We start from the raw sequence: 490,000 nt of genomic DNA on the forward strand, positions 1-490,000 counted from the left end.
CAGAGCACATATAGATATGGGCCACATGGCCCTCGCATCTCATATTGGCGGAAACCTTGTAGTGCAGTTCCTATTTTCCCAATAGGCCCTGCGCATTGGAATAACATATACAGCAGTGTAGACGTAGAAGTGCGGATCTTCCAGGTCTCTACTGACTATGTTAGACTTAATTGGGTTTGTACCAGCTAGCTCAGAGGTCTCTAGAAACTTTCTTGACTGAATAGGAAGTGATCAGCTTCTTTGGCTCAGACAAGAAGCGATTCAGTTTTCCAACAACCGCATTAACATGACCACTTTGCTCCTCAGATCAAGAGTCAATCTCTAGAGTCGTTGTTATGGCTGTCTTTTTGATAGCTCTTTGGAGAAGGAGAACGATGGAGAGTGACTCTAGCCTATCACCCCCATAGCATAGGGATTAGGCCGATAGACAGGGACCCTGCCTTACATATATAAGGGCATTTTCGTACTATTTTCCTTAGAGTAAGGCTTATGAATTTAAGTTAGGGGATAGATACATAAGTATTAGTCGTGATTTGCTCATTTGCTAACATGCTGGGCTATTTTCCATGGAGCTATGCATATTATGGGCTCCGTAGGCCTTAAACGAGACAGACTCCATTTTGCTTTCTGCCCGGTAGCTCGAGAAGGCTTTCTAGGTGAAGTGTAATGTTTTAGTTTCAAGCTGTTGTTCGTTTGGAGAGAACCGGTTCAGGCTGACCCTTATCGAAGGAATGTATTTTTCTCCACTCCGAAGACACAACTTCAGGCCGGCCGGCTGGGAAAGTGTCCTTGGTACGGGGAGGTACAAGAATTTGGTGGGCGGCAGGTTACTGGCCGTGAATTTCCATGAAGGAACGGGCTTTGATATTAGCGAAGGTGTTAGTCAGTTTGTCAGTTAGTCCGTAGGCGGCATCTAGCCGTTAGCATCTCTGCCATTATTCATTCTCATGGTGGATAAGTCGCCATCTTTGAAGTCGGAGAAAGATTTAAGACCGAAACTCTCTGAGAAAGACTGAACGAGAAGTAGCGCGGAGCGCACTGATACAGAGAGAGAGAGAGACGGTAGCTAATAATCAGCAAGGTTCCGGTGTCCTGAGGGGAAGCAGACGAGGTTGAGCCTAGCGGTGCAGACGTGTACTTGTGACGGCTGAGGGTGACTGCAAGGCGAGCCAGGATACAGAGACGAGAAGGGAACCTAGATGACTGCCGAGTCCAGACTTCCCACTAACAAGGTGATATCTGTCTACCTTAACTAGGATGTGCACTCTAATCTTTACCTTTTTCTTGCAAAAGTTATGCTGCATAGTAATGTGATTTGTGTCTATTGTTAATAAATACCCTAATTCATATAGAATTATTGTGTACCTGGTGCTTATGTTCAATCTTGGTAAACTGTATTCCTAGTCGAACGCTGTTTAGGTGAACGGATGAGAAATCCCGATCAGGTAAATGGTGATTGAATAAAGAGGGAGTGAGTGGACCTTTGATGCCAAGAGCAGGGAGTACACTATACAATCTGGAACTATATTCAAAGTTATTATTGTAGTTTTATCCCGAGTAGATCGCTGAGATATCATCCCAACAATTGTTCATAGGAATGTGGTCGTCGTTGATATGCGGCGTTAGTGAGAGCGTTGGGGGGGAGACCAACGTGGATACCCACTGGATTGTGGCTTGAATAAGTGAGAACGCCAGGGAGGATACTGGCGCTTAGTTTCGCCGGATTGCGAACAGTTTGGAAAAGGGAGCATTGGGTTCTGCAGGCCCATGTGTAGACACACCGGATTGTGTGTCAGATCTGCCCTAGGGTAGAACGGTCTGGGTCGGGGTGGCCGCGAGACCAACTGATGTGAATAAGATATTGTAGAAAATCAGTACATACATATATTGTCATTCCCCATCCTTAGGTGCGACCTGTATATTTATTTGTATATCTACTCATTGTAAATACGATCTGAGGAGGGAAGGTGAGTACGTTTTGGCTGGGTCACAGGGGCCCCTGGGGGCTGATCCCATCTAAACAGAAAATCCAGCCATTACATCTGGCGTCACGAACTGTTTACGAAGCCTGTGTGCATTGTGTTGTTTTAATCTCGTTGGTTTGCGCTCGGCTTGTACGTATAAAATTTTGTTTATAATTGTGTATATAATTTTTTGCGTGTCATTATGTTTGCGAAAAAATCATCGTCGGTTTTCAAATTACTGATTCAGATTCCCGGCTGGGAGTCTACGCCTTACGAGGCCTTGGCCCGTGAGTGGGCTGATTCTACTGGTTTGAGTGAAAATTGGTCTTCATGCTTGGAGCAGGCGGAGCCTGCCGATGTGGTGTCGTGCCTACAGAAAGCGCCAGTAGTGAAGGGTGATGAGCTTCCTATTTTAGGACGCAGAGGGTGGATTGTTCTTAATGCATACAGAATGTTGCATGAGAGGTTTGTTCAACTACAGAAACAGTTTAAAGATTCGGAAGGACAGTGTGTTGAGTTGCAAAATGCGCATACTTTGTTGCGTTGTCAAAATAAATTGCTTGCCGACAAACTTGAAACATATCAGACCATTGCCGAAAGAGCTGCGGTCCGTATTGCACGATACAAATATAAACATCGTCGTGGACGTGTGTCTTCCCGCAAAGTGCGTATGGTTGTAGCAAAAGCTGGAATGGATTGGAACCCCGATGAGTGGGACGGTAATATCTGGGATTCTCATACTTCTGACTCCTCGGCAGAGGAGGGTGACAAGCGCGAGTCTTCTCGCTCCGGACGTGATTGTAAATCTGCTTCATGCATTGATTCAACTCCCGATTGTGACCGTGCTCGTTCTTCCCGTGTAGATGACGTAGCTTGCCCTGATTGTGCTGTTAAATCTAAGATGCGGGCTTCCTCGGAAGCTCTTCCCGCAGTTTCTGCTCACCCGATTTTTCGACGAAAATTACAACAGGCCCCTGGTAATCCGGGTGGTATAGCTCTTGATTGTATTGAAGATTTTACTCAGCAGGAGGTTAGTGACATTCTGCAACGATTTAGACAACGGCCTGGTGAGGCCTTGCTTACCTGGATGGTGCGTCTTTATGAGCTTGGCGCTGCCGGTATTATGCTCGATGCTGTTGATTGCTTACGTTTTTGCTCTTTGAGTTCTGATTCTACGATTCAGGATCATTTTCGGAATTATAATGGTGCTGGTCAAATTTCTTTGCTCCAGCTTGCGTCTGATGGCTGTAATCATAAATATCCAACTGAATCTGATTGGCCTACTGATGAAAAACCGTGGTACACTCTGCGCGATGCGTCGCAACGTTTAAAAGAGGAAGTCATGAAAACGTGTATCTTCCTTAGTACTGCTGACAAGTTATTGGATGGTCTTTTAACATCTTCTGTGCGTAATCGCATTATCCGTTCTTCTCCTGTTGCTTACAAGCAGGTCATGATGACATTATTGATTAACCAAACTGGCAATCCTTTGTCTGTTGTGCTAGAGTCTGTTCGTCAGCTTGGTGAGCTGGGTGAATGGTTTAAACCTGAAAGACAATCTCGACCTGAGGGTCGTACTGGTGGGGACTATAAGTTCTCTAGACGTGACATGTTTCTTGCTCTCATTGCTGATGGTGTCAAAAGGGAAGATATTGATGGCGAGCCTAATAATCGCTTATGGGACATGTTTCGTAAGCGTGGTTTGGATCGAAAGGAGGGTGCCCGTCGTGTGCGAAAGAATGAGTATGATCGTGGTTCGGATGACAGTGGTGATGAGAGACGACGTGTGAATTCTGATCGCCGTGATGATCGGCGCTATGAACGTGATGGATCCCCTCTTCGTAATGATGGGAGGGGGAGAGAGGATGATCGTGAGAGGGGAAGAGATGATCGTGTTTCTAGCAGACGACGAGATGCAAGGAGTTATTCCCCTGACGTAAGAAAAAGGGAGGATCGTAACAGACTCCCTGACCGTAACTCACAACTTTTTGAACCTGACACTAATCCGTTTTGTACTGGAGACGGATATGAACAAGACATTCTAATACCAAAGAAAACTGAGAACATTTACCCTGATTTGTCTTGGTTGACAGAACGCAGGAAAAATGACTAGGAAATAGGTCAAGCTCCGGTACGCAAGTGGGCCCACAGAGATTACAGACCCTATGTAGATATTGAGATTTTTTGGAAACATCGTAATATCCAAAGGGCCCGAGCGTTGGTTGATACTGGGGCGGAGGCCACTTTAATTCATGGTAAGTCGAGAAAATTTAATGGACAGTCTTTTACAATTACCGGTCTGGGTGGTAAAGAGACACCCGCGGTTCAAACTGCACTCGAAATTAAAATTGGTAGAATTCCTCGTAGAGAATACTCTGTGTTGGTTGTGCCACTTTTGGAATACATTATTGGAATTGACATCTTGAAAGGTATGACTTTGCATTTGGATGATGTATACTATCAATTTGGTACACGACAGTACATTTCGACCAGACCCGTACGGGTTGGCCGTTTACGCATGCCACCTATTAAGATCCCTTTAGCAACGAAAGTGATTTCTCAAAAGCAATATCGCATTCCAGGTGGTCATGAAGAAATTACCGCTACGATTCAGGATTTGGTTGACGCGGGAGTCATTACTCCGGTCACATCTGCTTGGAATAATCCCGTTTGGCCCGTGCGCAAAAGTGACAACTCTTGGCGCATGACTGTTGATTATCGAGAATTGAACAAAAATACACCTAAATTGACTGTTGCAGTGCCTGACATTGTCACACTGATTCAGAGAATTCAAAAGCATCCAGGTACGTGGTATGCTTCCATTGATATTGCTAATGCGTTCTTTTCAATCCCGATTGCCCCGAATGTCAGGAACAATTCAGTTTCACATGGAATGGACGTCAAATGACGTTCCGGAGTCTTCCTCAAGGCTATGTACATAGTCCTACGATCTGTCACCGGCTGGTGGCGGAACATTTGTCCGAAGTGCCCACGAATCCACAAGTTCAGATTTGTCATTATATTGACGACATTTTGATTCAAGGTGAAACGCAAGACCAGGTACAGTCCCATTTAGATCAAATCATTGACTGTTTGCGAGCGAAAGGCTGGGAAATTAATCCTGACAAATTACAAACTCCATCCCAAGCTGTAAAATTTTTAGGAATTAATTGGCATGAGGGTCACAGAGAAGTGATTCCACAGGTTAAACGAAAAATACTTGATTTTGCTGTTCCCAGAAACAGGAAAGAAGCTCAATGCTTTATTGGATTGTTCGGATTTTGGCGTCAGCATATTCCCCATTTGAGTCAAATTTTGGCTCCACTGTATCGAGTCACTCGTAAAAAGAATGCGTTTGAATGGGGTGAACCTCAACAGACTGCTTTTAATTTGGCTAAAGAAGCTATTCAGTATGCTTTGGATTTGTGGCCCGTGAGTGAAGGTGATGTGGATTTGAATGTGTCCGTGGAAGGCCTGTATGCCAATTGGAGTTTGTGGCAAAAGCAGGGCAGACAAAAAGTGCCATTAGGTTTTTGGACCAAAAAGTTACCCGAGGCTGGTGAGCGTTACTCACCTTTTGAAAAACAGTTGCTTGCCTGTTATTGGGCTCTGGTGGATACCGAGCAATTGACCCTAGGCCATGCTGTGATTTTGAGGCCTGAAATTCCCATTATGCAGTGGGTTTTGAGTTCACCAAAGTCCCATCGAATTGGACATGCCCAGGAGGCTAGTGTGATTAAGTGGAAATGGTACATTCAGGACAGGGCACGTGTGGGTCCGAAAGGTGTGGCGGTTTTACATGAGCGAGTGGCGCAGGCGCCCTCCAATGAGGCTGAAAGTGAGTGTTCGGTTCCCGTAGTGCAGGAGTCTCCCGTGAGGTGGGGTAAATCATTTGATGATCTGTCCGCGGAGGATAGAAAACATGTGTGGTTTACGGATGGTTCTGCGAAGTTCATTGGTGACAAAAGACATTGGAAAGCTGTCTCTTTTAATCCGATTACAAAGAAATTGTTAAGCACAACTGGAGACGGTAAGAGTAGTCAATATGCTGAACTCTATGCAGTTTACCAAGTTTTGAAACAGGAATTACCTGGTACATGTCATATTTTCACTGATTCCTGGTCCACTGCAAATGGACTAGCGGTGTGGTTACCAACATGGCATTCTCATAATTGGGAATTGCATTCCAAGGAGCTGTGGGGCAAAGAGCTGTGGCAAGAAATTTGGGAATTGCTCCCGCAGAGTACTGTAACAATCTTTCACGTGGATGCTCACACTCCAATTGACTCCCTTGACAAATTTTTTCATAATATTGCAGATGAACAGTCTAAAATTTCTGAGGCAGTGGTTGACATGCAGGATTCTGATTTGGCGGGATTGGCGAAGTGGGCCCATCAGAAAGCAGGACATTTTGGAGAGAAAGCCACTAGCAGGTGGGCTGCCGATAGAGGAATTCATATTCACTTTTCTTTAATAAAAGATGTCATTCTACATTGTCCCATTTGCCAGCATTCTAGGAAAAAAGAGGTGCCTCAGATTGTTCGAGGCCACTTACATCGAGGTAAATTGCCCGCCCAAATTTGGCAGATTGATTATATTGGCCCGCTCCCTATGAGCAGAAATTGTCAATACATTTGCACAGTGGTTGATACCTATAGTGGCCTTTTGGTCGCTTTCCCTTGCAAGAACGCTACCCAAGTGAATACTATTAAAACCCTGGAGCTCATTATTCTGTACTATGGTGTCCCATTCCAGATTCAATCAGACAATGCATCCCACTTTCGTGGAAGATTGGTGCAAGAATTCTGTACGGAAAATAATATTGATTGGGTGTTTCATATTCCATATTATCCACAAGCTTCAGGACTGATTGAGAGAATGAATGGCTTGTTGAAAGAACAGTTGCGCAAGTTGACTGATGACCGTTACAGCCAGTGGAGAGATGTCCTACTTCAAGCTTTGTTAATTTTGAATAATCGTCCTTTATTACATGCTGAATCTCCTTTGATGCGTTTGTTTCCTCCACATGTTGATGCAAAACCAAATTCTATATCAAATACTGTACTGTATTGGGAAATTACCCCCGGTGCTTTGGCTCCATGTAGAGCAACCCCGGGTTCCGCAGGTCTCGACCTGCATGCTTTAAATGATGCAACATTTCCCGGAAAAGATCGAATCATTGTTGAAACTGGCATTGGTGTCTGTATACCTGCCGGTAGTTTTGGATTAATTGCCCCTAGATCTGGCCTGGCCCTGAAAGGTGTACAAGTACTCGGAGGAGTAATTGACAGTGATTACCAGGGAGAGATTAAGGTTCTCCTGCTTAATAGCAGTGAGACGGATTTGTTCATCAAAAAGTCTGACCGTGTTGCTCAGTTACTGATTATGCCTGTCTTCAGTGGTGAGATCAAAAAAGGCTCTGCTCCAACGTTGCTAACTGTGCGAGGACAAAAAGGCTTCGGATCGTCTGATCTTCCTGGAGCTAAAATATGGGTGCAATCGCCTAAAAATCCTCCTGAACAGGCTGATATTATTGCGACCGGTCATGACAACACCGTTTTGGTGATGAAGCCAGGGAAAGATGGCTGGGAAGCTGTCCCAGCTGATAAATGTTACTTACGAGAATGATTAAGGCCTGTATTTGTATTCTTTCAGATCATTCTTTGGACTGCTGCTGCAGGATGTGTCGGCGTTGGACTCCTTTTGGCTTGCTACGCCGGGAGAGGAGAGGATCCACCGACGCCGGTTGACGGGATAATAAGAGCCCCGCGGTCTGCGTGGGAGAAATCCTCCAATTTCTGGATCACACTCGCAAGGCGGGTGACGAACTCTCCGCATTTTTGCCTTACCCCCATGAAGAGCGTTACTGACATTTTAGCGACCTGTTTGGTAGCTGTCCCTGCATCCACTGAAACTCTTCATCATATCTTTAATGTATCTAATGCCCGACCTAATATTATTCTGGGTGATTTCGCGGCCCATGAATTCTGTCCCTCATGTACTCTTATTCCAGACCTTGATGTCCCTATTAATTCCAGAATTAAATATTACCCCTGGAGACCTTTGCTTCATTATGACCTGTAACCCTAAAGCTATTACTGAGTGCTTGCGGCTGAAGCTCCAAGCCGCTACTACTTTTTCATCTCATCAACGTTTGTTATGTTTGAAGAGACTTCCTAATTCATGTCTTTCAGTTACGAATAACATGACATGTAAACGTTTATTAGTAGCCACTAGCCATTATCGTTCAATGCTATTGCCAGCTGGATGGCTCTTTTCCTGTGGGAATTCATCTTGGCCCTATATTCCTGCGAATATTTCTGGTGGCCCATGTGCCATCACTAGATTAAGTTTGCTAATGTTTTCCTCACATCCTATTTCACATTCCCGTATTGTACGTGATTCAATGTCATTACATGAAGATTGTGATTCCTCTGTTCATCTCTATTCTAGATCAGAGTATTGGAGTGCCTGCATTGGCCGTTTATAATGCCAAAACAATCGGCAAAATGGCCTGCTGGATGGTCAAGTCCATTAACCAAACATCTACTGTTTTATCTGATTTATTATTAGATTCCCAAGGTGAACGTAGAGCTATTTTACAGAATCGTGCCGCTATCGATTACTTATTGTTGAAACATGGACATGAATGTTCTGATTTTGAACGTCTATGCTGTTTTAATTTGTCTGACCATTCTAAAGCTATCCAATCCCACATTAACAAACTCCACGACTTGACTGCAGAAATTAGAGAACATATAGATCAGGGTTTCTTTGACTGGCTTTTTAATTGGCTCCCTGACATGCATTTCATACTACAAATTTTAGGGAGGGTTATTGTCGCTATTTGTATCCTAATAGCTATTTGTTGCTTTATTCAGTGTATCCCTTACCTGCTACAATTTTTTAGACTTAGTAAGGGTCGTAGATCAGTTAATTTTGTTTCATATTATTCGTCTACTGACGTTAGCTCCATTTAGTTTGTGGTTAATAGACTGGAGTCAAGGGGTGTAATGTTATGGCTGTCTTTTTGATAGCTCTTTGGAGAAGGAGAACGATGGAGAGTGACTCCAGCCTATCACCCCCATAGCATAGGGATTAGGCCGATAGACAGGGACCCTGCCTTACATATATAAGGGCATTTTCGTACTATTTTCCTTAGAGTAAGGCTTATGAATTTAAGTTAGGGGATAGATACATAAGTATTAGTCGTGATTTGCTCATTTGCTAACATGCTGGGCTATTTTCCATGGAGCTATGCATATTATGGGCTCTGTAGGCCTTAAACGAGACAGACTCCATTTTGCTTTCTGCCCGGTAGCTCGAGAAGGCTTTCTAGGTGAAGTGTAATGTTTTAGTTTCAAGCTGTTGTCCGCTTGGAGAGAACCGGTTCAGGCTGACCCTTATCGAAGGAATGTATTTTTCTCCACTCCGAAGACACAACTTCAGGCCGGCCGGCTGGGAAAGTGTCCTTGGTACGGGGAGGTACAAGAATTTGGTGGGCGGCAGGTTACTGGCCGTGAATTTCCATGAAGGAACGGGCTTTGATATTAGCGAAGGTGTTAGTCAGTTTGTCAGTTAGTCCGTAGGCGGCATCTAGCCGTTAGCATCTCTGCCATTATTCATTCTCATGGTGGATAAGTCGCCATCTTTGAAGTCGGAGAAAGATTTAAGACCGAAAGTCTCTGAGAAAGACTGAACGAGAAGTAGCGCGGAGCGCACTGATACAGAGAGAGAGAGAGACGGTAGCTAATAATCAGCAAGGTTCCGGTGTCCTGAGGGGAAGCAGACGAGGTTGAGCCTAGCGGTGCAGACGTGTACTTGTGACGGCTGAGGGTGACTGCAAGGCGAGCCAGGATACAGAGACGAGAAGGGAACCTAGATGACTGCCGAGTCCAGACTTCCCACTAACAAGGTGATATCTGTCTACCTTAACTAGGATGTGCACTCTAATCTTTACCTTTTTCTTGCAAAAGTTATGCTGCATAGTAATGTGATTTGTGTCTATTGTTAATAAATACCCTAATTCATATAGAATTATTGTGTACCTGGTGCTTATGTTCAATCTTGGTAAACTGTATTCCTAGTCGAACGCTGTTTAGGTGAACGGATGAGAAATCCCGATCAGGTAAATGGTGATTGAATAAAGAGGGAGTGAGTGGACCTTTGATGCCAAGAGCAGGGAGTACACTATACAATCTGGAACTATATTCAAAGTTATTATTGTAGTTTTATCCCGAGTAGATCGCTGAGATATCATCCCAACAATTGTTCATAGGAATGTGGTCGTCGTTGATATGCGGCGTTAGTGAGAGCGTTGGGGGGGAGACCAACGTGGATACCCACTGGATTATGGCTTGAATAAGTGAGAACGCCAGGGAGGATACTGGCGCTTAGTTTCGCCGGATTGCGAACAGTTTGGAAAAGGGAGCATTGGGTTCTGCAGGCCCATGTGTAGACACACCGGATTGTGTGTCAGATCTGCCCTAGGGTAGAACGGTCTGGGTCGGGGTGGCCGCGAGACCAACTGATGTGAATAAGATATTGTAGAAAATCCGTACATACATATATTGTCATTCCCCATCCTTAGGTGCGACCTGTATATTTATCTGTATATCTACTCATTGTAAATACGATCTGAGGAGGGAAGGTGAGTACGTTTTGGCTGGGTCACAGGGGCCCCTGGGGGCTGATCCCATCTAAACAGAAAATCCAGCCATTACAGTCGTGTGAAACAATAGACAGCTATTTCACTCAGTCAGTTGTGCAGAATTACTTTCACCAGGATGCAGAGAATAGAGAGACGGGCGTTTTCAATAAAAGGTATTATTTATTGAACAGTCTTCCTTCTCATGCAAGAGAAATGAATTGCCACAATTGCAAGACTTGTTATAATGAAAAGTGCGTACAGTAAAAGAAGTATTACGAAATAATACTGTAAAAGCATTGATATGGTTTCTTAGCCATAAGATAGTTAAAATGAATAAAATATATACATTCATATATACATTGGCTAACAACCTCAACTGGTGCTTCTAACTATGCCTACCCCGGTGTACCTGACCTAAGCCTAATACATGGGAGGGAGTAAGTAACAGTTTAAGGTAAGTTGTTTTTGCAAAGAGTTTGCTACAAGAATTCTCTCTAAAGGTTTAGTCAGCACCATACCTCTGGAATAGAATGGTGGAGGTCTGGTATCTCCTCTCAGGACTCGATATTCCAGTCACCCGCAAGGGTAGGCTGGAAACGCCGGAGCTGGATTTTCTCGGCAGGAGAAAAGCCAGCGTCTTTCTCAGCGCGTCAAAGAGGAGGGGCAGCGTCCGTGGTCTTCTCGCATCTGCTGGGATTTCTGCAAGGGGACAGCTGTTCCGCTCTCGTATTCACCACCACCGTCGTGTCTGCTTAAGGCAACGTCGGTATTATTTATACCTGAAAGGTGCCGAGTTTGACGTAAGTTTTTGGACATAAGACATCAATAAAGATGTCACTAAGAACTGGTCATTCTTACAATGCTCGCAGGAGTTCTATTACAAATCAAAACAAAGCATGCAGGGCTTTCCCAGGTTGCTGGAGGTTTGGTGTGTTGAAAGAACTTTGTGTGCTATCTAGGAATCTAAGGTAGTGGCTTCTGATGTGTCATGGACTGCAGAGGCGACTTGCTGAAAATATGGCTCTGATTATTATGCCAGTATAGGGATATATATTGTTTATAGCCGTATAGGGGCATAAGGTCACAATATTGATCGGGGTCCTATATAAAACACATCACCCACTCCACGGTTTTATGTCCATCAAATTACTAAAACGTAAGCAATAAGATGCATGTGTATTCATACCTACCCCAAAATACATTTCGCATTTGAAATGATGTATATTAAATACATGAGAATATAGGTATTGTACGTTATAAGCAGATTATTCATTCAAAAAATCTATGCATATATAATCAGTTGAACGATTTCGCGAAAGTACACAGAAATGTCTCTAAATACAGAAGAGAAGGGCGAGACTATTTCATCACATAGAAATACAATTGCTGTAAAATGTGCTCGAGGCTGAGGTAACATTTTGTCTCTAGATCTACTAAAAATAGAAGCTCTGTTCTTTATGAATAGTTCTACTTTAAGCAAAGTACTTGTGCCAGAGAAAAAAAAAAGGTAAATATTTTGAAAAATGTCTGATTCCCACTAAAATAATTTCATGGTGAGCGGGGGAATAGAGTTCCGAACGTTTTTCAGTAGCTTTTGTTTAGCAAAGCTGAAGGCCGAATTCAGAGTTCATGGGAACCCTGTGCGCCTGAGTGTTTTTCAAAATTCATTGTTTCTGTTCAGGGGAGAACATCATATCAGACAGGCTCTCAAAGAATAGGTCTACATATTCAGGTGACAGTTCGACCAGGTTCGATAGTGCAGTAACCTGGCAGTTGTGAGAATGATTACTATCATCGATGTCTGGATTGGCAATGCTCACAGAAGGTCGTACCTGGGTGATGCTACTTTCATTTCTTGCTTCACTGCCGCCACCTAGTCGTAGCGCAGGAGTCTCAACGAATGCCGTCATAAGGATTGGTAGCCACTGGGGACAACACGATGCATGAGCCGTTACAGGACTTAGCAAAGTATCGATATCCATTGGTACTGCTGATGGTAGTGCAAGACAGGTGTCTAACACGCATTCTTCTCTGCATAGCATACATCGAAGCACAGGTAAGATGCAGGTCTGCCATATAGGTCTGAATGAAAGAAACCAGGTCATGTTCGGATCTCTCAGCCGGGCCAGTCCAAGGACCTTAGTTATGCAGTCCCGGTAGCGCATTGCTAGGATCGTTTCTTCCATCCTTGCCGGAGTCATGTCTGTGTTTTGGCCTGCCATATCGGAGCAGAAGGGTCAAAAATAAAATGCCTGCTACGAGTCCCAAAAGTAGTGGTAGGGCGCCAAAGACCGAATGGACAAAATTTGGAATTATGCCCAGGACTGCTTTGAATGGTGTTACCAGTCCCAAAAAAATCATCTTAAATATATTCAAGATACCTACGGCATCCGACATATTTAGGATTTGGCTCAACATTTCCACGAAATGTACAGGGCAATTTGTTGATAAAAGTTCATGTATCTCCGATGTCCTTGCAACTTGGAGATCATACGTTTCCTTTGATGACGTGATGAGCACAATTGTCTGCAAAAGCACAGACTTCATTCTGCTTAAAGTATCAATTTGTATAGAAGAGATATTCAAAGGAGGCCAAATCGGAGTCTGGGAGTCTCCAGGGCCGTTTGGAAACAATGCTTGCATACAACAAGTGACCACGGAAGTCACGCTTACGAGATATGCTTTCCCTGGCACTAAGCCACAACAGCTGTGGTCCGTTATTAGAATGTAACTCCCATTAGCAAGTTGTCTAAAGAAAGGCTCTATCTGCGTTGCAGGTGTGACGTGCTGGTGGCATGAAAGGTTGTTTGAAGTCCCTTCACAGGCCCCATGTAAATTAATACCCTGGCACAAAAGTATACCGCTTAGTGAATGTTTGCAGTTTTCACCACTAAGAAATACATTTTTGTCGTTGTCAATGTAGCATGTGTGTGTATATGGTAATTTCCATGATGACTTAATGTACCCTTTACCCAACCTTTCATACTGGCCTGTCGGTATATACTCAAGGCAATTTGTAAATCGGAAAGTTGTTATCGGAATTGTGATAATCCCGTGTATTATCCATTCAATGACGGGTCTTTCTGACATTGTCAATGGTAATTTCTCAAGTTTTTCAATGCTCAGAATTGTATAGTCTGCTCCTTTTGGGGCCAAACTGATTTGTTTATCAGTAAGGTTAAAGACAGAAAACAATGACGTTGTGTTGATTAAACGCCAAGGCACATAGCCTGAACGCAGATTTTGCAACGTCCAGCCTAGCTGTACAATAGAACGTAATTGGGACTGGCCATGTTGTAACATTAGCAGGTCCTGATCTATTATATCGATGGCAGATGATACAATACTGTCCAGTGAATATATTCTGGAGGACAGAGTCATTAACCCATTGTCCACAACAGAAAGCGATTTTTCCAAATTAATACGATCAATTTCTCGTATTTTTTCTGCTGTTTCAATTTGCATTACTTTCCATGCCTCGTTGTATGCCGCATATACACTTGCCGCTATGAAACGTTTTTGACGCTGTTTGCGTGGTCCCATAATGAAATCACGCAAGTCAGCACCGTCTTTAAGTAAAGATAAGTGTTGCTTAATTTCTGCCAGTGTGGATGTTTCTAGCCATTCAAGGCAGAGCTTCCCTACACTGTATGTTGTTACTATCCCTGGATGTTGTCTCTGGGAGTATCTAGGGTCTGGTCTGGTCATTTTTAACCCCTGTGTTTTGTTCAGGAATCTATCTTGACAGTTATTAGTGTCTATTGGCCAGATTAACCACTTTTTCCAATCAGGATGTGTTCTGTTTTGATTTAAAATTTGGGATACGTCTATTTCAATATCTGTGGTTGCATTGTCAGGTATTGGCTTTGGTATAGATGGTTTGTTTAGGTCCTTAATCTTAGCTAGGCCAATACAGGTTGTCTGTTGAATTGTGTCATTTAAGAACATTATTTGTTCTGGGATCATGCAGGCTCGAAATGATGCTTCTAGGCCTTGTACCTGCCAATCTTTTGAACCCCAGATTGTTTTTGTTTCAATGTTGTTTCTCCAGTAATCATAACCAAATGTAATCATTTTTTCATAAAATGCTTCTGAATATATCAATTTAGTATTTGTCAGCATGGTTTTTGTCCCTGTCTTATCCAACAGTTTATAATAAAATGTTTCTGCATTACTTGTGTTAAACCCTGAGAAGTATTGGAATTTATCATAAAACGTTTTTGAACTGCTTTTGGGTGGTGTTGCACAATGCTCCCATTGGTTATATTTATAAACATTTCTAGGTTGAGCAGATTTATGCAAATAGTGGTCTGCGCAATGAGTGAAACAGTACATTTGTTCATAGTTAGATGAACCTTGTAAATAATCATGTTCTGTAAATTTTGCTGACAACACCAAATCCAACATCATATTATTTATACTTTCAAAATCTCAATCATCAGAAAATGTACTTGGTTTTACAAAGTCACTTAATGAAACCTTAAATTGGTGAGGATATTTTAACAGCTCGACCAGGCCATATATTTCATAATCCGTTTTGTCCCAAACTACCCCACCAGGTATTGGAATGGCTGTGACATTCACTGATGATAGTTCTCTTTTCTCAATGTTGAGATGACTTGTGTGGTTTTAGAACTAAGTTGATGTTCTGACTTGCTGTGTCCAATGAACTGTATTTTCCCTCAATGAATTTTCCCAAACAAAGTACCATGATCAGCCAAAGCAGTAGGAAAAATACACCTAGCCCAAACCAAAACTCTAACCATGGAGAAAGAAGATAAGTTTCCTTGATTTGATGAAAGAGTTCTGTTGCCTTTTCTTTAAAAGTCTTTGTTTCTGGCGTCACTTCAGGGTCGCTTTGATCTTCAGAAAAGTTATCGAAATTGATGAAGTAACCAGAGGCAGTTCTGTCGATTGTAGGAATAGCATTTCCCATTTGATTTTTATTAGCACATTCTGATGCCACATCATCGTAGACCGGTGTTTCACGATGAACTGATTAAATTTGAGTTTCAAGAGGCACGAGTTCCATGGCTTTGTTGCATAGACCTTCTTTGTGCACTGTAGGTTTATCAAATGTGATTAGTCTTTCAGTTTGAACCTCTTGGATTGTTGCAAATTTGGGTATTCTGTTACTTCAGGGGAGTCCACTTGGCCTACTATTTATTATAGGCCACATGCTTGTGGTTTTACCAGGTCGATGGATACAACTCGGGTCTCCTTTTTACCAGCAAGGGGCGGTAGTACTACTGATCTTGTTCCGTTGATACTTAAGACAGGTACTGCTTTTCTGTAAGAAGGCCCAAATTCTTTCTTCACCGCGATCTTCTCGCTGACCAGATCCCCAATCTTTGGAATCCAGACAGGTCTTGCTGGGACCGGTGGTGTGTCTTCAGTAGTAGATGGCTGTTGCTTTAGCTTTATGTTGCTTAAGGTTTTACTTGTTTCATTTAAGTCCTGTAAAACAGCCAAACGATCTTTGATTTCAAAGTCTTTCTTTTCATCTTTTACCACTGAAGCCTGACTATAAAGGTCCTGAACATACATTCTAGTTCCGAACAATAGTTCGTATGGGCTGAAACCTTTTAGAGAATTTCTTGGCAAGTTATTAAGACTACGTTGGACACTTAATAAATGTTTGACCCACCCATCACCCGAACCTAATACCTTCGCTGTTATAGATTGCTTTATGTCTCGGTTTTTTCTTTCCACTACACTATTTCCCTCAGGATGAAATGGACAAAAGAATCGCAATCCAATGCCCATGCTGCTCATGGCCTCCTTATAAGCTCGAGAGCTAAAAGCAGGACCCTGGTCAGAATGAAGCATGGCTATTGCGTATGTGCCGATAAAGACTCGCAAATCTTTTATAACAGTTCTGGCGTCAGCCGAGCACTGGGGCCACATTTTTTAGTGAACGCAATCTTAAGTGGTTAATAGGACGCTTGATTTCGTTTGTAGATAGCCTTATGCTTACTACATCAAGGGGCACGGTAATTCTCCACTGCGATCTCTGCTGCAATCTTGGCAGTTTTTTAAAAACTTATGATGCTGCACGCTCATCCCCGGCCACCAGTAATCTGATTGTAATTCTGTCAGGGATTCTCTGATCTTTTTGTGCCTTGCACCCTCACCCATGTGTGCGTCTGCTATTAGTAACTTTCTCCTGTTCGTGTTTGGAATTATCCTATCCCCCACTCCAGGGATTCGAGCAAAAGGAACGGAGTTTGCATCAATTACTTATTTATAATTGAGTGGATAGTTCACGGGTAGTGCTGCACAGCTGTCTTTTGAGGACGTTTTTACCGCCAGCATCGTTTCCCCGTCTATGTATTTTTCTGAACGCTTCTTTGTGGCTACGGAAGCCGGTTTAGTTGCTTCCGCCGTGGCTGTATTAGCCAATGAATTCCCTGCAACGTGAACGCCATCACGTTGATGACTCAGAGTTTGTGTTACGTGAGTCTTTTGTAGTTCCTTCTGTAAAAGAACTACTTGTTTCCAAAGCATTTTATGCTTGATTGTGGCACCTGTGTCATCTTTGTAATCATTTAGAACCCAACTCTGTAACTCATTATTGTAAGAATTGACGCAAAAATGCGAATCGCACACGATTAGTGTCGGGAATTCACGTTCGGCATTTTCAAGCGCCAACTTCAAAGATCGTTTTCAGCTCGTTGAGCTGAACTTTTTCTCAGTGATTCAGTTTTTGTTATTTTCGGTCTGAATTTACTGCAGAGCCAGCGACCTTTAACAATCGCACAGGCTGCATCGTAGGTTTTATCTTCTACATTGTAATGCTGTACAAATCTGTCTGTATAGATTATACAAGAATACTGTTGGAGAGGCAGAATTTCAAATGGCTGAGGATATTCCTTTTCATATTTTAAATCATTCAGTTTTTTCAATTGCGGGGCAAAATAGTATTTCACTTCTTCTGCAGCAAGAGAATTTTCCCACTGTATCCATTTCGGATCTAGTGATACTGTAGGCAGGTTTACTGGGCTGAATAGTGCCTCAAAGGCTGATTCTGCTGTGAGAACAGTCATTCTTTTGCCGTGTGCTAGTTCTCGTTCTTTTGCTATAGCAGTTTGCACTGCTTTTACAGTATTTTCTGTGAGACTGAATTTTTTTTCTGCTTGTGTGCACAAATGTGATTTGTTAGCTATTGGTACCGTTTCTCCCTCATTAGAGGTCAGGTACGTGAATCCGCATCTTCCTGGGATGACCCGGATTACTAGGTTCTGTGTATTGTCATGTGTTTCTAATTTTGTTTTAGCTAACATGTCTGTTTGCATTGATCTCAAAATTTCTGTGTGTTTTTGAGTCCAGTTGATTGGTTTAAAATCAGGTTTTATTAATTCGTAGAGAGGTGTAACCCTCTCTGCATAGTTTAATATGTATGTTCTTCCGAAATTCAGGAAGCCTAGAATCGATTGTAAGTTCTTCAGCGTTTTTGGTGCTTGGAGTACAGCGCACTTCTCTAAGAAGTTGTCCGCCAGGCTTTTGCCTTCACTTGATAATTCGTATCCTAAAAACAGTACTGTTAGATGGGCAATTCGTGACTTTTTAAAGTTGAATTTGTAACCCTCTGCCACGAACCCAAGTATTATGGTGTTCACTCTTTTCAAGTGAGTATCCAAGTCGTTGTCTGAAAGATAGATGTCATCGACATAAGATAATGCCTCATCATCATATATTTGTAGTAACTCTGTTACTCTGGCTGAGAATAATCCTGGGCTATTCTTGAACCCCTATGGGTGCCTACAGAAATTTTTCTGTGACCCCATTATTGAGAAGGTGGTCAAGTACCTGCTTTCTGGTGCAATATTTTGACAAAAGAATCCATTAGAAATGTCCAAGGTTGTTTTGTATTTTTTGCGAACGGTGTTATTCATCAGTGCCGCACTATGCGAGTTCTGTACTGCAAATGTTTTGCAACACGAGTTTAGGTGTCTGTAGTCCAAGACTAGACAATATGAATTGTCTGGTTTGGAGACAGGAAACAAAGGGTTGTTCATTTGAGAGGTGCATGTTTCAATCACCCCCTGGTATTCAAGTTGATCTAAAATCTCCCTGACCTGTTTTTTTAGCTTCTTGCTTAATAGGATACTGCCTTTGTGCAGTAGGTTGACTTTTTATTGGATTTTGTGAGGAGGAGAGTCCTCATCCCATCCTACATGATTCTTATATAATGCAGGTGCTTGAGCTACTGCCCATTTCCTTGCATATACATATTTAGTGTGAATTGGAATGTGATTTGAGTAGGCAGGCATAATCATTTCTTCGCCATGAGGGCACTCCCTGACAAGCTCTGGGGGCCAATCTTTCTCGGACAACAGGATGTCATAGCCTTTTGAGAGGTTATCCCAAAATAGACCCCTTATTTTCCTAGTCTTATCTCCCTCTATACGCAGTGTTATTTCGTATATCTTATGAGGTTTGCTAACTCTGGTGTCTGCAGTTTCCACTTGAATGTATTCATTCGTGTCCACTGTCTCCAGATGACTCATCAGGATCTTGCGAGCTATGCTGATTTCTGCTGCACTGTCTAGCATTGTCTGTGCCCACTCTCCGTTTTTCAGCTGTGTCCTCAGTATTCTCGGCATGTTCGATTACTCTAATACTGGCTACCTTCTTTCTTGGAAATTGTAACTTTTTACTTTGAGCAGGTTCCTTGTCATTGGACTTGGTGTGCTCTTCTGGGTCTGACCGTCCTCTTCTTTCCGATTTCTGCGAAAAAGATCGAGAGGGCCGTGTATCAATACTTTGATATCTATCAGGCTTTTTCAAGTTATCCCTGTTTCTAAGGTTATATCTTTTCTCAGAGGGCTCCCTCTGGGGAGACTGGTGTTCTTGATTCGGAGTTCTTTCCCTCCGCCGAGGAGACCTTCCTCTGGACTGGAAGACTTTCTCTTTGGGAGTGGATTGTTTATTTCCATCCCAGCTCTTTTTAGGAGTGTTTAGATTATTTTTAATAAATATTTTTTCAGGATTTTTGAGAAGTTGGGGTTTTACTGGTTTCCCACCCAAACTATCTCTACCTAGTTCCTCATAGCATTTTTCTATGATTCTGGCGAGCTCAATTGGTTGATCTGTTATATCTGTTTCTTTCAATTTCTGGAGGATTGCCACAGATGCTGCTTCTCCTTTTATGTTGGCTAGTAATATAGCCGAGACCTACTTGAAGTCTTTCAGTAATTTCATACTAAGAGTTTAAGCAGGTTCTAGACCGTATTTATTCTGAATTTGTTTTAGCACATCTGGTATTACCGCCGTGGACGGAACACCATGTGTTTTTGTATAAATGGAAGCAAAGACTGTACCCCAAGTGTCACAGTCCTCCACATGTGGTGCGACCCCCATTGGCAGGCAGATGGTCAGAATCCTGTGTTTCTTAATAGGGGTAGTATTCGGGAATACAGCCTCTATTTGAGTGATTTTTTGTGCTAACCAGAAAGGAATTTGTTCCCGTTTTATGGGTGTTTTACCAAGACATGATTGTATGTTCTGTTTTTTTTAAAAAATTTTTATTGAAGATTTTTCGCTTTTGCGTACAGGGCACGGCAAATGTGTTACAACAAAACTAAGTATAATATATATTTCACCTTTTCTTCTCCGTTAACGAATCAACCACAATACAATCAGAATAGAAAGCAATAATATACTTCGAATCTTTCTAGTACATAAAGTCTCTTCTCTTTAGCATACAGTACCCGGTATAACTAATAATTACCAAACAGACAGAAAAGGAAACGGGGTTTAAGGAAAACATCGAGACTCACATTATATGAAACGATACATAAAAAAAAACAAAAAAAACATATATATTTCTAACAGTTCAATCCATGCTCCTTTCTTTCCATCGGGTAATGGGACCCCAGATCTGTTTACCAAGCTTCCTTCCCTTTTTCCCCTTCCTTGCATATATCTCAGTCTCCAAGTTATATACTGCTAGCAATTTGGCCAACCAATGGTGGAATGAAGGTGGCAAAGGATCCAGCCATGCAGATGTTATGCAAAGTCTCATAACTGACATAGCTACAAACAAGAATTCCCCCCCATCCTGCAGTTGCCCCTCATCCTCTTTAACTCCCAAAAGAATTATCGAAGGGGTTAAGAGAGTATCAGTTCCTAATACTTTATTTATAAAGCCCTCGATGCCTTTTTTGAGCAGTTGCAGGTGAGGGCATGTTGCAAACACATGTAGCAAATCTGCATCCAAGCTTCCGCACCTAAAACAGCTAATACCTGTTGTGCCTCCCCACTGAGCTATCTTTGCAGGCGTGTGGTAAAGATGATATATAGCTTTATAGTGTTGTGCCTGGAGAGGCGCTGAGCACAACAGTGTATATCCCTTTTCTAGAGACATGTAGAAACTTTCCTCACTAATATCCAAACTATTTTTCCATTTATTTGCCCATTTTTCAATATCATCCTGCTTTGAAGTTATCAATTCAGCGTAGAACCTCTTTATTGTACAATCCTCCCCTACTTGGATCACTTCCATAATTGGGTTTTTGCTGAATCCCGATGGTCCTCCCTTTTTATTATACAGAAAACTCCTTATTTGTAGATATTTGTAAAATTGTCTATTGTCTAAAGCATACTTTGTCTGTAGTTCAGAAAACTGGTAGACCCCTTGCTGTCCTAAAATATCTCCTACCCTTCTAACTCCCTTCCTTTCCCATTCTGTAAATATAGGGCCAGTGAAGACCTCCTCTGGCAGATTTGGATTTTCTTTCAATCTAGTATAAAAATTATACCTCCCCAGCCCAAACCTTTTAGCGAAAGCTTTCCAAACTGTATGAGCCGCAATGAGCGTCTGAAACTGTGTCCTTTTGAAATAGCTATGTGTAGAGAGGGGGTCCCCGCAAGGGAAACGTGTTATGTACACCATACACGAAAAACAGGACTTATTTTTACTTTCTCAACTCTATAAACAATAATCAAAAACTAGAGAGAAAGGTATTGTGATTTATTTTCCAATACCCAGTGTCAAACATTTAACAGTACATCCATAATTCTATTCAGAAGGCCCCAAAGTGGGGGGAGGAAAGGGGGAATGAGAAGGAGGGGGTGTGCTCAGGGCAGTGTGAAGTTAAGGAAGAATAAACATAATCAAAGTGAAAACAATCATAAGCAGTAATAACATATGAATCAGAGCAAATCTAATACAACAGCCTGAATACTTAGGGCATTCAATATAAGAATATTACACAGAAGACCTTCAACGGTCACATATGAACCATTAGGAGTAATTAAAGGACAAGTGCCGGAGGTCCGCGTCAAAGAAAAAGAGCCGTCGACGTTTCGACCCCTGGCCGTAGGCTAAGTTAGGTCCTTTAACGGGGTCTTCATCAGGACAGGTGTGAAGGAAGGATAGAACAAGGTAGGAAGGGGCGATAGTATCTGTGGGATAAAAACAATTGGTCAGGTCACTATTTTTAACCGTCACCTAATTAGTCAAAGTTTAACTGCACTTAAATAACAGAAAATTACCATGGGCTTAGGGCCAGCTAGGCCTCCAAGTGTAGGAGATATAGAGTGAAACCAACCAAAAGTCTTGGTCAAACTCAAGTGATATAAATTCATTTATACACAGAGGGAAAGGCTAACAGATTATCACATACGAGTGAGACCTCAAGTAATTGAATTTGTTAAAAACAAGATACCACTCACATAGATTATCTACCAATCAGCCGATTGGTGAAATTCCCTGTTATCAACCCACATGGGGGATTGGGATACCAGGCAGTTTCCACGAACTGCGAATAGAGTGGTGAAATTAGTTCAAAGGTTTGTATGTAAAATTGATCTAAATTAGTGCTCATGCGTCCATACGTTTACTTACTTAAAAGGGGGGCAACCTTAAACGTCACTGTGAATCTATTCACTTGAAACTTGCTTCTTCCTCAAGCTTTACAAGCTTACTAAGGGGTCCATCGTAGCTAAGGATGAGAAATTAGATGCAATTTGCAAATGGCTGCATCACTATAATAAATTAGTGTAGGTACACATTTGCGAGCATTCATAACCACGTACGTACCAATAGTGATGGTCTGTCTATGAGTCACAGCACAATTGGATCAAGGATCGGAGTTATTCGACCGTTTACTCTGTTTTAGAAATATAGCCGCCTTTACTGAAAAACGGAAATTGACATTCAATTACCAAACTGGTTTCTTCCTACGTACATACAAAAGGTTAAGTTTAAAACAAAAACTTACACAATGGTATGGAGTCGCATCAAATTGGCTCCAAAGGTCGGGATTACTCAACCGTATAATCAGTTTCCGAAATGTGGCCACCTTTACGGAGAGATTTAATTTAGAAGACGAGGGTCACCATTTGAATACCAAACTGGTTTTTCCTACACGCATTAGAAAAGCTGAATTCAAACCAGAACTTACACAGTGTTGTGACGGGCGATTAGCATCCGTACAGCATCATCACCAAACTCGCTAGATAGTTAGGCGAAGTTAAGGCCAGAGCCGAGATTGTTAAATTTCGCGGGAAATCAATCCTGCGGAAATGAAAGAATCGGGATTTTAGGACCGAGAATAATCATGCCATGTTATCGCTTGGCTTTTTAAGAAACCGCTCGTTCGGGGAAGACGTTTAGTACCTGCAAATGCTAGAAATTACCGCAGCAGTCTGTGTTCGTCCGAGGTAAAACCGCAAGTCAGCTATGCGGAGTTAGGGGCGGAGTCTGCTGGTCACTGACTCGTGAGAAAATAGAAGAGTTACTCAGAAAACCGCATAATCGGCAGGATGCAGTTTACAAAGGGAATGAAGGATGGAAACATCTTGCATGGTGTAAGATTACTATGTACACATTGTGGTATTTACAAACACTCGTGCACCTCTCCAACATGAGGGTGTAGGCGAGCGGAATCAGACTCGATATTACAAAAACATTTACAAACACTTGCGCACCTCTCCAACATGAGGGTGTAGGCGAGCGGAATCAGACTCGATATTACAGAAGCATTGTGATACTATCTCAGACCCCTCTCTAGCAAGGGGGTGTGGACAGTTTATTTCACACATTTTCAAACGTAGTAACTGCATAAATCAGAAGGTAAATAAGTGTAAAAATACATAAAAGGTAGTGTGGCAAAAACCATTATAGGTCTAACTCATGCACTTCTCAACCATGAGAGTGTAGATGAGTTTGTTTCTACATATTTAGATCTTTATCATTTGATAGTTAAACCCAGCTGCATCAAACAGTATATTGCAAAGACGTTATGAGACTAGCTACAACACTTTTCAGCCATGAGAGTGTACATCCATCAATGATTTAACCAAGTGCTGCCAGCTGTGCCAAACTACTGTCCTGTTCATTCAGACCATTTCTTATGGAATCCAAAAGGGACATCCATTTGGATTCTCGTGTGTTAAGAGCTACCTGTAGGTTACCTCCTCTTGTGCCTAGAGATACTTTTTCAACCCCCCACCATCTTAGGTCAGACACCATATGACCCGCCTTCTGCCAATGATCTACTAAAGGGGCACCTAATACCTTACAACGGAGCTAACTACAGTACACAAGAGGAGGTAACCTACAGGTAGCTCTTAACACACGAGAATCCAAATGGATGTCCCTTTTGGATTCCATAAGAAATGGTCTGAATGAACAGGACAGTAGTTTGGCACAGCTGGCAGCACTTGGTTAAATCATTGATGGATGTACACTCTCATGGCTGAAAAGTGTTGTAGCTAGTCTCATAACGTCTTTGCAATATACTGTTTGATGCAGCTGGGTTTAACTATCAAATGGTAAAGATCTAAATATGTAGAAACAAACTCATCTACACTCTCATGGTTGAGAAGTGCATGAGTTAGACCTATAATGGTTTTTGCCACACTACCTTTTATGTATTTTTACACTTATTTACCTTCTGATTTATGCAGTTACTACGTTTGAATATGTGTGAAATAACCTGTCCACACCCCCTTGCTAGAGAGGGGTCTGAGATAGTATCACAATGCTTCTGTAATATCGAGTCTGATTCCGCTCGCCTACACCCTCATGTTGGAGAGGTGCGCAAGTGTTTGTAAATGTTTTTGTAATATCGAGTCTGATTCCGCTCGCCTACACCCTCATGTTGGAGAGGTGCGCGAGTGTTTGTAAATACCACAATGTGTACATAGTATTCTTACACCATGCAAGATGTTTCCATCCTTCATTCCCTTTGTAAACTGCATCCTGCCGATTATGCGGTTTTCTGAGTAACTCTTCTATTTTCTCACGAGTCAGTGACCAGCAGACTCCGCCCCTAACTCCGCATAGCTGACTTGCGGTTTTACCTCGGACGAACACAGACTGCTGCGGTAATTTCTAGCATTTGCAGGTACTAAACGTCTTCCCCGAACGAGCGGTTTCTTAAAAAGCCAAGCGGTAACATGGCATGATTATTCTCGGTCCTAAAATCCCGATTCTTTCATTTCCGCAGGATTGATTTCCCGCGAAATTTAACAATCTCGGCTCTGGCCTTAACTTCGCCTAACTATCTAGCGAGTTTGGTGATGATGCTGTACGGATGCTAATCGCCCGTCACAACACTGTGTAAGTTCTGGTTTGAATTCAGCTTTTCTAATGCGTGTAGGAAAAACCATTTTGGTATTCAAATGGTGACCCTCGTCTTCTAAATTAAATCTCTCCGTAAAGGTGGCCACATTTCGGAAACTGATTATACGGTTGAGTAATCCCGACCTTTGGAGCCAATTTGATGCGACTCCATACCATTGTGTACGTTTTTGTTTTAAACTTAACCTTGTGTATGTACGTAGGAAGAAACCAGTTTGGTAATTGAATGTCAATTTCCGTTTTTCAGGAAAGGCGGCTATATTTCTAAAACAGAGTAAACGGTCGAATAACTCCGATCCTTGATCCAATTGTGCTGTGACTCATAGACAGACCATCACTATTGGTACGTACGTGGTTATGAATGCTCGCAAATGTGTACCTACACTAATTTATTATAGTGATGCAGCCATTTGCAAATTGCATCTAATTTCTCATCCTTAGCTACGATGGACCCCTTAGTAAGCTTGTAAAGCTTGAGGAAGAAGCAAGTTTCAAGTGAATAGATTCACAGTGACGTTTAAGGTTGCCCCCCTTTTAAGTAAGTAAACGTATGGACGCATGAGCACTAATTTAGATCAATTTTACATACAAACCTTTGAACTAATTTCACCACTCTATTCGCAGTTCGTGGAAACTGCCTGGTATCCCAATCCCCCGTGTGGGTTGATAACAGGGAATTTCACCAATCGGCTGATTGGTAGATAATCTATGTGAGTGGTATCTTGTTTTTAACAAATTCAATTACTTGAGGTCTCACTCGTATGTGACAATCTGTTAGCCTTTCCCTCTGTGTATAAATGAATTTATATCACTTGAGTTTGACCAAGACTTTTGGTTGGTTTCACTCTATATCTCCTACACTTGGAGGCCTAGCTGGCCCTAAGCCCAAGGTAATTTTCTGTTATTTAAGTGCAGTTAAACTTTGCCTAATTAGGTGACGGTTAAAAATAGTGACCTGACCAATTGTTTTTATTCCACAGATACTATTGCCCCTTCCTACCTTGTTCTATCCTTCCTTCACACCTGTCCTGATGAAGACCCCGTTAAAGGACCTAACTTAGCCTACGGCCAGGGGTCGAAACGTCGACGGCTCTTTTTCTTTGACGCGGACCTCCGGCACTTGTCCTTTAATTACTCCTAATGGTTCATATGTGACCGTTGAAGGTCTTCTGTGTAATATTCTTATATTGAATGCCCTAAGTATTCAGGCTGTTGTATTAGATTTGCTCTGATTCATATGTTATTACTGCTTATGATTGTTTTCACTTTGATTATGTTTATTCTTCCTTAACTTCACACTGCCCTGAGCACACCCCCTCCTTCTCATTCCCCCTTTTCTCCCCCCACTTTGGGGCCTTCTGAATAGAATTATGGATGTACTGTTAAATGTTTGACACTGGGTATTGGAAAATAAATCACAATACCTTTCTCTCTAGTTTTTGATTATTGTTTATAGAGTTGAGAAAGTAAAAATAAGTCCTGTTTTTCGTGTATGGTGTACATAACACGTTTCCCTTGCGGGGACCCCCTCTCTACACATACCATATAGCGCCCAGGTCCCCGCGACTGCATGGGTTCAACCCCCCTTTGTGTAACGCCTTTTGAAATAGCTAGGCTCCGTATATTTCAAAAGTACATTCACAGCTTCTGGCCCCAAAACCAGACCATATATCGCCAATGAGCCAAGCTCACTCCATCCTTCAGACTCTGCCCCCCCCACCAAGCCTACCATATATTGCAAAGCTGCTGCCCAGTAATATAGCTTTAAATCTGGCAGTGCCCACCCACCCCTCTCCCGTGGAAGTGTCATAAACCTGAGTGCCCTCCTAGTTTTCCCCTTTGCCCAAATGAATCTATTAATCAAATATTCGATATTCTTAAACAGCTTGGCCTCAAATAATAGGGGTATTGCTCTGAAAAAATATAGAAACTTAGGTAAAACCAACATCTTTACTACATTTGTCCGCCCCACGATAGATAGATGTAGATTATCCAATCTATCCAAGTCCTTCCGTACTTTATTAATTAGAGGTGTTATATTCTTTTGTACTAAGCTATCTAGATCAGCCGAGATAGTCACCCCTAAGTATGTTCCTGCCTGAGTCACTCGGCTATCTGCACAGATAGTATGACAATTTTTAATTATCTGTGTCTTGGCAGTATTTAGTTTGTAGCCCGAAATCTGCCCAAACGTCAGGGCCTCAATTTCAACTTGGACAATAGCCTCCATAGGGGTCGGTGTGATTACTGCAATGTCGTCGGCGTATGCTAGTATCTTACAATGGCCGATACGCGTAGGCAATGGCGTTACTAGTTCACACATCTCTATTCTACGGATCAGTGGATTCATATACATGGCGTATAAGAGTGGAGAGCAGGGACATCCCTGCCTCGTACCTCTCCTTATCCGAAATTGTCCTGTGGACCCCGCATTCACCCGCACAGAAGCCACTGGATCTACATATAGTGCCTGGATTGCTTTAACAAATCGCTTTTTTTACACCTGATCTTTCCATTACATGCCAGAGGTAGTCCCAGGAGACCCGGTCAAATGCCTTTTCTGCTTCTAGCAGCATAACCGCCATCGGGTCCCCTGAGACTGCTGTAACATCAAATAAAGTTATCACCTTACGTGTGTGGTGGGTAGTGCCCCTTTCAGGTATGAAGCCATGCTGGTTCTTGCTCACAAGCTTATCTATCATCCTAGCATATCTTGTTGCTAGCACTTTAGAGAATACCTTTGTATCCGTATTCATTAGGGTGATGGGCCTATATGATCCAGGTTCTTCCGAAGGCTTCCCTTTTTTCAAAATTATCACGATTTCCGCAGCCCCCCATGATCCAGGAATAGAATCACCTATCTGTGCCTGCTGCATTGTCTTAATTATATCGCCTTCTAGAGTATCCCAGAACACTTTGTAAAACTCTATTGGGATTTGATCAGGGCCCGCTGCTTTCCCTGAGGGGAGGTTCAAGATAGCATTTTTGATTTCTTGTACCCGAAAAACCTCTTCCAATCCTTCTGCCTCCTCCTCCGTGAACTTAACTACCGGAATCTCCTGTAAGTAATCTCTGATTCCCCGGGCATCTCCCCTCATTGGTTCATCATACAATTTCTCATAAAAAGTTCTAAAGACCTCCCTTATTTCCTCTGAATCTGTATGAATCCTGCCTGCAATATCCCTGATCTCCCTCACAGTGCCCGACGCTTCTTGTTGCCTTGTCCGAATAGCCAGAGTTCTTCCTACTGTCTCACTAAATTCGTGACATCTCTCTCTTTTTGTTGTATATATTTTCGCAGCTTTTCTGGCAATATCTCCCTCTGCCTCCCCTTTAGCTTTCAGGAGTTCTATCATAACAGTATCTAATGGGATTCCAGTCATAACACACTCCTCCAACTTCTCCTCAGCCTTAAGTACTGTCCCCGCTAATTCTATATTCCGCAACTGCTCCTGCTTTGGTTTAAAAGAATTAAAGCTCAACGTCTCCCCTGGACCCCTGCCTTAAAGGCATCCCAGACTACCCCTGTAGCAGCACTACCTCTGTTGATCTAAAAAAATTCCCTAATCCATTTTTTCATATGATCCACATATTTATCTTCTTGTAGAAGCCCTCTTTCAAAAGTCCACAATCTTTGCTGTCTAATATTTGTTGACTTAGTTATTGTAAGCACGAGGGGATTATGATCGCTGAGGATCCGCAGGAGTCTCTCTATCCTTGAGTCCGAAAGGACGGTACTTGAAACGAAAAAGTAGTCCAATCTTACACAGGTTTGGTGTGGAGTGGAATAGTATGTAAAACCCTTTTTCTCTGCCCATTTTTCCCCCAGACATCTGATAAAGTGTTATTTGCTACTAAACTCTGTAGCGACTGGCTTACTCGCCTCTTCCTACCTTGGTATTTACCATATGAACCCAACCCCAAGCCATCAGCTCCATTAATGTTGAAGTCCCCTGCCATGATAATTCTAGGTGCCCAGGTAGCTAATTCCACATCCAAGAACTGGAAGATCTCGGGATCGTCCTCGGTTGATCCATATACTGTTACCAACGTAGTCCACTCCCCATCTATCATACACTCAATCATTGCCCGTCTCCCCCATTGATCCTGTGCCTTTTTTCTCATGAACACATTTTTATTCCTAGATAATATAGCTACCCCCCTTTTTTTGACACCTTGCCGCAAGTTTACTAATACATGAAAACCCAACTGTTTCAAAAGATATTCTTGCGAGGCCATGACATGTGTTTCCTGTAAAAAAATAAAATCAACATTCATTTGTCTTAATGCAACTGAAACCTTTAACCTTTTCTGGGCATCATTTAAACCGCAGACATTCCATGTTACATATCTAGTCCCCATAAATAAGTTCTTAGCTTGTTACCATATATACTCATACATTTATTAACCATATTTGTTTTTCCATTATTTCTTGATTTTTTAACTTTGTGCCAACCACCAAATAGTGCCTTCCTTCCTTCAAGCCCCAAACACCTTGCCCTATCCCCCCTCTCTCTCACCTCTTATTCTGTGAATAGTTCAAACTTTTGCTGCTGTACCGTGCCCTGCACCCCCCCTCCCCTCCCCTCCCCAAACCTCTTCCCGCCCCCCCCTTACTGGCAAATAGGTCAATGTTGACCTATGTCTGACAGCCGAGCCCCCCTAGGAAGCTTCTCCCCCCCACTCTCCCACTATCCCTTTCTTAATCCTACATAGCCAGACTGATCTGTGCAGCTCCCTTCCTTTCTCTTCCTTCCTTCTTTTTTACTATGTCAGATGGGCTGCTTGTCTTATAGCTGCAGCCCGGTCGCTTTGCGCCTTTCCTTCTCATTGCGCCTTCCCTTCTCTTAAGTAAGTCAGGTACTCCTGTGCCACTATTTCAGAATAAAACGACCTGAACTGACCATTGAAACAAACTTTGAGACGGCAGGGAAACATCAAATATACCTCACATCCTACATTTTGGAAGGGTGTTATTAGCTGCCTCATGCGCCATCTTCTCTCCACAGTAGTGTGCAGAAGTCCGGACGAGCAAAAAAAGTTATACCTTTGTATGACCGTTAGGCCACTGGCTTTGCCTTACTGATTACCTCCTCCCTTAGCAGCAAATTTCCCACATACACCAATATGGCCCTTGATTTAGAGCCTACATTGTTCTTTCTTTGTGTCAGAGGGAAGCGATGGGCCCGCTGCACTTCCTTATCCCAATCCCACTTGTCAATCTCTGGGAAAGCCTCTTTGAACAAGTCAACAACAAAGGCACGCACGTCACCCCCCTCCTTCCCTTCCTCAATTCCAAGCAGCCTTATATTATTGCGCCTTTGTCTATTCTCAAAGTTTTGTATGTTCTGTGGTGTAATTTTATTTGTGTTCCCCTGATGAGGGGTCAGCTGTGGAACATTAACAGCTGTTTGGATTGTTGCAGTCCGCATTACATATTGGACTAACTGTCTATGTATCTTAATTAGTAATTTTAGCTGTGCTAAAAGTTCTTCGCGGGACATTTTATCAATGTCCGGATGTGGTGTGTAGCTGGCTAGAACCGGCAACGTTGCTCCTGGTCTACCTAGTGGACCGAGCCTGGTAATGTTATCATTATGTTTTAGGGCGCCTTTAAACCAGAGCAGGTGCTCTTGGTATTTTAATGGGATTTCAATGTCCTCGAAAGGAGCATATTCATCCGGTGGATCCTCTATTTTGTAATAGTGGAATTCGTGTGTTGTAGCGTTTGCTGCTGGAAAGTTTATCCATGAATAGAATACCTCTGTCTGCCGATATTCGTGTGCCTCTATCACGAAAATGACTGTACCACCTCGTGAGGTAAGTCCGTTTTCTATAAGTTTTAAAGTTATAGTTTTTCTTATGTTGACAGGAATGATGATAGCATTCCGGTCAGTCTGTAGGAGACTTGTGTCTTCCTCTATTAGTAGGGCCGCTAGTCTAGCTGCTTCCCTTTCGTCTTCACTATCTGGCATTTTACTGTCAGAAAGGCTTTTGTTACAGATCAGGTTTCAAGGAGACAAAGATTAGGTGCACAATATTTTGGAACACTGTATCCTTCAACGTTGAATAAACCAGAAACTCTACATAGGAATCTCTTCCTACTAAGTTCAGGTGGATTGTAACCTTTCACCCACTCCAGACGTCTATTGGAGTATTTACGGGAGAAAGGGTCTGTGTGAAAAAGCACGACTGAGTTACTCTAACGTCTTGCATTCGTTTTATCGCCTTACCAAACGTTGGGCGCCATGTAGTGTAGTTCCTATTTTCCCTATAGGCCCTGCGCATTGGAATAACATAAACAGCAGTGTAGACGTAGGAGTGCGGTCTTCTAGATCTCTACTGACTATGTTAGACTTAATTGGGTTTGTACCAGCTAGCTCAGAGGTCACTGGAAACTTTCTTGACTGAATAGGAAGTGATCAGCTTCTTTGGCTCAGACAAGAAGGGATTCAGTTTTCCAACAACCGCATAAACATGCCAACTTTGCTTCTCAGAATAGGAGTCAATCTCTAGAGTCGTGTGAAACAATAGACAGCTATTTCACTCAGTCAGTTGTGCAAAATTACGTTCACCAGGATGCAGAGAATAGAGAGACGGGCTTTTTCAATAAAAGGTATTATTTATTGAACAGTCTTCCTTCTCATGCAAGAGAAATGAATTGCCACAATTGCAAGACTTGTTATTATAAATAGTGCGTACAGTAATATGAGTATCACAAAGTAACACTGTAAAAGCATTGATATGGTTTCTTAGCCATAAGATGGTTAAAATGAATAAAATATATACATTCATATATACATTGGCTAACGACCTCAACTGGTGCTACTAACTATGCCTACCCCGGTGTACCTGACCTAAGCCTAATACATGGGAGGGAGTAAGTAACAGTTTAAGGTAAGTTGGTTTTGCCAAGAGTTTGCTACAAGAATTCTCTCTAAGGGTTTAGTCAGCACCATACCTCTGGAATAGAATGGTGGAGGTCTGGTATCTCCTCTCAGGACTCGATATTCCAGTCACCCGCAAGGGTAGGCTGGAAACACCGGAGCTGGATTTTCTCGGCAGGAGAAAAGACAGCGTCTTTCTCCGCGCGTCAAAGAGGAGGGGCAGCGTCCGTGGGCTTCTCGCATGTGCTGGGCTTTCTGCAAGGGGACAGCTGTTCCGCTCTCATATTCACCACCACCGTTGTGTCTGCTTAAGGCAACGTCGGTATTATTTATACCTGAAAGGTGCTGAGTTTGACGTACGTTTTTGGACATAAGACGTCAATAAAGATGTCACTAAGAACTGGTCGTTCTTACAGTGCTCGTTAGAGTTCTATTACAAATCAAAACAAAGCAAGAGGGGCTTTCCCAGGTTGCTGGAGGTTTGGTATGTCGAAAGAACTCGGTGTGCTATCTAGGAATCTAAGGAAGTGGCTTCTGATGTGTCATGGACTGCAGAGGCGACTTGCTGAAAATATGGATCTGATTATTATGCCAGTATAGGGATATGTATTGATTGTAGCCGTATAGGGGCATAAGGTCACAATATTGATCGGGGTCCTAGATAAAACACGACAACCTCCTCAGTGGTTTGTCTATTCACAGACTTTAACCGTTATTAACAACATTGTACATACATATCTTTCCCTGCAAAGAGAGTGATTATATTTTTGTCTAATGCTTTTTGGCCACACTTATCTGACCTCTGACCTGTGGTTTCATCCATCATGCCTAGCATCGTGTAAGGGTAACTTGTGGTTTTCAACTGAAGCGACATCCATGTCATTATGAGCAGTTCAAGGCTTGCACCTGGGCCAGTCCATTGTGTGTGCGTGCTTAATCTATGTGTGCGGGCATTAGTAGCAGATTACAGAAGACATGATTGACACCTTCCAGCTCAGTCTCTCTAGCAGATGGGCTTGTGGTTTGTGGTTTTTGTAGCTCCAACGTTTAAAACACTACTGGTTTCTGAGTCTAGAAGAAGATATGATTTACACTTCATGCAGTAGCGTATCTTTGTGACTGCAGGACATTTCCTGACCTTTCAGCAAACTGTGTGACCTGATAAGTTCAGCTAAACTCATTGTCCCTTGTAATATGCTATCTTCTGGCCTATTTCCCGTGCAGAGGTCTTGGCCTGTATTTCTACTGAGGCCTAAAGCTGCTTTTAAGTTGAAACGTCTGTGTAGAAGTTGCAGGCCTTAACTCTGTGTGAGTTTGTACTAAATGTATCCTATTGTTTCCTATATCAAAGTGCTGACTGTAGTTTATCTGGCTGTACTACATTCTAGGAGTAATCTAAGCTTGTTTCAGACATGGCGGCTGCAGACCCCAGGGCCAGGATCCAGGAAGAGGCCACCTGCTCCATCTGCAGGGAGCTGTACGCTGACCCTGTGACCTTGGACTGCGGACACAACTTCTGCCTCTCCTGCTTTGACACATTTAAGGGTAAAGAGGACCTGGAGAAGGCCTGCCCGGAGTGCAGGCAGCGCTTTGACCCAGAAAAGGAAATGAAACCGAACAAGAGACTCGCAAACATAGTGGAGATGGTGAAGGAGCTGCAGATAGCGCCTGGAAGCCTGTGTGAGGAGCACGGGGAGAAGCTGCGGCTTTTCTGTGAAACCGATGATGAACTCCTGTGCCTGGACTGTTGGCAGGCCCCGGCACACAGAGAGCACCGTGTGATCCCCCTGAAGGATGCGGAGCAGAAGTACAAGGTAAGAGGGGCTGAGGCAGCGCCAAGAAACCCTCGCGGGGATAGTGTGCTTTACACATTCACATAACGTAAACTTGTGTTATTGTTTGCACATGTGCTTAAAGTTTACTAATGCATTAGCATCATTACACATTCACAGGCATATCAATGCAGGGCTGTTATTTAACGGGATATTTGAGATAAACAGTGCAATGTGCCTCACAGGAGACAGAAACACCCCTGCATTGATTCACTGTTTATCTCAAATATCCCGTTAAATATCAGCTCGCTCTACAGTTGACAGCCAAGTGAGGTTTGCAGACATTACTGAAGTCAGCCTTTTACTCAAGAAACCTGTGTCTGACTCCCAAGGCCCTCTCTTCTAGCACCAGCAGCAGTCTGTCTGTCTGTCTCTTGACTCCCAAGTGATCCTCAGCAGCTTCGACACATGTGGAGCAGCTTGAAGTGAATGAGCATCGTGCAGGCCCCCAGCATTTGGTAGATTTTGGCAATAAAATAGAAAAGGTGCGTCACAAAATTGTGTTCTTTTCAGTTAATAGACATTACATGGTTTATCATATATCTTTAAGCCCCAAAACCTCACCAAATATTGCCATTAACCTATCCTGGCTTACTCTTACCATGACATCACACTCTCGAAAGACATATTCTAACTCCAACCCCTCACTCCCCTTATCCACCATCACACTTGTCAGTCAATGACACTTCAATCCTCAGTCTCCTCTGACATCAGACTCACCTCGTCATCACCCTCCTGTCATAACTCTCCTCTACAAGATGCCTACCCTCACATCATCACCCCTCTGCCACTACTACACCCTCATCTTCCTCCAACCCTGACTGCCACTAATCCATCCTCCACTTCAGCCATCACCCTCACCCTTATCTGTCATAGTCCTCTTCCATCACACCCACTGCCATCACCCTCACCCTTATCTATCATGGGAACTCTTCCATCACCCACTGCCATCACCCTCACCCTTATCTATCATGGGAACTCTTCCATCACCCAATGTCATCACCCTCATCCTTATCTGTCACGGCCCAATTTCATCACCCACTGCCATCACCCTCACCCTTATCTATCATGGGAACTCTTCCATCACCCAATGTCATCACCCTCACCCTTATCTGTCACGGCCCTCTTTCATCACACCCACTGCCATCACCCTCATCCTTATCTGTCACAGCACTCTTTCATCACACCCACTGCCATCACCCTCATCCTTCTCTGTCACAGCCCTCTTTCACCACACCCACTGCCACCACCCTCATCCTTATCTGTCACATCCCTCTTTCATCACCCACTGCCATCACCCTCACCCTTATCTGTCACAGCCCTCTTTCATCACCCACTGCCATCACCCCATCCTTATCTGTCACAGCCCTCTTTCATCACTCACTGCCATCACCCTCATCCTTATCTGTCACAGCCCTCTTTCATCACCCGCTGCCATCACCCTCATCCTTACCTGTCACAGCCCTCTTTCATCACCCACTGCCATCACCCTCATCCTTACCTGTCACAGCCCTCTTACACCACCCACTGCCATCACCCTCATCCTTACCTGTCACAGCCCTCTTTCACCACTCACTGCCATCACCTACACCCTTATCTGTCACAGCCCTCTTTCATCACCCACTGCCATCACCCTCACCCTTATCTGTCACAGCCCTCTTTCATCACACCCACTGACATCACCCTCATCCTTATCTGTCACAGCCCTCTTTCATCACCCGCTGCCATCACCCTCATCCTTATCTGTCACGGCCCTCTTTCATCACCCGCTGCCATCACCCTCACCCTTGTCTGTCACATCCCTCTTTTATCACACCCACTGCCATCACCCTCATCCTTATCTGTCACAGCCCTCTTTCATCACACCCACTGCCACCACCCTCATCCTTATCTGTCACAACCCTCTTTCATCACTCACTGCCATCACCCTCATCCTTATCTGTCACAGCCCTATTTCACCACCCACTGCCATCACCCTCACCCTTATCTGTCACAGCCCTCTTTCATCACCCACTGCCATCACCCTCATCCTTATCTATCACAGCCCTCTTTCATCACCCACTGCCATCACCCTCACCCTTATCTGTCACAGCCCTCTTACACCACCCACTGCCATCACCCTCATCCTTATCTGTCACAGCCATCTTTCATCACCCACTGCCATCACCCTCACACTTATCTGTCCCAGCCCTCTTTCATCACCCACTGGCATCACCCTCACCCTTATCTGTCACAGCCCTCTTTCATCACACCCACTGCCATCACCCTCATCCTTCTCTGTCACAGCCCTCTTTCATCACACCCACTGCCACCACCCTCATCCTTATCTGTCACAACCCTCTTTCATCACTCACTGCCATCACCCCATCCTTATCTGTCACAGCCCTCTTTCATCACATCCACTGCCATCACCCTCATCCTTATCTGTCACAGCCCTCTTTCATCACCCACTGCATCACCCTCACCCTTATCTGCCACAGCCCTCTTTCATCACCCACTGCCCGCACCCTCACCCTTATCTATCATGGGAACTCTTCCATCACCCACTGTCATCACCCTCACCCTTATCTGTCACAGCCCTCTTTCATCACCCGCTGCCATCACCCTCACCCTTATCTGTCACAGCCCTCTTTCATCACCCACTGCCATCACCCTCATCCTTACCTGTCACAGCCCTCTTTCACCACTCACTGCCATCACCTACACCCTTATCTGTCACAGCCCTCTTTCATCACCCACTGCCATCACCCTCACCCTTATCTGTCACAGCCCTCTTTCATCACACCCACTGACATCACCCTCATCCTTATCTGTCACAGCCCTCTTTCATCACCCGCTGCCATCACCCTCATCCTTATCTGTCACAGCCCTCTTTCATCACAAGCTGCCATCACCCTCACCCTTGTCTGTCACATCCCTCTTTTATCACACCCACTGCCATCACCCTCATCCTTATCTGTCACAGCCCTCTTTCATCACACCCACTGCCACCACCCTCATCCTTATCTGTCACAACCCTCTTTCATCACTCACTGCCATCACCCTCATCCTTATCTGTCACAGCCCTATTTCACCACCCACTGCCATCACCCTCACCCTTATCTGTCACAGCCCTCTTTCATCACCCACTGCCATCACCCTCATCCTTATCTATCACAGCCCTCTTTCATCACCCACTGCCATCACCCTCACCCTTATCTGTCACAGCCCTCTTACACCACCCACTGCCATCACCCTCATCCTTATCTGTCACAGCCATCTTTCATCACCCACTGCCATCACCCTCACACTTATCTGTCCCAGCCCTCTTTCATCACCCACTGGCATCACCCTCACCCTTATCTGTCACAGCCCTCTTTCATCACACCCACTGCCATCACCCTCATCCTTCTCTGTCACAGCCCTCTTTCATCACACCCACTGCCACCACCCTCATCCTTATCTGTCACAACCCTCTTTCATCACTCACTGCCATCACCCCATCCTTATCTGTCACAGCCCTCTTTCATCACATCCACTGCCATCACCCTCATCCTTATCTGTCACAGCCCTCTTTCATCACCCACTGCATCACCCTCACCCTTATCTGCCACAGCCCTCTTTCATCACCCACTGCCCGCACCCTCACCCTTATCTATCATGGGAACTGTTCCATCACCCACTGTCATCACCCTCACCCTTATCTGTCACAGCCCTCTTTCATCACCCAATGCCATCACCCTCACCCTTATCTATCATGGGAACTCTTCCATCACCCACTGTCATCACCCTCACCCTTATCTGTCACGGCCCTCTTTCATCACCCGCTGCCATCACCCTCACCCTTATCTGTCACAGCCCTCTTTCATCACCCACTGCCATCACCCTCACCCTTCTCTGTCACAGCCCTCTTTCATCACCCACTGCCATCACCCTCACCCTTATCTGTCACAGCCCTCTTTCATCACCCACTGCCATCACCCTCATCCTTATCTGTCACAGCCCTCTTTCATCACCCAGTGCCATCACCCTCACCCTTATCTGTCACAGCCCTCTTTCATCACACCCACTGCCATCGCCCTCATCCTTCTCTGTCACAGCCCTCTTTCATCACACCCACTGCCACCACCCTCATCCTTATCTGTCACAACCCTCTTTCATCACTCACTGCCACCACCCTCATCCTTATCTGTCACAACCCTCTTTCATCACTCACTGCCATCACCCTCATCCTTATCTGTCACAGCCCTCTTTCATCACCCAGTGCCATCACCCTCACCCTTATCTGTCACAGCCCTCTTTCATCACACCCACTGCCATCACCCTCATCCTTCTCTGTCACAGCCCTCTTTCATCACACCCACTGCCACCACCCTCATCCTTATCTGTCACAACCCTCTTTCATCACTCACTGCCATCACCCTCACCCTTATCTGTCACGGCCCTCTTTCATCACTCACTGCCATCACCCTCATCCTTCTCTGTCACAGCCCTCTTTCATCACACCCACTGCCACCACCCTCATCCTTATCTGTCACAACCCTCTTTCATCACTCACTGCCATCACCCCATCCTTATCTGTCACAGCCCTCTTTCATCACTCACTGCCACCACCCTCATCCTTATCTGTCACAACCCTCTTTCATCACTCACTGCCATCACCCCATCCTTATCTGTCACAGCCCTCTTTCATCACTCACTGCCATCACCCTCACCCTTATCTGTCACAGCCCTCTTTCATCACCCACTGCCCGCACCCTCACCCTTATCTGTCACAGCCCTCTTTCATCACCCACTGCCCGCACCCTCACCCTTATCTGTCACAGCCCTCTTTCATCACCCACTGCCACCACCCTCATCCTTATCTGTCACAGCCCTCTTCCATCACCCACTGCCATCACCCTCATCCTCATCTGTCACAGCCCTCTTTCATCACCCACTGCCATCACCCTCACCCTTATCTGTCACAGCCCTCTTACACCACCCACTGCCATCACCCTCATCCTTATCTGTCACAGCCATCTTTCATCACCCACTGCCATCACCCTCACACTTATCTGTCCCAGCCCTCTTTCATCACCCACTGGCATCACCCTCACCCTTATCTGTCACAGCCCTCTTTCATCACACCCACTGCCATCACCCTCATCCTTCTCTGTCACAGCCCTCTTTCATCACACCCACTGCCACCACCCTCATCCTTATCTGTCACAACCCTCTTTCATCACTCACTGCCATCACCCCATCCTTATCTGTCACAGCCCTCTTTCATCACATCCACTGCCATCACCCTCATCCTTATCTGTCACAGCCCTCTTTCATCACCCACTGCATCACCCTCACCCTTATCTGCCACAGCCCTCTTTCATCACCCACTGCCCGCACCCTCACCCTTATCTATCATGGGAACTCTTCCATCACCCACTGTCATCACCCTCACCCTTATCTGTCACAGCCCTCTTTCATCACCCAATGCCATCACCCTCACCCTTATCTATCATGGGAACTCTTCCATCACCCACTGTCATCACCCTCACCCTTATCTGTCACGGCCCTCTTTCATCACCCGCTGCCATCACCCTCACCCTTATCTGTCACAGCCCTCTTTCATCACCCACTGCCATCACCCTCACCCTTCTCTGTCACAGCCCTCTTTCATCACCCACTGCCATCACCCTCACCCTTATCTGTCACAGCCCTCTTTCATCACCCACTGCCATCACCCTCATCCTTATCTGTCACAGCCCTCTTTCATCACCCAGTGCCATCACCCTCACCCTTATCTGTCACAGCCCTCTTTCATCACACCCACTGCCATCACCCTCATCCTTCTCTGTCACAGCCCTCTTTCATCACACCCACTGCCACCACCCTCATCCTTATCTGTCACAACCCTCTTTCATCACTCACTGCCACCACCCTCATCCTTATCTGTCACAACCCTCTTTCATCACTCACTGCCATCACCCTCATCCTTATCTGTCACAGCCCTCTTTCATCACCCAGTGCCATCACCCTCACCCTTATCTGTCACAGCCCTCTTTCATCACACCCACTGCCATCACCCTCATCCTTCTCTGTCACAGCCCTCTTTCATCACACCCACTGCCACCACCCTCATCCTTATCTGTCACAACCCTCTTTCATCACTCACTGCCATCACCCTCACCCTTATCTGTCACGGCCCTCTTTCATCACTCACTGCCATCACCCTCATCCTTCTCTGTCACAGCCCTCTTTCATCACACCCACTGCCACCACCCTCATCCTTATCTGTCACAACCCTCTTTCATCACTCACTGCCATCACCCCATCCTTATCTGTCACAGCCCTCTTTCATCACTCACTGCCACCACCCTCATCCTTATCTGTCACAACCCTCTTTCATCACTCACTGCCATCACCCCATCCTTATCTGTCACAGCCCTCTTTCATCACTCACTGCCATCACCCTCACCCTTATCTGTCACAGCCCTCTTTCATCACCCACTGCCCGCACCCTCACCCTTATCTGTCACAGCCCTCTTTCATCACCCACTGCCCGCACCCTCACCCTTATCTGTCACAGCCCTCTTTCATCACCCACTGCCACCACCCTCATCCTTATCTGTCACAGCCCTCTTCCATCACCCACTGCCATCACCCTCATCCTCATCTGTCACAGCCCTCTTTCCTCACCCACTGCCATCACCCTCATCCTTACCTGTCACAGCCCTCTTACACCACCCACTGCCATCACCCTCATCCTTACCTGTCACAGCCCTCTTTCATCACCCACTGCCATCACCCTCACCCTTATCTGTCACAGCCCTCTTTCATCACTCACTGCCATCACCTTCATCCTTATCTGTCACAGCCCTCTTTCATCACCCACTGCATCACCCTCATCCTTACCTGTCACAGCCCTCTTTCATCACCCACTGCATCACCCTCATCCTTATCTATCATGGGAACTCTTCCATCACCCACTGTCATCACCCTCACCCTTATCTGTCACGGCCCTCTTTCATCACCCACTGCATCACCCTCACCCTTATCTGTCATAGCCCTCTTTCATCACCCACTGCCATCACCCTCACCCTTATCTGTCACAGCCCTCTTTCATCACACCCACTGCCATCACCCTCATCCTTATCTGTCACAGCCCTCTTCCATCACACCCACTGCCATCACCCTCACCCTTATCTGTCACAGCCCTCTTTCATCACCCACTGCCATCACCCTCATCCTTATCTGTCAAAGCCCTCTTCCATCACACCCACTGTCATCACCCTCATCCTTATTTGTCACACCCCTCTTTCATCATACCCACTGCCATCACCCTCATCCTTATCTGTCAGAGCCCTCTTTCACCACCCACTGTCATCACCCTCATCCTTATCTGTCGCAGTCCTCTTTCATCACACCCACTGCCATCACCCTCATCCTTATCTGTCGCAGTCCTCTTTCATCACCCACTGCCATCACCCTCACCCTTATCTGTCACAGCCCTCTTTCATCACCCACTGCCATCACCCTCATCCTTATCTGTCACAGCCCTCTTTCACCACCCACTGCCATCACCCCATCCTTATCTGTCACAGCCCTCTTCTATCACCCACTGCCATCACCCTCATCCTTAACTGTCACAGTCCTCTTCCATCACACCCACTGCCATAACCCTCACCCTTATCTGTCACAGCCCTCTTTCATCACCCACTGCCATCACCCTCACCCTTATCTGTCACAGTCCTCTCTCATCACCCACTGCCATCACCCTCATCCTTATCTGTCACAGTCCTCTTCCATCACACCCACTGCCATCACCCTCACCCTTATCTGTCACAGCCCTCTTTCATCACCTACTGCCATCACCCTCACCCTTATCTGTCACAGCCCTCTTTCATCACCCACTGCCATCACCCTCATCCTTATCTGTCACAGTCTTCTTCCATCACACCCACTGCCATCACCCTCATCCTTACCTGTCACAGCCCTCTTTCATCACCCACTGCCTTCACCCTCATCCTTATCTGTCACAGTCCTCTTCCATCACACCCACTGCCATCACCCTCACCCTTATCTGTCACAGCCCTCTTTCATCACCCACTGCCATCACCCTCACCCTTATCTGTCACAGTCCTCTCTCATCACCACTGCCATCACCCTCATCCTTACCTGTCACAGCCCTCTTTCATCACCCACTGCCATCACCCTCATCCTTATCTGTCACAGTCCTCTTCCATCACACCCACTGCCATCACCCTCACCCTTATCTGTCACAGCCCTCTTTCATCACCTACTGCCATCACCCTCACCCTTATCTGTCACAGTCCTCTCTCATCACCCACTGCCATCACCCTCATCCTTATCTGTCACAGTCCTCTTCCATCACACCCACTGCCATCACCCTCACCCTTATCTGTCACAGCCCTCTTTCATCACCCACTGCCATCACCCTCACCCTTATCTGTCACAGTCCTCTTTCATCACCCACTGCCATCACCCTCATCCTTACATGTCACAGCCCTCTTTTATCACACCCACTGCCATCACCCTCACCCTTATCTGTCACAGCCCTCTTTCATCACACCCACTGCCATCACCCTCATCCTTATCTGTCACAGCCCTCTTTCATCACCCACTGCCATCACCCTCATCCTCATCTGTCACAGCCCTCTTCCATCACCCACTGACATCACCCTCATCCTCATCTGTCACAGCCCTCTTTCATCACCCACTGCCATCACCCTCATCCTTATCTGTCACAGCCCTCTTTCATCACCCACTGCCATCACCCTCACCCTTATCTGCCACAGCCCTCTTTCATCCCCCACTGCCATCACCCTCATCCTCATCCTTCACAGCCCTCTTCCATCACCCACTGCCATCACCCTCATCCTTATCTGTCACAGCCATCTTTCATCACCCACTGCCATCACCCTCATCCTTACCTGTCACAGCCCTCTTTCATCACACCCACTGCCATCACCCTCATCCTCATCTGTCACAGCCCTCTTCCATCACACCCACTGCCATCGCCCTCATCCTTATCTGTCAGAGCCCTCTTTCATCACCCACTGCCATCACCCTCATCCTTATCTGTCACAGTCCTCTTCCATCACACCCACTGCCATCACCCTCACCCTTATCTGTCACAGCCCTCTTTCATCACCCACTGCCATCACCCTCACCCTTATCTGTCACAGTCCTCTCTCATCACCACTGCCATCACCCTCATCCTTACCTGTCACAACCCTCTTCCATCACACCCACTGCCATCACCCTCATCCTTATCTGTCAGAGCCCTCTTTCATCACCCACTGCCATCACCCTCATCCTCATCTGTCACAGCCCTCTTTCATCACCCACTGCCATCACCCTCATCCTTACCTGTCACAGCCCTATTTCACCACCCACTGCCATCACCCTCATCCTTATCTGTCACAGCCCTCTTTCATCACCCACTGCCATCACCCTCACCCTTATCTGTCACAGCCCTCTTTCATCACCCACTGCCATCACCCTCATCCTTATCTGTCACAGTCCTCTTCCATCACACCCACTGCCATCACCCTCACCCTTATCTGTCACAGCCCTCTTTCATCACCCACTGCCATCACCCTCACCCTTATCTGTCACAGTCCTCTCTCATCACCACTGCCATCACCCTCATCCTTACCTGTCACAGCCCTATTTCACCACCCACTGCCATCACCCTCATCCTTACCTGTCACAGCCCTCTTTCATCACCCACTGCCATCACCCTCACCCTTATCTGTCACAGCCCTCTTTCATCACCCACTGCCATCACCCTCATCTGTCACAGCCCTCTTCCATCACCCACTGACATCACCCTCATCCTCATCTGTCACAGCCCTCTTCCATCACCCACTGCCCGCACCCTCACCCTTATCTATCATGGGAACTCTTCCATCACCCACTGTCATCACCCTCACCCTTATCTGTCACGGCCCTCTTTCATCACCCACTGCCATCACCCTCACCCTTATCTGTCACAGCCCTCTTTCATCACCCAGTGCCATCACCCTCACCCTTATCTGTCACAGCCCTCTTTCATCACCCAGTGCCATCACCCTCACCCTTATCTGTCACAGCCCTCTTTCATCCCCCACTGCCATCACCCTCATCCTTATCTGTCCCAGCCCTCTCTCACACCCACTGCAATCACCCTCATCCTTATCTGTCACAGCCCTCTTTCATCAGACCCACTGCTATCACCCTCATCCTTATCTGTCACAGCCCTCTTTCATCACCCACTGCCATCACCCTCATCCTTATCTGTCAAAGGCCTCTTTCATCACCCACTGCCATCACCCTCATCCTTATCTGTCAAAGCCCTCTTTCATCACCCACTGCCATCACCCTCATCCTTATCTGTCAAAGCCCTCTTTCATCACCCACTGCCATCACCCTCATCCTTATCTGTCACAGCCCTCTTACACCACCCACTGCCATCACCCTCATCCTTATCTGTCACAGCCCTCTTTGTCACACCCACTGCCATCACCCTCACCCTTATCTGTCACAGCCCTCTTTCATCACCCAGTGCCATCACCCTCACCCTTATCTGTCACAGCCCTCTTTCATCACCCACTGCCATCACCCTCATCCTTATCTGTCACAGCCCTCTTCCATCCCCCACTGCCATCACCCTCATCCTTATCTGTCGCAGCCCTATTTCATCACCCACTGCCACCACCCTCATCCTTATCTGTCCCAGCCCTCTTTCATCACACCCACTGCCATCACCCTCATCCTTATCTGTCACAGCCCTCTTTCATCACACCCACTGCCATCACCCTCATCCTTATCTGTCAAATCCCTCTTACATCACCCACTGCCATCACCCTCATCCTTACCTGTCACAGCCCTCTTACACCACCCACTGCCATCACCCTCATCCTTATCTGTCACAGCCCTCTTTCATCACACCCACTGCCATCACCCTCACCCTTATCTGTCACAGCCCTCTTTCATCACCCACTGCCATCACCCTCACCCTTATCTGTCACAGCCCTCTTTCATCACCCACTGCCATCACCCTCATCCTTATCTGTCACAGCCCTCTTTCATCACACCCACTGCCATCACCCTCACCCTTATCTGTCACAGCCCTCTTTCATCACACCCACTGCCATCACCCTCATCCTTAGCTGTCACAGCCCTCTACCATCACCCACTGCCATCACCCTCATCCTTATCTATCATGGCCCTCTTTCATCACCCACTGCCACCACCCTCACCCTTATCTGTCACAGCCCTCTTTCATCACCCACTGCCATCACCCTCATCCTTATCTGTCACAGCCCTCTTTCATCACACCCACTGCCATCACCCTCATCCTTATCTGTCACAGCCCTCTTTCATCACCCACTGCCATCACCCTCATCCTTATCTGTCACAGCCCTCTTTCATCACTCACTGCCATCACCCTCATCCTTATCTGTCATAGTCCTCTTTCATCACACCCACTGCATCACCCTCATCCTTATCTGTCATAGTCCTCTTTCATCACACCCACCGCCATCACCCTCATCCTTATCTGTCACAGCCCTCTTTCATCACCCACTGCCATCACCCTCATCCTTATCTGTCACAGCCCTCTTCCATCACCCCCTGCCATCACCCTCACTCTTATCTGTCACAGCCCTCTTTCATCACCCACTGCCATCACCCTCATCCTTATCTATCATGGCCCTCTTTCATCACCCACTGCCACCACCCTCACCCTTATCTGTCACAGCCCTCTTTCATCACCCACTGCCATCACCCTCATCCTTATCTGTCACAGCCCTCTTTCATCACACCCACTGCCATCACCCTCATCCTTATCTGTCACAGCCCTCTTTCATCACCCACTGCCACCCCCCTCATCCTTATCTGTCACGGCCCTCTTTCATCACCCACTGCCATCACCCTCATCCTTATCTGTCACCGCCCTCTTTCATCACACCCACTGCATCACCCTCATCCTTATCTGTCACAGCCCTCTTTCATCACCCACTGCCATCACCCTCACCCTTATCTGTCACGGCCCTCTTTCATCACCCACTGCCATCACCCTCATCCTTATCTGTCACAGCCCTCTTTCATCACACCCACTGCCATCACCCTCATCCTTACCTGTCACAGCCCTCTTACACCACCCACTGCCATCACCCTCATCCTTATCTGTCACAGCCCTCTTTCATCACCCACTGCCATCACCCTCATCCTTATCTGTCACAGCCCTCTTTCATCACACCCACTGCCATCACCCTCATCCTTATCTGTCACAGCCCTCTTTCATCACCCACTGCCATCATCCTCATACTTACCTGTCACAGCCCTCTTTCACACCCACTGCTATCACCCTCATCCTTATCTGTCATAGTCCTCTTTCATCACACCCACTGCCATCACCCTCATCCTTATCTGTCACAGCCCTCTTCCATCACCCACTGCCATCACCCTCACCCTTATCTGTCACAGCCCTCTTTCATCACCCACTGCCATCACCCTCACCCTTATCTGTCACAGCCCTCTTTCATCACCCACTGCCATCACCCTCATCCTTATCTGTCACAGCCCTCTTTCATCACCCGCTGCCATCACCCTCACCCTTATCTGTCACAGCCCTCTTTCATCACCCACTGCCATCACCCTCATCCTTATCTGTCACAGCCCTCTTTCATCACCCACTGCCCACACCCTCACCCTTATCATTCATGGGAACTCTTCCATCACCCACTGCCATCATCCTCATCCTTACCTGTCACAGCGCTCTTTCATCACCGATTGCCATCACCCTCATCCTTATCTGTCACAGCCCTCTTTCATCACACCCACTGCCATCACCCTCATCCTTACCTGTCACAGCCCTCTTTCATCACACCCACTGCCATCACCCTCATCCTTACCTGTCACAGCCCTCTTACACCACCCACTGCCATCACCCTCATCCTTATCTGTCACAGCCCTCTTTCATCACCCACTGCCATCACCCTCACCCTTATCTGTCACAGCCCTCTTTCATCACCCACTGCCATCACCCTCATCCTTATCTGTCACAGCCCTCTTTCATCACCCACTGCCCGCACCCTCACCCTTATCTATCATGGGAACTCTTCCATCACCCACTGCCATCATCCTCATCCTTACCTGTCACAGCGCTCTTTCATCACCGATTGCCATCACCCTCATCCTTATCTGTCACAGCCCTCTTTCATCACCCACTGCCATCACCCTCACCCTTATCTATCATGGGAACTCTTCCATCACCCGCTGCCATCACCCTCACCCTTATCTGTTGCAGCCCTATTTCATCACCCACTGCCACCACCCTCATCCTTATCTGTCACAGCCCTCTTTCATCACCCGCTGCCATCACCCTCACCCTTGTCTGTCACAGCCCTCTTTCATCACCCACTGCTACACCCTCACCCTTATCTATCATGGGAACTCTTCCATCACCCGCTGCCATCACCCTCACCCTTATCTGTCGCAGCCCTATTTCATCACCCACTGCCACCACCCTCATCCTTATCTGTCACAGCCCTCTTTCATCACACCCACTGCCATCACCCTCATCCTTATCTGTCAAATCCCTCTTTCATCACCCACTGCCATCACCCTCATCCTTATCTGTCAAAGCCCTCTTTCATCACCCACTGCCATCACCCTCATCCTTACCTGTCACAGCCCTCTTACACCACCCACTGCCATCACCCTCATCCTTATCTGTCACAGCCCTCTTTCATCACACCCACTGCCATCACCCTCACCCTTATCTGTCACAGCCCTCTTTCATCACCCACTGCCATCACCCTCACCCTTATCTGTCACAGCCCTCTTTCATCACCCACTGCCATCACCCTCATCCTTATCTGTCACAGCCCTCTTTCATCACCCACTGCCTTCACCCTCCCCCTTATCTGTCACAGCCCTCTTTCATCACCCACTGCCATCACCCTCACCCTTATCTGTCACAGCCCTCTTTCATCACCCACTGCCATCACCCTCATCCTTATCTGTCACAGCCCTCTTCCATCACCCCACTGCCATCACCCTCATCCTTATCTGTCACAGCCCTCTTTCATCACCCACTGCCATCACCCTCATCCTTATCTGTCACAGCCCTCTTTCATCACCCACTGCCATCACCCTCATCCTTATCTGTCACAGCCCTCTTTCATCACCCATTGCCATCATCCTCATCCTTATCTGTCACAGCGCTCTTTCATCACCCACTGCCATCACCCTCATCCTTACCTGTCACAGCCCTCTTACACCACCCACTGCCATCACCCTCATCCTTACCTGTCACAGCCCTCTTACACCACCCACTGCCATCACCCTCATCCTTATCTGTCACAGCCCTCTTTCATCACCCACTGCCATCACCCTCATCCTCATCTGTCACAGCCCTCTTTCATCACCCACTGCCATCACCCTCATCCTTACCTGTCACAGCCCTCTTTCATCACACCCACTGCCATCACCCTCATCCTTCTCTGTCACAGCCCTCTTTCATCACCCACTGCCATCACCCTCATCCTTATCTGTCACGGCCCTCTTTCATCACCCACTGCCATCACCCTCATCCTTATCTGTCACCGCCCTCTTTCATCACACCCACTGCATCACCCTCATCCTTATCTGTCATAGTCCTCTTTCATCACACCCACTGCCATCACCCTCACCCTTATCTGTCACAGCCCTCTTTCATCACACCCACTGCCATCACCCTCATCCTTATCTGTCACAGCCCTCTTCCATCACCCCACTGCCATCACCCTCATCCTTATCTGTCACAGCCCTCTTTCATCACCCACTGCCAACACCCTCATCCTTATCTGTCACAGCCCTCTTTCATCACCCACTGCCATCACCCTCATCCTTATCTGTCACAGCCCTCTTTCATCACCCACTGCCATCACCCTCACCCGTATCTGTCACAGCCCTCTATCATCACCCTCTGCATCACCCTCATCCTTATCTGTCACCGCCCTCTTTCCTCACCCACTGCCATCACCCTCATCCTTATCTGTCACAGCCCTCTTCCATCACCCCACTGCCATCACCCTCATCCTTATCTGTCACAGCCCTCTTTCATCACCCACTGCCATCACCCTCATCCTTATCTGTCACAGCCCTCTTTCATCACCCACTGCCATCACCCTCATCCTTATCTGTCACAGCCCTCTTTCATCACACACTGCCATCACCCTCACCCTTATCTGTCACAGCCCTCTTTCATCACCCACTGCCATCACCCTCACCCTTATATGTCACAGCCATCTTTCATCACCCACTGCCATCACCCTCACCCTTATCTGTCACAGCCCTCTTTCATCACCCACTGCATCACCCTCACCCTTATCTGTCACAGCCCTCTTTCATCACCCACTGCCATCACCCTCATCCTTATCTGTCACAGCCCTCTTTCATCACCCACTGCCATCACCCTCACCCTTATCTGTCACAGCCCTCTTTCATCACCCACTGCCATCACCCTCATCCTTATCTGTCCCAGCCCTCTTTCATCACACCCACTGCCATCACCCTCATCCTTATCTGTCACAGCCCTCTTTCATCACACCCACTGCCATCACCCTCATCCTTATCTGTCAAATCCCTCTTTCATCACCCACTGCCATCACCCTCATCCTTACCTGTCACAGCCCTCTTACACCACCCACTGCCATCACCCTCATCCTTATCTGTCACAGCCCTCTTTCATCACACCCACTGCCATCACCCTCACCCTTATCTGTCACAGCCCTCTTTCATCACCCACTGCCATCACCCTCACCCTTATCTGTCACAGCCCTCTTTCATCACCCACTGCCATCACCCTCATCCTTATCTGTCACAGCCCTCTTTCATCACACCCACTGCCATCACCCTCACCCTTATCTGTCACAGCCCTCTTTCATCACACCCACTGCCATCACCCTCATCCTTATCTGTCACAGCCCTCTTTCATCACACCCACTGCCATCACCCTCATCCTTATCTGTCAAATCCCTCTTTCATCACCCACTGCCATCACCCTCATCCTTACCTGTCACAGCCCTCTTACACCACCCACTGCCATCACCCTCATCCTTATCTGTCACAGCCCTCTTTCATCACACCCACTGCCATCACCCTCACCCTTATCTGTCACAGCCCTCTTTCATCACCCACTGCCATCACCCTCACCCTTATCTGTCACAGCCCTCTTTCATCAACCACTGCCATCACCCTCATCCTTATCTGTCACAGCCCTTTTTCATCACACCCACTGCCATCACCCTCACCCTTATCTGTCACAGCCCTCTTTCATCACACCCACTGCCATCACCCTCATCCTTAGCTGTCACAGCCCTCTACCATCACCCACTGCCATCACCCTCATCCTTATCTATCATGGCCCTCTTTCATCACTCACTGCCACCACCCTCACCCTTATCTGTCACAGCCCTCTTTCATCACCCACTGCCATCACCCTCATCCTTATCTGTCACAGCCCTCTTTCATCACACCCACTGCCATCACCCTCATCCTTATCTGTCACAGCCCTCTTTCATCACCCACTGCCATCACCCTCATCCTTATCTGTCACAGCCCTCTTTCATCACTCACTGCCATCACCCTCATCCTTATCTGTCATAGTCCTCTTTCATCACACCCACTGCATCACCCTCATCCTTATCTGTCATAGTCCTCTTTCATCACACCCACCGCCATCACCCTCATCCTTATCTGTCACAGCCCTCTTTCATCACCCACTGCCATCACCCTCATCCTTATCTGTCACAGCCCTCTTCCATCACCCCCTGCCATCACCCTCACCCTTATCTGTCACAGCCCTCTTTCATCACCCACTGCCATCACCCTCATCCTTATCTATCATGATCCTCTTTCATCACCCACTGCCACCACCCTCACCCTTATCTGTCACAGCCCTCTTTCATCACCCACTGCCATCACCCTCATCCTTATCTGTCACATCCCTCTTTCATCACACCCACTGCCATCACCCTCATCCTTATCTGTCACAGCCCTCTTTCATCACCCACTGCCACCCCCCTCATCCTTATCTGTCACGGCCCTCTTTCATCACCCACTGCCATCACCCTCATCCTTATCTGTCACCGCCCTCTTTCATCACACCCACTGCATCACCCTCATCCTTATCTGTCACAGCCCTCTTTCATCACCCACTGCCATCACCCTCACCCTTATCTGTCACAGCCCTCTTTCATCACCCACTGCCATCACCCTCATCCTTATCTGTTACAGCCCTCTTTCATCACACCCACTGCCATCACCCTCATCCTTACCTGTCACAGCCCTCTTACACCACCCACTGCCATCACCCTCATCCTTATCTGTCACAGCCCTCTTTCATCACCCACTGCCATCACCCTCATCCTTATCTGTCACAGCCCTCTTTCATCACACCCACTGCCATCACCCTCATCCTTATCTGTCACAGCCCTCTTTCATCACCCACTGCCATCATCCTCATCCTTACCTGTCACAGCCCTCTTTCACACCCACTGCTATCACCCTCATCCTTATCTGTCATAGTCCTCTTTCATCACACCCACTGCCATCACCCTCATCCTTATCTGTCACAGCCCTCTTCCATCACCCACTGCCATCACCCTCACCCTTATCTGTCACAGCCCTCTTTCATCACCCACTGCCATCACCCTCACCCTTATCTGTCACAGCCCTCTTTCATCACCCACTGCCATCACCCTCATCCTTATCTGTCACAGCCCTCTTTCATCACCCGCTGCCATCACCCTCACCCTTATCTGTCACAGCCCTCTTTCATCACCCACTGCCATCACCCTCATCCTTATCTGTCACAGCCCTCTTTCATCACCCACTGCCATCACCCTCACCTTATCTATCATGGGAACTCTTCCATCACCCACTGCCATCATCCTCATCCTTACCTGTCACAGCGCTCTTTCATCACCGATTGCCATCACCCTCATCCTTATCTGTCACAGCCCTCTTTCATCACACCCACTGCCATCACCCTCATCCTTACCTGTCACAGCCCTCTTTCATCACACCCACTGCCATCACCCTCATCCTTACCTGTCACAGCCCTCTTACACCACCCACTGCCATCACCCTCATCCTTATCTGTCACAGCCCTCTTTCATCACCCACTGCCATCACCCTCACCCTTATCTGTCACAGCCCTCTTTCATCACCCACTGCCATCACCCTCATCCTTATCTGTCACAGCCCTCTTTCATCACCCACTGCCCGCACCCTCACCCTTATCTATCATGGGAACTCTTCCATCACCCACTGCCATCATCCTCATCCTTACCTGTCACAGCGCTCTTTCATCACCGATTGCCATCACCCTCATCCTTATCTGTCACAGCCCTCTTTCATCACACCCACTGCCATCACCCTCACCCTTATCTATCATGGGAACTCTTCCATCACCCGCTGCCATCACCCTCACCCTTATCTGTTGCAGCCCTATTTCATCACCCACTGCCACCACCCTCATCCTTATCTGTCACAGCCCTCTTTCATCACCCGCTGCCATCATCCTCACCCTTGTCTGTCACAGCCCTCTTTCATCACCCACTGCCATCACCCTCACCCTTATCTATCATGGGAACTCTTCCATCACCCGCTGCCATCACCCTCACCCTTATCTGTCGCAGCCCTATTTCATCACCCACTGCCACCACCCTCATCCTTATCTGTCAAAGCCCTCTTTCATCACACCCACTGCCATCACCCTCATCCTTATCTGTCAAATCCCTCTTTCATCACCCACTGCCATCACCCTCATCCTTATCTGTCAAAGCCCTCTTTCATCACCCACTGCCATCACCCTCATCCTTATCTGTCAAAGCCCTCTTTCATCACCCACTGCCATCACCCTCATCCTTACCTGTCACAGCCCTCTTACACCACCCACTGCCATCACCCTCATCCTTCTCTGTCACAGCCCTCTTTCATCACACCCACTGCCATCACCCTCACCCTTATCTGTCACAGCCCTCTTTCATCACCCACTGCCATCACCCTCACCCTTATCTGTCACAGCCCTCTTTCATCACCCACTGCCATCACCCTCATCCTTATCTGTCACAGCCCTCTTTCATCACCCACTGCCATCACCCTCATCCTTACCTGTCACAGCCCTCTTACACCACCCACTGCCATCACCCTCATCCTTATCTGTCACAGCCCTCTTTCATCACACCCACTGCCATCACCCTCACCCTTATCTGTCACAGCCCTCTTTCATCACCCACTGCCATCACCCTCACCCTTATCTGTCACAGCCCTCTTTCATCACCCACTGCCATCACCCTCATCCTTATCTGTCACAGCCCTCTTTCATCACACCCACTGCCATCACCCTCACCCTTATCTGTCACAGCCCTCTTTCATCACACCCACTGCCATCACCCTCATCCTTATCTGTCACAGCCCTCTTTCATCACACCCACTGCCATCACCCTCATCCTTATCTGTCAAATCCCTCTTTCATCACCCACTGCCATCACCCTCATCCTTACCTGTCACAGCCCTCTTACACCACCCACTGCCATCACCCTCATCCTTATCTGTCACAGCCCTCTTTCATCACACCCACTGCCATCACCCTCACCCTTATCTGTCACAGCCCTCTTTCATCACCCACTGCCATCACCCTCACCCTTATCTGTCACAGCCCTCTTTCATCAACCACTGCCATCACCCTCATCCTTATCTGTCACAGCCCTTTTTCATCACACCCACTGCCATCACCCTCACCCTTATCTGTCACAGCCCTCTTTCATCACACCCACTGCCATCACCCTCATCCTTAGCTGTCACAGCCCTCTACCATCACCCACTGCCATCACCCTCATCCTTATCTATCATGGCCCTCTTTCATCACTCACTGCCACCACCCTCACCCTTATCTGTCACAGCCCTCTTTCATCACCCACTGCCATCACCCTCATCCTTATCTGTCACAGCCCTCTTTCATCACACCCACTGCCATCACCCTCATCCTTATCTGTCACAGCCCTCTTTCATCACCCACTGCCATCACCCTCATCCTTATCTGTCACAGCCCTCTTTCATCACTCACTGCCATCACCCTCATCCTTATCTGTCATAGTCCTCTTTCATCACACCCACTGCATCACCCTCATCCTTATCTGTCATAGTCCTCTTTCATCACACCCACCGCCATCACCCTCATCCTTATCTGTCACAGCCCTCTTTCATCACCCACTGCCATCACCCTCATCCTTATCTGTCACAGCCCTCTTCCATCACCCCCTGCCATCACCCTCACCCTTATCTGTCACAGCCCTCTTTCATCACCCACTGCCATCACCCTCATCCTTATCTATCATGGCCCTCTTTCATCACCCACTGCCACCACCCTCACCCTTATCTGTCACAGCCCTCTTTCATCACCCACTGCCATCACCCTCATCCTTATCTGTCACATCCCTCTTTCATCACACCCACTGCCATCACCCTCATCCTTATCTGTCACAGCCCTCTTTCATCACCCACTGCCACCCCCCTCATCCTTATCTGTCACGGCCCTCTTTCATCACCCACTGCCATCACCCTCATCCTTATCTGTCACCGCCCTCTTTCATCACACCCACTGCATCACCCTCATCCTTATCTGTCACAGCCCTCTTTCATCACCCACTGCCATCACCCTCACCCTTATCTGTCACAGCCCTCTTTCATCACCCACTGCCATCACCCTCATCCTTATCTGTTACAGCCCTCTTTCATCACACCCACTGCCATCACCCTCATCCTTACCTGTCACAGCCCTCTTACACCACCCACTGCCATCACCCTCATCCTTATCTGTCACAGCCCTCTTTCATCACCCACTGCCATCACCCTCATCCTTATCTGTCACAGCCCTCTTTCATCACACCCACTGCCATCACCCTCATCCTTATCTGTCACAGCCCTCTTTCATCACCCACTGCCATCATCCTCATCCTTACCTGTCACAGCCCTCTTTCACACCCACTGCTATCACCCTCATCCTTATCTGTCATAGTCCTCTTTCATCACACCCACTGCCATCACCCTCATCCTTATCTGTCACAGCCCTCTTCCATCACCCACTGCCATCACCCTCACCCTTATCTGTCACAGCCCTCTTTCATCACCCACTGCCATCACCCTCACCCTTATCTGTCACAGCCCTCTTTCATCACCCACTGCCATCACCCTCATCCTTATCTGTCACAGCCCTCTTTCATCACCCGCTGCCATCACCCTCACCCTTATCTGTCACAGCCCTCTTTCATCACCCACTGCCATCACCCTCATCCTTATCTGTCACAGCCCTCTTTCATCACCCACTGCCCACACCCTCACCCTTATCATTCATGGGAACTCTTCCATCACCCACTGCCATCATCCTCATCCTTACCTGTCACAGCGCTCTTTCATCACCGATTGCCATCACCCTCATCCTTATCTGTCACAGCCCTCTTTCATCACACCCACTGCCATCACCCTCATCCTTACCTGTCACAGCCCTCTTTCATCACACCCACTGCCATCACCCTCATCCTTACCTGTCACAGCCCTCTTACACCACCCACTGCCATCACCCTCATCCTTATCTGTCACAGCCCTCTTTCATCACCCACTGCCATCACCCTCACCCTTATCTGTCACAGCCCTCTTTCATCACCCACTGCCATCACCCTCATCCTTATCTGTCACAGCCCTCTTTCATCACCCACTGCCCGCACCCTCACCCTTATCTATCATGGGAACTCTTCCATCACCCACTGCCATCATCCTCATCCTTACCTGTCACAGCGCTCTTTCATCACCGATTGCCATCACCCTCATCCTTATCTGTCACAGCCCTCTTTCATCACCCACTGCCATCACCCTCACCCTTATCTATCATGGGAACTCTTCCATCACCCGCTGCCATCACCCTCACCCTTATCTGTTGCAGCCCTATTTCATCACCCACTGCCACCACCCTCATCCTTATCTGTCACAGCCCTCTTTCATCACCCGCTGCCATCACCCTCACCCTTGTCTGTCACAGCCCTCTTTCATCACCCACTGCTACACCCTCACCCTTATCTATCATGGGAACTCTTCCATCACCCGCTGCCATCACCCTCACCCTTATCTGTCGCAGCCCTATTTCATCACCCACTGCCACCACCCTCATCCTTATCTGTCACAGCCCTCTTTCATCACACCCACTGCCATCACCCTCATCCTTATCTGTCAAATCCCTCTTTCATCACCCACTGCCATCACCCTCATCCTTATCTGTCAAAGCCCTCTTTCATCACCCACTGCCATCACCCTCATCCTTACCTGTCACAGCCCTCTTACACCACCCACTGCCATCACCCTCATCCTTATCTGTCACAGCCCTCTTTCATCACCCACTGCCATCACCCTCACCCTTATCTGTCACAGCCCTCTTTCATCACCCACTGCCATCACCCTCATCCTTATCTGTCACAGCCCTCTTTCATCACCCACTGCCTTCACCCTCCCCCTTATCTGTCACAGCCCTCTTTCATCACCCACTGCCATCACCCTCACCCTTATCTGTCACAGCCCTCTTTCATCACCCACTGCCATCACCCTCATCCTTATCTGTCACAGCCCTCTTCCATCACCCCACTGCCATCACCCTCATCCTTATCTGTCACAGCCCTCTTTCATCACCCACTGCCATCACCCTCATCCTTATCTGTCACAGCCCTCTTTCATCACCCACTGCCATCACCCTCATCCTTATCTGTCACAGCCCTCTTTCATCACCCATTGCCATCATCCTCATCCTTATCTGTCACAGCGCTCTTTCATCACCCACTGCCATCACCCTCATCCTTACCTGTCACAGCCCTCTTACACCACCCACTGCCATCACCCTCATCCTTACCTGTCACAGCCCTCTTACACCACCCACTGCCATCACCCTCATCCTTATCTGTCACAGCCCTCTTTCATCACCCACTGCCATCACCCTCATCCTCATCTGTCACAGCCCTCTTTCATCACCCACTGCCATCACCCTCATCCTTACCTGTCACAGCCCTCTTTCATCACACCCACTGCCATCACCCTCATCCTTCTCTGTCACAGCCCTCTTTCATCACCCACTGCCATCACCCTCATCCTTATCTGTCACGGCCCTCTTTCATCACCCACTGCCATCACCCTCATCCTTATCTGTCACCGCCCTCTTTCATCACACCCACTGCATCACCCTCATCCTTATCTGTCATAGTCCTCTTTCATCACACCCACTGCCATCACCCTCACCCTTATCTGTCACAGCCCTCTTTCATCACACCCACTGCCATCACCCTCATCCTTATCTGTCACAGCCCTCTTCCATCACCCCACTGCCATCACCCTCATCCTTATCTGTCACAGCCCTCTTTCATCACCCACTGCCAACACCCTCATCCTTATCTGTCACAGCCCTCTTTCATCACCCACTGCCATCACCCTCATCCTTATCTGTCACAGCCCTCTTTCATCACCCACTGCCATCACCCTCACCCGTATCTGTCACAGCCCTCTATCATCACCCTCTGCATCACCCTCATCCTTATCTGTCACCGCCCTCTTTCCTCACCCACTGCCATCACCCTCATCCTTATCTGTCACAGCCCTCTTCCATCACCCCACTGCCATCACCCTCATCCTTATCTGTCACAGCCCTCTTTCATCACCCACTGCCATCACCCTCATCCTTATCTGTCACAGCCCTCTTTCATCACCCACTGCCATCACCCTCATCCTTATCTGTCACAGCCCTCTTTCATCACACACTGCCATCACCCTCACCCTTATCTGTCACAGCCCTCTTTCATCACCCACTGCCATCACCCTCACCCTTATATGTCACAGCCATCTTTCATCACCCACTGCCATCACCCTCACCCTTATCTGTCACAGCCCTCTTTCATCACCCACTGCATCACCCTCACCCTTATCTGTCACAGCCCTCTTTCATCACCCACTGCCATCACCCTCATCCTTATCTGTCACAGCCCTCTTTCATCACCCACTGCCATCACCCTCACCCTTATCTGTCACAGCCCTCTTTCATCACCCACTGCCATCACCCTCATCCTTATCTGTCCCAGCCCTCTTTCATCACACCCACTGCCATCACCCTCATCCTTATCTGTCACAGCCCTCTTTCATCACACCCACTGCCATCACCCTCATCCTTATCTGTCAAATCCCTCTTTCATCACCCACTGCCATCACCCTCATCCTTACCTGTCACAGCCCTCTTACACCACCCACTGCCATCACCCTCATCCTTATCTGTCACAGCCCTCTTTCATCACACCCACTGCCATCACCCTCACCCTTATCTGTCACAGCCCTCTTTCATCACCCACTGCCATCACCCTCACCCTTATCTGTCACAGCCCTCTTTCATCACCCACTGCCATCACCCTCATCCTTATCTGTCACAGCCCTCTTTCATCACACCCACTGCCATCACCCTCACCCTTATCTGTCACAGCCCTCTTTCATCACACCCACTGCCATCACCCTCATCCTTATCTGTCACAGCCCTCTTTCATCACACCCACTGCCATCACCCTCATCCTTATCTGTCAAATCCCTCTTTCATCACCCACTGCCATCACCCTCATCCTTACCTGTCACAGCCCTCTTACACCACCCACTGCCATCACCCTCATCCTTATCTGTCACAGCCCTCTTTCATCACACCCACTGCCATCACCCTCACCCTTATCTGTCACAGCCCTCTTTCATCACCCACTGCCATCACCCTCACCCTTATCTGTCACAGCCCTCTTTCATCAACCACTGCCATCACCCTCATCCTTATCTGTCACAGCCCTTTTTCATCACACCCACTGCCATCACCCTCACCCTTATCTGTCACAGCCCTCTTTCATCACACCCACTGCCATCACCCTCATCCTTAGCTGTCACAGCCCTCTACCATCACCCACTGCCATCACCCTCATCCTTATCTATCATGGCCCTCTTTCATCACTCACTGCCACCACCCTCACCCTTATCTGTCACAGCCCTCTTTCATCACCCACTGCCATCACCCTCATCCTTATCTGTCACAGCCCTCTTTCATCACACCCACTGCCATCACCCTCATCCTTATCTGTCACAGCCCTCTTTCATCACCCACTGCCATCACCCTCATCCTTATCTGTCACAGCCCTCTTTCATCACTCACTGCCATCACCCTCATCCTTATCTGTCATAGTCCTCTTTCATCACACCCACTGCATCACCCTCATCCTTATCTGTCATAGTCCTCTTTCATCACACCCACCGCCATCACCCTCATCCTTATCTGTCACAGCCCTCTTTCATCACCCACTGCCATCACCCTCATCCTTATCTGTCACAGCCCTCTTCCATCACCCCCTGCCATCACCCTCACCCTTATCTGTCACAGCCCTCTTTCATCACCCACTGCCATCACCCTCATCCTTATCTATCATGGCCCTCTTTCATCACCCACTGCCACCACCCTCACCCTTATCTGTCACAGCCCTCTTTCATCACCCACTGCCATCACCCTCATCCTTATCTGTCACATCCCTCTTTCATCACACCCACTGCCATCACCCTCATCCTTATCTGTCACAGCCCTCTTTCATCACCCACTGCCACCCCCCTCATCCTTATCTGTCACGGCCCTCTTTCATCACCCACTGCCATCACCCTCATCCTTATCTGTCACCGCCCTCTTTCATCACACCCACTGCATCACCCTCATCCTTATCTGTCACAGCCCTCTTTCATCACCCACTGCCATCACCCTCACCCTTATCTGTCACAGCCCTCTTTCATCACCCACTGCCATCACCCTCATCCTTATCTGTTACAGCCCTCTTTCATCACACCCACTGCCATCACCCTCATCCTTACCTGTCACAGCCCTCTTACACCACCCACTGCCATCACCCTCATCCTTATCTGTCACAGCCCTCTTTCATCACCCACTGCCATCACCCTCATCCTTATCTGTCACAGCCCTCTTTCATCACACCCACTGCCATCACCCTCATCCTTATCTGTCACAGCCCTCTTTCATCACCCACTGCCATCATCCTCATCCTTACCTGTCACAGCCCTCTTTCACACCCACTGCTATCACCCTCATCCTTATCTGTCATAGTCCTCTTTCATCACACCCACTGCCATCACCCTCATCCTTATCTGTCACAGCCCTCTTCCATCACCCACTGCCATCACCCTCACCCTTATCTGTCACAGCCCTCTTTCATCACCCACTGCCATCACCCTCACCCTTATCTGTCACAGCCCTCTTTCATCACCCACTGCCATCACCCTCATCCTTATCTGTCACAGCCCTCTTTCATCACCCGCTGCCATCACCCTCACCCTTATCTGTCACAGCCCTCTTTCATCACCCACTGCCATCACCCTCATCCTTATCTGTCACAGCCCTCTTTCATCACCCACTGCCATCACCCTCACCTTATCTATCATGGGAACTCTTCCATCACCCACTGCCATCATCCTCATCCTTACCTGTCACAGCGCTCTTTCATCACCGATTGCCATCACCCTCATCCTTATCTGTCACAGCCCTCTTTCATCACACCCACTGCCATCACCCTCATCCTTACCTGTCACAGCCCTCTTTCATCACACCCACTGCCATCACCCTCATCCTTACCTGTCACAGCCCTCTTACACCACCCACTGCCATCACCCTCATCCTTATCTGTCACAGCCCTCTTTCATCACCCACTGCCATCACCCTCACCCTTATCTGTCACAGCCCTCTTTCATCACCCACTGCCATCACCCTCATCCTTATCTGTCACAGCCCTCTTTCATCACCCACTGCCCGCACCCTCACCCTTATCTATCATGGGAACTCTTCCATCACCCACTGCCATCATCCTCATCCTTACCTGTCACAGCGCTCTTTCATCACCGATTGCCATCACCCTCATCCTTATCTGTCACAGCCCTCTTTCATCACACCCACTGCCATCACCCTCACCCTTATCTATCATGGGAACTCTTCCATCACCCGCTGCCATCACCCTCACCCTTATCTGTTGCAGCCCTATTTCATCACCCACTGCCACCACCCTCATCCTTATCTGTCACAGCCCTCTTTCATCACCCGCTGCCATCATCCTCACCCTTGTCTGTCACAGCCCTCTTTCATCACCCACTGCCATCACCCTCACCCTTATCTATCATGGGAACTCTTCCATCACCCGCTGCCATCACCCTCACCCTTATCTGTCGCAGCCCTATTTCATCACCCACTGCCACCACCCTCATCCTTATCTGTCAAAGCCCTCTTTCATCACACCCACTGCCATCACCCTCATCCTTATCTGTCAAATCCCTCTTTCATCACCCACTGCCATCACCCTCATCCTTATCTGTCAAAGCCCTCTTTCATCACCCACTGCCATCACCCTCATCCTTATCTGTCAAAGCCCTCTTTCATCACCCACTGCCATCACCCTCATCCTTACCTGTCACAGCCCTCTTACACCACCCACTGCCATCACCCTCATCCTTCTCTGTCACAGCCCTCTTTCATCACACCCACTGCCATCACCCTCACCCTTATCTGTCACAGCCCTCTTTCATCACCCACTGCCATCACCCTCACCCTTATCTGTCACAGCCCTCTTTCATCACCCACTGCCATCACCCTCATCCTTATCTGTCACAGCCCTCTTTCATCACCCACTGCCATCACCCTCATCCTTACCTGTCACAGCCCTCTTACACCACCCACTGCCATCACCCTCATCCTTATCTGTCACAGCCCTCTTTCATCACACCCACTGCCATCACCCTCACCCTTATCTGTCACAGCCCTCTTTCATCACCCACTGCCATCACCCTCACCCTTATCTGTCACAGCCCTCTTTCATCACCCACTGCCATCACCCTCATCCTTATCTGTCACAGCCCTCTTTCATCACACCCACTGCCATCACCCTCACCCTTATCTGTCACAGCCCTCTTTCATCACACCCACTGCCATCACCCTCATCCTTATCTGTCACAGCCCTCTTTCATCACACCCACTGCCATCACCCTCATCCTTATCTGTCAAATCCCTCTTTCATCACCCACTGCCATCACCCTCATCCTTACCTGTCACAGCCCTCTTACACCACCCACTGCCATCACCCTCATCCTTATCTGTCACAGCCCTCTTTCATCACACCCACTGCCATCACCCTCACCCTTATCTGTCACAGCCCTCTTTCATCACCCACTGCCATCACCCTCACCCTTATCTGTCACAGCCCTCTTTCATCAACCACTGCCATCACCCTCATCCTTATCTGTCACAGCCCTTTTTCATCACACCCACTGCCATCACCCTCACCCTTATCTGTCACAGCCCTCTTTCATCACACCCACTGCCATCACCCTCATCCTTAGCTGTCACAGCCCTCTACCATCACCCACTGCCATCACCCTCATCCTTATCTATCATGGCCCTCTTTCATCACTCACTGCCACCACCCTCACCCTTATCTGTCACAGCCCTCTTTCATCACCCACTGCCATCACCCTCATCCTTATCTGTCACAGCCCTCTTTCATCACACCCACTGCCATCACCCTCATCCTTATCTGTCACAGCCCTCTTTCATCACCCACTGCCATCACCCTCATCCTTATCTGTCACAGCCCTCTTTCATCACTCACTGCCATCACCCTCATCCTTATCTGTCATAGTCCTCTTTCATCACACCCACTGCATCACCCTCATCCTTATCTGTCATAGTCCTCTTTCATCACACCCACCGCCATCACCCTCATCCTTATCTGTCACAGCCCTCTTTCATCACCCACTGCCATCACCCTCATCCTTATCTGTCACAGCCCTCTTCCATCACCCCCTGCCATCACCCTCACCCTTATCTGTCACAGCCCTCTTTCATCACCCACTGCCATCACCCTCATCCTTATCTATCATGGCCCTCTTTCATCACCCACTGCCACCACCCTCACCCTTATCTGTCACAGCCCTCTTTCATCACCCACTGCCATCACCCTCATCCTTATCTGTCACATCCCTCTTTCATCACACCCACTGCCATCACCCTCATCCTTATCTGTCACAGCCCTCTTTCATCACCCACTGCCACCCCCCTCATCCTTATCTGTCACGGCCCTCTTTCATCACCCACTGCCATCACCCTCATCCTTATCTGTCACCGCCCTCTTTCATCACACCCACTGCATCACCCTCATCCTTATCTGTCACAGCCCTCTTTCATCACCCACTGCCATCACCCTCACCCTTATCTGTCACAGCCCTCTTTCATCACCCACTGCCATCACCCTCATCCTTATCTGTTACAGCCCTCTTTCATCACACCCACTGCCATCACCCTCATCCTTACCTGTCACAGCCCTCTTACACCACCCACTGCCATCACCCTCATCCTTATCTGTCACAGCCCTCTTTCATCACCCACTGCCATCACCCTCATCCTTATCTGTCACAGCCCTCTTTCATCACACCCACTGCCATCACCCTCATCCTTATCTGTCACAGCCCTCTTTCATCACCCACTGCCATCATCCTCATCCTTACCTGTCACAGCCCTCTTTCACACCCACTGCTATCACCCTCATCCTTATCTGTCATAGTCCTCTTTCATCACACCCACTGCCATCACCCTCATCCTTATCTGTCACAGCCCTCTTCCATCACCCACTGCCATCACCCTCACCCTTATCTGTCACAGCCCTCTTTCATCACCCACTGCCATCACCCTCACCCTTATCTGTCACAGCCCTCTTTCATCACCCACTGCCATCACCCTCATCCTTATCTGTCACAGCCCTCTTTCATCACCCGCTGCCATCACCCTCACCCTTATCTGTCACAGCCCTCTTTCATCACCCACTGCCATCACCCTCATCCTTATCTGTCACAGCCCTCTTTCATCACCCACTGCCATCACCCTCACCTTATCTATCATGGGAACTCTTCCATCACCCACTGCCATCATCCTCATCCTTACCTGTCACAGCGCTCTTTCATCACCGATTGCCATCACCCTCATCCTTATCTGTCACAGCCCTCTTTCATCACACCCACTGCCATCACCCTCATCCTTACCTGTCACAGCCCTCTTTCATCACACCCACTGCCATCACCCTCATCCTTACCTGTCACAGCCCTCTTACACCACCCACTGCCATCACCCTCATCCTTATCTGTCACAGCCCTCTTTCATCACCCACTGCCATCACCCTCACCCTTATCTGTCACAGCCCTCTTTCATCACCCACTGCCATCACCCTCATCCTTATCTGTCACAGCCCTCTTTCATCACCCACTGCCCGCACCCTCACCCTTATCTATCATGGGAACTCTTCCATCACCCACTGCCATCATCCTCATCCTTACCTGTCACAGCGCTCTTTCATCACCGATTGCCATCACCCTCATCCTTATCTGTCACAGCCCTCTTTCATCACCCACTGCCATCACCCTCACCCTTATCTATCATGGGAACTCTTCCATCACCCGCTGCCATCACCCTCACCCTTATCTGTTGCAGCCCTATTTCATCACCCACTGCCACCACCCTCATCCTTATCTGTCACAGCCCTCTTTCATCACCCGCTGCCATCATCCTCACCCTTGTCTGTCACAGCCCTCTTTCATCACCCACTGCCATCACCCTCACCCTTATCTATCATGGGAACTCTTCCATCACCCGCTGCCATCACCCTCACCCTTATCTGTCGCAGCCCTATTTCATCACCCACTGCCACCACCCTCATCCTTATCTGTCAAAGCCCTCTTTCATCACACCCACTGCCATCACCCTCATCCTTATCTGTCAAATCCCTCTTTCATCACCCACTGCCATCACCCTCATCCTTATCTGTCAAAGCCCTCTTTCATCACCCACTGCCATCACCCTCATCCTTATCTGTCAAAGCCCTCTTTCATCACCCACTGCCATCACCCTCATCCTTACCTGTCACAGCCCTCTTACACCACCCACTGCCATCACCCTCATCCTTATCTGTCACAGCCCTCTTTCATCACACCCACTGCCATCACCCTCACCCTTATCTGTCACAGCCCTCTTTCATCACCCACTGCCATCACCCTCACCCTTATCTGTCACAGCCCTCTTTCATCACCCACTGCCATCACCCTCATCCTTATCTGTCACAGCCCTCTTTCATCACCCACTGCCTTCACCCTCCCCCTTATCTGTCACAGCCCTCTTTCATCACCCACTGCCATCACCCTCACCCTTATCTGTCACAGCCCTCTTTCATCACCCACTGCCATCACCCTCATCCTTATCTTTCACAGCCCTCTTCCATCACCCCACTGCCATCACCCTCATCCTTATCTGTCACAGCCCTCTTTCATCACCCACTGCCATCACCCTCATCCTTATCTGTCACAGCCCTCTTTCATCACCCACTGCCATCACCCTCATCCTTATCTGTCACAGCCCTCTTTCATCACCCATTGCCATCATCCTCATCCTTATCTGTCACAGCGCTCTTTCATCACCCACTGCCATCACCCTCATCCTTACCTGTCACAGCCCTCTTACACCACCCACTGCCATCACCCTCATCCTTACCTGTCACAGCCCTCTTACACCACCCACTGCCATCACCCTCATCCTTATCTGTCACAGCCCTCTTTCATCACCCACTGCCATCACCCTCATCCTCATCTGTCACAGCCCTCTTTCATCACCCACTGCCATCACCCTCATCCTTACCTGTCACAGCCCTCTTTCATCACACCCACTGCCATCACCCTCATCCTTCTCTGTCACAGCCCTCTTTCATCACCCACTGCCATCACCCTCATCCTTATCTGTCACGGCTCTCTTTCATCACCCACTGCCATCACCCTCATCCTTATCTGTCACCGCCCTCTTTCATCACACCCACTGCATCACCCTCATCCTTATCTGTCATAGTCCTCTTTCATCACACCCACCGCCATCACCCTCACCCTTATCTGTCACAGCCCTCTTTCATCACACCCACTGCCATCACCCTCATCCTTATCTGTCACAGCCCTCTTCCATCACCCCACTGCCATCACCCTCATCCTTATCTGTCACAGCCCTCTTTCATCACCCACTGCCAACACCCTCATCCTTATCTGTCACAGCCCTCTTTCATCACCCACTGCCATCACCCTCATCCTTATCTGTCACAGCCCTCTTTCATCACCCACTGCCATCACCCTCACCCGTATCTGTCACAGCCCTCTATCATCACCCTCTGCATCACCCTCATCCTTATCTGTCACAGCCCTCTTTCCTCACCCACTGCCATCACCCTCATCCTTATCTGTCACAGCCCTCTTCCATCACCCCACTGCCATCACCCTCATCCTTATCTGTCACAGCCCTCTTTCATCACCCACTGCCATCACCCTCATCCTTATCTGTCACAGCCCTCTTTCATCACCCACTGCCATCACCCTCATCCTTATCTGTCACAGCCCTCTTTCATCACCCACTGCCATCACCCTCACCCTTATCTGTCACAGCCCTCTTTCATCACCCACTGCCATCACCCTCACCCTTATCTGTCACAGCCATCTTTCATCACCCACTGCCATCACCCTCACCCTTATCTGTCACAGCCCTCTTTCATCACCCACTGCATCACCCTCACCCTTATCTGTCACAGCCCTCTTTCATCACCCACTGCCATCACCCTCATCCTTATCTGTCACAGCCCTCTTTCATCACCCACTGCCATCACCCTCACCCTTATCTGTCACAGCCCTCTTTCATCACCCACTGCCATCACCCTCATCCTTATCTGTCACAGCCCTCTTTCATCACACCCACTGCCATCACCCTCATCCTTACCTGTCACAGCCCTCTTACACCACCCACTGCCATCACCCTCATCCTTATCTGTCACAGCCCTCTTTCATCACCCACTGCCATCACCCTCATCCTTATCTGTCACAGCCCTCTTTCATCACACCCACTGCCATCACCCTCATCCTTATCTGTCACAGCCCTCTTTCATCACCCACTGCCATCATCCTCATCCTTACCTGTCACAGCCCTCTTTCACACCCACTGCTATCACCCTCATCCTTATCTGTCATAGTCCTCTTTCATCACACCCACTGCCATCACCCTCATCCTTATCTGTCACAGCCCTCTTCCATCACCCACTTCCATCACCCTCACCCTTATCTGTCACAGCCCTCTTTCATCACCCACTGCCATCACCCTCACCCTTATCTGTCACAGCCATCTTTCATCACCCACTGCCATCACCCTCATCCTTATCTGTCACAGCCCTCTTTCATCACCCGCTGCCATCACCCTCACCCTTATCTGTCACAGCCCTCTTTCATCACCCACTGCCATCACCCTCATCCTTATCTGTCACAGCCTTCTTTCACCACCCACTGCCATCACCCTCATCCTTATCTGTCACAGCCCTCTTTCACCACCCACTGCCATCACCCTCATCCTTTTCTGTCACAGTCGTCTTTCATCACCCACTGCCATCACCCTCATCCTTATCTGTCACAGCCCTCTTTCATCACCCACTGCCCGCACCCTCACCCTTATCTATCATGGGAACTCTTCCATCACCCGCTGCCATCACCCTCACCCTTATCTGTCACAGCCCTCTTTCATCACCCACTGCCATCACCCTCACCCTTATCTATCATGGGAACTCTTCCATCACACGCTGCCATCACCCTCACCCTTATCTGTCACAGCCCTCTTTCATCACCCACTGCCATCACCCTCACCCTTATCTGTCACAGCCCTCTTTCATCACCCACTGCCATCACCCTCACCCTTATCTGTCACAGCCCTCTGTCATCACCCACTGCCATCACCCTCATCCTTATCTGTCACAGCCCTCTTTCATCACCCACTGCCCGCACCCTCACCCTTATCTATCATGGGAACTCTTCCATCACCCACTGCCATCATCCTCATCCTTACCTGTCACAGCGCTCTTTCATCACCGATTGCCATCACCCTCATCCTTATCTGTCACAGCCCTCTTTCATCACCCACTGCCATCACCCTCACACTTATCTATCATGGGAACTCTTCCATCACCCGCTGCCATCACCCTCACCCTTATCTGTTGCAGCCCTATTTCATCACCCACTGCCACCACCCTCATCCTTATCTGTCACAGCCCTCTTTCATCACCCGCTGCCATCACCCTCACCCTTGTCTGTCACAGCCCTCTTTCATCACCCACTGCCATCACCCTCACCCTTATCTATCATGGGAACTCTTCCATCACCCGCTGCCATCACCCTCACCCTTATCTGTCGCAGCCCTATTTCATCACCCACTGCCACCACCCTCATCCTTATCTGTCACAGCCCTCTTTCATCACACCCACTGCCATCACCCTCATCCTTATCTGTCAAATCCCTCTTTCATCACCCACTGCCATCACCCTCATCCTTATCTGTCAAAGCCCTCTTTCATCACCCACTGCCATCACCCTCATCCTTATCTGTCAAAGCCCTCTTTCATCACCCACTGCCATCACCCTCATCCTTACCTGTCACAGCCCTCTTACACCACCCACTGCCATCACCCTCATCCTTATCTGTCACAGCCCTCTTTCATCACACCCACTGCCATCACCCTCACCCTTATCTGTCACAGCCCTCTTTCATCACCCACTGCCATCACCCTCACCCTTATCTGTCACAGCCCTCTTTCATCACCCACTGCCATCACCCTCATCCTTATCTGTCACAGCCCTCTTTCATCACCCACTGCCTTCACCCTCCCCCTTATCTGTCACAGCCCTCTTTCATCACCCACTGCCATCACCCTCACCCTTATCTGTCACAGCCCTCTTTCATCACCCACTGCCATCACCCTCATCCTTATCTGTCACAGCCATCTTTCATCACCCACTGCCATCACCCTCACCCTTATCTGTCACAGCCCTCTTTCATCACCCACTGCATCACCCTCACCCTTATCTGTCACAGCCCTCTTTCATCACCCACTGCCATCACCCTCATCCTTATCTGTCAGAGCCCTCTTTCATCACCCACTGCATCACCCTCATCCTTACCTGTCACAGCCCTCTTTCATCACCCACTCCCATCACCCTCATCCTTACCTGTCACAGCCCTCTTACACCACCCACTGCCATCACCCTCATCCTTACCTGTCACAGCCCTCTTTCATCACCCACTGCATCACCCTCACCCTTATCTGTCACAGCCCTCTTTCATCACCCACTGCCATCACCCTCATCCGTATCTGTCACAGCCCTCTTTCATCACCCACTGCCATCACCCTCATCCTTACCTGTCACAGCCCTCTTTCATCACCCACTGCCATCACCCTCATCCTTACCTGTCACAGCCCTCTTACACCACCCACTGCCATCACCCTCACCCTTATCTGTCACAGCCCTCTTTCATCACACCCACTGCCATCACCCTCATCCTTATCTGTCACAGCCCTCTTTCATCACCCACTGCCATCACCCTCATCCTTATCTGTCAGAGCCCTCTTTCATCACCCACTGCATCACCCTCATCCTTACCTGTCACAGCCCTCTTTCATCACCCACTGCCATCACCCTCATCCTTACCTGTCACAGCCCTCTTACACCACCCACTGCCATCACCCTCATCCTTATCTGTCACAGCCCTCTTTCATCACCCACTGCCATCACCCTCATCCTTATCTGTCACGGCCCTCTTTCATCACCCATCAGCCTTGTCTGTCACAGCCCTCTTTCATCACCCACTGCCATCACCCTCACCCTTATCTGTCACAGCCCTCTTTCATCACCCATTGACATCACCCTCACCCTTATCTGTCACAGCCCTCTTTCATCATCCCACTGCCATCACCCTCATCCTTATCTGTCACAGCCCTCTTTCATCACCCAGTGCCATCACCCTCACCCTTATCTGTCACAGCCCTCTTTCATCACCCCACTGCCATCACCCTCATCCTTATCTGTCACAGCCCTCATTCATCACCCAGTGCCATCACCCTCATCCTTATCTGTCACAGCCCTCTTTCATCACCCACTGCCATCACCCTCACCCTTATCTGTCACAGCCCTCTTTCATCACATCCACTGCCATCACCCTCATCCTTATCTGTCACAGCCCTCTTTCATCACACCCACCGCCATCACCCTCATCCTTATCTGTCACAGCCCTCTTCCATCACCCACTGTCATCACCCTCACCCTTATCTGTCACGGCCCTCTTTCATCACCCACTGCCATTACCCGCATCTGTATCCGTCACAGAAATAGAGGAAAATCAAGATCTCATTTAAAGGGAATTGGGATAAAACGGCTCTGAGGTGCTGCAGACAGAAAATGTTGCATGTTTACGATGTGGCTGTTCTCATATTTTTATATGGATGACAGTGTCCTGGAAACTGCAGTGTCAGTATGTGTGGCTGGTGCACATGATCTGGAGTCTTGTGGCCTGGTACGTCCAATCTGAGCATGTGTGGCAGGGACCTCCAAACTTTATGTTTTGTTAGAGCTTAAAATCCATACATTGTGCTTATAATCTGGACAACGGTGGCCTGGTACACATAATCTGGAATCATTTCAGCCGTATTTACAATTTGTACATATGTTCCGGATACTTGTGTTTTGAAGGTGTGGCTGATACTTGTAAGCGGGATATCTGTGGCAAAAACGTGTAATCAAGATAGTGTGAAGGCTACTTTAACTATACACATGTGTGGTTGGTAGTACAATCTGCATATTTTTGGATGATCACGTAATGATTATTATTATATGGACAACTTCACTTCACAGATCTATGTTTGTCACCTGTGTACTTTGCTTTCTGCAGGGGAAGCTCTTGGACTGGCTGTGTCCTCTGAGGAATGAGATGAGATACTTTGTAGAGTCTAAAGTCAAGAAAGAAGAACAATATAACACCATGAGGGTGAGTGGCAGTCACGAGTCCTCTGCATTTATGCACCTGTCATTGTGTATGTTCAGGTCGCTGCTTGTGCCTGTCTAGTTTAGAGATGTAGAGAAGCCACCCTTCAGGCCGGGTCTTGCTTCCACCAGGTAAATATACTGGCTGCCGAGTCACTGTTCTGGGGCCCAGGGATGCTGATCTTTCCAGGGATCTTTGTGAAAGAAGCATAAGCAAGAATTACTCTTCCAGCCTCTAGGTAGCAGTCACAAACTATCATGGTCTATTTCAGAGTATGTATGTACAGATCTTAGCCATCCTAGGAATCCTGGTTACTTTCCTTTCCTCTGCTGAGTAAAGTGCTTCACGTCAGAGGGTCAAAGTTTCTGATCTGAGGTTGTAACCTGCTGCAAAAGTGTGGTGAATCTGGACCCATTCCTCGGCTGCATAAGGAGGGGCTCCCTCTTGTGCAGGGGGGAGGGGTTATGACAGCAAATCCTTTCCCAGATCAGAGATCAAGGCTTGTGGGGCCAGGATCAAAACAGGCTCTCACAGGCAAACAGGCGAGCTTCCCAGCCTGTTCATGGAAGTGGACATCTGAGGCAGAGCACAGGGGCAGGCATGAGACACAACAGATAGCCAGGAACCCACTTCCAGAGCAGACTGGGCGCCTGCACAGCCAACTAACTGGGGAAGGCCAGGCATGCCTGGGGTGTACCTCTGCACTAGAAGTGAGGGATCCTGCGACAGGCGATTGGGGTATGATCTTGGGAGGATGAAGGGTGTGGAATCCTTGTGACAGCCCCAGACACACCCTGGGAGAGCCCAGGCTAGAGATCATGCAGGTGACCCTCAGACAGACATAGAACCAGGTGGAACATGGCCCACAAGGCTCATTTGAAGTGAGGATGATCAATGGGTCCTGCAATGCACACTCTCCCGCAGCGATCTGCATTCTTCATCAGCGTGGGTGTCGAGTGATCCTCTGCGAAGAGTCACTGGCAACTTTTTCAATCTTCGCTCTACTGCAGATGTAAAAGAGGAGGGAGAAAAACAGTTCTTCCACAAGGCAAAATACTTGTACACTCCATCAGGCTACTTGTCTGGAAGTCAGCCTTTGCGATTTAGGGATGCTTTCAGGTCCCAGGCCCAAGAGACCCAGCCTGCCACCGGTGTGGGCTGGCAAGTCAGTGATAAGCAGGTCCACTAGTGGTCATCCCAGACTCTCGGTTAGACCATACAAGCCTTAAAACTCCAGCCCAGTCACACAGAACTGAGCAACCAGATACCTACACATCTGCTATCAGTGATTGGGCCAGATGGAGGTATGTACGGCTTTACAACGCGTGCTATTACACCGCGTGCCGTTACAACGTGGTTTTTTCAACGCAAGTCATTACCACGACTTGCGTTGGAGGGGGTGCGGACTTAGGAATTTTTTAATTTACTATTCCAACACCAGCCTACGTACAGTAGGGAAGGTGTTGGATAGTAGATAAAAAAATTCCTTGTCCTGCAGCGCCCTCCAGCGCAAGTCGTGGTAACGACTTGCGTTTTAAAAACCGCGTTGTAACGGCATGCGGTGTAACAGCCGCGTCGTAAAGGCAGTTCCCCAGATGGAGACACGGCTCCATCCTGGGATGTCGAGAGTCCATGGCTTAAGGGGCCCTTGGAGCGGGCGCGCCACAGGCGTGCCAATGGCAAGCCCATCTGTGCTCGTCCGCGCTCCAATGGCGCTCAGCACCAGCCATGCTGTCAGTGTAACCTTAACTCAGCAGGGATATGAACTTCGGTGCTAATGGCGCTCGGGTCTGGGGCTTCTCAAACCCCAATGCACAACTGCGAGGGTGCCTTGGTAGTTGCACTGTTAGCAAAATGCAGGATGTCCAGGGTGACATAAATGAATATGAGGGACCTCGATAGAGCCTTCCCAGACAAATTCAAAGACTTCCATGAACCCTGAACTACTAAGAAAGAGGGTGATTAGGCATTCTTTACAGGGATAATTGGAACTTTACTGCCTTTTCCCTAGACGAAGTAGACAACATTGAATTACTAGGATTCCATTTGAAGGGTCACAATGGGAACATGGCTGCAGAGATTTTTTGTTATAGACCACCTAATACTTCTTGCTCCTCCCCCGCTACCCCTTCTGGATACCATTAGTAATATGACGCTAACACATCACCCTTTTTCTGGTAGGAGACTTCAACCTATGGGCAGAAGGAGATTCATCCCCCTCTTATAAGGAACTGGTGAACTCCTGTGAAAGCATTGGTCCCCAGCAACAGGTACAAGGCCCTACACACATAGGAAGCCTCAACCTCATTTTCTCACTGGAAGGTCTACTATCAGTTAGGGAAGTTACGCCTCTGTGTTGGACATATCACTGATTGATTACCTTTCATCTATATGTGGGCCAGAAGGGATTTTTTAAAAGACCAATTAAGCATTCGGTGGACACCAGAGCATGGCACAAACTTTCTACAACTAGACCCAAACCCGTTTTTAAATGTGCATACTTTTTTTTATTCCTTTAGACTCTATGGAAGAGAACTGTCAAAGTTTCGAAAGTGAGATCCTAAAAACACTAGATGAACTGATACCTCTGACAACTCAAAAACCTTGTAAAAGTACATCTGCCCTCTTGTACAATGCAACTCTGATGAAGGCCAAACTAAACTGCAGGCAAGTGGAAAGTAAATGACGAAGCCATTACCTTAATGAAGATAACATTTGTCTAACAATTGTGCTAAATGACAATAAAAAAAAGTCAGGATAGTAAAAGTCAACTATTGCTGTGAGCTAATTACTGCTGCCCCCAATAAAGCAAAAAATATTTATGAAATACTCAATGATCTCCCAAACCCTCCTCGTTTTGAGAAGAAAAAACATAATGACAGCAATTATGTGACAACTTGTCAGAGTTCTTTGAAAATAAAATTAAGATGATTCTAGAAGACATTAATAAATCTAATGAATTAAATATTTCTATTCTTAACACTAACAGTCCACCTTGACTTGCCATGCCACATCTATCCGACCCCCCACAGCGACTTTGACCAGGCTGGATCCCATCTCAACGGAAGCATCCAACTCATTGTATAGATCTATTAAGTCAGGATCACCTTTCGACCCCCTTTCCCTAAAACAATGGACAAGATGGGAAGATGAACTATCAGGATCCTTCGTAACCAATCCCTTGAAATTGAGGTGGTGCCAAAATGCTGGAGATGGGCTATAGTGAAGCCGCTGTTGAAGAAAGCTTCAGCCGACCCTTCACTCTTGGCCAACTACAGACCAATCTCCCTTCTACCTTTCCCAATAAAAATACTAGAACAACATGTTTGTAAACTTTTGTCCCAATATCTAGAAGACCATCCATGGTTAGAAGAATAGCAATTTGGCTTCCGACCTGGCCACGGAACAGTGACCGCATTGATCTTCGCCACAGATGAAATACACAGGACGACAGACAGTGGACAACCAGTCTACTAGTCCTCCTTGACTTATCAGTTGCGTTTGACATGGTCAGCCACTGCACTTACTGACTAGACTATCATCGGTGGGTGACGGAGGCCGATGTTAAACTGGCTAAAGTCTTACCTGATGACTGTTGCCAGGCTGTATCCATGCCCGGTTTCTCTCTAAACTCAGAATAAATCAAAATGGTGTTCCTCAGGGTTCCCCCCTTAGCCCAATTCTGTTCAATATCTACATCAAACCACTATTCTCCCTTATTAAGTCCCACAAGATTAAGCTTATTAATTATGCAGATGACACCCAAATGATTCTATCATTAAATAAAATTTAGGCTAACTCGTATTGCAATTTTCAAGCATGTCTTTTAGACATATTTAGTTGGATGAATGCAAACGCCCTTAAGATGAACGGAAGCAAGACAGAGCTCCTCTGCTGCCCCTTTATTAAAGCTCAATATCAATACCTCCCAACCTTTGGCCTCTACCCACAGAGACACCGCTTGGCAACTCAACTGTGGTCCGGAACCTGGGAGTAATGCTAGACGAGGGCCTTTCTATGGAAAAGCATGTAAATGGAGTTGCGGGGACCTGCTTCAAAATCATTCGTGATCGCAGGAAACTGTACCCAATGTGAAATGTCCAATCCAGATCCCTGATTTCCAGAGGCGTCATACTAAGTAGTCTGGACTACTGTACCCTCCTTAAAGGAGCCCAAGCTATTTATAAAAGAAACTGGAACGCATTCAGATTGTTACAGCGAAACTACCGCTAAACAGACCTGGGAACTCTTCTGCCTCCGGTGCCCTTGGAGATCTCTAATGGCTGCCTATCAAACAGAGGAATACTTTTAAAATCACTCTGCATTGTCTTCAAGGCATTAGATAACAGAAGACCAAAACCATTGCAGGCCAGACTTAGAAAAAATACTCCTGCCAGGTCCCTTCGATCGGCGACGCTCAATTATGTCCAAGAACAGAGACTCAAGAAAGTCCGACAGGGAGGACGCGCCCTTACCGTGAAAGTGGCTCAGTATAGAATAAACTGCCAGTCTCAGTAAGATCTCAAACTGACGTGTTTAAGTTAGGGAAAGCCCTTAAAACGTAGCTCTTTCCCTATTAATTATTGGGTTAAACTTCTGTTTTTTCTGATTAGAATACCCTCTCATCTCCTACGCCTCTACTGATGGGTCAAGCTAGCTCCAGGATACCATTTTGGTGACAGTGCGCTCTATAAATAACCAAATACAAATGTTTCACCCCACACAGTCAAAGCCACTCATGCTCTTCTCAATGGGGTTTCACATGAAGAAGCCAGAGCTGCTGGGGGTGGCGTCCCCTCCCACTGCTTGAAGCAGTTCATACTGGCTTTGAGAGACTTGTATCGCGAGGAGCTGGGATTCCCTCATGGTCCCTGCTCCCTCTCATGCAGGCTGCCCTGTCACATAAGATGGACCAATCCTCCGTCACCTGAATCCCAGGCAGGCAAATATCAGGCACAGGAGTGCCCTGGTGGCAGGGCCTATAGGGGTTACAAGCCCAGTGTGGCAGTGCAATTATTTTTCTTGGGATTGTGGTGCATGAACATGGTTTCTGTCTCTGGAGGGCTTTTTGTTGCATTGTGCTCCTCCCAGAGGTCCCTGCCAGGCCCTTATGTGTCGTTCGGTCCTCCGGGTAGGAGGAGCCTGCGACGCACCCAGTCTTCTACCCAAGCACCACGCAGTCGAGGACCACTCGACTAGCCAGCATGCAAGGGGCGGGTCAGGGCCTGTGCCTCAGATCCATCTGGGAGGCAGCCAAACATTTAGGTGGGTGCCATGAGTCATCAGGCAGCAACGCACATAATGATCCTTTCCTAGTTTCACCTATGGCAACTGTTATTGTTGTAATACTTTATTCGATAAAATATATCATAAAAGTACAGACATAAAAGTACATTAAACAATTTACCAAGTATTACTACAGTTCCATTTAAAAAATCATCACTACAAACAATTTAAAAAGTGAAGAAGAGTCTGCACAGATTTAAATGAAAACCCGTTCTTAAAAGTGAATCTAATCAGACATTAAAAGCAGCCTAGACCGCATAAACCAAGCATTGGCCAGATATTTAGCGACCCCGCAAACTATGTACATAGAGGTAGTGTTGGTTAAAATAATATGCAGAGCTGATCTATGATCCCTAACTCCCACCTCCCTACACACAGGTTTTAACCATTTTTCTCTAACCTACTTATAGGCATTACATGCAAACAAAAAGTGGCCAAGGGATTCTACCGGACATGGGCAACCCGGAAAATTTAGGTCGTGAACCCTCCTGACCTTCCACCCTTCTATAAATGATTTAAGGGGGAGGGTACTATATCTTAGTTTCAGGAACAATGTTCTATCTCGAGGAGTCTGGATGAAGTCAAGGAATGGTTCCAACTTTCTAGAAGGTTTGTGATCAAGGAAGTTGTTCGTCAAAGGTCCCCAGCTTGTAATGTTGAGGTCCTTGGCCTCTGCCCAATCCCAGTATAATTTTTTAACAATTTGTTTAGAGGGAGGGGACTGTGAGACCCAAGACTCAGCCTGACCTATAGATTCCACCAGCTTCTTTAGATTATTAAGCCACCTTATTTTGCCAGATAGATTCAAAATAATTAACTCATCCAACACTAGAGCATATTTTGCTAGTTCAGGGGTCCTTCTAAGGTGCACCCAGAAATACAAAGGGCGGAGTTGAACTATTTCTGAGATTGATCTTTTGCCCATATCAAGGAATAGTGGTTTCAAGGGGGCAAGGGAGGAAGGGAAACTATGCCTCTCAAGAACTTATTCTTTGGAGTTGCCAACGCCTTGCTATTCTCGTCACCCCACAGTTCAGAGCCATAAACTGCAGAGGCTAAGGCTTTCCCCTCATAAACTGCCAGGGCAGGGGCTACTGGTCTACTGATAGAGAGACGCTGATTCTTTAATATGGCTCCAGAGACCCTTTTAAGATTTAGGACCATTTTGGATATATGGGAGTCCCATCTCATGTTATTACAAAGCCTGACCCCAAGGTAGTCAAATTCGTCCACCACCTCTAGAGAGGACCCATTCAAGGAAAGATAAGCTTTCTTAAGATTCCTTCTAGCGGATAATACCATCAGCTTCGTTTTCGTGGTGTTAACCGTTAACCCACGATCTTTACAAAAGACGCTGAAGCGGTAGAGCAATTTTTGGAGACCCTTAGGTGTCTTAGACATCAGGAGGGTATCGTCCGCAAAGAGGAGTGTGGGGGTTTTCTCTCCGGCAAGGGCAGGGGCATCCGCAGGGACCTCCCGCAAATGGTCCGCCACCCCATTTATAAAGAGAGAGAACAATATCGGCGCCATCACACATCCCTGCCGCACCCCTCTATTGACTGGTACCCTCCCTGTCAATTGACCCTGGCTCCCCCACCGAATCCTTGCATAATTATCTTCATGGAGCTTGATGACAAATTGCAACAAATAACTAGGGAAACCCATATCTAATAGAACCTCCCAAAGTTTGGCACGTGGGATGACATCAAATGTTGTTTTCAAGTCTATGAAAGCCAGATACAGGCTACCCTTGGAAATAGACACTGACTTCCAATAGACTGCACAAAACCGGAATACCTGGTCCATCGCACCAGCATTTCGCCTAAACCCCGCCTGGAAGTGAGTCAGAATGCCATCAACTATTAGCCATGTCTCATTTCGGTTTATGATGACTCTGCCAACTACCTTTTGAATGGTGTTGATTAAACTTATCGGTCTGTAGTTGGCAGGGTCCTCTCTATCACCTTTCTTGTATATAGTGATAACCTCTGATCCTTCCAGGAATCAGGGACAGGATGGCCATGCTGGATTAAGTTCATTAAACAGGCTATAAGGTCTGCCCATATTTTGGGGTCATGCAGCAGTAAATCCCCCGGGAGACCATCTGGGCTCGGTGCCTTCCCTGGTAATATTTTTCGAGATCACATCTTGAACTTCACGCAGGGGAGAAAGACTCTTCCTTACTTCCTGTCTCCATACTAGGTTCACTCTGAATTTCCATAGCTGGAGATATTAAATGACCTTGCACACTATCCTCGCAGTATAATTTTAAAAAGTGGGAATACCATTGATGTTCATTTATATGATTTAAAATCGGCTCGGCCCCCCTTCTATTAAGAGCATTAATCAGTTTCCAGAACTCGATGAAGTTTTTTCCACGGGCTGCAGCCTTGAGCTGCTGCCAATGCTCCTCCTCCCAATCCTTCTTAGCTCAGGTTATACTCCTTTCTGGCTAATCTCACTGCTATGGGATCCTTGTTTCTTATAGCTAGCGTGAAGGCCTTCCTCTTTCCTCTTCAATTTGCCGTGTACCAGGGGTTACCCCTTGGGGGTTTTTGATTTGACGTGAAAATCCCCTGTGGTCTCTTAAGAAAAAACTCTCCTATTTTATCTGTTAGGTTCTTATACAAAACTTGCAAGTCTGATCCTGGAGGATGAGGCGCAGCTGAAGCAACGGCTGCAAGGCTACAACATTCAGCTTAAACTAACTCTTTAATGCTATTAAGTTTCCCCTCTGCACACTTGACCAAATTCAATTTTAACTTCCGATTACAATTGGAGGGCAAGACCTCTTTAGTAATCATCACGGGACCTCTACTCTTGCGAATCCCATTTGCCCAGTGGATTTTCATACATAGTGGGTTATGATCACTGTCTGAAGACTGCCTAATCTCCATATCTACTAGACCTACCCAAGATTGAATATCCAAGAAGATGTAATCAATTCGAGAAGGGCAACTTATCCTGTTATAAGTCATTGCCCCATCGCGATCTGAAACAGTCCGCCCATTAAGGGCCCTTAGATTATGTTCAAGAGCCAGCACATTCAACTGAATAGCTCTGGCTGTCCATTTCTCGATGGGAGCAAGGGCTAAAGTCTGGGGGTATAGTCTGCCTCCAATCCTCTGAGCTAAAACCTAATTTCTCTTCATCATCCAGAGGAATGTGCAATTAAAATCCCCTCCCACTAGTATTTTAGACCTAGTTGGAAGATCTGATAACCCCACATCCAACAGCTCTATTGGGGGCGAGATTAAACCACCCTGTAAGCCTCTTGCGTGGACACAAAAGAGTTCAAAAATGATACCCCCAGATGGACTTTTTAAGGAGATATGCAAGATGTCGTTAGAATGGACTTTGTGGGTGGTGACAACGCAATTCAAATTCACCTTGACCCAGATCTGCAGACCACCTGAAGGGCGACCTTTCCCCACCGTGACTGCTGGAGTAAAGTACGCGGAGTACCCATTTTTATATTGCGGGGTCAGGGACCAAGTTTCCTGGAACATACATATGTGGAATGTATTAATAAAATCATTCCAATCAGGGTTAGCAAGATTTTGTTTTAGCCCTGCTATATTCCAGGACAGAATCTTAATGGAAATAGGGGCTACATATAATTACTTGATTGTAACTGGAGTAATAGGTTCCTTTTCTCCCAAACTAGAACTGGTAGTTCCCAAACTAGCTAAACCATCCCTGCCGTTTTTGGTTTCATCCCGTGTGGCAACTGCCACCACCCTCTTTTCAATTTGTCTAGGGGACTGGGTTAGGAGTCAGTCGACTGCTTCCAATCCACTGTAACGATTGTAGCAGGAAATTAAGGGATAATTGAGCTGTGGGCCGTGCCATTCCCCATTGAACTGGGTGTCGCCTGGAATAAATCTCCCTGCTCTTCTCCCTACTGTGCTCCAACCTCCATCATCGCCCCCTACCCAGTTGGTTGTGTTCCAGTCTCTCAATGGCTCACCCCTCATCCTTCTCCTCAAATGGTTAGGAGCCCTCAACCAACTCCACCTATTGTCTTGATGTTCCGTACGCATGTAGAAATATGACAAGGGTTTAACCCTAATCGTGGAGATGTTGTTACATGTGGGCCCGAAGCAAATATGTTCCACCATGCGCGGGTCCTCAAATGTAACAACAACACAGTCCCCCTGTAGGCTTTTCTTATTCTCACCCACCCACGGTGCTCTCTCTACCATAAGGATTTTGCTGGTGATGTTGGGAGGGTGGGGGGGGGGGGGTGGGGGGGAATTACTGTTTAACCAATGAAAAACTTTGTTTTCGAGTGCCCAGAAGGATTCAAGTGTTGCAGGGGCAAGCACAGGGACACCTATTAATACTATCACATAAGGACAGGCGTCAGGTGGTAGGCTAATGTTCCTACGTATCTTAGATTCCTCGGGATGGGATAAAGAGGGTTTAGGTACCGAGGTAACAGGGCCAGCTACATTCTGGGGTTTAATGTGCGCGTTAGTGGCTGGCTGGTTAGCATTAACTTTATTACCCTTGGGAGCAGGATTTTCGGGAATAGGGGTTTTAGGAGGGCAGGTCTTGGGGGTAGCGTTTTTCCCTACAGATTGATTCTTAGTAGTGGGCGGAAGGTTACGAGTGGGAACCGAGACATTAGGTGCCCTTAAGACGTGGTTGCTATTTCAATTTCAAAATTTTAGATCCTGATGAAGAGCCTGAAGCTGTTGTTCTATGCCCTGGAGTCTAGTCTCCAGAGGCGAGAGTAGAGCCTTCATAAGATCGGATAGAATATTTATGAGTGGGCCATTCTTATCCTCTAGATCCTCTGAAATTTCTTCAAGGCTACTATCAACAAGTAGACAAGCAAGGAAGTCCCACAGTTGGCCCGGATTGGGTGGTGTGACCTTATAAATGCCCAAACGTATATTTTTTTTTTTTTTTTTTTACAAATACCAATCACACATTGTCATATGTAAGATCTAATCAAGGTTATATCAGCTAATGGAGCGGCCAGCATTTAGACACAAGAGAATCAGAATGTTTTTGGTGCTCTTACAGTCTTGCAGTATTAATCAAATTCTAAAAAGGACAGGACGTGTATGTTTAGAAAAATATAACAATGTATATTTATTTCAAGAGTCATTCGCAAAACACAAATGGATAAAAAACAGTTTATACAATAGCTAGATTAAAAACAAAATAAAAATACAGAATAAAAATACAATAGTATGTACTTCAAGGCGAAAAATCCATTCATACGAAATATAAACACAACATTTTATTGCAAGAACAGGGGTCGACGCGGCGTTTCGGTTTTTGGAGAGACGATTAAAAACCTTGATTAGATCTTACATATGACAATGTGTGATTGGTATTTGTAAAAAAAAATATAAGTTTGGGCATTTATAAGGTCACACCACCCAATCCGGGCCAACTGTGGGACTTCCTTGCTTGTCTACATATCCTCCCCTGTCCCAGAACTGACAGCCAAGGGGGCCTCCTTCATTTGTTACTTACTATCAACAAGTATACTACCCAAACTGCTATTCAAGGCTGTGTCATCTGGGATACCTATTGGTAAAGGATGGGATACATGCTGTGCCTCTTCTGTCCCTGTGTTGTAACCCAAATTATCCCTCCCCTCCGCAGTGCTACCAGCGTCCTAACGTGTCTTGTTTAGCTGTGTTGACAACATTGGCCTTGGTGGTTATTCTTTTGGATTTGGGAATTGCTCCTTCCAGTATACCCCTTTGGGTATAGGTGTTCTCATGGTGAGCAACAGCAGGTAGGGATGGTAAATTAATGTCCAGAGAGGTCGATATTAAAGAGGTCGGGGAGGGTGGGTCTAAAAGAACTGAGTTGGTACTAGAGGTGGGGTAAATCAGAGCATCGACCTGCATAAGATAAGATTCAGGGATGTTTGAAGCTTTGACAAGAGTTTACGCAGAGGCTATATTGCCTAATAATGACCTTTTAGCATGCACTAAATCCTGAGAAATCCTTCTTTCCATGAGTACTATGCCCTGGTCGATTAGGGAATTAGTATGGAGGATAAAATTGTCCAATGTACCTGTCAATTTTTTGGCTCCCGCCGCAGCCTTGCTTCGAGTCTCACGGGCAGACATCGCCATTAACAAAGAGTAACAGACTGACAATGAGAAGCAGAGTCAGATTACTAGCAAGGTAAAATACAAGTAAACAGGATCCTCAACGTTTACTAAGACCCTCAATAAGTACCAAATAACATAGGGTAAAACAAAAAAAAAAGGGACAAATAAAACTCAATAATAAGGCACAGCAATGGGGGTATACTTGCTGTACAGAAGTCTTTGGAGGAAGGGTAAATCAAAGGACCTGGCCCAGTCCAGTCCCTACAGGCATTGGAGGGCCACAGAGGGCCCGCCCTTGTCCCGGGCTTCTCCCAGGACGCTCCTGCGTGCTCCCGCGCAGCGGGCTACTCCGCCTGCTATGAAGGAAGGAAGATGGTCGGGGGCGTGGCATGCAGGGAGAGCGGGCCAGGTGCTGGTGATTTTATCCTGCAGGGACTCCTGGGAAACTGAGTCCCTGCGGCACCGCTCACAGCCCTGCTGACAGTCCTGCCCCCGGCTCCACCAACCTCGAAGTCTCTGCCCCAGCTCCGATGAAGACACCTCCAACCCGCGAAGCGAGACCCGCGCAGCGGGTCCGGTGAGCTGTGATGCTGGTCCAGGAAAAAGGAAAACGAGCGAAATCTCCTCGTGGGCAAGGTCAGTGCAAGATAGCGTCCCATAATATTTAAGAGTGCCGGGCTTTTTGTTACCCCTAGGTCGGGTGGCGTGGCAAGCAGGGAGAGCGGGCCAGGTGCTGGTGATTTTATCCTGCAGGGACTCCTGGGAAACTGAGTCCCTGCGGCACCGCTCGCATCCCTGCTGACAGTCCTGCCCCCGGCTCCACCAACCTCGAAGTCTCTGCCCCAGCTCCGATGAAGACACCTCCAACCCGCGAAGCGGGACCCGCACAGCGGGTCCAGCGAGCTGTGATGCTGGTCCCAGGAAAAATGAAAACGAGCGAAATCTCCTCGTGGGCAAGGTCAGTGCAAGATAGCGTCACAACTGTTATAATAACTGACCTGATTTGGATCGGTCCATTTCCCCCGTTCCCTTCTTCCTTGGTAAACTCCCACTCAACAGTCAAATGAATATTCCACAGCTGACTCCAGACGACTGGAAACTTGTGATGGGGTAGGATACACTCTAGAGATCTCCTGTTTGAACCTCTGCTTCTGCCACTGGCAAAGACTTACTGTGGAGACAGCCACACCATCACCCCCAACTACTGCTCCAGTGGCAGCTGCCCGGTGCATCTGTGAAGCTTTGCTCATACTATACGCCACCCAAGGTGCTGTTTTCAGCTGAAGTCCATCCTGCACCTGCAAAGGTGTCCTTCAGTCAGTGGCATTCCTCTCCATGTGACAGTGCTCCTGCAGTCTTCTTTTGGCGAGGCCGCTCTCCGAGTACTCTCGAGGGAATTCTCTTTGGGCTAAAGGGATTCCTGCAAGTGCCACACAGCATTGTATTCCGCCTTGAGCCACATGTTCTCGAGATTATATTTCACACTCACTGACAGGCACAGCTAATATTAAGCTTACCCAGCGTTAAACTCTTTAATAGATGTGCTGAATATTCAATTTCACTGGTCACTTCCTGTGAGTGGAATTCTTTTCTACAAGCGTGCCGATCCACTTTTTAGGTTTCGCTTGCACGGGGCTTGTGAAATCTCTTGTTTTTTTTTATCAGTTCCCGTAGCCAAATTGTTGTGTTTATTTACTTTTGTGTGGAACTTTTTCTTGTGAGCTTCCCATTGTTGAAGATTCACTGTCAAGATAGAATCTCTTCCCACTGCGAGGCGGACAGCTTCTAACAGTATGCCGGAATGCTTGCTTTTTATTACTGAGTTGTGTAAAGCAGGTGCTTTAGCCTTAGAACGCACGTGGAATTTCCTATTCATGCCTCAGTGCCTTTCCTTACACTTTGTAGGCGTTATCGGATGATTTTTTCAACTTAATCTATTTGGTCATTTTGATCAAACTCTAAATGATGTAATGAATATTGCCCCTTAAAAATAAAGTGAATCTATAAGAGCTATGCTATATTTTACTACTAAACAGGCACCCACAAGTGCATTTACCTTGCAGACAACAGGGGGATGATTTGAATGGTGCAGCAGGTGCAGTGGGACCGGACTCTAAAGTTGTCAGAACTCTAGTGTCTGAAACTGCACTTGTGACTAATAATGCTATATTTGACTAGTAAACAGGCAGTCACAATTGCAGTTACCTTCCAGTTAAAAGGGACTTGATTTGAATGGTGAGGCAGGTGCAGTGGCACCATGACCAAAAGTTTATAGGACTCCACTAAACCCAGATTATTGCTAAAATTTAAAACTAGGCAGGCAACCACAAGTGCGGTTAATTTGCAGAGAGCAGGCTCACGATTTGGATGGTGCAGCAGGTGCAGTGGCACTGGGCCTCTAAACTCCTAATATTGCTTTATTTTACTACTAAACAAGCAGTCACAATTCCAGTTACTTTGAACTTAAAACAGGCTTCAATTAAATGGTCCAAAAGTTGTCATAACTCCACTAAACACCAAATATTGCTATATTTTACTACTAAACAGGCAGTCAGAAGTTCAGGTATCTAGCAAGCATTGGGGTCATGATTTCAATAGCGCAGCAGGTGCAGTGGCACCGTGGCCAAAAGCTTTAGGGACCCTACTTAACTTAGAATATTGCTAAATGTTACTACCAAACAGGCAGTCACAAGTGCAGTTATCTAGCAGGCACTAGGGCCATGATTTCGATGGTGCTGCAAGTGCAGTGGCACCGGGGTCAAAAGTTGTCAGACCTCCTTTAAACACAAAATATTGCTATATTTAAACACTAAATAAGCAGCCACAAGTGCAGTTTCAGGCACTAGGGTCATGATTTCAGTGATGCAGCAAGTGCAGTGATGCCAGAACCAAGCTCTAGGAACCCCTCTGAACACCAGATATTGCAATAAGTTACTACTAAACAGGTAGTCACGAGTGCAGCTTACCTTACAGGCAATAGCGTCATGATTTGAATGCTGCAGCAGGTGCAGTCACACTAGGCCCAAAAGTTGTCAGAACACGTCTAAACATATAATATTGGTATTCCATCAATTAATTCAATTATTTCCCTCATTCATTTAATTTTTTTTAATGTTGCTATTACTTACCCACACTATACCACTAGTAACAACACAAAATATTGCCTTTTTATACATATACAAGCCATAGCACTTTAACAGACTTGCTGTAACTTATATTGTACAACTACTCAGCAAGCTGCAACTTACAACAAAAAACAACGTATTATTAATCACATAGATAAAATCAAATGCATTTACCGATGCTTGTTATTGTTTCTTATTGGCCCATGTGCTTCCCACTTTATTTTTTCTCTGTTTCTATTGGTTGTAGCCAGTTCTCCCTTCTGTTCCTTTTTTTATCCATTTCCCGTCACCTAAGTACTCATTCCTATCCGCTTTGGTGGGTGTAACTTTTTTTTCTTTTGGTTAAGGCTGCACAGCATTTACTGTTTACATTTTGTTATCTTTCCCTGGCTGAATCAATTTAAAGCATGGTTCCCGACAGAATGTTTTATATGAAAATTAGGGGCTGAAAAGAACATACATCCTGGGTCTGCCGGCTTTAGATGCGACCACACATCAGGACTTATTGTCGAGTTATCCGCACGTTAGCGCAGCAAAAAAGTCGAAAGAATTATCACCCCATTTTCAAGTTGGTGCAAACTGCCGATATCACCAGTTTTCCAGCGATAGCTTCTCGCTTGGTCATTCCTGCAGTCACAACCTGGCAGCATCTAACGACTGTCATGACGCGGCGTGCACGTGCCCGTAATGATGAGCAAGCATTTAAGCTGGACTCGGCGGCGTGGATAGGTCGTTCTGGCAGCGCACAAGGCACAAAACTCCATAACCTCATGGGAGTCTAAACCTGTTGTGCAGACCGCCGGGTACTGTTGATGCCTGGGTACATAACATAGTTGGTAGATCCAGCCCATCACAGGTACACGGACCCATTAAGCACCTTCTTTTTGAGACATTCTGATTAGCCTACTGGATACTGATGTAGATCCTTTAGTGTAGACAGTCTCAACAGATAATTGTTTAAGGTCCTGAAGAATCGGCAATTTAATAAACACAAGCACGAGAAACATGTTGACCATTACAAACACACACTAACCGACACTTAAGTGGAACATTGCATTCCATCAAGTGCTGTGGTACTGAAAATTCTGGACCCGTGTTATAAACATCATCGTATCATGATGATTTTGGAATCAGCAGACCAAGAATGACGAGTATACTATGCACAATCATTTTGGTCATATTCGGGTGGCAAAAGCACCCTTGAATCAGAGTTTCCGTCCTGAACCCTCAGGTTCCATTTTGTGAACGGCAGCCATTTTGTGATTGCCCTCACATAGGCCAGTGACTAAGGCCAAAACCGAGTGTGAAGGACACATACACCTTTCCTGACTCCTCCGTGACCTGGGCAAGCTGACTCCACTGCCTGAAGCCAAACCTGTTCGGCCAGTTCCTTTCCCAGTGGCCGAATGAGATTAGTATCAAGGCACAAAATATCATAAACCTTTCATCGCACACAAACCATGCCTAATCTTACACACACCTGTCCCTGTTTCTTTCTTTATGACTTGCTTTACGAGGAGGAGGTGCCCGTTTTTATTGGGGGTCCATCGATATCTGATGAAAATACTGGGCCTTGCCGGGTAATTGATTGTGGGATGAACAAACTGAAATGTGGGCTTGTCATCATGACTCTGCTTTTTCTTTGTAGTGAAAATATTTGAATGGTCAACTGTAAAATAAGGAATGTTTGCCTAGAGCATAATATTTTGTATAAAAGGAGAAGGCTGGCTTTGTAAGATTGAGCAGTCTCCTGAGAACATACACTGTGTTGTACTTCGAGGATACCTGTTACTTGGTTGCAGCCAATAAATTCGATCTTTGACTTCACCTAGAAGACTCTGTGTTTCTATAGTCTGAAACAGGAAGGACTCGAAGTCTTTGGGTGTGTTCCCTGGCACCGCTGGGTTCTTAAAAATCCGGTACTTCAGTGCCGGTTGTCACCTTTTTAACTAAGGCAGGAGACCCCCAGAATAAACTTTCTCATAGGCACTCCCAGCCTTATTTTAAAAACACCTCTTGCCCCACACCCGCACTTCACAAAACGGCTGTTGGATAAAAGATCTCCTGTAAAGTGCCCCTCTTTGAGGTGAGCCCATTGGGTATAGCACCGCCGACCCAACGAGGAGCAGCCCAGATGATGAAGCATGACACCTGAAAGGGTGTGTGAGGGCATTACATCCAACAAAATGGATGCCCAACTGTAGATCTCAGTGACACCCAAATATTAGTGTGACTCGTACGTCCTTCTTCTGAGGAATGGCACAGCATCATTTGTCTTGACAAGCATTTAAGCAATCACCCTTTCATTGCTCCGTTTATGATGCGGTGAATGGATGTACTCCATGTTGAGGTATTGAGAGGAATTTTTCTCCCGATTCTTTACAAGACTGTGAAAGATAGTCGACATATGATCATTTAGTATTGTCCTCCTGTTGTTTTTTTAGAAGCCAAGCACTTTTGAGGCCAATTAATCTTCCACTACTGTGCGATTATCCTATGAGGTAACCAGTCGCATTTATACAGTTCGTTTTTTTAACAGTGACAATTCTTATACCATATGTTTACAGTGGTGGTGTACCATTGGCCCTCCTCCTTTTTTGTTTATGTTATCAGTAATTTGGAACCCTTGGATTTATCTTGGCCCTTTCGCTCAGAAGAAATATTGAACGAAATTGAGTGGAGACAAATCTTTTAAGAGGTAAGTCCAACTAATTGCGCTATGCTCAGCATACATGATTACTAATTAGCAGCACAGCTTTTGTCTCATGACTGATGGCGCCTAATTCTGTTTTTCAGGTTGCCTTTTGCCTGTTCTGTGCCTTAGGAGCCCATAGGCCCACCTCTACCATTTTGACCACCCAGTCGTTGGTGGTTCACAGTAATTCAGTTGTTTGTTTGTTACACTCAGGGGCATATTCTCAAGGACTTATCGCCCAGTTATCATCACTTTAGCGCTGCAAAAGTGGCGAAAGAATTATCGCCCCATTCTCAAGCTGGTGCTAACTGCCGATATCACCAGCCACGGATGAGAGCGACAACTAACACTAATGATATGCAGACAGGCGTTCCCATGGAAAAACACACAAAAACACCACGAGGCGATATTCTCAATGACCAGTCAGATCGGCGATGCGATCCAAAAACAGGCGATAAGGAGCGTTCACACCAGGTATTTAACACCTGCCTTTTACTGGTGTTAAGCAGGACGACAACCTGCAGTATGAATGGAAGCCCAGCCCAGACCCACATCTGAAGACCAACAGATTCTATGGAGCCAATGATCAAGCAGCTTGGAGACCCAAGAGGGCCACAACACCTACCACCACCACCCCCAGGCTCAATTCGACCGCAGGCCACCCCGGACTACCACTGAGGCAGCACAAAACAAGACAGCGGACCTTCCAACAATGCACCAGCCTCAAAGACTAAACCGCATAGCCCACTTCAGGCTCAAAAGGCCATCCATCCACCCTCTGCATCCCGACCCACATTGCCCACAGGCTGGTGGTACCAACACAGCGGACAACCAACTTCCCTCCGCAGACAAAGCTGCTGGCTGTGCTGTAACTGTTGGCCTCTGGTACCTTCCAACCAACAACTGCCAGAGTCTCACAGCCAGTCCTATCAAACTTCCACACACATGTCCTGGATGCATGTCCACAAAAGTAACTACGGGCCCCTGTATCCGCACCACACGCTAGTCCCAATTGGTAGTGTTTGTGCGCAACCAACCCCATCCCCAGCCGTTGCCTGGCGCCTCTGTTCTCCAGATCCAAGATTGTGGCTGCTGAAATGGAGGTGTGCCAGGTCATGAAGTCCAGTAGTCAACAGTAATGGAAAAACAGTACTTTATCACAAAAACATAAATTAACAATACGAAAACATCAGCCAACCAGTTCCATTCCCAACAGGAAATTTCAACAGGGATCCAATTAACTGCATATCATATTCCGAAAGTTCGTATTCAGAAACCCGTTGGATAAATGGTGACAATGGTCAAGCGTCCATATGGTCACAAACGTAGTCTGGTGCAGTTTATTGCACTTGGACAAACCAAAAAGCTTACAGGTATGATTAATCCTGCACAAAAAGAATGTAAAAGAAGTTTGTGTGGTCGTAACCTTCGTAGGAAAGAAAAGGAAGGTTACGACCACACAAACTTCTGTGGTGGTCTCATTAGGCAGGATTTATCATACCTATAAGCATAACGGTTTGTATCAGCTTGATACCCTTGCACCTTCACTTCCCCCACACTGTGCAAGAATAGCTGGTGAACAAGTTATGTTATGTTATGTTATTTATTATTTGTTAAGCGCGCATACGCCCTGGGGCTTCTTGGCGCTGGTGAGAGAATCAAACATAACAGTGCATAAAAGAAATACAATTATTTTTTACAGTAGGCCTGGGAAAAAAGAAGAGTTTTAAATGCCTTCCTAAAAGCAAGGAGATCCTTGCTATGTCGCAGGGTCAAGGGGAGGGAATTCCACAATGAGGAGGCTAAGAATTGAAAACTGCTGCCCCCTTGACGTTTCTTTTTGAAACGAGGACCTCGAGTAGATCTTTGTGGATTGATCTCAAACTGCGCGAAGGTGTATATTTGCGCAGTAGTGATCTAAGGAACATAGGGCCCTTGCCCTCCAAAGCCTTGAACACAATGCAACCCACCTTGAAAGTGGCTCTCTGTTCCACAGGCAGCCAGTGCAGGGTCTCTAGTCCATGTCTAATCGATTCCCACTTAGGTACTTTGCAGATAAGTCTCGCAGCTTGATTTTGCAAGTACTGCAATCTTTTAAGTTGGCCAATAGGCGCCCCCAAGTAGAGGCCATTGGAGAAATCGATATGGGACAGGACTAGAGCACTGACTGTCTGAATTAAAGCCAGGCCTGTAAGAAGATGTGCTATTTTTCTTATCTTCCTCAATTGAAAAAACCCCGAGGAGACCACAGTTCCGACTTGGCTCACCAAGGTAAGATCCTCACTAAGAGTCACTCCCAAGGTTTTCACTGTACGGGATTTTTTTGGGGGGGAGCCCATGTCCGATGGCCAGAAGCTGGGACTCCAGCTGATCTCACTCTTCCCAGGTAGAATGAGCTCCGTTTTTCTCGGATTTAACTTAAGGTGGTTTAGGGACATCCACCTCTGAATAAAAGACATGGTGGCTCGAAATTCCTCGGCAGCATTGTGGGAGTTTAGCACAAAAACCAACTGCAGGTCATCTGCATAGTTATAAACATCGACCTTGAACTCTCGTAGGGAGAATAACAGTGGGCGCATGTACAAATTAAATAATAAAGGGGACAAGGAAGATCCTTGAGGGACCCCACAGAAGGAATTTTTTTTAGGGGCTGTGAAGGAGCCTAGTCGAACCGATTGAGTGCGTCCAGAAATAAAAGACTTGAGTCAGGCCAAGGCCGAGTCTCGAAGACCGGCCTGTTCGACACGGTTGACCAAGATGGTATAGTCAACCGTGTCGAACGCCGCAGACAGGTCCAGTAACACCAAAGCCTGGTGTAAGTCCCTGTCTGCATTAGACCTTAGAGTATTCTGGACGGCCAATATCACTGCCTCAGTGGAGTGACCAGGCCGGAAACCAGCCTGGTTGGGTTGTAAATACCCGGAAGCCTCCACAAAACTTGATAGGCAGTTAGTTACATGCGCCTCCAATATTTTAGATAGGTAAGGCAGTAGCGATATTGGTCTGTAATTAGAGAGGTCTGAGGAATCAATGCCAGGTTTTTTTTCAAAGGGATCAACAAGCAAGGGAAATACGCCATAGCAGGCTTCCCGCACGTATTGGGGTTAATTGACTGCACACATGTACTACTTGTGCCCCCTGCCGACACTGCACACAATTACTGCAACAGAAACTACGCTCATTCCATGTGCAGGCAAAACTGGACCAGCGTACCCGACAAGGGCCTCTTCACCAATATCGTTGCAAACTTCCCGGGCAGTGTGCATGATTCCTACATCTTCCGCAAGCACCCCCGCCCTGGTCCCCGGACCGGTCCACAGCCCAGCGATGACTGCCCAACTCTGCACACCCAGGCCTTAATGCTCACCTGCCGCCACCGGCGTGTCTCCACGAGGGCCCACCACTTGCCGGTGCAACCTCCTCAGCAGTCGCTGGATTCCGCGCTAAAGGCCCCCAGCGCACCCTGGTGCACCGCGCCATGTAGTCATGTCTGTGAAGCCTACTGCCTCCGGCAAACACTGTGGTCCAGCTGGGCTCACAATTCAAATCGAACCTTGATTGGCAAGACGGCGTATCGAGGCCTACGCATCATTGCAGGCTGCACAGCCGCTCAGCTCTGGTGTCACTAACTCAGTGCACCGGCTGCTTCCAACTCTGTGCACCGAAGTCATCGCCACGTGGCGGTAGGCCCTTGCCGGCCAAAGTGCCTCGGCTGCCACCAACTCTGTGCATCGCAAGTCATGGGCCCTTTATGATTGAGGCTCGTGGTGAGGTTCTTCGGTATTCGCCCGTATTTGGCCGCCATTTTGTGTCTCGTCGCCATTTTGTGTTGCCCTCACTCAGGCAGCACGGCAAATGGAGTGTTTTTGCTTTTCTCAGGTGCTACGTGTCTCTCTTGTTAAAGAGTAACTCCCTGCCCTCGTTTACCAAACCGATGTCAGGGTCTAGTCGAGTTTGCTAATCCATGTCTGGGTTGATTGATCCCTGTCTCGACTGACTGTTTGGGTTTCCCTATTCTTTCCTTACATTATCTTATCCGACTGGCCTTTGCTATTCTCTCCTTGTGTTCTCTTGTTACACATCTATTCTTTGAGGCACACAAAATACGTCCTGCCATCGGCAAAGTGGATTGTTGGTACTAGCACTGATTCATTTGCTGGGAGGGGTAACACACAGGGTCTGAGAGAGGGGCGTATTTGGGACACCGATAGCTTGTTTTCCAGCTTTTCCTATTGGCCTGCTTTGTATGTATTGGGAGTAAACTGTGTAAATATGTGTACTATAAGAGATTGTGCGCCACGGATTGAAGTGGCAGTCTCCTTAGAATCTACACTCTGTATGTACTTCTGGGACAACTGTGCTTAGCTGCAGCTAATAAACCTGATTTTCTACGCCCAACAGAGTGTCTCTGTTCGACAAGGCAGGTGAACTCGGAGATTAAGGCGTGCCCTGTGCCGCCAGGCCCATAAGGCCCGGTTCTCCAACTGGCGCCCAACGTGGGGCGGTTTCAGTCGTCGCGGTTCAGCCCGAGGGTTGTGAGAAGCCTCGCAAGAAAATTCTGGAGGATTCGCGAGCCAAGTCAAGCGACCCCTGTATGTCGAAGTGGACCGAAGGTCTTTTGCAGCACGGCTACTCCTTTCCGACAGCTGCTGACGACTGCTGCCCTGACTACCACCCTGCCTTGGACCCTCTGGTGATGACTGGTATTGCGAGACGTTAGACGGACCTCTGCTGGCGTAAGAAGACCATTTAGTTAAGTATTCGTGGGTAGCGCCCACTTCTTTGATTTTTTTTTTGCATTTGTTATTCGACTCTTGCAATAGCCGAAGCTGAGGGGTGAGTACGATTGTGCTGTGCTATTTGTTTTTAACCCCTAGAAGTTGGTAAACGGACCAGTGAAACTTAGATGCCTGGTTTTAGTAAATTTAGGACGTTCTGTTGTTTTGGTTGTTATAGGGATTCCCGACTCGAGAACTCATGTCCGATTCCTCCGGTTGGAACTCCCACCTATGAGCTCTATTCTAAACATGGTGTTGGTCCCATTGCCTTTAATGAGGCATGGATCTGATACACGAAGAAAGATGGTGTGTTACAGTGGCCATAAAATGGTAGCTTTGAGCCTGATATATTAGACAATTTGGAAGCAATTTTGTTCAAAAGAAAAGCCCGGCCGGCATTGTTTGACTCTTTTCGCCTTTGGCGTAAAGAAGCCAAACAGAGAGAAATTAAGCAGGCAAAAAGAGATAGAAAAATGAAGGATATGACGATTATACAGGCAGCCCTGCAGTTTAAAGACAACGAGACTGATCGAGCGATTGAGGTCTCAGACAGACAACATCGTATGGCGATAGATCGATGCTACCCTGTGTTGCCTACTTCTCTGCAGAATATGGATCTTGACGAAGATCCCTTAATGTCTCATTTGTTGAGATTGTCTCCTCCTTATGTACCAGGAGCTAATGTCCAGCAGCCTGTTGTTTGCCAGCTGGTCCGGTTCTTCCGCAATTGCCTCTTCCTGTATTGCCACCTCCGCCTCCTTTGCCACCGACTTCTGTACCTCAGTCCCCTTTGTCTTTGGCTTCTCTTGTCGTGACTAATCCTTCTATTCCTTTGCTTAATACTGTGTCTCCAATTCTACTGTCTGATTCTTCCCCGACTCGCAATCGGTTGATTGATACTGTTACTGGTCTTTTCTCCCCCCTCTTTGGGTCTTTTAATAGGACTCCTGCCTTTTCTCGAAGGCAATCCCGTAGTCAAATACCAGATTCTAACGAACGAGTTGTGTTGGACTCTCTTGCTCACAAATGGATGATGAGTGGTCCACAGTATAGTGTACCCGATATTCTGAGCACCTTTCTACAGTGGCAAGCGCCCACGCAGAGATATGTTTTTAATGTTATGTGCAAGACTCTTGTTAAAGGATGGGAGAATATGGAGTTGGATTTAACTCCTCAGGGTCTGTTGGATGTACAGGATAGGTTTGATAAAGGGCTTATTGTGGGTCCTGCAGTTGAGGACGCTGTAAAGACACTTGCCACTTTCAGGCCTTTATTTTCCTCTCAGACTGCTTTCGGACCTGATCCTACAGTTAAACAGGAAATGAAACATTATCCTATGAGGGAAGTTCCTCCAGTATGGAGAGAAGAAGTTCCGCAGCAGGTGCTGTTCAGGGTATCCCTGCTCAATATTAGCGTATATGGGTACACGTCCCTTGGAAACGAGCTGAAGTTTTGGCGGTTAGCAGTCCCTACCGGACTCTCGTAAAAATCCTGCTGGTATTATAAAGAGCTGTCCCAAACTGTTGATGCGTGTATTATGAATTTGGCCGATATTGATATGTTAATGGGGAATGTAGCCCCTCAAGCTTTGTGGGCTCGAATTCGTGGGGAGGACCACGACCAAGCTTTAGGTGGTAATTGGGCTGCTATAACTGCCGCAGATGCAGCACAAGTGGGTGGTGCTAAGCCAGATGATTTGATTTCACAATTGCCTGGTAGAATAATCGCTCTGATGAAGACGATGATGCCTGCCTTACGTGTTAATTGGGATAAGTTAGCTGCATGTAAGCAGAAGAAAGATGAGAGTGTCTCCAATTTCTTTACTCATTTTGAGGAGACGTTTCTCGACCATAGTGGTCAAGATATGAGTACTGAAGGTTGACAGCGATTATTTGTGGATACATTTGTCTTTAATTTACTTCCAGAATTAACGCATAAGCTGAAAGATTCAGAGAGTTTGTGGGCTGTTTCTTCGTCTGCACAGATATTAGCTACTGCTCAGTATTACGAGAATAGGGATAAGGAAGAGAAAGATAAGATCGAGAAAAAGACTAAGGACTTAAAAACGAAGGTTATTTTGCAACAGGTTTATCCCCCTCGTTCTGCCCAGCGTCAACGGCCTCCTCAGCTTCAGAGGTTGTTACAGAAACCTGAAGCCTTTGTTCCGCGACCTTTTCTAGGTCCTAATCAATGTGCCTATTGTAAAGAGGAAGGTCATTTTAAGAATAGCTGTCCGGTTTTATTGCAGCGTAATGGTGGATTTCCAGGGCCGCGAGGCCGCAGTGGTTTTCAATCAGTACCTAGAGGTAGATGGCGATGTGCGTTGCCTCAAGGACAGCGTTCCTTTTCCCCTCAGAATTCTGTGAACTATTTTGATCAGCAGAATACTCAGTCTGCGCAATATTACAATGACGATTATTGTGTTGAGGATGAGGTTCAGGATTTTCACACTAACTAGGACAGCCATGGACAAAGTAAGGGAGTCGTATCAGTTCCAGTGGATCAGAATGGGCCTAATGTTAATGTTGTGGCATTGGGCATTTTGGAACCTTTTCTTTCGGATACTAGTGCAATGAGAAGTTCTATCATGCATTCCAAACTCCCTGGGGCACTTTTGTCTGGCTTAAATAACGTTTCTGTAGGATTTTCAGGCACCCCAGTTACTAACCCGGTTTCTTGTCCTTTGCCTCTTTCAATTGGTCCCTACAATCTGGAAGCTCCACTTATTTTAACGACTGGTTGAGGAGAGAATTTGTTGGGTTTGGACTTGTTGAAACGTCTTCATGCAACGTTTTATTGTTCCCCTCTGGTGTGCATCTTACTTTAGGTGAGAAATTGGTTTCACCTATGTATTTATCGAAAGACCAATTCCATTCTCTTCCTGCTTCGCTTTGGGCTACAGGTCCGAATGATGTTGGTCTGCTCCAGATTCTGCCTTACGTGGTTACTATTAAGCCTAATGCTCAATTACCACGCATTCGTCAGTATAAGATTCCCAATGACGGTGAACAAGCTTTGTTGGCTATTATCTATGATCTGATTCAGAAGGGTGTGGTTGAAAAAACGAGAGGCAATGTTTGTAACAGTCCTGTTCTACCTGTCCTTAAACGCACTGATCCTTCTCAGCCTCCTGTATATCGCTATGTAAATTGTAAAGTGATACTTGTATAGCGCACTACTCACCCGCAAGGGTCTCAAGGCGCTTACACGAATACCACTGTGGAACCCATCCTGGCTTTCCCTGTGAGGCGTCCACCCCTGGGCACCCCCAAGGTGGAGGCCAGGCATCCTTAGCGTTGTGGGGGCCGTTGTGGAGATTAAGCAAGCTATTGCCCAGAGTTGCAGAGTGGGACTCCATGATTGGAATAGGCACCGAGGCAAGAATTATCAGGTCCGTGGAATTTTGAGCCCAAGACCTGCCGAGGTGGGGAATTGAATACTGGTCCCGGGCTAGACCTCTGCATCAGGGTCTGCCGCTCTAACCTTTGAGCCACACTTCTCAATTCTTTGTGATCGATCTTCGGGAGGTCAACAAAATTGTTGTCCCCCAGTTTCCTGTTGTCCCAGATATTACTGCCTTGCTCACAATGATACCTGCTTCAGCTACTTGGTTCTCTGTTATTGATCTTAAGAATGCTTTCTTCAGCATTCCTATTGCTGAGGAGAGTAGGGATATTTTTGGCTTCTCTCTTGGAGGCCGAAGTTTTTGATTCAAACGTGCACCTCAAGGTTATTGTGGGAGTCCCTCCATTTATAGTCAGGCTCTGAAATCTCAGCTTGATGCTTTCACTTTGCCCCCAGGTGCCACTCTGATTCAGTATGTGGACGATTTGCTAGTCACTGCTGATTCAGGGGATGTTTGTAAACATGTGTCTGTTTCCCTGTTGCGACACTTGTCTGACCTGCATCACAAGGTGTCACCCTCTAAGTTGCAATATTGCCGCCAAGAGGTTACCTATTTAGGTCTTCTCTTGTTGAAGGAGGGAAGGTGATTGACCCCAGAACAAATTCAAGCAATCGCGTAAATGTCTGTACCATCCACACAAAGGGAGATGCGTGCCTTTCTGGGCATTACCTCTTATTGTAGAGAGTGGATTCCGAATTTTTCCTTGCTGGCTAAACCTTTGTTGGCCCTTACTCTGAAAGACGCACCCCAACCTCTTCCTTGGACTGATGAATGCCAGAAGAATTTTTCTGATTTACGTACTGCCTTGTGTTCTGCTCCTGTGTTGGGTACTCCAAATTACAGTAAGCCTTTCACGCTTTGTGTTCACGAACGGGAAGGTTGCGCGTTGTCAGGTTTTACGCAACAATTTGGAGACAAACAACGGCCATGTGCCTATTTTTCGGCTATATTGGATCCAGTAGCCAAGGCATTGCCAAGTTGTCTCAGAGCTACAGCAGCGGCAGCGATTTCCATTCGTCAATCTGCTGGATTGGTATTATATAACACTCTTGTTGTTATGGTACCATATGCAGTGGATACTCTTTTGAACAGAACGAAAACACAACACCTCACGAGTGCTCGTTTGTCCGGATATGAGCTGACGCTTTTAGCTAGCCACATGCACATCAAGCGGTGTAATACTTTGAATCCAGCAACATTGTTGCCCATTCCAGAAGAGAAAGACACTCGAGAACAGCATGATTGTTTTCTCCGAACAGAGGAGGAAACGAAAGGCAGAAAGACTTAAAAGACATACCACTTGTGGACACGGATGGGATCCTATGGGTGGATGGGTCTTGTTTTAAACTTCCAAATGGCGAGATAACTGCAGCTTATGCTGTTACCGCCTTGTATACGGTAGTGGAGACAGCACGCATTCCACACAATTCAGCCCAAGCAGCTGAACTAATTGCATTGACGGGAGCATGTGTGTTGGCTAAGGGAAAGAGAGTGAATGTTTACACTGATAGCCAATACACCTTTGGTGTGGCTCATAGCTTTGGTCGTTTATGGAAGGAAAGAGGGTTCTTCACTTCCCATGGGACTAAGATACAGCTTGGTCAGTTAGTGACTGACCTTTTGGAATCACTTGCTTTGCCTACCCAAAGAGCAATAGTGAAGTGTAGTGCTCATAGGAAGATTACTGATGATGTGGGTTGCGGGAATGCTTTTGCAGACGAGGTAGTGAAAGAGACAGCGAGAGATGCTACAAGTCGCATGTATGTTGCAGACCCTGAAAGATGGGTCAGAGAGGGAGGAATGTGTGAGGACACAGTAGAAAGTGTTAGAATGATTCAAGAAGAAGCTACTGAGAAAGAATTGAGTACGTGGAAAGAAAGTACAAGAATGTTGGACGCGACAGGGTGTTGGACGGAATTGTCAGAACATCAGCGTTGGCTGTTACCAGACGCCTATGTACTACCTGTAGTTACTATGGCGCATGGTCCAGCCCATATCAGTGCAAAAGGCATATGCAAACTTCTGGCTCCAGTATGGCAGAATGAAGGAATTCCTAAATGTGCGGAGAATGTGGTGAAACACTGTATCGTTTGTTTAATGCATAATCCAGGAAACGGAATCCTAACTCCAGCAGGTCATTTTGCTCCCCCTACTTACCCTCTTGAGGTATTACAAATTGATTACATTCATATGGATCGTTGTAATAACTTCAAGTATGTTCTCGTTGTGGTGTGTGCCTTTTCCAGATGGATAGAGGCCTACCCCCTAAAGGACAATACTGCTTTGTCTACTGCCAAAGTCCTCTTGAAGGAATTTTTCTAGAGGTTTGGTTTGCCGTGCATTGTCTGGTCTGACAATGGGAGTGAATTTGTAGGCCAAATTATGCAGAAAGTGTGTACAGGTCTTGGTATTAGGCAGAAATTCCATGCGGCAAACCACCCTCAGTCAGCAGGTTTGGTAGAATGCTATAATGGCACTCTTAAGCTTAAATAAACGAAAATTCAGGCCAGTACGGGTCTTGCTTGGCCTGACACCTTACCTTTGGCACTTTTATCCATGAGAACTACTGTACATTCTCCTTTAGGGCTTAGTCCTTATGAGCTCATCTTCAGGCGCCCAGCCAATGTCTCGGGAGTCCCTCGACCCAAAAAGTATTCTGACATCCAGTACCCAATGTTGATTGACTATTTGCATGAACTCACCACTAAATTACGTGTTCTTCATCAACAGGTTCAAAGCGCTTTGCCGGAGCCCTCTGCAGATCCAGGTCACTCCATCCAACCCGGTGACTGGGTTGGCGTGAAGAATTTTCAGCGGAAAAAGAATCTGGAACCTCGTTGGGGCCCGCCTCGGCAAGTTTTGTTGGTAACACGTACAGCAGTAAAGGTCGTTGGGAAGAAGAACTGGGTCCATGGCGTGCACTGTAAAAGGGTACCTTTGCCTTTACCTTTTGATCAGTGGGTTCGTAAGGGTATAAATGATAGTGAAGGCGAAAGGGTCCCTCGATTTGTACCTTTCAGTAGTGCACGCCTGGATCGAACAAACTCTGAGAAAGAAGACGACAACGTGTTGCAAGAAGCTGTACCATCACATCTGCGATTGAGCACAGTAAATCCAGACATTTTGTTTCAAGAAGAAACAATCCCTAATAAGACTCAGTACAATTTAAGATCCAAACAAACGAAAGACAATTGAATTTTTCTTTTTCTATTTTCTGATTCGTTTTTTATTAAAGACATTTTCTTTTCCACTATCCATCAAATTGCAGGGTCACGGTAGGAGTCTTAAGCTGTGACCTGAGTAGTGACATAGATCTGCAGGACTTGCAGTGTCATAGGACGGCTAACAACCACAGCTAAGTGATCTAGGAAGATTGCCGTGAGCAACGTTTTAGAGTATGGATACTAGAGTGGAAAGCAATGATAAGAATGTAAAAATGAAAAGAAAATATAAAGAATTGTTAGTTAGTCCATGGGGCATAACCTTATGTATTTTAATATGTTTATGTATTTTATTAGCTTGTGTAAGTTGGATTGTTTACACTATGCAGCAAGCACCTGTTCCAACTTCTGTTTCCTTGTCTTTTCCTACTACTGCCTCCCCACATCGGTTTCATACACTTCCAGAACATGAGCAAATAAGGAGAACACAACACTTCAATAATTATTTTATTCAGTTATTGCATCAACATCAACTGGTAATCAACACCACTGATTGTTGGGTCTGTGGGCTCATGACCCATAACACAGAGAGAGGGATGCCATATTTAGTTCATCTATTTTCCTATGAAGGTTCCACTTGGGCTTATTTGGCCATGTTTTCTAATGCATACCAGAATCAACTTCGATATCCTCCTGGTGGTCCATATGCTGGTGGAGTAGATTTTAGTCATAGTGCTTTGATAAAGGGAATAGTGACTATGGCTAAAATTGCTGAGATTAGTAAGATTTCTGTTGATGAGAAACAAGCATATGATGGCTGGAATGTGACTCGTTATGTCACTAGCCTTACAGATAAGGCTAGACGAAGGAGATCCCCACCAATTTAGACTGTACCTCATCGAGGTAATTTTTGTCTACAGATCAATGGTCAAAATGTTAAAAATCCACAGGAAAAGAGTGTCTGTTCCCATATGTATATTTATTCACCCCAGATTTCTTCACCGTTAGTGCCATCACAAGGCACATATTTTGTCTGTCATGATAGAGCCTATACGTGGCTTCCTACCTATTTTTCAGGAACTTGCTACGTGGCTTTTCTTCTTCCTCCAACGTATACTGCTCCTTCAGGTCATCATAGAAAGAGATATGGTAGAGGAGTTCTTGATTCGAAGGACACAGCAGGACAAGAAGGAGGTGATTTTATAAAAGGGTTGCTTCCTTTTTGGGGCCCAATGGCTAACAGCAGAAATATTAGACAGTTAGTTCGCGTTGTTGAGGCTACCATAAATGTAACTTCTGGAGCCTTGAGTAATCTGACAGCCGAACTTCAGGCGGACCGCTTTACGACTTTGCAGAACCGGATGGTTCTAGACATTGTTCTTGCAGATCTTGGAGGAGTCTGTAAATTGATTGGGTCTAGTTGCTGCATTTACATTCTTGATAATGCCCCTACAGTATACCAAGCCATTTCTAAATTGCACGTAATTTCCGAGTCTATACATCAGGACACAGGAGATTGGTCTGTGAAGGGATGGTTTTGGGGACTACTATCCACTTGGGGATAGAAGATACTAACATTCCTTGGAATGGTTTTGGCCATCATTTTTTCATGTTGTCTTTGTTTGCAGTGTGGCCCTGATATCTGCGGTCTTTGTGCCACCATGTGTGTCCCAAAGCCTGTGTCACAGAAAACAGAGAACATTAGAATGATGTTGCAGCAACAGCTCGATGACCTCATGGCCATAGACATTGACTCAGACTAACTTGAGTCCCTTATGTTTTGCCTGGTAATGGCAAAAGGAGGGCCTGAGGTTCTTCGATTTTCAACTTCGTCCCGTATTTGGCCGCCATTTTGTGTCTCGTCGCCATTTTGTGTTGCCCTCAGGCAGGCAGCATGGCGAACAGAGTGTTTTTGCTTTTCTCACCTACTACGTGTCTCTCATGTTAAAGAGTAACTCCCTGCCCTCGTTTACGAAACCGATGTCAGGGTCTGGTCGAGTTCGCTAATCCATGTCTGGGTTGATTGATCCCTGTCTCGACTGACTGTTTGGGTTTCTCTAATGTTTCCTTACATTATCTTATCCGACTGGCCTTCGCTATTCTCTCCTTGTGTTCTCTTGTCACACATCTAACCTTTGAGGCACACAAAATACGTCCTGCCACCTGCAAAGTAGATTGTTGGTACTAGCACTGATTAATTTGTTGGGAGGGGTAACACACGGGGTCTGAGTGAGGGGCGTATTTGGGACACCCGATAGCTTGTTTTCCAGCTTTTCCTATTGGCCTGCTTTGTATGTATTGGGAGTAAACTGTGCAAATATGTGTACTATAAGAGATTGTGCGCCATGGATTGAAGTGGCAGTCTCCTTAGAATCGACACTCTGTATGTACTTCTGGGACAACTGTGCTTAGCTGCAGCTAATAAACCTGATTTTCTACGCCCAACAGAGTGTCTCATGTCTCTGTTTGACAAGGCAGGTGAACTCGGGGATTAAGGCGTGCCCTGCGCCATCAGGCCCATAAGGCCCGGTTCTCCAGTGGTGCGGACATTATCATGTCACCTCCGGCAGAGGGTAATGTGATGTGGTAGGGCCCTAGGCCCTCATACATAAATAATAACCACACAGACACACCCAAATAGATAGTGGAAATGGCCTCAAGCACGTGAACCCGTCCCGTTTATTGGAAGGGTCACATGTCCTGTGAAGCCTGTGCTGGATGGGTGTGGTGTGGGTGTAAACCAGCCCTCAGGGAGTGGCTGTGGCATGCTGACAACTAGATTATTCAAATCAATGAGAGAGAGAGGACTAGATAGGCTAGCCCGTATCCCCTGGGTTATATGTATAAATCAATGACGACTAGCTAATTTAAAGAAAGTTTAGGAGACTCAGATAGGTACGTCAATAAATAAGGAAAAAGCACTGTTTTCCTTATAAAGCCCTCACCAACCGACCTAGTCGGTGGCATGCTTCATCATCGGGCCCACCACAGTGGCACCGAATGTGCCCCGGGTGTGCTACAACGCCAGGTGACTGCGGAGCTGGTATGTTGCTGAGTGTGCAGTGAAAAAGGTGAGCAAGGTGAATTTTAAAAAAGCTATACAGGAAGTCCCAGCACCCGAGGGTTACTAGTCTTTAATAAACTGGGCCTCTGTTAGCGGATAAAAAGGCTAGGGGACGTAGATTGGAGTGCTAATAATGACCTCCAACGTCCAGTGTTGGAGGTCATTATTATCACTCCAATCTACGTCCCCTTGCCTTTTTATCCACTAACAGAGGCCCAGTTTATTAAAGACTAGTAACCCTCGGGTGCTGGGACCTCCTGTATAGCTTTTTTAAAATTCACCTTTCTCACCTTTTTCACTGCACACTCAGCAACATACCAGCTCCGCAGTCACCTGGCATTGTAGCACACCCGGGGCACATTCGGTGCCACTGTGGTGGGCCTGATGATGAAGCATGCCACCGACTAGGTCGGTGGGTGAGGGCTTTATAAGGAAAACAGTGCTTTTTCCTTATTTATTGACGTACCTATCTGAGTCTCCTAAACTTTCTTTAAATTAGCTAGTCCTCATTGATTTATACATATAACCCAGGGGATACGCCTAGCCTATCTAGTCCTCTCTCTCTCATTGATTTGAATATCGCTAAGCAGCGCGCAGCTGCGAGAGTCCTACCTACCTTCAAACATGGCCGAAAACATTGGCCTGACTTTCACTGCTGAGGATGTCAGTGAAATACTGTCTGACCCCTCACTCCTGGCAGATTTTAACATTTCCGCTACTGTAGCCCAATCAACTGACTGGGACTCACTCACGGAGAAGAAGAGGAACAGGATTTGGACTGTTCTGCATGCGGTTATACTGGCACAATATCTACGCACCAACACAGCGCCCACTGGCCTTTTGGTCACGAATGCCCCTAGGATTTTCCTGGATGACGCAGCATTCCGCAAAGATTGGGCCCAGATTGCCTGGCACTGCACCAAGGACTGGCTAGTCCTCATTATAAAAACTGCAAAACGCCTATCAGACGCCATCATGATAGAGATCCAAGCGACAGAGTCACATTTCAAAACTACCCTAACAGGCTTTAAGAAAAAACTTGATGATCAAAACCGCGAAATAGCGGAATACAAAGACTACCTAACCCAGACCAAAATCAAAAAATTTGAAAAGGACCTAAAGAGATTCAGCTACTCCAAAACCTACCCGTACGCGGATGATGACTACACCCCTCCAAAGAAATCCTCTGAGAATTCGGATAATAGCTCTATCTCAAGCGCCTCAAGCAACTCCAGCTCAGGATCCAACACATCCAGAGGCAGGGGCCGACAAGGACAACAATGGCAACAACCATGGCAAGGCCCTCAAAACCATAATTTTGGTCCACCACCACCCTTGTTCAGCCACCTACCACCCCATACTTTGGATACCCCCAGATGTACCCTCAAGGAAATATGCCCTTTTTTCAAGGAAATCAAAACCAACGATATCCTTTTTTATCTCAGGGCAGAAGAGGACGGGGCAAGAGGCGGAACCCAGGACATGACCAATGGGCACCGGAAGAAGAACCAGTGAGCTCCAACACGAGAAACAAAACCAGGGAACAAGCAAATAAGACCCCCATGTCCACTTGTGTTCAACCTGTCTGATACCCAACTAACTACAGAGGAAACAGAAGTACTCAACAAAGGCCTTTCATTCGTCCCCACCACCAGACTGGACACGTTTAGACTACACGTAGAACTTGCTGAGTTCTTCAGAAAACTCAAACTAAAGGCTTTCTTTGAGAAAAAAGACAACACCATCAACGATAGGGAAGATACACCCAATGAAACAGGCCTGAGAGTAAACTCTACCTTTACTCCCCCACCGGGTAGTATCCCGGTTGAATCCTGACATTCGAACAGGCAGTCTACACAGAAGTAGAACAACTTCAACATAAGGAGACATTCAATAATCTGTCCAACAAAGACAGAAGTACCATCCAACGCCTGCAGAATGACTCTACTCTAATCATAAAACCGGCGGACAAAGGCGGTGGCATAGTCCTGATGAACAAAACCGACTATGACCAGGAGTGCAAGAGGCTCCTCAGTGACGCAAGGAACTATAAACGCCTCAACAAAGACCCAACGGAACAGCTACAAACCCCCATCAACCACCTGGTCAAGAATGCCAAAGACAATGAGAAAATTTCTAAACAAGAGGAGGACTACTTAGGCCCTAGAGAAATAAAGACTCCATATTTCTACACAGTCCCCAAAATACACAAGGGCATCATCCCACCACCCGGCAGAACTATCGTGTCTGGAATAAAGTCACTCTTGGAACCCCTATCGCGGTTTTGTGACTTCTTCCTTAACCCCTTGGTCCAAAAGACCCCTTCCTACATCAAGGATACAAAACACCTCTTAAGTGTAATCCAAGACCTTAACTTTGACCCCACCACTGAATTACTGGTAGGACTAGACATAGAGAGTCTATATACCAGCTTACCGCAGGATGCAACATTAAAAGTACTGCATGATGTCCTAATGGCAAGCCCCTGGGAATACAACACCCACCGCAGTTTCATTTTGGACTGCGCCGCTCTGGCCCTCAAAGAGAACTACTTTGAATATGAGGGATCCTACTACCTGCAGACCAATGGAACACCCATGGGCAGTGTTTTTGCCCCGAACGTGGCAGGCCTGTATGTGGCCCACTTTGAGCACACATACATACAACAACCCACCAATCCTTTCTCCGCCAACATAAGAATGTGGCGTCGATATATTGATGACATCCTCCTGATATGGAAAGGCAACCAAGAACAACTGGATAATTTCATGCTCTGGATCAACCACCAAGACTCCTACTTACGCTTTACAAGCACTAGCAGTTCCACTGCACTGGCTTTCCTTGACCTAAATATCAGACCGGAGAATGGAAATCTCATTACCACCACCTTATACAAACCCACAGCAAGAAACTCTCTACTAAGGTTTGACAGCTGTCACCCCCGACACCTGAGGGAAAATTTACCCTATGGGCAATTCTTACGCATCAGACGTAACTGCAGTAACCTCAAGGACTACAAACTACAATCCAACGATCTAGTGCACAAGCTCAAGGATCGTGGCTATCCCTCAAGGATAATAAAAAAAACTTGCAAAAGAGCAAGGAACCAGAACAGAGAGGCACTCCTGGAAACTTTGAGAAACCACAGGAAGAACCGACCCTCACCTGTGTGACTACCTATAACACGGCGTCAAACCAAGTAGCCAACATCATACAACGCAACTGGAAGATCATCAACTCTGGCACCAGAAAATGGGAAAAACCAAGTTTTGCCTATAAAAGGGCCACCAATCTAAGAGATCAGCTGGTGAACACCAGACCACGACCAAATACATGTAACAAAGACAACACCATCGTCAACACATGGGGCCTACCTAAAATCACTGGTCACCAACCCTGCAATAATTGCAGTGTATGCCATTTAACATCACCTTCCAAAACATTAGACCTGGAACCAGGCAGAACCTGGACACAGCAGCAATTCACAAACTGCAACTCCACCAACCTGGTGTACTTGATAACCTGCTGATGTGGCCTAAGATATATTGGTATGACCACCCGAAAAGTGCGAACAAGGATGACGGAACACAGAAGCACGAAAAGGTGTGGTAAAAATATAAGCAATCTCACAGACCATTTTCTAACCCACAACCACACACCCAATGACTTCACCTGGACTGTCATTGAAAAATTTGACAACTCCACCAATGAAAAACTTCTCCTACAAAAGGAACAACGTTGGATATATCGCTTATCCACACATATCCATGGCCTCAACGACGCCATACCATGGAACACTCTAGCTGTGTAAAAAAATCCCCCTCTGAATCTTGAGATAGCCTACTCTCCACTATGAAATACTGTATAATGTAGCGATATCTGTGCCACGGTATCCCTGCATGACCCCTTGACTGCTCCCTTCTCACCCACTGTGTGTCTCCAGTGCACTTCTGTGCACTTATAAGTAGCCACCTCCAGTGCACTTTTGTGCACTTATAAGTAGCCACCTCCCGCTCGTGTAAACTTCTACACGTTTGGTTTTCCAAATCCTTATCCTAAGATTTGGCTCATCTTGACAAATCGCCAAGAGCCCTGTCAACAAACTTGACTATAAAGCATCCCGGTTTATTCCCAGCCTTCCAGCACGCATGCGCCATACACCGACACATGCGCATAACGTCCACAATACTAATCCTAGCCTGTCTGTTCCCATGCGCAGACGCTACTAACCACGCATGCGCAAAACGCGCACTACTCCCCAGCGCATGAGCAGTAAGGGCTACAATGATACGGCGATTAGCGCGCACCCCTCCCTCTCTTTCTACCTTACCCAGGTGATTCCAACCAAGCGAGTTGTATAAATAAGAGACCGGCCGGCCCCTTCAATTCATACCGGGCGCCACGGAAGGATGAATAGGTCCAAGGAGGAACCAGACCGAACTACTCGTGAGTAAAACTGAACCATTAGATCTACGAATGGGGTAAGCACCAACTCTTTCTCCCTACAGGTTGGATAGATTTGTACAACCCTTTATTTCCACAGGGTCTCTTTCTCTACCAGGCGACCCCTGAGGCTTTTTACAAGAAATAACAGAGTGAGGACCTAGTATCACACTTACCTGTACCTCACCTTGTGATTTCGCTTTCTTAGCCCACCACCTATCACTAACGGTTTTATTAAAACCCTCACCAGTTTCATGCAGATGGCATGAGCTCACCATAGCCGAACATAGGTCGCACACCACCTTATAAGCCGGCATTTAGTGGTTTAAAGATATACCATACTAACATGACTCTACCTTGTACGTCTTGTCTTTGTCCTATGTGTTTTCTGTAGTCAAGCTTGAGGGAATCCCCCTATAACAGTTATAGCGCCTTAGTGTGTGCTACACATAGCCAAAAAATTTCACAACCACTTAAATTTCAGTTTATTATTATTTAATTTGCACCTTTTCACATATCCTATTGGTCCTGAGGAAAGCCAGCTTAAAATTTACAAGGCACTGGCTGAAACATGTAGACCACACTGGACGTTGGAGGTCATTATTAGCACTCCAATCTACGTTCCCTTGCCTTTGTATCCGCTAACAGAGGCCCGGTTTATTAAAGACTAGTAACCCTCGGGTGCTGGGACCTCCTGTATAGCTTTTTTAAAATTCACCTTTCTCACCTTTTTCACTGCACACTCAGCAACATACCAGCTCCGCAGTCACCTGGCGTTGTAGCACACCCGGGGCACATTCGGTGCCACTGTGTTGGGCCTGATGATGAAGCATGCCACCGACTAGCTCGGTGGGTGAGGGCTTTATAAGGAAAACAGTGCTTTTTCCTTAATTATTGACGTACCTATCTGAGTCTCCTAAACTGTCTTTAAATTAGATAGTCCTCATTGATTTATACATATAACCCAGGGGATACGGGCTAGCCTATCTAGTCCTCTCTCTCTCATTGATTTGAATATCGCTAAGCAGCGCGCAGCTGCGAGAGTCCTACCTACCTTTAAACATGGCCGAAAATATTGGCCTGACTTTCACTGCTGATGATGTCAGTGAAATACTGTCTGACCCCTCACTCCTGGCAGATTTTAACATTTCCGCTACTGTAGCCCAATCAACTCACTGGGACTCACTCACGGAGAAGAAGAGGAACAGGATTCGGACTGTTCTGCATGGGGTTATACTGGCACAATATCTACGCACCAACACAGCGCCCACTGGCCTTTTGGTCACGAAAGCCCCTAGGATTTTCCTGGATGACGCAGCATTCCGCAAAGATTGGGCCCAGATTGCCTGGCACTGCACCAGGGACTGGCTAGTCCTCATTATAAAAACTGCAAAACGCCTATCAGACGCCATCATGATAGAGATCCAAGCGACAGAGTCACATTTCAAAACTACCCTAACAGGCTTTAAGAAAAAACTTGATGATCAAAACCGCGAAATAGCGGAATACAAAGACTACCTAACCCAGACCAAAATAAAAATATTTGAAAAGGACCTAAGGAGATTCAGCTACTCCAAAACCTACCCGTATGCGGATGATGACTACACCCCTCCAAAGAAATCCTCTGAGAATTCGGATAATAGCTCTATCTCAAGCGCCTCAAGCAACTCCAGCTCAGGATCCAACACATCCAGAGGCAGGGGCCGACGAGGACAACAATGGCAACAACCATGGCAAGGCCCTCAAAACTATAATTTTGGTCCACCACCACCCTTGTTCGGCCACCTACCACCCCATACTTTGGATACCCCCAGATGTACCCTCAAGGAAATATGCCCTTTTTTCAAGGAAATCAAAACCAACGATATCCTTTTTTATCTCAGGGCAGAAGAGGACGGGGCAAGAGGCGGAACCCAGGACATGACCAATGGGCACCGGAAGAAGAACCAGTGAGCTCCAACACGAGAAACAAAACCAGGGAACAAGCAAATAAGACCCCCATGTCCACTTGTGTTCAACCAGTCTGATACCCAACTAACTACAGAGGAAACAGAAGTACTCAACAAAGGCCTTCCATTCGTCCCCACCACCAGACTGGACACGTTTAGACTACCCGTAGAACTTGCTGAGTTCTTCAGAAAACTCAAACTAAAGGCTTTCTTTGAGAAAAAAGACAACACCATCAACGATAGGGAAGATACACCCAATGAAACAGGCCTGAGAGTAAAATCTACCTTTACTCCCCCACCGGGTAGTATCCCGGTTGAAATCCTGACATTCGAACAGGCAGTCTACACAGAAGTAGAACAACTTCAACATAAGGAGACATTCAATAATCTGTCCAACAAAGACAGAAGTACCATCCAACGCCTGCAGAATGACTCTACTCTAATCATAAAACCGGCGGAGAAAGGCGGTGGCATAGTCCTGATGAACAAAACCGACTATGACCAGGAGTGCAAGAGGCTCCTCAGTGACACTAGGAACTATAAACGCCTCAACAAAGACCCAACGGAACAGCAACAAACCACCATCAACCACCTGGTCAAGAATGCCAAAGACAATGAGAACATTTCTAAACAAGAGGAGGACTACTTATGCCCTAGAGAAATAAAGACTCCATATTTCTACACAGTCCCCAAAATACACAAGGGCATCATCCCCCCACCCGGCAGAACTATAGTGTCTGGAATAAAGTCACTCTTGGAACCCCTATCGCGGTTTTGTGACTTCTTCCTTAACCCCTTGGTCCAATAGACCCCTTCCTACATCAAGGATACAAAACACCTCTTAAGTGTAATCCAAGACCTTAACTTTGACCCCACCACTGAATTACTGGTAGGACTAGACATAGAGAGTCTATATACCAGCTTACCGCTTGACGCAACATTAAAAGTACTGCATGATGTCCTAATGGCAAGCCCCTGGGAATACAACACCCCCCGCAGTTTTATTTGGACTGCGCCGCTCTGGCCCTCAAAGAGAACTACTTTGAATATGAGGGATCCTACTACCTGCAGACCAATGGAACATCCATGGGCAGTGCTTTTGCCCCGAGCGTGGCAGGCCTGTATGTGGTCCGCTTTGAGCACACATATATACAACAACCCACCAATCCTTTCTCCGCCAACATAAGATTGTGGCGTTGATATATTGATGACATCCTCCTGATATGGAAAGGCAACCAAGAACAACTGGATAATTTCATGCTCTGGATCAACCACCAAGACTCCTACTTACGCTTTACAAGCACTAGCAGTTCCACTGAACTGGCTTTCCTTGACCTAAATATCAGACCGGAGAATGGAAATCTCATTACCACCACCTTCTACAAACCCACAGCAAGAAACTCTCTACTAAGGTTTGACAGCTTTCACCCCCGACACCTGAGGGAAAGTTTACCCTATGGGCAATTCTTACGCATCAGACGTAACTGCAGTAACCTCAAGGACTACAAACTACAATCCAACGATCTAGTGCACAAGCTCAAGGATCGTGGCTATCCCTCAAGGATAATAAACAAAACTTGAAAAAGGGCAAGGAACCAGTACAGAGAGGCACTCCTGGAAACTTTTGAGAAACCACAGGAAGAACTGACCCTCACCTGTGTGACTACCTATAACACGGCGTCAAACCAAGTAGCCAACATCATACAACACAACTGGAAGATCATCAACTCTGGCACCAGAAAATGGGAAAAAACACGTTTTGCCTATAAAAGGGCCACCAATCTAAGAGATCAGCTGGTGAACACCAGACCACGACCAAATACATGTAACACAGACAACACCATTGTCAACGCATGGGGCCTGCCTAAAATCACTAGTCACCAACCCTGCAATAATTGCAGTGTATGCCATTTAACATCACCTTCCAAAACATTAGACCTGGAACCAGGCAGAACCTGGACACAGCAGCAATTCACAAACTGCAACTCCACCAACCTGGTGTACTTGATAACCTGCAGATGTGGCCTAAGATATATTGGTATGACCACCCGAAAAGTGCGAACAAGGATGACGGAACACAGAGGCACGATAAGGTGTGGTAAAAATATAAGCAAGCTCACAGACCATTTTCTAACCCACAACCACACACCCAATGACTTCACCTGGACTGTCATTGAAAAATTTGACAACTCCACCAATGAAATACTTCTCCTACAAAAGGAACAACGTTGGATATATCGCTTATCCACACATATCCATGGCCTCAACGACGCCATACCATGGAACACTCTAGCTGTGTAAAAAAATCCCCCTCTGAATCTTGAGATAGCCTACTCTCCACTATGAAATACTGTATAATGTAGCGATATCTGTGCCACGGTATCCCTGCATGACCCCTTGACTGCTCCCTTCTCACCCACCGTGTGTCTCCAGTGCACTTCTGTGCACTTATAAGTAGCCACCTCCAGTGCACTTTTGTGCACTTATAAGTAGCCACCTCCCGCGCGTGTAAACTTCTACACGTTTGGTTTTCCAAATCCTTATCCTAAGATTTGGCTCATCTTGACAAATCGCCAAGAGCCCTGTCAAAAACTTGACTATAAAGCATCCCGGTTTATTCCCAGCCTTCCAGCACGCATGCGCCATACACCGACACATGCGCATAACGTCCACAATACTAATCCTAGCCAGTCTGTTCCCATGCGCAGACGCTACTAACCACGCATGCGCAAAACGCGCACTACTCCCCAGCGCATGAGCAGTAAGGGCTACAATGATATGGCGATTAGCGCGCACCCCTCCCTCTCTTTCTACCTTACACAGGTGATTCCAACCGAGCGAGTTGTATAAATAAGAGACCGGCCGGCCCCTTCAATTCATACCGGGCGCCGCGGAAGGATGAATAGGTCCAAGGAGGAACCAGACCGAACTACTCGTGAGTAAAACTGAACCATTAGATCTACGAATGGGGTAAGCACCAACTCTTTCTCCCTACAGGTTGGATAGATTTGTACAACCCTTTATTTCCACAGGGTCTCTTTCTCTACCAGGCGACCCCTGAGGCTTTTTACAAGAAATAACAGAGTGAGGACCTAGTATCACACTTACCTGTACCTCACCTTGTGATTTCGCTTTCTTAGCCCACCACCTATCACTAACGGTTTTATTAAAACCCTCACCAGTTTCATGCAGATGGCATGAGCTCACCATAGCCGAACATAGGTCGCACACCACCTTATAAGCCGGCATTTAGTGGTTTAAAGATATACCATACTAACATGACTCTACCTTGTACGTCTTGTCTTTGTCCTATGTGTTTTCTGTAGTCAAGCTTGAGGGAATCCCCCTATAACAGTTATAGCGCCTTAGTGTGTGCTACACATAGCCAAAGAATTTCACAACCACTTAAATTTCAGTTTATTATTATTTAATTTGCACCTTTTCACATATCCTATTGGTCCTGAGGAAAGCCAGCTTAAAATTTACAAGGCACTGGCTGAAACATGTAGACCACACTGGACGTTGGAGGTCATTATTAGCACTCCAATCTACGTTCCCTTGCCTTTGTATCCGCTAACAGAGGCCCGGTTTATTAAAGACTAGTAACCCTCGGGTGCTGGGACCTCCTGTATAGCTTTTTTAAAATTCACCTTTCTCACCTTTTTCACTGCACACTCAGCAACATACCAGCTCCGCAGTCACCTGGCGTTGTAGCACACCCGGGGCACATTCGGTGCCACTGTGTTGGGCCTGATGATGAAGCATGCCACTGACTAGCTCGGTGGGTGAGGGCTTTATAAGGAAAACAGCGCTTCCCTTATTTATTGACGTACCTATCTGAGTCTCCTAAACTGTCTTTAAATTAGATAGTCCTCATTGATTTATACATATAACCCAGGGGATACGGGCTAGCCTATCTAGTCCTCTCTCTCTCATTGATTTGAATATCGCTAAGCAGCGCGCAGCTGCGAGAGTCCTACCTACCTTTAAACATGGCCGAAAATATTGGCCTGACTTTCACTGCTGAGGATGTCAGTGAAATACTGTCTGACCCCTCACTCCTGGCAGATTTTAACATTTCCGCTACTGTAGCCCAATCAACTCACTGGGACTCACTCACGGAGAAGAAGAGGAACAGGATTCGGACTGTTCTGCATGGGGTTATGCTGGCACAATATCTACGCACCAACACAGCGCCCACTGGCCTTTTGGTCACGAAAGCCCCTAGGATTTTCCTGGATGACGCAGCATTCCGCAAAGATTGGGCCCAGATTGCCTGGCACTGCACCAGGGACTGGCTAGTCCTCATTATAAAAACTGCAAAACGCCTATCAGACGCCATCATGATAGAGATCCAAGCGACAGAGTCACATTTCAAAACTACCCTAACAGGCTTTAAGAAAAAACTTGATGATCAAAACCGCGAAATAGCGGAATACAAAGACTACCTAACCCAGACCAAAATAAAAATATTTGAAAAGGACCTAAGGAGATTCAGCTACTCCAAAACCTACCCGTATGCGGATGATGACTACACCCCTCCAAAGAAATCCTCTGAGAATTCGGATAATAGCTCTATCTCAAGCGCCTCAAGCAACTCCAGCTCAGGATCCAACACATCCAGAGGCAGGGGCCGACGAGGACAACAATGGCAACAACCATGGCAAGGCCCTCAAAACCATAACTTTGGTCCACCACCACCCCTGTTCGGCCACCTACCACCCCATACTTTGGATACCCCCAGATGTACCCTCAAGGAAATATGCCCTTTTTTCAAGGAAATCAAAACCAATGATATCCTTTTTTATCTCAGGGCAGAAGAGGACGGGGCAAGAGGCGGAACCCAGGACATGTCCAATGGGCACCGGAAGAAGAACCAGTGAGCGCCAACACAAGAAACAAAACCAGGGAACAACCGGGAACAAGCAAATAAGACCCCCATGTCCACTTGTGTTCAACCTTTCTGATACCCAACTAACTACAGAGGAAACAGAAGTACTCAACAAAGGCCTTTCATTCGTCCCCACCACCAGACTGGACACGTTTAGACTATGTAGAACTTGCTGAGTTCTTCAGAAAAATCAAACTAAAGGCTTTCTTTGAGAAAAAAGACATCACCATCAACGATAGGGAAGATACATCCAATGAAACAGGCCTGAGAGTAAAATCTACCTTTACTCCCCCACCGGGTAGTATCCCGGTTGAAATCCTGACATTCGAACAGGCAGTCTACACAGAAGTAGAACAACTTCAACATAAGGAGACATTCAATAATCTGTCCAACAAAGACAGAAGTACCATCCAACGCCTGCAGAATGACTCTACTCTAATCATAAAACCGGCGGAGAAAGGCGGTGGCATAGTCCTGATGAACAAAACCGACTATGACCAGGAGTGCAAGAGGCTCCTCAGTGACACTAGGAACTATAAACGCCTCAACAAAGACCCAACGGAACAGCTACAAACCACCATCAACCACCTGGTCAAGAATGCCAAAGACAATGAGAACATTTCTAAACAAGAGGAGGACTACTTATGCCCTAGAGAAATAAAGACTCCATATTTATACACAGTCCCCAAAATACACAAGGGCATCATCCCCCCACCCGGCAGAACTATCGTGTCTGGAATAAAGTCACTCTTGGAACCCCTATCGCGGTTTTGTGACTTCTTCCTTAACCCCTTGGTCCAATAGACCCCTTCCTACATCAAGGATACAAAACACCTCTTAAGTGTAATCCAAGACCTTAACTTTGACCCCACCACTGAATTACTGGTAGGACTAGACATAGAGAGTCTATATACCAGCTTACCGCTTGACGCAACATTAAAAGTACTGCATGATGTCCTAATGGCAAGCCCCTGGGAATACAACACCCCCGCAGTTTTATTTGGACTGCGCCGCTCTGGCCCTCAAAGAGAACTACTTTGAATATGAGGGATCCTACTACCTGCAGACCAATGGAACACCCATGGGCAGTGTTTTTGCCCCGAGCGTGGCAGGTCTGTATGTGGTCCGCTTTGAGCACACATATATACAACAACCCACCAATCCTTTCTCCGTCAACATAAGATTGTGGCGTTGATATATTGATGACATCCTCCTGATATGGAAAGGCAACCAAGAACAACTGGATAATTTCATGCTCTGGATCAACCACCAAGACTCCTACTTACGCTTTACAAGCACTAGCAGTTCCACTGAACTGGCTTTCCTTGACCTAAATATCAGACTGGAGAATGGAAATCTCATTACCACCACCTTCTACAAACCCACAGCAAGAAACTCTCTACTAAGGTTTGACAGCTTTCACCCCCGACACCTGAGGGAAAATTTACCCTATGGGCAATTCTTACGCATCAGACGTAACTGCAGTAACCTCAAGACTACAAACTACAATCCAACGATCTAGTGCACAAGCTCAAGGATCGTGGCTATCCCTCAAGGATAATAAACAAAACTTGAAAAAGGGCAAGGAACCAGTACAGAGAGGCACTCCTGGAAACTTTTGAGAAACCACAGGAAGAACCGACCCTCACCTGTGTGACTACCTATAACACGGCGTCAAACCAAGTAGCCAACATCATACAACGCAACTGGAAGATCATCCACTCTGGCACCAGAAAATCGGAAAAAACACGTTTTGCCTATAAAAGGGCCACCAATCTAAGAGATCAGCTGGTGAACACCAGACCACGACCAAATACACGTAACAAAGACAACACCATCGTCAACGCATGGGGCCTGCCTAAAATCACTGGTCACCAACCCTGCAATAATTGCAGTGTATGCCATTTAACATCACCTTCCAAAACATTAGACCTGAAACCAGGCAAAACCTGCACAGAGCAGCAATTCACAAACTGCAACTCCACCAACCTGGTGTACTTGATAACCTGCAGATGTGGCCTAAGATATATTGTATGACCACCCGAAAAGTGCGAACAAGGATGACGGAACACAGAAGCACGATAAGGTGTGGTAAAAATATAAGCAAGCTCACAGACCATTTTCTAACCCACAACCACACACCCAATGACTTCACCTGGACTGTCATTGAAAAATTTGACAACTCCACCAATGAAATACTTCTCCTACAAAAGGAACAACGTTGGATATATCGCTTATCCACACATATCCATGGCCTCAACGATGCCATACCATGGAACACTCTAGCTGTGTAAAAAAAGTCCCCCTCTGAATCTTGAGATAGCCTACTCTCCACTATGAAATACTGTATAATGTAGCGATATCTGTGCCACGGTATCCCTGCATGATCCCTTGACTGCTCCCTTCTCACCCACCGTGTGTCTCCAGTGCACTTCTGTGCACTTATAAGTTGCCACCTCCAGTGCACTTTTGTGCACTTATAAGTAGCCACCTCCCGCGCGTGTAAACTTCTACACGTTTGGTTTTCCAAATCCTTATCCTAAGATTTGGCTCATCTTGACAAATCGCCAAGAGCCCTGTCAACAAACTTGACTATAAAGCATTCCGGTTTATTCCCAGCCTTCCAGCACGCATGCGCCATACACCGACGCATGCGCATAACGTCCACAATACTAATCCTAGCCAGTCTGTTCCCATGCGCAGACGCTACTAACCACACATGCGCGAAACGTGCACTACTCCCCAGCGCATGAGCAGTAAGGGCTACAATGATACGGCGATTAGCGCGCACCCCTCCCTCTCTTTCTACCTTACACAGGTGATTCCAACCGAGCGAGTTGTATAAATAAGAGACCGGCCGGCCCCTTCAATTCATACCGGGCGCCGCGGAAGGACGAATAGGTCCAAGGAGGAACCAGACCGAACTACTCGTGAGTAAAACTGAACTATTAGATCTACGAATGGGGTAAGCACCAACTCTTTCTCCCTACAGGTTGGATAGATTTGTACAACCCTTTATTTCCACAGGGTCTCTTTCTATGCCACGCGACCCCTGAGGCTTTTTACAAGAAATAACAGAGTGAGGACCTAGTATCACACTTACCTGTACCTCACCTTGTGATTTCGCTTTCTTAGCCCACCACCTATCACTAACGGTTTTATTAAAACCCTCACCAGTTTCATGCAGATGGCATGAGCTCACCATAGCCGAACATAGGTCGCACACCACCGTATAAGCCGGAATTTAGTGGTTTAAAGATATACCATACTAACATGACTCTACCTTGTACGTCTTGTCTTTGTCCTATGTGTTTTCTGTAGTCAAGCTTGAGGGAATCCCCCTCTAACAGTTATAGCGCCTTAGTGTGCGCTACACATAGCCAAAGAATTACACAACCACTTAAATTTAAGTTTATTATTATTTAATTTGCACCTTTTCACATATCCTATTGGTCCTGAGGAAAGCCAGCTTAAAATTTACAAGGCACTGGCTGAAACATGTAGACCACACTGGACGTTGGAGGTCATTATTAGCACTCCAATCTACATCCCCTTGCCTTTTTTATCCGCTAACAGAGGCCCAGTTTATTAAAGATTATTAACCCTCGGGTGCTGGGACCTCCTGAATAGCCTTTTAAAATTCACCTTTCTCACCTTTTCACTACACACTCAGCAACATACCAGCTCCGCAGTCACCTGGCGTTGTAGCACACCCGGGGCACATTTGGTGCCACTGTGGTGGGCCCGATGATGAAGCATGCCACCGACTAGGTCGGTGGGTGAGGGCTTTATAAGGAAAACAGTGCTTTTTCCTTATTTATTGACGTACCTATCTGAGTCTCCTAAACTTTCTTTAAATTAGCTAGTCCTCATTGATTTATACATGCTGACAACTAGACCTGTGATCAGCAGGTAACTACAGGGAAGACCTGGGACATGTAGCATTGTTGCCCCCCCTGTAAGCGTAAGCGGACTGGGCTGGCCTGGCATATGCCAGTCCAGCAGAGGGGTGTGCAAAATGACCCTAGTGTTCTTGGCATGGTTCTGTTCTGGGCTGGACAAGGAAGTAACTATTGCGTGTGTCTCTGTTGGAGTGTCGGCGCCACCCGGACCGCAATTGGTAATGTTGCACCCTGTGACTCAAGTCCCACAACATGGACATAAGGGGGAATCCCTGACCCTACATTCATCCATACTTCAGCACTTGAATGATCATAGACATGACACATCTGTGTGAATTTGAATTTTCAATGCACATTCAGTGAAGTGTAGTAGTTGGAGCAGTACAGGGCCATGCAAATCACACTTTACATTATTGCCCCGTGGAGGGCCAGCCAGAGTCCTTTAGGGAATGACAAGTTCATCGGAAGAGGAAGAGTTCAGTCTGCAGTCTGATTTGTATCATTGGTGACCAAACATAATATGGCAGTCCGTTTCCAGGTCCAAGGTGAGTGTCGCAGAGTGTATCTGGGGACAGTGGAAGGTGATGATGTAGAGGGCAGAACCAAGCAGAAACCGGCCATATGGCGGAGATGAATGCTACTGCGTCCTTCTTACCACTGAGGCAGAATCTTCCGCATCTTCATCCTCACATAAGGATGGTGTTGTTTTGTCTACATCACTGTGTGGCAGTGACACATCAGGGGCCGGAGGTGGAATGTCTGCCACACTGTATGGCACTGACACTTCAGGGGGAAGATGTGGCTGGAGTGGCAGAAGAAGCATTCATCGCTCCAGGCCTTGTGGCAGAAATGCCATGATGAGGGTCTGCAGGGCATGGAAGAACCCAGCTACCTCTTGCTGGTGTGTAGCCGTGGCAGCAGTTCTTTCTGCCTATATCCACTCCATGTTCTCCATGATCCTCTGCATGTGTTCCAACTCCCGGCTGAAATAGCTGGAGCCACACTGACTAGACAGTTGTTCTTGTCTCAGAGTCAGGACTCCAGCGATGTCAGCCATGGATCATTGGAGAGCATGGAGCAGACATTGGGTGTCTGTTAAGGACTGTAAGTTGTCCCTGATGGGAATTAGACACCCACGTATGGCATCTAGGGGCAGATTTACAAGCCCCTTGCGCCGCTTTTACGCTGCCGTTGCGTCACTTTTGTGACGTAGCGGCAGAGCAAAAGATTGAATTTGAATTTAAAAACATTTATATAGCGCACTTATACCATGCGGTTTCATGGCGCTTCAGATTGCGAGGGGATGGCAAACGAGGAGAGTTAGGCAGCAAAAGCACGAGAAAAAAGGAAGGTTTTGAGGTTTTTCCTAAATTCAGTGTAGGAGGGTGTTGTGCGGAGTGCCGCGGGCAGGGAGTTCCAAAACACAGGGGCCAGAACAGAAAACTTGGTGCCGCCAGCCTTTTTCTTTTTGAATCGGGGGACAGTCAAGAGGGCCAGGTGGGAGGAGCGAAGCACTCTCCCTGGGGTGTAAGGCTTGATAGCCGAGCAAATGAACTCTGGTGCAGTGCCCATTCTAGCCTGAAAGGTGAGGCACCCAAGCTTAAACAGGGCCTGCTCTTTCACCGGCAGCCAGTGCAGTGCCTGCAGTAAAGGGGTGGCCCGATGATATTTAGGCAGGCCATAGATAAGTCGGGCCGCCTGGTTCTGCACTAGTTGCAGCCGGTGAATGGCGTAGGCAGGCGCGCCATTGTAAATGATGTTGCCGTAGTCAAGGCGCGACAACACCATCGCCAGCACTATGATCTTTAGGGCGGGGAGTGAAAAGAACCGAGAGATCTTCCTGATGGTTCTGAGGGAGAAGAAACAAGAGGAGACAACAGAACTAACCTGTGAGTGAACAGAAAGTGAGGGATTGAGGAAGATACCAAGGGTTTTGACTTTGGGGACCGGGAGTGGGGGAGCACCGAGTGGGGAGGGCCAGTGAGAAGGGGACCAAGGACTGCAACCACCTCCGGTCAAGACTAGTTCGGTCTTGTCCGGATTGAGTTTGAGGTGGTTGCAGTTCATCCAATTCTGAATGAACAGCATAACAGATTGGACATTCTGGAAGGATGAAGGGGAATGAGAAAGGTTGAAAATAAGCTGGAGGTCATCGGCGTAGTTGTGCACCGTGACCTCGAGCTGCTGTAACATAAAAATGAGGGGGAAAATGTATAAGTTAAACAAAAGGGGGGAGAGTGAGGAACCCTGGGGGACCCCACACGTCACCTTGTGAGCGGCCGCAGTGAAACCGGTAAGATGGACTGCCTGAGCTCTGCCGCTTAGAAAGGACTCAAGCCAAGCGAAGGATAGACCCTCTATGCCCGCCGCCTTGACACGGGTAAGTAAGATGGAATGGTCCACCGTGTCAAAAGCGGCGGACAGATCTAAAAGAATGAGGGAGATTGGTGTCGATGCCCTCGCGTAGGCTGTCCATAACTGAGACCACTACCTTTTCCGTGGAATGGAGGGGGCGAAAGCCCGCCTGCCGAGGGGAAAGGCAGTGGTTGATTTCCACGTGGGAGCTCAGAGTGGCGGTGACGTGGGTTTCTAGAACCTTTCCCAGGTAGGGAAGGAGGGAGATAGGACGATAGTTGGAAGGGGATGAAGGGTCCGCACCAGCCTTTTTTAGAATGGGAATAACGGCTGCAAATTTGTGGGGGGCGGGTACCACTCCATTTCTGAGAGAATCATTTAGAAGTGTAAGGGGTGGGGATGGGCATGTTAGAAAGATTTCTCTCAAGATGTGGGCGGGGGCGAAAAGATGCGCCATGGTGCAGGATATTTACAACGTGACGCATCTTCCAGATGCGTCACGTTGTAAAGCCTTGCGCCAGAAGAGGTGTACTTTCGCAGGGGGAGGCGTTCCGGCGCAGGACCGTCTCGCAAAAGTGGCTGAGTGAAATCTACAAGATTTCACTCAGCCACTTTTGGGCCCAAGCTGCATCAAAACCCTGCGCCTGCTTAAAGCAGGTGTAAGGATTGACGCAGCATTGTGCACATAGGGCCCCCCTGATCATTGCTGGAGCTGCGTCGCGCTCCGTGATGCAACTCCAGCAATGCGCCGCTTTTACTGCACAGATGCGTGACGCATCTGTGCCGTTTTTGCCCCATGGTGCACCGCATTGTAAATGCGGCGCATCATGGGTGGCGGAGCTGCGGCGCACAATTACTGGTGCATCCCTGCCGATCTGCAGGGATGCTCCAGTAATTGTAAATCTGCCCACTAGTTTGGATGCCATGAGATCGAACCCCACCAACACCTGTTCAGTCATCTTCTCCTGGCACCCAACACACGGCGTTAGAAGGCCATGTGTTGTTCGTGGGGGGTCTGGGATGCAGCCGTGTTGGTGGGTGCTTCCTGCTGTGTGGTCTGTGCAGGGGGTGGCATCTCCTTGATGCAGCTGGGCTGCCCTGCTCCTGGAGGTGGGATGCCAAGGCTGTCCATGAGCTGTTGGAGGGCATCATTTTCGAAGGTGGAGAGGTCCTCTTTGTCATCAGTGAAGAGCTGTTGGGTCTGCTCTGTAGGAGCTGTTGTTTTTCCCTCTGCAATGTGAAGGGGAGATGCAGTTTAACATTGTGTTCACATGTATGTTGACACATTGTAAATGTTTCAATACTGACTGCATGACAGTGTACATTGTGACTGTTTGGGAGGAGCTGCCTATTTGATGTGTGACAGTGGACATTTCTATACGATGTGTGATTTTACTTGTACATTATCAACTCACATTTCCCTGCTATGCCAAATGTGATTGACCAGTTTCTACACGCAAGCGGCACCAGTTGTGTCCTCTGTTCTGTTGTGAACGTGTTTCAGTTTGTCCCACATTGTTGTCAATCTTGATGTGCTCTGCATGTTATGTGTGTGCTGCCCCCTATCCCTTTCATGCGGTGTGCCTTTGACTTCTGTGCTTATGCAGTGCTGAGATGTTAAATACTTGGGTACATTGGTCTCTTGGTGGGAGTTAGGGGGTCTGTGGCATGGTTTGTCCACAGATGTGTTGTTAATGTCAGGGGTTGTTTGTGCACATGGATGTGTCAGAGTGTGACCAGCTCCTTTACGGATGTGGTCCACACTCAGCCACCTCAGTGTCGTGCAACATTTCATGCTATATTAACTGCAGCCATGCTATTGGTCATGCAGTGTCACTTGCATTGTCAGTGGTGCTCACAGACACACCACTTTGCTGGGTTTAGCACATGTGCATGGGTTGGTTATGAGATTGGTGGTGTGTAGGAAGGGCCCCCTCTGGGCACATAGTCAACGGGGGCCTACTTGCTGTTTCTAGGTATGCTGCAGCATGCCAAGGAGATCAGGGACATGATCCAGAGTCATTGTGGGTGTGCACTGTGCTATACTTATTTGTGCATGTGTGCCATTGTGCCCATCTCCCCCCGTCCCCCCAGTCCCTGGTTGTTACTCACCCTGTTGATGTTGGGTCTGGTCATCTTGAGCAGTGTCCGGTCCCCCAACTCCTGCCATCCTCTCCACACTGATGACTGTGGACCCCATTTCCTCTATGTCATCCAGCTTCTACTGTGGCACTGGACTGCCTCCTCCAGTCTGCATTGCTGCCTTCGGTTGTTGCAGAGTTTCTGCTTTGTTTTGAGATGCACATCGTTCCAGCACCTCTTGACCTCTTCCATTGCCCTCCTCAGAACTCCAACTGCATTCACCTTGTCTACGATGGACTGCCATATTCCATTTTTAGTTGCCAATGACACTGTGGAGGTGATGAACAGTAGTTGATGGTGTTCTATCACCTCCGTGATCAGAATACTTTTTTCCTGCAGACTGAACCGTGTCTTTCTCTTCTTCTTCTCCTTGCCCTTCCCTGACCCTGAGGTCCCAAGGTGCTCCTCCGTAGGGCTTGTGGGGTTCAGGTTGTCCTCTGCACTTGCTCCGCCTACCTCCATTGTGCTTCGCAGTTGTTTAGGTTTTGTTTGTGTTTCCTTTTTCCTACTTTTATACTGAGTTTTCCCGCCTGCTGTGTGTGAATTGCAAGCCTGGTGAAGATTATTGCTGATTTTTTTATTGCAGTTGGTCCCATCGCAACTTTTTTCACGTTAGGGTTTAGATTTTTATCGCCGTCCCGGTGGCTTTATCGCAGACATTTGACGCGTTATCGGGAAACTATTGCATGTTACCGCTGTGTTGTGAATAGAACGGAGTTATTTACCACGATAGACGGCGATATGAAACTTTGCGTCAACCGATTTTGGCAATAATTATTGCACATTCTTGAGAATATCCCCCTCAGTGTTGAAATAGCAATCTCAATATACTCTAAGGTTTTTCCTTCATTAGTTCTCGAGGAAGACCTCTTTGTAAGGATCAAGTTCACCTATGTATTGTTGGGGATGAAATGTCGACATTGTAATGTTTTCATGCCAGTATGGGCAACAGTGCTTTTTCACTGTGCCTATTTAGCACACACAATGGCAGATAATTTGTTCATACTCAACTGTTATGCTAGACAAGCATTTCCTTTGTAAATAGTATTGCTGATGTATGTATGTCACTACCTTTCCTCTCCCATTCAACCCTCACTTTACACACATAATTCTTTTTTCTGTTCTTCCCATTTGGGGCACTTTTGCTGTACATAATTTCCAGATGTTTGCTGGATTTTGAACATTTCAATGATGTTCAATATGAATAAATATTATTGAGCAGAAGTTTAGGGTGCAAGTAATGTAATGCATGCTGGGCAGACACCACCACTCCTAAGTCAGGGCAAGGGAGTTACATGCCAAGGATAACCCCAGCTCACCCTCTAGGTAACGTGACACGAGCAGTAAGGCTAAACTTGGAGGCAATGTAGGTTAAGTATTTGTACACGCATCCCACGAACAACACCCAAGGCCCACCACAAAGGAAACTCCACACAAGGTTATATATAAAAATAGCCTTTGTATTATACCAAACACATTAGATAATAAATACACACTTTAAAATGTGCCATAGGCACGGGCAGAATTTACAGGGGATTATATATACAGGACAGGGCCACAGGGACCACTGTCGGGAATAAGCACTTTTAGAACTAGCACTTGGTTGAATTAGCAATTTGTAGGAATTACGCTTAACACATATGAAAACTGTAGCACCAAATAACAAATGTAGCACACAACCAGTAATCACTGGTGAAAGGTAAGTACCACCTACGCAACCCTAACCACCTTAGGAAAATATCACGCAGGGAACCATGAACTCACTAGTATAACTATACTAGGAAAAACAATCACCTAAGCATAAAAACACATTCAGAGGTATAGGCACAAAGACGTTATACATGAGCAGAAATCACATTAGGCAGGTCATTACAATTTGCGCAAAGATCACATGGGGCAAAAACATGTACCCCACGCAAGGGCACAACACCAGAACTGTCCCCCAGGCCAACTGGCCTCTCAGGGGCTGAAACGCCCTGTGTCCACAATGTCAGGGCAGGCTGCACAGGCAGCCAAGGAAGGATGCAAGAGGGGCAAGCCTAAACTAAACAGCTGCCCACTAAGTGCTGGGCAGCTGGAACTGACTCTGGCACCAGCGTGCCTCCTGGCTCTTCTTCTGGGGCTCTTGAGCAAACTATAGGGCTCCAAACCACGTGGGAGCCTGGGAGCCTCGTGGGCTCTAAACAAAAGGCCCCCTGGAGCCTCGTGGGCTCGATGAAAATGCTGCCCACTGGGGGAGTGGCCCGCTGCCAACTGGGGCCACTCTACCCTCTAGAATGCCCACAAACTGGTGGAGCCTCTAGGGCTCTAAATACAAATTGGCCCCAATCGCTGGAGTCCTGCCTCTGGGGACTCGGAATACACAATGCCCCTGGGGGACTGAGGTTACAGGGAGAGCGGCCCGCTGCCTTCTGGGGCCGCTCCACTAGCCAGCAGTAATGCCCCCAAGATGTTGGAGACCCTCACTGGGGACTCAAAAGATAATGGCCACCGGAGCCCCTCGTGGGCTCTGAATGCACAGGTACCCAGGAACCTCTCAGGGCTTGAATCAGCAAATGCCCCCGTTGGTTTTCCACTCTGGGACTGCTGCAATAATGTGACCCCAACGTTGGAGTCCCGCTTGACTCACCGGAGGTCTTCTGCAGCACTCCTCCGGTCTGCGCATTGTAGGGCGAGGCTCCTCTTGGGCTGCGGGGCTCTCCTTTCAGTCGGGGAGCTTCGCTGCTCTGGCGGCCGGTGCTCCTCTTTGCCGGGGGCTGCGGGGCTCTCTGGTGGGAGACACATGCAGGGCTCACACCACCAATGCGGGAGCCCTGCTTCCTGTCTCCTCCTCCAGCCGGACTTCCTGCTCCAAGGCCGGGGCCCGCCCTCGTCTCAGTAAGGGCTGCCTGACCTCCGGAGGCCGCAGCAGTGATTTTCTGTTGTCCCCGGCTGCGGCGGTGATGCGGGGCTGATGAGGGTTAGACTCCCTCTTTAATTTAAATATAAAGCGGGGTGAGCACCCGCTAGGCCGCAAATATAAGAACACACCCTGGCAAAAGGTCAATGGCGGGGTGGGCACCCGCTAGGGACAAAAACCGGCAAAATTGCGGGGTAGGCTCTCGCGCCGACGATAAGTACAAAGGGGGATCCCCACGCCGGGGAATCCCTTGAGAAAAAGGATCGCCGCTCCAGCGGTGCAATGCACTATTTTTAGAGGTGGGGGGGCAGCGCTCCTTAGGGCTGGCAGGCAGGAATCCCCAAAGTCCAGGGCAAAATCTTTGGAAAGGCAGGGGTGCAAAAGCTGGGCCCAGGGGCCAGCTCACAGGGCCCTCCAGGCAGGGAGGCAGTCCCCATTGGCGGTCCTCCTGGTGCCAAGCAGCAGCAGCAGGCCAAGAACAACAGAACCTTTCACAGCCCCTTTTTATATACACATTTTCTTTGTCTGAGGGTGCAGGGTGGGGGAAAACCAGTCGCAGCTTGTTTTGGAGCACTCTGATGTGCTCAGCCCCTCTCTTCATTCACCAGTCAGGCTAGGGTCATCAGTCGCACCATAGGGGGCGGAGCCAGCATTGTGTGGGGAAAGCCCAACCCTATTCAGGTCCCAGGTGCACCCCTCCCTCACATCACTCATGCAGATCTCTCCACTCACCACCGGGGCAGACCCATCCTGACTCCTGGAGCCAGACTCACCAGCCAGCTACTGCCAATCACAAGCCAGACAGCCAATTCACATAATTTACACAGACATGCCAACTTCTAGAAGTGGCACTTCCACACTAGACACATGAACACCGCACACATCGCGCAGCATTTAATCAAACGAGTCGGCACATACCAAACTCGCATCTGCACTCCCCACGCATCAGGAACTACTAGGGACACATACATTCCCCATGCATTCCTATGGGAGGGCAGGCCAACCTCACTACACGCACGCACTTTACCCTGGGACACAGTGGTAAAGTGCGCAGAAGCCAAAAATCACTAACACCAAGCCACAATTAAAAGCAAAAAGTTCAGGGGTGAACCTGCCAAAAGGGCCAAGTCCACCAGTGCATAAATATTTGTGTGTTTTTAAGTTGTTCTACTGGGAGTGGGACCGCTTTGTCCTTTTGTACAATGATGTCTGCACAGTCAAGGTCTGAAACATACATTTTGATGCCAAAGAGGACCTGGTAAGGGGACCGGCCACCCAGAGATCATTTAGGGAGACTATTAAGTGCTCTTTGTACCCCATATAGGTGATGGATTGAGCTACTTACTAAACCTAATACTCTAGCTTTAAAGGATTGCTCTAAGTCACGGTTCATCCTCTCCACTACCGAATTTCCCTCAGGAAGATAGGGGGATGAGTAATGCACCTCTACACACAGGGTTGCCATAGAATCATCATCATCATCAAGAAAACTTCATTTTGATAAAAAATACCCTAAAAAGTATGCTAAAAACATTAAAAAACAAAGTAAACATAAATGACAAAGTAAATTAATGAATGCAAAATGATTTCTAAAACATTTTCCAGGTGGGCATTATTAAACATAGTTCCTACAAATGTAAGTCCAGTTAAAAAAATATGTATAAGAAAAATTATTTAAAAGTGCAGGAAAAAACCTTTTGATGACATTCCAATCAAATGCCACAACGGCGTTACACAGAAAAATATGTATATGCCCTTGTGCTCATTCTACTAAGTTTCTGCGCCTGTGCCACACAGCTGCCAGATATTGCGACACTGCAAATACAATAAATTCTGATGTGTCATACTTTAGCACTCTAAGTGCTTGCGTACAATAGCGAAAGCCCAGATTTTTACACAAGGGTACAAGCCAATACCTCCTCGGTTTAACATACGCCGTGCAAAAAAAGAAGACATGGAGCTCAGTTTCAGACTCACAATTACAGGCTGGGCAGTTCTTCAAGACGAGGGGTGACCACTTGCTAGTTAGAACTCAGAGGGGTAGAACACCAAGCCTCAATTGAACATACAGTTTTTTTGCTACTATTGGGAATATGACATCTAAGAAGGGCTCGAAAGAATAATGATCTTTCACCTGCAGGAAAAGGGCAGTGCCAAAGCCAATTTGAGGATTACAAAGTACTGCATTGTGTTTGTTAGCACGGTAGATAGTCACAAGTATAGATCGTGAAATGACTTTGCATTCCCTCTCTGGAAGAGCAGGAACGCCTAGCCTGGTAAACTCATTCTTGATGACGATAAGCCAGGGGATTTTCATAGCACTAGGATAGGTCAGTATTTCTTCAAGTTTCTGTCTATATTTTATCAGCTCTGGTGTCACCCAGAGCTTACGCCAGAACCTCAATCAATTGATCTCACCCCCAGATCCAACCTTAAAGGGAGGAGCGGGGTACTAGGTGGTAGTCCTAAAAGCTGTCTTACAAATGTATTCTCAATCCTGGTAATTTCAGATCTGTTGCAGTGTCCCCGAAGTTCTCCCCCGTACATTATGGCAGCCCTGGCTTGCGATTTATAAACTTCCAACAGGTTTGTCAGTGGACTTATTGGAAAGTTTCAAAATTCCTCCAGATAGTTGAGCCAATTTGAGTTGCGACTTAGTTTGCTGAGGACCCCACGACAAGTTCTCAATAATGGTGACCCCAAGATAATCAAAGGTATCTACCCTTTCAAGTCTTGTTGTCCCTAGAATTGGATTAGGTTGAGTTGTTCTGGGGGGATTGAAGATCATGAATTTGGTTTTGAGGGAATTGATCTCCAGTCCCCATTCGGTACAGAATTGTTCAAAGGCATCCAGTGTTCGCTGTATGCCTATCGGGGACTTAGAAAGTAAAAGAGTGTCATCAGCGAACATGATGGCAGGGAAAAGATCAACGACCGCAACACCGCCACCCTCTTGGACAACCTCGCCAACCTCGGACTTAAACAACTGGTCACTTCCCCCACCCACATCGCAGGTCACACTCTCGACCCCATCTTCACCTCCAGCAACCATGTCTCCTTCAGCCACACTACGGATCTCCTCTGGACTGACCACAGCTGCGTTCACTTCACCTACAACAAGCCGAAACCCATCATCCACCTCCAACCAACTCTACAAAGAAACTGGAACAAAATCACCACAGAGCAGATCTCCACATCGCTCCTTCAAACCTCCCCAGCCCTCTCTTCTAACGCCAACGAAGCCGCCTCCAACCTCAACCTTTGGTTATCCAACACCGCCGACACCTTAGCACCACTGAAAAAACGTCAACACAAACTTGGCATCAAGAAGGCCTCATGGTTCAACGATGACCTCAAGAAGTCCAAGAAACTGTGCCGCTCCCTTGAAAAGGCCAGGAAAAAAGACCCATTCACCAGCAACAAGGACGCCTTCAAAAGCGCCATCCGTACTCACCACCAACTGATCCGAAAAGCCAAGAAAACAGCATTCAAGGATCGACTTGACAACAACGCCCACAACAGCAAGGAACTTTTCAACATCGTCAAGGAATTTTCCAACCCCTCGGCCAACTCCAACGACATCACCCCATCTCAAACCCTCTGCGATTCCCTAGCCTCTTTTTTCCACAACAAGATTGCTGACATCCACAACAGCTTTGACAACCAACCCGGAAGCCAACCCACCCTACCATCAGCTGACCATCTTCCCCCCGTTAACACCCTTAACGCCTGGAACCCAATCTCCACTGAGGACACCATCCGCCTGATGAATTCCATCCACTCTGGATCCCTCACAGACCCATGCCCTCACCACATCTTCAACAAAGCAGACTCCGTCATAGCTCCGCACCTCCGAGACGTCATCAACTGCTCCTTCAACTCCGCTACCTTCCCAGAAGACTGGAAACACGCTGAACTCACCGCCCTTCTGAAAAAACCAACAGCAGACCCCACCGAACTCAAAAACTACCGCCCCATCTCGCTTCTTCCATTCCCGGCCAAAGTCATCGAGAAAGCCGTCAACAACCAGCTCGCCGCCTTCCTCGAAGCCAACAAATCATTCGACCCCTCACAATCTGGCTTCCGAGCCAAACATAGCACTGAGACCGCCCTCATCGCAGCAACAGACGACATTCGAACTCTACTGGACAATGGAGACACAGTCGCCCTCATCCTCCTCGACCTCTCTGCAGCTTTCGACACAGTCTGCCACAGCACCCTTTTACAACGCCTCAGAAACATCGGAATCCAAGGAAAGGCACTGGAATGGATCACCTCGTTCCTCACCGGAAGAACCCAGAGAGTCCGCCTCCCACCATTCAAGTCCGAGGCCTCTGAAATCATCTGCGGCGTGCCACAGGGATCCTCACTCAGTCCCACCCTCTTCAACGTATACATGAGCCCCCTCGCGGCCATCGCCCGCCAACACAACCTCAACATCATCTCTTACGCGGATGACACTCAACTGATCCTATCTCTCACCAAGGACCCCAGCACCGCCAAAACTAACCTACACGAAGGAATGAAAGAAGTCGCCGAATGGATGAAACAAAGCCGTCTGAAACTGAACTCAGACAAAACAGATGTCCTCATCTTAGGTAAATCCCCCTCTGCATGGGACGACTCCTGGTGGCCGGAAGCCCTCGGAAATGCACCCACCCCGACAGACCACGCACGGAACCTTGGCGTCATCCTGGATTCTTCACTCTCAATGAACAGACAAGTCAGCGCCGTATCCTCTTCCTGCTTCAACATTCTTCGCATGCTCAGAAAAACATTTCGCTGGATCCCCTCCGAAACAAGGAAAACAGTCACCCACGCTCTAGTCACGAGCCGACTGGACTACGGAAACACCCTCTACGCAGGTACCACCGCTAAACTCCAGAAATACCAAAGAGAGGCTGCCACCCTCTATTCTCACTGTTTTCCAATACAAGAGTTGTAAACGGCAAATTTGGTCCACGGTGGAGGTATTCTTCCTAAACCCTGCCTGATAGGGCAATCTTGTAAGCGATCCAAAATGAGTCTCGCAAAGATTTTCTGGGGGACATCGATAAAGCTTATGGGTCTGTAGTTCGATGGAAGCAGAGGAGAGCCCTTTTTGTGTATTGGGACAATCTCTGCCCCCAGCCAAGTACCGGGAACCGCCATGCCTCTCAGGACAGCATTGAAGAGAGTCTGAAAATAAGGACCCTAGATTTTCAGTTCATGTCTGAAAAGGTCACCCGGAAGTTTATCCAGGCCTGGTGCTTTGCCTGAAGCAAGTTTAGTAATTGCATTAGAGACTTCCACCACCGTAAACTCAATCACCTCTGGCTGCGTGTTAAATGCGGATTGAGTTAGTGACATATCATGATCTTCAGAGATACCCTCTGTGGAGTACAGGGCCCGATAGTGACCTTCCCAGACTTCCTCCGCTATATTCGGTTCAATGGCTACTTTCTGCTCGCTGCTACCAGTATTTACAATAGACCAAAATTTACGGAAGTCTTTAGCAGCTAGCGCGAATGTAAGACTAGACCACTTATCCTAGTCCCATTCTTCCTTTGCAAACTTAATTATCCTTTTGTAGTGTGCCCTCCTTTCTTTGATTGCAGTTCCATTGTTATCTTTTATAGCCTGCAGTAGTTCCGTTTAGGCCTTCCTACAGGTTGTGTTGTACCAAGAGCAATGAGGGGCCCTGTTTCCCTTCTTAGGATCCTGGGGGTTGAGTACTTCAGCCAATTTGGTTACTAGGCCCTCATGGAGAGCCTCCATTTTATTAAAGTAATCAGAGTGCACAGGTGGATTGGATAAAACTGCAACCTTCATAAGGGATGGGATCGCCAAGCTGTAAAGTTTTGCAATTTGATCCGGGTACTCCAATAGTTTGTGCCATCTGACTCTTCGCCTGTCATTTGTTAATGTAAGATTACCAGCATTAGCCCCAGAAGATAATACACCACACTTAGTGAAGTTCGGCAAACCCAGTTCCAGAATTAGGGCATTATGGTCGCTATCAACTCTTGTGAGAACCTTAAAATCGATTACCTTTGACCAAAGCCTTGTCTCAACCAAAATATAGTCAAGGTGAGACGCTTGACCATGTTGGTTAAATGTAAATTTAGCTGGGGTGTCAGAGGGGGTGCGACCATTGCATGCTCGTAGGGAGTGAGTTAGAGTAAGTGCCATGATCTGTGTGGCTAACGGTGTCCATGTCCTAGCCGGTGGTGCCTGGATCAAGGGAATAGACCAATGATCGTCCTCTGCCGCTACGACAACTAAACTCAGGCCCACAAGTGGCTCGTATTGGCAATTGAGACCCCCCCCTTACAAGGACATGAGTACAACTCGGCACTGTAGAGATAAAATGGGACAAGTCCTCGATAGTGTTGGACTCTTTGGTTATGCTAACAGGGCGGGAATAAACATTAATCAATTCTAACTTAAAAGCCTTTGGCAGGACAAGAACTACACATTGAATGTCTTTAGAACCGGTGTTTAGTAGCTTTACCATACAGCCCAAATGAGAGCCAATCCAAATGGTCAGTCCCCCTGAGGGATGACCTCTCCCTCCCCAGCCTGCCGGGACAAAGAACGAAGCAAATCCTGCCCGATATTGCTCCGTCCGGGCCCAGGTCTCTTGAAAGAAGCCCACATCGCAACCGTCCACAAAAGATCCCCATTTTGGGCAAGTCAGCTTGTTAGTCAGGCCTGCCAAGTTCCAAGATAGGATTCTGGGTTTCTCTACCCTTGCACCCACATCCAGACTCTTAGGTACCTGAATGTTTGTCTCCCCAGTTGGGCCCACAGTAATTAGTAGGGGGGACAGTGAATGGCCTTTATGGACTAGTAGGGGGGACAGTGAATGGCCTTCATGGACTAGTAAGGGGGGCAGTGGGTGGCCTTCAGGAACTGGGTCTAATATGGATTCCTTGTATCTATCAATGGGGGATGGGCTACCACTTGACATGGCTAGGTTCGGAGTACCCACCTTACTATTTAAAACAGTCCCCCCCCCCCCCTACAGAGCTGTAGGACGTATTAATGCCAACATCCGCCTCTCCCCGCTCTATCTCGCAATCTACCCTATTTTTATCCCCAGAGGTAGACTGCAATTTTCCAATATTCAGTCAATCCACCAAGTCCAGGCAGCTATATCTATTTTGCAGGTAAACGGCCAGAGGAATTTGGGGTTCTGAGATCCTGCCCTGTCTGTGATCCCCCGCTACCAGACTCCCTTCAGCATTCCAAGCTCGTTCATTGCCCTGACCAATGCGCAATGAACATGTGGGATAAAAATGCGACAGGGGATATGACTGAATAACTGACACAAGGCTGGACTGGCACCACTCACAAATATATCTCACCGTCGTGTATCATGGAAATTTATCAGGATGTATTCTCCCTTTGTGTCCTTTTCTCTGTGCCCCACCCAAGACACTCTGCGGACAAACATGATTTCACTGGTAACATGTGGTGGAAGAGGTCTGTTTTTATTAAGCCAATGCGTGACCTTGTTACCGTATTTTCCGGCGTATAAGACGACTTTTTAACCCCTTAAAATGTTTTCAAAAGTCGGGGGTCGTCTTATACGCCGGATACCAAATTTTCAGAGTGCAAGCAACGCTCTACCAACTATGAACTTGCCCCCACGAACCCTCCAATATGACCTGGGCTCTTACTTGCGCGTTCATACTCTCTGTGCCATATGAGGACTTTATCCGAAGGTGTCTGCCCGCTTCACAATAGGACCGGCAATGACACGTACATGAAGAGAAGTACACGTTTACCGCTACATTACGTACCGTAATCAAAAATTGCACATGATTTCAAAATAGTGCAAAGTTACTTACAGTCCCATAGTGCTGGGAGAGGGTCTCACGGGGCATTTCGTTATTTTCTTCCTGCGTCTTGAGCCTAGAGACACAGCGGTATATGCGCTGATCTGGCGCCATAATCCTCACGTTCATCGGAAGTAGAGGAGCGTCACTAGCGCACGTCATCTACTGAGTTCATGAACATGGAAAGGGGACTTCAGAAGGTTCCAGCCAGCGGAAGTGGGGGTCGTCTTATACGGCGAGTATAGGACGAAACCTACATTTCATCATGAAAAGTAGGGGGTCGTCTTATACGCCGGGTCGTCCTATACGCCGGAAAATACGGTATTTAGCGTCAAATAGGATTCCTCACTATCGTTCCTCAGCTCTGGTAGTCCAACTAGAACCACTACAGATGGACTAGATTCAGGGGGTAGATCGATTCTTATGAGTGGTGTTTTGTTAGTGCGCTGGTGGTGGGGATATACAGACACACCACTTTCTTTTCTGGATAATAGTTTACTTTGGGACTGCTGTTCCCGATCACAGTTAGGAACATTCAACACTGGCTCTGCTTAGGGCAATGCCGCACTACCAGCCCCTATTGCGCTATACTTGTCCACCACAGGCCTCAGTCCGCCCGTATTGTTTAAGTCAGGTGGTGTAAGAGGGTGGGCAGGTATTAGGAAGGGAGATTCGTATTGGGGGGTTTGTTTATCACTGGGGTGACCTAGCCTGGCTGGAATCCCGGAATTTCGATCAAAAGCATTAGTAAGAGTTAATAATTATTCCTCTATAGCTTCCAGTCTATTGTAAATGGCAGCAAACAATCAGCAATTATAACCCCCACTTTAGCCCAAAATGCATAGTCGGTATGGACACAGGAACCTCTAGTATGCTGGGGTCTATCGAGTCTATCGGGACTACTAATGGTGTCTCTGGCTCAGTCTCTTTGTTCAGTCCTAAAGATTTCCATCCTTCCTCTACAGGCCTTATTTGCTTTGCTTTATTGAGACAGTTTTTCTTCGAGTGACCACTCTACCGGTTCTTTTTGTTGGCACCCGGCATGACCTTAGGGGGTTCCTTTCTTCTCACAGAGGGGGCGGTCTTTGACCTGGTTATAGCACATGAGGGCTGATGTAATGTAAAATGTTATTTATATCGCGCAGCAATCGCTCCAATGGAGCATCTAGGCGCTACCTCCGGCAAATTACCAGATGACAAAGTGACTCAGAGTTGGACCCAAAACAGAGGCAAGCATCAAACTAGAGTTCTGGCCATGCTATCTTGCAGTTTAAATATCCAAGTTTTTAATTCTTTGCGGAACTCTGTTTCTTTATCCAGAGTTCTCAGGGCAGGAGGCAGAGTATTCCAAGCCTTTGCACCCAGTACTGCCAGGGACTTTCCTCCACGGGTTTTTAAACGAAACCTAGGAACCACCAGAGTATTGGAATTTGATGATCATAGGCTTCTGGTTGGGCAGTATCTCTTGAATTTTTTCTGTAGATATAGTGGTCCTGTTTTGTGCATTGTTCGAAATGTTATAATCAGAACTTTGAACAGGATCCTTTTTACAATGGGAAGCCAATGAAGAGCTTTTAATGCCCCTGAGGCTGACGATCTTTTTGGCCATTTTAGCACCAATCTGGCAGCGGCGCTTTGCACTAGCTGAAGCCTGTAAGTTACTTCTTTATTTGTGCCAGCATACAAACTGTTGCAATAATCTAAGCGCGACGTTACCAGCGCTACTGCAACAGTTTTCCTCGCCTCCAATGGGAGTATATCAAAGAATTTCCTCAGGCTTTTGATTAAGCCAAAGCACATTCCTGCCACTTTTATTGCCTGCTGCTTGAAGGCAAGATTGGAATCAAACGTGACCCCCAGGTTCCGAGCAACTATGGTGGTATGAGGCGGTATTTCTGCCCTTTCTGGCCACCATTGCCTGGGAATAAAGTCATTATTAGGGCCTAGCGGAATGATCTCTGTTTTTCCTGTATTACATTTTAGGTGATTCTTCCGCATCCAATCGAAGGTGGCAGTTAAACATTCCTTGAATGTTTCTTCCCATGACTGGTTGTCCCTATCCGTAACCAGTATTAACTGAGTATCATCGGCGTTTGCTACTACATCTATGCCAAAGGATGATATTAGTTTAATCAGGGGCGCAGTGTAGACATTAAATAATGTCGGACTAAGGCTGGACCCCTGGGGTACTCCCATTGTCTGATGTTTTTCCGTAGAGGTAAATTCCCCCAGGGTTAACACCTGTCTCCTGTCCCTTAGGTAATTTTCCAACCACTCTAGTACTGTCCCCTTCACGGCAGATGTTTTTAGCCGATCTAATAGGATGGCATGGGAGACCGTGTCGAAGGCCGCCGACAGATCTAATTAAATCAGGACGGCCTTCTTTCCTTTGTCTAGGGCAGTACGAATGGTATCTGTTGTGTACAGTAGAGCCGATTCTGTTGAATGCTGGGCTCTAAACCCCGCCTGATTGGGATGCCATATCTCGTTGACTTCTAAGAACCTGGTCAGCTGTTTGTTAACCAGTGATTCAGCGATCTTACAAAATGCTGGGAGAAATGAGATAGGTCGCAGATTGGAAAGAGTCTCTCTCCACAGCGTGGGGACACGCCGGGAGGCGTCACCAGGCGCTTTACAAACCCCTTTAATAATAATAATAATAATAAGGGTCAGGAAGGGTTTTTTTCTGTAAGGGTTTCACTGCCGCAAGTTTCCATTCCAGTGGCACATTGGCCGTGGAAAGTGAATGATTTACGATTTCGTTAATCATAGGGTTTACTTCATCTACCATGAGATGCAGGAGTCTTATGGGACAGGGGTCAAATGGGGATCCAGATTTTGTGGTTAAGATTGTCTGCCTTGTTTCTTCCAGACTAATTGGGTGGAAGGTTGCTAACTGGTTCATAATTTCATCAGCACTTCCACCTTCTCTACTGGGTTCCAGAGAGGGAATTTCAAAATCTTTGGTTAGACCCTGTACTTTGTCCTCAAAATAATCAGCTATATTTTCGCAGAGGTCTTTTGAGGGTGGAATTTCCTGTGTTAAAAATGTGGGTTTATTAAAATCATTTACAATGTTAAAAATACATTTTTGTTTGTTTTTTGCAGCGACTATGGCAGATTCGTAGAATTTCCTTTTTGTTGATTTAATTCGCGCATGGTAGGTGCTTATAGCCCTTTTATATTTACCCCGCTCTTCCATGCTATAGTTTTTTCTCCATCTGAGTTCTGCTCTACGGAGCTCCCCCTGTGCTATTTTTAATTCTTGATTGCACCATGGAGCTGATTTTTTCTTAGTATTCTGTTTTCGAGTCCTGTTTGGCCGACCTGTCCTATTTTTTAATTCAACCATCCATTCTCTGAAAGTGCTGGGGTCTGAGAACTCTGAGCCTGATACAGTAGGCTTACAATCCCTAGCCATCTCAATCAGATTGGGATTTGCCATTAAGGCCCTCCATTCTTGTAGGCCAGCCTGGTCGTACTTAACCTTATTATTACATTCCTTACGGCTCTGAATAGGGAACATGAATGGTACTAGAGCATGGTCTGTCCATGTTTGAGGTATTGGGCAGTTTGTCTTAAGCGATTGCAGATTGGTGGCTATACAGTCAAGGGCATGACCTGCGTCATGGGTAGCTTGAACTGTCCCAATCTCTAGTCCGAGGACTTCCATTAATTCTTTAAAAGAGACAGCTGCGGTATCGGTGGTAGACTCCAAGTGTATATTCACATCTCCCAATAATGTAAAATTGGAGTATCTGAGCACCAGAGGACTCAGTGCCTCTCCTATATTATCCAGGAAGTCTTTACATGTACCTGGTGGACGGTAAATGAGGGCCCCCGCGAATGTCATGGTCTCGCTGATTTTGATGCAAAAACCCATCCCCTCCGCCTCCTTTAATTCAGGGAGTTCAATCACCGAACATATATATGCCTCCTTGTGAATTATAGCTATTCCTCCTCCTTGTTTATCTCCTCCTCTGTCTCTCCTTTGCATACTGAAACTTGGTGGCAAGGAATGTACCATATCTGGGACACAGCACGGATTTAGCCAGGTCTCCTTAATAAATAAACAGTCCAAATTGTCCTCAGCCAATAGATCGAAGACATGCTGGGCGTGTCTAGGTAGAGACCTAGCATTGAGAAGACCTCCTTTAAAAGTATCATTTAGTACAGGTCTGGGAATAATCTGTGACCAAAGGAAAGTATGGCCACAGTATAGGCAGGACTCTGGGCCAGTCCCTAAGGCGGGGTCTAACCTGTGACAATCATTGTGAGCAGGCCGTAGGGCGAGTAGTGCCTCTCTGCTATAATTTTCTATCCTGTCCTCATCTGCTGCGGTCCAGCCCGACGGCCCGTCCGAGGCGCGGACGGGCGCAGACGGGCTGGACTCAGGCGTGACTCCGGCGTAGGTCCGGCGCGTCCGCTGCACGGAGACATGGCTGACCATTTAAATAGAGCGACTAGAGCGCTCGACCAATGTCAACCCTACTCAAGATGGCCGCCAAACTGCTACCATCCGTGACCCGGTGAGCTTAGCCCTGTGATCGGCCAAGCACTACCTGGGGAGCGGGGAAAGAGTACTAAATTGCTAGTGTGCAATGTTATTTAATTTAGCCCCTGATATTGTGCAAATTCCAGCTCGGGGGGGGGGGGGGGGGTCCGACACAAGGGATACAAAAACGATCAAGATACAATTTTAAAAGCTCTAAAAAGAATGACTGCTCGTAATGCAGCCTCTGGAGTCTGTGGGAGGTAATCTCCCGTTTGCCCTGTAAGCCCTCCTTAAATAGAGCGACTAGAGCGCTCGAGCAATGTCAACCCTACTCAAGATGGCCGCCAAACTGCTACCATCCAGGACCCGGTGAGCTTAGCCCTGAGATCGGCCAAGCACCACCTGGGGAGCGGGGAAAGAGTACTAAATTGCTAGTGTGCAATGTTATTTAATTTAGCCCCTGATATTGTGCAAATTCCAGCTCGGGGGTGGGGTCGGACACAAGGGATACAAAACCGATCAAGATACAATTTTAAAAGCTCTAAAAAGAATGACTGCTCGTAATGCAGCCTTTGGAGTCTGTGGGAGGTAATCTCCCGTTTGCCCTGTAAGCCCTCCTTAAATAGAGCGTCTAGAGCGCTCGACCAATGTCAACCCTACTCAAGATGGCCGCCAAACTGCTACCATCCGGGACCCGGTGAGCTTAGCCCTGCGATCGGCCAAGCACCACCTGGGGAGCGGGGAAAGAGTACTAAATTGCTAGTGTGCAATGTTATTTAATTTAGCCCCTGATATTGTGCAAATTCCAGCTCGGGGGGGGGGGGTCGGACACAAGGGATACAAAAACGATCAAGATACAATTTTAAAAGCTCTAAAAAGAATGACTGCTCGTAATGCAGCCTCTGGAGTCTGTGGGAGGTAATCAGTGATCTTGAACACTACAGTCAAGCACAGGATCGGCCGAGGCAGAAATGCTAATACTGACTCCAGTTGCAGCAGGCATATGGAGGGCTTCCATTTGAGAGTCCACCATAGCAGGATGGTCGATGCTGGTAGTTGAGCCGTGAGCGGGAGATCGAACCAACAAGAGCCCACCCAAAGACGAACGCTTAGCAGATAATGGTTCGAGTGATGACCGTCGTTCTGTGACTGCTATCTCATTAGGAAGCACGTTCGTAGCTCTCATAATAAAATAGTCCAACGTTCCCATCATGCTCCCCCCTTTGTGCCCGTCTTTTCCTTATTAGCACAATTCGCCATTATAGTTGTTTAGACAGTTCACTTGTTTAAATCCCCCAGATGGTAGTAATTGAGCAATGGAGATAGATCTTACCGCACCTTAGCGAGCACTGTTGTCCCGGGCAGAACGTTAGAGAATGGTCCCAGCCCAGCCTGCTCCAGTCTCGATCGGGCTCAAACGGGCCCGCCCTTGGTCGGGGCTTTGCCCGGCGCGCGCCCGCACGCGTCCCACAGAGCGGGAGCGGCAGGGTCCTTATATTGCGGCCAGGTGCGGGCGTGCTCAACAGCACCCTGGGACAGTGAGTCCCCAAACAGCAAGTGTCCACCAAAGTGTATCCTCGGTTCTCCTCCTGACACAGGTGGCGAATTGTAGGCACCAGGGGGTCGATTCACAGAACTAACTAAAGACAAAATCCTAAACTTAATACTTTTGGTATTCACAGAAGTTAGGATTTTGTCTTAAGTTTGTCTTAAGACAGACTTAAGACAGACTTTAGACAAAATCCTTACTTAAGTCTGTCTTAAGTCTGTCTTACTTACGACAAAATTCTAACTTCTGTGAATACCGAAAGTAGTAAGTTTAGGATTTTGTCTTAAGTTAGTTGTGTGAATCAGGCCCCAGGAGATTAAGTGGTTTGCCCTAAATCACAGGATGTTGATGCTGACACTAGATCCTGGTTCCCACCTGCTCTGATGTTGGCAGCTCAGGCCATTACGTCACATCCTCTCCCTATTAATTATTAAAGACTTGCAAACCTTTAATAATTTTGCCAATTAAATGCACCATTCGAATTAAGAGTACCCAAATAGTCGAGATAAATGCAGCAGAAAGGTCTGTTGGAAGTCAACAGGTGTGTCTGCGATGGGTGTGCCAGAGGACATGGGATCTGTGTGAGTGTAAGCAATGCACAGCTCAGAGAGGTCTGTGTGTTTGGGCAGTGCAGAACCGACTGAGTAGAGGGCTCTGTGGCTGTGAGGAGTGCATATCTCAGTGATGTCTATGTGGAGGTGAGCAGGGCACAGCTTAGTGGGGTCTGCGTGGGTAGGCCTTGCACAGCTCAGTAGAGGGCTATGTGGGTGAGCAGTGCACAGCTTAGTGGGGGGTGTATGTGAGCATCGCACATCTCAGTGGGGTCTCTGTGGGTAGGCCCTGCACAGCTCAGTAGAGGGCTATGTGGGTGGGTAGTGCATAGCTTAATAGAGGTCACTGTGGGTGAGCAGTGTACAGCTCAGTGAGCCTATATGGGTTGGCTGTGCACAGCTCAGTAGAGGGCAGTGTGGGTGTGCAGTACACAGTTCAGTGTGGGTTGTGTGTGTGAGCAATGCACAGCTCACTGCTGTTCTGTGTGTGTGGGCACCACACAGTTCAATAGGCTCTATGAGGAGGCATTGCATAGCTCACATGGGGATTTGGGTGGGTATTGCATAGTTGAAGTGGGGACCCATCTGCAGTTAGGCTGGTGAACTGTCTTCTGCAACTCTGCCCTCTAGTCACCTGTGAGGTCTTCATCTATCTATTCTATTTTTCAGCTCATCTGAGGAGTAATCCCTTTTCATAAACTATTATGGAGCAACAAACACAACAGGAGGATGTGTTTGGCAATTGCTGGCTGTGATTTACATAGCACAATAATCAGTCATTACCCCAGTACTTCAGGAGTCCTGGGGTACTCTGGCATTACTGGTCTCAGATCGAGTGATTCACAGCCATTCATTTGGTGTCCTGGGGCTTATAGTTCCCAATTTATCCAAAACTAAGCACCAAGTATACCTCTTAAGCACTTGACCCTCAGTGTAACATGGTCAATCAGCCAGAGGTTTATTCAGGGAGGTGGTTTTAGGTTAGAGGCTCAGAAGTAACAAACATCGAACAAGGATTAATAAATCACTGTCCAGGCATCACTTTATTCCTACACACACCACTAAAAATACTCTACACATTTAATAGTATGGTATTCAGTGGTACTAGAGGGGAACAATACAATGGAAGCGGTGTGGCGCAGCGGCCAGAGTGCCTGACTCCGAACTACGGGGTTCACAGTTTGATCCCCAGTGCTGGCAACAGGTTAGCCCAGCACCATGTGACTCTGGGCAATAGCTTGCTTAATCTTCCTGACGACCCCCAGCGCTGTGATACCACTTCGGAGGTAGCTGTGCACTTTACAAATACTGGTATTTCATTTCATTTCACAGTAATCTAGGGGACAGTCTCCAGTGCTGTTAGGATGAAAGTGTCCCCTGCATGGTAGACTTGTGCAATCCCTTGTCTTAGTACGGAACTGTGTACAAATCGTATCCCCTGATTTTATGTTGGCCCTTGTATCAGTCTAATCTAAGCATGTGCACAGGGCACTAGGGTTGTCGCTGACAATGAAAGTTCCTAGACCTGTTCTGAGATCTGGAGGGGCACACCAAATGTGCCATCATTGCTGGCAGTGCACCACTGCCCCTGTAATGGTAGAATGCATAAAGCAAGTATTACACCTTGCCATGATAAAGAGAAATCAATGTGACCAGAACGCTTTGTCTCTATGCCACCTCCCTTGTGATGAAATCCTAATGTGTATTAGACATTTGTGAGTGTAGAACGTTTGTGGTATGTGAGAGAGCCAGAGTAATGGAGGACTGTTGGATCCATTTGGAAACCCCCTAGACAGGTCTGGAACAAAATGGAGGGTGATCACTATGCTCTGAGATGGTTGAAGTGTGTTGTCTGCACCCTGTAACTGGAGGGGGATGAACCAGACACTGAAGTGAGGGAATTACAGACAAGGGTGCCTTTTCAGAATGTTAATATTGAAAAAGTTGATGTCAGTGTGAATAATGATACATTCATTTATCAGAACAAAATCGCATCTCTATTATCAAATCCAACCATCATGAATTCTTCCTCAACTCCAACTCAGACATTTTTGTCCAGGCAGGCTCTTAGACCTAGGCCTTAGGCTACTGATTGACAGGTCATTGGTGGGGTGGCACTTAGGTGGCAGATAAACACCCGAACGGGAAACTCAGATCAATCCCACAGATATGTACAGAGACACCACAATGGTCCAGGGAGATTGGCCCTAATAAAGCACACATGGCTGGAGGGGTGCACACATTCTCAAACAACATAAAGTCAGATGCCACAAGAAGTTAGGAAGACAAGCCAACCAGTGCACAGCACACATAGTGCACGCTGCAATAAAGTGCCCCTCATGCCAGACATCTGGGTACATTACCCCCTGGTCCCATTGTGTCCACGCAAGGTCAAAGCCCATCTGCATTTGCAACAAATTCTATGAGGCCTTTTGTTTACAATGAATGAGCTGTTGATTAGGGTTCCTGAACACTGCCATTTGGTGGATGGTAGGGGTGATGGGTGGGATTGCAGAATCTGTTGTGAATGGTGAGTTTTCTCTGTTGAGGGCGCCCTTTCATCTATCCCCCTGCCAGGTGCAGAGACCTCACACTGACTCTGCTGTGGGTGTTCCAGGATGGAGACAACCCCAGTGCTACCTGTTGTGAAAGAGATCACTTTGCCCGAAGATTGTGTTTGGATCTCAGACTGAAGGGCCATCTTGAAACAGCCTGAAGCGAAACTCACCTGGTCAGGTAGGGACTGATATATCCACTCCAGGGATGAGCGTTTCATCTCATGGTCACAGGGTGGAATCCCGATTTGTCCACTTAGCCTTTTTGCCTTCTGAGTTGCATAAAATGAGTGGCATTGAGTTGGGTGACAATAATCTATGTTATTTCTATGCCAAGAGTGTAGGAGAGTAGGGTCTGCTTCCTAAGGTTACCCCCACTTTTTGCTGTGATTCACTAGTTTTTCGACTTTAGTCTGGCTGAGGCCCTGCTAATCAGGCCCACAGCCTAGCTGTTCTCTCTCTAAATTGATACCATGTACTTTAGGTACGTACCAGATTGGTTACTGGGTCACCCTTGTAGCCCCTGTATAGTGTACCATAGGTACCTAGGGTATAGGTGCACCCTAGGCCTTTCAGGGGATGCAGCATGTATTATGCCTCCCCTGGCTGGCCTTCCAAACAGACACCGCAGGTCTGCAATTGCAACCTGGAAAAGGTGGTGTAATCACCCCTTACTTAGATATAGTATACCTATATCTATCTATCTATATATATATATATATATATATATATATATATATATATATATATATATATATATATATATATATATATATAGACACATATGAACCTATCAATCAATCAAACAGAGTAATAATAATAATAAAGATCTTTATTCGGCTTATTCACAATGGAAAAACCATAAAAGAGACAGATAATATCATATATTGCATATTTGCATGGTAAAAAAGTACACGCATTACATGACATTTCATATAAAAATCACTGATCAGTTAAAAAAGAATTAGTTTAAAATATAGGGAACCGCTCAAGGTGGACTTAATGAGGACTTTTACAGGTTTTTTCTATGTTTCATAATGCATTTAAAAAAATTACTAACAAAATAACAGACATTTTCAGTTTCCAACATTTGGAGTCTTAAGAGGGCGGGTCTGCATTGTCTCAACCCCCAGGTTCTTAGTATTGGTAATAGCCAGATCTTTCTATGGGCTTGATGGAATTTACAGAGCATGATCACATGCAAATTGGACTGTGTTGATAAACCATCACACGGGCAGGGCGGGATTGTAGCATTCCAACAGTTTTTCAGCGGGAAGGTGACCAGTCTAAAAAAAGTGTTTAGCCTGAATCTTGTTACTAGCATTCTTTCGTAACTTGATATTTGTAGTGTCAGATACGGGTGAATGCCATAGGCTATTTGAATCATGTTGGCATGTGCAACTGCCGTTTTTGTTGAGTTGGATGCAAGTCTTAAAGATTCCAAATGTCTTAGTGCTGATTGTTTAAGGTCTCTTTTAGAGATGTCTGTTATGGATTCTGGGTCCAAGTAATAGTTCTCGAATCCTAAATCTTTAAAAAAAATTCTTACATAAAGGAGCCACTTTATTTTTGATGAATTGTCCAGGTTCATTGAATCAGCAATAATGGATTGAGTCAGTGCGTTTTTATCTGATTTCCAGATACGACGCCACAACATCACTGGTTCTATTTTGATTAGGTCCTCTATGTAGGGTATGCCTAGTTCTAGATGCATTGCATATGTTGAGGTACCTTTGGGAGTAGCTAATAAGAATCTCAAGAAGACATTTTCTGCCTTCTGGATAGAGCTAGTGTCAGTGTAGCCCCAGACTCCCGCACCATATGTTGCGATTGCCTGGCATTTAGCGTTGTAGATCTTTAGTAGCTCCACAGGAGGCCTTTTTCCTAGTCTCTGAGAAAAGCTCGTTAGAGCGGCAATTGATCTCTTGAATAGATGTGCCCTTGTGTTCACTGCTGGCTTCCAGGTCAGTTGGTCATCTATCATAACACCCAGATAAGGGTATTGAGGGGTAGTTTCAAGCTTTTGGTTGTCGAGGTGAATGGGTTTTATTCTTTTCTGCCCCCTGCCAGCCGTCATTACGAACGTTTTCTTCACGTTCACCTTTAGATCGAGGTTGCCCATAAAGGTCGTGTACCTATTCAATGATTGCTGGAGCTCACGGGAAGTTCGTGCGAGGATGACAGCGTCATCCGCATAGAGCAGGCAGTAATCAGGCGTCGGTTTATGCGTGGGAGGTCCTGAGCCCCCCTCAACATCTCCCCCTCCAGACCGTTAGTGTAGAGTGAGAAGAGGAAGGGGGCCAGGACACATCCCTGCCTGACTCCACGCCCTACGCTAAACGGAGACGTCAGCTCTCCGTTTAAGCCAAAACGCACTCTGGCCGATGCCCCGGTATAGAGCTCTCTTAGAAAGTCCAAAAGGGGGAGGTCTACTCCCAGTTGGGCTAGGACTTTCCACAGCTTTGCATGCGAGACGCAGTCGAAAGCTGCGGAGAGGTCGACAAAGACCATATAGATCTTGGTTGGGATGGCCTGCGTATATTTGCCCATTATTAGGGTAAGATTAAGGACCTGCTCTAATGTACCGAAGCCCTCACGGAAACCAAATTGAATGTCGGAGATAATGCCTCGGTCCTCACTCCACTGCTGGAGACGCTCTAGGATGACTCTCCCCACTACTTTCCCTAGCGAGTCCAGCAGTGAGATTGGCCGATAACATTTCACATCTTGGCAGTCCCCTTTTTTGAAGATAGGGACCATTATTGATTTAGTCCAAGAGCTTAGGATTCCCTCATTCGCGGCCGCTGTACAGACTCTCGTTAGAATGGGGGCCCAGAGGTCTAGGTTATTTTTAAAGAAGTCCACTGGGACCCCATCGGGACCTGGAGCTTTGCCTGGTTTACTTTTCTGCAAAGCCTCCAAAAGGTCTGGAATATCAAAGAGAAGCGGGATGGGGTACTGGGCCTTTAAGGGCAATGGGTCTGTGGATGAAGTATTTTTAAAGATCTCCGAGAAATGTGTAACCCAAGTGTTTTCATCAATGGCGACTTCTATTTTCGGGATACCAGTTTCTGAGAGATAAGGAGTTCTGACTGTGCGCCAAAAAAGCTCACTATTTTTTGAGACGGCGCCCTTATGGAGGTCGTCCCAAAGTTTCTGCTTTAGTTGGGCAGTTCTCAGTTTTCGTTCCCCTATATATTGGCGCCTTAAGAGTTGAATTTGGGCTGCGTCTCGTGGTTTATTGTGGAGTGCTAATTTTAATTTTGTTAGTGCAGCTGTGCAGTTATGATTAAACCATTTCTGTTTTACGGTGCGGTTTACTTTAGGTTTTGAGGTAAGTAAGTCCTTTGTGAAATCTAGAATTTGTTTAAAATTTATTAGGACTTCCTTATGACTTGATGAAAGGTCCAGACATTTTACGATATTTGGATAAGCCAGAGTTATTAATTTTTTTGTGATTTCAATGGGATTAATTTTTGCCCATTTAATTGTAAATCCATTGTGTTTACCAACCTCTATTTTGTTCTGTGCGAGGGTGGTCGCTATATCCAATTTGTGGGTGGTGGTTGCTGGCATATATAGCTTAATCGTTAAGGCTGAATGATCGCTGAGAGGATTATCAATGACCCCGAAATCCTTAACTATGTTTGTCAGGCCAGGGGAAAGAAATATAAAATCAACTGTTGTTTGATGGCCTCTACCCACGTAGGTCGGGCTGAATGTGTTAGGATCTGCGTCGTGATGATTAACAATATGCAGATCCAAATCCGAAAGGACAGCATTAAGGATGTTTCCCAATTTGTTATGTGCAAAGTGCGCTAACGGGCACCGATTTCATCCACCATCCCACAACACAGTGGGTTAGTCGTTGAACAGGGATGGAGGTTGAAATCTCCTCCCCAGATTAAGTGGGTTGCCCCTTTGCCAGATCTCCATTGGTAGAATTGTTTTAATTTCTCATGTATGCTTATGAGGAGAGAGTTATGAAATTTTCTTCCGATAGGTTATTATATACGTTGGTCAAGATAATGGTTTCTTTATTCGCAAAGGTTAATGAGAGAATTTGGTGGTTGGAATCCTGGGAAAGTATGGATTAGGGTGTTCGCTATATAAGTTACTAGCCCACCTTTGGGTCTTCCCATTAGGCTAGTTAATGCTGGTACAAAATGGGTTTTATAACCTTGTAAGTGTAGTTCTTCTGTTAACCAGGTCTCTTGGAGACAGATTATTTGGTAAGGTTTTAGGAAATTTTGCGCAGACCCGTCCTCGATTTTGGACCGAAGGCCTGCGATGTTCCAATAGAGTGTAGAGATTGGGGAGTGCTCATCATTAAGTTGTTCTGTTAAAGCTATGGCTTCAACATTCATGGGTCCTGAAGGAATATGCGAGGTCTGCGGAGAAAGGGATACGTACTGGTCATTGGGTAGGGTTTCTGTTAGTGGTCAGTCGACCATTTCTAGGCCACTATACCTGTTGTACAACGGGATGTTATGCCAAGGATCCCACCGGGATTGGTCTCTGATTAACGGGCATTGTGTGTGGGGTCTTCTATCTTCCCATTGTCTTACTGTGTGCCAGGAGAAATCTGGGTCATAAATGCTAGGGGGACCATGATATCTGGGGTTTGGTAAATCCTCCTGCCTGGGAAATGGAACGGTCCTGGGAGGCTCTTGTTCCTGGATGAATCCGTCCACTTGCCTAAAGGGATAGAAAAAGGAAAGTGACTTGATCTTAATACCTCCATTTGAGGCAATATCTTCCCAAGCGCAGACAACCACCCATGGAACCCTAGCAACAGATCTAATCCTTCCACGCCAGGTAGATGGGATCGGGCGATTGGTCTGGAGCCAATGCTGGGCCTTATTTTTTAGGGACCAGCCAGGTTCCGAGCTAAGATCAGTTAACTCAGGGACACCAGCCATGACCACCACATACGGTGAAGCCTCAGGAGGAAAATCTGCTGGGAGTCTTGGAGGACTAAAATTCTTTGCAGTGTTTCTCTTGGGCCTGTCCGAGGGGGTTTTTGGAGCTGGGGCCTGAGGGACCGGTGTTTTAGTTAATGGTTTATTTGTGTTTTTACCAAGAGTTTTGTTCGCGGATCTATTGGATACCTCTGGATTTGGGGCAGATGTAAGTGCCGCACCTGGGGAGGTCAATATGATGGTCTGTTTTGAGTTATTAGTAGTACTCGGGGCAGTAGCTATTTCTGATGTTTTTGCTAAATTTGGTGTATTGTTGGTAATGGGCACACTGGGCGTTGTTATCCGAAGTGTCTTTTGTTGGAAGTTAAGCGAGGGTGGATTTACATTGGCAGTTTTAGTGATAACTGATTTTTTGATGTTATTTCCTCCTGCTTTTTGTGGTCCTGGTAAGAAGGTCGGGTGTTGGGTTTTGATAAGTTTAGAGATTTGTGACTCCAGGTGTGCTAATCGCTGTTCTAGGGGTTGTAGTGCTTGTTTGAATATACTGGCTATATTGGTCAATGTTAGTTCAGGAACCTCCATATCACTCAAGTCCACATGGGTTTGGGTGAAAGTGGGAGGGTCCGGAATTCTCGAGATCAGTGTTTCCTTCTCTGATTGATGGACTGACACTGAGACTTCTATTTGATCTACCCTATCCTGTCGATCTTGTGGGACGCTAGGTGGCTGCGTCGGGTTATTTAGTGTTTTAAGATTGGGGGACACCCTTTTCTTACTTATGGCTCCCTCCCTCCTACCCCTTTCTATCCTTTTATCTGTGGAGGAGATTTGTGGAGAGGTTTGCGGAACTAAGTCCGGTGTTTTTTCTAAGTCAAAGCTAAGCTCTGAGTCCGCAAGCTGGGACACTGATAAATCTACTATGTTTGGTAAACTGCGTCTCTCTCGTGTTGGAACTACCTCAGCATTTGAAGCTCCCATGGCTGGGGATCTGGCTTCCGCCAGGATCCCTAATGAGGATCTTTTGGCGAATGCCAGATCCAAGGAGACCCTTTCTTCCATCATTGAAATGCTTTGGTCTATGAACGTGTTGGCCTTCGTTAGAAAGTCGTCCATAGGGCCAAGCAATTTACCCACCGAGCTTGGGGCTTTAGTTTTAGTTTTGGATCCTCTTGTAAGAACCATTGTTATTATGCTGTGATTCGGATGATGTTACTAGGAAAGGAATGGGATGTATCCAGATGAAGATGACAGAGTAGTGGCCCAGTCCAGTCTCTTACGTCCTCGAACGGCCTCAAACGGCCCTCTCTTTGCCCGGTCTTCGCCCCGGGCTCCGACCCGCGCGCGTCCCGCGTCGCGTTGGAGGTTATTTGCTTAAATGGGAAAGTTGATGGGGCGTGGCCGCCGGTGGAAGAGGCGCCAGCTGCAAGGTGCGTTGGTTTCTGGGCCTCGCAGTCCCCCGGTAGGCTCTTCCAAGAGACAGCCTTTCAATACACTGCAACCTGGGCGCGGTCGCGCTGAGAGCGGATGGTCTTACCGCCGAATGCGGTAGCGCTCCCACCAGCCGACCCCTGCCTCAGGGAGTGCGCTGCAAGCCAAATATTAAGAGCAGATCCTCTGGTAAGTTAGATTCCGGGACAGTGAGCGGCACCCGCGCAGCGGGTGTCGCGAAAAGTTATAGCGGAAGGCCAATTAGATGGGCGTGGCCGCCGGGGGAAGAGGCGCCAGCTGCAAGGTGCGTTGGTTTCTGGGCCTCGCAGTCCCCCGGTAGGCTCTTCCAAGAGACAGCCTTTCAATACACTGCAACCTGGGCGCGGTCGCGCTGAGAGCGGATGGTCTTACCGCCGAATGCGGTAGCGCTCCCACCAGCCGACCCCTGCCTCAGGGAGTGCACTGCAAGCCAAAGATTAAGAGCAGATCCTCTGGTAAGTTAGATTCCGGGACAGTGAGCGTACAATCAGAGTACTTGTAAAGCGCGCTACTTACCCGTGAGGGTCTCAAGGCACTGGGAGGGGGGGGGGTGTGCTGCTACTGCTCGAAGAGCCAGGTCTTGAGGAGTTTTCTGAAGGCGAGTAGGTCTTGGGTCTGTCGTGTGTGGGTAGGGGGGGTGTTCCAGGTCTTGGCAGCGAGGTGTGAGAAGGATCTGCCGCTGGAGGTAGTTCGTTGGATGCGGTAACAGCAGCGAGGGTGAAGCTGGCGGATGGGGGTGTAGAAGCTGAGTCTGCTGTTCAGGTAGGCTGGTCTGGCATTGTGGAGTGCTTTGTGTGCGTGGGTGAGGAGCTTGAAGGTGATCCTCCTGTCGATGGGGAGCCAGTGTAGGTCTCTCAGGTGTGGTGTTGTGGCTGCGGTGGGGGACAATAACGATCAGTCGGGCGGAGGCATTTTGGATGCGTTGTAGTCATCGTATGTGTTTGACTGGGATTCCTGCGTAGAGTGCGTTGCCGTAGTCCAGTCTGCTGCTGACGAGGGCCTGTGTTACCATTCGTCTTGTTTCGGTCGGGATCCACTTGTAGATCCTGTGGAGCATGCAGAGGGTGCTGTAGCAGGAGGAGGACACAGCGTTGACCTGCTTAGCCATGGAGAGGGAGGAGTCGAGGATGAATCCTAGGTTGCGTGCATGATCGGTGGGTATTGGTGCTGTTCCCAAGTGGGTTGCCCACCAGAAGTCGTCCCAGTCCGAAGGGGTGGATCCGAGGTTAGGACCTCCGTCTTGTCCGAATTCAGCTTCAGACGGCTGCTCCTCATCCAGTCGGCGACGGCCTTCATTCCCTCGTGGAGGTTGGTTTTGGCAGTGTGTGGGTCCTTGGTGAGGGAGAGGATGAGCTGGGTGTCGTTGGCGTATGAGATGATGTTAAGGTCGTGATGGCGGGAAACTTGTGCGAGGGGGGCCATGTAGATGTTGAACAGCGTCGGGCTGAGGGATGAGCCCTGGGGGACGCCACAGATGATGTCGGTGGCTTTGGATCGGAAGGGTGGGAGGCGGACGCTCTGGGTTCTGCCGGAGAGGAAGGACGTGGTCCAGTCAAGGGCCCTCTCTTGGATTCCGGCTTCTAAGAGGCATGTCTTTAGAATGCGATGGCAGACCGTGTCAAAAGCAGCCGACAGGTCCAGGAGGATTTGGGCTGATGTTTCGCTGTTGTCTAGTTGGCGCCTGATGCCGTCTGTGGCGGCGATGAGGGCTGTCTGGGTGCTCTGGTTTCGTTTGAAGCCGGACTGGGACGGGTCCAAGATGTTGTTGTCTTCCAGGTGGCGGGCCAATTGCCTGTTGACGATATTCTCGATGACCTTTGCCGGGAACGGGAGCAGGGAGAAAGGCCAGAAGTTCTTGAGGTCCTTGGGGTCTGCCTTGGGCTACTTGAGGAGGGCATTGATTTTGGCGTGCTTCCAGCTTTCCGGGAATGTTGCTGTTTCGAAGGAGATGTTGATGACCTTCCGTAGTTGGGGTGCGATGGCTGCGTCTGCTTTGTTGAATACGTGGTGTGGGCACAGGTCTGACGGGGATCCTGAGTGGATGGAGTTCATGATCTTGTGTGTCTCGTCGTCATTGTAGTTGGACCAGGAGGTCAGGCGGAAGGTGCTGGTGGTGTTCACAGGGGCGGTGGAGTCTGGCGTAGTCGGGCGGTTGTGGTGTTGAAGCTGTCGTGGATGGTAGCGATCCTATAAGTCACTCCTATGGCAGGCCTTGACAATCCTGGAGGCAGAGTGTTTGGCTTTGTGTGAGAGGATGCCCTAGCATGAGCTGAGCCCCTCTGCAGCTTTCGGAACCATCTCCTTATAGCTGTTTTATGATCTAGCCATACCATATGCTCTTAAGTGCATTATATCCTCGTGGTTATTGCTAACTTTGGTTTGGCTTTATCAAAACATGTCGTGTAAGGTGTAAAACACTTTGGAATACTCCCCCCATCAGTTCTGGTGGCAGGGGTAGCATTCCACCTTTCTAGAGGAAGAAGACATGTAGTTACTGGTAAACCTGGTTAAAGTTAAACAGAGCCTCAGCATCACAAAATGGATGCTGCTGCCACAGACACGAGTCTGCCCTCCTGTTGCTGGACAAACCTCTGGCAGGGGAGGCCTGGACAGTAGGTGTCCTGTCCAGGGAGCTGCCAGCATCTCCCCAGACAGGCTTTAGTGTATTGGGGCAGGGTGGGTTGCATTCAGTGAATGCTTTTCAGACACTGCTTGGGGCACACTAGGTTGTCTTCAACCTCCATGCATTCCCCAGTTCAAACCGGTTGCTGGGGCACTCAGCCCCAGCTCTGGCACGAAACTGGACAAAGGGAAAGGGGTGTACCCACCCCCATAGGTGGGACCCTAGAGTTAGTCCAACCCCTAAACTTGCTATAAGAAAAGGATCCCAGTCCCCAGGACTTTAGATTACCCTGGATGAAACTCTGCTACAGAAATCTTGGACCTTCGACATTCCATATCGACTGGAAGATGGAAGAAATCTCCCTTGGAGTGACCACCCTGTTCAAACAGGCAACAAAAGCATCTTTGCTGGTCTGCATTTTCGAGGCTCCTGCCAGATCCCGAAGAATCTGTGACACAGGACACAGACTTCCAGACATCTCTGAGGCTGACCCGAGTACCCATCAAAGCTGAGAACCGTAGCTGACACGAGAGACGTGAGACCGGAACTCCTGGATATCCTGCATTTTTGTAACTGCACCTACTTCCCGAAGTTTCCTGAAGTTGTGCATTGGGGTATTTGAAGCCCCTGCCAGAGCACCTTTTGCACTGAAGCTCAGAGACCCACACTCCACGAGTGTCCCGTGGGCCCACTTTGTATATTTCAGCACGACCTCCCTTCGTGGTTCCTAGTCTGTTGGCTGGTGAGCCCCCCCAAAGGGCCATCGTTGATTTAGTGAGATTTCCTGGTTGCTCCGGACGTGCTCCCACTTCTCTCCCAAGGAGAAGTCCCACAGACCTTGCTGGTCTGCACAGAAGCCAATCCAGAAGCCAATCTTGACATCTTGCATGGATTATGTTTGCCAAGGCTTGTTGGGTCCCATCCGGAACCCAACAATGCAGTCAACTAGATCTTTTGTGGGACAGCTCAAATCCAACTTTTGGTCATCGTCGACACCTCCTGGACCACGTGGCTGAAGAGACAAGCTTCACCTTTTCACCTGAAATCACCCGACATCAGCTGTCATCATCCTGTCGCCATCCTGGTCATTGGCTAGTGACTCTGGCTCTGTCTCCTCTGCTTTCAGGTTCTTTAGATCTTCGATCCAGTCTTGGATCCACCCAGACACTTTTCCTCTGGTCGCCTGTAGCATTTCTTCGCAGCTCTCCATTGGAATCGATGACGAAACCCGACACCAAAAGACACCTATGCACCCGACTTCTGTAGGTGAGGTAACAAAAGTACTATGGTGGTGCCGAGGGTATTGGCCCTCCAAGTATCTAAGTCTAAAAGGGTTCCGTCGTAGTTAACCTAGAAGTGTCCTTAATCTTTAAAATTGTGACTTGTTTGTTCTCCATAGAAAGTCAATGGTAACCCGCGGCTGTGTTTAGACACAGCACGCGTCTCCTGTGGGTCTCCTGCACTCTATCCTTTAGTGTTTCAAGGTAGCCCAAGCGATTCCACAGGCCCTAGGCCTGCTTTCTATTCCTCACATGGTTCTTATACCATTATTTTAGTATATGTTTTGTGAGGCCCCTAAGTTATAATGTATACCGTGCAACTTATCGTATGCTAATTAAGTTCCTTTTATTGTCATTTTACCTCTGACCTCATAAAGAGTCCAGAGGGGTTGTGTTTAGAATAAATACATATATATTTGATATATACCTTGTGTAGTGTGCTTTCATTTGATCATTTAAGAGATTACACTTGGTAAAACAACTTGCTTAACTCGCCTTTAAGTCTTAGCCTATCAATCAATCAATCAATTAAAGACATTTATAGAGCGCACTACTTACCCGTAGGGTCTCAAGGTGCTAGGGGGGAGGGGTGCCGTTACTGCTCGAACAGCCAGGTCTTGAGCTTCTTCCTGAAGGAGAGGTGGTCTTGGCTGAAGACTGCTCTCCATAGCTACCACTAGGAAAGCTTTCTATTAAGGTTGTCTTTAAACCTACCATCAATAAGGGTCGTTTCGACTGGTGAAGGTGCCCACTAGAGCTAGTGGACATCATATGCCAGGCTAACGTCTCACAAAGAGTCCAAAGATGTAATGTGTAGTTTCGAAATACAAGTGAACCACCCCAAAACCGTTCTGTAATTTGAGTCAGGGGATCCACATTCTCTCTCTAAATGTTGTATATAAAATTGGGCCTCAAACAATCCACTTTATTCCAATTCAAATTCCTTTGTTACCAACAATATGAATGCTCCACAGATATTCCTGATAGCCAATCGTCAAGAGGTGAGGGGAAATAGCATGAAGTCTGGTCTATCTTCTGGAGAAGTTGTGGCTCTGCCATGAACTGCCTTGAGCACTGACTGACTCCTGAGAGAGGGAAGGTGTCTGCCTGATACTGCAGGTGCCAACAATTTTGGGAGGAGTGAGGTCCAGCACATTCAGTAAGAGGCAAACTACTCAAGAGCATTCCAGTGAGGACCATAGTGCCCCTGAATCTTTCATCTCAGGTCCTGGTGAGAACTGGTGTTCTGTGCTCCTTGACCGTCCAGTTAGTGTCGCCTCTACATGATTACCATCATCCCGATGAGGGTTGCAATTTAAAGATTTATGTAGAGCCAGATCAGAGCTGCAACTGCCTCATTGCCATAGGCCTTCACCTAGGCTGCAACTGAGGGTTTGCCAGAGCTGCGCCTTACTTAAGTCCTTCCGGGATCACAACCTCAAGGCTTTTCTTTTGAAGGCTGTACCTTTTTATATAGGGCTCCATCTGAAGAAGACCGCTCCAGCCAGACACACACCTGCCCCGGCACAGGACCTGGCATCACACTTTCTCTAACAGAGATGGGGCGGGGGCACTGCCTGAAATGGTCTGTGCCTGGCTCCAGTAAGGCTGATACCTTTAGAGATGCCACCAGAAAGACTCAAAAGCAGTGGAAGGGACAATTGAGCCAGGAGGGTCACTGAGGGGAACTAAAGAGGGAGTCGGCGAAGAGTAGAGCCTTCCTGTACAAAAACAACCACTAGAAAGAGGAAAAAACAAGGAGAAATAAACACATGTCTCCTTGTTGCACCTAAGTCAGGGAGCCGTACGACTTTGATACATTTCCATGTTTAACAGTCTTGGTAAATCTGTGAATGTCTCAATTATCTTTAGTCTATTAACTTCTATCAACTTCCTGAAACAAAACATTATCCTCAAATTCAATGGATCCATAATCAAGTGTCCTGCTTGAACCATCACCATTCATGAGTATCTAGGGAGAGAAGGAAGGGATGGGCTCTCTTGGGTGAAACTTTTGATAGATAATATGCAGATGTTTTATGAATATAAAGCAATAAAAGGACAAGCAGGCCTCCTGGCATGAGGGTGGCATGAACTACTGTCAGTGTTTTCCTCAACCCCCATTATATACTTTTCAACCGAGCCTTGAAGCTCTATCCATCAATGTTAGAACTCTCTTTAATTGTACGTCGTTCCTTCACGCTATCAAAGATATGATCTGTCAGTTCCAATTAACGTGTTGTGGGGGGCTTTGGTAGGCAGTGTACAGCTTAGGAGGGTGCTTTGTGGATGGCAGTGTCCTGCTCATTCCTGGTGTGTGTGGGTGGGCAGTGTGCACCTCAGTGGGCAGATTGACAGTGGAACAGAGGGCTTGGGCCCTTCACAGCTCAATAGGGGCTGTATGGGTGACCAGTGCACAGCTCACTGGAGAGGTGGGGTGTAGGTGGAAAGCACACAACTCAGCAGAGAGCTGTGTGTGCTCAATGCACCACTCAATGCAGCAGGTACTGCTTGGGGGCTGTGTGGGCGGGCAGTGCACAAGTCAGTGAAGGCAGTGTTCAGCTCAGAAGGGTGCCAAGTGCTTGGGAATTACACAGCTCGGTGGGGGTCTGGGGTGTGTTCTGGTGAGCGGTGCACAGTCAGTGGGGGGGGGTGGGTGGACAGAGCAAAGCACAGTGAGGGGCTATTTTGTGGGAACAGAGAGCAAAGACAATGGAAGGACAGAAAGCAAGAGTGTGCAGCGGCAAACAACACCATCTTCTTGCTTGGCACCACCATGCCCGCATACATGGCACCATCTTCTTGCTTGGCACCACCATGCCCCCATACATGGCACCATCTTCTTGCTTGGCACCACCATGCCCCCATACATGGCACCATCTTCTTGCTTGGCACCACCATGCCCCCATACATGGCACCATCTTCTTGCTTGGCACCACCATGCCCCCATACATGGCACCACCTTCTTGCTTGGCACCACCATGCCCCCATACATGGCACCATCTTCTTGCTTGGCACCACCATGCCCCCATACATGGCACCATCTTCTTGCTTGGCACCACCATGCCCCCATACATGGCACCATCTTCTTGCTTGGCACCACCATGCCCCCATACATGGCACCATCTTCTTGCTTGGCACCACCATGCCCCCATACATGGCACCATCTTCTTGCTTGGCACCACCATGCCCCCATACATGGCACCATTCCTAGTTTTGGTTTCTGTCAGAATGCCTTGGTTCCCCCTCTCCCACCGCCTCCCAGCCTGCACACTCTACATGATGAAGCTCCAAGAATCTAACCCTTTTTTCTTTGATGCTGACAGAATGAGGTGATATTGGAGAAGCAGAAAATTGCGACTGAGATTGAAGAGCTGCACCAGCTCCTGAGAGAGAAGGAGCAGGCCATGTACGAGAGACTGGAGGAGATGGAGAAGACAATTACCAGGGTAGAAAATGCAAATATCTGCAAACTGTCCAATCAAATCACCACTCTCGAAGCCCTGATAACAGATCTAGAGATGAAATGCAAGGAACCAGCATTGGACCTATTGAAGGTGAGACACTGCTTGGTAAATGCAAGACAGTACAGAAGGGCTTCATTCATACGATATCTGAGGTCTTGAATGTAGTGCAGAACACGCTTGATCAACAGAGAGGGTTAATTTACAGTGACTTCCTGTACTATGACAACCTAGACATACAGACAAGTTCAACTAACAGTAATCCTTCTGTTCTGACAGGCCAAGGAAATGTACATACAGGTCCAGAATAGAGTGACCTCCTTTTATACTGAAAGCCTGACACAGTATAAAGACTATGGTGGGCTGGGTCATGTGACTCCAATCAAAAGATTAGAATGTGCTCTCCTGTCACCAAATGTAGGATATCAGACTATGGGTGTCATGCGACCCTACTCAGAATGTCACAGATGGCCTTAAAGAGTTTTTAGGTCAGTCCATTCATTTAATAATTTGTTCTTCAAACTGAAATAATTCAGAGCAAAGTGCACTTTTTTACAGAGAACATAATTTATTGACAGAGGCTGTTGGGACGAAACATCCTCGTCATGTTGAAGATCATGTACCCCCGCGTTAGTGCGCAACTGTATTACTAATGCTGAATTTTGTTGTCATAGGCAAACACGGATCGTGCGTGTGCACCATGAGAAAGGCCTGTCTCACGGATTGCAGTATTGTTTAACTGGGAGGCGTGCCCAAAGTATTACCCTCATAGTGGTGAAATGCTACCTCTTTCACTAGGATTTTAGCAGATCAAGCACGGTGGTGGCAGCACACCTTGTAGTGAAAAGTAGGTGTAAACAGATCCTTTTTACCCCACAGGTCTTAAAACATTCCAAGGTGCAGTACCGCAGAATACCCAAGGTGCAGGACATCAGAGTCTCAAAGGTGCAAGACCTTAGTACATGGATAGAGCAATGCTGTGCCGTACATGCAGGATTAATGCACGCACTGAGTGTATGTACGAATGCAAGGAGTATATTACAGAAGAGATGTAGTGCTGTGCAGGCCGTGCACAATGAGAGTGTGTGCTAAGTGCACGTGTGCCTACAATATATGAAGGCTGACGTGTTGTGCAGAATGCACATGTTGAGTGTGTGTGCTGGCAGCGTGTATGTTTGCAAAAAACAAACCTGGGACCAATATAAAAAAGATACAGCCCTAGTCAGTGCATGCAGAGTAATTGTGTGTGCTGGATTATGTGCGCTTGGGGTGGCACAATAAATGGAGGTGATGGTATTGGACAGTATGTGTGGTGTGTATGTCACAGAGTGCAAGTGTGCCGGTAATGGTACATTACATGGAGTACCCTGAGTTCCATTTTGGGAAGCCCAGGCCTGTCTGGTGAAGACATGAGGAAGAGAGGAATCCCCCAAGATAGATTTGTGTATTGCTGTTTGCCTGTGATCACACTGGAAGACGTGAGTGAGATAGAGAGACTCCCCCTGTACATCTGAAAAGGGTGCTCTCTGATTCAGTGATAGGGGACAAGGAAAGGGTCTGGACACATCTCAGGAAGGAGATGGAATTGATGAGGGAATCATACAGATTAGGACTGAGAGCCCCGGATTAACATTTTGATGTACATATCACTGTGACTGACATCCAGGCGTTAACTTTAGTCACTTACGTGGCCTGTATTGTGGTGGAACAGATTTGGAGTCTCTCATGTTGCTGCAGACAACCTTTCAAGAGGAAGAAGAGAGAAAAAATGATACACTTCAAAGGAATCAGAACGCCAACATAAAACTTCAAACACATTAAGGGCCCGATGTAGGTAAATCCCATTTACCGAATTTGAAATACTGAATTGTACCGATTCGGTATTTCAAAATCGGTAAATGGGATGTAGGTCCCAACATCTGGAATCGTTACCGATTCCTTACAAATTCGGTATTTACCGATTCGGAAAATACCGAATCGGTATTTGCTATTGAATCCTATGGGCCTTTGAAGCCCATAGGAATAAAGTGAAATACCGAAGCGATATTTACCGAATCGGTAAATACCGAATTTGGCAAGGGTGCAGGGGGTGTCACTTTGACACCCTCTAGCATCCCCAAAACGGGCATGTGTGCAATGTGGAACACAGACATGCCCTAAGGGCACGTCTGTCTGTCACATGGCACATATGTACATGCACAGATGTGCATGTACACAGGAATCGGTATTTTACCATGGATTTGTATTCCATGGTAAAATACCGATTCTGTAAGCCATGTGCTGATGGAACATTGGCTACCTACATTTCATTTTCGGTAATTTTACCGAATCGTTATCATTACCGAATCGGTAAATATTATCGATTCGGTAAATTTACCGATTCGGTAATGATAACGATTCGGTAAAATTACCGAAAATGTGCCCCTACATCTCGATAGCCCTTCGGCCGAAAATCGGTATTTTCGGCCGATTCCGATCGGTAAAGGTCTACCTACATCGGGCCCTTAGTGTTTGGAAATGGGTAATATGACAGACTATATGAGGAGGGGAATCTATGCATTACTTTTTACTGTGACCAGGACTGGGGGGTGGGGGCAGCAAGGCTTGTTAGTCTCCTGTCTGTGTGAGGGGACATCACTCAGGGAAGCCACAACCACTTGCCCTGCAGCCTGGAGCACCATTGCCTTCCGGCTTGCCAAACCATGTGTGCCCTGTGAGAAAGAGAAGGTTGGAGGGAGCGAGGTCCAGTGGGGAGCCCTACCAAGAGGACTCCCAGGATGAAGTGTGAGGGGATGGCTGTGTACTGATCAGTTTGGTGCCCGTGTGCAGGAGAGAATTGGTGACCCTTGTACGCCAGTAGAGTGATGCCGTGTACTGAGCCATGCATTGAGGCCTGTGCGGGGAGCACCAAGCCCATACTGACTTGCTGCGATGACCCCAAATGCCAGAGGGGGCCACTGTAGAAGTGTCTGTGCAGATGAAGAGCCAAGACTTGTGTGAGCCTCAGAGGTGGCCCTGCATGGCAGGAGGGGCCACCATGGGAAGGTGATTGCAGAGGAGACACAAGTGCTTTTTCCAAGTTACTGGTTATGCCCAGTTCTAGTCTTGCCGCTTGCATGGGTAAGCTTTGTCTAACTGAAACAAGAGACTTAAAGATCTTATCCTGTGCTTTATCCAAAATCCTTGTTTATCTACAGGAGAACATTCGATTGCATACAAGAGTGTGAGAAGTATGTTGGCATTGTGTTCTTTAAGTATAGATACTAGTTGTTTCTCTAATATATCCTCACTAATTTCAGGTAATGTATGAGTTTTAGCAGGCTATGCGACCTGATTGCAGAAATTTTAAGACTATAATACATTACACGTTTAGAAAATCACATTCTGCATTGTCATCTGTTCTCATTCATAATGTAAAATCTCTGCTGCCTTCTGGGCAAATTTGAGATATTACAACCTGTGCTGAGTCATGTGATCCGAATACCACAGACTGTGTGTGATGAGGTAAGATCAGAACCCTAGTGTCTCCGGGGGCGAGATATTTGCATGTGTTTAACTTAACTTGAATCTCCCAACTTATACGAAACCTAAACTGCTGCCAGAATGTAAAATGAACTATGGAAACTGATGTCCTTCTGCCTTTCTTCTGTTTTGCAGGATGTTAGAAGCACCCTGGACAGGTAAGGTTGATTTATTGTCCTCCTTTCAGTGTGTAAGGAGCTGGTCTGGCTGCTGGGTGGAAATCAGCACTGAACTCACACAAATTCACTCTGCTGCCAAAGCAACACTACCTTATACAATAATTATATGTAGGTAACTATGTAGGTACTCTCCTGTCTTTCAAAAGCTCCAAACAGTGTAAACACCCCCCACCCACCACCACCACCAACTTGTTCCCAAAACACCCACGGTCTTTATACACTCTTTTTCTTTCTAAGAAACATTAGTTGAGTTCCCAAAAAAACACCTATGAGACTCCTCAAACTCCTAGTCTTATGGAAATAACCCATGAACTCAGGGAAACTCTCACGCGTCCACAAAAAGCGCAAAAAGGAGCTATCACCGAATTAATGGCACTTTAGCACAGCCAAAGTCATGATAAATGTACCCCACCATTCACAAGCTGGTGCAAACAGCCGATATCACCAGATTTCCCGCGATAGCAGCCGCAAAAAACATCGCCACAGAGGACCCCCGCAACTATCAATATTGAGATGCAGAGTAGGCGCTCCCGTGCAAAAAACTGCACCAAACACCACACCTCAACATTCACAACGACCAGCCAGATTGGCGATAGATCACAAAACATGCGATAAGGCATGTTAGCAGCATGAAATTAACACCTGCTCTGACCTGGTGTAAAGTCGGACCACAGCTTGCACCACAAAAGGAAGCACAGCCCACAGCCACACCTCAAGACAAACAGATGCCATGGAGCAACTGAACATGCAGCACGGACACCCAAGAGGGCCACAACACCCACCAACACCATACCCAGGCCCGCAACACCCCCTCCCCGGGCCCACCCCCAAACCCCGGACCAAGAAACTGCACACCAACACCACAAATCCCAAAACAAATATTCTGCCTGGTGTCGCACAAGCAGGAAAATCAACATACATGCGTGGCCATAAAATGGATATTCAGTCATACAGCAATGCAATCACCAACACAAAACACCATACAAACGAATGCCAAAACAACCATTTAGATGAGACCTAGCGGGTCCTCACTGGACAATCCGTACGACACAGCCTGGATCACTAAATCCAAGAGAAGAAGGTGTGCCATGCGCTCAACAAATGAAAGAGAGGGAGAGAGTGAGGGAGAGAGATGGAGTGAGATTGTGCAAGCAGTACAAGGCCTTGCAGGGCACCTGGCTCCTCATGCGAACATGTGTGTGTGCATCGCCATCCGTACACCATGAGCCCAAGACCGTGACCCAATCCCAACGCCAAAGCCACATCACATTCCGAAAACGCAAGTAGTAGTCAGAGTAATAACAGGGATGAAAGCTCTATTGTTCCAATGTAGGAGGAGGGAGGACACCTGCACCCTTGATCTTGGTCCAGAATGCGCCTGGAACACCCTGAGAGAGATGCCATGGCAGATGTGGACGACACCCACACTAAGCATAGTGCAAATAAACTATCCGACTCATCCACACCCCACACACGGAAGCCCCTGCCAGAGATGTCCCACATGGGATGCCCTTGATTCTCACGGAAACAGCAACCCATTCAGCCCAACATTGAACACACATTTGAAGAATAGCCCAGAGCTGTGGCATATCCTCCACACAACTGCCGCAGCACAGAAGAGTGCCGGTTCCACAAGACGCACCAAGGCAATGGCATGCCATACTAGGCACATGCACAACCCCGTCACGTGGAACACTACCGAGCACGTATGCTGCATTTACTGGGCGCAGTGCCACTGGCAGCGCTGGGGATCAGTTACCGGCTCAGCTTCCGCATTGCCTACGTCACCTGCATCCAGCCCTAGTTCCACTGCTGAACATACAGATTGAAGTGTCCAATGGATCTCTGCCTATCCAACACAACCGTAAGTGAATTGGACTAGGACTTGAGTGTGCGTCCCCTGTTGGAACACAAACAGGAGTGTAAGCGATACAGCCATGCATGGGATGCCTTGACATATTGTGTATGTATTGGCAGTTGTGCATGGGAGATTGCACAATTCCTCATGTGCAGTGACCACATAGAGGCACTCCCCTATTGGGCTGTAATGTGGATTGGTGAAACGACATGGGCTGAGCACACCTGCCCGGACCAGTTAATGGATTGGCTCACCCTGGTGTTCCTTGAACACAAGAACAACTTACTATTTGAACACATTGCACATGAAGCAGCGCAGGCATTCATGGACTAGTAACTATGTCCCTGCATCCACATCCGATTGTTACCCACAGCACATGTCCCAACAACTTGTTGCATTGTGGGGATTGCTCACATATCCCACCACAACAGAGGACACGTCTGCCATCATCCAGACTCTGGATGCATGTGCGTGGCACAACGCGTGCGTACACACACCTGTGCAAGGTGATGCAGGTCCATGATCGGAGCAACATGGTTTGTTTGCCGAACGTTGCCAATTCGGGCACACTGCTGGGGGAGAGCACACACATGGCAATGTAGCATGACAAGTGAACCTGTCAGACCCTTTCACCTGATCACTGTCAGCAGAGCAGACAATCAGCGCACTCCGGTGGCAGAGCACTATGCAGATCACATGGGCAGTGAGTAGTGCCCCCTCACACGGGGCAATGGGCAAATGCCAAACAACCCATGACTCATACAGCAAGGCAAGGTGGGCTGGGAGCGTTGCCATCCGTGATGATTGTTCTACATTTTTGCACCACCATTTCCTGAACCTCAACATGTACCCATGCTGCGTGCAAGTGTCTTAAGCAGGTCCCTGACTGTTGTGGCCGTTGCCTCGTCCACACTGACACGCACATCCCAATAAAGTCTATGCCACCCCACTGGTGTCTGACTGTGAGGTGTGTTGATTTGATTGTCCACTCATGTGCCACAATGAGCATCGTCCCTACATAGGGAGGAACTGACTGACGCATGTGCAATGGGTGGGGGGGTGTCCCTTTTGCAAGCTCAACGTCTGTGAGCCAAACATTGTTTTGGGATAGGTGCTGGCCGACATGTGCACTTACGTGACTTCAGCGATGTGGGTATGGTGTACAACCTCTAACCATGTGGAGCAATGTCATATATCACAACAGGATATGTCCACACAGATGTGTTTAAGTAGGTATGCGTCGTGAAGTTCTGTTGTCACATGTGATGTGGGACACCACTCCTGGCCTGCTACTGATTTGGTCACTCCTACACACAGACGTATTCATGAAATGGACGTGGGCCTACGTTGGGGGTTCGTGAGATTGTTGTTGATTTGCCATGTGTCTCAGGCATACACATTTGCATAGATGTCAGTTACCATGGTGTAACTTTGTGTGCAATCATTGTCCCTACATCCAGCCATACTTCCATACGTGAGTGAACATTGTAATCACACATCTGTGTGATTCAGAATGTTTTATTCACATTCTGGTGATTGACGGAGCTGGAGCTGTACATGGCCAAAAAAACATAGGAGGTACTTTCAGTCTAGATAAAGGACCCAAATGGTGTCCAAAGATGCATGCAGACCACACAGTTGATCTTGAGAGAAGACAATATTATGTCAGAGAGAAAATGATGAAGTGGAGGAGATACAGAGTCTTCGAGACTGGAAAACAGTACCCATCAGCCCACTCAAAAGCGGAGTCTCGTCATCTGGGTAGTGGGAGAGAAGGTGTCCCATAGGCTCATCCTTAGCCGTAGTCTAAGGTTGCCTGATCAAGGACCCCTAAGGTCGAAGTATCCAACCCACAGAAGACAGAATGTGAGCAGACAGGGCAAAAGAAAGTTGCAGTGCAGAAAATAAAGGAAGAAGTGCTCCTAGTGTTTAAAAATGCCTAGTTTGATGACATAAGGTAACTTTATTGGGTTTGACCATCAAATTGGCATCATTAAAAGCAGTATGCTGATAGCAATGAAAAAATGTTTTGCTATCTGTCATGAGTGTTACTTGGTCGACATGTTTCAGCCTTTAACGGCTTTCTTCAGGACCATGATAAGCTACCGCAACACATACTTATCGTGAATAACGACCAATGTCCCCTGGATTCAAAGGAAAAAGGTGTATCTTCTCCTGTGTAGATAGTGTGGGAAACAAAAAAAACAAGACATCATGTTAAGGTATATACATAATGTAGTACATATATCATGATTATGCTGTCAAAAGCTATTTTAGTTAGCACTCACCCTAGATGCAGGGAGAGAGAACCTCACCTCGCCTGGCGACTGCTCAGGTAAGAAGGAGGCCACGCACTGGAAAAAAGTGCATGAAAGGGAAATTAATTTATCTTGAAAAAACGTTCCAGAGAGCAAAACCAAGGAGGCAGATAAATGGGACCGGGATCCCTAAGAGAGACCAGTAAAATCCAACTCTAAAAGAGACTAGCAAAATCCCTGTCTAAACTGAAAAGCCATTGTGAACCATAAAGGTTTCTACAGTATGACCATAGCTGAAATCAGCATGTTAGCGCTAAACAGGTGTCAGGAAAAGCGCTGCTGGATGTCAGGAAAAGCGCTCACCAAGCTTAGGTCCTGGGAACATGAAAGAGCGAATAACGAGTTCCACAAAACCCTACCTCTCCGTCGTTGCCTCGGGTCCGTGGACTGAGCCGAGGGGGAGGTAACAAACTCGCGTTCTGTGAGTGTTTTTAGGAAGAAGCGGCGGACCTGAGAGAAGCCTCTCTCCAGTGACCCCGCTATTGGTTGCACGGCGTTGGCCAATGATAGTCAATGTCGGCTATTTAGACAAGAAGCGTGCAGGTTTAACGCCTACCAGATGGTGTGTATGCTGATTGGCTGCCAACAGAAACCGAGACGCCGATAGGCGGACTTGGAAACAGACGATACTAGAAAAGAACTCATTGGTTGCAGAAATCAACCAATGGTCATGTATCAATGAATAAACATCGCGTATCATATAGTGTCGAACAATACGAGTAAAAATGCAAGGGCGCATTTCCACTTGCATTAAACCCGGTGATAGTTATCTACTATAGCGGAAGTTTGTTGAATCATATGTATACAGCGGAAAAAGCGTCCCAAAAAGGAAAGGACAAGTGTCATGTAAAAGGTCATAATGTGCCTTGCCTCGCGTGGTATGCATGGGCAAGGGACCGCTGAAAAATGCTTGGGCATTAGTAATAGTACCCCTAGAGATTGAGGTGTGTATGTTATAATGATGAGGGGTCATGAGTGACTATCAAAGACATAGAGATGTGTCCAAAAGGCGGACATCATCCTGCGATCATGAGCGGAGCATCCACATAGGAAAGTGTCAACACAAGGTTTCACATCTTGATTGTCTACAAAAAATTTTTGAAGACAGAAAGGCGTAACCGTGGTGGATACTAGGGAGATGTCTAAACACTAGTTTCCTCACCCAGTTAGAAAGGAAAAATAACTGAGAGAACAACCTCGGAGGATAGAGGTGGTTAACATATATATGTGCAGCGAAAAAATGTACAGCTGCGTGTTGGGTATAGTGTACGCCCGTACCTGTAAAGGGCATTCTCCCCATGGGTAGAAAAGATGTGTCTGTGGGACATACTTGCTAAGTGTGCTCAGTGTAGTGGTACTGAGGGTTGACTTACAAAGAGGGGGCCACTCCTAATGGACAATTCATAAGGGTTCAGTGGGGGCCTCAATTTAATACTGCTCGAAGAAAGGATATGAGTACATCTGCCACATATAGGAAGGAAGGAGGAGATATTCAGTGCCTCCCACCTCATAGATGCTCATAGTTGCATCCAAGGGATGTCATCATTCAGACCTTCGCTGTCAGTGCGAAGTTTGAACACCCACCTTTGCTCTTTTCTAAGGAGGAACAATGGAATGTCAGTAATGTGACTGGGTATGTGAGGTTGTTCTAAGATCAACCATTTCAGTTCATCCGGATGATGTTTTTGCTCAAGGAAATGTGTAGTGAGGCGGGTGGCCTGTTTGTTGCGTCTAATGGTGCTTTTATGCTCTTGGATGCGCAGTTTTATTTTCCTTGTTGTCATGCCTATATACTTGAGGCCACACGGACAGGTAATTTGGTAAATGACTTTGTCACTATTACAATTCGTGTGGTGCCTCAGTATCCAAGGGCGGTTGGTACCAATGTCAACCTCGAGGGTCTTCTTTGTTTGGGCACACACTGAGCAATTTCCGCAGGGATGATGTCCCTGTACTGGAGGGAGATTCCACAAGTTGGAAGTGGATTCAGCTGGGATGTCCCGAGGTCTTGTATGTACAAGAGCATCTCTTAGGTTTGCTCCTCTCTTGAAGGAGAACATAGGTACAGGGATGTGTTCACCTGAGCTGTTGAGAATGCGCCATCTTTGTCTGATAATTTTTTGAATGGTAGACGAAGAGGTGTTGTATGTAGTAACACATACCATTCGATTGGTGGGTGGTTTGTCCACTGGTGGTTCTAGTAGGGCCTCACGATGGTTGTTGGCAGCACGCTTCAGGCTTCTACGGACCAATGATTTCGGGTAGCGCCGCGCTCTCAGCTTCCTGGAAAGGTCTCCAGCTTTCGAGCGAAAATCAACCATATCGGAACAGTTCCTCCGGACCCTGAGGAACTGGCCAAAAGGGAGGTTCTCCCTCAGGGAGCGGGGATGATGGCTGTCAAACCTGAGCAGTGAGTTACGTGCCATAGGTTTGCGGTATAAAGAGCTAGCCAGATGTCCTTCTTGTGGAAAAATCGTCAAATCAAGAAAAGGAAGTTCGGTTCTGCTGAACTCCAAGGTGAACCTGAGGTAAGGGTTCTGTGCATTCAGCCATTCCTGAAAAGACTGTAATGATTGTATGTCTCCTTCCCAGACTACTATGATGTCATCTATGTACCGTTTCCACAATTTCAATTGTTGAAAATGTGGATTGGTGTTGTTCAGTACATGTTGAGTCTCGAAACTATGGACATAAAGATTCGCTAGACTCGGTGCGAATTTACTGCCCATAGACGTCCCCGAGATCTGTAAATACAGTGATTCCTCGAAGGCGAAAAAGTTTTCAGTCATGGCAATCCTTGCCAATTCCATGATAAATTGGACGGGAGTGACACTGTCCCTTGGAAAATCCTCTAGGAGGGTTTTGACCGTCTCTAGTGTGTCGATTTGCGGTATGCAGGTATACAATGATTCGACATCAAAACTAGCTAGGATGTCTGTATTGGTGTCGAAAGCAACATCAGGTAGTTTACGTAAGATGTCCTTTGTATCCTGGAGGTACGTAGGCATAGTTTTGACAATTGGACTAAGAAAGACATCAACAAAAGTTGACAGCGGTTCCAGCAAAGATCCAATACCCGAAATAATGGGTCGGCCGGGAGGTGGTCTGGCCGATTTGTGAATCTTAGGAAGAGTGTAAAAGTATGGGACCGTGGGATACTTGGTGACTAGAAACTTGGCCTCTTGTGGGGTGATCCAACCCTCAGTGCTGGCTTCTTCCACTAGATATTTGATCTCACTCATGAGTCTGGCAGTGGGATTAATGGTGAGGGGGGTGTAAAACTGTGTGTTGGCCAATTGTCTCAAACATTCAGTGCGGTATGTAGTGGTGTCTTGCACGACAATGGCTCCCCCCTTGTCCGCCGGTTTGATCACTATAGTAGCATCCTTAGAGAGAGTCTGTAAAGCAGCTCTATCTTGTCTCGAGAGATTGTGGAAATTCCCTTCTTTTGAGAAATCAATGGATTTCAGATCCTGCAGCACTGCTGCCTCGAAAGTGCCAACCTTGGGTGGTACTTGTTGTAATAGTGGCAGACATGCTGATTTCAGCTATGGTCATACTGTAGAAACCTTTATGGTTCACAATGGCTTTTCAGTTTAGACAGGATTTTTGCTAGTCTCTTTTAGAGTTGGATTTTACTGGTCTCTCTTAGGGATCCCGGTCCCATTTATCTGCCTCCTTGGTTTTGCTCTCTGGAACGTTTTTTCAAGATAAATTAATTTCCCTTTCATGCACTTTTTTCCAGTGCGTGGCCTCCTTCTTACCTGAGCAGTCGCCAGGCGAGGTGAGGTTTTCTCTCCCTGCATCTAGGGTGAGTGCTAATTATAATAGCTTTTGACAGCATAATCATGATATATGTACTACATTATGTATATACCTTAACATGATGTCTTGTTTTTTTGTTTCCCACACTATCTACACAGGAGAAGATACACCTTTTTCCTTTGAATCCAGGGGACATTGGTCGTTATTCACGATAAGTATGTGTTGCGGTAGCTTATCATGGTCCTGAAGAAAGCCGTTAAAGGCTGAAACATGTCGACCAAGTAACACTCATGACAGATAGCAAAACATTTTTTCATTGCTATCAGCATACTGCTTTTAATGATGCCAATTTGATGGTCAAACCCAATAAAGTTACCTTATGTCATCAAACTAGGCATTTTTAAACACTAGGAGCACTTCTTCCTTTATTTTCTGCACTGCAACTTTCTTTTGCCCTGTCTGCTCACATTCTGTCTTCTGTGGGTTGGATACTTCGACCTTAGGGGTCCTTGATCAGGCAACCTTAGACTACGGCTAAGGATGAGCCTATGGGACACCTTCTCTCCCACTACCCAGATGACGAGACTCCGCTTTTGAGTGGGCTGATGGGTACTGTTTTCCAGTCTCGAAGACTCTGTATCTCCTCCACTTCATCATTTTCTCTCTGACATAATATTGTCTTCTCTCAAGATCAACTGTGTGGTCTGCATGCATCTTTGGACACCATTTGGGTCCTTTATCTAGACTGAAAGTACCTCCTATGTTTTTGTGCTATATAAGTTGGGGGACTAGGTACCTACTCTGTCTATAAACCATTTCCCCTCGGACCCTCCAAATACTCTGTATATTGTTGGCTGTACATGGCCATCCAAACCCACATTACATGGAAGCCCAGTGGTTGGCCAACCAGAGTCCTTTGGGGATTGGGAAGTGATTAGGAAGTGGGAGAGTGCAGTTCACAGCAGTATAGCTGTGTAATTGGCCAGCGGTGATTAAGCATGGGCGTAAAATTTGTTCCGCTCGCGGAATTTGTGAATATTTGACAAATTCGCAGTCCGCGAATCGAGCGAATTTGTAAAAACATTTGATTGGATTACTTTATTTGATATATTACATATCATCAAAGTACATACATTCTAGACATAAAAACACCATAAACTAGTATATCCAATTCACAAATATAGGGACAATAAAAGACGTTAAAAAAATCTATATACAATTTTTGTTTAAAAAACCCTGATAACAGGAATAAAGTGCAAGATAATGATGTGCATATGGGCTTTCTATACAGGCAAATTCACAGCTTTTTTTAGTTTATCGACCTCGTACGTATCAGCCAGGCACTTGATAAGTATTTTGCAACAACACATACAATAAGCAGAGATGATGTGTCTGTAGAGAGGATGTGTAGGGCAACCCTAGAGTCACTAACTCCCAACTCCCTGCATACTGGTTTTAACCATGATGATCTATCTCTTTGGTATGCTTTACAGGCAAACAGGAAGTGGGGTAAGGATTCAGACACGCATGGGCAGTTTGGGCAGGTAGAATGTAGAGCTCGCATTCCTTTCCAGCCCTCCATGAACTTATTAAGAGGAAGTGTCCAATACCTCATTTTCAAAAAAAGAGATCTATCTTTTGGAACTTGAATAAAATCCAGGAAAGGTTCAAGCTTCCTCGTGGGCTTGCATTCCAGAAATTTGGTAGTTAGGGCTCCCCACTTTAGACTCTTCAGTTCCTCAGCATGAACCCATTCCCAATAAATTTTCTTAACAGCCCCTTTGGGCGGCGGAGACTGCGAGATCCAAAATTCAGCCAACCCCAAATTCACAACCAGCTGCCTCAATTTATTAACCATTAATAGAAATGGGGTAGCCCAATAGGTCCAGGACCTGGGAATTTCGCAGTACCTAGAGAACAGTGGTCCAATGGACTAATATTTTCCAATATCGCAATTGGTCAACATTTTGTAATTCACGTGATGGAATAATCTCACAAAGCAACAAACCAGCAAAACAGAATCAGTGGTGATTTATTTATTTTCTACCACTTATAGACAATATAAATGTCATATATAATACAAGAAGGTCATGATGGTTGCCCCAAAAAGAGCATGCAAAAAAAGTAAAGTAAAGTGGATTTAGTGATGAAGAAAAAGGGGGAAGTTTACAAAGAGTGTGACATAAAAACAATTCAAGGTTCTGGAGAGGCAGTCTGAGCTGAGCAGAGTCACAGAGCAGCAGGGAGAGTTTTTGAAACGTTACCAACTGAAAAATGGCAAGCAGCAGTGAAATCCAGAAGGCAGAAAGAAAGAGGAAAATAAAGTTCAGCAGCATGGAGCTGCAGGCACTTGTGGAGGAGGTAGTGAGGGTGCACAACAAACTTTTTGGCAGGCATTCCTTCACTGTTCCAGAGTCTGGCAAAAAAAAAATGTGTCTGGCAATTGCAGAAAAAGTGAATGCTGTGCGAGTCACAACCAGGAATACAGAGGATCTCAAAAAAAGATTCTATGACCTCAGGAGCCTCACCAAGAAAAAAATGGCTGATATCCACAAGCAGGCAGGCCTAACCAGTGGAGGCAGGAACACAGCGAACCCCCCTGACTGACCTGGAGGAGTTGGTGGCCTCAACCATTGAGGCAGACAGCGTCTGCGGACTGGGAGATGTGGACAGCTCAGCCAGAGCTACAACAAAAAAAATTTAAGACGCATGCGCTGCATAACACCCCATACCAACCTGCTTCACAAAACCCTGTTATGTACAAGCAAACCCCACTCCAGTACTGCTATCACTATACAGGAGCAATGCATTATGGGAAATGTAGTCAGCAAATGTAAGACCATGTGCAACAGCGCAGACATCAGCAAGTTAGTGAACTGAATGCAGATAAAAGAAAGTGAAATGTGTAAGTGAAATGTGTAAGGCATTAATACCGAATTTCAAGCAAATTCGGTATTTAAGAGTTTACCTACATCTCAATTTTCAATTTTGCCACTTCTTATTTACCGATTCGGTAAATTTACTGATTCGCAAACCGTTGCGATTCGGTAAATTTACTGATTCGGTAAATTTATTGATTCTGAATGTTTACCGATTCAGTAACTTTTCTGATTCGGTACATTTACAGAATCGGACGATTTTCTGTCTCCTACATCCCAAATGCTCAATACCGGTCGGAAACGGCAGAAAATCAGTATTTTCGGCTGTTACCGACTGGTATTGGGCTACCTACATCTGGCCCTAGATGTGTTAAGTTGAAGTATATTCTAGGGAATGGTGTTTAAACTTTAACATCATCTATCACCGCTGCTCGCTGGGAATACTGCGCTATTAAAAATAAAGAAATTGTTTTTTATTTGTTATTTGAAAATAAAACTTTAAAACTAAAAAACACTGTGTGGTTTTTGTTCACGAGTGAGTGAGCGGAAGGGTTTGCAGTTGCACTACTGCACTTTGCAAGCATGCTTCAGTGACTCTGATAGGTCAGGACTCAGTAGTCTTCATCTATTCTTCTGGGTCGTATAATTATTGGTCAGACAAACTAGATAGTCGGTCAGGGGATTGGGGGTTCAACTTTTGTTCTGACTGAGGTATGTGGAAAGTCGAACTGCACCTATCATCAACAATGTCCTATCTCTCTTGTCCATACTTCTGTATGTGCAGAATAGTCCCTGAAACACTAGCGGTACGGTATGTGCTCCTATCAAATCAAAAAGACAACTACTAGCTTATTCTTGGTGGACATTGGCATTTTGTTGTTGGGAATTGTCAAAGCACTAACATTAAGAAGACTGGAATAAACAGCAAGGACAAACCAGAGGACTGCACTCAGTGCCTAGAACTATTGCTGGATCAGAGTTTTGTTCAACACCGTTTGCCGATTGGGCAAGCTTAGCTACCTACACAGACCGACTCATAATAATAGTAAATAGTAGTAGCACAGAGAGTGATAGTAGAGGCAGGATAATGTAGAAGAAACAGTCTACAAGACTGTAAAAAATAGAATTAGGAAACAGTTTGGAATGAATAGGTGCAGTAAAAGTTAGGGAAGTATAATTATTAATATTAACAACAGAACAACTTACTGGGGGCAGCAGAAGAGACCTCGGAGGACCGATCCTGCCCACCTTGTTCCGCCAGCGTCGCTGTCGTCCTCTTGCCCCTGGGAGTTGCTGATGATCATGAAATAAACACAAATATGGATGATTGTTTTTTTGAAATATTAGATTTCTTTGACCACAATCGAAAATTATCTCAGGGAAACAAATTACCAACAATTGCACTACATGTATTGACCTATCGGATCTGGTCAACTGGGAGGATACTAGCACAGTATTGCTGGATTCGCAGACCGTCTACTTGGAAATTTATGTTGTAAATCACTAACTAAACCAACAACAAAAAGGTTCTACTATGACTGCCAGCACCCAGCAGCGCGCAACATGACAGACACAGTCTGTCATCATGATTGCAGACCACTAAAAATGTCCAACCACTAAATAACAAGTCATAATATACTCAACCTATCAATCCACCACTATCTCTTCTTAGTGGCAGCAGGAGTACAAAGGACTTACTTGACTTGAGTCTCTAGTCTCTGTAGCATTACGCAGTTCTGTAAAGTACTCACTCATACATAATCACTCAGGCCAAATGAGCACAAAATTGAAAACAAGTAAGCATAGTAGCACCGTCAGTGAGCAGGCGAGCACCTGCAATCACAGAAGCTTTTGAAACATAATTTACCTGCAATGTAACCTGCAATGTAATCTGCAGCATTCTTGCTCTTTGGAAAAAACAAATTGCAATATCATAACACAGAGCAGGAGAAAACAAAGTAGTGATTAAATACTAGCTACTACTACTCACCAAGGCCCGGGATCTCGACTCCAAGCAGGTCGAACAGGTCTTGCTCCCAGTCCAGGAGGTCAGACCACTGGTGCGTCGCCTGGTTATAGGTGCGCCGAACCCCAGACTCCCGTTACATGGCCCGGCACACCTTCTTCCATAGCTGGCGACGCTCCCGGTGCCCGTACCCGGCACCGGGCCTGCCGCCTGCCGCGACGGTCTTGGGGAGGTGGCGCTGGACGTAGAAAATCAGTGCGGCCAACTCCACCGCGCTGAAGATCTCCTGGGCTACTACCTGCTCCCCCCTTAAGCGCCCGCAAGGGAGCCGGGTACGGGTTGCAGGACCCTTCCCCTTGGTGTTCTTCCCGGCTCCCTTTGCCATGGTCCTGGACAGGAAAGTAAAATAAAATAGGAAAGAAAGAATAGGGTAAAGGTAAATAAAAGAAAAGAGTTTAAAAAAAGTAGTTTTAATTAACCAAAAGTAGAAAAAAACACAAAATATAGATGAAGAAAAATAAAGAGATAGATTGAAAAAGCATGCCCAGAACCATAGCAATGAATGAAAAACAAGATTGCCGCGCCCATTGCCCACCACTTGGTTAAGTTTGCGCGATATTTCCCCTGCGAGCATGCAAAAACGTACGCGAACATGCAATCGCGCCCGCGCACAACACGAGCATGCAACTAGCGCCCGGAAATGGAAATACGCAACGCGAACACTGAAAACAAGATGGCTGCGCCCATGTATGACCGCATGGGTAACTTCGCGGTCGCTGTACTGAAAAAAAAACCGCAAACACGCAAAGCGCCCGCGAACACGCAAAAATAAAAAATCCGCAAATTTGTGGATTTTGTGGACCGCGAATTCGCATTTGCGAGAATTCACGTACTGCCAATTAGCAAATTTTGCCCATACTTAGAGGTGATGAGTTTAAAGTCCGTGTCAGGCTCCGGGTGAATGTCGGAACAGGGCATATGGCGGTGATGGATGCTACTGCCTCCTTCCTCACACAGTAATTCCCATCCCCTTCTTACTCCCCTGATACGGGTTCTGTGTCCGAACTGTGTGGCGGGGTGATAGCTGCATCACTGTGTGCCACTGACACATCAGACTGCATAGGTGATGGGGCAGCATCACTGTGTGCCACGGACACATCAGGGGTCGGAGCTGTGTGTGTCGCTTTTCCCGCTGCTGTCATCTGGGACCGGCTCAGTGGCAGCAATGGCAAGATGAAGTACTGCAGGGCATTGAAGTTCCCAGATACTACTCGCTGGTGTCCAGCCGTGGCAGACATACTTGAAATGAAATGAAATGAATGAAATTAAATGAAAAAGTATTTATAGAGCGCATGGCTGCCCTAGAGCGTCCCAGCGCTAAAATGAGACATAAAACCACAACCGTGTGCACCGGAGAATTAGGTGTCAAGAGGGAAGAGGTGGGTTTTCAAGGCCTTGTGGAATTTCCCAAGGCTGGGTTCCTTGCGGAGCTCAACAGGGAGGGCATTCCACAACTGCCCGGTGTAGGAAGGTGGATATCTGACTATGGTTACCCCCAAACTTTTTGCCTGGTGTTTAGCTGGTTTTTGACATAGTTGGCCTGGGATCCTGCTATTCAGGGCCCCAGGCTGATTGCTCTCTCCTTAAAATGGACTCCATGTACCCTAGGTGCATAACATAATTGAAACTGGTTCACCTTATAGGCCCCTGTAACAGTGTACCCTAGGTACCCAGGGCATAGGTGCATCCAAGGCCTACCAGGGGCTGCAGCACGTATTGTGCCACCCCTGGCCTGGCCTCCAGATTTGACACAACTGGCTGATCACTCAGCTGGGGTAAGTTGGTGTAATCACCTCTTACTTAGATATAGTATCCCTATATCTAACCTTAAACTGGACACATGTTAACCTGTAAGCCATTCCTATGGAAGGCCCCTGCAATCCTGGGGGCAGAGTGCGTGGTTACATGTGAGATGGTGCTCTAGCATGAGCTGAGCCTGTCTGCAGCTGTCGGGAACCACTCCCTAAGCTGTTCTGGGATATTGCCATACCATATACTCTAAAGTGCATTATAATCCTCGCGGTTATATGCTATCTTTGGTTTGGCTTTATCAAAACATGTCGAGTAAGGTGTCATACGAATTGGAATACTATCCCCGCGACAGTTCTGTCGACGGGAATAGCATTCCACCCTTCTAGAGGGACAGGACATGTGTGTAGCCTTAACCCCGGTTAAAGTTAACCAGAGCCTCAGCATCACAAAATGGATGCTGCCACCACAGACACAAGTCTGGCCTCCTGCTGCTGGGAGTCCTTCCAGCGAGGAAGGCCTGGACAAAGGGTTTCCTCCCTGGGGAGCTGCGAGCACCACCCCAGACAGGGTTTTGTGTATTGGGTAGGACAGGGCTGAATAGAAACAGGCATGCCCGGGGCACACAAGGTGTCCCCATGCATAAGCCAGTCCAAACCGGTCCTGGGACTTTCCAGACCCAGGCCTGGCGAGGAGCTGGACAAAGGAAGGGGGTGTAACCGCCCCCCTTCCTGGTTCCTCCCAGAGGAGGGACCTAGTAGGTGATCCACATCTCAGATTGGGAATAAGAGTGGGAGCAGTGCCATTGCACAGCGGATCATCCTGAATCAACTTTACACGAAGAAGACTGGACTTCGACATTCTGCTGCACAGAAGACTGAAGAGAATCTCCCTTGTGGCCTAGGAGTGGCCACCCTGTGAAAGCAGGTACCAACCAGCGAATCGACGTCTGCTTTGCCGCTGCCTCCTGCCGGAGCCCGAGCCCAGAGCCCGACAAGAATCAGACTCCCAGACCTCTCAGAGCCCGATCCACAGTCCCTGCAAAGAAGGGACCCGTGGAGGCACCGAGTGACGTGGGACCGGACCTCTTGGAAGACACTCGAAAAGCTGACTGCGCAGCTTCTGAGGTATCCTCGAAATTGTGCTTTGGGGACTGAGAACCCCCACCACCGAGCAGCCCTTGCACCGAAGATCAGCCCTCCAGCATTTCCACGATCTGCGTGGGGCCCTTTTGCATTGTGCCACTCGATGCACCATCCCGGCCACTAGCCACGTGGTCAGCGGCCATCTTGGCGACGAAACCGACGATTTACACAGCAGGTCTGGTTGCTCCAGACCTACCCAAGCTCCTGTAAAAAAGAGCACTCGCTCTGACCTTGCTGGTCTGAGTGTTAAGCATCTTTTAACTTCTGCGTGGCTTGCATTAGCCAAGGCCTGTTTGCTCCGATCAAGTTGCCGACACTGCCAACAGCGAGAAGCCTACGTGTGACAGCTCGTGACTGACTCCTGGATGTCCTCGACCCCCGGTGTCCACGTGGCTGCAGAGAGAAGCTACACCACAACGCCTGTTTGCACCCGACATCGCCTGGTTCCAATCTGGTTCCACGGTAGTCACTGGCTAGTGACTTTGAACATTGTCCCCTCTGCTTTCAGGTCTTCACATCTTCAGATCCACCCTTGGATCCACCGGAACTCTTCACATCGAGCCCCCTGCAGCATCTTCAGCTCCAAGCACCATCGACCAGCGTGACGAAACCCGACACTACTTCGACCCTGTGCACGCGCTTCCTGTGGGTGAGGTAACTCAGCTCCGCCGGTGTTCCTACACTGGTACACATCTCAAGGGCCTGTGTCTTAAGTTTCAGCTCCGTAGGTCACTCGGAAGGTTCCTAACTTTCTAACTTTGTACTTTTTACGCACCATAGACTTTGCATTGGAAAGTGCGTGCACTTTGAACACTGCACCCGAGTCCCGCGGGCCTTTCCCGACTTAGTTACTGCTAGTCTCGAATAGCTCCAGCGATTCCCAAGGCCCTAGGCCTGTTCCCTTTCCTATTGGTATCTCTTATACCACTTTCTTAGTATATGGTTTAGGTGGCCCCTAGGGCTCATCCATATTGTGCAACTTTTGTGTATTTTAAACTGTCTTGTGATTTAACGCTTGTGCTTCTGTGCTCATAAAGAGTCCAGGGGATTTTATAGTTAATAAATCAATATATATTTTCAATATATATCTGTGTGGTGTCCCTTTCATTTGGTATTCAAGGGGGTTGTGTATGGTAATACAGCTGGCTTCACATGCCTTTCAGAGTTTAGCCTAAGACTGCTTTGTCCACGTTACCACTAGGATAACTGGTCTACAAGGTTGAATTACAACCATCATCATAAGGGTTGCTTGGCATGGTACAAAGTGATCACTAAGAATTAGTGAGCATTATATACCAGGCCAACTTCTCACATTGGTGAGCAGCGGATTGTGATCTGAGCTTGCTGTTGTTTTACCATTACAATCTTTGAGATTATCATTTGAAAGATCACACAGGTACCTTTTAGGTACATATAAAACAAGACTAGTATACTTAAGTTCTACTGAACTTAGTTGTTGTAGAGCAAAGGGAGTAGCACACCCTGACTACAACTACTAGATATGTTTAGTAGGTAAACACCAGTGTAGGTAGATTGCAACACATCCACCCACACTAAAGCAATGTCTGGAGCAGAGGGTTCCACTGGGAACATCCCTGTTGAGAGTGACCCTCCAAGGACACCATCCAAATTTGCTATTTTCTCCTTTAAGGAACTAAGACAGCTTTGTGTATTAAGGGGTCTGAAGACAGGGCCTTCCCCAACTACAGACCACCTAAGAGAGCTCTTAGACCAGTCTGAGACTCTAAAGCCCTCTAAGGCAAACCCCAACAGGGGATGCTGAAGGAGGCCATCCTTCAGAGGATGACACTGTAGACACCCCTGTCCCTATCATCCTGGTAGATGAGGAAGCCCCCATCACTGGAGCTCCTCAGGTAGACCCAGAGGAGGAAGAGGAAGAAGAGACAGAAGAGGGGGGGAGCAGTGAGTCAGATGATGACAGAAATAGTCAGGTGCTGGTCAGTAGGCTGAACCAGGCTAACTTAAGCCTATTTGGGACTGAATCAGGTAACAACCCATTCAGACCCCCAGGTGGACTTAACCAGAAGCCTAGGAGGAGAAGGACTCACTCAGGTGACTCTAACAACTCCCATGCTTCTATAAGTTCTCATGGTCACTCCAGAAGGGAGATGACTAGCCCACAGGTAGAGATTCCCTATGGTGGAGACCCTCAGATACCCTTAGGGTGAGGGATTGCTTAGTGGACCATGAAACAGGGGGTTACCAAGCCAGAGCTGGTACTTCCTTATATGGCCACTTAGGCAATATAGGCTTACCTGGTCAAGGATAGCCTTATCTCCTTTCGTTTGGGGGGGGGGGGGTTATGTAGGAAGGTGGATATCTGACTATGGTTACCCCCTAAACTTTTTGCCTGGTGTTTAGCTGGTTTTTGACATAGTTGGCCTGGGATCCTGCTATTCAGGGCCCCAGGCTGATTGCTCTCTCCTTAAAATGGACTCCATGTACCCTAGGTGCATAACATAATTGGAACTGGTTCACCTTATAGGCCCTGTAACAGTGTACCCTAGGTACCCAGGGCATAGGTGCATCCAAGGCCTACCAGGGGCTGCAGCACCTATTGTGCCACCCCTGGCCTGGCCTCCAGATTTGACACAACTGGCTGATCACTCAGCTGGGGTAAGTTGGTGTAATCACCTCTTACTTAGATATAGTATCCCTATATCTAACCTTAAACTGGACACATGTTAACCTGTAAGCCATTCCTATGGAAGGCCCCTGCAATCCTGGGGGCAGAGTGCGTGGTTACATGTGAGATGGTGCTCTAGCATGAGCTGAGCCTGTCTGCAGCTCTCGGGAACCACTCCCTAAGCTGTTCTGGGATATTGCCATACCATATACTCTAAAGTGCATTATAATCCGCGCGGTTATATGCTATCTTTGGTTTGGCTTTATCAAAACATGTCGAGTAAGGTGTCATACGAATTGGAATACTATCCCCGCGACAGTTCTGTCGACAGGAATAGCATTCCACCCTTCCAGAGGGACACGACATGTGTGTAGCCTTAACCCCGGTTAAAGTTAACCAGAGCCTCAGCATCACAATATGGATGCTGCCACCACAGACACAAGTCTGGCCTCCTGCTGCTGGGAGTCCTTCCAGCGAGGAAGGCCTGGACAAAGGGTTTCCTGCCTGGGGAGGTGCGAGCACCACCCCAGACAGGGTTTTGTGTATTGGGTAGGACAGGGCTGAATAGAAACAGACATGCCCGGGGCACACAAGGTGTCCCCGTGCATAAGCCAGTCCAAACCGGTCCTGGGACTTTCCAGACCCAGGCCTGGAGAGGAGCTGGACAAAGGAAAGGGGGTGTAACCGCCCACCTTCCTGGTTCCTCCCAGAGGAGGGACCTAGTAGGTGATCCACCCTTCAGATTGGGAATAAGAGTCGGAGCAGTGCCATTGCACAGCGGATCATCCTGAATCAACTTTACACGAAGAAGAAGACTGGACTTCGACATTCTGCTGCGCAGAAGACTGAAGAGAATCTCCCTTGTGGCCTAGGAGTGGCCACCCTGTGAATACAGGTACCAACCAGCAACGCAATGTCTGCTTTGCCGCCGCCTCCCGCCGGAGCCCGAGCCCAGAGCCCAACAAGAACCAGACTCCCAGACCTCTCAGAGCCCGATCCACAGTCCCTGCAAAGAAGGGACCCGTGGAGGCACCGAGTGACGTGGGACCGGACCTCTTGGAAGACACTTGAAAAGCTGACTGCGCAGCTTCTGAGGTATCCTCGACGTTGTGCTTTGGGGACTGAGAACCCACACCACCGAGCAGCCCTTGCAGCGAAGATCAGCCCTCCAGCATCTCCACGATCTGTGTGGGGCCCTTTTGCATTGTGCCACTCGACGCGCCATCCCGGCCACTAGCCATATGGTCAGCGGCCATCTTGGCGACGAAACCGACGATTTACACAGCAGGTCTGGTTGCTTCAGACCTACCCAAGCTCCTGTAAAAAGGAGCACTCGCTCTGACCTTGCTGGTCCGAGTGTTAAGCATCTTTCAACTTCTGCGTGGCTTGCATTAGCCAAGGCCTGTTTGCTCCGATCAAGTTGCCGACACCGCCAACAGCGAGAAGCCTACGTGGGACAGCTCGTGACCGACTCCTGGACGTCCTCAACCCCCGGTGTCCACGTGGCTGCAGAGAGAAGCTACATGACAACGCCTGTTTGCACCCGACATCGCCTGGTTCCAATCTGGTTCCACGGTAGTCACTGGCTAGTGACTTTCAACATTGTCCCCTCTGCTTTCAGGTCTTCACATCTTCAGATCCACCCTTGGATCCACCGGAACTCTTCACATCGAGCCGCCTGCAGCATCTTCAGCTCCAAGCACCATCGGCCAGCGTGACGAAACCCGACACTACTTCGACCCTGTGCACCCGCTTCCTGTGTGAGGTAACTCAGCTCCGCCGGTGTTCCTACACTGGTACACATCTCAAGGGCCTGTGTCTTAGGTTTCAGCTCCGTAGGTCACTCGGAAGGTTCCTAACTTTCTAACTTTGTACTTTTTACGCACCATAGACTTTGCATTGGAAAGTGCGTGCACTTTGAACACTGCACCCGAGTCCTGCGGGCCTTTCCCGACTTAGTTACTGCTAGTCTTGAATAGCTCCAGCGATTCCCAAGGCCCTAGGCCTGTTCCCTTTCCTATTGGTATCTCTTATACCACTTTCTTAGTATATGGTTTAGGTGGCCCCTAGGGCTCATCCATACTGTGCAACTTTTGTGTATTTTAAACTGTCTTGTGATTTAACGCTTGTGCTTCTGTGCTCATAAAGAGTCTAGGGGATTTTATAGTTAATAAATCAATATATATTTTCAATATATATCTGTGTGGTGTCCCTTTCATTTGGTATTCAAGGGGGTTGTGTATGGTAATACAGCTGGCTTCACATGCCTTTCAGAGTTTAGCCTAAGACTGCTTTGTCCACGTTACCACTAGGATAACTGGTCTACAAGGTTGAATTACAACCGTCATCATAAGGGTTGCTTGGCATGGTACAAAGTGATCACTAAGAATTAGTGAGCATTATATACCAGGCCAACTTCTCACACCCGGCATTTATGGAGAACCGACGGCCGCCGGACTTTGCTCTCTCCGCTCTAGGAATTGCCACCAGATTACTGTGTTCAGAGCGAAGAGAGCGTGGCGGCTTGTAAGGGCGGATCAGGTCCTTCAGAATGGGTGGGCCCGAGCCCTGGAGTGATCTGAACACTATACACAGGGATTTAAACTTCACTCTTGCCCGAATCGGCAACCAGTGAAGGGCCTTAAGGGCGGGTTTGGCCGAGGCTCTTTTTGGAGTTCCGGTGAGTAACCTGGCGGCCGCATTCTGCGCTCTTTGAAGCGTGTTTAGGGTCGATTCTGGTGCACCAAGAAATAAAGCGTTACTGTAGTCGAGCCTAGAAAGAATCAGGCCCTGCACCAGGAGCTTCCTTGAGTTTGGTGGAAGAAGCGGAAGAATTTTCCGAACTGACCGGAGCAAGCCATAACAAGTCCCTGCAACTCTCTTGGCCTGTGTACCCATTGACAAATCAGATTCCAACCAGACCCCCAAGCTTTTTATAGCGACCTTTGGATCAGGGGGGGGAACCAAGCAGGGGGGCCACATAGTTTTTGGGAGCGAGGTATACATGTTGCCCAGGAGCATCAGCTCTGTCTTGGTGCCATTAAGTTTGAGGCGAGAGTCTGACATCCAAGACATAATGCCAGAGAGACAAGAGGCAAACTTTTCCCCATGGCTTTCTAGGAGCGACAGTGAGACGATCAGTTGGGTGTCGTCTGCGTAGGTCACTATTTTCCCCCCGAAGGGTGAAACCACCTCCTCCAGTGGGGCCATATAAATGTTAAAAAGCGTAGGGCTCAATGATGAGCCCTGTGGAACTCCACACTGAAGGGGGATAGGCAAAGATCTAATATTGCCTTCACAGACCTGGTGTTCCCGCCCACTCAAGAAGGATGTAAACCATTTGAGTGCTACGTCTCTCATTTCTATCTTGGCCAAACGGTGGATCAGGATCCCATGATCCACCGTGTCAAATGCAGCACTTAGATCCAGGAGGACCACGGCTGCGGATCCTCCTGAATCCAGGATGCATCTGGCTTCCTCCACCATGGCAATCAAGGCTGAGTCAGTTCCCTGACCCGGCCGAAAACCAGTTTGCGTACGACGCAAAAGGTCATTTGACTCCAGGTAGAGTGATAGTTGCCGGTTAGCATGTTTCTCAGCAATCTTACTGAGACCTGGCAGAAGTGAGATAGGACGATAGTTTGACAAATCTGCGGGATCAAGGCCCGGCTTTTTTACTAGTGCCTTTACCATTGCCTTATTCCAACTAGGTGGTACTATACCCTGATTGAGAGATGAATTGAGCAGGTCCGTTGCGGGACCGGCGATGGTGTTGGTGAATCGCTTGAGAATGTGAATTGGCATGGGGTCGGTGGGCGATCCACTTCCAGCCTACATCTGCTCCATGGTCTCCATTGGCCTCCGCAACTGTGCCAACTCTATGCTCTGATCACTGATGCCTGTCTGACCAGACAATTCTTGTAGTAGATTAATGGCCCCAGCGAGGTCAGCCGAGGTCTGTGGTGGAGCATGGTGCGTGCAGGGGGTGTCCGATAGGGACTGTACGTGGTCCCTAATGGGACTTGAGGTTCCGTGACGATTTGAACCCGTGTTTTCAATATTGTCGGAAATACATAATATCGGTATCAGCGAACCGCAAATGATCCATTTAGCATATCCTGGTGTTTTCGCTATGCTACGAGCAAGAGCACTCCTGTTATGAACACATTTCTGATCTACCCACGGCATCCATCTTAGATCATGGCAGCCATTTTGTGTTTCTTGCCCTCACATACGCAATAACCTCTGATCACTTCATTTCGATTAAGGACACGTAGCCTTAGCCGGAGATTCACCTCTTTCATGACACGTGCACCTTAAACCAGATCACGCTGTAGCTGCATGACTCGAAAAAGGCTGCCTCCTCTGCCCGAGGCCAGTCCTGCTAAACTGGTCTTCGTGTCGATTGTCCTGATCACGATTAAGCGGCCGAAGCTGGTAGCCTTGCCCATTTACAACCCACAAACATCTCTTATCCCGCTTCTCTATCTTCCACACCTGGCTCCGTTCCTTTCTTTCTGAATCTTTATTAGGGGGAGGTAACGAAATTTACGATGAGGCGGTCCGGCTCTTGAATGCAATATTGACAAGGGATTGTGATGAACTAGTGGGAACCCCTCTTCGTAGATGTTTGGTATCAGATTTTATCAACGGTTCCTGTGTAACGCCAAATATTTATTGTTTTAGACACAAAGGTTTTGGGAATGTATTACATGTAAAGAATTCGCCCCCAGCTTAAAATTTAGTATATAAGGAGCAACCCTCTTTGTACAATTTGAACAGGCTCCTAGATTCTGCCCGTGTGTAGTATCTGTGACTTCTGTGTCCCTGCAGTAATAAACCTTTGGTCTTTGACGCCACCATCGAGAAGCCCGTGTTTCTGTTCATTTGTGCACCAAGGCAGGTGGAACTCCGGGGTCTTCGGGTGTTGTTCCCTGACACCTCTGGACGGAACCAAAAAGTTCAGAACTCCAATTGGCGCCCAACGTGGGGCGACGTCATTCGGTACCGGTCCAAAAGCCTGAAGAGTTCGAGAAGCTTCGTGTGAAGATTCCTGAGGGAGGCGCCCCACTTCATCGATCCCGGCATATCGCAAAAGTGGCCCGAAGTTCTCTTCCACGAGGGTTCCCGTTCAGGACGGCTGCAGTGGGCCGTTGCCTTGACCGTCGCCCTGTCTTGGACCCGAGGTGCAGTCCTTAGTACAGCGAAACGTGACGGGTTTCTCCTTGGTGACGTCTTCAGTGCCTCAGTTAAGTATTTAGTGGTTGCTAGTTGGATACTTCGTGAGGGTTGTTAAAATCCTTTTTGGTTCTTGGTTTGGTTTGGTTTCGTAAGATTATACGATAATCTATTTGGTTTAGTTTGGGTATCGATACATCAGTTCGTTTTGGTAGGCCTAAGTTCTTGGTTCAGGTGCACATATCTGTTTCTTGTTTTGTTTGTTTTTGTGTTCCGGACTGAAAATGGTAAGTCGGAGAAACTGTATGTTGTCTTGTTTTGGTTGCAACAGTGACTCACGATTGGAGGACTCATGTCTGGTTCCTCCGATTGGGACTCCCTTATATGATTTGTACTGTAAACATGGTGTGGGTCCTACATCTTATAATGAGGTGTGGGTCCGATACACTGAGAAAGATGGTGTCCTTAGATGGCCACTACATGGTAGTTTTGAACCCGAAATCCTTGATAATTTAGAAGCGAAATTGTTTAGGAAGAAAGCCCGGCCGGCAATGTTTGATTCTTTCCGTTACTGGCGAAAAGAATCCAAACAGAGAGAAATGAAGAGGTTAAAGAAAGAACAGAAAGAGCAAGAAGAGTTGACTCTGGAGCAAGCGGCTAAGCAGCTGCAAGATAACGAGTGTGAGAAAGCCATAGAGGTGGCCATTAGAGAGCATAATTTGGCGATTGACAAGTGCTACCCTGCCTTGCCATCGAAAACAGCTAAGATACTGGAGGACCCCGAAAACAATCCTCTGTTGTCTTATCTGTTACGGTCACCTCCACCGTATGCACAAGGTGCTACGGCTCCACCTTTACCGAATGTTCAATTGCCGGTTGCTGGACAACCTGGTATTCCTGCTCCTGCCCCTCAGAATCAAGCTCCTGTACCTCCTGTGGTTAATGTGAATATTCCTTCGGCTCCTCCTTTTCCTGGGTTGCCGACTTCTCTACCTATACCTGTATCGCTTACACCTACTGTTCCACAAACTATTTTCCTCGATACTCCTACTGTCCCGTTATCTGTTCCTACCTCTACTGTGTTCTCTACGTCTGCTAGTGTGTTGACTCCACTTTCTGTTCGTCGAAGAATCACTGATTCTGTTTCTAGCATTCTGTCTCCTTTCTATAAAACTTTAATCAAGACTCCTACTTCTGACTCTGTTCAGAGACGTAGTCAGCTTCCGAGTACTGAGGAACGGGGAATTTTAGATTCCACGGCTCTCAGATGGATTTCGAAGAGTAGGAGATATAGTACGAGAGATGTGCTAGATACATTTATGCAATGGAAGGAACCAACACAACGGTATGTCTTTGATGAGATGTGCTCGCTGTTACGTGAGGAGATAGAAGAAGATGATGTTGAATCAAATTTAGAAGACTTAATTAAGGTTCAGAAAGAGTTTGCTGCAGGAATGATAGTAGGCCAAAATATAGAAGAAGCGATGGAACTAATTTTAAGTTATAGGAGTGATCCATCACTTCGTTCACCGAGAGATTTAGAGAAAAGCAAGATGAAGCTAAGTCGCCAATATCCAATGAGGGAGGTTCCTCTAATTTGGCGCGAAGCTGTGCAAGCTGATAATGTTAATGGTATTGTAGCTGCTCCGGCGCAATTCCAAAGAGTGTGGATACACATTCCGTGGAAGCGAGCCGAAGTGCTAGCAGTGAAGCAGGCCTTGCCAGACCCACGTAAGAACCCTGCTGGATATTATAAAGAACTGACGCAAACAGTTGAGGCTTGTATAATGAACTCAGCAGACATCGATATGTTATTTGGAAATGTAGTTCCGCAACCAATTTGGGCTAAAATTCGTAAAGAGAATCATCCAGTTGCCCTAGGTGGTGATTGGGCAGCTATCGTTGCAGCGGATGGTCAGCAAATAGGTGGTGCAAAACCCGAACCCCTAATTGCTAATCTTCCAGGTAGGATAATAGACTTAATGAAGACTTTGATGCCCGCATTGCGTGTTAATTGGGACAAGTTATCCGCATGCAGGCAAAAGAAAGACGAAAGTGTCTCCGACTTTTTCACGAGGTTCGAAGAGACTTTTGTAGATCACAGTGGGCAGGATATGAGCACAGAAGGAGGACAGAGACTGTTTGTCGATAAATTCGTGCATAATTTGTTACCTGAGCTATGCAATAAATTAAAGGATTCCGAGAGTGCGTGGGCTGTTTCTACAACTGCGCAAATACTTGCGACTGCACAGTATTATGAAAATAGGGATAAAGAGGAAAAAGAGAAATCAGACAAGAAAACGAAAGATTTAAAAACTAAAGTTCTCTTGCAACAGGCGTATCCGCCTCGCATGAATCAGACTAATACGCAGCAAGGTTCGTATCAAAGGACAGATTATAGTTCACCTAGGCCTCAATATCAGTGGAACCAGTGTGCGTACTGTAAGAAAGAGGGTCACTATAAGAATGAGTGTCCGATCTTAGCGCAAAATAATGCAGCAGCAGCTCAGAGAGGTCGTGGTGGTTTTGTGCAGAATTCTAGAGGTCGAGGGCGAGGTGCTATGCCTCCACAGACGAATGATCGTCCTTCCAATCACTTTGATCAACGAAATGGACAGTCTGCTCAGCAAAATAGATCTCAACAATATCTTGTTGAAGACTATTGTGAAGTGGATGAGGGATTTCAGCAAAATGGGTACTAGGACAGCCATGGACAGAGAGAGGGAGTAGTATCAGTTCCAGTGGATCAGAGTGGGCCTTATGTCGCAGTAGCAACATCAGGTGTAGTCGAACCGTTTCTGTTGGATACTGGTGCAGCAAAAAGTTCTATCATTCATGCGAAACTCCCTGGCGCACCTTTGTCCGGCTTAACAAATGTTTCTGTAGGTTTTTCAGGCGCCCCTGTTTACAACCCCATATCTGGTCCTTTGTCTATTTCTGTTGGACCGTGCCAATTGAAAGCACCCCTGATTTTGACGACAGGTTGTAATGAAAATATGCTTGGTTTAGACTTGTTAAAACGACTATATGCGACATTGTACTGTTCTCCGGAAGGGGTACAGCTTACATTGGGCAAAAGAATCACCTCTCCGATGTACTTGTCAATGGATGCACTCCCGCCAGAGCTGCGTTCGCTCCCTGATTCTCTTTGGGCGACTGGTCCTACTGATGTAGGCCTTTTAGAAATACCACCATATGTAGTAACTTTGAAAGCAAATGTAAAAATTTCCAAGAATTCCTCAATACAAAATATCTAGTGAAGGTGAGCGTGCACTTTTATTAATTGTGCAAGATTTGATTAAGAAAGGTGTGGTTGAAGAAACTAGAGGAAATGTTTGTAACAGTCCTGTACTACCGATTTTGAAACTAACTGATCCTACAAAGCCTCCAGTGTATAGGTTTGTCATCGACCTCAGAGAAGTTAATAAGATTGTGGTCCCGCAGTTTCCTGTGGTTCCAGACATTACTGCCTTGTTAACATTGATTCCTGCTACAGCTACTTGGTTTTCAGTCATCGACTTGAAAAATGCCTTTTTCAGCATTCCAATAGCTGAAGAAAGCAGAGATATTTTCGGCTTCTGTCTAGGAGGTCGAAGTTTCAGATTTAAACGCGCTCCACAAGGCTATTGTGAGAGCCCATCTATTTACAGTCAAGCACTAAAAAGTCAGTTAGATTCCTTTGTCCTTCCTCCAGGTTCTGCTCTAGTGCAGTATGTAGATGATCTTCTAGTGGCTGCCGATGACAAGGAAACTTGCAAAGCAGCTACGGTTTCGTTATTGCATCATTTGTCTAATTTGAATCACAAGGTATTTTTGCGTGCTTATCTAGGTTCCTGATCGATACTGTGACCTTATGCCCCTATTCGGCTATAAAGCCATTTATTCCCTATATTGGCATAACCGTTCAAGTGCGATTTTCTGAAAAGTCATCTCTGGCCTCACACGAACAGAGCCACATTCCAGCATGACTCTCTGCTACTTCCTTTGCGACCAATTAGTGCGATGACAGAGCAGCAGTCACTATCTGATATTCCTAGATAACACTCCGAGTTCTTCAACAAGATAAAAACTCAGCAAACCTGGAAATCCCCGCTTGCTATGTTTTGATTAGTAATGGAACTCTAATGAGCAACTGATAACTGTCACTTCCTAGTGACATCTTTAATTGACGTCTTATGTCCAGCAAACTTGCGTCAAACCCGGCACCTGTCAGGTATAAATATTACCAACGTTGCCTTAAGCAATGAGCGAACATGTTGCTGATGCCAGCTGCCTGCATGACCCCGTGTTGGTAAAAACTAGCACTCTGTCGCTGCAGCCTGCTATCCTGTGGTGGTGAAGCTGCTGATTACCATTATCGCCGCTAAAGCGCGACCTATGGTGCAGTACGCTTGAGGAGCCGAGCAGCCGTCCTCTGCGAAGACATCCAGCCCAGCTGCCCGCAGACGCTGTCACCCCTCCTTCCTCGACGCGCTGAGAGAAGCCGCTGCATTTCTCGTGCAGAGAAATCCAGTCCCGGCGCTTCCAGTTTACTCTCGCAGGTGACTGGGATATCGAGAGAGACCCCTGAAGGAGATACCAATCCTCCATCATTCTATTCAGAGGTATGGTGTTGACTAAACCCTTAGATGAGAATTCTTGAAACAAACCTTGGCAAAACCAACTTAACTTAAGCTACTTACTTACTCCCCTTTTCACGTGTTAGGCTTAGGTCAGGCACACTGGGGTAGGCTTAGTTAGAAGCACCAGTTGAGTATGTTAGCCTAATGTATATATGACTGTATATATGTTTTATTACTTTTAAACCATTGTATGGCTAAGAAACCATATCAATGCTTTTACAGTTCTATTTCGCAATACTTATCTTACTGTACGTACTTTTTATAATAACAGTTATTGCAATTGTGGCAATACATTTCTCTTGTACGAGAAGAAAGACTGTTCAATAAATGTTAACCCTTTATTGATACACGCCCGTCTCTCTATTCTCTACATACTGTGAAAGTAAACTGCACTAGACTGACTGAGTGAAATCTGTGTCTATTGTTTCACACAACCCTAGAGATTGACTCTTGATCTGAGGAGCAAAGTTGTCATGTTGCACGGTTGTTGGAAAACTGAATCCCTTCTTGTCTGTTCCAAGGAAGCTGATCACTTCCTATGCAGAGAAGAAAGTTTCCAGTGACCTCTGAGCTAGTTGGTAACACAACCTAATTAAGTTTAGCATAGTCAGTGGAGGCCTGGAATATAAGCAGTTCCACGTCGATACTACTGTTTATGTTATTCCAATGCGCAGGGCCTAGTGGGAAACTAGGAACTACACTACATGGCGCCCAACGTTTGGTAAGGCGATAAACTAACGCAAGACTTGTAGAGTAACTCAGTCGTGCATATTTCACACCCCTTTCTCCCGTAAATACTCCAATAGACGTCTGGAGTGGGTGAAAGGTTAAAATCCGCCCGACCTTAGTAGGAAGAGATTCCTATGTAAAGCTCTGGTTTATTCAACGTTGAAGGATACAGTGTTCCAAAATATTGTGCATCTAATCTTTGTCTCCTTGGAGACCTACTCTGCAAACCTCGCATTTTTACAATGCCAGAAAACGGCACCACTGGGGCCGCAGCAGATGCGACTCAGCAAGGTCCCGAATACACAGACCCGGGTGCTATTATCATCCCGGTCCAGTTAAGAAGATCTATAACTTTAAAACTTATAGAAAACGGACTGCCACCTCAAGGTGGTACAGTAATTTTCGTGATAGAGGCTCACGAGTATCGGCAGACAGAGGTATTCTATTCATGGATAAACTTTCCAGCGGTAAACGCTATAACACAAGAGTTTCACTATTACAAAATAGAGGAACCTCCGGATGAGTACGCCCCTTTCGAGGAGGTTGAAATTCCACTTAAATTTCAAGAGCACCTGCTCTGGTTTAATGGCGCCCTAAAACACAATGATCACATTACCAGGCTCGGTCTACTAGGTAGACCAGGAGCCACGTGGCCGGTTCTAGCCAGCTACACACCACATCCTGACATTATAAGAATGTCTAGAGAAGAGCTGTTAGCACAGCTAAACACATTAATAAAAATACATAGGCAATTAGTCCAATATGTAATACGGACTGCAACAGTCCAACCAGCTGTTAATTCACCACAGCTGACCGCTCATCAGGGGAACACAAATAAAATTACACCACAGAACATACAGTCATGTCTTGGTAAAACACCCGTAAAACGGGAACAAATTCCTTTCTGGTTAGCCCAGAAAATCACTCAAATAGAGGCAGTATTTCCTGATACTACCCCTATTGAGAAACACAGAATCTTGACCATCTGCCTTCCTATGGGAATCGCACCACACGTGGAGGACTGCGACACTTGGGGTACAGTCTTTGCTTCCATTTACACAAAAACACACGGTGTTCCGTCTATGGCGGTAATACCAGAAGTGCTAAAACAGATTCAAAATGAATTCGGTCCAGAGCCCGCTTTAAATCTAGGTATGAAATTACTGAAAGACTTCAAGCAGGTCACGGCTATATTATTAGCCAACATAAAGGGAGAAGCAGCATCTGTGGCGATTCGCCAGAAGTTGAGGGAAACAGATATAAAAGATCCTGTTGAGCTAGCAAAAATCATAGAGAAATGCTATGAAGAATTAGGTAGAGACAGCTTGGGTGGAAAACCAGTTAAGCCCCAACTGCTCGAAAATCCTGAAAAATTATTTATTAAAAATAATTCAAACACTCCTAAAAAGAGCTGGGATGGAAATAAACAGTCCACTCCCAAGGAAAAAGTTTTCCAGTCCAGAGGAAGGTCTCCTCGACAGAGGGAAAGAACTCCGACTCGAGAACGCCAGTCTCCCCAGAGGGAGCCCTCTGAGAAAAGATATAACCTTAGAAATAGGGATAATCTAAAAAAACCTGATAGATATCAAAGTATTGATACGCGTCCCTCTCGATCTTTTCCACAGAATTCGGAAAGAAGAGGACGGTCAGACCCAGGAGAGCACACCAAGTCCAAAGACAAGGAACCTGCTCAAAATAAGAAATCTCAATTTCCTAAAAAGAAGGTAGCCAGTATTAGAGTAATCAACCATGCCGAGAATACTGAGGACACAGTTGAAAAACGGGGAGTGGGCATTGACAATGTTGGACAGTGCAGCAGAAATCAGTATAGCGCGCAAGAACTTGATGAGTCATCTGGAGACAGTGGACACGAATGAATACATTCAGGTTGAAACTGCCGACGCCAGACTTAGCGAGCCCCATAAAATATACGAAATAACATTGCGTATAGAGGGTGATAAGACTAGGAAAATTAAGGGTCTATTTTGGGATAAGCTCTCAAAAGGCTATGATATTCTGTTAGCTGAAAAAGATTGGCCCCCGGAGTTTGTCAGGGAGTGCCCTCGTGGCGAAGAAGTGATTATGCCTGCCTTCTCGAATCACATACCGATTCACAAAAAATACACATATGCAAGGAAATGGGCAGTAGCCCAGGCACCTGCATTGTATAAAAATCATGTAGGATGGGATGAGGATTCACCTCCTCACAAAATCCAATTAAAAAGTGAACCAACTGCCCAACGGCAGTATCCCATAAAGCAAGAAGCTAAAAAACAGGTCAGGGAGATCTTAGATCAACTTGAGTACAAGGGGGTGATTGAAACATGCACCTCTCAGATGAACAATCCTTTGTTTCCTGTCTCCAAGCCAGACAATTCATATCGTCTAGTTTTGGACTACATACACCTTAATACATGTTGTAAAACTTTTGCAGTACAAAACTCGCATAGTGCAGCCCTAATGAATAATATAGTTAGGAAAAAATACAAAACGACATTAGACATTTCTAATGGTTTCTTTTGTCAAAACATTGCACCAGAAAGCAGATACTTGACCGCTTTCTCCGCATTTGGGTCACAGAAAAAATTCTGTCGACTCCCACAGGGGTTCAAAAACAGCCCAGGACTATTCTCAGCTAGGGTAACAGAGTTACTACAAATCTATGATGATGAAGCATTGTCTTACGTAGATGATATTTATCTCACAGACGACGACTTGGATACTCACTTGAAAAGAGTGAACACCATTATACTTGGGTTCGCAGCAGAGGGTTACAAATTCAACTTTAAAAAGTCCCGAATTGCCCATCTGACGGTACTGTTTTTAGGGTACGAATTATCAAGTGAAGGGAAAAGCCTAGCGGACAACTTCTTAGAGAAGTGCGCTGTACTCCAAGCTCCAAAAACGCTGAAGAATTTACAATCAATACTAGGTTTTCTGAATTTCGGAAGAACTTACATCCTAAATTACGCAGAGAGGGTTAAACCTCTCTACGAACTAATAAAACCTGATTTAAAACAAATCAATTGGACTCAAAAACACACAGAAATTTTGAGATCACTGCAAACAGACATGTTAGCAAAAACAAAATTAGATACACGTGACAACACGATCGATCTTGTAATCCGAGTCATCCCAGGAAGATGCGGATTCACGTACCTAACCTCTAATGAGGGAGAAAAGGTACCAATTTCAATTAAATCTCACTTGTACACACAAGCAGAAAAAACATTCAGTCGCACAGAAAAAACTGTGAACGCAGTGCAAATCGCATTAGCAAATGAACGAGAACTAGCACACGGCAAACGGATTAATGTCCTTACAGCAGAATCGGCCTTCGAGGCGCTATTCAGCCCAGTATACATGCCTACAGTGTCACTGGATCCGAAATGGATACAGTGCATAGATTCTCTAGGAGCGGAGGACGTGAAATACTATTTCGCCCCGCAATACAAAGAACTGAATGATTTAGAATATGAAGAAGAATATCCTCTGCCAATCGAAATTCTGCCTCTCCCACAATACGCTTGTATAATCTATACAGATAGCTTTGTACAGCATTTCAACGTAGAGAGAAAATCCTACGATGCAGCATGTGCGATCATTAAAGGTCATTGGCTGTGCGGTAAATTCAGACCGAAAATAACAAAAACTGAGTCAGTAAAGTACTGTTCGGTTCAGAGAACTGAAATCAGATGTTTAAAGATGGCGCTCGAAAATGCAGAACGCGAATTCCCCACACTTATAGTGTGCGATTCTCATTTTTGCGTCAATTCTTACAACAATAAACTGCAGAGTTGGATCGAAAACGACTACAAAGATGACACAGGTGCCACAATAAAGCATAAATTGCTCTGGAACGAGGTAGCTCTTTTACACAAAGAACTACAAAAGACTCACGTGATTCACGCACAGAGTCTTCAGCGTGATGGCGTTCACGTTGCAGGGAATTCATTGGCTAATACAGCCATTGCGGAAGCAACTAACCCGGCTTCCGTAGCCACAAAAAAGCGTACAGATAAGTACATAGACGGGGAAACCATGCTGGCAGTAAAAACGACCGTAAAAGGCGACTGTGCAGCATTACCCATAAACTATCCACTCAAATAAGCATACATAATCGATGCAAACTCCGTTCCTTTTGCTCGAATCCCTGGAGTGGGGGACAGAGTAATTCCAAACAGGAGCAGGAGGGGCTTCCTCTTACTGGAAGCACACATGGGGTTGGGTCTGAAACACCAAACAATCAAAGCCTCTCTGAAAGAATTGCAATCAGAGTACTGGTGGCCAGGAATAAGTATAGATATTCAATGTTTTGCTCAAAATTGTGAAAACTGCAACAGAGATCGCAGAAATGAACAGGCCAGTGTAGTTTCAGGATCCCTTCTAGACAGCATAAGGCGGTCTATCTGCGCAATCAAAGAAGAGAAGTGCGTCCCAGTGTACACCATTAAGACGAAAAGCACTTAAAAAATGTGGCCCCAGCGCTCGGCTGACGCTAGAACGGTTATAAAAGATTAGCGAGTCCATATCGGCATATACGCAATTACCACGTTCCATTCTGACCAGGGTCCTGCTTTCAGCTCTCGAGCCTATAAGGAGGCCATGGCTAGCATGGGAATTGGGTTGCGGTATTCTTGTCCGTCGCACAAGTGTGGTAGAAAGAAAAAACCGGGACATAAAGCAAGACCGTTTGGCTGTTTTACAGGAACTGAATGAAACAAGAAAATCATTAAGCAACATAAAGTTAAAGCAACAGCCAAGTACCACTGACGAGGCACCACCCGCAACAGCCCCAGCAAGGCCTGTCTGGATTCCAAAGATTGGGGATCTAGTCAGAGAAAAGATCGCGGTTAAGAGGGAATTTGGGCCTTCTTACAGAAAAGCAGTACCTGTCTTAGCAGTCACCGGAACAAGATCAGTTGTGCTACCGCCCCTTGCTGGTAAAAAGGAGAACAGAGTCGTGTCTATCGATCTGGTAAAACCACAAGCATGTAGCCTATAATCAACAGTAGGCCCAGTGGACTCCCAAGAAACAACAGAATACCCAAACTTGCAACAATCCAAGAGGTTCAAACTGAAAGACTAATCACATTCGATCAGCCTGCAGTGCACAATGAAGGACTATGCAATAATGCCATGGAACTCGTGCCTCTTGAAACACAGATTGAAACAGTTCGTCAAGAAACAACACCAGTCTACAATGATGTGGCATCAGAAAGTGCTACCGAGAGACAGATTGAAAGAACAATCCCATCAATTGACAGAACTGCCTCTGGTTATTTCATCAACTTCGACAACTTCTCTGAAGATTTAAACAACACCGAAGTGATGCCAGAAACAAAAAAATCTTTTAAAGAAAAAGCAACGGAACTCTTTCATCAACTGAAGGAAATCTACCTTGTTTCCCCTTGGCTAGAGTTCTGGTTTGGTCTAGGTGTATTTTTCCTCCTGCTTTGGCTCATCATGGTACTATGTTTGGGAAAATTCATTGAAGGAAAATATATTACAATGGACACAGCAAGTCAGAACATCAACCTAGTCCTGAAACCACACAGATCATCCCACGTGAAGAAAAGAGAACTGTCAACAGTAAATGTCACAGCAATTCCAATACCTGGTGGGGTAGTATGGGAGAAAACAGACTATGAGATCTATGGTCCGGTCGAAATCCTGAAGTATCCTCATCAACTAAAGGTTTCCTTAAGTGACTTTGTGACACCAAGTACATTCTCTGATGATTGGGACTTTAACAGTATTAATGACATGATGTCTGATTTAGTAATGTCAGCTAGATTCACAGATCATGATTATTTACAAGGTTCATCTAGTTATGAGCAGTTATTCTGTTATACCCACTATGGGGATCATTACTTGCATAAATCTGCACAGCCTAGAAATGTTTTTATGTATAATCAATGGGAACATTGTTCTACACCACCTAAAAGCCGTTCTAAAGCATTTTTTGAGAAATTCAAATACTTCTCAGGGTTTAACACCAGTGATGCAGAAACGTTTTATTATAAACTGTTAGATAAAACAGGAATGAAAACAATGCTGACAAATTCAAAATTGATATATTCAGAAGCATTTTATGACAAAATGATGACATTTGGTTTTGATTATTGGAAAAATAATATTGAAACGAAAACAATTTGGGGTACAAAAGATTGGCAGGTGCAAGGCATTGAAGCACTATTTAGAACCTGCATGATACCAGAACAAATGTTATTTTTAAATGACACTGTACACCAAACATCTTGCCTTGGCCTAGCTAAGAACAAAGAAATGAAAACACCGTCTATACCAAAGCCAATACCAGAAAATGCAACAGCTGATATTGAGTTAGACGTGTCACAAATTTTACATTTCAACAGAACACATCCTGATTGGAAAAAGTGGTTAATCTGGCCTACAGACACAAATAGCTGTCAAGATAGGTTCCTGAATAAAACACAGGGGTTAAAAATGACCAGATTAGACCCTAGATACTCCCAGAGACAACATCCAGGGATTATAACAACATACAGTGTAGGGAAACTCTGCCTTGAATGGCTAACTTCATCCACACTGGCTGAAATTAAGCAACACTTGTCTTTATTAAAAGATGGTGCTGATTTGCGCGATTTCATTCTTGGACCACGCAAACAGCGTCAAAAGCGTTTCATAGCGACCAGTATCTATGCTGCTTACAACGAGGCTTGGAAAGTAAAGCAAATTGAAACTGCTGAAAAGATACAAGAAATTGATTGTATTAATTTGGAAAAATCACTTTCTGTGGTAGACAATGGGTTAATGACTCTGTCTTCCAGAATATATTCTTTGGACAATATTGTATCCTCTGCCTTTGATGTGATAGACAGAGATTTGCTAATGTTACAACATGGCCAGTCTCAATTACGCTCTATTATAGAACTAGGCTGGACGCTGCAAAATCTTCGTTCAGGCTATGTGCCTTGGCGTTTAATCAACACAACGTCGTTATTTTCCATTTTTAACCTTACTGATAAACAGATCAGTTTGGCACAGAAAGGAGCAGACTATACAATCTTGAGCATCGAGAAACTTGAGAGATTACCATTGACAATGTCAGAGAGTCCTGTCATTGAATGGATAATACACGGAATTATCACAATTCCGATAACAACTTTCCGATTTCATAAATGCCTTGAGTACATACCTGCTGGCCAATATGAACAATTGGGTAAGGGATATGTTAAATCCGAATGGAAATTACCATACACTCATTCTTGCTATAGTGACAGCGACAAAAATGTATTTCTTAGTGGTGACAACTGTAAACACTCACTAAGCGGTATACTTTTGTGTCAGGGTATTAATTTACACGGAGCATGTGATGGAAATTCAAACAACCTCTCATGCCACCAGCTAGTCACACCTGCAACTCAGATAGAGCCCTTCTTTATGCAACTCGCAAACGGGAGTTACATTCTTAGAACGGATCACAGGTGCTGTGGCCTCGCGCCAGGGAAAAGTTATCTAGTACAAGTAACGTCCATGGTCAAATGTTGCATGCAAGCATTGTTTCCGAGCGGGCCTCCAGACATAGTGACTCCTCTTTGGCCTCGTCTGAATCTCTATTCTATACGAATTGATACATTAAGCAAAATGAAATCTGTGCTTTTACAGACAACAGTGCCTATAACGTCATCTAAAGAGACGTATGATCTTCTAGTCGCAAGGACGGCTACTGAGGTTCATGACCTTTTATCAACAAATTGCCCCGTGCATTTCGTAGAAATGTTCAGCCAACTCCTTAACATGTCTAGTGCAACAAGCATCCCAGGCATATTTAAGACAGTCTTTACGGGACTGCTAACACCCTTCCAGGCAATTTTGGGAATCTTTCCTAATTTTGTGCACTCCATCTTTGGTGGTATTCCACTATTTTTGGGACTCATCGCAGGAATTCTATTTTTGACCATTCTGCTACGTTATGGCAAGCCTCGGCTCAGACATAGCTCCCATGGGAATGGAAGAGACAATCCTAGCGATGCGCTACAGGGACAGGATAACTAACGTCCTCGGATTGGCCAGGCTGAGAGATCTAAACATGACCTGGTTCCTTTCATTCAGACCGATATGGCAAAATTGCATTTTACCTGTGCTACGGTGTATGCTTTGCGGCGATGAATGCGTGTTGGACATCTGTCTTTCACTTCCATCAGCAGTACCAATGGACGTCGATACTTTGCTAAGTCCAATAACGGCTCACGCATTGTGTTGTCCCCAGCGGCTACCAATCCTGATGACGGCATTCGTGGAGACTCCTGTACTACAGCCAAGTGGTAACAGTGGAGCGAGTGACAAAAGCAACATCATCCAGGTACAACGTTCTGTGAGCATTGCTGGTCCTGCCTTCGATGACAGCAATCATTCTCACACCTGCCAAGTTACAGAGCTATCTAATTTGGTTGAACTATCACCTGATTTTGTAGACCAATTCTATGCGAGCCTGTCTGATACGATGTTCTCACCCACAGAGAAACAATAACTTTTTGAGAAGCTTTCCGACACACAGCGTTCCCATGAACTCTGAATTCGGCCTTCAGTTTTGATCAACAAAAACTGCCAAGTGCTTTGGAAATATATTTTTCTTTGAATTGGACAATTTTTTTAAATATTGACCCTCTCTTTTTGGCACGAACAATTCTTTGCTTAACGTAAAAACTATTCTTAGAGAACAGAAGCTTCACACTTCTATTTCTAAACACATCTAGAGACATAACAACATAACACCAGCCTCTAGCGCACATGTTATTACAATGCATTTGTATGTGATGATTTATCTCGCCTTTCTTCTGTCAGAGATACTTCATGTGTAATTCCTTTTGCATAATCGTTCATTGATTTCATATGCAATACCTTTTGAATGATTACTATGCTTTAAAAAACGTACAGTACCTAAATTCCATGTATTACAAGTACGCCTATTTCGAATGCATTTATGTATTTTGGGGTGGGCAATGTTACACATACACCTAATTGCTTACTTTTAGTAATTTTGATGGACATGTAAACGTGGAGTGGGTGTTGCGTGCTTATCTAGGTTCCTGATCGATACTGTGACCGTATGCCCCTATTCGGCTATAAAGCCATTTATTCCCTATATTGGCATAACCGTTCAAGTGCGATTTTCTGAAAAGTCATCTCTGGCCTCACACGAACAGAGCCACATTCCAGCATGACTCTCTGCTACTTCCTTTGCGACCAATTAGTGCGATGACAGAGCAGCAGTCACTATCTGATATTCCTAGATAACACTCCGAGTTCTTCAACAAGATAAAAACTCAGCAAACCTGGAAATCCCCGCTTGCTATGTTTTGATTAGTAATGGAACTCTAATGAGCAACTGATAACTGTCACTTCCTAGTGACATCTTTAATTGACGTCTTATGTCCAGCAAACTTGCGTCAAACCCGGCACCTGTCAAGTATAAATATTACCAACGTTGCCTTAAGCAATGAGCGAACATGTTGCTGATGCCAGCTGCCTGCATGACCCCGTGTTGGTAAAAACTAGCACTCTGTCGCTGCAGCCTGCTATCCTGTGGTGGTGAAGCTGCTGATTACCATTATCGCCGCTAAAGCGCGACCTATGGTGCAGTACGCTTGAGGAGCCGAGCAGCCGTCCTCTGCGAAGACATCCAGCCCAGCTGCCCGCGGACGCTGTCACCCCTCCTTCCTCGACGCGCTGAGAGAAGCTGCTGCATTTCTCGTGCAGAGAAATCCAGTCCCGGCGCTTCCAGTTTACCCTCGCAGGTGACTGGGATATCGAGAGAGACCCCTGAAGGAGATACCAATCCTCCATCATTCTATTCAGAGGTATGGTGTTGACTAAACCCTTAGATGAGAATTCTTGAAACAAACCTTGGCAAAACCAACTTAACTTAAGCTACTTACTTACTCCCCTTTTCACGTGTTAGGCTTAGGTCAGGCACACTGGGGTAGGCTTAGTTAGAAGCACCAGTTGAGTATGTTAGCCTAATGTATATATGACTGTATATATGTTTTATTACTTTTAAACCATTGTATGGCTAAGAAACCATATCAATGCTTTTACAGTTCTATTTCGCAATACTTATCTTACTGTACGTACTTTTTATAATAACAGTTATTGCAATTGTGGCAATACATTTCTCTTGTACGAGAAGAAAGACTGTTCAATAAATGTTAACCCTTTATTGATACACGCCCGTCTCTCTATTCTCTACATACTGTGAAAGTAAACTGCACTAGACTGACTGAGTGAAATCTGTGTCTATTGTTTCACACGACCCTAGAGATTGACTCTTGATCTGAGGAGCAAAGTTGTCATGTTGCACGGTTGTTGGAAAACTGAATCCCTTCTTGTCTGTGCCAAGGAAGCTGATCACTTCCTATGCAGAGAAGAAAGTTTCCAGTGACCTCTGAGCTAGTTGGTAACACAACCTAATTAAGTTTAGCATAGTCAGTGGAGGCCTGGAATATAAGCAGTTCCACGTCGATACTACTGTTTATGTTATTCCAATGCGCAGGGCCTAGTGGGAAACTAGGAACTACACTACAGTATCACCTTCGAAAATGCAATACTGCTGCCAAGAAGTGACCTACCTAGGTCATCTCTTGTCAAAGGAGGGAAGGAAGTTGACCCCAGAGAGAATAAAAGCAATTACGCAGATGAGTGTTCCCCGCACGCAGAGAGAAGTACGTGCCTTTCTAGGTATTACCTCTTACTGTAGGCAGTGGATCCCAAATTTTTCTCTTTTAGCAAAACCATTGGTAGCTTTGACTGGAAAAAATGTTCTGAGTCCGGTGCCATGGTCTGATGAATGTCAGGAGAGTTTTACTGAATTACGAAAAGCATTGTGTTCAGCTCCTGTATTGAGTACACCTGATTACAGTAAGCCATTCACGCTCTACGTTCACGAGAGAGAAGGTTGTGCGTTGAGTGTTCTGACACAGACATTTGGTGATAAACAACGCCCTTGTGCGTATTTTTCATCAACACTAGATCCGGTAGCTAGAGCGTTACCTAGTTGTTTGAGAGCTACAGCGGCAGCTGCGGCTTCCATTCGACAATCTGCTGGTTTGGTGATGAACAACATGCTAGTGGTCATGGTTCCTCATGCGGTGGATACACTCATGAACCGAACCAAGACACAACACCTTACCAGTGCGAGATTATCTGGTTATGAGCTGACATTACTAGCGAGTCATATTCAGATCAAAAGATGTAATGTATTGAATCCAGCAACGCTGTTGCCGGCTAATCAAGAGTCGAGTGATTCCGAGCCACATGATTGTTGTTTTAGAACGGAGGAAGAGACAAAAGGACGTATTGATTTAAAAGACACTCCATTGTCAGATCCAGATGGCACGTTGTATGTGGATGGGTCATGTTTTAAATTGGAGAATGGTGATGTGACTTCTGCTTACGCAGTAACGACTTTGAAGACGATTGTGGAGACTGCAAGAGTGAGTCAGAATTCTGCCCAAGCTGCAGAATTAATAGCTCTAACAAGAGCATGTGTTTTAGCTAAGGGAAAGAGAGTGAATGTTTTTACAGATAGTCAGTACGCATTTGGCGTGGCCCATAGTTTTGGCCGTTTGTGGAAAGAAAGAGGTTTCATTACGTCCCATGGGACTAAGATTCAACATGGTCAGCTAGTTAACGATCTGTTGGAATCTCTAACCTTGCCGACTGAAGTTGCGAATGTAAAGCGCAGTGCTCATAAAGCAATCACGGATGATGTTGGTCGTGGGAATGCTTTTGCTGATGAGACCGCTAAACAGACAGCTAGAGACATGATGAGCAGAATGTATGTTGCTACGTCTGCAAGATGGATTGCTGATTCTGGAATGTGCGAGGATACAATGGAAAGTGTGAAAGAGATTCAGAAAGAGGCAACTGAGGAGGAAAAACGTGTATGGAGAGAAAGTACGGGCAAGTTGGACTCGAGTGGGTGTTGGATTGATCTGACAGAACAGCAGCGTTGGATGTTGCCTGATGCGTATGTGCTTGCAGTGGTGACAATGGTGCATGGAGTAGCGCATATAAGTTCTAAAGGAATCTGTAAGATGTTGGCTTCAGTCTGGAAGAATGATGGGATTAGTAAATGTGCAGAGAGAGTGGTGAAAAATTGTATGGTATGCCTGATGCATAATCCTGGCAAGGGAACTCCAACTCCTGCTGGTCACTTCGCTCCTCCTTCCTGCCCCTTTGAAGTGATTCAGTTAGACTTCATTCACATGGATCGCTGTAATAATCTGAAATATGTCCTGGTGGTAGTCTGTGCTTTTTCCAGATGGATGGGAGCATACCCACTAAAGGACAATACTGCCCTAGCAACTGCCAAAATTCTTCTCAAATAATATTTCCCTAGATATGGTATGCCACGGATTGTATGGTCAGATAACGGAAGTGAGTTTATAGGGAAAGTTATGCAGAGTGTGTGTGCCGGTCTAGGCATAAAACAGAAGTTCCACAGTGCGAACCATCCCCAGTCTGCTGGTTTAGTTGAGGGTTACAATGGCACCCTCAAACTAAAACTAGCTAAAATACAAGCATCCACAGGTTTATCCTGGCCAGACGCACTTCCTTTGGCTTTGTTATCAACGAGAGCAACTGTACATTCTAGAGTGGGGCTTAGCCCCTATGAGATTGTCTTTGGCCGCCCGGCAAATATTTGGGGTGTGCCTAGGCCTAAAGAGTTTTGTTCTCTAGAATATCCTATGTTGATCGACTACCTTTACGACTTGACTGCTAAATTGAGTCTTATTCACCAACAGGTTTTCGATGCATTACCAAAGCCTCCGGAGAGTCCAGGGCATCAGCTGAAACCCGGCGATCAAGTTGTAATCAGAAACTTCACGAGGACGAAGAACCTTCAGCCCAGATACGTCGGCCCCTTCCAAGTCCTGCTTGTGACAAGAACCGCAGTTCGTGTAGCTGGTCGCAAGCACTGGGTACATGCATCTCACGTCAAACGTGTACCTTTGCCACTTCCTTACGACGACTGGGTGAAGAAGGGAATTGGTGCCTCCGAATTTGAAAAAACGCCAAAGTTCATCCCTTTCAGCGATGCCGAATTGATTATCGACACTCCGAAATCTGACTCTCCCCCTGAAAAGACTCCTTTGAACTCTGAACATTTGTCCCTTGCATCAGAAAAAACTCTGTCATCTGCGAACCTGAACACTGCAACAGCTACCAGTGATACGTTATTTGTCGATCAAACAGTACCTGCAAAGCAAAGATACAATTTACGACCTCGTAATATGGACAAATAAAGCAGGCAACTGCCCATTGTGATATTTTGATATTTTGAACTTTTGCCTTCAGCCAGGAAGTTTGCTATTGTTTTATTGTTTTTAAAAATTGCCTTGCCGTCTGGGTAGCCGTAGGGTCGTGGCTGTGTGCCTAGTTGAATCTGCGGGGGTCTGACACAAGGTCTTTCTGTTGGTTCTGGGAACTCCCAGGGCTAATAGAGGCATTTTCATCTACGTACACATCATCAGTGGTCGCGAGCGGATTGTAGAAGATGGAGCTTCCTGCGCTGCAACGAGAAAATGTCATTTATGTTCGCAGAAACAGACTTTACAGAATTCTTCACAGCAAATTCTTTTTGATACAATGTGCCATTACATTTTTGATTGTTTTAATAACGTTGGTGGGTGGAATCATACATGGAATTCATGCAGGAGCAGTTGTTTGTCCCTCTGCAATGTAAAAGGTGAGATGCAGGTTAACAGAGTTACACATGTATGTTGGGGTTTTGCAGATGTTTACATTCAGACTGCATGCCAATGTACATTGTCGCAGTTTTGGTGGAACTGGCTATTTGATGACAGTCAATGTGTTTTTCGACTACATGACGGATGTGTGGTAGTACCCTTGCATTATCATCACACGGTGTCAGGCAATGCCAAATGTAAGTGTACAGTTACTAGGCACGTGCAGGACCTGTTGTGAGCCATGTCCTATGGTGTTGGTGTTGCACTTTGTACCTCATTGCCGTCATTGCTGATGTTCTGTAATTGCTATGTGTATGTGCTGCATTGTGGGTGAGTTGCCCTTGCAGCTCTGAATTAGTGTAGCCTACTCCCTTTGAGGCGGAGTGCCTTTGAATTGTCCTGAAGCCTTCAGAAGTGGTCGCTCCCCACGCAGATCCCCGCTCTGCTGTGATATCGTAGCGCTTTACACTGCCAGATTGCCTTACTCGCATTGCTCCTACTTCCATTGTTGCCTGTTTGCTATTAATTCATTTATCGTAGCGCTATACTTAGAAAACGCGCATTAGTGCCTGTCTGCTGTTCTGTTTAAATATTTATCGTAGCGCTATATTTCGAAAGCGCGCATTCAGCAGCATTGTATTGTGCTTGACTGCCTTTGGCTGAATTAATTTCATTTGTGCATAGCGTTTATTTAAGGCTGTGCCCCAATCCAGTTTCGCTTTTGGCCTACTGCCATTTTGTCGGTTGTTGTTGTGCCTCCCTGCCCGGACCTCCACCCCGCTCCTGCCTCCCAGCTGCTCCTCCCTCTCACTGATACTGTAAGCTTTACCCTCCTGCATTTACGCTGTGACCGTCCTGAAGCCTTCAGAAGCGGTCGCTCCCCACGCAGCCCCCCGCTCTGCTGTGGTATCGTAGCGCTTTACACTGCCAGATTGCCTTACTCGCATTGCTCCTACTTCCATTGTTGCCTGTTTGCTATTAATTCATTTATCGTAGCGCTATACTTAGAAAACGCGCATTAGTGCCTGTCTGCTGTTCTGTTTAAATATTTATCGTAGCGCTATATTTCGAAAGCGCGCATTCAGCAGCATTGTATTGTGCTTGACTGCCTTTGGCTGAATTAATTTAATTTGTGCATAGCGTTTATTTAAGGTTGTGCCCCAATCCAGTTTCGCTTTTGGCCTACTGCCATTTTGTTGGTTGTTGTTGTGCCTCCCTGCCCGGACCTCCACCCCGCTCCCGCCTCCCAGCTGCTCCTCCCTCGCCCCTCCCCCCTCCACTACCCTCTTATGACAGATGCTTTTGCGCTCAGCGTTCACGTGCAGCAGTCGCGCCCCATGCGCACCGAAGGTGCGCCAAAGGTAAGCCCGTCTACGCCCGTCCGCGCCTGGACCGTGCCCAGCGCCAGACCCCCTGCCCCTGCAATTTCTACTCCACCCGCATAACATACGACACTGCTAACCTCTCTGCCCTCAACCCCGGCCGACTCCCAAACTGCTGCCAAGCCACCCCAGGACACACCCATGGACCCTTCACCTGCCACTCCTGCAAGTTCGACAGCATCAAGACCCACACCAAACCCACAAACTCCAAAGAAAGCTCTGACACTAACCACCTAAAATGCATCCTACTCAACACCCGCTCAGTCCACAGACACTCCATTGAACTCTGGAACCTACTCGACAATACATCGCCGGACGTCGCCTTCCTTACAGAAACATGGATAAACGCCTCATCAGCGCCCGACATCGCCATAGCCATCACGGACGCCTATAAGATCATCCGAAAAGATCGCACCAACCAAACAGGAGGAGGCATCGCCATCGTCCATAAGAACACCATCCGCATCACGACCAGTTCCGACGATAACCTTGCCACCGCCGAACACCTGCACTTCCAGATTCACACCGACCCCAAAACCACACTCAGAGGCACCCTCATCTATAGACCACCCGGACCCCGCACACAATTCAGCGATGACATCACTGACTTCATCACCCCTCACGCCCTCCCCTCCGAGGACTACATTCTACTGGGAGACTTCAACTTCCACCTGGAAAAGAAAAACGATAACAACACCACCACTCTTCTGGACAACCTGGCCAATCTTGGACTCAAACAACTTGTTGACACCCCCACCCACTTTGCCGGACACACGCTTGATCCTATCTTCACCTCCAGCAAGCACATCTCCTTCGATCGCACCACAGCTCTCCATTGGACGGACCACAGCTGCGTTCACTTCAACTACAAAAAGACTACGACCAACAACCCCCCACAACCTATTCCTCGAAGAAATTGGAACAAAATCACCACCGACCAACTCTTCACTTCACTTCACCCAAACTCCCCTGCCAAATCATCGGACCCAAACCAAGCAGCCACTAACCTCACACAATGGATCACCCACAGCGCCGACGAACTTGCACCCTTGAAAAACCATCTAATCAAGCAAGGCAGCAAAAAAGCCCCCTGGTTCAACAACGATCTTAAGAAATCCAAGAAGTTCTGTCGTACTCTCGAGAAAACCTGGAGAAAAAACCTAACCACTGACAACCTAGCCACCTTCAAGAACGCCACCCGCAAACACCACCAATTGATCCGTTCCACCAAGAAATCAGCATTCAAGGATCGACTTGACAACAATGCCCAAAACAACAAGGAACTATTCAACATCGTCAAAGAATTTACTAACCCCACCGCAGGCACCAACGACATCACTCCCTCCCAAGACCTCTGCGACTCCCTATCCTCATTCTTCCACAACAAAATCGCCGAAATACATAACAGCTTTGAAAACCAGTCCGAAGACCAGTCCACTCCACCCACCTCCGAACCGAAACCGCACTCTAACAACCTCTGCGCCTGGAACCCAATCACCACCGATGACACCATCCGCCTGATGGATCACCAACCGACCCATGTCCCCACCACATTTTCAACAAAGCAGACTCCATCATCGCACCCCATCTCCGCGATGTCATCAACTGTTCCCTCAACACCGCTACCTTTCCGGAAAACTGGAAACATGCCGAACTCAGCGCCCTTCTGAAGATACCCACAACAGACCCCACCGAACTTAAGAACTACCGCCCCATCTCGCTCCTCCCATTCCGTGCCAAAGTCATTGAGAAAGCCGTCAACAGTCAGCTCGCCGCCTTCCTCGAATCCAACAAATCCCTCGACCCTTCACAATCCGGCTTCCGAGCCAAACACAGTACCGAGACCGCCCTCATCGCAGCAACAGACGACATTCGAACACTACTGGACAACGGAGAAACAGTTGCCCTCATCTTACTTGACCTCTCCGCAGCCTTCGACACAGTCTGTCATGGCACCCTCATACAACGCCTCAGCAACGTCGGAATACAAGGAAAAGCACTGGAATGGATCACCTCGTTCCTCGCCAGAAGAACCCAGAGAGTCTGCCTCCCCCTTTCAAATCAGAGGCCACCGAAGTCATCTGCGGCGTGCCACAAGGATCATCACTCAGTCCCACCCTCTTCAACGTATACATGAGTCCCCTCGCATCCATCGCACGCCAACACAACCTCAACATCATCTCCTACGCAGACGACACCCAGCTGATCCTCTCCCTCACCAAAGACCCTAACACCGCCAAAACCAACTTACACGATGGAACGAAAGAAGTAGCCGAGTGGATGAAGAACAGCCATTTAAAATTAAACTCGGACAAAACGGAAGTCCTCATCTTAGGGTCATCCCCCTCTGCCTGGGACGACTCATGGTGGCCACCGGCCCTGGGAACCGCACCCATACCTACGGACCACGCACGTAACCTGGGCTTCATCCTGGACTCCTCCCTCTCGATGACCAGACAAGTCAACGCCGTCTCTTCATCATGCTTCAACATCCTACGCATGCTCAAAAAAATCTTCCATTCGATCCCCAGCGAAACAAGAAAGACGGTCACCCACGCACTAGTCACAAGCAGACTGGATTACGGTAACACCCTTTATGCCGGAACCACAGCCAAACTACAGAAAAAACTCCAACGCATCCAAAACGCCTCAGCCAGACTCATATTGGACATCCCTCGGCAAGCCCACATTTCCGGCCACCTCAATGACCTCCATTGGCTCCCTGTCAACAAGAGATTAACGTTCCGTCTCCTCACCCACGCACACAAAGCCCTCTACGACCTAGGACCCGAATGCCTCAACACGCGACTATCCTTCTACACCCCCTCCCGCCAACTACGATCGTCCAATCAAGCCCTCGCCGCTATTCCGCGCATCCACAGATCCACCATGGGGGGAAGATCCTTCTCCTAGTTAGCGGCCAAAACCTGGAACTCTCTCCCCACCCACCTCCGCCTTACACAGAACCACCTCTCCTTCAGAAAGCAACTAAAAACTTGGATATTCAATAAGTAATGTACCTCCCTCCCTCAAGCGCCTTGAGACCCTCTGGGTGAGCAGTGCGCTGTACACATTTTGGAACTTGAACTTGAACTTGTGCTATTTGGGCCTGATTTGTTTTTGACTTGGGTCATATGTGCTCTCGGACAGATTTTGTGACCTGGTGCATTGTTCGTCTGCTGCGTGTATTGTACGGCATGGGTTGTGTGTGCACGTGGACATGCCAGAGTGTGACGTGCTCCTTTACAGATGTGATCCGCACTGGGCTACCTCCATATCGAATCGTGGGCCATCTCATGTTTTTGCGCTGCTGCCATGCTATTGGGCATGCAGTGTTACTTGCATAGTCATTATGGGTCACAGAGCCGCTGCTTTGCTGGATTCAGCACATGTGCGTCGGTCGGTTGTGATATTGGTGATCTGGAGGGGGCCCCTTTGTGCACATTGTGGATGGGGCCTACTTAGCGTTTCTATGTGTGCTGCAGTGTGCCAAGGCTATCAGTGACATGTTCCATGATCATTGTGGGTGTGCAATGTGCTACCCATAATTGTGCATGTGTGCCATTGTGCCCATCTCCCCATTTCCCCCGTCCGTGGTCTTTACTCACCCCTGTTGCTGTTGGGTCAGGTCGTATCATGCTGTTTCCAGGCCCCCAATTCTTGCCACCGTCTCCACACTGCTGACTGTGGCCACCATTTCTTCCAGCTCATCCAGCTCCTCCTGTGGTGCTGGACTCCCACCTCCAGTCGCAGTTGCTGCGTTCCTATGGTCGGAGAGCTTCTCCTTGGTTAGGCTGTGCACTTCATGCCAGCGCCTCTTGACCTCCTCCAGTGACCTCCTCGACACTCTGACTGCATTGATGTTGGTGACGATGGCCTGCCATATATCCGTTGGTGTTGCCAGTGCCGCAGTGGAGGTGTCAAACAGTTGTTGATGGTGTCCTATGACCTCCATGACGATGATCCGGTCTTCCTGCAGACTGAACCCCGTCTTCCTCTTCCTCTTCTACTTGCCCTTCCTCAGAAACAGGGTTCCATACTTGTCCTCCTTTGGGCTTGTGGGGTTCGGCTTGTCCTCTGTACTCTGGTCTGGGTGCATCCATGGTGCTACGTAATTAGAATTGGTTCATTTTTAAAAAAACATCTTTTTTTTATTATAATGCATTTTCCCGCAAGCTGCGTGGGATTTGCAGGCCTGTGGCTGGTTTTCTCTGATTTTTGTCCCGCAATTTGCCTCATCGCATGTTTTTTTGTTCGCGTATCGCATTTTTGAGGCGTAGCGTTCATTTTCACGTGGACATGTGACGCGTTATCTGGTATCTAACACATGCTACCACCTTGTTGTGAATTCCATGTTGACACAGAGTTATTTTCCAGCGATTGGCTGCGATGTTGAAAGTTACGTTACACTACTCTTGCGGTAGTTATCACACGTTCTTGTGAATATACCCCATGGTGTCCAGGCCTATTGTTTCACATTCAGAGGTTCATTCATCATGGTACATTACGCACAGATTCTTTATGTTTAGGAGGCGGTGCCGAAACATGTTTCACCCACTTGGGATTAACACTAAGTCTTTCCAAAGGGAAAGGTTTTAGAGCAGTCATTAACATTTAAAGCACACCTCTACTTTTATGGTGATATGTTCACCTAACACATGTGTATTGCATCGCACATTAAATTATCAATTTCAACAACAGTGAGGCTATCAAAATAACAAAAAAGTTAACAAAAATGAGAAGTGTATTGAGTGCAGGACTCGCTGAAAAATGAGGCAACAACAAATGGGCATGGATCCCATCAGTAACATTCAGTATCAAAAAGATGCACATGAAGGAATGACACTCAAAGAGATTGTTGATAGTTCAATTAATTGTCCTGCATACACTAGAACAATAAGCACAGAACTGGGCTCTTACTTCTGTCTGATTCACAATGTCATGTATTGTTCAAAATACAGGTATTAATATATCCAATGGTCGTTCTAGTCTGTCCCACTCATTGTTCGATTTAGGTCCTTTAATGTGGATCTTGATTCCTCTGAATTCTTTTTCAATGGTTGCCCACTTTTAGTTTTACTCATTGTTTAATAATATTTCTGTGGTCCTCTAAGGGCTCCTCCAGTCTTCATAAACCCTATTCTCCTCAGATCTGCTTTTGGTGTTAAGGAACGTTCTTCATCCGCCAATAACGTTTTCTTCAACCTACAGCATCCACATGGGTCAGTATCAAACTAATCATCGATTATTTGAATGTGCTCCAGAGATGGAGAGAGTGAAATACTCAGAATGAAAGAGGAGGTGAAAAGAGAAAGAGAGGTGGAAGAAAAGACAAAAAGTGGTTGAACAGTAAGGGGACGAGAAGAGAGACAAGTGTCGAGGGAGGGAGAGAAAAGGCCAGTGAAGGAGACACAGGCAAGAATCGGAGAAGGTTGTATCGGCTTTCTTGTGGCACCACTTCACTATTGGAGCTGCCCTGCTGTGACTATCCAGTGCACATAATTTTCAATAATCTGAAAACAGTGTTGGTCCTAACAGAGGGTATAATCCTACAATGCTTCACAGAAAGCACCTTGGAGCAGTTCGAAACAAGAAATTAAAGAAAAGATGAGGATCCATCTTAGGGAGGTGTTAGAAGCAGCTATTTATAAGTAGCCAAACCAAAGGTCGAAGCCTTGAAATGTGATATTCACAAACAGAAACGGCAACATGGTCTAAAGTGCAGGAGGTCATAACCTCAAAGGTTCAGTACCCAAAAGCTTCCAAGAGGCAGGCACTCAGACATTCCAAGGTGCAGGACCCGTGAATACCCAATATGCAGGACTTCAGAGTTTTTAAGGAGCAAGTGTTCAGATATTTACAGATGCAGGAGCTCAGATGTAGTAGTGGGCCTCAGCAAGGCCTACCAGTGCAAGGGGTTCCCCCTTCTCTGCACAGAGTCCTCAGGCCGTAGAATAGAAGTTGGCACAGAAACTGGAATAGAAAATACAAGATTTATTAAACCTCATGAGGTGGAACTACATTCACACAACACCCTTCGGTAATGTATGAAGTAGCACACTGAAGGGAAGGAGCTTGGTCCTTTTATACCCACACAGGGGCTCAAAAGAAGGCGGTTCAAGTACAAGAAGAAGGTTTTAGGCACATATAAGGTCATACAGAAAATGCAGAGTCAACAAGTGGGAGGAGCTAACAGTTGCTAATTCTGGTGAACACATTCTGACATTTACAGACTAACAGCAGCTGCATGGACAGCTGCAAGCTCAACTGAGCATGTGCGAAGCAGAAGAAACTAAATATAACCTGTCTTAGGCAGATTCCAAGAGCAGACAACAGCAAGGTAGGACAGAGCACATGGCACGCACGTGGTAGCACATGGCAAACAAGATGGCTGCCAGAAATACAAAATGGATTCCACAATACGGATAAGATAACCTCTAAATACAGGATGGCTTCTGCTAATGCTAACCCAATCACTGCCAAATTACAACACAGAGACTCCAAGTTGCAGGACCTCATTACTTCCAAGGTGAAGGATCTCAGGTACTCCAGGGTACAGGACATCAGGGACTCCAAGGTGGGGTACCCCAGAATGGCCAAGATTCAAAGGTACAATGATCCAGAGAATCAATGTGCAGAATCCTAGAGACTCTATGATGCACGATTTAAATGAGTCCAATCCGTAGCTGTTTAGAGATTACAAGGCACAGGACTTTAGTTATTACAAAGTATAGGGATCCAGTAATTCCAAGATACAAGAATCCAGAGATTCCAAAACTCAGGGGTCCAGAGTTTCCAAGGATTATGCTTCTATAGATTTCAAGGTGTAGCACTTCAAGGATTCCAACTGACAAGATTCATGGGATATGAAACTGCAGGGCGTTTAGAGATTCAAAGATGCATGGATCCAGAGATCCCACTGGATTTCAAGGATACTAAGGTGGAGGAGCTCAAGGATTCGAAGATCCGGGCATTTAGTAATTCCAGGCTGCAAGCTTTCACAAAGAAGGGGCAGAATGCAAGATTTCACAGACACTTATACTCAGCACTGCTGAGATATTCATGTGCAGGACGTCTAAGAAGGAGAAAGAGAGAGTGAAATAGATACAGAAAAAGGGAGAAAGATAGACAGATGCAGGAGATCATGGGAGTTAGGGTGAGTAGAAACTACGGAGAATAAAAGAGAGAGTGAGAGAGATAGAGTGTGTGTGATTATTCACATCTGCCTTTGAGATCCCAAGAAGTGTGGGAGAAAGAGACAAACAAACCAGTAGTGCTGATGAGAAAGAAAGTGTGTGTGTGTGTGTTTGTGTGTGTGTATGCGCTAGTGAGGTTGTAATGAAAAATATTTTTCAGTTACTGGGAAGCAAAGAAGGACTGATAGGGAAACAGTTGCTGAGATAACGAGGAAAATAGAGTGTGAGAAATATAAAAGAAATATATAATAAATTAATAAGTAACAGGGCAGGGGTGTGAATTAATAAACAGAAGAACATTAGGCTCTGTGAATCTAACAAGGCAAGGAAGAACTTAGCTTCCTACTTAAAATTCAAATTACAGGAAAATACGATTAAGACCTTACTGGACCAGAAGGGAGACGCTCACTCTGATTCTGACAAAATAGCAGAAATATTTAAGAATTTTTAAAGTACACTGCATAGCAAAAACCATGACCTATGCACCGCTAAAGCACAAAACTACTTAAGCAAATGCGACCTACCTGCTCTCTCAGAACAAGACAAGGATGAAATCAATGGCCCAATAGCCTCCGGCGAAATTGGGGACACAATAAAATCCTTTAAAGTAGGGAAGGCACCTGGACCTGACGGGTTCAATGCAAAATTCTACAAGTCATTTGCATCCATTCTGATTCCCCCTCTTCTAAACTTCTTTAATGAATTTAGTAAATTTGGCCAGATTAATGAACACCTGCAGAGGCTATCATAGTGGTGATACCCAAGGAAGGGAAAGACCCATCACAACCTAAAAATGACAGGCCTGTATCCCTGATTAACATAGATTGCAAAAGTTATGCCATGATCCTTGCTAAACATCTCCAAAAATATTTATCCAAACTATTCACCCTTCACAAGTGGGATTTCTAAAGAACAGACTTTCTAGTGATAATATACAAACTTTATGTCACGCCAGGGAGAAAGCCATTCGAACAGACTCCCACACAGTAGCAATCATGTTGGATGCCAAAAAGGCTTTTGACAAAATAGATTGGTCCTACCTTAAAGTGACACTCGAAAAATTCAATTTGGGAGACAATTTTATTCGAATGGTAATGGCACTGTATTTTAACCCGTGCGCCAACATTAGAGCAGGTGGGAGCCTCTCCTCATCTTTTAAGCTAGAACAGGGTATAATGCAAGGATGCCCACTCTCACCTTCCTGATTCCTATTAGCAATAGAACTGTTCCTTCATCAGCTAAGGGACAACAAACAGATCACAGGAATACACTTCAACAATAACACAGTCAAAATGACAGCTTACGCAGATGAAGTGTTACTCAACTCCGAGAATGCGGAGTCTGCTATCACTGTCCTCATGTCCTCAATACAAGACTTCTCCGCGGTATCTGGTTATAATCTCAATAAAGATAAGATCGAGGTAAAACTGCTCAACAATCTCGGTGACAAAGAAATAATTGGCAGCTCGGGCCTTACATGGCAACCAAATAGTATCAAATACCTAGGCTTAGACTTCACAAGAGACCTAATCACCACTTTGCAGGCAAATGAGAATGCCCTCAAGAAAATGTCCTGTTATTAGATGGTTGGTCACCTACATATTTATCCTGGGGGGTAGAGTAGAGACATTAAAAATTATGATCACTCCACTAGTAAACTACATGGCCAGAATATTACCAATGACACTCTCTAATGAGTTCTTGACCAATATTTACAAGACTTTCAACACGATCCTCTGGAAAGGAAATAGACCCAGAATTTCCATAAAGAAACTTCAATTACCCAAAGAACAAGCATTGGAATATCCAATAGGTCTTGCATTTGGGACCTAATAAGTGTTTAGCCATGCAACAGTTGATGTTGTTACACCAAGGATATTGTGCTGCATAACTAAATACATATAAGGTCCCAAAAGTGAGACCTATTGGCTATGCCAATGCTTGTTTTTTCATCCCATCCAATTGGACAGCCCTGCTATCCAATTAGCATTTGTTTTGCTTAATTTAGGACTGTTTTATGCACATCAAATGCAGCATAAATGTACCTAGCTGTGTTTTGAATATCACCTGGGTAGAGCACCGGCACTTGTAGACTGTATCTGGTATTTTAGGCATTCCAGATGCTGAACTTGCCATCAAGGCCAGTAAGTGCTATGTTGTAACCGGTCCAAAAAGCCTCCAGGCACTGCTTGAAAAATGTCCTGCTAAATGCCAAAATGCAATACCTCTGTATGGTCTGTTGTGGGCACCACTGTTTTTCCACAATAATTTAAACAGGAATTAAGACCTAGATAATCCACTCAATTGCCTCACTTTGGAAATGTAATAGGGCCCAGTCTAAAGGTTTACCATGGCATAATAATGCTCTCCAGTCTGCTTGTGCTTTGCAAACGTGCTGCATTCTTCAAATAGATAATACTTTTTTTTTTTTTTATCTTTTTATTAACAGCTAATAACCAGAGGTGGTCAACACAGTCGTACAACATTATTATGAAACCGCACCATAAAGAACACGGGGCCAGATGTAGGTAGCCCTTTACCGATCGGAATTGGCCGAAAATACCGATTTTCGGCTGTTTCCGATCGGTAAAGGGCTATGGAGATGTAGGTGCACATATTCGGTAATTTTACCGAATCGGTAATATTTACCAATTCGGTAAAATTACCGAAAATGATATGTGGGTAGCCAATTTTCCATTGGCACATGGCTTTCAGAATCGCTATTTTACCATGGAATACAAATCCATGGTAAAATACCGATTCCTGTGTACATGCACATCTGTGCATGTACACATGTGCCATGTGACATACAGACGTGCCCTTAGGGCATGTCTGTATGCCACATTGCACACATGCCCGTTTTGGGGGTGCTAGAGGGTGTCAAAGTGACACCCCCTGCACCCTTGACAAATTCGGTATTTTCCGATTCGGTAAATACCGAATAGGTATTTGAATTGAATCCTATGGGCTTCAAGGCCCATAGGATTCAATAGCAAATACCGATTCGGTATTTACCGAATCGGTAAATACCGAATTTCAAGGTATCGGTAAAAAATCCAGATGTTGGTACCTACATCCCATTTACCGATTTTGAAATACCGAATCAGTAAAAATCGGTATTTCAAAATCGGTAAATGGGATTTACCTACATCTGGCCTACAGAGTTTATAGTTCACAATCAATATTAGAGTGATTACATCAGCGTGAAGTAAAGCAGCTTACATTTCAGCCTCCTCGTCTGTATGTAAGGGTTGAGAGGGTACACATATATTGCCTCTCTACTCATTCCAATTAGACCACATGGCCCCCATTTCTTGGGACACCCTCGTGCCATGTATACTGTCTTTTCCTGGAGCATGCACCAGTCCATGTCCTTCTTCCAGGAGCTGATCTTTGGAGGCGCGATTGCCCCCCACAGTCTAGCAATGTTCCGCTTCGCCACTGCTTGTCCCAGCGTGCCCATAGCCTCCCCTTTGCTGGTAGGTCAGTGGGCTCCCAAACATTTAAAAGGCACCTCTTAGCCTCCAGTCGCAGCTCCACCCCCATACCTCTTGCATACAGCGAATCACAAGTTTCCAATAGGCCTGTAACACTGGGCTCTCCCACACTATGTGGATGAAGGTTCCTACCTCCCCACACCCCCTCCTACAGAGACCCTCTTCACTGCGTCCCATCAGCTTCAAACTAGTACCAGAAATATATACCCGGTGTAGTATTTTGAGCTGGATGAGTCTCAGCCTGGACGATATGGCCACTTCCTTAGGGGAAGCAAGCGCACTTCTCCGCTCTTCATCATCTAGCACTAGTCCGTCAGCCTCCCACTTCCCTTTGAGAGCCAACAACAGGTCCGGAGAGTTGTTTATTCGTTTTTTATATGTGAGGGAAATGACATTTTCTGGAAGGTGTCCATCTAGCAACCTATCCTCCAGGGGGGAGGCCTGGGGCGGGGTTGTCCCTGGTGGAATGTTCTTTTGAAGGGAGTGCCTGACCTGCAGGTATCGGAAATATTCCATTTGTACAAGTTTGTACTGTTTTGGTGAGGCAAAGGACTTGACCCCGTCTGAACCCCACAGGTCTCTATCTAACTTGGGAAATGCCAATTAGATCCCAGATTCGGAACCCCTTGGTGCGGCCCAGATTGCCTAGTCGCTCACAGACCCATAGTGGAGTGGCCAGTGTAAGGGTATTTGACCAACCCAGTGTGGGCTTAGCAATGTGCCATAACTGAGTGCTGTGTTGGCCCAGTAAGCGAGTACCTACCGGGTATTGAGTAAAGCTCTGCCTCAAAGTTCCTGCCGGGAAGGAGCCTGCGGTTTATTCCGTATCCCGGGTCGTTGCCGTCGCAGTACGTGCCCTGGTTGACGGCCAAGAGGTGTGCGGCCCAGTAGTACTTACGGATGTCCGGGAGTGCAATACTCCTGTCAAACCATCCCAGTGTTTATTTCTGTAAGGATATTCTGGGAGTGCCGGACCAAAGGAGATCTCTCTGTGTGGCTTCGACAGCCGTAAAGTATGACTGCGGGACCAGGTCGGGGTAGTTTTGTAGAGGAATCTTGGCAGCGCCATCATTTTAAAAAGAGCCGCTCGGCCCAGCAGGAACAGCAGGAGTTTCTGCCATGTCGCAGAGTCTCGTTTAAGCCGCTGTAGGGGCGGTAGAAGATTTCTCTTGTACATGATGGCTTTGTCTTTAGAGATAAAAATTCCCAGATATTTAAATCTGTTCGTGACCACCTTAATCGGGCAGTCTCTCTGAACTATCGGGGGATCTCCATGGAGGACATAGAGGAGGGATTTACTCCAGTTAATACTGTAACCTGAGTTCTTCCCAAAGTTAGTGAAGATGTCCAGGGCCTCCACAAGGGACCTCCGAGGTTGTGAGAGGTAAAAGAGGATGTCGTCTGTGAAGAGCGAGATCCTGTCCTCCCAATCGTCAGCCCACCAGAGTCCCGTTAGAGACACATCCTGTCTGATCCAGGCAGCGAGTGGTTCAAGAGAAAGGGTAAACTGCAGTGGCGAAAGGGGACATCCCTGCCGCGTCCCTCTTCCCAGGGCGAAGACCTCAGAGGTTTCATTGTTGACGGTGACCTGGGCCAGGGGCTCTGAGTAGAGGAGACGCAACCATCAGATAAAACTAGGGCCAAAGCCCAGTTTCTGAAGCACTGCCATCATATAGGGCCATTCCAGCATGTCGAATGCCATTGTGGCGTCAAGTGACAGCACAACCGCGTCCTCCTGGATAGTATGACATCTCCCCATGACTTCATTTAGGCGACGGAGGTTGAGCGCGGTGTTCCGGTGGGGCATAAAGCCCGATTGGTCCGGGCGGACGAGTGTATTTAAGACTGGCTGGAGCCTGTTGGCAAGGACCTTGGCCAGTATTTTGGGCTCTGCATTTAGTAAAGATATCGGCCTGTAGGAGGCACAGGAATCTCTCGGTTTCCCTTCTTTAGGGATGGCCACAATAGTGGCTAAGCGTTGATCACGCGGTAACACCCCCTCATCTTGCTTTCCTCAAACATACGCTTGGGTAGGGGCTAATGCAATCGGGCTTGAGCTTGTACAGCTCGATCGGAAGGCCATTGGGCCCAAGAGCTTTACCTGGGCGAAGATCCCTAATAGCCCGCCCCAGCTCTTCTGTGGTGAGTGGCGCCTCCAAGGTGTTTCGCTCGGCTGAAGAGAGAGCCGGCATCCTAATGTCAGCCAGTAAGGCCACACAATCCTCCTCAGGGCGGTCAGACCTTCTGTTATACACCCTCTGGAAGTGTTGTGCAAATTCGGTGACTATCTTGCGGGGTTCAGTGATGATGGCTCCTGAGTCAGTCTTAAGTTCAGCCACCACTCGCCACCTGCTGTTTTTTATTGAGCCAGGCAATGAGCTTACCCGCCTTATCGCCTTGGTCGTATATTCTGCCCTCCCTATCTCTGGCCAAAGTCTTAGCAGCATCAGTGGCAAGGGCCCTGTATTCCGCTGTCCTGAGCTGTATCCGGTGGTAAGTCCCTGGGTCTCCAACAGTATGCGCTGCCTTTTACAACTCAATAAGGTCAGTCTCACCATCTGTGCCTCCCTTTCCTTGCGCCAGCCGGCGATTGCCGACAGAGCCTCCCCTCTGAGGACGGTCTTGAATGCCTCCAACAAGAACACCGAGGATTCCACTGAGCTGTCATTACTTTCAAAATATCGGTCTATCGAGAGAGTTAGCGTCTTTCTCAGGTCTTCATTACGAAGATACCAGGCGTTAATAGTCGCAATACCTGCTTCACGCCTATTCCCAATCTTGAGATGGGCCAACAGCGGGAAGTGATCCGAGATACCCCTTGCTAAGTGCATGAATTCCTGGAGTGTGGTGCCCTGGTGCATAGGAGTCAGAATGTAGTCTAATTGGGAAAAAGAGCAGTGCGGGCCTGAAAAGAAGGTGTACTGTTTGTCCGTCTGGTGTTTTAGATGCCAGATATCAGCCAGTCCGAATGCCTCCATGAAGTCAGCGAGCCATCGGCACCCCAACGGTATGTCTCTGGGTGGGTGTCTGTCCAGTTGTCCTCATACTACTGCGTTAAAGTCGCCCCCCACTAGGAGCTGACCGTCCGGGATGGAAAGGAGAAGCCTGCCCAGGTCATGGTAAGATTGAGTTTGGAAACCCGGCGGGATATATGTCGAAACAAGGTTCAGCCTACTCCCCTTCCATTTACCCGATAAAGCCGCAAAGCGAACCTGAAGATCAGTTTCAGTGTGGTCGATGAGGAGAGGTTAATTACGACGTAGAAGGATTCCCACCCCCTGGGACGCAGAGGTGAAGCCGGAGTGAACCGCCAAGGAGTACCCCCATCTGCTCAATGCATGGCACGTGTTGCCCAACAAATGGGTCTCCTGCAACAGTACAGCATCTGGGAGGTGGCGTTTGACAAACTGCAATACAATTGTTCCTTTTAGCTTGTCCCCCAACCCGTTAACATTCCAGCTCAGTACCTTGAGGCTTTCGTCCCACCTCTCAGCCATATCCACTCCTAAGTGAGGAAACAGCCCTGTGGACACTGGTGCATCTTGCGACTCTCTAGTTACGTTCCTGGTGTGACCATACCAAACTACCCCCTATCCTCCGTCAACCCCATCCCCCCCTTTTCCCAACATCCTGCACAGAAAAAAAAAACATTTCTGAGGTGTCCCTTCCAAACAACGCCCCCCCACCTCTCACCTTCCCCCCCAACTCCCGCCCCCCCAATTCCCTCTCTCCCCACAACTGGTCCGCCGTTTCCCCCCCCCCGGTCCAACGGGACTTACCCTACCTAGCCACAACTCCCCCACCCTGCTCCCTGCTCCGTAGGCTCCAAACTACCCAATCCCCAATTAGCAGAGCGCCTTTCGCCCAACCCCAACCCGGGAGTGAGTAAAAACGCCCCTTCCCGCTAAGACTCCTGCAGGGAAAGAGTGCGCCGCCCCCAACTCCAGCCGCCATCCAACCCTGCCCCCCCCCTCCATTCTTTCCCCTTTAACCGTGTTGCACCCAGGACCCACTTAAATGGGCAGTTAGATACTTGACAGAGGAATACACAGCTCATCAACAGAGTCATTTGGTAGCGGTCCCACAATACACAGATTATACATTACAGTTCGGCCGGGTCCATATCTTGTGTTCACCGCCCTCAGCGACCTGCAGTGTCCCGGAGAGACCCCCACTTGGGGCTAGCCGAACTGGACCGCTGGCTCTGGGCCTCCACCTCCGACCCGCCAGCCGCGGATCCTGGCGAGGCGACCCGATTCTCCCTCCAGGTGCCGTTCTCCTGTTGTGCTTGCTCGTGTGGCGATTCTCTATCCAGCCAGTTCTGGACCTCCGCTGGTGAGGTGAAAAACAGGGATTTTTCCTCCCACGATGACTTTCAGTTTAGCCGGGAAGAACATCATGTACTTGATTCCTCGTTCACGGAGCACCGCCTTCACGTCCCTGAAAGAACGCCTTTCCTGCTGGACTTGTAGTGTGAAGTCGGGGAAGAAACGGATTGTGGCTCCTTCGTATTGTAGGTTGCCTTTCTGCCTTGCCACCTGGAGGTGGGTCCTGGTCCCTATAGTTTAGGATTTTAGCAATTATAGTACTGGTTGGCACCCCCGGCTTAGGCTTAGGCTTAGGTTTAGGGACCGGCACGCGATGAACTCGCTCAACTGTGAAAATGTTGACAGGCGCTTTGGCTTTAGATGGGCGAGGATGAGGTCCTCAAGGAACAGCTCTTCGCTGCGCCCCTCTTTTCCCTCCAGCACTCCCACCACTCGAACGTTACTCCGACGGGCCCTTCCTTCCTGATCATCGAGCCTGAGCGAAGTTGGTGGTGCTGGTGCACCAACTCGCTCACCCGTTTTTTCAGCGCTTTCGAGGAAGTTTGAAGCGCCTTTATCTCAGATTCGTTGGCTTTGGATCTCTCCGTAGTCTTGCCTAGGTCTGTGCTGAGGAGGTTCACTTCTATGGAGATCTCGTCCATTTTGGTCTCCAAGTTGGTGCCCAACGTCTGGATCGCCGCCATTATGGAGGTCAGGGATGGCTCTTTTTGGCCAGCCTGGTCGTCAGTCGCGCTTCCTGCCTGTTCCTGTCTTAATTGCACCACATACTTGTCCAGCTTGTTGGTCTGGGTGTTGACGTTCCCTTTGGGTCTCATGGTGGCAGAGGGCGCAAACCTCGAGGCACACCACTCAACTTGCTTGATCTCTCCAGCAGCTCAACACCGGAGTTTTAGGTCCCCTCACGTTTCCGTCATCATTAATCATCCAATGAAAGGACATGAGATAACATTGAGAGTCAATGCTACTTGTGATATCCAAAACGTGATTAACCTACTTAAGTGTCCATGTGGCAAAACGTATGTCAGAAAAACGAAGAGAAAGATAAAAGTCCGAATAACAGAACATAAATCCAACATTCGTACACACAATGTTAAATCTTCAATTGCAACACACTTTTGGGAAGCACACCATAATATTTCACAATTGAAGTTTTTAATTCTGGAAAATGTTGAGAAACAGGAAGGAAGGGACAATATTAAATATTTGCTTCAACAAGAGAATGTTTGGATTCAGAGACTGTGCTCAAGCAAGCCGCACGGGCTTAATGACAGGATTGAATTTGCATGTTCCCTTTATTTAGTGACCTAAAGGTCCTATTTCCTTATTGGATTGTGTATAATGTCTGTGTTTTTAAACATGTGGTCTGATCATTCAATGCAACTTTATTCACACACACCACCATGAACATTTCATTTATTTCATCTATTTTGTTTATTTTGCTCTTTTAACATTTACAAATGGCTAATTTAATGAATTGCTCCACTTTTCCGATTTTTTTGCGTTTTTTAAGCTTTAGCATCAAAGTTCAGGTTGCAGCGAGCCTTTTCGTTTACCGGAGTTTTTGAGTCTGTTGTCATTTTTGGTTGATCATTTGATCGCGAACTGAACCAATTGAAACAACATTTATTGGCAGATACACGGAAGCGCGGTCAGCGTCCCGGTTTTGATATCGTATAACGCGGAGGAATTTGAGATTGTTGCGAAATTGCTGAATTTCATTCATAAGGTCAGTATTTTGGTTTGGCAAGGATAGATATCCATTCGAGTTACGAATGGATGGTAGTCTACATCATAATCGGTGGTTATGTTTTGCAGGTTGATCTCTATTGGTTTACATGGAATTCATGTGAGTGTTTTTTTGGTTACTCCGGTTAGTTTCGGGTCTTTTTTCACAACACACTTGAGCACTTTTTTACGAGTTTCTTCACACTTAAGCACATATAGGCCCTTATTTATGAGGCCTTGCGTCAGTTTTGGCCGCCGGTGCAACACTTTTTGTGACGCACCAGCGGCATACAAAATGCGCCTTGTTGCGCCATATTTAAAAAGTGACGCATCTAGGTAGATGCGTCACTTTTTAAACCCCTGTGCCACATTATACCTGCGTCAGGTACAATGTATGCAGAGGGGGCGTTCCACCGCAAAAATCCTCGTAATAGTGACGCAGTGAAATCTATGAGATTTCACTGCGTCACTTTTAGGATGCTGTTGCGTCACAATCTTGCGCCTGCCTCACAGCAGGCGTAAGACTGACGCAAGCCCTTTCACATGGGGCTTTCCCCATGTGAAAGGACGCATTGCTGGAGTTGCGTCACTTTTGTGTCACACTCCAGCAATGCGTCACTTTTGCGCTTACAGATGCGTCAGAAATACTGACGTATCTGTAAGTCCTTGTGCCTTGATGTGTCATACATTAAATATGACGCATCAATGGTGTCGCAAGGAGTGCGCAGTGAAAAGTGACGCATCGCTGTTTTCACGCAGCGATGCGTCACTTTTCATAAATGAGGCCCATAGTGTTTTGCACACAATATTGTCTTGCAGCATAGTAATTACATGTGATATTGAATGTGATTTTTTGTTCTTTGAATTCTCAGTGCTACTCCCTGAGGAAGGGCTTCGTAGTGCCCGAAATGCATTGGAGTAAAATTTAGCAATGATGTCCTAATGTATATCAGCAAAAACATGAGTCTTTTGATGAAATCAAGAAAAGTTACAAGAGGAATAATTCATGAATACAATGAATAAATGAAATTAAGTTCATAAAACAAAAACTTGGAGTGGAATCCTCTTTTTTGTGTGGAGGAAAATGCAGTGTGCCCTTTTGGGATGCAACTAATGGACCATTAGAAGCACAGTTGTTTATTCATTCAGACGACGTCACAGGTCGGAGACGTCACCAAAGGAGCAGCTAATTTTGATAGTAAAATTCAATAAAACTTAGCGACTTAATAACAAGAGCAAGGCTGGGCACCTGGAGTGCAATTGTTTTAGTAATCCATGACCTTTCCACTTTCACCTCTGTTTCTGTACATCTGCTCTGCCGCAGGGTCTCTTGCAGAGGTTGTTACCCAGGTGTGTTTACTTGGATAACGCAAAACTTATTGTCTCATATGTATAATATAAATTTTAAAGAAGTGAATGGTGATTATACAACAAAATTAACTGGTTTTCTTCCTAAGGTTTCCCTGTACTGCACAATGGGTTATTTGGGCCAGTTGCTGATAGACAACCCTTATGTTCTATTGTTTAGCTGTTCATTTGCCATCTGATCGTTGACTAACACGAAGTGGATGTGGTTGCTTGTGAGTGAAACGCCCTTCTGTCAAGTTACTTTGATGTTTAGGGAGTGCTTCGTGTTTGATCAAACTTGTGATTTTATGCATTTTGTGGCTAAAATGTGTGTAGCATAGGTGAGGACAATGGCGTGGTACTTCACCTGGGTTAGAGTGCCAGTGCTGTGTTGCCTACGTCTTTTACATCTGATAGTTGCTTCTCTGCAAACGAGGTTGGGAACGTGACGTGGTTCAACTTGAATGCACGGAGGCGCAATAGTGAAAGCAGGCTGGCTGGCGAGTGGTGTGCGATGTGTGCGCACCATGACAAGAGAGGGGAGCCATATGGTGCCTCTGCTCGTCATTGTGCGCGTAACCGCTCACCCGTGGCCAACCAGCTTTGGTAGGACTTTTAAAAGCTCACATACAAAATGTCTCGCTGAGAGCGCAGGCGCGCTAGCTCAGCGAGACCTAAACAGGGGGTTTGGGCCTTCCAGACTTTAGGAACTATCAAACTGCATATCTTTGCAAACAAGGATCTAACTGGCTATCAACTGACCCTGACTACATCCCAGTATGGGTTGACATAGAAAGGTCAATCATCAATGACATCTCATTAACTGTGCTCCTAACCATGGAGATCTCTTCCATCTATCATTCTAAATATATCATTCAAAATACTAAAAGAGCCCTACTACGCCTGGACCAAATGTCAGTGGTAAAAATCAACAAATCCAACTTAGCTTCTCTACGGCACAACCCTTACCTAAAGGTAGATGGAGAAGTGTTATTCTGCGAAAAGTGGTAAAAAAGCGTCATAAACCTAGTCAGAGACCTCTTTACAGAGAAACTCCCTTCCCCTTTCTCCGAAAAACAAACATGGTTAGGTTTAGACTCCTTAGATTTCTATACATTTCTGAAACTAAAGGCCTTCTCACGCTATGTTCAATAATACCCACAAACCCGTCGATCCTCCCGAGGATACTTCAGCTACTATAGTCAGGACACACTGTATCTAAATCTACAAACTTTTATCCACGCAAATCGCACTTGAAAAGTGCGATAAAATGGGAATCTGAACCTAGCACTCGAAACATCCCCTTCGACTGGGACAAGATACATAAAACTTCCTTCTCTACAGTGCTATCTCAAATGAAACTTATTCTAATAAACAGAACATATTGGACACTTGAAAGGATCTTTGAACTTAACCTCAGCCAGAGCCCCATATGCTGGAATTGTAAAGTTCAAGTTCAAGTTCATAGATTTGTATAGCGCACTACTCACCCAGAGGGTCTCAAGGAGCTGAAGGACTGGGTTTTTCTAAGACCCAGCGGTGCCAGGGATAACACCTAAAACCTTCGTGGGTAACCTGTTCCGGCGTACAAATGACAGAGACACGGGACACTTCCTTCGGCGTCAAAGATTCGAGGTTTATTTACTGCAGGGAACACAGAAGTCACAGGAAGTACAGCATGTGTAGGTTCGAGGAGTCTGATTCGAATTGTATCTGTGGATCGCTCCTTTTATACAGTTTTCTCTCATAGGTTAACATGGTACACAAAAGATTACAACTTGGTTCCCATCGAAAAGACCATAAGGGATCGCTTTCATGTATTCAGGGCCCGGAACATAAGTACAGTGGCGTTTGGTAGTTCCCAACTGTAAAAACACATCTTCCCACCATTAGTACATTCCAATCAGCAGTAAACAGTTCGAGGAAAGGACAGAAACAGGTGCAGAGGAAGACGAGGACAGTGAACAGAACGAAAAGGGTGTAAAAGGGGTGGTACCAGAAAACACGAGTTGCAGGCATCAAAGGGGACGTGCCTAATGAATGCACAACTAAGACAATAGACCAGCACGGTAAGATGAGCCTCGAGCGGGGCCATCTGCCTTACAGTGTCATCCCCCTCATCATGAAGACACCTTCAAAGGAAACGTGTCTTCCGCAAGAGTTTGGGAATACCAGGGTCGCGAAGCGGACAGCGTCCGTTCGCTGGCTACTTGAGGGCAAGAAACAAAATGGATGCCGTATCTAAGATGGAACCCGTGGGTTCAGATGGAGAAACCCACGAAACAGACGAACGGTTTAGGCTAGTACCGCGAAAACGCGTACACCCACTAAACTCGTCATTTGCGGTTCGTAGATACCAGACTCGACCATATTCGTGCGAGTCGAAAACACCACTTAGAATTGTCAAGGAACCTCAGACGCTCCTTTTGCCCTCATGTAGGCAAGCACTAGTCGGAATCATTATCGATCTCGATATTCATCAGACCATCCAGATGCTGCTGCAACATAACTCTATCCATCAGAGTTCCTTTGGTAACAGGAGGCTGTCTCATACACGTTGTAGCACAGAGGCCACATAAGGCAGGACCACACTGCACACAAAGGCAACACGTGAACAGGAATGCTACAACAACCCCAATGATCATCAGAATCTTCCAACCCCAGGTCAACATTAAGCCTCAAAACCCCCCAAGTAGCGTCCAATCCCCTACGTCCACGTGTATGGACTCAGAGATCTTATGCAACTTCGAGATGGCTTGATAGACAGTCGGAGCGTTGTCTGGAATGAAAATACAACAGTTCGAATGTATCACCTTAAATACTCCACCTCGATCTGCTAGGACCACGTCTAAAACCATACGGTTTTGTAACGTCATAAGCCTATCGGCCTGAAGCTCTGCTGTAATGTTGCCAAGGGCACTGGCAGTGATATTAGCAGTCGATTCCACCACTCGAGTCAACTGTCTCAGGTTCCTACTATTAACCATAGGCCCCCAAAACGGAAAGAAACCCTTGAAAAACTCTCCTGCCTCTTGACCGGCAGTGTCCGCTTTGCTAATCACGCCCCTCACAACTCTAGTCTTGTGGTAATCTGCGGCAACGGTAAATGTCGGTGGCAACAGGTTTGCAATATAACAGGTGCCCGCGAAGTCCAGGGGCAACCATGTATACGCACAGTCGTAGCAGACAAAGTACGTACCCTTGGCAGTCAGGAGAACAGGGGAAGAGAGCATTGGTAAGACACACGTCTCAGAGCAAGCACTCTCTCCAAGGTGAGCTCTCGGGCTTCCGCCACGGCCTTTCAAACAGAAGTTACCAAGGTGGGGTACGACCCATATTGGGGACGAACTTCTAAGCTGTCTATCGCCTACGAGCGCACTATACTCAACCTCACTCAGATCCCTATAGGCTCGCACCTCTTCCTCTGGGATGAGCGAAGGCTCACAGATATCCCTATCTAAATCAGCAATCGCTATTACCAAAGACTTATGGTACGGGCCGGGACCAAAGTGTGGAGGACGTGGCTCTCGATTGGGGTAGGAATCTAGTGCACTTCCAAACATTGTTTGAAATGCTCGAGCTGAACCCTGGGAACTATAAGGAAGGACCAAGTACGGAATTCCCTTATCGGTGGTATGTGGCATTAACCCATACACCCAACAATTGGTAGTGTTCACCACTAACTGATGCTGATGAAGGAGCTGAACGAAGGAATTGTTCATGAATTCCGCACGTCTAACCTGCTCGTGTTGGGGTAAGATGTGGAAGGAATGGGGAGAAACAGTGGAGGTAGGTTTAGGTTCAGAAATAGGGGTAGGTGAGGAAGTAGGCAACAATGACTGTATCATATAATACACCCCACCCACCAATAACGAGGAAACAGTTAAAAACAGAAGGAACACCTGAAACATGAAGCATTTTGTACGAGCAATTTGTTGGAGCTTGAATCTTTGGGCCTGAGCTTTTTCCAAATCCAACAGCTTCGAGAAAGCCATCCTCTAAAACCGTCCGCAACGTTTTGTGACGCACTTCGTTCTGTGTAGCAGTAGTCAATCTCCAGGAGTTCCCAGGAACCGACGGTCTCCGACCTAGTGTCAAGACCTACTAACCAGAAGGAAGTACCCGCGCGGCCCTACGGTCCACCCGGATGTAAGATATTTTTAATTTACAAATATATACAAAGTCTCCTAGCTGTGGAAGCAAAAACACATATGTGGAAAAAACTCAATATTACGAAAACTACAATTATACGAGTGTGTTCAGACTGAATGGTGGCAATGGGGTAACGTGGATGTCAAAGGGAGGAAGCAAAAATTGTATTAGTCTTTAATATTGGATCGCAGAAAATATCGGCTTCTCCCAGGACGTGTCTGTTCGTCAAACAACGGATCCGATGATGGGACAGAGTTCTGCTGTTCAGATCTTGAGTTTTGCGATGACAAATGTTCAACAATGTCGTTCTGCTGCACTGAGGGCTCTCCGACAGGCTGAGCGTCGCTAAAAGGAACGAAGGTCGGCACCATTTCTGTTTCAGATGAGGCAATGCCCTTCCTCACCCACGAGTCTGCTGGTAAAGGTATAGGTACCTTTTTAGTATGGGTGGCGTGCACCCAATTTTTGCGTCCTTCCAAACGAACAGCAGTCCTCGTGGCAAGGAGCACTTGCTAGGGTCCAGTGAAGCGGGGATCAAGGTTGTGCTTCCGTCCAAAGTTTCGTGTCACTACCCAGTCTCCAGGCTGGAGCTGGTGGCCTGGACCCTCCGTCTGCGTTGGCAGTGCTTCAAAGACCTGTTAGTGAATTAACCTCAGTTTAGCAGTCAGATCATGAAGATAGTCGATCAACATTGGATACTCAAGATCAGAAAATACACTCGGTCTAGGGACCCCCCAAACATTTGCAGGACGGCCGAACACTATTTCATAGGGGCTGAGCCCTACTCAGGAGTGTACAGTCGCCCTTGTCGACAGAAGGGCTAGAGGCAAAGCGTCAGGCCACGAGAGACTAGTCGTAGCCTGAATCTTCGCTAACTTTAATTTAAGGGTGCCATTATACCCTTCAACCAAACCTGTTGACTGGGGATGATTGGCGCTGTGGAATTTCTGTGTAATTCCAAGGCCCTAACACACACTCTTCATCACACTCCCCACAAACTCACTTCCGTTATCAGACCATACAATCCGTGGCATTCCATATCGAGGAAAGTATTCCTTAAGTAGGATTTTCGCAGTGGACAGAGCAGTATTGTCTTTGAGAGGATAGGCTTCAATCCATCGGGAGAATGCGCAAACCACAACTAAAACGTATTTCAGGTTATTGCATCGCTCCATATGGATGAAGTCTAGCTGAATCACCTCGAAGGGACATGAAGGGGGAGCAAAATGGCCGGGAGGTGTAGGGGTTCCCTTACCAGGGTTGTACATCATACATATCATGCAATTCTTAACCAATCTCTCAGCACATTTAGTAATACCGTCATTCTTCCAGACGGGGGACAACAACTTGCAGATACCTTTCGCACTAATATGTGCTAAACCGTGTGCCATCGTCACGACAGCTAGCACATACGCATCCGGCAACATCCATCTCTTATGCTCCGACAGATCGATCCAGCAGCCATTCGCATCCAACTTTCCTGTACTCTCTTTCCACTTCGTCCTTTCGGTCTCGGTGGCCTCATTCTGAATCGCTTTTACGCTCTCTATGGTGTCTTCACACATACCCGTTTCTGTAGGACACCTTACCGAACTCGTCACATACATTCTAGTGCTAAGATTCCGGGCAGTCTCCTTAGCAGTCTCATCCGCAAACGTATTACCACGACCAACATCATCCGTCACCTTACGGTGCGCACTACATTTAACAATCGCCACCTGCTTGGGCAATGTAAGTGTTTCTAAAAGATCGTTCACAAGTTGTCCATGCTGAATCTTCGTGCCATGCGACGTCATAAAACCTCTCTTTCTCCACAATCGTCCAAAACTGTGCGCAACACCGAAAGCATACTGGCTGTCAGTAAACACATTCACCCGTTTCCCTTTCGACAACACACACGCTCTAGTCAAAGCAATCAGCTCTGCCGCCTGAGCAGAATTCTGATTCAACCTCGCAGTTTCCACGATCGTACTCAATGTTACCACAGCATACGCAGTCGTTAAATCACCATTCGGCAACTTAAAACACGACCCATCCACATACAGAGTCCCATCGGGATCTCCAAAAGGAGTGTTTTTCAGGTCCACACGACCTTTTGTTTCCTCCTCCGTTCGTAAGTAGCAGTCATGAGGTGCTACTTCATCTGATTCCATACTAATTGGCAACAAAGTCGCCGGGTTCAGGACATTACAACGTTTTATTTGGATATGACTTGCCAAAAGCGTCAACTCGTACCCAGACAACCTTGCACTCGTCAGGTGTCGGGTCTTCGTACGATTCAAGAGAGTGTCAACTGCATGCGGAACCATCACCGTAGCATATTATCCATGACCAATCCTGCTGATTGTCGGATGGACACAGCAGCTGCCGCTGTTGCTCTCAAACAACTCGGCAATGCTCTAGCTACCGGGTCCAAGGTCGAGGAAAAATATGCACATGGACGCTGCTTACCACCGAACTGTTGCGTCAAAACACTCAACGCACAACCTTCTCTCTCGTGAACGTATAGTGTAAACGGCTTACTGTAGTCAGGGGTACCTAACACCGGAGCCAAACACAACGCGTCACGTAATTCAGAGAAACTTTTCTGACATTCTTCCGTCCATGGCAAAAGAGTTGGAACATCCTTGCACGTAAGAGCCACCAATGGTTTCGCTAGCAATGAAAAATTTGGAATCCATTGCCTGCAGTATGACGTAATACCTAAAAAGGCACGCACATCTCTCTGAGTTGTTGGCACAGTCATTCGAGCAATCGCTGCAATTCTCTCTGGGGTCAACCTTCTTCCCTCCTTTGACAATAAGTGACCTAGATAGGTTACTTCTTGGCAACAATATTGCAGTTTAGAAGGTGATACCTTGTGATGCAGGTCACAGAGATGCTGTAACAACGACACCGTAGCAGTTTTGCAAATGTCCTGAGTGTCTGCAGCCACCAATAGGTCATCGACGTATTGGATCAAGGCCGCACCGGCCGGCAACACAAACGCATCAAGTTGGCCTTTCAAGGCTTGACTGTATATCGATGGACTCTCACAGTAGCCCTGAGGAGCACGTTTAAACCTAAAGCTGCGGCCACCAAGAGAGAAACCGAAAAGGTCTCTACTCTCCTCAGCAATCGGAATGCTGAAGAACGCATTCTTCAGATCGATCACTGAGAACCAAGATGCAGAAGCTGGAATCAGAGTCAGTAGAGCCGTAATGTCAGGCACCACAGGGAACTGAGGAATCACAATTTTATTCACCTCCCGTAAATCGATAACAAAACGATAAACAGGAGGCTTTGATGGATCAGCACGCTTCAAAATGGGCAGCACACGACTATTGCACACGTTTCCCCGAGTCTCCTCAATTACGTCTTTTTCAATCAAATCGTAGATGATCGCTAACAACGCTCGCTCACCATCAAGGGAGATACGATACTGGGGAATACGTGGCAAACGCACATTAGATTTCAAGTGAACAACATAAGGGGAGATATCAAGCAGTCCCACGTCATTGGGACCTGTTGCCCACAAAGATGCAGGAAGAGGACTCAATTCCGGTGGAAGTTTATCGAGAGACAAGTACATTGGAGAGATAACTCTCTCACCCAAAGTAAGCTTTACTCCCGAAGGAGAACAATACAAAGTAGCATACAGACGTTTTAGCAAATCCAGGCCCAAAAGATTTTCACCACAACCAGTAGTCAAAATCAAAGGAGCTTTTAGCTCACGAGGCCCAATTGTAAGGGGCAAAGGGCACGAAACTGGATTGCTAACAGGGGCGCCAGAGAATCCAACGGAAACATTTGTTAAGCCAGACAAAGGTGCGCCAGGGAGTTTCGAATGCATGATGGAACTTTTCGCCGCACCAGTGTCCAACAGAAAACGCTCAACGACGCCCGAGGTGGCAACTGCGATGTAAGGCCCTCTCTGATCAACCGGAACTGATACTACTCCCTCTCCTTGTCTATGGCTGTCCTAGTAATTACCGTTGTCAGTGCCCTGATCAGCGTAATAATCGTCTACGTTGTACTGCGCAGATCTTCCTTGCGACGATCCACGCTGATCGAAACAATTATTAGAATCTGAAGAATTATCAGAACAATCATTTTGAGCACCGCGGCCTCTACCACGTGATGCTTGTTGTGGACCACTACGACCTCCTCTAGATGAACTACCACTATTGCGATCACGCAAAACTGGACAGTCGAATTTCAAATGACCCTCACCCCTGCAATAGGAACACTGATTGTACCCCAATGAAGATCTCTGCGAAGAGGAATCATTTCGTGATTGTGACCTATTCGACTGAGACTGTGATCGATTTCGCTGTTGCGAATCATTCTGATTCGAACGTGGAGGATACGCTTGTTGCAACAACACCTTAGTTTTGAGCTCCTTCGTCTTTTTATCGGCACGGTCATTCTCCTCTTTCTCCCTATTTTCATAATACTCTGCCGTAGCCAATATCTGAGCAGAAGTTGAAACAGCCCACGCACTCTCAGAATTTCTTAGTTTGTTGCTCAAGTCCGGCAACAGATTAGATACAAATTTGTCCACGAACAACCTCTGACCTCCCTCGGTACCCATATCCTGACCACTATGATTGATGACTGCCTCCTCAAATCTCGTAAAGAAATCGGAGACACTCTTGTCCTTCTTTTGTTTGCAAGCGGACAACTTGTCCCAATTCACCTTCATAGCTGGCATAAGCGTTTTCATAAGGGTGATTATTCTCTGGGGCAAAGCCGTAATTAACTGTTCGGGCTTAGCCCCACCAATTTGTCGTGTATCCGCCGCTATAAGAGCAGCCCAATCACCACCTAGCTCGGCAACATGATTTTCCTGAAGAATCTTCGCCCATACCGGTTGCGGAACGACATTACCAAACAACATGTCAATGTCGGCGAGATTCATCACTGTCGCATCCACTAGCTGAGACAATTCTTTATAGTACCCTGCTGGATTTTTGCGAGGGTCAGGCAAAGATTGCTTTACCTGCAAAACTTCCGATCGTTTCCACGGAAGATGTATCCATACTCTCTGGAAGAATGGTAGTATTTGAGGATTAGCACCGGGGTTACCAGGCATCCACACTGGTGGAACTTTGCGCATGGGATACTGACCAGGTGCTTCTAGCGGTCCCTCAATGTCTTCTACAAACAATGCTCGAGGCATTATAGAAGAACGAAAAGACAACAACTGCTCGACAGCACGTCGAACATTGGTGCCTACTAACATTCCGCTCGCAAACTGAAGCTGAAGATTAGTCAAAGCAGTCAATACATCGTCAGATGCATCAGCCGATATTTGGTCACGTAAAAGCTTGCACATTTCTTCAAACACGAACCTTTGTGTCGGTACGTTGAATTGACAAAACGTATCAAGCACCACACGTGGAGGATTTCTAAGGGGGTATTTCATCCAACCCATCGCCATATTATACAATGCGTCACGTTCTCTACTACCGGGAAGCTGACTACGTCTTTGAGGACCATCCGAACCAGCGGACTCAAGAATAGGTCCAAGAGAATTAAAAAAGTTAGCTGCAACAGAAGGAGTACGACGTTGAACAGATGGAGAAGAAGAGTAACACAACGGGGTAACAAGAGAAGTATCGGAAACAGAAGGGACAGCAGGAGTAAGTAGAACAGTAGAGGCAGCGGGAGCAGGAGTAAGAGGAAGTGCAAGCGGAGGAGCAGTAGGGACGGAAGCAGGCAAGGGAGCAGGAACAAGCGGTAGAGCGGGTACAGGTTGGGGAACAGGAACAGGTGGAGGAACAGGGAAAGGGGGAACCACAGGAGCTGCGGTACCCTGCGCGTACGGAGGTGGCGACTCCATAAGATAGGACAACAAAGGGTCCTCCACTGATTCCTCCTTCTTATCCGTACCCGTCGGTAAAGCGGGATAACACTTATCTATAGTCATACGCTGCAATCTATCGAAAACTTCCTTTTCCTTTTCCTCCTCCACCGGCCTTGCTTTTCTTTGGAACAATTTAGCCTCAAGATTATCTAAAATCGGGGTCTCGAAACTACCATGGGGTGGCCAACTGACTACACCGCCTTTTTTAGTATACCGAACCCAACACTCATTGAATGTAATTGGACCTAATACATGTTTACTGTACAGCTCGTAAGTTGGAGTTCCAACCGGAGGTATCGGACACGAGTCCTCCAGTCGGGAATCCGCACCACAACTTCTAAAACAACTGAACAAAGTACTACGGCCAGGCATCTCGCACACCAACCGAGTTTCACAAACTTCAAGGGTTATAGGATTTACAATGTCCCTGCAAAGAGAAAAAACCCTCGTTTTTTTGCGACTGCAGACGTCAAATATCACAACAAAGAACTAAGTACTAAGAACCACAAATGCAATGGAACCATGCAACAACTAAGCACCCACAACTAAGGACTCTGGGAGCGACCCACAAATACTTAACTCAAAGATCGATGGCGTCACCAGGAAGGCCCGTCAATCGTCTCGCTGTACCAAGGTCTACGCCAGGCGCCAAAACAGGTCTACAGTCAGGGCAGCAGTCCGTCGCAGCCGTCAGGAGGCGGGAATCTTCGCGGGAAAAGTCGTCGGGCCACTTGTTTCGACAACAGGATCGATGAAGCGGGGTGCACCTTCCCTCGGAGATTTCACACGAAGTTCCTCACGATCGTCGGGCTTGGACCAGTACCACTGATGCAGTCCGACGATTGGCGCCAACTGAAGGACTGGGTTTTTCTAAGACCCAGCGGTGCCAGGGATAATACCTAAAACCTTTGTGGGTAACCTGTTCCAGCGTACAAATGACAGAGACACGGGACACTTCCTTCGGCGTCAAAGATTCGAGGTTTATTTACTGCAGGGAACACAGAAGTCACAGGAAGTACAGCATGTGTAGGTTCGAGGAGTCTGATTCGAATTGTATCTGTGGATCGCTCCTTTTATACAGTTTTCTCTCATAGGTTAACATGGTACACAAAAGATTACAACTTGGTTCCCATCGTAAAGACCATAAGGGATCGCATTCATGTATTCAGGGCCCGGAACATAAGTACAGTGGCGTTTGATAGTTCCCAACTGTAAAAACACATCTTCCCACCATTAGTACATTCCAATCAGCAGTAAACAGATCGAGGAAAGGACAGAAACAGGTGCAGAGGAAGACGAGGACAGTGAACAGAACAAAAAGGGTGTAAAAGGGGTGGTACCAGAAAACACGAGTTGCAGGCATCAAAGGGGACGTGCCTAATGAATGCACAACTAAGACAATAGACCGGCACGACAAGATGAGCCTCGAGCGGGGCCATCTGCCTTACAGTGTCATCCCCCTCATCATAAAGACACCTTCAAAGGAAACGTGTCTTCCGCAAGAGTTTGGGAATCCCAGGGTCGCGAAGCGGACAGCGTCCGTTCGCTGGCTACTTGAGGGCAAGAAACAAAATGGATGCCGTATCTAAGATGGAACCCGTGGGTTCAGATAGAGAAACCCACGAAACAGACGAACGGTTTAGGCTAGTACAGCGAAAACGCGTACACCCACTAAACTCGTCATTTGCGGTTCGTAGATACCAGACTCGACCATATTCGTGCGAGTCGAAAACACCACTTAGAATTGTCACGGAACCTCAGCGCTTGAGGGAGGGGGGTACTTTACTTATCGAATATCCAAGTTTTTAGTTGCTTTCTGAAGGAGAGGTGGTTCTGTGTAAGTCGGAGGTGGGTGGGGAAAGAGTTCCAGGTTTTGGCCGCTAAGTAGGAGAAGGACTTACCCCCCATGGTGGATCTATGGATGCGCTGAATTGTGTCGAGGGCTTGGTTGGACGATCATAGTTGGCGGATGGGGGAGTAGAAGGACAGGGCGTGTTGAGGCATTCGGGTCCTAGGTCATAGAGGGCTTTGTGTGCATGGGTGAGGAGACGGAACATTATTCTCTTGTTGACGAGGAGCCAGTGGAGGTCTTTCAGGTGGCCGGAGATGTGAGCTTAGCAGGGGATGTCTAGTATGAGTCTGGCTGAGGCATTTTGGATGCGTTACACATGTTGGTGATCTCGCTCACATGCTCTTCCAATGCCCAACCCTGCAAACATATTGGGATAAAATATACAAGTGTATAAACAAAACGTTCAATATCAACCCCCCCCCAGGGAATTCTCCTATATCCTTCTGGGATTTTTAGACCCAATGCTACTGGATAACAATGACCACTATCTGCTAGATCTAATGCTTACACTTACCTGCAAAAAAGTACTAAATAAATGGAAGAACTCCAAAGAATTCTCCCTCAGAATGTGGCAAGAATGGTTGTCTTTTCTTAGAGCGGCTGATAATATCTCCCTACACTCTTCGCCCTGGCGCCCCAGACATAGGAAGTTATGGAGGTCCCTTGATGCCTTTTCCTTTAAATTTGACCCTCCGTGAAACTCATAGGTCCCAACAAACTATCACATACACTCTACTGAAGCTCTCTATGACACCCATTGTGCTAACACACCCCTACGGATATCAACCACGTATATGAGTCTCTCGCCGGTCCTTCCACACAAGGATTGTTTCACATAGGAATTGCCTCACGCTGCCCCAATAAGTCTTTATAGTACACAGTCGGATTCGATTTGGACAGACATGTATGAGTTTCTTGTTAATTGATGTTTTGATACTAGATTTGCACTTAGGATATGTGATTACTATACTTCTGTATTTGATGTTCTAACTTGATATCCTTTAATTGCATTGTATACAAACTTTTATGTCCTCAATTGTACACCTGCATCGTAACCTTATCATAGACTGACTGATGAATGTGATATATGTAGACCTCCTGTAGCTCTAGCATAACTGCAATTCCAACTGCCACTTAAGTGGTATCCTCTTTTCTTCTTCCTTTGTAGTTCTTCCTTGCTTTCTATTTTATTATATTTGTCAGTATAATTGTTATTATTATTATTATTATTGTTATCATTTATATTGTTCTTTTCCTTCCAAAACCAAATAAAAAGAATTTGGAAAAAAAGAGAGTGTGAGTGTTGTAACATCAAAGTTCACAATAACGGTTGTGTTATTAGAGTCACAGTGCGAAACAGAAAGTGAGGAAAGGAGAGAGTGAAATAAAGTAGAAACGACATGGCACGTACAGTTAGTGTGTGCGAGTGTTTTTTTTTTATAATAACAGGGCATGTTTATAGTTACCTTGGAGATCACTGGGGCTTTCTGAAAGAGAGGGAGAAAGGGCCAGATAGATGGAGAAATGCAAAGATATATGAGAGAGGAAGAGAGAGTGATACAGGTGATCAGATATATAGACAGAAATGGAGATGAGTTCTTCACCGTTTCTCTTAGATCCGGAAGCTTGTATTGTCATGTGCTAGTACTACCAAGGCTTTGACCAGAGGGGCATTCAGAGGGGAAGGAATAATTTGTGACACTTTTGATAGCTCTAGAGCTCCTGCTTTGTGTGTGTGTGTTTGTGTGTGTGTGTGGGTGTGTGTGTGTGTGTGTGCGTGTGTGTGTGTGATAAGACACACCAAGTGCCGTTGTGCATGAGCTCCTGTGATTACAGCATTTTATTTCCGATAACTGGATGTGTGTGCTGTTCCTTTTCAGATGTTGTAGCACGGGAGTGTTCTGTAGCATTAAACTCATGTGTGTGTCCTTCCAGATGTGAGAAGGTAAAGTTTCATGGTCCAGAGCAGGAGATGAAGAGAAAAGAAAAAGAAACAAATATTGAAAGTGTAAAAACTCAGAGACTTGAAATGGAGATGAGGAAATATGAAGGTAAGTGGACTTGAGCTTCATGCAATTGTATTTTGAAACCCCCACTGATATCTTTGGCGGGGCTCCTCTGTGCACAACTGGGGGCAACAGCTTCCAATTTCACCCTCACATTGATCTGTTAAAAGACCCCTTCTGAGTCCAGAACCTCTTGCTGTGGCCCAGAAAGCTAGTCAATGAAAATGAATACCAGCTCAAAGGGGTTTCTTTAGGGTGTCTGATCCTGGAGCCTGTATGGCTGATCCTGGAGCCGTTGTGTCTGATCCTGGACCCTTTGTGTTTGATCCTGGACCCTGTGTGTCTGATCCTGGACCCTTGGTGTCTGATCCTGGAGCCTGTGTGTCTGATCCTGGAGCCTGTGTGTCTGATCCTGGAGTGTGTGTGTCTGATCCTGGACGCTGTGTGTCTGATGCTGGACCCTGTGTGTCTGATCCTGGAGCCTGTGTGTCTGATCCTGGATCCTGTGTGTCTGATCCTGGAGCCTGTGTGTCTGATCCTGGACCCTGTCTGTCTGATCCTGGACCCTGTGTGTCTGATCCTGGAGCTTGTGTGTCTGATCCTGGACCCTGTGTGTCTGATCCTGGAGTTTGTGTGTCTGATCCTGGAGTTTGTGTGTCTGATCCTGGAGCCTGTGTGTCTGATCCTGGACCCGGTATGGCTGATCCTGGAGACTTTGTGTCTGATCCTGGACCCTTTGTGTCTGATCCTGGACCCTGTGTGTCTGATCCTGGACCCTTGGTGTCTGATCCTGGAGCCTGTGTGTCTGATCCTGGAGCGTGTGTGTCTGATCCTGGACCCTGTGTGTCTGATCCTGGAGCCTGTGCGTCTGAGCCTGGAGCCTGTGTGTCTGATTCTGGAGCCTTTGTGTATGATCCTGGACCCTGTGTGTCTGATCCTGGAGCCTGTGTGTCTGAGCCTGGAGCCTGTGTGTCTGATCCTGGAGCCTGTGTGTCTTATCCTGGAGCCTGTGTGTCTAATCCTGGAGTCTGTGTGTCTGATCCTGGAGCCTGTGTGTCTGATTCTGGAGCCTGTGTGTCTGACCCTAGAGCCTGTGTGTCTGATCCTGATCACTGTGTGTCTGATCCTGGAGCCTGTGTGTCTGATCCTGGAGCCTGTGTGTCTGATCCTGGAGCCTGTGTGTCTGATCCTGGACCCTGTGTGTCTGATCCTGGACGCTGTGTGTCTGATGCTGGACCCTGTGTGTCTGATCCTGGAGCCTGTGTGTCTAATCCTAGACCCTGTGTGTCTGATCCTGGAGCCTGTGTGTCTGATCCTAGACCCTGTGTGTCTGATCCTGGAGCCTGTGTGTCTGATCCTGGAGCCTGTGTGTCTGATCCTGGACCCTATGTGTCTGATCCTGGACCCTGTGTGTCTGATCCTGGAGCCTGTGTGTCTGATCCTGGAGCCGGTGTGTCTATCTTGGACCCTGTGTGTCTGATCCTGGAGCCTGTGTGTCTGATCCTAGAGCCTGTGTGTCTGATCCTGGACCCTGTGTGTCTGATCCTGGAGCCTGTGTGTCTGATCTTGGAGCTTGTGTGTCTGATCCTGGACCCTGTGTGTCTGATCCTGGACCCTGTGTGTCTGATCCTGGACCCTGTGTGTCTGATCCTGGAGCCTGTGTGTCTGATCCTGGAGCCTGTGTGTCTGATCCTGGACCCTGTGTGTCTGATCGTGGAGCCTATGTGTCTGATCCTGGACCCTGTGTGTCTGATCCTGGAGCCTGTGTGTCTGATCCTGGAGCTTGTGTGTCTGATCCTGGGCCCTGTGTGTCTGGTCCTGGAGCCTGTGTGTCTGATCCTGGAGCCTGTTTGTCTGATCCTGGAGCCTGTGTGTCTGATCCTGGAGCCTGTGTGTTTGATCCTGGAGCCGTTGTGTCTGATCGTGGAGCCTGTGTGTCTGACCCTAGAGCCTGTGTGTCTGATCCTGGACCCTGTATGTCTGATCCTGGACCCTGTGTGTCTGATACTGGAGCCTGTGTATCTGATCCTGGACCCTGTGTGTCTGATCCTGGACCCTGTGTGTCTGATCCTGGACGCTGTGTGTCTGATCCTGAACCCTGTGTGTTTGATCCTGGAGCCTGTGTGTCTGATCCTGGACCCTGTGTGTCTGATCCTGGAGCCTGTGTGTCTGATCATTGGCCCTGTGTGCCTGTTCCTGGAGCCTGTGTGTCTCATCCTGGAGCCTGTGTGTCTATCCTGGACCCTGTGTGTCTTATCCTGGACCCTGTGTGTCTGATCCTGGAGTCTGTGTGTCTGATCCTGGAGCCTGTGTGTCTGATCCTGGGGCTTGTGTGTCTGATCCTGGACCCTGTGTGTCTGATCCTGGAGCCTGTGTGTCTGATCCTGGAGCCTGTGTGTCTGATCCTGGACCCTGTGTGTCTGATCCTGGAACCTGTGTGTCTGATCCTGGAGTCTGTGTGTCTGATCCTGGAGCCTGTGTGTCTGATCCTGGACCCTGTGTGTCTGATCCTGGAGCCTGTGTGTCTGATCCTGGACCCTGTGTGTCTGATCCTGGACTATGTGTGTCTGATCCTGGAGCCTGTGTGTCTGATCCTTGACCCTGTGGGTCTGATCCTGGAGCCTGTGTGTCTGATCCTGGACCCTGTGTGTTTGATCATGGAGCCTGTGTGTCTGATCCTGGAGCCTGTGTGTCTTATCCTGGACCTTTTTTTTTTTTTTTTTTTTTTTTTTTAAATAATTTTTATTGTAGACATACCTGTACAGGCCAATATACGTATAGCAATAGTATCATAAGTGTCAGCAGATATACAATGCCTTTCTTCAATCAATACACAGCCTTCCGGCCCACAACCCGGGGGTCGGGCGGCGTTGAAATCTCTGCACATCCATGCCTGACGTTCCATAGAGAGGAGTGGTTAGTGTCCGGATTAAGTGTATGTCTACTTTTATAGTCCTACAAAACTACGCGCTAAACCCCAACTCCCCTTCCCCGCGCTAGCCCCTAAACACCCCCCCCCCATCCCACCCCATCTCGCACACCATCACCCGCCTAAGGCTACGTTATTACCAACCCTGGGTTGCTAGCCTTACGCTCCCCGTATTCCTGCTGTTCCTGGGGCCTCAACTCGCTTCCTCTGTGCCCTCCACTCCGGGAGTCTCCTCCTGTGCGTCAGCCTCGCTATCCCTGAGTGCCTGCACCATTATTTCCCATGCAGTCGCAGTGTCAGCCGCTGTCTGGGTAGGGGTCCTGCGCGCTATTTGGTACCTATGTGTGCTGTCAGCCGAGGCCCATTTCAGAAACTCCTGCCGCCACCTCCGTGGAGTAGGCCCCAGCCTCGCTTTCCAATTCCTGGTAATCTCTCTCTTAGCTATCATCAGCCCCATGTCGATAAACTTACTCGTGAGCTTATTTTTGGGGGTGTGGGGAAACCAGTGCAAAAGGCATTCGGCCGGTCCGTACTCTAACGATCGTTCAGTCACCTCATTCAGTACCTCCCCTACTTCTTGCCAAAAGTCCTGCAGGACCGGGCACGCCCATAGCATGTGTACTAACTCAGCTCCCTCTTCCGGGCACCGGGGGCAGGCTGCTGTGTCATCGCCAAAATACCGCCGTATTCTACCTGGGGTCATATACGCCCTATGCAACACATAGTAGTGGATCAGCTGGAATCTGGCGTTCCTTGTGCTGTTACAAGCTCTGCGGACAAGTTGTGCCCAGGTTGTGTCCGGAATGTCCCTGTGCAGATCCGCCTCCCATTTGGCTTTCAGGGATGTGAGAGGAGGGATATTCTTATCCTGGACCCTTTGTGTCTAATCCTGGACCCTGTGTGTCTGATCCTGGACCCTGTGTGTTTGATCCTGGAGCCTGTGTGTCTGATCCTGGACCCTGTGTGTCTGATCCGGGACTCTGTGTGTCTGATCCTGGAGCCTGTCTGTCTGATCCCAGTAGCCTGTATGGCTGATCCTGGAGCCTGTGTGTCTGATCCTGGACCCTGTGTGTCTGATCCTGGACCCTGTGTGTCTGATCCTGGAGCCTTTGTGTCTGATCCTGGAGCCTGTGTGTCTGATCCTGGAGCCTGTGTGTCTGATCCTGGAGCCTGTGTGTCTGATCCTGGAGCCTGTGTGTCTGATCCTGGAGCCTGTGTGTCTGATCCTGGGGCTTGTGTGTCTCATCCTGGACCCTGTGTGTCTGATCCTGGAGCCTGTGTGTCTGGTCCTGGAGCATATGTGTGTCTGATCCTGGAGCCTGCGTGTCAGATCCTGGAGCTTGTGTGTCTGCTCCCGGACCCTGTGCGTCTGATCCTGGAGCCTGTGTGTCTGATCCTGGACCCTGTGTGTCTGATCCTGGAGCCTGTGTGTCTGATCCTGGAGCCTGTGTGTCTGATCCTGGACCCTGTGTATCTGATCCTGGAGCCTCCGTGTCTGATCTTGGACCCTGTGTGTCTGATCCTGGAGCCTGTGTGTCAGATCCTGGAGCCTGTGTGTCTGATCCTTGACCCTGTGTGTCTGATCTTGGAGCCTGTATATGCTGCAGTACAGTTCTGCTGCCTACTGCATCTACTGTCCTGGTAAAGTTACTTGTTACTTGGACCCTGTGTGTATGATCCTGGAGCCTGTGTGTCTGATAATGGACCCTGTGTGTCTGATCCTGGAGAATGTGTGTCTGATCCTGGAGCCTGTGTGTCTGATCCTGGAGCCTGTGTGTCTGATCCTGGAGCCTGTGTGTCTGATCCTGGTGCCTGTATATGCTGCAGTACAGTCCTGCTGCCTACTGCATCTACTGTCCTGATAAAGTTACTTGTTCTTTGGACCCTTTGTGTCTGATCCTGGAGCCTGTGTGTCTGTTCCTGGACCCTGTGTGTCTGATCCTGGAGCCTGTGTGTCTGGTCCTGGAGCCTGTGTGTCGGACCCTAGAGACTGTGTGTATGATCCTGGACCCTTTGTGTCTGATCCTGGAGCCTGTGTGTCTGATCCTGGAGCCTGTGTGTCTGATCCTGGACCCTGTGTGTCTGATCCTGGAGCCTGTGTGTCTGAGTCTGGAGCCTGTGTGTCTGATCCTGGAGCCTGTGTGTCTGATCCTGGACTCCGTGTGTCTGATACTGGAGCCTGTGTGTCTGATCCTGGACCCCGTGTGTCTGATCCTGGACCCTGTGTGTCTGATCCTGGACCCTGTGTGTCTGATCCTGGAGCCTGTGTGTCTGATCCTGGAGCCTGTGTGTCTGATCCTGGACCCTTGGTGTCTGATCCTGGATACTGTGTGTCTGATCCTGGAGCCTGTGTGTCTGATCCTGGACACTGTGTGTCTGATCCTGGACCCTGTGTTTCTGATCCTTAGAGCCTGGGTGTCTGATCCTGGACCCTGTGTGTCTGATCCTGGAGCCTGTTTGTCTGATCCTGGACCCTGTGTGTCTGATCCTGGAGCCTGTGTGTCTCATTCTGGAGCCTGTGTGTCTCATCCTGGACCCTGTGTGTCTCATCCTGGACCCTGTATGTCTGATATTGGAGCCTGTATGTCTGATCCTGGAGCCTGTGTGTCTGACCCTGGCGCTTGTGTGTCTGATCCTGGACCCTGTGTGTCTGATCCTGGAGCCTGTGTGTCTGATCCTGGAGCCTATGTGTCAGATCCTGGAGCTTGTGTAACTGATCCCGGACCCTGTGTGTATGATCCTGGAGTTTGTGTGTCTTATCCTGGAGCATGTGTGTCTGATCGTGGAGCCTGTGTGTCTGATCCTGGACCCTGTGTGTCTGATCCTAGACCCTGTGTGTTTTATCCTGGAGCCTGTGTGTCTGATCCTGGACCCTGTGTGTCTGATCCTGGAGCCTGTCTGTCCAATCCTGGAGCCTGTATGACTGATCCTGGAGCCTTTGTGTCTGATCCTGGACCCTTTTTGTCTGATCCTGGAGCCTGTGTGTCTGATCCAGGACCCTTGGTGTCTGATCCTGGAGCCTGTGTGTCTGATCCTGGAGCCTGTGTGTCTGATCCTAGACCCTGTGTGTCTGATCCTGGAGCCTGTGTGTCTGATCCTGGAGCCTGTGTGTCTGATCCTGGACCCTGTGTGTCTGATCCTGGACCCTGTGTGTCTGATGCTGGACCCTGTGTGTCTGATCCTGGACCCTGTGTGTCTGATCCTTGACCCTTTGTGTCTGATCCTGGAGCCTGTGTGTCTGATCGTGGACCCTGTGTGTTTGATCCTGGAGCCTGTGTGTCTGATCCTGGAGCCTGTGTGTCTGATCCTGGACCCTTTGTGTCTGATCCTGGACCCTGTGTGTCTGATCCTGGACCCTGTGTGTTAGATCCTGGAGCCTGTGTGTCTGATCCTGGACCCTGTGTGTCTGATCCTGGACTCTGTGTGTCTGATCCTGGAGCCTGTCTGTCTGATCCCAGTAGCCTGTATGGCTGATCCTGGAGCCTGTGTGTCTGATCCTGGACCCTGTGTGTCTGATCCTGGACCCTGTGTGTCTGATCCTGGAGCCTTTGTGTCTGATCCTGGAGCCTGTGTGTCTGATCCTGGAGCCTGTGTGTATGATCCTGGGGCTTGTGTGTCTCATCCTGGACCCTGTGTGTCTGATCCTGGAGCCTGTGTGTCTGGTCCTGGAGCCTGTGTGTCTGATCCTGGAGCCTGTGTGTCAGATTCTGGAGCTTGTGTGTCTGATCCCGGACCCTGTGCATCTGATCCTGGAGCCTGTGTGTCTGATCCTGGACCCTGTGTTTGATCCTGGAGCCTGTGTGTCTGATCCTGGAGCCTGTGTGTCTGATCCTGGACCCTGTGTATCTGATCCTGGAGCCTCTGTGTCTGATCCTGGACCCTGTGTGTCTGATCCTGGAGCCTGTGTGTCAGATCCTGGAGCCTGTGTGTCTGATCCTGGACCCTGTGTGTCTGATCTTGGAGCCTGTATGTGCTGCAGTACAGTTCTGTTGCCTACTGCATCTACTGTCCTGGTAAAGTTACTTGTTACTTAGACCCTGTGTGTATGATCCTGGAGCCTGTGTGTCTGATAATGGACCCTGTGTGTCTGATCCTGGAGATTGTGTGTCTGATCCTGGAGCCTGTGTGTCTGATCCTGGAGCCTGTGTGTCTGATCCTGGAGCCTGTGTGTCTGATCCTGGTGCCTGTATATGCTGCAGTACAGTCCTGCTGCCTACTGCATCTACTGTCCTGCTAAAGTTACTTGTTCTTTGGACCCTTTGTGTCTGATCCTGGAGCCTGTTTGTCTGTTCCTGGACCCTGTGTGTCTGATCCTGGAGCCTGTGTGTCTGATCCTGGAGCCTGTGTGTCGGACCCTAGAGACTGTGTGTCTGATCCTGGACCCTTTGTGTCTGATCCTGGAGCCTGTGTGTTTGATCCTGGAGCCTGTCTGTCTGATCCTGGACCCTGTCTGTCTGATCCTGGAGCCTGTGTGTCTGAGTCTGGAGCCTGTGTGTCTGATCCTGGAGCCTGTGTGTCTGATCCTGGAACCCGTGTGTCTGATACTGGAGCCTGTGTGTCTGATCCTGGACACCGTGTGTCTGATCCTGGACCCTGTGTGTCTGATCCTGGACCCTGTGTGTCTGATCCTGGAGCCTGTGTGTCTGATCCTGGAGCCTGTGTGTCTGATCCTGGACCCTTGGTGTCTGATCCTGGATACTGTGCGTCTGATCCTGGAGCCTGTGTGTCTGATCCTGGACCCTGTGTGTCTGATCCTGGACCCTGTGTTTCTGATCCTTAGAGCCTGGGTGTCTGATCCTGGACCCTGTGTGTCTGATCCTGGAGCCTGTTTGTCTGATCCTGGACCCTGTGTGTCTGATCCTGGAGCCTGTGTGTCTCGTGCTGGAGCCTGTGTGTCTCATCCTGGACCCTGTGTGTCTCATCCTGGACCCTGTGTGTCTGATACTGGAGCCTGTGTGTCTGATCCTGGAGCCTGTGTGTCTGATCCTGGGGCTTGTGTGTCTGATCCTGGACCCTGTGTGTCTGATCCTGGAGCCTGTGTGTCTGATCCTGGAGCCTATGTGTCAGATCCTGGAGCTTGTGTAACTGATCCCGGACCCTGTGTGTATGATCCTGGAGTTTGTGTGTCTTATCCTGGAGCATGTGTGTCTGATCGTGGAGCCTGTGTGTCTGATCCTGGACCCTGTTTGTCTGATCCTAGACCCTGTGTGGTTTATCCTGGAGCCTGTGTGTCTGATCCTGGACCCTGTGTGTCTGATCCTGGAGCCTGTCTGTCCGATCCTGGAGCCTGTATGATTGATCCTGGAGCCTTTGTGTCTGATCCTGGACCCTTTGTGTCTGATCCTGGAGCCTGTGTGTCTGATCCTGGACCCTTGGTGTCTGATCCTGGAGCCTGTGTGTCTGATTCTGGAGCCTGTGTGTCTGATCCTAGACCCTGTGTGTCTGATCCTGGAACCTGTGTGTCTGATCCTGGAGCCTGTGTGTCTGATCCTGGACTCTGTGTGTCTGATCCTGGACCCTGTGTGTCTGATGCTGGACCCTGTGTGTCTGATCCTGGACCCTGTGTGTCTGATCCTGGACCCTGTGTGTCTGATCCTGGAGCCTGTTTGTCTGATCCTGGACCCTGTGTGTCTGATCCTGGAGCCTCTCTGTCTGATCCTGGAGCCTGTGTGTCTGATCCTGGACCCTGTGTGTCTGATCCTGGAGCTTCTGTGTCTGATCCTGGACTCTGTGTGTATGATCCTGGACCCTGTGTGTCTGATCCTGGAGCCTCTGTGTCAGATCCTGGAGCCTGTGTGTCTGAGCCTGGAGCCTGTGTTTCTGATCCTGGAGCCTGTGTGTATGATCCTGGACTCTGTGTGGCTGAGCCTGGAGCCTGTGTGTCTGATCCTTGAGCCTGTGTGTCTGATCCTGGACCCAGTGTGTCTGATCCTGGAGCCTGTGTGTCTGATCCTGGAGTCTGTGTGTCTGATCCTGGAGCCTGTGTGTCTGACCCTAGAGCCTGTGTGTCTGATCCTGGATCATGTGTGTCTGATCCTGGAGCCTGTGTGTCTGATCCTGGAACCTGTGTGTCTGATCCTGGACCCTGTGTGTCTGATCCTGGAGCCTGTGTGTCTGATCCTGGACCCTGTGTGTCTCATCCTGGACCCTGTGTGTCTGATCCTGGAGCCTGTCTGTCCGATCCTGGAGCCTGTATGACTGATCCTGGAGCCTTTGTGTCTGATCCTGTACCCTTTGTGTCTGATCCTGGAGCCTGTGTGTCTGATCCTGGACCCTTGGTGTCTGATCCTGGAGCCTGTGTGTCTGATCCTGGAGCCTGTGTGTCTGATCCTAGACCCTGTGTGTCTGATCCTGGAGCCTGTGTGTCTGATCCTGGAGCCTGTGTGTCTGATCCTGGACCCTGTGTGTCTGATCCTGGACCCTGTGTGTCTGATGCTGGACCCTGTGTGTCTGATCCTGGACCCTGTGTGTCTGATCCTTGACCCTGTGTGTCTGATCCTTGACCCTGTGCGTCTGATCCTGGACCCTGTGTGTTTGATCCTGGAGCCTGTGTGTCTGATCCTGGAGCCTGTGTGTCTGATCCTGGACCCTTTGTGTCTGATCCTGGACCCTGTGTGTCTGATCCTGGACCCTGTGTGTTTGATCCTGGAGCCTGTGTGTCTGATCCTGGACCCTGTGTGTCTGATCCTGGACTCTGTGTGTCTGATCCTGGAGCCTGTCTGTCTGATCCCAGTAGCCTGTATGGCTGATCCTGGAGCCTGTGTGTCTGATCCTGGACCCTGTGTGTCTGATCCTGGACCCTGTGTGTCTGATCCTGGAGCCTGTGTGTCTGATCCTGGAGCCTGTGTGTCTGATCCTGGAGCCTGTGTGTCTGATCCTGGAGCCTGTGTGTTATTTATTTTATTTGTTAACATTTGTAATGCGCACAGCTACCCAACAAAGGGTTTCCCGGCGCGGCAGATCCCAATAGCAATGCGGTTACAGAAAACTAGATGTTAAAGAGCCATGTTTTTAAGGCTTTTCTGAATTTGATGTAATTCGACTCAGACCGCAATGTATGTGGCATTGAATTCCAGAGAGAAGGTCCTAGGAATGAGAAGGACTTGCCACCCATGCGTGACAGCCTGGTCCTTGGAATTTCAAAATGATTTGCCGTGGAAGACCGAAGAGATCTGGAAGGACGGTAGGGGCGCACCAGGTTTTGCAGATATTTAGGAGCGGTGTTGGTGGAAATCCTGTGCATAAAACATAGAGATTTGAATTTAACTCGGTTTTCAATTTTTAGCCAGTGTAACTTCCTGATGTATTTAGTGGTTGGAGTAGAGATGGGAATTTTACAGAGTAGTCTGGCTGCTGCATTTTGCACTGATTGCAACCTGCGGACAGTAGCTTTGTTCGCCCCCAGGTACAAAACGTTGCCATAATCTAGCCTAGATGTTATTAGGGCATTGACAACTGTTTTCTTGGTGTTTTCAGGCAGCATCCAACAGATCTTTTTTAGCCATTTTAATATGGCAAAGCAGGTGGCTGAAGTCTTTACCGGTTGCTGATGTAAAATGAGTGAGTCGTCAATAATGACGCCCAGGTTGCGAGCATGAGTAACCGGGGTAGGGGGGGTGCCCATTTCAGTTGGCCAATGTTGGGGTCCCCAAAGTTCTTTATTTTTGCCCAACACGATTAACTCGTTTTTTTCGCCGTTAAGTTTTAGGAAGTTTTTTTGCATCCAGTCTGCGATTTTACAGAGTCCGAGTTGTAGGGTGAAGGAATTATCAGAATCTGCAGCTGATAAAGAAAAAAGCAGCTGGGAATCATCAGCGTAGGAAAACATTAAAAGCCCTGTTTCCTCCACTATTTTGGCCAGGGGGCTCATATACACGTTGAAAAGCAACGGGCTAAGAATAGAGCCCTGTGGAACTCCGTGTTTGAATGTCATGGTATCGGAGCAGGCAGTTTGTGAGAAGACCTGGAACGTGCGGTTTTCCAATAATGATCTAATCCAGTTGAGAGCTGCCCCACGGATGCCCAGGGAGTGGAGTGTTTGGGCGAGGACCGCATGCGACACGGTGTCGAATGCCGCACTGAGGTCGAGCAGCACAAGTGCCACTGTTTCGCCCTTGTCCACCATGCAGCGGATATTTTCGGTTACCCCCAGCAAGGTAGTTTCTGTGGAAAAGCCTGCACGAAATCCCGACTGGTGGGATGGTAATAGGTCATGAGTGGTAATGAAATCAGTGAGGCAACGATGTACATGTTTCTCCAATATTTTTGCAAAGGTGGGCAGCAAGGATATTGGGCGGAAGTTAGCTGGCAAATTGGGGTCTGCGCCAGCTTTCTTCAGGAGCGGATGAATCATTGCATGCTTCCATTCACTGGGTACAAATTGTTCCAGTAACAAAGCATTGAGAAGATCAGTGATGGTAACCAAGACGTTGCTGTTAAGTTGCTTTAAGACTGAGCATGGCAATGGGTCTTTAGGTGAGCCAGATTTAATAGTTTTTAGCAGCCTTTGAACCATATCAGGGTTCAGCAAGGGCCAACTATCAAGTGTGACAGAAGATGCATTAACCGGAGTAGAGCAATCCGGAATGCCTGGGGCATTACCCGAGGTAGGTGATGCACAGTTTGGGGTAGCTTCAGTGGTTAACTTATATTTATTAGAAGCTTGATTAATGTCTTGGTGAATTTGGTCGACTTTATTGATGAAGAAGGCAGCTAGTAGGTCACATTGAGTTTTATTAAGTTCAGGTGGGAGTTGAGACGTATTAGAGCCAGCCAGCTCTTTTACTAGCTTAAAAAGTGTTTTGGAGTGGTCTAAGGCATTTGTGATTTTTGTGCAGATGAATTCTGCTTTAGCCTTGCTACACTGCTTTTGATACGCTATTAACTGAATTTTGTATTTTTCCTTGATTACCGGTGAGTAACTCCTCCTCCATTGACGTTCAAGATTTTTACATCTAGTTTTTTCATTTTGTAAGATATCGTTGAACCAGGGCGCGGGAGAGCGGTGGGTGTTAGGTTTAAGCTTTGTTTTGGGCAGGGTGGAGTCAATGGCTGCAAGAAGCCAGTTTTGTACTGTGGAGGAAAGCTGTTGAACAGTGGTCTTAGTGCAAGGCCTATGTTCTTCCAGGAGGGTATTGAGACTGTCAATGTCAAGTTGTTTCCACTTTCTTATAAACTGGGTGGGTAGGGGAGTATTATCTTTATTTATTGGGTCGACCTGAAGGGCAAATTTAACCAAATAGTGGTCGGACCAGGGCAGAGGCTGGGCAGAATGCGTCACAATATTGTTAAGATTGGAAAAGATGGGATCTAGCAGGTGTCCAGCATGTTGTGTAGGCCCTGAGTTCTTTAAGGTTAGATTGAGAGCTGCTAAGTCATTTATGAAGTCTTTAGCTAAAGAGCATTCCTCATCCTCTAGATGCAAGTTTATGTCGCCTAAGATTGTGAAATTGGCAGTTCTCATGGCTAACGGTCCGATAAGTGCAGACATATTTGTCACCCATTTGGATGCTGCCCCCGGAGGCCGATACACAAGGACTCCGGCTAAAGTGAAATAAGGGGATAGCGTAAGTTTAAATGTCGCCGCTTGGCAGCCATCACATAAAAGAGGTTTAAATTCGCAATTAAAAATCTTTTTGAAGATGATGGCAATTCCTCCGCCAGGTATCTTTTCCCTGTCAAGTCTGGTGATAGCGTAGGAGTCCGGAAGTGCCATAGCTATGTCTGGACCCGAACTTTCTTTGAGCCAGGTTTCAGTAATAAACAATGCGTCGGGTGCTTCATCTAAGAGTAGGTTAAAAATTTCTAGTTTATGCATTGGTAAAGAGCGACAGTTGAGGCTAATAAAGGAAAAGGATTTTGTCTTTGATTTTGAGGAGTTATTGAGGGAATTAGACAGCGTGGATTTGATCCCTACAGGGTCAATGTGTAATTGACAGGTTTGACAGGAATCCTTCTCCCACCCCAATTTTAACAGCCCGCAGGAGGGTTTTGTTGCCGGTTGTAGAGCCTTCAAATCGACAGACGTATATTTGATGTAGGGGGATTCTATTGAATGTAATGCTACATCGGCTATAGGTACCTGTGGTAGGTTGGGGACTGAACCATATGGTGGTGCCATAGCCCTGAGGCACATCCGAGGCGCGGACGGGTGCAGATGGGCTGACTCTGGCGTGACTCCGGCGCTGAGGAGGCGCTTCCGCAAACGCGACCGCTAGCGCGGAGATAGACCGTTTCCTTAAATACCGGACACTAGAGCGCTCTCACCACTCTCGCCCCCTCACTCAAGATGGCCACCGTAAATGCTGTTGTCACTAGCCCTCGATCTACAGCCCTAAAATCGGCTGATAATGTCAGGAACAGAGCGAAAATAGTGGCAAGTGAGTGCCAAGTACGCCAGGTATGCTGTATGCAAACAGTATGAAAATTATTAAAATTGTGTCTGATCCTGGGGCTTGTGTGTCTCATCCTGGACCCTGTGTGTCTGATCCTGGAGCCTGTGTGTCTGGTCCTGGAGCCTGTGTGTCTGATCCTGGAGCCTGTGTGTCAGATCCTGGAGCTTATGTGTCTGATCCCGGACCCTGTGCGTCTGATCCTGGAGCCTGTGTGTCTGATCCTGGACCCTGTGTGTCTGATCCTGGAGCCTGTGTGTCTGATCCTGGAGCCTGTGTGTCTGATCCTGGACCCTGTGTATCTGATCCTGGAGCCTCTGTGTCTGATCCTGGACCCTGTGTGTCTGATCCTGGAGCCTGTGTGTTAGATCCTGGAGCCTGTGTGTCTGATCCTGGACCCTGTGTGTCTGATCTTGGAGCCTGTATATGCTGCATTTCAGTTCTGTTGCCTACTGCATCTACTGTCCTGGTAAAGTTACTTGTTACTTAGACCCTGTGTGTATGATCCTGGAGCCTGTGTGTCTGATAATGGAACCTGTGTGTCTGATCCTGGAGAATGTGTGTCTGATCCTGGAGCCTGTGTGTCTGATCCTGGAGCCTGTGTGTCTGATCCTGGAGCCTGTGTGTCTGATCCTGGTGCCTGTATATGCTGCAGTACAGTCCTGCTGCCTACTGCATCTACTGTCCTGCTAAAGTTACTTGTTCTTTGGACCCTTTGTGTCTGATCCTGGAGCCTGTGTGTCTGTTCCTGGACCCTGTGTGTCTGATCCTGGAGCCTGTGTGTCTGATCCTGGAGCCTGTGTGTCGGACCCTAGAGACTGTGTGTCTGATCCTGGACCCTTTGTGTCTGATCCTGGAGCCTGTGTGTCTGATCCTGGAGCCTGTGTGTCTGATCCTGGACCCTGTGTGTCTGATCCTGGAGCCTGTGTGTCTGAGTCTGGATCCTGTGTGTCTGATCCTGGAGCCTGTGTGTCTGATCCTGGACCCCGTGTGTCTGATACTGGAGCCTGTGTGTCTGATTCTGGACACCGTGTGTCTGATCCTGGACCTTGTGTGTCTGATCCTGGACCCTGTGTGTCTGATCCTGGAGCCTGTGTGTCTGATCCTGGAGCCTGTGTGTCTGATCCTGGACCATTGGTGTCTGATCCTGGATACTGTGTGTCTGATCCTGGAGCCTGTGTGTCTGATCCTGGACCCTGTGTGTCTGATCCTGGACCCTGTGTTTCTGATCCTTAGAGCCTGGGTGTCTGATCCTGGACCCTGTGTGTCTGATCCTGGAGCCTGTTTGTCTGATCCTGGACCCTGCGTGTCTGATCCTGGAGCCTGTGTGTCTCATTCTGGAGCCTGTGTGTCTCATCCTGGACCCTGTGTGTCTCATCCTGGACCCTGTGTGTCTGATACTGGAGCCTGTGTGTCTGATCCTGGAGCCTGTGTGTCTGATCCTGGACCCTTTGTGTCTGATCCTGGAGCCTGTGTGTCTGATCCTGGAGCCTGTGTGTCTGATCCTGGACCCTGTGTGTCTGATCCTGGAGCCTGTGTGTCTGAGTCTGGATCCTGTGTGTCTGATCCTGGAGCCTGTGTGTCTGATCCTGGACCCCGTGTGTCTGATACTGGAGCCTGTGTGTCTGATTCTGGACACCGTGTGTCTGATCCTGGACCCTGTGTGTCTGATCCTGGACCCTGTGTGTCTGATCCTGGAGCCTGTGTGTCTGTTCCTGGAGCCTGTGTGTCTGATCCTGGACCATTGGTGTCTGATCCTGGATACTGTGTGTCTGATCCTGGAGCCTGTGTGTCTGATCCTGGACCCTGTGTGTCTGATCCTGGACCCTGTGTTTCTGATCCTTAGAGCCTGGGTGTCTGATCCTGGACCCTGTGTGTCTGATCCTGGAGCCTGTTTGTCTGATCCTGGACCCTGTGTGTCTGATCCTGGAGCCTGTGTGTCTCATTCTGGAGCCTGTGTGTCACTCTCATCCTGGACCCTGTGTGTCTCATCCTGGACCCTGTGTGTCTGATACTGGAGCCTGTGTGTCTGATCCTGGAGCCTGTGTGTCTGATCCTGGGGCTTGTGTGTCTGATCCTGGACCCTGTGTGTCTGATCCTGGAGCCTGTGTGTCTGATCCTGGAGCCTATGTGTCAGATCCTGGAGCTTGTGTAACTGATCCCGGACCCTGTGTGTATGATCCTGGAGTTTGTGTGTCTTATCCTGGAGCATGTGTGTCTGATCGTGGAGCCTGTGTGTCTGATCCTGGACCCTGTGTGTCTGATCCTAGACCCTGTGTGTTTTATCCTGGAGCCTGTGTGTCTGATCCCGGACCCTGTGTGTCTGATCCTGGAGCCTGTCTGTCTGATCCTGGAGCCTGTATGACTGATCCTGGAGCCTTTGTGTCTGATCCTGGACCCTTTGTGTCTGATCCTGGAGCCTGTGTGTCTGATCCTGGACCCTTGGTGTCTGATCCTGGAGCCTGTGTGTCTGATCCTGGAGCCTGTGTGTCTGATCCTAGACCCTGTGTGTCTGATCCTGGAGCCTGTGTGTCTGATCCTGGAGCCTGTGTGTCTGATCCTGGACCCTGTGTGTCTGATCCTGGATCCTGTGTGTCTGATGCTGGACCCTGTGTGTCTGATCCTGGACCCTGTGTGTCTGATCCTGGACCCTGTGTGTCTGATCCTGGAGCCTGTTTGTCTGATCCTGGACCCTGTGTGTCTGATCCTGGAGCCTCTCTGTCTGATCCTGGAGCCTGTGTGTCTGATCCTGGACCCTGTGTGTCTGATCCTGGAGCTTCTGTGTCTGATCCTGGACCCTGTGTGTATGATCCAGGACCCTGTGTGTCTGATCCTGGAGCCTCTGTGTCAGATCCTGGAGCCTGTGTGTCTGAGCCTGGAGCCTGTGTTTCTGATCCTGGAGCCTGTGTGTATGATCCTGGACTCTGTGTGGCTGAGCCTGGAGTCTGTGTGTCTGATCCTTGAGCCTGTGTGTCTGATCCTGGACCCAGTGTGTCTGATCCTGGAGCCTGTGTGTCTGATCCTGGAGTCTGTGTGTCTGATCCTGGAGCCTGTGTGTCTGACCCTAGAGCCTGTGTGTCTGATCCTGGATCATGTGTGTCTGATCCTGGAGCCTGTGTGTCTGATCCTGGAACCTGTGTGTCTGATCCTGGACCCTGTGTGTCTGATCCTGGAGCCTGTGTGTCTGATCCTGGACCCTGTCTGTCTCATCCTGGAGCCTGTGTGTCTCATCCTGGAGCCTGTGTGCCTGATCCTGGACCTTGTGTGTTGGATCCTGGAGCCTGTGTGTCTGATCCTGGAGCATGTGTGTCTGATCCTCGAGACTGTGTGTCTGATCCTGGACCCTGTGTGTCTGATCCTGGAGCCTGTGTGTCTGATCCTAGAGCCTGTGTGTCTGATCCTGGAGCCTGTGTGTCTGATCCTGGAGCTTGTGTGTCTGATCCTAGAGCCTGTGTGTCTGATACTAGAGCCTGTGTGTCTGATCCTGGAGCCTGTGTGTCTGATCCTGGAGCTTGTGTGTCTGATCCTAGAGCCTGTGTGTCTGATCCTTGAGCCTGTGTGTCTGATCCTGGAGCCTGTGTGTCTGATCCTGGTGCCTGTATATGCTGCAGTACAGTCCTGCTGCCTACTGCATCTACTGTCCTGCTAAAGTTACTTGTTCTTTGGACCCTTTGTGTCTGATCCTGGAGCCAGTGTGTCTGTTCCTGGACCCTGTGTGTCTGATCCTGGAGCCTGTCTGTCTGATCCTGGAGCCTGTGTGTCGGACCCTAGAGACTGTGTGTCTGATCCTGGACCCTTTGTGTCTGATCCTGGAGCTTGTGTGTCTGATCCTGGAGCCTGTGTGTCTGATCCTGGACCCTGTGTGTCTGATCCTGGAGCCTGTGTGTCTGAGTCTGGATCCTGTGTGTCTGATCCTGGAGCCTGTGTGTCTGATCCTGGACCCCGTGTGTCTGATAGTGGAGCCTGTGTGTCTGATTCTGGACACCGTGTGTCTGTTCCTGGAGTGTGTCTGTTCCTGGACCCTGTGTGTCTGATCCTGGACCCTGTGTGTCTGATCCTGGAGCCTGTGTGTCTGATCCTGGAGCCTGTGTGTCTGATCCTGGACCATTGGTGTCTGATCCTGGATACTGTGTGTCTGATCCTGGAGCCTGTGTGTCTGATCCTGGACCCTGTGTGTCTGATCCTGGACCCTGTGTTTCTGATCCTTAGAGCCTGGGTGTCTGATCCTGGACCCTGTGTGTCTGATCCTGGAGCCTGTTTGTCTGATCCTGGACCCTGTGTGTCTGATCCTGGAGCCTGTGTGTCTCATTCTGGAGCCTGTGTGTCTCATCCTGGACCCTGTGTGTCTCATCCTGGACCCTGTGTGTCTGATACTGGAGCCTGTGTGTCTGATCCTGGAGCCTGTGTGTCTGATCCTGGGGCTTGTGTGTCTGATCCTGGACCCTGTGTGTCTGATCCTGGAGCCTGTGTGTCTGATCCTGGAGCCTATGTGTCAGATCCTGGAGCTTGTGTAACTGATCCCGGACCCTGTGTGTATGATCCTGGAGTTTGTGTGTCTTATCCTGGAGCATGTGTGTCTGATCGTGGAGCCTGTGTGTCTGATCCTGGACCCTGTGTGTCTGATCCTAGACCCTGTGTGTTTTATCCTGGAGCCTGTGTGTCTGATCCTGGACCCTGTGTGTCTGATCCTGGAGCCTGTCTGTCTGATCCTGGAGCCTGTATGACTGATCCTGGAGCCTTTGTGTCTGATCCTGGACCCTTTGTGTCTGATCCTGAAGCCTGTGTGTCTGATCCTGGACCCTTGGTGTCTGATCCTGGAGCCTGTGTGTCTGATCCTGGAGCCTGTGTGTCTGATCCTAGACCCTGTGTGTCTGATCCTGGAGCCTGTGTGTCTGATCCTGGAGCCTGTGTGTCTGATCCTGGACCCTGTGTGTCTGATCCTGGACCCTGTGTGTCTGATGCTGGACCCTGTGTGTCTGATCCTGGACCCTGTGTGTCTGATCCTGGAGCCTGTTTGTCTGATCCTGGACCCTGTGTGTCTGATCCTGGAGCCTCTCTGTCTGATCCTGGAGCCTGTGTGTCTGATCCTGGAGTCTGTGTGTCTGATCCTGGAGCCTGTGTGTCTGACCCTAGAGCCTGTGTGTCTGATCCTGGATCATGTGTGTCTGATCCTGGAGCCTGTGTGTCTGATCCTGGAACCTGTGTGTCTGATCCTGGACCCTGTGTGTCTGATCCTGGAGCCTGTGTGTCTGATCCTGGACCCTGTCTGTCTCATCCTGGAGCCTGTGTGTCTCATCCTGGAGCCTGTGTGCCTGATCCTGGACCTTGTGTGTTGGATCCTGGAGCCTGTGTGTCTGATCCTGGAGCATGTGTGTCTGATCCTCGAGACTGTGTGTCTGATCCTGGACCCTGTGTGTCTGATCCTGGAGCCTGTGTGTCTGATCCTAGAGCCTGTGTGTTGGATCCTGGAGCCTGTGTGTCTGATCCTGGAGCTTGTGTGTCTGATCCTCGAGACTGTGTGTCTGATCCTGGACCCTGTGTGTCTGATCCTGGAGCCTGTGTGTCTGATCCTAGAGCCTGTGTGTCTGATCCTGGAGCCTGTGTGTCTGATCCTGGAGCTTGTGTGTCTGATCCTAGAGCCTGTGTGTCTGATACTAGAGCCTGTGTGTCTGATCCTGGAGCCTGTGTGTCTGATCCTGGAGCTTGTGTGTCTGATCCTAGAGCCTGTGTGTCTGATCCTTGAGCCTGTGTGTCTGATCCTGGAGCCTGTGTGTCTGATCCTGGTGCCTGTATATGCTGCAGTACAGTCCTGCTGCCTACTGCATCTACTGTCCTGCTAAAGTTACTTGTTCTTTGGACCCTTTGTGTCTGATCCTGGAGCCCGTGTGTCTGTTCCTGGACCCTGTGTGTCTGATCCTGGAGCCTGTCTGTCTGATCCTGGAGCCTGTGTGTCGGACCCTAGAGACTGTGTGTCTGATCCTGGACCCTTTGTGTCTGATCCTGGAGCTTGTGTGTCTGATCCTGGAGCCTGTGTGTCTGATCCTGGACCCTGTGTGTCTGATCCTGGAGCCTGTGTGTCTGAGTCTGGATCCTGTGTGTCTGATCCTGGAGCCTGTGTGTCTGATCCTGGACCCCGTGTGTCTGATAGTGGAGCCTGTGTGTCTGATTCTGGACACCGTGTGTCTGTTCCTGGAGTGTGTCTGTTCCTGGACCCTGTGTGTCTGATCCTGGACCCTGTGTGTCTGATCCTGGAGCCTGTGTGTCTGATCCTGGAGCCTGTGTGTCTGATCCTGGACCATTGGTGTCTGATCCTGGATACTGTGTGTCTGATCCTGGAGCCTGTGTGTCTGATCCTGGACCCTGTGTGTCTGATCCTGGACCCTGTGTTTCTGATCCTTAGAGCCTGGGTGTCTGATCCTGGACCCTGTGTGTCTGATCCTGGAGCCTGTTTGTCTGATCCTGGACCCTGTGTGTCTGATCCTGGAGCCTGTGTGTCTCATTCTGGAGCCTGTGTGTCTCATCCTGGACCCTGTGTGTCTCATCCTGGACCCTGTGTGTCTGATACTGGAGCCTGTGTGTCTGATCCTGGAGCCTGTGTGTCTGATCCTGGGGCTTGTGTGTCTGATCCTGGACCCTGTGTGTCTGATCCTGGAGCCTGTGTGTCTGATCCTGGAGCCTATGTGTCAGATCCTGGAGCTTGTGTAACTGATCCCGGACCCTGTGTGTATGATCCTGGAGTTTGTGTGTCTTATCCTGGAGCATGTGTGTCTGATCGTGGAGCCTGTGTGTCTGATCCTGGACCCTGTGTGTCTGATCCTAGACCCTGTGTGTTTTATCCTGGAGCCTGTGTGTCTGATCCTGGACCCTGTGTGTCTGATCCTGGAGCCTGTCTGTCTGATCCTGGAGCCTGTATGACTGATCCTGGAGCCTTTGTGTCTGATCCTGGACCCTTTGTGTCTGATCCTGGAGCCTGTGTGTCTGATCCTGGACCCTTGGTGTCTGATCCTGGAGCCTGTGTGTCTGATCCTGGAGCCTGTGTGTCTGATCCTAGACCCTGTGTGTCTGATCCTGGAGCCTGTGTGTCTGATCCTGGAGCCTGTGTGTCTGATCCTGGACCCTGTGTGTCTGATCCTGGACCCTGTGTGTCTGATGCTGGACCCTGTGTGTCTGATCCTGGACCCTGTGTGTCTGATCCTGGAGCCTGTTTGTCTGATCCTGGACCCTGTGTGTCTGATCCTGGAGCCTCTCTGTCTGATCCTGGAGCCTGTGTGTCTGATCCTGGAGTCTGTGTGTCTGATCCTGGAGCCTGTGTGTCTGACCCTAGAGCCTGTGTGTCTGATCCTGGATCATGTGTGTCTGATCCTGGAGCCTGTGTGTCTGATCCTGGAACCTGTGTGTCTGATCCTGGACCCTGTGTGTCTGATCCTGGAGCCTGTGTGTCTGATCCTGGACCCTGTCTGTCTCATCCTGGAGCCTGTGTGTCTCATCCTGGAGCCTGTGTGCCTGATCCTGGACCTTGTGTGTTGGATCCTGGAGCCTGTGTGTCTGATCCTGGAGCATGTGTGTCTGATCCTCGAGACTGTGTGTCTGATCCTGGACCCTGTGTGTCTGATCCTGGAGCCTGTGTGTCTGATCCTAGAGCCTGTGTGTCTGATCCTGGAGCCTGTGTGTCTGATCCTGGAGCTTGTGTGTCTGATCCTAGAGCCTGTGTGTCTGATACTAGAGCCTGTGTGTCTGATCCTGGAGCCTGTGTGTCTGATCCTGGAGCTTGTGTGTCTGATCCTAGAGCCTGTGTGTCTGATCCTTGAGCCTGTGTGTCTGATCCTGGAGCCTGTGTGTCTGATCCTGGTGCCTGTATATGCTGCAGTACAGTCCTGCTGCCTACTGCATCTACTGTCCTGCTAAAGTTACTTGTTCTTTGGACCCTTTGTGTCTGATCCTGGAGCCAGTGTGTCTGTTCCTGGACCCTGTGTGTCTGATCCTGGAGCCTGTCTGTCTGATCCTGGAGCCTGTGTGTCGGACCCTAGAGACTGTGTGTCTGATCCTGGACCCTTTGTGTCTGATCCTGGAGCTTGTGTGTCTGATCCTGGAGCCTGTGTGTCTGATCCTGGACCCTGTGTGTCTGATCCTGGAGCCTGTGTGTCTGAGTCTGGATCCTGTGTGTCTGATCCTGGAGCCTGTGTGTCTGATCCTGGACCCCGTGTGTCTGATAGTGGAGCCTGTGTGTCTGATTCTGGACACCGTGTGTCTGTTCCTGGAGTGTGTCTGTTCCTGGACCCTGTGTGTCTGATCCTGGACCCTGTGTGTCTGATCCTGGAGCCTGTGTGTCTGATCCTGGAGCCTGTGTGTCTGATCCTGGACCATTGGTGTCTGATCCTGGATACTGTGTGTCTGATCCTGGAGCCTGTGTGTCTGATCCTGGACCCTGTGTGTCTGATCCTGGACCCTGTGTTTCTGATCCTTAGAGCCTGGGTGTCTGATCCTGGACCCTGTGTGTCTGATCCTGGAGCCTGTTTGTCTGATCCTGGACCCTGTGTGTCTGATCCTGGAGCCTGTGTGTCTCATTCTGGAGCCTGTGTGTCTCATCCTGGACCCTGTGTGTCTCATCCTGGACCCTGTGTGTCTGATACTGGAGCCTGTGTGTCTGATCCTGGAGCCTGTGTGTCTGATCCTGGGGCTTGTGTGTCTGATCCTGGACCCTGTGTGTCTGATCCTGGAGCCTGTGTGTCTGATCCTGGAGCCTATGTGTCAGATCCTGGAGCTTGTGTAACTGATCCCGGACCCTGTGTGTATGATCCTGGAGTTTGTGTGTCTTATCCTGGAGCATGTGTGTCTGATCGTGGAGCCTGTGTGTCTGATCCTGGACCCTGTGTGTCTGATCCTAGACCCTGTGTGTTTTATCCTGGAGCCTGTGTGTCTGATCCTGGACCCTGTGTGTCTGATCCTGGAGCCTGTCTGTCTGATCCTGGAGCCTGTATGACTGATCCTGGAGCCTTTGTGTCTGATCCTGGACCCTTTGTGTCTGATCCTGGAGCCTGTGTGTCTGATCCTGGACCCTTGGTGTCTGATCCTGGAGCCTGTGTGTCTGATCCTGGAGCCTGTGTGTCTGATCCTAGACCCTGTGTGTCTGATCCTGGAGCCTGTGTGTCTGATCCTGGAGCCTGTGTGTCTGATCCTGGACCCTGTGTGTCTGATCCTGGACCCTGTGTGTCTGATGCTGGACCCTGTGTGTCTGATCCTGGACCCTGTGTGTCTGATCCTGGAGCCTGTTTGTCTGATCCTGGACCCTGTGTGTCTGATCCTGGAGCCTCTCTGTCTGATCCTGGAGCCTGTGTGTCTGATCCTGGACCCTGTGTGTCTGATCCTGGAGCTTCTGTGTCTGATCCTGGACCCTGTGTGTATGATCCAGGACCCTGTGTGTCTGATCCTGGAGCCTCTGTGTCAGATCCTGGAGCCTGTGTGTCTGAGCCTGGAGCCTGTGTTTCTGATCCTGGAGCCTGTGTGTATGATCCTGGACTCTGTGTGGCTGAGCCTGGAGTCTGTGTGTCTGATCCTTGAGCCTGTGTGTCTGATCCTGGACCCAGTGTGTCTGATCCTGGAGCCTGTGTGTCTGATCCTGGAGTCTGTGTGTCTGATCCTGGAGCCTGTGTGTCTGACCCTAGAGCCTGTGTGTCTGATCCTGGATCATGTGTGTCTGATCCTGGAGCCTGTGTGTCTGATCCTGGAACCTGTGTGTCTGATCCTGGACCCTGTGTGTCTGATCCTGGAGCCTGTGTGTCTGATCCTGGACCCTGTCTGTCTCATCCTGGAGCCTGTGTGTCTCATCCTGGAGCCTGTGTGCCTGATCCTGGACCTTGTGTGTTGGATCCTGGAGCCTGTGTGTCTGATCCTGGAGCATGTGTGTCTGATCCTCGAGACTGTGTGTCTGATCCTGGACCCTGTGTGTCTGATCCTGGAGCCTGTGTGTCTGATCCTAGAGCCTGTGTGTCTGATCCTGGAGCCTGTGTGTCTGATCCTGGAGCTTGTGTGTCTGATCCTAGAGCCTGTGTGTCTGATCCTGGACCCTGTGTGTCTGATCCTGTAGCCTGTGAGTCTGATCCTGGAGCCTGTGTGTCTGACACTGGAGCCTGTGTATCTGGTCCTGGAGCCTATTTGTCTGATCCTGGAGCTTGTGTGTCTGATCCTGTAGCCTGTGTGTCTGATCCTGGACCCTGTGTGTCTGATCCTGGAGCCTGTGTGTCTGATGCTGGACTCTGTGTGTCTGATCCTGGACCCTGTGTGTCTCATCCTGGAGCCTGTGTGTCTCATCCTGGAGCTTGTGTGTCTGATCCTGGACCCTGTGTGTCTGATCCTGGACCCTGTGTATCTGATCCTGGAGCCTGTGTGTCTATCCTGGATTCTGAGTGTCTGATCCTGGAGACTGTGTGCCTGATCATGGAGCCTGTGTGTCTGATCCTAGAGCCTGTGTGTCTGAACCTGGACCCTGTGTGTCTGATCCTGGAGCTTGTGTGTCTGATCCTGGACCCTGTGTGTCTGATCCTGGAGCCTGTTTGTCTGATCCTGGAGCTTGTGTGTCTGATCCTGGAACCTGTGTGTCTGATCCTGGAGCCTGTGTGTCTGATCCTGGAGCCTGTGTGTCTGATCCTGGAGCCTGTGTGTCTGATCCTGAAGCCTCTGTGTCTGATCCTGGAACCTGTGTGTCTGATCCTGGAGCCTGTGTGTCTGATCCTGGAGCTTGTATGTCTGATCCTGGAGCTTTTGTGTCTGATCCTGGACCCTGTGTGTCTGATCCTGGAGTTTGTGTGTCTGATCCTGGAGCCTGTGTGTCTGATCCTTGAGCCTGTGTGTCTGATCCTGGAGCCAGTGTGTCTGATCCTGGAGCTTGTGTGTCTGATCTGAGGTACTGGGTTTTTCAGAACCGGTACTGATCCGGTAACCCAGCGGTGTCAGGGATAACACCCGTAGATCTCGAGTACTTTCCTGATTCAGACCACAGAAACACGAGTCTTCTAGGTGAAGTCAAGGATCAAATTTATTGGCTGCAACCAGGTAACAAGCGTCCTAGAAGTACAACAGCATGTATGTTCTCAGGAGACTGCTCAAAAGTACAAAGCCTGGTCTCTTCTTTTATACATCTTTTTAGGCTTCAGGCAACATTCTTAAGTTTACGGTGCAAACATTCTAGAATTTACAGTGCGCTATTCACATATTTTCTTTACAAAAGGAAAAGCAGAGTCATGGTGACATGTACACATTTAGTGTGTCCAGTTCGTGATCAATTACCCGGCAAGGCCCAACATTTCCATCAGATATCGGTGTCCCCTCAATAAAACCGGGCTCCTCCTCATCATAAAGGAAAGGAAGAGCAAAGAGCAGAGCCAGGTGCGAGCAAGATTTAGGCAGGGTGTGTGTGCGATGTACGCGATTTATGGCCTGTTGTGCTTTGATGCTATCTCGTTCGGCCACTGGGAGAGGAACTGACCAAACAGGTTTGGCTTGGGGCAATGGCTGCAGCTTGGCCAGGTCACAGGAAAGTCGATTAAGGTGTACGTGTCCTTGATATCAAATTCAGCTGCAGTTGCAAGCCTATGTGAAGGGCAACATAAAAGATGGATGCCAAAACGCAAAATGGCGGTCAAGGGTTCAGAAACAAAAATGGCGATTTCGTGGTGAAATCGTTACCTGATTGTGACGCAAATGCTTGTGCACAATGTACTAGTCATTATCGGTATTTTGGCATAAAAATCGTCAAAATACGACAAAGTTTATTTCACGGGTTCCAGAAATTTTCAGGAACTACAAACCCTACTTTTGCCCTAACATAGGCAATTAAACCTAATCTCATGCTAGTCTGAATCCAGGTCGATATTCCTAAAGTCATTGAGATGTTGCTGCAGCATCATTCTGGTGCTTAGTTCGTTTTGTGACATAGGCTTCCTTACACATGATGTAGCACAGAGGCCACACATTGCAGGAGCGCACTGCACACACAGACAGAACAGGAAGAGAATGGCTAGAACAATCCCAACGACCATCAGAATCTTCCATCACCAGCCAGATATCCGTTCCCAGAACCATCCCATGAGAGACCAATCTCCTTTATCTACAAGAATCGATTCATAAATCTTATGCAGTTTGGAGATGGCCTGGTACACTGTTGGAGCGTTATCTGGAATAAATATACAGCAACTCGATTGGATCAGCTTACATACCCCACCTCGGTCTGCAAGAATGACATCTAATGCGACCCTGTTCTGAAGGGTCATGAGTCGGTCCGACTGAAGCTCAGCAGTCAGATTACTAAGGGCACCAGCCGTTTCGATCACGGTGGATTCAACTACTCTTGTCAACTGGCGAATGTTCCTACTGTTCACCATGGGCCCCCAAAATGGCAGAAAACCTTTCGCGAAATCACCAAACTCTTGTTCCGCGGTGTCGTCTTTACTCACAACACCCCTAACTATCCTTGTCCTATGGTAATCTGCCGCGGCCGTGTAGGTGGGTGGCAGCAGGAACGAGATGAAACATGTGCCCGAGAAGTCAGGGGGCAGCCATGTGTGTGCTCTATCTTGGCGGATGAAATACGTGCCCTTAGCTGCTGAAAATGAGGGGGAGGTCTGAGACGGGTAGACATATGTTTCGGTACAGACACTATTCCCTAGCTGAGCTCTGGGATTTTTGCCATTTCCTTGCAGACATAGGTGACCTTGGTGGGGCACTATCCAGATTGGGGAAGATTTCTTTGCTCGTTGGCTCTCACTTAAAGAAATTCCATACTTTGTTACATTCCATCTACGATAGGCTTCTAGTTCGTCTCTGGGGAGAATTCTATATGTGTCAATATTTTGGCACATATTTCTGATCCCCACTAGTAATGCCCCGTTGACTGAATTGCTCCCTGTGGAACGTGGGGAATATGGTTCGAGGGAGAATAAAAACAACGTTTGAAATGCCCACAAAGATCCGTAGTAACTAAAAGGTAGGACAAAATACGGGATACCCTTATCAGTCGTGTGTGGCATGAGTCCACATACCCAGCAATTTGTCGTGTTTATTACAACCTGGTGTTGGTGTAGAAGTTGAATGAATGAGTTATTAATAAACTCCAATCTCCTAGCTGACTCATGCTCAGGAAGGGGTTGAAAAGAATGTGCAGAAACAGTAGGAGGAGGTATGGGCGAAGTAGTCGGGGCAAAGGACACTTGTAAAGAAAACAGTGTGTAACCTATTCAAAACATCATTGTACTCAGTAATAGGAAAATGCATAATAATAGAAAACTTTTTCTTGTCACCACTCCACATATTTTCGTTTTAAAATTTACAGTTTTGGCAGGTCTCTCCATGTTGAAAAACTCCATCCTCTATGTTGCTGCCCGCGGTGGGAGGTTGCTTCTGTCAAGGAGGGCCTCTGTTCAGTCCAGGGTAATTCCCTTAGACCAACCAGAACTGTAGACCTAATTGTCTCCAGCTGCGCTCCAAAGACTGCGTCAACCGCGGCCTTAGCAGCAGAACCCGGATGGCGGTTCGAAAAAACAAAAATGAGCACGTTTCTCGGGTGGAGAGCTGCGTTTTCAAAAATAGTTCTTAAAGGGAGAAAAATGCTTATTAGTTTATTTTTATTAGTTCGTATTTCTCGGCCTCAGATTATACCGTTGCTTTCCCGGTATTGTATGATCTTGAAACAGAGCTTTAGGGTCTGAGGTATCCAATCGAGCTGATGATGGCACACCTGCTTGTAGCAAATTTTCACTTTATGTCTCTGTAATTGTTCCTTTTACACGAGCATCACTGAAAGGGATGAATCTTGGTACGGATTCTGTCTCTGAGTCAGCGATGCCCTCCTGGACCCACCGGTCATAAGGCAAGGGCAGCCGGACCCGTTTAGTGTGGGTCCCGTGTATCTAATGTTTCTTTCCCTCCACTCGGACAGCAGATCTCGTCGAGAGAAGGACCAAATGCGGACCGGTCCACCGGGGCTGGTCGTTTCTTGTCCTTTGGAAATTTTTCACGAGGACATATGTTCCAGGATCAATAGGGTGTCCTGGAGTTTCAGAGGCTTGAGGCAGTGAGTCGTGAACCTGTTGGTGTAAAACACGCAATTTAGCCGTCAAATCATACAAGTAGTCAAGCAAAACAGGATACTCTATTTCGCTAAATTTGGTGGGTCTGGGTACTCCCCATATGTTGGCCGGACGGCCAAAGACTATTTCATAAGGGCTAAATTTTACTCTGGAATGGACTGTCATTCTGGTGGATAGGAGCGCTAAGGGCAGAGCATCAGGCCATTTAAGACTAGTGCTTTCTTGGATCTTGGCTAATTTTAGTTTTAGGGTGCCGTTGTAGCATTCTACTAATCCAGCTGATTGGGGGTGGTTTGCAGCGTGGAACTTTTGCCGGAAGCCTAGCCCTTCACACACTACTTTCATCACTCGTCCCACAAATTCACTCCCGTTATCACTCCAGACCATTCTAGGCATTCCAAACCTAGGGAAGAATTCTTTCACAAGGGCTTTCGCTGTGGACAAGGCAGTGTTGTCATTTAGGGGATATGCTTCTACCCATCTGGAAAAGGCACAAACAACAACGAGTATGTATTTTAAGTTGTTGCACCTCTCCATGTGTATGAAATCTAGCTGCAAAACCTCGAACGGATACGTAGGAGGTGCAAAATGACCAGCTGGAGTTGGGGTTCCCTTGCCAGGATTGTGTTTCAGACATATCATGCAATGTTTACCTACATTCTCCGCACACTTAGGTATACCATCATTCTGCCATACCGGGGCCAACAATTTGCAAATCCCTTTCACACTGATATGGGCCATTCCATGGGCCATTGTAACAACCGCAGGCACGTACGCATCTGGTAGCAACCATCTTTGATGCTCTGACAATTCGACCCAACAACCATTTGCATCCATTCTACCCGTACTTTCTTTCCACATGTTCAACTCTTCCTCTGTAGCTTCAGATTGAATCGATTTCACACTCTCTATTGTGTCCTCACACATTCCATCATCACCTACCCATCTGGCAGGGCCTGCAACATACATTCGGCTTGTTACATTTCCTGTCGTTTCTTTCGCGACTTCGTCAGCAAACGCATTTCCACGACCAACATCATCAGTCACCCTCTTGTGAGCGCTACATTTTACAATCGCAACTTGCAGAGGCAAAGTCAGTGATTCAAGAAGCTCATTCACCAACCGACCATGCTGGATCTTCGTGCCATGCGACGTCAGGAACCCACGTTCACGCCACAATCGTCCAAAACTATGGGCCACACCAAACGCATACTGGCTGTCCCTGTACACATTCACTTTCATTCCTTTCGACAACACACACGCTCTTGTAAGTGCAACCAATTCCGCAGCTTGAGCTGAGTTAAATGGAATACGTGCACTTTCAACGACTGTATGCAAAGTGGTGACAGCATATGCTGCAGTCGTGTCACCATTCGGAAGCTTGAAGCATGAACCATCCACCCATAAGGTACCATCACATTCAGCAAGAGGAGTATCTTGGAGATCTATTCTCCCTTTTGTTTCTTCTTCTGTTCTAAGAAAACAGTCATGCTGTTCCTCAGCATTCTCGGTCTCAACTGGGATTGGCAATAATGTTTCAGGGTTTAGTGTACCGCATCTTTTGATGTGGACATGGCTCGCTAACAAAGTTAGTTCGTAACCAGACAATCGAGCACTAGTTAAGTGCTGCGTCTTGGTTCTGTTCAATAGCGTGTCCACTGCGTGTGGAACCATAACCACTAACGTGTTATTCATCACCAAACCAGCAGACTGTCGAATAGAAACAGCTGCTGCGGCTGTGGCTCTCAGACAACTCGGCAATGCTCTAGCTACCGGATCCAAGTCGACGAAAAATATGCACATGGACGCTGCTTATCTCCAAACAACTGTGTCAACACTGATAATGCACAACCCTCTTGCTCATGGACATATAATGTAAAGGGCTTACTGTAGTTGGGGGTACCCAACACAGGAGCCGAACATAATGCTGTGCGCAATTTAGAGAAACTTTTCTGACACTCTTCGGACCAAGGCACGGGATTGGGTGTATCTTTACATGTTAATGCCACCAATGGTTTGGCCAGTAAAGAAAAATTTGAAATCCACTGTCTACAGTACGATGTAATACCCAAGAAAGCACACACTTCTCTCTGTGTTTTTGGCACACTTAATTTTGCTATTGCCTGGATTCTTTCTGGGGTCAGTTTCCTTCCCTCCTTCGATAAGAGATGGCCTAAGTAGGTCACTTCTTGTCGACAATATTGTAATTTAGACAGGGACACCTTGTGATGCAGATCACACAAATGACGCAACAATGACAACGTGGCTTTTTTACATATTTCCTCAGAGTCTGCAGCGATAAGCAAGTCGTCGACATACTGAATGAGGGTAGCGCCTTCAGGTAATGCAATCGTATCAAGCTGTGTTTTTAGAGCTTGACTATATATTGATGGACTTTCACAGTAGCCCTGGTGAGCGCGCTTAAAGAGGAAACTTCGTCCTCCTAAACTGAAGCCAAAAATATCCCTGCTTTCTTCAGCAATTGGGATACTGAAGAAAGCATTCTTCAAATCAATCACCGAAAACCATGTTGCAGAGGCTGGGATCATAGTCAACAGGGCAGTAATGTCAGGAACAACTGGAAATTGTGGCACTACTATTTTATTCACCTCTCTAAGGTCAATCACAAATCTGTACACAGGTGGCTGGGACGCGTCAGTTCGTTTCAAAACAGGCAGAACAGGACTATTGCAAACGTTGCCTCTTGTCTCTTCAATCACATCTTTTTCAATCAAATCGTGAATGATCGCTAATAACGCTTTCTCACCTTCACTGGAGATCTTGTATTGGGGAATGCGAGGCATTCTAACATTAGCTCTCAATGTCACAACATATGGTGGTATTTCCAAGAGACCCACATCGTTAGGACCAGTAGCCCAAAGAATATTAGGTAGAGACAGCAATTCTGCCGGGATTTTATCTTTAGACAAATACATCGGAGAAACCATTTTCTTACCCAGTGTAAGTTGTACTCCCGAGGGAGAGCAGTACAGAGTCGCATACAATCTTTTTAGCAGGTCTAATCCCAACAAATTTTCACCACAACCTGTTGTCAAAATAAGGGGTGCTTCCAATTTACGAGGACCAACAGACAGGGACATAGGACATGAAATCGGGTTCCTAACCGGGGCGCCAGAAAAACCTACAGAAACATTCATTTCGCCAGACAAAGGTGCGCCAGGGAGTTTTAAGTGCATCATAGAACTCTTCGTAGCACCAGTATCCAACAGAAAAGGTTCAGACACACCTGATTTTTTTTGTAACATCGTTTTTATTGCAACACCAAAATAAATGTACAGACAGTGAGTTCATGGTGCAATCAGAAAGCATAGCAAGAAAATACAGTGGTGATTGTCGTCCCCCATCCTGAGTGGCACGTCCCCATACAGAAGACAGTTCTGCCTTTACCCTTAGGTCATTCCTTGCTGCATACTACATTGTCCGACGTTATTGTTGCAAGAAAAAGTGGGTTGCTTTTGTGATTTTCGCCCCTTCCCACCCCTAACAAACATCCTTCCCTCAACACCCCAACAGTTCCGAACTTCCCCCCCCCGTGGCCGCGCTATGCAAAATTACTACTGAAAAGAAAGTCTGGTGTGTTGAAGGAAGGTCTTATACATTCGCTAAGGTGTGTCCCCCGGTAAGTTAGCGGGGTTAGCTGCACCCAATTCTTCCATCTCCTCATGCTCCTCGTCAGCATCATCTCGGAGCGCCTGTACCATCATTTCCCATGCAGTCGCCCTCTCCATAGCCTTCTCATCATTCGTTCGCCAAGCCACCTGGTACCTCAAGGTGCTTTCACACGCCGCCCACCGCAAACATTCACCATACCATCGCTTATATGTGGGTCCCGCTTTCGACTTCCAATTTCTCGTGATCTCCCGCTTAGCAAGGATCAGCCCCAGATCTATAAATTTACTGGTATTTTTATTCTTAGATGTCTGCGGAAACCAATGTAGGACCCCCACTGCCTTGGTGTACTGTATGTCCCTATCCGTTGCATTGTTCAGGGCCCTCCCAATCTCCTGCCAGTAATCCCCCAGGGCAGGGCAGTCCCATAGCATGTGACCCAAGTCTGCTCCAACTGTATTGCATCTGGGGCAGGCTGCTTGTTCCACCCCAAAGTATTGCCGTATTTTCCCCGGTGTGAGGTATGCCCGATGGATGATGTAGAAGTGGATTAGCTGAAACCTGGCGTTTCTCGAACTTTTCTGTGCCCGTCGCAGCAACTGACCCCAGGTCGCATCAGGGATCTCCGTTTGGAGGTCCAACTCCCACTTGGCTTTCAAATCTGCGAGCGGCTGCATAGCCTCCCGCAACAATCTGGAGTATGGACAGGTGACAGCCTTAAAGGTCCCGGCTGCCATCATCGTATATTGGCATGCCATGGAGGTCTCGGTTCCTGCAACCCTTCTCCCCAATGGTCCTGCATAGCGCCCGTTACCGCCGCATGCAACAAGTAGTCGCCTCGTGGAAGGTCGAACCGCTCCTGCAGTTCTTGAAACGGGAGCAGCACACCATCCTCGTACAAGTCGCCCAGCATTTGGACCCCAGCCTCTTCCCAGCCCAGCAACCGCGACCAGTCCCCTCCATGAGGGAGGGCCGTAACCATCCCCAACAGGATTTCAGGAGCATACATAAGGCGGAACCCCGCTCGTTTGCGCGCCCGATTCCAGCAGAGTCAGAATGTCTGTTCCTCCACTGTCAGGTCTCTGACCAAGAGCTTCTGGTGTAGTGTGATGTACGCCAGCACATGCCGCGGGGTGCCCTCATCTCTAGCTTGCTCCGGGCCTCTATATACCCTTGCGACCTCCTTGGTGAAAGCCTGCAACTGAGCTGCTAGATAGTAACCTTCAAAATCAGGCACCGCCATGCCTCCCTCATCCTTGGGCCGCAAAAAGGTATCCAACGCGATGCGTGGCCTCCCTGTGCCCCAGAGAAATGCTATGACCAGTGATCTCAGGCGCCGAAAAACAGAGCCCGGGATCCATACCGGAAGCGTCCTGAAGTAATACAACAGCCTGGGAAGAGCCACCATCTTAAGTAGGGAGATCCGACCAGCCAGTGACAGCGGAAGTTTGGACCAAAAATCCATACTCCCTCTCAGGGCGGTAATGCAACGGGTGATATTGCCGTCCAGCATATCCGTCGGGGTATGGTAGATGTAAACTCCTAGATAATGCAAACAATGCGGTTCCCACCGGAGTTCCTGCGCCGTGAGAGGGCACGGTTCTCCTGGTCTCAGGGGTAATAAACAGGATTTGGGCCAATTGACCTTCAGGCCCGACAGTCGCCCAAACCGCTCCAACAGCCGTCTCGCCCCTAGGAGCTCTGCGTCTGCGTCGGCCAAGAACATCAGTAGGTCATCCGCATACAACGAGATGAGATGCGGCCTGTCCCTATACATCAGTCCTGCATAATGGCGGCCCGATCTGGCCTCCACAGCAAAGGGTTCCATTGCCAAAGCAAACAGGAGGGGAGAGAGGGAGCACCCCTGCCTAGTGCCTCGTCGCACGGAGTACTGCTTCGAGATCAGTGAGCCAACCCGGACTCTAGCTACTGCATCAGTATACAGGACTTTGGTCCAGTTTATGTATCCGTCCCCCAGCCCGAAACGCCGCATCACCTCGTACAGATAACCCCACTCAAGACTGTCAAAGGCCTTCTCGATGTCTATAGAGAGTACAAACGGAGTAATGGTATCCGACCAGTGGGCCCCCATCAACCTTGTAAGCCTGCGGATATTGTAGGTGGTGTTACGTGTAGGGATAAAGCCGCACTGATCCTTGTGAACCAGGCCAGTCATGTGGGCCAGTAGTCTATTCGCTAGGATTTTACTCATGATCTTATAGTCCGTCGTAAGCATGGATAACGGACGATAGGAGGATAGAGCCGCGCCCTCCCTGCCCGGTTTTAATAACGGGATCATGAGGGCCTCACACATGGAGCCCGGGAGCCGACCTCGCGATTGCGCTTCGTTATAAAATAATAGCAGTTGCGGGGCAAGGTACTCTAAATATTTACTATAAAACTCAATCGGGAGACTGTCAAGACCCGGAGTCTTATTTCTGGCCATCTGCTTCACTGCACTCCCTATCTCCCCGATCGTGATTGGCCGACCCAACTCCTCTGCCTCTGATTCCTCCAATTGCGGTAGTTGTAACCCTTCTAGAAAGACGCCCAGCTCATCCGCCCCGCCCGTCTCCCCACTCTCGTACAGACATTCATAGTACGTCCGGAACCTATCCAGTATCCCGGCTTGGGTGTGGCAGGGCTCCTCCCCCACCGCCTGGATCATCATGATCGGCATGCCCCGCCTGATCGGGTTGGCAAGCCACGCCAGCATCGACCCCGCCTTATCACCTTCCGCATGCGCCTTCGTCATATACGTTTTATGGTCAAAGCTACACAGCCGTTCCAACTCCACCGCTAGCGCTTCCCTGGCGCCACTAAGCCCCTCCTGTAACTCAGGGTGATTCGGGCGTCCCCTCTCCATCTCCCTCAACCGCTTTTCTGCCTTCTCAAGATCATCCATCAAAGTCCTGCGGGCACCCGCAGCGTTCCCAATACAGTGCCTCCTGACCACCACCTTAAACGCGTCCCACTCCACCGCCCTAGTGGAGGCGGAGCCACTATTCTCCTCAAAGTAGCGCTCTATGCGCTCCCCAAGGGCCTCCCTGAAAAGCAAGTCATCCAAGGTGTCAGGTTGCAGTCGCCATGTTGGCACACAGTTAACTTCCACCATCCAGTTCAGGGACAACAACAAAGGATTGCGGTCCGACATCGTCCAAGCCAAATACTCCGCCCCACCCACCGTGGAGAGCATATGTGATGAGCACAGAAAAGCATCCAACCTAACATGCAGATCATGCAAATGCGAATGAAAGGAGTAGTCCCTAGCGGTGGGGTGCATTGTCCTCCAAGCATCTCTGAGGTCCCAACTCTCCTGCCACTCTAGCCTGCGCTTAGCCACCCTATGTGCTGGGGATGCGCGCAGCGAGGGATGGGACCTGTCCAAATCAACATCGACCACCGAGTTAAAATCTCCCCCCATGAGCATCGGCCCTGCTAGATAACTCGCCAGTTTGCCCGAGAGTGTGGATAAAAACGCGGGTAAATCCACATTGGGTGCGTACACGCTGCAGAGGGATACCACCCTACCCCTCAGTCTCCCCTCCACCGCTACATACCTGCCCTCGGGGTCCACCAACGTTTTAGTGACTTGGAAAGGGACCCCCGCACGTATCCAAATCAGCGTTCCCCTTGCAAAGGCTGAATACATTGTGTTAAATAGTTGCCCCCTCCACCTCCTCTGCAGCGCAATCCCCTCCTGCTTGTTGAGATGTGTCTCTTGTAAAAACGCTATGTGCACACCCCTACGCTTGAGGTACGCCTGAACCTTGTGCCTATGTGTCATAGTCTGCATACCCCGCACGTTCCAGGTCACACATTTCAGAGCCCCCGTACTAGCCATATCCCTTCGCACACACAGACAGAACAATAGAAATCATCGACCATGCGCGTTTGCCAACCACGTACTGTCCATCCCTCCCACTCCAAACAGATGAAACCCCCCCCTCCCCAAAACAGCCGGAGCAACCCCAACTACTCTCGGTTCCCATCCCCCCAGGACAGGCCCCCCCCAGAAACGGAAGCACCCCCATCCAAACCGTCACACCCAACTACCCCTCACAAAAGGCACTAGCGTTCGCAGTCTCCACTGCGATGACCGTAAGGGCCAGTAGGGCGTGGATCGATGTCGAGAGGTTCATTAAAGCAAATCAATCCCGCACATTCCGCCCCACAATCCCCTCATTATAGAATCACGAAACCCCAAATAACAGTGTTCTGCGCACACGGGCACAGCGCCCCAGTGTCTGACCAGTAGGCCGCTCTCTCCGTCCAGCCTATCATGCCTCAAGGATCTCCCCAGAAGTTTGCGGCGTCACTATAGGGCCTTTGGCTCCACCAAATTCCGAAAGTCCCGTCTCCGACCCCGTGCCCGGCTCATCAGAGTCCGTGCCCTTCCCGGACTGGCTCCTGGTTACGCTAGACAAGTTCACGACTGCCTGCAGAGCCGCCTTCCTCTCCGTCTCTGTTTGTGACACAGAAGGTCTGCCAGTCCTCCGACGATTTTTCCGAATCCGTTGGGATTTCCTGATCGGCTGCGCCACTCTAGCCTCCTCCGCCCTGGCTTTAGCGCCATCCGTTCCCGCTTTGTAAGTGTACCACCAGGCCCAGGCATCCGCCGAGGTCGTAAAGAAAAGTGATTTTTCATCCACCACCATTCTCAACTTCGCCGGGAAGAGCAGGGAATATTTTATGCCCTCACCACGGAGCTCACGCTTGAGGGACAAGAAGTTGGCCCTGAGCCTCTGAGTCTCAAATGTGTAGTCCGGGAACATGGTGACCCTGTTGTTATCCACTTGAAAAGGCCCCGCTTCCCTCGCCCTCTGCAACAGCCAGTCTCTGTCTCTGTAGTGGAGCAACTTGAACACTACCGGGCGAGGTGGAAGGCCCGGGGCTGGCGGCGGAGCTGGCACCCTGTGGGCCCGTTCTAGGGAGAAGAAAGGAGACAATCCCTCCGGTGCCACCTCAGTGCGTAACCAGTTGCCGAGATAGCCCACCATATCATCGCCCTCGATTTTTTCCGGCAGGCCTACGAGGCGAACGTTATTGCGCCTATTCCTGTTTTCCGCATCCTCTGCCCTTCTCTCCAGCACCTTCAACCGGTCCAATGCATCCGCCATCTGTGCTTTCTCCGCTGCGTGGTCCGGGGCTAATTCTTGAACAGTAATCTCCACAGCTTTCACTCTGTCCTTAAGCTTGTCGTGATCTGCTTTCAGGAGGCCCAAGCCCGTCGCCACCTGGGCTATGTCCTGCTGCAGGGCGTCTTTTGTGGTGGAGATGGCCTCCAATATACGGTCTTGCATGCGTTGAAGAGTAGACTGATCACGATCCGCTCCTTCCGCAGCCTCAGTGTCGGTCGCTCCTTCCCCCTTCCCTTTCGTTTTCACCATCTTGGCTGGAAATAGGAACGGCCTCTAGGGTCACCTCGTCACCCTCACTCCACTCCGCAGGGCTCCACCACTAGGAAATTCCACAGACAATAGGAGCAGATAGGTCTGCTGTGCTTCGCACTACGGGCTCCCCTCCAAGCACTCTGGATAAAGCCGCACCCTGGGGTCTGGTGTCCCCGATGAGCCGTTGACGTCGTCCGATGCCAGTTGTGCTCAGAGAGGCGGGGCCATCGTTACTGGGCCGTCGCCATGTTGTCGCCTCCTCAGCACACTCACTTGAGGTCCCGAAGCCCAGCTGCTCGCATCAGCGCGAGGAGAGTTTGCCCGAGTCCACCGAATCAGTCAAGAGGGGCCTTTCAATCAATCCAATACCACCAGCAACAGGCTAGTAGAGGAGTCCGGCCTCGTGTCCCCATCGTTCCTTTGTCTCAGGCTCAAGACGCCATCTTAGCTCGGTGGTTTCACGCCCGATGCCAACGTTCAAAATCAAAGTTTTGGGTCGGGAACAGCTTTAGGTCGTCTGCTGTGAGCGCCTTATCCTCCGTGATGCCTTTAGATTCTGAATTTTCCCAGTTTCGCCGGGATCCATTCAGATAATCAGGATGATATTCGGGATCGGGCGCGGAGCTCCGATTTCACGCTGCCTACCTCCTCGGCATCCAAGCCACGCCCCCTTCAGACACACCTGATGTAATCACCTCAACATATGGCCCACTCTGATCTACTGGAACTGAAACAACTCCCTCTCTTTGTCCATGGCTGTCCTAGCAATCATTACCTTCGGTCCACTCATCTTCTGCATAATAATCATCAGCATAATACTGAGCTGTCCTACCAGATGTGTTATTCTGCTGGCCAAACTAATTCATAGAATCGTGAGGCGGAAAGAACCGTGCATTCTGAGGGACGTTTCCACGTCCTCTCCCTCTAGGTGTTTGCTGAACACCCCTAGCTCTTGTACCAGAAACACCATTCATGCGTTGTAATAAAACGGGACAGTTATTCTTATAATGACCCTCTTCTTTGCAATACGCGCACTGATTGGGCCCATATGGTAAACGTTGTTGGGGAAACTCTTTTCTTTGCGAGTTCCCCGAATACTGTTGAGGCTGCTGGTAAGTATTCTGATAGTTACTTTGGCTACTATTATTCTGACCATTACCGCCACGTGGCGGATATGCTTGCTGCAATAAGACCTTCGTTTTCAATTCCTTAGTTTTCTTTTCTGCTCTATTGTTAGACCTGGCACCTTGGCGTGAGTCTCCCTTCCACTTTTTGCTGATGTACCTCCGATGTTTTGCTGGTTTTCCGATACTCAGGGAACTGCGCCACGGCTGATCCGTGCCGCAGTGCAAGTGCTCCCTACTGTAAATTGTACATACGATTGGTATCCATGATTGGTGCATTGGATTTACTGTCAGTCCCTAGTAATGCGCACTAGAGAGTGCCGGGGCTTGTAGATGCCAATACTGCTGGTGGGCCTGCAGCGCTGGTTGCGCCACCCACCGAAGCAGCCATAAAGATGTGTCCGGGAACTGCGACCGCAGAACCCGCGTGCGGTCTCGTACTGTCACGCTAGCTGGGCAAGTGCACCCACTTGCCAGCCTCGAACCTTCCCTTGACTACATATTAGTCAACCCTATGGTAGGCCTGCGGGCAGGGTGCGTTGTAGGTGTAAGGTAGGACAAGCCCTGATGTGTGTGGCATGTCCTAGTAGTGACTTACAACCAAGACCGTATTTCACTATTGAAGGCTACCTGCTCCATTAGGCCAGACTGAGCTGCTGGAATTATTACACCCTATAATCTCGGCAGGCTCAAGGAGCATGGTAGCGAGCCATGTTTAGTATGCCTGAACTCAGGATGATAAAATATTTCTTGTAGTCAAGTTTATTTTAGTATCCTGGGTTTGCAAATGCTACTTTTAGAAAGTTAGCATTTGCTTGCTTAACCATTTCAGTCCGCCTCTGCTGGTATGTGTATCTGACTGTCTGGGACGTGTGAGTGACAGGGCTGGAGGGATGACAGGTGGTGAATGCGCAGATTACACCTTAGTGGGAGGTAGGAGTGCCTCTTGACTCGAACTGTAGCTGTGCTCGGCCACCACAATGCTGGCTCCACCCTCCTGGGGAGCGCGGATGACTCGGCCGGCACCTGGCCCAGGAAGGGCGAAGCCCCCATCAACAAGGTACTCTGGTCGCCCCTGTCCGCACAATGCTGGCTCCACCTCCTATGGGGCGTCTGATGCGCCTGCCCCTCACACTGAAAGCAGAAGCCGGAGTACACCTGCCAGGGTACTCAAGGACTGTGAGTGGCTATGCAAAGGCCCCCCTGGCCTGCGAGAACAAAGGAAATGGCCTATAAAAGAAGGAGCCCTGCTCCTTGAAAATTAGATCCTGTTTGGGCCACAGAAGGACTCTGCCCGACGAGAAGGACCGTGAGAGACAAGGAAGGGTGCTGACTCTTGCCTGTGTCTGGTGCCTTGCTGCCGAAGGAGAGGAAGAAGGAAAGACTACGAGAAGACTTTTGCTTTACTTTGTGCCAAACTCTGCTAAAGAGATCTCCAAGGGCTTGCAACTGAACTTGCCCCCTGACCAGCGTCCCAGGACCAGTGGACGCTACCCCCTGAAAGAAAGCGACTGCGGGTGCTGACCATCGCCGCAGTACCGACGGAGGAATCTCCTCCAAGGCAACGACATCCACCTGACCACCGTGACCGGGGCCCAAAGCAACAGCGAAAGCAAAGCGAGGACCAGCTGCCGCTGGCCCGAACACCGTGACCGCAACTGCACCGGGAGCCCGAGAGCAAAGCAAAGGAGGACCCGTCCGGTCCGAGCTCTCGAGTTGACTGCGCAACGAGCAGCCACTCACCTGCAAAGACAGACAGTTGCCCTGTGAGAATCCGCAAGGTCGGTAGCCTGCCCGACAGCCCAGCTGTGAGCGCACAGCTGCACCGGCACTTGGCTGGGTACGTCCCGCACTTGGGGTCCGTACTGCCACTTGCCGCCAACGCACAGCCGCCGCCTCCAGGGTCGGAGCGGACGACGAGGAGAGGACCCTGCCGCCACAGAACACCGCTGCCCGGATGACCCGTGAACTGCTCGGCTGAGAGCCGCAATGAACAGCGACCCCGGGAAGGCAACGCGACGTGGGACAGATCCCCTGGAAGCCGCCTGCTCCACAAGAACTTTTGTTGACACCGGCCTGAGGGCCCTAAGAGAACGCTGAAAACTGCTATAAAGAACTGTGGTAACCTGAACTGAGTAACTTGCAACCGTTATCGTAAAGTACGTTGACTGTATTCACAAGCCTGCTTAAAATCTATATAAAGATATATATTTTTACAGAATACAGTCTGGTCTCGTTGTGTGGTGGGTTGGTTGTAAAGGTGTACTATTGCAAGTGTTTAACCTATATGCCCCAAAGATTAGCCTACGACTGCTTAAGCCACACTACCTAGAGGGTAAGCAGAGGTTGTCTGGAAGGTAACCCTCAGCCCTGACCAGGAAGAGGAGAGTCCCTGCTTGTCGCTAGTGTTGCACTGCGCCAACTAGAGACTCCCCCTTCCTACATTGGACGCAGCGGTGAGGATTTTCGAATTTACACTTGCGATATCTATACCTGAGCTTCTGACCACTACACAAGGATTACGGTCCGGTTACTTAGCCACAGACTTTGCTTTTGAATTTTGCCGAAAAGAAGATTCCGAGTGCGGAAGCCATGCCGGGCACAAAGAGCCTGGATGGAGCAGAGTCCACGACCTCCGAGGTGTTGGAGGTGGAGTGGGAAACCGCAAAAGTGGATAAATATTCCAGGGACGAACTGAAGTTCTTTTGCAAGAAACTCAAGGCCCCGCACGCTGGTTGCAAAAACAAGACACAGCTCTCCAAGGCCCTGAAAGCCTGGATAGAGTCCAGAAAGACCCCGGAGGATCAAGACGCCCTCGCCGAGCAGAATGCAACGGAGGAGCAGAATGCACTTGGGGATCTGATTGACCTCGAGAGGCAAGACAGCGTGCACAGCTTTGGTAAAGGCCTGTCGCCAGGGGAGCTGGCGGACAGGAAGGAAACACAGAATCACGAAAGAAAGCTGGCAGAATTGAAAATCCAACTGGAGCTTGAAACAAAAAGAATGGCACTGGAAGAGCGAAAGCACCAAATGGATTATGAAGTGAAAATGAGGGAGATAAGTCTCAAGGAGAGAGACTTGGATCGTCTTCCCTCTGGTGGCAGCACATCGCCAGTGCAGGTAGAGTCAAGAGTGCACATCCCGAAGGACGTAGTTAAGGAGTTCTTTAAGGGGGATGACATAGGACAGTGGTTTAGGGCATACGAGGTAGCCATGTCCTCCCACCGGGTCCCTGACAAGGATTGGGGAGCGGGGTTGTGGGGAAGGTTCCTTAGCGAAGGGAGAGATACCTTGCTAGATTTGCCCGTTGAAAATCAGAGATCCTATGCCCACATGAAAGAAGCTTTAATGAACAGGTACGGGCTTACCCCTGAAATGTATAGACAGAAGTTTAGGGGATGTACTAAGCGGCCTGGGAATACGTATGTGGAGTATGTGACTTACTTTTGCAGAGCACTGGATGGTTGGGTGAAGGGTAACAAAGTTAATGATTTTCAAGGTCTCTTTGATTTAATTGCATGGGAGCACTTGTCTGATCACTGTTTTCCTGAGTTACGCCAACACCTGATCGATAGCAAGCTGTCCAACCCGAGGAAGCTTGCTGAGGAGGCGGACCGCTGGCTCAGCACCAGGGTCCACAAGGGTCCCGTGGGAGACTCCGCCAAGAGTGGGCAGGGTCCCCAGCAGAAGAGTGGGGGGGACAAAGGGGGAAAACAGAAAGGGTTCCAAAAAGGCCCCCAAAGTAGTTCCCAGGGGAGCCCGCAGCAGGGTTCTCAGCCTCCCCCACCTCCGAAGCAGAATGGGGCCCCGACAGGTAAACCTGTTCCAAAGGGGCCCTTCAATTGTTTCAAATGTGGCGAGCCTGGGCACATATCCAGTGACCCCAAGTGTCGCCTATTTGGAAAACCCGCACCCACTGGTGCTCCGCCCCGACAAGTGACTAGCGTTCACCTGGGAGAAGAAATGATGGTCCCGGGGGGTGGAGATCCCGTTCACATGACCCTGGTCTCGCTAGGAGACAGTGAGATGATCCCTACGAACTACCTGCCCTCTAACACTAAGAAATATGGGCAGGTGGTGATCATCAATGGTAAGGAAGCTGAGGCTCTTCGAGACACAGGAGCCAGTGTGACTGCAGTGAGGCAGCACCTGGTGTCTCAAGAGCAGGTTGTACCCCATGCCTACTGTGGGGTTATCAACGCTGATAATTCAGAGAGCCAGTGTCCGATGGCTCAAGTTCCCTTCGAGTGGGGGGGGTCTCTGGTACTCTGCAGGTCTGTGTGAGAAAAACCATGCCTGTTGACTGTTTGCTAGGGAACGACTTGGAGCACTCCCCTTGGGAAAAGGTGGAGAAGACGACTCACCTGCGGATGGTGGGTCTGCCTGACTGGGCGTGCGTGACCACCCGGTCGATGGCAGCCAGTAGGGGTGATCGAGAGGTCCTGGGGCCTGAAGGAGAGGCCCAGGAACCGGCCTTAGGGAGAAGGCGCAGGGGGCGCGGGAAACCGGTCCCTGAAGTTCCCACGGTCCAGGAGGAAGCAGACCTTGAGGGGGATGCCCTGGAGCCTACAGGGGAACAGATCGCCGAACTGGGGGACCTGCCTGAGCTGACCCATTGGCAGCAAGAAGGAGGACCCTCCAGGGAGGAATTCTGCAAGGAGCAGAAAGAATGCCCTTCTCTCGTGGGTATGCGGCAGCAGGCTGCAGACCAGGCCAATGGTGTTCAGGCCAAAACACATTACGTGCACTGGGAGAACGACCTCCTGTATTCAGAGCCTAAGGCTGCTGAACCTGGGTCAGCCCGTGGGCTGGTGGTACCCCAGAAGTTCAGAGCCTTCCTACTGGGTCTGGCTCATGATGTGCCTTTAGCAGGACATTTGGGGATGGACAAGACCTATGACAGGCTTGTCACCCACTTTTACTGGCCCCAAATGCACAAGAGCTCAGACGCTCATTGCAGAACCTGTCCGACTTGCCAGGCAAGTGGGAAGACGGGAGGGAAGAACAAGGCTCCCCTCCAACCCTTCCCTGTGGTCGGTACGCCATTCCAGCGAGTGGGTATTGACATCGTTGGGCCTCTATACCCCAAGACAGCCATGGGCAACAGGTTCATCCTGGTCTTGGTGGACCATGCCACCCGGTACCCTGAAGCCATCCCTCTGAGGACAGTGACGGCCCCCGTGGTGGGACGTGCACTGATGGGAATTTTCTCACGAGTAGGATTCCCTCTAGAGGTGGTGAGCGACAGGGGGACCAATTTCATATTGAAGTATATGAAGTCCCTTTGGCAGGAGTGTGGCATAACGTATAAGTTCACCACACCCTACCATCCCCAAGGTAACGGGTTAGTTGAGAGATTCAACCGAACCCTGAAAGGCATGATCATGGGCCTAGAGGGTCCGATGAGGCATAAGTGGGACGTCCTCTTACCATGCCTGCTCTTTGCATATCGCGAGGTGCCACAGAAGTCCCTAGGGTTCAGCCCCTTTGAACTACTGTACGGTCACCCCGTGAGAGGACCGCTGAGTTTGGTAAAGGAAGGCTGGGAGCAATCTCCCAGGAAACCTCCCCAGAATGTATATAGCTACATGCTGGCCTTCAGAAACCAGACCAGACGCTTCAGACAACTTGCTGAGGCAAATCTGGAAGCGAGCCAGGAGCAAATGAAGCGGCGGTACGATCAGAATGCCACTCTGGTCGAGCTTCAGCCTGGACAAGAGGTGTATGTCCTGGCCCCAGTGGAGCCCTGTGCCCTTCAGGATAAGTGGACAGGACCATTTGAGGTTGTGGAGCGCAAGAGCCCCGTGACATACTTGGTGGACATGAAGACGCCCAGGAACACTTTGCGGGTCCTACATGTCAACCGCCTCAAGCCCCACTTGCGAAGGTCCGAAGTGGGCATGTTGTTGGCAACTGATGACGGAATGGAGGAGGAGTCGGAGCCTCTTCCAGACCTCTTGGTGGCCTGTGAGAAAGATGGGTCAGTGGATGGAGTTAACCTCTCACCCACCCTGACCGCCGAACAACAGGAGGACTGCCGCCAGTTGCTGGGGCAGTTTCCAGACCTGTTCTCCCTGGTTCCGAGTGTCACAGATTGGTGCGTCCATGATGTGGACACTGGAGACAGCTTACCTGTGAAGCATAAGGCTTACAGGGTGACTGACAGGGTCCGGGCCTGCATCAAGGAGGAGGTCTCCAAGATGCTTGCCCTGGGGGTGGTTGAGTCTTCCAGCAGTCCTTGGTCCAGCCCCGTGGTCTTGGTTCCGAAGGCTGCTGCGCCGGGAGCCACACCCGAACTCCGGTTCTGTGTGGACTACAGAGGACTCAATTCAGTCATGAAGACTGACGCGCACCCCATCCCCAGAGCTGACGAGCTCATTAATCGGCTAGGGGCTGCTCGGTTCCTCAGCACGTTTGATTTAACGTCTGGGTACTGGCAGATCGCCTTGACCGATGGGGCAAAGGAGAGGTCGGCATTCTCTACACCAGATGGGCATTTCCAGTTCCGGGTTATGCCATTTGGAATGAAGAATGCCCCTGCCACCTTTCAGAGATTGGTCAACCAGGTGTTGGCTGGGCTGGACGAGTTCAGTGCCGCCTACCTGGATGACATCGCGGTGTTCAGTGGCACCTGGCCCGAACACCTGCGACACCTCTGGGAAGTGTTGATGGCCCTGCGCAGAGCAGGCCTCACAATCAAGGCAAGCAAGTGCCAGATTGGGCAGGGTTCAGTGGTGTACTTGGGACACCAAGTTGGGAGTGGCAAGGTAGCACCCTTGCAGCCCAAAATTGAGACCATCCTGGCTTGGGAACCCCCCAATACCCAGACTGCAGTGAGAGCCTTCCTGGGGCTCACTGGGTATTACAGGAGGTTTGTCAAGGGTTATGGCACGATCGTGACCCCCTTGACAGAGCTGACTTCGAAGAAGCAGCCCAGGAATGTGATTTGGACTGACACCTGTCAGAAGGCTTTTGACACCCTGAAGACTGCCATGTGCACGGCGCCCGTGCTCCTGGCTCCTGATTTCTCCAAGCAATTCATAGTGCAAACAGACACTTCAGAGCATGGTGTAGGGGCTGTTCTTTCACAGATGACTGAGGAGGGCTTTGACCAACCCGTAGCCTTCATAAGTAGGAGGTTACTTCCATGGGAAAGTAGGTGGAGTGCAATAGAGCGTGAAGCATTTGCTGTGGTCTGGGCGCTGAAGAAGCTAAGACCCTACTTGTTTGGGTCTCACTTCCGAGTTCAGACGGACCACAGGCCCCTCAGATGGTTGATGCAAATGAGGGGTGAGAACCCGAAACTGTTGAGGTGGTCCATTTCTCTACAGAGTATGGACTTTACGGTGGAACACCGCCCTGGCACCGATCACGCCAACGCTGACGGTCTGTCCAGATTTTTCCGCCTTAGTGATGTGGAACTCCCTGGGGAAGGGTAGTTCCCCCCACATTTCAGCTGGAGGGGACACATGTTAGACCTGGCACCTTAGCGTGAGTCTCCCTTCCACTTTTTGCTGATGTGCCTCCGATGTTTTGCTGGTTTTCCGATACTCAGGGCACTGCGCCACGGCTGATCCGTGCCGCAGTGCAAGTGCTCCCTACTGTAAATTGTACATACGATTGGTATCCATGATTGGTGCATTGGATTTACTGTCAGTCCCTAGTAATGCGCACTAGAGAGTGCCGGGGCTTGTAGATGCCAATACTGCTGGTGGGCCTGCAGCGCTGGTTGCGCCACCCACCGAAGCAGCCGTAAAGATGTGTCCGGGAACTGCGACCGCAGAACCCGCGTGCGGTCTCGTACTGTCACGCTAGCTGGGCAAGGGCACCCACTTGCCAGCCTCGAACCTTCCCTTGACTACATATTAGTCACCCCTATGGTAGGCCTGCGGGCAGGGTGCGTTGTAGGTGTAAGGTAGGACAAGCCCTGATGTGTGTGGCATGTCCTAGTAGTGACTTACAACCAAGACCGTATTTCACTATTGAAGGCTACCTGCTCCATTAGGCCAGACTGAGCTGCTGGAATTATTACACCCTATAATCCCGGCAGGCTCAAGGAGCATGGTAGCGAGCCATGTTTAGTATGCCTGAACTCAGGATGATAAAATATTTCTTGTAGTCAAGTTTATTTTAGTATCCTGGGTTTGCAAATGCTACTTTTAGAAAGTTAGCATTTGCTTGCTTAACCATTTCAGTCCGCCTCTGCTGGTATGTGTATCTGACTGTCTGGGACGTGTGAGTGACAGGGCTGGAGGGATGACAGGTGGTGAATGCGCAGATTACACCTTAGTGGGAGGTAGGAGTGCCTCTTGACTCAAACTGTAGCTGTGCTCGGCCACCACAATGCTGGCTCCACCCTCCTGAGGAGCGGCGGATGACTCGGCCGGCACCTGGCCCAGGAAGGGCAAAGCCCCCATCAACAAGGTACTCTGGTCGCCCCTGTCCGCACAATGCTGGCTCCACCTCCTGTGGGGCGTCTGATGCGCCTGCCCCTCACACTGAAAGCAGAAGCCGGAGTACACCCGCCAGGGTACTCAAGGACTGAGAGTGGCTATGCAAAGGCCCCCCTGGCCTGCGAGAACAAAGGAAATGGCCTATAAAAGAAGGAGCCCTGCTCCTTGAAAATTAGATCCTGTTTGGGCCACAGAAGGACTCTGCCCGACGAGAAGGACCGTGAGAGACAAGGAAGGGTGCTGACTCTTGCCTGTGTCTGGTGCCTTGCTGCCGAAGGAGAGGAAGAAGGAAAGACTACGAGAAGACTTTTGCTTTACTTTGTGCCAAACTCTGCTAAAGAGATCTCCAAGGGCTTGCAACTGAACTTGCCCCCTGACCAGTGTCCCAGGACCAGTGGACGCTACCCCCTGAAAGAATGCGACTGCGGGTGCTGACCATCGCCGCAATACCGACGGAGGAATCTCCTCCAAGGCAATGACATCCACCTGACCACCGTGACCGGGGCCCAAAGCAACAGCGAAAGCAAAGCGAGGACCAGCTGCCGCTGGCCCGAACACCGTGACCGCAACTGCACCGGGAGCCCGAGAGCAAAGCAAAGGAGGACCCGTCCGGTCCGAGCTCTCGAGTTGACTGCGCAACAAGCAGCCACTCACCTGCAAAGACGGACAGTTGCCCTGTGAGAATCCGCAAGGTCGGTAGCCTGCCCGACAGCCCAGCTGTGAGCGCACAGCTGCACCGGCACTTGGCTGGGTACGTCCCGCACTTGGGGACCGTACTGCCACTTGCCGCCACCGCACAGCCGCCGCCTCCAGGGTCGGAGCGGACGACGAGGAGAGGACCCTGCCGCCACAGAACACCGCTGCCCCGGATGACCCGTGAACTGCTCGGCTGAGAGCCGTAACGAACAGCGACCCCGGGAAGGCAACGCAACGTGGGACAGATCCCCTGGAAGCCGCCTGCTCCACAAGAACTTTTGTTGACACCGGCCTGAGGGCCCTAAGAGAACGCTTAAAACTGCTATAAAGAACTGTGGTAACCTGAACTGAGTAACTTGCAACCGTTATCGTAAAGTACGTTGACTGTATTCACAAGCCTGCTTAAAATCTATATAAAGATATATATTTTTACAGAATACAGTCTGGTCTCGTTGTGTGGTGGGTTGGTTGTAAAGGTGTACTATTGCAAGTGTTTAACCTATATGCCCCAAAGATTAGCCTACGACTGCTTAAGCCACACTACCTAGAGGGTAAGCAGAGGTTGTCTGGAAGGTAACCCTCAGCCCTGACGAGGAAGAGGAGAGTCCCTGCTTGTTGCTAGTGTTGCACTGCGCCAACTAGAGACTCCCCCTTCCTACATCTATCTTTCTCATCTTTGTCTCTATTTTCGTAATATTGTGCAGTAGCCAATATCTGTGCTGAAGAGGAAACTGCCCATGAACTCTCTGAATCCTTCAACTTCTTACACAACTCTGGAAGCAGATTGTGCACGAATTTATCGACGAACAGTCGCTGACCACCTTCTGTGCTCATATCTTGACCACTGTGGTCAACAAACGTTTCTTCAAACCTGGTGAAGAAATCAGACACCGTTTCATCTTTCTTCTGCTTACACGCAGACAACTTATCCCAATTTACACGCAACGCAGGCGAATGTCTGACAAAATATCGAAAACTAGAATATCGAAGTACAAAAATATCGGAACAAAATTATCGATGTCAAAAATATCGGGATCCTATACTTAACTATATATCTACACAAATATCGATTTTTTAATATCGACATACACAAATATCGTGTACTTTTATATCGACCACATTTATATCGGAAAACAAAAATATCGCAATCTGCAAAATGTAATGACACTTACAAAAATATCGAAATCAAAAATATCGTGAACATAAATATCGGATTTAAAAATATATCGACTTTTGTTAACCATTTTTTTACATAATTAAGGAACGCTTTATATGTTTTCACATCAAAAATAACATACAACACTTTTATTTCTACTATACAAACACCATAAAATCAAATATTTTTTTAAATCATTAAAAAATATGTCACCTACACATATAAAATTATTCTATGGTACTGTGTATACTTTTCAAATTAATCTTTAATTTTATATTCTAATACTAATTAATGTCAACAGAAATTCAAATCTACTAACTAACCAATCAGAAGCCTAATTTTTTAAATGAACCAATAGTAAAGTAATTACTACTGACACTCCCCTATATAAGCAATGAAAACGTAAGCACAAACTACTTGCCAAAAGTCACAGAAGGAGATTCATCTCTATCTGAATTGCTGCCCAACAAGTAGAAGAACGAGAGTGAAAACATACTATTACATCTACTAAGTAAGTAAATAAAATATATCCTACATTATTTTCTATTTGTATTTACTTACCTGCTAAATACCCAGTGGCCCTTTGCTATTCATACTACTTAACATTCTAAATAATGATATAAAAATATTTTTTTTAGATACTACCACTACTGATAATTATACTCCAAATAATTGTGAACAAAAGATAGGAATACAGAATCAGAAAATTATGTAAGTAATTTGACATTGTTTCGTTTTATGCACATTAATCTAAAAACCCAGAAATAATGACTTTTGCACACCATCTTTTTATTTTTCTATAGATTCTGCTACAGAAAACTGCACTAATACAGAACTAAAGCTACAGTACTACATCTATAATCCTTTATATTAAGTAAGTACATGAAATAGAAAGTGTTTCATTTGCTAGTAATACTTAATTACCTGCTAAATAACCAGTACCCCTTTGCTATTCATTGCAGTGAACATGCTAATAAATTATCTGCTAGTATTTGTTTAAGAGACCACGAGGACAGATTATTTTACTCTAAATAACTGTGAACAAAGCATAGGAATACTGAAGCCAAAATATATTTAAAGAATGGCACATTGTTTCATTATGTCCACATAAATCTAAACACAATGAAATAATCATTTTTCGCCCACATATTTATTTTTCTATATAGATTATACTACTGAAATCTGCTTTACTACAGAACTGAAAACATCAGAACTATATCTAAAATACTTTGTCATAAGTAAGTACATGAAATAGAACATGCATATTTCGTACTCCTAATGATTTTCATGCTAAATACCCGGTGGCTCTTTGCTATTCATAGTACTTTACATCCAAAATAATAACATATTATTTTTTTTTAGATACTACAACAACTGAATTTTCTTCTCAAACTAAGTGTGAAGAAAGCATAGGAACACAGAATCGAATAACTATGTAAGTTAAGTTACATTGTGTAATTTTGTGGTCAAAAATCTAAAAACTTACAAAATAACAGTTTTCCTCAACATATATTTTTTTCTCTGTAGATTCGACTTCTGAAAACTGCACTCCTCATTAACTAAGGACCCCAGTAGTATTTCTAAAATACATTTTAGTAAGTAAGTATTATGCAAATGCAATAAATGTGTGAAAACAATTCTAACATTTCTAACTGTTTTAATAATTTTCTATGACATATTCTTTATTTACAGAGCAAACACAGTGAATAGATATACAGACAACATACAGAACTTCACATTCTAAACAGCAGTAAAACTAATAACTAAGTAAGTATATTAAATGACATATTTACCACATGCTTCAAAAAACCTACCAACATGGTGAGTAAAGTAACTCATATGTTCCTTATTTTTTATAGATAACACTACAAAGTATTCTACAGAAGTTGAAGAAAGAATTAGACCTGCCAAATACCAACAACAAAAATTATGTAAGTATCTTCACAATGTGAATAATGAAGACACATCTTTGTAGTAAAAATGAGCTTTATAATTGCTAATTTACCTAAACATTAATAAATAATATACTACTTTCATATTTCTCTGACCAGCTACAACAACATCAAAAATATTTATCCTCAACTAAAGAAACAAGAAAGTCCAAAGTTTAGCTGTACATTGTAAAACACGTAAGTATAAACATTCCTACTTATCACTAACATAGATTATTGATCACATTTAAATTGATATTAACTATTATATATATTTTATAGATATACACATTACAAAATGACCGAAGGAGCCGAGTTTGTGACCAGCCAAAAAGGAAAATTATTGTTATGCTACATGGGTTACACGTACACACAGGAAAAACAATATGGCATGAAAGTGAATTGGAAATGTTGCAAATATTATTCCAACAAGTGCTACGGCAGAGCAACAACAAAAGAAGCTACAGTACTATATACTAGGGAACATAATCATCCACCTAATGTTACAGAAATAGAAGTCAGAACAGCCATAGAAAGTATAAAAGAAGCTAGTACTGGATCCCAAAAGCAAACTAATGTAATTTTGAAAGAAGCCATTCCAAAAATTCCCAAAACAGCCTCCACCCAAATGCCAAACATCCTATCATTAAAAAGAACAATAGCACGGACCAAAAAAGCGACAACTTCTTCAACACCATGTCCTAGAACATATCAGGATATTAGTTTTAGTGCTAACGAAATAATAACTTTAAATAAACAACCCTTTATAATTTATGACAACGAAAGCAATGATAATAGACTAATCATTTTTGGTACCAGTATGAATTTAGTGAAACTGCAGCAAAGCCAATATTGGATGATGGATGGGACATTTAACATCTGTCCCAAACCATTCTTCCAATTATACACCATACATGGCCTCTATCACAACTGCAATATCCCTTTATTATATGCACTATTGCCTAACAAAACCAATTCTACTTATATGGAATTATTAAATGTCATAAAACAAAAAACCAATGATTTCTCTCCGGACAAAATCATTCTTGATTTTGAGCATGCAATGCTCTCCACTATTCTAAAGATCCACCCACATACCTCCATTCAAGGGTGCTATTATCATTTCAACCAGTGTTTATGGCGACACCTGCAAAAAACTACCCTAAGTGTCGAATATGCGACAAATTCTTCTTTTGCTTTTCAAATAAAAAAACTTATAGCACTTGCCTATGTCCCTACAACGGATGTAGCTGAACATTATAATATTATCATAGACAGTCCATTTTATAAACAAAACGAGGCTAGATTAACTCCTTTTCTTGATTACTTCGAGGACACCTGGGTAGGCAGACTCCACAGATCTGGGCACAGGAGAAATCCAAAATTCCTTATTCCCTGGTGGAATGTGTACCATAGTACCCTTAACGGGGAGTCAAAAACTAACAATGCCGTTGAAGGTTGGCACAATGCATTTGTCCAATCAACTGGCAGAAGCAAACCTAGTCTCGAAAAATTCATAAAATGCCTACAAAAAGAACAGAGCTATCAAGAATTCCGAATGGACCAATCTGTTACCGAAATTGTCCCTAAAACATCCAAGCAAAATAAACAAATGCACAAGTACCTGGAAGAGCAGGTTAAACTGTACCCTAATACGAAAGGCATAGAATACCTAAACATCATAGCCAAAACACTACTGTAAATAAAGCCGAAACTGTTATTAAACACCAAAAGTAGCACCTAAATATGTGAAAAAATGTAACGTGAGCTTTTAAAGTATTTAATGTATGCAATATATAATGATATTATTTTAATATATGCACACATTAAAACAAAATAATAAGTTCAAATCAATTCCGTACTAAATATGACATTACCCACCCACAAAAAAAAATAGAATGCAAACACTTACCAATGTAGTTCTCTATCCAAGAACGTCCATTACCACCAAAGTAATCCAGGTAGAGCAAAAGTAACCCAAAAAAAATGTAAAAATACAACTGTTCCACAATTAGGAATTCCACGCGGTCCTTAGCCATCGAACTACCATAAAAACCCGAAAAAGTGGAAAAAAAGCAAGAATCGCTCCGGAAAACCCGAAAAACTGTAAAGAAGTGTTTGTAAATCACTGTAGGATTAGAAAAACTAACACTTCCTTTAGAAAAAAAACGGAACTTCCGATGTTGCGAACACCTAGGAAAAAAACATAGAAAACAGACATTCCCACCCACAATATTTAACAAATAATGACAGAGTAACATATTAACATTGAAGAGTTAATGTTCGATATACACTAAAATACTTAAATGAAGTCTATAAATAATTAGTAAACTAACTAACACGACGTGTATATACCATACGTAAATATGTTATTTCTAAATCTGAAACATAGCTCCCTCACATTCAACAGCACTAAATATAAGCTCACTAGTGTCAAACAATAATATTAATACACATATAATATATAAAATGAAGCTTACCTGCAGCGACGTGAAGTGTCTCCCAACCGCGATCAGCCCTTCTTCAAAATAACCCAAAACGACCAAACGCGGTTACAAAAGAAAGCACCAAAAAGTAAATAAAATAGTCCCATTAGTAAAATATAATATCTATACAGAACTAAATGTGTTAAAAAATAAGGGCCCCATTAGGATGGCGGGCGGATTGCCTCCGCCAGGGTAGCGGTGGCCACCGCCACCCTGGCGGAGGCAATCCGCCCGCCATCCTTCCCTGCATTCCCCCCCGCCATATTACGATGGCGGAGGGGACCGCAGCGGTCGGAAACACCGCCCGCCTGTTTTCCGCCCCGGTCGCCTAGCGGCCGGGGCGGAAAGCCTGTAACATGGTGGCGGTGTCTTGTAGACACCGCCCGCCATATTACTATGTGCATTACACAGTGCATTTCCGTGGCGGCAATGCCGCCACGGAAAGGCATGCGGAGACTCCCTGCGGGGGCCCCTTGCGGGCCCCCTGGGAGTCCGTGGCTTGGGGGGTGCACATGGGGGGTACCTAGGGTACCCCCCCGCATGTCAGAGTGCAACATGGCAGGCACCGCGCGGTGCCTGTCGTGTTGCGCGTTGCCAAGCAAAACGTGCACTTTTACCATTGCGGCGGGCGGAGATTCCTGCTCCGCCCGCCGCAATGGTAGACATACAGGATGCACCCGCCTGTGTGGCGGGCGCATCCTAATACATATGTCGGGACCCCCGCACTGTTAGCGGGCGGTCCTCTTCTCCGTTAGGGTGGCGGGCGGGCAAAGCCCGCCCGCCATCCTAATGGACCCCTATGTATTAATTTATGTTATGTAAAAAAAATATATTTTTTTTTCCTACAAAGAAATCATGATAAAAATGTACATTAATATAATAATGTAATATGATGAAAAAAATGATGTTTATGTTAACAATGTAAAAAATTGTAAGTACATTGTCACAAAAAGAAAAAATTTATTTTGTAAAAATGTTAAATGTTTATTTATATTGTACAAATGTTATCTTCACAAATGAAGGTGAGAAAAGCTGTACAGAAAAATATTATTGTTATTACCAATTTTTTCCTGACAAAACAATATGTGAAAGAGATAATAAAGAATGTTAATGTCATATGAAAATGAAGATAAATAATAATGGTTCTGTATAGTTGTTATTAATTGTGCTTATAAAAGTTTATTTAGAAAAAAATGTCAATAAAAAGATATTATTATGCATTTATGTTATATGTTAAAATGTAAATAAATAAAAGTTATTAAAATCATGCTGAATATTGTATTTTATTATCTTACTAAAAAGGTATCAATGTAATAAAAAATAAAAATCTGCATATTACAAATGGGTATATGTTGGACTATAATAATGTAATGAAGAATATAAAAAATCCAGTGTACATTAAATTACAATACATGTAGTACAGTAATAACATAAATATTAATATTCCTACTATACTCTACAGCAAATGTTAATATGTACTATACACTAATTAATTTCTATAGATTATTCCAATAGTAGTGTACAGTAAATTAAACTTGATGTAATATTATATATGTTACAAATCCTGTAATTGATTAAATGACAAATACATATATATTTATCCTGTAGAACTAGGTACCAAAATAAATAAATAAACCCTGAACTCTACAAATAGTCCTTTACCCTAAAAACAGAACACTGACCCTGAACCCCAAAAATAGACCTTAACCTAAAAACTTAAAACTGACCCAGAACACAACAATAACCCCTTGACCCAAAAACTAAAAACTGACCCTGAACCCTAAAATTAGCCCTTTACCCAAAAACTTAAAACTGACCCTGAACCCTAAAATTAGCCCTTTACCCCAAAACTAAAAACTGACCCTGAACCCTAAAATTAGCCCTTTACCCAAAAACTGAATACTAACCCTGAACCCTAAAATTAGCCCTTTACCCAAAAACTAAAAACTGACCCTGAACCCTAAAATTAGCCCTTTACCCAAAAACTAAAAACTGACCCTGAACCCAACAAATACCCCTTTCTCCACAAACTGAAAACTGACCCACAACCCTAACATTAGCCCTGTACCCACAAACTGAAAACTGACCCTGAACCCAACAAATACCCCTTTCTCCACAAACTGAAAACTGACCCTGAACCCAACAAATACCCCTTTCTCCACAAACTGAAAACTGACCCTGAACCCAACAAATACCCCTTTCTCCACAAACTGAAAACTGACCCTGAACCCAACAAATACCCCTTTCTCCACAAACTGAAAACTGACCCTGAACCCAACAAATACCCCTTTCTCCACAAACTGAAAACTGACCCTGAACCCAACAAATACCCCTTTCTCCACAAACTGAAAACTGACCCTGAACCCAACAAATACCCCTTTCTCCACAAACTGAAAACTGACCCTGAACCCAACAAATACCCCTTTCTCAACAAACTGAAAACTGACCCTGAACCCAACAAATACCCCTTTCTCCACAAACTGAAAACTGACCCTGAACCCAACAAATACCCCTTTCTCCACAAACTGAAAACTGACCCTGAACCCAACAAATACCCCTTTCTCCACAAACTGAAAACTGACCCTGAACCCAACAAATACCCCTTTCTCCACAAACTGAAAACTGACCCTGAACCCAACAAATACCCCTTAAATAAAAGATAATTAAGTACAATAAAAAAATAATTAACCAATACAAATTAATTTTTCTCAACGAATTGAGTAAATAAGAAATTAGACTATATAATATAAATTACTGAACTAATTATTAATAATTAATTAACAATTAGGTGTAATGTAGGGAAAAATATGTACATTTATTAATTATTGTTTTAATTATTAATAAATTACTTCCCACCCTTATCCCCTATAAACCCAATAACCCGCTCCTAAACCTAAAAAATTTATTTATTAATAATGTATTTTTCTACTTGTAGTAAAACAAAATAAACAAATATCTACATATATAGTTGAAAATATATATTAGTTAATTATTAATTAATATTTATTAATTATCAATTAATAATTAATAATATAGACTATATGATCTTAGTTAATTAACTAATTTTTTATAATTAATTAAATTATTTGTATAATTTAGTATTTGTTATTAACATATATTATTGAATTATTTATGAATTACTTCCCACCCTTATCCCCTATAAACCCAATAACCCGCTCCTAAAACTAAAAAAAAGGTTTTGCTAACTTTTATTTTACTAAATATATATATACAAAATTATCAATTATCTACATATTATGTTTAAAATATATAATTATAATTTAATAATTAATATTTATTAATTATCAATTAATTATTAATTAATAATATTAACTATATGATCTTAATTAATTAACTAATTAATTATAATTAATTAATTTATATTTATAATTTAGTATTTGTTATTAACATATATTAATTAATTATTAATAAATTACTTCCCACCCTTATCCCCTATAAACCCAATAACCCGCTCCTAAAACAGAAATAAAATTTTATTAAAATTATTTTTTACTAAATGTATAAATACAAAATTAACTATTATCTACATATAATTTTTAAAATATATAATTCTAATTTAATAATTAATATTTATTAATTATCAATTAATTATTAATTAATAATGTAAACTATATGATCTTAATTAATTAACTAATTAATTATAATTAATTTAATAATACGTATAATTTAGTATTTGTTATTAACATATATTAATCAACTAATTAATTATAATTAATTACATAATACGTATAATTTAGTATTTGTTATTAACATATATTAATTAATTATTAATAAATTACTTCCCACCCTTATCCCCTATAAACCCAATAACCCGCTCCTAAACATAAATATGTATTTTTAAATATTTTATTAATTATTGTTTTATTTATTATAAATCAGCTTTTTTATAACTTTCCCATACCATTATTTTGAATTTTCCTATACTATAGATTATTCCCATTACTACACGATATTTTTTTTTACGATATTTTGACACTCGATATTTTTTCTGTCGATATTTTTGCATACTCTTCTATTTCGATATTTTTGTATCCGATATTTTTGCATACCTATATTTTTGTCCTACGATATTTTTACTTCGATATTTTGTCTTTCCGATATGTTTTTTTTCGATATTTTGTCTGATTACCAACGCAGGCATCATCGTTTTCATGTAATCTATGATCTTACTAGGGAGCTTAGTAATCAAATCTTCGGGCTTGGCGCCGCCTACTTGTCTATTGTCAGCATCTCTAAGATTAACCCATGTATCACCCAATTCAACCACATGATCTGTATGACGAATCCTACTCCAAATAGGTTGTGGGACAACATTGCCAAACAACATGTTGATGTCTGCCAAATTCATAATACACGAACCCACAGTCTGAGTCAATTCTTTATAGTACCCTGCTGGGTTTTTGCGTGGGTCAGGCAAAGACTGCTTAATTGCTAACACTTCTGCACGTTTCCAGGGGACATGCACCCAAACGCGTTGAAAATGAGCCGGTACAGCTGGTGGATTATTGGCCGGACCAGCGGCCACTGCTTCCTTCCATACAGGAGGAACCTCTCTCATTGGGTACTGTCCTTTTCTCTTAACGGATGAATCTTGTTTGAACAACGACTGAGAAACACCCTCATTCCTAAATGATAGTAATGTTGCAACTGCTTTGTCTACATCGGAACCCACAATCGTACCTTTTGCAAACTCAAACCGGACGCGACACAACTCAGGCGGAATAGGCTTTAAATCATTTTCCTCCAAATCCTCATAAAGAAAAGTACACATTGTATCAAAGACGTACCTCTGCTTCGGTTCTTCCCATTGGCGGAAAACATCCATAACAGACTCTAAGTCATATCTTGCGGGGTCGTTAATCCATTTACCCGCAAGACGATCTAATATTTCTTTCTCTCTAGAATCGGGCAGTTGACTACGTAACTGCGTGCGTTCCAAATCAGGGGTCGTACTATGTGACCCAAAGAAAGGAGAGAAAAGACTAGCAACAGTGTTTGTCATTCTCTGTCGAACCGAAGGAGAAGTCGACAGGACAGGAGATAAAGCAGATTGAGAAGAAGCTAAGGCAGGAGCGGTAGCAGAGGAGGTGGCAAGAATAGGTGAAGGTAGAGACGGAGCAGGTAGCAAAGTTGGTGGCCCTAGAGAAGGCTGCACCGGAGGAACAGGAGCCAGCTGAAGAGTAGCTGGTGGGTGCTGTGGAGGAACAGGAGGCACAACAACCATGGGTTGCATAACTAGAGGTTGTGGAGGTGCGGTAGCATTTTGCGCATATGGGGGTGGTGAACTTAACAAATGCGACATTAGGGAATCTTTTTCAAGCTCTTTTGCTGCTTCTTGCTGAAGAGGCTGCAAAACTGGATAACATTTATCTATTACCATTTTACGTTGCCTGTGCAACTGCTCGTTCATCTGTTCTTCTTCATTGTCTTTATGCTGCCTGGCAGCTTGCATTATCGAAATACCCCTTTCTCTCTTAATCCTCTTCTCTAATTTAATTTCTTTTTGTTTGGCCTCCTTACGCCATAGGCGGAAAGAGTCAAACATTGCCGGCCGGGCTTTCCTCTTAAAAAGTTTAACTTCGAGATTATCTAGGATTTCCGTATCAAAACTACCATATTGGGGCGATTTTAAAACACCATCCTTTCTGGTGTATTTGATCCATACTTCATTGTATGTGATTGGGCCTACCCCATGTTTCACATAAAGTTCATAGGTCGGAGTTCCAATCGGAGGAACCGGACACGAGTCCTCCAATCGGGAATCCCTATTATTACAACGAAGGCAAAACAAATTTCCAAGTCTGCTAAGACCAGGCATCTTCACTCACTAGTCTAGCTCCAAACTTCAAAGCATTATCAATTACGATATTTCTCTTGAATACACAAATCCTTCGGTTTTGGTGCTTGCAAGTACCAATACAAAACGGTCCAAAAGGGACTCCAAACAAACTAAGGACTGGGAGGCGCTCCACTTATACTTAACTGAAGTATCGATGACGTCACCAGAAGAATCGTCTATCGTTTCGCTCTACCAAACATCAAGGGTCCAAATCAGGGCGGCAGTCAGGGCAGCAGTCCTTCGTAGCCGTCGGGACGCGGAGAACCTCGCAGCAAAGACCTTCGGAACCACGTCGACATGCAGGGGTCGCTGAAGTGGCTGGCCTTCCTCCGGAATTTTCACACGAAGCTCCTCACGAACCTCTGGCTTGGACCGGTACCGCTGATACCGCCCTACGTTGGGCGCCAACTGAGGTACTGGGTTTTTCAGAACCGGTACTGATCCGGTAACCCAGCGGTGTCAGGGATAACACCCGTAGACCTCGAGTACTTTCCTGATTCAGACCACAGAAACACGAGTCTTCTAGGTGAAATCAAGGATCAAATTTATTGGCTGCAACCAGGTAACAAGCGTCCTAGAAGTACAACAGCATGTATGTTCTCAGGAGACTGCTCAAATGTACAAAGCCTGGTCTCTTCTTTTATACATCTTTTTAGGCTTCAGGCAACATTCTTAAGTTTACGGTGCAAACATTCTAGAATTTACAGTGGGCTATTCACATATTTTCTTTACAAAAGGAAAAAGCAGAGTCATGGTGACATGTATACATTTAGTGTGTCCAGTTCGTGATCAATTATCCGGCCAGGCCCAACATTTCTTCAGATATCGGTGTACCCTCAATAAAAGCGGGCTCCTCCTCATCATACAGCAAAAGAGAAGAAAAGGGCAGAGCCAGGTGTGAGCAAGATTTGGGCAGGGTGTGTGTGCGATGTACGCGATTTATGGCCTGTTGTGTGTTGATGCTATCTTGTTCGGCCACTGGGAGAGGAACTGACCAAACAGGTTCGGCTTGGGGCGATGGCTTCAGCTTGACCAGGTCACAGGGAAGTCGATTAAGGTGTACGTGTCCTTGATATCAAATTCAGCTGTAGTTGCAAGCCTATGTGAAGGGCAACATATAAGATGGATGCCAAAACGCAAAATGGCGGTCAAGGGTTCAGAAACGAAAATGACGATTTTGTGGTGAAATCGTTACCTGATTGTGACGCAAATGCTTGTGCACAATGTACTAGTCATTATCGGTATTTTGGCATAAAAATCGTCAAAATGCGACGAAGTTTATTTCACGGGTTCCAGAAATTTTCAGGAACTACAGATCCTGGACCCTGTGTGTCTGATCCTGAAGCCTGTGTGTCTGATCCTGGAGCCTGTGTGTCTGATCCTAGAGCCTGTGTGTCTGATCCTGGAGCTTGTGTGTCTGATCCTGGACCCTGTGTGTCTGATCCTGGAGTTTGTGTGTCTGATCCTGGAGCCTGTGTGTCTGAACCTGGACCCTGTGTGTCTGATCCTGGAGCCTGTGTGTCTGATCCCGGAGCCTGTGTGTCTGATCCTGGAGCCTGTGTGTCTGATCCTGGAGCTTGTGTGTCTGATCCTGGACCCTGTTTGTCTGATCCTGGAGCCTGTGTGTCTGATCCTGGACCCTGTGTGTCTGATCCTGGACCCTGTTTTTCTTATCCTGGAGCTTGTGTGTCTGATCCTGGACCCTGTGTGTCTGATCCGGGAGTCTGTATATGCTGCAGTACCGTTCTCTCACTGGGAGACACTGCATCGCATGAACTATAATCAGAAGCATTCCAAAGTGCAGGTGTTCCATGAGCGTGGTTGGTTTGTCCACTGCTGTGGTGCCGGTGATTGTGTCTTTGTGGATGATTGCGAGGCTTCCTCCGGGTTTGCGGAGCCTGACATAGCACATAATCTTGTGGCAAGGGGGGATGGCCACTGCAATAGTGGGGTGGATGAAGGGCTGAGACAGGTTTCGATGAGAAGGATCTTGTCCCGGAAGTCTGTATCAATAAGGTCACAGACATCGGTGGAGTATTTGTAGAGTGATCTGGTGTTGAGGAGCATGCAAGCATTGAAGGTGGAGGTGTGTGCGGACGGTGGCTGGCAAAGGTGCATGATGCGGGAGAAGCAGCATTGATTGCTGTAGAAAAGACCAATGAAGAGTGGGGGCAGCAGTCGTGATGGTATCCAGTGTTCATACATAGCAGGTCAGTGGAGGTGCAGCAATGGCAGTTACACAGACCAGGGTCTATGGTGATGGGTGCAGTCTAGGCACATATGGGTGCATAGGGCGTGCCTTAGGCATGCCTTCAGGATGCCTGTTGCTTACCAGCCGTGTGCCTGCTGTGCTGTTGAGCGCCAACCTTCATTACTGAAGACCAGTGCATGTTTTAAAACACTGGGGTAGATCTACAAGGAAGTGCCGCAGCGTGAAACCACAAGCACTTTGGCAGCGCAACACTGCAGCACTTCCGGAGCACAGGGTTGCAACATATTTACAAGAATATTTTGCATCTCCGAGCTTCCACCTTTGCTGGCGCATAAACTGCTGCCATGTGCTGGCGCAGGCACCCTTGAACCATGGTGCAAGGATGCCTGCATCGTGGGGAGATTATTTTTGTGCACCATATCACCATATCTACTGCATTCAGTTGTACAAAGTGAATAAAATTCATTCAAACAAAAATCATTGATTAAAAAAAAAATCACCTCGAAATAGAAAACTGTAAAAATACATCCACAATACGTGCACCTAGCTTATGATTCAGAGTAATTTTACATCCTTTTCCCAGCATGATGACAGTTGCTAAGAGATCCCGCTTTTTGGATGTAATCATTCTGGGAATGTGTGAACTCGCAAGCCCAGGTTGCTCCTTGGAACTTCCTTGTATTGTACTAAGGCCAGAGTACAGAGTTCACAGAGGAACAGCTGCGGGCCGACTAGTATAGGGAGAGGTGCAGGGCATCTACTTGTAAAGAGATATTTGCACGACAGTGATGTGGGTAGAGGGAGCGTGAAGGGAGAATCTCGCAGAGTGAGAGCTGCTGTATATTTCCAGTGTTGGCTTGCAGAGGTATAACTGCGGACCCAACGGCTCACAAAGGAAGATCAGCTAGCCGACCGGTGATTCACAGAGGGAGAGCTGCGGGCCGGCGGGCTGGGTCAAAGAAGAAGAGCTGCAAGCCTATTGGCTGGCTCGTAGAGGGAGTGAAGACATAGAAACCTTCTAAGATGTTCACTGATACACCTGGTCCTTTAAACCAAAAAGAAGAAGTTGGCACGGAAGCTGTAATAAAAAAACAATGAATTTATTAACCTCAGATGAGGGAGACTGCATCATACGGTACCCTCAGGCCACTGTAGGAGCCAGTCTAAGGAGTACAGAGAACAGGGGCCTTATATATGCATAGGTTACATAATCAGCATAAAACCAAGGGGAGGTCCTGGCACATACAAGCATGCTTATTCACTAATATGGGTATACAAAGTGTGCTTGCTCAACAAAGTGGGAGGGGAGACTAAACTGAACACATCAGTAAGAATAGCCTGACAGTTCCATACTAGGAGCAGGCGCATTCTACTAGCTAGGCCCCTGTGAGCATGTGCAAGGCTCTGGAAGAGGGAGAAAGCACATGGCGAGCACATGGCAAACTAAGATGGCTGGCAAGTACAACATGGCTTTCAGCTCATGCTAACAGCGATTCCTGCAATCTTTAACAGGAGAGCTGCGGTGTCAAACCACAAACCATATAGACATTTAAACACACAATTAACCCACAAATAAAAACTTAGGACAGAAACAAACGAAAGCCCACAGACTGTACTTAACCCAAACCATCTGTAAGTATTAGTTGCAAGTCATATTAACAAGAAAAGCTTCTCAAAAGTAGTCCCAAAAAAACTGCACCAAAACACAGCCCAAAGACTGTTCCATGTTCAAGAAGCCAAAATACACCAAATTCGCAAGTGTTTGCTGGCAGAATACTCAAAAAACTCTCTGCATATCACCACTTATAAAAGTTAAAATGCCCAGGTCAGGATCCTTTTTATATACATATTTAATTCCATGGGGTACGTAGTCACCAAGGAAGAAATACATTTGTATAATTAAACCTATTTAGGTATCCCCTATAGGGGAGCGGCTGATTCCATTCAAGATTCACATTGGTACCTCCAAGAAAGCGGCACATTCTTCTATGTGCGATTGAAACACACATGCCTAGAATATTGCAGCATATACAATGGTATACAGCCGTGGCACTTAACACAATATGTGCTGTTTCGAATTATTCAAAAGTTAGAGAAAAGTCTCCTCATTACCTGCTACATAAATTGCAATTTATATGTTTCCACACATCATGATAATCACATTATTGGCAATACAAGTCAAGCACATGTCGACGACCTTTCCAAGCAGAAATCTCCGACCTCTCACTGCCAAGTTCTGAATGACCTAACATCGTTTTTAGAATACTCACGCCAAAAAGGTTCTCAGTCGGGAGCAGCAAACATTTGGAGGATCAAATCAGGAAGACCAGAAATATACTGAGCTGCAGGACAGAGAATCTCCGTGCACAGGGTACCTCCTTAGTAGATTCCTGTCCTGTCTTCCTCAGTAGATTCCTGTCTCCCATCAAGACCAATCCCTTGGATAGCCACTTCTCTGATAAGGTACTTATTCGGGCACCATTTGTAGAAATTGAAACCTTCTAAGGTGTTCACTGATACACCTGGTCCTTTAAACCAACAAAGAAGAAATTGGCACGGAAGCTGTAATATAAAAACTATGCATTTATTGTTATGTTATGTTATGTTATGTTATGATTTCTTGTATAGCGCATGACTCACCCGGGGGCATCTCAGCGCTTACTAAGGGAATTCCAGAAATGGGGGCAGAAAAAGGTTCCGTGAGAAAGCAAGCTGAAAACAGAAATGCTTTAATTGTTTCCTGAAAGACATATAGGAGGGGGATTTTCGCAGGGCCACAGATAGCGAGTTCTAATATTTAGGGGCGACATAGGAGAAAGCTCTGCCACCTGTGCAAGTTAACCGGATACGTGGGACCTTCAAGAGGGCTAATGCATCAGATCTTAAATTGCATTCACGTATTAGTTTGAAAAGTTTATTCTGAAGGTAACATGGTCCTCCCCTTTAAGAGCTTGAAAAGAGAGACAACAGACCTTAAAGAAAGATCTTTTTACCACCGGAAGCCAGTGCAGTTGTCTGAGAAAAGGGGAGGGATGGGGATCAAGGAAGGCGATTTAGGACCATTCTTGCGGCGGTTTTCTGTATTACCTGAAGTTTTGCCAGATTAGTAATGCCTCCTTCGGCCAACATGGTGTTTCCATAGTCTAGCCGATTAATAAACATTGCCTGAACTACAGTTCTACGGTGTTCAAGAGGTAGGTAAGGGATAATTCTTTGTAGTAGGTGCAGGCTGTAATAACAGGACCCTGTGATGTTCTTAACATTATCTTTCATGGTAAGCATTGAATCCAGCTGTATTCCTAAACTTTTCACTGAGGAAGACAGAGTTTGGGCTACACCCAATTGGGGAGTCCACCAGTCGGAAGTCCACATATGGGCATCTTTGCCTAAGATCATAAGCTCAGTTTTTCCTGGGTTAAGCTGAAGACAGCGTTCCCTCATCCAGTCAGCAATCGCTAACATTCTACCAGAAAAATGTAGTTTCTCATCAGTAATATTTTGGCCTATTGGAAACAGCAGCTGTGTGTCATCGGCGTACGAGACTATCTTGAAGCCAAAAGGTTGGACTATCTTGGCCAGGGAGACCAGGTATATATTAAAGAGGGTGGGACTTAAACAGGAGCCCCTGAGGCACCCCTTTGTCCAACAGGAATTTATATTGGGAGACAAATTGTCCTAGTGTGGTGGTTTGCCATCTGTCCATTAAGAAATTCCTCAGCCACTGTAAGACAATACCCCCGATGCCGCACTCGATCAATCTCTCCGGTAATCGTTGATGAGATATCGTATCAAATGATGCAGAGAGATCTAGGAGGATCAAGATCGAAGATCCACCGGCATCGAGGGTAAGTCTCAGTGAGTCAGTAACAGTCAAAATGGCCGTTTCTGTGCTGAAGTCGGGGCAGAAACCCGACTGGGAAGGATCCAGCATGTAATTAGATTGCAAGTACTGACTGAGTTGTGAGTTTATTACGGATTCCAACACTTGTCCGAGCAGGGGTAACATGGATATTGGCATGTAATTGCTGAGCCCCTGGGGGTCCGCTGATGGCTTTTTTAGGATGGGACGAACATAGGCCTCTTTCCAGGCACTCGGGATGAGGCCGGTAAAATGGAAGCATTGAGAATTTTTTGAATTATAGGAGCACATGTTGGGGAGAGAAGAGCCATGATGCTGGGTGGGCATAAGTCCGCTGGTGAACCAGATTTAGCTGTTAACAGTAAATTATTTGTATCAGCTAGTGAGATGATCTCAAACTGTTTAAGAGCACCTATGGTGGATATGGAGGAGTTTTCCATATTAGCTATTAAACTGGGGTTGCTGATGTAGATGGCCGGGAACTTATCATAGATTTTGGAAATGTTTTCATAGAAAAAATTCGCTATTGAGTCGCATAGTATTTGAGATTCAAGCGGTGCTTGTTTACATGTGTCGAATAAGACTATAGTGGAGTAAAATTGAACTGTATTGTTCAATTTTATTATGTAGATAAGAGCATCTGGCGATTTTTATTGATTGATGAAAGTGAGATAATGACGTTTTGTAGACTTTCTTATCCATTGATAATTTTGTCCTTCTCCATCTTCTCTCATGTTCTTTGCACATGGACTTTAAATTTTAAATTCACCCGAATACCAGGGGGCTGAGGGCCGCCTCGGAGAGGGATTGACGATTTTTAAAGGAATTACTACGTCAAATATTTTAATTAAGGCAGAATTGAAGCTGGATAGCATTGCTGTGGGGTCTTGATCGTTTTGCTCTAAATCAGAGAAAACTTGGGTACATGTTTCATTGAAAATATCCAGTGTTAATTAATGCCATGGCCTTTTTTTAACCATTTTTTTGCATATGACGAGTCCTATATTTTGTCCCCGATTGGAGCGAAAGGGAGAATTGGATTGTGTTATGGTCTGACAAGATAACGGGAAGCGGCTGAGATATTCTTAGCTGTTCTGAGCTAGTAAAAATGAGATCCAAGGTATGTTCTGCCATATGAGTGGGTCTGGACACCTTCTGTGATGGTCCTCTCCATTAAAATTAAAGTCTCCCAAAAGGATAAAGTTGCTAGAAGCCAAAGCCTGCATGGCAATGAGTTCTGTCAGGGCAGTAGAAAAGTTGGATTTGGGACCAGGTGGTCGGTAAAGTAATGCCCTGTCCCAGGATATTGACGGTGACACCGACACTTTAAAAATGCCTAGTTCCATTAGATCGTCGCTGATGGAAGAGATCCATTGTACTTTAAGATGATTTTAAAGGCAATTCCTATACCACCTCCCAACTTCCCTGTTCTGTCAAGATGAATAAATTTATAATCCGCTGGTATTGCGAGATTAATGGCCGGTAGATTGGTAGGATTTAGCCAGGTCTCTGTTAGGAAGCATAGGTCTGGGGAGAGGGTGGAGATCATGTCCCAGATCTCTATAGAGTGTTTTACAAGAGATCAAACATTACACAGAATATAATTTAGGTTCAGCTGGTTTTGGAGGGGATCGGTTTGTAAGTCAGTTATAGGTAAGTCCCCCTGGAGGCTTTGAAAGCGGCATGAGATGCATGATACCGGGCCCTCCAGCATAGCAGGGAATGAGAAATTACACTGACTTCCCGGGCCGTGCCCGCTGGGTATGGCGGATCCTATATGGCGCAGCGCTGCTCCAGTGTAGGTATAGTACATAGAGGCTTGATCCCTCATAGTGTCATGGGCAGCATCTCCCGCCTCCCGGCTCGGTCTGGCGGGGATGGGCGCAGATGGGCTTGGCTTTGGCGCGGCCTCACGTGAGGTAGACTTCATCATCCGGTACCCTCAGGCCACTGTAGGAGCCAGTCTAAGGAGTACAGAGAACAGGGTCCTTATATATGCATAGGTTACATAGTCAGCATAAAACTAAGGGGAGGTCCTGGCACATACAAGCATTCATATGCACTAAAATGGGTATACATAATTTGCTTGCTCAACAAAGTGGGAGGGGAGACTAAACTGAACACATCAGTAAGAATAGCCTGACAGTTACATACTAGAAGCAGGCGCATTCTACTAGCTAGGCATGTGCAAGGCTCTAGAATAGTTAGAAAGCCCATGGGAAGCACATGGCTAACTAAGATGGCTGCCAAGTACAAAATGGCTTTCAGCTCATGCTAACAGCGATTCCTGCAATCTTTAACAGATGATCCTTTTAGCTTTAACTAAAGACATTCCTATGATCCAGTAGGAACATAGAAAATATTTTGCACATTCATTCTCATAAATTCATCAATATCCTAATCCATTGCTAGGTGGGCATTTTTCATTCTAAACATTTCATTAAGCGGGTATATATAAGCATAAGCAGGAATACAAAGGGAACAGAGCATTGGGTCATAATTAACATACAGATAGCAGGAGAGAGTTATGACTATTATCACAAACAGAATTGTCAATATTTCTCCAGCCCTTAGCAAAAAGCAAATCCTAGAACCATCTAGTCTAATTCTATGTATAAAAAAAATTACCTCTCAAATATAAAGAGAGGGGTCCAAAAAACCCAAAGGTATGGGACACCACACAAGACCTTGAAGTCTAAAAACAATTCCCTTTGGGATTTATAACATACCGATTTAACAAACTACATGCAAATTTCACTCTTACACTAATAACACTCCAGTCACAGTGGGTCAGTATATTGAGTTGCCAGAAGAATGATTCTCACAATATCATTTAAAACATTATTTCATTCCTAAAGGTATTTATTAAATTGATTCTGCACAGAAAAATATCACATCAATATAGTACCTTAAAAACAGTATGTATAAAAATTATGTTTATCTTTGATTAAAAAATTCATAGAATAACAATACATATATTCATAAACAATGACAAGAAATCATATACTGCACAAGCAATTTCATTGGAACATATTACACATGAGCCAAAGAGCAACGCGTTTCGGAGGGTTAACACAGGTCCAACCTCCTTCTTCAGGCTTTTTTTAAGGATGTTCCAACCATCAAGGTTGATACAGGTCGTTGACCTTGAATGTGGGTATTCTTATGATCTTCACTATGCTAGGTAGTATTGCGCCACTGTTATAATAGACTTTCAGACAGCTAGAATTACTGCCTCACCAGAATTATCATGTGTTCCTGATTACTCTGCTGATTATTCAGTATTCCCTCCAATATGATAAAAAAGGTTTTTACTTCTCCGTATGATTCACACTTTTGGTATGTCTTTATTGTGGCAGATAGAACTGTAAATAGAATATGATGGTGTGACCGGATTAAATAATCTCCTGCTCCACACGCATCAATCAGGAAACATTAATTCTCATAAATTCATCAATATCTTAATACATTGCTAGGTGGGCATTTTTCATTCTAAACATTTCATTAAGCTGGTATATATAAGCATAAGTAGGAATACAAAGGGATCCGAGCATTGGGAGAGAGTTATGATTATTATCACAAACAGAATTGTCAATATTTTTCCAGCCCTACGCAAAAAGCAAATCCTAGCACCATCTAATCTAATTTTATGTATAAAAATAAATGTAAACAGACTTTTCCAGTGTTCCTTTTATGAGGGCTAGAATATCAACCATTATACTTTTAGCAGGAGGGCAAAGTCACGTTGCTAACAAAAAGAAGTCTTTGGGAAATTGAAGCTGCTGTACAAGCAGCCAGAGGGGCTGCTTGTACAGCCCCTCTTGTAGAGCTTTTCCCTGTGTCCATTTGAGCCTCAGAGGCAGGCTCTTGTCGTTCCCACGGTGGAGCTGTACAACTCGCAACTCAATCATGGCCCAGTTTGAGAAGAAAAAGTCTTTCAACGATCCTGTCTAGTGTCTCAGGCAGTGCACCCGTTTTCTTCACTTCAATCTAATAGGCACCAAGGGCACAGCACCTGTACCCTAATCTCAAGTCTTTCCCTAACTCCTGTATTGTTCAGCTGGCGCACTGCTATTTTGTTGGGGCCAAAACTTGTATCTTGTATGCCCAGGCACTCTTGATCAACAAACAAAGGTGCAAACTTGCATTCACTTGGGAGTCAGGACACAGAACCCTGATGCTGGGATCTCTGACGCAACCCTTATATCAAAAGGGGTGACCTTAAGCAAAGCCTCCTTGCCATTCTGGTCGGTCTGTGACTCTCAGCTTGGCATCAAAAACGTGATCCACGACTTCTCCATTCTGATTTGTGGCCCCATCTTTCGCTCAAGACAGTGGCAGGGGTACACATTTCACATCCCAGTGCTTCCGCCTTCACTGAGGTCCTAGTTGCCAGCAACGTCTGTGATGGTTAACTTCACCTTGGTTTCAAGCTGGACTGGTGCTGACTCCCCAGGCTGGATCTGATGTCCAGGTCCCTCTGGCAATGGTTGTAGGGCAGCAAAATCTATTGGTGGACAGAACAAAAGGTCTTTAGACAAGGCATACAAATAATCTAACAACAGAGAGGATAGCCTCAGAATACTTCCTTAGTCTTGGGGTGACCCATATATTAGCAAGGCACCCGAGAACCACATCATCTATCTGAGAGTGTAAAAAAAACGGACCTATTGCTAGTATAAAATAAAATTTTGGTGAACTGGCAAGAGTAATACGTGACTTTATTTGATTTGTTTCTCCCAATCCCAAGCAGGCAAGGAAGTCTGTGTTCATTTACAGAATTCTGAGGAAATGAGAAAAATAATTTAAACATACTCAAATCCTTACATTTGTGTATTCCTATATTATTCATCTGAAGAACAACAAGAAAAAAGGAAATGTTCTACACTTTTACTCATAGACTTTACATTACTTGTACAGGACTGCAGACACTTCTAAAATGATTTTTCTTAATAAAAGCACCTACATTGTATGATTAGGACCATGCTCTCATATTATAGGTGCAGCAGGAAAATCGAAAACTGCTAATTTAGCAGGGATTCCTATTACATAAAGAACTTTTACAAAACTTCAACATAGTGGGTTCATAAATTTCTCCAGCAGAATATGTTGTGACAAACAAACTCCTATAAAACAATATTTTCTTCAAAAATGTTTGCTGGGGATCACATGGGCATCTTTCCTGCATTCTACTTTTCACGATCCAAACTATGCAACATCAGCTCTACTAAGGGCTGTCAGCTTATTTACACAGATTAGCTAACAATAATGGTGTTATCAGCTGAGAATTTTAGAACACAAACTACCCACATCTAGTTCCCCTTAAAGGTCAAATAAGGGAACAGCAATCTAGACTACTCATCCGTTCATAATTTCATCAGACAGGATGGGCAGTAACATAATATATATATTGTTTGCTAGTGTGGATAGTAGAAAATAGCTATGTTTTCTGGTGCAAGAGGTATGCAGAACAGAGACGTATTGACTTAGACATAGGATTATAAATGTGGACATTAAATGATTTGCACAGAGAGGATTGAAGTGGCACCAATTGTTGCCTTTGGTTAAAGCCTGTTTGCATCTCCAACACCCTGACCTCATGATTGTACACTGTGGTGGAAACAACCTAGGCACATTGACTGGGGTAGGTTTGGAAATGCTAATGAAGGACACCTTTAGAAAATAGATGTTGCTTTTGCCTCAAACTGTCTTTGTATATTCCAATATATGCCAAAGACAGAAGTTGAAATGCGCAAGCCAATTTTGTCCTCAGATTGAAAAATCTAGGAAGAATGTCAACAAAGTTGTGTCTGCATACTTCAGAGACCATAGAATGGGGTCGATCTAAAACAACAACATACGTTTTGCTTTAGCTGATATCTACAGAAGTGATAGAGTACATGTCACAGATCAGGAAGTCAAGTTTTTCTGAATAACCTGAAGCTGTGCATCCGCACTTATATGTAGCTCCAACTAATAAAAACAAGGGCTCTTTTTAGAGCAGCCTTCTATTCCCAATATCCGTTCGCAGACTGACAGCTGCGATCTGGCTAGCACAGGGAGACCTGCGGACCGTCGGGCAGGCTCGCAGCGGGAGAGCTGTGGTCCATGGGCTCGGCTCGCACAGGGAGAGCTACAGGCCGTCGGCTCGTAAACGCACAGAAGCATGCTGGCTTGCAGAGGGAGCACTCGGTTCTAACTCGAAAAGGGTCAGCAACGGGCCAACGGCCCTGCTAGCAGAGACACATCTATCACTGGCTCACAGATGTACAGCTGCGGACCCGACGGCTCTCAGACGCAGAGCTGCGAGCCTACGGACTGGTACTGTTTTATGCTTTTGAGTAGTACAGTGGTGTTTGTGTACTGTAGGGGGTTGTGCTGCATTTACTGTTTTAGGATTTAGAGTAGTGCAGTGTGTTTGTGTAGTGTTTGTAGGTTTGTGCTGGGAATAGTGTCTTAGGGTTTAGTGTAGCACAGTGGTGTTTGTGTAGTGTAGGAGGTCATGCTGCGAGTAGTGTTTTAGGATTTAGGGTAGCGCAGTGGTGTTTGTGTAGTGTAGGGGGTCATGCTTTGATAGTGATTTAGGGTTTAGGGTAGTGCAGTGGTGTTTGTATAGTGTAGAGGGTGTGCTGGGGTAGTGTTTTAGGGTGTAGGGTGGTGCAGTGGTGTTTTTGTAGTGTAGGGGGTCGTGCTGGGTAGTGTTTTAGAGTTTACGACAATGCAGAAGTGCTTGGGTAGTGTAGGGGGTCATGCTGGGAGTAGTGTTTGAGGGTTTACGGCAGTCCAGTGGTGTTTGTGTAGTGTAGGGGATCGTGCTGGGAGTAGTGTTTTAGGATTTAGAGTAGTGCAGTGGTGTTTGTGGGTTCATGTTGGGGGTAGTGTTTTAGGGTTTAGGGTAATGCAGTTGTGTTTGTGTAGTGTAGAAGGTCATGCTGGGGGTAGTGTTTTACAGTTTAGGGTAGTGCAGTGGTGTTTGTGTAGTGTAGAAGGTTGTGCTGGGTGAAGTGTGACAAGTGTGCAAACGTGCCCTGTGGCACATTTTAAGTAGTAAGGTGCTTGAGCCAGAGTGCAGCCTTTTCGCCACGCCGTCGTGTTAGGACTTGGACTAGTTCTTTAACTCAATCTAGCCCTTTTTCAATCAAATGCCCTCAGCGTGCAGAGCCGCGTTGCCGGGCCTGTAACCCGTTGGTACCAAGCGAGCCGCGCTGAGCGGCCCCCGCCCGTGCAACTATTTACGGTTTCTCTAACCTCAAGAAAAAAGCATCGGTGACTAGAATTCACACGTCGGATGTGCAACTAATCACGGTTTCCCTAACACCTGAAAAAACAAACGCCGGTCATAAGAACTTTTGACGCTCCATGTGCTTCTAGCAGATTTCGTCACCTCCCCATTGTTTCCTTTCCCGACGGTGGTTCACTGGAAAATAAAAGCTCCAGTCGATTAGGTGCTACTGCTTTTTTCATAACTGACTTCATCCCTGACAAAGCAGCCCCGCCTAGGCAGATAAAAAATAAAGGCCCTGAAGAGAATCCTCTCAGACCAGCAGGATTCGAAACGCGTAGGCCCATAGCCACCATTGAGTCTGCATGGATGATAAGCTCATATGAATTGTCTTACTGCTTATCACTAACCTTTGTACATTACTTAGTATATGTTATTATTTTTGTTCAACTAAACCAGAGAATATTTAAAGCTGTTGAAGAAATGTACATGTGCTAAAAATAATTTTTCATGAATATCATCTAAAATATTTTGCAGACCGTGGCTTTTTCCAGAATTTTTTGTGTTTGTGTGTCCACTGTAAATATTGTCCACTGTAATATATTACACATTGTCTTTTTTGTTCTTGAATGGTTGATTGTTGTATGCCTGAGACATGTTTGATTGGATGAAAGAACTCCCCCTTTTTCTACAACATTCTTTTTGCACCTAGCATGTAATATTGTTGACTGCCTTTAATATATGTGTTTTGATAAAATCAAAGAAAATAAACAAAGCTACAAATGAGCGACCAGCCTTGAATGAATTTTTCAGGTCCAGGGTTCTGACATTTGTTAACTAAATCTTTTGCATCAGTACTGGCATTCGCATTTTGTTTTTCTAGATATTGGCTCAGCCATACTGATTAGAGCCACCCCATTTGAGTTTTTAGGTTACATTTTAAGTAGGGGCATTAAGTCCCCTTAAATCCTCCGAGTCCCTTGGGGCCAACTAGCCCACCAGGTATGTCCAGTAAGTGCCACAGAGTTGCGTTGCAGAGAGGTCTATAAAGGGGCGTGGCCTCGGACCACCTCTCTGCAACACAGCTCTGTGGCGCTTACTGGAGGTACATGGTGGACTAGTTGGCCTCCCGGGATTCTCAGGATTCAAGGGGAATTAATTCCCCAAATTAAAACCCACCAGGGGGCCCGTTTGCGCGGTGGAGAAAGGAGGGGGCGGGCCTGGTGTGACATGTGTGTACTTACGCAATCACTCCACCAAAACCCAAGCACCTATAAATTCACCATGCACTCTCCTTGCAGCACTCTAATCATCCTGTCACTACGAATGCACTTGTGCAATGACCCATGTACTAACTCATGCATTGCTTTAATTCCATGAGCAATACCCATGCAGACCAGCCATTGCCCTGTCACTACCAATGCACTCCTCCAATCACCCAGCGAGCATCATGTACTTATCCAATCACTCCACCAAAATCCAGGCACTTATAAATTCACCATGCACTCTCCTTGCAGTACTCTAATCTTCCAGTCAGTACCCATGTACTCATGGAGTGACCCATGCACTAACACATGCACTGCTACAATCCCCTGTGCACCACCCATGCAGACCTCTAACCACCTACACACTACTGATTCACTCCTCCAATACCCAGGTTGTACCCATGCACTCCTCCAATCACCCATCCAGCATCATGTACTTATCCAATCACTCTGCCAAACCCCAAGCAGTTATAACTTCACCATGCACCATCCTTGCAGCACTCTGATCATCCAGTCACTACCCATGTTGTCATGCAATGACCCAGCACAAACTAATGCCAAATACAGAGGAGGTCATGCTAAACACAGGGGTACCCCAATGCATAGTGTTCCGCAGTGTATGTAGGTGTTTTCACTGTGTTCTAAATGTCTTTTAGCATAGCACTTGCTCCGGTCCTGGTTAGTCAGAGTCAGTTACAACCAGTACCCGTCACTAAAAAGTTGGGGGCACAGGAGGACTTTCTGCTCCTCTGTTGGTTCTTTCTGCATATCTCTTGCTTCTTGCTGCGCTTTTCTTCCTCTTTCTTCACATGTCCTAACTTTGTAGGCATAGTTAGAAATTAGCATTTAAAAAAAACTTTGAAATTCTATGAAAAAACCATAGGTTTCAGACACATTATAGTTAGAAATTAGCATTTACAAAAACATTCAAATTCACTGATAAGACCATAGGTTTCAGGGACGTTATAGTTAGTTGAACATTTCACTGGTACAAAACCATAGAAATTCCCCCATTATAGTTAGTTCAGCTAACTATTACACGCGCCCCCACAATGCACTGCTGATGACGTCACATATTACATCATTCATGACATGGTCAGTTACATCACTGATGACATCTCAAATGACATCACAGTGAATTTCTAAGGTTTTTTAAATGCTAATATATATATATATATATATATATATATATATTACCTGCCGACGGTCGCCAGTAGATAGCTATAGTTAGGCCTGTAGCGTTCTAATCTAGGACCCTGATCGATACTGTGGCCTTATGCCCCTATACGGCTATAAATCCATTTATTTCCTATATTGGCATAACCGATCAAATGCAATATTCAGAAACTCGTCTCTGGCCTCACACGAACAGAGCCACATTTCAGAATCGCTTCCTCTGCCACTTCCTTTGCAGTCAATTAGTGCAATGACATAGCAGAAGTTACTATCTAAGATTCCTAGATTAACACTCCGAGTTCTTCAACAAGATAAATACTCAGCACCCTGGGAAAACCCCGCTTGCTGTGTTTTGATTAGTAATAGAACTCTAATGAGCACTGATAGACGATCACTTCCTAGTGACATCTTTATTGACGTCTTATGTCCAAAAACTTACGTCAAACAAGGCACCTTTCAGGTATAAATATTACCAACGTTGCCTTAAGCAAACGCTAGCTGCCTCAATGCCATCGCTGCTGACGAAGCTGCTGTTATGCTGATGATACCATAGCTGCTATCGCTGCTAACGAGCGAACGATGGTGTGGTGAACTTAGGAGCCGTCCCCCTGCAAGAGCCCAGCAGATGCAAGCTGCCCGCGGACGCTGCCCCTCCTCTTCCTCGACGCGCTGCGAGAGACGCTGTCTTTTCTCCTGCAGAGAAATCCAGCTCCGGCATTTCCAAGCCACTCTTGCGAGTGACTGGGATATCGAGTCCCTGAAGGAGATACCAGACCTCCATCATTCTATTCCAGAGGTATGGTGTTGACTAAACCCTTAGAGAGAATTCTTGAAGCAAACCTTGGCAAAACCAACTTAACTTAAAGCTACTTACTTACTCCGCTCCCACGTATTAGGCTTAGGTCAGGTACACTAGGGTAGGCGTAGTTAGAAGCACCAGTTGAGTATTTTAGCCTAATGTATATATGAATGTATATATGTTTTATTCATTTTAAACCATTGTATGGCTAAGAAACCATATCAATGCTTTTACAGTATTATTTCGCAATACTCATCTTACTGTACGTACTTTTTATAATAACAAGTCTTGCAATTGTGGCAATTCATTTCTCTTGTACGAGAAGAAAGACTGTTCAATAAATGTTACCCTTTATTGAAAACGCCTGTCTCTCTATTCTCTACATATTGTGAAAGTAAACTGCACAACCACTGACTGAGTAAAATAACTGTCTATTGTTCACACGACTCTAGAGATTGACTCTTATCTGAGGAGCAAAGTTGTCATGTTGTACGGATGTTGGAAAACTGAATCCCTTCTTGTCTGTACCAGGGAAGCTGATCACTTCCTATTCAGAGAAGAAAGTTTCCAGTGACCTCTGAGCTAGTTGGTAACAAACCCAATTAAGTTTAGCATAGTCAGTGGAGGCCTGGAAGATCCGCACTTCTACGTCGATACTACTGTTTATGTTATTCCAATGCGCAGGGCCTATTGGGAAAATAGGAACTACACTACAGGCCCTAGTTTCCATAGGAAAAGCATTTTTTGATTTGCTAATAACTTGTGGCCCGCTCCGGGTGATTCACCAAGCGGGGGCCAAGAAAAAAGGGCGGTCCCAAAACGTGTTTTCTCCATGTTATTTTCTATAGGAAATTTTAGACACGGCTACAGCCCAAACTCCTCAACGGAATTACACCAAATTTGGCAATAAATATAGCCCTTGTTTCAGAAAGAACTCTTTTTGTTAAATGGTGTAACTCCATTCAGTAGTTCCTGAGAATTTTTTTAAAAAAGAGGTCGGAAACTCAATTTCCCATGGAAACTTTAGATACAGCTACAGCTCGAGCTGCAGAACGGAATTACACCTAATTTAGCAAAAAGGTAGTACTTGATTCAGAAAGCGCCTTTTTTTTAAATGGTGTAAAATCCATTCAGTAGTTGCTGAAAAAAATAAAAAAATAAAAGTTTTGTTATCTAGAAGTGAGGTGGATCCGCGGACCCTCCCGCCCCGACCACCAGCTTTGATTCTAATTGGCAGTCAACACTCCAAACTAGGAAGTGCTCGCAGCCATCTTGTGACTCGGTAGAACCTAGTCACAAGAAAACAGGGAAACAAAGGTAAAGAAAAGAACAGGGGGCAGGGTAGAAACACCCTGACCCCCTAGGCCTGCTCATAGGGCCCCACAAGGACTCACCAGGCCAAAAAAAGCATTAAAAAAAAAAAAGTTGGCAAGATTCCCGTACCCAGTGCAAATTGTGGCCGAAAATAAAATAAATTATTATGTAGTCCCCAAGTGGGCCAAGTCCTGGGGGCATGCAATATTGGAATTGTGGGGGCCCAGGGAGGCCCCCACAGCCCCGGGGCTTTCCATAAATATTTGCGGGGGCCCCGCAGCCCTGGGGACCGCCACTCCCGGGGCTTGTTATTTTTAATGTGGGTTGGGGGCACACAGCCCCCCCAAGCCCAGGGACCGCCACCCCCAGGGCTTTTGTAAAATATTTGCAGGGGAGCACATGGCCTCCCCACAGCTCCGGGGACCGCCACCCCCGGGCTTGTTTTTTTTAAAACAGAACCTGTGTGGGGGGGCTTGAGCCAACCCACACGCCCCGGGAACTGCCACCTCCCCAGGGCACTATGTATTTAAATGGGGGGTCATTTATGAAACCCTAAGCCCTGGGGACACATTGGAAGGGGGGCCACATGGTCCCCTTCCTGGAGCCCTTTATGGCCCTGGGGACCCCTAACTCCATGGCCAGCTCCTGCAGTGTCCCGGGGTGCTACCCCTGGACACTGCTGTTTGCAATGACAATGCAGGACCCGGCCGGCTCCCGCCCAGTCATTGCAAACTGCTTTGCTTCAGGGAAACCTGCTCTCGCTTCAATGAAGCAAAGCAGAATTGCTTTTCCCCAAGGGGAGCTGCATGTCAGTAGCTCCACATATGGAAAAGAAATGCCGGCTCCAGCAGGACGCGGGAAGCCGGCGGGACTGTGAGGACGGAACCGTGGGGGCATTGGGGCTCCCCCCACGGTCCCCTACAGATAGGCCCTGCCCGGGTCCTGGGGTCCCCAGGGCTAGAAGTGGCACACGGCCCCCCTCCCTGAAAAAAAATTGAAAAAATAAAGGCAGGCACTGGGGGATGGGGTCCCCTGGGCCAATAGAGGCCTCTAGAGGGGGTCACGCAGCCTCCCTCCATAAAAAAAAAAGATGTGGCCATGCCCCGGGGATGGGGTCCCCGGGGCCGGAATTGGCCACGGGAGGGGGGCCCACCCGGCCCCCTTCCCGTTCATATATTTATTTATTTTTAAAAAGAGGTCAGGCCAAGGGGGATGGGGTCCCCAAGGCCCAAAGAAAGGAAAAAGAAGGGAGGCCACACAGCCCTCCTTCTAAGAATTTTTTTTTTAAAAGACTGCGATCGTGCCGGAGGCTCCGATCACTCCCAGCAAAACTCTGCAAACGTTCCCTGTGGCGGGTTTTAAATTGGGGAATTAATTCCCCTTCAATACTGAGGGTCCCTGGGGGCCAACAAGCCCACCAGGTGACTCCACAGGGCTTCGTTGCAGAGAAGTGGTCCAGGCCACGCCCCTTTATACACCTCTCTGCAGCGCAGCTCTGTGGCGCTTATTGGCGGTACCTGGTAGGCTGGTAGGACCCCAGGGACCCTCAGGATTCAAGGGGATTTAATCCCCAACTTAAAACGCGCCACAGGGCACGTTTGCTCAGTGGTGAAGGGAGGGGGCGGGGCCTCCAGCACTGTTGCGGTCTTTTAAAAAAAAAAAACTTAGAAGGAGGGCTGTGTGGCCCCACCTTCTTTTTCCTTTCTTTGGGACTTGGGGACACCATCCCCCAGGGCCTGACCCCTTTTTAAAAAAAAATGTATATATGTGAAAGGGAAGGGGGTTGCGTGGGCTCCCCTCCCATGACTAAGGCAAGAGGTGACATGCGCGCAAATACGCCCATTTTTTTACACCTCTCTGCAATGCAGCTCTGGACGGATGGACTATACAGTGGAACACAGACCTGGGAGTAACCATGCCAAAGTAGATGGACTCTCCAGATATTTCCACTTAGAAAATGAAGCCTCAACTGGGCAATGCTAGTCTCTTTTCCTTCAGTTTGTCGGTAGGGGTTATATAGGAAAATGGGATCTTTCTGGCATAGATACCCCCACTTTTTTTTACAAACTGGGCAACAATCTTTTCCACCACCTAGGTTTGCCTTTAAAAGGACTGCCAACGTAAAAGGCATGTTAATACACACATGCTCAAAAGATGCGTAGGGTATCTTCCAAAGATCATTCTGAGATCTTCCCCCAGTAACAGAAAACTTTCCCTGTGGCTCATGTGTTGCATGTACTTACCCAAAAGCACTAGAGAGCTACACTTAAAGACAAACTGGGTGTGGACACTAAAAACACACCCGAATGGCAACACCGAGAATTGTGCCTATTTAATCACTTGCCCTTGTGACAAACAATCTGTAGGGATAACTACCAGCCGATCTAAACTGAGTATAATGAAACATTGCAGCACAATACGCTGCAAGAAAATGAACACGAAATTGAGCACACATTTCCTCACTGAGGGCCATACTGAAGAAGACATGCGATAGATTGTGCTGGAAACACATCCAAACATGAACCAAAGAGCCCTCTTCAGAAGGGATCAAAAATGGATATTTCATCTTTATTCTGATATCTTTGGCCTCACTCATGAAATGCCTTAGCATACAACCGGAGTTGAGGATTTTTATAGTGTTAAGAAATAGGCCATGCAGTGCCCTAGATTAATTTACAACAGTTGTTACTTTGTTACCTTTCCTAGGCAGTCCGGTTGCAAAGGCGACTCGACAAACTTGCAGCACTTCACGTAACCACATTTGGAGATGGAGTTCCACCGTACCCACAGAGAGTAGAGGCCTCTGGAGTCCTAGGACTTGGGTTCAACAGCTGGATTTCTTCTTCCTTGCTCAGCGGCTCCAAGTGCAGAGACAGCTTTCAATCACAAGGGCAGTTCGCACCAAAGATGCTCTATCACACACTCCACAATTCCAACTTCAGGATGCAGAGACACAGTAGTCGGGTATTTGCCTGACTCGGTCGTTGTTGTGTGGTGCTCTCAGGCTGGGGATGTCCTTCAAGGGGTCGATCATTAGAATGGCAATCACCATACCATGGCTGGGGCAAATGTAGTCTTCTTACATTGGCAGCTAGAGGGCGACAGGAGTGGAGTAGCAGCTTGAAACTTGGTGTATTCTTGGCTGCTACTCCAGACTTGCAGAACACCCCTTTTCTTAGGGCTCACTCTTGAAAGGCCCAGCAGATTACAATTCTTGTCACGAAGAACATGTATTTTCCTGCAGCTTGGAGGGGACTGCACCCACCAATCCTTGGCTGTGTGCTTTGGTTTCTGGCATACACTAGAGTACTGCTTGCAGGGAGCAACAAGGTTTTGCCAAGGATGCACATTGATCATATGGTTCCAGTACATGGTCTTTTCAGGCACATAAGTGCTCTATCTTCACTCTGCAGTCCAAGGTCCTGTTTTCGATGTCCGTGTCTTTTTTGTGCCTCTTCTTTCATTCAGAGTCAGAACTGAGGTTCTGATGCCATTTAAATCCCAGTTTAGGGGGTGTTAAGGGTGTGCAGGAACGTGGCCAACAGGCTACTGGTCCCTGCGGCTAATCTGCCCCTGTAGTGACAACATCTTGTGGGTGTTCATCAACTTTCCAACCAGAGTCCTCTAATTAAGGGTCTTCCAACATGGCCCAATCCTTCTTTGGTTTTGTAAACCTGCTAGCCCACCTTAAAAGTGTGGCTAGCCTTTTGGAGGTATATGCCTCCTGAATAACTCATTTTCCCACCTGTCAGGCTGAGCAGGATAGGAAGAGCTTTGTCCTTGAGTGCGAGTACACGTGCACATCAAAGGTGGCGAAGTATTTGAGGTTCACCTCCTGGATTTCTATAGACTGATACAATACCCTCTTGCCATCTTGGGAGGAAAGGGGGCGGCCTCCTTCCTGCCAAGCCATTGTCTCTGTCCCGCGGAGGTGCTAGCACATCCATTCAGGAGTTCAAACGCTTGTATTGGCGGCATCCAGATCATGGAAGCCCGCTAAGGAACTGGGGCACTAAACCTTAGGTCGACACCCACCCAGGGTAGCACCTGCATGCATGCCAGGTCACCTTCCACTCAAGAATCATGTTGGGGGTGAAAAGGTCTGGTGTTTGACATCAAACACAACACAATTTGGTTGTTCCATAATGGAGCTGGGTATATATATATATATTTTTTGTGGAAACAATTTTTATTGAAAAGAAAAAGGAAATACAAGGCAATGATAAAGCAATAATCAGGTCCACAGTATAAAGTTACACATCGCGATACAGATGACATTCGATAAGTACAGTTCACTCCCTCATGTTGAAGCAGAATAGTAATAACCAGCATGTCCATTAAGCAACCAGTACATAGGTGGACTAATGTGCAGACAAGGCACGCACATCAGTTGGCATCCAGTAATTGAGCAATCACCATGCGCAGTTTAGGGCGGGAGCACAACATCAATACCAGGTGCATACAACAGTGAACATCTGTCACCCTGTAGTTCAGTTGAAGAAGACAAGCAGATATTACCTCTATATTTATTTCACCTCCCCCACTTGTGGTCCCATTTGTTAGGGCACCCAAGCCATTGTCTCTGTCCCGCGGAGGCCAAGACCTGGAACTCCCTCCCGGCCGGCCGACCTGCGCCTGACCCAAGACCACCTCTCCTTCAGGAAGAAGCTCAAGACCTGGCTGTTCGAGCAGTAGCGCCCCCCAAAGCGCCTTGAGACCCTACGGGTAGGTAGGGCGCTCTATAAATGTTTTGATTGATTGATTGATTGACCCATTGTGCTTGAACAAATCTTTTTCGGCAGTCATTGTCCCGTCCATGTCGATAGCCCAATCACGCAAATTCGGGGCCGTGCCCAATCCCCATTTCTGCGCAACATTACGTTTTGCAATGTCCCACCCCATTGACGCCCATGTTTGCTCAGTTTGCGTTAAGTTGGTGGCTTCCCACACATTAAGGAGACATACCTGGGGGGAGGCCTTCAGAGTCTTACCACCCATTCTCTCCATCTGTCTAGTAACCCTGTCCCAGTGTTGTCGCACTGCTGGGCAGTCCCATAGGATATGGAAGAAGGGGTCCGGTTGGTGACATTGCCGAAGGCACAAGGGATCAGGCCATCTACCCAATTTAAACAAGATCATTGCTTCTAAGTATACACAGTGGAGGATCTTTAATTTGATGAGGCGCAGTCTGATTGGGCTGGCCTCTTCTCAGGGAGAAGCCAGTACGTTATGCCAGTCCTCCTCATCTATATGTTATGTTATGTTATGTTATGTTATGTTATGTTATGTTATGTTATGTTTACAGGACTTTTATAGCGCACAGCTGCCCCAGCAAAGGGGCGTCCCGGCGCTTTGGATAGGCAAAAACATAACACTAGAGACATCAGGGAGTCAGAAAATCAGATAGCAGAAGAGCAGAATGCTAACAAGCAGAAGGAAACATATGGGTTTTGATAGGCCTTCTGAAGTCAAATAACTCATCCAATGCATGAATTTTGGATGGAAGTGAATTCCATAACTTGCCAGCCAAGACACGGAATGATCGTCCACCGGCGCGGCAGAGCTTGAACCGCGGGACCACAGCCAAGTTTTGACCCAGAGACCTCAGAGGACGAGAAGGAACATAGGGAGTAAGAAGGTTCTCGAGGATCTGGGGGGAGGACAATTTAAGGATCTTAAAAGCCAGACATAGAGTCTTAAAATCAATCTGTTGCGCCATGGGCAGCCAGTGAAGTGTCCAGATAGTTTCTTTCACGGAACAAAACCTCGGTAGACCCACCAGGGCTCTAGCAGCAGCATTTTGCACGCACTGCAACCGGGCGACATCCGCCTGGTTGGCCCCTAACAGGAGCGAGCTGGCATAATCAAGCTGTGATAAAATCGTAGCCTGCATAATTAGCTGCCTGGTAGGGGCATCAAAAAATTTCAAGATGGGCCTGAGCCCTCGCAGAATCCTGAAACACGTAGCTGCCACTTTTTTTGTGTGGCTAGAAAAACTGAGGGCAGAGTCTAACCAGACACCCAAGTTTTTAACCTCCGAAACCGAAGTTGGAGTAACACCTAACTCTGGAGGCCACCACTCTTCGCCCCAAGGCTCTGTTTGCCCACGATCAGGACCTCTGTCTTCTTATCATCCAGCCCGCTACTGCTAAGAGACCGTCCCGGAACCTGGGGACTTCAAGGTCGGATCTCCCACTCAGTGTCACCGCCAGCTGCGCATCGTTAGCATAGGAGACCATACTCATGTCCCAATGCTTGGCAACCGCAGCCAGCGGCTGCACATACAGATTAAACAATGTGGGACTCAGTGCCGACCCCTGAGGCACTCCCTGGTCGAGCGGATAAGATTTAGACTCAAAGGGCGGGATTGCAACCCTAAATGAGTGGTCAGCTAAAAATGACTGAAACCAGTCCAGTGCTGTACCAAAGACACCGGCCTGTTACAGACGTTGCAGCAAGATCGAGTGTGAAACCGTGTCAAACGCGGCACTGAGGTCAATTAACACCAGTGCCGCAGTTTGACCGGAATCAAGCACAGACCGCAGATGTTCTGTCATCGAGAGTAAAGCTGTCTTGGTGCTGTGGCCAGCACGGAAGCCATTCTGGGAGGGATCCAGAATTTTTGCCCTCTGTAGATGTTCCGACAGTATATCATTGACATGGGCCTCTGCAACCTTCGCAACCCATTAGAGCAAAGAGATTGGTCGATAATTCTCCAATTTGAGGGGATCCAACGTACACCCCAGGTCCGACTCCTAGTTCTGTCGCAAACGCTGCATGGGGTCTGGAAGATAATTATACAAAGTTTTATATGTAAAGGATATGGCTTTTGTAGGGATAGGGTCAAGTATCAGTTTGACCTCCATTGGAGAGGACTCAGCCAGAGGGAAGTCCTTGGGCAAGGCAACTGTGACTGCGTGGCTAATCTGTAAATATCTGAATATCTCAATTTGCGCTAATTGATATTTAGTTTGGAGTTCTGTAAACATGGCCAGTTTACCCCTCATCCACATGTCCCCCACTGTCGAGATGCCTATCATGTCCCACCTGTCGAATCCTGGGCATTTGCTTAGCTGACCCAGTATATCTGGTTCCCAGAGTGGTGTGGCTTTTGTAAGCTTATTATGCCACCCCCATTTCTTAATAACTCTATTTCAAATCTCCACCGTGCGTGCATGGAACCTGGGAGTTGGGTTTCTTGATTTTTTTCTGTACCCTGTCAATGTCACTCTATGGACTGACTTTCGCTTACAGTAATTTTTTGTTTCATTTTTCTAAGTTTTATATAGAGCAAACTTGACCGAAAATCGGGTATCAGTACTTACTTATTGGGCTAAAGTAGGGCTATATATGTATAAACATATATATCCACACCGCTAATATAATACACTCTACCTCCTGGACTCAGGAGGGCACCATTAAGAGTGACTTACTTGCATCAGGGCAGGTGTGTGGTTCTGCAACACATGGTGTGTGCAGAGTCACTCTTGAGCAGATATGCTGTTCATGCACGGCTCGAATGGCAGATCTGTAGACATACTTTTACTTGGGTGGCACAAGATGGTGCTGCTGCCATGGTGAACCCTTTAACACCCTTGCTCTGGGTACCAGTGGTACCATATACTTTGGGGTTACAATAGGGCAAAGTACCTTGCCAATTGGGTCTACCAATTACCATCAGAATGAGTGGAAACAGCACGGGTAATGGGGCCTTGCTAGAAGGTACCAGCGTACTATCAGAGTAAACAAACAACATCTAGCCTTCCAAAATGGGTTTGAAAAGTGGGGGCTCTGCAAAGAAGCCCAGTCGTCAACAGTCTTAAATGACATAATACATTGTATGCTGCTCAAAAAGTGTAATTCTAGGCACTCAGCATCACATGCATCAGAGTACTTCAAAAAGTATAATTGTTCAAATGCAAAGAACAAGCATGTGCATCATTGTGCAGTCTCATAGAGTTCAAATAAGAAACATGAGTCAATCAATCCTTATTTGTAGATTGCAAGCTATCATCCCTAGAGGCATCTGGGCCCTGAGGTGATGTGTCTCCATCAAAAAGTCAAATCTTGAGCTTCTTTTTAACTCTGCCAATGAAGGGGCTGTGCCGAGGTGGAGAGGCTGGGTGTTGGCAGAGATGTAGGAGAGGGAGCGGCCCGATGTGGCTGCAATGGAAGAGGGGGTTTGTGCGAGTCAAGTGCGGTAGACAGCAGTTGTCTGAGGTGAGGAGTGAGGTAGGACGATTTGGGGAGGGCCAAGATGAGTCTGGCTGAGGTGTTCTGTATGGTCTAGAATCGTTTGAGGAGATGGGTAGAGATTCTGGTGTAGAGAGTGTCGTAATCGAGGTGGCTGGAGACGAGGGCCTGCGTGATCCTCTTTCTGGTGATGATGGGTATCCATCTGAAGAATTTGCAGAGTATTCAGGGGTGTGGAAGCAAATGGACCGGCACCTGCTTTGACTTGTTGTTTCATGGTCAGTTGGCTGTCAAGGATAATACCGCGGAGGTGTTCATCCCGAATATCAGTATTTATGTGTTGTCGGAATTTAGCTAGATGCAGCTGTCTTTCATCAATTTAATTATATATGTCAATTTGTTATGGAAGTTGTCAGCGTAAGAGATTATAATGAGGCCATGGGGTTTGATGACGTCTGCGAGGGGGGACATGTAAATGTTCAATAGGTTGGGGCTGAGGAATGTTCCTTGGGGTATGCCACAGGCAATGTTTTTTTTTGGAGGGGTGGACGACACCGCTTCCATCCTATCCTCATCATCAAATTCTAACCCATCCGCATTCCACTGAGCTCTAATCCTCGCCAATGGATTTTTGGAGTTGTTGACCAATTTACGATATATCAACTAAATGGTTTTCTCCGGAATATGCCCGTCCAGTACACGGTCCTCAAGAGGAGAGGCCTCCAGGAGTTCTGTGCCTTTGGGGACATGGGTGGTTAGAGCATGTCTCACCTGCAGATATCAAAGCTATTCGTTGTGGTGTAGACTGCACTGCCTTACGAGGGACTCAAACGTATGTACAGAGTCTTTCCCCCGCACATCTTTTATCCGGGTAATTCCAATAGGGTCCCATCTGTTGAATCCCTTAGTCTTCCACAAACTGCCCAACTTCTCAGAATTCAGTAAGGGGGTGGCCAGTGTCAACCTACCTTCCGACCGAGACATCTGTTGGCCGCGTGCCACACCTGTGTCACATGTGCAGTCGGGCCAGTCAACGGAAATCTTCCAGGCCTTGAATACAGAGCTCTATCAATCATCCCACCCGGGTCTTGACCCCAGTCCATGGCGTAGCCCGGATCTCCGGGGAGTCCGTAGACAATATGATTCACTGCGGCTAATTGCGCGGCCCAATAGTACTTCCGGAAATCTGGGAGTCCGATCCCGCCATCATACCACAATAGAGTTCATTTATTGAAAGCAATGTGGGCCCCACCATCCCACAGGAGCTGCCTTTGGAGAGCCTCTATCTCCTTGAAGTATGCGGTCGGCACTGGGTCCATCGAATTCTGTAAAGCATACAGAAACCGGGGCAAAGACATCATCTTGAAGAGAGCGGCCCTACCGAGCAGGGAGAGTGTAAGAGTCCTCCAGCGCTCTACATCTTTCTTACACCTATTTAGCAGAGAAGCTAGATTATTATCATTTCGCAGCTTTGGGTCAAGGTGAGGAATATACCCAGATACTTAAGATCCACCGTCTCGATGTGGATGGGGCACGACCTCGGGATCGCCGGTGGATCGCCCACTAATACAAAGAGCACCGATTTGGCCCAGTTAATGGCTAGTCCCGAGTATCTGCCAAAAATAGTAAGCACATCTAAAAAGTTGTGGAATGATTCCTTGGGGCTAGAGAGATAAAGCAGCACGTCGTCTGCATATAACGAGATCTTATCGTCCCAGTCAGGTGTCTACCACAAGCCCCATGTCGACCTATCCCACCTAAACCAAGTTGCTAGTGGCTCCATCACAAGCGCGAAGAGCAGCGGAGACAGTGGGCATCCCCGTCTGGTGCCTCTCCCCAAATGAAAGTCACTGGACTTTCAATTGTTGACGACCATTCTGGCTAGGGGTTTTGCGTATTGTAGGCACACCCTACTGATGAATTCACTTCCAAAGCCCAGCTTCGCCAACACTGCAAACAGATAGTGCCACTCCACTCTATCAAAGGCCATTGTGGCATCCAGAGATAGCAGCACCATCTGGTCATGAATCTTCGGGGACCCCCCGAGGACACCTTGCAGCCTGCGCAGATTTAGCGCCGTATTACGGCGCAGCATAAACCCAGATTGATCCGGGTGAATCAAGGTTGTGATCACCTTAACCAGTCTAATAGCTAGGAGTTTCGCTAGTATTTTGGGCTCTGCGTTAAGCAGTGATATGGGCCTGTAGGAGGAGCATAATGTCTTAGGCTTGCCTGCTTTGCGTATAACCACTATGTTTGCCACTCGCTGATCATAAGGAAGTTCCCCACTCTCCATAAACATGGCACGGATTTGAGGGGTGAGTTTATTCGCGTTTAACTTGTACATTTCAATAGGTATCCCATTAGAGCTGTCGATTTGCCGGATTTTATATGCCTAATTGCTTGGGTGACTTCATCATCTGACAATGCAGAATCAAGGTAGCTCTTGTCCTCCTCTGTCAGACGGGGCATGACGATATCCCTAATCATCTCACTATTCTCCGCTTCTGTAAAGGCACTGTAGTGTAGTTGCTATATTCCCAATAGGCTCTGCGCATTAGAATAATATACCCTGCAGCTTAGACGTAAGACTTATGTTGACTAGGTCTCTGCCGAATATATTAGACTTAATTTTGAGTGCCAGCTAGCTCAGAGGTCACTAGAAACTTTCTCGAGTAAACAAGAAGGGATTAGTTTCTGACAACCATATAACATGACAACTTTGTTTACCCAAAATGAAACGATTCTCTAGAGTCTCAGAAACAATAGACGGCTATTTCACTCAGTCAGATGTGCATGGTTCGTTTCACCAGAGTTACTTTTTAGAAATAGAGAGACAGGCGTTTTCAATAAAAGGATTTATTGAATAGTCTTATTTCTCAAGCATAAGAAATGCAGTGCTACAATCGAAATGCTAGTCAGGAAGTACAAAGCATATAATACGAATAGTATTATAAAATAGTACTGTAAAAGCATGATATGCTATCTTAAGCCATAAAATATATAAAATGAATAAAATACATACAATAATAAAAGAGTGGCTAAAAGTACTCAACTGGTGCTTCTAACATACGCCTACCCCTGTGTACCTAACCTAAGCCTAGTACAAGGCAAGAAGTAAGTGAGGAGTAGTTTAGGTTTTAGTATTTCTCTGCAAAGAATCTGTTCAAGAATTCCCTAGGGGTCTAATCAGCTCCGTACCTTGGTTTTAGGATAATAGAGGGCTGGTATCTCTCTCTCGGGACTCGATCTCCCAGCAACTCGCAAGGGCAGCTTGGAAACACCGGAGCTGGATTTCTCGGCAGGAGAAATGACAGAGTCTTTCAGTGCGTCAGTTGGAGGTTCGGAATCCTTCGGCACTTGCAGCAGCAGGGCGTCAGGCAAGTAGTTAGTCGCTCTGTTCCTGAACCACCGGGTGTCTGACTGGGCAAATGTAGGCATATTTATACCCCTGAAGGTGCCGAGTTTGACGTAAGATTGGACATAATATCGTCAGTAGTGCCTTAGTTCCTTGAAAACTCTAGGATTTCTTGGATAAATTAGTATTCAAGCAGGGGGAACTTCCTGACTGCTGAAGGCGGGTTTTACCACGAAATCACTGTGGATTCTCTGAGTTTAGTGGAAGTAGCCATGCCGTATTAGGGCTGCACAGGCTATAACTAAATAAGGCAATGATTCTTTATGCCTATATAAGGACTGGGTGAATTATACCTATATATGGGCATGAATCGGGAAAATCTACACTAGGGTCCTAGATTTCCACAGAAAACCCACTTCACGAATATTAAGTTCAATAATACATAAGCACTGAACACATTTCAAAGCAAAGTGTTCACAATCCCACCCCAAAATACAAAAATGCATTTTTGAATAGGTTCGTTCACATGAAATGAGCATACTGTATGCAGAAAGTCATAGGCATCACCTGAAATCAAGCAAGTACAGTCATTAATCGATACCTGAGTAGCATAAGTTTTTAACTGTGTTTGTTTTTTATCCCTATCGAGGTTGAGGCCAAATATTGTCATTTTAAGGAAGTTAAAAAACATGAAATCTTGTTCTCTAAGAATAGTTCTACTTCTAGCAGATTATTCCGTGCCAAAAGTTCTATTTAGGAAAGAGTTCAAATTAGTCGCTTTGTTTTTAAACAATGAAGGCAAACTTGCGGAGTTCAGGGAACGCTGTATGAAATAATCAAAAGTTATTCTCAGGAGTGTCCGAAGAGTCGGGAGAAAACATCAGATTATCTAGGCTCGAAAAGAAGTCGTCTACCGTGGTAGGTGAAAGTTGAATCAATTCATTTAGTATGTCAAATGTGCAGAAGTGGGGAGCACTGCCATCAGCGTTTGATGCATTAGCCAGACCCCCCAGGATATAGCGGCATGGATTCGCAAATTTAGCGGCACAAAAATGGAAATTTAGCGGCACAAATATGGAAATTTAGCGGCAATTTTGCGGCATTTTATTTGTCCAATTTTTCTACAACAAACACAGATATCTTAGCTTTTTTAGTTGTTTAACAACATGAAGCTATGTATATTTGTTTTAATTACAATGTATCAAAATGAGTGTGGCCAATGGGTCATTGGATACATCCCTGAGGCACTCGATATGATATTGTTCAAAAACAATTAAATGAGCAGGCTTAATTCTTTGTCTATGTGGTTCTTTTTATTTCTTTGTTATTCCATCATTGGTATTATTTTCATATCCATATGACGTGTTATATCCAAATGAGTCTTTCATTTTCATCATATGACCTTCCAAAACATTGGCGCGTTTACACACACATCGCGAACAGCCGTCTCCGGCGCCCGGGAAGATTTGAAACTTCACTGAATATGCTCCCCGATGAAGGGCGGTGGCCCGAAATGCATTGGAGCGGATTATAAAATGTTTCGTTTGTGAAAATGAAAGACTCATTTGGATATAACACGTCATATGGATATGAAAATAATACCAATGATGGAATAACAAAGAAATAAAAAGAACCACATAGACAAAGAATTAAGCCTGCTCATTTAATTGCTTTTGAACAATATCATATCGAGTGCCTCAGGGATGTATCCAATGACCCATTGGCCACACTCATTTTGATCTATTCACACTCGCCCAGAGTGATGGGCGACACCTGAGAGCACCTACAAACTTGCTACCTTTCGACTGAAATTTACTAATCGCAGTGCCTGGCTCTCTCTACTTTCAGTTAATTACAATGTAGACACTTTGTTTCCCTCGAAAAGCATTCTCTCCCTTCTTGCTGTGAGTTGTGCCATGTTCCTTGCAGGCGTTTGCACGGCATTTGCACGGATCGGCCGATTTCGCGATTTTTTTGCAAATCGCGAAATCGCGATAAGCTGGAGGGTCTGGCTAACAAACGTACTCGTGGCAGGGAGCAGCCCCCCCCCCCCGTCGGAACTGCAGACAAGGGATCATAAATAGTCTCGAGCCGCTATGTCCACTTTTGGTAGCAAGCAAGGACAGTGCTCCTCCCTGGCGTAGCTTGGGAAAAACACTGATAACGTTAAAGAAAGATTCGACTTTTATAACACTTTACACTGCCGTTGGAGAAAACGGCATGGGTAACCGACAAAAAAACCTGACACTATCTTACACTATCAGTGGTCACAAGTCTAGGTTCCTGTGTAGGAGTAGACCTCTCAAAGCCTGGGTATCAAAGCTGTAACGTGCATGAAAAAGCAATGGTTAGTGGACTTAAGAAATACCAGCATGAAGCTGCGCAATCTCTCAGGTGTAAGGTGTGGCAAGTGACCGAGTGCTGCTTAGAGTGAAGTAGGTCTAAAGTGACAACTCACAGGGCAGAAGAGACAGCTGGCAGCTTAGCGTTCGAAAATGAAAGCTGAAGAAGAATTTGTAGAGCTGTTTGCATAGAAAACAATATCTTAATGGTTTCTAATATCGATTAACTTGATCTGAAAAAATTATTGTGGTGTTAACGTGCACTCGGTTATTCCTCCAGCTCCTCTCCCTTTCTTTCCTCCTGCAGACCCCCCTCCCCCTTTCGCTCTCTCACTCTCCCTCTCTCTTCCTCCCTCCTCCCTCTCTCTCTCTCCCTTTCCCTGTCTCTCTTCCTCCCTCCCTGTCTCTCTTTCTTTCTCTTCTCTCTCTCTCCGTTCCCCATTCAGATGTTCCTTCCTCTAGTTTCTATTCTCTCTCTTCCCCCCTCCTCCCTCTCTCTCTCTCTCCCTGTCTCTTCCTCCCTCCCTGTCTTTCTTTCTTTTCACTCTCTCTCCGTTCCCCCCTTCAGATGTTCCTTCCTTTAGTTTCTATTCTCTCTGTTACTCCTCCAGCTCCTCTCCACACTCCCTTTCTGTCCTCCTGCAGCCCTCCCTCCCCCCGTTCTCCCTCTCTCTCTCTCTTCCTCCCTCTCGCCCTCTCCCTGTCTCTGTTCCTCCCTCCTTCTCTTTCTTTCTTTTCTCTCTCTCCGTTCCCCCCTTCAGATGTTCCTTCCTCAAGTTTCATTTCTCTCTGTTACTCCTCAAGCTGCCCCCTCTCTCTCCGTCCCCTACTTCAGACGCTCCTTCCTCCATCTTCCAGCAGTCACCGGGCTGGAGCAGTCTCTAATCCACGAGGACAGATTCCTGCCAGGGTGAGGTGCGCCTCCTGCCGAGAGAGCCCCGTAGCCCCTCTCGGAGAAGGGCCATCAACATTTCATTGTCACGGTGGATTACGGGAGCCGTAATGAGGGGATTAGCGGGGCCCTCGAGTTTTCAGGCCGAGGGCCTCTCCTCCTGTGACCTCACCCTGATGATAGCCGTAGAGTGCGCGGGGCCTAAACTGGAAAAAAACCTCACCGGATTCAACACATCAAACGCCCATTTCATGCATCCGGTTTGTATGGAGTGTCCAAGGATGCGTTAAACAATCAAAGGCTACACGTTCTAAAGATAACTGCACTCTGGACAACCGCCAAACCGGGGTTGGACCATGTAACTGTAGCCCGAGGTCTTAAGATGCGAGATGGAAAGGAGACGTTGCTGCTGACTGGCTACAAAAACGGCGGATTTCGCGGCCGTTTTTGTAAATATCGCGGCATTTGCACGGATCGGACGATTTCGCGATTTTTTTTGCAAATCGCGAAATCGCGATAAGCTGGAGGGTCTGATTAGCAATGTCCATTGTAGATGTTACCTGTATGCCTGTAGTTCCTCGTATCTCACCCTCAACCAAACTCGCCGGTGAGATCTGAATGAATGCCGTCATCAGAATTGGCAGCCGTTGGGGACAACACGATGCATGAGCCGTTACAGGACCTAGCAAAGCGTCAACATCCGCAGGCAGGACTGATGGAAGTGTAAGACCTATGTCCAACACGCATTCTTCTCCGCAAAGCAGGCACTGAAGAACAGGTAAGATGCAATCTTGCCAGATTGGTCTGCACAATAGAAACCAGGTTGTGTTCAGATCTCTTAAACGAGCCAAGCCAAGAATCTGGGAAATTCTCTCACGATATCTTATGGCAAGGAGGCATTGTTCCATTGTTTTCTCATTGTCGCTGGTGGTTTGACTTGCTTTAATGGAGCAGAAGGAATAAAAATAGAATTCCTGCTACCAGTCCTAAGATGAGAGGCAGGCCGCCAAACACAGAGTGCACAAAATTTGGAAAAATGCTGAGGACTGCTTCAAATGGTGCTAACACTCCCGAAAATATTGTCTTAAATACATGTGCTATGCCGCTGGTATCAGACATGTTTAAGATTTGGCTTAACATTTCTGCGAAATGCACTGGGCAGTTTGTTGATAATAATGCATGTATCTCTGCAGAAGCCCTTGCTACTTGCAGATCATATGTTTCTGTAGACGAGGTCAGTGGCACATTTTTCTGTAAAAGAATGGCTTTCATTCTGCTTAAAGTATCTATTCGTATAGAAGAGATATTCAGTGAAGGCCATAGAGCCGTCTCCCTTTCTGTCTCAGTTTTTGGATACAATACTTACATACAACAAGTGACCGTGGACGACACAGTTACGAGATAACTTTTTCCTGGCAATATGCCACAACAGCTGTGATCATTCAGCATAACGTAACTGCCATTGGATAGCTGCCTGAAAATTGGCATTATCGTAGTGGAGGGCAAAGCGTGCAGGTGGCATGAAAGGTTATTTGCAAAACCGTCACAGGCCCTGTGTAAATTAACTTCAATGAACAGAAGTGTACCACTTAGTGAGTTTTTACTATTATTACCACTAAGGAATACTTCATGTCCCCCATTCCAATACCTGTGTGTATATGGTAAAACCCAGGTCGACTTAATGTATTCTTTACCCAACCTTTCATACTGGCCCGCTGGTACATTCTCTAGACAATACTGAAACCGGAATGACGTGACTGATATCGAAATGGAGCCATGAATTATCCACTCAATCACAGGCTTCTCAGAAACTGTTAATTGTAATCTTTCAAGTTTTGCAATGCTCAGCACAGTATAGTCTGCTTCTCTTTGTGCCAGAGAGATTTGTTTTTCTTTAAGGTTAAATACAGCAAACAATGACGTTGTATTGATTAGATACCATGGCACATAGCCTGAAAGCAGATTTTGCAAAAGTCCAGCCTAACAGCATGATAGAACGCAATTGGGACTGGCCATGTTGTAACTTTAGCAAGTCTTGTTCTATGATGTCTATAGCAGATGACACGATGCTGTCCAAAGAATATATTCTGGAGGACTGAGTCGTTAAGATTTCTCCAAATTAATACGATCAATTTCTCGTATTTGTTTTGCAGTTTCTATTTGTGTCACTTTCCAAGCTTCATTGTGTGCCGCATACATACCGGCGTATATGAAACGTTTTTGCCTTGGTTTGCAAGGCCCCATTAAGAAATCTTGTAAATCATTGCTTTCTTTAAGTAAAGATAAGAGTTGTTTAATTTCTGGAAGTGTAGATTTTTTAAGCCATTCAAGGCAAAGCTTCCCTACACTATAAGTGGTTACTATCTGTGGATGCTGTCTCTGGGAATATCTTGGATCTGGCCTATTTCATTTAAATCCTTGTGATTTGTTCAGGAGTCGTTCATGACAGTTATTAGTGTCTGTTTGCCAGATTAACCATTTTTTCCAATCAGGATCTGTTCTGTTCTGTTTTAATATATAGGTTACGTCTACCTCCTCATCCGCAGCGTTATTACTGTCCGGTGCAGGTTTTGGTATGGACGGTTTATTTAAATCTTTTATCTTAGCTAAGCCAAGACAAGAAGTCTGTTGAACAGTGTCATTTAAAAACAAAAAATTACACTAGGGTCCTAGATTCCCACATAACAGCACTACCGGCCGTATAGACCTTCCGGTAGTATTCAGAGAACTCGTCTGCCACAGCCTGTAGAGCTGTGATCTTGGGCGACTCCGGCCCTTCTAATTCAGGTAGCAGCCTAGACGTTCGCTCTCCATGGTCAAGCCAAGCAATCAATTTACCAGCTTTATCGCCGTGCTCATATAAGCTCTGGATGGTATTGTGGTGGGCCACCGCTCTGTTCATGACCAAAGTTTTATATTCCTCCTCCCGAAGTCTCAACAGATGTAGTGCCGCCGGCGTGTGTGTCCTAGCCACCGTCTCTTCCATAAGTATAACTTCCGCCACTTTTTGAGCTACTTCCGCCTGGCCTTTCTTCTTCTTCCCCGATACTAAGGATAACACAGCAGCTCTTGCTACAGTTTTGTATGCTTCCAAGAGGGTTCAGGCGGAATCTACTGACCCCTTATTCTCCATAAAGTAACTGTCTGACATCTGGACGACCTCTTTCTTAATGGCAGGGTCTTTTAACTGCCAGGCACTAATGGGAGCCACTCTGCCCACTGTCGGCAGTTCAAGAGTGAGACTAAGCCACAGCGGGGAGTGGTCGGAAATTCCCCTTCCAAGATAGTGTACTTCATGGATCATGGACACCATCACCGTCGGAAGCAGCACATAGTCCAGCCTAGATTGGCTGCGGTGAGCAGCCGAGACATGGGTGTTGGTAGTTGATGTCGGATTATGTACTCGCCAACTATCTACCAACCCCAGCGTGTCCAGAAATTCAGACAGCCATCTCTGCATCTGACCTGAGCACACGGGGTGGGCTACGATCTATTTCCCCATCTAATACAGAGTTAAAATCACCACGCAAAACTAGGTCACCCCAAGAAAGTGTATAAGGCAGATAGTCCTCATATTTTGATAGGTCTCAGTTTGGAGGCCGGGCGGCAAGTAGATAGACAGGAGGGTGATCGTCCGGCCCCCATCCTGCCCCGAGACACCTGCTTATCTGCCCCTCTGATCAATCCGGGTGGCCTGCACAGACAAGGGAAAGGAATTCTTAACTAGGATCCCGACTCCCCTAGAGCCGGTTGTGAATCCAGCGTGTACCACTTATTTATACCCTCCCTTATGGAGGGCTAAGCATCTGTTGCTGACTAAGTGCTTCTCCTGCAGTAATATCACATCCAGGGAATGCCGCCTAATAAGTTGACTGACCATCCCTCTCTTGATCTTGTCTCCCAGGCCAATTACATTCCAACTCAGCACTCTCATCCCTGACCCTCGGCTAATCCGTGTTGCAGAACCGATCCAAAAAGCGTATCACTACATTTTTATCACCTGAGACTAAAAAAAATAACAAAAAAAACCCACCATCACACAACAATAAACACAATGCTCCCCTTTCCCTACCCCCCACCCTGCATCCCTGCTCAGAGCATTCGCCAACCCCCAACTCGCAGTGTGCTTGTCGCCCCATATTCTAACTAACCATCTATCTAAAAGTAGATCTGAGGAGGAGCTTGGCACTCCACATCCCCGCATCGTCCCTAGGATATTGTTTCACCTGTTCTAACTCTCCATCACAAGAAGCATACCAATGGAAAGCTCTTGTATATGACCCCCTACCCAACAAGGTCTTATTTCACAGACAAGATTATTACTCATCATTCCTGTTCTTGTGAGCCCTCTCCGTCTTCACTGCTCCGTCTCTAAGGCTCTCTCCGGGAGGGAAGACTCTCTATCCAGTCTGAGGCAATTTCCAGATTGTCAAAGAACCAAACCTTCCCCTCCGGCTCAACACGCAACTTAGCAGGGTAGATCATGGCATACTTGAGTCCCTTGTCACGAAGCCGCTTCTTGACTCCCAGGAAACTTTGACGCTGCCTCTGAACCGCCTGTGTAAAATCCGGAAAAAAGTTGGGGGTGGAATTTTTGAACCTCAGAGGGCCCCCAGAACTGGAGGCTTGCAGGATAGCGTCTCTGTCTCTAAAGTTGAGCACCCTCGCGATCATCGGATGAGGTGGAGCCCCCAGTCACGCCTTCCTCCCGGAATTCTATGTGCCCGTTCCCCAGTCCTTTTGGTTTCAAATGATTAAGTATGATGTCTTCCACAAAAAGGTCAGGGGCCAGACCCTTGGCCTTCTCCGGGACACCAATGATGCGCACGTTGTTTCTCCGGCCCTTCCTTTGTATTCGTCCAGCATGCGGCTTGCCAAATCGCTAGAGGCCTTAAGGTTCCGGACTTCCCGCTGCAGCTGCGCCACATCGTCTGTCAAACTCGCCGTTTTGATATCCAACGACTTTACCTTTTCACTTATTTTGGTGAGGTCGGCCCGGATGAAATTAACCTCAATGGTTACTGCATCCAACTTTTGGTCGAGTGACTCCATCTTTTGTCCAAGGGAGGTTTCTACTCCATGTATAGCAGCCATCACATCTTGTAGCGTAGGCTCTGAGGCAGGGCCCGAGGCCTCTCCACTCCCGTCCTGCAGTTTTCCAGACCCAGTAGGTGAGCCTCTGGGCAGCATGTAACAATCCAACTTGTTGGCTTGGATATATCGGGACCGCCTGGTGTATCTGGATTGCTGTTTCTCCGCTTAAAGCTTAGTCGCCATTTCAGTTTTGGGTGCAGGTCAAGTCACTCAGTGTCTCAATTTCTTGCGGCAATGACACATGTATTACTGGCTGAGCGCTCTTGGCCTCTCTCAAGGCCTATCAGTACCCTTCGCTGCCGGCGTTGTTGACAAAGGACTGGGGCCGTCCGTATCTGTGGCAGCACTTTTGCGCACTTATCAGTGCACTATTCCGTCTTCTGGCCCAAGCCTCAGCACCCAGGATGGGTCACAACTTCTTCAGCCCACCACCAGTCACTTGGGACTCTCCGCCACGCGGGCTCCCAAAACGTCCCTCCTGGGTCACAGATCTTGTCACTGCGCCACATACGCACCTTCTGACCAATGCTCAACACTTTGGGGCACTCTCCACCGTCCCCGGCAGCCATGCAGCAAAACGGAGGGACCCGGGCCTCGACTCCACTCACTAGCCCCGGGGTCCCGTGCCACCATCAGCCGCCCGCTTCTCCCGGGCAGGGTCTGCAGGACCAAGTTTGCGGCACGATCACCGCTTATATCCACCAGTGGCGGCGCAGGCACGAGCATCCCTCAACCTGGCGGATGGCATAAGTAAGGGGGGGGCAGATAAGGGGCAATAGAGATCCGAGGCAGAGGTGGGGCCGGACTGGCGACTTCCGGTTACCGGCCACACTGTTGTTGTACTCGCGCCGGGGTCGGGATCAACTCGAGACCCCTGCTTCCGAGCATGCAGGCCTCAAGTTTGCCGACGATGTATCTCTGGCCCCCGGCGGCAGAATGGGATACTGAGAACAGCGCCCGACACCGCTTCCCCTCCGCGGCAGATTTCTGCCTTCAGGCAGCAGGATTATAAACAGGATGTCTGCGTGGCGGCGGGGGTCTCGGGAGCTTGAAGCTCATGCGGCCATCTTGGACCCGCGCAAAGCTCCTCCCACGGGTGATGTTTGTTGGTTGCAGGGGAAATGTGAGGCAGTCGGATCCTCTGTGTGTGTCCTGAGAGGAAGGAAGTGATCCATCTGGGGGTGTTCTGCTGTATGCCGGCAGTATGAGTGTATTAATGAGGGTGTGTGGGAGATGGTATTGAATGCAGTGAAGAGTCTGAGGAGGATCATAGTCACAGTTTCTCTGTGTTCAAGGAGAGATCTTACGTCATCTGTGGTGGAAATGAGCACGGTCTCAGTGCTGAGGTTGGCACAAAATCCTGATTAAGAGGTGTTGAGTAGTTGGCTGGTTTCTAAGAATTAAAAGAGCTGTTAGTTGTTGACTTTCTTGAGTACTTTTGATGGGAAGGGGAGCGAGGAGATTTGTCAGTAGTTTTTGAGGTCGCTGGGGTCGGCCAATGTCTTTTTCAGGAGTGGTCTGACATCCACATGTTTCCATCTGTCTGTAAAGATTGCTGTGGAGTAAAGGTTTTGAGGATGCTGATGAGTTCTGTGCTGATAGGGTCAGCTCCAAGGTTTGAAGAGATGGTGGGGGTAGGGGTCAGTAAGCACCCTGGAGTTGATGGACAACATAATGGTAGAGGTGGTTCTGTACCATGAATGTAGACCACGTGGTTAGTGTTTGGCTGGTAAATGCTGGATGCTTGCGGTTTCCGAGGCAGGGGGGGTGGGTTGGGGGTCTCAGTTGTTGTAGATTGTGGCCACCTTGCTGGGAAATAGTCCGAGAGTGAGTCGCAGAGTTCTTAGGAGGGTGGATGTTGTTCTCTGTGGCTGAAGGTTTGGCAAATTCCTCAGCAATCTTGAATAGTTCCTTCGTGTGGCTGGCTGCATGTTTGTGTGGTTGGCGATGGCTGCTGTCTTGGCTTTCTTCATGCACCAATGGTAGTTGCTAAGAGAAGCTTTGTGGGCAGCTCTGTCGGAGGGTATTTGGAAGCTCACTAACAATTCTTGAGTCTGTCAGAGTTACACCTAATAGTTCTGAGCTCTGGGGTGTACCAGCTGGCTTGTATAACGTCTTTGTTGGTTTTAGCTGGTTTCAGTGAGGTATATTCGTTAACGCATTCCGGTAGGTGGAAAATTTCTGGACGGCTTGGTTAAGATCTACCGAGGTTTCAAGTTGAGTGGTGCTGACGGATTGGTTCCTTTACATTTTGGTGACTTTACCACATCTGCAGTGGGTGGCACTGTGGTGCTTGGTGGTTGTAAGTTTAGCTCTGCTGGAGCTAATGAAGAGAACAATATTTTGGCAGGTCCAGTTGAGGTCTGTGATGTGGGCGAATTTGAGTCTGTCACTAGAGGTGAAGATGGCCTTGATTGTGTGTCCGGCTTTGTGTGTAGGTTTGGTGATGAGTTTGGTTAGGCTGATGTTGTTGAGGTTCTACAGGAGGCAGGCGGTGTTGCTGTTGTTGGGGTCATCAATGTGGAAGTTGAGATCATCGGCAGGATGTCATGGTGGGAGTGGCTGGCTAGTGGTGAATTGAGGTTGGAGATGGCGTTACAGAAGGCTGATTGGGGTCCCGTTGGTCTGTAAGTGAGGGTGCCTTTTATCTTTTTTGGCATTGGTTTGTAGTCAGAAGTTGACGTGTTACATAAGGGATGTGGGGAAATCATTGGTAATGGTGCATCGGATGGTTTCTTTTAAGATTATGGTGATACCTCCATTGTGTCTGTTTGCGCAGTCTCTGTGTATCATCTTATAGCTGATGGGCATGATGGTGGTGTTGTTGTGGTTCACGGTGGGTTTTTTTTTTGTTTTTTTTGCAGAGTTTTCTATAGCACGAACTTGACCCAAACCGAATCAGGTATCAGAGCGCTTTACATAGCACCAGTTACGTTACATGAGGACACACATTCATTTTTGTTAGGCACGGGGAGATTACGTGATTTGGCCACAATCACAGGATGTTTGGCGTTGTTACCAAGACTCAAACACAGATCCCCAGGTCCGAGGTCGAGCGCCCTAGCCGTTAGGCCAACTCCTCTCCCCATTTCAGTGATGGAAGCCACATCAGGCGAGAGGGTGGTGATGGTGTCCTAAATTTGTATGGCATGTTTGTAAAGGGAGAGAGAGTATTGTCTCAAATGTAGCAAACATCTTTTATAAGCAGAGTTCTAATGTGAAAAGTTACAGCAATTACAGTGCATCCTGTTAGAATAGCATGCAGTGAGAAAATCCTCATGCAATTGTCTCACTTGATTCAAGTTCTGTAATAAACCACATTTACCTTCTCTTAGTTGCAAGTGAGTGCCAGGTATTTCCGGAGACGCAGAGTCAGAGCACCTGCTGCTTGAATTTTTTCATTTGCTCTCTCTCTTACAGAAAATGAGAAGGCCTGGATTGAGGACCAGATGAAGGGGAAGTGGAGCGAAGAACAGCAGCCGACATTGGGATTGCGTCTTGAGGAGTCAGGTGAGTGTGGTATTCCAACAAGTCTAAGCACCCGGTTTGGGTTAGGATGGGGTTTAAATATGTACAGGTACACGTGCGGCGAGAGACCGTTACCAGCAGGTGTTCATCCTCATAGTGACGACTCAGCACATGCTGGGCTCATACGAATGATTGTTTGTATGTACCTGTGTGAAGAGTTCCTCCATTTAGCATGAGAATCTGTCTAGACATGTCTCACCTGCTTACTTAGCATGAGTTCATTATTACCAGAGAGTTCAGAAAACTGTTAGTACCTGCTGCTGCCACCAGGTAACAGTAACTCATAACATGACAGCCTGCCACTGCCACCAGGGAACAATGAGACATAAATGACTGGGAAGCATAAGGTGAAATCTTAAACATGAACCAACCGCCGCTATCTGGTCAAAGTTGACTCCGAGACGAAGCGTGGGTCAGATCCACTTGGTGCTTTGGGCTGGTCAAACTTTTTCCTTTGGGCGTAGTCACTTTTTTGGTTCTTTTTCTCTCAATATCCAGCAAGTTTCCTAATCTAAATGGGTTGCAGTACAAACGCCTGGTTCAGCACAATGCCTCAGTGATTCTTGGAAGTCAATGTCTTCATTTTCAACATCAAAATCCTCAAGCTTCCAGCTGGGCAAATCGGGATTCCATGCTGAGTTGCAGTTAGATGTTGCCGGCTTGACTCTCATCGTCATAATTGGTGAACTTAAGGATCCTTTTACCAAAAGTTGTACAAATGTTCTCAAACTGAGGAATTTTCTTCCAGAAGATCTCTTCAAGGTCATTGAGGGTCCACAACACCAGCCAAGGGCCCAGAAGCACCCCCTGTGCTTGAACAAATCTGTTTCTGCTGTCATTGCCCTGTCCATGTCTATAGCCCAATCACGCAAATTCGGAGCCGTACCCAATGCCCATTTCTGCGCAACTTTATGTTTTGCAATGGCCCACCCCATTGATGCCAATGTTCAGCTGGGTGTGGCGGGGTATCAAAATCAGAAGGTAGACCAAATTGTTTCAAAGAGGGTTTTATTTTTCCCAACACTTTTTTCCGTCTACTAGATAGTCTTTCCCTAGCAAAGGCTGTGGGATTCGTCTTGTTCTTCCTGTTTGTAGATACGGGGGAGGGTATGTTGATCTTCTCCTGGACCTGGCGAATCTTTTCTTCCCAGTCTCGAGGTCTCCGTATCAGAATGTCCGGAACCCAAAACAAAACAAATAAAGAGAAGAGAATCAGAACAACCGTCCTACAGTGTTAAACCTAAACCAGGGACCAGGGGAGTGAGGAAAACTATATCTCCCAGAATGCACTGTGATTAACACGCAATGAAAGTGAATGGCAGTGCACGTGGGGGTGTAAAGGACAACAGCGAGTATATACAAAATTAAGTATATGCAAGGGACTCGCACAAATGGAGAGGAGCATGGGTTCACACAGTCGGGCGTTCCTTCCGTCCAACCCAGCCCACCACCTCGCCCCATACCTGTTCAAGCCATGCTCCTCCCCTGGGAACATGGCAGGGCGACTCGTGGGGTCGTTGGCCTCCTGGCATTTCTACGCTGGTTCCGGGTCCCGACCTCGTCTCCTCGCCATCTTCTCCATTTCCAGTCTCTGGTTTCTCCCACTCGCTCTCCAGCTCGCGACTTCTTCCTCCTCCGGCTACACGCCACCCTCTTCCTTCTGGTAATCCTCTTCTTGCAATGGGCTGTACCATCTGACGTCAGTTGTGGGAGGAGTCTCGTCATGTATGAAGCTCAAGTTAAAGGCGCCCGCACTTTATTCTTCCTCAGCGCCTAATAAAGTTTGGTTTTATGTTCTCCAGGGTTCCTGCTGAAATGGGATAAGAGGGGGTAAGTTGTATGTGGCAGCCCACCATTCCCGCACGTTCTTCCCTTCGTCATCAGGCTGGTCCGCCCCATCACACTGGGATAAAAGGTTTGATTTTTTTGAGATGCCGGAGAGTGAAGATAGCACTTTTTGCAGAGTTCTTGACGTAGGTATTAAGTGTGAGTTTATTGTTGATGGTGATGCCTACTGATTTAACTGAATCGGCGAGGGAGAGAGAGCAGTTTAGCGCATTAAGGTTGGCGATCCATTTTTGGATGGGGAGAGGGTTGTTTTTGGGAGAGAAGAGGATGATCTCAGTTTTTTATGGTTGAGTTTCAGATGATTGTTGTGGAACCAGGTTTGAATCTTGGTTAAGGCCGAGTTAAGGTGCAGGATATCCGCATGGGATGTAATTTTGTAGTACAATTGGGTGTCGTCAGCATATAGGTGGTAGTTGATTTTTTGTTGCTTGAGTATCCGGGTAAGGGGTTCCATAAAGAGGTTAAAGAGAGCGGGAGAGAGGATGGATCCTTGAGGAACGCCAAGGGAGACAGAGGTTGGGCTAGAGAGGCGGTGTTGAATTTTAATTTGTTGGGTTCTCTGTTGAAAGTAGGAAGAGAAACAATTAAGGACAGTGCCACTGAGGCCGAAGCGATTTTTGAGTGTGTTGAGTAGGGTTGGGTGGTAGACTGTGTCAAATGCTGCGGAAAGGTCAAGAAGGATGAGTAGTGAGGTATCACCTGTTAGAAATGGGATCCCTGGCTGGCCAGGGCTTGCGCCAAATAAGCATGAGCGAATTTTGCGGATCTCGCGTTCGCGAATTTTGCGGATTTGCGAATTTGCAATCCGCAAAATCCGCGAATTCCCGCGAATTTGCGGATTTTTTTTTTTTTTGTGTTCGCCCGTGTTTCTGCCAGTTCGCGAGGGTTTTGTACACTTTCGCAAATTGCGAACTTACCTGTCGGGTCGCAAGTTTCGCGAACTTGTTGTTTCTACGTGTCCAGCCTGTTTGGGACACTCTTCTTCATCACTGCCACTCTCTGTCACCACTGCCACTCTCTGACTACTCATGCCACCCTCTGGCCCACCCATGCCACCCTCTGTTTCATCACCACACCCTCTGGTTGTCCAGTGTACATTATTTTCGGCAAAGCAAAGCACACCTTCCCTGCCTCAAGTGACCTGAATTAATTTGGGGCTGATTCATGTGTCACAGAATATTTTTTTAGCTGGCACCTGCTTCCTTAGTGCGCCCTGATTAGTGATCTTTTGCACTTGCTAAGTGCTTTCATTGTTGCAAAATTAGTTACAACACCTGCCCTGCCCCAACTGACAATAATGAATTAGGGGCTGATTAATGGATTTTAACTTCCAGCCTGGCTCCTGCTTGTCTCCCTTAGCTGTAATTCAGGACCTTTGTGGCATATGTGTAACTATTCTGAGGTTCAGAGCAGGGTCACATAATAGTTTCAACTGGCAACTGAACTCTGGAGGGGCCCCTCAGGAAGCACTCCAGGAAATGGCTACTAATGATGAGCCTGAACTTTTGAACCTGGTAAGTAGTTACTTTCAGTTTTGCTAAGATCGTATTTCTGCAATTTTGCACTTATTCGCGGGGCGCGAACTCACGCGAACAGTGCGAGCAGTGCGAGCAAAATCCGCTGCTCGCGGATTTGCGGATTTTGCGGGAAATTCGCAAATCTCGCGGATTGCGGATTTCCCGAAAATCCGCAAAATCCGCGAGCGGAACGGATTTTCCGCCCACGCCTAGCGCCAAAGTCAGTCAGAGACCACCATTCCCAAGTCAGGGCAAGGGAGTTACACGCCAAGATAACCCCTGCTCACCCTCTAGGTAACGTGATGCGAGCAGCAAGGCTAAACTTGGAGGCTATGTAGGTTAAGTGTTTGCGCGCGCACCCAGCAATAACACCCAAGGCCCACCACAAAGGAAACTCCACACAAGGTTATATATAAAAATAGCCAAAACACATTATATAAAAAAACACACTTTACAATGTGCCAACAGGCACGGGCAAAATTTACAGGGGATATGTACAAGACAGGGCCACATGGACCACTGTCAGGAATCAGCACTTTTAGAACTAGCACTTGGAATATCACTTAGAACATAGCATAGAAAATCACTGTAGCACTAAATATAAAAATAGAGCCCACACGTGTACTAGGAGAAAAACAACCACCTAAGTATCACCATACATTTAGGGGTATAGGCAAGAACACATAGCACATGGTGCATCAAAAAACATTCAGAGGTGCATGGAAGGAAAACACATGATGCATAAAAACATTCAGAGGTGTAAGAAGGGCACATGACGCATAAAAACACATTCAGAGGTGCAGGAAACACAATTGCGCATAACTCTCATAAGTTACCACCTGTGACGGTCCCTAGGCCAACTGGCCTTGTTGGGGCTAGGACGCCCTGTGTCCCAGTGTCAGGGGCCTAAACATAGCAGCTGCCCACTAAGTGCTAGGTAGCTGGAAAAAATGATGGGGGGCAACGTGGGAGCCTCACAGGCTCTGCAGAAATAACTGTCCCCTTGGAGCCTCGCTAGGCTCTACAACACTGCTTGCCCCCCTAGAGCCTCGTTGGCACTTGGTAAACTATGGAGCAATGTGGGAGCGGCACGCTGCCTTCGGTGGCCGCTCTACCACACAAAAGAATGCCCCCTTGAGCCTCTCTGGGCTCTAAAGACAGAAATGCCCCCACGAGCCTCTCGTCGGCTCTACAAACAAATGCGGGGTCGTTGGAGTCCCCCCTCCAGGGCTCGAGGAAATGCTTCACCCGTCGGAGTACCTCCTCTGGGGACTCGGAAATGCACAAATGCCCCCTGAGCCCCGGGGATCAACAACAAGAATGCCCGGGATGGGGAGAACAATGGAGGTGCCCCGTACGTTGGAGTCCCTCTCTGGGGGACTCGAATGCAAAGTGAGGCCCCACGGGCCTCAAACACAAAGGCCCTCGTACGGGAGGGGCGGGCACCGGCAATGTGCCCCGATGCCCCCTTCTTCTCTACACCGCACCGGCCCCACTCACCAGATCTTTTGCAGGCGGCTGATAACGGGGCTCTCCCTCGCGCTGGGGAGCTCTGCTTCTTTTTGTGACACGGCCTCTGCTCCTCTGGCTTCTTCTCCTTGCCGGGTGAGTACACCCGGGCGCAGAGTAGGCTCCTGCCTGCTCCGGTGCTCGTGCAGCTGCGACTCTTCCATGGGAGGCGGGGTAGGCTCCCGCCCTCCTACTTCCAGTTGTCCTATAGTCCCCCCCCCGGCCTGCCTGACTTCCTGGTCACGAGCCATGTGGCGATTTTCAGCTGTCCCGGGCTGCGGCGGTGGTGCGGGGAGACACACGAGGGGTAGGCACCCTCTCGAATTTAAATATAAGGCGAGGTGGGCACTCGCTTGGGCCAAAAACAGCGCAAGATCCCTGGCAGGGTGGGCACCTGCCAGGGGACTTTAAAATCGGCAAGAAGCGGTGTGGGCAGCCGCAAAAGGGAAAGTAAAGCACTTCCAGCGCTAGGGGGGTAATTAAAGCGCTCTACGCACGCTGAAGGCTTAAAGTTGCAGCAACAAGTCCTTGCAAAGTTCAGGAAGGTAGGCAGGGGGGCAAGGCTGGGCCCAGGGGCCAGCTCACTTCCCTCCAGGCAGGAAGGCAGTCCAAGTGGCGGTCCTCCTGGCGCCCAGCAACAGCAACAGCCCCCCCCTCCCCACCCCTCCTGGAACAGAACATTTTTCAATGGGACACAGCCCCTTTTTATACTGGTAACTCCTTTGTCTTTGGTCAGAGTTAGGGGAAAAACAGTTGCAGCTGGTTTGTGAGCACTCTTGATGTGCTCAGCCCCTCACTCTATTCACTGGCAGGGCTAGGGTCATCAATCGCACCACAGGGGGCGGAGCCAGCATTGTGTGGGGGAAACCCAGCCCTATTCAGGACCCAGGTGCACTCCTCCCCAGGCATCAGCATGCTAATCTCCACACTCACCATCGGGCAGACCCATCCAGACTCCTGGAGCCAGGCTCACCAGCCAGCTCCAGCCAATCACATGCCAGCACACTCACTGCACTCGCACAACCATGTCTAGAAGTGGCACTTCCACACTAACCGCATACACTCCGCACATATCATTGCGCAGCATTCAATCAAATGAGTCCGCACATACCAAACTCGAGCCTGCACACCTCACGCATCAGGAACTACCAGGGACACAGACATTCCCCATGCATTCCTGTGAGAGGGCAGGCCAACCTTACTCTACGCATCCAGAGTGCGCACGCACTTTCCACTGGGACACAGTGAAAGTGCGCAGAAACCCAAAATCACCACCATCAATTCACATTCAAAAAGCAAAAAGTTTAGGGGTGAACCTGCCAGAAGGGCCAAGTCCAACATCACCCTTGTCCAGGGCTAGGTGAATATCATCGACTATGTTGAGAAGCACAGTTTCCCTGCTGCACCCCTAGCGGAAGCCAGATTGGAGGGGGTCCAGCAGGTTGAGCGTGTCAATGTGATTGTCAAGTTGGAGGAGGGCACATTTTTCCAGGGCTTTGGAGATGAGGGGAAGGTTGGAAATGGGGCGGAGATTATTAGGGTTGTTGGGGTCATCTTTGGGATTTTTGGGGATGGGAGTGATTTGCCCGAGTTGAAGGGAGATGGGTACATTCCCTGTTGAGAGGGAGGCGTTGATGATGTTGGTCCATTAGGGGACGATGACATGTTTGAGATCTTGGATGACTGCGGAAGGGAGAGGATCTTTGGTGTGGGAGGAAGGTTTAATTTTGGCTGAAATGTTGAAGACCTCCTGTTCAGATGCAGGGTGGAAATTTTACCATGAGGCGTTATTTTTAAGCAGAAGGGAAATGGGTTCTGGAGGGGTAAAAGAAGGGAGGTGGGAGAGGGGGTCAGGGAAGTGTTTAAAGGGGGAGGTAAAAGAGGAGCGGTAATCAGGGGTGGTTGGGGGTGGGCGAGGTTAGAGAATTGAGGAAGGAGCAGTCTATTTTATTGATTTTTTCACAGAAAAAGTTGGCAATTTCTTCGCATTTGTTAGTGGTAATAGGGTTAAGGGGTGCCGGGCGATTTGGTTTCTAATAATGTTGAACAGTTGTCTAGGTCTGTTTTTTGCATGTGAGAGTTGAAGACGAATGAATGACGCTTTCTCTGAGAAGATGTTTTTTGTAAGAAGCTCTCGCTGTTCTAAGGAGGGTAAGATGGGATGGGGAGGGGTGTTGTCTCCATGTTATTTCCGCCAGTCTCAGTGAGCGTCTTTCTTCATTAAGGTCTATTGTGAACCAAGATTTAGAGGGGACATTTATTTATGTTTTAGTTTTCAAAGGGGCAAGTTGGTCTAACACCTCCGTTACAGTTTTGTTGAAATGCTCTGTGAGATCATTAGCATTAGAAGTGGGGGGGGGGTGAGACTAAGTTGTGATTGGAGTTGATGTTCCAGTGCTCCAAGAGGGATTTTTTTTAAGTTTCTAACTACAACTGTAGCTCTATTTATTTTTTTAGGGGCTGGAGGCGCTACAGGAGATATTGTGAACAGAATGAGATGGTGATCAGACCAGCCGATGGGGATGATGTTGGATAGGGATGTCAGATCTTGGTCGGTGATGATTGCGTCTAGGATATTTCCTTTGGCGTGGGTAGGGGAGAGGCAAAGTTGCTTGAAGTCGCTAATCTCAAGGAGATTATTGATGAGGCTGATTGCCGGGTCATTTGGTTCGTTCCAGTGGAGGTTGAGATCTCCTAGGAAAAGGATTTTGGAGCTGGAAAGTAACGATTTAGTGAGGAGGTCGGAGAATTCTTCTGCATGAGGTGTGTACTATCAGTTCTGCTGCAGTTCTTGCACTCACTTGTGAATGAGACGTGTAATATCAGTTCTGGAGCAGTCAGTGCCCTGACTTGTGAATGAGGTGTGTCCTATCAGTTCTGGAACAGTCTTTGCACTCACTTGTGCATGAGGCATGTACTATCAGTTCTCAAGTAGTCCCGGCACTCACTTTTGAATGTGGCTGTACTATCAATTCTGGAGCTGTCCTTGCCCTGACTTGTGAATGAGGTGTGTACTATCAGTTCTCAAGCGGTCCTGCAGTGACGTGTGAATGAGGCGTTTACTATCAGTTCTCAAGCAGTCCTTGCACTCACTTGTGAATGAGGCATGTACTATCAGTTCTCAAGCAGTCCTGCAGTGACGTGTGAATGAGGCGTTTACTATCAGTTCTCAAGCAGTCCTTGCACTCACTTGTGAATGAGGCATGTACTATCAGTTCTCGAGCAGTCCTTGCACTGACTTGTGTTAGAGGAGTGTACTGTGAGAAGTTGGCCTGATATGTGATGTCCACTATTCTAGTGGGCACCCTGTATCAGTCCAAACAACCCTTATGGTGATGGTTGTAAAGTCAACCTTATAGACCAGCTATCCTAGTGGTAGCATGGACAAAGCAGTCTTAGGCTAATACTTCAGAGAGCATGTGAAGCCAATTGTTTTACCAATACCAATCCATTGAATACCAGATGAAAGGACACCACACAAGGTATATATAAAATATATATGTATTTATTACTAACACAACCCCTCTGCACTCTTTATGAGGTCAGAGTTCCAGATATAGCACAAGTTACTCAATGAGCATACTATAAGTTGCACAAATACAATTCTGCCCTAGGGACCTCACAAACCATATACTAAAGAAGTAGTATAAGGACCACTGCAGGAAAGTTGAGTAGGCCTAGGGCCTAGGAAATTGCTGGGGTTACACTGATCAACCAAAGGACTGGAAGTAGGAGGCCCACGGGATGCGTGTGCAGTGTCTAAACACACGCGCGGGTTACCATAGAAAGTCAATGGGAATGTAAAAGTCACATAGTGATAGATTTAGGACAATTCCGGATGGGCTACGGGAAAACCCAGTTAAACTAGGACACTTGGATAGTTATTACCCACGGGAGCACCGCAGTACTCGAGTTACCTCACCCAGGGAAGCTGGGTGCATAGGTGTGAAGTCGTGTCGGGTTTCATCGTCGAATCCTATGGAGATCTGCAAGAAGATGCTGCACCCAACCAGGAGGAAGAAGTCCGGGTGGATCCAAGGGTGGATCGGAGTCAAGAAGAACCTGAAAGCAGAGGGGACAGAGTCAGGGTCACTAGCCAGTGACCAGTAAGGAACCAGGAAGGAACCAGGCGATGTCGGGCTATGGTCAGGTGATGTCGTGATGTTTGTCTCTGCAGCCACGTGGACCAGGAGGCGTCGACGACAACCAGGAGCTGGATACGGACTGTACCATGAAGGATCTCGCTGTCGGCGGTGTCGGCTTCCGGATTGGAGTCAACAATCCTTGGCAATGGCAACCCATGCAGGATGTGAAGATCGGCTTCTTGTTAAAACCATCAAGGTCTTTGTGTTATTGTGGTGCTTCTTGTGATACTTTTATGAGCAGTTATTATTGGGTCACGTATTTACCCTATACATTTATTGATGATTTTCAGGTGAAGTTTGTGCACTTATTATTGGGTCACGTATTTACCCTACACATTTATTGATGATTTTCAGGTGAAGTTTGTGCACTTATTATTGGGTCACGTATTTACCCTATACATTTATTGATGATTTTCAGGTGAAGTTTGTGCACTTATTATTGGGTCACGTATTTACCCTACACATTTATTGATGATTTTCAGGTGAAGTTTGTGCACTTATTTTTGGGTCACGTATTTACCCTATACATTTATTGATGATTTTCAGGTGAAGTTTGTGCACTTATTATTGGGTCACGTATTTACCCTACACATTTATTGATGATTTTCAGGTGAAGTTTGTGCACTTATTTTTGGGTCACGTATTTACCCTATACATTTTTTGATGATTTTCAGGTGAAGGTTGTGCACTTATTTTTGGGTCACGTATTTACCCTATACATTTTTTGATGATTTTCAGGTGAAGGTTGTGCACTTATTATTGGGTCATGTATTTACCCTACACATTCATTCATTCATTGGAATTTTATGGGATTAATTGTGTTCTTTTACTTTTCTGCTGTTCTGCCTTTGAGTCTTTTTGCTGTTTAATTTTTCTTTTCCTCTTTGTTTTCACCAAGGGAAGGGGATGTCTGCCATATTGTATCCGTTTACACTGTTTCTTTCTTCCCTTATTCTAGTCACTTACTTCTACCTATTCTTCTCTTCTTATTCTTTCCTTCCTTTAAACATCACAACATCACCTGACCGTAGCCCGACATCGCCTGGTTCCTTACTGGTCATTGCTTTGTTGTAAGTTATTGTGTTATATTACTGTTGAAGGAAAGGGGATATGTTGTGCCTAGAATCATCTCCTTCCTAGTTGCTCAGCCAGAGTGAGTGTGATGTCTGTGTGGAATGTTGGAATGCTTGATGACAGAGAGAGTAGAATGTGAGTGTGCCTGGTTGAGGCACACTCACAGAGTCTGACTGATGTTAAAGTCCGCTCCTCTCCGCAGCTCCTCCATCACCGAGAGAATGACCGACTTGGTAGAATGGGCGGGTCTAAAACCGGCCTGTTGGGGGTCGAGGTACTGCGAGTGCTCGATGAAAGGGCTCAGGACAGGGGTGACATAAACCTCTAGGACCTTGCTCAGGTAGAGGAGTAAGGAGATGGGGCGGAAATTACTCATCAGCGAGGGATCAGTGTTAGGCTTTTTAAGGATGGGGACTACTTCGGCGTTTTTAAAGGAATTAGGGACCAGGCCTTCTCTGAGAGAGTTATTGGGAAGGGTCAGAGGGGGGGGGGGGGCAGGACAAGCAGAGAACACCTCTCGAAGGACGTGAGGAGGACAGCAGTCAGTGGGGGAGCCAGAGGCGACCTTATTTAATAAGGCTAAGAACTCCACCTCAGAAATTGGGGGTATCTGAGTGATGCTTTGAAGATTAGATTTAGCAGATGTGGTAATGGGGGTGGTGGGAACCGGGAGGGGGGTGCAGGAGATACTATTTTTGATTTTCATTATTTTGTCAATAAAAAAAGATTTCAAGGAATCGCAGGGGGATTGGGTAGGGAGAGGCCTAAGAGTGACCCTGTCTGGGTTAGAAAGTTCAGTGACAATAGAAAAGATATCTTTAGCCTTGGAGGCCGAATCTAAGATTTTTTTTAAAAAGTAAAGTGGAGATGTTTAAGCCTAACTCGCTTAAGAGGAGCCACGATGTCACTGGCGGATTCGAGCCAACACCGCAGGTTGAATGCCTGAGTATCCAGGGAATCACACCCCATAAGGGGGGGAGAGGCTTTGAGAAGGGAAACAAGTTCTCCAAGGTCAGCCCTATTCCAGTTTCTGGCAGGAAGGTCGCCCTCTAAAGTGCAGTAAGCTCAGGAAGGAATAGAGCAGGAGAAGGAAATAATAAAGTGGTCTGACCAGGTGCACGGAACAATGCAAGGGGTGGTGATGTCCAGGTTGGACGACAAGACCTCGTCAAGAGTGTGGCCTTTAATGTGCGTGTTCATGCACAGTTCATGCCAGTGAGCAGATCAGAGAAGGTGGAAGAGCATACAGTTTCTCTGTCATCAGACGGCCAGTAATTGAAGTCTCCAAAGATCAAAATTTTGGAGTTGTTGATGACCAGTTGAGATAGTAGGTCACCAAACAAAGAAGGGAAATTGGGCATGGTCTGAGGGGGCCTGTAAACCAAGACGCACAGAAGAGGGGCCACAGGGGAATTCAACCTAATTATAAGACAATCGACTAAGGGAATACAAGTCCCTTCTAGGGCAGAGAATCTGAGGGGATGTTTAATGAAGGCTGCGACCCCCCCGCCTGGCTTACCAGAGGCTCTGTTGGTTTGCAAGACATAGTAGCCGGGCGGAGCCGCAGCTAGTATGTCCCGAGAAGACTCTTCATTAAGCCAGGTTTCACTGATAAAAAGAATATCAGGGTGTTCTGCGTCAAGCAGCTGAAATATCTCTAGCTGGTGCTTGACCAGTGACCGTGTGTTGAGGTAGCTCACTAGGAGTTTGGGGCTAGTAGGTCTAATGTTAGGTGCCAGGGGAGCAGCTACCAAAGGCCAGGCAGCCGGAGTATAAGGGGGCGCTGGCAAGGGTTCGAACTCAGGAAAAGAGTCACGAGAGCAATAAAGTCCAAGCGAGTCTAATCTAGTGGCGATCATCGTGGGGAGGGGCCACCGGGCATGCAGAAACGGCAAAGGTGGTAGAATGAGCAGCATGACCGGTCCCTGGTCCCGGCCGGTCACGGAGGGACGCAGACGGGCTGACCTTAGGTGCACCTTCGGCGCGCCTCCGTCGCGCCCGCTGCGCTCGTCCCCTGCGCTTCCGGACGGTCATTGCAATTTATGGATGAGCCCCACCTCCATACGTGACCCAATAATAAGTGCACAACCTTCACCTGAAAATCATCAATAAATGTATAGGGTAAATAAAATACATGACCCAATAATAAGTGCTCAACCTTCACCTGAAAATCATCAATAAATGTCTAGGGTAAATACTTGACCCAATAATAACTGCTCATAAAACTATCACAAGAAGCACCACAAAAACAAGAGAAACAACTTACACTTCTAAATGAACATGCGTAAAGGGTGAAGCAAGGTAAAAACAAACTTGTAGGGTAGGAACAGTTAGTAGGCGTGCACACCTACACTAAAGAAAAAAAATGAACAAGTATACGGAGACCAGCTCCTATACCCAACTACCCTACATGAAAAGATAAAACTTAGTACCCCTAAAATGTCTAGATTGGCCAAATCTAAAACATAGTATGTACGCTAACACCCAATTACTGGATGAAGAAAAATAAAGAAAAGTGTAAGACACAGTGTATATAAATGTATATAACATATGACTTGCAAAAGAGATTGTGGTGCATTTCTAATACTTGCCAATAGCCAATATATTACAGTTTTAGTTTAACTTCAGTATAAATCATTTCAAGCATATTAAATGGTAATTCATATACAGTTATAAATTATCATACACGTAAGAAAATCATAAAAATAAACAAAACAAAACCACCGGTGAGCGAATTCTCCCACCCGAAGAGCATTAAACACATCCCACCGTCGTTGCCAAATGTTGTAGGTAAAAGAAGATATAATGTAGAGGTAGCCAGGTAATTTATCCAAGTAGGAGGTTTATTAGTAAATCATCACAGGTTCCATAGGAGTCTTAGTAAATCAGTTGGAGAGTCCCACCAGGAGCTAGATGGTTGTTGCTCAGCCCACTCTCATAACTGTCATTCTCCACACACAACCAGGCACACTCACATTCTACTCTCTCTGTCATCAAGCATTCCAACATTCCACACAGACATCACACTCACTCTGGCTGAGCAACTAGGAAGGAGATGATTCTAGGCACAACACTTCCCTTTTGCAGGAAAGCAGGAGCAAGCCTGGAGCAACCAGGCAAGCAGTGTGGCTTCAAAATGGAGTCTTCAAGTGGGCCACTAGCCAACGGGCTAGCAACCACAAAGACGCGTCGAGGAGAAATGCAAGCACAGGCCCCATGCAGCACTCGTGGAGTGTGGAGGGCTGAGCTTCGGTGCACTTACTGCTCCGGGTTTGAGCTTCTGAGGGTCCAATGCACAACTTCGAGGACACCTCAGAAGCTGCACAGTTAGCAAAAAGCAGGTACTGCAGGGTGTCCGGTCCCATGTCTCTCGTGTCCGCCACAGGTCTCAGCTTTGCTGGGGTTGTGGGTCGGGGGTCCAGAGGCTGCATCGCTAGGTCTTCAGGCTCTGGCAGAAGTGTTGACGAAGCAAATCGGCAAGTAACTGATGGTGCCTCTTTGCACAGGGTGGTCACTCCTTGACCACAAGGGATATTCTTCAGTCTTCTAGTTGCAGTAGAATGTCGAAGGTCCAGAGTTTCATTTCAGAGTTTCAGTTCGGGTTAATCTAAAGTCTCTGGACTCAGCTCCTAGCTTTATACACATTAAAAGGGGCTGGATTACCTGCTAGGTCCCTCCTATGGGTGGGACCAAGGATGGGGGTGGTTACACCTCTTTCCCTTTGTCCATTTTCACACCAAAGTGGGGCTGGAGTGCCGCAACAACTGGTTTGAACTGGGCTATGCATGGAGCACCTTGTGTGCCCCAGGCAGTGTCTCATTCCTTTCAACCCATCCTGCCCCAATACACTATAGCTTGTCTGCTAGCACCTCCCAAGGCAGGAAATCTATTGTCCAGGCCTCCCTCGCTGGAAGGGCTCCCAGCTGCAGGAGGTCAGACTTGTGTCTGTGGCAGCAGCATCCATTTTGTGATGCTGAGGTTCTGTTTAACTTTAACCGGGTAAAGCTACAACTACATGCTTCTCTCTCTAGAAGGGTGGAATGCTACACCCGCCGCCAGGACAGGCGGAGGGGTATTATTCCAAAGCATATGACACCTTACATGACATGTTTCGATAAAGCCAAACCAAAGTTAGCATTAACCACGAGGATTATAATGCACTTAATAGTATATGGTATGGCGATATCATAGAACAGCTATAAGGACATGGTTCCGAAAGCTGCAGACAGGCTCAGCTCATGCTAGAGCACCATCCCACATAAAACCAAGAACAATGCCTCCAGGATTGTTTAGGCCTGCCATAGGAGTGACTTATAGGTATATATGTGTCTATATATAATGGTAGGTATAGGGATACTATACCTAAGCAATGGGGGATTACACAATCTTGCCACAGCTGACTGATCAGCCAGTTGTGTCAGTTTGGATGGCCAGCCACGGGTGGCATAATCCATGCTGCAGCCCCTGGTAGGCCTTGGGAGCACCTATGCCCTGGGTACCTATGGTACACTATACAGGGGCTCACAAGGTAACCCAATACCCAATTGTAGATGTACCTAAAGTACATGGAGTCCATTTTACAGTGAGAGCAGATAGCCTGGGGCCCTGATTAGCAGGATCCCAGGCCAACTAAGTCGAAAACCAGCTAAACACTAGGCAAAAAGTTGGGGGTAACCATAGTAAGATATCCACCTTCCTACATGTACTATCAGTTCTGGAGCAGGCCTTGCCCTGACTTGTGGATGAGGTGTGTACTGTCAGTTCTGGTGCGGTACTTGGCCTCACTTGTGAATGAGGTGTGTACTATCAGTTCTCGAGCAGTCCTTTCACTAACTTGTGAATGAGGCATGTACTAATAGATCTTGTGCACAACCCCTCTGCACTCTTTATGAGGTCAGAGGTAAAAGTACAATGCAAGGAACTTAATAAGCATACGAAAGGTTGCACAGTATACGATTTGCCCTAGCGTCCTCACAAACCATATACTAAAATAGTGGTATAAGAACCACATGAGGAATAGAAAGCAAGCTTAGGGCCTGTGGAATCGCTGGGGCTACTCAGGACAACCAAAGGTTAGGATGTAGGAGGCCCACGGGAAACGCGTGCAGTGTCTAAACACAGCCGCGGGTTACCTTTGACTTTCTATAGGGAACACACAAGTTCCAATTTTAAAGATTAAGGGTACAAGGAGGTGAACTGCGATGGAACCCTTTTAGACTAGGACACTTGGAGAGTCAATACCCACGGGAGCACCGGAGTACTCGTGTTACCTCACCCAGGGAAGCCGGGTGCAAAGGTGTCTTTTTGTGTCAGATTTCGTCGTCGATTCCAATGGAGAGCTGCGAAGAAGTGCTGCAGGCGACCAGAGGAAAAGTGTCCAGGTGGATCCAAGGGTGGATCAGAGATATGAAGAACCTGAAAGCAGAGGAGACAGAGTCTGGGCCACTAGCCAGTGACCAGGGCAGCAATAGGAAGATGCCACCAGATGTCGGGTGATTTCAGGTGAAAAGGTGAAGTTTGTCTCTTCAGACACAAGGTCCAGGAGGTGTCAACGAAGACCAGTAGCTGTATTCGAGCTGTCCCACAAAGGATCGAGGGCTAGATGTAGGTAATTGAAATTTATCGATTCTAAAATACCGAATTTTACCGATTTGGTATTTTAGAATCGGTAAATGCAATGTAGGTAAATTTTCGGTACGATTTGGTATTTACTGAATCAGTATTTACCGATTTGGTAAATCCCATTTATTCCTATGGGTCTGGAGGCCCATAGGAATGAATGTGAATTACCGAATCGGTAAATACTGATTCGGTAAAATAGGGAAACATTCAAGGGCGGCAGGGTGTCACATTGACACCCTGTTGCACCCCTGAATAGTGCTTGTGTGCACATGTGGCACACATACATGCTCTAAGGGCATGTATGTCTGTCACATGGCACAGTTGAAAATGCACAAATTTGCATTTTCAAAGGTATTTGTTATTTACCACCAACTAATAGTTGGTGGTAAATAACGAATCCTTAAAGCACATGAGCACTCTTTAAAGTGCTTCCTACATGCCATTTACCGATTTGGTAAATACTGAATCGGTAAATAATGATTCGGTAAATACCGAATCATCCCCTACATAAGAAATGGCCCAATACCGGTTGGTAAGCCTGAAATTTACCGAATTTCGGGTTTACCGACCGGTAATGGGCCACCTACATCTGGCCCCTGGTTGACTTCCATGTCTGTATCCAGATTGGAACCAACAAGCCTTGGCAAACGCACCCCATGCAGCATGTCGAGATTGGTTTCGTTGCAGACCAGCAAGGTCTGTGGAAATTCTTCTTTGCAAGGTAATTGGAGCAAGCCGGGAGCAACTAGAAAAGCAAGATGAAATAAAGGTTGGTCTTCTTGGGGGCTCGCTAGCCAACGGACTAGTAACCGCGAAGACGCATCGAGCGGAAATGCACAAAGCGAGCCCACGGGACACTCGTGGAGTGTGGTCCTCTGAGCTTCACTGCAAAAGGTGCTCGGGCTGGGGCTTCAAGCACCCCATTGCACAACTTCGGGATGCCTCAGGACGTTGGTACAGGTAGCAAAATGCAGGATGTTCCGGAGTTCTGGTCCCAGGTCTCTCGTGTCTGCCACAGGTCTCAGCTTTGCTGGGAGCGAAGGTCGGAGTTGGAGATGTCTGGAAGTCCATGTCCTGCGTCACAGATTCTTCAGGGTCTGGCGGGAGCCTCGAAAATGCAGACTGGCATAGATACTGTAGGTGCCTGTTAGAACAGGGTGGTCACTCCTTGACCACAAGGGAGATTTCCTCCGTCTTCCAGTCGAAATGGAATGTTGAAGGTCCAGGATATATGTTGCAGAGTTTCCTCCAAGGTAATCTAAAGTCCTAGGGACATGGGTTCTATACTTATAGTAAGTTTAGGGGTTGGACTAACTCTAAGGTCCCTCCTATGGGTGGACCTGGGGTGGGGGTGGTTACACCCCTTCCCGTTTGTCCAGTTTCACGCCAGAGCTGGGGCTGGAGTGCCCCAGCAATCGGTTTGAACTGGGAGATGCATGAAGCACCTTGTGTGCCCAAGGCAGTGTCTGAAAAGCATTCACTGAATGCCGCCCTCCCGGCCCCAATACACTAAGAGCCTGTCTGGGGAGGTGCCAGCACCTCCCTGGGCATAAACCTATTGTTCAGGTCTCCCCTGCCGGAGTTTGGTCCAGCAGCAGGAGGGCAGACTCGTGTTTGTGGCAGCAGCATCCATTTTGTGATGCTGAGGCTCTGTTTAACTTTAATCGGGTATACCAGCAACTACATGTCTTCTCCCTCTAGAAGGGTGGAATGCTACCCCCGCCTCCAGGACTGGCGTGGGGAGGGTAGTATTCCAAAGTGTATGACACCTTACACAATATGTTTTGATAAAGCCAAATCAAAATTAGCATTAACCGCGAGGATCATAAAGCATTCAAGATTATATGGTATGGCTATATCATAGAACAGCTATAAGGAGATGGTTCCGAAAGCTGCAGAGGGGCTCAGCTCATGCTAGGGCACCCTTTCACATAAAACCAAGCACCCTGCCTCCAGGTCGAGGTCTGCCTTAGGAGTGGCTTATAGGTGTATATGTGTCTATATATTTATATAGATATAGGTATACTATATCTAAGTAAGGGGTGATTACACCACTTTACCCAGGCTGTAAGAACAGACCTGTGTTGTCAGTTTGGAAGGCAAACCAGGGGTTGCACAATACAGGGGCTCACAAGGGTGACCAAACCAGAGAATCAAAGCAAAAAGTGGGGGTAACCATGTTGCGTGTTTATCTAGGTTCCTGATCGATACTGTGACCTTATGCCCCTATTCGGCTATAAATCCATTTATTCCCTATATTGGCATAACCGTTCAAGTGCGATTTTCTGAAAAGTCATCTCTGGCCTCACACGAACAGAGCCACATTCCAGCATAGTTCCTTCTGCCACTTCCTTTGCGACCAATTAGTGCAATGACAGAGCAGTAGTCACTATTTGATATTCCTAGATAACACTCCAAGTTCTTCAACAAGATAAAAACTTAGCAAACCTGGAAATCCCCGCTTGCTATGTTTTGATTAGTAATGGAACTCTAATGAGCAACTGATAACTATCACTTCCTAGTGACATCTTTAATTGACGTCTTATGTCCAGCAAACTTGCGTCAAACCCGGCATCTGTCAGGTATAAATATTACCAACGTTGCCTTAAGCAATGTGAGCTGTTGTGAGCTGCGAGCTACTGATGCTGGCTGCCTGCATGACCCTGTGTTGGTAAATCTAGCACTCTGTCGCTGCAGCCGGCTATCCTGTGGTGGTGAAGCTGCTGATACCATTATCGCCGCTACAGCGCGAACTATGGTGCAGTACGCTTAAGGAGCTGAACAGACGTCCCTCTGCGAAGACATCCAGCAGATTCCAGCTGCCCGCGGACGCTGTCCCCCCTCCTTCCTCGACGCGCTGAAGAGAAGCCACTGCCTTTCTCGTGCAGAGAAATCCAGTCCCGGCGCTTCCGGTTTACCCTCGCGGGTAACTGGGATATCGAGAGAGACCCCTGAAGGAGATACCAATCCTCCATCATTCTATTCAGAGGTATGGTGTTGACTAAACCCTTAGACGAGAATTCTTGAAACAAAACTTGGCAAAACCAACTTAACTTAAAGCTACTTACTTACTCCCCTTTTCACGTGTTAGGCTTAGGTCAGGCACACTGGGGTAGGTTTAGTTAGAAGCACCAGTTGAGTATGTTAGCCTAATGTATATATGACTGTATATATGTTTTATTACTTTTAAACCATTGTATGGCTAAGAAACCATATCAATGCTTTTACAGTTCTATTTCGCAATACTTATCTTACTGTACGTACTTTTTATAATAACAATTATTGCAATTGTGGCAATACATTTCTCTTGTACGAGAAGAAAGACTGTTCAATAAATGTTAACCCTTTATTGATAAAGGCCCGTCTCTCTATTCTCTACATCTCGTGAAAGTAAACTGCACTAGACTGACTGAGTGAAATACATGTCTATTGTTTCACACGACCCTAGAGATTGACTCTTGATCTGAGGAGCAAAGTTGTCATGTTGCACGGTTGTTGGAAAACTGAATCCCTTCTTGTCTGTGCCAAGGAAGCTGATCACTTCCTATGCAGAGAAGAAAGTTTCCAGTGACCTCTGAGCTAGTTGGTAACGCAACCCAATTAAGTTTAGCATAGTCAGTGGAGGCCTGGAATATCCGCAGTTCCACGTCGATACTACTGTTTATGTTATTCCAATGCGCAGGGCCTAGTGGTAAACTAGGAACTACACTACAACCATAGGAAGTAGACCCTACTCTCCTACACTAGTCTAAAAGGGTTCCGTCGCAGTTCACCTCTTTGTACCCTTTTTCTTTAAAATTGTAACTTGTTTGTTTCCCATAGAAAGTCAATGGTAACCAGCAGCTGTGTTTAGACACTGCACGCGTCTCCCGTGGGCCTCCGACATCCTGACCTTTGGTTGTCCTGAGTAGCCCCAGCGATTCCACGGGCCCTAAGCTTGCTTTCTATTGCTCAGTTGGTTCTTATACCACTATTTTAGTATATGGTTAGTGAGGCTCTTAGGGCATAACGTATACGGTGCAACTTATCGTATGCTAATTAAGGGCCAGATGTAGGAAGCCTAATTCTGGTCGGTAACGGACAAAATAACCGAATTTCGGCCATTACCGACCGGAATTAGGCTTTTCAGATGTAGGTGGCCAAATTGTAGGATTCGGTAATTTACCAAATCGGTAACTTAAGGAATCGGTAAATTACCAAATTCTTAACATACCGATTCGGTAAATTACTGAATCCTTAATGTAGAGAGAACTCAAGTGAGTGGTTTTTAGACTTAAGGATTAATTATTTACCAACTATTAGTTGGTGGTAAATTCCGAATGCCTTTTAAAAAGCAATTTTGTGCTTTTTATTCAGTGCCATGTGGCAGACATACATGCCCTTAGGGCATGTATGTCTGCCACATGTGCACCCATGCTCTATTCAGGAGTACAACAGGGTGTCAATGTGACACCCTGCCACCCTTGAAAGGGTTCCCCCTATTACCGATTCGGTATTTACTGATTCGGTATTTGCCGAATCGGTAAATACCGAATCGGTAATTCGTATTCATTCCTATGGGCCTCCAGGCCCATAGGAATGAATGGCAATTACTGAATTGGTATTTACCGATTCGGTAAATACCGAATCGGTAAATACTGATTCTTAATTACTGAATCTTACTGATTTGGTAATTTTTTCCGAAAAATTATCTACATCCCATTTACCTATTCTTAAATACTGAATCAGTAAAATGTGGTATTTAAGAATAGGTAAATTGAGATTACCTACATTTGGCCCTAAATTCCTTGTATTGTACTTTTACCTCTGACCTCATAAAGAGTGCAGAGGGGTTGTGTTTAGAATAAATACATATATATTTGATATATACCTTGTGTTGTGTACTTTCATTTGGTACTCAAGGGATTATAATTGGTAAAACAACTTGCTTAACCCGTCTCCAAGTCTTAGTCTGAAGGCTGCTCTCCACAGCTACCACTAGGAAAGCTTGTCTATAAGGTTGACTTCATAACCCACCATCAATAAGGGTCGTTTGGACTGGTGCAAGGTGCCCACTAGAACTAGTGGACATCATATGCCAGGCTATCTTCTCACACTATGCGTGACCTTTGTGACCCGAGGGTGACCTGAGTGTGACGTTGTGTAACCTGCGTGTGAGCTATGCGTGACTTCTGTGACCTGTGTGTGATGTTGTGTAACCTGTGTCTGAGCTTTGCGTGACCTCTGTGACCTGTGTGTGACGTTGTGTAACCTGTGTGTGAGCTATGCGTGACCTCTGTGACCTGTTTGTGACGTTGTGTAACCTGTGTCTGAGCTATGCGTAACCTCTGTGACCTGTGTGTGACGTTGTGTACCCTGTATGTGAGCTATGCGTGCCCTCTGTGACCTGAGTGTGACGTTGTGTAACCTGTGTGTGAGCTATGCGTGACCTCTGTGACCTGTGTGTGACGTTGTGTAACCTGTGTCTGAGCTATGCGTGACCTCTGTGACCTGTGTGTGACGTTGTGTAACCTGTGTCTGAGCTATGCATGACCTCTGTGACCTGTGTGTGACGTTGTGTAACCTGTATGTGAGCTATGCGTGCCCTCTGTGACCTGAGTGTGACGTTCTGTAACCTGTGTGTGAGCTATGCGTGACCTCTGTGACCTGTGTGTGACCTTGTGTAACCTGTGTCTGAGCTATGCGTGACCTCTGTGACCTGTGTGTGACATTGTGTAACCTGTGTCTGAGCTATGCGTGACCTCTGTGACCTGTGTGTGACGTTGTGTAACCTGTGTCTGAGCTATGCGTGACCTCTGTGTCCTGTGTGTGACGTTGTGTAACCTGTGTCTGAGCTATGCGTAACCTCTGTGACCTGTGTGTGACGTTGTGTAACCTGTATGTGAGCTATGCGTGCCCTCTGTGACCTGAGTGTGACGTTGTGTAACCTGTGTGTGAGCTATGCGTGACCTCTGTGACCTGTGTGTGACGTTGTGTAACCTGTGTCTGAGCTATGCGTGACCTCTGTGACCTGTGTGTGACGTTGTGTAACCTGTGTCTGAGCTATGCGTGACCTCTGTGACCTGTGTGTGACGTTGTATAACCTGTGTGTGAGCTATGCGTGACCTCTGTGACCTGAGTGTGACATTGTGTAACCTGTGTTCTCTTCTCTTCCCAGGGCCCCGTGAGCTGAGGATTGTCCTGGTCGGGAGGACGGGGACGGGGAAAAGTGCAACCAGAAACACCATCCTCGGGCGGAGAGAGTTCAAGTCCAGACTGTCTCTGAATGCAGCCAGAAGTGGATGCAAGGAAGGGTCCTGTGGGAGGGACGGGCGAAGGGTCGTGGTCGTGGACACCTCCAGACTGCTCGACCCCGGGGCTCCAGATTCAGTCATCTCTCGAGAGGTCGGTATGTGTACAGTGATGGCAGCCCCCGGCCCCCACGCCTTTGTGCTGGTGATTTCCTCCTCTCGCTTTACCCCGAAGGAGGCGGAGGCCGTCCAGGAGATCCAGGATCTGTTCGGGGAGGAGGCCTTAAGGTTCTCGCTGGTCCTGTTCACTCGGATGGATGACCTGGAGATGTATGGAGTCACCCTGGAAGAGTTCATCCGAGGCTCGAGTTACAGCCTGAGAGCGGTGGTCGAGGGCTGCGGGGGGCGCTATCTGGGCTTCAACAACCGGGCTCCATGGGACGTGAGGGAGCAGCAGGCGAAGGCGCTGATCTCACTGGTCCTGAGGATGGTGGAGGACAACGGGGGCTCCTGCTACATGAATGAGAGGTTTGAGAGGGCGGAGGAGCAGATCCAGAGATGGGAGAGAGAGGTCAGGGGTGAGCGGCGCAGGGATGGGCGGAGGGATGGAGAGCTGACGACTCCCCGCCAAGAGGCCAAGAACAGAGTCCTGGCGGCGGGGACAAGGGGTGCGTCGGGTGCGTCGGGTGAGCTGGAGGCGCGGACAGGGGGTGCGTCGGGTGCGCTGGCAGCGATCTGGAACAAGATATTCAACTAACCTGAAAACAGCAGTAAACAGAGGAATTAAAAATGCAGCCCCTGCCATGGGCCGACGGCTCCTGCGCTTGTATTTTCACTTTGAAACGTCTCCAGCTCACACTTCTTCACCGCTCACTCGGCGCCTACTTTCTTTTCCTCAATGAACAAAACTAATTTCAAAAGCAATGAGTGACCTTGCGCTCTGAGGCCTCTCAATAGCAACACCAAGGGCTCACCCCACATTGGAAATACAACATGTGAATCTAAACTTGTGAGCGACACCTTTATCGTGAGAAATCCATGTATTCAGGACAAACGAATGTTATCATTTCCGTGTCAATATGCATGAGTGGGGCGTTAATACCCTGGAAGTATAGCTTTGGGGCTCCCATAATATGCAATAAGACCTGCTCTGTCCTCACCTTGTCCTCACCCCTGCTCTATGCCAACAGCTCTCATTGCTCATGCAACACAACTGACTCAGCTGACTGACACCACCTGCACACGCTAAATACATGCCTCAGTTGAGTTTCAGTCATAGCATGCCATAGGAAGGGCGTGTCCTTAGCAGGAGCGGCCCGTGCAGGTAAGAATGGTGGGAGGTCATGCAGTTGGGAGGGGCAAGACAGACGACCCAGAGGGAATGTCCCCTCATCATCACCCATTTGTCAAATTCCCCACCCACTGATGTTACCTGCACTCGCTGCGGCTGACCCTTACAGTCTCAGGTATTCACGGACCATCGAAGCGCAAACCTTGATCATGCCTTCAGCAAATGACCAAGAAACTTGTAATTCTGAATAATACATTCAGTCAAATTAAGGACTGGAGGACGACTCAAGTGGGCAGCTCTCGGACCCACCTCTATGTACAAATATGGGCCCGGGTTCAGGCGTCTGCCACTCAACTCAACAGAGCCAGCAGAGCAAACAGCACATCTCTCTAAACCAATCAAACGTTGAGCGCCTTACTGCCGGTTCATTCACGGCATCTGTCGCTGACTTGTATGCAAAACTGGACCCGGGACATCTAGTAGTAGTAGTAATTCTTTATTTAGATATAAAAAACATATCTTTAAAAGATTGCACAGATCACATTGTGTACAGTTTTATGAATAAAAGATGATAAAAGAATAAAATGTGACCGTAAGCATAATAATTAAAACCTTTCAGTTTGTAAATTAACTCTCCCCGTTATTGCAAGGTCTATTAAAGTACATGTTCAATCTTGTCAATCAGCTTTATGGCCTCAGCAAAGTCCATTTTATCTAGGTTGCAGTAAGCGTGCTGAATGAATTTGGACAGGTTTATGTTTAAGACAATGTTATCTGGAGACAAAGCAGCGATAATAGCATGCCTGCGGGTCCGCATACCAAGCCTGTTCCATTCTGGCTTGAGAAGGCATCGCCGCTGGAAATTGAATGAGGGACAGATGCAGAGCACGTGCAAGATTGTTTCTGTTGCTGACCCGCATCCTCTGCATGTTGTGTCTTCCTTCTTACGACGCCAGGTGGGAAGATTTTGGAGAAAGCGCCAATCTCCCAGTCTTAGAGCAATCAGACAGCGCTTTAGATGAAGTGCAAATGTCGTGGAGAGGTAGGCTGCAGGGGTCAATCGATTGTAGGAGTTAACTACCGCCCAGGAGGTATTGCGTTTCGTGACAAGAACTTTGTCCGAAGCCAGAGATTTCAGTCTTACACATTTTTTGATTATGTTTTTTAAAACAGTCTGACTGGGGTTAAGAGCCCAAAGATCGGCAGCTGACATTTGATGGATGTAATCATTCAGAAGGCGCCCGAATGTTCCCTCTGGATTAGTCTCATTGATTTCTATCCATATTAGGGATTTTAGTGTGCCTGGTTCGGCCTGTCTCAATTTATGACATAGCTTAAGGCAAGCACCAACGTTAGTGGCTTCCTAGTTGGTTAATCCCAGCTCTTGTCTGACCTGAGCCGGGGAAGCAGCGCTCGGTAAATGAAGTACCTTCCTGTAGATTTTAGTTCTATATTTGTTAAGGGCAGTGTTCATTTTGCCTTTGAACATCTGTTTACCGAGCAGAGTAATCAAAACATTACTGTGAATAAGAAAAACCTAATAGTATGACTGTAAATGTAAATTGTAAATGTAAATTGATACTTGTATAGCGCACTACTCACCCGCAAGGGTCTCAAGGCGCTTGTACGAATACCGCTGTGGAACCCTTCCTGGCTTTCCCTGTGAGGCGTCCACTCCTGGGCACCCCCAAGGTGGAGGCCAGGCATCCTTAGCTTTGTGGGGGCTGTTGTGGAGATTAAGCAAGCTATTGCCCAAAGTTGCAGAGTGGGACTCCATGATTGGAATAGGCACTGAGGCGAGAATTATCAGGTCCGTGGAATTTTGAGCCCAAGACCCGCAGAGGCGGGAATTGAACCCTGGTCCCGGGCTAGACCTCTGCATCAGGGTCTGCCGCTCTCACCATTGAATAAATCAATTGCGTGACCCTTAATTGAGTGACGTCCCCTGGTCACAGCGTTATGCCCATGGACTGGGTTGTAAAGTTCCACAAAAGGTTTCAAAATATGAACTTAAATTGCTTCAAACATCTTTATTTTCATCATTTCCAAAATTAGTTCCTCAAAATGAGTAATCCAGCCTTATAGATAATTGCTTTTACGTCCAATGCATTTCGGCTAAGCAATAGCCTTCGTCAGGGACTGGATTCTACAAATTAAATAATCACATATAAGGATATATCAGGGACTCAATGTCTAATTCACATCTAATTTGATGTTAAGGTCTCTAATGGTGCATTGTAATGTGACTTCTAAGTATCACCCCGTGAATCAGAGTGATAAGGTAAAAAAATCCAAACACAAAAAACTAATTTAGCGAGTGTAAGAGATTAGATTCAATTACGCATAGTCTATGAAAAAGGAGCCGAAACCAGGTAGTTCGAAGCATGAAGTATAAACGTCCCTTCACCAGATAAATGTAAAAATAAGCCGTGAGCATAACGGAAAAAAACAGTTTGAGTGCGGTTACAAAGGAGAACCCTTCGCATGCAATTCAATGCCAGGATATAAGAGGTGAAACGTATTTTTCTCATTATGAACAAGAAGTGGAAAAGCATCTAGGGGACAACCAGGTATACTTACTTTTGGATCACAATCCCACTGATCAATTTGCAAGGATTTTGAAGGACATTATCAATAAAGCTTTTGATGATGGAATAATAAATGAAAAAACCGAGAGATTTTTGATCACAAACTACCCCAGGAGTCCGGTAATACATATGTTGCCGAAAATACACAAAGACCCGGTTCATCCTCCTTTTCGACCCATTGTGTCAACAGTTGGGAGTATACATCAACCTGTAGGTCAACTATTGGATAGACACTTGCAGGCAAATGTGATGAGAATGAAGACATTTGTAAAGGAAACGACCCATTTTTTGGAAAGACTAGGAATGGTCCAATTGGAAGAAAATGAACAAGTTACGTTATGTAGCATGGATGTTAAATCTTTATATACGTCCATCCCTCACCAAGATGGAATTGAAGCAATAGAGCACACATTGCTCAACACAGGGATGGAATTGGATTTTAAAGTGTTCCTCATGGAACTACTACACTTCACTCTTTTCCACAGCTATTTTAAATGGAAAGAGAAGTTCTATTTGCAGCTGACCGGGACTGCCATGGGAAATTCGGCAGCCCCGTCTACGCGAGGATTAAAAATGACTATTCTAACTCCAGAGAGTGCAACAGTAGGGAAAGTGTTGGATAGCGTAGGGGTAACAATTAATATTCCAACTCCAGAGAGTGCATCAGTAGGGAAAGTGTTGGATAGCGTAGGGGCAACAAATACTATTCCCACTCCAGAGAGTGCAACAGTAGGGAAAGTGTTGGATAGCGTAGGGGTAACAATTACTATTCCAACTCCAGAGAGTGCAACAGTAGGGAAAGTGTTGGATAGCCTAGGGGTAAAAATTACTATTCCCACTCCAGAGAGTGCAACAGTAGGGAAAGTGTTGGATAGCGTAGGGGTAACAATTACTATTCCAACTCCAGAGAGTGCAACAGTAGGGAAAGTGTTGGATATCGTAGGGGTTTAAATTACATACTTATAAATTACATCTATCAATTAATTAATTATTTCAAATTAATTACCAAATAATTAAATTTATTTAACAATTAATAAAAATAAATGTATGCTTCCAACTAATTAATAATTAATTCTACATAATGGAATTACTTCCCACCCTATTCCCCTATAAACCCATAACCCGCTACAGAACATATTTATCAATTAATCAATTAATTAAAATTATTTACAAATAATTCTCAATTAATTAATTAATAATTCCTACTAATTAATAATTAATTTAACATAATTAAATTACTTCCCACCCCATTCCCCTATAAACCCATAACCTGCTACAGAACATATATATCAATTAATCAATTAATTAAAATTAATTAAAAATTAATTCTCAATTAATTAATAATTCCTACTAATTAATAATTAATTTAACATAATTAAATTACTTCCCACCCCATTCCCCTATGAACCCATAACCCGCTACAGAACATATTTATCAATTAATCAATTAATTAAAATTAATTAAAAATTAATTCTCAATTAATTAATTAATAATTCCTACTAATTAATAATTAATTTAACATAATTAAATTACTTCCCACCCTATTCCCCTATAAACCCACAACCCGCTACAGTACTAAAATACAATATTTAATTATATTACATTAAAAATAAATAATAAAACATAATAAATACTATATAATATACACAAAATGTATTTAAAAATCGATATTAGTAACATCGAAATTATTTATTTCGATATTATTGACATCGATATTTAAAACTTCGATATTACTAATATCATACTAATATCGATATTAAGACTGTCGATATTACTTACCTTCTATATTATGTCCCATCGATATTTAAACTTCGATATAATTGTATATTGAAATTTAAAACTCAATATTTTGTCTGTGTACCCACGAGAGAGAGGGATGTGCATTATCGGTTTTGACTCAGCAGTTTGGCGGGAAGCAACGCCCATGTGCGTACTTTTCGTCGACTTTAGATCCTGTAGCCAGAGCGTTGCCGAGTTGCTAAAGAGCTACAGCGACAGCGGCTGTTTCAATTCGACAATCTGCTGGTTTGGTTATGGATAATACTGTAGTGTAGTTCCTATTTTCCCAATAGGCCCTGAGCATTGGAATAACATAAACAGTAGTATCGACGTAGAAGTGCGGATCTTCCAGGCCTCTACTGACTATGCTAAACTTAATTGGGTTTGTTACAAACTAGCTCTGAGGTCACTGGAAACTTTCTTCTCTGAATAGGAAGTGATCAGCTTCCCTGGTACAGACAAGAAGGGATTCAGTTTTCCAACAACCGTGCAACATGACAACTTTGCTCCTCAGATAAGAGTCAATCTCTAGAGTCGTGTGAACAATAGACAGTTATTTTACTCAGTCAGTGGTTGTGCAGTTTACTTTCACAATATGTAGAGAATAGAGAGAGGGACGTTTTCAATAAAGGGTTACATTTATTGAACAGTATTTCTTCTCGTACAAGAGAAATGAATTGCCACAATTGCAAGACTTGTTATTATAAAAAGTACGTACAGTAAGATGAGTATTGCGAAATAATACTGTAAAAGCATTCATAAGGTTTCTTAGCCATACAATGGTTTAAAATGAATAAAACATATATACATTCATATACACATTAGGCTAAAATACTCAACTGGTGCTTCTAACTACACCTACCCCAGTGTACGTGACCTAAGCCTAATACTTGGGAGGGGAGTAAGTAAGTAGCTTTAAGTTAAGTTGGTTTTGCCAAGGTTTGCTTCAAGAATTCTCTCTGAGGGTTTAGTCAACACCATACCTCTGGAATAGAATGATCAATCAATCAATCAATCAGGAGTTTGTTAAAGCGCGACTACTCACCCGTAAGGGTCTCAAGGCGCTAGGGGTGGGGGTGTTGGGGGGGCAGGTTCCATTCCATCAAGGAGGGGGTCTGTCGAAGAGCCAGGTTTTGAGGTTTCTTGCGAAGATGGGGAGCGATGTTGTCTGTCTGAGGTGGAGCGGAAGGGCGTTCCATGCTTTGGCCGCGAGGAAGGAGAAGGAGCGGCCTCCCGATCTGGTCTTTCTGGTGCGGGGGACCACGGCGTAGGAAAGCTGGGCTGATCGTAGGATCTTTTGGGGTGCGTGGAATTTGAGTCGGCTGTTCAGGTATGCTGGTCCGGTGCCGTGGAGGGCCTTGTGTGCGTGGGTGAGCATCTTAAAGGTGATTCTCGCCTCGACGGGGAGCCAGTGGAGTGTGCGCAGGTGCTGGGAGATGTGGCAGTGTTTTGGCAGGTTGAGGACCAGTCTTGCGGCGGCGTTCTGGATGTTCTGTAGCTTGCGGATGAGGTTTTTGTTTATTCCGGCGTAGAGTGCGTTGCCGTAGTCGAGTCTGCTGGTGACCAGGGTGTGAGTGACTGTCTTTCGGTGTTCGAGGGGGATCCATTTGAAGGTCTTACGAAGGAGGCGGAGGGTATGGAAGCAGGAAGATGAGACAGAGTTGATCTGGCGGTCCATTTTGAGCTCGGAGTCCAGGATGATTCCCAGGTTGCGTGCGTGGTCTGTGGGGGTTGGCGGGTTTCCGAGGGCGGTGGGCCACGAGGTGTCGCTCCAGGCATCGGGGTTTGGGCCCATGATGAGTACTTCTGTTTTGTTGGTGTTTAGTTGAAGGCAGCTGTTTTTCATCCATTTGGCGACGGCTTCCATGCCTTCTCGAAAGTTGCTTCTGGCGGTGTTGGGCTCGTTGGATAGGGAGAGGATGAGCTGGGTGTCGTCTGCATATGACACGATGTTGAGTCCGTAGGTTTTGAGGATGGGGGCAAGTGGAGCCATGTAGACGTTGAAGAGCGTCGGGCTGAGGGAGGAGCCCTGGGGGACTCCGCAGGTGATCGGTGTGGGGTCCGAGAGGAAAGGGGTGAGTCTGACCCGCTGCGTCCTGCCGGAGAGGAAGGAGCAGATCCAGTCGAGGGCCTTGTCCTGGATTCCTGCATCGTAGAGTCTGCGTATTAGGGTGCAGTGGGAGACTGTGTCGAAAGCCGCTGATAGGTCGAGGAGGATGAGGGCTACTGTTTTTCCTTTGTCCAGTAAGGTGTGGATGTCGTCTGTTGCAGCGAGGAGGGCGGTTTCCGTACTGTGGTTTTTTCTGAAGCCGGATTGGGAGGAGTCGAGGATGTTGTGTTCTTCAATGAATGTGGCGAGTTGGCTGTTGATGGCTTTCTCGATGACTTTCGCTGGGAACGGGAACAGGGAGATGGGTCTGTAGTTTTTGAGGTCGGTGGGGTCCGCTGAGGGTTTCTTTAGGAGGGGGTTGACCTCGGCGTGTTTCCAGTCATCGGGGAACGAGGCGGTCGCCAGGGAGCGGTTGATGGTTTGGCGGAGCATGGGTGCGATGGTGTTGGAGGCTCTGTTGAAGATGTGGTGGGGGCAGGGGTCCGTGGGGGCCCCTGAGTGGATTGACTTCATTGTCTTCAGTGTGTCTTCGGTAGTGAGGGCTGTCCAGTCATCAATCGCTGGTTTCCGGGTGTCGGGGGTGGTTGGTGATGGTTCAGTGTGTTGGTTGTCTTCGTCGAAGTTGTCGTAGATGCTCTTGATTTTGTGGTGGAAAAAGATGCTGAGTTTGTCGCAGAGGTCTTGTGCGGGAGGGATGTCGGTAGACTCGCTGGTGGGTTGGGCGAACTCCTTGATGATGCTGAAGAGTTCCTTGCTGTTGTGTGCGTGGGTGGAGATTCTGTCTTCAATCGCTTTTTTCCTCGTTTCTCTGATGAGTTGATGGTGGGCGTTGGTGGCGGCTCTGAAGTTATTGTGGGCTTCTGTGGATTTGGTGTTTCTCCAGGCCTTTTCAAGGCGGCGGCATGTACGCCTGGACTCTCGAATTTCGGTGGTAAACCATCTGGCTTTCTTGGCACGGGTATTGTTTTTCTTGAGGGGGGCTATGGTGTTGGGCTGTCCGAGATCCATCTATGCAGGGTTCGGGCTGCGGTGTTGGGGTCGTCGTTTTCCGCGATGGTTGGGGTGGAGTTGTTGAGTGAGGAGGTGAGCTGGTCATCTGTGATTTTGGTCCAGTTTCTTTGTGGAAGCAGGTGCTGGTGTCTGTGGATGGTGGGTGTTCTGAAGGTGAAGTGGACGCAACGATGGTCGGTCCATGGGAGTTTGGTGGTGTGAATGAAGGTGATGGAGTTTCCTGTAGTGAAGAGGGGGTCGAGGGTGTGTCCTGCTGAGTGCGTGGGCTCGGTCACGATCTGGCGGAGTCCAATGTTGTGGAGGTTGTCCAGGAGGGATGTGGTGTTGGGGTCCAGTTGTTTGTCGAGGTGGAAGTTGAAGTCTCCCAGCAGGGTGTAGTTGGTGGATGTGATGGCCTGCGGGGAGATAATGTCCGTGATGGAGTTGGCGAAGGGTCCGCGGGGTCCAGGGGGTCGGTAGATGAGGGTTCCTCGGAGGGCGGCGGTGGGGCTGGCCAGTATCTTGAAGTGAAGGTGTTCCATCAGTTCTGTGGACTCGTCAGGGAGTGTGCTCAGGCGGAGGCTGGATTTGTGGACGATGGCGATTCCTCCTCCTAGGCAGATGGGGCGGTCCTTCCTGGAGACCTTGTATCCTTGGGGGATGGCGATGGCGATGTCCGGTCCTGAGGTGGTGTTGGTCCAGGTTTCGGTGAAGAATGCTACAACTGGGGTGGTGCTGTCGAGGAGGTCCCAGATTTCTGTTGCGTGTTTGTGGCGGGATCGGACGTTAAGGAGCATGCATTGCAGGGTCTTCGGTTCGGTTGTGTTCTTGTGGGCGGGTTGTGCTGGATCCGTGTTCTTGGCGGTGCTGCAGGTGTGCCGGCAGCGGTGACAGCTGAAGGGTCCATGGGTGTCGGCTGGTGATGCTAGCTTGCAGTTATTGTTGCAGCCTGGGTTGAGTGCGTAGAGTGCTGCTGGGTCGTAGCGTTGGTGGGGCGGAGGTCCAGGGTTCCTGGTGCTGGTTGCAGACGAGTCGCAGACGGGCGCAGACGTGCTTGCCTTTGACATGCCTTCGGTGCACCAGCAGTGGCCGCCATTAAGTAGGGGTCGGGGAGGGCTGGACAGCTGGGAGGCGGGGAGGGGAGCTGGATTGGGCCGGTCGTGCTGGGGGGGAGGGGCTGCGGGGGCAGCAGCGGCGGGGAAAGGTAAGGGGAGGAAAAAAGGGATAAAGAAAAAAGGGAAAATAAGCAGAAATAAGGCACAAAAGAGCAGAAATGCAGAAAATAGCAGTAAGGTGAAAGATAGAAAGGGTAAAAAAACGAGTGAAAACGAGTGAAGGAGCAGAGGGAGAGAAAGGGAAAATGGGCAGAAATAAGGCACAAAAGAGCAGAGGTGCAGAAAGGTGAAAGATAGAAAGGGGAAAAAAATGAGTGAAAACGAGTGAAGGAGCAGAGGGAGAGAAAGGGAAAATGGGCAGCAATAAGGCGCAAAAGAGCAGAGGTGCAGAAAGGTGAAAGATAGTAAGGGGAGAAAAACGAGTGAAGGAGCAGAAAGAAAGAAAGGAGACAGAGGTTTAATGGACCACCAGGGATGAGGCGCAGGGAAACCTGCGGGTGGAGGAGGGCCTCGATCACCAACACTGAAGAGTGCAGGGGCAGGGGCACCTCACTTAATGGTGGAGCTGCGAGGGTGGGAGAGCAATTTCACTGACAATGAGTCAGTGGTCTTGCATGCCTGTCCCCGCAGTGGCCACCATTAGGTAGGGGTCGGGGAGGGCTGGACAGCTGGGAGGCGGGGAGGGGAGCTGGATTGGGCCGGTCGTGCTGGGGGGGAGGGGCCGCGGGGGCAGCAGCGACGGGGAAAGGTAAAGGGAGGAAAGAAGGGATAAAGAAAAAAGGGAAAATAAGCAGAAATGAGGCACAAAAGAGCAGAGATGCAGAAAGGTAAAAGATAGAAAGGGGAGAAAAACGAGTGAAGGAGCAGAAAGAAAGAAAGGAGACAGAGGTTGACTGGACCACCAGGGATGAGGCGCAGGGAAACCTGTGGTGGAGGAGGGCCTTGATCACCAACACTGAAGAGTGCAGGGGCAGGGGCACTTCACTTAATGGTGGAGCTGCGAGGGTGGGAGAGCAATTTCACTGACAATGAGTCAGTGGTCTTGCTGGATGGAGGTCTGGTATCTCCTTCAGGGACTCGATATCCCAGTCACCCGCAAGGGTAGGCTGTAAACGCCGGAGCTGGATTTCTCTGCAGGAGAAAAGACAGCGTCTCTCTCAGCGCGTCGAGAAAGAGGAGGGGCAGCGTCCGCGGGCAGCTTGCATCTGCTGGGCTCTTGCAGGGGGACGGCTGTTCAGCTCCTAAGTTCACCACACCATCGTTCGCTCGTTAGCAGCGATAGCAGTAGCTATAGCAGCTATGGTATCATCAGCATAACGAGACTAGCTAGGTATAGGGGGGTTGACAAGATTTTTATTTTTTAAATCTAAGTGACTCAGTCATGTTTTGTCAAGGGGTGGTGGCACCTGATGGGTGTCCTTATAAAGCCCTCACCCACCAACCTAGTTCAAAGCAAGGGGGTGACATTGAGCTCTTTGGTTCTGTGTATTGGGACGTAATTCCCTCCTACCCCCTTGTTCACAAGTGTAATTTATGTACTTTATTACCCAATGACAGGCTATTGACCAGCGCCACTTCACACACTCATTGTGCCCATTATCTCACGCACACATACTCCCTCGCAACAAACAGAAGACAGCATGTGCAGAACTCGCACAATAACACACGCGCTAACTTTTAGCGCATGGGCACTCTGCCGACCCGACCTCCAGACAGGATCTCCCAAAATGCACACGCGCGGCAGCTCTAACACCACCGCGCATGCGCCCCACGAGACTGTGTCGCCGCGCATGCGCGGACACTGTCCACAACTCCGCGAGCATGCGCGCAGCAACCAGCACACACCTGAGTGCTATCGTGACTCGGCAGCTCGAGTCTTTCCACCATTGCCTTCTGTTACACAGGTGCCCTCGCTCAACCAATCAACCACAGTATATAACCCTGTAGCACAGGCCATTACTTACCGGTTCTGCGAAGGAGGCACACCAGGTCCAAAGCAGGCACTGGCCAGAAATCCTGTGAGTATGCTGAACAACCATCCCTACTATGGGTAAGCGCCACCACTCTTTTCTCCCTACAGGGCTCCTAACCCCAGTGGTCCTACCTTTCTCTTCCATATAGGACCAACCCCTTGCCACTTCAATAACCTTGAAGAGAAAACAACTTAAAACTAGCGTAAGAAATTGTCCTTGCGCCTCATTCATTCTCACCTCTCTCACCACTGTTGTAAATACCGCTTTTTTAACCACTTCACCTACGAAGTTCTAGTGCGATTTTCACCATAATGGTACCACCAGTATCATTACACTTTAGCCGCTTATAGCCTGCACCCCTACGCTATTAAGCCGGCTGTCATAAACAATGATACAATACCTTCCAGTGACTCTCTTTTCTCCTGTATGTCTTGTCTTTGTCCTTACACGTTACATGTACAGGTGTTCTTGAGAAGGGAATCCCCCCTCCCACACATAGATACACTTTAGGTCGTGTAGACACATAGTCTGTTTCACACACCCACTAGTTTTAATTGCACACACCATTTTATCTGTCCTGAGGAAAGCCAGCATATTGATAAGGCACTGGCTGAAACATGTTGACACTCCAAAGGACGTGGGAGGTCGTAACTCGCCTCTAATGTCCCACAGCCTTATTTTTAACCGCTGACGGAGGCCCAGGTATTAAAGTATCTTCACCCTTTGGGTACTGGGACCCCCGCCAAGCTGTTTTAAATTAACAAACTTATCACCCTTCACCGCACACACAGCGACATACCTTATCCGCTGTAACCAGGCGTCGTAGCACACCCGGGACATGCTAGGTGTCACTGGGTGGGCCCGATGATGAAGCATGCCACCAACTAGGTTGGTGGGTGAGGGCTTTATAAGGACACCCATCAGGTGCCACAACCAATTGACAAAACAAGACTGAGTCACTTAGATTTAAAAAATAAAAATCTTGTCAACCCCCCTATACCTAGCTAGTCTCTTTTTGATTAATTAACATATAAACCGGGGATCTGGACTAGCTATCTGGTCCTCTCTCTCCCTCTTGATACACGATCATCAGCATAACAGCAGCAACTTCAGCAGCGTTTGCTTAAGGCAACGTTGGTAATATTTATACCTGAAAGGTGCCTTGTTTGACGTAAGTTTTTGGACATAAGACGTCAATAAAGATGTCACTAGGAAGTGATCGTCTATCAGTGCGCATTAGAGTTTTATTACTAATCAAAACATAGCAAGCGGGGCTTTCCCAGGTTGCTGAGTTTTTATCTTGTTGAAGAACTCGGAGTGTTAATCTAGGAATCTTAGATAGTAACTTCTGCTATGTCATTGCACTAATTAGCTGCAAAGGAAGTGGCAGAGAAAGCGATTCTGAAATGTGGCTCAGTTCGTGTGAGGCCAGAGACGAGTTTCTGAATATTGCATTTGATCGGTTATGCCAATATAGGGAATAAATGGATTTATAGCTGTATAGGGGCATAAGGTCACAGTATCGATCAGGGTCCTAGATTAGAACGCGACACCCACTCCACGAATTCATGTCCATCAAATTACTAAAACTAGAGCAATAAGATGCATGTGTAACATTGCCCACCCCAAAATACATATATGCATTTGAAATAGGCGTATTTGTAATACGTGAAAATATAGGTACTGTACGTTTTTGAAGCATAGAAATCATTCAAAAATTATAGCATATGAAATCAATGAACAATTTTGCAAAAAGAATTACACATGAAATATCTCTGAATACAGAAAGGAAGGGCGAGATAATTTCATCACATATAAATGCATTGCAGTAAAATGTGCTAGAGGCTGGTGTAAAGTTATTATGTCTCTAGATGTATTTAGAAATAGAAGTAGAAGCTTCTGTTCTCTATGAATAGTTCTACTTTAAGCAAAGAATTGTTTGTGCCAAAAAAGGTGAATATTAAAAAGTGTTCAATTCAAAAGAATTATTGCTTGAACGGGGAAAATAGAGTTCCAACGCTTTTAGCAGTTTTTGTTGTTCAAAACTGTAGGCCGAATTCAGAGTGCATGGGAACGCTGTGTGTCGGAATGCTTCTCTAAAGTTATTGTTTCTGTTCGGGTGAGAACATCATATCAGACAGGCTCTCAAAAAATGTGTCTACAAAATCAGGTGACAGTTCGACCAAATTCGATAGTGCTGTAACTTGGCAGGTGTGAGAATGATTGCTGTCATCAAAGGCTGGATCAGCAATGCTCACAGAAGGTCGTACCTGGGTGATGTTGCTTTTGTCACTCGCTCCACTGTTACCACCTAGTCATAGTACAGGAGTCACAACGAATGTGTCATCAGGATTGGTAGCCGCTGGGGACAACACAATGCTTGAGCCGTTATCGGACTGAGCAAAGTATCGATATTCATTGGTACTGCTGATGGAAGTGCAAGACAGGTGTCCAACACGCACTCATCTCCGCATAGCATAAATCGTAGTACAGGTAAGATGCAGTTTTGCCATATCGGTCTGAATGAAAGGAACCAGGCCATGTTTAGATCTCTCAGCCTGGCCAATCCAAGGACTTTAGTTATTCTGTCCCGGTAGCGGATTGCTAGGATTGTTTCTTCCATTCCCATAGGAGTCATGTCTGAGCTGTGGCTTGCCATATCGGAGCAGGAGGGTCAAAAATAAAATCCCTACTACAAGTTCCAAAAATAGGGGTATGCCGCCAAAAACAGAGTGGACAAAATTTGGAACAATTCCCAGAATTGCTTGAAATGGTGTAAGCAGTCCCGTAAAAATCGTCTTAAATATGCCTGGGATGCCTGTGGCACTAGACATGTTAAGGAGTTGGCTCAACATTTCTACGAAATGCACGGGGCAATTTGTTGATAAAAGGTCATGAACCTCCGTAGCTGTCCTTGTAACTAGGAGATCATACGTCTCTTTTGATGACGTGATGGGCACTGTTGTCTGCAAAAGTATCAATTCGTATAGAAGAGAAATGCAGACGAGGCCAGATGGGAGTCTCTATGTCTCCAGGGCCGCTCTGGAACAATGCTTGCATACAGCATTTGACCATGGAAGTTACGCTTACGAGATACGCTTTCCCTGGCAAAAGGCCACAACATCTGTGATCCGTTCTTAGAATGTAACTCCCATTTGCGAGTTGCATAAAGAAGGGCTCTATCTGCAATGCAGGTGTGACAGCTGGTGGCATGAAAGGTTGTTAGAATTACCTTCACAGGCTCCGTGTAAATTAATACCCTGGCACAAAAGTATACCGCTTAGTGAACGTTTACAGTTTTCACCACTAAGAAATACATTTTTGTCGCTGTCACTATAGCATGAATGTGTGTATGGTAATTTCCATGCTGACTTAACATATCCTTTACCTAATCGTTCATACTGGCCAGTAGGTATGCATTCAAGGCACTTTTTAAATCGGAAAGTTGTTATCGGAATTGTGATAATCCCGTGTATTATCCATTCAATGACAGGACTTTCTGACATTGTCAATGGTAATCTCTCAAGTTTTTCGATGCTCAGGATTGTATAGTCTGCTCCTTTCTGTGCCAAGCTGATTTGTTTATCAGTAAGGTTAAAGATGGAAAACAATGACGTTGTGTTGATTAAACGCCAAGGCACATAGCCTGAACGAAGATTTTGCAGCGTCCAGCCCAATTGTACAAAAGAACGTAATTGCGACTGGCCATGCTGTAACATTAGCAAGTCTCTGTCTATTATATCAAAGGCAGAGCATACAATATTGTCAAATGAATATATTCTGGAGGACAGAGTCATTAACCCATTGTCCACTACAGAAAGTGATTTTTCCAAATTAATACGATCAATTTCTGGTATTTTTTCAGCTGTTTCAATTTGTGTGACTTTCCAAGCCTCGTTGTATGCAGCATAGATACTGGTCGCTATGAAGCGCTTTTGACGCTGTTTGCGTGGTCCAAGAATGAAATCACGCAAATCAGCACCATCTTTAAGTAAAGATAAGTGTTTCTTAATTTCAGCAAGTGTGGATGATCCTAGCCATTCGAGGCAGAGTTTCCCTACACTGTATGTTGTTACTATCCCTGGAGGTTGTCTCTGGGGAATGTCTGACATAATATTGACAGACAGAATATCGACATGCAAAAATATCGGAGCAAAAATATCGACAGCAAAAATATCGGAATCCTATCTTCATTAAGGTAAGTACAAAAATATCAAAAAAATAATATCGTAGTACAAAAATATCGGAATCAAAAATATTGTTTTTTTAAATGTATTAATAATAATGTAAAAATAATATTTAAATACATATAATTTTACAACTATTAAATAAAAATATGAAAACAAAATTAAAACTAATACATATACATTTAAAATAAATAAAACACTTAAAAATGTAAAGTAATTTTAATTTTTTTCATCTAATTTATTTGATTTAATGTAATATTTTTTTGTTTTTACCCTGTACGCCTGTACCCCAAAAACCCAAAACTGACCCTGAACCCTAAAAATATCCCTGTACCCCAAAAACCCAAAACTGACACAGAACCCTAAAAATACCCCTTTACCCAAATACTGAAAACTGACCCTGAACCCTAAAAATACCCCTTTACCCAAAAACTGAAAACTGACCCTAAACCCTAAAAATACCCCTTTACCTAAAAACTGAAAACTGACCCTGAACCCTAAAAATACCCCTTTACCCATGAACTGAAAACTGACCCAGAACCCTAAAAATACCCCTTTACCCAAAAACTGAAAACTGACCCAGAACCCTAAAAATACCCCTTTACCCAAAAAATGAAAACTGACCCTGAACCCTAAAAATACCCCTTTACCCAAAAACTGAAAACTGACCCTGAACCCTAAAAACACCCCTTTACCCATGAACTGAAAACTGACCCTGAACCCTAAAAATACCCCTGTACCCAAAATTAATTAATATTATTTAATTACCAATTCATTATTAATTAACAATAACAATAAAGTAAATATATTAGCACATTTGCTGTAATTAATTTAATTTAATAATTAATATTATTTTGCCCAATTAATTAATTAAGAATAACAATAAATTATATATAAAAAAATTACTATAATTAATGTAATTAAATAATTAATATTAATTAATTACCAACTAATTAATAATTATATATATGTAAAAATTATAATAATTAATTAACTAATTAATAGAAATTAATTACCAATTAATTATTAATTAAAATATGTACAAACATATATCAATTAATTAATTATTATTAAATTACTTCCCACCCTATTCCCCTATAAACCCATAACCCGCTACAGAACATATTTATCAATTAATCAATTAATTAAAAATGATTAAAAATTAATTCTCGATTAATTAATTAATAATTCCTACTAATTAATAATTAATTTAACATAATTAAATGACTTCCCACCCTATTCCCCTATAAACCCACAACCCGCTACAGTAGTAAAAGACAATGTTTAATTAAATTACATTAAAAATAAATAATAAAACATAATAAATACAATATAATATACACTACATTTATTTAAAAATTGATATTAGTAACATCAAAGTTATTAATTTTGATATTATTGACATCGATATTTACAACTTCGATATTACTGATATCATACCAATATCGATATTTAGACTGTCGATATTACTTACCTTCGATATTTTTGTATATTGATATTTAAACTTCGATATTTTTGTATATCGATATTTAAAAATCGATATTTTGTCTGTGTACCATCTCGGGGAGTATCTAGGGTCTTGTCTGGTCATTTTTAACCCCTGTGTTTTGTTCAGGAATCTATCTTGACAGTTGTTTGTGTCAGTAGGCCAGATTAACCACTTTTTCCAATCAGGATGTGTTCTGTTAAAATGTAAAATTTTAGTTACGTCTATCTCAATATCTGTTGTTGCATTCTCAGGTATTGGCTTCGGAATAGACGGTTTGTTTAGGTCTTTGATCTTAGCTAGGCCAAGACAGGATGTTTGGTGAATTGTGTCATTTAAAAACATCATTTGTTCTGGTATCATGCAGGTTCTGAATAATGCTTCTAGGCCTTGTACCTGCCAATCTTTCGTACCCCAAATGGTTTTTGTTTCAATGTTATTTTTCCAATATTCAAAACCAAATGTCATCATTTTTTTCATAAAATGCTTCTGAATATATTAATTTAGTGTTTGTCAGCATTGTTTTCAATCCTGTTTTATCTAACAGTTTGTAATAAAACGTTTCTGCATCACTGGTGTTAAACCCTGAGAAGTACTTGAATTTCTCAAAGAACGTTTTTAAACTGCTTTTAGGTGGTGTAGCACAATGTTCCCATTGATTATACTTAAAAACATGTCTAGGCTGTGCGGATTTATGCAAATAATGATCGCCATAATGTGTAAAACAGAACAACTGTTCATAACTAGACGAACCTTGTAAATAATCATGTTTTGTGAATCTAGCTGACATTACTAAATCAGACATCATGTTATTAATACTGTCAAAGTCCCAATCATCAGAGAATGTACTAAGTTTTACAAAGTTACTTGAAGAAACCTTCAGTTGATGAGGATACTTCAGGATCTCGACCGGACCATAGATCTCATAGTCAGTTTTCTCCCATACTACCCCACCGGGTATTGGAATGGCTGTGACATTTACTGTTGACAGTTCTCTTTTCTTCACGTGGGATGATCTGTGTGGTTTGAGGACTAAGTTGATGTTCTGACTTGCTGTGTCCATTGTACTACATTTTCCCTCAATGAATTTTCCCAAACAAAGTACCATGATGAGCCAAAGCAGGAGGAAAAATACACCTAGACCAAACCAGAACTCTAACCATGGTGAAATAAGGTAGATTTCCTTCAGTTGATGAAAGAGTTCTGTTGCTTTTTCTTTAAAAGTCTTTTTTGTTTCTGGCATCACTTCGGGATTGCTTTGATCCTCGGAAAAGTTGTCGAAGTCGATGAAATAACCAGAGGCAGTTCTGTCAATTGTTGGGATTGTTCTTTCAATCTGTCTTTCGGTAGCACTTTCTGATGCCACATTATTGTAGACTGGTGTTTCTTGACAAACTGTTTCAATCTGTGTCTCAAGAGGCACGAGTTCCATAGTATTATTGTATAGTCCTTCTCTGTGCACTGCAGGCTGATCGAATGTGATTAGTCTTTCAGTTTGAACCTCTTGGATTGTTGCAAGTTTGGGTAATCTGTTGTTTCTTGGGAGTCCACTGGGCCTACTGTTGATTATAGGCCACATGCTTGTGGTTTTACCAGGTCGATTGATACAACTCTGTTCTCCTTTTTACCAGCAAGGGGCGGTAGTACTACTGATCTTGTTCCGGTGACTGCCAAGACAGGTACTGCTTTCTGTAAGAAGGCCCAAATTCCTTCTTCACCGCTATTTTTTCTCTGACTAGATCCCCAATCTTTGGAATCCAGACAGGCCTTGCTGGGGCTGTTGCTTGTGGTGCCTCGTCAGTGGTATCTGGCTGTTCCTTTAACTTTATGTTGCTTAAGGATTTTCTTGTTTCATTCAAGTCCTGTAAAACAGCCAAACGATCTTTGATGTCAAAGTCTGTTTTCTTATCTTGTACCACTGATACTTGACTATCTAGGTCCTGAACTCTCATTCTAGTTCCGAACAATAGTTCGTATGGGCTGAAACCTTTTAGAGAATTTCTTGGCAAATTATTAAGACTGATCTGGACACTTATTAAATGTTTGACCCACCCAGCACCTGAACCTAATACCTTCGCTGTTATAGATTGCTTTATGTCCCGGTTTTTTCTTTCTACCACACTATTCCCTTCGGGGTGTGACGGACAAGAATACCGCAACCCAACTCCCATGCTGGCCATGACCTCCCTATAAGCTCGAGAGCTGAAAGCAGGACCCTGGTCAGAATGCACCCACTACAATATCCATACCTCCTCCTACTGTTTCCTCGCACTCTTTCCATCCCCTGCCCGAACATGAGTCCTCTAGGAGATTAGAATTTATAAATAACTCATTCGTTCAGCTCCTACACCAACACCAGTTTGTAATGAACACGACAAATTGTTGGGTGCGTTGACTTATGCCACACACGACAGATAAAGGTATCCCATATTTCGTCTTGCCATTCAGCTACTATGACTCTTTGTGGGCATTTCAAACAATGTTCCTATTTGCCCTCGAACCATATTCCCCACGTTCCACAGGAAGAAACTCGAGCAACAAGGCGCTAGTGGTGGGAATCACAAATATGAGCAGAGATATCGACACGTGTAGAACTATTCCCAGGGATGAATTGAAGGCTTACAGTAGATGGAATATAACAAAATATGGAATTTCCTTGAGTGAGAGCCAGCGAGCAAAGAAGTCCTCCCCAATCTGGATAGTACCCCATCAGGATAACCTATGTCTGCAGGGAAATGGCAAAAACCCCAGAGCTCAGCTAGGGAAAAGCGTCTGTACCAAAACATATGTTTTCTCGTCTCAGACCTCCCCTTCATTCTTAGCAGCTAAGGGTACATATTTCATCTGCCATGATAGAGCATATACATGGCTGCCCCCTGACTTTTCGGGCACATGTTTTATCTCGTTCCTGTTGCCACCCACTTATTCGGCCGCGGCAGATTACCATAGGACAAGGACAGTTAGGGGTGTTGTGAGTAAAGATGACACTGCAGAACAGGAATTTGGGGATTTTGCAAAAGGTTTTCTGCCGTTTTGGGGGCCCATGGTGAACAGCAGGAACATTCGCCAATTGACGAGGGTAGTTGAATCCACCGTGATTGAAACGGCTGGTGCCCTTAGTAACTTGACTGCGGAGCTCCAGTAGGACCGCCTTATGACTCTTCAGAACAGGGTTGCCCTAATGTCATACTTGCAGACCGTGGTGGGGGTATGTAAGGTGATCCAATACAGTTGCTGCATCCTCATCCCCGATAACGCTCCGACAGTATACCAGGCCATCTCCAAACTGCATAAGATCTCTGAGTCCATACACGTGGATGAAGGAGACTGGTCCTTAATGGGGTGGTTCTGGAAACTGATATCTGCCTGGGGATGGAAGATTCTGATAGTCATTGGAATGGTCTTAGCCATCTTCTTCCGTTTCTGTCTGTGTGTGCAGTGTGCTCCTGCAATATGTGGCCTCTGTGCTACATCATGTGTAAGGAAACCTGTATCAAGAGATGAACTAAGTAATAGGATGATGTTACAGCAACATCTCAATGACTTTATGAATACAGACTTGGACTCAGACTAGCATGAGAATAGGTAATTGCCTATATAAGGGCAAAAGGAGGGTGTGTGGTACTGAAAATTCAGGACCCCGCTATTGTATGGTACCACAGCTCTGTACTTGTGTCATAAATATCATCGAACCATGACGATTTTGGTATTGGCAGACCGGTAATGATTGGGACACTATACATAAACATTTGCGTCATGATCGAGTGACGAAATCACCCTGAAATCGTAGTTTTCGTCTTGAACCCTCGGGTTCCATTTTGTGAGCGGCATCCATTTTGTCATTGCCCTTACATAGTCAACTGACTAAGGCCGAATTCGATCTGAAAGGACACGTACACCTTTGCTGACTCTTCTGTGACCTGGGCGAGCTGACTCCACTGCCTCAAGCCAAACCTGTTCAGGCAGTTCCTTTCCCAGTGGCCGAGCGAGATTAGTATCAAGGCACAACATGTCATAAATGTTTTATCACATACACACCTGTCCCTGTTTCTTCTTTATGACCTGTTTTACAAGGAGGAGGTGCCCGATTTTATTATGGGTCCGTCGATATCTGAAGAAAGTTCTGGGCCTTGCCGGGTAATCTATCATGAACTGGACAAACTGAAATATGGGCTTGTTATCATGACTCTGCTTTTTCTTTGTAGTAGAAATATTTGTATGACCAACTGTAAAACAAGGAATTCTTGCCTGAAGCTCATTATCTAGTATAAAAAGAGAAGGCTGGTTCTGTAAAAACGAGCAGTCTCCTGAGAACATACATGTCGTTGTACTTCTAGGATACCTGTTACTGGTTGCAGCCAATAAAACCGATCTTTGACATCACCTAGAAGACTCTGTGTTTCTGTGGTCCGAAACAGGAAGGATTCGAGGTCTTTGAGTGTTCTCCCTGGCACCGCCGGGTCCATAAAAACCCGGTACCTCACTGTGAGTAGCCCAGTTCAAACAGGTTGCAGGGGCTACCAGCCCCTGCTCTGGTGCGAAACTGGACAAAGGAAATGGGTGTTGCCACCCCTCTTTCCTAACCCTCCCATAGGTGGGTCCCCAGAGTATGTCCAACCTTTTCCTTGGGTATAAGAAAGGAACTCCTGGCTACAGGACTTTAGATTACACCTGGTAAAAACTCTGCTACAGAGGTCCTGGAACTTCGATCATCTACATGACTAGATGACTGAAGAATCTCCCTTGGAGTTACTCCCCTGCTTGGCAGGCACCAAGTAGGCATCTGACCAGCCTGCATCTCTGAAGCTCCCTCTGGACTCCGAAGTAATTGCAGCCCAGGAGGTGGATTTCCAGACTTCTTAGAGGCCGAACCGAGTCCCCAGCAAAGCCCGAGACCTGCAGCCCTCGTACCGTGGATACCATGCACATTTGCAAGTGCATTAGCTTCCCGACGTTCCTCGAGGCTGTGCATTGGGTTACTTGCAACCCAGACCCCGAGATCCTTTTCCATCTAAGATTGCTGGACTACACTCCACGAGTGTTCCATGAGCCGGCCCACTTTGTCTTTTCACTTGTGACACCTTCGCGATCCCTGGCCCGTTGACTGGTGGGTCCCTGGAAAGGCCACTTTCACTTTCATTGGGTTTCTCTGGTTGCTCCAGATGGGCCCTGATTCTCAAGCACTTGGTGAGTCCCCCGGACCTCGCTGGTCTGCACCAAGGCATTTCTTCTCGTTTTGCCTGGGTTGCTGTTGCCAAGGCTTGTTGGGTCCAAGCCAGACACCAATACCCATGTACTCGACATCCTTTGTGGGACAGCTCGAATCCAGCTCCTGGCCATCATCGATACCTGGTCTTCGCGGTTGCAGAGTCAAGCTTCACCTCTTCAACTTGAAATCACCCGACATTGGTGGCCATTCGTCTATCGTGCCCCTGGTCACTGGCTAGGGACCACTCTGCTTTCAAGTTCTTCTCATCTTCGATCCAGGACACTTTCTCTTTGACAGCAACAGCACTTTGCAGCAGATCGTCATTGAAATCAATGACGATTCCCGACAGCAAAAGGCATCTATGCCCCCGGCTTCCCTGGGTGAGTACTCCAGTGCTCCTGTGGGTGTTGGCCATAGAACCCCTTAAGTCTAAAGGGGTTTGCTCAAAATCCTCCTCCAAGTGTCCTTTATCTGTAAAATTCCAACTGCGACTTTCCTCATTGAAGTTAACCGCGATGCGCGGCTGTGTTCTCACACTGCACGTGTACCCGTTGGTCCTAGGCCTTGTGTCTAGTCAAGTCGTGGTTCTTATACCACTTTCTTAATATATGGTTTGGTACGCCTCTAGGGCTCAATGTATTTTGTGCTAATTTACTGTGTAATATTAAGTGTAACATATGTGCTTTGACCTCATAAATACATATATTTAATATATAATACCTGGTATGGTTCTCCTTTTATTTGGGCTTTCATGAGACTATAGACTGGTAAAACAAGCTGCATTACATTTCTCCAAGACTCAGCCTGAAGGCTGCTCTCCACAGCTACCACTAGGATAGCTTTCAAATAAGGCTGTGACAGGTCGGCTAGCGCCTGACAGGCTCTCTTGGTCTTCAAGGGGACAGGCTGCACTTCCAAAATGGGGGGAGGTCTGTGTGACATATCAGCTGGCGTGGCTCAAGTGTGACACTTTGATTGACACTGTATTGTGAGTATAATAAGATTTGAATCCATGTAATGAAATTATTTTTTGAAATAACGCCCTTTTCTCATATGTGGTGGTCTTTCATGCATTTACATGAGAATCCGATACCTCTTTATTTAGCATGAGTAAGTTATATGGTTTGCATCAATGGTTCTACAGAGACAAATCTGTCCGCTAGGCCACATCTCGCTCCGCCTCTTAATCCTCCACCCGGATCAATTTTCAAATTATTATTAGGCTTGTATATTATTATTATTAGGCTTGTATAGCGCTGGCGTTGACTCCCATAGGAGTATCTCCGCGCTTTTGACATCTGCCACATTGCGATCAGGAGAACGTTAGCTGTCTAGGAACTGAAAAGGAGTGTCTTTAGCATTTTCCTGAAAGGAAGGTATTCAGTACATAGCCTCAGGGTGTTGGGAAGACTGTTCCAGAGGGACGGGCCTGCTATTGAGAGGGCTTTGCTGCCCTGTCTTGCCTTCTTTGCCCTGGGTACTTCTAGAAGGCCCTGTTCGCTCGAGCGAAGTGAACGGGAGGGTTTGTAGGGGACAAATTTGGTGGCCAGATATGTAGGACCCATACCATTAAGACTTTTATGTATGGTACAGCATACCTTAAATTTAGCCCTCTGTCTGACAGGTAGCCAATGGAGTTTTTCCAGTAGGGGTTTAGAAGGTGAACGGGGGGGCGCATTTAGGACCAGACGGGCAGCCGTATTCTGGACTACCTGCAGTCTTGTCATGACTCCCTCATCGGCAGATAGCAGCAGGCCGTTACAATAGTCTAGACGACTCATGACTAGGGCTTGTACCAGTGTCCTTCTACTGGCATCTGGCAGGAGGGGGAAGATTTTACGTAGCATGCCGATTATGTGGAAGCAGGATCCCACCACCTGGTTGGCATGTTGCTTGAGGGAAAGTTCCTGGTCCAGCCGGGCCCCCAAGTTCTTAACAGTTGGTTTCGGCTCCGGTACTGGGCCTCTCTCACTATTCTCCTAATCCTGTACACCAGCACCATCTTGTGGCCATGATAAGCAATACTCAGAGTTTAGCTTCTATGCACCGAGCAAAGTGAGAAACTGGTACTACACGGTTTTATCGCACTTCAGGAGACGATTCATTTGTGTGACGATCTCAAGCATTGCGGTAATGCAGGAAAATTACAGAAAATGCATGATTCTAAAGCGAGATGCACGGCACGTGGCAGGGCTGTGCATAATGAAGCAACCAAATAAAAGGAATGGGGTCTCCTGTGCTATTCCCTTACAGTATGCAAAGATAGGATCCCACATCACATGAGTTGAATTATTAGATTTGAGATTTAAATAAAAAACATCTCGACCCTTTCTTTATTAGGACAGATAAAGGAAGATTCTCGAAACTGCGGCTCAGTTCAGCAGCTCAACCTGCTGCGCTGTGTCACAGGGAAAGGACATTAAAACACCAGGGGCCTCATTTATGAAAAGTGACGCATCGCTGCATGAAAACAGCGATGCGTCACTTTTCACTGCGCACTCCTTGCGACACCAATGATGCGTCATATTTAATGTATGACGCACCATGCCGCAAGGAGTTACAGATACGTCAGTATTTCTGACGTATCTGTAAGCGCAAAAGTGACGCATTGCTGGAGTGTGTCACAAAAGTGACGCAACTCCAGCAATGCGTCCTTTCACATGGGGAAAGCCCCATGTGAAAGGGCTTGCGTCAGTCTTACGCCTGCTGTGAGGCAGAGTGAAGCAGTGAAATCTCATAGATTTCACTGCGTCACTATTACGTGGCTTTTTGCGGGGGAACGCCCCCTCTGCATATATTATACCTGACGCAGGTATAATGTGGTGCAGGGGTTTAAAAAGTGACGCATCTACCTAGATGCGTCACTGTTTAAATATGGCGCAACAAGGCGCATTTTTTACACCGCTGGTGCGTCACAAAAAGTGACGCACCGGCGGCGCAAAACTGACGCAAGGCCTCATAAATGAGGCCCCATATTTAAAGGAATACAGCACATTCCTACCTTTGTGCCTGCGCTGATACTGTTTTATCAGCGTAGGGGCAAAGCAGGCACCTTTGCACCATAGTGAAGAGGTATGCTTTGTGAAGGGGTTCGATGCATACAAACACTCCTCGCAGGCATGTTCCTCTTTCCTTGTGTGGTGCAGAATGCAGCCTTGCTGGCTTCACAAATCGCATTTGGGCTTGTGTCATGCAAGCACCACGTTACGTACTGCAAGAGCAGCGCTCCCTCTTATGAAGATGCTCCTAAGGGGCATATTTGTAATTGTGTTGTGTCGCCCTTGCGCCACACAAGGGGGTGAAAGGACGACTCAGCAACAAAGTCAGATTTCTCAAGTTGCGCAAGGCCACCGTGCGAGGCCCTGAGGGCTTGATGAATCTGAAGTAACGCGAGGCAGAGACATCGCTGACTTGTGTCGCTCTGAGGGCTTGTTAAATCTGAAGTAACGCGAGGCAGAGACATCGCTGACTTGTGTCGCTCTGAGGGCTTGATGAATCTGAAGTAACGCGAGGCAGAGACATCGCTGACTTGTGTCGCTCTGAGGGCTTGATGAATCTGAAGTAACGCGAGGCAGAGACATCGCTGACTTGTGTCGCTCTGAGGGCTTGATGAATCTGAAGTAACGCGAGGCAGAGACATCGCTGACTTGTGTCGCTCTGAGGGCTTGATGAATCTGAAGTAATGCGAGGCAGAGACATCGCTGACTTGTGTCGCTCTGAGGGCTTGATGAATCTGAAGTAACGCGAGGCAGAGACATCGCTGACTTGTGTCGCTCTGAGGGCTTGATGAATCTGAAGTAACGCGAGGCGGAGACATCGCTGACTTGTGTCGCTCTGAGGGTTTGATAAATCTGATGTAACGCGAGGCAGAGACATCGCTGACTTGTGTCGCTCTGAGGGCCTGATGAATCTGAAGTAACGCGAGGCAGGGACATCTCTGACTTGTGTCGCTCTGAGGGCTTGATGAATCTGAAGTAGCGCGAGGCAGAGACATTGCTGACTTGTGTCGCTCTGAGGGCCTGATGAATCTCAAGTAACGCAAGGCAGGGACATCTCTGACTTGTGTCGCTCTGAGGGCTTGATGAATCTGAAGTAACGCGAGGCAGAGACATCGCTGACTTGTGTCGCTCTGAGGGCCTGATGAATCTGAAGTAACGCGAGACAGGGACATCTCTGACTTGTGTCGCTCTGAGGGCTTGATGAATCTGAAGTAACGCGAGGCAGAGACATCGCTGACTTGTGTTGCTCTGAGGGCTTGATGAATCTGAAGTAAGGCGAGGCGGAGACATCGCTGACTTGTGTCGCTCTGAGGGCTTGATGAATCTGAAGTAACGTGAGGCGGATACATCGCTGACTTGTGTGGCTCTCAGAGCTTGATGAATCTGAAGTAACGCGAGCGGAGACATCGCTGACTTGTGTCGCTCTGAGAGCTTGATGAATCTGAAGTAACGCGAGGCGGAGACATCGCTGACTTGTGTCGCTCTGAGGGCTTGATGAATCTGAAGTAACGCGAGGCGGAGACATTGCTGACTTGTGTCGCTCTGAGGGCTTGATGAATCTGAAGTAACGTGAAGCAGAGACATCGCTGACTTGTGTCGCTCTGAGGGCTTGATGAATCTGAAGTAACGCGAGGCAGAGACATTGCTGTCTTGTGTCGCTCTGAGGGCCGGATGAATCTGAAGTAACGCAAGGCAGAGACATCGCTGACTTGTGTCGCTCTGAGGGCCTGATGAATCTGAAGTAACGCGTGGCGGAGACATCGCTGACTTGTGTGGCTCTGAGAGCTTGATGAATCTGAAGTAACGCGAGGCGGAGACATCGCTGACTTGTGTCGCTCTGAGGGCTTGATGAATCTGAAGTAACGCGAGGCAGAGACATCGCTGACTTGTGTCGCTCTGAGGGCTTGATGAATCTGAAGTAACGCGAGGCGGAGACATCGCTGACTTGTGTGGCTCTGAGGGCTTGATGAATCTGAAGTAACGCGAGGCGGAGACATCGCTGACTTGTGTGGCTCTGAGAGCTTGATGAATCTGAAGTAACGCGAGGCGGAGACATCGCTGACTTGTGTGGCTCTGAGAGCTTGATGAATCTGAAGTAACGCGAGGCGGAGACATCGCTGACTTGTGTCGCTCTGAGGGTTTGATGAATCTGAAGTAACGCGAGGCAGAGACATCGCTGACTTGTGTCGCTCTGAGGGCTTGATGAATCTGAAGTAACGCGAGGCAGAGGCATCGCTGACTTGTGTGGCTCTGAAAGCTTGATGAATCTGAAGTAACGCGAGGTGGAGACATCGCTGACTTGTGTCGCTCTGAGGGCTTGATGAATCTGAAGTAACGCGAGGCGGAGACATCGCTGACTTGTGTGGCTCTGAGAGCTTGATGAATCTGAAGTAACGCGAGGCGGAGACATTGCTGACTTGTGTCGCTCTGAGGGCTTGATGAATCTGAAGAAACGCGAGGCGGAGACATCGCTGACTTGTGTGGCTCTGAGAGCTTGATGAATCTGAAGTAACGCGAGGCGCAGACATCGCTGACTTGTGTGGCTCTGAGGGCTTGATGAATCTGAAGTAACGCGAGGCAGAGGCATTGCTGATTTGTGTCGCTCTGAGGGCTTGATGAATCTGAAGTATCGCGAGGCGGATACATCGCTGACTTGTGTCGCTCTGAGGGCTTGGTGAATCTGAAGTAACGCGAGGCAGAGACATCGCTGACTTGTGTCGCTCTGAGGGCCTGATGAATCTGAAGTAACGCGAGACAGGGACATCTCTGACTTGTGTCGCTCTGAGGGCTTGATGAATCTGAAGTAACGCGAGGCAGAGACATCGCTGGCTTGTGTCGCTCTGAGGGCTTGATGAATCTGAAGTAAAGCGAGGCAGAGACATCGCTGACTTGCGTCGTCCTGAGGGCTTGATGAATCTGAAGTAAAGCGAGGCAGAGACATCGCTGACTTGTGTCGCTCTGAGGGCTTGATGAATCTGAAGTAACACGAGGCAGAGACATCGCTGGCTTGTGTCGCGCTGAGGGCTTGATGAATCTGAAGTAACGCGAGGCAGAGGCATCGCTGACTTGCGTCGCCCTGAGGGCTTGATGAATCTGAAGTAAAGCGAGGCAGAGACATCGCTGACTTGTGTCGCTCTGAGGGCTTGATGAATCTGAAGTAACGTGAGGCAGAGACATCGCTGACTTGTGTCGCTCTGAGGGCTTGATGAATCTGAAGTAACGAGAGGCGGAGACATCGCTGACTTGTGTGGCTCTGAGGGCTTGATGAATCTGAAGTAACGCGAGGCAGAGGCATCGCTGATTTGTGTCGCTCTGAGGGCTTGATGAATCTGAAGTAACGCGAGGCAGAGACATCGCTGACTTGCGTCGTCCTGAGGGCTTGATGAATCTGAAGTATCGCGAGGCGGATACATCGCTGACTTGTGTCGCTCTGAGGGCTTGATGAATCTGAAGTAACGCGAGGCAGAGACATCGCTGACTTGTGTCGCTCTGAGGGCCTGATGAATCTGAAGTAACGCGAGACAGGGACATCTCTGACTTGTGTCGCTCTGAGGGCTTGATGAATCTGAAGTAACGCGAGGCAGAGACATCGCTGGCTTGTGTCGCTCTGAGGGCTTGATGAATCTGAAGTAAAGCGAGGCAGAGACATCGCTGACTTGTGTCGTCCTGAGGGCTTGATGAATCTGAAGTAAAGCGAGGCAGAGACATCGCTGACTTGTGTCGCTCTGAGGGCTTGATGAATCTGAAGTAACGCGAGGCAGAGACATCGCTGGCTTGTGTCGCGCTGAGGGCTTGATGAATCTGAAGTAACGCGAGGCAGAGGCATCGCTGACTTGCGTCGCCCTGAGGGCTTGATGAATCTGAAGTATCGCGAGGCGGATACATCGCTGACTTGTGTCGCTCTGAGGGCTTGATGAATCTGAAGTAACGCGAGGCAGAGACATCGCTGACTTGTGTCGCTCTGAGGGCCTGATGAATCTGAAGTAACGCGAGACAGGGACATCTCTGACTTGTGTCGCTCTGAGGGCTTGATTAATCTGAAGTAACGCGAGGCAGAGACATCGCTGGCTTGTGTCGCTCTGAGGGCTTGATGAATCTGAAGTAAAGCGAGGCAGAGACATCGCTGACTTGCGTCGTCCTGAGGGCTTAATGAATCTGAAGTAAAGCGAGGCAGAGACATCGCTGACTTGTGTCGCTCTGAGAGCTTGATGAATCTGAAGTAACGCGAGGCAGAGACATCGCTGGCTTGTGTCGCGCTGAGGGCTTGATGAATCTGAAGTAACGCGAGGCAGAGGCATCGCTGACTTGCGTCGCCCTGAGGGCTTGATGAATCTGAAGTAAAGCGAGGCAGAGATATCGCTGACTTGTGTCGCTCTGAGGGCTTGATGAATCTGAAGTAACGTGAGGCAGAGACATCGCTGACTTGTGTCGCTCTGAGGGCTTGATGAATCTGAAGTAACGAGAGGCAGAGACATCGCTGACTTGTGTGGCTCTGAGGGCTTGATGAATCTGAAGTAACGCGAGGCAGAGGCATCGCTGATTTGTGTCGCTCTGAGCGCTTGATGAATCTGAAGTAACGCGAGGCAGAGGCATCGCTGACTTGTGTGGCTCTGAGAGCTTGATGAATATGAAGTAACGCGAGGTGGAGACATCGCTGACTTGTGTCGCTCTGAGGGCTTGATGAATCTGAAGTAACGCGAGGCGGAGACATCGCTGACTTGTGTGGCTCTGAGAGCTTGATGAATCTGAAGTAACGCGAGGCGGAGACATTGCTGACTTGTGTCGCTCTGAGGGCTTGATGAATCTGAAGAAACGCGAGGCGGAGACATCGCTGACTTGTGTGGCTCTGAGAGCTTGATGAATCTGAAGTAACGCGAGGCGGAGACATCGCTGACTTGTGTGGCTCTGAGGGCTTGATGAATCTGAAGTAACGCGAGGCAGAGGCATCGCAGATTTGTGTCGCTCTGAGGGCTTGATGAATCTGAAGTATCGCGAGGCGGATACATCGCTGACTTGTGTCGCTCTGAGGGCTTGATGAATCTGAAGTAACGCGAGGCAGAGACATCGCTGACTTGTGTCGCTCTGAGGGCCTGATGAATCTGAAGTAACGCGAGACAGGGACATCTCTGACTTGTGTCGCTCTGAGGGCTTGATGAATCTGAAGTAACGCGAGGCAGAGACATCGCTGGCTTGTGTCGCTCTGAGGGCTTGATGAATCTGAAGTAAAGCGAGGCAGAGACATCGCTGACTTGCGTCGTCCTGAGGGCTTGATGAATCTGAAGTAAAGCGAGGCAGAGACATCGCTGACTTGTGTCGCTTTGAGGGCTTGATGAATCTGAAGTAACGCGAGGCAGAGGCATCGCTGACTTGCGTCGCCCTGAGGGCTTGATGAATCTGAAGTAAAGCGAGGCAGAGACATCGCTGACTTGTGTCGCTTTGAGGGCTTGATGAATCTGAAGTAACGCGAGGCAGAGACATCGCTGGCTTGTGTCGCGCTGAGGGCTTGATGAATCTGAAGTAACGCGAGGCAGAGGCATCGCTGATTTGTGTCGCTCTGAGGGCTTGATGAATCTGAAGTAAAGCGAGGCAGAGATATCGCTGATTTGTGTCGCTCTGAGGGCTTGATGAATCTGAAGTAACGCGAGGCAGAGGCATCGCTGATTTGTGTCGCTCTGAGGGCTTGATGAATCTGAAGTAACGCGAGGCAGAGACATCACTGACTTGTGTCGCTCTGCCCCACGGGGGCATTCCATGGGTTGAATGCCTGTTTTTCCACTCATCCACCCATGGATTTTGACACATTCCCATATCTACCATTAGTTTAATTTAGAATGAAGAAATGCTTCTCAGGATTGTTGTGGTGCAGGAAGGCACCCCTTTATGCACAAAACAATCCACCTGCAGCACAGGCACCCTTGACTATGACGCAAGGGTGCCCCTGCTGGCTCAAGGCAGCACATTGTGTGCCAGCATAAGGAAAGGACATGAATGTGCTGTATAATGTAAAAATAGGCGCCTTCCTGTCCCTTACCTTTCATGCAGCTCACCACGGCAGCATGCCTTGCTGCGGTGCGGTGTGAAATACAAATGAATCTGCCCCTGAGTGTGATAAGACAATCATGATTGTCTGAAATAAACAAACATTACAACGATAACCAAAAACAGGTTTTTTAAAACCATACAATATTAAATGCTCCCCTTTTTCAATACTTTCTATATCTTAATATTACCTCATCACATTGCACTTTAATCAAATTTGCAATTTTTACAACTAATGCAACCCCACACAATTTAACATACAAATGAACAGGAGAGTGGGTGATATAATGCCAGCCTCATTGTTTTATGAAATCACAAATCTGTTTTCATACATAAGGGCAGATTTAGTTTTTGGCGGAGAAGGTATTCCATCGAAACCACCAAACTAAAGGTCCCGCGCCTGATTTACAGATGAGCAGGACTTAAGCGTGCCAGGGCTGCAGACTGCTCCACCTCTGTTGTTGACACACTCCTCTGATGGCCTGAAGGACTAAAGGTCATCAGAGGATTAGCCAATCATCCGCCCACCCAATTTATAGTGAGTCGTCAAATGGCAAGTTTTTACTGTCCATCAATGTCAGCTAAAACGTGGTGGTGAGTGGCAGATAAAACAGCAAAATGACCCCCTCACCATGGGAGTGCCGATCCTTCTCCTGAAAGATCCTTAAATTGTCCAAATTCTCCGAAACCTTCAAGCCTAGAAGGTTGAGCACCCCCAAGACTAACAATGGATGATCCTCTCCATCGACGCCTTCTTACAATCCCTTGAAACTGGAATCAAGTACCGCACCTCCACATTCAACTACAGGAGTGACAGGAACCCAGCTTGAGATGTCCAAAAAAGCTCCTGACAAAACTTTCTTCTTGCATGTAAAACAGTCTCTGAGACATTGTGAATGCAAGCAACGTAAAGCCACTCAATCCCTCCAATTTTGCCTGAATGAATAGCCAGACTTTGCCCCCTGATCTGGGCACCAGCTGAAATACCTCTGAAACTGGAAGTCATTTGTGAAGCAAATAAATCAACCTTCAATGGATCTCAAGTTTCCAGAATTTTCTGGAAACACTCCCTTTTTGGTATCCAGTCACTGTAATTCGCCAGAAGCTGTTCCAAATATTGCTCGCCCATTCCATTCCTTGAAGAATATCCCAACCGCCACACTCCTTTATAAAAGACACCTATTCTAAAGACCCTTGGCAATCCTGAATCCTTTAGACAATGTAAAGCCCAGGAACACTGCCCAAACTAAAGATGATAACAGACCATCCATTAGACCCAACTTGCTCCAATGTGCGCTCTCTAGTTTCAACAAATGAGCAATCTCTTGCCTGGTGAAAGAATTTAAACCTTCACTGTGTTCACCTTGAATCCCAGAAATTCCATACTCTGAAAGGGAACCAAGATTGAGTGCTATATATCGACAATTAAACCTATGTTGCTTAGGTTCGAATTCCTGAGTTAAAACAGAAGACAAGAGGCATTGGGCAAAACAGGAACAGTTTCGTTTAATGAAACATTTTGCTCTAGAGAACGGTTACATGCACGAGATCCGAGGACTGTCTCAGTTTACAATGGGTTTGCATTAATCTTTTATACATGTCTTTAAATGAAACAATAAACATATCAGGAATCCCATATATGGTGAGGAATGTTTGCTGCTGCCTTAGAGTCATAAATTAATGGCCAAACTGTCTCGACCTTGTGAGGGCACACTGTGTCCACTGGTGAATGTGTCTCGATGTTCGGCGTGGAGAGCAAATGATAACTACGCGTGCTAGGTCCTGACTGGCTAAATGTTCCTAACCCATGTGGCATCTGACTTTATAATGCTTTTTGTAGTGTGTGAACCCTCTCGAGACATGTGTGCAATCTCCCCTAACAATTGTGATGTTGCTGGGCCTATCAGTGGGATTGATCAACAGTTTTCTGCCCAGGTGTTTGGCGGCCAACTATGCACCCTTCCACCTGTGGCCTATCAATAAGTAATCCGGGCCTAAGTTGTAGGGCCTGCCTGACTACCTACCTGCATGTTTAGTTAGCTGTGGAGTTTAGGATTCTACTAATGAGGATGAAAGTTTAGTTTTGTCGATATACACATCAATATCCATATTAACATTCCCCCCTCTAGTTGATACCTCAACGAAACTATCTAACATATGCATCTATACAATTACTTAATTAGGTTTCTACTGATGCCTTTACTCACTTTTGACTATGACCATCTTTCTACTTATTTGGATTCTACCTGATTTGTAGACTGCGTTTTTATAGCAGGTAATTCCCATTTGTATATCCCCGCAAATCAACAGGAACACAATGACAACTGGCAACAGTGACTTTTACAGACCAGAGATCCATTATGGAAGTCAGGAGAACCAATTCAAATACCACTCCTGCTCAGGGGCACCTCCTTCATGCATGCTTCTCTATAGATTGGCTTGGCAGTTCGGGCTGGTCTGTTCCCATGAGGCACAGGGTCAGACTGATTTGCATATAGCCATGTCTGAACTGGGGTGGCATAGTGGGCTATAGAATGGTGATGGATTAAACCCAGATCTTTTGACTGGGTGTGAGTATTTGATTGGTTCAGATGCTCCGTCCATTACCACCCCCTTTTGTACCGCTTTTGGCCGCCATAAGTGTGGCAGGGTATGCTCAGACGTGAGTCCCTTGCTCACTTTGCCACTGGATTCAAGCAAGCGGGGCTGAAGACGCCTGGAATGCCAGAAACCGGTCCTCGGAAGCTTGTTTCCAGTTCAGGGAAGGTATGGCTTGGCAGTTCGGGCTGGACTGTTCCCATGAGGCACAGGGTCAGACTGATTTGCATATAGCCATGTCTGAACAGGGGTGGCAGAGTGGGCTAAAGAACGGTGATGGATTAAACCCAGATCTTTTGACTGGGTGTGAGTGTTTGATTGGTTCAGATGCTCCGTCCATTACCACCCCCTTTTGTACCACTCCTGCTCAGGGGCACCTCCTTCATGCATGCTTCTCTATAGATTATGCAGTGCTTGGAAGGCAAGTGTCAAAGTTCCATTGTTCATGTCATTCCCTGGATGAAAGTACAGCAGGCAGCACCTATATTGGCACAGACCCGTCCCACCATTGGGACCATTAAGCCCAGTACATACCGATGCTGCATTACCATGAGGTAGATGGCTTCCATTTCTTTCTTGATCAAAGTGCTGTTCATCATCTTTTCCCACCTGGTTATCTGCAACCATCGGGCATCAGCTTTTGTATGTAGGGTGTAGAAGGCTATCACCCCCTATCCCCAGCTGTGCCTCTGTGAGTAGGCTAAACTCATATGGGCTGTCCTTAACACCTTGTCTGCTAGGCGTTTTCCCCCCATGTGCTGGAAAATGCTTTAGTACATCATTCATGACGAGCTCAGCTCGTCATCAGCACAGCTCAACTGTGCATCATGACGAGCTGAGCTCGTCATGAGCATCGAAAGGGTTAAACTGAGCATAGTCAAAAAAAGTCAGATGCTTTCTTCTCACAAGCTTGGTGCAGCAAGGCGGTCTTTTTCTTTTACTTGTGCCGGTACAAATTTGTTAGTTCTTCTCCAGGAATGACCAGGAATGAGGTGTTCACGGTCCCCATGGAGCACATTCCCCTGCAACTGGGAACGAGTTGGGTGTATCCGTGTTCGCCGCACTGCCAGTAGAAATCCATAGCATATCCGGATTGTGTAATATCATGCCGCAGTTGGCATTTGTGCCCATTGGAAGCGTTCCTTTCCCTCTAAATCATAACAAATGCAGGGTAAATTTCTGTATAATAATTGTTTGACCTCTTCCTTCTAGCCAAGTGTATCCATCCACCTCGGTGTCCCGAATTTCCTGACATGGATTGGCCATACATTCCTCATACCCTCCCCTGTGTGACTCATTACCGTTTTTATCCCTGAGCTGGATAGCTCTAAACAGGTAGTATGTGTCGGGAAACCACTTGCTGTTAATGAAGACCACCCTAGATATACTAAGGGCCACCTTCGGTCCAATGATTGATGCAGGAGCGGACGTGTTTGTGCATTGAGTTGGGGGTTTTGCTACCTCCAAGAATCTGTTCTCTGGGAAGTCTCTGGGCCAAACAGTATCTTCCCCTAGGGGACCTTTCTACGCATCTTGTCCACTTCCATTTGGATTTCATTGGGTTCAGTTTAGAGGTATAACACTGTCGGGTCTGGTTTACAACTACCCTGTGAGGTTCTATCTTGCTGTGCTGGATTTTTGCCCTTTTCTCACATAAGTAAAGATGAATAAGGTACTTTGCTTTTCTGGTGACAACCTCTTGAGGCAAGTAAAGCCTATCTACCCCTACCGCATGTGGGATTAGCAAACAGACATGACATGACCTGGCTGATACTTGGGAGCCAACTGAGGTCATCCATTGGTACCAAGTGTTATTTAAGAGAGCCCTATGCAATGCGTGTCGGATGCTAGTGTTTGGTTTAGTGTAGTTATAAGTGGCATATGGAAGGTCTCTATGTCGGGCTGTATTTCCACATTAGTGACTCGCTTATGACTTGGCAGTTTCTCACTGGTAGTAAGCGTGGGGTTCTCCATAGTAGACAGAGGGAACACATGCACAGAATTATACATAACTTTTGTCTAGATATGGTTGTTCTAAGTGGGATTCCTTTCGGATCCATCTGTGCTCTTAGGGTGACTGTGTTTTTCCTCCCCAATTGGAAAATGTTCACAAAGCTTAGCTTATGCTTACCATCAACATGGACTCGACTACAAAAAGAAACAATGCACCCACTCGGGCGTTGGGTATGCTGTGAGTTTTTCTTCCTTCCATTGGCATACGTGTGGAAATTGTTCTTCTGTTTTCTTTCTTGCTTGTTGAAAGTTGAAGACACGTTGCATCGTCTTTTCTATTTCCCGGTTTTTGAAGAACTTTGCTGGTTGTTAACTTAGCAACATTACATGTGGTCTGTAATTAATGTTTTTAGTAATTCCTGTATTTTTACCCGGGGGCTTGAATTCCGCTCGACTATAGTTGCAACCTAGTGGGGCGCGGGAAGGAGACCCCATGTTGGGTTTCCGGCACTAAGGGTGATTATTATTTATCTGGAGGGATCACATCTTATTATAAGCCGTTAAGACCCCCTCCAATCCAAGCTGGATGCCTACATTGGGGGTTAATATGTTTGTGAGGTGGTTGCTAATGTCTACCTCGTGCCATGGGCATGTTTTGATGCATGTGCACCTCTTTGGTCCCTGCACGTGGTGTATAACATGGCGTGCCTCTCCCTCGTGTCTACCAGGTACCTAGCTTTGGCTGTTGCTGACCCCAACTTTGTATCCAGAACATTGTTTTTGGGCTAGCTTTGGGTGGTTTTCTTCAGTTTTGGACATTTCCGTGAATGTCTCGTGATCTATTGCGTCACCTGCCCTGCAGGGAAGAGGGCCGCAGGCTGCTCCGTGGCCACATTCTCTCCCGTCTATGACACCTCCTAGTGTCCGAGGTTGGGCCATCTCTTTTACCTGGATGGGGCCTGCAAAGTTGGAGCGCCGTCAGTCACTATGCTTGGTATGGAGGAGAGCGCAACCGGTGCCCTATGTTGATCTGGAACCAGAGTGTTTATTTAAGATCTCCCCTCCTGGGCAACCCCATCACCTTCGGACCACACCTCGCTAACTCTAAGTGTACTGCTGGGTCCGCTGACCCTAGCTTGTAGCCGGGGTCTCTATGGTTGTGTGCTGCTGGGTCCGCTGACCCTAGCTCGTAGCCGGGGTCCCTGTGGTTGTGTGCTGCTGGGTCCGCTGACCCTCGCTCGTAGCCGGGGTCTCTGTGGTTGTGTGCTGCTATGTCCGCTGACCCTAGCTCGTAGCTGGGGTCTCTATGGTTGTGTGCTGCTGGGTCCGCTGACCCTAGCTCGTAGCCGGGGTCTCTGTGGTTGTGTGCTGCTGGGTCCGCTGACCCTAGCTCGTAGCCGGGGTCTCTGTGGTTGTGTGCTGCTGGGCCTGTGGATCCTCGCTCGTAGCCGGGGTCTCTATGGTTGTGTGCTGCTGGTTCCGTTGACCCTAGCTCGGAGCCGGGGTCTCTGTGGTTGTGTGCTGCTGGGTCCGCTGACCCTAGCTCGTTGCCAGGGTCTCTATGGTTGTGTGCTGCTGGGTCCGCTGACCCTAGCTCGTAGCCGGGGTCTCTGTGGTTGTGTGCTGCTGGGTCCGCTGACCCTAGCTTGTAGCCGGGGTCTCTATGGTTGTGTGCTGCTGGGTCCGCTGACCCTAGCTCGTAGCCGGGGTCTCTATGGTTGTGTGCTGCTGGGTCCGCTGACCCTAGCTCGTAGCCGGGGTCTCTGTGGTTGTGTGCTGCTATGTCCGCTGACCCTAGCTTGTAGCTGGGGTCTCTATGGTTGTGTGCTGCTGGGTCCGCTGACCCTAGCTCGTAGCCGGGGTCTCTGTGGTTGTGTGCTGCTGGGTCCACTGACCCTAGCTCGTAGCCGGGGTCTCTGTGGTTGTGTGCTGCTGGGCCTGTGGATCCTCGCTCGTAGCCGGGGTCTCTATGGTTGTGTGCTGCTGGTTCCGTTGACCCTAGCTCGGAGCCGGGGTCTCTGTGGTTGTGTGCTGCTGGTTCCGCTGACCCTGGCTCGTAGCCGGGGTCTCTGTGGTTGTGTGCTGCTGGTTCCGCTGACCCTAGCTCGGAGCCGGGGTCTCTATGGTTGTGTGCTGCTGGGTCCGCTGACCCTCGCTCGTAGCCGGGGTCTCTATGGTTGTGTGCTGCTGGGTCCGCTGACCCTAGCCCGTAGCCGGGGTCTCTATGGTTGTGTACTGCTGGGTCCGCTGACCCTCGCTCGTAGCCGGGGTCTCTATGGTTGTGTGCTGCTGGGTCCGCTGACCCTCGCTCGTAGCCGGGGTCTCTATGGTTGTGTACTGCTGGGTCCGCTGACCCTCGCTCGTAGCCGGGGTCTCTATGGTTGTGTACTGCTGGGTCCGCTGACCCTCGCTTGTAGCCGGGGTCTCTATGGTTGTGTGCTGCTGGTTCAGCTGACCCTAGCTCGGAGCCGGGGTCTCTATGGTTGTGTGCTGCTGGGTCCGCTGACCCTAGCTCGTAGCCGGGGTCTCTGTGGTTGTGTGCTGCTGGGTCCGCTGACCCTAGCTCGTAGCCGGGGTCTCTGTGGTTGTGTGCTGCTGGGTCTGCTGACCCTAGCTCGTAGCCGGGGTCTCTATGGTTGTGTGCTGCTGGGTCCACTGACTCTAGCTCGGAGCCGGGGTCTCTGTGGTTGTGTGCTGCTGGGTCCGCTGACCCTAGCTCGTTGCCAGGGTCTCTATGGTTGTGTGCTGCTGGGCCCCGCTGACCCTAGCTCGTAGCCGGGGTCTCTGTGGTTGTGTGCTGCTGGTTCCGCTGACCCTAGCTCGGAGCCGGGGTCTCTGTGGTTGTGTGCTGCTGGTTCCGCTGACCCTAGCTCGTAGCCGGGGTCTCTGTGGTTGTGTGCTGCTGGTTCCGCTGACCCTAGCTCGTAGCCGGGGTCTCTGTGGTTGTGTGCTGCTGGTTCCGCTGACCCTAGCTCAGAGCCGGGGTCTCTATGGTTGTGTGCTGCTGGGTCCGCTGACCCTCGCTCATAGCCGGGGTCTCTATGGTTGTGTGCTGCTGGGTCCGCTGACCCTAGCTCGTAGCCGGGGTCTCTATGGTTGTGTGCTGCTGGGTCCACTGACCCTAGCTCGGAGCCGGGGTCTCTATGGTTGTGTGCTGCTGGGTCCGCTGACCCTCGCTCGTTGCCAGGGTCTCTATGGTTGTGTGCTGCTGGGTCTGCTGACCCTCGCTCGTAGCCGGGGTCTCTGTGGTTGTGTGCTGCTGGGTCTGCTGACCCTAGCTCGTAGCCGGGGTCTCTGTGGTTGTGTGCTGCTGGGTCCGCTGACCCTAGCTCGTTGCCAGGGTCTCTATGGTTGTGTGCTGCTGGGTCTGCTGACCCTCGCTCGTAGCCGGGGTCTCTGTGGTTGTGTGCTGCTGGTTCCGCTGACCCTAGCTCGGAGCCGGGGTCTCTATGGTTGTGTGCTGCTGGGTCCGCTGACCCTAGCTTGTAGCCGGGGTCTCTATGGTTGTGTGCTGCTGGGTCCGCTGACCCTCGCTCGTAGCCGTGGTCTCTGTGGTTGTGTGCTGCTGGGTCCGCTGACCCTCGCTCGTAGCCGGGGTCTCTGTGGTTGTGTGCTGCTGGGTCCGCTGACCCTCGCTCGTAGCCGAGGTCTCTGTGGTTGTGTGCTGCTGGGTCCGCTGACCCTAGCTTGTAGCCGGGGTCTCTGTGGTTGTGTGCTGCTGGTTCCTCTGACCCTAGCTCGGAGCCGGGGTCTCTATGGTTGTGTGCTGCTGGGTCCGCTGACCCTAGCTCGTTGCCAGGGTCTCTATGGTTGTGTGCTGCTGGGTCCGCTGACCCTAGCTTGTAGCCGGGGTCTCTGTGGTTGTGTGCTGCTGGGTCCGCTGACCCTAGCTCGTAGCCGGGGTCTCTGTGGTTGTGTGCTGCTGGGTCTGCTGACCCTAGCTCGTAGCCGGGGTTGCTGTGGTTGTGTGCTGCTGGGCCTGTGGATCCTCGCTCGTAGCCGGGGTCTCTGTGGTTGTGTGCTGCTGGGTCCGCTGACCCTAGCTCGTTGCCAGGGTCTCTATGGTTGTGTGCTGCTGGGTCCGCTGACCCTAGCTTGTAGCCGGGGTCTCTATGGTTGTGTGCTGCTGGGTCCGCTGGCCCTAGCTTGTAGCCGGGGTCTCTATGGTTGTGTGCTGCTGGGTCCGCTGACCCTAGCTCGTAGCCGGGGTCTCTATGGTTGTGTACTGCTGGGCCTGTGGATCCTCGCTCGTAGCCGGGGTCTCTATGGTTGTGTGCTGCTGGTTCCGCTGACCCTAGCTCGGAGCCGGGGTCTCTGTGGTTGTGTGCTGCTGGGTCCGCTGACCCTCGCTCGTAGCCAATGGTTCCACCGTGAGTGCAAATAGCAGGGGGGACAGAGAGCATCCCTGTCTCGTTCCCCGTTCCACCGAGTATTGTTGGGAAACCAGTGGGCCCGATCGCACCCTGGCCGTGGCCGAAGCGTATAGTACTGCGGTCCATCGCAGAAACCCCTCCCCCACACCAAAACGTGCCAGGACTTTGTGTAGATATGTCCACTCCAAGCTATCAAAGGCCTTTGCTAGGTCGACTGATAGGACCAAGGGGCAAGGGGCCTCGTCGTGGGTCTCCCCCAATAGTCGGAGCAAGCGTCGTATGTTCATCACCGTGTTACGCTTGGGTATAAAACCCGCCTGATCGAAATGGATCAGGGAGCTCATGTGGCCCAACAGTCTCGAGTCTAATATGCTGCTCAGGATTTTATAGTCGACTGTAAGCATTGAAAGTGGTCGATAAGACGTCGGGTCAATGCCCTCCTTATCCGGTTTAAGAAGGGGGACCACCAGAGCCTCACACTTCGACCCTGGTAGACGCCCCAAGTGTCTCGCCTCTCTATACACCACTAACAACCTGGGGGCCAGGAGGTCCACGTACGTGGAGTAGAACTCCACCGGGAGTCCGTCTAGGCCTGGAGTTTTGTTTCTCGCCATCCCCTTTATGGCGACACGGATTTCCCCCAGCTCCACATCCCTCCCCAGAACTTTCACCTGTGCAGGCTCCAGAGCGGGGATCGGAAGCGACCGTAAGTATTCGTCTATGGAGGTGGTGTCCCGCATCAGCCTGCTACGGTACAACTCCTCATAATAGCGCAGGTAGCAGTCAAGGATCTCAGGCTGGGTATACACCTCATTGCCCGTCGCAGTGCGCATGGCCATCGTGGGGGCGGTGCGCTTCATGGGATTGGCCAGCCAAGCCAGGAGCGCTCCCGACTTGTCTCCCTCAGCCAGTGATCGGGTCAAGTAAGCCTAATAGTCAAAGCCCCGAAGGTCTCGGGATGTAGTTTCCAAGTAGGGACCATGGGGGTACAAGGGAACCACTGGAAGTCAGCTAACAATGGATTATGGTCTGATATGGTCCTGGTCAGATATTCAGTTCGCACAGCTGCTGATACAAGTTCCTCCGAACCCAACAGCCCACCCAGCCGCACATGCAGCTCATGCATTCCAGAGAAGTGGGAGTAATCCCGGGTATGCGGGTGTTGCGCTCGCCAGATATCCGTCAGGCCCCATTGGGATTGCCACTCTCTTCTACCTTTGGCTACGCGACGGACTGGAGAGTCCGGAAGGGGGGGATGGGAACGGTCGAGATCGACGTCCACCACCGAGTTAAAATCTCCCCCCAGTAAGAGGGGTCCCGATAAGCAGTGGGCCAAAGAGCCCGACAACGCGGTCAAGAAAGAGAGTTGGTCCACGTTGGGCGCGTAAATGCAGCATATGTTCAAGGCTCTACCCCCCAGTTTGCCAGTGATGGCCACAAACCGCCCCTCCGGATCCACCACTGTTTTAGTAACCTGTAATGGCACCCCGGCTCTCACCCAGATCAGCGCGCCTCGCGCATAAGCTGAATACGACGTGTCGTACACCTGTCCTCTCCACCTACGCTGTAGCCCCAATCCTTCTAGCTTAGTGAGATGTGTCTCCTGTAGCAGCGCTATTTGTACCCCCCTGCGCACTAGGTAGGCATGGGCTTTGTGTCGTCTGGACATGGTATGCAGGCCCGCACATTCCAGGTAATACATTTTAGGTTGGATGCATCAGCCATTGTCCCATGAGATCACAGTCAGTTTCCCCCGGAAAGGCTCGGGCATGATTGAACTTTCGCTTAGACATACACCAATGGCAGTTGTCCCCCTCAACAACAACAGAACTTCCCCCAACTCCACGCCCCCAACCCACCCCCCTAGAACAGGTCCCAAATAGTGCCATTCAGTCCCCATCCAAACCTTACCCAAGAACACCCTCTCCCTCCCAACTAACCTGACGGTAGCCACCGCAGGTAAGCCTTAAGGGCTGAGTGGGGGCCGAGCGCCAATAAGGGGCCCACACGTCTCTGTATTACCGAGACATAAGCGAGCCCTCAATTATCCTAGGCCTGAAAGGGATACGACCCCAGCCCTCCCCTCGCAGCATTGAGCGACATCTCCCCCCAAAGACCCCCCCCCCCAGTCATCATCCCTCCCCGCAATCGGAATCAGCTCACCCAGGGTCAACCTTGACCATCCAGCAGGCCCTCCGCCGAGTTCGGGGTTATCAAGGGCAGAGTCACACTGTCAGTTTCTGAGTCCTCCGTGTCCGACTGATGTCTACCCGCACCAGCCTCCGAGTCCTCCGCAGCCGGTCCACCCTGGGGGCCGGATATGTTGGAGACCAGCTCCAGCACCCCTCGCCGCTCCGTCGCCGTTTCCGTCGTCGAGGGCCTGCCCGATCTGCCACGGCGATTCCGGATCCTCTTTGATCTACGCTGACGACCCAACTCCGATGAAGTTTGGAAAGAGGACCCAAGCCCGTCTTTGCCCGCCCGGTACAACTCAAGCCAGTTGCAGACGTCCTCCGGATTGTCGAAGAACTTGGTTGTGTCGTCCAGGATGATGCGGAGTTTTGCCGGGAACAACAGGGAATACTGAATGCCCTCGCTCCGCAGTTCCCGCTTGATTGCCAGGAAGGAGGTACGCTTCCGTTGTGTCTCGTAGGTGTAGTCCGGAAAAATGTTCACCTGGCTGTTCTCTACCTGGTACGGGCTATTGTGCCTGACGGCGTTGAGGAGATGATCCCTGTCTCAGAAATGTAGCAGTCACGCCACTACTGGACGCGGGGAGCGGCCCTGTTGTGGTGGTCTGCCCGGCACTCTATGGGCCCGCTCCAAGGTGTAGAAGGAGGAGAGCCCCTCCGGTGCCACCACCGTCCGGAGCCTGTTCTCAAGGTAGGCCACCATGTCGCCATTTTCAATCTTCTCTGGTAGGCCCACTACGCGGATGTTGTTTCTCCTATTGCGCCCTTCCGCGTCCTCTGCCCGCCTCTCCAGGTCTTCAATGCGGGTTAATGCGTCTTTCATGGTACCAGCCAGTGTCTTTTGTGCGGGTTCTATTGTTCCTATCGAGCTTTCCATGTCTTTAACCCTGTCTGATAGCTTACTGTGATCAGCTCGGAGCAGGCCCAGACTTGTCGCCACCTGGAGGGCTGATCGTGTGTCCGCAATTGCCTTGATGATTCTATCGAACTGCTGTTGCAACTGGGGGTTCCCTGGCTTCTCCTGATCCAATCTGTGGTCCTTATCGGTGGCCTCTGTGTCCGAGGCAACCTGGGCTCCACCTTTAGGACCCTTTGGTTTCCCCATATTTACTGCGTTCTCCAGCGGAGGGTCCTGTTGGCGCTGAGCCAGGGGGTTAGGGAAGTTCCCACACACTGCTGCCAATGAGTTCACACGGGCACACTTCGTCGCTAGGTGCCAGCAGGGCCCCTGCTAGATGGCGCGGGGGGCCCGGAGTCTCTGACCGATCAGCCTGCCGTTCCGAGCTTGTTCCCGGGAGCAGCCTGGGGGGAGGGGAAGATTAGGAGCGATCGCCGCCGGGAGACCGCGTCCCCCGTGTCAGCCAACGTCCCTAGTCACCACTGTTGTTTATGCGCTCCTCCGGTTCCGAACACCAAACGGTAGATATTCCCGGCCTCGGGCCTCTGCGCCCGGTATACACTCCAGTCCGGGGGGCCCCTTCGTGCGCTCCCACTTCTAAGGGCACCGGGTATACCCAACCTCCGGTGCTGGTGGCCATGTAGAGCCGCGAGGCTCTCCTCGCCGCGTCCGCCGCCTCACACGGCCTCCGCGGTGCAAACAGAGCCGGCGCGGTCTCGGTGGGCGTCTCTCAGTGCGCTCCGCAAGGTCTCTGGCCGATCTGGTACTTGGCCGCAACTCCGCAGCTCCGGCGGGTGGGGCAGTAGGGAGGACTGGTCCAGGGTCGGCGGTCTCCCTGGGATGCGATCGCCCCTCGGTCTACGGGGCCGGAGCGGGCGCCATCTTGAGATCCGCTCCGTCTTCCTCGCAGACCCTCGTCCTGGTGTCTCCCGCTGTTCCCCGGGTCTTCCAAAGATTCCTCCGAGTCGGCTCCACTAGCCCGGTCTGCAGTCCACGGCGTGGGGAAGCTGGGGCGCCCGGGACCCTCGTGTATCAGGATTAATGTGGGCTCGGTCTCAGAGCCGAGCGATTAGGCGACCGCCGCCATTGACGCTCAAGCCACGCCCCCGACACCTTCATGTAGTTTATTGTCTCCACAGATTTCCTTCATAATACAAGAGCACTCAGAAGTCATGTAAGTAGGACTGGTTTTCACTCACGTGCTATTAATAGGCTAAGCTTTGCTTAGATCCAACGTTGGGAATGGTATGAGTGACTGTGCTCGTTTATTCTATTTCTTACAGTTGTCCACGTCGGGTTTTGCATAAAGTCGGGCACACTCCAGTCTCAAGGTAAGAGGAAGCAAAAACAAGGGGTAGCTAGTTCAGAAGTGTACCCTCCCTCCCACAGTGACAGAGATCTCATTTCTTCCCCACAGCTTTGAGATCCTAATGAGAACCCCCCACCAATTAGGGGTTCGAAACGCGTAGACCGCCCTTCTACACCATAAGATTCTTCAAAAAATAATCACCCATGTGATAAGAATTCTCAAATCAATCAAATAAATATCTTTGGTGTGACTAATCTGTGTTTTGTTATGTTCAATTGTAAATAAGGAAATGTGTGTTAGGTATGTGTGAGAATGTGAGATTGGAATGTTTATGTTGATCAACGAGGTATGAAAGTAAATGAGGAAGTGTGTTTTTTATGAAATTGTCTATTTATGAAATTGTGTTCTTGTATTGTTTCTTCTATATGAATTGTGAAATTTGGTGAATCTTAACCAACATAAAATTGCAGAAAATATATGAAAAATAAAGTGATTCGTTCAGACTGATTCTTAAGTCTAGAACACACATTGAGTTTGACTCTTTTTGTGTAGAACCCAAGGTTTGTTAATTAGAAACAACAGTATTGACACTTGTTTAGTTGTTTAGTTATCGAGAGGCTTGGCCTTATTGTGGGAAGCCCACACCCAGTGTTGTTTTTCACTTATTTACATGGCAACATTAAGCCACGTTAAGTGGCTTAACGCTGCTTGTAAATAAAGCAAGGCCCTTATCGCCATCACAACGTCACTGAAAGTGATGTTGTTGTATTGATAGGGGCTTGTAAATATGCCTCTTAGTGTCAGAGATGCCTCTGTCTATTAGCCCCCCTCATCGCCAGTAGACATGTGTTATGGGCCACCCTGTTACCTCTGCATCGAGAAGATGCCACTTCCTACACAAAAAAATCTCCCCATGACACAGGCACCCTTGCACCTTGGTGTTAGTGTGCCGGCGCATGGCAGAAGTCTGTGCGCCAGCGCAGGGAAAGGCAGAGTGATGCAACATGTCGCTGTAAATATGTTGCTTCCGCGTGCCTGGAAACTAACTAACGATCTGCAGCAAAATAACTTACGGCACCTGGCTGTGTTCGTTTCCCATAACTAAGCCCCTACAGCTTTCAGTCCTCCGAGATTCGCTCCGGTTTTAAGCTTGTTGTAGTGAGGGACTGTCTGCAGCTAACCATCATGGTAAAGCGGTTGAATATAGCAAACTGTGTGTTTGCTAAGCTTTAGAATATTCCAGGAGCACAAACTGCATCCAGGAGGTTATGGAACAGCAGAGAAAAGCCACCAAATATCATAAAGTGGCTCATCAGCTTTAAAAGAACATCTTTTTATCTTCAAAGAGTTGGAGCTGCTAATAATGCTACTCAAGGCATTTTTCAGAACTGTTAAACAGCTTCATTAGCCTTGATACCTCAGTTAATTTCCTCTCTCCATTCTTAAGTCTCTGTAAGTCATTCAGTGATTTTTTCTTGAAAATAATAATCTCATACATCGGTCTTTTCACACTGCTCATATTTTTGGTTCCCTTCTGGAGATGCTGAAAGATGCCTTTTTATTTTCTGAATCAATTGTTTTTCATTCTACAGATGTGGCAATTGACTTGGTTTAAAGTATTGCATCTAGTTCTCCTTGACACCCCTGTCCTCCTTCCTTTATTTAGAATTCAAGGGCATGATTCCACTCGGGACATGGCCCAAAAAATTATTTTTTAGAAGATTGTGTTGAATTCCATCCTTGCCTCAATGTTCAACTGTCAGCAACAAGACCAGAATCCTCCACGACTGGGGTGAAACGGCAGCCCTTATCCTCCTCGACGTGTAGGCAACGTTCCACACCATATCCCACCACACCCTTATCGAGAGGCGTCACCAAATTGAAATCCAAGTAAAGCCCCTAAAAAGGATCGCCTCGTTCATCACCGGAAAAACCCAGAGATTTTTCCTACCACCTTTCACCTCTGAACCTAAAAACATCAGCTGCAGCTCACACTGACAAACAGAAGTGCTGATCTTCAGGCACAACACCTCTTTGTGGAACGACGCCTGGTGGCCTTTCCATACTAGGACACTCGCTCAAGCCCTGGTCACCAGCCGGCTGGAATATGGCAACGCACTGTACATGGGAATCACCTCGCACCTCGTGAAGAGGCTGCAGACCAAACAGCACTCAGCGGCCAGACTGGCCCTCGACCTCCAAAAGTTAACGTACATCATCTCCCACCTCCAGAAGCCCCGCTGGCTCCCCATTCAGAAGAGAAGCAAGATGTTGATCCACACCTACACATCCTGCACAAACAAGGATCAGCTTCCACCAACCCTCCAGGCACCTGCAATCTGCCTGCCCCTCCCTCCCTCGCTCACACCACCCGTATCCGCAGAAGCAACAGCAGAGGACTTTCTTTCTCCCACCTCGCTGTGATGTCCTGAAACAAACTCCACCTTCACCTCCAGGCCTCATCCACTCTGGTGGAATTCAGGCCAGGACTTAAGACCTGGCTGTTCAACTGAACCCTCCCCAAGCATAAGTGCTCTCAGCGCCTGGAGACCCTCACGGGTGATCAACTATGCTTTATGAGTGCTGTTTTGATTGATTTGATTTGAACTGTTGTTGTCGTTTGCAGCCTTATCTTTAAATCTCTTCTTGCTTAGTGGGCTCTTGTGATACATCTCGTCCACTTTAATCATTTTCTGGATCTAGTATTTTTGAGGGTCCCTCAGGGTTTAGCCTGTGGCCCTTCTTTGTTTAAATTATATCTTACTCCTCTTGCCTCACTGATCAGCTCTTTCTGTTTTTATAATTGACATGTGCATAAGATTCTCTATGGACATTCTAGACACTTTTTAAATTCTTGTTTGGCAGTAGCCTCCATCTGGATGGAGAACAAGTACATGAAGCAAAACAATGATAAGACTGAGGGGCTGATTTTAGGCCCCTGAGTCCATCTGATCACATGCGTTCATGCTAAGTGAGCAGGTGCATTAACCCACAGAACAACAGTTAGGATCTAACTTCTACAGCTACCTGTGTTGTTTACATGTATTTTTAGACACTGTGGGCCTGATTCACAAAGGGCCTCACCGCTCGTGGTGGAGGCCTGCAGTCGTGGGTGTGTCTCCGTTCTCCGGGCAAAATCTCTGTAATGAGAATCCTCATTGCAGGGATCCCGCCTTGAGCGCGGAGACTCCACCTCGAGTGCGAAGACTCCCCCACGAGTGCAGGGTCTACTCTTTACAATGGGTATGGAGGCCCTTTGTGAGTCAGGTCCTTTCTGTTTTCATGTGTGAGTCTAAAGGGGTGAGCGGCAGTGGGGCATGCTGGGACGGGTAGTTCAGGGGAACTTCAACTGTCACTGATTCTAACAAGTAACATATTGGACATGAATAGTTATGATATTTCTCCTCACTTTGGTAGATATGCATTATATTTATTTATGTCTCTCTGCTAATTTTTTTATCATTTCCATAATCTATGCCTATGATGCTCACTTGTACTGAGGAATTTACAAAAAAGACAAAATCTCGAGTGTTGCAAAAATCCTTCATCAGCATCACCATAAATGTCCTGATGGCAATCACGCAGGAACCTTCTAGCGGCATCAGCATACATTTCATCAAGACAATCTCAGAATCTCTGCTTGTGGCCTTAGCTTGGAAGGAGCAGAAAATCAGACATGTGCACGCGGGCGAGTCACACCAGCTGAAGAGGGACAAGAACTCTGGGCAGATTTACAAGCCCCTTGCGCCTCTTTTAAGCCGCCGTTGCGTCACTTCTGTGACGCAGCGGCGGCGCAAAGCTAGCGCCATGCTGCGGGGTATTTACAACGTGACGCTTCAGGGAGATTTATTTTTATTTATTTATTTTAAACATTTATAAAGCACAGCATATACCCGTGGGTGTCTTGGCGCTGTGACTTAAGCTAGCAGTCTCTGGTTAATCAAGGTATCTACCTTAGGGAATGTTTGTGCTGGACGGTTATTGGTCAAATAACCAAGTTTTTACAAGTTTTCTGAATTGAAGTAATGAGGGTGCCGATTTTAGTTCCATTGGAAGCATGTTCCAAAGTTTGGCTGCGGAATTAATGAAGCATCTGTCGCCCCATTTAACAGTCCTGGTTCGTGGCACAACCAGAAGAAGTCTCTGTTCCGATCGAAGAGATCTTTTCGGAAGGTAGTGGCATAGTTTCTGTTTAAGAAACGCTGGGCCCTGACCCTTGAGAGCTTTAAAGGTGAGACACAAGGTCTTGAATCTGATGCGATTTCTCACCGTTAACCAGTGGTAGTTTCTTATTGCTTGTTTGGTGGACTGAAATCTGGGGATGCCCGATAGCAGCCTTGCAGCAGCATTTTGAATAAGCTGCAGTTTGGCCACCACCCTTGCCTGCGCGTTTACAAAGAGTCCATTACAATAATCAAGTGATGAGAGTACTAAGGAGCTCACCACTGTTTTCCTTGTACTTTCGGGTAAATAGGGCAGGATTTTTCTAATGATCTTGAGCTTGTAGAAGGCAGAGGACGCGACCTGATTGGCATGGTTAGCAAAACTGAGATTGTCATCAAAGATAATTCCCAGATTCCTAACCTTATGCACCGGTTCTGGGGGGGCTCCAAGCGAAGTCGGCCACCATGTATTGGACCATTGTGGGGATAATTTTCCGAAGATCATTACCTCCGTTTTATCTGAATTGAGACGCAAGCAGTTCTCAGCCATCCATGAGATGTGTCATGCAAAGCCCTACGCTACATGTAGGTGTTCCGGTGCAGGGGGGGGCGTTCCGGCATGAGAACGCCTCCTAAAAGTGGCTGAGTGAAATCTTCAAGATTTCACTCAGTCACTTTTAAGGCCATGCTGCGCCAAAACTCTGTGCCTGCTTGAAGCAGGCGTAAGGATTGACTCAGCATTTTAAGGAAAAGGCACCCCCGAGCCTTGCTGGAGCTGGGTCGTGCTTGCGACACAACTCCAGCAATGCGTCACCTTTACGGCAGCAGATGCTACACGCATCTGTCCATTTTTGCCCCATGGTGCGCCGCATTGTAAATGCGACGCAACCATGGTGACAGAGTCGTGATGCACAATAACTAGCGCATCCCTGCTGATATGCAAGGATGCTCCAGTTATTGTAAATCTGCCCCTCAATGTTTCCGTCATCTCAATAATGGCCAAAGCTGCCCTATCTGATGTAACATACTACGTGTTGTATAAATCATGTGTTTTTCTGCAATATTTTATGCTATACAAATACCATGTTCTTCTGCATCGGTCTACTGGGAAAGACTGTAACTCCTATTCCTTCTGTCCCTTTGCAAATATTCGGGAACACAGAGAGGCACACACTCAACACATACACAGACACATGTACATTCATGTATGGTACACACTGGAGATCTCCACCCTATAGTCATGGTTCAGATAGTATTTTAATTCAAAAAGCATTTTTTTTAATTTGCCTATATTTTTTGGCTCAGTGTGTAGATTTATTTATATGAGACTTGGTAATCTACTTATTTGTCAGCTAAGTTTTGGCATGCTGGGTTTTGTGAAGTTCTGTCCACAGGAATAAAAAAATTGAAAGGTAGGAGTGTAAAAAACAAGTATTGGCAAAGCCAATAGGTTTCGTCTTTGTAACCTAATGGATTTGCTAATGTTTGTGACAATGCTATACAGCAGCAGTAAAAAGAAATATGTTTCTCCCATGCTGTGCAGCATAGTGATACAAGCAACATGATGGGAAAGTGATGCAGTTTCTATTAATATATTGTGATATCACATTTCTTCTTGCTTGGCCCAAATTGCATCACTCTTTCAGGAACTGCTACTACAGATCCCAATAGGATTCCAACATCTCACATAGCACTCAAGTGATACTAACTACATGACCTCATCTAAGGTATGTTTGCATTGAATAAACTAAACAGTGAAAGTGATCCATAGTTTGTAGCAATTGTCAATCACAGGATTCCCAGAATATTTTCAGTGTAGGACAAGCAAAGTTGTGTGTAGAGCCCATTATTAGCCCTCCACAAGTTTCCCAATATTCACCACATAGCCCCTTAGTTGTCGAACATTGATTTTTACTCAAATATGGCAAAGCGTAAAAATCAACACCCTTCACATTGTTTTGCCATTGTGTACACACACCTTCACAACGGTTTCAAAAAAACCCTCATGCAACCTTGAAACCCCTGATATATGTTCTCCGAGGGACCTCATATGTTAGTGGACACTCTGGGATGCGGCTTACACTGCATTTTTGTTCTTCTGTTTTATTTTTATTGCACTAACTGGACCCATAGGTATTGGCGCTTTACTTGAGCACTCGTCATATTCAACAAAGTCAGATCATTAATATTTTTTTGGGACCGGGAGATTTAGGTCTTGATTTAGATCTTGTTGGACCGGTTATTCTGTCACAACGGTTACAGATACCCCGTCTGCCGAAATATAGATCCCAATATATCCTGTGGGATTTATGGGGCATATTAGCAACAAATAGCGATAATTATAACTAAATGTGCTTAGCGCATTTCTTTTTTTATCGCTGCTTATCTCTGGATATTAGCGCAGACATAACGTGCTATTAGCAACGTCTATCTCTGAAGCAATAAAATATCGGGCGATAGCGAAGAAATGTGTGAATATTGCTGGAAATACAGCGATATTCAGGCATTATCGCAACTAGGGACTTAACCTGAATATCCACCTCCCATTGGATATACAGGTTAAGTCATGGTCTGAGCAGGCTTTAGGTTCTGGCAAGATTCGCGCTTAGCTCGATTTTTTTAATTGCTTCGCCTGCCTTGCTAATAGGCGATAGCTGTGTTAGGTTGGGTACGCCCACTTTGCATGTCATTAGCGATAAATATCGCTGACATGCAAAGCGGGTCCCAAACCGGTTGCTATCGCCTAAAAGCTGTCGCTAACTGCTGTTTTTTCTGCAGCAAGAAAGGTGACAAATATGTAAGCCAGAATAAAAGGTATTTTTAAAGGGGAAAAACGACATACAATATGCCTAAATGATCCTTTACTCGGTTTACTCATATAGCTGGTTACTGCTGCAATGGATACTTAAAAATCAATGATGCCCAATGTGTTGGGTGCTATATCCCAAGCCAGAACTGTGCGCTCTATAGTACCCGAGCTACCTGCTGTATTCAGAAATGTGGATTTATAATGGTAAATCATTCCGTTTGTGCACCTAAGTGTATATGTTTGCACAAGCAGTTTATGAACCAGCTTGACCCCTCCCTTTGGGATTTTAGTGTAGAAGAGACACTAAACCACACAGGGTTGCCCTTTTTGTTTCACTCAGACTTAAGGGACATTAACTAAAATGAACCCCCTGTCTAACGCCGCTGCACTGAGCTGTGCTTGCATGTTCCCATATCTGCCAAATCTGGGACCCCAGGAAACACGGATAGATTCCGACATAACCAAAGCAACAGACAACAGTGGCTCCTCCTTTGTCCACCGGTTTGATGACAATATCTGGATTGTTGCTCAGTTCTTCCAAGGCTTACTTTTCCACCTTGGACAGGTTTCTATAAGTGGTCTTGTTTTCCTACCAGCGCTTCCACGTCCTGGATGACCGCATGTTCGTACACTTCAACCTCTACGGGGAGGGCCCCTGCAGCTGGTACAAATTTGGACTTGGGGCGGTAGGTGGTATCCCCTCTGCATTCTGTGTTGTGCACTCTGTCTCTGAGAATTCTTTGAGTCTAATGTTGCGGAACAAATCAGACAATTCTTGATGGATCTTAAAGATATCTAAGGTGTTGGTGGGCACAAAACCCAACCCTTTTTTAGGGAGTGCTTCCTGGGGACCCGTAAGGGGAGTGTCAGCTAGTCAAGTTCATCACAAGGGAGCTCACTCCCTGCTTGTCCCTGGGTCCTGGTTACCCTCTGATCTGGTCTTCCCATTGCACCCCTGTGGACCCCTTCTGCTTGCCCCTGCCCCTCCTTCGACCTCTCCCTAAAAAAGGATTTGGCATCTGCAGGTACTGTGTCATCTGACCTTCTTCCATCCTGAGGAATTGTTGTTGGTACATAGCTGGCCACCCAAAGTTCTGGTTATGGAAGTGAGGGTACAAGGGCTGAAGGGGGACGGGGCCCACCGCAGAAACCTCTACCTCTGCCACTTCTCTGTGGTTTTCTCACGTAATCACTGTAATCACTGCTAGTACTGGTCCTATATACGTGTTTGCTCTCCCTGAATGTGTCTTTCTTCATGTCTTCTACTTTCTTCTGATTGTACTCATCCATGATATAGGGGTAAACCTTTCCTCGTGAAAACGTCTTCAGATCTTTTTGAAGTTTGTCTAACTTAGATCCCAATAGGTAATCCTTATATTCCCCAATTTCACAATTGGTGAAAATCAATGTGCAACAACTGTGTGGCTATGTGATGAATATTGAAAAACTTTTGGAGAGCTAATAATGGGATCTTCACACAACTTTGCTTGTCCTACCCTGCAAACATCTTGGGAATCCTGTCATTGACAATTGCTACATACAATGGAGCACTTTCATTGTTTAGTTTATTCAATGCAAACATACCTTAGATGAGGTGAAGAAGAACTATGGGGCATATTATCAAGGGCCTTATCGCCGCTTTAGCGAGACTTTTTCCTGTGAAAGCGGTGATATTTTTATCGCCCTATTAGCAAGCCGTCGCTAATAGCAGTTAGCGAGAGTTTGTAGGTGATAGCGAGCGGTTTGGGGCCCGCTTTGCATGTCAGCGATATTTATCGCTAATAACATGCAAAGTGGGTGTACCCAACCTGTTAGCGACTGAAAGCAGCCGCTAACATCGCTATCACCTATTATCAACACAGGCACAGCGATAAAAAAAATTGCGCTAAGCGCGAATATCGCTAAAAACGAACGCCTGCTCAGACCACTTCTTAACCTGTATATCCAATGGGAGGTGGATATTCAGATTAAGACTCTATTGGCGTTAATGCCTGAATATCGCAGAATTTCTAGTGATATTCACGCATTGAGCCGCTATCGCTGGATATTTTATCGCATTTGAGATAAACGTTGCTGATAGCACGTTATCTCTGCGATAAAATCCGGCGACGCGTGGGGATAAAAAAAAAATCGCTAAGCTCCTTTAGCGATAAATATCGCTAGTTCTTGATAATATGCCCCTATGAGAGCACAATATATTAATAGAAACTGCATCATTTTCCCATGATGTGTTTTGCATCACTATCCGGCACAGCATAGGCAAAAACATCTACTGCTGCTGTATAGCATTGCCACAAACATTAGCAAATCCATTAGGTAACAAAGATGAATTCTATTGGCTTGGGCAATTCTTGTTGTTTACACTCCCACCTTTCAACTTTTTTATTCCTGTGGACAGAAATTCACAAAACCCGGCATGGCAAAACTTAGTTGACAAATAAGTAGATTGCCAAGTCTAATATAAATAAATCTACCCACGCAGCCAAAAAATATAGGCAAATCAAAAAATGCTTTTTCAATTAAAATACCATCCAAACCATGACTATAGAGTGGAGATCTCCAGTGTGTAACATACATGAATTTACGTGTGTGTGTGTGTGTGTGTGTGTTGTGCGTGTGTGTGTGTGCCTCTCTGTGTTCCAGAATATTTGCAAAGGGACAGAAGGAATAGGAGTTACAGTCTTTCCCAGTAGACCAATCCAGAAGAACATGGTATTTGTATAACTAATAATATTGCAGAATAACACATGATTTGTACAACACGTAGTATTTTATATCGGCGAGGGCTCCGTTGTCTGTTATTGAGATGATGGATACACTGAGTTCTTGTCCCTCTTCAGTTGGTGTGACTCGCCTGCGTGCACATGATGTTCTTTTCTGATTTTCTGCTCCTTCCAAGCTAAGACCACAAGCAGAGATTCTGAGATTGTACTTGATGAAATATATGCTGATGCCGCTAGAAGGTTCCTGTGTGATTGCCATCAGGGCATTTATGGTGATGCTGATGAAGGATTTTTGCAACACTTGAGATTTTGTCTTTTTTGTAAATTCCTCAGTACAGTACTATGTACAAGTAAGCATCATAGGCATAAAGAGCCTTTTTTGATTATGGAAATGATAAAAAAATATGCAGAGAGACATGAATAAATATAAACCATCTCTACCAACGTGAGGAGAAATATCAGAACTATTCATGTCCAATATGCTACTTGTTAGAATCAGTGACAGTTGAAGTTCCCCTGAACTACCCTTCCCAGCATGCCCCACTGCCACCCACCCTTTAAGACTCACACATGAAAACAGAAATGGCCTGACTCACATATGGCCTCCATACCCATGGTGAAGACCCTGCCCTTGTGGGGGAGTCTCCGCACTCATGGTGAAGACCCTGCACTCTTGGCGGAGTCTTCGCACTCGTGGGGGAGTCTCCGCACTCGTTTGGGAGTCTCCGCACTTGTGGGGGAGTCTCTGCACTCATGGGGGAGTCTCCGCACTCATGATGAAGGCCCTGCACTCGTGGGGGAGTCGCCGCAATGAGAATTCTCATTACAGAGATTTTGCCCGGAGAACGGAGACACACCCTCGACTGGGGACCTCCACCACGAGTGGCGAAGCTCTTTGTGAATCAGGCCCACAGTGTCTAAAAATACATGTAAACAACACAGGTAGCCGTAGAAGTTAGATCCTAACTGTAGTTCTGTGGGTTAATGCACCTGCTCACTTAGCATGAACGCATGTGACCAGATGGACACAGGGGCCTAAAATCAGCCCCTCAGTCTTATCATTGTTTTGCTTCATGTACTTGTTCTCCATCCAGATGGAGGCTACTGCCAAACAAGAATTAAAAAAGTGTCTGGAATGTCCAAAGGGTATTTATAAAAGAGATGATTTGAGTATCTTATGCACATGCCAATTATAAAAACCAAAAGAGCTGATCAGTGAGGCAAGAGGAGTAAGATATGAATTAAACATAGAAGGGCCACAGGCTAAACCCTGAGGGACCCTCAAAAATACTAGAATCAGAAAATTATTATAGTGGACAAGATGTATCACAAGAGCCCACTAAGGAAGAAGAGATTTAAAGATAAGGCTGCAAACGACAACAGCACTTCAAATCAAATCAATCAAAACAGCACTCATAAAGCATAGTTAATCACCCATGAGGGTCTCCAGGCGCTGAGAGCTCTTATGCTTGGGGAGGGTTCAGTTGAACAGCCAGGTCGTAAGTCCTGGCCTGAATTCCACCAGAGAGGATGGGGCCCGGAGGTGAAGGTGGAGATTGTTCTAGGACATCACAGCGAGGTGGGAGAAAGAAAGTCCTCTGCTGTTGCTTCGGTGGATATGGGTGGTGTAAGCGAGGGAGAGGCACAGGGCACGTTGAGAGTTGTATTGCAGGCCTCCCACCCCCACACAGGCTTGTGATGTTTGGGGGTGGGAGGCCTGCAATACAACTCCCACCATGCCCCCTGTCCCACCCCCTCAGCAGGATAGAGAACTCCCCACCCACCCAGAAGCAGTTTGTAGCCATTGTATTGTACACCCTCACCTAACAGACAGTGAGCCATCTTCAGAGGGAGATGGGTTTGGGGTGGGAGGCCTGCACTACAACTCCCACCATGCCCCCTGTCCCGCACGTGAGCAGGATGGAGAAAGCCCCACAAACCCAAAAGCATGTGGCAGCCATTGTAGTACAACAACCAAACTCACAGGTAGGTAGCCATCATCACAGGCATGTGCCGTTTGGGGGTGGGATGTGAGAAGTTGGCCTGGCATATGCTGTCCACTATTCTAGTGGGCGCCTTGCACCAGTTCAAATGACCCTTATTGATGGTAGGTAAAGACAACCTTTATAGAAATCTATACTAGTGGTAGCTTTGGAGAGCAGCCTTCAGGCTAAGTCTTGAAGGAATGTAAATCAGCTTGTTTTACCAGTCTATTATCTTGTGAATGACCAAATGAAAGGAGAACCACACCAGGTATATATATAAAATATATGTATTTATTCTAAACGTATCCCACTAGTGTCTTTAAGATGCTAGAGGCATAAGTACATACAGTAAACTCAATAGCACACAGTAAATTAGCACAATATATGTTGAGCCCCGGAGGCATACCAAACAATATATCAATAAAGTGGTATAAGAACCACAACTTCAGTAGACACAAGGCCTAGAGCCTGTAGAAGTGCTGGGCCACAAGGAACCACCTGAGGTAGTGACACAGGGGACCCACAGGGAGCGCGTGCAGTGTCTAAACACAGCCCCAGGTTACAATTAACTTCTAAGGGGGAAGTCGCAGTTGAAAATTTACAAAAAAGGGACACTTCGAGGAGGACTTGGAGCAAACCCCTTGAGACTTAAGGGTTTGTAGAGCCAACACCCATGGGGGCACCGGAGTACTCGAGTTACCATCCCAGGGAAGCCCTGGAGACATCGATGACAACCAGGAGCAGGATTTGAACTGTCCCATGAAAGATGTTGAATGCTGCGGTGACGTTGCCTGGATTGGACCCAGGAGTCTCGAGCAGAAATACAAGAAGCGGGCTTGCGGAACATTCTTGGAGTGTAGGCCCACAATCTTCAGTGCAGAGGGTGCTCGGGGCTTGGCCTACAAGTAACTCAGAGCACAACTTAAGGAAAGATTGGGAAGTCAATGCACTAGCAAATGTGCACGGTGTCCAGGGTTCCTGGTTCCACGTCACTCGTGAGGGCTGCGGGTCTCAGCTCTGCTGGAGACTTGTGACGGCCTTTGAGAAGACTGGAAATCCTCTTCTTGGGCAGCAATTACTTCGGAGTCCGGCGGGAGCTTCGGAGATGCAGACCGGCAAATGCTTTGTTGGTGCCTGTTTGAACAGGGGAGTCACTACTTGACCCCAAGGGAGATTCTTTCGTCCTATAGTCTTTATTAGATCATCGAAGTTCCAGGATTTAGTTTCAGAGTTTAATCCTGGAGTCCCTTACTTACACTAAGAAAAGGGGATAGACATACTCTGGGGACCCACCTATGGGAGAGTCTGGAAAGAGGGGTGCCTACACCCATTTCCTTTGTCCAGTTTCATGCCAGAGCAGAGGCTGAGTGCCCCTGCAACCGGTTTGAACTAGATTATGCACAGGGACACCAAGTGTGCCCCCAGTTCAGACTTTCTGGTACTCTCAGAGTGCCCCCACCAAGCCCCAGTACACTAAAGCCTGTCTGGGAGGTGGTTACACCTCCCTGTGACGTGAAACCTATTGTCCAGGCCTCCCCTGCCGAGTTTCGGTCAGCAGCAGGAGGCCAAACTCGTGTCTGTGGCTGCAGCATCCATTTTGTGATGGCAGCGCTCTTTTAAACTATTACCGGGTGCACCAGTTTGTACATGTCTCTCCCTCTAGAAGGGAGGAATTCTACCCCTGCCGCCAGGACTGGTAGGGAGGTAGGATTCCAAAGAGTTTGACACCTAACATGACATGTTTCCTTGCAGCCATTCCAAAGTTAGCATTTACCTTGAGGTTATAGTGCACTTAAGAGTATATGGTCTGGCTGCATAACAGAACAGCCTCAGAGAATAGGCTTTGAAAGCTGCAGAGGGGTCCGGCTTATGCATGGGCACCCTCTCACACAAAACCAAGCACTCTGCCTTCAGGATTGTTAAGGCCTGCCATAGGAGTGACTGATAGGTTTATATGTGTCTGAGATTAAAGATAGATATAGGTAACCTATATGTTAGCAAGGGGTGCATGCACCACCTTACCCAGGCTGCAGTAGCAGGCCTGTGGTGTCATTTTGGATGGCTTCCCAGGGGTGGCATAATACATGCTGCAGCCCGTGGAAGGCCTCTGGGGTACCTATGCCCTTAGTACCTAGTGTACCACATACTTCGTACCCAAGTAACCAAACTGGACTGTACCTATAGTACATGCAATCAGTTTAGAGAGGAAGCAGCTAGTCTGGGGTCATGGATGGCAGGGCCCCAGCCAGACTAAAATAAGTCAAAAAAGAGTGAAACATCAGCAAAAAGTGGGGGTAACCACAGTAAGCAGATCCTTCTCTCCTTCACAACCCCCCGAATGCAGGGACATTACACTAACCTTGACCAGGTGAGCATTCATGTCCTAAGTGGAAATATCTGGAGAGTCCATCTGCATTGGCATGGTTACTCCCAGGTCTATGTTCCACTGTATAGTCCATCCCCTGTAGGGAAATAGACCACCTCAAAAGTTTGGGGTTTTCACCCTTCATCTGTTTCATCCATGAGAGGGGCTTATGGCCAGTCTGAACAGTGAAGTGAGTGCCAAACAAGTATGGCCTCAGCTTCTTCAGAGCCCAACCCACAGCAAAGGCCTCCCGCTCAATAGCTGACCAACGTTTCTCGCTAGGGGTCAGCCTTCTGCTAATAAAAGCTACTGGCTAGTCCTGACCTTTATCATTCAATTGTGACAGCACGGCCCCTACCCCCAACTCAGAAGCATCTGTTTGGACAATGAGGGGCACATTAACAAGGGCACTAACGCCGCTTTAGCAGGACTTTTTCCCGCTAAAGCGGCGATAATGTTATCGCCCTATTAGCAAGCTGTCTCTAACATCAGTTAGCGACAGCTTTTAGGCGATAGCGACGGGTTTGGTTCCCACTTTGCGTGTCAGCAATATTTATCGCTAATGACATGCAAAGTGGGCGTACCCAACCTGTTAGCGACTGAAAGCAGTCGCTAACACAGCTATCGCCTATTAGCAAGGCAGGCTGTGCGATTAAAAAAGTCGCGTTAAGCGCAATTATCACCAGAACCTAACGCCTGCTCAGACCATGACTTAAACTGCTCATCCAATGGGAGGTGGATATTCAGGTTAAGTCCCCATTAGAGTTAATACCTGAATATCGCTGGATTTCCAGCGATATTCACGCATAGAGCCGCTATCGACGGATATTTTACCACATTAAAGATAAACGCTGCTAATAGCATGTTATCTCTGCGATTATATCCGGCGATAGGCAGCGATAAGAAAAAATTCGCTAAGCACATTTAGCGATAAATATTGCTATTTGTTTCTAATATGCCCCTGAATTCTTTGGAGTAGTTTGGACTTTGCAGAATTGGTGCAGTTGACATGGCCTGCTTCAGGTCATCAAATTCCTTTTGACAGCTAACTATCCACTGAGCTTTCTTAGACATTCTTTTTGAAGTTACATCATTCAGTGGTGTCACAATGGATCCATACCCCTTGACAAATCTGTAGGACCAAGTCAGGCCCAAGAAAGCCCTGACCTGAGTCTGTGTAGTTGGAGCAACTCAGTCCATGATGGTCTGGTTTTTGCTCTGAAATGGTTGAACCTGGCCTCCGCCTACAAGGTGGTCCAGGTACACAACCTGACTCTGCCCTATCTGACACTTAGTATCCTTGATAGTTAGGCCTGCTTTCTGCAGGGCCTCCAAACCATTTCTCAGGTGGACCAGGTGATCCTCCCAGGTGGAGCTAAAGACAGCAATACCATCTAGATATGCTGCACTATAGTCTTCCCGGCCTGTTACGACTTTGTTCACCAACCTTTGAAAAGTGGCAGGTGGATTTTGCAAACCAAAGGGCATTACCACAACTTAATAGTGCCCACTAGGGGTAGAAAATGCTGCAATTGGCTTTGCATCTTCAGCTAATCTGATCTGCCAGTAGCCAGCTGTGAGATCAAATGTGCTCATAAACTTGGCTATAAACTCATCTGCTCTTGGAATTGGAAGGGCATCAGTCCTAGTGACTGCATTGAGACCCCTGTAGTTTACACAAAGCCTCATCTCTCTCTTACCACCCTGGGTTTGAGGTTTAGGTTCCAATACCATTGGACTAGCCCAAGTCAAGTCAAGTCAAGTCAATGAATTTATATAGCGCGCTACATACCCAGAGGGTCTCAAGGCGCTTGAAGAGGGGTGGGGAATTACTGGTCGAATATCCACGTTTTAAGTAGCTTTCTGAATGTTAGGTGGTTCTGAGTGAGGCGAAGGTGAATGGGAAGTGAGTTCCATGTTTTGGCAGCCAGGTAGGAGAAGGATCTTCCTCCCATGGTGGTTTTGTTGATGTGAGGTACAGCAGCAAGGGCTTGGTTGGAAGAGCGCAGCTGGCGGGAGGGGGTGTAGAAGGAGAGTCGTGTGTTGAGGCATTCGGGTCCGAGTTCGAAAAGTGCTTTGTGTGCGTGGGTTAGGAGGCGGAATGTTATCCGTTTATTGACGGGGAGCCAGTGGAGGTCTTTCAGGTGACCAGAAATATGGTCTCTACGTGGGATGTCTAGTATGAGTCTGGCTGCTGCGTTTGCGTTGGAGTTTTTTCTGAAGTTTTGCGGTGGTACCGGCGTATAGGGTGTTTCCGTAGTCCAGTCGGCTTGTAACCAGTGCGTGGGTGACCGTTTTTCTAGTTTCGGTGGGGATCCAGCGAAATGTTTTTTTGAGCATGCGGAGAATGTTGAAGCAAGATGATGAAACGGCGTTGACTTGTCTGGTCATCGAGACTGAGGAGTCCAGGATGATGCCCAGGTTCCGTGCGTGGTCCGTCGGGATGGGTGCTTTTCCAAATGCCGCTGGCCACCAAGAGTCGTCCCAGGCGGAGGGGGAGGTACCTAAGATAAGGACTTCTGTTTTGTCTGAATTCCGTTTCAGACGGCTGTGCTTCATCCACTCGGCTACTTCTTTCATTCCTTCATGTAGGTTGGTTTTGGCGGTGTTGGGGTCTTTGGTGAGTGAGAGGATTAGTTGAGTGTCATCAGCGTAGGAGATGATGTTGAGGTTGTGTTGGCGTGCGATGGCCGCGAGGGGGCTCATGTATACGTTGAAGAGGGTGGGACTGAGTGAAGATCCTTGCGGCACGCCACAAATGACTTCAGTGGCCTCTGACTTGAATGGTGGGAGGCGGACTCTCAGACTTCTTCCGGCAAGGAACGAGGTGATCCATTCAAGTACTTTTTCTTGGATTCCGATGTTTCTGAGGCGTTGTAGCAGGGTGCTGTGACAGACTGTGTCGAAGGCTGCGGAGAGGTCGAGGAGGATGAGGGCGACTGTGTCTCCATTGTCCAGTAGAGTTCGAATGTCGTCTGTTGCTGCGATGAGTGCGGTCTCAGTGCTGTGTTTTGCTCGGAAGCCGGACTGTGAAGAGTCAAGGGATTTGTTGGTTTCGAGGAAGGTGGTGAGCTGGTTGTTGACAGCTTTCTCGATCACTTTGGCCGGGAATGGGAGGAGCGAGATGGGGCGGTAGTTTTTGAGTTCGGTGGGGTCAGCTGTGGGTTTTTTCAGAAGGGTGCTGAGTTCGGAGTGTTTCCAGCTTTCCGGGAAGGTGGCGGAGTTGAGGGAGCAGTTGATGACGTCTCGGAGGTGTGGTGCTATGATGGAGTCTGCTTTGTTGAAGATGTTGTGAGGGCATGGGTCTGTGGGGGATCCTGAGTGGATGGAGTTCATCAGTCTGATGGTGTCTTCCGTGGAGATTGGGTTCCAGTCATTAAGGATGTTCAAGGGGGGTGAAGGTGCAGCAGAAGGTTGTGTGGGTTGGTCTTCGGGTTGACTGTCGAAGCTGTTGTGGATGTCAGTGATTTTTTCGTGGAAGAACGAAGCTAGGGTGCGCAAAGGGTTTGAGAGGGGGTGATGTCGTTGGAGTTGGCAGTGGGGTTGGTAAACTCTTTGACGATGTTGAATAATTCCTTGCTGCTGTGGGCGTTGTTGTCTAGTCGGTCTTTGAGTGCGGCTCTCTTGGCGGTCCGGATCAGTTGGTTGTGTATGCGGGTGGAGTTTTGGAAGGCGTCCCTGGTGCAGGTGTTTGGGTCTTTTTTCCAGGCCTTCTCAAGGGAGCGACATTGTTTCTTGGATTTCTTAAGATCATCGTTGAACCAGGATGCGTTTTTGTTGCCTAGTTTGATTTGACGCTTTTTCAAAGGTGCTAGGATGTCGGCGCTGTAGGTTAGCCATTGATTGAGGTTAATGGCTGCTTGGTTGGGGTTCGAGGAGTGGGCGGGGGGGTTTTGAAGAAGCGATGAGGTAATCTGGTCGATGGTGATTTTGTTCCAGTTTCTTCGCAGAGTAGGTTGAGGATGGTTGTGGGTTGTAGTCTTTTTGTAGGTGAAGTGAACGCAGCTGTGGTCCGTTCAATGGAGAGCTGTGGTGTGGCTGAAGGAGACAGGTTTGCTGGAGGTGAAGATAGGGTCGAGTGTGTGACCTGCGTAGTGAGTAGGGGTATTAACAAGTTGTTTAAGTCCGAGGTTGGCGAGATTGTCCAGAAGGGTGGTGGCGTTGCGGTCGTTGCTCTTTTCCAGGTGAAAATTGAGGTCTCCCAATAGTATGTAGTCCTCGGAGGGGAGGGCGTGTGGGGTGATAAAGTCCGTGATGTCTTCACTGAATTGTGCACGGGGTCCTGGTGGTCTGTAGAGGAGGGTGCCTCTGAGTGTGGTCTTCTGGACTTCAGTCCTGATACAGTCCCTGACATGGTTAGGTTGCCTGTAAATCTTGGGCCTCATTTATGAGGCCTTGCGTCAGTTTTGCGCTGCTGATGCGTCACTTTTTGTGACGCATCGGCGGCGTAAAACATGCGCCTTGTTGCGCCATATTTAAAAAGTCACGCATCTAGGTAGATGCGTCACTTTTTAAACCCCTGCGCCACATTATACCTGCGTCAGGTATAATGTATGCAGAGGGGGCGTTCCCCCGCAAAAAGCCTCATAATAGTGACGCAGTGAAATCTATGAGATTTCACTGCGTCACTTTTAGGACGCTGTTGCGTCAAAATCTTGCGCCTGCCTCACAGCAGGTGTAAGACTGACGCAAGCCCTTTCACATGGGGCTTTCCCCATGTGCAAGGACGCATTGCTGGAGTTGCGTCACTTTTGTGACACACTCCAGCAATGCGTCACTTTTGCGCTTACAGATACGTCAGAAATACTGACGTATCTGTAACTCCTTGCGACATGATGCGTCATACATTAAATATGACCCATCATTGGTGTCGCAAGGAGTGCGCAGTGAAAAGTGACGCATCGCTGTTTTCACGCAGCGATGCGTCACTTTTCATAAATAAGGCCCCTTATTTTTAACAGGCAGACTGTTCTCAGTGTCCACTTCATGAGTGCACCAGGTAGTTTGACTCGGAGTCAGTGAGAACATGTTCCTATACTGATTGAGCACCTGTCTACAATCAGCTTGCTGCTGGGCAAAGAGGCTGCTTGCCAAGGCTACACCATTCACTGACCCATCATCAGGTTTCTGAGAGAGCAGGTCAGGGAGTGGATCACTCTCTTCTTCCTGTCCCTCATCAGTAGCCATGAGCAATCCCATGTCTGCCCTGTCAACATAAGGTTTCAGTCTGTTGACATTAATCACCCTATGGGGGCTCCTGCGAGTTCTAAGGTCTACCAAATAGGTAACCTCTCCCTTTTGTTCAACAATTGTATGGAGGCCACTCGACTTGTCTTGGAGAGCTGCTGAGGCCACAGCTTCCAACACCCACACTTTCTGTCCTGGCTGGTAAACAGGAAGCACAGCCTTTTGGTCATGCCAGGCTTTTTGCAATTTCTAGCTAGCCTCAAGGTTTTTGGTTGCCTTTTTCATGTATTCAGCCATCCTAGAGCAGAGACCAAGTACATAGTCCACTATGTCTTGTTTAGGCTTTTTGAGAGGTAACTCCTATCCCTCCTTCACTAGACACAATGGTCCTCTTACAGGATGCCCAAACAGAAGTTCAAAAGGGCTGTAGCCAACCTCCTTTGGAGGAACCTCCCTGTATGCAAATAAAAGGCAGGGTAGTAGGATGACCCATCTATGCCTTATGTTTTCTGGGAGACCCTTGATCATTCCCTTGAACCCCTTCGGTGCTCATGACGGAACGGTTCCGTCATGAGCGTCGGTTGGCCTGTGCTCATGACGGAACCGTTCCGTCATGAGCCCGTTGGCTCATTAGAACCTTCAGCACAGCGCGAAAATTCGCGCCACGCTGAAGGGGTTAAGGTTTTGTTGAATCTTTCAACTAAACCAACGAATTATTGGAGATAGGGTGTTGTGAATTTGTAATTCACTCCAAACTCCTTCCACATTGCAGTCAAGTAACTAGACATAAAGGGCCAGATGTAGGTAAAATAGATTTACCGATTTTTAATTACCGAATTTTACCGATTCGGTAATTGAAAAATCGGTAAATCTAAGGGGTGGATATGTATGTATTTCCATGTATTCCATGTATCCACGTATCAAGGGATCCTTTGTTGTGTCACCTGCCTTACCACTGGCTTGACAGGTGACACAGGAGCAACAAAACTAATTTTTGTCTTCAGACATGTGGGGCCAATGAAAGTGAGGGACAATTCTGTCCCAAGTCTTGTTTTGGCCAAGATGTCCTGCTAGAGGAACATCATGGGCTAGGGTCAATAGGAAGCCCCTGAATTTCAAAGGTATAACCAACCTCCTGGCTGAACCAGGCTTGGGGTCTATACCCTCTGAATACAGGAGTCCATCATCCCAATAAATATTTTGGGTGCCACTAGCATTCCCAGCAGCCTAAACAGCCGCTTGCTGTCTGAGGGGTTCAAGAGAAGGGCAGCTCAGCTGCTCCTGGCTCAGATCTGCCCTGGAAGGGCCCCCTGTCCCCAAGAACTCAACCTGGTCGGGTTCAAGCTCATCTGGGACAGTTCCTTCTTCAAGACTACAATCATCTCCCTCAAGAGACTGATCTGTATTCAGAGTCAGGGGGGAAGGCACTGCCTTAACCCTACTGCTCCTTTTCCTGGAAGTAGCCTTGTCCATTATTCCAGAATCCAGGGCCTGTTCAGTGTTACAATGTTGGCCTGTGACCTAGTCACAGCAAACACATGTGCAGAGATACCTTAGATTTCTGCATGGGTCCTGAGCTCCACCTCAGCCCAAGCTGAAGTCTCTAAATCATTCCCAAGCAAGCATTCTACAGGGAGGTCTGCACTTACCACAACCTTCTTGAGGCCAGTTACTCCTCCCCAGGATAAACTAACAACAGCCAAGGAATGGTCTGTGCTAACTTTGCTAACATTGGTCATTGGTATAATCTGCTCAAGTGCCACAAGGTCTTGTGTCTCTGTAGGCCATGGCCTCTTTTCCATTTATCAAAGGCTGCTGTATGTATTTGCCCAAGTTACTGGGACTCACAAAGTAGGACATCTCCATTCCTCCATCACAGATCTGTACAGCCTGAGTTGGAACTCTGAATAGGCCAGAGCCCATCTCAGATCCCAGGGTTAACCCTACTATACCCTTATTCTGAATACCACCACTTGGAGCTGAACTAAGGGGAACAGTTGCCTTAGGGGCAATGGCAGCTGGAGTTGAGTCTTTAGGTCTAGTGGAATCACTAGTCCAGTGGGTATTCTGCCTACAGATTTTACACTATGGTTTCTTTTGGCCTTTCTTTTTGGATGATTGGGAATCCCCACCAATAGAAGATTTTTGGGGGCCTTATGAAGACTTCTGGTCTTTAACCTTCTCCCCACCCTTATTAGGATAATGCTTCTTCTGGTCACCACCTTGGTTCTATACCGTCTGCTTCACCCTGGTTCCGACCTATTTGTCTGCCTTCTTTCCCTATTCTTGGGGAGAGGTCAGATCAGAGTCTACAAGGTACTGTTGCAACAGCTGATTCTGAAAATTATTGAGGATCTGCTCCCTCATCACCAAGTTGTACAATCCTGTGAAATTACACACTTTACTGCCCAGTAACCAGCCCTCCAGAGCCTTAGTAGCACAAGCAACAAAGTCAACCCAATCCTGAGTCTGTGACTTTTGGGTATATCTGACCTGTATTCTATATTGCTCAGTGGTTAGGCCAAACCCTTCAATCAGAGCACCCTCCAAGACGGTATAATCATCAGCATCCTCTTCTCTTACAGTGAGGAGCTTGTCTCTACCTGTGACTGCAAAGGAGAGCCACAGGATTGCTGCCCACTGCTCCTGGGGGACCTTCTGAACTTTACTGTGCCGTTATCCATTTGTGGATGTCATCCCCGCTCTGGTCGGGAGAGACAATCTTGTTTAAGTTCCTATGGTCATGAGATCTATCTCTATCACTAGGGAAGTTGCTGCCACCATGGGACTCTAGTCCCATCTTCTGTCTATCTTTTTCAAGCTCTAGGGGCTCCCTTCCTAATGCTACCTGCTGTCTCCTTATTCTCAGCAGAGCTGTCAGCCAAGCGCCTTACTCTTCCGAAGCCTTAAACTAATTTGCAAAGTCCCTCAAGGTTGATCACTTAGCCCCACCCTCCTTGAGGCATTTATGATATCCACGTTATATGAGCACACATCAACATCCTCTTCTATGCTGAAGACACACATCTCATACTCTCAGTCTCTGTCTCGAATAAGACTTCCAAAACAAGAAACACGTCTACCTCCTGCATGACCTTGGTCGCTAACTAGAGGAAGGTCAACTGTCTCAAGTTCAACACAACAAGACAGAGTCAGTGATTTTCGACAATAACACCCTCAGAACAATCAACAGCAAACGGCATGATCACACACGTCAATGCTGTTACAGCATCCTACTCCACAACCTGAAGATACTGAGGACGATCTTGAAATGGCTCCCAAGCAGCACAAGAAAAACCATCACTTACACCCTAGTCACTAGCAATCCAGACTTCCGGAACCCTCCTTAACACTGGATCCCCCAGCAACTCACTAGAAGACTGAAAACCATCCAGACTCGGCAGCAAACTCATCATCAACCTCCATCACAGAACGCACAGGGAGCTCCACTGGCTCTCGATACACAAACACGCTCACTTCAATCTCCTCGCACACACATTCAAGGCACTTCACAACTTACACCTAATCTGTCTGATCAGCCGCATCTCCTGCCACCCACCACCCAGACACCACCGCTCCGGAGGAGTCCTGCTCTCACGCATCCCACACATATGCAGAACCAGATCAGGAGGATGCACGTTCTCTTACATCACTTCACAAGCATGGAAGTGAATCCCACTCTTCATCAGAGCCGTCTCCTCTCTTCTTGAATTCCGCAGTAGGCTGGAGACCTGGCTTTTCAATGAACCAGCCTAGCGTAGGCAGGGCTCGGCACACACACCTACTCAGCGCCTCGATACCCTTCAAATGCCCTTTACAAATACACATAAAAACATACTGTAACAGCAGCATTGACAGATGGCGAGTGGAAGCAAACAATTTGAGCTTAGCATGAATATATGCGACCAGGTCTTCAGATTGTCCAAGATACATAGTGAGAAGAGCTGATATCTCACATATAAGGTGGAGCTGTGATCAAATACAGATATATTGGCACGCTGCAGACACTAAATTGTTTAAAATTGTTGTTTTACCTTCTGAATGTCAACCAGATGTTGTCTTCTTAATGTTATAACAGAGCCAAAGAGAACAAGGGTTATAGCTAAGTTTGCCCTGTTGGCACTAGTGTTGGTAAAGTGACAAATCGCCATTCGCTGGTTCAGGCTGCACGGCCCAGCAAGGAACTCCCATGGGCACACTTTGGACCAGGTCTGGTCCCTCAACCTCCCTGTGGCCTCGGTCACTGTCTCGCCGTGCCCTTGGTCCGACCATGCCCTCATTTCCTTCTCTATTCCCCGTAACGTGATGTCTAAAACTCCGCATGCCAAAAACACCTGGGCACGGAACTGGAATAGATTAGATTACCCCTCCTTGACCTCCATGCTTCGCGACTCCACTCCTACTCTTACTGGCTTAACATCTACCTCTCAAGCCAAAGCCATTAACATCTGGCTGGCGGATGGCTGCGACTCTGTGGCGCCCCTACGCCGCATCTCCATCCGCCGACAAAGGACTCTAATAGATGGTTCAATGACCACCTAAAAGATCTTAAACTGAGAGCACGACAGGCAGAAAGGCAATGGAGGAAAAATTACGATCCCCTATTAAAAACCCACTTCTTATCAGCACTGGACAAATATAAAACAGCAATCCTGGCTGCTAAGTCCACCTACTTTTCATCTAAAATTACTTCTGCCGAAAACAAACCCAGGGAAATCTTCGGAATAGTGAATGACCTGGCATTCTCAGACCGAACCTCGCCCAATATCCTTCCCTCCCAACTTCTCTGCGACCAGCTCAATACCTATTTCTTGGATAAAATAGCAACCATTAAGCTCAATATCCCTCCACCCTCCTCTGCCTTCGTCGATCCCTCCCCCCCTCCCCTCCCCTACCTTCTTACCTCTATCCCCCCCCTCACGCAGGATTCTTTCCTGGAGATACTCCCTAAAGTGAAGTCGGGATCTCCCGCGGACGTCTGCCCAGCACGAGTCCTGCAGCAAATCTACTCCAGCTGCCCTGACCCCCCCATTGCCTTCCTCAACAGCTCCCTGGCACAGGGCGTAGTGCCCTATCCGCTTAAGGCAGCTACCATAGTGCCCATCCTGAAGAAATCTGGCGCTGACTCTTCTATCTCGGCCAACTATCGCCCCATCTCCCTGCTACCCTTCCTGGGCAAGGTGATGGAACGCCATGTCACCGCGGTGCTCAGCGCCCATGTTGAGGCAAATGGGGGTCTGGCTTCCCGCCAAGCCGGGTTTCGTCCCAGGCATTCGACCGAGTCAGTCGTGGTCTCAGTCTTGGACAAACTCAGAAAGGGTATGGACGAAAATAAACACCAGGCACTGGTCCTCCTTGATCTTTCCGCCGCCTTTGACACGGTGGACCACACCATCCTACTCACCCGTGTCAAGGCGGCCGGTATCGGGGGATCAGCTCTGATCTGGCTCTCCTCCTTTCTGAGGGAACGCACTCAGGCGGTCCGGTTAGGCGACTTCACGGCTACTCCCCTCCCTGTCACTTGCGGTGTTCCCCAGGGTTCCTCGCTCTCCCCCTTACTTTTCAACCTTTATATCTTTCCTCTCATCTTTGCACTACAGCAGCTGGAGGTCACCGTCTATAACTACGCGGATGACCTCCAGCTCATCTTTGATCTGTCCTCTTCTCCTCTTTCGGTCTCCAATTTCCAGTCAACTATGACATTCATCAGGGACTGGATGAACCACAACCACCTTAAACTGAACCCGGATAAAACCGAGCTGGTTCTCACCGGTGGTTCATCCAGTCCCTGGAACTCTCTCTTCTGGCCCCCTTCTCTTGGCTCTGCACCGACCCCCTCCACCACGGTCAAAACACTTGGTGTCAAAATAAACAGCCAACTCACTCTCCACTCACAAATCAGCTCTGTGGTGTCCTCCTGTTTCCTTTCTCTCCGCACTATCCGCACTGTCTCCCGCTTCTTTTCCCCCCAGGCACTCAAGACCATTATGGCCGCACTTGTAATATCTAAATTGGACTACGCAAACGCTCTTTACCACGGTATCCCCGCTTACAGTTTGCGTAGACTCCAGACCGTCCAGAATCAAGCAGCCCGGCTTGTGTACGGCCTCCCTCGTTATCACTACTCCACCCCCCTTCTTAGGGAGCTCCACTGGCTCCCCATAAAGGAACGGGCTCTATTCAAGATCGGGTGCATGGTCTTCCAGGCCCGTCAGGGCTCTGCCCCTGCCTTCATCTCCTCACTAATCAAGTCCTATGTACCCACAAGAGAACTTCGGTCTTCCTCCAGGTCCCTCCTCCAGATCCCTCGCTTCACTCGCAAAAAGTGGGGCGGGACTAATTTCTCCACCCTAGCTCCAACCTTCTGGAACTCACTTCCTGACCATCTCCGCTCTGCTACTCAGTATCTCCCTTTTCGCAGAGAGCTGAAAACGTTCCTTTTCAGCCAGGCCTTCCCCACTTAACTCCCTCAATATCCCTTTCATCTCTCCCTGGTCTTTTTTCATCTCAGTTGCCGATCCTCCCAGCGCCAAGAAACCGCAAGGTGTACGCTGCGCTCTACAAGTATTTTAAATTAGAAATTTTAAATTAGAAATTAGAAGGAACTCCTGGGCAAGGGTCCTCCTTCAATGGGCTATTGCAGAAGAAACCAGAATGACAAAGGTCAGGACGGACGATAAATTGTCTGATGATCCTGAAGCCTAGTCTGCAATGCTTAGTGGAATGATGCTGGGTCCTATGAAGCGGGTCAGCGGTCCCACACATTCGAAAATATATTTTTTTTAAGTTAAAAAAAAATCTTTTTATTGATGACATCTTTACACATACAGTTATTGCATAATCATAATCAGTAAGGACTACTTCTGGGCAGTTACTATGACCGCCATCCATGGTTTGTACCTAGTCATACAGGAACCCGCTGAAGTTTATGCACCCTCACTCCGTGAGGCCCAACTCCTGTTCCACCCTCGGAGGATCGCAGATTCACCTCCTGTAAGCATTCCGCTTTCCCCACACCTGCGACCATTTTTTAGGATATCCTCTAGATTCATAAATTGTGTGCTCCATCAACATAGACCAGTCCATGTCTCTCTGCCATTCTACAATGGTTGGCAACTCTTGAGCCCCCCATCTTTTGACAATATTCAGCTTTGCAATCATGGCCCCCAACATTATCCAGAGTTTCTCCTTACTGGTTAGGTCGCCCAGGCCATGGAACTGACACCGCACTCCTTGCAGTGATTGAAGAGGCAAGGGGCTTACTAGATTCAGGAGGATCAGTGGCAGTGATCCTCCTGGATCTAAGTGCAGCCTTCGACACGGTCAACCACTGTGTCCTTCTGAGTAGACTGACAAATGCAGGACTCACTGGGACAGCTATCAAATGGATCGAATCATATCTTACAGGACGCACCTTTCAAGTATGGGATGACAGCCACCACTCATCCACCCTCCCACTCACTAGCGGCGTCCCCCAGGGCTCCTCCCTAAGCCCGACGCTTTTTAACGTCTATATGGCCCCCCTCGAGGACGTGGTAACACCTTTTAACATCAAAATGGTGAGTTACGCTGACGACACCCAACTAGTCGTCTCCCTGTCCCAGCTGATTGACCATCCTGAAAATCTTACCAACTGCCTCATAAACATCCACAACTGGATGAACGAATCATCATTGAAACTGAATGGGACTAAGACAGAGGTAATGTTCCTCGGCAAGCAATGGACAACTATCCCTCCCACGATATGGCCCGATGTGTTCGGTGAAATCCCCCCCCCCAAATCGGAAATCAAGACACTCGGGGTATGGCTAGAGCCACAGCTTACTATGAAGACCCAGGCAACCAAAACTTCGGGCACATGCTTTGGGCTAATGCGTACGACCCGTAAAATTCTGCCCTTACTCCCACCCATGTCCAGAAAGCTCCTTATCCAGGGCCTAGTGTTGTCCCGTTTGGACTACAGCAATCTGGTCTATTTGGGAGCCCCCGAGGCTACCATCACGAAACTCCAGCGGACACAGAACGCGGCAGCACGCATGATTACCAACACCCCCTCCAGACTATCCGCCAAGCCAGCCCTTAAAGCCCTGCATTGGCTGCCTGTGCGCCAAAGGGTGCACTTTAAAGCAATGTGTACCACACACAAGCTCTACAACGGATCTGGCCCTGCGATCCTTAGTGAAATGATCACTCCTTATACAGCAACCAGATCACTACGATCTCAAAATGAGAATCTTGTCCGCATCCCCAGATTCAAAAAAGTCCGCACAGGAGGCCGTCAATTCTCAGTTCAGGCGGCCAAGGGCTGGAACGCACTCCCTCACGCCCTCAGACTGGAATCCAACTTCCTTGCGTTCCGAAAAAAACTAAAGACCCATCTGTTCCCCAAATAATACCCTTCGGCTACCTCCTCTCTCAATAGGATTCAAGTTACATAGCGCGGGGATGCCCTTGGGTCACCAGGCGCTTTAGAAATCGCTAAAATAAATAAAATAAAATAAATTTTGGACCCCATATATTCAAGAGGCATAGCTTTATATTAGGTTCAATTTTAACACCCATTAAGTCTTCCCTGCACTTTATCAGTTCCGACCAGTAGTCCTGTATAGATACACATTCCCAGATAATGAGAGCAAAGGAGCCCTCCTGCCCACATCTCCTCACGCACCCAGGGTCAGTCTTATAGCCCATGAGCACTAGTTCAGGCCCAGTGAGGCAAATTCTGTGAAGTATTTTCAGCTGAACCAGTCTGGAGGAAATAGCTATCTCTTTGAGGGAGGCCAGGGCCTCCATCCACACATCGTCTACCAGTCCTGCTACATCATGTTCCCATTTGGCCCAAGGCCACACCAGGGCATTTGACATGTTGTTGATGGATTTTTTATATGTCAGGGAGATAGACTTTTGGTGCATGTATCTGTCTATCACCCTGTCCTCTAGCGAGAGGACTCGGGGAGCGATTCCCCCCTAGGGACCACTGCCTGCAGGGCGTGCTGTATCTGCAAATATCGGAAGCGCTCTGTGTCTGCCATCTTGTATTCAGTCTGAAGCTATGTGAATGCGACCATACCGTCCGTCCTCCATAAATCACCAACCCTTGAGATGCCTATTAAGTCCAACTGGTCAATTCCCTATGCCTTTTGCAAACTACCAAACTTGTCTGCATCCCAGAGTGGGGTGGCCCGTGTAACACATCCCTCCCTTCTCTCCTTATGTGCACCGCATAAGCAGTGGGGTCTGTCAGGTGTACCCTAGTTGGCTTAGTATATAATACTCTTGTGAAATCCCCTCCAGGGAGCTGCCACCTGTCCATCTGGTACCCTGGATCCCATTGGGGCCTATAGATGCAATGATTAATAGCGGCCAGTTGCGCGGCCCAGCAATACCTCTTGACATCAGAGAGACACAACCCCCCCATCGTACCATTCCCTTGCAAGCTTCTGGGTGGATATTCACGGTGGTTTACCATCCCATAGGAGTTCCCTTTGATATCTCTATAGCTTTGAAGTACTCGAGTTCAACTGGACTTGGGGTATTGTGTAGGACGTACAAAAAGCGTGGCAAAGACATCATTTTAAAAAGTGCCGCGCACCCCAGTAGGGTGAGTGAAAGCAATTGCCAGTGTCTAATATCACATCCAAGCCTTTGTATTGGGGCAAAAGATTCCACACATAGAACCATGCCAGGTTCTTGATGTTATAGATCCCCAGTAGGTGAAGCCCTCGACCCCTCCATAATAATGTAGCCCTTGAATAGGGGAGGGAATTCGCCACTGACTTGACCAATTTATACGATAACCTGAGTGCTTCCCGAAACTAATGAATATATGTAACACTCTGTTGAGAGAGGGTCCAGATGCCACCATACATAATAAGATATCATCAGAGAGAAGCAGTCCTCCCAGTCCACCGACCACCGGAGGCCCCTCATTACGGGATCTTTCCTTATCCACATCACCAATGGTTCCATCAGTAAAGCAAAGAGAAATGGGGAAAGGGGGCAACCTTGAAATGAAAGCGGGATTTATATAGCGCATGGCTGCCCGAGAGCGTCCCAGCGCTGAGATTGCATATAGATATGCAACCTTGTCTGGTCCACCTCTCCAGGGTAAACACCGGGTACCTCGGATAGTTAACCAGGACCTGAGCCATTAGATCCGTATATAAGTGCTGGACCCAACTCATTAATCCCGGGCCAAACCCACATTTCTTCAGAACTGCTAACAATTAGGGCCATTTGATCGCATCAAATGGCATGGCCGAATCAACCACAGCATCCTCAAGTAGTGTATGCAAAGAAATGTTAAGACAGGCAGCAGACGGGCATGCCAATAGTTTTGCGAGGATCTTCTCCTCTGAGTTGAGCGAAGAAATAGGGTGATACGAGGGACACTGGTCTTTGGGTTTTCCACTTTTATGGATGACCACGATAGTGGCCAGTCTCTGCTCCGGTGGGAGGGACCCCCGCTCCGAGGACAATCTTGCAAATGCCGAACATCTCCACTTTCAGATCCACACCGACCCCAGGACCACCCTTAGAGGCACACTCATCTACAGGCCTCCAGGTACCCGCACTCAATTCAGCGATGACATCACGGACTTCGTCAGCCCACATGCCCTCGCCTCCGAGAACTACATTCTTCTAGGAGACCTCAACTACCACCTTGAAAACACACTCGACAGCAACACCACCACCCTTCTGGCCAACCTGGCCAACCTCGGACTCAAACAACTTGTTGACACCCCCACTCACACAGCCGGACACACACTCGACCCTATCTTCACCTCCAGCAAGCACATCTCCTTCGATCGCACTACAGCTCTCCAATGGACGGATCACAGCTGTGTTCACTTCAGCTACAAAACCACCCTGACCCACAACCGTCCACAACCCATTCCCCGAAGAAACTGGAACAAAATCACCACCGACCAACTCCTCACATCACTCAACCAAAACCCTCCTACCCTAGCAAAGGACCCAAACCAAGCAGCCACCAACCTCAGGCAATGGATTTCCCACAGTGCGGACGAATTAGCTCCCCTGAAAAAGCCCCAGTTGAAATCAGCCATCAAAAAGGCTCCCTGGTTCAATGATGAACTTAAAAAATCCAAGAAGCTATGCCGCACCATGGAGAAGAATTGGAGAAAAAACCCAACCTCAGACAACATGGCCTCCCTCAAGACAGCGACCCGCAAACACCACCAACTGATTCGATCCGCCAAGAAATCAGCATTCAAGGATCGCCTCGACAACAATTCTCATAACAGCAAGGAACTCTTCAATATCGTCAAAGAACTCACTAACCCCACCACAGCATCCAACGACATCACTCCCTCCCAAGACCTCTGCGATGCGCTATCCTCCTTCTTCTACAACAAATTGCCGACATCCACAACAGCTTCATGAATACTCCCAGTGATCAACCCGCACCACCCCCTTCAGATCCCACTCCTCCAACCAACAACCTCAGTGCCTGGAACCAATCATCACTGAAGACACCATTCACCTCATGAACTCAATCCACTCTGGCTCGCCATCTGACCCCTGTCCCCACCACATCTTCAACAAAGCCAACTCCATCATCGCACCCCAACTCCGCGATGTCATCAACTGCTCTTTCAACTCTGCCACCTTTCCAGAAATCTGGAAACACGCCGAACTCAGCGCCCTTCTGAAAAAACCCACAGAAGATCCCTCAGAACTGAAAAACTACCGACCCATATCCCTCCTCCCTTTCCCGGCCAAAGTCATCGAGAAAGCCGTCAACAGCCAACTCGCCGCCTTCCTTGAATCCAACAACTCCCTTGATCCATCTCAATCCGGATTTTGGGCCAAACACAGCACCAAAACCGCCCTCATTGCAGCGACCGACGAGATCCGAACACTCCTGGACAGCGGAGAAACAGTGGCCCTCATCCTACTCGACCTATCTGCCGCTTTCGACACAGTCTGCCACAGCACCCTTATACAACGCCTCAGCAACATCGGCATACAAGGAAAAGCTTTGGACTGGATCATCTCGTTCCTAGCTGGGAGAACTCAGAGAGTCCGACTTCCCTGATTCTACTCTGAGGCCACCGAAGTCATCTGCGGCGTTCCTCAAGGATCCTCACTCAGTCCCACCCTCTTCAACGTCTACATGAGCCCTATCGCTTCTATCGCGCGTCAAAACAACCTCAACATCATCTCTTACGCCGACAACACCCAGTTAATCCTCTCCCTCACCAAAGACCCCAACACCGCCAAAAACAATCTTCACGAAGGCATGAAAGAAGTAGCCGAATGGATGAAACAGAGCCGCCTGAAACTCAACTCGGACAAAACGGAGGTGCTCATCCTAGGATCCTCCCCCTCAGCTTGGGACGACTCCTGGTGGCCTTCCGCTCTGGGCACAGCACCCACACCCACAGACCATGCACGTAACCTTGGCTTCATTCTAGACTCCTCTCTCCCAATGTCCAGACAAGTCAACGCCGTCTCATCCTCCTGCTTCAACGTCCTTCGCATTCTCAAAAAGATCTTCCGCTGGATCCCCCTCGAGACAAGAAAGACTGTCACCCATGCACTGGTCACGAGTCGACTAGATTATGGCAACACACTCTACGCCGGAATTACAACAAAATTACAGAAAAAACTCCAGCGCATCCAAAACGCGTCAGCGAGACTCATATTAGACATCCTGCGTCAAGAGCACATCACCGTACACCTAAAAGACCTCCACTGGCTTCCCGTCAACAAAAGAATTACTTTCCGCCTTCTCACCCACGCACACAAGGCCCTTTAAAATCTAGGAACCGAATGCCTCAACACTCGACTGTCCTTCTACAATCCCACCCGCCAACTAAGATTATCCAATCAAGCCCTCGCCGCAGTCCCGCGCATCTGAAAATCCACCATGGGTGGCAGATCCTTCTCCTTCCTGGCTGCCAAGACCTGGAACTCACTCCCTTCCCACCTCCGCCTTATTCAGAATCACATTTCCTTCAGAAAAGAACTGAAAACCTGGCTTTTCGACAAATAACGTACCCCTCCCTCTAGCGTCTTGAGACCCTCTGGGTGAGCAGCGCGCTATACAAATGACTGAACTTGAACTTGACTCTCTAGAAACCTTCTCATGAGGTGTGGGTCCAACTTACTTAGAGCCAATTTATATAATTCGATAGGCAAGCCATATGGGCCCATCGCTTTACCCGCCTGAAAATTTCTTATTGCTCCCTCCACTTCGGTACTTGCTAGCTCTGCCTCCAAGTCAGTGTGGTCGTCAGGAGAGAAAATGGACAGGGGTATATCATCAGCAATCTCCTGAATTGTCTATCAATCACACAACCTGTCAGTTAGCTTGTTCATGACAACCCACCATGCTAGCAGCTTTCCTGCCTTATTGCCAACATCGTAAATTCTACTCAGCGTGGCCCTGTGCTTTGCCCTGGCAGTGTTTGTCACCAGGGACTTGTATTCCTTTATTTTTAATTTCAGCAAGTGCTGGGCTTCATCTGTCTGTGAGTCTCACACCGTCCTTTCCAGGCACAGTATATCTGCCTCCAGTCCTACTAACTGTGCGGCTGTCTCTTTCCGAGTACCACTATTGGGAAGACGGGTGTAGCCCCTTATCACTACATTGAAAGCCTCCTAACTGTTCCATGCAGATGGAACCAAGCCCTTATTTTCCTGCTAGTGAAGGTCAAATTCTTTGATGATTTTTTCCTGGATCAATGGATTTTGAGTAACCACGGGTTTATTGGAGCGATCCTGCCTCCTGTGCCTCCCCAACCTCCACCCGTACCCAAACCAGGGAATGGTCCGAAATTCCCCTCGCCAAATGGCGCACCACACTAAGCTGTCCTAGCTAACCCGCAGGCATCAATAATATAATCAATCTTAATTTACTATGATGAGCCCCGAGTAAAATCTGTTTTGTGTTTCCACCAGATTGACAGCCCGCCAGGCATCTACCAATCCCTTCAACCCCAGAAAGTTGTGTATTTGCGTATGCGAGGGTGGCAGCTCCCTCAGCGGGCACAGGTCCAATAGGCCCAAGAGAATAGAATTAAAGTCCTCACCCATAGGGAGCCTCCCCTCTGGAGAGTCAAGTAGTAGATCTCCAAGGTATTGCAGGCTATTGTTTGGAGTCCCGGTGGCACATAAACAGAGGCAAGAATTGGAGCTTGGCCCTCCCACCTCCCCAAGATTGCTGCAAACCTGCCCATGTTATCTGTCAATGTGCGTTCAATTACTACCTGAAAGCTTATTTTCATCAATATTGTGACGCTCCTGGAACCCAAGCTGAATGTGGAATGGACAGCTGGGTGGGATCCCCACCTGTTCAGTGCCTTACAGGCATTCCCCATTAAGTGTGTCTCGTGTAGAAAGATCACATCCGGTGCATGCCGCTTTATATATTGCAGTACAACAGACCTCTTTATTTTGTCGCCCAGCCAGTTGACATTCCAGGACATTATATTAATACTTCGTCTCAGCATAGGTCCCTTACTGTCCGAGTTGATACCTGATCCTATCAGTGGGGTTATAACGGTGAAGTGTGGCTCAGGGGTTAGAGGCGGCAGACCCAGAAGCTGAGATCGGCCCTGGACCAGGGTTCAATTCCCCGCCCCGCCGGGGGTTGGGCTCAATAATTCCAATGACTCGATAATTCTCGCCCCGGTGCCTACTCGACTCACGGGTTCACACTCTGCGATTCTGGGCAATAGCTTGCTTAATCTCCACAACGGCCCCTCGCCTGGCTTTCACCTTGTGGATACCCTGCCGGGGTATCTCACAGGGGAATACCAGGACGGGTTCCCTAAGTAAGCGCATAGATGCCTGCGATGTGGGCGATTTGCGCTATATAAATACATGTTCAAGTATAACTTTGGTGCAAGGTATTCAATACTTTGGTGTTCAATGAGAGATGTGTTCCCTTGCCTGGTGGGAAGAGGAGACTGTGTCCTTCCTGGTGCTTTGTGTTGGTGTCTCCTAAACTATGTGTAAGTCTTGTCAAGCTCCCCTGTCCCCCCTCCCTAACCCAATGTTTCCAAGGCTGCAAACTGTCCCAGGTTCCCCTAACCCAAACAACGTCGCCCAGAGAACAGGTCTTTCCACCCCTTTAAAACCCCACCCCCATCACCCCTACCTGCCTCCCTATGTTGCTGGATTCAAACCTCCCGCCTCCCCAACTCTGCAGGGTGCCTATTGCCCACCCCAATAGATTTGTGGTGCATGGCCTAACGAGCACCAGATAACCATCACCAAGCCTCAGGAGTCATATTAGGTAGTCCAGGGCCAGAATCATATCAATGCCCTGAGCACCCGCATTGATGGGCCCACCACACAACCATCCCATAGAGTGTCACAAAATGTACAGGTCTTGACCCACAGCTTTAACAATAGTCTAGTCAGTATCACCAGTCTTTCTCGGGCCACCTCCCAGTGACGCTGCTGCATCTCGGTCCGGGCAGGGTTAGCTGGGCACCTCGATGATCAATGCGGCCCTTCTCCACACTGTGTGCCATCCCTCTAGCCAGTCCCACGCTTCCTCCGAGCTATGAACAAAACACACCGTCCCCTCCGCCTCGACTTGGAGCTTGGCAGGGAAAATCATTGCATATTTTATCTCCCGTAGGGCTCTCTGCACCTTGAGGAAGCTGAGCGTTGGCGGTGGACTTTTAAAGTAAAATCCAGAAAGACGTTCACTTTGCAGTTCTCATAGTTGACCGGTGGCGCCGCACTTGCCATCTGCAGTATATTGTCCCTGTCATGATAATTAGGTGTGGGCAGAATTTGCATAGTCACGCAACACAAAGCTCAGCGAAACGGTAAAAAATCTCTGCGAGCACGCAAAAGTTCCACGAACATGCGGAATTGCTTGTTTTGCCCGTTTGCGATGCTTTTTTCCTGTTCGTGAACACTTTTTGCGTGCTCGGGGGGAAATATCATGCAAACATGCCTTTTGAAAGCGCGAACATGCAAAAAAGTTCCGCCAAGCCGCAGATCGTGGCATTTTTAGCAATTCCGCATTCTCTGCAGTACGCAAAATTACCCAAATTTTGCAAATTCCGCAAGCGGAACATAATTTACTGCCCAGGCCTAATGATAATTGAACACTCTAGCCACTTTGGTCTAGGGGGCACCCCAGGCTTCGGCCTCCCCCCCCCCCCCGTCCCCTGTGTGCACTCTCTATTGTGAAAACTTTGACAGGCCTATGGTTTGCAAATGTTTCACTATGAGTTCCTCCATGAACAGGCCAGATGTTTGTCCCTCCGCTCGTTCCAGCACACCTAGGATCCGGACATTATTCCGGCACAACCTTCCCTCGTAATCGTCCTGGTGGTTTTCCATTCTTTCCATACAAACTTGGAGGTCTGCCACTTTCTGTTTAAGAGTTGACCTATCTGTGAACAATGCATTAGATGTCGTTTCGATCTCCTTTATTCTAGCGTTCATGTTCCGCATATCTGCCCTGAACAGGGAGATTCCCATCGAGACCGATTCTGGTTCCCCAGGAGGTTTGTACTGTGGTAATGGTTGTCATGATATCCTGAAGGATCAACTCTGGTTGTTCATCTGCTCCTTGCTTCTTCCCGGTCTGATCATCCGTTTCTTTCTCCTGTGCGGTTGAGCCTTTTGGGCAGGCGTAATTTTATATTTTGTTCTGCAGGGCAGCCTTGACACTTTTCCCTCCGGCCATCTTGGTCGTGAAAGCACTAGGCCCAAATATACTTTGCCCACTCCAGTTGGCAATCCACTCTCGCCTGCGCTGGGCTGGGAATGCCTTTGCTGGCCTGTCGGAGGTCACCCACACTAGGAGGTATACTAATATTTAATCAGGGCCCCAAAGGAGGTCCGAGGCCCTTACAGCAGTCTGCACCAGGGTTTCTTACTTGCGGGCTCTCTGAGCTCCGCAGTTCACAAGCTTTCTGTGCAGCGTTTGTGGAGAAGCAGCCATTATGCCCCACCGCTTGGCCTCGGGGGAGATCGTAATCACTCAGTGCACGCGGCCTCCCCAATCACTCATGATGCATCCCGAGCCGGGAAGTCGACACAGCCAGCTGCCATTTAGAGAAAGTAAATTTTATAAGCAGAGGGCCTCCAAACGCTGGTCTCCCCTTCACACTCCTTACTTGGGTGCTGTGGTGTCTGTCAACGACACAGCGCCGCACCAGCTCAGTGATCCATGAGGCCAGAAAATTGGCAAAACGGGTGGACCAGGATCGCCGCCGCTCCACTGCCCCCGCTGCAACACCGGGTGCAAACCCTATCGGGAAGGCAGCCCCCTCCCGGGGCTGGACCAGTTCCAATCCTTCGGTCCCCCCCAGATGCCAATCCCAGGTACGTCAGGCGTGAGTGGGTCGGCGCCTTGCCGTCTCCGTCTCAGCAGTCACCACAGCTGGCCCCGAGGTGCTCAAGCACCCCTCCCCCTCACCGCAGACCTTGCTGCTGGGCCCTCAGGGACACGCTCGGCTGGATCTTTGCCTGTGAGCGCACAATATTCACAAAGTTAAGCTCGATGATGTCCCGTGGTCTCTGAACGTGTTTTTCTTTATTGAGGGATCAGACCCCTCCGGATAAGTGTGAGGATTTACGGTTATCAGGTGCGATTGGACGGAGATGCATTAAAGTCGGCCATGCCCCTCACTTTTGTAAATATTAATGATATATTAGCACACACTGTAAAGGTCTGTATCTTATACTATAAAACTTCCCATGTCACTTGATTCTCTTTAGTATATAGGGTTTGCAACGAAATGCATGGGTGGATACATGAGAACACTCGAGCTCCACTCATGGAACACCCACGCTCCACCCGTTTGACGCCCTCGACTCAAAGTAACGCATGGCATCATTAAGCAATGCCTTAAAGTAATTTTAGGTTAAAATCCTGTGCAAAGCCGCTTACATCCTGATCTGTGCGGCTTTCTCAATCTGGGGGGCGCCACAAAGTGGGGCAAGTTGATGCAAAATCTTATTAAATCTGACACAACATGAGATGCTGAACTACATGCTCAATAATTCAAAGCAAGATACAAAGGAGACAGTGAGGGATGTGGATGCCACTGACTGCAGCTGTCATGAACCACATACATCCGGCTCCCTCGACTCCCACGAAAGCAGTTTGCCCTCTCAAGAAACCCACCCCTGTCCCGTGCAACCAGCACTCCAGTAATGTAAAGTGTAAGTGTGTGTATAAATAATGTTTCGTTTACATGTGATTACTCATTCACTCACTTAGAATTCAAACGGAATTCTGTTGTTCAAACCTTTTCTGATAGTATTGCTAAAGCGCAGTTGTTTTCATTGAGAGGGGACTAGAGAGACGTTGTGCTTCTTTTCACATTGTGCATTTATAGGAGAGTAATGTTTTGTCAGTTATTTCCTGAAGATTGCAGGAACGCGAGCGCATGCAGTGTAAAACGCACGCAGGAGAATGGTGCGAGCGCACGCGGTGAAAAGCGCACGCTGGGGAAGGTGCGCGTTACGTCGGCAGACCCTGGGTGTGGCACAGCTATAAAAGGCCACACCCAATGCTGCTCGACGCTTTGCCTTTCACCATCGCCCAGCACTGGATCGTCTTGAAGAATTCACGGAGCCTGCAGACGCCAGCCAACGCCCCAGAATTTCGAAGGTCTGCAACTCGGCATCGCGCATCAAAGGAGAAAAGACAAGCTAAGTGAAAACTTTCATTATTGTTTAACTCTTCAGGCGCCCAACGCAAGCAAGCGACAAGAGGTTCAAAACTCGAACAAATTTACCTGGACTTTGTTTTAAAGAACCATTGTGAGAAACTTGAATAGAGACTTTCCGAATTGGACTATTCTTTTGTTCTTTTGGCTTTGAGAAGTATCAAGGCTAACTTTTGGGACACTAGTTCGTTAGAGTGATTTGGTGCAAAACGTGTTGTGTTTATAATGTTATTTTGTCTAGGAGGAAAAAAGTGAAGGAAGACACAACTAAGAACAGAGAGAGTAAGTGGGGGGATAAAATAGTTAAGAATTGTAGTAAGCATTAGACAAACATAAGAAAGGAAGTAACTTATTCTCAACTGTTTATTTCTTCAGTGACAAGGTGATTCTCTGGCAACCCATCCCATTCAACACAGCTCTGCTCCACTTCATCCTTCACGACGACAACACGGACGCGACGCCTAGGCCTTATCAGTCGCAGGTAGGCTTGCACATAATTTGCCTTGGAACATCCAAAGGAAGAAAAACTCTTGTGCTGTAGAAATTGAGAATAGGTATTCTGAATAGAGATTACAAATAGCTTTCCTTATTGCCTCGCAGGTCGACAATTAAGGAAGCAGGTAGCGTCCACGATCCGGCCTACCTCCCAGATTTCTAAATGATTACCTCAGTGTAATATATAAACCACTAGGAATTGCCTAGAATTTGGGGAAGTTGGTCCATAACGTCTCTGCGGAATCCACCTACAAGCAACCTACAGGTAAGGGTGCTTGTAACCTTGACAGAAGGCAAAGCCCACGACTTTTATTCCGCCCAGACGTTATGGATCCTTCCATTGCAAATTCTTTACAAGACATGGCAGATCTGTTAACTGCAATTCAAGCAGATAACGCAGCCCTTCGTAGGGAGGTCGCTGACATTCGAAGTAATATGCAATCTGTTTCATCCGGTCCTAGTACTTGGAGTTTCTCCCCTACTCAGAAGTCTGTGTTGAAACCAGCGACTTATCAGCCGGGGTTTCAAACCTATTTACAACAAGGGGTGGTGAGGGACAGAGTCTCTGAATTAAGCAGAAAGCTCTCACCCAGTCAAGAGATCAGGGCTAGATCCAACACCGTTTTTTAGCTCACTGCACCATCCCAGTTTCAGAACCTGGCTGTATGCAAATTAGTCTGTTCCTGTCCCAGTGCATGATGGGAACAGGGCAAACCAAACTACAAAAGCCAATTCTTACACTGAGAAGGAAACAAGCTCCCGGGGACCGGTTTCTGGCATTACAGCCGTCTTCGGCCCGGTTTGCTTGAATCCTGATGGTGCAATGAGCAAGGGTCTCACATCTGAGAATACCCTTCCACGCTTAGGGTGGACAAAAATATTTACAACAAGGGGTGGTGAGGGACAGAGTCTCTGAATTAAGCAGAAAGCTCTCACCCAGTCAAGAGATCAGGGCTAGATCCAACACCGTTTTTTAGCTCACTGCACCATCCCAGTTTCAGAACCTGGCTGTATGCAAATTAGTCTGTTCCTGTCCCAGTGCATGATGGGAACAGGGCAAACCAAACTACAAAAGCCAATTCTTACACTGGGAAGGAAACAAGCTCCCGGGGACCGGTTTCTGGCATTACAGCCGTCTTCGGCCCCGGTAGCTTGTCTCCTTTCTGGTAAAGAATTGGCTTGGTAGTTTAGTCTGCCCTGTTCCCATGATGCACTGGGCCAGGGACAGACTGATTTGCATATAGCCAGGTTCTGAGCTGGGATGGGGCAGTGAGATAAATAACGGTGATGGATCAAGCCCTGATCTTTGGACTGGGTAAGAGTGGTCTGCTCAATTCAGACACTCTGTTCATCACCACCCCCTTTTGTAAATCGATTTTGGCCACTATAGGTGTGGCAGGGTATACTCAGACATGAGTCCCTTTCTCACTGCTCCATCAGGATTCAAGCAAGCCGGGCCGAAGAGGCTGAAATGCCAGAAACCGGTCCCCGGTAGCTTGTCTCCTTTCTGGTAAAGAATTGGCTTGGTAGTTTAGTCTGCCCTGTTCCCATGATGCACTGGGCCAGGGACAGACTGATTTGCATATAGCCAGGTTCTGAGCTGGGATGGGGCAGTGAGATAAATAACGGTGATGGATCAAGCCCTGATCTTTGGACTGGGTAAGAGTGGTCTGCTCAATTCAGACACTCTGTTCATCACCACCCCCTTTTGTAAATCGATTTTGGCCACTATAGGTGTGGCAGGGTATACTCAGACATGAGTCCCTTTCTCACTGCTCCATCAGGATTCAAGCAAGCCGGGCCGAAGAGGCTGAAATGCCAGAAACCGGTCCCCGGTAGCTTGTCTCCTTTCTGGTAAAGAATTGGCTTGGTAGTTTAGTCTGCCCTGTTCCCATGATTCACTGGGCCAGGGACAGACTGATTTGCATATAGCCAGGTTCTGAGCTGGGATGGGGCAGTGAGATAAATAACGGTGATGGATCAAGCCCTGATCTTTGGACTGGGTAAGAGTGGTCTGCTCAATTCAGACACTCTGTTCATCACCACCCCCTTTTGTAAATCGATTTTGGCCACTATAGGTGTGGCAGGGTATACTCAGACATGAGTCCCTTTCTCACTGCTCCATCAGGATTCAAGCAAGCCGGGCCGAAGAGGCTGAAATGCCAGAAACCGGTCCCCGGTAGCTTGTCTCCTTTCTGGTAAAGAATTGGCTTGGTAGTTTAGTCTGCCCTGTTCCCATGATGCACTGGGCCAGGGACAGACTGATTTGCATATAGCCAGGTTCTGAGCTGGGATGGGGCAGTGAGATAAATAACGGTGATGGATCAAGCCCTGATCTTTGGACTGGGTAAGAGTGGTCTGCTCAATTCAGACACTCTGTTCATCACCACCCCCTTTTGTAAATCGATTTTGGCCACTATAGGTGTGGCAGGGTATACTCAGACATGAGTCCCTTTCTCACTGCTCCATCAGGATTCAAGCAAGCCGGGCCGAAGAGGCTGAAATGCCAGAAACCGGTCCCCGGTAGCTTGTCTCCTTTCTGGTAAAGAATTGGCTTGGTAGTTTAGTCTGCCCTGTTCCCATGATGCACTGGGCCAGGGACAGACTGATTTGCATATAGCCAGGTTCTGAGCTGGGATGGGGCAGTGAGATAAATAACGGTGATGGATCAAGCCCTGATCTTTGGACTGGGTAAGAGTGGTCTGCTCAATTCAGACACTCTGTTCATCACCACCCCCTTTTGTAAATCGATTTTGGCCACTATAGGTGTGGCAGGGTATACTCAGATATGAGTCCCTTTCTCACTGCTCCATCAGGATTCAAGCAAGCCGGGCCGAAGAGGCTGAAATGCCAGAAACCGGTCCCCGGTAGCTTGTCTCCTTTCTGGTAAAGAATTGGCTTGGTAGTTTAGTCTGCCCTGTTCCCATGATGCACTGGGCCAGGGACAGACTGATTTGCATATAGCCAGGTTCTGAGCTGGGATGGGGCAGTGAGATAAATAACGGTGATGGATCAAGCCCTGATCTTTGGACTGGGTAAGAGTGGTCTGCTCAATTCAGACACTCTGTTCATCACCACCCCCTTTTGTAAATCGATTTTGGCCACTATATGTGTGGCAGGGTATACTCAGACATGAGTCCCTTTCTCACTGCTCCATCAGGATTCAAGCAAGCCGGGCCGAAGAGGCTGAAATGCCAGAAACCGGTCCCCGGTAGCTTGTCTCCTTTCTGGTAAAGAATTGGCTTGGTAGTTTAGTCTGCCCTGTTCCCATGATGCACTGGGCCAGGGACAGACTGATTTGCATATAGCCAGGTTCTGAGCTGGGATGGGGCAGTGAGATAAATAACGGTGATGGATCAAGCGCTGATCTTTGGACTGGGTAAGAGTGGTCTGCTCAATTCAGACACTCTGTTCATCACCACCCCCTTTTGTAAATCGATTTTGGCCACTATAGGTGTGGCAGGGTATACTCAGACATGAGTCCCTTTCTCACTGCTCCATCAGGATTCAAGCAAGCCGGGCCGAAGAGGCTGAAATGCCAGAAACCGGTCCCCGGTAGCTTGTCTCCTTTCTGGTAAAGAATTGGCTTGGTAGTTTAGTCTGCCCTGTTCCCATGATGCACTGGGCCAGGGACAGACTGATTTGCATATAGCCAGGTTTTGAGCTGGGATGGGGCAGTGAGATAAATAACGGTGATGGATCAAGCCCTGATCTTTGGACTGGGTAAGAGTGGTCTGCTCAATTCAGACACTCTGTTCATCACCACCCCCTTTTGTAAATCGATTTTGGCCACTATAGGTGTGGCAGGGTATACTCAGACATGAGTCCCTTTCTCACTGCTCCATCAGGATTCAAGCAAGCCGGGCCGAAGAGGCTGAAATGCCAGAAACCGGTCCCCGGTAGCTTGTCTCCTTTCTGGTAAAGAATTGGCTTGGTAGTTTAGTCTGCCCTGTTCCCATGATGCACTGGGCCAGGGACAGACTGATTTGCATATAGCCAGGTTCTGAGCTGGGATGGGGCAGTGAGATAAATAACGGTGATGGATCAAGCCCTGATCTTTGGACTGGGTAAGAGTGGTCTGCTCAATTCAGACACTCTGTTCATCACCACCCCCTTTTGTAAATCGATTTTGGCCACTATAGGTGTGGCAGGGTATACTCAGACATGAGTCCCTTTCTCACTGCTCCATCAGGATTCAAGCAAGCCGGGCCGAAGAGGCTGAAATGCCAGAAACCGGTCCCCGGTAGCTTGTCTCCTTTCTGGTAAAGAATTGGCTTGGTAGTTTAGTCTGCCCTGTTCCCATGATGCACTGGGCCAGGGACAGACTGATTTGCATATAGCCAGGTTCTGAGCTGGGATGGGGCAGTGAGATAAATAACGGTGATGGATCAAGCCCTGATCTTTGGACTGGGTAAGAGTGGTCTGCTCAATTCAGACACTCTGTTCATCACCACCCCCTTTTGTAAATCGATTTTGGCCACTATAGGTGTGGCAGGGTATACTCAGACATGAGTCCCTTTCTCACTGCTCCATCAGGATTCAAGCAAGCCGGGCCGAAGAGGCTGAAATGCCAGAAACCGGTCCCCGGTAGCTTGTCTCCTTTCTGGTAAAGAATTGGCTTGGTAGTTTAGTCTGCCCTGTTCCCATGATGCACTGGGCCAGGGACAGACTGATTTGCATATAGCCAGGTTCTGAGCTGGGATGGGGCAGTGAGATAAATAACGGTGATGGATCAAGCCCTGATCTTTGGACTGGGTAAGAGTGGTCTGCTCAATTCAGACACTCTGTTCATCACCACCCCCTTTTGTAAATCGATTTTGGCCACTATAGGTGTGGCAGGGTATACTCAGACATGAGTCCCTTTCTCACTGCTCCATCAGGATTCAAGCAAGCCGGGCCGAAGAGGCTGAAATGCCAGAAACCGGTCCCCGGTAGCTTGTCTCCTTTCTGGTAAAGAATTGGCTTGGTAGTTTAGTCTGCCCTGTTCCCATGATGCACTGGGCCAGGGACAGACTGATTTGCATATAGCCAGGTTCTGAGCTGGGATGGGGCAGTGAGATAAATAACGGTGATGGATCAAGCCCTGATCTTTGGACTGGGTAAGAGTGGTCTGCTCAATTCAGACACTCTGTTCATCACCACCCCCTTTTGTAAATCGATTTTGGCCACTATAGGTGTGGCAGGGTATACTCAGACATGAGTCCCTTTCTCACTGCTCCATCAGGATTCAAGCAAGCCGGGCCGAAGAGGCTGAAATGCCAGAAACCGGTCCCCGGTAGCTTGTCTCCTTTCTGGTAAAGAATTGGCTTGGTAGTTTAGTCTGCCCTGTTCCCATGATGCACTGGGCCAGGGACAGACTGATTTGCATATAGCCAGGTTCTGAGCTGGGATGGGGCAGTGAGATAAATAACGGTGATGGATCAAGCCCTGATCTTTGGACTGGGTAAGAGTGGTCTGCTCAATTCAGACACTCTGTTCATCACCACCCCCTTTTGTAAATCGATTTTGGCCACTATAGGTGTGGCAGGGTATACTCAGACATGAGTCCCTTTCTCACTGCTCCATCAGGATTCAAGCAAGCTGGGCCGAAGAGGCTGAAATGCCAGAAACCGGTCCCCGGTAGCTTGTCTCCTTTCTGGTAAAGAATTGGCTTGGTAGTTTAGTCTGCCCTGTTCCCATGATGCACTGGGCCAGGGACAGACTGATTTGCATATAGCCAGGTTCTGAGCTGGGATGGGGCAGTGAGATAAATAACGGTGATGGATCAAGCCCTGATCTTTGGACTGGGTAAGAGTGGTCTGCTCAATTCAGACACTCTGTTCATCACCACCCCCTTTTGTAAATCGATGGGGTTTCAAACCTTGCATCCTGATCCTAGCTCATCTTCAACGTCAACTCAGATTCAAGTGGTAACTCCAGTACCTGTCCCCTTAGCACCTCCAGAGAGGTTTTATGGAGATAGTAATAAATTTTCCATATTTTTAAATCAATGTCATTTGCATTTTATAGCAAAACCAGCAGCCTTTCCTGATGACTCCTCTAAAATAGCCTTTTTTCTCTCATATTTAGGAGGTGATGAGCCTTATGGTCAGTGCCTATAGTCGATCGTGATGACCCAATTCTCTATAATCTTCGAACTTTTAAAAATACTATGAAAAAACTGTTCGCAAAACATGTCTTTGTCCAATCAGCAGATCATGAGTTATTACATTTAAAACAGGGTTCATCTGATTTACTGCATTATATATCTCAATTTAATAGACTAGTAATTGAAGCTCACTGGCCAGAGGAAAAAAGGGTTTCTCTTTTTTACAAAGGACTCAAAGACGAATTAAAAGATATGGTCACCCAAATTTTAGATCCTCCAGATACTATAGAAGATTTCATTGACTTAGTGGTGAAACTTAATCATCGGCTGTCAGAACGCAGAGGTGAAAAAGGAAAGACTGAGGTTAAAGTCTTTTCTTTTAAAGAGAGAAATAATAGTATGAGAACAGAAAGCACACCTAAGGTTGATTTAGGAGAACCCATGCAGATAGGTACTATCAAAGGTCCACTAAGTAAAGAAGAAAAGGACAAAAGAAGAAAATTAAACCAATGTTTGTATTGCGGCAAGTCAGGCCACTTTGTCAAAGAATGCCCGGTGCGTCCAAACAAACCCAAGGGGAAGAATCCTGAGGTAGCTTTAGTGCAACAGTCGGAAAACTAACTAGCTCGACAAATCGAGAGGTCAGATTGTCGAGTAAGATTTCTAGTTTGGCCTCCATTACTCCTGAAATAACTTCCCAACATCTTAGTATTAAGGTCACTTTGCAATCTCTTACAGAATCAGAGAAAAGATGGACGGTTGACGCTTTAATTGACTCAGGAGCCACAGGCAATTTTATAGACACAATGTTTTTAAAAGAATTAGATTTTAAGACCAAGTCCAAAGAACATCCGGAAGTGGTCAGAGCTGTTGATGGTAAAGAGTTATCATCAGGTTTAATTCAATTTCGCACAGAAACACTTGCCATGACTTGTTTGAATGTCCATAAAGAAAACATAACCTTCGACATCATTGACGCACCTCAATTTCGCTTGATTCTAGGTATACCCTGGCTCACTAAGCACAATCCCAAAATTGATTGGGTGGAGAGAACAGTGTTGTTAGATTCACATTACTGTACATCAACCTGTTTGTTATCACAAGATTCCAAAGTACTGATTCAAGGTAGTAATTTCCCCCTGAACTCAAAGAGTGTGTTACTTTTGGAAGGAATTCCTGAGGAGTATTCTGATCTTCACGATGTGTTCGATAAATCAAAGGCCAATACCTTACCACCACATCGGGATTTCGATTGTCGAATAGATCTAGTGCCTGGGGCTACCCTACCGTGTAGTCGTATTTATGCACGCACCGAAAGAGAAAACGACCATTTAAGAGAATATTTAGACGAATACTTGGCAAATGGATTTATTAGACATTCGAAATCGCCCGTATCCTCTCCTCTCTTTTTTATCCCAAAAAAGGGAGGTGAGTTGAGAACTTGCATCGACTATAGAGCTTTTAACAACGTAACCATTAAGAACAGATATCCACTTCCTTTAATTCCAACTCTCTTAGACCAATTAAAAGATGCCGTCATTTATACTAAATTGGATTTGCGAGGAGCTTATCATTTGGTTAGGGTTCGAAGTGGCGACGAATGGAAAACAGCATTTCGTACCAAATTCGGTCTGTACGAGTATCAGGTTATGCCATTCGGACTCTGCAATGCTCCCGCAGCGTTCCAATTTTTTATAAATGAGGTCCTAAGGGAATTTCTAGATATCTGTTGTATTGTGTACATAGATGATATCCTCATTTATTCTAAAAACACCACAGAACATGTACAACAAGTAAGAGCTATTCTTCGAAAACTTCTTGACAACTCCTTGTATGTAAAACTTGAGAAAAGCACATTCCATACTACCAGAGTAGAATTCCTGGGGTATGTTCTAAGTCCAGAAGGTATAGAAAATCCAAGCAGTTCTAGATTGGAGCAGTCCTTCTTCAGTGAAGCAAGTACAGAGTTTCTTGGGGTTCGCTAATTTTTATAGACGTTTTATCTGTAATTTTTCCCATTTGATAACCCCAATTACTAGGCTTCTGAAGAAAGGTGTAAAATTTGATTGGAATAACGATGCAGAGGAAGCTTTTCAGAACCTCAAACGACAGTTTACTACAGCTCCTGTATTAATGCATCCGGATCCTTCTAATCCCTTTATAGTGGAAGCAGATGCTTCACAGTTTGCCATTGGAGGGATTCTATCTCAAAGACACAAAGAAACAGGTCAAATGCATCCAATTGCATATTATTCACGGAAACTAACCCCTACAGAACAAAACTACGCTATCGCTGACAAGGAGTTGTTAGCCATCAAAGCAGTCTTCGAAGAATGGCGTCATTACTTGTTAGGGGCAAGACATCCTGTAACGATCTATACTGATCACAGAAATCTACAATTTCTGCGCTCTGTTAAGGCACTCACTGCTAGGCAATTACGTTGGACATTATTCTTTAATGATTACAATTTTGTGATAACTTACCGACCAGGAAAAGAGAACCTAAAAGCAGATGCTTTGTCACGTTTGGCAATGTTAGAAGAAAAAGAAGGTTAATCTGAAGAAATTCAAGCTGTTCTACCAGACCATTGTTTTAAGGTTGGAGTGATTGTTTCCAATGTAATGGGAGACATTAAAAAGAGGGTTCAGGAAAAAACATCACAAGAGTGGTATGACTTGTATCCTCTATTACAGTTAAGAGAAGGATTTTTGTATATGAATGAACACATTTTTGTACCCACGCCAGAATTACAAAAAAAGATTATACAGTTGCATCATGACACACTTATGTCTGCACACCCCGGAATCATCAAGACCAGTCAATTGATTAGAAGGAAATTCTGGTGGTCTTCCTTGTTAAATGATGTTAGATCTTATATTGAGACTTGTGAGATTTGTGCACAGAATAAAACACAACATCAGGCACCTAGTGGTCAGCTGCTTCCTCTTCCGATTTCCCCTCAACCTTGGCACACCATATCTCTTGATTTTATCGTAGAGCTTCCGAAAACCAAGGAAGGTTTTAACACAATTCTGACAGTAGTCGATCATTTCTCTCGTATGGCGCATTTCATCCCATTAAAGAAAATTCCCTCTGCAAAAGAGTTAACTCAAATCTTTTCCAAAGAAATAATTCGACTACATGGTATTCCTTCGGTAATAATTTCTGATAGGGGTCCACAATTTGTTTCACATTTTTGGCAACATTTAGGTGAAACCTTAGGTATGGATATTCGCACGTCTTCTGGGTATCATCCCCAAACAGATGGCTTAACAGAGAGAACCAATCAAACCATAGAGCAGTTTTTAAGATGTGCTTTGGTAGAAGAAGAGAAGGAATGGTCAGATAAATATGGGTTTTAGAATTTGCATTCAATAACATGGATAATTCCTCCACCACTCTGTCACCCTTCTTCTGCACCTATGGTTTCCACCCTAAAAATATCCCAGAAACTATATTGATCCCTTCAGCTATACCATCTTTAGAAGACCACATTACGAAATTAATTCATGTGCAAAATTTGGCTCAGTATCATTTAGCACAAGCAAAAGAAAGTCAAAAAGAATCTTCGGATTTACACAGAAAACCATCACCTAAATACTCCATCGGAGACAAGGTATGGTTATCCACAAGGAACTTAAAAATTAATATTTGTAAAAAAATTCGTCCAAAATTCATAGGACCATTTGATGTAGAGAAAATAATCAATCCAGTCAGTATTAAACTAAGGTTACCTTCCAAGTATAAATTTCATTCGGTATTCCATGTGTCATTGATTAAACCTTGTGATCCTAAGACTAGATTCAGAGAGAATCCTGGACCCCTATACATCGATGGAACCCCTGAATTTGAAGTCCATAAAATTTTAGATTCAAAAAGAATTCGAGGAAAGCTGTTTTATCTAATACATTGGAAAGGATATGGTCCAGAAGAGCGAACTTGGGAACCTCTTTCCAATTTACAGAATTCTCCTCGTTTACTCAGAAGTTTCCATCTTCATAACCCAAACAAACCCAAACCTGTTCCACACATTTTGGGAGGGCTCTTGAGAGGGGAGTACTGTCATGAACCACATACATCCGGCTCCCTCGACTCCCACGAAAGCAGTTTGCCCTCACAAGAAACCCACCCCTGTCCCGTGCAACCAGCACTCCAGTAATGTAAAGTGTAAGTGTGTGTATAAATAATGTTTCGTTTACATGTGATTACTCATTCACTCACTTAGAATTCAAACGGAATTCTGTTGTTCAAACCTTTTCTGATAGTATTGCTAAAGCGCAGTTGTTTTCATTGAGAGGGGACTAGAGAGACGTTGTGCTTCTTTTCACATTGTGCATTTATAGGAGAGTAATGTTTTGTCAGTTATTTCCTGAAGATTGCAGGAACGCGAGCGCATGCAGTGTAAAACGCACGCAGGAGAATGGTGCGAGCGCACGCGGTGAAAAGCGCACGCTGGGGAAGGTGCGCGTTACGTCAGCAGACCCTGGGTGTGGCACAGCTATAAAAGGCCACACCCAATGCTGCTCGACGCTTTGCCTTTCACCATCGCCCAGCACTGGATCGTCTTGAAGAATTCACGGAGCCTGCAGACGCCAGCCAACGCCCCAGAATTTCGAAGGTCTGCAACTCGGCATCGCGCATCAAAGGAGAAAAGACAAGCTAAGTGAAAACTTTCATTATTGTTTAACTCTTCAGGCGCCCAACGCAAGCAAGCGACAAGAGGTTCAAAACTCGAACAAATTTACCTGGACTTTGTTTTAAAGAACCATTGTGAGAAACTTGAATAGAGACTTTCCGAATTGGACTATTCTTTTGTTCTTTTGGCTTTGAGAAGTATCAAGGCTAACTTTTGGGACACTAGTTCGTTAGAGTGATTTGGTGCAAAACGTGTTGTGTTTATAATGTTATTTTGTCTAGGAGGAAAAAAGTGAAGGAAGACACAACTAAGAACAGAGAGAGTAAGTGGGGGGATAAAATAGTTAAGAATTGTAGTAAGCATTAGACAAACATAAGAAAGGAAGTAACTTATTCTCAACTGTTTATTTCTTCAGTGACAAGGTGATTCTCTGGCAACCCATCCCATTCAACACAGCTCTGCTCCACTTCATCCTTCACGACGACAACACGGACGCGACGCCTAGGCCTTATCAGTCGCAGGTAGGCTTGCACATAATTTGCCTTGGAACATCCAAAGGAAGAAAAACTCTTGTGCTGTAGAAATTGAGAATAGGTATTCTGAATAGAGATTACAAATAGCTTTCCTTATTGCCTCGCAGGTCGACAATTAAGGAAGCAGGTAGCGTCCACGATCCGGCCTACCTCCCAGATTTCTAAATGATTACCTCAGTGTAATATATAAACCACTAGGAATTGCCTAGAATTTGGGGAAGTTGGTCCATAACGTCTCTGCGGAATCCACCTACAAGCAACCTACAGGTAAGGGTGCTTGTAACCTTGACAGAAGGCAAAGCCCACGACTTTTATTCCGCCCAGACGTTATGGATCCTTCCATTGCAAATTCTTTACAAGACATGGCAGATCTGTTAACTGCAATTCAAGCAGATAACGCAGCCCTTCGTAGGGAGGTCGCTGACATTCGAAGTAATATGCAATCTGTTTCATCCGGTCCTAGTACTTAGAGTTTCTCCCCTACTCAGAAGTCTGTGTTGAAACCAGCGACTTATCAGCCGGGGTTTCAATTGCCTAGAATTTGGGGAAGTTGGTCCATAACGTCTCTGCGGAATCCACCTACAAGCAACCTACAGGTAAGGGTGCTTGTAACCTTGACAGCAGCTGCAGGACTGTGTGTGTGCACCTCACTCAGTGAGTAATAGGACTCAGAGGGTTTGTGTTAGATACACTCATTGAAGGTAGATAAATACAGCTGAATTACATTTAGAAGATCACCTCTGCACAGGGGCCAGACTTTGGGCAGATTTACGACTTCTGGTGCATTTCTGCTAATCAGCAGGGATGCGCCAGAAGAGTTGCGATGCATCTGCCCAACCGTGCGCCACCACTGATGCGCTGCATTTACAATGCGTTGCACCGTGCACTCGGATGGGCAGATGCGTGACGCATCCCCAGCCGAAATGCGGCACATTGCTGAAGTTGCGTCACAAGCGCGACGCAGCTCCAGCAAGGCTCGGGGTGCTCCTATCCCTAACATACTGCATCAATCCTTACGCCTGCTTCAAGCAGGCGCAGGGTTTTGACGCAGCATGGCCCTAAAAGTGACTGAGTGAAATCTTGTAGATTTCACTCAGCCACTATTAGGAGGCGTTCCTGTACCGGAACGCCCCCCGTGCCAGAACGCCTACATGTGGCGCAGGGCTTTACAATGTGACACATCTTTCAGATGCGTCACGTTGTAGATACCCAGCAGCATGGCGCTGGCTTTCCGCCGCTGCTGCGTCACAAAAGTGACGCAAACGGCAGCGTAAAAGAGGCGCAAGGGCTTTGTAAATCTGTCCCTTTGTTTTTTACATTTCTTTAATGGGTAAACGACAGAGGTTGGCTCTTATTTTTATCTAATTTTGCTGTTATTGAAAGTGAGAGAACTCCATGAGCTGTGCTGGGTGTGAAGTAAAGATTGTGGCTCTTTTTCTGTTTTCAGGGCGCTGTTTAACAGAAGAGGTTCCAGTGCATCCTCGCCCAGAGCCCTGCCCCCTGGACTGGATCTACAATGGAAGGACCTGTTATCACTTCTCCAAGAAGGAGAGAGGCTGGAAGGACTGGGACGGCAACCGGGGCGTCTGCGCCTCACACAACGGAACCCTGGCTCTCTTCGACAGCCGCGAGGAGCTGGTAAGGGCGGCCAGGGGGGAAGAGGGAGGGGGTTACACCCCCTAATAATTGTACCCTCAGGCCTGCAGTCAGACCCACTGCCTCCTAGTCCGGTACAGCCAGGGTCTGTGTCAGGCCACACTTCAACGCTCCCTGCCCCTGGACAGTGGGAGCATTGCTCTTTAAAATCCTCCTACGCTCCCACAAACAACTGAGTAGAAAAACAAAATGGGTCCTTAAGAACCGCTGGATGGTTTCGTAACCGGCCAATGTCCAGGAATCTTTGACATTTAAAACTGTGCACTTAGGGGCACATTCATGAGATGTTGGTACAGGGCAGCGCGGCGACTCACCTTGCAGCGCTGCCTTCGTCAAAAGGAAAGGGTAGGAATGCACCATATTGAAGCGATACAGCGCATTCCTGTCCTCTTTTCCCCCCGCGCTACGCCCTTTTGGCTGCCAGGTGCAGCACGCAGGGTTGTTTTTGTGAAGGAAGGGGGACAATCCTGGGAGGCGTTTTCCTCTTTCTGTGTGCGCTGCAGAATGCAGCACGCATGGAAAGAGGAAACAACGAGGAGAAATAGTGATCTTCCTCCTCGTTGCGCTTTCCCGGGGAGGCGTACGATCCTGGTGCATCCCCAGCTTTACAAGGTCTTGTGAATCTGTGGATCCACTAAAACCCAAGGGTGTGGCTTGTGAACGCCCTCCGCAATGCCCATGGAACGCCTCCTGAGTGCAGATAAATCTACGCAGCGACCTGCGCTGCCGTGCCTTACTCCATATCTACGAGGCCATTCAAAGCTGCGCGCAGCGGCTCTGCGAGGCTTCATACACGTGATTGCGTTGTTTGCGCTCAAGGGGCTCGTAAATGTGCCCCTTAATCTTCACCAAGTGAATCTCTTTTCACTTGAATATTTTTTGCCCAGCTGTTTGCATCTCGGCTCACAGACTGAAGTTTATAAATCTATTTCCTCCCATAATGATATGTTTAATGCACAAAAAACTTCCATTTATCCCTGCCAGGAATTCACCGTAAGTTTCTATTTTTCTATTTCTATTTTGGGGGTTTTGTAAAGCGCATGGTGACGCAACAACGGCGTGTCCCCGCGCTGAGGAGCTACTTTATTCCTGGACCCTACAAAGCGGCACACCTCCTAGGCGAATAGAGCAGTTTTGAGCTTAGCTCTGAAAATTGACTCAGATGGCTCTAGTCGTAGCGCCATGGGCAGCTGATTCCATCTGGCGGCTGCAAGGCATCTGAAAGATCTGCCCCCCATCCGAGCTCTGGATACCTTAGGGACAGCCAGGAGTCCAGAGCCAGAAGATCTTAGAGAGCGGGAGGCTCATAAGGTGTCAAGAGTCCTTGTAGAGGGAGAGGGGATTTCCCATGAATGATCCGATGGCACGTGCAGAGTGCTTTGAATTCTACCCTGCTTCTGACCGGGAGCCAGTGCAAGGACCGGAGAGCCGCTGCAGAAGCAGCTCTTCTGGGTAATCTAAGCACCAGTCGCGCAGGCGTAAATAGTTTTACAACTTCCTGTTTCTCCTCCACGAGGCTGGAGAAATCCACAGCATGAAATCCCACAAAAAGGGGGGGGGTGTGGGGGGGAAGGCGGTTCGCAGTGTGGTTTGCCTTGGAAGCTTGGGAATGCCCACAAACCTTTAAATCTGTGGGTATACCCACACCCCGACCCAGCCATTTCCACTCTCTAAATGGTCAGAATCTTGCCCCACCCACAGGTTGGAGGCATTCCTGTTCCATAGTGTAAAGTAGGAGATATTACAGACAGACGTTCCCAGTAGTATCCATGGAAACGCACTCCTGGTGCCGCTGCCCTGGCATACCTTTAGGAATGTATATTTAGATGTATAAAGTGCCCTTTGCTGCTCTCTGGCAGCCCTGGCTGCTGCTGGGCCATATTCAAGCACCCCTACTTAGGAGGAAGCCTGATGCCGGCCATTCAAGAGGTCAGGGGGGTCACCCCAATATCCTGACAATGATTGCTGAAGGCTTCCGTAGTGATGCTGTCCTAGGCACAGAAATGACATTACATTTTCTAAAATATGAGACAAAACATTCATAGAAAAGACTAAGCACCGGATAACCTTTGCCTCCTTTTTTTACCTGTGCAGCCAATAATACAACGTATTACAATAAGATCCTTGAAGAGGCCCCTAACAGCGAGGCACCTATAAACCCCCAAAAAACACTTTGCGTAAAGGGACCAACAAGTGGACTCTGGGACCTTAAAAGCCACCTTTCTTAAATCAAGAAGGTATCTCCAGCCCAAGATTTCCTTTTGTTCAACTTTGGATGTTGCTTGTGAAGAGACATGTCTTTGTCATTCTATGCCGGAAGATATTTTTATTACCATTGCCTGAGCCTTATCGCAGTTTTAGTGGCAGTTTCCTGCAGTTAAAGCGGCGATAATTTTAACACCATTCCTTAGTGGTGGAGGGCGCACTTTATGCTTGGGCGATGAGACCCCCCCTCCCTCGGTCCCCTTCCAGGCCAGGTATATTCAACTACCTTGATAGAGACACTGTCCTCGGCGTGGACACAACCTGAGGGCAATTACCCACGAGAACCACAAATCCTGCTGTTCCTGGATTACACCGGAGCTGTGCAGCAGCAGAGGCGAGCTGTTCTCTCTGTCAAGCAAACACTGCGTCCGATGCAGCTACAGAAAGTGCTCATGCGCCCAGAAGAACCAGGGTCCAGCACAAGAGCAAACATTCTTCTTTGATACTCCAGAGTCTGCACGAGAGTGGATGGAAAAGAGGAAGACACTGCGGCGGCGACACATAAATTGTGACGTGGAGCCGGGTGGCCAGGGGCTTGGAGGCTGTCCAGACCACAGCCTAAAAGAGATCCCGGAGGCGCTGGATGCCCTTGGGCAGGGGCCCCATACATGTGCCTGGGGGACAGCCCAGTCCACAGCGTAAGAGATCCCAAAGGCGATGGACGTGCATGAGCAGGGGCCCCATACATGTGCCTGGGGGACAGCCCAGTCCACAGCGTAAGAGATCCCAGAGGCATTGGACGCACCTGGGCAGGGGCCGCATACACGTGCCTGGAGGACAGCCCAGACCCTAGAGTAAGTGATCCCAGAGGCGTTGGATGCACCTGGGCAGGGGCCCCATACATGTGCCTGGGGGACAGCCCAGTCCACAGCGTAAGAGATCCCAGAGGCGTTGGACGCACCTGGGCAGGGGCCCCATACATGTGCCTGGGGGACAGCCCAGTCCACAGCGTAAGAGATCCCAAAGGCATTGGACGCACCTGGGCAGGGGCCCCATACATGTGCCTTGCACCTCTGATGAGGAGGTGAGTGACTCAACTGAGCATGAGCTGGCGACGGGGACAGCATTGCCTCCCCCATCACCGGCGGGTGATGCCGTTCAATCTACTGTGCCCGGGGTGAGGGAGACGCGCCTCATCAGCAAGAAATGAATGGAAGGCACCCTTGTTATGTTCTGGGCCCTAGGCCCACATATCGGAAGAAGGATGACACAGACACATGGAAATGGTACTGGAAGTTAGCCACGAGCACGTGCACTCGGGCTCTTTTATTCGCAGGGTCACCTGACTGGTGACGCCTGTGTTGGATGGGTGAGAGGGTGTGTGTTTGTGGGCCAGCCCTCGGGGGAGTGGCTGGCAGAAACACTGGACTTTGTCCAGCAGACACAACATTCCTCCCAAATTTTATTCAGACGCAAAACAACAAACAACAGTCCAACCTATGGGAAGGAATGAGAAAACAAACTAAAAATATCTGAAGTCTCGCAGTTCATAGAGGCAGTTTGCAGAACAGCGGTGGACAGGGGCAGCTGGGAGCTCCCGGGCATCTTGGCACAGGTCCATACTTTAACCAGGCATATCTGGACACAAACACGGTGCTGACAAAGTCAGACCTTTCATCTTAGCGTCACTTGAGTGATGGTCCACCTATGTGATGTTCGTCGGTCCAGCATACTCTTGCTGTGAGGCAATGGGTGTCTTATAGTTCAAAATAGGTGCATCAGGAGCGTAGGTGGAGCTCATTGTAAACACCTGACGATAATGTCGCTTGATCCTTTGCCAACAGTCTTGGCATTCTGTGACCTGTTGAAGTCTCGGTTGTATGGTCTGGCTACCTCCTGGAATCCATTGGTGGGGCAAAGTAAAGTTCATCTCTCACACTCAGGGAGGCTTCTTGGATGAGTTGCCCCCGCACTCAATATGGGTTCTAACTCTGGAGTGACCGCCTCGTCACTTGTGCAAACTGCAGGGCTGGATGTGTCCTGGTCAGAACATGCTCACGCTACCAGGATCAGGATATGCGGCAGGTAAACAGATAGTCACAGTATCTTCAGGTCGTCACTCGGTATGGCACTGGTGCAGGACTCGTCGTGGTACTTGATGCTCCAGGGATGGTGGTAATGCATATGATAGATGATGGAGTGGCTGCCATTAGACGACTGTACAACAGGCGGTGATGACTGGCAGTGAATAGGGATGACTGGCGGATCTTTGCAGTCAGACAGTTAGTGCAGCTCTTCTTATTTGGCAGGTGTGTAAACAAACAGAGATGCCCTTTCCTTTAGGCAGCTGGTGACAGGTGGCTGGACGGTCACTGTGAAGAATGACATCAGCGCACCCAAGTGGCTGTCCTATCTTAGAAGGTGCATTCAGGTGAAAGGGCGAGTACTCGTTCTGGTCCCCTTTTGTTGACTTCTCCTGCGCACCTGTTGTCGTCTGCTTTCCTGGGATAGGACTGTCACCGTCCTATATCTCTCCACTCCTCATCTTCTCTGAAATGCGGCAAAACTCCACGCAATGCATGTTCTTACTACAGATCCACTGAAATGTGATGAAAGGCCACGCAATGCAGGTCACTTCTACACCTGCTCTGAAATGTGGTGAAAGGCCACGCAACGCATGTTCCTTCTATACATTCTCTGAAATGTGGCGAAAGGCCACGCAATGCATGTTCCTTCCATTAATGCCCTGAAATGTGGCGAAAGGCCACGCAATGCAGGTCACTTCTACACCTGCTCTGAAATGTGGCGAAAGGACACGCAACGCATGTTTCTTCTATACATTCTCTGAAATGTGGCGAAAGGCCACGCAACGCATGTTCCTTCCATTAATGTTCTGAAATGTGGCGAAAGGCCACGCAAAGCAGGTTGCTTCTATACCTGCTCTGAAATGTGGCGAAAAGCCACGCAACGCATGTTCCTTCTACACATTCTCTGAAATATGGCGAAAGGCCACGCAATGCATGTTCCTTCTATACATTCTCTGAAATGTGGCGAAAGGCCACGCAATGCATGTTCATTCTATACATTCTCTAAAATGTGGCGAAAGGCCACGCAATGCAGGCCGCTTCTACACCTGCTCTGAAATGTGGCAAAAGGACACGCAACGCATGTTCCTTCTATACATTCTCTGAAATGTGGCGAAAGGCCACGCAAAGCATGTTCCTTCCATTAATGCTCTGAAATGTGGCGAAAGGCCACGCAAAGCAGGTTGCTTCTACACCTGCTCTGAAATGTGGCAAAAGGACACGCAATCCATGTTCCTTCTATACATTCTCTGAAATGTGGCGAAAGGCCACGCAACGCATGTTCCTTCCATTAATGCTCTGAAATGTTGCGTAAAGGCCACGCAAAGCAGGTTGCTTCTATGCCTGCTCTGAAATGTGGCGAAAGGCCACGCAATGCATGTTCCTTCTATACATTCTCTGAAATGTGGCGAAAGGCCACGCAATGCATGTTCCTTTCATTAATGCTCTAAAATGTGGCGAAAGGCCACGGATTGCAGGTCGCTTCAACACCTGCTCTGAAATGTGGCAAAAGGAAACGCAACGCATGTTCCTTCTATACATTCTCTGAAATGTGGCGAAAGGCCACGCAACGCATGTTCCTTCCAGTAATGCTCTGAAATTAGGCGAAAGGCCACGCAAAGCAGGTTGCTTCTATACCTGCTCTGAAGTGTGGCGAAAGGCCACGCAACGCATGTTCCTTCTATACATTTTCTGAAATGTGGCGAAAGGCCACGCAAAGCAGGTTGCTTCTATACCTGCTCTGAAATGTGGCGAAAGGCCACGCAATGCAGGTCGCTTCAACACCTGCTCTGAAATGTGGCAAAAGGCCACACAATGCATGTTCCTTCTATACATTCTCTGAAATGTGGCGAAAGGCCGCGCAACGCATGTTCCTTCCATTAATGCTCTGAAATGTGGCAAAAGGCCACGCAAAGCAGGTTGCTTCTATACCTGCTCTGAAATGTGGCGAAAGGCCACGCAATGCATGTTCCTTGAATACATTCTCTGAAATGTGGCGAAAGGCCATGCAATGCATGTTCCTTCCATTTATGCTCTAAAATGTGGCGAAAGGCCACGCAACGCATGTTCCTTCTATACATTCTCTGAAATGTGGCGAAAGGCCACGCAACGCATGTTCCTTCCATTAATGCTCTGAAATGTGGCAAAAGGCCACGCAAAGCAGGTCGCTTCCATTTATGCTCTAAAATGTGGCGAAAGGCCACGCAATGCATGTTCCTTCCATTAATGCTCTGAAATGTGGCGAAAGGCCACGCAACGCATGTTCCTTCCATTAATGCTCTGAAATGTAGCGAAAGGCCATGCAACGCATGTTCCTTCTATACATTCTTTGAAATGTGGCGAAAGGCCACGCAACGCATGTTCCTTCAATTAATGTTCTGAAATGTGGTGAAAGGCCACGCATCGCATGTTCCTTCCATTAATGCTCTGAAATGTGGCAAAAGGCCACGCAACCATGTTCCTTCCATTAATGCATGAAATGTGGTGAAAGGCCACGCAACACATGTTCCTTCCATTAATGCTCTGAAATGTGGCAAAAGGCCACGCAATGCAGGTCGCTTCAACACCTGCTCTGAAATGTGGCGAAAGGCCACGCAACGCATGTTCCTTCTATACATTCTTTGAAAAGTGGCAAAAGGCCACGCAATGCAGGTCGCTTCTACACATGCTCTGAAATGTGGCGAAAGGCCACGCAACGCATGTTCCTTCCATTAATGCTCTGAAATGTGGCGAAAGGCCACGCAATGCAGGTCGCTTCAACACTTGCTCTGAAATGTGGCAAAAGGCCACGCAACGCATGTTCCTTCCATTAATGCTCTGAAATATGGCGAAATGCCACGCAATGCATGTTCCTTCTATACATTCTCTGAAATGTGGCGAAAGGCCATGTAATGAATGTTCATTCGATACATGTTTTGAAATGTGGAGAAAGGCCACGCAAGGCATGTTCCTTCCATACATGTTTTGAAATGTGGCGAAAGGCCACGCAACGCATGTTCCTTCCATACATTTTTTGAAATGTGTTGAAAGGCCATGCAATCTCACAGTGACCTCCTGCTGACTCCATCGTGTTCTTTGGACTTCGCATCTTCTCCTGTCATGGACCACTCACCGGTCCAGTGCTGTCACATAGTACCGGGCGTCTTCTCAGTTGCGTCATCCATTTCAGGGATGGCAGTGGCGGTAGGTGTACTTTGATGGATCCGTTCTCCAGTGCCTTCCATACCCTTCTTCTCCTCGACAGAGTATTCCGGCTGAAACTCAGGATTGCCGTGGGAGGTAAGTGTCTCCCTTCTCTTGTGCAGTTGTGGTGGTGCGCCACTAGGAGTGTGGGGATCTCCTCATGTCTTTAACGGACTGATGTCCACCACAGTCTTAAGGCAGTGTTGGAGGCACTCTCTGAATGTTCTCTTGCCCACTGCTGGGTGATGTTGGTGCAGGTAGGGTGACCACAATCTCTCTTCTTCCTGCATTCCGGACACTCAGGCCCCTCTCTCCTCGGGAAACTCCTCGGTGCTTTGCAGATGGCGGGTAATCTCCCTTCCGCCTACGTTTCGCTCGAGGGCACTGCATCTCACATGGCGCTGGATCCTGCCTTGTCCTCTGTATCTTCAGCAGAGTTGGAAACTCCATGTGAAACTCTTCCTGCAGTACTGGGGCAGCTGGCTGGCACGCATTCCTCCATGTAGCCATTCCCTGTCCCTGCGCACCAGTGAGCAGGCGCTCAGTCTGTCGCGTGCATTGAACGTAGTGTCTGCTGCTCTCTTGAGCTTCCTGCTTACGCAGCCTTGCACTGTCCATGAAGGTACTGGTTCTCATGCACGTCATCCTTTCTTGTGCTGGAAGTAGGGCATCCGTGGTGCAGCTGGGCGTAGGGTTCCTCTTGCTCCTCTTCTGGTGCACCTGTGCATCGGCTCTGTTCCTCTGATTCAGATGTGGGATTAGAACCACAATTCTTGTTACCAGCCTTGCAGCTCCTGTTCGGGTCTGTTTGCAGGGTGCCTGGTTCTTCAGGGGGATGGTGTTACCGGGCATATACTATGCCTCGAGTCTATGGGTTTATTGTTCGGTACAGTATTGCCTTTAGCCACTAGACGGCACTGCTGGTGCAATCACCAGGCGAGTTACTTCAGAACAACTTGTGATGTTGCCAGCAGACTCAGGGGGCCTCGTTTATGAAAAGTGACGCATCGCTGCGTGAAAACAGCGATGCGTCACTTTTCATTGCACCCTCCTTGCGAAACCAATGATGCGTCAAATTTACAGTATGACGCATCATTGCGCAGGGAGTTACAGATACGTCAGTATTTCTGACGTATCTGTCTGGCGCAAAAGTGACGCACTGCTGGAGTGTGTCGCAAAAGTGACGCAACTCAAGCAATGCGTCCTTTCACATGGGGCAAGCCCCATGTGAAAGGGCCTGCGTCAGTCTTACGCCCGCTGTGAGGCAGGCGTAAGATATTGACGCATTTGCATCCTAGAAGTGGCGCAGTGAAATCTTATAGATTTCACTGCGTCACTTCTACGACCCTTACCTGCGTCAATACGCCCCTCTTACATACATTATACCTGGCGCAGGTATAATGTGGCGCAGGGGTTTACAAAGTGACGCATCTACCTAGATGCGTCACTTTGTAAATACAATTTACAAAAAGGTGAGCAACCCAATATACCCTTGCGGGCTTGGGCAAGATTTGCAAGAGAAAAATGGCCAGCAAGGGGTTTTGTTTTTCTAAGTTATTTACAGCACTGTTAGGACTTGACAAGATTTAATCACAGTACCTAAACATGAATTAAATCAGTGGCTGTTAGATTCAATTCGAATGAAACAGAAATCATAAGATGTTACCACACTAACATCCAGATTTGGCAAAAGTGCTCAATGAAACAAGAAACCAGGGTGTATTGTCTAAAAGTTATTATTAAACTTCAAGGCAAAGTATATGAATTTCTGTACAAAAACAATGAACAATCATAAAAAATAGGGTGCATACATGGATATAATGTGGATATTCAAGTTCTTGGTTGCTTTTCCTTGGACATATCCAGATTTAAGTCCAGACTGCTACGTCACAGTAGTTGGTTGGTTATAACTCAAAGTCAGAAGAAAATCAAAAGATGACTTGAGACAAACTAGGCAGAATTGGACTGAACAGGTCGACGTTTCGGTCTTATTATGGTTACTCCTAAGACCATCATCAGGACTACAAAGTGGTATATACAATTGATGACCCTCTGTAAAAGAACAACAGTGAATTACAATATGTACAGTATGAATTAAATACCTGGTAAATGACATACATTTGTTATGACAACACTGAAAATATTTACATTTTGGTATTTTGACTAAACTTATTAGTACCACATATCTCGCATTTCACATTTCATGAAAGATAAGTAAAAATAGTCGGTGTGGCGACTAAAGTGTTTCAATTATGACTAAAAAGGTTTTTCAGAGAGGTATAGCCAAATGGGACAGGTCTACTTCAGAAGTTGAATATCGAGCATTGAGTTGTGGCTTACACTTACTTTTTATAAATAGAGACGGTGTCAATGAAAGGATCTTGGTGGCACCGGTACTTGAAAATAGTGGCGATGAGGTGAGGCACAGAAATGAATCAATAGCACCAAGCGTACACTAAAGGGAACAAAATATCACTATAATTCCCAGTCAGTTTAATGGCGAACTCTTATTAGTATTTAGAGTTTACAAAAGTTACCTTGCAACGAGTTAAACGAAGCAGTGGATGGGATCTGACAGTCAGTCCACTTATAGTTGAAGATCAGCTGTAACAGATTTGAAGCTGAATGGAAACAAAAATTTGTGCAAAAGGTATAACTCTGTGTGATATTGCAGAGTGGCGCATAAGTCAAGAGGAGATTGTAAATACGGCGCAACAAGGCGCATATTTTACGCCACTGGTGCGTCACAAAAAGTGACGCACCGGTGGCGTAAAAGTGGTGCACGGCCTCATAAATGAGGCCCAGGGCCTCTCCTCACTTCTTGAGACATCAATCAACACTTCAGGGCCTCTCCTCACTTCTTCAGACCTCCCTCAACACATCAGGCCCTCTCCTCACTTCTTGAGACCTCCCTCAACACATCAGGGACGCTCCTCACTTCTTGAGACCTCCCTCAACACATCAGGGACGCTCCTCACTTCTTGAGACCTCTGTCAACACATCAGGGCCTCTCCTCACTTCCTGAGTTCTGCAAGAGGCTGAAGTCCTGGCTCCTGAATATTGTGGTCCACGGGGAGCAGGCACTCACACACCTGCTCAAGCACCTGGATACCCTTAAGGGTGATTAGTGCACTACACAAATCTGCGTAACATGAAAAAAATATTCAGCAGATTCAGAATAGATTCCTAGATATGTTGTATAGTGACTATCAAGTCAGAGGTCAGAGCCAGAGACTGGGCCAACTCTGCGGCTGTCTATTCTTAAGCCTCTGCTTTGGGGGGACCTTTCCCCATTGTACGCTACTGTTTCCACCTCAGGGGTTCCTATGTAGGGGCACAGCCAAGGTCCACGATGCTTGAAAGAGCAGTCACCAGAGAAAAGCAGGAAATTTCCACTTATTTACCTGTGGGGGAAACCACATAAAAAACACACACATTAGGTGTAATAACTTTAAATAACCACAGGTGTCCCTAATTTATACTAAACATTGACACTTCAATATTTTGCTTAATTCTTTATTAAATACTCTTCAGCTAGAGGATCATCGCATCAGGTGTGTTTAGAGATAAACAATGAAATGCGCCAAGAACAGAAATATTAGGTGGATTACAATACAATATCAAATGACAGAAGGACTATCAAAATGGCAGCAAAACAATCTCAGGTAAAATAGGAAGTGGAACAGGCACCAAACCTGGAAAGAATCCACAAAAGCACAGTAAAAGGGTTGGGCCCTCAGATCAGCCCAACTTTCAAACACACTTAAAATCCTGAATTGGGTCATTTCATCATATTCAAATTACTCAGGGAGTTTAATATAAGGAGGGAGGCAGCATCTGCTGCAAACAATGAGGAGAAAGAAGTCAGAAGATTCTGGTTCAGATTGGGCAGGCCCTGATAGGGGCCAGACTGAGGCAGGGAGCCGAGCTAGGTTGTCCTGAATAAGTTTCACATAGTCTTCTGTGTGCTGAAACCCATCTCTGGGTTTACCACTGGCTAGTCCGGTAAAGGAGTTTGTGAAACTCTGTAACTTCATTCTCTTCCCTAAAATGATGTTTTACCAAGAAACCAGGAAGGCTCAAATGAGATCTATGGGCTGCGGGATCAGGTCGCTGATGTTAGGTGTAACGGATACAGGAAGACTTTACAAAGCAGAGCGCCTCCTTTACCAGGCCCTCGCGGCACTTTTGTGCCACTGGAGCATTACTTTTTTGTAAAGCTCTGTGGCATAATGTGCAGCAGCATATTTACAAGGCCAGCAAAGCCCCTTACCTGGCTTTCATGGTCTTGTAAATATGTGCCTCTTTCGTGTAGAAAACTGTATGAAAGGGGCATTCCATGCATGTTGCTGTGGGTGTTTCCACGTAACACAGATGGAATCTGAAGCATTCCCTGATTTACGTGGGGTCGCATACCTGTGAGTGCATCTGATTGTGACGTGTCCCCAGGGCGGGCACAGGAGTGGTGCAAGGAGGAGAAATACTTTTATTTCTTCTCATTTATTTCACTTTCTGAGCTCTGCATTCTGCAGCACACACAGAAAGAGGAAAATGTGATTAACAATTGTTTTTGTGCAGGACGGGGGCTCAGCGAAACACAGGCCCCCTTGCAACACGACGCAAGGGTGTCTGCGTTGGCGCACGGCTGCTGTTTGTGCGCAGGGGAAAAGGACAGGAATGCACCATCAAGCGCACTTCCTGCCCCATTCTTTTGACACACGGCAGTGCAGCTGCCATGCGTCCAAAGTTTGTAAATTAGTTCAGAATGTTTAGTCGCATCTCATGGTTCAGCTGCAATGAGACGCGAGACGAGGGGGAGGGCCAATTCTTTGTTCTAGAAGATACATTTAGTCTTAAATAGATGTTCGTCCTAAATTCTAATCCTAAACGCTTTAATGTTCTCCGATCTCCCTGAAATGTTAAATAGATGCTAAAATCCCTTTTAAAACACATGCACACATTGGGCCCAATTCACAGAATGAACTTAAGACAAAATCCTAAACTTACTACCATTTTGGTATTCACAGAAGACACTTACTCATTTCGGTATTCCTAATGTCCTAATTTTACTACTCCTGAACTGAGAAAAATCCTACCTTTAAGACTTTCGGTATTCACAAAAGGCATTTAGGAGTCCTAAAGTTAGGAGTCCTAACTACTGTGAATACCGAAATGAGTAAGTGCCTTCAGTGAATACCAAAATGAGCAAGTGCCTTCTGTGAATACCAAAATGAGCAAGTGCCCTCTGTGAATACGAAAATGAGTAAGTGCCTTCTGTCAATACCAAAATGGTAGTACATTTAGGATTTAGAAGTTAGTTCTGTGAATCGGGCCCAATGTTTCCTAAATGCAGGGCGGGTAGGGGCAGCTGCCTTCCATTAGGTGATCTGGCCTCCATCTGTCTCCTCTCCTCTCTGCCGGAAGTCCGAGGGTGGATTTCTGGTGTGGGGGGAGTGCAGGCAGGGCCCATAGAGGCCTCTGTGGACTAAGGTTCTCCTGCCTCAGCCTCCCCCTTGGGTCCCACCAGGCTGTGTTTGATGCTTTTCATCTTGTCCTGGACCCGGAGGCAGAAGGACTCTGCCAGCTCTTTCAGGAGGCGCTGGAGGTCTTCATAATCCTCCCTCATGAACACGTGGCCTGCAGCCGGGGGGCTGGCGAGGGCCTCCAGTGCACCAATTCTGTACACCCCATCCCACATCAGACCAAGAACAAAGACCTCCACCCCGGCCCCCCGGAGCTCCCGGGCTGAACCCACAGCATTGCCGTCTATCTCCCAACCTGGGTAGAGGAGCAGGACCCGGGGCACGAGGGGCCGGGCCCCCCCGCCCTCGGACAGCACCCCCCGTCTGACCTGGGTGAGGGCTCCCCCCAAGGAAGTGACCTTAGGAAACACATAAAGGGTCCACGGGGACCAGGGGTCCATGAGGCGACGGAGGTCGGGGGTCCTCTTCAAGCGGTCCAGTATCCAAGAATCATCGCCGTACAGGAGCAGGTGGAGCCGCACGGAGCCCGGGGACACGTGGATGCCCCTCAAGAGCGCCCCCAAGGAGGACTCCACGAGGAGGAGACCAGCATCAGCTACAATGAAATCACCATGGACTAAGAGCGCGACCTCCGCCTCGATGTCCGTCCGACCAGAGCAATCTGAGGAGAGAGAAAGAGACGAGTCAGAGAGGAGAGGACAACAGGTGCAGAGGAGCACAGAAGGAGGAGGGGGAGCCGGGATCCTGCCCACAAAATACAACCCATGAGACCCGTCACCACACACCCTCCACATACACTCCAGCATCCACACTGCGGTGTCAACAAATACACTCCAGCATCCACACTGTGCTGTCACCAAATACACTCCAGCATCCACACTGCGCTGTTACCAAATACACTCCAGCATCCACACTGCGCTGTCACCAAACACACTCCAGCATCCACACTGCGCTGTCACCAAATACACTCCAGCATCCACACTGCGCTGTCACCAAACACATTCCAGCATCCACACTGCGCTGTCACCAAACACACTCCAGCATCCACACTGCGCTGTCACCAAACACACTCCAGCATCCACACTGCGCTGTCACCAAATACACGCCAGCATCCACACTGCGCTGTCACCCATACACTCCAGCATCCACACTGCGCTGTCACCAAACACACTCCAGCATCCACACTGCGCTGTCACCAAATACACGCCAGCATCCACACTGCGCTGTCACCCATACACTCCAGCATCCACACTGCCCTGCTCCCATGATGCACTGGGCCAGGGTCAGACTAATTTGCATGTAGCCAGGTTCTGAGCTGGGATGGTGCAGTGAGCTAAAAAACTGTGATGGATCAAGCCCTGATCTTTGGACTGGGTAAGAGTGGTCTGCTTAATTTAGTAAACTCTGTTCATCACCACCCCCTTTTCTGAATCGCTTTTGTCCACCATAAGCGTGGAAGGGTATACTCAGATGTGAGTCCCTTGCTCATTGCACCATCAGGATTCAAGCAAGCCGGGCCGAAGACGGCTGAAATGCCAGAAACCGGTCCCCGGAAGCTTGTTTCCTTCCCAGTATAAGAATTGGCTTGGTAGTTTGGTCTGCCCTGTTCCCATGATGCACTGGGCCAGGGTCAGACTAATTTGCATGTAGCCAGGATCTGAGCTGGGATGGTGCAGTGAGCTAAAAAACAGTGATGGATCAAGCCCTGATCTTTGGACTGGGTAAGAGTGGTCTGCTTATTTCAGACACTCTGTTCATCACCACCCCCTTTTCTGAACCAAATACACTCCAGCATCCACACTGCGCTGTCACCAAATACACGCCAGCATCCACACTGCACTGTTACCAAATACACTCCAGCATCCATGCTGCGCTGTCACCAAACACACTCCAGCATCCACACTGCGCTGTCACCAAACACACTCCATCATCCACACTGCGCTGTTACCAAATACACTCCAGCATCCACACTGTGCTGTCACCAAACACACTCCAGCATCCACACTGCGCTGTCACCAAACACACTCCAGCATCCACACTGCGCTGTCACCAAACACACTCCAGCATCCACACTGCGCTGTCACCAAATACACGCCAGCATCCACACTGCGCTGTCACCCATACACTCCAGCATCCACACTGCGCTGTCACCAAACACACTCCAGCATCCACACTGCGCTGTCACCAAATACACGCCAGCATCCACACTGTGCTGTCACCCATACACTCCAGCATCCACACTGCGCTGTCACTAAATACACTCCAGCATCCACACTGCGCTGTCACCAAATACACACCAGCATCCACACTGCGCTGTCACCCATACACTACAGCATCCACACTGCGCTGTCACCAAATACACGCCAGCATCCACACTGCGCTGTCACCAATACACTCCAGCATCCACACTGCGCTGTCACTAAATACACTCCAGCATCCACACTGCGCTGTCACCAAATACACGCCAGTATCCACACTGCACTGTCACTAAATACACTCCAGCATCCACACTGCGCTGTAACCAAACACACACCAGTATCCACACTGCGCTGTAATGCGTAGGTGTAATTATGCCCCTACCACTTCCAAAGAGGTCCCCAACACAATAAAGGCCCAGGCAAGGCATCAATAAATTACTCCCTTGCTCAACCCTTGGTAGCTGGTAACGAGTGCCCAGCCTTAACTTAGGAGAGACGTGTATAAAGCGCGGAAGAATCACCAATACATTAGATAAGCAAAACACAAGGCACAATAAAAAACCAACAGCAATGTATAGGAATAGGAAATCTTTGTATCTTTCAAATGACACCAAAATGAACAGGATCCAGTGTAGGGAACTGAAGATATGCATTTTTAAAGAATAACCACTTTCTTTTGCTTAAAAATGAATTGTGCCAAATGAGGACATCTGGTCATGCTTGACCGGGACAAAGTTAAAGATTGAGGCCGACCACGATGGAGCTGCAGTCAGATACACTAAGCGAGAGGTCACGGTCAAAATTTTACCTTTGCACTTAGAAACTTTTGAGCTTTTTCTCTCGACTGCAGCAAGGGAGTTCATCACCCTAGGTATGCAGTGGGTTCGCAGAATTTGTTCAGCGGGAGCTCCCAGTCAACTCCTGGAAGTCTTGAGCTACGGAGCTTTCAGTCGGCCAAACCTTCAATCCAGGCCGGGACACTGTTAGACATAGTCCGCTTGACTCTCGACGTCGAATCAGTCACCTTATGGAACTTCTCCCAAAGTTGCTCCAAAGTCCCGGAACTTCTTCCTGAAGTTCCTCTTGAGGGTTCAAAGTGTCCACAAACAGGATCCAAGGTTCCAGAGTCTCTGGTTTGCTCCTTAGAAGTTGAGACTACAGTTCTCACAATGCACCTGACCAAATCCAATAAAGTTCATCTGAAGGCGGTCAGCTTGGTTCTTCTTGATGGAGATAATGCAGGTGACTCCTCTTGTAGAATCAAGGCAAAGTCCTTAGGGCAGTAGTTCCTTAGTGAGCAGCAGACACGGTCAGACTGAAGTCCTCTTGGTGCACGCCACGGTTGTAGCAGGGCAGTCCTTCTTCTTGTAGTTTCAGGCAGCAGATTTGAGTTGCTATACTGCTCTCACATATTTATCCAATGTTCTGGGGAGAGAAATAGGGGGCACCCCTGTCCAATAGGTGTGGGGAACCACCCAAAAGCATGGCAGCTTCCTCCAAAGTGTGGCATATTCTTGTCCCACAAGGCACTGCACTTTAAAAACCAACATGGAGAATGGAGTGAAGACCAGGCTAAACCAACCTACTGTTGTGACTCATTTCACTTAACTCTCCCGCTTCCAGACCTTCAGCAAATTCCATTCCTGGGGGCTCCATCCGGTTGGGGGATACAAGACGAGGGGGAGGTCTTGCTTGCATTCTTACTGTCCTGCTCTCTTTGAAGAGGAGGTTGATTATGCAGCCCCCTTCCTGACCTGTTATCTGCAGCTGTAGTTCTCCCCCACCAAATAACCTCTGTCTGTATGTAGGCCACTTATCACCTCATCAAAGCAGTTTGTCTCAGCCCGCAAGACTAGCCAATCAGGAGATGTTGCTAGACGGCTGGATTTTGGCTCACAGAAAAGAAAGCTCATAACTTCTTTTCTGTATTAGCTATGACAAATTCATCAGAGGCAATTTGTTCGATTTATCATATCCAATCTTTTTAGTCCTTGAAATATTATTCTAGCTCACTGTCATCAGAAACTACACTGTATTATGGTATTCCCATTTTGGCTGGAGCTAAAAAGGCTACAATGAGGAAAGGATGAGGGCCTGATCATGAAATCGGATGGACCTGAGTCCGTACGACATCGATCTGGAACTGGGACTGACTGACCTCCTGTTGGTGGACCCAAACCATCAATTCATGATAGTATTTCCCTCACCAGGGCATAGAAAAACTATTAAAATGCCTCTGCCTATTGTTACAAGGCACCTTACTCTGGGGCACCAAGGGTAGACCTTAGGGGTGCCTTATACGTAAAAATACAGCAGATTCGTACTTTGGAAGTACCTTTCAATTCAGTCAAATGTGCTTGTAATTTTAATTTAAAGTTAGCTTGCAAAGCAGGGCTGACTTTTAAATTTACAGCAGGCAACACAGCTGTGCCTGCGTAAGTGCATGGAATCAGTTGGGCCTCTAAACCTACCTGCCCGACCGTATACTAGGTACAGGTAAGTTGTCACTGCCAATTGTAATTACACCTAATTATCATATACCTTTTTAATCAGAGCACTGGCCCTGCGGCTGGTTTCACTGGGCCCAGGACACAGTCATAGTCCATTACCACCAGTATCAGTCCAAAAATGGGGAGTGATCGGGGAAAAAAGGATGACTCTCACAACTTAAACTTTAATTCTAATTAATTTCGCCAATTTAGGAGCGCGTACGGGATTGTTCCTGCCTAACCTGATTTGGACTTTAGGGTCCTGACTGGTAACACGCCCCCTCCCACATGAGAGATTACAAATTGACACCATCAGCGCGACTGTGCGGTTGGCGTGCCAAAGGAACACTAATAACAAGCCCCTCTGTGCTCAGTCCGCCCTCAGGGCCAGCCATGCTGCCTGATTTGAACCAACTTCTCAACAGCAGGTCAATTACACTAGAAGCGAACTCCTGGAGCTAAATCCGAGAGGTAAGCTAGCGAAGACATGCTTAATAATAGACTGGGAGAAGGGAGGAAACAAGCGCACATGCCAGGGACGCAAGTCTGTACTGCCCACATTCCTTAGACAAGGCGCAGTAGTTAGGGGAGCCTTATGTTAAGGGAGCCAAAGTTGCAAGTGAGCCTATCACATTATGTTGTGCGCTATTCACTGATAGATCTCTAGTTAAACACTGTTGTGAATGTGCGGAATTTAGTGAAAGTCAGGGCTGCGACTTAATCTTTATCGCTGAGACATGGACAGAGGCCTGTTTGGGACCCAGCCGGGTGGAAGCCACGCCACCAGGATTTGGAATCTACACACTGGACAGGAAAGGTGGAGGATTGGCCATTCTCTGCCGGGAGTCGTTAGTTGGCTCCCTTTCCTCTGAAATTGAATTTGACCTTACTATGGATCTCCTGGTTTCATTTGATGTAGAGGCCCTCTACACTTCAATACCCCAAGATAAAACCCTGGAAGTTATTGAGCATCTTTTACAATCTAAGACCCTTGTTAGTATAACTCTTGTGAGTTTCATTATGGCTTGTGCAACTTTAGCCCTTAAGCACAATTTTTTCAAATTCGAAGACACCACATACCTCCAAGTATCGGGTACCAGCATGGGGAGCTTTTACGCTCCCAGCTTGGCAAATCTCTATGTTCATTCATTTGAACAGCAGCACGTGCTAGCTAACACCAACCCTTTTCTTCGATGTATCAGAACCTGGAAAAGGTACATCGATGATGTCCTTGTGGTATGGCATGGCACAAGTGAGAGCTGCCTAGAGTTTTTGGGATGGCTAAACAGTAGGAATGATTTCCTTTGCTTTACCATCAAGATAGGAAAAGACAGATTGGCTTTCTTGGATTTACTCATCACATCCACTACAGAGGGTTTACACTCAGAACTCTATAGAAAACCACTGGAAAAGAATTCCTTGTTATGCTTTGACAGCCATCACCCCAAATCCTTACTTGAGAACCTACCATATGGACAGTTTCTTAGAGTTCATAGGAACTGTTCCAGCGTTGGAGCCTTTCAAAACCACTCTATGACTCTTAGAGAACAACTGATTTCCAGGAAGTATCCAAGGAGGCTGGTACAGCGATCGCTTAAGAGAGCGAGGAATAATAACCGTCTGGCATTGTTAGAACCACCAATTCAAAAGCCCCCCCTTGAGAGGTTAACTTTTGTCACCACTTTTGGGACCTTGTCCAACAAGATACAGAATGTAGTCAAACGCCATTGGTACATTTTGAATTCAGACGAGTCGACAATAGAGACGCCTCTTTTCTCCTTTAAAAGAGGTCCCAACCTTAGGGACCGTCTGATCCACACTAGACCACGTACGAAAGAACCCAGGGCTTTGGGTGCATTATGGGACCTTCCCCCTGTGACAGGTCACCATCCATATGGTTCTTGTCATTCCTGCCCACAAACAAAGAAATCCAAGAGATAGACATAGGCACAACACGACCGTGGATTCCAAACAAATTCACAAATTGTAATAGCGATAATCTGGTGTACCTGATTACATGCCCCTGTGGCCTCAAATATGTGGGGATGACCACTCGCAATATCAGAGTGAGAATATCTGAACACAAGAGCACCAGTAGGTGCGAGAGGCAAGCCACCAAACTGACGAATCACTTCCTGGAGGCACGCCATCCATCCACTGCATTCCAATGGACAGTGATTGAACAACCCAGCATCCCGGCACATATCACCGACATAAGCAGATTCCTCTTGTTAAAAGAACAAAAGTGGGTGTTCAAATTGGGCACTAACTGTGGTGGGCTTAATGATGACATACCATGGGGTAGCCTATGATTTCTATCCTAGCCCAATTTTTGACCAGTTCTCTGGCTCTACTTTGTCTACATACCCCAGAAACTGCATACATTACTTTTCTGTATGCCATCTACAATCTGAGACACACGGGTTGGCAGCATCCTCTCCCCGTTTATATGTAGTACCCATTATTCCTACTATAATAATGTAGGGCATGAACAATCCGAGACACACGGGTTGGCAGCATCCTCTCCCCCTTTTTTTATGTAGTACCCATTTATCCTATTATAATAATATAGGGCATGAACTCACCACTGACTGTTCCTAGTGCTTAAATCCAGCTTGGTGAAATAGTGTATAATTAAGAGGTGCAACACATGTTTATAACAATTGTGGTGGGAACCTTTACCGGCGAAACGCTGTTGCTGTTGCTGCCCAGACGAGTAGGAGACTTGCAGAAACCTTCATCTACTGCTGATTTGCCCTCCCACCTCCCGCCTCGCGTTGCCCGACTCCACTGACATCTGGGAGTACGAGGTGGCCGAGAGGAGCGCGGTCGAGGGAACTACAATTCCCAGAAGGCCAAGCGGCGCACGCCGCGTCACCAGCGCGCCTGGAGGCGCTGAAATAGCGCATCACCCCGGTCGAGGGGGGGAACCTTTACCGGCGAAACGCTGTTGCTGTTGCTGCCCAGACGAGTAGGAGACTTGCAGAAACCTTCATCTACTGCTGCTTTGCCCTCCCGCCTCCCGCCTCGCGTTGCCCGACTCCACTGACATCTGGGAGTAAGAGGTGGCCGAGAGGAGCGCGGTCGAGGGAACTACAATTCCCAGAAGGCCAAGCGGCGCACGCCGCGTCACCAGCGCGCCTTGGTGCGCTGAAATAGCGCATCACCCCCATCTCGCGGGACGCGAGCGGGACGCCGGGCGAAGCCCGGGCAAAGGGCGGGCCGTCTGAGGCCGTCCGAGGTTGGCCAAGGTTGGGTTGGGCCTGGTCTCTTGGCTCGCTGCTCTGGAGCTGACGCCTCTGCATATCGACACCTTCTTTGCAGATTGCTACGTAAGTTACATTGACTTTGGTTGTTTATAAAGTGTATGATGCCTCCTAAAAAGTTAACCACTCCTAGCAACTCTATTGAGAACTATCTGGTACAAGTTGTTGAAAAAATTAACAACGACAGAAGAGCCTCTTTGGGAATAGACTCATCTACCCAATCTCCCTTTATTGACATCGAGGCTGACGATCCCTTTGGCCTTCTAATCAACAATAGCACTAATAGTGCTATACCTGACTTGTTTCCGGATACTATCACTATACAGCCCAGTGGTACCGTTGCTGTAGCTGAAGACCTTAGCGTCAATGAGGTACTGTCTGATATAATTATTAGCCAGGACCATTCTACCTCCCCTCCAGCACCCGTCCCGGGTAAACGGGAATGTCTCAGGTCAGCCAAGAATAGAGTAGCAAACCCCCTGAGGAAACACTCTGAGGAAGAGGAGCATGACCTGACTAATGAGGCGTTTGTTACACTTTCAAATGCCCAATTTAATAAACTACTGGCTCTGATGGACACAAAAATCAAAAGTGTGGTCAAACCCCTGGTTAGCAAAATAGATAAGTTAACTTCTGAGGTTAACCGACTGGAAGGTCTATTACAAAAAACCATGGGTGTGATAGGGAAACTTCCGGAAAATGTCTCTGCAAAGATAGAGGAATCTGTAAATAAATCAGTAACTACAGCTGTTAGTGGTCTCATACCTGCCCCTGTATCAAACCCCCTAATGGCAAGTAATAACACTCTACCTGGTGATTCCCATATTACCTCGATCCCTGCTCCTGCTGTTGAAGACCCATTTATTGAAAAAGGGACTTTCGAGCTTGTGGTTGAAGCATCCCCACTGGTACTTGTCCTTGCCAATGTTCCTCCCTTGGCTCAAGGTGAGCGGGAAACAACATCTTCTCTAAGAAACAAATCCTTATCATGGTTAACCACCAATATGGTAATTACTCCCTGGGGAAAGCAGCAACTCTCTGAAGAGCTCGTCAAAGTGAGAAGGGTACAGTGGATCGGGGACAGGGTGAAAAAATTCAAAGGGGAGTGTGTCGTCCTCCATTTCTCTGACCCTGGGGTCTTGCCTAACATCTTACCAAACATCTTACCACCACAAAGGCGAACAACTTCAATCGTTCCATTGACTTTGGACTTCTTCTATCCTAGAAAGGGAAGTGGACCAAACTCAAGTATTTTAAGAACCAAATGGAACATTGTGTCTAAGAGGGGGAGAAAGGATGTTGCTTCAGTGGACTGGGGTCTGGGGTTGGAAAATCGTTTTTCTGCATTGTCCAACCTAAGCGATTGCGATTGACAACCATCTACCTGTAATTCTGTTACCGTGCCTCTTTGTGCCAAAAGTATACCTGATTTAGCCTGTAATTTAACAACAACTAGCCCTCTGGGGCTGATGTCTGTCGACTTACCTGGGTTATCTAATGTTAGAACCATAAACCAGGCTACAGGGGGTAGGATGTCAAACAAGCATATTACAAACCCCGGTACTCTTATGACACCTATTTCAGGGAATCTTTTGTCATGGAATGTGGCTGGAATATCTTCCAAAATGGACAGTGCTGATTGGTTTGAATTTATTAACAAGTATGACCTCTGTATCTTTCAGGAGACTTGGGCGTGTGAGCCTACTTTTGCATTGGGGTATGTAAATTTTCATGTTCCTGCTATTAAGGGCCCTAAAGGGCGGCCGATGGGGGGCCTTACCATATGGGTTAGGCAGTCTTTAAAAATTGCTGTAAAATGTGTGGAACTTGACCAAAAAGATATCCAGCTTATCAGATTGACCAGTGATTTACCCATCTCCATAGATATTTATAATATCTACGCTAGAGGTGGCAGCAAAGGTAGATCTGAGGTTCTTATGTGCCTTTTTACACTTCTTGAGACCCAATCTGCAGGAAAAAACATTCTAATTGCAGGTGATTTGAATCGGACATTCGAACCTCTCATCACTGGTGATTCTCCTCTGGGATCGGAGGAAGATAAGCTTTGGGACATTCCCACTCTAGAGTCCCCACCGATAACTCGGTGGACGGCTGACATCCTAGGTCTAAACGCTATGTGCTTGGAGCATGGGCTATGAGCCCTGAACGGCCGAACCCAATCAGACCGTGTTCCCGCCATGACGTTTAATAACGGGCGAAGCAAAAGTCGCATTGACTACGTCATCTGCAGTTTATCGATATGGTCATCTCTCAGTGACATGGTAGTTACAGCCAGGATAGAAAGCGACCACGACCCGCTATGCGTCTCACATAATTGGTGGACACCAAACGTAATTACTCCAAATCCTTGTGACCTACTTGTGCCCCCAATGATCACGCCATCCAATAACATGCGCAGGTTAAGATGGTCTGGTGTTAAGACTGACCAGCAGGCCCTGGAAAAGATAAGAGCAGCGGCAGACAAGGCCATTCTGGCACTGGAAAATATTACTGCTTATGTACAAGGACAAGAAGATGAAAAACACAGTTCATACGACTCTCTTTAATGAAGTCAAAAACTTTTTCTTAAAACCCGCACGAAATAATAGGGCTTGTCCATTTAAATCAGCAAAGTGGTACAATCATGATTGCAGGGCAGCAAGATTTAAACTAGGAGCTGCAATCAAAAGCAATAAAGTGAGTGATATTCGGTCTGCCAGGAAGCACTATAAAAACTGTATTGCCAGGGCAAAAAGAGACTGGGACGAAGACCACTGGCAGAAACTGAGATGTGCTAGTGAAAGTAGAAATTCTAGACAATTTTGGCATATTGTCAAATGGGGCCATGATAGATCTCCAGAGCCTCCCAACAATAATGTCCCTCATGATGCCTGGGTTAAGTTCTTCAGCGAGCAGTACTCTTCCAGATATCAGCCTGTTAGCAACTCTAACCTAATATATCTGTTCCAGATGAAGATATTTTTATGCTAAGCGAAATCCTGATTGCCCTGAAATCTGTTCATAGGGGCAGAGCCCCGGGTAACGACGGAGTCCCGGCGGATGTCTTCTTAGATGACACCGACAGGTGGAGCAAGTACATCTGCCTTTTAATAAACCATATAGCCAGGGGCACTGAAATCCCGGTATCCTGGCGGGGGGCTGTCATTATCCCAGTATATAAAAAGGGGGATCGTGCCCAACCCTGTAATTACCGCCCAATCAGCCTAATAGACACGGTCCAAAAAGTGGTAGGACGTGTAATCATTAATAATCTGCTTGATTGGGCTGAGGAGCAGAACGTCCTATCCCCTTTTCAGGCCGGGTTTCGCAGAGCAACTAGCACTATAGACCAGGTCTTCCGCTTCCAACTGATACAATGGCGGACAGTGGTCCTGGGCGGATGCAGTCTCTACGCAGCTTTTGTTGACCTACGGGCTGCATTCGACCTGGTGCCGAGGGCAAAATTGTGGGAAGTGTTGGCAGCTCTGGGGGTCCCGATGATTATTTTAACCTTGATCATGAGACTCCATGAGGGCACTTATGCTAAGATCCAATGGGGTGGCTACGGCAACGATACTATTGACTTCCCTGTCGAGCGTGGGGTTCGACAGGGTTGTTCAATGGCACCGACATTGTTTACTCTTTTTATAAACGGAATTGTTCCCCGTATGCAAGCTGAGCCCGTAGATGCTCCCTCACTCGCTGGTGCAAAAGTTCCTATTTTAATGTTCGCAGACGACACCTTAATTTTATCAAAATCCCCTAGCGTCTGCAAAAGGCATTGGTAATTTTTGACACATTTTGTAGTGATCATGGCTTGGAGGTAAACGCAGCTAAAACAAAACTCATGGTTTTTAATCCTTGTAGGAATTTTAAATCCAAAATAACCATGAGTGGGCGCTGCCTTGAAGTAGTGAATTCTTTTACCTATCTGGGGATACATATCTCAAATGACAACAGATGGAACCACCACTTAAATCTGGCAGTATTAAGACACAAACAACTGGCTGGTACCATCATTAAGGAGCACATGAAATCTTTAACTAAACCAATCAAACCGCCATTAATCATATATGAGGCTAAAACAATAGGGTCCGCACTGTATGGGGCAGAGCTGTGGGGGCAAGAAAACCTCCAGGAGCTACAGAGGTCAGAGAATAGCTTCCTCCGAAAACTAACTGGCACCCCACAGAGCAGTCCCCTTTTGCCACTCAGATATGACCTTGGGAGGAAGGAAATCTCGGCTATGTGTAAACTTCGACCGATATTATATTGGCGTAGAATTTGGACCACCCCCGAGTTGTCACAATATGCAGAAGGATTTGCTGATGTGATCAAAGCAGATCAATTTCATAAAATTAAATGGTTTAGATCATTGAGAACAGCATTAAGTGAACTAGGGTTAAGCGAATTGTGGTCTGATCCAACCGGGTCATCCTTTCCATCTAAGTTGTTTATAAAAAACCTTTATTGGGAACAGGTCGAAAATAAGAGTCCCCTTAACAATAATAATGGGTCTATGACGACTGCCTTCCTTGAAGCTAAACTGTTTCCAATGTTTGAAATCTATTGGGATATTATAACTAAACCCATGGACAGGAAACTGTTTTTCCAAATGAGGGCTGGCTCTCTACTTCTTGGTAATTTAACATCTAAATGGAGTAATAGAGGTCCAGCTACTTGCCCAGTTTGTGGGGAAGGTAAAGAGACGCTGGGCCACTTCTTGTTTGTTTGTCATGCACATTCTATTCCTAGACGTGTTTGGTTGGCTCCCATGTGTAGAAATTTGGGTACTAAAAGCAGCATGGTCGCTCTACGCATTGTTAAAACTACCTCCTTAAATTGGATTATTATAGCGACTGCTAAGTACTTGGGGTGGGCGTGGGTAACTAGGCAGAGATTGCTAGTAGGGTGACTACTCTCTGCCTAGCTGATCAGAGACTGCTAGTTTATCTATTCTCTGTTCCCATGCCAGGTGTCTATCTGACGAAAAAAATTTATATTAATTTTTAACTATGTAATAGGATTGTTTTTAATATGACCTTATTATATGAACTTTGCACCTTGATGACAAATAACTGAATGCAATGTTATTTTAAACCCCTTTTTTAATGTGTATTGTGCTTAAAGTCATGTCTGACTTTGTAATATAATTGTATTTTATTATGTGTTTGTTTGTCTGCTTTTATGAGTAAATACTCGAATAAAGCACTTTTGAATTGAATTGTGGTGCAATAGTTGACAATCAAGCAAGGTACCCACATGCATTACTAAACTTCACGTGCGCTGTGCCAATTTGCTCAGAAACTTGTCAAACAAACATACAATTGGTTCCCTTGGTGTGTTTTATTTACCTTTTCGAACAACGACAATACCTTCTTTCTATTGGCTCAAAGTTTAGCCAATAACGCTGTACGCATTGGTTCTTCTGGTGTGTTTTGTTTACCTTTTTGAAGAACGACAATACCTTGTTTCTATTGGATCTAAGTTTAGCCAATCACGCTGTACGCATTGACCATTGTGACGTACGATCGACCAATAACACTTCGCGTTATATACAGCAGCCAAGGCGGACTACCTTACCTCCCCGATTGGCTCGGACGCCGATACGAAGTACCGACGGAGAGGTAAGGTGATCGTCCGTGCGATATTAGCGCTGTAAGCAATGTGTTTTCACCTGTACCAACAGCGGACAGACGTATTTGCAGGAAAGAGTGCCTTTAAATGTTAGTACAGAATCGGTTCCTACGTGATAGCTCACACTGGGACTGTGGCGCATAAGTAACTCTCTGCTCTCCCAGCAAGCCTTAATATCTATTCTATGTTGGGGCGTGTGGTACCATAATGCAGTGCCTGAATAGAGGGTTATTTGGCAGTGACAAACCATACTAGCTCAGTTGAATTTCCAGAAAGTTGATTACGGAGCTTGAGTGGGATATTAGATAGCGCGTCTGGTGCTTAAATTTGTCTGTTTGTAAACACGAGATACAAGTGGCATTTTTCAGCTTTGTATGTATGTATGTATGTATGTATGTATGTATGTATGTATGTATGTATGTATGTATGTATGTATTTTAATGCTTATTAAGCGCAGCTGTCACCAAGCGGGTATCCTGGCGCTGAGATCAGTTCCACCATCAGTTCTACAAATTATTCTGCTCTAGGGAAGAGAAAGGTTTTAAGGTCCTTTTTAAATAAAATCAAATTTTGACTGCTCCTCAGTGTTAGAGGTAGAGTGTTCCACATTGTGGCGGCCGTGAAACTGAAGGCGCGGCCGCCCATTCTCACTCTGTTTATTTTAGGGACTTTCACTAGGAACGCTGAGGCGGATCTCAGAGGTCTGGCAGCCTGATACCACGAAAAAAGATTTTGCAATGGTATTGGTCCTTGACCATGCAGTGCTCCAAAGACCAGGCACAAAGCCTTATAGGAGATCCTCTGCTGGACCGGCAACCAATGTAAGATTGCCAGAGCTCCCGCAGAAGATGCCGAGCGAGGTAGGGATAGGGCTAGTTTAGCCGCCATGTTTGAACCCTCTGTAATTTATGGATCAAAACCTTTGGGGCTCCTAGAAGTAGTGCGTTACAGTAGTCTAACCTACTGAGGATGGTACTACGCACTACTTCTACTCTGGCATCCCGTGGGAGAAGCGGCAGTATCTTCCGTAGAGCACGGAGCAGGCCCATACATGTCCCAACAGTCCTGTTCACCGAGACATCCAATTGTAGGTTCGAGTCGAACATAACTCCCAGATTGCGGGCCGAGTCTGCTGCCTCCACCGAGCCTGGGATGGAGCTAGGCCAAAAATCTTCCGGCAATGGGCGAGGGAGTCGGTCAGAAGAGCAGTGCAATATCTCCATCTTTGTGCCATTGAATTGGAGTGAGTTGGCTTGCAACCACTTTGCTGTGGCCGACATACACTGATGGAAGGTGTCCCTCGACACTGCCTACAGCAGCTTTGCTGTTCTTTGCCCCTTTTACAGAGCGGTGCTTCCTCTTTACCCTGATCGTGGCCAGGTGGGGTGAGGTCCTTACATCCTCCAAGTGGGGTAAGATGCTAATCTCCTTTGGTGATGTTTGACAATTCGACTCAATGTTGAGACTATGGCACTATATAAGATGTCTCTATGACTGTGCCCGAACAAATGTCATTTTCTACTTGGATTATATAATTTAAACCTAGTATGATCACACAAGTATAAGAATGTTGTGTTTCTCCTACAAGACTACAATTTAATAAACTCCATGTTTTCACTATTCCTAGCAATTCCCATCTTGGAACAGTGAAACCACCGATACAGACATCTAGTGGATACAGGTGATCTGAGTATCGGGTTTGAAATTCATTTATAATTTTGAGCACTTTTTTCTTTAATGAACACCAGTTCGTAGTAGCAAACAGTGTATAGAGGTCCTGATGAAAGCAATGACAACACATGTCAATTATTGCAGAAACATGTTGACCCTAGAATACATCAGATGATCCAAGATTAACTGGGTTGTCCCTGTCTACTTTTTAATATTGGGAGAGTGGGTAGCGACAAAATAAAGTTACGTTCAGCACCCCCTCATCCAATTTTATTTCACACACATTTTCTCTTGTTTTTCTCACCATTTTTTTGCACTACGACATCAGTCCCCTTCTTTAACATCCTCTCAGTTGAGAAGCAAGACCACGTTAATCTATCTGACCATGAGAGGGTTTTTACAATCTTAGCCCTCCATGAGAAAGACAATAGATATAACCATCAGTGGTCTTAGAAGGAACCCAAATGATGAAGGGCGGTTCCGTGTGGTGACTGATGGGCATCCTCATTTGATCACTCATTGGGTTTAATATAAGGGTGACCCTTGTCTTCATAATTTCATATTTAGCATGGTATTGGAAGTCCTCTGTAGACGCACATCTAGCGTTCTTGTTCTTGTTATTCCAGACCCTCTGACACTCTTTATTTTGTAGCCCCTTTCCTCTTCCACTCTGTCGGTTTGAGAAGCACTATCTTTCAGCTTTCATCAAAGTGCTCAGCAACATTTCAAAGCTATTCTAGTTTATCGACCGCCCGGCCTGAGAAGTCCTTTCATAGATGACCTTCATATTCTTCTAGATGAAGGGCTGGCAGCCTCCAATCTGACAGTGATGGGGGGTTTTAATGTTTATCTGGAATCCATCATAGAGGCAGACACAGCTAACTTTCTGGACCTCATGGAGAGTTTTGGGCTCCCTCAACTGGTGATGGAGCCCACCCATAAAGCAGGTCATACGCTAGATGGGATTTCCCCCCATTTAGGTTGACAACATTTTACGACTCATCTGGTCAGATCACTCGGCTATTTTACTTAATATCGGAATAATAGAAACTGTCCATCCACCTGGGGGGGGGGGCAGTAAAGAATAGGTCAGTAGGAGCCTGGAATAGGATTAGCCAACAGAAATTCCAAGCAAATGTAATTAGTTCACAGCCAGAGTAAGGAGAAGATGTAGACAATAATGCCAGCTCCTACAACAAATAAATGGAGTTAAATATTTGCTCCTCAGTGCCTTTGGTCTCTGTACGCGTATGGCACAATCATCTAAACAGCGCCTTGGTATTCAGAAAAATTGAAGGAATGTAAATTAAATTGCAAAAAACAAGAACACATTCGGAGAACAGTTGATGATTAATAGACCTGGCACCATTGGGGAGGGTCTCCCTTCCATTTTTGCTGTTGCCTTGTTTTATTGCTGGTGTTAGATGCTTTGGTCACTGTGCCACTGCTGTCCATTGCCACAGTGCAAGTGCTCCCTACTGTAGATTGATATATTATTCAGTGGTTCCATGTTTGGCTATTTGGTTTTCTTGTCAGTCTCTAGTCTAGTGCAATAAGTGTGCCCAGGGCGTGTAATCCAAATGCAGCTGGTGAGCCTGCAGCACTGGTTGTGCCACCCACAGAAGCAGCCTTGTAAAATGTGTCTAAGGTCTGCCATTGCAGAGCCTGCGTGCAGTCTGGTACTGTCATGCTGACTGGGCAAGTGCAGCCACTTACCAGTCCCTAAACCTTCCCTTTTCTTCATATTAGTCAGACCTATGGTAGGCCCAAGGGCAGGGTGCATTGTATGGATAAGGTAGGGCAAGCCCTGATGTGTTGGCATGTCCTAATAGTGAATTACAGCCCTTTTCGTTTTTCATTACATTTTATAATCCTAACTGTCTCAGAGAACATGGTAGAAATTCGAGTTTAGTGTGCAAAATACATCTTTTAGCGAAGTTTATTTTAATATTCTTTGTTTTCAAATACCACTTTTAGAAAGTAGGTATTTGCTTGTCTAACCATTCAAACCTGCCTCTGCTAGGTTGTGTATTCCTATGTCTGGTTCTTGAGAGTGACAGGGCTGGGGGATTCCAAAAGACAGGCTGAGTCACCCAGTGGTGAATAGAGAAATCTGCATCTAGATGGGTGGGAGGAGTTGCACCTGAACCTTGAATAGGGCTGTGCTTGCCTTCCACAATGCTGGCTCCACCGCCTGGGGAGCGGATGATGTCTTTGCCCTGCACACTGAAAGAAGAGAAGGAGTCCTGTAATAAAAGTGCTCCAGGACCGTACTTGCCTTCCACAATGCTGGCTCCACCTCCTGCGGGGCGTCTGATGTGCCTACCCTGCACTGTGAAAGGAAAGGAGAAGTCTGGTAAACAGAGTGCTTCAGAACTGGTTTGGACTGGGCAAAGGCCCCTCTCCCCTCAGAGAAAAAAGGATTTTGGGATATAAATATTAGGACCCATATCCCAAGAAATTAGATCACTTTTGGACTACAAGAAGAAACCTTTATTGAGGAGAGGAACCTGAAGAAACTGGGGAGAGACTATTCCCAAGGTGAAGTGCTGTTTGGGGGATTGACCTGTAGTGGTTGCCTTACTGACAAAGGAAGGAGAAAGGAACTTTGTGTTCTTTGCTTTCAACTTGTGAAGGATCTCCAAGAGCTTGGAAAAGAGCTTGCCTCCTGCTCAAGTCTCAGGGACAACAGACTTCACCCCCCTCAGCTCCCCAGAGTTCTTTTGCAAGTGCCGCTACTGTTTTGGGCCTTCTGAGGAACTGCGTGTCGCAAGGAGCTAGAAGCACAACTCGAAGAGAAGAAGCGTGTCGCCGTCGCTGTGCCTGCCGTCATCACCGCTGGAACCGTCGCACTGCACTGCATCGGAGAGAAGCGTGCCGCAACGAAGAAGAAGCAAGTCACTGTTGCTGCTGCTGCTGTGTTAACTCCGAAGGAGGGTGTCCCCACTGTAGTCATCGCACTGCACTGCATCAGGAGAAGAATCTTGCAACGAGGTCCGAGCATGTCGCCATCGCTGTGCCTGTCATCGCAACTCCGAAGGAGGGTGTCACCACTGGAACTGTCGCACTGCACCGCATCCACCAAGAGCACCTCGTATCCTCGAGAAGTGAGCCGCGTCGGAGCTGCTGCCATCGCATCTTGGATGTCACCGCTGTAGTTGTCGCATTGAGCGAAAGCTTCACGCATTGTGGGAGAAGAGTGTCGCCGCTGGAGCTGCTGCCATCGCTTCGTCAGGGTGTCGCTTCTGCAGTCCACGCATCAAACTGAGAACTTCTCGCATTCCCGAGAAGCTTGCCACATCTGGAAGATCTTCACGTCTTTATTTCTTTGTTTCTGAACTTTGGCGCATTTCCCATTGCTGCAACATTGCCTGTCGTGGAAGTGCAACGCAACTTAAGGTACATTGACGCAAAGTGTTGCATCTAAGAATCGAACTGAACTAAGCTTAACCTACCATCTTAAAGTAATAGTATTGTGTATTTTTGCTGTTTATGGTCGACAGCAGCAGATACAGGGAGAAACTATTTACTCCGGATATTGACCCAGTAGTGGCTACATTAGACGGGGAGCCTAGTTTCGGAAACTTTATTGATGGTAAAAACCATCAATATGGTAAAAACCAAATCTGGATCACCTATCGACCCCTGCTCGGTGGCTGTGGTAAAAATGGCCCAAGAAGTAGTGGCAGATAACTTGGAAAGAATAATCATTATAAACTTTAAGAAAGGAGTTTTCTCAATGATGTGAAAAACAGCCTCAATTCGGCCTATCATCAAAAAGCCCAAACTGGATCCAGAGGATGTAAATAGCTGTCGTCCCATATCACGATTACCCTTCCCAGATCATGGAGAGAGCCATGAACACACCATTAACAGCCATGAACACACAGCTTGGGAAATACATTGAGACACATAAATGGCTAGATGAGTCGCCACATGGTTTTAGAGCTGGACACCAAGTTAGCTTTATTCAAATCAGTTTAGGAAATCAGAGAAGCATTGGACAATGGTGGGAAGGCTGCCCTCATATTATTAGACCTATTGGTGGCCTTCAATACCGTCCATCATACCATTTTGGCAGAGCGGTTAGCAGTACCAGGAGTCGAGGGAATGGCACTTTGTTTGCTAGAATCCTTTCTGGATGATAGGATCCATTTTGTGGCCATAGAGCCATATAAGTACACTCCATTCCAATCCCGTGCGAAGTACTGCAGAGCTCCTCATTGAGCTCAAATCTTTTTAATATATAGAGAGCAGCTCCGGCTCCAGTTGTAAGATCTTTCAGTTTTTTATTAACCTCTTAGACTGACGACACACAAATTGTCATAGCAGTCACAGATCAATCTGAATCTTTGAGTAGGCAATTCAATGACTGCATGTCAGCAGTAAACAACTGGATGAGATTTAATTGTTTAAAGCTAAACAGCAACAAAACAGAGGTTATGCTGCTTGGGAAAGATCCCTGCTTTTGGTCACCCAGCTGGTGGCCCTCAAACTTAAGCAAACTACCCAAGCCAGGAGACAAAGGTAAAAGCCTCTGGACAACAAACTATCTTTTGGGAGTCAGATTAATGCTCTGACCTCATTCGTCTATTTTGTCATTAGAAAAATTAGGAGGATTTTAGCATTTATCCCCGAAAATACCCAAAGGCTGGTTGGTTCAGCTTTCATTTTGGCAAGAATGGACTATTGTAATGGTCTATACCTCAATCTTAGGGCCCAACTGCTTAGGAAACTACTGGCATTGTAAAATACAGCTGCCAGAGTATTATCCCGTACTCCTAAACACGTTTCGGTTAGGAGGGTTATCACGCAGTTGCACTGGTTACCAGTAAACGAGAGGATCCAGTTTAAGGCATTGTGCTTTGTCTACAAAGCCTCACATAAACAAGGACCCCAATATCTTGAACAGCAATGTAGATGTTACGTTCAAGTCCCCGCCTCGGCGGGTCTTGGGCTCAAAATTCCACGGACCTGATAATTCTCGCCTCGTGCCTATTCCAATCACGGAGTCCCATTCTGCAACTCTGGGCAATAGCTTGCTTAATCTCCACAACGGCCCCCTCAACGCTAAGGATGCCTGGCCTCCACCTTGGGGGTGCCCAAGAGTAGACTCCTCACAGGGAAAGCCAGGATGGGTTCCACAGCGGTATTCGTACAAGCGCCTTGAGACCCTTGCGGTGAGTAGTGCGCTATACAAGTATCAATTTACATTTTACATTTACATATCCATTCAATCTGCTACCTTCCTTCTCAAATTTAAACAAGAGCTTAAAACATGGATTTTCAGTACATCTGATTTCTGGTAAAGGAAGCCTAACTAAAACTTTCCATCATTGGTTATTTATTATTATTATTATTTATTCAATTTATAAGGAGCACAGCTACCCGGAGATTTCCCGGCACCATAAAACCACGCACAGCAGAAGGAATCACGCCTATTGATCCAATAACCAGGTTTTTAGGCCTTTATGAAAAATCTTGTGGCGGATTTCATGCCGGAGCAATGGAGGTAGTGAATTCCATAGTTTGGGCGCTAAATAGGAAAAGGACTGTCCACCCATGCGTGAGAGTTTGAACCGTGGGACTTGAAATTTGGCTTGGGATAAGGAGCGAAGTACACAAGTCGGACAATAGGACTGGGCTAACAAACATAGATACATAGGTGCTGTTCCTATTTTAATTTTATGCATATAGCACAGGGCCTTAAACTTAGTCCGGCTCTCAATTCTAAGCCAATGAAGGTCGCGGAGAGCACCTGAAATAGATGATGTTTAGGCACATGGGAAAGAACTCTGGCCGCCAAGTTCTGGACCACTTGTAAATTGCGAACTGTCTCTTTGTTGGCTCCCAGGTATAGGACGTTACCATAGTCCAGCCTAGACATAATCAGGGCTTGAATTATAGTTTTTTTGGTGGGACCAGGTAAGATCCAGAGTATTTTGCGGAGCCATTGTAAGATGGTAAAGCAAGTCGATGCAGTTTTAATTACTTGCTGTTCGTCAAGCATCACGCCTACGTTGCCTGCTGCTTGCACTGGTTGAGGTAGTGTGCCCATTTCTGGCGGCCAATGAAGTGGACCCCGGAGATCTTTATTTTTCTCCAGGATCAAGACCTCCATCTTTCTAGTATTCAACTTAAGCCAGTTAATGTGCATCCAGATAGATATTTTTTGTAGTCCTACCTGTAAAGATGACACATAGGAGGCTTCGTTGGAGGTGAGTAAAAAGAGAAGCTGAGTATTGTCTGCATAAGAGAAGATAGATAGCCCAGCTTCTTCCGCAATCCTAGCTAGAGGACTGACAAAGATTAAAAAACAATGGACTAAGGATTGAGCCCTGTGGTACCCCATACAAAGACGTAAAGGTGTTTGATCTAGCCGATTATGAAAAAACTTGAAAAGTTCTTCCAATGAGGAAGTTTTTTATCCATTCCAAGGCTAGGCCCTTATACCAATGGACTGGAGTGAGTTTAGGAGAACTGCATGGGATACCGTATCAAACGCGGCACTCAAATCCAATAAAATGAGTGCCATCGCTTCCCCTTTACCTACATGATGCCGAAGTTTTTCAGTAACTCCGAGGAGTGTTGACTCTGTGGAGTACCCAGCCCTAAAGCCAGATTGAGACATATGTAGAATGTTGTTAATTTCCACATACTGCAAAAGTTGTTGATTCACATGTATTTCTAAAATTTTGGAAAAAACGGATTGCAGGGAGATTGGGTGGAAATTTGACGGTTCCGATGAGTCGGCATTGGTTTTTTCAATAATGGGTGAACCATCGCATGTTTCCATTCCGGTGGTAGAGTGCCCTCTCTCAATGATGCATTCAATAGATCCCTAATAAGTTCCAAAGAGGTGGGTGCCAATTTTCGAAAAACAGGGACAGGGAGTGGGTCATTAGGGGAGCCAGATTTAAGATTATTTAAAATGGATGTAAAGGAGAAAGAGTCTAATGGCTGCCAAGTAGTGATACTGATACTAGACACAGAATCAGAAGACGTATGTGGCGTGAAACTGTCAGACGAAGACAGGATATTAGTTAATGGCAGTTCAGTGTTACCTGTGATTGTACGTAAGTCAGCATAGATTTTCTCAACTTTCTCAGTAAAGAACTTTGCCACATTTTCACACTGTGTTTCATTTAATACCGGGGGCGTCGGTAGAGAAGAAGCATCCGAAAGCTCCTTGACAATTTTGAACAGTACTTTGGATTTATTTTTCCAAAGTCCAATAGTTTTGCTCACGTGTTCCGCACGAGCGGCTTTACACAGAACAGTATATTCTCTCTTAGCGGTTTTGTAGATCCGCTTAGACTCTGGAGGGTAGTCTTTCCGCCAATGGATCCCCACTAGGCCTTTGTTTCAGTGCATGTAAATAAGGGGTGGGTGGAACTCACAGAGTTTCCCTCTGCTAAATTCCGTGGGGGTTCAGACTGTAATTGGCTGCTGGTAGCGTGAGCAGCACTGAAAATCAGCATGAATGAGACAATGCGTTGAGCAAGAGCGCTCGGTCCTTCGAGGTGGTTTTGGTGACCCTCAGCAGAAAATGCACTCGAGCTGCAGCAGATCTTATCTACTCAAATGAGAGCCCTCTAGCCACAACCGCTCACAAACACTGGCCATCGCTCATGGTAGAAAACGTCGCTAGTGGACGCTAAATCTCGTTCATGCTCGCCAGCTCACATATCTGGAGCCTTGAAGGACGAAAAGTCCGCCAGGCGGCTATTGGTGGAATTTGGACAAACCTCGGTGTTAAAAACTGCCAATTCTGAGAGTGGAACAAAATATGTTGCCCACCGCTAATGTAAATGCATTTCAAATAGGTATTCTATAATATGGTTTGAGTGTATGTAAAGTTATCTCATGTAGTTATCCTATGGTATAATGCTTTGAGTGAATGTAAAGGTATCTGCTGTATTTATCCTATGTTATAATAGTTTGAGTGTATGTAAAGGTATCTCATGTAGTTATTCTATGGTATAATGGTTTGAGTGTATGTAAAGGTATCTCGTGTAGCTATTCTATGGTATAATGGTTTGAATGTATGTAAAGGTATCTCGTGTAGCTATTGTATGGTATAATGGTTTGAATGTATGTAAAGGTATCTGCTGTATTTATCCTATGTTATAATAGTTTGAATGTATGTAAAGGTATCTGGTGTAGTTATTCTATGGTATAATGGTTTGAGTGTATGTAAAGGTTTCTCGTGTAGTTATTCTATGGTATAATGGTTTGAGTGTATGTAAAGTTATCTCGTGTAGTTATTCTATGGTATAATGGTTTGAGTGTATGTAAAGGTTTCTCGTGTAGTTATTCTATGGTATATTGGTTTGAGTGAATGTAAAGGTTACTTGTGTAGTTATTCTATGGTATAATGGTTTGAGTGTATGTAAAGGTATCTCGTGTAGTTATTCTATGGTATAATGGTTTGAGTGAATGTAAAGGTATCTCGTGTAGTTATCCTATGGTATAATGCTTTGAGTGAATGTAAAGGTATCTGCTGTATTTATCCTATGTTATAATAGTTTGAGTGTATGTAAAGGTATC

General features: G+C 47.3%; 2 protein-coding genes and 1 pseudogene across 2 annotated transcripts in view; 1 reads left to right on the forward strand and 2 right to left on the reverse strand.

The window, feature by feature from the left end:
• Positions 1-33,506: 33,506 nt before the first annotated feature.
• On the forward strand, positions 33,507-360,395 carry LOC147668182 (tripartite motif-containing protein 26-like). The gene is made up of 6 exons (XM_086948720.1): positions 33,507-33,908; positions 70,809-70,904; positions 155,675-155,905; positions 159,470-159,492; positions 235,428-235,543; positions 356,755-360,395. Exons 1-6 carry the CDS (start codon positions 33,507-33,509, stop codon positions 357,582-357,584), a joined length of 1,698 nt encoding a protein of 565 aa, XP_086804846.1. The 3' UTR covers positions 357,585-360,395.
• LOC147668183 (5.8S ribosomal RNA) lies at positions 71,727-71,877 on the reverse strand (annotated as a pseudogene).
• A 105,796-nt stretch (positions 360,396-466,191) lies between the features above and the next one.
• LOC147668184 (uncharacterized) overlaps positions 466,192-490,000 on the reverse strand; it is a 95,856-nt gene continuing 72,047 nt past the window's right edge. The window contains exon 5 of the mRNA XM_086948719.1: positions 466,192-466,850. Within this exon, the coding sequence (XP_086804845.1) occupies positions 466,192-466,850 (659 nt within the window). The remainder of the gene's footprint in view (positions 466,851-490,000) is intronic.

This window comes from Lissotriton vulgaris, unplaced genomic scaffold (genome assembly GCF_964263255.1).
Source record: "Lissotriton vulgaris unplaced genomic scaffold, aLisVul1.2 SCAFFOLD_688, whole genome shotgun sequence".
In the NCBI taxonomy this organism is placed as follows: Eukaryota; Metazoa; Chordata; class Amphibia; order Caudata; family Salamandridae; genus Lissotriton; species Lissotriton vulgaris.

Bases quoted from the DNA above. Each gene is read 5' to 3' on its own strand.
- LOC147668182 (XM_086948720.1), top strand. From the start codon at position 33,507: ATGGCGGCTGCAGACCCCAGGGCCAGGATCCAGGAAGAGGCCACCTGC. The intron at 70,905-155,674 runs GTGAGTGGCAGT...TGATGCTGACAG, and splicing joins AACAATATAACACCATGAGG to AATGAGGTGATATTGGAGAA. The intron at 235,544-356,754 runs GTAAGTGGACTT...TTCTCTTCCCAG, and splicing joins GGAGATGAGGAAATATGAAG to GGCCCCGTGAGCTGAGGATT.